Raw genomic sequence first — 482315 nt, 5'->3', positions numbered from 1 at the left:
TGTTTGGCCCTGTGTTTGTTTTCAGAGTTTTGGCAATATATTCCTCAAGTTCCTCTTTAGCTTGCCTTTCTGTCAACTTCCATTTGTTGTCCCAGACTTTCTGCTCCTTTTTCAGTGTGCCCAAAAACATTACTATGTCTCAAAATCCCCAGGATTGAAGTACACATCCAGTCTTTATTATGCGGCACTTTTCAGTTCTTATGTAGATCACTCTTGCTTAGCTTGTTAGTGAAGGAGCTAAGGTCTTGCAAAGCCTGTCTGCTCTCAAGGTCTTAGATCAGAATCACTGTACAAATGCACAGGCTTGTCACCATTTGCAAGCAGAGAGCACTCCTGTTTTCTGAATTCTCCTGTCTGCCGGGTGTCATGAATATGTACATGTTAGGCCTAGGTTAGCATGTGAAGCCTGAACCAAACTAAGTCAGTAACGGAGAAGTGGCTAGCAGTTCCTAACTGCAAGAATGTGAGTAAACAAACAAAAAGATTGTTGTCTCTCCTTTGCTGGCCAGAAAGGACAGACAACAAGAATTACAACCCATTAACATCTCAGTAGACTGAGGGGCACCTGATCAAGCAGAATGGAATGCAGCTAGGGATCTCCAGTTCGGAGGGGTTAGAACTAGGAGGACTAGCAACCAGACCCACTCCAAGAAGGTTCTGTCCTCAAAAGTTTCTGATTGGACAGTCTAAATAAGTATGAAGTCACCTCAGCACTATTAGCATAAGAAGTATAATAATGAGTGCCCCAAGGGGTGTGCGGGGCCTTCTAGGACAGAGTTTTTGGGTGCAACATCCTGCACGCTTGTGAACTCCATTGTCCACCATGGGCATCTGGCCTCACAGGTAGCCTGGAGCTAAAAGATCTACAAGAGAAGCTGAACCAGGTGAGAGATAGGGATTAATAGAGATAGCCAGTTAGCTTTATTATTTTATTGCTGATATGTTTCCTAGATGTTTATGCCTCTAGCATTTGCTGCCTTATGTAACCTTATGTACTTAATAAACTAAAATCTCTTTTACCAAGTTGTTTCATTGTCTGTTGGGGACAAAGGTTCAGAATCCTGCCTAGCCGTTCAGCAAGCTACCAAGTGCTCATTGAGGTCTAGTAACTTGAGGACTGAAGCTTTAATTGGAGAAAGCGCTCAGTGCCTGCAAGGGATAGAGTTAAACCTAGAGGGTCTCAGTGTCCCTGGACTGAGGCACTGGCACATACAGGGTGGTAGCAGTACTAATCAGAGAAGCCCTGAGGGCTTTAGGGTTCGAGAACTAAGAACTCTGAGTACCCCAAACCCCCCTAAGTTTGCGACACTGGGCCTATTTTAATTAGCTTCCAGAAATGCTGTCTTGCAAAGTCGAGAAAGTTCAGCTCATGGAAAGCTTACCTTAATTGCCAAAATGCCACCTGGAAAGCAGTACTGAAAGGTTGAGCAAAGGCAGTCCTGGGCAAAGGCAGAAATCAGAGCTCAAGCTTCAAGATGAGAAAGAAGCACAAGTTCTAGAGTGGTAATGGGGTGTGGCCACTTGGCTTTCATGGACTCAACAGAAGACAGCTTCATATGTTCATGCTCACACAGGCAAATTGTCCCTGGATGTTGCCCTCATCAAGGGAAAACCTGCATTGTAAGTTTTTGCCTCTTCTCCCATGGAAATCAGCCCCTGCCTTGTGGATGTGAAAGCCCTGATGGCCTCCAGCCTCCTCTCTGCCTTCCTTCCTCCCTCAGCATCTCAAAAGCACATGCTGCTTGGCGCCTCCCGGCCCTCCCCCCACATCTCCCTCTTCCCTGCCTCTGGGCCAGTGCTACAGTGCCCTTACATGCTCTCACAAAAGGGAATGAAAAGGTTTCTCAGTGCCTGGATGTGAGGGGACCGCAAATGACAGAGAGATTGTGTGAAAGCAACAGCAGCCCCTGGTAATTGAAAGTATGCCTCTCCGTCCATGCATCCCCCTCTGCCGCCACCTGTTTTTCCAGGAACCAGCCGAAATGTGGCAGAGATAACCTTCTCAGGAGACAAGCTGGCTGCTGTTTGGGGTGATTAAAAGGTGTTTGGGGGGGGGGGGCTGACTGACTGAAGGCTGCAGTGTCAGGCTTGCCCCACAGTATTGCAGCTAATGTTGCCTTTTTTTCCAGAATCCACCAGAAGGGAAGTTCTCCAACTCATCTTGGCCACAGTGGGGGTCTTTGGGGGGAAAATGGCTTCCTGGTTGAGTGTGAACAAGTCTATACATGCATCCAGCCCCCCCACCCCAAAATGTTACAAAGTCCATGCCACAATAACTGAAATTCAGCACAACCGATACACATTATGCTAGTGGTTCTCAAACTGTGGGTCAGGACCCACCAAGTGGGGCCGTGACTGATTTTTGGCGGGTTGCAAAACTGACAAGCTGATCGCTGATGAAGAAAACGTATAGAGCCCTATGGAAACCGAAATGCAGGACTTGTGCCATTACTTGCAAGTAGGCAGCCATGCCTCAGTCCATTTTGAAGGGCAGGCCAAGCGGAACACAACCCCACCAGGAAGTCCCCAATCTGATGAACGTGGAGCTCAACAAACTCTCCAAGAAGGAAGTCGTCCTCCCATCCCCCTCCCATTTCAAGCTAACAAGAAAGATGTATTGAGCCCCATGGAAAACTTGGTAGGGGAGGAAGCGGGGTGGGAGGAGGGAGGGACCAATGGAGCTCGGCTCCACCAGATCCTGAGGCCCACATTGGACAGCGCAGTCCTACAAAGGACTCTAATTCTGCAGCAGCTCCAGGAGCTGCTGTAGAACTGAGTAGCCCAATTACGGGGCTGCTTCCCTTACCCAGGAGAAGGGAATGAAAGTCCCCTTCTCCTGAGGGGCCGCCACGGGCTGCCTGGTTGTGGGTTGGATGCCACGGCAGCCATTTTGGCCCCGCGGCAGCACTGCAGGTCGGGCAGCTCAGGATTGGGCTGTCAGAAGGCAAGGAATGCTATGGGGGAAGGAGCAGAGCAAGAGGGGTGAGAAAGGGAGATGCTAATGAGATGCTGGGAGGGCCCAGTTATCATGTGGGCTGCCCTTTCAACACTTCACAGAGCACCTCTCAGCTACTGGGTGAGCGGCACTGCTGAAAGGGCAGCCGGCCGATAATTGGGCTCTCCCATTTCTTGAGAATATGCACAAGATTTGCACATTTTCTCTTGTGTCATCTGCAGCTAATGAGTTTCTATGTGAGAACAAAATGCTTATCCCTGGCCATCACCTGCTTAATGATATCACTTCCTCCTTAGCGATGTCGCTTCTGGCTCTCAGCAGGCAGCATGAATGCTATTTGACCCGCTACTGTACATGTAGTGTATTTGGCACCCCAGTCTTGGAGCCTGTGGAGGGCATCATTGCAGTTCCTCAAAGACTAAAGGTCAGCCCTGTCACAGCCTGAGAGGCGCAAGTTTGCACTTAAGAGAGGCTGGCAGCCCAGAGCTGTCCATCAGATTAACTGTGGCCCAGGGAATGTCAGCCAGATTTGGGGAGTAGAAGGCCCGCAGGATCAGCACTAAAAGATTTTAGCAAGCTTCCTGCATTCTCCTGCATCCGGGAGAGGCTCATCATCTCTCTGAAATATCTCAAAGCTGAATTGAAAGTGTTAATTCCTACAGGGCTCAAAAAGTGATTCAATTTCCTCCATGACAAAGAGCCCCCTGGGGTGAGACTGCCTCCAGCAGCCTTAATTAAGTTGCCACTTAAGCTGACAATGGATTCTTTCTTTCTTTGCTGCATTGTGCTCTCTTCTTAGTAGATAAGTAAGCAGGTAAGGGTAGGTGGGGGTCATAAGACCTGGCTGGTTGGATCAGACTAAAGTCTACCTAGTTCTGTTTCCAAAAGCAAGCAACCGGATGCTCATGGGAAATGTACAAGCGAGATATGAAGGCAATCGCCTCCCTTGTAGGTTGTTCCCAGAATCTGGTATCCCAAGGTAGACTGCCTCTTAACAGGGAGGTTCCATTTAATGGAGTAATTTTGCCCTCCTGGCTAACAATTGTTGATAGGCCCATAGCCCATGAATTTGTTTCTTTGCGAAAGCCTTCAAAACTAGAGACTGCTACCAAAATGTGGCTGTGAGGCCTGTATGTCCTTGAATGCAGTGGGGGTCTTTGACACCATAAAACTATCCAGGGGGAGTTTTTATTTCCAAATCTTCAATGTTAAATCATGTAGCCATACTTACCTTCCTTTGGAAGCTATACTGAATTATAGCATGCCACTTATACAAACTGAGTGGCCTAACCTGGTAGGAATAAACTGTTGGAGTTTGGAGCAACTGCTGACCAGAGGTGGCAGGATACTGTCCTGAAAGGGTTAAGCCATGGCCCAGTGACCCTACTCTTTACCTGTCCCCTTTGTGGCCTATGTGGGGGTGTGGCCCAGACCCTATAAACTTCCCTTCTGCTCCCCTCTCTTCCACACTGACCACTGACCTGTTGAGATGGCACACAGCAGGGCTCTGCTGGTGCTGCCATCTTGAAGCACATGGCATGCAGGGTGAGGCAGCTTTAGGGCCTTGCTATCTCAAGTTAGTGAAACCTCTGATCATAATCAGATGCTGCAAACATGCTTCTATGGAACTGTGAGTAAATGACTTTCTTTTGCAACTTCAACCAGCCATTGTCGTTTGTCTTTCACTGATTAGCTGTCAGTGGGAGCTTCCCTGGGTTGGTACCCAGTAAGAGGGGGGGTCTGCTGCTGAAGCTACTCTGCTTCCCCCCAAAGAGGAAACCACTTTTTAAGATTCCTCCAACATAAACTTCCTTCTTGAAAATATAGTGACATAATATAATATATATGGTGACATAACCTCTGCTAACTGAGTAAGAGGTACTTTTTCAAGTGGGTGCTCCTCTGTTTTTTAGCAGGGGGAGAGTAACCGGTCCTCCTCACCCCAGCAGTGTCTTTTCTAGTGGCTACCTGCTGGTGTTCTTTTGCATCTTTTTAGATTGTGAGCCCTATTGGGACAGGGAGCCATTAGTTATTTGATTTTTCTCTGTAAACCGCTTTGTGAACTTTTTGTTGAAAAGTGGTATATAAATACTGTTAATCATCATCATCATCATCATCATCTTTCCCTTCTTTGGACCTAAAGATTCAGTGCAGCCATACGATACGCATGCTATTATAATCTCTCTCTCTCGCTTGCATCTGTCTCTGTCTACCCAACAGTGAAATCAGAAAGTTTTGAGAGTAGCAGCCCAATTCTATGATTTTGTGATGACCTAAGGCATCACAAAATGTGATGCCACATAGCGCATGACCGGGCTACTGCCAAGTGGCACCAGCCAAAAAACCCGTGGCCTGCTGGAGCCCCTGGCATCGGTAAGTAAGCAGCAGGGGTGGGCTGTGGGCAAGGAGAAGGAAGGAGTGGAAGGACTGGTGACATAACTTGATGGGGAGGGCAGAAGAACTGGGGCAGGGAGGAGGCAGGAAGGGGTGGATTTAAGGACAGTGGCACACACCAGATCTTAAGCCCTCCATTTTAAACCTCCCCACCCCTTTTCTCGGACATATGCCACCAAAATAGGAGGCATATTATCAGTTCAAGCGACCACTGTAACTTCTGAGCCATGTGAGCAGTATGGATTTTGTACAATCTCACACCGCAGATTAGGTTTTACACATCCACATTTCTGCAGAGAGAAAAAACAAAGTCCTGTTTGCGGAGACTGTGTTTGCCATGGGTGCAAAACATGCCCTCCACACTCCCAAGAGCAAGCAGGCAGCTTATCATGAAGCGCACTGGCAATTCACCGAAGACTAGTAGGCATCAGATGGATGCATATGAACAACCTCCAAACCTGAAGAGGGAGGGAGGGAGGAAGGACCGCACAGCAGCTAGCTGTAATCTTTAGTCAGACACTGTCTCTAATTACTTGCACATTTTCCGATCTTGCTTTCTTTTTAATTTTATCTTATCTTCATCTGGTGTTCACCACCTACAGCATTTGTGCAAATGACTTTCCTTTCCTCCAAGCCAGGCTCCCTCCCCCCCCCCGCCCCATCCTCCGCCACCACTCTCCCAAGCTGCTTTTAAAAATCATTGCCACTTTCCCCTTCATGGTGCTGAACTTTTCCATTGGTTAAAAAAGATGCGATTAAGGCGCTTCTCGCCACTTAATAAATTACCGGGAGATTAGCTGTTCAGGGGCAGCCAAATAAATTATGATATTTAACATTTTGTAATAGCAACAATTAGTTGCTAAATAATGTCTTTTTTTAAAGCAAAAAGCAAAAGTAAATTAATACTTCTAATTAGCTGTCAAGCATCAGAGAAAAAGGAGGGTGAGGGGAGATGGCATATTTTATGTGCAAATAAGCTTATTGAGTTTATGCTTGTACCACCAGTCCAAGAACCCCTTAAAAACTGCCCCCGTGACGTTGCTTTCTGAGTGAAGATAAACATCACAGTCTGAACAGGGGTCGGCCACAGCAATCAAGTCATATCATTTTCATATTTTTTTTATATACATACAGCGGGCCCTCGTGATCCGTGGGCTCAGCATCTGTAAACTTGAATATCCACGGATGCCGAGACCATAGCTGGAGGACCTCTTGGATGCGACCAGAAGTGGATTCCAGTCACATTCAGGAGGTGATCTGAGGCATGGAAAGGTAGCACGCGGCCTCTCCACACCTCTGCAGGCCTCCCAGACGTGACTGGAAGACTCTTTTGGTTTGCTGGCTCCCTAACCCCATCCTGCTGATTTTATTTTTCCATGGAATTCGGTATCCATGGGGGGGGGGGGGTCATGGAAAGATCCCCTGTTGATACTAAGGGCCAACTCTATGCTTGGGATCATTAGGAAAGGTATTGAGAACAAAACGGCTAGTATTATAATGCCGTTGTACAAATCGATGGTAAGGCCACACCTGGAGTATTGCGTCGGTTCTGGTCGACACATCTCAAAAAAGACATAGTGGAAATGGAAAAGGTGCAAAAGAGAGCGACTAAGATTATTACGGGGCTGGGGCACTTTCCTTACGAGGAAAGGCTACGGCGTTTGGGCCTCTTCAGCCTAGAAAAGAGGCGCCTGAGGGGGGACATGATTGAGACATACAAAATTATGCAGGGGATGGACAGAGTGGATAGGGAGATGCTCTTTACACTCTCACATGACACGAGAACCAGGGGACATCCACTAAAATTGAGTGTTGGGAGAGTTAGGGCAGACAAAAGAAAATATTTCTTTACTCAGCGTGTGGTTGGTCTGTGGAACTCCTTGCCACAGGATGTGGTGATGGCCTCTGGCCTGGACGCCTTTAAAAGGGGATTGGACACGTTTCTGGAGGAAAAATCCATTACGGGGTACAAGCCATGATGTGTATGCGCAACCTCCTGATTTTAGAAATGGGCTATGTCAGAAGGCCAGATGCAAGGGAGGGCACCAGGTTGAGGTCTCTTGTTATCTGGTGTGCTCCCTGGGGCATTTGGTGGGCCGCTGTGAGATACAGGAAGCTGGACTAGATGGGCCTATGGCCTGATCCAGTGGGGCTGTTCTTATGTTCTTACTCTGTGTGTGCACTATGTTTATTCTTTACTTTCCCCTCCAAAAAAAATCACAAATGTTTTAAAGTCACAGAGTTGCTCCAGGCTTTATAGGGGAGGAAGGTATGTTGATGATGTCATAGGCACTTGCCAATAGGAACCTACCACAGTTAGCTTTTCAAGGCTGGCTCCAGATGGCAAAGAGGTCAGGCATTTCCTAGGGCCCACAGACTGAGGAAGAGCCCCCCCCCCCTTACACCAACTGCACCACTATTTTCCTTGAAGGCTGAGGCGACGCTATCCACTTTTTTCCAAAATCAGGGGGTCTGTCGAGGGTGCCTTGCCTGGATTGTCCTCCGAGTTCTGGAGACAGCAGTGTGGCTTTTCCCCCCAACAAGCTGGAAAAACTCACAGAGCCATTGTTGTTTTATTTAGAGCTTGCTCCGGGACATGAGAATGTATGATCATTTTCATGGCGATGAAGTGGCTGTCAAACCATCACAGCCACAGATTAAAAAAAAAAACATTATGTCTGTCTCTATGTGTAAGCAGGCAGCTCTCACCATTGCTCCTTGCTCACAATTACCTTGGCTGCGAACTAAATGTGTGTGTGTTTGTCATGCACACACACATAGGAGAGAGTGAGAGCAAATGACTGCCTTTCAAGAAATATATAGACCCAGCTGCTGGAAAAAGCACATCCTGGCACAGCCTTTGCCAGGTTCAGTTCATAAATTAGCCAGTTGGCAGCCCAGAGACATCCCTCTTTCCCTTCCTTCTAACACTTTTAATTACAGCTCCAACAGCGTCAGGGTTTGGTGGTTTGGGGTTTTTTTTCTCCCCCTTAAAAAAAAAAACACCTCCCAATAAATTTCGCTTTTAGAGGTCTCACCGACAAGCGCATTGCTCATAAACGCTCCATCACCTGAGAATTAGGGCCGCTTGCTCGGAGGGCATGAGCGTGTGTGTGTTGCATTTTCAGCAGGCTTCTCCAGGCAGAGCTGGGAAGAGTGTTGCAAAAGACAGGAGGTCATTTGCATGCACACTTTGGAGGGCTGCAGCCCAATGCATGCAGGTCCCGGAATCAAGTCCTGGCATTTCCAGGCAGGACAGGCCGAAGACCTTGCAGTACCTGAAACAGTGCACCAGTTCTCACTACCCGTGTGTTGAGTCAGCTGCTGCCTCTGTTGCTCCTCTTTCTGTTTCCTGAAATCCAAAAGGAAGAGGGACATTCTGTCACTCTGGCCCACCACTCTCCTCTTCTCCACATTTCTTCCTGTTGGCCAATGTGCCGCCGGGTAAAGGGGCTAGCATTTGATACATCTTGGGATAGCTCTGGGATATCCTGAACCAGCTCTAACTTTGCCTATTCTTCTTTGCGCTGGGCAAAACTAAGGAGATCTGTGCATGAAATGACGCTTCCACACTTGCGTCCCTTAGAACCCTCTTCCAAGCCCTGTTCCCACTCCAATCTCTTTCCGTCCCATCTCCATTCCTCTGCCAGCTCCTCATCTTCCTCAGCCCCATTCATGTGAAGGATCGTAACCCGCATGTCTTTGTATGGGTGAACATGGGAGCTGCGGGATCCCACAGTACCAGAGGTAGGTAACAACGGCATGCTCTGTGTCCCTCACTGCAATGTCAGGACGCAGCTTCTCACAGGCCAGGTCTGCAATGATGCATGGAGCATCACCACTGAAACAGGCCACAGGGCAGGCTTGATCACTGGCCACAGCCATCCCCAGAGGCCCTTGAAGAATGCTGTGGCGCCCTGCCTGGCCTGCAAGAATTGGCGCCTGAACCTTGAGGATAGAGCCGGCTTTGGTGGAGGGGGCAGGCTGGGGGAAGAGGCAGTTTTATTTGCTACAGAGTGCCGCTTGCTTTTATGGGAGCAGCTCAGGAGAGAGGCATAAATATCCAGCAGCCAGGGCTGAGATCAGATGGGGCTGATCCCCGGTGAGTAATGAAAGGCCTTAAATCCAGCAGCCGTTTAAGGCACCAAAGAGTTATGGCGCGGTAACGGCAGTGCAGCTGAGTCCCACTGGCTCCTTGCAGAAGATGCATGGAAAAGACAGAGGGGGAGGGGACAGCCAAGGAGGAGGAGAGCAGCCACTCTGAGCACCTGGCAGACAGGAGGGTCCTGCCCCTAGGAAGCAGGTGTGGGCTTCCTAGGGGGTCTCTAGTTGACTAACATTGAATGAGGCTGGAATAGAGAAGTGCTTGCTCTGATTGCGGGCAGTGAGTTTCTTAAAAGAGATGCCTGGGTTTAAATCCAACCTGGAAACCTCAGGCTCTCTCTATAGTCCCATGTGAACTCAGGTAGGCTGTGCAGAGAGAAATGTACTCTGCATGTGGGCAGAGGCACTGACAGCTCTGTTTCCAATTCTCACATCGCAGCATTGAAAGGATAGGTTTGCTTATGCAGTTGACAGCCGGCCAGAGATCTGTGTGGCTTGGAAGATGGATTATGAGCTAGAAAGGGAGTCCAACAAAGGGAGGCAGATAAGAGGAAAGATTAAATTGGGACAGGGCAGAGGAGACGTAGGTGTAAATCCCCATTTGGACCTGAAACTCAGAGGGTGATTCTGGACCAGACACTTTCTCTCCAGTGGGATTTGTGAGGATGCTCCCCTAGTTGGTTTCCACAGCTCCCTGGGGAGCCAGGGATCACAGTTTGGGAACTGCCGCTGCTCTAGTGTATCTCCAACATCTTTTGGGAGGGTGAGGGAGAAACATAGCCAATCTCTATCCTAACTGGAAGGATACCATCCAAAAGATGCCCCCCAACCTTATTTTTTAACTGAGGTCTCCAAGCCCCTTTTGCACCCAAACAGAAAGAAAATTAAATATTGATCCAAGCTGATCTGGCAATCCACACGATGTCATCCCACCCCACCCCCATAAAAGCTTTGCAGGCAATCCAAAAGGCAGAATTAGAGGTGGGGAAGGACAAAACCAGGAGGCAAAAGGAGGCACCAGCTCAAATCAATCCTGCAAAGGGGTCACTGAAGGCCAGTGAAGGAATATTTCTCATGGGCCTTAATCAAAGGTGGAGGGTCTCTGTGTCTGATCATCTGTTTGACATGTGTGCCCTTCCAAAGAGGCAGAAGGTAGCTGAGCCTTCAAGGGCTTCGTTATATTCAATATTTGTAACACAGGAGCAGCCTGGCAATTATGGGCACCTAGCCAGACAGTGTTTAGGCCAATAGCTCTACATCAGGGGTTCCTCACATTTTGTGTCATTACACAAAATTAAAATCACATTAAATTTCAAGTATAGACAAAAAATAATGGATTTGCTTCAAAGAATTTGACATAAAAACACTCACAAGAAAAACTCACGCAAAGGCAAAACAAATCAATATTGTGGCCAATAAAAATATATATATTATTGGCTTTTGTTGGCCCATCAGTAATCAGGGCCAAATTATGACCTAATTCAAACATTTTTAAAAATGTCCTCATCTAGGCAAAATAAAGTGTATCAAGGGAAATATTTCTAGGAGGACATCATGGACTCCCTGGCCCCCCTTTACATGTCCCCCTGGGTGCAGGCCCCATGGGTTAAGAACCCCACATTAACCTCCCAGGCTAATGTGTGCATGAGAGGACCAAGAGCCCAGATCCTCTGTGGCACCCTGTCGAGTCTATACTTGGCCAACAACCTAGGTTTCCTGCCTCAGGAGAGCCCTGTCCTGATGGCCCAATCTTACATAACTCTCCTTGCAGCGACGCTATAGTGCCAACCTGACATCCAATGAATTCCCTGGGGGAGTTTCAGCCTCAGGAAGCTTCCTTAGGGAAAGGGAACATTTGTTCCCTTCCACCAGGGTAAGCCCCTGCTGGCCCAATGGGTCAACTTGGACCTGCACCAGGAAGGGGGTTATGGTTCGGTGGATATTGCTGCTGCCAAACCCACCCCCTTCCTGAGCCTGATCTGCCCTCCTCCCCACATCTGCCTCCTCACTTCTCCCACCCAGCGGCCCCATTCCACCCCTCTCCTCCTTCCTCCCACCACCTGCGCCATCTTACCTTGTCTGGCGGGTGTCCTGTGTTTGCTACCACGTGGACCCATCCACTTGCCACTTGCAGTATTGGCTAGGCTGTGTTCTCCAGTGTGCTGCATTTGCCACTGGGTGGTACGTTCCAATGGTGTAACTAACAGATAAGATTGCACCGTAAAGCAGATGCCTCCAGCCACTTGCCTTCCTGGATTGAAAAAGGAAGAAGGAGGAGTGGAGGAGAGGTGAGCAGTGGACTAGAGCAGGGGTCAAACTTTTCAGCACGAGGGCCACATCATATAACTGACACGGTGTTGGGGGCTGGAAAATGAATGAATGATGTGCTGAGAATTTGATTGAATACAATAAGTGGGTCAGGTAGAAGGTGGAGAGGAGCAGAGGGCAAAACTGACTTGCATAGGAAGAAGGGGGAGTGGATTTTGAAAAAGGATTGGGGACAGCAGAGGGCAAAATCAACTTACACAGGAAGAGGGGGGAATGAAAAAAAATATTGAAAAAGGCATGGGTATATATCCCATTCAGCCACTAGAGGTGCAGAATGGAATGGAATTGAATTATTCCATTACACTGGATTACATTAAACACCTATAGTGGCTGAATGTGGTATATACCAATGCTGGGAGACCTGGAATATATCAGGTATATACCTTATTCAACCACTAGAGGTGCTGAATGTAATGCAATATAATGGCATAACTTCATTCCATTATGCTGCATTACATTCAGCACCTCTAGTGGCTGAATGCAATATATACCCATACTGGGAAACCCAGACGTGCCTCTTTTAAGCCATTTTTAGCCCCAAGGGGCTGGGGAACACATGGGCAGGATAAAAACCCCTGGGGAGCTGAATGCGGCCCCTGAACTGGGGTTTAGAGACCCCTGTGCTAGAGTGTCAGAGATGCAGAGAATCATCTGGTGAAGAGGGCAGCATTTGACATGCTGCCTCAGGCAGCAGGAGGTCCTGCTGTCCAGCATACGCACCCTGGCGAAGCCAAGGTTTGCTGCCATGTAACATGTGAATCAGTCCATTTGCAAGGTTGTGTTTGTATCTGGAAAGGCAAGTCAGCCCGTCAATCAAATCTGTTCCAAAGGAAACCGTTGGCAGCTCAAAGCACAGGAGTGGGGAGAGGGTGGCCACCATCCACTGATGCTTGCTGTGGATCAAACACAGTTTGTCAAATGTTTAAATGTATTATTCATTCTACCAGTGAGATGCAATCTCGGCGTCGTTTTTCTTTTAATTTTAAGAAATTTTTAAAAAAAGAAGAAGAAGCAAAGAGACGACAAGAGACACGAAAGCAAGCAGCATCTCCGGGAGGATTAGTGTGCTGGCAAAATTAAATTGGATATATTTATTTTTTGCATGGATGAGGGAGGGAAAAAGTCATATATAAACATGTAGCATGAGTTTCAGATCTTGACGGCTTCAAATCATGCCAGCCACCGTACAATGCTTGGGGGGGGGGTGCGGAAACAGCAGCAAAATGCTTTATGGACACAATAAATTGCCAGGGAAGGGAGGGGAGTTTGTTTCGCTTGAAACAAACGGTGTGGCTTCCCAATCTACAGACAAATGTGCTTCTGGAGATAAAAATGTGAGCGTTATAAACGACCCCTCATCAGGCCGGTAACGAGCACAGACAAGACAAAGCACCGGGGAGGGGAAGCAAATTTATTGGGAACCATTTTCCGTAATATTTTGACCACCCACTTGCTCTAATCATATGCAAGTCTCTTTATCGGCAAAGGATTCGTCACCTTCGAACGCTGCAAGTTCAACATGGCTCCCTTTCCGCCTCTTTTCTTCCCATTTAAGGGGTTTGAGTGCTGCATAATTCAGGTGACAGAAAGAGGCCAGGCTCGGGCATTCCCCTCCTTTGAAGAGAGACTCACAGAAGCTGGCACAAATTGGGAGATGTTTGGGGGGGGGGGAAAATCTGTTTGCCCAAATCTTATCTGCAAGCACAAAAATATATATTGCTAGGATACCAGCCCTCGGGGGGGATGTGATGGGATACATGAATTTATAATGGCAGCCTATCAACCCATTAATATTTTATGCAGGTCTGGTTGCGTCATCCAAAGTAAAAGATTGAGAGAAGAACTGTGGAAAGTCCCGAGAAGGGCAGGAGGGGGCCCTCTTTTGAGAAGAGGAGTCAGGGCAACAAGAGAGGCACAATCCTTCACACAGGATGGCGGCTGTGAGAGAGCTCAGTGCATGCGCTGACAGGTTCATTCCCAGTATCACCAGTTAAAAGACCAGGGAGTATGGCTGAGCAAAGTGCATGACTGACTGAAAAGGGACTGTAAGATGGGCAGCCCAGTCCTAACCTGCTCTGGTGCAGCCAGGCTGCATGACCTGTGCTGTATCTAGGTTAGGAGGCAGCTGGAGATCTCCTTGGGGTGAGGGGATATTTTCCCCCTTACCCTGTATAACACCCCAGCCTGGCCCATGGGGCTTCTCAGATAACTGCCCTCTATATAGCTGGGGGAAGTCCAGGCAGCCTCATGTAAGGCAGCCTGGTATAGGAGGGAAGATAGGGTACAACAGAGGAGGCGTCTGCCAGTCCTGTCCCCTCTTGGTCCCGATCTGCCCCGTCCGCAATGGATCTACTCCATTCTGCACCCACTATTGAGCGGGCGCAGAGTCACCAAGTTCCATGTCAAGTCAGGAAGTTCAACGCGGGGCTCAGGATCTGGGGAAGCAGAGCTTCTCCTGTCCCGCCCCCTCCCTCCTTGCTCCCTCCCCCCGGAAAGCCTGCCCTCCCCCTCCCCCCACCCTGGAATGCCTCCTCCCCACCTCCCACCATGTCCCCACTCACATTTCCGCTGCCAGCAGGTCTGGATGACCGCTGCGTGGCATCCTGTCAGCACTGGCCCAGCGCGCACTCGCACTGTACTATCTCTGGCATTGGGCCGGTGCTAAGCCCCGCAAACGTGCCTTGCGGCACATCTGCGACAGTGTGCGCCGGCAATAAGCTGGCGTCCAGAGCTCAGGATTGGGCTCTAAGACAGTTGTGCTTGTTCCTCATAACTACAACTGAGTTCCAGCAATAAAGATCATGCAAGACTCACCATGAGAACTTTCAAATAAGTGAAGTATGGGAAGAGAAAAGCATTTTGGGCATGTGCAGAGTAAAGGGGGCCCCATAGCCACGGATCCTGTAACCACAGATTCACTTATCTGCGAATTGGGTCAGCGGAGCCCCCCTGCGCTTGCCTTCAGAGAGGCTTCTGAGGCCAGCAGAGGTCACACACATCTGTCCACGCCCTCTGCCAGGCTCAGAATGACTCTTAGAGTCAAATGCCTGGTCTATGGTCTATGGCCTCTGCCTGGCTCAGATCAACTCTTAAGAGTCAAAAACACATGACTTCCAGTTTTTTTGAAAAACCAGAAGTGATGTTTTTAATGCCTTATAAGGCATTGGAAGGCCTAATTCGTGCCTTCCGATGCCTTATAAGGCATTAAAAAGTCACTTCTGGTTTTTCTAAAAAAACCGGAAGTCATGTGCTTTTGACTCTTAAGAGTTGATCTGAGCCAGGCAGAGGCCATAGACCAGACATGCATGTCCTCTGCTGGGCTCAGCAGAGACCAGAGGCAAGACCCTCCAGAGGCAAGGGGAATGGAGCTTCTTTTGCCTCTGGAGGGTGGGGGGGCATTCGTCCATATTTGCAGTTTCACTTAACCATGGAGGGTTCCAAAACGGAACCCCCGCGGATACAGGGGCACGCCTGTCCTAGGTTCTCCACTTAATTCCTGTCCTGTCTTTCAATTAAGTAGGATTCCCAAGGCAGTGCATACAGATACAATTAAACTATTCAGTCCATTAAACCCATCCAATTAGCAGATGCAATTAAAACTACTAATTGGTTGGTAAAAGAACACATTTCTATTGGACAATAATATCAGAGACAAGGCCACCATCTTATAGACCTTGAGAAACAGAACTGGTTATTTCAGCCTCCTAAAAGTCAGGAGAGAGCAGAGGAGCTCGGCAGGCTTCCTTAGGTGGTGAGTTCCACAGCGAAGGGGCCATGACCGAAAAGGACCTGTGCTTTAGTAGCCATCTTGCTATCTCGGAAAGCTGGACAGCACAAAGCAGGGCTCATTCAATGACCATCCTAAGCGAAGTCCAAATGGGAGCACTGCCTACCACATACGCAGTCAGCCACTTGCCAAGGTTTTGGTTGAGGACCCTGCTCCAAGATCTCTCTATAAGAGAAGTGGTGTCCCCCAAGCCTGTGGGATGACCTTGATCAGCAGGTGCAACAGTGTATATCCCACCTTTAAGATGAGAGCATATGGCCTATGTATCTTGCAAGGGGCTTTGGATGGTCTACAACTGTTACTATCCATGTTTTTCTATCTTCAGAGAACTCTTCCAAATCAGCTGGTCGGCAGGACAGGGTAGTGCTGCAGCTCAGTAGAAGACCTGACCCGGACTGAGGAACTAGGCTTGAAGCAACAGTTACACAGAGAGGGTCCTGGTGGGGTCCTGTTGTGGTCACCTGGTCTATTTGGGTTGATGAACACCGCCGCCATCTCTGGCCAGCACAAGGGTGGCTCTGCAGCACAGGACAGACCAAGCTAATTTCCTTCACTCTGTGAGCTGCTTTGGTCATTCAGGGAGAAAGGTAGCTGAGCCTAACACACACGGATATGCATTCTAGAAGCTTCTTTGTACCAGGAGTTGCTACTCACAGAGAGTGCTGGCCTGGATGGATGGACCTAGACCAGGGCTGACTTAGCCATTAGCCACAGTAGATACAGTGCCTGTTGGAAGGGAGACAGGGAAGCAGCAGTGAAAGCCCATCTTCCTATGGTAAAGATCTGTCCTATCACCCAGGCTAGTTGCTAGCAATAAAACATCCACAGAAGAACTTTCGTAGCTATATTGCAACACTGGAAAGCGGACATCACAAAGCAGGGCTCATAAGAAAGGTTTCATAAGAAATCCTTTGCTTACAGTTCATAGCTGGCATACATGAATCATCTGATTATGATCAGAGGCCCTAATACTTTAGGAACAGAGAATCCTAGAGCTGTTCTCTTGATATGCAAGTGTGGTGAGGATGGGCCTTTGGGCATGGAGCTGTGGAGAGAAAAAGGAGAGAATGAGAAAGAGGAGAAGAGGGAAATTGCTAAGGACCACATCTCCTGCAAGAACCACTGAGGGACAGGTAGATGGTCTCAGGTGATTGGATAGTACACTGCCCTCTAGAGTCCTGCAGGTGGCATTGCAGCCAAATTCTAACAGCAACTAGGGCCCACCATACCTTTAGAGGCCCATGAAAATGGCTGAGGCTGCAATTCTTACCAGGAAGTAGGTTCCATTAAACTCAGTAGCACTGAGTAGGCATGCATAGGATTGCACTATTAATTTCTTTCAAAATCAGAAGGAAAAAATGAACTTTCAACCTAAATCAAAAGTAATTTTTAATACTGATATTATTATGGTGGGGGGCTCCACAAAAGTCATAATGCGACCCTGCTAGAGGGCGTACCTGGAACATCCCCAAGCACTCCCCTGCAGCTGCGCTTTGCAGGGGACGATCACTACTGTGGTGCAAGCAAGGAACGTTTTCAGCCACACCTGACCTTTCCCTTTGGCAACCTTCCTTGGAATCTTCTAATGCCCAAGAACAACATTTGAAAAGACGCAATTAATCTACGCGGTAGCATTTTGTTTTGCTTTTCATTGTGGTGAGTTGGTTTCTATCATGCTTTTAATCTCCGATTGTCCGCTTGCCTGAAGGTGGCACAAAATATTTTAATTTTAAAGCACCCTGCCACCAGGGGTTTTTCATAAACTCCCTGGCCTCCTGGAAGTCACTTTCATTGTTGAGTTCAGTGACCACAGAAGGACTTAAAGAAGCACCTCCCTCCCTCTCCCTCTCCCTGTGTGTGTGTGTGTGTGTGTGTGTGTGTGTGTGTGTGCATGCATGTGCTGAAAAATCTGAGGCCAAAGCAGACTGGAACTCATGTAACCCCCCCTTCACCTTCAAAATCCTGAACACAGGCAAAAGAAGCAGGAGATTTCTCTTTTCCTGAGGGGTTTTCTGCTATGCAGCTGGGTGGTGAGCATCTGTACTATGGCCACATTTTTGGAATGGTGCCAACCTTGGTGATTAACAGAGCCCCCAGGGCAAAAGCTCCAAGGTGCAGAGACAGCCATCTCTAAGATGCCAGTGGCTTTCATGCTGAACATCTTCACCCACCAAAGGCAAACTGCTAATTACCACCATGTTGGGAGGGGTAGGATATTGAAGACTGATGGAGTGTCTCTAGCCCACCACACCCATCTCCTCCACACTTCCTCTTTCTTTTTGAATCCAGGAAGTGGGAGGGGGAGAATCAACAGGGATGGGCAGGTCGGTAGTAGGCACCCACACCAATCCGTTCCCTGATGCAACCATCTCAGTTGGCCTCACAGATGGACCAGCCCTGTCAAAAACCTCATTTTCATGCAACCCAATCCCCTTGGTCCTTTCGCCAGCTGCAGGTACATTAAAGTAGGTGTAGCAGCTGCATTTCTCACATGTCTTCTCCCCCTGCCTTCCATTGTGCCATTTCCCATTAGTGAGGGCCGGCCTATCCATTAGGCCAATTAAGCCACTTGCCTCAGGGAGCAAATTGGTGGAGGGGGCACCCGTCTCAGGCTACCTACTTGCCTTCTCCTTCCACTCTCTGAGTTGGAAAAGGAATAGGGGAAGAGAGATGAGGAAATGTGGTGGGTAGTTAGACTACTGGAGAATGGGAGGAGCAAAGGCGGGCACATCTTCTGGTAAAGGGGGCAGCATTTGGCATGCTATCTCAGGCATCAGGAGGGTCTTGGGCTGACCCTGCCATTCCCTATGTTTAGACTGCACTTTCTTCAGGGTAGGAATTACCATTCTGGCCTACCTGTCAAGTATCAAGCACATATATAGTTTTTCCCCAGCATGTTAATCTGTGGAACTCCTTGCCACAGGATGTGGTGATGACATCTCACCTAAATGCCTTTAAAAGAGGATTGGGCAGATTTATGGACAGAAAGTTCATCACAGGTTACAAGCCATGCAAAGTAGGCTATCTCCAAATCCCAGATGCAAGGGAGTGGCACCAAATGCAGGTCTCCTGTCATGTGTGCTCGAGAGGCATCTGGTGGGCCACTGTGAGATACAGGAAGCTGGACTAGATGGGCCTTTGGCCTGATCCAGTGGGTCTCTTCTTACATTCTTACATGGATGGTGCCACATAGCTAATAGCAATCACATTGGTCTTCGTCAGCAGGTCAGCCTTTAAGAGCTTGCAGGGTGGCGATGTGAATAAAATACCTGGTGCACTTGTGGGAATACAAGACCCAGAGCCAAGGTGATGCTGTCTATCCTTTCCTCCATTGTGGTGGGCATCTGTGTCTTCCCCACACCTTGTTCCAAGGGATTGCCGCAAGGCCTGATTTTTCCCATCTCTGCCATGGGGACGCTGTCCAAGTCCCACACCTGTGGGACAGCCACTTCTTTCCGCTGTAATCGGGCAGCATGGCAGTGCTAAAAATACCAAGCGTCGCCGCTTGTGAAGCTGGAAGGCGCAAGATGAAAAAAGTAGCAAACTGGAGCCGACAGAATGCCATTAGGAAGGAAAGCAAGCGCCTTTCCTGAATGGCCTCTGGATTTGCAATTGTAATGGTGAAATGCTCCGAGCCACAAAGGGAAAAGACAGAGAAAGGAAGGGGAGAGACTGAACAAGAGAAGCAGAAAGCTCTCTCGGTTGGAAAGAAGAAAGGAAAAGCCGGTCTTCAGAAGGCCACAGCCTCCCTTAAACCCCTGCCAGGGACCGCACTCACAGCAGCAGTTCAGCCGGCCATGGTTAGGTTCCAAGGGGATATTCTGGCTGATTTGAAAAGACTAAACAAGGACTGAATAATGGAGCCACGATCTCAAAGAGATCCTTCTGTGGCCTTTTGGGTTTCACAGGACCTAAGAACTGCTGGTGACAAATGCCACAGGGTCAATGTCAAGGTGAAAGACCAAGGGGAGAAAGCCTTTAAATCCGGAAGAAAAGGCATTTCCAGCCTGCCCCACCCACTCTCCCTCTTCCTTCTGGTGCTCATGCCAAGTGAAATGGGGGCTATTTATGAAATACTTTTAAAATGTGGCACAGTAATGGGGGTAAGGGAATAGAGAAGCTGGTCTTGGCCTCCAGCCCTTTCTCTTGCAAGCCAGAGAATTTCAAAGTTGCATCAAGCACCCTACTTGGTTATTAACAGTATTTATATACTGCTTTTCAACCACCACCACCACAAAAGCTCACAAAGCGCTTTGCAGGCAAAATCCAATAATTAAATGGCTCCCTGTCTCAAAAGAGCTCACAATCTAAAAAGATGCAGAAGGACAACAGCAAACAGCCGCTAGAAAAGAAATGACGCTGGGGTGAAAATGGTCCATTACTCAGTCACCCTGCTGAATATAAGACCACATGAAAATATACCTGTCGCCCGGTTAGTGCTTTCGGAGACATAGTGGCTCATATTCATGTTGCAGGCTATCTTTGTAACGTGGTGCTGGCTGGAGGGGACAATGTGGGCAGTGGCAGGCCTAGGGGGGCAGGGGGACAAAAGCCCTAGGTGCCACATCTGTGGGTCCTACGGGGGCAGCACCTCCACCTGTGCGCTGCTGCCTCTGCTCGCCCTCTGAAGCTGTTCCAGGGGCAGACGAAGCCCTGCGCGGCCTTCTTTAAGGCACTCCAAAAGCTGTCTGAGACTCCCGGAGCACCTTTAACAGTACATCCGGTTTTCTGTTGGAAAAACAGAAGTACTTTTATCGGCACTCCAGAAGCCTCAGACAGCTTTGGGAGCACCAAGGGGAAGGTCGAGCAAGGCTCTGTGTGGCCAGGTAAATGGCCTGGAGACAAATAGGTTTGTTAAGAGCAAATGGAGTGAGGTATAAAAAGAGGAATCTTTTATGTATGCAGTGGACAGAATCAAAGAGTCTCCCTATTTGAGTGTTCTCTTGCCAGCAGTTACCAGTGCAATGCCTCCATGAAACTCCCAAGTAAGGCATTTGGATGATGTCATTTTCTGTTGCCTCTGGTACGAAGGGGTAGACTGCCTCTGTATAAAGAGGCTCTATTTTTAGCCTTCTTAAACAAGATATCTACAGCAGAACCACTGACAGACCAGACTTCCTCCATGAATTGATTCATGAATCCCTTTTTAAAAGCCATGTGATGCCAAAATGGCTACTGCTGCATCCAGCAGCCCCTAGGGCCAAAGGAGGTCTCCTAGGAGGAAGGGAACTTTTGTTTCCTTCCCCCAGGGAAAGCCCCAATGAGGCTTCTCTAGTCTGTGGTAGCTATTTTGCCAACTTTTGCCATACTTCCTTTTCTGTTCCATTTGCTTCTTTTTTGAATCCAGGGAGCAGGGATGGCAGCGGCGTCCACTTTACAGAGGTCTTTGCTACTATCATGGGCCGGTTGTATCTAGCGCTCCCAGGCCATCTCCCATCTAGGTACTGACCAGACCTAGCCAAGCAACTGGATGATGTGCCTTCAGACCATGCTTTGTGAAGAAGACATCAATGCTGTTCACACTTGCCTGGGAGGAAGCACCAATGAATGCAATGGGCCTTACTTCTGAGTAGACATGCCCAGGCTTGCGCTGCAAGTCCCACTTCCCACACACAATCATTGTCTGACGTCCATCTGCACTCATCCTCGGCTGCAAAACTACCAGAGGAAGGTGCCCCATCAGGAATTCTGCACAGGTCTCCGATCTTCCATTGCTATACTGTCTTTTTCCGGGCACTCCCCCGCTGGCATTTAAAAACGGTACGTGCTGAGCAAAGCGAATTGGAAACTTGCTCAAAGATGAATCTTCTTCTCCACGCACCTTGGTGTGTTAAGTTATGAGAGACATCTCAGTGATAATAAAGAAGGAACTTGCGGCTTCCCCCCTTTCCTCATGCACGGCAAACAGGCCCTCCCTCATGGTTCAATTAGGCTTCCAAGCCAACCTCCCTCATTCGGGAGCTATTAAGACACTGATGTGTAAACACTGAGACAATTGTTCTTTTCTCCTCCCACCACCCAACAATTAAACTGCAGCACTAAAGGGGGAAAAAAAAGTCAGAGAGAACAAACAATTAAAATACAAGTTGCACAATTTACTGCCCACCTTGGGAGGGCTGGAAGCAAAGATCCTGCTGTGGGAGCTGAAACGCACAAGGAGAAATGGTTTCTGAAAGTGGCATTTCTGAACCACTGCCAAACATCCCTGCTACATCACAAGGAGACTCATTTGCAGTGCTGGTTTGACTGTGATGTAAGATGAGGTGGATTTGGGGTGCCAGTAACCAATTTGGCCCAGGCGTGGCATAGTCCTGGCCCAAGTTGGGTGACAAAGAATCCACAATTCTCAGTGTCTGGTGTGCTGGTTTTGCCCAGGCTGGACTACTGCAATACTCTCTACATGGGGCTGCCCTTAGAGATTGTTTGGAAGCTTTCGGTAAGTGCAACATGCAGCCACTGGAATGTTGATGGGCAGGGCGGCCCAAGACCTCCGGGCACCTGATATACGGTATGCCAAATGCTGCCCCCTCCCTTACCAGCCTCTGCTCCTCTCACTTCCTGGACAGAAAAAGGAAAAAGAGGATGGAGCAGAAGAGTAAATATGAAGGAGAGTGGTATAGGCCACCACTCCCTCCCAATGTCCTCCTCCGCTCTTTTCCCCATTCCTTTTCCAATCCAGGGTGTGGGAGGAGGGGCAGCGGAGGTGAGTGGATGGATGGAAATGGCTGTCATGCCAATCTGCCTGAAGCATCTTCATCAGTCGACCTAATGGATGGGCCAGCCCTGCTGGTGGGTACAGGATGATCAGAGCATATGACACTATTTTGCTCCAAACTCTTTGGTTCCCAGTTTGCTTCTGGGCTCAATCTACAGAGCCGGTTTTGGCCCAACTTGATCTGGGATCAGCTTATACAAAGACTACTTAATGAATCTGCCCATGGTTTGCAATCAGCTATGGGGGTCCATCCATTGGCTTGCCATGAAGAGAGATTCAGTGAGTGGGTACCAATGTCAGAGACTTCAGGGTGGTGACACCACAGCTGTGGACCTCCTTCCCCATCTCTCCATCTTCAGACAGATGGTGATGATCTTCCTGTCCCAGAAAGCTTTTAATTCCACCGCTTGAAATTCTTATCTCCTGTTGCGTCCTCAGATCTCTGCTATCCATCTTTAATTTGCTGATTCATTTTTTTTACTTGTTCAATCATTTTATCCTTGTACATGGGGCTGTAGGCCACTTTGATATTTTTTAATTTAAACGCAGAGCACAAATAAATGAATTGAAGCCAGGAAGCCCTTATGTTGATGAGGGGGTTTTTGTTGTTTTTTTTTACAGTGCTGCAGCTAAGGAGTGCTGGGGCTCCAGTGGCATAGCTAGAGGGGCTGCAAAGCACTAAGTTTTGTAGGGAGCCTCACCTCTTTGTGCAAGGAGCCCCTCCCCTTCCCCTTCAGAGCCATTCAGGGTGGTGGGAGTAAAATGGTGGCATTAGCACAGTGGTTGAAAATTGCTGGGTCAGAGTGTCCAGTTAGGACCAAGGGGATGCAGGTTAAAATCCCCACCAGTTATAAAGTTCACTAGGTGACCCTGGCCTGCCTCTCTCCTTCATCCTGGCCTACCTCACAAGGTTGTCATGAAGATAAAATGCTGTGTATCTGTATGCTTCCCTGAGCACTTTGGAGGAAGGGTGGTGAATACATAAGTTCTCATCAGAGAACGTTCCAAAGGACTCTCTCTGGTACTTATTAGTACAGGGGAAATGTCATTTGGGCTTTGGATCTTAGACTCCAGAACAACTTAAGCCAGTGCTGCCCACTCTCCAAGTCCTCCCATCTGCCCCTTTGGGTCTCCCAGCAGATCTCTGAATTAACATTCACTACAAGACAGCCATGTCAGTTTGTAACGTGATGAGGGATTTTGGCAAAGCCATTTCCAACCACCATCTAATCCAGTCGCAAAACCCAGCAGCCACCTTTTAATACCTGCGAGGAAGGGCTGCCTCCCACGGCCTGCCACAGAGGACCGGAGGGTCCATGCACGGCTAAGTCAAAGGGTTTTGCAATTGCAATGAGTCAGATAGGCTTTTAAGAGGATTGTGAAATCCAGCAGCATAAGAAAGCATCCCAGAATTAGAAGCGGTAAGGCCTCACGCAGGTAAAACAGCAAGTCCTGGAAAGGCAAACTGGCACCATTCTGCCTCGTCTGGGCCAGCCTCAGCTCCATCTCCCAGCCCGTGGCCAAGCTCTGGAAAAGACCACTTATTCTTCCTGTTCAGGGTGTCCCTTCCAGGCTGCTGAGCTGGACACAGGGTGTGCGGGGCTGGGGACCGCGTTCATCAGGAATTGTTTCCTGTGCCACCATGCTGGAAGGAAAGCCTGAATTGGCTTTGGAAATGGAAAAGGTGCAAAAGAGAGCGACTAAGATGATTACGGGGCTGGGGCACCTTCCTTACGAGGAAAGGCTACGGCCTCTTCAGCCTAGAAAAGAGGCGCCTGAGGGGGGACATGATTGAGACATACAAAATTATGCAGGGGATGGACAGAGTGGATAGGGAGATGCTCTTTACACTCTCACCTAACACCAGAACCAGGGGACATCCACTAAAATTGAGTGTTGGGAGAGTTAGAACAGACAAGAGAAAATATTTCTTTACTCAGCGTGTGGTTGGTCTGTGGAACTCCTTGCCACAGGATGTGGTGACGGCATCTGGCCGGGACGCCTTTAAAAGGGGATTGGACACGTTTCTGAAGGAAAAATCCATTACAGGGTACAAGCCATGATGTGTATGCACAACCTCCTGATTTTAGAAATGGGCTATGTCAGAAGGCCAGATGCAAGGGAGGGCACCAGGATGAGGTCTCTTGTTATCAGGTGTGCTCCCTGGGGCATTTGGTGGGCCGCTGTGAGATACAGGAAGTTGGATTAGATGGGCCTATGGCCTGATCCAGTGGGGCTGTTCTTATGTTCTTATGAATTCAATGAACTCAGGGGCTAAATAGCAATTGAAAGAGACCAAGGGCACCAGGTGGGGTGGGGTGGGGAGGTGGAGGCAACAGGGGACGGGGGGAAGGGTACAAGTAACATGAGGGAGCCTGACAGGTAAGGCCAAAACTAGGCTGTTGTCCAGGTCTGTCCCAAAGGTTTCTTTAGCCAGGCAGAGAAGGAATAGTTAGAACTGAAATGCATTTCTCCCTGCCCAAATCAACTCCAATATTTAGCACAATCTGATGGTGAATATTCCCTTGACTGCAAATATTTGCCAAATATCCAGCATTCAGCACCTGTATTCCACATCTGAACAGGGCCAGATGTGGAGCACCTGGTCCCTGTGGTGATATACCAGATATTGAACCCAGAGCCATTCCCAATGTTGCCCCCCCCCATCCAGCAGCTTCTGCCTCCACCATTCTACCTTCTCCTCTTCCCACTCCCTGGATTTGCAAAGAAACCTTGGAACAGAGCAAAAGAGAGGAGGAGAGTAGTCAGATTCTTCTTCCTTCTCAAATTCAGGGGGTGGGAGAAGGAGGAGGAGTGGAGACAGGTGGACACCCCCCCCCCCACACACACACACCAATCCTCTACTTGGGGTGATCAAATGGAACCAACCAGCTCTGCACCTGAATATTGGCCAATAGCAAACAACATATAACTGTATCCAGCAGCTGGCAAGCAACAGCAGATAGTATTTGGCAATATTTAACAGCTGACATGTACTACGTGTCAACACTGCACACTGATTGATTGATTCTGAAGACTTTATATGGTGAATTTTGATCAGCAGTGCTCAAACTTGCAAATTGCAAACAAGGTAGAATAAAGTTTCCTCCGCAGAAGAGCACAAGAGACAGACACACAGAGACGTACATACCAAGAACATAAAATTACATTATAATCTACTCGGCAGGGAAATGTCACTAGTATTAACCAGTTGCGTAGCTACAGAGGTGGTGGTGTGATAAGTACCGCAGACACCGCAATGCGCCGTGTAAGCTTGCCAATTTCAAGTTGTAAGTTGAACCAATTTCAGCGAATCGGGTAAATCAACTTCAGGCCAGCCCTGGTTCCCATAGAGAACCTCACAATCATCTAATACAGGTGAAGGGTGCTGACCTCCATGACCCCTGCCTGCCTTTCCCTTGGAGAGACCCCCCCAGGTCTCTCTGCCGGTCTGCAGAGTGGAAGACTTCCAACTGCCGTGGTCCTTCCAACTGGTGCAGAAGGACAAGAACTCGGCAAATTAACATTTTCAAACCACGCAGCCAGGCGCCTGGCAGAATCGTCTCGCCTCCGAGGTCTCTCATTTATCTGATTATCTGCTTTCCTGCTAATGCACCTTCTCCTCTCATTTCTTGCCTGCAACACTTTGTGCAAAATCTTATTAGTTGCCTTTCCAGGGACACCAGTGGAGGGGGGGAGAGTTGGCGGGGTTCTTCATTCTCTCTCTTGGTTTTTCATTAAGTTTTCTAATAAAGGCAATCACAGTTATTACGTGGCCAGCAGTGTGAAGGAATGGGCTTGCCAGCCGTGTCGACATGCCAGCAGCAAGGGTGAGCCGACCCAAGCTAAGCACAGGAGTCGAGGCCTAGCCTGGAACCCCAGGGGACCGAGAAGCACATCTCCATCCCTTGTGGGACCTTGGGCAGTCATGGAGAGGGTCTGCCATTCTCAGGCTGGCATCCCAAGTCTTCCCAGAGGCCAAAATGGCAAGAAGAAGTAGCGAATAGGGTATCGGGCATATCCAGCTTCCTGATAACCTCAGCTTTCATTTTGGTTTGAAAAAATGCAAGTTTCTAGTTCTTATGGAGGTGAAGATCTACTTGAAAGTGCGTACCAAAGCCTCAGAAGGCAGAGGTGTGGCTGAATAGTTTCCTGTTATCAAGTGGAGCCAAGATGGAGTAGTGGTTGTGGAGCTGCACTTAGACCTGGAAGATCCAGGTTCAAATGCCTGCTCCACCATGAAGCTCCCTGGGTGACCTTGGACCAGTCACTCCCTCTCAGGGCGCAATCCAAACCTGTGCTGGAGCAGGAAATCCAGGAGGCTTGCGCTGCATCCAGCGCAGGTTCGTTGGCTGCAGCAGCTCAGCCAGGGGCAAGGGGAAGCTCTTCCCCTTACCCCTGGGTAAGGGCTGCGTGCCCCAGTGGGTATCCTCGGACATGCGCCCCCTCTGGAGGTGGTGCAAGTCCGAGGAGAGCAGAGCAGCTCGAAGCCGCTCTGTTCTCCCCGGGGACGGGGGTTGGGATCCGGCATAACCACCAGGTCCCAGCCCCGCCCCCAGCTCCCCGCACGCCCACCCCTGGGGCTGCCCATCGCCCACCCTCACCCCCCCAGAAACACCCCCTCCCGCCTCCTCCCCACCCCCACGTCTACTGCTTGTGCGTTGGCGCATCTGGATGCACTGATGCAGCTTCCTCCCATGGAGGCGCAAACGTGCTTTACGGCATGTTTGCGGCCCTCCAGGTGCTCCTATGCCAGCATAACCTCCGGTTAGGATTGTGCCCTTAGCCTCTCCTACCTTACAGGGTTGGTGTGAGGACAGAAAGAAAGAGCTATGTACACCAGCCTGAGCTCCTTGGAGGAAGGGTGGTATAAAAATGTTTTTAAAAGAGGCATCTTCAGTGACCAGCAGAGCTCTTTGGCCTCTCTCCAGGACTGGCAGAAACAGAATTATGTAAGACTGCAAATGATGCAAATGAAGACAAATTTTGCAGATATGCTCAATTTGCAGAAGGTAAAAACAGGTCAATGAATCCAACTAGATTGTGCAAAAACAAGAAGTTATTTTATTTGATCTTTTTTTTTTTTAGTTTCCGTTTGGTTCATATTTCTTTCATTTAGTTCATTTTTGATTTACAGTCCACTCCTATGCACGTCTACCCCGAACGAAGTCCCATTAAATTCAATGGAACTCATTTCCAGGGGAGTGAGTATCGGGTCTCAGCCCTCGTTTCCTTCTCTTTCAAGTCTGTTCTATCTTAATTTGCTATGCTTTTTATTTTCAGCCGTGTAATCTGATTTTGACCAGAATCTCTGACCCAGAGTTCCAGCATGCAGCTGCCTCTTTCCAATGGCCATTTTGTCCTGCGACGCTGCATTTCACTGGCATTTGATAAAACAAAATAGTTACCGGGAAGAGGTTGCTGAGCTCTGGAAGTTTGGACCAGAGCCGGTGTTTAACAGGAAGATGATGCTGTTGCTGTTTTGGTTACAAAAGGTATAATGAAAACCAAATGGCCACAGAAGGTGGTTTTGAAAACGAACCCTCTCCCATTCATTCACTCCATTCATTTTGGTTGTTTTTTATTTTATTTTAGAATGAATGGAAATGAAAACAAATTAGACCTAACCCCATCCATTTCTGATCATTCTCCAAGCAAATGTGCTTTCCTAGAAATCAGTATTTCAAGGCACAGAATTTCAATTGCCTGGAGGGTCTTCTTTTTTTAGCACAAAGAACACACCATCTTGCCACACAGGCAGCAGCTGAAACCCTGGGATCTAAACCTCACTGTCAGGATAGTTTATAGTTAGCGGCTGCCGCTCCTCTTTCTCACTAGTCAAGCTCTTCATTAAGGATCAGGATTCTTATCAAGTCAGTGGGATTGTCTGTGGGCACAGGATCAATCCTTGCTAAATGATGTCCAGTGAAACAGGCAGAATCTGCAGTGTGGCAAGTGTTAAGAAAAGGTTTGATGTTGTACCCGATTTATTCCCGTCTACCTGGAGAGGGACTCTTTTTACAGCAAAGAAAAGAGGAGGAAGCTGGGGGAGGTGTGTGGGGTTATTTGGGGCCACCTGGTAAAGATCTGAGGCAGGCGAAGTGCCACGCCAATCGAACAGCAAAACCATGCCCCCTTCAGAAGCATGGAAGATCTCTAACAAGGCATACCTGTATCTCAAACACAGTAATTAAGATGCTGACCACCACCACCCTCCCACCCCTAGGGTCATCCAATGAAATTGATTGGTAGGACAGACAAAAGGAAATCTTTCATCACAGCACCTATGGAATTGGCTACCACAAGACATGGCAATGGCCACTATGCTAGACAGCTTTAAAAGAAGATTAAAGTATAGACCAGCAATTTCCAGTGTTTTTCTGCTTGTGGCACACTGATCTCTATGGTCTTCTCTATGGTCTTTTCCTCTTATAGTGTCACTTCTGGCTTCCAGGAGACTCTTCTGGGTTCTGCAGCTCTGTTTCTAGGACAACTGCATGTAGTAATGAATAGTCTGCCCTTCTTTCTCTGCTGATTAGAGCAACCAGAGCCAGCGGAGGAAGAGGGACAGACAATTTGTGACTCCAGACAGTTGCCCTAGAAACAGAATCATGGAACCCAGAAGAGATTTTCCAGCAATTTTCAATGGCACACCTGTGGACCTGCAGCACACCAATGTGCTATGGCGCACTAGTTGAAAATTGCTGGTATAGATGCCCCCTGACTTACAATAAGTTTTGATTTAAGTAATTTGGGGTTTTTGTAAAGTCTAGGCTGTGCAAGAGGAACCACCGGTGCTCCCTGCTGTGTACAGCTCACCACTCTCTTCACCCCGTGACATTAGATCGTCCCCAGCGCACCCCATGTTTCCTCTTTCATTTAAAGAGCCCACACAGACGAAAGGGCAGGATTGGTGTGCTCCATTTCTCAGACCACATGGATCTTGCCCCTCCCTCTGCATGGGCTCTGCATGAAAGATGTAACATCGAGTGTTGGGAGAGTTAGAACAGACAAAAGAAAATATTTCTTTACTCAGCGTGTGGTTGGTCTGTGGAACTCCTTGCCACAGGATGTGGTGATGGCATCTGGCCTAGATGCCTTTAAAAGGGGATTGGACAAGTTTCTGGAGGAAAAATCCATTACGGGCTACAAGCCATGATGTGCATGTACAACCTCCTGATTTTAGAAATGGGCTATGTCAGAAGGCCAGATGCAAGGGAGGGCACCAGGATGAGGTCTCTTGTTATCTGGTGTGCTCCCTGGGGCATTTGGTGTGCCACTGTGAGATACAGGAAGCTGGGCTAGATGGGCCTATGGCCTAATCCAGTGGGGCTGTTTTATGTTCTATGTTCTTATGAGTGCACTGGGGACAATCTCGATTTATAGGGCAAAGAGATTGGCGAGCTGTACAAAAGCGGAGAGCATCAATGACTCCTTTTGCACAGCCCAGTTGTGACTTGCAGAAGGTTGTCTGGAACGGAACCCTTATGTAAGTTTCAGAGTGCCTTTAATGAAGCCTATCTGTTGCTTTTTGTGCATGGTGGCCCAATGCCACCTCCATGTTCAGAGGGAGACGGGTATGCCTTCTGCTTGTGGATTTACCCAAGGTACCTAATGGGCCACTGAAGGAAACAGGATGCTGGACTTTGGCCTGATCCAACAGGTGTTTTCTTATGTTAATCCTCAACTCCTGCAAGAAGCAAAGGACACAACCCATGAATGTTTACTGTGGGCACAGAGAAAGTACCTGCAAAGGAGAGTGTCCACTGCATGCTTTGCTTTGGCCTTACCTCCCTCCTGTCAGCCTCTTCTGGGGATGGGACATCCTGCCACATTTGGGTATCAGGTCTGATACAGAATGACCTGTCCAAATCTGCTTGAGTCACTGCCCTGGACTCCCATCCTTTCCATCAGGAGGCCCAACCTAAACAAAGGGCCTTGTAGCACCTTCTAGACTAATCTGTTTAATTCAGCAGATGCTCTCCTAGACTGCTGCCCATTCCATCAAAAGGCCAAAGCTTTCCCCTCAGCTGGCAAGAATATGCCTGGGTTTAGAGAAAAGGAAAGAAAAAAAGACATTATACACAGCGTGCCCAAATGGCCATGAAATGCAAAAGGTGCAGCCTGTGACAATTTTCTGTCGATAAGATATGTGCAAACCTCAGCTGCTGACTCACAATTCCCCGTTCTTTAGCAAGAGGACGTCGAAAGGAAGCTACAGGGTGAGACTGCGGAATGAGAACTTATTGAGAAGTTTGATTGCAATTGTTCAGGCTCGAATCGTGTGGCTGTCACATCGCAGGCGTCATTAACACAAGCGGAGGTCGGAGAATATTCTTACTAGCAGCAAATACTGTGGGTATGCACTGTCACTGGGTTTACACTGTGATAAATGTGTTAGACTTTAAGCTGCCACAAAACTCTTGGTTGTTTTTGATGCAGCAGACTAACACAGCTGTGAACCACTGCAGCCCCATGCCCGGGGCAAAGCTCTGCAATGGCACCCCCTGCGGGCTATTGCCAACCCCCCCTTGCAGAAATCCTCCCTCCCACTCACCAGAGGCTCACGGAGCCTCGCGCAACCTCCACCCACACCGGAGAAACCTCCATGAGGTTCCACGGCGCTGTACACTGTGCTTCCGGCAAACTGGAAGCACAGTTTCCGCCCCCAGAGAAGCTTCTGTGGGGTCCTAGCAACTGGTGCCTGGGGCTTTTGCCCCATCTCACTCTATGGCAAGCACGCAACTGGACTAACAGTCCAATCCTGAGCTGCCCGGCGCATGGGGCTGCCATAACTCCAATATGTATGGCTGCCACAGTATCCTGTGTGCACCAGACAGCCACCGCCAGTTCCTCAGAGTAGGGGGCATTTGTCCCTTCCCCCGAGTAAGGGAAGTAGCCCTGCAATGGGGCTACTCGATTCTGTGGCAGCTCTTTAGCCAGCGCAGCATCAACATGCTTTGTGTCAGGCCACAAGGATCATGGGGATCTGGATGGGGTGGAGCTGAGTTCTGCCGGTCCCACTGCCCTCCAACCTCACTTCCTCTTTTGCCACACCTCTCCCCCCTCCCCTCCAGCATGCCTCCTCCCCACCTCCCCCTCCCCCTCTCTTACAATCTGTTGCCCAGTGCTTCACATAGAGCTGTCCCAGCTCAGCCTCACCCTGAGCTAGCTTTGGTGTTGGGCCCGCAGTAAGACTCACAAAAGTGCCTTCTGGCACATTTGCAACAGTGTGCGCTGGTGGTGAGCTGGCATGAGCAGCTCTGAATCTGGCCCTAATAGGGTTAAGAACATAACAGTGCCATTGCTAGGGAGGTGCAGGAGGTGTGGGCCAAACCAGGTGACATGCACGGGGGAGGGGTGTGTGACACTACTAAAATCACAGTTTTTAGAAATAATACCATTGTGTTAAATATCATGATGTAATTTCACACAGAATGCAATGAAACAAACCGCATTGAAATATCTCTATTCTATCAAAGGTTATAGCCATAAATCCCATGAGGGTGGGGCGATGATGTGTTGCCACGCCCACCACCCAGGATGTTGCCACGGTCAGTGCATGGGAGGAGGTCCATCTTGGGGGTGATGCGCTGGTCTCCCTCACTGGGTGATGCAAACCCTAGTGACACCACTAGAACATAAGAAGAGCCCTGCTGGATCAGGCCAAAGGCCCATCTAGTCCACAGTGGCCCACCACATGCATCAGAGAGCACACAACAGGATACCTGCCTGTCACTCCCTTGTATCTGGCATTCTGAGGTAGCCTAAAACCAGAACGTTGCATATACCCATCGTGGCTTTTAGCCTGTGAATCACTTTTCCTCCATAAATCTGTCCAACTCCACTTTTAAAGGCATCGAGGCCAGATACCATATCATGTGGCAAGGAGTTCCACGGATTGATTACAGGCTGGGTAAAGTTAATCACACTGTGGGTAAAAGTTACCACTCTGGAAGAGCGGTCACATCAGAAGAAGAACATCAGAAGCAGCACCAAAGTTCATGCAGAAATGCAGAGAAGACTCCTTGAAGGACACTTGGTCCTTGATCTTCCACACAGGGCTGGCCAAACTGAAGAGGATGCTGTAGTCTACTACTCTCCTCCGCACTTCCATTCTGGTTCCTTTTCACACACTGCCCATCCACCTCTGCTGCTGCTGCTCCTCCCATTCCCTGGACTAGAAAAAGAAGAAAGGATGAGAACGGAAGAGGAAGTGGAGGAGAAAACACTGTAGCCTACTGCTTTCCTCTCCTCCCTCTTCCACTCTGGTCCCCTCTTCCTTTTCAAGCCCAGGGAGTGGCAGACATTGCAACAGAGGCAGCTGGGCAGTGGTCGTCTCCAGCCAGCCCATCATTGGATAAGTCCACTTGGGATGTGTCCTTCAGGATGGCCAGCCCTGCAATGCACTCAAAGTAAACCTTTGGGGTGTGAGGGAGAAGCCTGTCTCAGCTTGGGAAGCACAGCTGCAGTGGGATGTGACATTCACAGCTTGCTCACACATGTGGTTCCATGTGGGCGAAGGGAACGCTCGATGCTGAAAAGTCATCAAACTTGCACGAACAACACACTCCCACACCACAAGCCAATTAGCACCCAAAGACACGTTCATGGAGCTGAGCTGAGAGCGGCTCTGGGAAAGCACCCCCAAATAGCCTGAAAGCCCACATTCATTTCCTCCCCCGGCCAATGCCGACCCTGCCAGCCTTGTCGTTCGCTTCCCTTGCAGGCATTTTTCTAATATCACGGCTGTGTCCTTTTCATAAATCATCCTCTTCCCGTTCAGCTGCCCCAAAGTGGGGCTTGAGGGGTTGGTTTTAAGTCCTTCTCTCTTTTGTTTTTTTCCCTTCCTTCCCATAGATATTTTTCCTTAACACTTGATCTTATCAGCCCCTTATAAATCAAGAGGATGGGGGAAAAACTTTATCAGTTCTTGCGGGCTGAAGTATCTCCACAGCCAGCAGTGGGTAGTCCGGCCGTTTAATTTTCTGCCTTGACTTTTATAAATGTGGCAAAGAGTATCGGGGGATCTAAATAAATCAAATTGTTTCAGAGAGGCTGGGCAGCCGGTTCCACTCTGTTCGGTGCAATTCTTTCCCTTTGTTCCTTCCAGGCCTCTTTATGCAGAGCTGAGAGATCTGAGCAAGGCTTGAGTGGGAGAGATGTGCTCCTAGGTAACCCCCCCCCAACACACACACACACACACACACACGTGTGCAGGCCTTATTTTGTTATTTTAAAAAAAAAAAATCTGCTTTTTGAATCAATTACTGCATATACTGCTGTTCTTCCTCTGCAATTTCAAGTAATAAAACCGAAAACTAAATAAAATATAAAAAGGGGGGGGGGGGAGAGAATAATTTACCTAGAGTTATCCCAGACTGCTGATTATTTCTGCAGGACCCAACAGCATGAGTTCCTGAGCTTCCCCATGGCTTATACTGAAAGATCTTCAAACCTTCTCTCTTATGTAGTACCCAGACTGAGTGACCGAGTGAGCAGGTTTAGAAGCTCCTTCTAACTGTAGGTGTCAATGACAGGGCCTAATCCTATACAGCTTTCCAACCCTGATGCCAACAGGGCACTCGCTGCATCCTGTGGCAGGGGTGTCGTACACTTGGTCTCACTCCCAGGGTTTTGGGGTGCTCAGAGTTGTTGGTTCTGAACCCTAGAGCCCTCAAAGATCCCTGTTCAGTAGTACTGCCACCACCCTGTAAGAGCCAGTGTCTCAGTCCAGGGAAACCAAGACCCTTTAGGCTTAACTATATCCCTTGTAGGCACTGAGCACTTTTTTTTACTTAAAGTCTCAGTCCTCAAGTTACTAGTCCACAAAGAGGATTTTTGGTAGCTTGCTGAACGGCTAGGCAGGATTCTGAACCTTTGTCCCCAACAGACAATGAACCAACATGGTAAAAAGATTTTTTACTTTATTAAGTACATAGGGTTACAAAAGGCAGCAAATGCTAGAGGCATAAAAACTTCTAGGAAACATATAGAAGTTTCCTTCTGGCTATCTCTATTATTTCCTAACGCTCACCTGGGTCAGCTTCTTTTGTAGATCCTCAGTTACCTATGAGGCCACATGGTCCTGGCCTGGGGCAGGATGTGCACCCACGCCAAAAGACAAAGACCAAAGACAAAGACAAAGACAAAAGGCCAAAGACACCCCTTTGGGCTTTGTTCTTATACTTCTCAAGCCAAGAGGATGGTGTGACTCTCTACTCATTTCAAACTACCCAATCAGAACTCTTGGGGACAGAATCTTCTCGAAGTGGGGCTGGATGCTAGTTCTCTTAGTTCTCTCCCTCCCCACTGGGGATTCCTGGGCACCTCTCTGGCTACTGAGGTGCTACATTTATCACCTTCCATGAGTTGTAAATACCTTTCAGCTAGGATTCAAGCCATTCTATGTTACTGGGTTACTTTGGTTCAGGCTTTGCAATGCTACTAGGCCTGAACTGCACATATTCATGACAAGGGGGCAGTCATGGAAGCCTTCTCAAGGTAAGGGAACAAACATTCCCTTACCTCGGGGCTGCATCAGTGCCGGAAAGTTGGATCAGATTGGGTCCCAAATGCACCTGGAAAGCAGAGCTCCCTACATTTGTACACTATTTTAATCTTTTGTTCCCTTACCTTGAGGTATGCCTCTGCTTCTCCAATGGGTCTCCTCAGATCTACACCAGCTTATTCACTGGCATAAGTCCATGGAGAGCAAGGGAGAGGGAATGGGGATAGGATCTGGGTGCAAATCATGCTGTTAGGGGGTCCACTCCCTTCTTCCCCCATTCTGCCTCCCAACCTCATCCTTTCCCACCCAGAAATGCCCGGTTCCTCCTACTGCCCACACCTTGGTGCTGGTTTCCTTGAGTTCCCATGTATAACCAGTAGCAGCAGTGGGCCATCAAAACCGCCACAGTTTGTGGCATCAGTTCTAAAATGGCCTCTGCACACAGTATGCTTACAGTATGGCCATTTACAACAGCGGCACTGTGCTCTGCTGTCGTAAACCCTGTGTATAGATCGGGCTGCTAGTTAGAAACATCAGATTGGTTACAGAAGCAAAGAAGACATGTTTCAGAGGTGAATAATGGGTGGGGAGACATGACCCTAAAGAAGGACGGTCACAATCAAGTGAGGCTTGTAGCAGGGACATCCTGCTCTACAGAGGGCTGGGAAGCCTCTCATGGCTGCAGTGGAGCCAGAAAGGTTTGATCCTAATGATATCAATATGCCCAGCTCACAATATGGAAATATCCCAAGATGCCCAGTTCACCCATAAGGCTCTCCTCTGACCAAAAGCTATCCCTCTCAGGGAACAAGCTAGCTGTAGGTATGGGTTCACAAGGGTGAACAGAAAAGTCATAAATAAAGGGCAATCAACAAATGAGGATGAAAGGGTTAGGGTAAAAAGGGATGAGTTAGAGTACCAGATACCCTGTAATGGATATCTCTGTAAACAAATTGCCCATGCCTATCGAATTGCCTCCTCAAGATGTTGATCTGATAACAATGCCAAATGTTGTTTGTGTGCCTGTTGGTCTGTTATTCTTCCCATGGATGCTATCCTTTCTTTGTGTCCTCTTGTCCCCCTCCCCTATCTAAAAGACCCTATAAAACTTGCATCATTGTGATCCTTCGGGGTCCTCCACGTGTGTGGGGGGGTCCCATTTGCAAACGAGTAAATGTTAGAAGTCCTTTGAATTCTCCTGTCATCTGTTGATTGCCTCTCCAAAAATCCAAAGAACCGTGTGTGTGTTCATTCGGGATCACTAACTAGGTTCTGCTTCAGGATCTCCTGTTGGCTCCCCTTGATCCAGTCTAACTTGAAATGCTTCTAGGTCAGGCTAGGAATTTGTGCCTGATCAATAGTCCAATTTAGACCTTGCCTAGCTGGTTTGTGATTCTCTCACATCTGCCTCCAAGCCCTCCATGGCATCCCACTTCCGACAGATGGCTCTGTTTTGAGACAGACACTGTGAATGAATGATTCTGCAGAGAGCCTTGAACCTCAAGCCAACAGCTTCTGGAGCTCCCTGGCAACACCATCCACTACCTTGACCCTGCAGTTTCTCTAGCCTGGCACAGCCTTGATTTTCCGCAGATTACGGCTGCCAGAAAGGAAAGCTATCTAATCCACAAACCATGAAATATTCCCTTCTGTACTCACTGCCCATCTCGGGAGCTCCATTCCTGGAGGATTTGATTTTGGCTGCTATTGAATCTCAACATCTCTCGCTTAATGATGCAACGGGAGGTGGGGGAGAATGCAGCAACCCACCACTCGTTGGATGAGCCCCACAAGCGCAGGGAAAGCAGCTCTGCTTTTTCATCTGCCCCCCTGCCTTGCTTTGATCCCATCTGCTCTGGCACTCAGGTCTCTTTGATGAAATTTTTAAAAAGTCACGGGAGATGCTGAAATGACAAAACTCCGCTGGCACGACTCCGGCTCCCCACTTGAGACAGGCAGACGGCAACAGAGACGAGGCTTCTTTTTCTGGCACAAGAATACAACAACAACAACAACCTTCAGCCAAACGGTTAAGAGCGCAAAGTGTGATGGGGAAGCCACAGGCCTCTGCGCACTCCTGGCACCCATCATTGCTGACATGGCCGGGTTCGTTTCTTAACGATAAAAAGAAAAATGCTGAGCGTATTAGTTTGGGGAAATCAACCTTCCCGCAGCGCAGTGACATCTGTCAGCAAGACTAATTGGGCCACTGTCCGCGGCGCTGAGCGCACAGCCCCTCCACTTTCTGCCTTCATAATCTGCCTGGGGAGGGGCGGGGAGGGCGGGGGGAGGGGTGGCAATGGCAGCAAGACAGATGAGATCGTCTGGCTTTTGCAAACTCAATTTGGCGGGGGAGCGATCAAATTCTGAGGCAGGCCGGGGAACCTATCCATGCTTCTTGCACGCCTGTGCGCACACACTAATGCACGTGTGGGCACACAGCCACCGGCAAATCCAAGCACCTGGAACCACTGGCAGGCTCTGCTGCCCTGCAGTGCTTGGTCTCTCAAAAGAACGGTGTCGTGGTTCATACTGGTCTGGTAAAACTGCTGTCTAATTCCAGCTGTCCAGTGACTGGTTTCCAGGGACTGTCCATCCAGGAGGCCAGAGTCCTCCAGAGCCAACCTGGCCCGTCTCCACTCACCTGCCTACCAGCTCACCTGCCTCTGCCACTCCTCCTCCTCCCACTCTCTGGTTTTGAAAGGGATGAGAGCATGTGTGGTGAGGGAAGGAGTGGGTGAGAGGGTCTCTGATGCTGTAACCCACCACTCTCCTCTCCACTTCCTCTTCGGTTGTGTTCCCCTCTTCCTTTTTGAATCCTGGGAGGCATAGCGATGGCACTGTGCCACTAGGGAAGGAGGCAGCAACTGGCATGCTACTCCCCCCCCCCAAAAAAAAACTGGGAAGTCTTGGTCCACTGCTGTTGGTTGTGGTTGGGCACAGGGAGGGCACCAGGATGCAGGTCTCTTGTTATCTTTTGTTCTCTTGTTATCTGGTGTGCTTCCTGGGGCATTTGGTGGGCTGCTGTGAGATACAGGAAGCTGGTCTAGATGGGCCTATGGGCTGATCCAGCGGGGCTGTTCTTCTTCTTCTTCTTCTTCTTCTTCTTCTTCTTATTATTATTATTATTATTATTATTATTATTATTATTATTATAAACTGAGCGCTTTCCATCCTCGGCATCACCTGGCAGGACAAAGTTCCAAACAACACAGTCCTGGAACGTGCTGGAATCCCTAGCATGTATTCACTGCTGAAACAGAGACACCTGTGTTGGCTTGGTCATGTCGTGAGAATGGATGATGGCCGGATCCCAAAGGATCTCCTCTATGGAGAACTCCTGCAAGGAAAGCGCCCTACAGGTAGACCACAGCTGCGATACAAGGACATCTGCAAGAGGGATCTGAAGGCCTTAGGGATGGACCTCAACAAGTGGGAAACCCTGGCCTCTGAGCGGCCCGCTTGGAGGCAGGCTGTGCAGCATGGCCTTTCCCAGTTTGAAGAGACACTTTGCCAACAGTCTGAGGCTAAGAGGCAAAGAAGGAAGGCCCATAGCCAGGGAAACAGACCAGGGACAGACTGCACTTGCTCCCAGTGTGGAAGGGATTGTCACTCCCGAACTGGCCTTTTCAGCCACACTAGACGCTGTGCCAGAACCACCTTTCAGAGCGCGATACCAGAGTCTTTCGAGACTGAAGGTTGCCAATACCTGATTATTATTATTATTATTATTATTATTATTATTATTATTATTATTATTATTATTATTAACAGTATTTATATACCGCTTTTCAACTAAAAGTTCACAAAGCGGTTTACAGAGAAAAATCAAACAACTAGTGGCTCCCTGTCCGAAAAGGGCTCACAATCTAAAAAAATGCAAAAGAACACCAGCAGACAGCCACTAGAAAAGACACTGCTGGGGTGAGGTGGGCTAGTTACTCTCCCCCTGCTATAAAGAGGAGCACCCACTTGAAAGTGTGCCTCTATGTTCTTATGGTTGGAGGGTTGGGAGGAGGGAAAGGCCAGTGTAGCCAACTTTCCCTCTTTCTGAAATTAGAGCAACCGACTGCAAAGGAGAAATCTTGAATCTGCATTTCGAAGCAGGTGTGCTGTTCAACAGGGAGCAACAAATCTACCCTACCCCCCCGCCCCCGGAATGCCACTTCTGCAAGTCACCTTCCCCATTGATACGGAACCTATTCATCACTATTCTACATTTCTGTAACATTATGATTAGAATTTATTGTTCCCGTCCTATGGGGGGGCACGGAAACAATGCTCATGGAGGTGACACAGACAGCTATACAAAGAGACCCACTAAGCAGTATTTCTTTTGTGCTCAGGTGCTGAGCCTGCCTCGTCCCCATCCCCCCTCCCCTCCCTGACAGATGCTCTGTGCCTCCAGCAGCTGCCCGCTTGGCTGAAATTCCACAAGTACGGTTTTTCCCAGGCTTGGACAACGGGAAGAGCTGCACCTGTTGAATTTCTGCCTGACAGCTGCTAATGCCAAAGAGCTTTTGGCAGGAAACAAAAATAGGTGTCCGCCCTCAGGCTTTGCTTCATATTCGGTTGTGTTTCCAAGTTGCTAATCCCGCCCCTGCACCCCTGCAAATCTCTCCTCAAAAGCCACTTCTCCAGCAAGGCCTTTTGCTGAACCTTTAATGCCTCATCGCTGCCTGGAACTGAGCTGGAGGGTACATAATGGCATTGGCTTACATTCTTCTCTGTTTGAATGTATGGCGCTGCTTCATACTGAGTCAGACCCTTGGTTGTCTAGCTCCGTCTGCACTGACTGGCAGCCGCCTACCAGGATTCAGACTCAGGTCTTTCTTAGCCCTACCTGGACGTGCTGGGGACTGAATGTGGGACCTCCTACACGCTCTACCATTCTGCACCAAAGGAATCTGGATTTGCAATGGGAGTAGCTGAATTGCCACTCTCTCAAATGTACGAGAATTAAGCAAAATTATCAGGGTTTTTTTTTCTGTTTTGCATCATTTATTCTGCCTTGGCTAGTGATGGATGGGGGCGAGAAGCTTCAAAGGATGCTAAAGCCCTGCTCTCAACTACTAGGAGTTCAAATCCTTTTGGATTTGGAGATAGCAGCAGATTCACTTCGGCCCTCGTACTTTTGATTATCTTTTCATTGCCACGAGGGCTAGAAGCTTGCTTTTTAAAGCAAGAAGAAGAAGAAAAGGCTGAGATCGCGTTCTGTTCCTGCCACCATGGTTGTGTTGCTTGGATGGAGCCAGGAGGCTGTACGGCAAGACAATGAGCAGGTCTATGGCAAGGTTTTCAATGCAGCAGGGGTGCTGTCCAGTCAAGGAGTCACCAGAAGCAGATTGAGATGTTGCACCTCAACAGCCAGACAGCGGTAGAGCAGCTTTTGAGCTGCCTCCACAGTGTCTTGGAGGAAGGGCCATGGTTCAGAACTTCAGTTATACATGCAGAAGGCCACAGGTTCAATTCCTGACATCTCCAGCTAGAACTGGACAAGACCCCTGTCTGAATCCCTGGAGAGCTGCTGACAACACTACTCAAAGGATCAAGGATCTGACTCACTATAAGGCAGCTTTCTGTGTACCTGCACCCCACCACATCCTGGAGTCTCAGCTCTGCTCTGCTCTGCTCTGCTCTGAAGCAGGCATGCATCTCTCCTCAGAGGATTCAGAGGTGCGAGAACTAGTGCCACCAGATGTGCAGCACCACACTACCTGGTCTTCCACTTAAGAGTAACTGCTGTCTCTGCGCATGAACCCCAGGTGTGATTGTGGAGGGTCTCTGCAGTTGCGAGTGTATCGGGGTATGCTGGGGCCCTGGAATGTTGTAGTTGGCAACCTTCAGTCTCGAAAGACCATGATATCGCGCTCTGAATGGTGGTTCTGGAAGAGCGTCTAGTGTGGCTGAAAAGGCCAATTCGGGAGTGACAATCCCTTCCACACTGGGAGCAAGTGCAGTCTGTCCCTGGTCTGTCTCCTGGCTATGGGCCTTCCTTCTTTGCCTCTTTGCCTCAGTCTGTTGGCCAAGTGTCTCTTCAAACTGGGAAAGGCCATGCCGCACAGCCTGCCTCCAAGCGGGCCGCTCAGAGGCCAGGGTTTCCCACTTGTTGAGGTCCATCCCTAAGGCCTTCAGATCCCTCTTGCAGATGTCCTTGTATCGCAGCTGTGGTCTACCTGTAGGGCACTTTCCCTGCACAAGTTCTCCATAGAGGAGATCCTTTGGGATCCGGCCATCATCCATTCTCACAACATGACCGAGCCAACGCAATCCCCCCTCTGCAATCTTCCATTATCCTCATCCCTACTCTCCCTCTGCAATCCCCCCATTACCTGGAATGTATGTACCCTGGAATGTACGCTGGTATGACAGGGCATATTGGGTCCCTGGAATCAGCAGAATCCCCCAGGTGAGACATCTACTCCAGTGTTACTAATAGGTATCTGTCAGGGCAGAGGTTGCAAGCGGCAAAAACACAGTTGTTGGTGAGAGCAGGAGGCAGCTGGGCACAGAACAGGCTAAAGATTGCTGAAAGGAGGCTCAGGCAGTGTGGTGTCACCCCTCCTGAGGGTGACACCCGGTGTGGCCCATAACCCCTGCACCCTGTTGTGATACTACTATGCCAGGGCTTACTGATGTCCACTGGTCCCACATGTGCCACAACCAGCTGTGGGATCCTCACTTGCCTGCACGGGAGGAGGTCTTCTCCACTTCTGATCCTGATATAGTGGGATGTGGCAGATTCTTACAGCACAATCCTAAGCATGTCTGCTCAGAAGTCCCATTATGTTCCATGTGGCTTACCCCCCCCCCCAAGAAAGTATGCATTGGATCGGAATCTTACTCTCAGGTAAGGACGGATAGGACTGTAGCCTTAAAAAGATGAATTCCAAGGCCAAGATCACATTCGGTGCCTTTTTGGCACTTCTACAGAATTTGCAACTCAGAGATAACCCCAGATGCGCTACGATACAGAACCCTCCTGTCAGAGACAGGGGCTCTTTGCACAGCAAAGTATAGCAACCCCTCCCAGCCCACCCCCTTTCGAATCAGTTCAAAGCAACTCGAGTTTGGAAAAAACAACAGTCTCTTCTCCTCAGAGGCAGATTCTGCCTGGATCCCTGCTTGGAGACTTGTCTCGTACCCTCCAGACGCGCGTTCCTCCTCTCCGTCTCTGTCTCTCTCCTCTCTCCGCTGCAGCAATTTGTGTTCAAATCCAGTCGCACTCTTTAAACAAGCTCTCTGGAGAAACCTCCTGGCGGGTAATACTCTGTGGGGTTTGGAGAATTATACTTATTTATTTATTAGCTCCCTACATTCAGGGAGACTCAGTGCCCCCCACCCATCTTTTCCCTCCCTCATCTCCATCATTTGTCACTCAGAAAAACACAATATTACCCAAACACGGTCTCTCTCTCTCTCTCTCTCTCTCTCACACACACACACACACACACACACACACACACACACACACACATCTCTCTGCCTCAGGACACAGACAGCAAATTGCTGACTACATAACCGCAGCCATGTGTGAATTCTCTCTCCTCCTCTTGCATTATTATTATTATTATTCGTCATATCAAGAATCAGGGCTAGAGGATATAGTGGAGAAAGAAGGAATTAGAGATACCAACCGAGCCATTGTGATGGGCAAACACCCGCCAGGAGGCAAACAGGAAGGGGGAGAGGAGGATTAGCTCTGCGGAGGGATTTCAGAGGGGGTGTGTGTGTGTCCCCCCATCTTCCTCCACGGAACTGCAGGCCTGCGAGTCTATTTTCCCTGGCCCCATTTATGTTTCCAATAAAATGAGATGAGAAGCGTCTTGTTCTCAGAGCGGAAAGACTGTCAAAGTTAATGCAAGGACACAGCCTACTGTGCACTGCTGGAGGCTGGTGCTTGTTGGGGGAGGCGGGTTGCCCGGTTGTATCCCCCCTCCCCTGCCCACTAACCTCATGTTGCAACAAGCAGAACTAACAACACACTATAAAGGAAGAAACCCACCACCATTTATCTGGCTGGCCTGTTGCAATCCAAGACAGGAGAAGCAGTTCTTGCACTCCTCGCTTTCCTGAGCAGTGAGATAAACTGGTCCATGGTTCTCTTTGAGAAGCAGGGCTAGGCCAGCCCAGCCATGATGCCGATTGCCTACCCAGTTTCCTTGGGAGGCAGACTGGGGGAATATTGGAACATGGGTGCAACACCACCTGCAGGACTCTGGGGGGCATGTCTTGTCCAGAGACCCCTTGGCTGCCCTCTGTGGTTCATGTGTGTGTTCATGGTGTGACTTCCTTTCTCTCACATGTTCCTCCCTCTCTTCCTGACCACCTGTTGTTGGCATCCTTCAGTCTCGAAAGACTATGGTGTCACGCTCTGAATGGTGGTTCTGGAACAGTGTCCTCTCCAGAGCGCGAAGCCTGGGTAAAGTAGGTATGGAGGATAGGCTGTTACCCATGCAGCAAATCCCCCCTCTCCACGTCGCTGAAATGGTCCAATGGAAAGGCAGAGGCCAATACGGTTCCAGCGGCGTCGCAGGACCACCAAAGGAGCAGCATCCAATCACCTGAGCTATCTCCCTGAATGGCGGTCAGCCATCGCTGACAAGTGCCCCCTAACTTCCACACAGCTATAGGGCTCTCTGTTCCCTAGTAGATGCTTCTAATAGCCCAGAAAATGTATATGACTGTATACTGTAGGTAAAATATTCTTTAAAAAACAAAACACCTAAACTGCCTCTGCTCAGGTTTTCAATATTATTGGTATGTGATGAAGCCCTGCTCTGGATTGGATTCCAATCCTGACAAGTAGGAATAGATGGGTTGGAGGGGCCAGCACTGGAACCCTGACACTGGCCCTACCAGCCTAGAAACTGCCATTGGTCCATCTAGCTCAGGATTTTCTGGTGACAGCTCTCCTGGGTTACAGGTGGGAGTCTTTCACCTTCCCTACATAGAGATGCTACAAGGGAATGAACCTGAGTCCTGCAGCCTGAGGTGCTCTTCCAATGATCTACAGCCCAGAACCTGCACCCCCCCCCCCCAAGACCACACTTCCTGAGCCTGAATCGGGGACATTTTTCCTATGAAGTTTGAAAGCATGGTATATGTTTTCTTACTGAAATGGAGCCATTCTCCAACCACAAAAGCATTCTTGAAGCCATGTCCACCTCCACAATCACATGCCTTTTTTTCTGTTGGATCTTGGCAGGGGACCTCATAGAAAGCTGCTGCGTATAACACAGACTATAACACAGACTAGCAGCACTTCTTTGGGATTTCAGAGAAGAATTTTTCACCGCCCTACCAGAAGATGCCAGAAAATGAAAATTGGACCATCTGCATTCCAAATAGGGAGACCTACAGCCCTTCCTGAGGACTTAATAGCCCAATACTGCCTAACTCCCTGCACAGCAATGTGACTGGCACTGACTGCTGAATCTTGTGGAGGAATTTCGGCCTTGAGAGTCCTCCTTGGGGTATGGGAACATTTGCCCCTTTATCCTGGTATAAGCTCCTGCCGGCCTGGTGGGTCACCTTGAACCTGCCCACCTGCCTCTGCCACTCTTCCCCCTCCTCCCTGTTCTGCAACACTCTAGCCTGCCACTCTACTCTCCTTCACATGTCCTGCTCTGGTCCCTACTTCCTTTTAAGCCATTTCTGCCCAACGTTGCATATATGCAACAGGGACCAAATGTGTACACCTGTGGGCTGGGCAGAAATGGGTTAAGTCCAGGAAGCCTGGTGTTGGAGGAGAAGGGGTGGCTGGTGGCTGGGTGGTAGTACCACAGTGGCTGTTATACCACCAGCTAAAGGAAGGTGGCATTTGGAAGTCTTCAATTGGCCTGGCAAGTAGTACAACTTGAAGGTCAACTATTCTACATGCCTTTACATTCGACAATGATATCTGAATCCTGTCCATTGATAAAGAACCTGGCTGGGTGGAATGTAATTTTGAGGCCATCCAGGAAGTGTCCATTCTCATTAAGGCATTTCTGAGCGTGAAAAAGAGCGTTCCATCCTTCTCAGTCAAATGCTTTTTCTGCATCAATGAACAGCGTAATTGCTTTCTTCTTTGTGATTACTTATTATTCTGGCTAGTGCTGTCCTTGTGTTCTCAGACCACATCCTTTTTGCAATGAACCTGTTTGCTTTGGATAAATATGATGTCCTAGAACCTTATTTGATCTGTCAGCAAGGCAGATGTTTCATTGATGCAATACTGAAAAAGGTTCTTTATGAACCAGTTTGAGTGGATTCCTCTCTTCCTTGTGAGTCACAGTAATTCTTGCATCAGTGCTTTTATTTTGTAAATCAGGGGTGGCCAACCTTTCACCTTTACGGCTCCTGGACCTTTGTCATCTCACAGATGACAAGCTGTACCTGCTGAAATTCCCACCTCTACACAATTGTTACAGGTCCAGGGGCCCTAAAATTAAAAGGTTGGCTACTCCTGCATTAAACATTATGTGTTGCTTGGCGCTGGGTATGTTTGAATGCTTATTTTATGTTTTTGCTCCTAGCTTTGTTTGGTTTTGCTGCTATTAGAATTGTTTTAATTTTATGTGCTTGCATTTTATTGCTTTGTATGTTACATAAGCTGCCTTTAGCTCTCTCTTTTTTTCTTTTTTCTTTTTGCAAGAAAAGGCAGGTTTCAGTCAGTCAGTCAGTTGGCAACCTTCAGTCTCAAAAGACTATGGTATCGCGCTCTGAGAGGTGGTTCTGGAACAGCGTCTAGTGTGGCTGAAAAGGCCGATTTGGGAGTGACAATCCCTTCCACAGCAAGTGTAGTCTGTCCCTGGTCTGTCTCCCTGGCTATGGGCCTTCCTTCTTTGCCTCTTTGCCTCAGACTCTTGGCCAAGTATATCTTCAAAGTGGGAAAGGCCATGCTGCACAGCCTGCCTCCAAGCGGGTCGCTCAGAGGCCAAGGTTTCCCACTTGTTGAGGTCCACTCCTAAGGCCTTCAGATCCCTCTTGCAGATGTCCTTGTATCGCAGCTGTGGTCTACCTGTAGGGCGCTTTCCTTGCACGAGTTCTCCATAGAGGAGATCCTTTGGGATCCGGCCATCATCCATTCTCACGACATGACCGAGCCAACGCAGGCGTCTCTGTTTCAGTAGTGCGTACATGCTAGGGATTCCAGCACGTTCCAGGACTGTGTTGTTTGGAACTTTGTCCTGCCAGGTGATGTCGAGAATGCGTCAGAGGCAGCGCATGTGGAAAGCGTTCAGTTTCCTCTCCTGTTGTGAGTGAAGAGTCCAGGTTTAAAAATCTTAAATAAACAAATGAAAATGGCACCAATATGAAAAAGGAAAAGGCTCATTTTTTCTGAGCCTGTTCTGAAAGTGAGACCTATTGTGCTTGCAGTGACATAATCAGAAGAGTGTCAAGTCCTAAATATATACCCCAGGATGCCCTATGAGCATCTAACCCCATAAACGCCATCAGTGACCCCTTCCCTTCCTCCATATTAGCTGGCAGCAGTGATATTGAGGTCTCTCTAGGAGACCTACAATCCTCCCTGGTATATGGAATGCTGACCAAGCACTGCCGAAGTGCCAAAGGCCCTCGGAAATATATCTCTCTATGGTTCCTAAGTACTTAGCCCCAATGGTCCTTGTACCTGGGACAACCATACTGAGGGCCAAATCCTATCCAATTTTCCAAATAAGTCTCCTAGAACCAATGCAACTTGCCAATGTAAAACTGCGAGACTCTAGTTCACGATTCTATGTGAAAGACATTATAGAAATATTGGAATAAATAATACATAAATGTCCAGGACCTTCTCAGTGGTGGCACCATAATTGTTGAATTCCTTTTCCAGGGGATTTGCTACACACAGCAAACTTTCCAGATTTCAAGGAAACTTTGAAGACCCTAATTTCTTCTGCTAAGCTTTTAAAGAATTGACCTCGTCTTTTGGTTTTAGAAGAGGTAGATTTGGGGCTGAATGAAAAATATCTTTTTGTTTATTATTTATATTGGATGATATCCTGTGGATTTGATTGCAGTTTACTCTTGCCGTATACAATTTCTTCTTGCTGTGCCTTATGGGAGCATGTTTCCAAAAAGCGAGTGGGAAATCTATACAATAAATAAATGAAACCATCATAATACCCCCCAAAAGTATCAAAACTGCAGGCAGTTTCACTGCTCAGCTTTCTGCAGTCATTTAAAACATAGTAAACTCTTCCAGAGGTATATTGATAGGCGCAGGCTTTTCCAAGAGTACACTCTTTCACATTAGCGCACAATCACCACATAAATCCCCCTGCAGCTCATCCCTTTGTAAGAGTAGCTGTGGCTTGAACATGTGTAGATTTCACTGTGTGTAACAAACCAGAAGAGAGTGACCAAAATGCTTACTGGGCTGGGGCACCTCCCTTATGAGGAAAGGCTGCAGAGTTTGGGGTGCTTTAATCTAGAAAGAAGGTGTCTGGGAGGAGACATGATTGAGACATACAAATTTATGCAGGGGGTGGATAGAGGGATATTCTTTTTCCTCTCACACAACACCAGAACTAGGGAACATCCACTAAAATTGAGTGTTGGGAGAGTTAGACAAAAGAAAATATATCTTTACCCAGTGTGTAATTAGTCTGCGGAACTCCTTGCCACATGATGCAAAAATGGTGGTGATAGCATCCGGCCTGGATGCCTTTAAAAGGGGATTGGACAGACTTCTGGAAGAGAAGTCCATCATTACAAGCTATGATGAGGATGTGCTACCTCCTGTTTCTAGAAGTAGGCTACCACAGAACGTGAGATGCAAAGGACTGGCACCAGGATGCAGGTCTCTTGTTGTCTTGTATGCTCCCTGAGGCATCTGGTGGGCCACTGTGAGATACAGGAAGCTGGACTAGAGGGGCCTTTGGCCTGATCCAGAGGGGCTCTTCTTATATTCTTATGTTTTACTGTTACACTTGGTAACACCTCTCTTGGTTGCCCATCTTAATAGACCAAATTTGGCTCAGGGGGCTCCTGTTGCTGACACACCCAAACACACCCTGCAAAATTAAATCCTTGGCAGGATTTGTCAGTGAGCGTAGACAGTCAGGCTGACGTGTGGGGAAGTGGAAGCACAGGGTTGAAGGTCACACTATCTCTGGGTGCCATCCAGCACGGACTCCCATCCAGGCCCTAACCAGATGAGCTTTAGCAAGGCAGTTGTACGATGTGTCCCCAGAACTCAGACCCTGACCTGGAAGTTCACAGTCAGGACCGGCCCATCCATGAGACCAACTGAAGTGGTCACTTCAAGCAGCAGACTGGTTGAGAGCGCCCATCTCTAACTTGCCTCCACTGTTTCTCCTTCCACTTCCTGGACTGGAAAAGGATGAGGGGGGCAGAGAGGAAGAGGAAATGTAGAGAGGAGGAGAGCTAGAGCAGCGATTTTCAACCTTTTTCTTCTCAGGGCACTCTGAAAAGGCACTAAAACTGTCAGGGCACATCATCAGTTTTTTTGAAAATTGACAAGGCTCACATCTCCCCCAGTGGCCCTACCAATAAATGATCCTCCCCCAAACCCCGTGGCACACCTGCAGACCATTTGCGGCACACCAAACGTGCCACGGCACACTGGTTGAAAATGGCAGAGCTAGAGGAGAGGGGAGTGGGAGAAGCAGTGGCTGTCACATCACTGGGGAAGGGGGCAACTTTTGGCATGCCACCTCGGGCATCAGGAAGTCTTGGGCTGGTCTTGCCTGCAGTGTATGTATCCTTGGAACAAGAGCCTGGGTTGAGTCCACAAGGTAAAGCTGGCAGCCTTAGTCGGTTCGCTGAATTCTGGATCCTCTCTGGACCTCAAGGCCTGGAGAAGGCAGCTGGAGCTGGCAGTTGCGGGTTGCATCCCAAGGAGCTGCCCAGCTGACATGATGAATTGGACGCACGTGGCTCCCCTCTGTCTTGTGGCTGGTCCACCCTCCCTCCCCAGCTCCATCTGTTCGTACCTCCGGTCCAGCTCTGGGAACACTCTTTTTGTCGAGTTTGTCCTGGCCAAGCTGCCAAGCAGAGAGAACAAGGTGCCAAGTCAATGCTGCAAAGGAGCTGCCACCAATGTAAAGTAGGCCAAGCGAAAGCTTTTATTGGCTCTGCTTAAAAAGCAGAGGCAGGCATGCAAAATAGCCAGGCGCCCAGTTGTTTCCTTACCCTGTGCAGAGGCAATGAAACCAGGCTCTGTCGTTCATGAGACACCTGCTGGAAATTCCAGGAGCTTTTCTAAGAAGAGCCACCAACCTCACCGCATCATGTGGCAAGAAGTTCCACAGACTAATTACACGCTGGGTAAAGAAATATTGCCTTTTGTCTGTTCTAACTCCCCCGACACTCAATTGGAGTGGCTGTCCCCTTGTTCTGGTGTTGAGTGAGAGGGAAAAGAACGTCCCTCTATCCACTCTGTCCATCCGATGCATAAGTATGTACGTCTCAAGTGTGCTGAGGGTTTTACAGAACTGTCTGGGCAGCAGGCTGCCTTTGGGGGTGAGGGTGGGGTGGGGCAGCAGTGTCGACTTGCCAGACGTCACCTCAAAGTGGCCCTGCAGGAAAAGTAGTTGCTGACCAATGCTTTGCAGAAACATCAAGCGCAGTGGGGGCATTCGGGTGCAGGTCTGCCAAGAAATCTTTTCTGTGGCTGCTGTGTTGCAAGCATGGTTTAACCCTTCCCAAGGAAGCTTGTCTGGAACTCTGAATCTGCAGGGCCTGGTGCTAAAACTAGGAGCGGGAGGTAGCCATGGGGGTTTTGTGCCAGGGGATGTCAGAAAATAGGAGCCACACCCGCTGCAAGAGGCTCATACTGACACCCGATCCAACTCCTTTTCAGATGTTGACAAAAGCGGAGCCTGGCACCGAGCAGCAAAAAAATAGACCCTTGAACTTTGCCTCTGCCTCTTCCATTGGACTTGGCTCCGAGGGAAGAGAGGCACTGGAAGGGTGCTGTAACAGCCATGGCTGCCCAAGAGGAGACCGGCCACAGCCACTGCTACGATGCCATTGTGGTGGGTGCAGGAATCCAAGGCTCTTTTGCTGCCTACTGGTTGGCCAAGCGACAACAGAATACCCTCCTCCTAGAGCAGGTAAGTGCTGCCTAAAAGGCAAGGCAAATTCATACCTCCCCCCAGCCCCCCCCCCCACATACACTATGTAGGCCTTTCTGCTTCTGCTCTTGCATCAGTTGCAGAGCCTCGTTTTACAAGGATGAATGACTCTTTTTATTACCCCCTTGCCATCCTGTCGTGCTCATCATCCAGGGAGTTAAGCACTGATCAAAAGCCAATTCCTGCTGCCCCCCCCCCTTTTCCATGCCTGTTTAAGGGGCATGGGGCTCCAATAGGCTGCCTTGCACTCCCTATAAACCCGAAGCTACTTTCCAAAATCTACTCCTGAAACCCAGGCAGCAGCAGCAGCAGGAAATAGTGGTGAATTTAATAGTGCAGGAGCTTGTCATGACGCCACCCCCCCCCCCATAGCCACAGCCCCTTAAGATGATAACGGCAATAACAAATCAACTTTAAATATCTTCATCAGTGTGTTTGATTCTCCCTCCTCTTATTTCTGCTCTGAAACTTCATTCAAAGATCTCCAGCCTATATCATGCCAAGCACTAGGACTGGGGTGCAAGTGTTTTAAAACAGATGTGTAGCAATTGAAAAATGGGATTTAAAAGTGCCCCAACTAAATAGAAAAGGTATATTAGGGTGCCGACATATGCATGCTTACTCAGAAGTAAGTCCCACTGAGTTTAATAAGATTTACTCCTGGTTAATTTGCACAGGATTGCAGTTGTTACATGAGCTTTATACTGTACTATCTCTGAAGCAACCCTTGGGAAAGAAGATGGCCTTGATAGACATTAACATATGCCCCTAGGCAAATTTCTCACCTGCCAAACCAGAAGCTTCTTTTTAGCTCAGATCCTTTTGAAAAAAGATTCAAAGCCAGCACCTGAGTGCTCCTGCTGAAGATGCCACCGGTCCTGTTATAGGAGAAGTCCTGGACCTCTTCTTTCCCCTCCTTCTGCACAACAACCCTGCAAGGTGGGTATCAAAATGTGTGATGTCAAGAGCCATCAGCCCTAACTCTTCCTTCTCCCCCTGCTGTACAGTTCCCTCTGCCCCACACCCGAGGAAGCTCCCATGGACAGAGCCGCATTATCCGCAGTGCCTACCCCCAGGACTATTACACAGACATGATGGGCGAGGCGTACCGTCTCTGGGCAGAACTGGAGGCCAAGACTGGCACCAAACTATACAGGTGAGAGACCTCTGGGGAGGAGATGTGGAAGAAGCTGCGGGCCTTTGGTGGAGGGCAGCTGTAGGCCTTTTGCTTGGCAGCTGCAGGCTGAAGGTGAGGGTTCATTACATAAAGGGGGGTGGGGGGCATTATTATGATTCACATCCCATCCTTCCTCCAAGCAACTCAGAGGATGCCCAGGCTACTTCCTTTTATCATCACTACAACCCTGTGAGGCGAAGGCTAAGAGACACTGGTTGGTGCAGCTTCATGTCCAAGGGGAAATCTGAACTCAGTTCTCCCTGGTTCAGCTTTTTCACCACTACATGAACACGCTGGCTCATGCATGTCTGGAGACCATCCCCAACATCCCAGAGGCACATAGGCCAGCTGTTGTTCCAACCAGTGAGAGACTGGCATTCTGTACATGGCCAGAGACCAACTTCTTTCATATTAGCAGCCCACAGCTTTCATTTGCAAATCAATCAGCTTCAGTGGTGTGGCTTGGAAGATCCTACTGGTTTATTTTGGGGAGCAATTTCAACTCCTGTGTGTTTATATTGACATAACAAGGAATCCACCTTTATTCTGTTAAGTCTACTGCTGAGATTTTTCAGTACCCAAGGCAAGTTCATCCATGAAGTCAACTGAGGCATTGGATTGGTGGGGGGGGAACCAGCTCAATTTCCCCATTCCTTTGTTCCTTCTCTTCCCACTCTCTGTATTTGAAAAGGAAGAAAAGAATGGAGTGGAAGAGGAAACTGGGGTCTTCTTTGGCCAGGGGCAGATCTAGTGTTTGTGTTGGGGGGGGGGGCATGAGCACTACCTTAACTCCAGAGCCCAGGTCAACCAGGTGGGTAGACCTTGCCTTCTGGTTGAACTTTGGCCTTCGTGGCTGAGGTTTGCTAGGCGGATAGACCGGGGCGCCCCTCCCAGACCTGGAGCCCAGATCTACCTGCCAGGTAGACCTGGACTCTCATTCCACCTCTTCCAGGCAGGTAGACCTGGGCTCCCAGTTGTGCTTGGGCTGCTCCCCATCCCAGCGTGTGCCCTTTCCTACTAGTGCAACCGTTTGGGGGGCCATGCACCCATGGCCCCCTTTGGATCCACCCTGGCTCAGTTCCCCCCCCCCCGCCATTTTAAATCCAGAGAGTGGGAGGAGGAGCTGCAGGGGTGGTAGTACACCAGTGGGTAAGAGGGGTGGCATACAGTGTGCTATCTCAAGCTCTGTGAATCTTGGTTCAGCCCTGATAATCAGTGACATGTAGTGAGGTCAGTGGCTGGGGATGAGCTTCCTGTGGTGCCACAAATCATTCTGGAGCATTACCCAGAAGCCACAAGGCATTCTGGGGCACTACCCAGTCACCATCAGAAGGGAGACTGAGCTTGTGGCTACTACACCTCTTGTCTTTCCCCGTATGGTAACAGGCACAGTGACTATTACTATGCAGGGAGAGACGAGAGGTGTCGCAGTGATGAGTTCAACCTCTCTGATTGCACAACCCCTCAGAAACGCAGTGGAGTGCATACCTGAGGCTATTTTCATTGGAGGATCAAAAATGAGGATCTGCCTCCCCGGATCTCCAGCATGTCCCTGCTGAGAATACCAGTCCATACTGGTCAAGTGGCAGAATCTAGCCTAGTTGGCAGCTTGACCCTTTGCTCCTCTAACCCACAATTTCAGCATTGCTCTCAGAAGAGACAAAGAGTCCCTGTGTGAGCTCCGGGAGTGGGCAGCCCAACCGCCTCCTCTCCACCAAACTCCCACAGCCCCTGCACCCAGTCTGTCCCTGCCTGCCTTGCGGTCTCCAGACCAGGGTCCCAGGTGGGGGTCCCACCGCTGATTTTCGAGGCAGAAGGTCAGGCTGGCCCCCACCCTCACACATGCCAGCACGTTCCCTGTCCCACAGCGAGGCGAGACAGATTGTCCCTCTAATTTATTTGACTCTATAAAGGAAGAGCCATTAAGGAAATGCACATCTAAATGATTTTTCATCTCGCCAGGGTCAGATGTAATAGACCCATCCATCTTATTAGCGACAAGCCCCGAGAAGGCCTGTCGCTGCTGCATTTTCAGGCACCGGCCCTGGTCTTATTGACGGCGGGCAGCAGGCAGTCCTCTGCCCGTCGCTCCAGTCCCAGAACAGGGGGCCAATTAAGAGAATTTAGCTTTCTGTGGGTCAAACTAGATGTGACAGCAGGGTGGAATCATTTGTGGAACCAGGGGCCTGTCCTGACCATGTACAATACGAAGCAGTGGGGAAAGTTGTTCGGGGGAGGCAGCCTATCCCTTCACGCCTTCTCCCCTTCTGCACTTCTCTCTTGAGAGGTGGGCTGTTGAGAAAAGCCCCTGGGGGGATTTAAAGGAAGGTGAGCCATGCAGCAGAGAAGTTTTACTACCCCCCAGTTGCCGCTCTTTTTGCTCTTGAATTTGTGGGGCCACCTCATTGTAGGTGTGACTGGGGTCCAGATTTAAATACTGGGCCTGAAACTTGCCTTCAGGTCAAACACCCTGATCTAGAATCTTTTCTCCCTAATCCTGGCTGGGTTGGGAGAAACTCAGATAGTTGGTGCTGAAGGAGGTGCTCTGAGCACATACAGAGTGCATTTCACATCGTTTTATCTATTTTAGATGTTTATATGCCAACTTTCTCTCCCATTGAAGAGACTACCAAAGTGGCTCACAATATAGAATGAAACCATTGAAACAAAAAATTTTCAACAGCTGTAATTGGGGGGGGGGGGGGTTTTCCAATTCCAAACCCAGGCAAAACAGGTTCAGATTAAGCCTTCCAATGTGAGCTGAGTCGCTTTATTACTGAGTTTAAAGGGCTTCTCTGAATTTTTGCCCCCTGCCACACTTGCTCTGCTTTCCTCACCACGCCTCCCCAACTACCCTCCCTAACTCCAGCCTCAAAAGTTAAGCTCCCCTAAGGCTTCTCTTGCACAAACCCAACCCTCTTCGACAGACAGACCCCGACGCTGTTTCTGGGGCGCCAGGAGGACCCCGAGTTCCAAAGCTACCGGCAGACCATGGAGCGCTACAACATCCCAGGCGAAACTTTTACCCCACAAGCCCTGGCCCAAAGGTTCCCAGGGATACGCCCGTGCGGTGGCGAGATGGCAGTGTCTGACCTGAGCGCGGGGATCTTGTATGCCAACAAGGCGCTGCAAGCAGTCCAGGTAACAAGTGGAAGGGGCTTTCACCTTTCACACTACCATTCCCCCCTCCCTTTCCTCCACACTCTCTTGTTCATTACTCTTGCTTTTCATTTCTTTTCCTCCCATTCCTCTCTTCCGTCACTGCCAACATTAAACAGAAACCTGGTTCTGTAGCCATCCAGAGGTCACACTCTAGACCTTCGCTCTCCTCGCCTCTCCTCCACACTTCCTCTTCTACTGGATCCCCACCTTTCTTTTCAAATCCATGAAACAGGAGAAAGAGGAGGAGTGGTGGAAGGGGACCACAGTTGGCCTCATGGAATGCTGGCCCCAAACATGAACAACAAACAACAGAAAGAAGGGAAGTCCCATCAGTGCCCATAGCAGCCGTTTGTTGTAGCGATTCATTTGGGAGAGGCTCTTTGATTTGACATCTCTGAACCACCCCAGGAACTGCTGGCCCTGGAGCCAGTTGAGTAAGTTAATGGGCCTTTAAGAGAACTGGTGCTGAAATGCTCAGGGATACACCTGGTGCAATAACAGCAGCAAAAACCCAGATAGAATCTTCAGGTGGTGATACTCCCCAGTTCCACATTTTCCTCTTTCCTCCCTCACCAGCAATATGCAGCGGCTGTGTTAGCCATTGCTTTACCCAACGTGTGATTAATCTATGGAACTCCTTGCTACAGGATGTGGTGATGGAGTCTGGCCTGGATACCATGAAAAGGAACAAACTGGACTGATTTCTGGAGGAAAAGTCCATCACAGGTTACAAGCCGTGATGGGTATACGCAACCTCCTGGTTTTAGAAGCAGGCTACCTTAGAATGCCAGGTGCAAGGGAGGAGCAACTGATTGCAGGTACCTTGCTGTCTTGTGTGCTCATTGAGGCATCTGGCAGGCCATTGTAAGATACAGTACAGGAAGCTGGACGAGATGGCAGGGATGGGTGAGTCAACCATAGCCTGAGTCTCTGCCCCATGTGACTGGAGTCAAAAGTGAGTCTTAATGGGGGGACTTTCTGAGTCGCCCAGAGCATTTTGGTGACTCAGAAAGATTCGAGTCACAAGTCTATCCCTTTAAAAAGCCAGCCACAGCTCCACAGACAAAAATGGAGCTGCCACTGGGATGTGTGTGTGTGTGTGTGTGTGTGTGTGTGTGTGTGTGTGTGTGTCGGAGTTCTCTTCAACCACTCCCTTGTGGTCCCCATCCAATCTGTAAACAAGGCAGGAGGGGACAGGATGAACTGTGTGAGAGCTGGGACAGAAGCAGCAAGAGGGTCATATGCAGCAGCTGGGAGGCTTACCAGTGTGATCCGATCTTTTGCAGCTCTACTCAGAAATAGTCCCATTTGAGCCAGTCATTCACTGAGGCTTCCTTCTCCCAAGTCACAATGGAGCCCACAGGAGCCATGTGTTTGGAAAGCACGATCAGTACAAACTACCCCCCCCCCAGCTTCCCTTACTCCCCTTCCCTGGATCTCAGCCAATTCTAAGCAAGAACTCCCTTGGGCTCCCCCTTCACCTCTATCTCATCCAAAGAAAGAAATCAGACCACCCATCCTTTGTCCGATGACGGTCAGTTTCTTCAGAGATGGAAAAAAGAGCCCACCCCTGTCTCCCCCCCCCCATTTCCTGCTTGATGCAAAAGCAAAACATTAATATTTCTCTGCTTCCTGGCCGGAACTTGCCTGCTACTCACCTGGTCAGAATTGTGGCACCATGAGCTCTTTCCCATGCCGAAAAAAGTAAGCAAGCACATCTAGACACGAACAGAAGCATGGGGACCGAGTGCAGAGTCAGTGGCCTCAGACTTGAGTCAATGCTGAGCCATCGGCACAAGTGACTTGAGTCTGCACGAGTCAGCAAAAATGTGCTTTTGTGACTCAGACTCGAGTCACTAACTGGTGTTTCGATCCCTGCTAGAGGGGCCTTGGCCCGATCCAGTGGGGCTCTCCTTATGATGTATTCCTGTGTTATTCAGCCTAACCTGTTGCCCTCATTAAACCTTGGACAAAGCTGAAACCCAATTTTTATTTTATTGATCTGATTTATTTGATTTGAATCCTGCCTTGAATCCCGCTTTTCTCCCAGAAGGGCACCCAAGACGGCTTTCAAAAACATTAAAACACATATAACAAACTATGAAATACATAATTATTACTATCACTGCACAGTTCTTTACACCAGTTGTGCTCGTTCTCAAATTGTGTGTTGGGTGCACACAACATGGTGCAAGAAAATTAATACTGGGATGGGGGGACTGATGAGATGTTCCAAACTAAATGGGATGAATTCTTAGGTTTATTTGCACTTTGAATGACAGGATCATCAGAGTATGGGTGTTAAAGGCAAAATGTGGCTGCTGCATAAAATAATGCTGCATCAGCTGCCATCCAAAGCACGATTGCAAGAGAGACATTACTTAAATCAGTAATGATGCCCGTGAACCCAAAATATCCACTCACAGCAGGGGCTACTTGCTACCTCTCTGCATGAGTCAGTGTTTTACTTACTTATTTAAAAGAGTCAGAGCTTGCCTTTCCTGAGCTCAAGGCGGCAAACAAATTCCCATTCAATACAACACAATCATAACACATCACAAAATACATAATAAAACACAACAAGTAATCAATAACATTCCCAAGCATCAGCGCGTGCCCTATAAATCACCACCACAGCAGCGCAGAGCAGAATGTGCGTTAATATAAACTATATAAAAGCAAGCCTTCGAAAGGCGACAGCCAAAGCAGCATTAAAATTTTAAGCCACTGGCAGTAGGAATAAAAATAACTCACCACACCACCCACCCTAAAATGCTAACTGAAATAAAAAATTTAGTACCCCCCCCCCAAACACCTCTGAGGGGACTTTACTTAGCCCATTAGGGCAGGAGTTCCATAGCAGCGGTGCCACCACAGAAAAGGCCCTGCTTCTCGTCTCTGCCATCCCCCCACTTATAATGATGGCACCTGAAGGAGGGCCCCCTCAGATGACCATAGGACGGTGGCTCCCAAACTTTTAGACTGGCAGCTCCCTTGACCCGCTGGGCCATTGGCCATGGCTCCCCATTAGGGCTACGATCCTGTACGTTGTATAAGGTGGCACGAGGATTTCACAGCTCCCCTGGCTGCTTTTCATGGCTCCCTGAGGAGCCATGACTCACAGTCTGGGAACCATTGGCATAGGAGATGTGCTTGAATGTATAGAACCTGAGGTGCCCTGCTCGCAGGCCATAAAGGACTTTAAATTTGACACCGGAACCTTGAATTGGGCCTGGAAACCAATCAACAGCTACTGCCATCCCCAGAGCAGCGGCCCAACAGAGTCACTCCACCAAGCCCCAGCAACTACATGACCCATTGCGTTCTGTGCTAGTTGTAATTTCTGAATCATCTTCAAGGGCAGCCCCACATAGAGTGCATTTCCAGTCAAGATGTCACCTAGACATGAAACACCATTGCCAGGTCTGACTGACTGAGCACTGCGCTGGTCTTGCCTCCTTCCATTCCACTTTGGCTGCGCTGGGGGGTGCGTAATTCTGCCCCTCTGCATTGGCAGCAATTGGATTAATCACTCCAGGTGCAAAGACCTGGTGGAATCACTTGTCCTTAGGGAAGGCTGCCTGTTCCTTCTCTGCAAGAGTTTTTGCACCATGCTGGCCACCTTCCTTCTCAGATCAGTGACTCATACAGAGGCACACAGGATGCGGGCTTCTCTGCAGCTCTTTCCCAACCCTCCCTGGAAGTCGAGAATGGGACCTGCATGCATAGCATCTACTCTGCAGCGTCCAGGTCCCGAAAGATAGGAAGTTGCTACATATGGAGTCAGTCACCATCTGGCCACCTAGCTCAGTGTCGTCTCTACACTGATGGCAGCAGCCCTCCAAGGTCTCAGAGTGGAACTTATTCCAGCTGGCCTGGAGATGGCTGGAATCTTTAACATACAAACCAAGTGCTCTTCCATGAAGGAGAATGGATTTGATGCACCTTCCCCTGGGCTGCTGCCTTGATCCAGTGGCAGGAGATAGCCCCAGAGTTGTTTTTTGCATTACAAATTAAAACATGAGGGGATCCACTCACAGATACCTTGCATCTCATCTCCTCAACCTTTCTGGGTGTTAAAAAAAATGCAAACGGTGTCTCCAGTGTTACAAAAGTGTCTCTCTGATCTCAGAAGTTTGAGACAGGAGGATCAGCCACCTTGAAAACAAGCCTTATTCTGTTGCAAGAAGCAAAACCTTCCATGGTTTAACCTTCTTGTAAGAGCAGTCAATATCTGGGCTGCCCAGCTTGCCACACGCCTGTCCAGGCCGCTGCTGGAGACCTGGCGCTCTCTCCCTCTCCCGCGTCACCCCCGCAGCACTGCCAAAGCCAAGGCTAACATGCTTCTCACACTGGTGCAAAAAGGTTTCTAAGAGGAGATCTGCTTTGCGTTACAAAATAGCCTGGTTGTGCTCGGAGCAGTCAGAGAACACAGCTCTCCTCCAAAGACAAGGGGAGTGGGAAATCAATGCAGGAAAATATATTTAAAGGAATAGCCCGCGCTGCCTACAAGGGATGTCTCCATTTCCAGGGCAGCTGAGCCTCACTGGTTGCTTGTAAGGAAGAGTGGAGATAACGGCAAACTTTCCTTCCTTTGCACAAGCAAAGAGGACCGGATTGTACATGCTAGCTAAAGAGTCCAAAAGTCATGTTTTGGAAATAATGTTAGCTGGACCCACCAAAGCAATGCAAAGCCTTATGCTGCAAGCTTTCAAGTTCCACAGAACTCTTCCTCAAGTTGGATGTTAAGCTAAGCAAAAAATGGGAGGGGGTAGAGAGGAAAGCTGGGAGTCTGAATTTCTACACGTGTGTGGACCAGACTAGTATTAGGGTGGCTGGGCAGGTATGTTTTCAAGTGAGTAAATAGCAGTCGGGTTGGGGTCCCTGTGAATTGGGACCATAAAAGGGTAGGGGACTTCAATCCTGCCTGCCCCCGACTACTGATCTGGATCAAGCTCTCCTTCTACCTACATCTGCCATTTACTGGGAGCAAAAAATTATCATTATCACTGTGTGCAAGGGAGAAAGAGAAATTCCGATTCAGATCAGGACCAAAGGTTAAAGACCTACTGCACTGTCTTGATCCGCAGGACTCTGCAATCCTGCTGCTTTTTACTCAATTAAAAGCCAATTTGCGAGCCATTTCAGGAGCCCTGCAGATCAGGACCACCGTGTGTTGGGGTTTTAACCCTATCCCAGCCACCATCCCAGACTGCGGGAACCCCAATTCAACTGCTGAATTGACCAAAGCAAAACCTGAGTCCATCACTTTAAACATTGCATGTATTTACATGTATTGCATGTAAACCAGGTACCAGGCTGGTTTCAGACCTGCTGGGTCAATGAAATTGCCTTTTCTGTTTTTAGAAAATGTAAAATTTAACAGTTACTGTCTTCTGTCTCCAGGACTAACAGAAGCACACTGGCTCCTTACAAGTTAGATAGCAGAAGCTAAAATAATTTAGTACTCTTTAGAGTTCTGGCAGAATGTGGTGGTAGTGTCTACTGGTCAGAGGACTTGGCCTCATGTTAATAGCTCTGCTTCTCAACATTGTTCTAGACCAGGGGTGCTCACACTTTTTTGGCTCGAGAGCTACTTTGAAACCCAGCAAGGCCCGGAGATCTACCAGGGGGGAAGGAAGCATCTGACAGACACCCCCTTTAATGTATGGAGCCCCTGCTGGAGTCTAGTCAGTTTTGTTGCTGCATGCCTGAAGAGCAGCTAAAGTGTCAGTTTCAGTGTCAGTTTAGTGTCAGCTAAATATGTCAGTTTCGTCACTAGTCGAAACTGACATATTAACAGTTTGGAGAGACAGGGCTCCGTGATCTACTCATTTTGCCTCGCGATCTACCGGTAGATCGCGATCCACCTATTGAGCACCCCTGTTCTAGACCTTCATCAACTGAATCTGGTGGCAGAATCCACCTTTGTGTAGCAAGTTTCAGTGTCTGTCTCCATAGCAGAGTTGGCACAGGAAAGCTCACAGTGAGCCCTGCCATGAGACAAGACATATTGGCACAAGGAAGAACCTGGTTACACTGGCTTCAGTTTTAAACAATCAAATGCTCTCAGGGGATCAAAAGGTGATTTCTGATTTCAGAGCTGATCCTTGAGAGCCAGTCTGGAAGCAGACCACCTTCCATAAGATCCGTGAGAGACTTGGTCAGTCTATTGACAAGCAGATGGGAAGGGTGATCACTGATCTGATGATAAAGGTCTGGTGACATGTGTTAACCTGTCCTGGCTTCCCCCCAAAGAATGCTGGGAATTGTAGTTTGTATAAGGTTAATAACTAATGGAGAAGAGCAGCATCCTTTGGGACTTGGCAGATAAGGCCATGACAGAGTCTGGTCCTATTTCCCTTTTCTCACTAGGACCAGTTCCGACACAGTGGGGGGACTGTGCGTGATGGCGAGAAGGTGCTCAGCATCCTTCCTGGGGACCTGGTCACTGTAACCACCAGCCAAGGGAAGTACCAAGCTAAACGCCTAGTGATTGCGGCCGGACCATGGACCAGCCACCTCCTGGTGCCTCTGGGGCTGCAGCTGCCCCTCCAGGTAAGCTTCACAGCTTTGGTCAAGCTGAACTATCAGAGGTTCATTGTCAACGGTGAAACAAAAATTGTGATGCATCAAACAGCTGTGGATTGTTCAGAGACAGGTCTGTACATATGCAACAGAACCAGGGAAGGACAAGACCCTCTCTCCCAAATCTGCTAGTTTTCTGTGTGCCATAAGTAATATTAAATCATCATCATCATCTCAAATACACCTAGACGTCAGACAGATGTCCATGTGGATGAGGATTTACCAGCTGATAAATGTTGTGTTTTTTGTGTGTATACGATCATTATCAGCTGTTGTCATTTTGATGTGAATAATAATAATAATAATAATAATAATAATAATAATAATAATAATAATAATAATAATAATGGAGAACATTCCTGTGACAAATCCTGTTCCCCCTATTTTTGTCTACTTTTCTTCATTATTGGACATTACTGCCAAAGGGCTTTGGGGTAGTCTAGCCCAGGGGAGTCCAAACTTTTTGGCAGAAGGGCCACATCATCTCTCTGACACTGTGTCGGGGGACAGAGGGAAAAAAGAATTAATTTACATGTCAAATTTGAATAAATTTGCATAAATTTACATAAATGAATATATTAGAGATGGAACTTATATGAATGAATGAAGGTCTTGCAATAGTTCAAGGCCTTTAAAAGGCCTTGCACAAAGCAAGTCTGGCCTTTCCATCACTGCCACTGCTGCATCACAGACGTGAAATAGTAAGCAGCGGAGCTTAACTAGTTGCCCTATGCCAGGGGTGCCCAAACCCTGGCCCTGGGGCCACTTGCGGCCCTCAAGGATTCCCAATACAGCCCTCATGGAGCCCCCAGTCTCCAATGAGCCCACACTGGCCTGACACAACTGCTCTCAGCCTGAGGGCAACTGTTTGACCTCTTGCGTGAGATGTGGGCTCCCTCCACTGCCTGCTGTTTCACATCTGTGATGCAGCAGCAGCAGCAAAGGAAAGGCTGGCCTTGCTTGTGCTTTGTGTAAGGCCTTTTATAGGCCTTGAGCTATTGTAAGACCTTCATTTGTTCAAATAAGTTCATCTTTAATATATTCATTTATGTAAATTTGTTCAAATTTTAAATGTAATTATTTTCTTCCCTGGCCCCCGACACAGTGTCAGAGAGATGATGTGGCCCTCCTGCCAAAAACTTTGGACACCCCTGCCCTACACTGAGAGCAGTTGGCTTGGGCCACACATGGGCTCCAGAAAGTCTCTGGAGGGCCAGAGGCTCATTGGAGACTGGGGGCTCCCCGTGGGCCAGATTGGGAGGCCCCAAGGGCCACAAGTGGCCCCTGAGCCAGGGTTTGGGCATCCCTGATCTAGCCTCCCAAAGAGACAACCTGGCGTCTTAGACACAGCAGCCCTTAATCTGGATGCTCACCTGAGCTTAACATCCCCAATAACATCCCCAAAAGCTGCATGTGCAAGACGTAGATTGTCTGGGGATCATGTCTGAGAAACCAACTGAAGACAAGTCCACCTGTCAAGGTAAAGGGCTGGGATGGAGTGACCAGGTGGCTTTCCTTCCTCCAGTCAGATGACCCTATGCCCTCATAGGGTTGAGCATAAGGGTTCTTGGATGCATTCCAGCTCAGGTCCCTCAGAGAATGTCTCTGTGTGTGGCCAAGTTCTCAAATACCTCCTAGGGATCAGGGAGCTGTGATGGACTCTTCAAGCTGACCTTGGGCAGAGTGCCAAGTGAGGAAGAACAGTGAGATTTTAAGGAATTAGGAAATCAGTTTGGTTTTATGTTTGCCTGCTGGTAGTTTTTGTTAAGATGTGCACTTGGGGCCTGCCAAAGCCCAAGTCATTTTCCAAGCCAGCTTGCTTCATTCTTCCTCCTTTGCAATTTACTGCTTTGTGAACATTTTTGGCTCAGAAATGATATGTAAATAGTTTATTATAATATCAGCCTACCTCCCTTTCTTAGGGGTTTTAATAAACGGGTTATAATTTTACTGTTTGCCTGCCTACATCTACATCCACTGATCGGTATATAGAGCCAGGATGGTTTAGTGGTTCAGGAGTTGGACTTAGATCTGGGAGAGCCAGGTTCAAATCCCTGCTCAACCGTGAAGCTTCCTGGGGTAACCTTGGGCCAGTCACTCTCAGCCTGACCTACCTCACAAGGTTGTTGTGGGGACAAAAAGAGGGGCGGAACTATGTACACCACTCTGAGCTCCTTGGAGGAAGGGTGGTAAAAAAATGTGAAATATTAAATAAATGAGTTTAATACATTTAACACAGCTACTCTCCTTGGTCAGCTTTCAGCTTCCTTCTCAATTCATAAGTAACTTTTTGACATTTCGCATGGGTTTAAGGATGTTGCACGATTGCCAACTCTTTGAAAAATTGGGGGGGGCTGGGGCATGTGGTATTTGGGGCAGAGCTCAGCTGCAAAGGGGCAGAGCTTTTGGAGATGAGATCAGACCCCAGCAATAGCTCCGCAGTTGGCTGGAGATTAACTTTTGCCACCTTTCACTTAAGAAGAAAGTAAAAAGTTGGAGAAACAGACTCACTCTTCAAAAACTAGCCATCCTATCTGGCAGTAATCTTTACAGCAAAACAATCTCCATTGGACCTCAACCTTTGCCAGGAGCCAGCATAATGTACTGGTTAAAAGACTGGAGTAACTGTGGGAAGACTTGGGTTCAAATACTCAGCTATACAGTTTACTATGGGTGGGGACAGGGATGGGACACACTAGTCACTCTCAGCTTAACCTACTTCACAGGGTTGTTATGAGGATAAAATTGAGATGGGAAGAAGTTGCCTTCAGTGTCTTGGAGGAAGGGTGGAAGTATTGAATACACTGTAGTAACACTAGTGCACAAGGACAAGTACATGGTGTTCTCCCTGGGCAGCACCCATGTTTCCACCCACAGTGATGTCACAGAGTGAGCATCCCATTCTCCCTTGCTTCCACAGCCCCTGCGCATCAGTGTCTGCTACTGGAAGGTGAAAGACCATGACCAGAACCGTGTTGCAGCCCTGGAGAGGCTACCATGCTTTCTGGCCATCAAGCTCAGTGGGGAAGGGCATGACATCTATGGGTTGCCAGTTGATGAGTACCCCGGGCTTGTCAAGGTAAGAGAGAGGCACAAGCGGAGATTAAGTGATGGGGAAGAGGCTGAGCTGCACCAGAACACTGAATGTGTGGCTGGCCTTGATGTGCATCTGTGTCAGTAGAGTAACTGAGAGAGGGTCACAAGACAGCACTCTTCGGGGGGGCTGGGGTCCTGCCCCCCTCACTCATCCCTGTGCTCCCTTGGAACGTGACCGGAGCTGTGCTGGGTTGTGTCAGAAGGAATTCTGAAGCCTTCCGGTTTTTCGGAAAACCAAAAGTGATGTTTCATTAGTGGGTGGGGAGGGTGGAAGAGGAGGCTGCTTGTGCACCCATCCCTCAGTGTTGCTGGACTGTTGCAGAAGAGGCATTTCTTGTCTGGGACCCCATTTGCCCATTTGTCTGGGATCTATTTAGCTGGAAATAAAAAAAAGTTCCCATCAGCAGCTATGTGACTGTGCTTTTTCTTGTCACGCTACTGTTAACTGCACATGAACAGGGTCGGTCATACATGCGGAGCCTCTATGAAAGGTCTGCTGTGGACCAGCAGATGGGAAAGACTAGTAGCCGCACACCTTCCCCTGCTCAGGGTTTCTAGGCTCAGCCAGGATCTCTTCTGCCCTTCCCCAGATCTGCTATCACAACGGCATCCCTGTGGACCCTGACAAACCTGACCAGCTGAGCCAGACCTCTGCTGACATTCAGATCCTGGAGGAATTTGTGAGCAAGTATCTTCCAGGGCTGGACCCCAAGCCAGCTGTGCAGGAGCGCTGCATATATACGGTAAAGAAGCAAACAGCATTCAGTGGGGAGGGTCATGTGGCTAACATAACTAACAAGCTAATTAATTTTCCTCCATAATTGGTGACAGAAGGCAATAATCCTGCATTTCCCCCAGGTGGCTTCTGGAAGCCCTGTGATCAGCCAACAACGATGTGTGTGAAGGTGGCCAGGGGTGTTGCAGGTCTGGTTCATCCATAAGGCCACCTAAGGTAATTAGGTGCCTTAGGTGACACTGGTGTAAGGGCATCCACCGCATACCTATCTCTGTGGCTTCTCCTCCCACTCCCTAGATTTGAAAAAGAAGAAAGTGCCAAAGGGGAAGGGTGGAAGAGAGGGAAGTGGTGGGTCTAGGATGCTGTAGCCCACCACTTTCTTCTCTGCACTTCCTCTTCTGCTCCATTTCCTTTTTCATTTTCAAATACAGGGTGAGGAAGGAGGACAGATGAGAGGACCAGCATTTGACCCACTGCCTCAAGCACTGGGAAGTCTTGGGCCAGAGAAAGCCAAATGCTCTCTTTTCTGCAAAGGCACTTGTATTTTTAAAAGCTGAATACAACCAGTAAATGGAGCAGGGAGATGGTGAAGGCTTCACCTGCTGAACATCTGCCTTTTGTGCAGTTGCTTAAAGCAGCCATGACTAACATGCAGAGGGGGATGCTTTTCTCCCTCTCTCATCTTCCTGGAACTCGGGGTCACCCTCTGAAATTGATTGGCAGGAGGCTCGGCCCTGATGAGGGAAGTACCTCTTCTCACAATGCATAATTAGCTTTGGGGCCTCACCGCCAGGAGATGGAGTGTTTACCACTAATGGCTTAGATGGCTTTTGTAAAAGGAAGAGGCAAAAATCAGGGAGAAGAGGGCTATCAACAGCTCTTAGCCACACTAGCAAATGGAACCTCCATATTCAAGAGGCTGCATAATTCCGGAAACCAGATGCTGGGGACAAACACCGTGGGAGGAGGGGGTCACTTTCCACCGTTCTCTGCTTGTGAGCTTTCTAGAAGCATCTTCTTGGCTGCTGGTAGAAGTAGAATGCTGGTAGAGATGGTCCCATCCATTTGGCCAGATGAAGAGGTCATCTAAGGAAGCAGACTGGTGAGGGTTGCCCATCGCTGTTCTCTTACCTGACTCCACTGCTCACCTTCTGCTCCCTAGACTGGGAAAGGAAGAAGGGGACCGAGAGAAAGAAGAAATGTGGGGCAGAAGAGAGTGCTGAGCTAGGACATTGGAGAGTGGGCCAGTCCTGAGAGACAGAGAGAGTTTGATTTAGTATCTAGAGGATGCAAATCATACTGGGGAGCAGCTTATGGGTAATACGATTAATTGATTGGAAGCACCATTAGGTGTATAGTGAAATCTGGAGGAACAAAATGAAGAGGCATTTGAAGCTTCCTGCACCTTATGGCAGCTGCCTAGAGCAGTGATTCTCAAACTGTGGGTCAGGAGGACCCACTAGGTGGGTTGCGAGCTGATTTCAGGTGGGTCCGCATTCATTTCAATATTTTATTTTTAATATTTTAGACTTGATGCTACTATGATATGTTACTGCATTTGGGGAAATGTTACAGACCTGTACTTTTAACTAGTTACTATGTACATTCTTTTAACAATGATAGTCAATGGGACTTACTCCTGGGTAGGACTGCAGCCTAGGGTTGTTAAATTTTTCTGCTTAATGATGTCACTTCCAGTCATGACATCACTTTCGGTGGGTCCTGACAGATTCTCATTCTAAAAAGTGGGTCCCAGTGCTAAATATGAGAGAACAACTGGCATAGAGACTTAGGTGCTGCCTGTTTGAGTCAGATTCTTGTTCCCTCTAGTACAGCGTTGTCAACACTGACTGGTAGTATCACTCTGGCATTTCAGACAAGTGTCTTTCCCAGCCCTACCTGGAGATGCCAGGGATCAAGAGAAGCTTCTTGCCCTCCCTCTAGCAAGCTGCCCTTACCAAAATTTCACAGAAGGGACCCCCCTCCCCCACTGCTGTCCTCCTTCCTGTGATCTGGTCTGCCTACCTGGAGCAGGTCTGCGTCTTATAGCAACATATTAAACCCAGACATCCCAGTCTCCTGCTCTGCTGCCTGCCTGCATTGCAATTTCTAAAGATAGCAACTTAATGTGAATGGTGCTTTTTTCCCCCCTTCATTATCTCAGAATACTCCAGATGAGGACTTTGTCTTAGATCAGCACCCACATTTCAGAAACATGATCATTGGAGCAGGATTCTCAGGTAAATGTGGTTGATTAAGGGGGGAGGGAGAGGAGAAGCCCTATTAGGTAAACTGGGAGATGGGAAGGAGCAGGTGTAGGGAGAGGAACCAGGACAATATTAAGACTGAAAGTCTATACACACTTTCCTGAGAGTAAGCCCCATTATATCTGAGTAGACACGCACAGGCTTGTGCTGTAATTATTAGTTTTTGTGTAAAATGGGCCCTGGGTATCCATTCTAGAGCCACTCCATGGATACCAAATTCCATGGGTAATGAAATCTGTGGGAGGTCCACCCATGTGTCACAATTACTTACATAGGGGTATGCCCAGCCCTCTGGAGGTAGCACACAGCCTCCTTAGAGGCCTCCTGGAGATGACTGGACATGAATTTGTGGTGCCTTCCGCTCATATGCAGGAGGCCTTCCGAGACCCAGTCATAGGCTCAGCGTTTGCTGATATTCAGATTTGCAGAGGTCGCGCTTGCAGATAAGGAGAGTCCACTATAGTTCTCTAGAACAGGATGACACATTATCTCCTTGTGATCCATGCAACAGCCCTGCAAGATAGCTTATTATGCCTTACATTGCAAATAGAAGCTGAGACTAAGTTGCTGAAGGTGACCTAGAGAGTTTGTAGCAGAGGTGAAATGCAAACCAGGAACTTCCCAGCTTACAGCATAGTCTCTGATCCACCCCCTGCACTACATCAAACATTCTGCCCTGGCCCAGTTCCTTTATCTTCCTTGCAGGTCAGCTTCTGTGTCTCTTGTAGGAGGAAAGATGTAGTGAGGTTTTATATTTAGTTTCCTGTCTGTCTTTCCCACAGGCCACGGGTTCAAGTTTGCACCTGTCATTGGCAAGATCCTGTGTGAGCTAAGCTTGGGGGAGAAGCCAATATATAATCTGGCACCGTTTCAGATAAGCCGCTTCTCAACGCTGCCTAAAGCTGTTCTGTAAAGTCCGCCATCCATGGGTTTGAGCACCAAAAGAGAAACTAAGTGCTCTGTAAAGAACACCAACTGGACTGGCTCCGTTTCGCTATCTAGTACCCTGCTATGCACCTGTCCCATGTAGCTCCATTCACAGAGGCCAAAATCTTTCCACTAGGTTACTGATTCAAATAAATTTGAAAGGTAGTGACAATCTTATGGAGATTCCTATCTCCAGATCCCAAAATTCCTCTTGTTGAGCTGTCTGTGGAATTTTATGTGCATCCCTTTTCCTCCTCACATGGCAGCTTTCCCACAATGCACACTGATGCGTACACCCATGGCAAATGCCTCCACTTCATTAAAAGGAGATCAGTTGTACACTTGCCAAAAACTGATAAAACTCCAAGTTTAGGTGTTTCCATACGTGACATTTAAAGCTTCTCAGAGGGTCGCCTGCCTTATTTGAAGAGAGGGAGAAAAAAATTACAGGGTGTTCAGGGCCACCCACTCAAACCCATAAGCTGCTGGTTAAGTAGGTCTCCCCACAACACGTAATTCAGACTAGTGGAACTCTCTGGCATGTTACAGTGAAAGTCAGCTGGCTTTAAAGGGGGTTACACACATTCATAGAGGGGAGATCTGTCTTAAGGTCATGAAAACGAAGTGAAGCTTTCACAATGAGGCAGCAGAACATCACCCATCAATTGGGGAGGAGCAAACAAGGAAGAACTATAGCCTACATCAACGTTTTTCAACATTTGTCCCCCACCGTACCACTTTGCATGGTTCACCTATTGGAAGTACCACTGGAAGTAACTGACAGACACAACAAACACTAGTAAGGGGCTCAGGGAGGCCATGAATGGGGGCCTTGTAAGCATGCAAAAAATGCACACTGGAGCCATATCTCCTACTGATGCTTGCCGCATTGCATTGCTGGTCTTGCTGCCAGGCAGTAGGTGTCTGGGGGTCCCACACATACCACCAGACACCACCTTGAGTACACTAGTGGTATGAGTACCACCAGTTGAGAAATGCTGGCCTACATGGTACATTGGGGGACTTTCCTAGTGGCCGCAGGCTGGCCACTGGGGGAAGAAGAGACTTGTGTTCCTATTTGCAGATATTCATGTGGAACAGACACTCCTGGTTCAGAGACCTCTGCAGCTCAGTTGCAGGGGAGCAACAGATGGGTGTGCTGGGGCTGTGCAACCCAGAATGCTACCTGATGCTGCCTCAGATTTGCCATCTCTGCACAATCCTTTTTTTTTTTTTTTTTTTAAAGCAGCTGCTTATCATGTTCCTCATGTGGTTTCTTTGATTGCAGGACTTCTATGTTTGATTTAAGGGACCACTCAAATGAAGGAGCTCCTTCCTTCACAGTCCCTGTAAATCAAACCGGAAGTTCTGAACGTCTGCATTTGAAGAAACCACACCAGGAGCAAGGCAGGGAGGCAGAAACTGTGGGTCTTCTTTATGCACAGATCCAGAACCTGTGGATTTGGAAACCACAGAGGACTGGATGTGACCAAGTTTCTTCCAGTTGCATCTGGGAGGTTTTCCGAGACCCAGAGAGACCACACGCAGCCTCAGCAGGCCTCAGAACACCTCTGGACATGACCAGAAGGTGCTTGGATCCCACCCACAGATTCTAGTATCCACAGAGGATCTGGGAACAGGTCCCCTGTGGTTTCTGAGGTCCAACCTGTTACTCCTTTCTGCCTGCACTTAGTGGGCAGAAAGTGATTGCGGCCACACTGGGGTGGAGGAAGGCAGTGGCGGGGTGGAGGGAACCCCAAATCCACTGCCTTCTCACCCCCCCACCCCACAATCTGCTGCTGATGGAATCCACATCTCTTCACCTAATGTAATGGGTAGGCTACCTGTAGGGGTGTGACCAACACCTCCCAGAGGCTTCTGATTGGTCAGTGTGGGAACAGGATACTGGACTCGGTGGGTCTTTGGCTTGGGCTCTTCTTGTGTTCTAAAAGGAAAGGGCAATTTTAAAATTCTGGCAGTTCGTTCCTAGTTGAGGACATGCAAATGCATTTAGTGTTGTCTGACCACACCTGAGATTTGCACGTGGTCATTTACTCACAGTTAAATCCAATCCTGCTGCACAGACATTTGAAGAAGGGGGGGGAAGAGAATCACCCACATTGTTCCCCTTTCATAAGTGTAAAATGGTGGGGAGATGGCATGCAGCCTGGGGGAAGAGGTCACCAAATCATCTGGAAGAGAACCCAGGAGGTCTTCCCCTGACCTCAAAGTCTCCACCCATGACTGCAGCTTTCAGCAAAGCCGTAAAAGTCTCTGAACATTCAGATTCATTAAAAAATAAATAAAACGAAGCTGCACCGAGCAAGCCGTCTAACCCCCCCTTTCCCTCCCACACTTCACAGAGTCAAGCAAAATGTTTTAAAGTTAAATGTGCCATTTTATTATCATTAGATAGCTTAGCTTAATAGAGGCGCATTATCGTCATGCCGACTTGATGGCTCTAGGCCAGAGTGGGAATGCGCCTCCCTGAGCATTTTCACCAGAGGACCTGGGAGGGGCAAAGAGGAATCTGCAAAGTGTCTCTGAGAAATTCTAGCTGGATGTGCAAAGCAAGTGGAAAACACATAAATTTATGTGTGCCACATACAGGATGTTGCTGGTACGCTCACTCACTCACCCAAGCACATCTGGCTAAATCTCAGGTTTTAGTCCTGGGTGTCTGGTCACTTCCAGACGCCTTTCACCCAGGCTGCCTCCTTCCACTCAGATGTGCTTTTCCACTTGAAGTGACAGGTATCCTTAAACCTGTCCTAGTTAGATGCAGGGACGTGCCGGTGAGGCACAGAATGTCATGGTGGCTGGTGACCTGGAAGTGACATCACTTTAGGGTTCCCCTCTGGCTGTGACCTGTCTAGTCACAACTGGAGGTGTTCTGAGGGCTGCAGAAGTCCACTTGGCCTCTCCCACTCCATTTTCTCTCTTCCTTTCCAAATCCGTAGAGCAGAAGTAGCAGCAGTAGCAATGACAGGTGTGCCCCTGGTTAGGGGGCAGAATGGTACTGGGCATTCTTGGCACAGCCCTGGTGCTCAACTAAATGGACTTTTTCAGGACCCCAAAGATCAGAGCCTATGAAGAGATTTTTGGAGCAGAGGTGGGCTTTTGCCTCTCTCTGTCTTTACCTGCCTCCGAATTTCATCTAAACAAAAATGCCCATCCCTCCCTTTAAGCAAAACAAATAGGAAGGGAAACGCAGCTCAAAGCAGACCTTCAGGGTTTTTTTTTTTTTCCGGTGGGGGGAGACTTTAAATAATTCATAAATCTTAATAAATATGCAGATGAGGAGGAAAGAATTGGAGCCCTCGAGCTGTTCTCATTCATAATTGAACGGTACGGTAATGTGAAGGAGCTTGTCCATTTGCATAAAATCATACCCCGCACCTTGGCAGCACTATGTGAAAAGGTATAGTGCTGTCCCGTCCCCTGCAACCTCTGCCCCTTCCACAGGAGACAAGACAGGTTGGTTAGAGTGGGGGGGGGGGACAGTGGTGCTATATACTGCATGGTCTTAAAAAAACCCAGCTTGGATCTATTTTACTTCTGCCATCTTGGGCAGGGCTAATACAAGCCTTTGGCCCTCAGACTGATAATCCAAATTGCACCCTCTAACAGCAACTGAGCTGTTGCTGAGCACCTGCAGTTGCTTCATGCTACTTCATGGTAGGGCATGCCCTGATGTTAGTTGTGATTTTTTCACCCTTGGAGGGGGGGGGGAGTTTTACTCAGGCAGGATGGGAAGAGCAGCACCTTTTAAAGGGAAGCTCGGTTGGGAACCCATTAACCAGATAGAAAGGACATTTTTTGTTCTGGTCTGAAAACAGTGCATTTTTTAAAATTAGCACTAACCACCAAGGTCTCCAGATCAGCAGCTATTTTTGCCCGGAGCAGATGGAAGAAATTGGTCAATTTGGGGAACTGCTCTAAATGAATGGGGTGATGGCATTATTAAAGCCATTTTATAGCTAGCTTTAAGCCTCTGCAATCATTATCATGTATGTGTGTTTTTTAATTTAGATATAACACACAGGTTTTTAAAAAAGAGGCATATGAGCAGAGATTATACACTCTTACCAGAGCGATGATTGGCTAAGCCTCCCTTGCCGAGTACATTCAATAGTACTTGAATGTACTATTCGAACTTGAGTTTAAAGGTTCATCTGCTGTGTAACATGAACATAAATAAGAGGAAGCCCACTGGATCAGGCCAAGGGCCCATCTAGTCCAGCTACCTGTATCCCACAGTGGCCCACCAGATGCCTCAGGGAGCACACATGACAAACAAGAGACCTGCATCCTGGTGCCCTCCCTTGCATCTGGCATTCTGAGGTAGCCTACTTCTAAAGCCAGGAGATTGCACATGCCCATCACAGCTTGTAACCTGTGATGGACATTTCCTCCAGAAATCTGTCCAATCCCCTTTTAAAGGCATCCAGGCCAGACGCCATCACCACATCCTGTGGCAAGGAGTTCCACAGATGAATCACACAGTAGGGTAAAGAAGTATTTTTCTTTTGTCTGTTCTAACTCTCCCAAAACTCAATTTGGGTGGCTATCACCTGGTGCTGGTGTTGTGCAAGAGGGAAAAGAACATCCCTCTATCCATTCCTCGCATAATTTTATGTTTCAATCATGTCCCCCCTCAGGCGCCTTTTTCTAGACTGAAAAAGGACCTGATGGATTTAATTTTGAGTGAATCTGCATTAGGCTCACAGGCGGAACATTCCTGTGGCTTCTCTATTGCTTCAATGAATAGGGAGCTGGACCCTCCCCCTTCCCCCAGCAAAGTAGCTTCCTGGCATTTCCAATTATTGCAAAATAGATACCGATGGGAAAGCCCTGCTTGCCAATCAAAACCTCTAACCTAGAAACTTTTTCACAGCTCTAAAAGCTGGGTCAGTTGTTCAATACTCACAGAGAGGCACTCTGCACATGGTCAAGGGCATGGCATCATTGCTATAATTTATATGTCCTCAAACAGCTTCCTGCTTTCAAATGTTCTCTCTCTTTCTGTCTGTTGCACTTGGACTCTCCTTCCTGGAAACCCCTTGTCAAGAAGAGGCCTTGGGACGAAACGGTTTGGTGGCAACCATGTTATTTATGCCTCGCCGTCGTTCTTGAGAGGATTACGTTGCGCAGCTAAGCAGGTGGGGGAAGCCCACAGCGCCCATGTACACAGCCTGCGCCATCTGTTCCAAACAAGCCAAGATTTGTGGCCTAGATTGGTTTCCCTGCACTCTCCACAAAATGTACTCTCCCCAAATTCAAACCAGCCCATCTTTCTCTGGGCCCAAGCTGGGCATCCCAATAAGGCTAAAAGCAGGGGCTCTAACTGGAGGAGAGAGCAAAATTCTGGGCCTCAGGGTCGAGAGGAGGATTCACCTCAATCCATAATGTTCTGAATCCAAGTGCAAAGGGTACATCCACACCTGCACTATTGATATCCTGTAGCCAAAATGCTTTTGCACATCCCTAAGAGGTTGGCTAAGGGTGCTAGTGAAGATGACAAGATTTTCAGCAAGTTTCCAAAACTTCCGCTTAGAAAGTCAGGATGAATTTTTTAAAGCCATCTCTTTTGAGATTAATCTCAAAGGGCCACCTTTGAGATTAATTAATATCACATGACAACAATGGTAATGTCATCCACACATTCTGTTTTGTATATTGTATTGGCAACCTTCAGTCTCGAAAGACTATGGTATTGCGCTCTGAAAGGTGGTTCTGGCACAGCGTCTAGTGTGGCTGAAAAGGCCAATCCGGGAGTGACAATCCCTTCCACACCGGGAGCAAGTGCAGTCTGTCCCTGGTCTGTCTCCCTGGCTATGGGCCTTCCTTCTTTGCCTCTTAGCCTCAGACTGTTGGCAAAGTGTCTCTTCAAACTGGGAAAGGCCATGCTGCACAGCCTGCCTCCAAGCGGGCCGCTCAGAGGCCAGGGTTTCCCACTTGTTGAGGTCCATCCCTAAGGCCTTCAGATCCCTCTTGCAGATGTCCTTGTATCGCAGCTGTGGTCTACCTGTAGGGCGCTTTCCTTGCACGAGTTCTCCATAGAGAAGGGGAGAGCACCAGGATGAGGTCTCTTGTTATCTGGTGTGCTCCCTGGGGCATTTGGTGGGCCGCTGTGAGATACAGGAAGCTGGACTAGATGGGCCTATGGCCTGATCCAGTGGGGCTGTTCTTATGTTCTTATGTTCTTATAGAGGAGATCCTTTGGGATCCGGCCATCATCCATTCTCACGACATGACCGAGCCAACGCAGGCGTCTCTGTTTCAGCAGTGCATACATGCTAGGGATTCCAGCACGTTCCAGGACTGTGTTGTTTGGAACTTTGTCCTGCCAGGTGATGCCGAGGATGCGTCGGAGGCAGCGCATGTGGAAAGCGCTCAGTTTCCTCTCCTGTTGTGAGCGAAGAGTCCATGACTCGCTGCAGTACAGAAGTGTACTCAGGACGCAAGCTCTGTAGACCTGGATCTTGGTATGTTCCGTCAGCTTCTTGTTGGACCAGACTCTCTTTGTGAGTCTGGAAAACGTGGTAGCTGCTTTACCGATGCGCTTGTTTAGCTCGAGCTAAACAAGCGCATCTGTTTTGTAAGGCAAAGTGATTTGTGCTCTTGGCACGCACATGTAGCACATGGGCCCATTTCACTGCTCGGAACAACAGTCACTGGGGGGAGAACTAGCAAGTGGGCAATAACAGAAGTGCTCCCAACAGTCCTAAAACAGCTGAGAAGATCCCTCATTACACCCCTTAAATGGTATCAATGCCATTCTATACATGCTCAGAGGCACTATATAACTGGATCTGGAGAAGGGCATGAAGGTTAAGCCAGGCTCTTGCTCATATTTTTTTTTACCTCTACCTCTCTGAGCACCGAACAACTTTTGGGTATACATGGACAGGGAGCCTTCCTGGTTACTGACCGTTCTTCACACCAGCTGCTGCCACAACACCAAGGAAGCCTCTAACTCTGCCTTTAAATTCTCTTGTTCTGTAGGCAGGCTTGTCTGGGTCAGGCCAGAGACAGTAAAAGGCCACTGCTGTATGCTTGGTTGGCTCCTATTCGTTCCTCCATGGAAGATTACAGCCCAGGCGGATTGTGGTCAGTGGGTACAAGAGGTCATGATCCCCAAGGGCAGCAGCGGCTTGTGGTCACAGGATTCTGAGACATAATTCCTTAGTTCAACAGGCAACAAACAGCTGCCTTTGAAAAACCAAACAATAAGGATGTATCCTGGGTCATTCAGTCAACATTGCCCGCGATCCGAAAAGGAAAGGGAAGCTGCTGAAGGGGGAAAGCTGCCACACTGGGTTAGTGCAATTTGTTCACCACACGAGCCTACCGTGCGAATGGTGCCAGTCTCAGTGGTGTTGTCTGCAAACCACACAACCATTTTTGCCCTCTCAGCTGCTACCACTGGACCACAGCGAAGTGGGATGCTTGTCGGTTTGGCACCCAAACACTAGAGAGAGAAAATAGCTGAAGGTAAAACCACATTGCTGAAGGTAATAGAACGACAAGAGGTCTAACTGTCAAACCAGGGCACCCTCATCTCAATCGCTGGCTCCACTTGGCAAGCAGTGGTACTGGTTTCTCTCCTCCCCACTGCCCCCCACTAGCATCTTGCTTGAACCAACTCAGTGACAGGCCTTAAGACCTTGCCCAAGGTGAGTCACAACAGCAGTGCCACAAGCATCTTTTCTAGAGAGAAAAAGAGATGAAGGCAGCAGTAAGACATGTCTGTGCATCGGCACCTTTTCCACACCGGTGTGCACGCGCACCTTGTACCCCTTTACATAGCACAGGATTCCAGGGTTGCATTCTAGCACCACGCTTAGTTGGTTTTGGTATGAGCCAGACCCACAGGGCATCACCATCTGCCTCCTGCTACAGAAGGTAGCAGATCAGATGCAATCTTTTCACCAAGAAGCGAACCTTCCAGAGAGGCCAGAGTTCCCCGGAACACAGTTTGAAAAAGACAGGGTTGTGGTGGAAGCAGGCTAAGATTTAAAAAGTTGAAACAATGCACAAGATCAAAACAAACCTAAAGTGAACCCAATATTATAGAGCAGGAAGGAATCAGAAAAAAAAGCTTAATATCTTTAAGACAAACTACAACTTTAAGCACCTACTTGGCAGAAAACTGCTTGGTCTCCCATTGTTTCATAATGGAATATGTCAAGTGGAGCATGCAGGAGTAGACTGATTGTATTCTGAGCACAGAGGAGCAAAGGGGAGCTTCAGCTCCTTGAGGATTAGTCCCCCCCAACCCCACCCCACCATTATTTGTCTAGGAAATAAAGCTCCCTGTGGCACCAAATGGAAGCACCACATTCAGTTATCAAGGCGTACAGAGATCAGGGGTGGCAGAAGAATTAAGAGGTCAAAGAGGAATTGTAATGGGGGATACTGAAAAACAAAGGTGGCCAGAGATTTCCTACAGCAGCTGCATAGAAGCTGACAGCATGCAGCAGTAAAAAATGATGAACTTGAATCATTAATGGCTGGAATATATCCCTCTCGCCTATAAAGGAGACTGTCCAGTACATCTCTGCATGATTCACTGCATGGTCCTGCCTGCTTCCTGTCACTTTCTACTGCAGGTGGGTAATTCTGCCACATCTCTGTACTGAGTGTGAATGAATAATCAAATTGCTCCAGAAACAAACAGCAGGAATAACCTGACCTCATAGGAAGTGGCCTGTTGTGTCTCTCCATGGACTGTTACTCTGGACTTGGCCAGAACAGCAACGTCCGTAGAAACATATGTTATCACCTCTGAGCGCAGGCAATTCTTACTCTCCCAGAAAGTAAACCAAGAAGAAAAGGTGCTTCCAATTCTAGTTCAGAAAAGGACGTTTGCCCTCAACCCTCAGAAGTTTGGGAAATGCCGTTCTACAGAAACATCCCTCCTCCTTCCTTTGCCAAGAAATCCCACACCATCTACTCCAAGAGAAGACACTGACCAGAGGTTCACCAGCCGTAAATGACATTTATTTTCTTATTTAAAATTGGCAGATGGGGGAAGGGGCGAAAAAGTCAAAACGCACAACTGAAGTAGTGCAAAAGGGGGAAAATATATACTGAATGTATATAAACCAAACCCAGACAAAAGGAGAGCCAAGCAGTGTGGGAAGCCCTCTCTCCACCTCCCCCTGGCTCCCTTCCCCAAAAGCTTGCTCAGTCCAGTCTTGTATAACTTAGTGAGGTGTTTAGGGATGGGGACTGGCTCCTGGCCAGGGAAATGAGAGAGCTGGGCTGTGTGTTTTTGGACAAGAGAGAGGGAGATTCGTGGGGATATCAGCCAGAGAAACAGCAGCAAGCAAACACTTGCAAAATTGAGGACAAGTGAATGACGGCCACTTCAGTGACCTGACAACTTGTGAACAAAAGGAAGGTTGGAGCTTGGTCCAGCTTTGGACACCATGTGAAATGCAAACAAGTGGGGGCATGTGCATAGGCATGACCAAAGGCAAAGGACTGTGTTTTGTTCAAGATTCTTTCCACAAAAAATATTCAAGGGGCTGGGGAAGCCTCAGGCATAAACAGACCACCCACCCCCAATCCCAGAAATCAAGTGCAAGAAAATGTGGGCAGAGAAACTGTGTGGCAAAACGTGCAAGCATGGGGTGCTCAGACACGGGCTCCCCTGCTCAGACACTCTGCATACTGAGAGCACAAGGGCTCAAGGGGCAAACCAGCTTTTTGTGAGGGGGGGGAAGGGGAGGGTGGAGGGAGAGCAAATGTGTCTGCATGTACATGCTGTTTTTGGCTCAACTTTAAAATCGATGTTTCAAACAAAAAGAGGGGCTTTTCTCCTTGGACACCACAAAAAGAGTCAGAATGGATTTAACTTATGATGCAAAATGGGCAGGCACAGCGAAGAGAAAGAAACCCCACGCAACACCAAAGAGGAGGCCAGCTTCCCCTCTGCTGCGAACAGAACAGTCCCGCAGGTGCAAACAGGGCCACTCCAGGCGACTTTGGCAGGCGCACGAGATCCACCTGGAACGCAGGTCAGCCTGACTGCAGGGCACTGCAGCTGAGCAGCGGTCAGGCCTTCCTCCCCCCATCACTTCTCTCGGCTCTAACCAGGAGGGACAAGTAGCCTTGACGATTCTTCATGTTTCTCTGCCACAAGAGAGGATGGCCATCTCACTGCACCGCTACAACAGGAGGCGAAGACCCCCCCCAGGCAGCATGCTGGCCATGGACTGAATCCGGGGGGGGGGGCCCAGCGCCTGATAAGTCCATCTGTGGAGCAACAGGAGAATCGGCATCAAGAAACAGTGCAGCGCCTGCTCCGCCTGCTCCTGCCTGGGGCTATGCTGTGGTTTCTGCTGGCTTGCTCTCCGAGTCGCTGTCGCTCAGGTAGCTCCGGGAGGAGTACTTGGACCTGTGAGCACTGTCAAAGATGTCTCGCTCCTCATCTGATTTGTTGCAAGTAAATGATTTCCGGTAGCCTGGGGGGCTGTGGAAGGGAAACAAGGAGAGTTATAGCACGGCTTGGCAGAGGCAGTGTCCATTTTCACAAGAGTCATTTTGACCAGTTGTTTGTGTTTCCCAAGATGATCTTTCACATGCCAAATCCACACTGGTGAACACACAAACACACACACCCCAACCCCTTTAGACTGTGAGCTCCTTTGGGACAAGGAGCCAGGCTATGATTCCTTTGCTATTAAGCTGCTGCGAGAACATTTTGTTTAAAAGCGGAATACAAATATTCTAAAGCAAAACAGAACAGTCTCTTTTCAGTTTCACCCCTGTGCACAAATGCATATGCAAAAGTGGTAGGGAGTGATCTGTTTGTGACTCTTGGGAAAATGTCCCTTGTTCCTCATACTGAGACCTCCCTGGAAAAAGGTCTTCTCCAGATCTGCAGTTAAGTGGCTGATTCAAAATCCAGCTCGCATGAAGCATAGTGAGGGCAACTCAGAATGTACCAACCTAACGAATGCTTACTGGAGGTCAGCTCTGAGCTCTCCGTTTTAGGTAAGAGTAAAATGGGGTGGTTCCAGAAACCATTAACCCTCAGGACTGTCTCAAGATTGGCTCCCCCACTGCTGGCTTCTCTGGACAACAGTTCAGAATGTGAATATTTGTAACGATGAAAAATACACTGCCTGACCACTGAGCCATCTCAGCAAGACCATTCCAATGTGGCTGTCTAAGACAGGATCCGGCTGTAGGGATTTTTAAGATGACCCACTCTGGTTAAAAATGGTAAATTCAGGGCTAGAGGCTTGAGGTTCTAGATTCCTAGCACCCTCTAATCTGGCATCTGTCTCCAATATGCTTAAAAAATTTTCTTGGCATAGAACGATTAACACAGATTATTATGCATACACAGGACATTTGCCTATTTTGCATAATGCATTATGTTCCTACTAGGTATTAGAGGTGGGGCACTGAAGTTCCACCTCCTGAAAATCATCTCTAGGCTTGAAGTCTCCCCTGGCATCACCCGTATAAAGCCTATCTTCTGAAACCTTAGGAACTAGAAACTTGGCTTTCATTTTGCTGTTTTTTGTTTGTTTCTAAAAGAAAGCCAAGATCCTCAAGCTTCTGAATTCTCTGCTGATCTTCGATTTCTGGCCTTGAATGGTGTGAACATGGAAATACATGCAGCCTTACTACAAGGGCTCTGCTAGATCTCACTATAACAAAAAGCACTCTTAGGAATAAAGGAACAAACAGTAGTCTCAATTTTCATGTCACTTATCAAAGCAGAGAGTGGCAGGGTTCTCTTCCCAGCTCTAGGTGGGGGCCCAGGTCTCCTGGGGCCCCCCACCTAAGCTTGCTTTGAAAACCATTAAGCCAGCAGCTCTTGCTTTCAGGAGAGCTCATTATTCATTCTTATTATTTTTTTCAGACACTTCCAGGGCATTCCACGGTGATTTACTCTCCTCCGTAGTTAGCAGAGCTAAGCAAATAATCTGTAGCAAATCAGGCATTTGTTGAAAATTTCACCCCTATCTGTAGCAAGCCACGCTCAGGGGGAAAAGGGGGGGAAAAAGAGACAAAATAACCTCACAAGCTTGCTCATTACATCGAGCCATTTGCAAATTCCCTCCTGGCATGAAGAATTTGATGGAGGGAGGATTCACTACTGGAGTCTTGCAATTGCCCCCTCCTTAGTTAAGTTCCACCCGCAATGCATTTCTGCTGGCTCCTGTTAAGAGAGTTACGGAGCAAATTTAAACTCTGATAAACACACAACTGGGAAACTAACTCTCAAAACCTGTTGACAAGGCTCAAACTGGGGAGACAAATCATTTTGGCCTCCAAGCAGATCCAGTCACTTCCTTCCAAGCCCCAGGAGTCTGGAGCAGATCTCCTAATCCACAATGGATCTAGGGCAAATCAGGAGAGGGAGACCTCCTTCCGTGTGTGCATTTGGCAGTGAGGTTGTATCTAAAGCAGAAGCACACTTAGACTGAAAATGGAGAACTTTTTCCCACAAGAGCAGGGCCAGGCAAACCCCGGCCTGAGGGCCAGATGCCCTCCCATGACCAGCGCTTCTTGTTCCAGAGCGCCATGTCTCTCCATGTCATATAACCACCAAGGTGGTCATATGTCTCTAAGTATGGACATTGATGCTCAACAAAGTGCAGCTCTACTAGGTGGTTGTGCAACTATTCCAGAGTCTGACCTAGAGGAAAGATCTGCTTTGCAAGAGCCCACAACATTACCAACCATAGGCACCTTCCTAAACAGAAGACAAAACCGGATGGTCACTGAACTATTTCTGTAAACTACTTCTGTTGGCATTCTCTGGACTTCCTTTAATACTGATTCAATTTTAGCCAACTGTGACAACTATAACCAGACTGCGCTTGTGCCAGATTATGTATCTATGACATATGTATTTCTCAGAAACCCCACACAATGGCAAATTTCTCCAGCCTGCACCAACACTTTGTACCTAATTAGAGTAGACATGGCACTAAAGAGAAACCACAATGCAGCAGTGAGCCCTGATAGATATTCATACAGCCTAGGATCTTAACAAAGTGAACAATTGCCCAAGTAATGATTTTCTACTGTGGATTTCTTATGCTTTGTTTTTTAAATTCTATTTTCCTTTCTACTTCCTGTTGACTGCAGCAGACTTGAATTTTGTTGAATTCATCTATACCTGGTCAGCAAAACCCTTCACCCTGTTAGAAAAGATATTAACTCATTGCCTGCTGCCTCTCCAGAACTGCAGCCTTGCCCATTTAAAAGAGCTTTTACTCACTTGAAAAGTAAAACGTATATGAATTGATGAGGTGCATAATAGTTAATGTAGCTAACAAAGCTACAGGAGTTACACTGTGCTAGAGTTTAGTTTCTCATTCCCAATAATTTGTTAAAATGGGATAACCCATAATTCCCCCCCACATGCTTTATCTTGTGCCCTGAGTACAGTAGTATAATGTTTGATGTTTTTAAATCACGTTCATGTTTTTACTGTGTGTATTTTATATTGTCCATTGTCTCTATCTCTTGGAAATTGTTTTATGCCAATAAAGGTCTCAATCAATCAGTCTCTCCATGTCCATGATCGGGACAATGCAATGCTCTGGTCAGTCACATCTATGGTGCAATGCCCCAGTGGGCATTATGCCCTGATTTCCAAGCAGATTTTGAGAGTGCCCTGCCCAGAGTGCCATGTCGTCCCAATTGGGGGACATGGAGAGACGCAGCACTCTAGAACTCAAAATCCAAGTCGTGCCAGGGAACACATTCCTGGTGTGCAGCGGTCAGCACTTTCAGCACTGCTTCCCAAGAGCATTGAAGGACATATGATAGAGGCATCGTGGTCTATGGTGCACATGCTTGTCCCACTGTTAGCTGGGGTCAAACATGTTTTGCAGCACTGTTGGAGCACTTCAAAAGCTTGCAAGACCAGAGGGGGCAGCAGGATAAAAGACATGAGCATGGCTAGTATGAAAAGGGATGCTTCTTTCAGCTCTCTAAAAACTACCTGCTTCCAGCCTCACAAGATCAGAAAGGAAAGCTGCTCATCTCATATTGGTGCTGTTCAGCTTCCTGCCAGCTCTGCAAACCAGGAAGAATCAGCCACGGTATAAGGACTTAGGAATTCCCACACACACCCTTGGAATGCGGGGCTGAACACTAGAAAGGTATGGATAGCTCGCAGCCTGTGTCTTTCATAACGAGACGCACCAACATTTCTGTAGCCAGTGTTAAGTCACTGTTCCTAAGTGTTTTAGACCCTCTATTGCATTACCCTCTGTCCAGAGACCCAGGACTCAAAGGAGAATCCTTGTGGTCTGAGACTGCAGCCTAACCTAGCAAAGCTACTATGGGTACTTCAAGCCAGAAGAAAATAAAAGGAGTACAACATGGGCCTCTGGTGGACAGCAAGAACTCTCTGGATTGGCTGAGCCTGAGCATAAATATTGGAAACCTGTTCATCTACCCTTGGGTTGCCAACTGAACAGGCCAGGATCATACCCTTGCTCTGGCTTCAGCAGGGTCACACTACATATTATGCCTGTGACATAAATGGGTGAGCTTGGCACTTACTTTTCTTTTGCTGGTTACAAAGCACATGTGGACAGGCGAAACACTGCAAAACCACTGCAAGGGTTCGGCGCTTAGACCAGCAGCCTCCGTACTGGAGACGGCTGAGTGCTGGAAAATCCTTTCCTCACATGAATGGAACTTAACATTCTGCTGGGGATCTGTGCCTCTGATCATTCCCAATCTTCGCACTGGCCAGCTGTGTCTGCCCAGAAATCTGGGTGCAAAGCCTGCTGGGATGATGGAACCCGGAAGTGGTTGGCTGGTGTGAAGACTGGGGGTGATCAGAGGCACAGAGAAGAAGCTTTCCAGAGGAACAATAAGCTCTGTTCACCCAGGGAAAGGATCACAGTGGGTGCCAGATCACAGCCCGCAGGCCAGGGTTTGGTGCCCACTGCCTTAGATCATGCCACCATTTTCATCGCAATCATGGCCCCTCCAGAGGCACTATTTACATTCTTTTAAAAGCAACTGAACCTTGAAAAACAAATGTGGCAGGGCAATCATGATAGAAACTGTCACAAGGGCCAAGAGCTAAACTCCCCCCCCCCCCAATCCTTCTGCCACAGTCTCATGGTGTGTTTCATGTGCTCCACCCTCCATACTATTTAAGAACAATAGGGGCCAAATGCACACTTTATCATAATGTGTAGTCTGGTCCTTAGGGACACGGAGTCAAAGAATACATAAGCCAGGCTGGTCCGAAAAATGCTATGGCAGTCTTCATCTTTCATTTCCTGGGAACAGAATCTAGATTAAATAAAAGGTTTTCCCCCCACAATACATACTGTTTCAATCATATTCATGAAACTGAGGCACACACACAGGGCAAAATAGTATGCAGCTTTCAAGAGCAGCCATAGAGAGGCTGTGGAAGGAGGAACAAAAAGAAAATACACATGCCAGGGTGACCCCTCCTGTAGCTCCTTCTAGCCTTGCAGTTCCACACCCCATTGTACAGTGGCTTAGAAGAGAGAGACTCTTCTAAGAAAGAGAGACTCTTTCTCTCCTTTCCAGCCCCCCATTTAATCCTGCCCCTCCCATCTCCATTTCTGTTATGGCATCTGGAGCGTTAAGTGCATTAAGAAATCCAAAGCGCAACATTCCCCCAGCTGCAGGAGGCCTGCTATAGCAGTTAAACAATTTCTTTTTGGAATGTTCAACAACAACAAGGAAAAAAAAAACCTCTCTCCTTACTGGATAATTCTCCCATTCAAAGCTGCCGGAAACAATTTAATGCACAAATAAATTTTTGTTCAGGAGGAGGAAAAAAGATGCAGATTCTTGTCTACACTGCAGTAGCTTCTCCATTTCCAGCACTTGCTGCAGAGGCAAACACACACACACACACACACACACACACACACACACCCTTGCCTCTCCCCTGTCACATCTTTCGACATGGGCAAACAAAGGCTCCCAACTGCGGGCGTGAATGGCTGCCAAACACAGCAGCACCTCACGGGAGGGGCCTGGCTCCAGCAAGTGCCGCTTCACAAGACGGAGGCGGCTTTGTCTAGCTGCCTTTCTCTCTATCTCCGGCCCGGCAGACGTGCGCTGATGTTCGTGTGCCACATGCAAGATCAGCAGTGGAAAGGAAAAGACGAAGAGAAGGTGAACTTGGTGAACGTGACACGGAACACCGCCCGCCGAGATGGGAAGAGCAGGCGAGTCTGGTTCAGGCCTGCTCCACCAGCAGCACACCAAACAACCCTGTGCAGTGGCCTGCCAGCAGCTTCAATGAATTTTTTTGTTTTTTTGCTGCCTGCCAGGGACTGCCTACAAATTTAGGCCCAGGCAGATTAAAGTACATGGCCGGTGGTCTGTGTTTGGCTTGGTGGGTCCAAATGGCACAGGCCTACCCTAGTTTTGTGGCTGGTAAGTTCTGGCCACCTGACCTGAAAACAGTCCAGCCAAACTAGATGGAATTCTTTCCCCACCATCATGAAAAGCTGCTTAGAAGCCAGTCTAACTGTGATCTTGCCCCTGCTCTCCTGGAAGCACAGTGGTTGGTTGTATGCTGGCAGAGAAAGCAGAGTGCGGTCCCTCCCACAGACACCGGACATACATCGTTATCACAAATGGGAGGAGGGAAAGATCCCCAGCAAGATAGGAGCTTTATCCTCCACCCCTCCTCAAAATGAGTTCCAAAGCCCTGGCTAATAGTACAAAGCCTCACTCATGTACAAAACAGGCAGGGAACCAAGCACACAAAGTGACAGACAGAACATTTTAAGGGAGAACCACCACAGCAGAGTTCGCTGACGTACCTCATAAACTTGAGACTTTCTGCCATTCAGGATTCCTGTGGTATTCAAAGCTGAATGGCACTTGCCACGATAATCTAGGTCACCCATCACCACCTCCCTGCACACTTGTGATGTTTGTACCTTCCAGACAGGCTCCTACACTGTGACCATTGAGCTAATACTCAATGGGACAAAACTGTACAGACCAGGCACAAACCCTGGGTTCCTGACAAGGGCCGAGCCAGCAAACTCATGATATAACCATGATCAAACAGAAAGGGCCTCACCTTCATTCACCTTCCCTCTCTTGCCCACCTCCCTCTCCAGACTATCCCATTCCGTCCTGTCCAGAAGTGAGATTGTACCAAGGGGTTTCTGCTCCCCCTACTGGCCTGGCTACTGGTTATGTCAATTTCCTCCAAGCTGAAGAACTGCTATCCGCTTGCACTCCTTTGGGATAAAGCAGCAGCAGACAGTGAGTTCGAAGTGACACCTGAACAGTGCAAAATGAGCAGAAAAGGCCGCACCCCCACAGCACAGGAACCACCACATTTGCAGAACAGACATGATCTTGTAGGTTACTTTTGAGTTAATGGTTGCACACACCCAGCCATGATTAGCACACACAGGGATATGTTGGGAACACCCAACCCAAATCTTCCAAAATGGGCATGCAAACAGAGCAGCAGATGCAAAACAAAAAAAGGTGTGTGTTTACTGAAAGGGAGTTTGTGGTTTGACTGAGGCAGGTGAGGTGGGTGGGGGGAGAAGAGGGAGTGAATCAGAAACCAAAGCCACATTCTCTGACCTGCAGGAAGCTCATTTAGCCACCTCTTTAAGCTTCTGAGACTTGACCCACACACCATCATGGATCTCTCTTCAATCATAAGACCTAGAAACTTAACTTTCCCCAGGAGTGTAATACTCTAGCTTTACTGTACTCCAGCAGAACTGCAGCAACCCTTGTAACCCTTGTAAGCAGTCTGCCTGCTTACAAACACCACCCAAGATGCATCTTCAAACCGGAGCTCCTACTGGGCAGTTTCCTCCCATTTGCCAGGGCAAAGAAAAGGCTGTTTGAGAGGGCACCATCAACAAGTAGAGCTGCTTCCATGAAAGCCAAGCAAGCCACAAGAGGATGGTTCACATAGGGAGAAGTTTGATATATACATAGCAAAGAGCCAAGCTCTCTGCCTCATGGCAGCTAATCTGTATGACATTGCTGAGTGATGGAGGGGGAGAGAAACGTGGAAGTGCACAGAGACCCATTAATTACACAGGAAATAAATACAGCCAATTGCCTGAAAGGCTGCAGAGAGGATTAAGGCTTCTCCAAATCCTGCTCCCTTTGGAAGCTATACCTGAGCGGAGGAAGATGGTAGTGGGCAAAAGAGGCCAGCAAGACCTCTAAGCCAAGAACATAAGAACAGCCCAGCTGGATCAGGCCAAAGGCCCATCTAGTCCAGCTTCCTGTATCTCACAGTGGCCCACCAAATGCCCCAGGGAGCACACCAGATAACAAGAGACCTGCATCCTGGTGCCCTCCCTTGCATCTGACATAGCCCATTTCTAAAATCAGGAGGTTGAGCATACACATCATGTCTTGTAGCCCGTAATGGATTTTTCCTCCAGAAATTTGTCTAATCCCCTTTTAAAGGCATCTAGGCCAGATGCCATCACCACATCCTGTGGCAAGGAGTTCCACAGACCAACCACATGCTGAGTAAAGAAATATTTTCTTTTGTCTGTCCTAACTCTCCCAACACTCAATTTTAGTGGATGTCCTAAAATTGAATGTTGGGAGAGTTAGGACAGACAAAAGAAAAGCCAAGATGCCTTTCTCTACAGCAGCAGTACCAGAACCTACTTCCTTGCCTCTTGGACCACCAAGGAGGAAGCCCCAAGATACACAGAGTATAAATTGCAAGGAAACTGTAATGCAGACGACTCAAGAGGGCAAAACTTCTCCACCCAGAACAAGAGGCCCGAAGTCAAGTCTTACCCTGCACCAAGGCTAGGTGCAGTCAGTCTTGGCTGAGCACCAGCTGAAGATCCTGCAAACAATATGGGTACATTTGCCACTGGCCAACCATAAGGAGAATGGAAGACACAGTTAGTTATCAGAGACATGCACACATGCTGCAGTTAAGTGCAGAAAAACCTTGGACGATCCAAGCAGCCCGTTCATTGCCACTATGCAGGGAAGCATCTGGACATCCTCTCAATTCGTTCAATTGAACTGTCACCAACCCAGGACAAGGACTAAACCGATCGGGAACCTCCTCCCTCCTCCCCCCACTCCCCACTGGTTAGAGGTTAGTCAGGCACACTGTGCTTGCAACTGGCACTCCATGCCGTCTTGCCTTAGTCACTCTCTGGCCGATACAGGTACTTCATCATCAGGCTGTCGACTTGCTTCTTGCGCTGCTTTTCCTCTTTCTTGTGCTGCTTGCTTGACTTCCCAGACTCGTGCCCCTCCCGGCCAGCACTGACACTTTCCCCTTCGGAGGACAAGCCTCCCCGCTTGGGGCCCTTCTTGATGCTGGAGTTGCTGCGATAGGAGACGGTGGAGCCGGATGAAGAGCTGGAGGATGACTCCGAAGAGGAACCAGTGTGAGACCGCTGTTGCTTCTTCTTCTTGGACTTCTTCTTGGACTTCTTACTGTGCTTCCTAGAACTCCTCCTTTCCCGCTCAGAGGAATCACTCGAGGAGCTACTGCTCCTCTTCCTACCCCTGCCTTTCGAACTTGGAGGCCTAGAGAAGTCCAAGGCTGACGCTGACCTGCGCAGGCTGCTGGTTGGGTACTCGGACGCCTCCAATAGGGCAGCACTCCTGGTGCTCCTCACGCTCTTTCGGTCAGCATCGTCGTCGGAATCGGGATCCAGGCTGGAGCGCTTGAATTTGACTGGCTTGTAGCTCAACACCTCACTGATGGCTGCCTCCAGGTCCGGATCGAGGTAGCTGCGGTGACCAACGGGCCGGATGCTGGGGTCATCTGCCTGCAGCTCACCCGAGGCTGAGCTTCGAGGCCGGGGGGGCACAGAGAGGCTGCGGGAGAGTGAGTGCTGGCTATACAGGGATCGGGAATCACTCAGGGCCACACTGGCAGCATCATCCAGCAGAGAGCGGCCCAAGGACAGTGAGGAGCCTGGGTGACTATAGGAAGGGCTGAGGTCATCCAGGCGGGAGGTGCTTCGCCGCAAACTTCCTGGGCTGGAGAGTGCAAAGCTGAGGGATGACCTGGCATCATCTTGTCGTGCATCCAGGCCACACCAGGAGGCGCCGCTGCGGCTGATTGGGGCCGACAAAACTGAAGTCTTATCAAACTCTGCTGCAGAAGTGGACCAGCGCTTCTCCAAGGCCTTGTGGACTTGGCTGCCTGCCTCAGAGAAGGACTGAGAGATGACCGAGCCTCTCTCGTCCAGGTTGTCCACCCCGGTGTGCTTCTTCCATGAAGCAACTGAGCTGCCCTCATCCAAGCCACTGGCCACAGAGTTGCGCTTGGCCTTGCGGAAGGAGCGGTCGGGAGATGCTGGGCGCTCACTGAGGGTGGAGAAGAGGGTCTCCTCGTCTCCCTTACCACCAATTGAGTCCTTGAGGCTGCTCCGCTTCCTGTAGCTCAGAGAACTCATGACAGACACAGGCCTCTCATCTGCCTCCTTTGCCTCTTTGGCAACAGAGTTCAAGGCTGACCTGACAGGGCAGAAGACAGCAAGGGAGACATACACATGGGGAGAAACAGAGCAAGAAAGAAGGTGAATTCTAGCTAGGTGTGGGTGAGAGAGAGAAAGCATGGACAGGTATGGGAGGCCCAACACTGTATGAAGGATTGGGAAGAAAAAGAGAGCAACTTCACAGGAAGTGCATGCAAATTCAGGCATTGTTCTACACCACCATTCCTCACTAAACAAACAAACAAAAACCCACCACATCATTGATTTCAATTTATTCTGTTGTCAACTACCTGGAAAAAGCTGGCAGCACTCAAGGATTTATTCCCAGCATCGGCAAAAGGGGGCATTATCTTCTATAACAAAATATTTTGCATCCATGCAGACGAATACATTAAACCAATTAAGAGTGTGCCTCAGATCTTCCTCCACTTGACATTCACGTGCAGAAAAGGCGGCGGTGGGGGGGGAGGACAGCGAGGAGGGGTGCGCCCAAACCCCCAAAGAAGGAAATGGTTTTGATACAAAACCAAATCCCTCCCCACTGTGCAGGGTGGGGGGAGAAGACTGAGCCTGCGCTCAGCACGGCTCCCACAGTCCTTGCTGCATATGCTCAGCTGGGGGCAGGTGGGGAGGGGGAGGGGCTCTTTTCAACATGCATCAAGGCTGGCCCCTTGCCTCCTAACAGCACAAAAGGCACTTGCAGCACTCAGCAGGCAGGCTCTGCTCGGCTCAGCCCGCGCCATCAGCATCAGGCTGCCACGCACCGTGCTGCTGGTTGCCATGGCAACAGGTGTCCTATAAATAGCCTGTCTGGTTCCTGGTCACTTCCAAAGGCTGGGGAGGGGCAGGGAAGGGAGAGGGCGGCTGGCGGCTGCTTTTCCGGTGTGGCCGTCAGGCCTGTTGGAAGCCTGGGTGAGGCCAGCCTCATCCCTTGCAACGTGTGCCCCCATGCAAGACAAGGGACAGCATGCGAGAGATGTATTCTGCTGGGAAGCTTGGGGCCATGTCAAGGGAAGGGGAAACTATTCAACAAGCCAGCCAGCCCCACTTCCAGGCCAGCACCTGCAGCTTTACCTCTGGCTTCTCCCTCTTCCAAGAGCCCGCACTGCCTGCCTGCCATCCTCCCCAGAGTGCCATCATGGTGGAGGGGCTCAGCAGCCCTGGGAGGCCAAAATCTGCTACTCTCAAAGAAGTGCAAGCACAGACGTGCTCTCAAAGCAAAAGGAGGCATCACTCCAGCGGGACATCCAGTTTGTCAGATGGCCACTATGCCAAGAAAGGAGTGGAGAGGAAGATTCCTTCCACGTGGGGGTCCAACAGCACTGCATTAGTCAGGAGAGGGTGGCTGGGCTGCAGAATTTTCCACAAGAGGAATGGCTAACATCTTGGGAGCTTTGTACTTATAGAAACAAGACAACTAATGGTGTAATTCCAACCAACTTTCCAGCACTGACATAGCTGTGCCAATGTGGGGTGCACTGCATCCTGCAGTGGGGAGGCAATCAAGGAGGCCTCCTCAAGGTAAGGGCATGTTTGTCACCTTACCTTGGGGCTGCATTGTGGCTAGGCCAGTGCTGGAAAGCTGGTCAGGATTGCGCCCTAAGTTGGTGGGGAACATAACAGAAGCTTATAAAATATGCACGATACAGAAGGAGACTTTTTGTGTCTCTCCCCCCCCCCATAACTAGAACGGGGGGGGGGGGTTATCTAATGAAACTGAATGGCAGGAGATTTCAGGTAAACAAAAGGAAGTACTTCCTTTATACACTTGATTCTATGGAATTTGCTTGTCACTAGGGCTTACCAGTCACAGTGGTTCTGTGCTATCTCCAGATATGCCTCTGATTACCAGCTGCAGGGGAGCAATGGAGCTTAGTAGTTTCCCAGATACATCTGGTTGGGCACTGTGGTTCAGGATTTGGTTGTATCAGGATTTCACCTGATTCAGCATGGCTCTTACCTTCTTCTGAGGGATGGCTAAAATGAGGCCTTGGAGCTCACAGCAGTTGTATGTGCCTCACACAACACCCTCTGGAGCAAATGGGCAATTGCTCAGGGGTAGCATACCTGGCAGGCCTTTGAAGAAGGGCTAGCCACCTTCTCAAAGCAAGCAGCCATCCAAAACACACACACACACACACACACACACACACACACACCCCTATCAGATAGATACAAGAGGTATTGAAATAGGGAGCACTACAATTTTGATTCAATCAAGCGTTAGGAAGTTTTCCCAACATGGCCAGAAGAGAGAGGAACTGGTGGCACTTTGATAGACAAAAACCAAACTGTAGTCAATTGTGATGTGTGGGGTAGGGATAAGGAAGAGGATGCTAGGACAGCTGCCAAGAGGCCCTTGAGCAACTAGAATAAATCCCTTGTGCCCCAAAAGTGGCAACACACACACATTTTTTTAGCAATATACAACATTCTAAGTGCTTTGTGTGTTTTCTCTTGGGACCAAACTTGATGGGGCGGCAGCAGCCAGCTTTGGTTGTTCAAAATTCATGTATAAATCAGAGTTTCAACAGTCATGCTGAAAAGAGCTTGACAGTTAAGGAAGCTAAAGCACACTACAGCCCATCCCCATATCCTAGTTTAAATACTGGAAACGAGGTAGGCTATAGAGAAGAACTCTGGAGTGAAGGATAAACCAGTGATTTTGTTCCCTTCACCCATGTGCTCCTTTTGATGCAAGTTAGACAGTGAACACAACAGAACACTCACTTTCAGTTTAGCCCTACTTCTTACAACTTGTTTTCATCATCACCCATGCAACCCATGCTGCAGGTGAGGGGCTGAGGCCAAGTAGCTTGCCGGGAAGGCCATCTACTGAGTTCACAGCAAAGGGAAGTTTCAAACAGGGAACTTTAATCACGAATGCTACAGGAAGTCTCTTAATGCCTATCTCTTGCTGTCAAACGAATGATTTTCAAAATTGTACATATTCTTGCAGATGATTAGACACCCACACATACACCCATCCACACCATTCCATCAGCCAAGGTTCAGGGCGGTTCAGGATTCCACCGTGCACCATCAGTCTTGACAGTGAGTGCTTCATGGAGAACGCACTGTGACAAACATTCTCATGCAAAAGCATCCAAAAATATCCCTTTCCTGATGTATCCCACATATTTAAATAAAACATTATTTACGCCTCTTCTCCAACCTTCCTTGCTTGTACTCTGTTCTCCAGGTAAGAATGAGAAATGGGGAGAAAATCAAGAATAAAGGGACCCAGCTCAGGAGAGGAAACTCAAAGCCCATCAAGCCGACCTGCTGCTCTTCAAGCTGCCATCCTCAGAGACCGCCTTGGAGGAGCCTTTGTTCTTGGAAAGCCATGACTTCACACCATCCACTCGGTCTTCAAGCTCTGAATCAGCATCCGAGTCGCCTTCACTGAAACAGGGGGTGGAAAAGGGAATGCAAGAATCAGTACCAGCGTTCCCTGTAAGTTTTTGCAGGAGCAGCACAAAACCCACAAGGAGCTTCGTGGGGGCAGCTCCAGAGTTCGTGGAAATGACATCCAGTACCACAAAGTGGTACTGGAGCAAAGTGGCATCAACTTGACATGCACAGGTGCTTAGAATGTCCAGCCAGGAAAGGGTTAATCAGCACTCAGAAAGGCAGGGAGTGACTTAACCTACCCCACAATAGCCAGGTGATAAAGAGGGGGGGGAGGAGAGATGGCCTCTTCTAACAGAGACCGGACTCTAATCTGTAGGTCTTGGTGGCCTTTGATAAGGGCAAGACAATATTGTTTTTAAGAGGCTGAAAGTGGCTTGACAGAGGCTTTGCTTCCCACAGCATGTGCACAATGGTCCTCTGCCTCACTGTGGCCTCTGATCAAACAGTAACAAAAGCCCACACCACCTTGTTTACTAGGGGGGAAGCCATTTGAGCATATGTATCACAAGAAGCATTCTCTCTCTCTCTCTCTCACACACACACACACACACACACACCCCAACCACTTTCAGCTCACGGAAAGATTCTCAGACTTCAGCCCTAGTTCTCCAAGATGCTTGCATGGAACTCACTGCTGAAAGCCCGACAGCAAGCCAGTTCCTAAGACAGAGGCTTATGAAAAAACTGAGCCAGAAATCCTTCCTATCTTAGCCAGTGTCAGGGGAGCATGGTTCAACAAGTTGCGAGGAGGGAGGGGAGGGGAACACGTCTCTCTGCCACTCTTCCCAGGAATGCATTTTACATGAACCATCTAGCACATACCTGCCCTTAAGAGCTGGAGAAGCCTGCAAAGTCCACCAAACCCTTCACCCTCCAGGGGTCAGAAGTCAATGTACTGCATCTTAAGTAATGGTTTAGCCACCCTCTACATTTGTATAGTGCTTTTGAATGCATGAAGCACCTCACACATCTCAATGTAAGCCTTACAGCAACCTTACCTTACAGTATAAGGTGTTGTTAGCTCCAAATTGTAGATGGAGAAGACAGGTTCAAAGGGAGCGGCCTACCAAAGGCTACCTCGTGAGAATTCATAGCAGAAGGCAAGATTCAAACTGCATGTCCCATTAATTGGTCAGTCTTTTAACCATGATGCTACTGGTGTCAGATACATTGACATTGTTCCTGGTCCTCATAATATGTTCCTGTTCTTCTGAATTTGCTTACATCTGTATCCTGAGAGTGTAGTGGTCCTGACAGACAGCAACACACCCTCAACCATCTCAAGTTACTTGATGCTTCAAAGGAAGCATTCTGCTCTTCCCCACTATCAAATCCTTCCTTGCAACCCACTTTCACAAAGGTCTCAGGCACTCTGCTGGTCTTGATCCCCACTCACAATGAAGTGAAAGGATCTCTCTCTACATTAAACATACCAGTCTTAGGCCAACATAACTATCATGGTTTTCCCCTCCCCACCCCCCAAGAATCTGGGAATTTTAGTTTGGCAAACACTTAGAAACAGGAATTTCTTTCCTGATAATTCCTGTTCTGGGGAGAAGAAGGGGGACATTCCTGACACTTTCCCCCCCTGTACAATAGCATAGGGGGAAAAAACCTGCCAGGTCTAAGCTGGCATGTAGGCTACAGTCCCGTCCCCCCCAATGCAGCAGTGCAGGAAAGAGTTCAAACATGCCACAGCTATGGCTATAGAAAGCCTATCAAAAAAAAACCTCCCTCCTTTGCCTGTGTGAGCTCTAACTGGGAGGAAGGAGAAAAAGGTGAAGAGAGAAAGGAAGAGGAGGAAAAGAAAAAAAATGTAAAGAAAAATGCTGAACTATAGGAGAACTATGCTTTGCACAGGCCCTACCTTCTAGTGGTGGGAAGGGCATCTCCCTAAGGGTCAGGAATGGCCCCCTTCCTCTACCAGAGACTGTGGAGTAGTTAGCAGGGAGTGGTACACCCCAGATGCCACCCTAGGGGGGTGACATCAGTGGTGACCAAAATCACTAAAATCATGGTTGTTCATGGTTGGTGACCAAAATCACTAAAATCATGGACTAATGCCTTCATATTATATACCATTCAATGTGTTATTTACAGCAGAATGCAATGAAGCAAACTGGAGTGAAATATCTCCATTCTATCAAAAGTTATGGCCAAAAAAAAAAAATACGCTATCATGTAACAAAAAGTACAATTTCCTTAACTCAAAATAGACCAATGAGACTGATTGTTTAAAGAGCCAATGAGATGTTACAATGACACAGTCTGGAACTAATAAGGTGTTAGCAAGATGACACCCGGGGGGTGTTGCCAATGCTTTTGTTGGGGAGGGCATGAGCACTACCTTAGCTCCAGAGCCCAGGTCAATCAGGCAGGTAGACCTGGGCTCCTGGTTGAACTTTGGCCTCCGTGGCCAAGGTTTGCTAGGTAGGTAGATCTGGGCTTCTGTCCAGACTGGCCTCTAGAGCTATCTCTTCCAGTCAGATAGACCTGGGCTCTCATCCAGATTTGGAGCCCAGATCTACTTGCTGTGTAGATCTGGGCTTCCATTCTGACTGCCCTCTGGAGCCCTCCTCTAGGCAGGTAAACGTGGGCTCCTGTCTGGACCTGAAGCAACTCCCATTCAAACTGGCACCCGATTTTGCTCCCCAATCGGGAGCCAAAAAAAATGGCACCTGGGTTCAGTCCCAAGGCCAGCAAAAATTGTAGGACAAGCCACCTACTCCTGGGCACAACCGCTAACCCCGATGCCAGTGGTGGTATTCGACATGGTACTTCCCACTGCTAGTATCAGGAACAGTGGTACTTACAAAAACCAGCTGAAAAGCTCTGGTGTATATATACATATAGAGGCAGACAGAGCTAAGAGAACAGGTGGAGAAACACTGAGGACATTGCAAAGGAAATTAAGAAAAGCTCTTTGATGGGGTTAAAAAAGAATAGATAAAAACAAAGGATATTAAGAAGCCAGGCCCATGAACCCTTAAATCTCCCCCCCCCAAGCCAGGATTGGCTATGCCCTCTGGAATTAGGCTACTCTTCGCCCTGCCAATTTGATGGGCTCAGCTCATAAAGAAAACCCTCCCCTAAATCCAGGCACCCATCTTTTCTCCCCCAATGTCTGGCCAAGAGAGAAACTTCTCCCCAGAGTTATGACCCTGAATGGATAATAAAAGTCCGAGAGAAGAGACAGCAGGTGGCTGCAAGAGGAAAGGGGATATTTCAAAGTGGCAAAGGAGTGCCTGGACTCTTGCAAGGGGAAGGAGCGGAGATTAGTTTTTTACAGCCCTCCTCTGCTGGGAGGAGGCCTTAATTTAAGGCAATGGCAAGGAAGAGCGATGCTACTGTCCCCGGGTAAACTGGAGTTTAGCGGGTTGCACGACAACGACTTGGTTGAGCTGGGATTTACAGCCCTGAGTGAGCGAGGGAGCCTCCCTGCACAACCGGTAGCGTGCTCTGATTTATATGTATGCATAAATGCAGTCCCAACCGGCTTAAAGCCTCTAATTTATACGCAACGCTCATAACTGTATGGATTGCCTTCAGCGCAAAGGTGCTATATGCATGGGGTCTATTCCTAATACGCTTAAAACCATTCTTGTATCAATCTCTCCCCTAATACAGGGCTGTTTACTGCTTTCATTAGGATTATGGCAATAACGGCTGTATCTATAAGTATAATCAGAATGTTATTTCTCTTCCCACTTCACTGGGCTCAATAACTCTCTGCCCGGCTTCCCACGGCGCTAAGCGGAAGAGCTGTGGTGGACCCCAAGGAAGCTTTGCAGAAGCTGCCTGCATCCCCCTTAACAGATATCTAATGTGATCTTAAATGAACACTCTTCTCCACTTCACCGCAGGCTTCTCCTCTGTCTAGAGGAGCAGATGATGGACAAATGTCTCCTTTGAATCTGAATATCCCTCGTTAAATTCAAAGCAACAAACTCCTCTTGATCAACCAAATGTCTCCCTCTCTGGGAATAGATACCAGGAGGCAGTTTGTTATTTTTTGCCTTGAAAAAAAGCCAAGGAGCCCTGTAAACAAAGACTGGGGGCAGCTGAGATTTTAAATTGTCGGAATTAAACCTCATGTCAAAGGCAATTTATGTCCAGGCTAGCGTGCCATTCGTTAACTGGGATCCAAATCACTGGAGAAGGAACAAACGCAGACTGAACTGTGGGGGACATTAATTGTGTGTGACAACAAGGCTCCAGCGGCCCTCTATCACTGCTATACACGATTACATTTATCATTAGCTAGTATAGATCCTGCCACAGCCCAGCCAGGTCCATCTGCAGCTCAGGAAAAGAAGGTTTTGCCACCAAAATAATCACAGGGGGCATCCCTAGATCCTTGGCTCAGAGAGCAGCCATGGGCTGCAAAACAAGGGATTTTTTGCTACTCAAGGTGGACTCAGGGTACTTCTAAGTCAGGGTACACTGACTTGGTGGCCATTTCAAGGTTTTTTCCCACCCTGTGTCAAGTAGTGTTGGTCTTTGAAGCCATCATTTCAACAGATGGCTGAATAAATGACCTGCTTACTTCCAGTTTAGTTCAGGATTTCTTGAGAAATTGTGCTCCCATCAGCCCCATGTTGTAATTTTGTTCTGGTTGCATCTACAGCCGTTCTCCCGTAGAAGCCATGTGTGGCCTCAACAGGTCTCAGAAAACCTCTCAGTTGTGACTGGAACGATGTTCCGGTTGCATCCAAGAGTTCCTCAGTGGGTCCTCCAGCCACAGGATTGGAGCCCATGGTGGATCAAATCTGTGGGTTCCAAATCAGCAGATAAAGAGAACCTCCTGTAATACTCGACAGGGAGTCACAGCTAAAACTGGCTTCCTGTTGAATGTACATCTACGATTTACATATTTGCAGACACTTGTCTGATGCATTCACACACCTAAAAACATATCATGCTTTCCATGAAACAATGCCAACTGTGCTCAGTTCAGGAGCTGCTCCACCTTGACCTAGGTGAAGGCTTCAGATATACCATTACATAAACATGGCAAAAATGAATGCGGGCCACAAATCTCCCTCCAAAGGTTCGGGCCTGCTTATCATACTGAGGGTCAAAATCTTTGTGGGATTCATTATTTCACTCATCAATACTCCATTTTTCCCCCTTCCAACATCAGGCACCAAACAAAGCTCAACACTGATTTCTTGTGCACACGTATCTCCCCTCTTATGCCACAATTAGTTCCATATCCCAAGGGTTGTGCTGGGACACAGCAACAGAGGGTTAAAAGTAGATTAGAATGCAAGTTCAAATGCACGTGCATGAGGGGCATGCAATTACAGTCAAGGAATGGGGGCACTATGGCCCCACCTCCCCTCCATGACATGCTTGAGGTTAGGGCTAACAAGAGGTTACTGGAAACCAGGGACAGCAACTCATCCTCACAGCTTATTCCTGCGCTTCTGGTACTTTGTCACCATGTCCTGCAAACTGGGAAAATAGGGACAAGGGAAGGGGGAAAACAAGCAAAATAAACACATAGAAAAGCCAAAAAAAAAAAATCCACTGTGGTGGACAGGAAGGGCAACACAAATTAGAGGTGGAGTAGAAAGAAAGGGTAAATGTCCAGGAAACTCTCTACAACAACTTTGGGTACATTCTCCTGATGGGAATGGCTTGGCAGCAAGGACTGAGGGTGAAAGGGGGAGACGCTGGCACAAGGGGAACTAAAAAGTGGCGATGGCCACTAGCTGAGAGGGCTCTAAAAAGGAATTAAACTATGGATGATGCTTTCTCAATGGCTGGGTTGAGAGGCAGTCTACCTGAGGACAAACAACATGGGATGTCCACCATCTTCATTACCCTGCTTGTGAGATTCCTGTAGGTATCTGGTTGGCCACCATTTGGAAACAGGATCCTGGACTAGGTGGAACTTTTGGTCTGAGCCCAGCAAAGCAACTGTTACGTTCTTAAGCAAGGAGAGGGAAGGGCAATGATGTCTCACGAGATATCTTATTCAGCAGGGCATAACCGTCCCCTTGTTTCCCAGGGTTTGGAGGCAATCCCACCCCTCCACCTGAGCTTCCACCCACCTGTTGATGAGGTCCTCGTTGTCATCGCTCTCCATTTCATCCTCAATGGCAGCCTGCAGGTCCCCGATCCGCTTAAAGGCCAGCTTGAGGTCAGACTGCAAGCTCTGGTTAGCAGCTTCTAAGCTCTCTAGGTCCATCTCCTAGAGGAGGAGGAAGACAAGTCCAATTGCTACCCTTGTTAAGCTATTCCCATGCATGTCATCCGCTCCACCTTGGTGCTGGCAGCCCAGCCCTCCAGTTTAAGCAGCAGCATGTGTCTGTAACCAATATTTCAAAGCAGCAGCTTTCAAACTATGTTCTAGTGATCTGTGAATGTAGGAAAGAGGGGAAGATCCCTGAAAGTTTATCAGGGATTCCTCACTGAAGAAAACAATGACAGACAAGTGTTCCCTAAAATACAGTATTGCCTGCCAGTACTTAACACACCCTGCAGTGTGCAGCTCTCCCTTTGCACAGAGCAAATAGCAAAGGTCCCACATGATGGCCCAGAACCTTCTAAGGGTCACAAGAGTTCCAGGGCTGATATCTCCTTTAGTGGGAGAAAGGCAGGATAGAAATGTGGTAAATAAATAAACTTTTAATACTAAAATGGTTTCCTTGAAGGCAGAATGCTTCAAAAAACTGCTTTTAAAGGATTCACAATCTCTCTCTCTCTCTCTCTCTCTCTCTCTCTCTCTCTCTCTATTTAGTATCACCATTTGGCAAGCAAACTATCTAAACATCCACCCCGAAAAACACAAGACCCAGGACAGATCCATACTGAATGGAGGCCTTTTGCCCAGTTTATCATCTTCTTACTTCCCTCTTGTGGCTTTCCTCACTGCATAGCCTACATATGGTTCTTTCTTCCAGGTTAAATATTTCATATACTGTTGACACACAGAATATACTTACTATATTCCCCCTCAACTACTAAACCACTTTTGGCATTAAAGGAGAAAAACCAGGTTGGGCTGAGTGATATTTTTCTTTGGAAACCTGTGCTAGCCGTCGTTCCATTTTTATCTAGAAGCTTGCATGTTTGACAGACAGAAGGGTGAAGTGATAGCTCTGGAAGCATACCTGCATCTGTCCAAAACAGGTTGTTTTTCCTTCCAGGATTGAGTGCAGGAAAAACCACTACTTTGCGCTTGCAGTAAAAGCCTAATATACAAGGTGCTGACAGACGTGTGGGCTGTGACATCACAAACACAACCCCTGGGACAGTTTATGTAAATAACTTGGTGGGTTTATAAAAAAATAAGGTGATGAATGAACTCTGTGATGTGCACCTTGTACCTTTGCTTGATGTTTTAAAAAAGCCTGAAGTGGGGCTTCAGCCTGGGTGGGGGGGACGATTTGGAGGAAAGAAACATAACTGACAACTGACTCTGGGCCCAATCCTATCCAACTTTCCAGCACTGGTGCAGCTGCAATACAGCCAGGAGATAAGGGAACAAATGTACCCTAACCTTGTCTGCCTCCCCACCAAAGGATGTAGTGCACACCCCACCGGCAAGGCTGCACTGGTCCTGGAAAACTGGATAGGATTGGACCCTGAATCAATGACTTAACTAGCTGGTCATTGGAGGTAGGTGGACAGAAAGAAGTAGAAGCCAAGCTCACCTTGCAGAAGGAGAAAACTCCCGATTTCTAGTACCTTTACAGAGAGCCTATGTTTCCTAATCTAAAAGGCATTGCTTGGCATCTGTAGGTATTTTGGCAAGCTCAACAACATTTTTTGGGGTAGGGGGTGGAAGAATTCACATATAGCCAGAGTGGCCATCAAATTTTGCCAAAAGACAACATTTATGACAAACCTGCTGAGCTGCAAAGGATAAAATTCCTTCATAGGAATTTTTAAAAGTTCTTAAATAGCAAGAGTGACATTTTTCCAGTTCAACCCTCTCTTGTTTAAAGCAGTACCAACTGCAGACAAAGATCTGTACAAAGACGTCAAAGAATCTTGTCTTGGTCTGCCTCCAGAACAGGGGAGGAATCCAAGCAGGAGCAAGACAAATGGGTAGGAAAGGATGAGATGGTGACGAGTGACATTTAAAAGGCCACGGCAGATCAAGAAAAGGTTTAATGGTAGGCCAAGAAAAGGAACTCAGAGAGGAGGCAGCTTGATGGGCAGAGAAGAGGAGGCACCTGTCATCAGGAGCTGCCCAAGAAGCACCTCTGTTCTAGCAGGCAGGTGAATTTTGGACTGAAGGTTCAAATTCCTGCCCACTTCTCTCCTTACCAGTTCATGCTTCTTGCGGCTGGCCTCAGCCTCCTTCTTGGCCAGCTCGGCCATCTCCTCCTTGGTATCTCGTAGCTGGCGCTGAAGGCGCTTGTTCTGCTCCTTTTCCCGGTTCTCAGCCGCTGTGCGCTGATCTCGCTCTTCCGTCAGCTTCTCCATGTTCTCCTTCAGTCGGGTGGCCAGGCTCTGTGAAAGGGGAAAGTGAACAGGGAGGTGAGACAGAGCAATGATGTTGAGTGGAGAATCACCAACAACTGGTTCCACATGCAGGGGTTCTCGTCCTACGGCTGTCCCCAACACAGTGTGCCTTCTGCCTCAGTGTTTGGAAGCGTGGGTGAAGTTCCAGAAAGATACAGAGGAAAGCCACCCTTTGTCAGTCAAACTGTATTACAAAACTTACTTTTGGGCAAGACAAGACTTGCAAACCTTGCCAAAGGCAGTTCTCTCCCCTATAGGATCGTGCACTGAAAAGAGCAAACAAAAGATGGCAGAACTCCACTGTACACCCCAGAGCCGACCTACCCATGAGGCAGTCATGCCTGCCTCCTGCTCCCTGGATTTGAAAAGAAAAAGAGGAACAAGAGAAGTCATGTGGAGGGGAGAAGTGGGCTAGAGCAGGGGTCTCCAAACCCATGGCCCATCTGGGGTCTGGAAAAAGTCCTCCCCCGGTAAACAGCACTTACTGTTCTGTCACATCACTGCTTATCTTTCAAGCTGATCTGTACACGGGAATGCTCTGGGTGGTTGTGTCTGTCCAGGCATTCTGCTGCGATGCTGGACAATAAACACGACTGCCCAGAATGTTCCTGTGCACAGATCAGCTTGACAGAAAAGCAGCAGAACAGTAAGCACTGCTCAAGGGGGGAAGGGCTTTTTTGGGACACAGTGGTCTTCAGTTTGAAGCTAGCTCATTTGGGGCTCTCCTCCACACTTCCTTCTCTGCTCTCTTCCTTCAGGAAGTACAAGGAATAATAGCAGCAACACAAGTGGTGGTCGGCATACTGCCAGAGGAGGAGCAGTAGCATTTGGCACACCGCGTAAGGCACCAGACCCATGGTCCAGCCCAGATACACACCAACTGCCTACCAGTGGGCAAGGGTAGCTAAACTACATGGGAAAGATGGAGCCATCTTTAAGGGACAACAAGGATTGCAGAGAAATCTGGAGTATACTCCAGTATACTCCAACTGCAGACAGTTTCAGATCTCACCAGAAATGAGGTACATCCCCAGAGCCTCCTACATCCCACTGCAAAGGATTCTGGGGTGCACCCTTCACTCCAAGGGTATGGCCTGCAAGTTGGCCAGACCCCCAATGCCAAAGCAGCATCAAGATTTCGGCACCGATCCATCATCAGCCGGCCTCTGAGCAAGTCTTTACTTGGGCAACTGCCCAGCCGCATCGTCCTTGACAGAGGGCTAAGGGCCCAATCCTATCCAATTTTCCAGTGCCAGTGCAGCCGTGCCAATGGGGCGTGTGCTGCATCCTGTGGTGCTGGGGCAGTCACAGAGGCCCCTTCAAGGTATGGAAACATTTGTTTCCTTACCTCAAGCCTGCATTGCAGCTGCACCAGTGCTGGAAAGTGGGATAGGATTGGGCTCCCAGGCACCCCCTCCCCCAATCCCTGGCTGCAGCAGGTGAAGAGGAGAAGGCAGCAGCACGAGGGTTGGTGCATCAATATTCATCTGCTGCACATAATGGCAGCAGACAGCAGCAATTACCAAGGCCGGGGCTCAGGAACGAGCATTGCCCAATCGCTCCCCGCCAAGCACTAATGGAACAAACGAACCCGGCACTATGAATTTACATGAGGTGGGGGGACCTGGTGTGAGGGGGGAGGGAAGCAGAGAGGGCGGCTGCAGAGTTGCGCTTTCGAGAGAGAGAGAGAGAGAGAGGGGAACTTTTCTCCCTAGGCGTGGGCAGAATAATCAGGGGGGCTTTGGTGAATTGGAAAAATAGATTTAACTTTGTGTGAAGTAATTACAGCATGTAATATAGGGAGAAAAATAGATTCCATCCTTTCACAGCAGCTGAGAGCCGTCCCCTGCATATTTATGGTGCTGGTGGGGTGGGGGTGGAGAGGGAGGAAGGGGGGAGCGAATAATGGTACGGAAATATTAAGAGGGAGCTCTAAAGCTTCTGGGTTCCCTTGGTGGAAAAGGAACTGCAACAGTAGAATATAAAGTAGGGCATTGAACAGGTGCAGTGGAGAAAGGCTGGTCTCTCCAAAGCGGCAATTGTGAGGGGGCTAAAAACATATGGGGCAGAACCAGGTGGTTTCCTGGCTGGGTTGGGTCAATGAAGGGGGGCTGGCAGGGAGCGAGTTATTTTCAATTCACACATCAACACATACCCCTTCCTGACCTTGGTCTTGCTGCCTGCCGCAGCTCACAGATTCTTTGATTTTTCACTAGCACCTCCTTCCCATCAAAGGGAACACAGCCCCTCTTGATCTTTGGGCCAATGCCAGGTTTTCCCACCATCATTCTGACATGCAGCTATCATATAGTAGCTACACCAATTGTCAAAATTGTGAACTGGCTCTCTCGCCCTCAGAAGTTAGGACACAAACATCCTGTGACACCACAGCAGCTAAGCCAATAAGGGAGGGACAGGTCCACAAAACTGTTTTTAGTTTACCAAAGTCTGGAGAGGAAAAGACACAGTAGCAGTTTCTACAGATTTCAAAGAACACCACAAACACATATTACGGTGACTGTGAAAGGTACACATGTATATACTCAAGAGCAAACAACATGGGAAAAAGCAGGCTCCCATTTTCAAGATGGCAAACTTGGTTCCCAATCCAAAATGTAGCCTTAGACACTGTCTTTTGATGGCTAACAGGGGTCTGCAAAGAGTAGCAGCTGGGAGGGGGGGAGAAGGAAAGTGGAGCTAGGCAAAGGGAACCAAAGGCTCATCTTTTGACTACTGGAGCTTCTGCCAACTCACTCCTTCCCCCCAGAAATCCTTTGCTGCTGTTTAAATTTTTCCTCTGCAGACATGAAGCATTTTTCCATCTTTCAAAGAAAAGCTCAGAGCGTTAACACACTGTAATGTATCTCAGTTTTAATGTACCTTATTTGTAAGCCACCTTGAGCGCCTCCCTAGTGAGAGGGGAAAGCGAGTGATTTTTTGTTTTTTTAAATACACGCACAATATACATGCCAGACATAACTTACTGACTGAGCCACACAGCCAAAGCAGGAGGGAATCAGCCAGACATCACTGCCAATCTCTAGGAGCCCAGCATCACATCTTCAGGAGCCTGGCCTGCACAGCCCTAAGGACTTAGCTTCTCGGGGGCAGTCTTACATTTTGGGAAAGCTAGGCAACCAGGAACTGGGGTTTTCCAGCCCAGAAGTGGGAAGCCCAGGAGATGCTTGCCTCCAAAGACTTCCCAGCAAAGGCAAGACTTCCTGGCTCAAGATCCCTTACCTCAAGGCGTTTCACTTGCGTCCTCTCAAACTCCAGCCGTGTCTCCAGCTCACGGATCTTGGCTTCTTGCCTGCTGACCAAAGATTTGTCCACCATGGACTGCTCAAGGAACTCCAGCTGACTTTGCAGGCCTTGCAGCTAGTAGCAGAACATAGAGAAGCAGAATAAATGGTTTTTAATATGGTTTTAATTGTGAGCTGCCTTGAGTGCCCTTCATTGGATAGAAAGGCAGAACATAAATTCTATGAATGAATGAATGAATGAATGAATGGGCTGCCATTAGGGGGAAGTGGTAAAAGGGGTTTGGAGAACCCAAGCCCCATAAGGGCTGAAGAGCAACCAAGTTGGGTTGACTCCATCTCTCATGATGGGAATACCTTCTCCTGTATCTCCTGCTTCTCCTTATTGGCATCTTCCAGCTGCGACTGGAGGTCGTTGATCTGCGCCAGGTCCCGGGAGGCCTGGAAGAGCACATGATTCATAGTCTGTTAGATCCAGAACACCATACTGGACTAACCAAATCAGATGCCTTGAGGGATAGACACTTATTAAGAATATTTATATACTGCTTTTCAACAAGATGTACTCCACAGAGCAATTTATTTAGTAAAATAAATCAATAAATGGCTCCCTGTCCCCAAATGGATCACAATCTGTGATGCAGAAGAGACACCAGCAACAGCCACTAGAAAAGATGCCATGCTGGGATGAAAAGGGACCGTTGCTCCACGCCACCCCCACCCCCCGCTAAATGAAAGAAGAGCCTTTCTGCCCAGTTAGCAAGAGAAACACTTCCCTTCTGTTCCCTAACGTCCCATTACAGTTCCCCATGAGATCCTGCCATGGGGGCTCCCAGCAGACCTAGCCCCAAGGGTTGCACATTCCCCACTGAGGTTCGAGCTGATGACAGATTGCATTCTGCAGCCATGCTTCCCTCTCAGTTGCAAGGTGGGAGTGCCCAAAGCCTTGAAGGCTCTCTTCTTTGGGGGGCGGGGGCTGAATTCTCTTCCCCACTCCTGGGAAAGAAATAAAGTAATACTTTCAGCCATGCCTGCCGGGCAAGGCTAATCTAAGCTTTGCTCTTCAACTTCCTTCCCCACCTAAACTGCCAATCAATCTCTCTCAGGCAGCGGTCACACACCTAAGCAAAGAGCCCTGAACTTGACTCTTGCTTGAGAATCCTAATTAACATTGAACAGGGGAACCAGGGGACAGTTCCCCAGGGCTAAAGAATCTCCAGCCTTGCCTAGAGATTCTCCTTCCCCATTACTGTTTTTTCTTAAAAGCTTCATTCATACAAACAGGCAAATGTATGGGAACTGTACGGGAACTGTAACACTGTTCCCAGACTGTATCACTTAAAGCTTGGTATAGTCCAAGAACAGGTTTTCTACTTCAGGTACTTTGTTTGTGAACAAAGTCTTGGTTATTCTATAAGGTACAGGTACCTGGCACTCACTCTGTTACCATGATGGTGCACTCACCATATTTTCTTCTCCTTCTCACCTAACACTAGAACTAGGGGACAGCCACTAAAAATAAGTGTCAGGAGAGGACAAAAGGAAAGGTTTCTTTAACCCAGCATATGATGAATCTGTAGAACTCCTTGCCACAGGATGTGCTGATGGTGTCTGACCTAGTTGCCTTTAAAAGGGTAGATTTCTGGAGGAAAAATTCATCACAGATTCCAAGCTATGATAGGTACAGAAGCAAGCTACCTCAGAATGCCAGATGCAAGAAAGTGGCAACAGGATGCTGATATCTTGTTGTCTTGTGTGCTCCCTGTTGTCCTGTGGGCCACTTGTGAGATGCAGGAAGCTGGACTAGATGGGCCACTGGCCTGATCCAGCAGGGCTCTTCTTATGTTCTTACCAGAGGCATTCTTAGTGCTCCCCAAGATGAAAGATTATAATGCAAGGAAAGGGATTCAGGGTGGAATTAGCAGGGCAGATGCTTGCCATAGGAGGCAGCAAGTGAGACAGTCACCTGGGCCACCGCCGCCTTGTGCTTCTTCATGAGTTCATTCATGTCCTCTTGATCCTCCTCCAAGCGGCTCTGCACCTCATTCTTCTCCCGCTGCAAACGGCTCAGCTGTTCCTCCAGCTGTGAAGGTCGACAAGATGGAGAAGACCAAAACATGAAGACAGGGTCATGTCTAAGGGCTCAAGGTAAAAGAATCTCGTGTGGCAAGGCAAGGGAACCGCTGTGTCTGAGATCCATGAAGAACCTACCATGATGCAACCAGTGCACAAATACGCGGACCCCTGATCTGGCTCAGTGTGCATCCCTTTACATTTCTATGCTCTCTAGACCAGTGGTTCTCAAACTGTGGGTCAGGACCCACTTGGGGGATCACGATCCGATTTCTGGTGGGTTGCGAGAAGCTGGCGGCAGCCATCTTGGAAGATGGCAAAAGACCTAGGCAGCGCCATTTTGGAAGTGGGCAAAGCCTGGGCATCGCCATTTTAAGCTTCCCGGCATTGAGACATAACTAAGAGCGGCTTGCACATGTGCAAAGAAAGCAGCATGCCGCTTTTCCCCAGAAAACGTGCTGCTGCCTTCCAGCTGGACCTCCTTCTGTACTTGGAGGCTTCCCTCAGGGGGGCCAATTGCAGCCAGCCAGGCTTCTCCCCACCAACCTTTGTCAGCTTGGCTGCCTTGACGGGATGGGCTGCCTTGGGGTTGCAAGATAGAGCAGGCCCCCCCCCTTGCAGCTGGACTGGGCTGGAGAGTGTAGGCGGAGAACTGAAGACAGGGTTTGGGTGAGTAGAGGCAGATCCGCGTGATCTCCCCTCTTGTGAGCCTGCCTTGAAAGCAGCATCACCGCTGCCAGCACCCCATTGCCATTCTTGTCCTCTGCATCACAACCTCTTTCCCTCTCTGAAATCTCCTGGAAGCTGCTATCCTTTCCTGCCCTGGCTAGCACGTCTTCTCTTTATATCTTTGCAGGGGTAAAGGGGGATCCCCTGGTTGCCAAGAGAGCAGCCGGGGGGGGGGGAGGGCAAGCCTGGCATATGAGGGGGAACACCCAGGGAGATGCTGCTCCCCCAGCCGCTTCTCTGATGTGTACCCTTCCCCTCTTCTTACTTCTCTCTTAGGCGCCAATTCTGTCTACTCTTACCTGGGAGTAAGCCCCATTGCCAATAATGGGAGTTAATTCTGAGTAGACATGCTTAGGATTGGGAGAGATGAGGGGAAGCGTCCCTGTTTATCTTCCCTCTGAGGGGGATACTACTGTTTTTATTTATTTAATATATTTCCTTTATTTACAAAAGCTCAAGCTACTTCTTGTATTGAGGTGCATGACTGGGTACACTTGTTTCTGCCTAGTGCTGAGCACAATATCAACAGCCACAACAATGTTTGTTAGTTTCAAGCGCAATACAAGAAGTAGCTTGAGATTTTGTAAATAAAGACAGAAATAAAAACAGTAGTAAATAAATACACAAATATTTTGTTCCAGATGTTTTATTTTTTGCTTGATAGCAATGGTAGCAGGGAGAATTGGAAGAAGCTTCTGAGCTGGAATACTGTCTCTTGACATTTACAGTTTGAGTTTCTAGGCAAGAACTTCCTGCTTGATGACATCACTGCTGGCTCTGACACCAGTGATGTCACTTCCTGTTTGATGATGTCATTTCTGGCTATGACATCACTTCCAGGTTGCTGACATCACTTCTGGTGGGCCCCAGACAGATTGTCATTCGCAGAAGTGGGTCCCGAGCTAAAAAGGGTGAGAACCACTGCTCTAGACCACAGCCCTATACAGCAAAGCAAGAGATACCCCTGGCACCAGATAAGAGGCAAAGTAAAACCTGGTTGTTTTGAGTCCTTCAACAGATTTCAGGTCCTAAACCCAGAAGTGTTTCCAAGCAATTCCTTGGCTGGGCTTGGCTGGCAAGTGACGGCAAGCACACCCTCCTGCATGCCACCTCTCTACCCTCAGGCAGGTGGGAGGCAGAAACATGGCTCTCGCTACAACTTGCCTCTCACTTTGCAGACTGGATTGAGGAGAATTCAGACGAAGAAAGAGATAACAGTTTTAGAGCAGCCACTTTATAAAAGCCTGAAAATAACCATTTTCCTCTGTAGGGCTGAGTTCCAGAAACTGGCCCTACAAAGTATGCAGCAGCAGCTAGCTGATTGGCTAGTGCCCATGCTGTCTCCAGGATCACGCTCCCCACCCAACCCCCCAGAGCAGTTTTTCAGTCTCCCACACAAATATACTCACTCTTCTGGCTTTTTCTGTTTGTTAACAAGATGACGAATGTGCAAACAAAACAAAACAAAACACTGTGCATACATTTTCTTCTTAATGATCCTATGTCAGGACCCATTCAACCCTAGACCCCAGTTCTGATTACATCTCCCCAAAGTGAAGGAGGAAACCTGTACTGCAGTACCCAGACAAACAACAACCCCTAAGGGGAGGTCTCCAGTCGATAACTAGCCCAAGAATGAGATAGAAGGACCAACACTTTCTGTCTGGACTCCCTTCCCACACCATCTCCCAGGGCAGCTCCCTACTCGGGAAGATGAAGCAAGCACAAGCATCTGCTTGGGGATCAGAACCCAGTTGAGATCTACAAAGTGACAGAGCAGCCAGCTTATAAAAACCTTTAGTCGATCTGCTAATGGGTGGTGCAACCATTCTGTGGAGAAGTTCCCTTGCTAACCACTCTGCCAGACAGCTCCCCTGCTTGTCCAGACCTTCTGCTAGATAACCCTGGCTCTGACCTTGCTGGACAGTTTCATGACTGGTCCAAGTCTCTTGCTACATGTCTCAAAAAGGGACAGACACTCCAAGATGCAAATCCTAAACACCTCCACAGCAAAGGCAGCAGCATCCAAAATGTCCTCAAATGGTAAATATGGCAGAATGGGGAGGAAAGGTCACCTGGCTTGCCTAGACTGTCCACTTTACACGACACATATGATATCGGCCACTCTTTTGTGGGGGATGCAATCTTGGGAAAGCAAGAAAGGATGAGGTGCTTACCGCTCCCTTGGCTTTGGAAAGATCATCCATCTGCAGGTGCAGGTCCTCAATCTCCACTTCCATGGACTTGCGAGCTTTGACTGCAGCTGCACATGTAAACTCTGACTCCTCCAGCTGCAGTGAGAAGCCCCCAGACCCACAGCAATGAGGACAAATGTCATTAACTGTGATATCGCAGGCCACTTCCCTCCCAAATCTCGTGTCACATATCCTTTTAGCAAAACAGTCTCAAAATCCTTGTGGCCATCACAACACAACCACTATGAGCTTAGAATGTGCCGGCCTGGGCATTCTCTCACGGGGGAGGCTGGTTTGAGGAAGGTCTCCATAGTGCTATACCACAACAGGACCTCCTAAAGCAACCAGGAAGTTTCTTGCCACCAAATTATTCCTCAGATTGACACAGGCAACACTATGCAGCACAAACAGTTTAATTCCCCCCAGAGACACTCCCACCATAGAAGCCTTGCAGACAAAAGCACCTGATTTTTAAGCTGTGCAATCTCCCGCTTGCTGGGTGCATTGTTTTTCAGGTGGTCGAGCATGACTTGAGCATCAGCCAAGAGGGCCTTTGTGCGCTTCAGATCTTTCCGCAGCCGCTTCTCTGTCTCAAAGTCCCTCTGGTTGACCTGATTTGGGGGGGGGGAGTAAGAAAAGGTGAGAGGTTACAGGAAATCTGAAACAAGCCACTATCTGCACACTCCTCCCTCCCTCCCTCCTGTGCAGCAACATAATCAACCTGCCCCTCATAACCAGACACCCACCAATGAGGAGATCTTTCTGCCCCACACCACTGCACTTCTGTACCTGGTCACTGACCGCAGCCAGTTTTCCTTCCAAGTCCCTCTTCTCCCGCAGCACCTTCTGCTTCTCCTCGTACTCTTCCTCCAACTGCATCTCCATCTGTTTCAGCTGTGGTGCAAAAAGGGAGCAGAAGGTTCTGATCAGAACTACCCTTGGGACGGGAGGATGCTACTTCCCCGGACGTGGACGTTCCACAGTTGAAATGAAATGTTGGTACAAATTCCAAGTCTGCAAACATTTTAGAAACCCTAATTCCAGACTTTTATTTATTAAGTTGGGCCAGTTTGCTTTTGAAAGTGAAGAGTATCCTCAAGTTATAACCATTCTGCACAGGACAGGTAGTGTGGGGTCATCTCTGACTTCTTGAGGGTCTTTCGGCAACTTGGCTTGGAAGGGTCTACATTATTTGGGTAGAAGTGATGGAGATTAAGGCATATGAATGGTGACACCACAGAGAACTCCAGAGCAGATGTGCGCTTGGCGCAGGACCTGGCCAGGATGGAGTAGCACAAGCTGCCTCTGACAAGAGAGCTAAGAAGGCAGCGCTGATTCTCAGGGTGGACAGCCAGTGAGCAGCCTCTGGCAGCGGCCATGGGAAAAATGGGACCCTTGGAGAGGAGGCTGTTCAATCTCCCTACATTCCCAAGCAAATAAACTCATGACTAAAAGCTGCCTGCAGCAGACTGTAATCACTGCATAAGGAGCTGGCCCAGGAAATGTTCATTTAGATAATTGCAGGTTCGTGCCAGGCAGGGCTGTGTCACTTGGCTAATGGGGCTGGTGTGGGCAAAGCGGAAGCCACGCTGGGAAAGAGTAGCTGATTAACGCTGGATAGGGCTGGGAGGGTCAAGCTGGAACCAGGGACAGAAGCCCTAGGAGCACCAGCCAGCTAATAGCTTCTAGACAAATAAACCTGGTCTAGGTAAGCCTCGCCTTCCCTGCTATCATCAATGCTTAATCTCTGAATGGAGGACTGAGTCAAGTCTGTTAGGAACTCAGCCCTCTCCACCCAGATGGGGCGGCATGGGCATTTTTCAGGGATGAAACACACTCTGCGTGTGCTCCAAGGCACTCTCTTCCCTATAAGCACTTCAAAAGTTCCAGGGCAAACTGTGGCACTGGAAACAAATGCTGGGAACTCCAACTCAGCTCCACCTATCAAGCAGACTCCTGCTGCTCCAACCGGGTGCTTTAGCCACATCCTTCCCTGCAGCTCTCCAAAGCCTTCCCATTGACTGCAAGAATTACCAACCTTCCCACTTATTAATCAACCCCACCATCTTATTTTAAAATGCTCACACTACCCTTTCTGGCAAAGGGAGCAAAAGTGCTGCCTGTGGGAAGCAGACAAGAAAGGCAGCAGCAAAAATATTTCAAAAGAAAGGACTGAACAAACAAAGAGGTGTTGCACCATGACTGCCAATTGACGGGAGGATGTTTAGTTGGTTAATCACATGTATTTCAGCTGACTAATTAATTAAAATTAAATACATTTTGCCTTTAGAGTCACTGAGGGAAGTGTGAGGTGTCGCAGGAATCATACAAACAAAAGCAGGCTAGGCGACAAAGGCTGGCCATTCTCCTCCTCCACTCCAGAGGGACAGTGACAACACACCAGAACCGAATCAGCGGCTCTGCCCCCAAAGAAACAGGCCACAGTCCTGCCAGTTAAAATGGGTCCCAGGCCACTAACAGCACAATGCTATACAGCTGTGGTTCCTAAACTATGAGCTATGGCTCCTTGGGGAGCCACAGTAACCAGTCAGAGGAGCTGTAGAATCCTCGCGAAAAACCTGCTACCCTTTTATGCTGCCCTATATGCTGCCCTATGCAAGTATAGGATTGTAGCCCTAATAGGGAGCAGCAGCCACCAATGGCCCAGTACAGCTGTTTTCAACCACAGTGCCATGGCACACTGGTGTGCCGTGGATGGTCTGCAGGTGTGCCGCAGGAGTTTGGGGGGATAATCATTTGTTAGTAGGGCCACTGGGGAATACAAGCCCCTGCTGTCATTGCGAAGTGCCTTGTCAATTGTCCAAAAACTGATGGTGTGCCTTAACTATTTTAGTGCCTTGTCTGTGTGGCCTTGAGATGAAAAAGGTTGGAAATTGCTGGTCCAGTAGGTCAAGGGAGCCACTAGTCGAAAACATTTGGGAACCACTGCTATACAGGTTTACTCAGAAGGAAGTTCCATAGTAGTCAGTGGGTCTTACTCTCACATAAGTGCATATAGGAATGCAGCCTCAGGAATGCAGCCTTCATTTACACTATGCTGCCTCAGGTGTACTACAGCTGTAATCTGCGGAGAAGGCCTTTCCTCCAGGCTAAGGAGGGAGGCCCTGCTCCAGCAGAGGCAAGTAGCAGGTCCCATCACCTGAGTGGCTCTGGAACTCCTTCCCCAAGAGAGGCTCATTCTGAGTTGGCTTCAGGGCACCTGCAAAGCTCAGAGTTGTTTTTAAACCTCGTTTAGCTAAGCTGCCTGTTTCACATAGTACAGACTTGTTAACTGACTGTGACATTTCATGCTTATTATTTATTTATTTCCATGAGAGCAGGAAAGGAGCACCTTGTCTCAGGAACTGTGAAAGTCCCCAGTTGAAATTTCACCTCTGCCCTTAGCTCATCAGGGAAGTCTCTAGCAAACAGAGGCAGCCTCAACCTCAGCCCTCCCACTTCTGCAACAGTGGATAATTATAAGGGCCAACATTTACATGGCAGAGGCAGGGGTTGCTGAGATCACATGCTTTGAACACAGTGCTATATAAAATACAAAGCATTATTACAATGGGTTTTAATCTTTTTATGACTACTGTGGTGGCAGAGGAAGGGCAGGGTAACACACATTCATGAATAAAGCAGCAAGCAGAAACAGGAAAGAACATCCGTTTCCCTCTACACTTCCTGCTGGTGGCAGCCCTGCAGTTTGTTTCCTGTCCTGCTAATTGGAGACAGAGGTTGTCACCTGCAGCTCCCCCAATGCCTCAGCTCTGCAAGTTTCACAGAAAAACACTGAAAAAAAGAGGTCCTTCTGTGAAGTCCTAGACACACAAATGGGGTTTCCTGACAGCAACTGCTGAGGCCAATTAGGAGGACATGCAAGCTTTCAGCTACCTCCTCTCCATACCTTGCAAACCACAGCTAGCTGGCTCAGAATTCCCCAGCTCTCAATGGGCTCATGGAACCACAACCCCTACCCTCTTGTCCAGAAGCACCCTTGCACCACAGGGCCCTCCTTACTTTCTTCTGGCAAGACTGCCTGATTTCTTCCACCTCTTCATCACGACTTTCGACCTCCTTGGCATGTGTCTGCCGCAGCCTCTCCATCTCCATCTCCAATCGGAGTTTAGCCTGCCCGGGGGAGAGGGGGAGAGATAAATCGGTGAGACAGAAAATGCAACCTGAATCTTTGCCTTCCCTCATATACCAGCAAGGTGCTGCTGTAGCAGGCAGAGCAAAGGGACTGATGGAAAGTGACAAAGGTGGCCCTGCCAGCTCCTACCTTACTTTCCCCAACCCACCTCAAACCACTTCCCTGAATAAGATTCATTTTTGGCAAAGAGTGCCATGAACAGGCTGGGTCCAAGAAGAAACCAGAAAGGCATATTTTCCATTCGCAGTTTCTTCCAGGACTGATCTGCCCCAAACCAGGGTCCCTTGGAGGAGGGCACCCAGCTTTGTCCCTTTATGGACCTCACATTGTCCAAGAAAAGCAAACACTCCCCTGCCACACACAGGATTAATACCCTAACTAGACAAGTACACAACGACTTTGAATCAAGAGAAATACGAAAGCTTCACTGCCACCTCAGGTGCAGGAGACTATCCTTGTTTTTGTATCTCCAAAATCCCAAACGGCTGCAAAGCTGGTTAGGGCCTTATCTAACCTTCCTGTCTCAGTTCTGTGCCATCCTCAGGCCACCTGCCATCAGCAGCTGAAGGCTCTCTTACTATACCTCTCCAGATGTCTGGCTCTTCATGCTTTCAGCTTCCACCTTCCAACCTGCCTTCCCCTGCACATGCGGACAGCTTACTAGGGCGCCTGGGCTGAATGCTCTTGCCTCAATTTTCAGGCCTTGACCTAATGCTGCTGCTCAGGTGGCGGGTTTTAGCTTACTGACTTAAGCTGTCTGATCGTTTCTTCCCCTCCCCCCAACCACAACAATCTGGGCCCTGGTACATAAATCTCCTTCCCCTTCCTTTGTGCCACACTCCTCTTTCTCACAACCTTGTGTCTTACTGAGTATAAAAACCAGAGGTGAGCAACTGGAGGCCCTGGGATCAAATCCAGTGCCCAAAGAGGTGCTGCCTTCTATTCCACTGTTAACTTAGAAGCAAAGATGGAAGTGGAACAACGATATCTGTGGCAACAGAAGTTACTTGCAGGCCACGTAGAGGGAATGACGGAAGTGCAGGTGCCCCAAGGCTCACTCCCATCCCACCTCATTTTGGCATTCCAGAAAGACCAGCTGCTGATCAGAGTTGTCAGCCTCTGCTCCGAGCTTTCGTCTCTGAATTTTTATGCAGCATAAAGCAATTTTGTAATCTTTATAAATAGTAATATCTCAAGGAAACAGAAGCAGGAGTCTCTTTTCCCCACTCAATGGAGTTTGTCCCTGCAACAAAGCTGGAATCTGCTGAGAGAGGTCTGTCCTGTTCACCCTCATCCATCTCTGACACTATGAGTACTAGAGGCCCCACCTGCTTTACTACACTGAATGCTCCTCTACCTGCTGGCAAAAGCACAAGACCCCGATGTCCAACCCATCAACCATCTCTACCTAAGAGGCCAGCAGGTTGCTGCTCCTGTATCGATTGGGTTTGTTTTGCCAGCTGCAGCCAACTTCCACCCCACTCGTTCGTGCTGAGCTGGGCAATATTCAGAACAACCAGCCACTGAGATGTAAGCATGGCTGGCAACAAAGACCCAGCGTGGGGCCATTTTGGGGCTCAGTGCTGGTAACACGACCTCCGGATCAATGGGCTTTGAAAGGCAATTACTCACTCGCCTCGCTGCTGCCGCCTCTGCAGCCTGCATGGCTGGGCCTATCAGCTGGCACTTCTTAAGTCTCTGCCGCTGTCTCGACCTCTCCTTGGGCCAGCTGCCTGGGCTGTAGCCTGCTGAACTAGAGCTGCCTTCTCCATGAGCCTCACAGAGAAGCAGGAGCAGCCGTGCAGGCACAACAAGCGGATGGGATGGCACACGCCCCCGTGAAACTGGCACGCCCAGAAAACCGGCACAGCCAGTGCCTACAGACGGGGAGCTGAGCCCCGCCCTGGCCTTACCTGCTCCAGCATCTGGATGGTGCCTGCCTGCTCATCCAGCTCCTCCTCCTGGTCTTTCACCTTGGCTTCCAGGTCCCGGAGCTGCTTCCTGACTTTGGCCAGGGAAGCCTCATCTTTGGACTCCTGGGAGGAGAGGTCCTGCAGCTCAGCCTCCAGAGACTCCACCTTCTGGGTGAAGTTGGCTATGTTGGAGTCTTTCTCCTGAGAAGGGGAGGAAGAAGGTTTGCAAAGTATGCCTGAAGCCACACTGGCCCATGAAAGCCAGTTTGCTGCTCCCCAACATAAGGAAGGTTCCCTGCAAGGAGTCAGAGGAAAAGGAGTGGGTGCTTTCCTCCAGAATCCATGCAGCAGAGGAAGTATTTGCTGGGCTCGGGACTCCAGATGCCACATGGTCCCAGGTGGGTCCTTGGCCGAGATCAGTTTTGGATGCTTTGGAGCCACTCACCTCCAGCTGCTGCTTGAGGCCAAACACCTCAGCAATGAGCATGTCTTTCTCACGCCCCAGTTTCTCTCGCTGAAGCTTCTCTCGCTGGGCCTCCTCATGCGCTTGTGAGAGCTCACCATCAAACCTGCATGTGACAAAAAGAAATGCATACACACATCAATTTGATCCACTACAAAAACTAAAATACAGCCTGCCTCCACCACTAGGGCCCAAAGGTCTAATCCTAATTATAATGTCATCAACTGTTGCAGACTGAATGGAGCTAATAATGTTGCCAATTTCTCACAAGGGTGGGGGAAAAGACAGAAAGGCACACTCAAGGGTTCTTTTGGGCAGGAGGTCTGGTCTAGAGGGTTGAGCCTCCATTTGCCTGAAGATAACACCCGAAAGTCGCCAGTTCGAGGCCACCGGAACCGTGCGACCTTGAAGCAGCTGACAAGCTGAGCCGAGTTATTCCATCTGCTCTGAGCGTGGGAGGATGGAGGCCAGAATGTGCAACCAGATCAAGAAAGAAACATCTGGATGTTGTGGTTTCTTGATAGATATAAACCTTCTTTCAAATTGTAAAAATCCCTATGGGGATTTAATTTGCCTGCCTATGTAAACCGCCTTGAATAAAGTCTAAGGAGAAATCTGAGGACCAAGAAAGGTGGTATAGAAATACCTGTATTATTATTATTATTATTATTCTTTTGCCCCACCCCCAGCCTATCCTGAATCATACTCAGAGATCTCCTAAGCTTGGAAATGATTAATAATGGTTTCACTCCACCACAAGCCTCTCTGCATCACCTCTGTCCCCATCTCCCTTACACTTCATTGGTGGCGCCAGTGGGGAAGAGTTCCTGTTGAGCTTCTGTTAAGCCCTACAGACAACAGAGCTCCCCCACGCCATGGGCACTCCTGTGCATAGTCTCAGCCTCGAGGGTCTAACAGACATTCAGGCCAGGACCTGCAACTGCAGAGAGTGGTGGAACCATGAAAGGGCCTTAGGCTGGAATGGAGCCAAACCTAAATCAATTACTTTGGACCCAGTTTTTCTTGACCTCCTTCTCACCCCTGCCTTGGACTCCTAAGGTTTTAACTTAGCACAGCCCACCTGCATTCAGCTTTTTTTCTGGATAGCCATAAGGGCTAGAAACTTTCCTTCTTCTCCAAAGGAACATTTCCTGTCAAGCTGAATTCTGCAGTTGCTATCAAACCAATTGCGTGGTGTGACTGAGGAAGCATGAAATGTACATGAATCTCAACGTTAGGCTGTTCCATCTATATTTTAATCAAGCTACGTCTAGGAAGGAGGGAAAACCTGAGATGCAGCCTTCATAGCCTACGCAACAACCCGGTTGAATCAGAACGAGCTCGTTCCACCTGCTTTCCCCAGTTCGCCTCTTGAATTTCCGCTGCCACCCGCTAGCTTGGTCCCCTGCCAAGAGCCATCCCCTCGCCACCCCCTCTGCTGTAAACCTAGTCTCAGCTGGGGGCCTCTCTTAACTCCACTGTTTACAAGCCTTTAATTTCCACCAGAAGAGCACAAAGCAGGGAGTAAATTGCAGAGAATCCTCCTGGTGCCTTTTCTGAATTGCTAATCGAGAGATCCTGCCTATCAGTGTCACGTGGGGGGGGAGAGAGAAGAGGGGCATGAAGGACGCAAGGTGCGTGTGTGGGAGCTGAATCTACTGTTACTAGTATGTGGTCTCCAAGTACGCTCAGGATAATTGGTGAAAATGAACGCCTGAGAGGCAGAAAAGAGCAGCTTCATTCAGAGACTGGCACATTGAAAGCTCAGCCAACAATGGGGACCCTATCCATTAGTGTGTCCCCCCTTCACAAACTTTGGCAGTGTGGTGTGGGGCACATTCAGATTCTGCCTTTCCTACAGCCTTAACAGGGAGTGTAAGGAACAACCTGTGAAGAAGCAAATTCTGTTTCCTTGCTGGAAGATGGCCATGCACAACACACGCTTTAACCCAGCAGCATTCCCCCACCACTATTACTTCATACACACACACACACACACACACACACACACAGAGAGAGAGAGAGAGAGAGAGAGAGAGAGAGAGCTCCCTGAGTTAAGGATGACTGTGGCGGCACTTCCATGGAGGTGCACTGGGTGGACAAGAATCAGCTATTTCGGCCTATATACGTTTTGACTTTTATACAGAGCCCCAGAACCTAACCTGCATATACATTCGGAACTTAGCGTTACTACAGGATTCAGTACCACGAGATGTGCCAAGGACCACAAGCCCAAATGGCTTTAAAAAGAAAGGGTCAGTCAATTCAATCAGAGAAGTCTGTCAACAGCTATTAAACTATGATGGCGGCACAGAACATAAATGCACTCACTGCAGCTGGCAGGGCATAGCGAAGAGAGTCCCATGCTTGAACTGGAGAGACCTGGATTCAAACCCTGCTTGGCCATGAAGCTAACCATATGACCCTGAAAAGTGACTGGCCTGCCTCTCAGCCTACTGATCGCACAGGGTTGATGAGAGGATAAAAGGGGATCACTCCCATAAGCCTGGAGCTCCTTGGAGGAAAGATGGGACAGAAGTTAGCAAATAAAGGCAGCACCACCAACAGCTGCTAGAGAAACAGGGGAGGGAATGGTGTCTTCAGGTCCTACTTGTGTTCCCAAAAGCATCTGGCTTGCCATGGATGAAAAACAGAATGCTGGACAATGAAAGACCCTTGGCCGGATCCAACAAGGCTCTTCATATCTCTGTGTCAGTCACGAAGAGCAGTGCAGAACTAGCCAAACATCTGCTGTTTGGGGACTGGATGAGCTTCAGCAGCATAGGCAAACCCCATAATTAGAGCCATCTGGACGTGGCCTGGGGGTCCTGCCCTACAGCTTTGCTGGAAGCCTCAAGTATCTCGGCAGGGCAGGAGAAGCCACACACACAGGAGTGACCTGGATGAAGGCGTCCTGTGCTCTCCAATTTTCATCCTGGTTTGGCGGCAGACAGCAGTGTTGTTTGCCCGCTTATTTAGTGACCCGTGTTAAACGTCCAGTCAACTAATCCCCATTCTTCTTTGCGCTGGGTAATAAACAGCGGCATTAACACAGGCTCTGCTCTTCGGAAATTGAAATTAATTAGGTTGATTCTCTCACTTGCTGGGTCTCTTTTTCTCTTTTCTTTTCTTTTTTTTTGGCTGTGTGATCATTACCATAATGAGACGAAAGCGTCTCCACTGCTTAATAACATTTTCAAAAAGCAAGGAGTCTCTTGTAAAGGAAGAGGAGGTGGCAAGGCAAGCAAAAGGCAGAGGGACAGAGGGTACAGCCCCAGGCTGGCTTTGATGCTAACGGCTCTCTGGACAATTTCTCAATTCTTAATTGCTCTTCATTAGGTGGTAGTACCTGAATTTGTGGCAGCCCTGGCAGAAATTTTGCTTTCAGTGCCAATTTCTCCCCCACAAAGACGAGCAGCAAATGAGATGCAACTGGCGGGGAGAGGGGAAGAGAAAGGTGGGGAAAGAAGGCAACCAACTCTGAGGTGCTGGCGTGCACATGTACACTTGCACATCCTCTCTACCTTTCATGGGCTCCTGGGTGTATACGCTATGGCTGAAACCCAAGGGGCCAGGGACACTGAAACTCACAATCTGTTGCTTAGGGACACTGTTGCAAAAGCGGTACGTTTTTTGCAAAATAAATCCTAAAAAAGAACAGAACTGGTCATTACAGCATGCAGAGGGGTATTCAAGTATTAGTGATTTTCCAAGAAATCTAAACCACACAAGGCACAAGCCTGATGCAGTGAAATGATTGCTAGGACTGGATAGTCTGCCACCTTCTCAGGGGCCTCTGATCCCCTGCAATGCCTCAGACTGGCGTATTACATAGAGTTTTCCTTCTTCGGTTGATTCAGCGATTTTTTCACTCAGGAGGCCAGCCAATAGCTCGATCCGGTCCTCGACATCCTCATCCCAAAGCCCAAAATAGATCCAACACCCCACACAAAAGAGCATCAGCCAAACTTTTGAGAGATTCAATAAGAGACTGGACATGACACAGATGATGGCTGGTCACCACAGCCACGTAATTGCCTGCCCTCTCTTTCAGCTCATGTACAGGGAAGTCTGGGGGACTTCTCATGCCTTTGCTCCCTTGTGCAAAAGATGGGGAGGGGGAGAATGAACCCAGGGTCACCAATTTCTGCAGGCAGTTCCAAACAGGTTCAAAAATACTTCCTAATAACCCAAAGGGACTGGCTGGATGGTCCTGAAGCTATCCTGTTGCAAAGTGTTCAGACTTAGACTACCTCAAAGGTATGGTGTGATAATAATAGGGCATAAAGGCAATGCTTGTACAAAATGGGTAGGGAAAACTTGACCCGATAGACTTTAGACAAAGATCAACAAAATAACCAGGACCAGTAACATGGCACGGAGGTCAAGAGATCTTGTTTGGAGGGAGCAGGGCTGGGCTGAGGGTTCCAAATGCTCTTGTTCATATCTATCTGCCTCATCCAATGTGGAAGGAAGTCAGGCTCATTTTGATAGCTTTTACATTCACACACACACGAACAAATGAAGCCACCAAATCAGAGAACTGATTTGCCAAGCCCAGGTCTGTCTTTACAGCCAAGCAGAGGTTCTCAGGGATCTTCCCCAGCCTTGCTACAGGAAGTCACCTTTCTTTTTTCTAAAGAGGCCATGACAGGGATTGAACTCAGGCCTTCATGTACTCAATGGAGTCAAAGTCCACCCCCTCACCTGCGCTGCTTCTTCTCCAGCTCATGATTCCGGCCCTGCTGTCCTTCCAGGTGCAGTCTGGTGTCTTGCAGCTCAGCTGTCAGGCGCTGGCACTTCTTCTTCACTGTCTGCAGAGCCCGCTGACTCTCCTCGCTGTCAGCTTGCAAGTCAGCCAGCTGCAACGAGAGACAGGCAGGCATTGGACTGGAAGCAGCCAAGATGCCCATCTTGGTCATAGCCCTGCCCCCAAAGCTAGATCCACCTCCAAAAAATAACATATGCACATAAAGCCCTGTCAAGGTGTGCCACCAGCAGAAAGCACTTCAAGAGAGCCTTACAGAGCAAACAGGTCCCAGAGGGGCTCAAAAGAGAGCAAGCCAAACCACACACTGAAGGGGAAGGCAAGACAACATCACTGACTATCAGCCTGGCCTCTTCCTCCCCACACACCTCACCCCCAACCATCATCCATCTCTTCCCAGGAAATAATCCTGCTTCCAAGAGCCCCATCTAAATATCTCTCCCCTCCTTTCTGACACTCTGTTTTAGGTTTGTACTTATGCCTAATCTGGCCAATACTGAGCCAAAGTAAAATGGCAGGAATTCCCTCCCCCCCCCGCCCCCCAAAGCAGGTAAGGAAGTAAAAATTGAAGCAGTTAAAAAGAAATGAAGAGAGCGAAAGCTTTACATAAAAGCCAAAAGATTAAAATATTCAGAACCTGCCACAAGGCCTCATAAATGTAAAAAGAGCATGCAAATCCAGCCAATCACCCAGAAATACTACTCAAAGAAAGGAACCGGGCTGTGGCAAAGACAGGCCAGAATGCTAATGTGGAAAAGAAGGACATGCAGGGAATGTTAGAGTCCTGGCAGAAGGATGTGGTCTGGCAGCAGAAGGCTGGAGTACAGGGCAGCTTCCAGGAAGCGACTGCCCGGAACTTGCTAACGCTCCAGGCAGGGGGGGAAGAGGAGCACATGAATAAGCTTGAGCACACAGGTATATAAAAGAGAGAGAGAAAACTCACGCGTCTTTCCAGTTGCCTCTTGCCCTGCTGCTCCACCTCCAGCTTGTCCTCAAACTCCTGCTGCAAGCGCTTTTTGGTGAAATCAACCTCGCGGACAGCACGCTCATACTTCAGGCGCCACTCACCCCCTGGGGGGAGACAGAGACAGAGTTGGCAGAGCACCTGTGCTGCTCCAAGTGACCCAGGAACAAAGAAATCTTACTGTGCGCCAAAGCCACCAAGCTGGATGCAAAACCTGTGGAGCAGGGGCGGCAGCTTGGTTTGGTTCAGAAATGCTCACCAGTCTCCGACACTGGCTGGCGCAAATCATGAGGACTAGAATCTTAACTTTCTTTTAGATAAAAAAGAACCACAGTGTTCTCAGATATCTAACAGCTGCTGCAGGTCACACAAAGACTGCCAGTGGGGAGACACATTCCTCAGTTTACATATAGACTTACTACGATGGTGCCTTGTTCCAAGTCTGGCTCATCCAGCCCAGTACGCCCTATTCCCAACAGGCAATGGCTTGCTCAGGTCTCCCAGGCAAAGGGGACTTCTACAGCAAGCTTCCCAATATCCTTTTTCAATAAAAAAAAAACCTGGAATTGACCCTCATGTCCTCTAACACCGAGCCAATAGAAGTTCTCTTCCTCCTTTACCCACCTCAGCCTTTTGCTTCCTTTTTTCTCTGCAGAGATTTTGAAAATCACTAAACGTTGTAAATTGGAATCAATTAAGCCAGTTAACGCTCCATTAATGCTCAGCTGATATTGTCTGAAGCTTTATCCTAAAAGTAGGATCCACAATTCCTTAGTGAGGAATCTGGATTTTTAATCACCGAACACAAGTTTTTCACGACATAAAAAGCTGCCTTGCATTATTAATTCATTTAAATAGCACCTAAACTCTCTTTTACTACTGTGTTATCAGGGTAATGGTTCATCTCTTTGGAAATCATTTCACCCCAATCTATGGTGCCCCCAATGCACCTGATTTTACAAAGAAACGAAGGCAATATACCTTTGTCCTGTGGAGCTTACAGTCTATATTTAGAGAGTGGGGTGGAGGAGGAAGAACAAGGATAAAAAGGAGTGAATGTAATCCAGTGCTATCCACTCTGGCAGCAGCATTCCAGAATCTTAGGCATTGGTCTGTCCCAGACAAAATGTGCAGGAATCAATGTGGCACTGGGCATTTTCTACAAATAAGTGCATGATAGCTGGAGAGGGCAGAAGCTGATCAGGTGTGGGCCCTCGACAACTTAACCTCCAGACTACAAGCCCTTGCCCATCTGCAGTCTCAGGCCATTTACCTAGTGGATGGGACTGGGGAGGGCACTTCAGTGGTGGGTTCTGGGGAAGGGGCAAAAGTGAAAGCTGGGGGGGGGGGGCCTGAGATGTAAGACAATGGAAGGCACAATGATTCAGTCACTGGCACATGTTGTGCCTGGAGTGAGGCTCTCACTGTGCCTTCAAACAAAAGCTGCAGAAGAGGGGAGGCCTCCGAGTGCATAGGTCCCCATGTGGTGGGAGAGCTTGACTGACATGTCTCAACAGGCACTGTATGCCCGAATTGGAGGCCACGACAAAATTTCTGAGACTAGTTTATAGTGTTCTTGGAGGGATCACTCAAGAGGATTTGCTTAAGAACATTGGCCTGAGGTTTCTGTAAACCTCCATTAAGCATGTCTCTGGACATCCTGTCCTATACAGGTTGTACAGACCTAAAGAAGGTGCTCTATGAAATATTTTTGACCAGCAAGTGATGCTGGGAATTCTGCAGATCCAAGAAGTATGCTAAGGGATGATTGGCAGCAGAGGAGAAGAGACTTGGCATGGCTTATGCCATGAAGAAAGCCCTGGATTGCAGTGATCGTTTTGTTGCAAATCCCACAGAAGTTAAAACTCACAGATGTACTTTCCCACAGAATAAGTGCACATTGGGTTTAGGCCTAGAGACTGAACCTGAAATTTCATGCATTCATATTCTAACTAGTGAGCAATGCACCTCTCAACCAAAAGACACTGACGTTCCACACCACAGACGCCCCAGTTCTTTCTGCCATAATATATGGCGCAAGGTTTCACTTGTACATTTTGCATAATTTGTTCTGCTTCCAAGTAATCTAGAACTTATTTTTTGCAGGAACTGGAGCAATGGAAGTAGGGTCTTAAGAGTGGGGTATGGGAGTCCTTGGTGGGGGGGACCCACCTGAGTCGTCATCATCCATCTCGCCATTGAGCTCAGCAGCACGGATGAGTCGGGCCTCCATCACCTCCATCTCCATGGACTCCATTTGCTTCTTGAGTGCATCATACTTGGCCTGGTGAAAGACACTATCTGCTTCAGCAAACAGGAGATGACCTGGGAGAGTGATTGCCCTCACTCCACCATGCCATTCAAGAGGAAGACCTAGTTGAGCTACTACAAAGCATGAGAAGTGCAGGCAATGCCCAGATAGTACTCAAAACAGGGCACCAGTTTGGAGACAAGAGGTGGACAGGTTCAACACAGAAACACACACATTTTTATGACATTGGTGGAGGGGAGGAGATTTTTATTATTATTTCTGCAGTTGTACTGACTCCCTACCCTCTGCACACTCAAACAGTAACTCTTTCAGGACATCTCGTTCAAAGAGGCCACACTAAAGAGAGCAAAATCCAAATGCTTTGCTACTTGTTGCTAAAAGGCAGCAAGTGACAACCCATAATGCACCTTTTTAAAAGGGCCAAAGTTGTCAAAAGGGCCCATAGGGACTTTTAGAGGCCCATAGCAGCTCCGTGGGAGAAAGCTGGCAGAAAACTGGCATGGAAGTAAAGGGTGAAACACCCTCCACCTCTGTGCCATGTTCTTGATCCAGATGGCGCCCCTGTGTGGCTACCAGTTTAGTGTAAAAATATGTCTGCAATTAAATGATGAGACCTTTGGTTCCCATTAAATGTCTACTTTGGCTCCAAGACTGCCGTTTACAGGAAGAGGGAAGACAAGCACCCACCAGATTTGGTAAATTAAAACCGCAACATTGGCGGAGTGTGAGAAACTAATTGGCATTCTTGAGTTTCATCTGTGAACACAACTGACTGGGGCCCAATCATCAATGCTCAGAGAAGCCCAGGACTTAGATACTGGAATGGAAGGACACCAGATGGCTAGTGATGGAAGACTGGGATTGAGGACCACTGACTCAGAGTCAGCACCACAACTTCCAGCCAGCCAACTCACCTGCAATTCCTTCATATCTTTCTCAGCTCGCAATCGCTCTGTGGTCTCTGCGTCCAGGAGCTGGGAAGCAGATTCTCCCGTATTCCTCTCGTCAGTCAGCTCCGAGGTCAGTTCTGTGATCTGGAAGAAGACAAGCAGCAGCAGGAGTTAGACAGGAAAGTTAACCACAAACAGGGAGCACAGGACATGGAAAGAGTCCCACCTTGTTCTGTTCTTCAGGGCAATGTCATCTTGGCCTCCTTGACCCAAGAGGGGAAGCTCCACCTCCAGGAGGCTCATGAAGCCCCACAACGCAACAGCCCAGACACAGGAACTGCGCTTCTCCTGGCCTCCTGGAGGGAAGGGTTGAGCCCAGCCCCACTGCCCCCCTCAGCCATGTGCTACCAGTTTCCTCCCCCCATTTGGCCAAGAGCAGGAGGTGACATTAGTGGCTCTCCTCCCACAGGCAAGGGCTCATCTCCTACCCTCCAGCTGGCTGGTGAGATGGAAAGTGCCCACCATGCTTCAGTGCCAACAGGTGTGGTTAAGGCTCACAAGCAACCATGGTTGGCAACCTTCAGTCTCGAAAGACTATGGTATAAGCCTACAGCACCCGGTATTCCCAGGCAGTCTCCCATCCAAGTACTAACCAGGCCTGACCCTGCTTAGCTTCCAAGATCAGACGAGATCGGGCATGTGCAGGGTAACAGTTTTAATCAGTAGGATCCAGCCAAGGATGGATAAATACTTTACTGCAGTATTTACTAAGTATTTTGCCACAAAGTTGACTCCAGGGCTGGGTAAATAACAAATGACACCTAAAACTGTAGGCAGTGAGTCTCATTCTCAAAGCTCTCCACCACGAACTCTAACATCATACTGCTTTCTTTCTCCTCCAGTCTACAGACAAGCCTATGTATGCAGGGTTTTCTCTGTTGTGGCACCCATCCTGTGGAACTCCCACCAGGAGGGTCACGGTAAAGCCCCTACCTGATCTTTTTTTTTTCCACTTCATGAAAACCTTCCTGTCCTACCAGATTGAGTGTACCCTGTTAGCTGGTTGACTGGTTGCTGTTTCTATTTAACTTGTGTGGTGTGAAACTCGTTCTCTTTTTAAATTTGATTTTTGTGAGCCACCTTGAATCCCTCATTATGGAGGAGGAAGGTAGCACACAAATATGTTAATAAATATTGCCACCTCTGCACACACACCCCCCCCCCCCCCCCCGCAACCAGCTTAATGTTTGCTGGGCTGCTTCCCTCTCTGTCAAGAATCCTTTCGTGAGCAACAGTTTGACTTGTTCAGGGGGGCACCCTCCCCAATTTCCTCAATGGAGGCAACCTCCCCAATCTCACCCCAACTATCTAACCCCCCCAATCTCATCCCCGCTGCTCATCTGCCCATCCTTGACATTTTCCCACCACTGCCACCCCCAACCTGACTCCCATCCAAGCCCTCTAACTGAGAACTGCAGTACGTCCACGCTCTTGCCTGGAGACGCACAGACTCCTGTGTCTAGCAAGAAACATTTTAGTGATAGTTTTGGGAGATTCCAGGGCCGCACCTTGCTCTCCAGGCGGTCGCTGCTCAACCGCAGTTCATTTCTCTCCTTCTCCACCTTCTCAAGACGACTTTTCAGCTGCTGGATCTCCTCCTGTTGAGGATGAAATACAAAGGTCAGGCCAAGGGGCAATTGAGAAGCCTCCACTATACTGCCTTGGGAGTGAGAACTCTCACTTGACTCATGAGAGAGAATTCTAGCCTGCCTGGATCCTTTCTTAAAGGGCTGCTGAAAGACTATGAGGGCCCGAGGCTGGAAAGGAAACCCTCAAGAGAAACTTGGATTGGGTCTTACTGTTACCTAAATCTCTGAGCAACCAACACAGAACTCTCAAGCTGGCAGAGAAGAATGTTAGTAAAAGCAGCTGTGTCAACTAGCTCCTTTGACCATCTGCCAAGGCTGAAACATGCCAGTTTGAGTTCAGTGTGCCTGAATTATGCAAGAGAAGAGTCTTGATCTCATCACTGCATCAGAGAAGACCTAATTCAGAGAGCAATTTGATAGCACATGGATGCCGTTCCGGACCTGTAAGCTGTCTGGGAGGGAAATCAAAACAGAACCAGGTGAAAGCCACCTCAAGTTCCTCTGGTGAAAATGTTGTAAAAGCACAACATATTAAAACATAGCAAAACAGAAGACAAGTCCCTGCGTAAGGATCTTACAATCTGGCAATAAGGGAGACAACAGCGGTTTCTCGAGCTCTGCCTACCTTTCATAGCATGTAGTATACTGCTGTGTGGTCCATTTTACCAGGGTTTTCAACACTGTGCTGCCCCTTGCACAGGGCAAGCCAATTTTTCTTCAGGGCAACTTGCTGTGTTAGGTAGAGGCAAGTATTGTATACGTACAGATTCTACATTCTAAACTCCTTGAGGCAGGGACTCATTTTAGAGGAGGAGATATAACTCAGTGACAGGACACATGATTTGTATGCAGAAGGTCCTGGGTTCCATTCCTGACATTTCCACTTAAAGCAGTGATTCCCAGCCTTGAGGAGACCCATAGACCACTGAGGCAAAATTGGAATCATCGTGGACCACATCCACCCCACACACAAAAAAAATAAATTAAATTTGTAATTAAAGAAGATGTATTATCTCTCGTACTTACGTTTATATGTAAATTATTGTGTATTAAGTTTTTTTAAAAAGAAAACAAAAAATTAAAACTTAAAGGGGTCGATATTAATGAACCTGGAACAGCCAGCCAGAAGCTGCGGGAGTACACGCCTCCTGCCTTTCTTGGCAAGCTGGCAAGGGAGCAGGCCTTGTGCTCTTGCAGCCGTCAGCTGGCTTTTTTGTAGCACACTGAGGCCTTATTTGCCTCTGGGCTGCCTGAGATTGTGTGAGAAAGCTGTCCCAGAAGTGATTTGGCATGCAAGCACAGCCAGCCCATGGGGTGACACCATGCCATGGGAGTGATGGCTACCCAGGGTACCATACCCCCTTGGGACATCTTTGATCAGAAGCACATATTAAAATTACCATATTTTTTATATGGCAGACCACCTGTGGTCCATAGACCACTGGTTGAGAACCACTGAATTAAAGGGATCAAGTCGTGGGTGATGAGAAGGGACTCTGTCTGAAACCTGAAGAGCTGCTGACAATCAGAGTACTGAGCTAAAGAGACAAAATGATCTGATGTGGCAAATGCAATTTCACACATTCCTCACTCACTCATACTAACAAGCAATTATTCCTCTCTTCCTCCAGAAGAGGGATCATACGCACATCTTTGCCCCGGATCTGGTCCTCTGTGAGCTGAACTTCGATAAGCGGCCTGACAGTGGTGAAGAGCTTCCACCAGGGCCAGTCCTTCACACCCTTGTTCTTCTTGATGTTCTTCTGCACACACCGGATAGCCAGGTCCTGGATCTGTGCAATTCGGAGAAGGGGACAGGGTGGGGACAGAAGACAGCATCCAGTCAAGACAACTCTCCTGGTAGAAGCCAAACTCAAAAGCACTCTTCAGTGAGACTACAGCTACCTGGCAGTCTTCGAAGTCAATGGAGAGGGACAAGTGAGGTTCTCTTTCACAATCTTCAGGGGCTCAGAATGGTGGAGTGTGCATACATGGAAGCAGTACTCTCTCTCCCTTATTAGTTATAATTTTGTCTTTTTTTATTCACAGCCTGCAAAGTACCTTCACCTGAATACACCCATAAAGCCTAATCTTCTCGAAAACACAGGGCCCACTTGGATGTCTGGTTTATGCACTCAGTAATAAGCAGAGAAGCTGACACAGCTCTTTAATCTTACACATAATGGCCTCTGCCTGCCCTGCTGCAGAAAAAGCTCCTCCACCCCTAAAACCCAAGTGCGGTAAGAACAAAAGACACGCAAGAGGTGGGGGCACCCTGTCAGTGGACCGAGCTGAGGCTCACGGCTCTCTGCAGACGTAGTCCTTAGGGTTATATGCCAACCACTCTGGTATATGTGGGGGAAATCAGGGCTGATTCAGCATCTTCCAGATCCACATAGAAGTGGAGGGCACTTCAGCTCCAAGGTGAGTCAGGCAAAGCAAGGGGACCACAACAATCTGGCCTCCTGCAGTAAGCAGGGGACACCCAGGTAGAAACGAGACCTGCATTTTCCCAGGTACCTTCTTGGGAGGACAAGAGTTGCCAGCCAGAGAGGCTCTCGGTCCCCCTCCGCATTCCCAGAAACAATTTACTACCACAGCCCCAGCAGCATTTCCAGCTCTGGAAAAAGGCTGAATATGAAACAAGCCCATGCTGAGAGATGCTCATGACCTGCAGTCAAGAGTAGACAGAGAAAGGGCACTCCTATAGAAAGGCTCACAGATGTTAGATGTCCACTGAAGTTTGCAAATAAAGAAAAACTCCTCAAAGGGATAGAAAGTCTTGGGAAGAAGAAAAGATTAGTTTTAAGACTAGATTTGGAAATAGAAAGACAGTTGGGAGTGCAAATATGAGCAACAAGGATGTTCCCCATTCTTCAAATTATTGCAACTGATTAAAGCTGGTTTCAAGAATACTCCCCCCCCCCCGCACAATACATGCATCTGTATCAGCCACACGAGAAAGAGAGAGACACACATTCATACATCTGCTTTGAGCCATCCAGTGATGGACCTGCTTCCCCACAGTGACCCACTTCCACTGTAGTCCTCATGGCTGGAACTTGCCAAAGTTGCCTTCAATTTCTCCCAGGGAGAAGGGGATCCTCACTTCAGCTTAACTGCTGCAAGAAGATTATTCCGCCCCCCCCCCCCAATACAAGCACACACATGCTCTCACCCATTCGCTTCATACCTGCTGGAAAATTAAAGAGTTATCTCCCAAGGCTAAGGGAATCTCAGCTGCGCTCCTAGTGGAGTCAGTGATTCTGGGCCTCTGCCCAACGTTTGTGGGAGGCAGAGCTGCCCATTTTAGGCTAAATAAGAGAGCCAGAAGCACGAGATGTAAACGCAGAAGGGGTGGGGAAAGAGACTGCCTGTGTGTGGGGGTGACTCACTCCAGTTCCCCCTCCCCTGATTTCTCAGGCTTTCCCCCACAGCATACCTTTCTCTTCTTGAACTGCTGGCGAGCAAGGAAGCCCCGGCAGGCAGCCTGGAAAAGGGTGATATTCCTGCTCGTCTGTTTGTCACGCTGCTCCTCCAGTTTGGCCAATGTTCCTGCCCGGAAAAACACCTTTGTGGGGGGGGGGGAGAGAAGGTAGAAAAGAACATGACACAGAAGAGGAGTCAGTTCCCAACTCAAGTGCAGTCTCCAGGTGGAGTGAGAAGTCAAGTCAAGTCATATGAACAGGGGCTGTAAGGGCTGAGATGACTCAGTTGTAAAGCACATGCTTTGCAAGCAGAAAGTCCCAAGTAAGACCGGGAAAGACCCCTCTCAGAAATCCTGGAGACCTACTGTGTTAGTGAGCTAGATGGACCAAGGGTTTGACTCAGCAGAAAGCTCGTATGTTCAGCATTTATGGTGCTCCAGAGATTCATCGGGAAGTGAGCAAAATATGTAACCATCTGCTGTAGATCATCCTTTCTGCAAAGGTTGCTGGAAGCTCCAGGTGCATTACACCTAAGGAGCGGCTGTTTTTTCCAGTAGTAACAGCACCTCCATCTTGGTATTTGAAAATGCATAAAAATCGACAGCAGTACTACTATCCTGGAAGCACCACAGTACAAAAGAGAAGCAATTGACTTAGCTGATGGGGTAAACTTCTGCTGTTTGAGCGGACAGAGGCAAACAAGTGGGCAACACAAAAGAGACAAGGTTCAGTTCTTGGGTGCTTCCCATCACCACCAGGATCCTCTGATCAAAAGACAAGCAAGTGGGGTACTTGGGGAAGCGTGAGGAAAAGAGACAAAATCTCATAACTGCAGAACACAGAATCCACGAGGCCCAGCACTAGTGGCCATTGTGACAAGAAACATCCAAACAATAAACTTTGGGTTCTAATGCCTTGTGTTAAATGGAATCTGCAGAAGGTCCAAGGACAGGAACCAAGCAACAAATCGCAATTAATACAAGTGAATCACACCACCACTCCCTTTCTAGGACAGCACTCCCCTGATCCTGTGTGTGCCTCCATGCTGATTTCATTCTGGAGCACCGCTTGGGATGCAAGGGTGGGAGGAAGGGGGAATGTGCACACAGGCCAGGCACAGCATGTGTGCATTATGCAGGGGATGGACAGAGTGGATAGGGAGATGCTCTTTACACTCTCACATAATACCAGAACCAGGGGACATCCACTAAAATTGAGTGTTGGGCGGGTTAGGACAGACAAAAGAAAATATTTCTTTACTCAGCGCGTGGTCGGTCTGTGGAACTCCTTGCCACAGGATGTGGTGCTGGCGTCTAGCCTAGACGCCTTTAAAAGGGGATTGGACGAGTTTCTGGAGGAAAAATCCATTATGGGGTACAAGCCATGATGTGTATGCGCAACCTCCTGATTTTAGGAATGGGTTAAGTCAGAATGCCAGATGTAGGGGAGAGCACCAGGATGAGGTCTCTTGTTATCTGGTGTGCTCCCTGGGGCATTTGGTAGGCCGCTGTGAGATACAGGAAGCTGGACTAGATGGGCCTATGGCCTGATCCAGTGGGGCTGTTCTTATGTTCTTATGTTAAGCCTGTCCTCTGCTCACTTTGAATCCATGGGCTCCCAGAGCATGCAGAATTGTTGTGACAAACCTCCCAGTCCTCCTCCCTCACCATTCTCAGCTAGGCTGTCCATTCACATTAGCCCATGGTGACATAGCTCTGGCTGAGAAAGAAGCACCCAAAGTCCTCTCTGCTGTCCCCAAAGCAGCTGAGGAAGACAGCTAACCAGCTGATTCCCCTTAGGTCCCCAGGCAACACAGCTCCCAGTCACAGGATCTTCTACAATGTGACATGGACAGTTTCCATCCAATGAAGTGCCTAGCCTAATCTTCCTCCCCTACCCAGTCCAGTCTCCTATTTGCATAAGTTTACATGGCTTTCACAATTCATCTCCTGCCGTCACAGAATGTGCACGCACGCATGCGTACATGCACACAGCCCTCGGTGCACACTACACAAATGCCCCAAGTAGAACCAGCAGGCATTTATTCCAAATGTTTGACTTAAACCTGTGTCCAAGCACTGCCTTCCCCACCCCAGTCTACTCCAGGCCAGCACTACTTCCTCCTCTCCTAACTGGAGAGACCACAACCCACAAAATACACTTCTTGGGGTGGGGAGGAGAAGTAACACCCAAAGACAGAGACTGTTCTTACCCGGCTCAGGCCCATGTGGTAGCTGGTCTTCTCCAGTTCCAGTGATTCCAGCAGCTCCTCCACTGCCTAAAGAGAAAGGGGGGACATCAGACGTTTTCTGACAACCACAATAGCAGAGAGCATGCTGGGAAGTGTGGCCCATTACTGTAGTCCCCCAAGGGTCTCCTCCTTACTCCAACAGCACAGAGCTGCAAAAGAAGGGGGGACTTCCATTCCCACAGAAATGCTACGTTTTGGCTTCAAACACATCAGGAACAGTTGGTACAAAACGCCTCTGTGTTTCTGCCCACAGGGAATTCTGTCCACAGGGAATTCTGGTTTCCCCCTTTCTGTCCACCTCCTTCCTGCCTGGTAAGTGGCAAGCTGATGCTTCTGGCTATACCCCACAGAGTACATACCCGCTTCTCATCCATGACAATGTAATTGCGCCCATGTTTCTTGGTTAGGTGAGGGGCTAGGACATCAAAGCGCCGCCGGAACTCCGCAAAGACCATGTGATCAGGGTAACCTGTAGAGTCACAGAGAGAGAGGAACATTCAAGAGAACATGCCCGGTAGTAGAAGAGCAAAGGAGAGGTAGTTGGATGGATTTAAGTATGGGAAGGAAAGGACTGTGCCTCCAAACTGACCGACTTCAGGGAGTAGGTAGGAAGACATAGTCCTGTATGCAAACATGCAATGACAGTTCTTTTTCCGGGACCCTCAGAAGTGCAACTGGGGGACAACCAGCAAGCAAGCCATTCCATTCCGCCATATATCCAAGCAGGAGGCCCAGGCATCTGCAGGCAGCAACCTCAGGCAGTTCTCAGGGCCACAGGACTGCAGTAGAGCCCACCTTGACATCTGCTCACACCTGCCATCAATCCCCCCCCCAGATTGGAGATTTGGACTTGGCTGCTGGCACCTGGCGATCCTCCCCCCACACACACACACACACTGTCTTCAGCATAGTGGCATTCTGGGATATTGTGAGGAAAAAAATAGCAGCTGCCACCACCACACCACAATACTCTCGAATAAAGCTATGCTGCAGGGAGAATGGTAGTGACTGAGAATAACACCACTGCCATGAAATCAGCACTCCCACCCAACAGTTAACACTTTGCCAAGGGCTCCCTCAAACCTGGAGTCCAACCTGCAAGGTAGGCACCTTCTGCCCACCAAGCCTACTGCACAGGAATCTGGAAAAGCTCCTGGCCCCCAAGAGTGATGGAGCCCTTCAGGAAAGAAGAGGAGCCTTAATAATGCTCATAGGCTGCCTGAGACCACATGTGCATGCGGGTTCCTTTATTCTATCACAGATAAATGCTTAAAGAGGCAAGGAGGTGGGGAAAGGACTTGATAACACAATGGCCAGTGTGAGCGAGAAAATTAGATGTTGCAGTTACTGGCTGAAATGGATGGACTGGAAGTTTAAAAAGACCTAAGGACCGCCTTTCCTGATCTCAAGGCCCAATTAGGTCAGCAGTACTGGTCAAGAAAAAATCCTTGTCAAAAAACCCTGAAGAGCCACAAACCACCAGTCACTGTAGATAATACTGAGCTAGACAGCCTAGTGGGGGCTGACTCAGTATGACAGACAGCTTGGAATATTTTTTCCAAATCTAGCTTAGTGTTCTGCTTCTAACAGTGGCAGGTCAGATGCACCTGGGAAGGTGACTATCTTAGCTTAATGTTGGTTCTCAGAATCTAATACTCGGAGATAGACTGCCATTGTACTCGGAGACTCCATCATGACTAAGAGCTGCTACCCTTGATAAAGAAAAACAACTGCTTCTTCAGCACAATGCATAACTGAACCCACATAATTCACTGCCAATCCTCCCAAGGATTCCCCAACAGTGACTTCAGTATAGCACAGTGGCCCAGAGTGCCATTGGCAACTAGCTCTGAAAACCGGTAAGCACCTCTCCGCATTCAGAAACAAGCAACGAATGACTGACAATCCCAGCCACTGGAAACAGAAAACGCAAAGGGTTGAATTGGGTGATCACGACTTTCTTGCAAGCTTCCCTGGGGCTTCGCTCTGGCAGACTCTCAGAAGACAGATGGATGATTGCTTCACCCCATGCTGGCAATCCTTGAGTTCCAAATATGGCCACAAGGAGGGAGAAGGGAAGCAACGAGGCCTCCCTGGCATGAAAAACTTGGCGCACCGCTATCAGCCACAGTCATTTGAGACACACAGCAAAATACAAGGCTCCCCCAAGCCTTGGCTGCAGAGGAAGTTTAGCAGGTCAATGCCATCTTTGGTTGTGGATTTTCCATCAGATAAGGTGAAGCAGAGCCAAGCAGGGGCCAAGCTTGGGAGGGAAGGAGGCTTACCCACAAGGTACACAGATGCTTAATCTTAAACACTGCAGGGAAGAAGGCTACACACATACAAGTCTGGAGGAGGTAAACCATCCATAGGCACAGGGCTTGCTCTGATGGAAAAAAAACCACTGCGGGCCATGCATCAGTCAACTTCTCACTTTATAATTGAGCTAAGAATGAAGCTTCTCTATGGAGAATGCTTTGGTCAAAAGGTTCAGCTCACCCTATTTCGCAGCAGCACCTTTTTGGTTCTCCTCCTGCCAGCTGATGGCTGCCCCCCCCACCCCCAGGCTCTTACTCACTCTCTCTGAACTACACCAAATATGCTACCATTTCAAGAGGAATGAGAACGCTGGCAGAGACATCAGTCACCAACTGCTGAGAGGAAAACTGCTAATACTGGTTAATGCCCCACTACCATCTCCTGCAAATCAACAGGAACCCATCTATCCCCAATACTTTAAGCTCTCTAAAAGCTACCTATAAAAGCTTATTTTATTCATTTACTGAAAGGACACCCCACTATAAAATCATAGCACTCTAAGTCCTGCTCTGCGCTTTGGACTGATGGTGCAAGATGGTAGTTCTGGAGAACTTGGTAGTTCTGGCCTCTTGGTTCGTCCCAGCTTGACATCTTCTATCCATGCAATTCCTGGCTCACGTCCCCACCCCACCCTCACCTGTGCAACAATCCTACTTACTATCAACACTTCTCACTATCACATCAGTCCCTCACCAAAAATAGGAAGAGACAGGCATATGCACAAGCATTCACAAACAGCTCTGCTAACTTTTGCAGCCAGCATAAAGTATGCCAAGAAAATGGCTGAAGAGTCATCCTTTTGAAGAGTGGACATCGGTTTGAAAGAGGACTCACTTCTCAGAATGTGCATGTGTGTTTCTTTAGTTCTGCTGTCATCTCTAGTCAAAATAGCTTTAGCAGGTCTTTGAAACAATACTCAACCTTGTTTACTAGAGATTATATCATGTGCGAACCACTTTCTCCCCCTTTTTTTCCAAACTGCCTTCAACTCTTTGGAAAAAAGACCTCCTCTAACCTAGTCTGCCACAGCCACTATTGCAGAAAGGAGACAGGACTGAAAAGGAGCAGGGGAACTACATCCTGCCTTCTAAAGAGCCTGTTATTGGCAAAATGGCCCAGAGAAGAAGACACAAACCAGAGACTTAACAGCTTTCAGAAGGTGTCCTCACATTGATGAAAATGGTTCCCCCCTCCAACACCATCCATGAGGAAGGACCATGGTATAGAGCACTGCGTACCAGGTTCAATCCCTGGCACCTTTAGGTCGGGCAAAAAAAAATTCCTGCTTGAAATCTGGGAGAGCTGCTGCCAGTCTAGGTTGCCAATACTGCCCTGGATGACCCAACTATCCAACTCAGTACAAGGCAGCCTCTTATGATTCCTGTGACCCTCTGCCATCCTCCACTTTGGTAGAGGCACGTGGCAGTTCTTGCGTTCCTGTACGTTCAAGCCGCCGGAGCGAGAATAGATTCTGCTATTGACTGTATACGAATCCCAATTAAATCTGTGGGCAAAGATAGCACTGTTGATTCTTCAGGTCTTAATTAATCATCAGCATCATCGACCGGGCCGCTGAGCCCCCGCTCCTCCCCTGCTGGGCCATTGATCCTGGGTTCCATGCACAGCATTGATCTTGCTTCAGAGTACTAACAACCTGGCTTTGAAATAATAAACACCAATTCTGCTGTGCATCATCAGAAAGGACAACTACAAGGAGCGCACTTCGATGGAGGTCTTCCCCGAGGAGCAGGGACAGACAGGAACGCCAGCTCAAGCTGTTAATAGCGCTCGCATGAAGTCGGGAGATGAGTGTAATAAAAAACAAGGCCAGGTTTGGAGGTGCCTGTATTGGGGTTGAGTGAAATTACTCACTTTGTCTCCAATTTGACAAGCACCAGAAAACAGCTTCCCATAATGGCAACTCCTTGCAAACACTGAGACTGCTCTCAGTTACCCTGACCTGCCCTCGGTGATGTAACCGTGCAACCTATTTTCACTGATTGCACTGTACTGTGACATCATCTCATTTGCTGCGTGATCCCAGACTGGACGGAATCACCCTTGAGAGTAATGCAAGGAGGCAGCGACAGCAACGGACAAAGTGGAGGGAAATTGTGTTGAAAAAGCAGCAACTGCTGCCACCAAGGCAAATGATGGCATTGAAAGGAAAAAAGTAGTGGGCCCTCCTTATCCATGGGCTCAGCAGCCGCAGATTTGAATACACAACACGGCTGCGGTTGGACGGCCTCGAAGGACATCCCGGACACGACCAGAAGTGCCTTCCAGTCATGTTTGGGTGGTCTTCTGAGGCACGAGAGGCTACTTGAGTCTCCCAGATGCTTCTGAAAGGCACTTCCAGTTTCCTGGTGTCCCCCCCCCCCCCAAAGATTTCATTATCTGTGGAATTTGATATCCACAGGAGTTCCTGGAACAGATTCTCCAAGGATACCAAGAGCCCACTGTATTTATATATTTCTTTCTTGGGAAAACTTCCTTCTCTCCAAAATTACTAATTTCAAACTGAACACTGGAGGGGGAGGAATGTTAATTGCCCTAAAGACCCAGCAGGATGTGACCTCAGTTAACTAATCCAATAGTAGGGACTTCATGATAAGGAGAAGGCAAAGCAACACCTCCCCCTTACCCACCCTCAATAAGGGTTCGAATGTACATCCACCTTAGGAAAGAAGCCACCCACCTTGGCGGTACATCCGAAGGGCATCAAGGAGGCGGGAGCCCCGAATCTGAGCCCTCAGTAGGGGCACGTCCAGCTGCATGAGGCCAGCCTCACAGTGCTCCCCGTGCAGGTCCAGCTCGCTGGTGCTCACCCGTCGTGCACACGGCCCCCTGGAGTCCCCACTCCAGCCATCCGCCTTAGGCAGGAAGCAGTGCACAAAGTGGAGCTTTGACTTCTTCAGGGTGTCTATTAGTGCATCCTGGATGACAGGAAAAGAGATTTCAGTCAATGACAGCTGAAATTGGGGGAGGAGGAGGAGGAGTAAGATCTTCAATTTAGAAGGGTCTTGCCTTGAGCAATCCTCTGCCCCGTAAGTGGAAGCAGGAAATTGTTTGGGGGGGGCGGCACAGGGAGGCTGATTATGCAATAACAAACCAACAGTCCCTGTGCCAAACCAGCTTGTCAGTCAACCACTGGCCCACTGCTCACCAATGTCCCTGACCCGTAAAAGCTTCACAAGGAGAGAGGGAAAACTGTCAGCCACACACCAAGGGCACATGTACAGTTCCATTGCACAAGCATTTCCCTCCCCAGAAAGGGACATTCCAGCCTCAACCAGCTCTGAAGATACCAAAATAACAGAGGAAAAGAACTGGTCCCTTGGTTCTGTACTTTGACCTAGACGGGTCCTCATCTACCCAGCTGCCAAACACTGTCCCAGGGCAATACTCCTGGTACAACTAGTCTGCCCCAAATGAGCAGCTGGCCTCCAGTCCTGGCAGGAAAGCATCGCCAGCAACTCCAGCCTTGCCCAAAGACATAAGATTAAGTCTTCCTCTTGTCCCGGATAAGGGTCACTCTAAAAGTGAGTTTTCAAAGTCAAATCAGCTCTGGGCAAGCAAAACCCCTATGAACATGTACGGAGTGCCTTTCCCCCCTGCACTTCTGCCAGGCAACTCACCACTTGCAGCTTGATCTGGATGCACAGCGACTTTTTCTTCATGGCTGCCACTCCTGTGGTGAAGGTCTTTCGCATGCTCGTGGCCCTGCGCAGGGCTAGCTGGGAACCTCCCTCCAGGCCTGCAATGGACCCAGACAACACCATGGTGGTCCCGGCCCGACCTGCAAAGAGGCTGCTGATTATCTTCCTGAGGGAGAAAAGACAGACAGAATCACAACCTTTCTTGCAGTTTGCCTTCCTCTGAACATTACCCAGGAAAGAGCAGAGCAGTGCGACGGCTGACTGAACTCTCTTGAAGGTTACTGCTGGGGTGAAGGAGATGACGACACAGAGGCACCTTCCCTGTCTGAGTTGGTATTGCACTGCTCTGGGGCAACAGCCTGTAGCCCCACAGGCAGGAGAAGAAGCACAAGGTAACTAGAGGTCCCCGCTCCAGATCCATTCAGGAAATTAAAATAAGGCCTATCTCTGATGAAGGAACAGCAGCCTGTGACCAGCCCTAGTAGAAACTATTAAGATACCATTGCAGGATAAACACCACCTGATAAATTGAACCAAGCACCTCTCCCAATACTGTGGCAAAAGAGCAGCATCCACAGAGCATCCCGTCCCAAACAGGAGAGGCGTTGTGAAAAACAAAGGAATTCACTTTTCCCCAATGGCGGCTCCTCCACACCCCAGCGGTCACGTGCCTCGAACTTACTTCTGAGATTCCTGCAGGAGGACCGAGGTGTTCTGGGATGCAGGATTCTGCCTGACGTAGCTCAGCCAGCCGGTGGTGTCATACTCCACCCAGCTGGTGCCGTAACTGTGGCCCAGGAAGAAATGCCGTGGCTTATTGCTCCGAAGTAAGGGGTTGTGACCTACAGAGAAGAAGTGTTCAAGCACCAACTCCCTGTGCCTCACTCAGTTACCCTCAACACACCCAACAGAGGCTGCTACAGTGGGTTCAGGTCTCAAGGAGGTCACTAGCTATGCACTAAATGTATAGGTAAATCCTATAACCTTGACTTTTCTGGACTACAAGTATGAGCTCACCAAGACTCATTAAAAGACCAGACCTAAACAACTTTATTCAAGGCAGAAAGACGTGAGCTTCTCTCCAAGTCTTTATTTAACCTGAATAAAGCGAATGATGGGCACAAGGAGCATGTGAGCTCTTGCCATGGCTCCTACTTACAACATTCTAAGGCCAAGCAAAACACATTCACACTTCCCAGCAGGGCTGGGGAGTCGGAAGCAATTTTAGGTAGAGGATTTGTGTACCAACTCTATAGCCCCAGCTTCCCAGCACCCTAGGTTTGCACTTAAGTGTTCAACCGATATTTCATTTAACATTCAAGGTCCCCTTTAGACAGACTACGGCAACATAAAAACATGGTAGGCAAGGATTTTTCTAATTTGAAGTAAACTCTGCTTCCTCCACCCCTATATTTCGCATTCCAGGTATGTACACAGAAACGGAGCTGGTGGGGCAGCGCTGAAAGTATGGCACGCTCCCTAACGTACCATCACTGCCCTGAATGGCTCCGACGCCAAGGGGGAGGGGCGCTTGGCGCTTACACGGCACACTGAAGAGCATGCCATACTTACAGTGCTGCCCCCTCTAGCCCCGCTTCTGTACGTACAGTTTCCAAATCAACAACTGTGCCCCCTGCCCCCGGCAACAATGCTTCCAGGTAGGCCATCAGCTTTTGAGATTTTACTCCAAATCACCTGTGTGGTTACCTTCTTGTTGGTCTTTTTGGCATTTTTTAAAAAATCTTTTCCCCTACAGCTTGAAAATTGCTTCCAAAAGCGAAGTGACTTAGTGATCTACTCACTAACCAGCCAATCAGTGCAGTACAAATCCAATCAGTGCAGTACAAATCCAATCACTGCTCAGACTAGAAAATGGGCTCCCCAAGTTTGATTCCAGGGAAAAAACAGCATACAGGGAGTGCATTCCCACAGCAGGCCAACAGCTGAAATTGTGCACATTTGTGCATGAACATCACTTCATTTGAAGTACAGAGGATAAGGGAAAAACAAAGTGGCTTCTGATGCACATTCTTTCCCCCCAGTGACTCTGGTAAAACGGTTTTGTAGCAGTACTTCAAAAACCTGCACAGTTTGTTTGTCCAGCCAACAGGAGGGCAAAATAGCTTTGAAGTGTGTCCATATGGTTACCAACGCCTTTATCAGACCACTTCAAACTATTCTGGAAGCAAAGGTCCTTCTGCAGCCTAACCTGAGACAAGCCTGGGTGCCCATGCTTATATGTATTCTGCTTCTCAAAACCTGAGAAACTGAGAGTCAAGGCACACAGATCCATGTCCTTAAAACATCCACACTTAGAGCTTGGGGCCAAGACAGGATTGCCTTCCTCCATGTGACACTACCTGTCTATTAGGATGTAGGAGGGAAGCTCTCTTGCGTGTTCTACGACCTTTTGAAGTTTGGCTGGTAACAACAAGGGCCTTCTCAGTGGAGGCCCCCACAATAAGAACTCCCTGCCCTCTAATGCACATTTGACTCCTCCCTTCACAGTGTTTCACTGGAGGTTGAAGACCTGGCTCTTTTCACAGCACTTCCTGAGTTTTTATGAGTTTTTTATGCTCTCCGATATCCTTGAGTTTAACTGCTGCTTTTCTTCTTATCACATTGTAGGTCTTGAGTCTTTACAGGGCAGAAGAGACAGAAATTTAACATAACAGATTGTACAAAGGGCTGCCCTTAAAGTCTACTTGGAAACCTGAACCAATTCAGAACACAGAGGCCTGATTACTGACTATGCCTCATCAGTACTAGAACAGTTTCCAAACAGTTTTGGGGCACAATTTCAAAGTACTGGTTTAGATCTATAAAGTCCTAGGTATGGCTTGAAAGCAGGGTACCTCAAGGACGACCTGCTCCCTTATGAACTTGACAAGAGGCAGCACACTAAGTGTCCCAATCTTGAGAGCTTCAGGCTAAGGCAGCCAGAAAGAGGGCCTTCTCAGTGTTGGTATCCAGGCAGCAGATAACTCTTGCTCCACATCCTGGTGCCCTTTTATTCACTTTTAGGTGCCAGATGAAGAGAATGTTATTCTCCCGAAATTTTTAGCAGGCAATGTTTTCACACTGCTCTTGCAGCTTGTTACAGCTGCCAACTGCTTTGTTGTTGGTCCTATTCTACTGCTTTTATTTGTAAAATTTTGTACACTTTCAATTGATTGCTTTTTCTTTTGCTGGCATTTCTGCTGTGGTTGTTTGTGAAAGACAGACCTTGAATAAAGTAACCTGTAAAGTAACCTGTAAAATAACATTCAATGCCACCTTCCTTGGATAGAACCAAGTTCCAAGTCTTGAGCAAATCCCAGCTCTCCCATCCCTTTACCTTTTTTGTCCCCATCTTGCGGGCCAAAGTAGGTGAACAGTCGTTCCAGCAGGGTGTCTTCGTTACCTCCAGGCTGAAGGGACTCCTCTTCTAGCAGCCACAACAGGCCACGGGCCTCGTCAGTACGGGCAAGAGAGCGGACCTGGAAAAAGGGTCCAAGACATCACTCAAGTCCAAAACTCCACTCGCTAGGTAGCTGGGATCACCGAAGAGGTTAGGTGAGGGGTGGGTGGGGTACACACCTTGGCCAAGAAGGTTGGAAGTGCCGAGGGACTGAAAGGAGTGCTGTTAAGTCCCTCCCCAACCCTCCCACACATGCACATGCCAAAGCCGGCCTCAGGAAAGCCCCAACATCGAAGCAATGAAGCGGTGCAAGCACGAGGAAAGCCTTGCTCGGCTCTAGTGCAAAAAACAATACTTTGCCAAGGAAGAATCAATACTTAATACCAGAGACAGGAGAAACACACATTGTCTAGTAAAATGTTCCAGCACGAGACGTTTACTCGGTAGAAATTCAATCTGGAGGCTTAAGCAGCAAAATTACTCCCTGCGACCCAGCAGGGAGCAATTGGAGCAGCTGTTCTCCACACACACACACCTGCCTCAGCGTGGTTTGATATTGCTTGATGGTGCCTTCACTGACTCAGGTTGCAGTTAGGCAGTGGGGGGACAGGGCTGGGATTCTCCAGTTGTTTTTTTAAAAGGTCATTCTCCTGGACCTTCCTCAAAGGAGCCTCATTTTAATGGGTCAAGCAAACCTTCCAGCACTGTCCGTTCTTGAACACGAAAATCTGCCTTATACCACGTCAGGCTATTGGTTGATCTAACTTAGCAGCATCTACCCAGACTTAGTGGTTTTCCCAGCCCTGTTTGCAGCTGCTGCCAAAGACTGACATGGGACCTTCTGATTGCGAACTATGGATTCTAGCACTAAGCTATAGGCAGTCCCAGCCCAAATGCTAGGGATTCTTCTGGATTCAAGACTGGTGTCTTGTTCAGTACCTGCATGATGCCTTCTAGGTCAGGCACCAATCCTCCTCTCCACGGTGCAGCAGTGGGACACAAGAGCTACAAACTACAAACACCAAAACCCTCCTGATCCTGGGAATCAGAAGACAACAAGGAGTCAATCCCAAGCTTCAACCTCTTTGTATAGCTTCTTCATCTGAAGCACACCCCTAGCCTGAGCAACCCACTGCAAGGGGAAGCCACCAAACAATTCCTCTGAATGTTCAGATAGTTCTCTGCCTGCCACCTTCTACACCATTCTCCCAGTTTGTTGCCTGGCTTGCTCTGCTGGACCCATCAACTACAGGAACTGCTGTATTGGTCTGGTCTTCTCACCAACCTGGCCTTGCTCTCCAGCTATTGAAGCAGGACACTTGGCCCTGCTGTATTGCCTAATTTGGGGGCACAGGTGGCTTCCCAAGTAAAGCAGGAAAGGAACACAGCAGTATTATTTACCTAGGTTTTCTTAAACAGACTGAAAAGCAATGCATTAAAATTAAAAATACACATGCACTGGGGTCCTCAAGTGACGAATGTCTACGCCCAAACTTTCACACAGACACAGAACATAAGAGCCCTACTGGATCAGGTCCAGGGCCCATCCTGTATCTCACAGCGGCCCATCATATGCCTCAAGGAGCACCTTGCAGCCACTCCCCTGCATCTAGCATTCTATTTACCCTCACATCCCCCCAATTAAGACACCTGACTGCGGCTTGAGCCTGACTCGGGCCACTTTATTAAACACAACTGACCAATTTTAAAAACATTTTATGCAGGCACAAAAGTGCTGGACCAGCAAGAGCCAGCTGGTTCAATTTACATAAGTTCTGACTTCTGGACAAACCTCAGGAACAAAACTGGCATACATCTTGAGGACTAAGTGTATTTGATTTATTTCCTTTTCTAAATGGAAAAGATTTTTTGAGCAAGAGTCAGCGATAAGTAATGTAAGGTTGTGCTTCTGCGATGACACACTGCAAGTGCGGGATTCTGAGTTGGTGTAGAACTCAGCATTCTAAATCCCGTAGCTTGCACTTTTTAAAAAGGAAAAACACACACATTTCTAGCCTTTACAGTACTGTGTTAAGACCGTAAGCAAAGGCAGCGCCTGGTGAAATTCCAGGCGCTGGTAAAGTCACAAGTGAAACTTCTGGTAATTAGGAATCAGTGCCCCAAGGCTCCACAAAGTTGATCATCCACCCCTATGGCAGGGGTACCATGTGCATTTTAACGAAGAGAGATTACTGTGCCATCCTGTCCACAAATATGTGGGGGGGGGGAGCCACTATCTAGCATTTCTCACACTCTCAAATCTCTCTCACAGAGGCAAACACAGTGACAGCAGTGGCCTCAAATCTTACAACAGAGGGAAAAGCTACAGCAGCATTCCCAGCACAGCAGAAAGAGATCCCTATTAAATGCTCTGCTAGGGTCACTTTGAACTAATATCACCTACTCCAGAATGGCTCATTTTGATCCACGGCAGCAGGTGCTGTGACTGCTTTTGATTATTGCAGAATTCATTATTTGCAACTGGGAAGTTATGTTTTATCAACTGTGTGTTAAGGGTGATTTTTTTTTTTAATTGTGAGCTGCCCTAAGGGCCTACCCACAGGCCCAAGTGGTGTGCAGTAATTTGAAAAAAATAAGAATAGAGGGATGGGAAGGAGGAGCTCCATGGTCCTCACTTCCTGGGGAGAGTTACAATGGGAATGTTTTAGAGGCGGTTGCTTCTTGCCACTGAGTACAAAAAGCTCCTTCCCTTGCAAGTAATCACTGCCAGAAGAATAAGCAAAGGAGGGGGTGGGGGGGTTTCTGCCTCCTAATGCGGCACAAACTGCCGAAATTCATCAGCACCGGAGCTGTAGCATGCTAACAGGGCCCTCCATTAGAATGACAAGCAGCAGCAGGGACTTTCAAGCCTCGCCGCCTCCCCACTTCTTTATTGGTCCAAACCCTAATGGAAAAGGAAAATTATGGGCTCCGAGGGCGACAGCCACAAAACAGTGTCTTCCTGCCTGGCGCTTCCTGCCCCACCCACCCACCCACCCAGGAAAGCTTTGCTTTGGGGTCACTGGAGCTACCGGCCGACACTCCAGCAGAATCTCTCCCACAGCACCCCTCAATATATCCAGCCCCACAGCATTTTGCTAGGAAACATGACTCTTTGCATGCGCTTTGAGGTATACAACAAAACCAATGCGTGCTGGGTGTATGTATGCAAGAGTTAGTCTGCTCGACAGTAACACATTTTGAAAAAAGTGCACACATTCTTTGCCGTAACTGGCTTTTAACATTTTAGATACTTGGAAAGAGCAGGCAAGCAAAGGCACAATTAACAGCAAAAGTTAAATGGTGACATGGGGGGGCGCGAAGGTTTGAAAATGTCATAAATCAGCAGCAGTGGGGCTCCTAAACTTTTCCTAAGCTAATACTGGCAGAAGGATAACCAAGAGGTGTAAGTACCAGTGGACAAAGAAAAAGCAAGACCCAAATGTGCTATCTGGGAGGGGGAGAGCTAAAGTCATCAGCCCTGCACCAACAGGCAGCCTCTGTTCCTTGGCTTCTCCAATATCCACAGTTCCACCCCCCACCATCCCACAAGATCTGACACCCAGTAGAGATGGTAGCCAATCATACCCACAGAAAGAGACCTTCCGGGCTGAAAGATGCCTACGCTCTCTTCTTGCTGTTCTCCCTCTCCTCCTTGCCATGTAGGAAAAGCTGCATTGTATCTCACAACATGAAAATAACACTGGGAACAAACAATCATTTTCAGGAGAGTTTAAAAGGGGCCCAAGGCAGCTTACACTTCCCTTGACAGGCACACGCATTTCCTTTGTCCTGCTGTCAAGTTAGGTCAATCAGGCTATACAGCTTTTTGAAAGACTATGAAAACCCTTTAAAAACCTATTTATTTTGTGTCATTTTTAAAGACACAAAAATCAGCAGGGGATGGACATTATACAGGCTTATAAAATCATACATGGGATGGAGGCATTTTTCTCCCCTTCTCATAACACTAGTATTCAAGATCACCCAATAAAGTCTGACTGATGGTAAAGTCACAACGGACAAAAGCAATTCTTCTTTCTGAAACCAGCATTCATTTATAGAACTTGCTGCCACAAGACGGGGCAATAGCCACTGACTCAGAGAGTTTTGAAAGGGATTAGACAAACTCCTAGAGTAGCAGAGGTCTATCAAAAGCTATTGGCTAGGACAGGTAAATGAATCAGCAGTTTCACAGGCAGCCCCCACCTCTACAACCCAGCACTGAATATTCAAATAGCAGAGACCTTAAGTCCCTACTTGTGAGCCTTCCAGAGTCATTGGTTTGGCCACAGTCAACAATTACATGCAAGACAAGACAGGCTCACAGTCTAATCCAGCAGGGCTCTGATAATGTACTCTTGGCCAAAAGCATACACAGTCCGGCCCAACAGTCCATCTCTTATACCAGCCCATCTCTTATATCACTTCAACTCTAGGAAAGAAAAAATGTAAACCTCCTAAAAGAGAGGTCTGGCATGGAAAGGAAGACCAAAGACATCCAGCATGGCTCCTGTAACCACACAGTCTACTACCAGTTCATTCATGCAACCACCTGATGTGGGTTTCATCAGTGGCAGACCACAAGGGGCCTGAAAAGACAGCAGATTAAGATGCCTTTCATCCCAAGTCTGCTGCCACCACCGTCTCCCTCCAACATGCCGCCAATGCACGTGGCAATGATATGCTTTCCAGAAGCAGAATATTCCCCTTCTTACCATGCTCCTCATGTCCTACTGTGAAACCTGAACATAGAATCAGAGTTGGAAGGAACCCACAAGGCCATCTAGTCCAATCTAGTCCTGCCTGTAGTAGGAAATCCTCCTACATGTGGGATTTCTGGTTTCGTTTACAGGGACATCATGAATGCATGTCAAGGTTTCACAGCAGAGCTCAAACAGCACGGTCGGAATTTGGGAACGTTGGGAGATTTTGTTGTGCAGAGGCAGCGGACTCTGAGGGGGCATCAGGCAGCGGTCTGAGCCATGCTGCCCCTGACACAGCCCCAAGGCTTACAGGGACCAAGACCAAGCCAGATGTGATGGCAGCAGTGTGCTTAAATTGGAGGCAGCTCCAATCATATAAGGAGGAGGATGACAGAAGAGTTCGATTTTAACAGTAGAAGGAATGTGCTGGTAGGGAGTAATGAACCCTCCCATCCTTGTTGCTTCCCTCCACCGCAGGCCCTCTCCCCATAAATGCTTTTTGCCCAGCCTAGCTCCCTTCCTGGATTGAATTCTAGCTGACAAGAAAAGCACTCACAGTGAGCAGCTGCAAGAAAAGTAGTAGACCAAAGGAGAGATCTTTCTACACTCCTCATCTATGCACCATTTTTGCTATCAATATCAGCCCTATTCTCCTTGTTTCTCTACCGCCCACGACAGTTTTGTGTCACCATGTTCAGTCTGGTCCTCAGATGTGGCTCTTCTAATTTGGCTCAGAGTCCCAGCATCGCAGAGATAACTCAGGCAGATTTTGCCTCGGCATAAACTCAGAGCTGCGCTCTCCTTTCCCTTCTCACACACACACAAGTGTGTGTAAACGTACCTACGCTCCCTCACTAATCAGGAAGATCGGCACAGATCAGAGCAAAGCCCTAACTAACCCTGACAGTCGTCTCCCTACCAGGAGCCAGCGCACTCTTCTCGTTAGCACGGGCTAATTGGAAAGATAAACGGACTGCCAAGGTGCCGCTTCCAGCAAGGAGGTTGATTCCCTCAGCTTTAGCTGAGGTGCTTGCTATCCACACTCATTCCCGTCCTCTCTCCAGCCTCCCACCAAACCACAACATGCTTCAGGTGCAGGATCATCCCCACCCCACCACTTGGCACAGGCGAGTAAATCTGGGTTAATATACACATTGGAACAGCAACAGCCTATACTGGAATAATCTAATTGACTTTACTGCATGCATCTCACAAGCATCCTGTTGGAAAACATCCCCGATTTTGCCCCAATCAAAAACGGACCAAACACCATCTGGTTCAATTCAGTAAGTTAGTCCATCTGTCTTCACCTCTACCACCAGCACCCCAATCAACCCCCACAGCACAACGCGTGCTACAAGCCAAAAGAAAATGCACTACAGAAAGGTGCTTGCAGATTAGCAGCTCAGGATCACTCAAGTAGGTGAGACAAAAGATTAGACCAATTTGAGGAAGACTATCAACCATAGCCGTAGTGGCTAAAGGAACCTTCCACAGTGGCAGTATGTTTCCCAAAGACCAGGTGCAAAGGACACGATTATAGAATTCCCAGAGCATCTGACTGGTTGCTGCTGGAAACAGACCACAGGATTAGAGAGGTCCAATTTAGTCTGATCTGCAAGGTCACACATTGGAGCGGACAACATTCAAAGTTCCCAAACTAAGCAACAATAGGCATCCAGTATTACTGGCCAATCTGGCACAAGTTCCTTCCCAAACCGTGATCAGTCTTGCAATGCTGCCAGTTTCCATCACACAGTTCTTGCTCTGGGCTTCCCCCACACTGTGGTCTAGTCTTGCCTGATAAGAGCCCAGAAGCAGAGAGGTACACTTGCAACCAAACAGGGCCAAGTTCCATTTGCTCCCCAGGGAGTGAGTGCAAAGAGAACTGCCTCACTCTCTGTTCCCAGTACGACCACAAAAACCCATCCCCCACACGTCAAGCAGCGGCACAGCTGGAGAACAAGCAGAGCAATAGAGGCAAGGGAAGGGAACAAGGGAGGGACGCAACAGAACAGAGAGCATTGGTCATCCCCATGAAAAGCCCTTGCATGCAGCTTACCAGTGCCTGGTGTGATGCTTGGTCTACTGTGGCTACAGAGCCAGATGTATTGGGCTCTAAGGCATCTAAGGAAAGGTCTATGTTTTCCTAGAGAGGACGGACAGAGGAGGAGTGATTAGTGGCCCGTGTCACTACAGATCACAGTTAACGGTACCCAGAAAAAGAGAGAGACAAACTATAGTCAGTGCATTAGTCAGAAGAGAATCTACAGGGCAAGGTCTCACACACAGCAGGGGTTTCCCTGGACAGCCCTCTGGCAGTGTCCCGCCTCCTGCCCATTCCTGAATAAAAGAAGATTCCTGCTATAAAGAGCAGAGAGGGGGATGCCCTTGCCAGTCCATTCATCAGGCGGGGAGTCTGTTTAAAACTTTTCTCAATTTCAATATGGCTTTTGACAATATTCCTCCTTCTCCATCTCCAATACGGGTTGTATCATGCAAGCCTGCAGACTAGCCCAGCAAACACAGCATTCTGCAAAAATGTGAATGCATTTTATCTTTAAAAGCAAGTTTCTAGTCCTAAATGATGACCAAGAAAAGCTTGGAAACATCACTTGTGATCTCCACTACTGATTGCCTTCTATTTAAACTATTTAAAAAAATCAGTCACAGAAACAGAATGAAACCTGGTTTTGTTTCAGGAGGAAAAGGCATATTCCACTTGCAGAACTTTTGTTTCTAAGTCTCAGAATTCAAAAAAGTGGTGAGATTTTGGAAGATGACAGAAACACACATGGCTCAGAACATAGTAATGTTCTGAGCCATGGCACGTGGCTTTGAATGGCCAACTCTCTCAAACGTGGACACTGAACATTTCCACAAGTGACATTAAGAACTATACCTGTAACATTTGTGAGCTATTGTAACATGGTTTATTGTACTCCCAAGGCTCTTTTTAAAGTTCTATTACGGATCCATGGACTACAATGGCTATTTAATGCTCGATGATACACTTCTTTGCAACACCTATGCATGGATACATTCTCGTTCTGCCACTTGCTGTTATTGCCTTGGTGGATGTGGGATATGAGATGGGAAGACCTTTGTGTAGACACTGCTGTTGTCAGGGTTTCCCAAACTTCTAACAGCCATAGCTGTGGCAATTTTTTTCCTGAATTAAAACTGCGATGGCACTTATTCTTACACCCAAAAGAGCTCACTTTTCAAGTCTGTAAGAATAAGAGCTCCCTACAACAGAACCTACCTCTGCATGAGTCCCTGATCCGGTAATGCCTCTCAATTAGAAGCCAGCAGGCCCAATAACGCCTGCAGAAATTCAGCGGGCAACCTCCCCTTGGATAAGCACTTTGGATTCACAGGAGCTTCAATAATGTATCCAGAATATTTATGCAGTGCTTAATGTCATACTAACCATTTTATATAGAATCCCATTCAGGAGGGACTGCGTTACACACACCTCACCAAGGAAACTCAGAAAACAGGTCAAGTGATTTGATCTTCTTTTAGTCATTTGTAAGAACACCACAATAAGGCGTTAACCACCTTAAACTCATGCCAACTGGGGAATGAGAACAATAATTTTTAAAACCCTCAGAAAAAAAACCCTGCTCCTAGGAGATAGCAGATTAGAAAGCTACTGATTAGGGTTAATAGGGGCATCTAAATGAGGCTCTCTTCTCCTCGCCCTTGGGTTTCAATCAGCTGCCCACAAGGTCTCAGTTAGAAGGTAGCGCAGAAAAGGATTAGACATGTGAGAGACAAGGTCCCTGCATATGGTTTGGGAACACTCTTGTCCACACCACCGCAGTCAAGATCTGGCCCAGGCACTGCTGCTTCAACACTGGGAATCAAGTTTTGGCCATGAGCCCTTTTCACCAGCAGCACCATTGCTGGACACCCCAAACCCAACAACAATACCTCCTTGTATCGCTCCAGCTCCTGCACAAATGTGCGTTCATGGAAAAGTGTCTGCAAACGCTCCTGGGCATAATTGTGGCACAGTTCTTCAAAAGAGGCCCCACGGCTCTGGCCAGCCATCTCGGGGTTCTGGAAACCTGGGGTGTCCACAATCATCATGGAACACAAGGAGCGCTGGCTGGATTTGAGAGCCCTGAGCAAAAAGAAAGAGAGGGTTAGAGCGGGTGAGGGACTCTTGGGCCCACAAGTGCTCAGTGTGGGAAGCACATTCCTCTCCCCCAATGGCTCCCCCATGCTGAGCTGCACACATAGCTCAATCAGTCTGGCAAACAAGAGTCCTGCAGGTTCTGCACAGAGACCTATTGTTGCTGCTATCGGGATCTCTGCTGATCAACCACAAAGTATTCAGCAATCTACCAGCAGACACCAATCTACCTTCTGCCTGCTCCTGACTGTACAGATTGGGGGAAGATACAGGTTCACATGCCACAACTCATGCACAGAAAGAACAAAGAAAGCACCCAAACTAAGTGTGTGCCTCTACATGGCAATGTAGCCCTGGTCCCTCCACATGGAGTCTCATCCAAGCTCTACTACCCAAGCCCCCTCCCAGCCAGCCACCTATTCTGCAGCCATCCAGCACCAGCCAAGTGACCCAAAGGGCAAGAGGCCCACTGCGCACTGCTCTGCAAAAGGAACGCTGCACAGCGGTAATGGGAAAGTTCTGACAGGTGTAAAAGCTTTTTCCATCATTAGTTCAGCTAATGCACTCGGGGTCTGGAAAGGTTTGATGCATTGATGGAGCTTGTTAATATTCGCTGGCTGGCAGGAAAGACAGAAGAAGGTTTTGCACTGAGGTACACAAAGCACCGGCTTGTCTGTACCTGTTGAGGAGCGAGATGAGCAGCATGAACAGCTCTGAGTACAAGCCCGAAGCGAGGGCCTCCAGACACTCCAAAGCAGATGCCTTTGGACCTGTGGGACCAGGACACAGAGAGCCAAAGTGAGGCTACAGGATTCCCCCCTAGCAATCCTCTGCACTACTGAAAAGCTCTTTGGAAAAGTGACAAGGTAGCCACCAGAGAGCTAGACTGGGGAGACCAAAAGGACAACCTGTCCAATTAAAGCGCCTCCCTTCCACTAGCTGTGCGTACCTGGGCCATCAGTCAATGCAGATTCATCTGGTCCTTGGCGAAAAGAGGTGGACCTCTGCAGGGTCCCTTTGGGTTGATGCTTGAAGATAGAGGAAGAGAGCTCTTCCAGGGTGCAGCCCAGAAGGTAGGCAGCTTTCTGGGCCCACTCATGGCGAGCAAATTGCTTTCTCCCAGCTGAAAGAGAAGAGAGTTGGTGCCAATTCAGGAAGACAAAAGGTCAGCCCAGTGAGGACCCACAGCTCTTTCCATTAAGGGACACAGTACATTCATTCCCCCCCCCAATCAATAGTGACCCCCAAAATGTGTAAGCCAGAGCTGGGGGAAAGAGAAGAGTCTCCTAGAGAGACAGAGCAAGTGTCTCATTCTCAGTGCACAAGCACGGAGGAGAAAGGAAAATTTCATTAAGGGAGGGATCGCACTTTATCAGGGCTCAGCATGCCAGGACCCACTGCCTGGCCTTGTCATCATTCTCATTGTACAGAATTAAAGAGCAAGAAAGAAAGAGGGAGGTGGAGGGGGGAAATGCGAGGAGGGAAAGAGACATAATGAAAATGTATTTATGAGTCTGATGAGAAGAGATTGGAGGTCAACCGCTTAATGCCTCTGCCAGGCTAATCATGGCAGTGAGCCACTGAGGGAGAAAGAATGGAGCTCCAACCCTCCCTGCCTTGCCAGAAGGGGGCATGTGGGGAAAAAGAAATGCAACAGGACAAAGTCACAAAGTAGGGGGTGATCAGGGGCCAACAGCCATTCTTCATTAAAACATGGGAGCTCTTTCATTTCATTTGACAGGTGACGACAGCAGGGCCAACCTGTCCATGAGACTGACTGTGGTGGTCATCTCCAATGTTGGATTGGCAGGGGGTGCCGATTGGCAGGGGGGGCCAGGCCAAGAACAAGATGGTTTCTCTCTTGCCCCCTCAAATTCCTTTGAAATACAGAGCAAGTAAGGAAGCAGCAAGCTGCCACTTCACTGGATTCCTGGTGTAAGGGTGGCACAATTCATGAGTATATTTTCTGTGCCAAAGAAACATTACCTTGTGGCAGTTTCACCACTTTAGCACACCATCCACCCTGAAAGACCTAGCAGGAAGTGCCCCCTGGCGGGGTTCCTGTTTAACTGGGCAACTGTATGGCTTGAAGCACAGCTCTGCAGAGCCTGGTTTTCCCAGAAGTCTGGCAATGACATTAAACATCATCACCATGCATCTGGAAGCTGCCATGCCACTAGTGAAGAGGTCAGCACAGTGGAACACACCCGTTGCAGGAAACATAGGCCCTCCCCCGGGGGGGGGGGGGGGGACTCGTTCGCAGGTTCTGATTTTTACAAGAAGTCTCGGGTTTTCAAAAGTCAAGTTAACAGACAAAATAATCACTTGTCTACCAAATAGTCACAAGCTATGCTTGGGCATTTCTCGCTTGTACATGGTGTCCTGAAAGACCAGATGGTGTCTACAAATTAATACTATGAGGTTTCGCTACACACAACTAGAGATCTTAGCAGTCTGCAATGCCATGCAATACAGGAGGTAGCAGGAAAAAAATTCAAGGACAGTGTAAAGGCCATACACCAGAGCTTCAGAGCAAATTACACTAAAGGCCCAATCCTATTCTCAAGATATACCAGTGTATCTCCACTGGAGAAAGAACAGCCCCTCTAGTACAGAAGCCTGCCCACTGAAGGACGTGCCACAGACACCAGCACACCACCAGAAAAACGTGATGCTGGCATAGCTCAAACATCACTCAGACACCAGCACAATGCTACCAGTGGAGAGGTCAAAACACAACACTGCCAATGGAGAGGTTTGCTGTGGAAGGGAAGCAGGAAGAATCAGGAGGATTCTATGTAGAACATAACCTAAACCTTCTTCAGACAACAGATATGCCCCTGGTGCCAGAAAGATGCTAAACCAACCATAGAGTTGATGCAGATAGGAGTGACCCCATAAGGAACAATGAGGAAGGGGAGAACAGCAGAAAATTGCACCTTCTGCCCTGCCCACTTTCCTAATAAAGTAACAAGACACAGACTACATCTGGCAGCCAATCACACCACACCCATCCCAGTATTAAAGCCCCTGCCAAGGAAGACCACAGCAATAAGCACCATGCAGCTATATTTATCTGGTCAAACACCCATCTCACCTGGCTCCCACACTATATCTGTGTAGTGAGTGACCAGCACCCTGCTTGGTCTGAAGGCTGTTGAGGTTCCCCTTGTGACTCATCCCAGTCCCTACCCTGGCAAAAAGGGCTCCTTCCAGCTAATAGAAACCCCCACGAAGGGGCTTTTGTTTGTTTCACATGGCTGCCCTCTTCCAGGGAGGCATCTTTCTAACTGTATTCTGCTCTGCTCAAAAAGATATTTCTTGGATGTATGTGTTTATATACGTGACATGAGGGGACTTGAACCCTCATCTCACCTGTCAATCACACTAGTATCCAAACAGAATAGGGTGGTAAATTTCAGGATTTTCATCCAGCTGGGAGATCCCTCCAGTTCCCAATTTCAGGCTACTATATACAGGAAGCGAACGGGGGGCAGGGGTTTATTGGGGTTTCCCAATAAGTCAGCATGGCTTGCAGGCAGCAAGGAGAACCAAGGAGAATCAGACTACTCAAACTAGGAAAAAACGCCCCCTTTCCAATTTTATCCAGGGTATCACATGACTGCCCAACAAGAAGAGACTTACACAGAATGCACTTGGGCATGGACTCTTGTGCAGGGTGACCAGATACAATGGAGGACAGAGTGCCTACATCTTTAACCATTGCACAGAAGAGGGAATTTGGGTAGGTGCAGCTTTTTAAACCCTCCCATGTTGAGCTGCGCCTGTCAAAATTCCCTCTTCTATACAATGGTTAAAGGTATAGGTACTGTGTCCTCCATTGTATCTGGTCACCCTGCTCTTGTGAGAGCTCTAGGGGAGCAAGTAATTTCAGTGCTACGAAGACCAAGCATGCTTCTCCACAGAGATCTTTAGCAACTGGTGCTTTTGTTACAAAGATGCATGCAGTCCACAAGATCTGGGGCACTGCAGCCTATAGAGCTGCCAGTTCCCTTCCCTGAGCCCACACTCATCAAGTCACAGAGGGAAGAACACCACTGCAAAACACCATGACAATTCCTCAAAAGTACTAGCAAGAGGCATGAGCTGAAAATTGTGACTCCAACTCCCTGTCCCACCAAAAAAGGCTAGAGGGCTGACAGACAGTCTGCACCAGACTGCAACAAACATGGGTGCAGGGGAGGGCAGAGAAAAAGTAGATAAAAGAAAAGGCAAAGGGGATAGAGAAGGAGAAAGAGAAAGAGATAGAGAGAGCATTACCTTCATCGTCGTCTGCATTACAAAGGGAACAGCATGCACCATGCAAACAAAAACAGGGAGTTAGAACACAGCTGTGACACAAAAGCTTCCTGCAGACACATCAGATGGGACAAGGCCTGGCGAACCACATTGACAGACCTACACATTCAACATTGGGGGTGAGGGCAGCAGGAGGAGAGCTACTTGCCAAGGAGTCCAAGATTTTTGAGTGGGGAGATGCACATTTCACATTTTTTCCCCAAGGCAGGAGCACCAATTCAGATTCAATTACAAGGGAGGGACGCAGCAAAGATTCACAGCAAAGGTCAAAGGCCAACTCAAAATTAAACAGCAAAAAAGCAACGTATTTAAAGATAATGTGCCTTGTTTCCTTTTCTGTATCGCATGAACCAGAGATTGAGATACTCCTGAGGAATAAATCCTACATATACCCACCCAATCGCTACCCTACCAGAGAGGACATTTCTTCTAACCCAGAGAAACTGACACCTCTGAGCACATGCCTTGCTTTTCACACACGCTATGTCTTAATCAAACAAACTCCTTCCCCCTAAGGGCAGGCATTAGCAGCAAACAGTGTCCTGCAAACCACCCCCCCCCAACCAGTCATTAGCACTCAGCTGCACAGCATCCCTCCAAGATAGGACTGCAGCACAAAACCTGGGCTGGACTGCCCTCTTCTGGTCATGTTTGAGTAAAAATGAAGAATGCACAGATGTACTGGTGCTAGAGCATGGGAGGCAAATTTGGGAGCATTTGTGCCTTTTCTGGGGAGAATGCAAATTGAACTTTCCAAGTGTTCTGGGGAGGGAAGAGCCTTTTTAAGACAGAAAGCCCTCCCACTTCCAGATCACACTGGGGTACAATGCAATGCCAATACATATCAATTGCCAAGGGATCTTACAAGTCTCAGAAATGTATTTTGAGGCTATTTTACTTCCAGGTAGAAAAAAACGGTGAATCGATTGGTGAAGCAGCTTTTCTGGAAATTGGACAAGTCCAGGGTTTGCACAGGTTTCCATCTCTTAAGATTTAAGAACTACCCCTTAACTTGTTCAGGGACCTCCAAAATCAATTTGTTTCTTGGGGCTACGTATCAATGATGCCCAAGATTTGAGCTGCAGATAATTAACAGCCCAATCCTGCACTCCCGGAGCCCAGGGCTGCAGAGGCGCCAAAAATGGCTGCCACTGCATCCTGCACGCTTTCGTCCCCCTCCCTTGGGCAAGCCGAGTAACCCCTCAATGGGGCTACACATTTCTATGTTAACCCAAGAGCAAAGCTCCACTAATCCCACTTCCCTCCCGCCCAGCTCCCTCCCTCCAGCACGCCTCCTCCCCCCACCTCTCCGCTGCCTGGCGGTCCACGCAACTGCTGAGCAGCGGAGCTCCAGTGCTCACCCAGTGTGGCCAGCGCTGGGCTAGCACCAGCGTTAGGGCCCACAAACGTGCCTTATGGCATGTTTGCGACAGTGCAGGCCGGCGGTGAGCCGGCGCACATTGTATAGGCCCTAAAGCTTCATATTTCACTGTCAAGGGTTGTGGTTTCCCCCCCTTTACTCTGTGCTCAAAGTGGTCTGTTTAATGATGCTCAGAAAAGAGAACAAAAGCGTGTGAATTTGTGCTCAGCTTTTCTGAACCCTAAAATTCTTCTTCCAACTAGAGCTAAAACCATCAACACAGCAAGTTTTCAGTAAAATTCAGCTCTAGGCAGCACCGACGAGCTGTTGCTCATGTAGTCATGAAGAACATCTCCTTTCTTGGCATGATTTTAAACTTTGTTTAAAAAGGAAAAACTTTTAAAAATTAATAAGGAGGCAACAAATAAGTAGATGAATGTTTGCATAATTATTTCTTTAAAAGTGTTAAGGTGGGCGGCCTATCTAAAGTTTGGAGAAGGGACAAGAATGACAGCTGAACCAGGACACGATTTGTTGGCATGTAGATCTGTCAGTCAGATTTTACTAACAGGAGGCAGTTGGGCTTCTGCTGCACCTAACGGACCTGGCTGCCAGTATTGGCAGTATTGGCAACCTTCAGTCTCGAAAGACTCTGGTATCGCGCTCTGAAAGGTGGTTCTGGCACAGCGTCTAGTGTGGCTGAAAAGGCCAATCCGGGAGTGACAATCCCTTCCACACCGGGAGCAAGTGCAGTCTGTCCCTGGTCTGTCTCCCTGGCTATGGGCCTTGCTTCTTTGCCTCTTTGCCTCAGACTGTTGGCCAAGTGTCTCTTCAAACTGGGAAAGGCCATGCTGCACAGCCTGCCTCCAAGCAGGCCGCTCAGAGGCCAGGGTTTCCAGTTCTTTAAAAACTTACATCTCTTTTTCCCCTAACAAATCAAGGTCTGCCAATACTGAAATCCACTAAGAGATTTGGGGGAGATTTGGAAGGGTACTAGAGGCCATGCAGGCACAGGCTCAGCCAGGATGCCGTAGTGGTTCTGGTGTTGTACTCAGACCTGGAAGATCGAGGTTCAAATCCCCACTCAGCTATGAAACTTCCTGGGTAACCTTGGGACAGTCACTATCTCTCAGCCTCACCTACCTCCCAAGGCTGTGGTAAGGACTAAAGAAGGGAAGGAACCATATGCACCATCCTTGAGCTCCTTGGATGAAGAATGGTATAAAAATAAATAAGTAAATAGACCTTCCCAAAGCAAGCCCAGAACAGGACTAGAAGACAGAGTGGGGACTCAGGCTGAGGCCTCAGAGGGGTGAATGCAGAGCTAAGGTCCTCTCCCTACACCATCTCTAGCTATCAGTCCAGCCAAATAAATGTGGTCCTGTAAAGTCAAGGCCCAACCCCACACAGGCAAGCTGCTCCTGGCTCATCAGGGCAGCCAAGCAGATCGCCAGATCAGTTCGGGTCATTACCTTTGGTAGCTCCAGCAGCCCCCAAGTGATAAATGGCCCCCAAGACAAGCCAGAACACTTTCTGCTCATCACTGGAAATGCCCATCACTTTCATGGCTGCCTGGAGCTTGCTGAACTGCTGGGCCGCCTTCTGCTTCTCCTCCGGCTGCAGCCAAAAGGAAATAAAATTAAGAATATGATCAATTGGCCTGCATTAACACACAGAATGCCTTTTTATCACCGCTCAATAAACACCATCTGTGACGGACCAAGCGTGTTCTTCCTTCCTTGGTTTGCTTGGTATGAGGTTAAGATCCATGGGCCACAAGGCTCTGCTTATCTTGCCACTCAGCATGGAGACCATAAGCAGGCACCAGGCACCAGTTTTCGTTAAAAACTGAAATTAAATTCAAAGGACTGAGGTAGACCACCTTTCCTAGCATGATGTTTCTCTTCAGCTTTGCTCCAACAAAACCTGCAAGCTGTTGAGTTTATGGAAAGATCTGTCCCAAAGAACGTAATTATGGCCATGGATATACATATGACTTGAAAGCAAAATCAGACACGCATGAGGAGGACTGATTACAAATGGATATTAGTTATGATGGCTAAATGGAACCTGGATCAGAGGTTGCATTGCCTCTGAATACCAGAGGCTGGAAGACAAATGACAAGGGAGAGTTGTTTCTTCCAGACCTAACTTGTGGACTTTGCAGAGGCATCAAACTGTCCAGTGTAGGAAACAGGATGCTCTAACTTCTGTGTTGCAAGTCATCCTTGGGCAAGACAGACCACAGGCCTTGCACCAGTCAACAAGACAAGATCTCAACTCTACCCTCCTCAATCGGGCTGGTTACCTTTGACAGAGACGCGATCCCAAAGACATTGTTTTCTGCCAAGTGGTTGAAATGAAGCTCTGTCCTGAGAGGCAAGAAAAGAGGAAGTCAGAAATCACCAGAGGCAATGGCTGAGAGCAGAAAAGCCCCATCTGCCCTCCCCTCCATCTTCCCCCACACCATCAAGATCCCAGAGCTTAAACCAGACCATCCATTAGCCCAGCGAGAGAGATACAGGACATCTAAACTACTGAGAAGAAAAGTGCTTGGATTGGAATGCTCTGCCCCCTAACCACAAAGTTGGGCAGACTCTGGTTATTACTCAGTGAGGACCGAGTAAGCACAGGCATACAAGAGCGACTCAGATTGAAATTAAGCCTGGAACTTAAGTGCACGAGATGAACTTGTCTTGCTTCAACAGGGAAATCATGGACAGGACAGTTTCAGCAATGTGGGTGCTAAATCAAGACAAAATTCTCACATTTCTCCCCCACCATCCAACATCAAGCCCTGAATACAGACAAATGAACACATACACAAACACAGGTTCTTGTGCTAGCAGGAGTCGCGTCCTTACCGTAGGGCATTGTCTGGGCAGGCAAGTAGGTAGTAGAACACATTGAAAGTTGCCTCGTTAGCAGGACGTTTGACAACCCTGAGCTTCTCCAGCAGCATCGTCTGAGGAAGGCAATGAAGGGAAAGGAGCACTTGGCACAAGACCTCCATCAAGACCCCAAGAACCTGCTGCAGCAGCCAAGCTCCCCTTTTCTGTCATGCTACATTTTTCCAAGACCAGCTCTGTAGAACTGGGGTCCAGCAAGATGGAGCCCTTTCTTGACTGCAGTAAGGGCATCTCTGACTAGCCTTCTCACTCTGGCCAGTTGGATTGGCCAGATTGGAACATTACGATCACTTCCCCTCTCCAAGGCAGCGGCCAGCCCCCAGGCTTCAGGAAGGAATCAGCAGTCAAGACATTTGCCACTGCTTTCCCCACCCCCACCTCCAGGAAAATTAATAGAGAAGATGGAAGCACAAGGACTGCCTGCCCTCACCTGCACAGAGGCGGATGCCACCTGGCCAGCCTGGTCGAAGTCCAGTGAGATGATTTGTGAGAAGCGTGTAGCATTGCCATTCAGGCTTGTACCACTGTTGCCAAAGGCCTCCAGGATGGTGTACAGCGCTTGCCACTTTTCCACTGCCAGGGTACAAGCAAGGAAAAGCATGGAAGGACAGGCCAGTGGTGTACATGTGCATGTGAATCAACAGACAAGCACACACACACAAAATCCCTAGGGTCTACAAGGGCACTTAGCATCCATTACCCTGTAGACATCACAACACACACACACACACACACAAAGAGTTATGGCTACAGTTGTGACAGTGCAACATGAACATAATTCCAAGTGTGTACATGTGCAGAACAGCTGGATAGTTAAGTGCCACTGTGAACATTGTGCCACTGAACTGGGCTGAAGATGGGGATAGAAATACATTTGGCAGCCATCAGCCAAGAAGAAAGAAAAGATCCTGGCTGCTGAAGGCTGCAGAGACAGGCTAGGAAGGATGCCGCATAACTGTATATTAGTCGACCAACTCAAGGAGAACTGGGACCAGCATTTCTCCAACAAAGGGCAGGTAGAGAGTGCTTGAGCAGTTTCAAGATGCACTTAAGGGGCAGTACTCAAGCCCTTGGCATGGCCATTCAGGATTCTTTCACCTCTTCTATTATGCCAGCGAGATTCATATAACCATTTGCCCACGCTTTGATTTGCAATGCCCTCCTCTTTATAAACTCCACTCCCTTGGCTACTTTACGCAGAACATCCCCTTTAGAAAGCATAAGAGTGGTATTGTTGTGGCTAAATGTCACCCCCAAGTCTGGCCAGGAGAGATAGCAACCACCTAGCAGCCCTGCTATCAGCTCTTTCCCCTTCAGCCATGGTGGAATACCTAAAACAGAAAACAGGATCTCTTTGAATTTCTGTCAGCCTTAGAGTGAAGAGACTAATACACTTGACCCAAGCGTCACAGTGAGAGGAACCTCACCATTCTGGCCATTTCAGGTTTACTGTATACTTGCTCCCTTCCTTTTCTTAGAAGGCAGGCAGCTCACTTCCTGCTGGGCTGCAAAGCCCCCCTGCATACCATTTGGGCCAGAAGACAAAGTCCAGCAAAATGGGGCCACTTTTGGCCCAGGCTTTTCCTACAGCTCTTTCTGCCCTACAAACCCTCTGAAAGAACCAGAGCCACAGCTGGCTACACACCAACCTGAGAAGACCTTCCCGGAGCTGCCAGCAACAGTGGCCAAATACTGGACAAGGTGCTGGCAGTTGGTGGTCTTGCCACTGCCGCTACTGCCCAGCAGGACAATGGACTGGTCCTGGCGACTCATCAACATATTCCGGTAAGCAGCCTGGGCCACAGCATAGATGTGGGGTGATGTGTCTTCCTTGCGGCACCCCTTGAACATATGCATCACCTAGAGGAAGAAGAAGCAGCTTTAATACAGCATCGCTAAAGGGGCTATCCAAGGGGGGAATGAAGCAGTGGACTGGCTAATACAAACATAGTGAACATGGCTTCCAGAATGAGGCAACTCCGCAAGGAGGAGAGAGAGAGATGTTACTAGAACAGCAGGGGGCAGACAGGCAAGGTCTCAGCATCTCCTGGGAAAGAGTGGGGCAGGGAAGGGAGCCTTCCTATTCAGTTAGAAAGCAGTCCCATTCTCTTTTGCGTTATTCAACTTTGGGTACTTCAGACATTTAGCGATGTGCCCCAGCTGTGCTGCTATCCTGCTGTTTTATTAATCTACCCGTTGTGGAGATTTTTTTTAACCTGTCAACAAAAACAGTGGTTTATATATTTGAATATAAACAAACAGGTGGCAAAGCTGATGCATGAGGGATGAGTCCCTTAGACAGAAGCCCCCTAGGTCAAACACGAAGAACATGAACACAGCAAAGGGCTGTTGGGGCAGACTCATTACACTGAGGCTGAAACTTCCTCCACTCATGGGGGGGGGGGGCGAGAAAGGACAGGAACATCAGGACAGCCAAAATCAGGGTCACAATCAACAGGGACACCTGAAATTGTCCTCAGTGGTTGCCACACTCACCTTCTCAGAGTACATGGATGGGGAGCTGAGAGGATTGATGACAACCATGTTGGGCCCAGCATATGTGTGGATAAGGTTCCCACCGTAACGCTGGCGCAGAGTATGCAAAACACTGGACTCATTGAGGTAGACGAGGCTGGCCAGGTCCTCCACCCGGTCGCATGATGGAGGATTGGCCTGACACCGAGAGAGAGGAAGAAATGTGGTTAACCCTGGAAAAGTCAGAAGCAACAAACTACAAATTTGTCTTCACTCCAGGCAAGATGCAGCAGGCCCAGCCTCACCTACCTTCTCCACATCATCTTCATCAACCTCCAGCACAGCTCCATCATAGTCCAGTTTCACCTTGACCTTCCCTTCAGGCAGAAGACCAGCAGCATCAGTCTTCAGTTGGCTAGCTGTGGAGCAGTGATGCAGGGTACAAATGTCAGTTGTACAACACACAGACAAACCTCTACCCCAGCACACAGTGTAGTCTCAAAGCTGAGTCATCTATGACCAGAACAAGCAGAAATGATTTGAACCAGGTTTCCCAATTCCAATCTGCTTTCCAAGCTATAGTGGTCTTCACAACATCCAGGTTCAGAGAGGCAAATGTACATTGAAGGCTAAACGTCCCTTTTACAATTCATGACAAGAAAGGAACAGTGACTTGGAGTGCTGAACCCAACAAGGACTCCAGAAACAGAGAAAAGACTATCGCCATCTCCCTACACACACATACACCCCTACCTAAGGAGAAGCCATCCTTGTGGATCAGCCACACTTTGTCCGTCTCGTACCAGGCCTCTTCGGCTGCAATTTGTTCCTCCGTCTTTGCCTACAATGTGGGGGGAGGGGGAGAGAGAGAGAGAGGAGGGATACATTACTGCACAGCCCCCCACATCACCAGCATCAGGCATTGGGGTTTTGTCAATTTTCATGTTCCTCCACAAACTTCTCAGTGCAATCACCTAAGAACCATCTACCCAGGAAACAGCTGCTCATCTCCTGGACCTGCTCCCACTCCTGCCTGATGCAGGCTCCAAAACCCCCAGCAGTAGCTCCCTCATATGCCATAATCAGCACAACCTCATCCAAAGGCCTATCCTGATCAGGCTGGGTCTCAGATCAGTGCTGAGGAAAAGGTGTTCAGCCCCCTTATCAGAATAATCACAACACCTCCAGTAATGGAGAGGAGAGCATGCTGCATGCAATTCTGCCCCCCGCCCCACACTGCACCACAACATGGCACAGGACTGGAAGTACAATGGTCAGGGCATGCAAACCCTTGGTATATACTCACCAGGATGACAAGAACAAGGCAAACCAGGAATTCTTTATAAACTGTAAAGTAGAGGGACTCCCTGCATGCATCCCCCCTCCCAACACACACACACGCACGCGCGCGCGCACACACACTTCAGCCCTTGTAACTGGCAGAGATGAAGCAGCAATGCCTGAAAGGTCAACTCCAAAGAGAGGGTGAGAAGGGTATGGAGAGGGGACTGCTATCACCCTGCCAGCCTGGTACAGCTGGAGAGCATCCTGGGATCAGGCTTCAAATTCCAAGTTCAATCTCAAAGCTTTGGCAATCCCTTTTTTTCCAGGCATGGCTCCTTTACCAAGCTGTTGCAGGGGAAAACAAAAAATGATAAGGTGTGGCCACCCAGAGGCCTTGGGAGAGGGGAAAATAGCACAGTGAAATCTACTATTGCTCCTTTTGATGCCAAACCCCACCACTGAGCACCATCTCAGAAGAACATCCCTTTCCCCTCATGAAAGAATTCTAACACGACCAAGACTGCATTCACACATATCAACACACAAGTGCCATTCCCTTCCCCCCCATGAGAGCTGCAAGCCAGAGACAACCGCAAGCAAATGAAGTTGTGGATGGAGCAGCCAAACCTGTGGCTGAGAGGTAGCAGAGGCCGACCCAAACGCAGCTGCAGGGGCATCATCCACCTGACCCTGTGGAAGCCAATAAGGGAAGCAATGTGGGCCAAGTTAATCTCTCTGGACACTGGCCTCCAGTCCATGGAGGAAACAGCATTACCACCACACAGGCACCCAACCCAGAGGACCTCCTGGTTCTGGCACCTGGGAACTCAACATTATTAGCCCCATCATGAAGGAAGGAAAAGAAAGGCACAAAGAGGCTACTGGACAAAAAGAAAACTCAGAGCACGGCAAAGGGTTCCACATTGTATGCAACATCCTGTTGAACCAGCTGGCCTGGTCCCAAGTCTGCCCTCCCACCCTTATAACTGCTCCTTACACACAGAGATGCAGTCTGACAAATAGAAGGTGCCCATCTATGCAATATCTGAACCAGTCAGATATTACTGGTTATAGAAATGAGCAGCTGCGCATGTATCCTGAAACACACAACATAGCTCTATCAATGGTTGTTAAATTACTATAGCTTAAATGAAGCTATAATGTTCAGAGGCAGTATATCCATGAGTACCAGATGTTGGGGACCAACAACACAGGATGCCTTCTGCCTTCATGCTCTGCTTGCAAGCATTTGGGAAGCAGCCAGCACGCCACAGCTGTAAGTGGAACACTGGATCAAAAAAGTCTCCAGTCTGATCCAGCAGGGCAATCTTTGCACTCTTATATTCATTAAAATCTTTTGTCTTGCCACTCTCACAACTAGGGGGGCTGAAGGGCAAGGACAAGGTTCAAAGTGATGCTTACATCAAGGATGCACATTAAATGCCCTCCAGCCAAGGGGACAACTGTTATGCTAGACTAGCTAAAGACTTATTGTTTTATAAGTGTGGGATGCAAAGAGTTAGGGACTTCCAGAACCTTCACCAGCCCTGCTCCTCTATTTCTCCTCTGCTGCATCTTCCCATCTATCATTGTGGTCCTGACCTTGGACAGAGCACGGCACAAGGCAAAGCCAGCATTTCCAAATCTGGCCCTGCCCCCTACCTCCATTGTGCAATCAAACGCAGCATCATGCAGGTGTTCTGGGAGGCAGTTGCAAGCATAAGGGGAAGCAAGCACTGCTAGTTTTACAATCACTGGACATCCCTTTCCTCACACTTTCTTCAGTTCAGTTTCAATGGACCATGAAAATATTTACATACAGATTAGGATGAGTCATCTCCCATCTAACCCAACAAAGTTGTCTACTTCGATGCCATTCTGCTGCCAGTCAGCAGGTGGCAGCAAAGGAGTATCCCAGCCACATTCATTCCCTTACCTATCTCCTTCATTGAGTGCCCCTAAGACACTCAGACCTGAGTTCAGACAAGGTTTGTCTGAGACATCAAATATTCCAGATTATCACCAGCTCCTTAACTCTGTTCTGTTTCTGAATATGTGACTTGATTAAGGGATGAACTGGAAGCTGGAGCGAGTTGAAATTGGGGTGGGGGACACATATCCCAGCACAGAAAAATCAATGAAGGTCTTGATGCCTTTTTTAAAATTCCAGAATAAAGAATTGTGCAATTAGTAGCATCTTTTGATGTTGTCTGGGTGTAAATGCCCTGGGTGCACACCCACACTGACCTGTGAAATACCCAAAGTAGACGGCAAAAGAATGGGAGATGAAACCTGTCCTTATTGGCAGTACCTACCTTATTGGTACCTACCTCAACTGGTACATGGGGCAGACTGCTCCAACTACCTCACCTTGGCTGCCTGAAGCCATGGGTAGACCCTTGAGATCTCCTGGGGAGGCCACGTCTACCCAGAATTCAAAGCAGTGGGTAGATCTGGCCTCCATCTCAGAAACCCCCAAGGGAGGCCAGATCCACCCAGGATTTAAAGTGACATGCATGCTGCCACCCTCTTAAGGCATGCACCAGGAGGACGGACGAACCACCCATCCTTGGTACACTACTGGTTATTGGAAAGGGATGGTTTCCTCAGGACAACAGCACTGAGATAATAAACCATCTAAGGTAAAGCAAGCATGAAGCTGCCTCTGGAAGTTTTGATCTGGCAATGACTACCATGAACAAAGTGACAAAACAAAACATGCACAAATAAGCATGTGGGAGAGTTTTATGGATGGCAAGTCAAAGAATTCTGAATGCTCCCCTGGGCCCTCAAAACCTTCCTGCTACGGAAGAGCCAGCTCTCAAGGAGAAAACTAAGACACAAGCCTCTTCCTGCCATGTTGGTTTTCCATAAGTGAGAGGAAGTGGGAGAGCTTTCAAAGATGCAGCTCTGAAGACATACAGTCCAGGGAAGGCTGTGTGCAGTACAGGAGGACTGTACCATGCATCTATTCTGAAAGTATGACATGGCTCTTGGGGACAGGATACTGGATGGCTTAGAATAGTCACTCCCCAACCCACACATATTTGGGGGGAGACCATGCCTGGAACACTCTGCCAGAATACCCTGCATTGGGCCACTTCTTCCTTCCTTCAGATCTCTCTTCTGTAAAACTTTAGGCTGAACTCTGGAAACTAAGCCTACATAACTAAATTTGCAGACACTGTTCCTCTGACAGCCTCATCTCTATACTGTAGTACAGCACTGCTACTTTCCTAGGAGGGGCCTGGATTGATCCGAAGGGGTCCAAATAGTTCTGCTTTTGGGTGTCAAGAGGAGATGATCCACAGATCCCCTCCAAAGCAACCACTCTTGAAATGGCTCAGAAGCATAACAGACATTCCCATTTCCTTCCATCCTCCCCCCCCCCCCCAAGCATGAGCAGGCTCTAGTTTAGCAAGATGGAAAAGGAGGCCCGGGACAGCCAGATCACAAGAGGTGAAGAAAGCCTTACACTCCAGCAAGAGGCGCGAGCACAGACATCAACCCAGAGGCAGACAGGAGATGGAGGGAGGTCCGGCACGCTGGGGTACAGTACCTGGCTTTGTGCAGCCGTGGAGGTCACAGGCTCCGACTAACGCAGCAAGGTGGAAGAGAGAAGAGAGAGGTGATCAGTGAGGCTGAGAAAGAGACAGCAAAGAGATGGTCTCTCTCGAGCAGGAAAAGAAAGGCAGGCAGAAAAACCATCACAACAGCATATGATCTTCCGGAGTTTCCCAAAGCATGTCTGTACTATTCAGTCGTTGCTTCCTAGCTGCAGGCACTCCCATTCCAGGTTCCCTTCTAAGACAACAAATCCATATAATCCACACATAGGTCATGCATAGAGAAGCAAAGGCCCAAGAAATGAAAAAATTAAGGCAGGGAACCTATTTTTCCAACCAGCCCCATTAAAAAATTTCAATAGAAATAGAGGGGAAGAGGAATTGAAAAATACATATGAAATATTTTTGCTTCCAATGAAAGACTTTGTTTTAAACACAGTGTTTTAAGGTAATTTTGTTGCAGCTTATTTACATGGCTGCAAACTCGTTAAAAGATCATAACATTACACGATGATAGCATTCCACTACATTTCTAAACAAGTCAATACTCTTAGGAGCAGGTATTGGAAAAAATATTTGCGAATGTCAGCAGAATACAGAACATCTTCAGTTAGGCTTATTGCTGCTGCCAGACTATGGCGAGGACTTAGTGAAACACAACCTTCAACTCCTCTTGCCTCTCATCCATCTCTCATTCAATCATTTTTCCATCAAGAGAAATAAACTGATACAAGTTTGAAGGCACACACACACACCAAGGAATAAACAAATGTGAACAATTTGAGCAAGTTGTTTCAGTTCATGCAAATCTTTCACTTTCTATAGACCATGAACTCAAAGAGAGAGACTGGAACGTGAAGACACTGATTGCCAATTGCAATTAGAGAGATAAATTGGATATAGTATATACTGTTTCCTGGCACGGAGCAAAAACTAAGTAAGCAAACATGGACTCGGGATAGCTGCAGTTTTGTCTACAGTTACTCAGTAAGTCCCTGTGCTTTTTTACCCAAAAGTAAGTCTCACTTAGTTCAATGGCACATACTAGGATTGCAACTCTATCCCATGCTGGGCCTCTACCCAAGGTCAAGGGCAATCTCCTGCTCCCATCCCACTCTACAGTTGGAAGCTAAGAGAAGGGTGGGCAAGGACAGTGTCTGCAGCTGCATGGACACAGATGGGAAGAGAGCAGGAGATTATTATTGTACCTAGCCAGAGAAGCACTCAGGGCACAGAGGGGGAAAAGAATGGAGGACTCAACCCAGCAGCAAAAGGAGAAGACGGGCTCCAAGAAAATGCAGAAAAAATTTAATTTATTAAAAAAAAATATGTTTCTGTAGCCTACATTTTAATACATTCCATTTTTTCCTGCACCATAATGGAACCTGCCTACTCTTTTTGTTGAAGTGTTCCTGATGCTGAGCAGTGGAGGTGATACACAGTCAGCCCCAAGTCCGTCCGTCCCCAAGAGCTGGAGAGAAAGACTGGCACTTCATTTGCTGCTGAACAGGAGAGGCATTCAGGGCACTTTGTTCATTCAGCAACAAAATGGCCAACCCCGGCCTTCCTTTCCAGCTCAGAGCAGGAGGAGTGGGCAGGAATCTTCTCTATAGTCTCACTGTGCCCTCCAAAGGTCAGGCTGCACAGACAAGGCCTCCCCCTCCCCGGCTCCAAGCTGGAGAGAGAGCAAAACACTTGCAGTTCTCTTTTCTTGCAGAAGAGAAACTGCCTTCATCTGAGGATCAAGCTACAAGTTAAGTGGAGTTCCCTTAGCCTGCCCTCCACTTTTGCTTACAAAAATTAGAACAGTCTAGGGCAGGCTGCTTCCTGAGCAGAAAAGGGCATTTGAAAAAAACAGAACACTTAACCCTTTTTCCTACTGGTGTTTTTTAGTCTTTTTCAGGGGGAGAATATGGGAATTTCACATCTTTGCTCTCTGGAAATGAAAAAGCAGCTCAGGAGGGTCAATTTGGAGTTTTAAAAAAGGACACGCACTAAGCAGTCTCTTTTCACACAATCTTCTTCTGGCTTAGACACAGCCTGCCCCAAGCTGCTTTCAGTTAAGATACATAGAGAAGAGAATCAGGGAACTCTGTGGGAACATGTCATTTGGCCCAACAGCTGCAGAAAACAGTGCTGCAATACTTTACAGGCCAATAGCACAACTGGTCAGACAGTCTAAGAACATGAGGTGATTCCAAGCAATGCTTCCAAAGTGTTAGGCAGAAAGCACTGTTCCTGCATTGATGACAGACTTTAACATAGATCATGGCTAAAAGCGGTGGGCCAGGAAATCCCTGGATTACGTTTCACCTCTGCCATGCACTTGCTTGGTGCAAGTGACTTGCTTTGGCAAGTCACTCTTGTCTCAGTCCTTACACCCTGCACAGATACAGAGACAATACTGGGCTACCTGAAAAATTACCAAGTCCATTTCCGCGAAGCACTCTGAACACTTAAACACCACTAAATGTGAAGTACTATTAGCATTAACTTTGGTGGTATAAATCAACTACCGCCAATTCAGGAGCACGCCAGCTTTCAAGTTAGACAGAGCATCTCAAGAGACACTGGAAAGCTTGATTTCCTGAGACAGAAGGTGCTCAACATTTTGGGGAGGGGGGGCGCAAAAAAGCCACTCTCTGGGCAACTAGAAGCATCTGCACATGCTACAAACCTTTTCTGCATATAGCCAAGTAGCAGATATAACAGGAAGAACAAAAAGGAAGTTGACTCCTACTTTTCTTCACCACACAGCACTGCACTGTATCTGTTGTAGCTCATCCAAACCAAGAGCAGCCACTTGTGGCACCACACCCTCCAGGTAATTCTTATCAGATTGCAGCACCTTCCCAAAGCCTCGGTGCCACCACTAACCATGATCCCCTCAGTGCAGCCAGGCCAGGGCTTCACATACAAAAGCAGACATGCGAAGCACCTGCAGCTCAAGACACACCTGCTGGATGGGTCCCTCTCCAATTGCTGGGGAAGGCAACTGCTTCTGTCCTCGCTTTGCTGGCTGGAGCTTCTCCTTCGATGGGAGCCAGGAGGGCAGAGACAAGGATACCAGGTCATTGGGTCGAAGAGGCCCAAAAATGCATGCCCACACACAGATCTCCAATGCACATGCCACAGTGCATGTGCCACGCAGAATGGAGTGCACATTAGGGTGAAGACAGACATAATATTTGTAGAGCAGTGGAGCTGCTCTGGAAGCACCTTCACTGCCATCTGAAAAATATGGTTTCTGCAACTTGGAAGCAGACTCTAGCTCCACACAGCACCAACTGGCTGGCCCCATGCGTCAAGTCCTTGAATCTGCCATCGTTGTCATCCCCCACCATCTCCAAAGCAGTTTTAAACTTTTAAGTTTACTTTTTCCTTTCAATTAACAAGGTGAGGGTTGAATGGCTAAACATTGGGACATCCAGACAGTGCTTTTAAAAACGAAGGGAAAAAAACTGGATAGCTCACCTGAAACTGACAGCTAAGACAGTGTCCAATTCTCTGGTATACATGCCTGTCACTTCAGCTAAGTGCTGCAAGCTCTCATTATATTATGTCTCCCTTCACCTCTAGTTAATGAAGCATTTCGTACGACCCTTCTGTTAGGACTCTCAGGCAATTCAATTACAGGGCATGGCAAGACAGAACCAAAACGATCAGGAGCAAGAATGAAAACACAACTAGGGCTCTCACATTAAAATAGGGCTTCTCAGTCCAAGGGGTTTATCCTCTCCTGACTCAATGGAACTAGGGATGCTGTGCAAGCAGAGAAGCCCCCACAACTGACCACGCCAAAAGGCGAACACCCAGTCCAGATTCTGTGCATGTTAAAGCTGATTTAATTTACTCGTAGGGAGGAGCAAGACATTACTGAAAAATCAACACCACCCAGAACACTCTGCAAGTCCTGCTTCCTAGCATCTGAGATGACACCTGCAATTGCCCACTCATGTTGAGCTTTAAAGAGAGAAGACTTTTGGCTGTCATTAAAGGAAGCCTAGGATGCTTAATTTTGCTCCCAGTTCCAAATTCCATAACTCATGGGTGCGGTTAAAGAAGCACTTAACACATTCAGTTTGGTTTTGGCTACAGCCCTCAATCAGAGACAAGCCAGGCTGACACGCAGACCACTTGGAAGGAACTTTTCATTCTTGAAACAAGCCGGTTGCCCAAGGCTTGGCAGAGGGCACACACACCCAATGGAGAAAAGCAGTGCCTCAATACGGTAGGGTCAGAAGCACACACCATGCATGGGGAACCAAAACTCATTAACCTAAATTGTGCCCCCAGAAGCAGTGAATCAGCAAAAAATCAAAATGTTGACCCGCACTCCCACCCTTTCATCCAGAGGTGAACACCGCAAACATGCTTGCTTATGGGGATGCTCGCCTCGCCTGTAGGCCCATGCACTCATAGCACTGAACACACGTGCGCCAGTACCTTGTCCGCAGCATTCACTTTCAGTGCTGCTGTCTTCACTAGCGACACAGTCAGTCCCTTTGGCTCCTGAGCACCTTCTGCCTCTTTGGCTTTCCCCTCCGCAGGAGGTGGAGTCTTCACCTTCGAGGATTTCACCTCCTCCTTCTGCTCAGGCAGTTTGGCACGGGGTCGGTGCTCTTTGGTCTTGGCTCTCGACATCAGGCTTTTCAGCCCCACTGAGAGATCATCCTTGGGGACTGCCTCCTTGGGCTCAGCCTTCAAGGATGATGAGGGTCTAGGGGGTGGAGACAACACCCTTGGGGGTGGGGACAGCACTCTCAGGGGAGACTTCTCTGCCTTTTTGCCTGGCTCTGGGGACTTGATGTCTCTCACTGGTTCCTTGGAACTCCCAGGATCTTCCCCCGGCAACACTTTCCGCACAACTTTGCGCACCACCCTCACCACCTTTCTCCGTGAGAGGCCTTGGGTGTCATCAGTGGGTGGCTCAGGCTGAGCCGAGGAGCTGGCTCCTTGGGAAGCCTCCAGACCGTTCATGGTGTGGCCAGGAGCACAGGAATGCTGCATTTCCCCATTGAGCAGTGGTTCAGGGCTCTTCACTCTCCCAGGAGGCTCTGGGCTCCGGAGATTCCGTGGTTCTTCCTGCCCTGAGCTTGGAGCATCGGACTACAGTTACAGATACATTAACACATTACAAGAGGGCAAACCCAACAGCGGAAAGACATGATTTGGGGAGGTGGTCCCCAGGCAGGCACAGGCCTCTATTGATATCACTCTGCGCTAGGACTAGGCCAGGCCTTCCATCCTGCCCCTGGACAAGAATTCACACAACAAAGCAGAAACAACCTGTTTCAGGTTTTCCAGCACAAAACCGGTACTAGCTGTGCTTCTCCCAACACCAGGAATAGCCCCACCTCCAGTGGGATTAGTTTGGCTCAAAAATACACAAATAGGCCAGGACAAGTTTGCATTAGGTTGGTGCCTTTTCTGATGGGATGGGAAGGGAGAAAGATCTAATCACAGTCACAAACCAGTCACCAACTGGCTTGGCGGGAGAAGGCATGGGTGACTTATGTCAAATGCTCCCTGTCCCACCTCTGTCTCCAACTCACTGCTCTCCTACAATTTCAAGGGCAAAAGGAAACAAAAAAAGCTCAATGTCAAAAAGAAAATTTTGATGACCATCACCCCCACTGTAGTGGGTACCTGAACCTATAAAAGTCAAGTCTTCCCATTGACTCCCAAGGAGAGCCAAGATTTGGTACAGGCTGTCATAGATGAGACCCTGAAAGTATTCCCACATTAACCTCAATGGATCTAGAATTACAAACATTTGGAGGGCTACAAGTTAAAAGAGTGCGTGAGTGTCATGTATGTACAGTGTGTCTCCACCAGCATCACACATTTCTCCCTGATAAGCTGTAACTGATCAAGGCTGCAACAGTTGAACTACCTCCTCTCCTCAAAAGTATCTCAGGTTGAATAAATCCTTCCACACTGCTGATAGACAGGGCAGCCACACTAGCCTTTGAATCTAACAATTTCTCCAGAAATTGTAAAACAAGGGGGGTTTACTCTGTGCAGGAATAAGAATAAGAAAAAGAAACAAACTCCAATTGGCAGACAGAAAATAGTCATGAGACTATTTCAGAATAGTCAAACTGGTCTGTAATAGACAAGCTGCATGCCCTGAAAGAAGAGAGTGCAGCAAGGCAGAAGCTGCAATGATGGGGCAGAAGAAGGAATGTGCCTGTACTTGAAGAGGGGAGAGACCACATTAGGCTGGTGTGAGATCAGGAAGACCCACGGGTGGGTCCTGTTTGCACTTCAGTAACAAATGTCAATTCATTCCTTCTCATCCTCATCATCACAGAACTAGGCCAGACAGTTATGAGCATGTTCCCATGGAGACTGCTTCCCCCTGCACCATGCAGCCAAGCGATCAAAAATCCAGCTAATGCTAAGGAGTACACCCTTAAAAACAGCAAGTACCATCCACCTGGCTGAGGCTGCGGGGGGGGGGGGGGCGCAAGAGAAGTGGGGACACCTGTGGAATTATCTTCCAGGGCAATTGCTTAACAAAAGATTGCCCAGGCAACCCAAGAAATTGCCTGCAATATGAGGCATATACAGCCAAATTACAGGGACAATTAAAACCCAGACTTCCTCTTTAACCCCAACACTTCACAAGTAGAACACTTTTTTTCACCAAGCACTTCCCTGCTTCTCTTCTACCTCCTCACTTCCCACTGGTGCACTTCTACCTATGCATACAAACCCAAACATGCTCTTCAAAAATTTCTACAGGAAAAAGTCTTTTCTAAAATACTAAAACAACCCACTCCAGGGTTCAAACACAACAGGAGAAGATAATCTACTTGATTCCTTTTAACCCTTCAGTGCTATAACCCTAACTTACTATCACCATCCTAGACTGTTATTCTAAGGAAACTGTGAGCTTCCCAAGGTACAAAGACAACCCAAGTCATAAACAAAAGGGAAACCACTGGGCTCAGCACACAGCGGGTCCCGTACAGCACTGGTCCACCCATGAGGCCACGTGAGACGGTCGCCTCAGGTGGTATATTAGCAGGTAACGCCCATGGCTTGTCTTGATTCCTCTCCCCACTACCTGTAATTGAAAAGGAAGGAGATAATTGAGAAAGTGTGGAGGAGAGTGTCTCCAATGCTCTAGAGCAGGGGTGTCAAACTTATTTCATATAGAGGGCCAAAATTAGCATTCATTGTGCTTGCTGAGGGCTGGAAGTGACATCATTAAGCAGGAAGTGACAGCGTAAAGCACCATTAAGGCCAGAAATAAGCACTTCGTTCTCATGTAAAAACTCATTAGCTGCAAAAGACAGAAGAGAAAATGTGCAAATCTTGTTCACATTTTCAAGATATGAGAGAGCCCAATAATAAGGGTGGCCCAATTGTAACAAGAGCCAGATAAATTGCTTTCAGGGTCACATTTGGCTTGCGGGCCTTATGTATGACACCCCTGCTCTAGGAAACCACACTGATCTCCTCTACCACTTCCTCTTCTGCTTCATTTGCCTCTTCCTTTTCAAGAAAGAGGTCCACTGGTTAAGCAAGATGGCATTTGGTGTCCCACCTCAGGCACTATGAGACGTTGGGACAGCTCTGGTCCCACACCCCACACAAACTTGTCCTGGCCTTAAGGTTAGCCCCAGCAAAAACTGTACTCCGCAACACTTACAGCCCTGTCCTCTTTTTCGTTTTTTTTCACAGCTAAAGGTTTGTCTTCATCCTTAACCTGAGGAAGTCAAATAGAAAAGAGGCAATATTTCATTCACACGAAGTCAGGAAGTTTCAAAGCACAGATAGTTTTTTGCTAGCATATTCTAAGTAGGGCTGAGCATCCCTGCCAAGAGTGTGGCAGTTCTCACAAGTGCTGAGGGGTCCAAAGATTCTTGATAGGCCCCACACTGCTGACAGAGGGCCCATGCTGTGGCAGGAGTTGGAAATGTACATGCCTGCAGGAAATCCAGGGAAGAAAATTTTGTTCAACAAAAATCAAAGCAAGGTCATTTTTTAAAATAGTTACTTAACAAGGAAGGAGTAACAAGGGCCAGAAAGCATCATGAAAAAAGGGGGAAAGGGGAGCAGCTGTGGAGAAATCAAACAACTTTAAGCTCACTGGATTTCATATCTGCCATTTTTGGGGTAAAGCTCCATAAAAACAGTCTCCTAAATATTTCAAAGTGAAGAAATGGTTAATTACGATGACTGTGCCCTTTTGGGGCCATATTCAATCCTTTTGTTAAGATGGTGACTCTTAGACGGACTATACTCATCATACCCTAATGCAGTGTTTCTCAAACTGTGGGTCGGGACCTACTAGGTGGGTTGCAAGCCAATTTCAGGTGGGTCCCCATTCATCAATACTTTATTTTTAATATATTAGACTTGATGCTACCATGGGATGTGACTACATTTGGAGAAATGCTACAGACCTGCACTTTTAACAAGCTACTATGTATAGTCTTTTACGAATGATAGTAAAAGAGACTTACTTCTGGGTAAGTGTGGCTAGGATTACAGCCTAGGACGGTTAAAAAATTGTCCTGCTTGAAAGTAGATTTTTTTTAAAGAAACATTTCGGTTATTGGAAGTATCTTATTTCAAAAGTTTGGTTCAAGATTAAGTTAAATTCAGTACAATCGTGTTAAGAGTGTATAAATTTTCTCAAATCATGTGACAATCTGCAGTGATAGAGTTTTATCTATTCTGCTTAAAGAAAGCTAGCATATAGTTAAATAAGAAAGAGGCTTTACTGAGATACAATGAAATCAGTGCCACTGCAGAAAGATCACCTTTCCAAAAGGAATGGAAATGGCCCTTTGGCTCCTACCCTGATCACCATTATCCTGAGGTTCTCAAACTGGGGCTTCATGAAACCCCTGCTTAAGAGCCTCAGTCCCTGGCCCCTTAAAGTGCAGGGAGGGGGAAGGCAGCAGCGTGATCACCAGGACTGTGTCACTAACAGGGGCGAAGGGGGGTGTTTTTACTTACAGAGGGCTGCTGCAAGCTCCAGGAGTCGAGGGGAGCTCCACGCAGCCCTCCACAGGGCTCCCGCTTAGAATACTGAGAAAAAGTTATCACGAACCACTTAAGATTTGCAATCACTTTTTCTCAGTACTCTAAGACTCGGGAAGCCCTGCAGAGGGCCGTGCAGGGCTCCTCACAACTCCTGAATCTTGCAGCAGCCCTCTGTAAGTAAAAACACCCCCCTTCACACCTGTTAGTGGCACAGTTTCACTGTGAAACACTATTTTGTCCAATAATTGTCCAGAACATGCTTACGGAAAGTTCTGGACATTTACAGATAGGTCCAATCGTATCTCAGTTTACTTTGATGCAAGTCCAACATTGCTCAGTGGGACTTACTTCCAAATAAATGTCCAAATAGGTGCAGCTAAGGTTAGCCTTCAAGAATGTATACAAATTATTTAGTGCTGAAATTGACTGGACCATACTGCCAGAAATTTTTCGTCTAATAAATTTCTCTTTTAAGGGAATTCATTTTTTTGTTTAATAGACGACATAAGCTCACATGCAAACTTGCATATACTCTTTCACACGCTTAAAAACAATTTTTTTAAAATCCCAAACCAGTTGGTGCATTGAAGGGAAGGAGGAACAAAGTGTGCTATGATCATCTATGGCCAAGGAAGAATTCAGTATCATTTCAAAGCACACACATTTTGAAAATTAGCTGGGCCAGTAAAAAAAAGCACTAGTTCACTTACTCCATGTTTCTGGGTTTAATACTTGATGAAATGGCTAAACACTGCAGGGTCACCATGCCATTTAGGGCGCAATCCTAATCAACTTTCTAGCACTGACATAGCTGTGCCAATATGGCATGCACTGCATCCTGCATTGGGAAGGCAGTCAAGAAGTCCTCCTCAAGGTAAGGGCATGTTTGTTACTTTACCTTGGGGCTGCATTTTGACTAGGTCAGTGCTGAAAAGTTGGTTAGGATTGTGCCCTTACTCTTGCAACTACACAAATAGCTATCTGGCCTGCTTTCCTCCCACTCTCACTTCCCAATATACTGAGAGAGTTTCTGCAACCATCAAGCCCAACAGCTAAGTGTTCTCAGCAGAAGGGCTTGACTAACCATGACAGAAACAGAAGCTGAGACCTTGGAACTGAGACCTTGGGAGAAAACTGGAGGCAAAACAGCAGTGGAATGCAGGAAGGTAGGCTGGTAGACTGGGGGCAGTTTATAGCACAAGGCCAGGTAGTCCATATACTACCAAACCTCGATCATAAAATAGACACAGTAAAGACATCACATTAATCAGTGACTCAGAAGTGCATTAGTATCATTGTGTGTGGAGAGGTGTCAGCAAAATCTGCTTCAAAAATCACTCAAGCCATGCATTGGTGTATGACTCAGGGAGGTTCAGGTCCAAAACGCACACACCCCAAAGTTCCTGCAAGCTTGGGTTTTGAGCTCTTCTTCTCTGGTGGGAATGAAGTACCTGACTGCTTCTAAAAGCAGCATCCGGGTTCCCCAAAAGACCCAACTATTGCTTTTCCTAAGGGTGCTGAAAGTTCCTAAATGTCAAACACCAGCTCCTTAAAGTAACTCCTCAAAAAGGAGTAATGCAAATGTAGGAAAACAAGACAAGGAATGCTTAAAACCCTCATACTGAAAGCTCCCACAGAGAACAGTCCAACCCAGGCTTCCAGGAACAGCACTCAAGACCACCGAGGAGCTCTGATAAATGGTGGGGTTAGTACATGTTATAGATCAGGCATTCCAGAAAGGTGCTATGCAAAGTGCTTGGAGAGGGTGGCTACCAGTTTGCTCAGTTCCAATGCTTGGGGGCCCTCTGAGGAAGTGGGGGGATGGAGTTCCCACAGCAACCTCTGCTCTGTGCACAAGCCAGAAGGCACCCAAACTGACCACTAGCACTCCTGCCCATGGCCGCGACACCCCAGATCTCCAGCATGGTCTGCGGCATGCCAGAGCCACCACCTTCCATTGCGGAGACCAGGCAAAACCCAGTCCCTGCTCCCCAATAACATGCTTGTATGCCTCGTATGCAAAGTTGCAAAAGACAGAAAACTAGACAACCACCACAGCAAAGAGACTTCCCTTTTGCTCCCAGAATGCAAACCGCGATGAAAAGGCCATGGCCAGAGCTGTGTGGAGCTGGATGCCTGCAACCCTGACTGGGAGGAAAAAAGGGGAGAAAAGGTGAGACAGTAGCAAACATTAAGAGTCTGAAGGGCCAGGCCCCTGGGCCCCAGGCTCACAGCCACTTGTGCGACTGAGCAAGGGACTGACAGCAAGGGAAGGAAGGGGCCAAAGAATTCACAAGTAGCCACCAAATTCAACTTCAGTCCAGATTTGCCCTCAGACTCCAAAAACAGTTTTCAAGAAATGCTACTTCCCTTTACATTTGCTGGGAGTTATTTCATGCCTCTACAGTCACAGACTTTTTGGGGTTTTTTGAAAGCAGAAAGTGCAAAGTCAGGATTCTGGGGATCCCTAAGAGAGCTACTTTCCCTCAAATACAGGGAGCCCCCATCTCTCAGTGTGAAGAATGCTCACTCTAGTTATGACAACATCACTTGACTCTTCTTGCTTCCCAGCTGCATCAAACTTTAATTAAGGCTCATTCACCCATTTAACACATGGCACAGTATCCTCTATGGTTATATTTGTTCCTGATACAGATGCTTAACTGTACTGGCTAACAGTAAACAACTGTGAAACGCACTGAGCAATCTTTCTCTTCCTGCTTGCTTTAATTCTGCCTTGAAGGATTTTCATTCCAGAAGAAACAACCATCTTTAGTTAACCGAATCTTGTTTCCAAAAGTTTGAAACTACTAGACAAATGTCTCAAAAACCTGATTGCCACAAGCAGGTTCCTCACACACTAGCTGCAGCCTTTGCAAAACACCACGGCAGTGTAATGAAGGGTCAGGCAGCACCTCAACCTCAGTTAGCAATTCTGTTGGAATCATATCATTGCTGGTGCTGAAGGGCAGACTTAAAATGGGGTGACCTACAGACCCCTCACGCTACCTGTCCCTGGATCACCTGCCCATAATTACAGCCAGAGCAGCATAGCCTGCAAATACTTGTAAACTTCAGGAGAAGAAAGGCAACCACAAGGGAAATTACCACATCAACCATCACACTAATGAGAACATGTCTCAGAAATTGCTCAAAAATTGCCCAAAATAAATCCAGCTGCTGAGGATCCTCTTGCCGATGGAAGCGGAAAGAAATTGCCAGCCAGACCTAAAGCCTCCCCAAAGACCCAAGAGTGAAAGCACCTATCACGGCAATTGCCCCAAAGGTTTCATAGAGACATCAGAATGTAAAGGAGGGCAAGATAAGCACAAACAAGGGGGCGGGGTTCCATGTTTTTTTTTCCTAGTTACAAAAAATCATGGTCATTACTGAAACTGACAGGTGGCCAGTTAATTACAGACAATAGGGAAACAGATCTCACATTGCCACACAGCTGGAACCAATTGCCCCAGGATCCCAGGGAGCTGAACTGAACCTGAACTCAAAAGCCAGTTCAGAGAAATTTTTTCAGTGAACTGGAACTGAACCCAAACCTAAAATCTCTTTACTGCCCTCAAGCAGAACTGGAACTGAACCCCTAAAAGCTCAAAACATGATAAATGGTTCAAAACCAGTTCAATAATTTTTTTAAAAAATGGAGCACTTGAGAGACTCTTTAGAGCAGCAATTTTTAACCTTTTTCATCTCATGGCACACTGACGAGACACTAAAATTGTCAAGGCACACCATCAGGTTTTGACCACTGACAAGGCACACCATGCTACTGGTAGGGAGTTCAAATCCCCCAATTGCCCTACTAAAAAATGAGCTTCCTGAAAGTTATGCAGCACACCTGCAGACCACCCGTGGCACAGCAGTGTGCCACAGCACAGTGGTTGAAAATTGCTTAGAGCAGGGGTGTCCAAAGTTTTTGGCAGGAGGGCCACATCGTCTCTCTGACACTGTGTCGGGGGCCGGGGGAAAAAAGAATTAATTTACATTTAAAATTTGAATAAATTTACATATGTTTACATAAATGAATATATTAAAAATGAACTTATATGAATGAATGAATGTCTTGCAATAGCTCAAGGCCTATAAAAGGCCTTGCACAAAGCAAGGCTTGCCTTTCCTTTGCTGCCGCTACTGCATCACAGACGTGAAACAACAAGCAGTGGAGGGAGCCCTCGTTCCACAGCTCATACAAGAGGTCAAACAGTCGCCCTCACGCTGTGTCGGGCCAGTGTGGGCTCCAACAAATCTCTGGAGAGCCAGAGGCTCATTAGAGACTGGGGGCTCCCTGAGGGCCGCATTTAGAGGCCTCGAGGGCCGCAAGTGGCCCCAGGGCCGGGGTTTGGGCACCCCTGGCTTAGAGGAACTGATGAGGGCTCCTCTTTGATCTAGTTATTTGTTTGAAGCATTTTACCATCCAAGCAGAAGGCGTCAGGGCAGTTGTCAATTTCAACAAACACGATACAAGGTTTTTAAAAACCCATAAAGCATCCAGAAAGAAATACAAAAACAGTATTCCCAATTTTTAAAAGATACAGTAGTTGTATCGTGAATACAGAATCCAAAACAGCATCCTTAACAGAATTTAGCAAGCTAAAAGAAACTAAGCCCAAGCACAAGCCTAAACAGATGGTGTACCTCCAATAGCATGGAAGATATAGTCCCCAAAAGTTGAGCACTGTGCGAACCAGTACTATAGGACAGGGATGCCCAAACCCCAGCCCTGGGGCCACTTGCGGCCCTCAAGGCCTCCCAATGTGGCCCTCTGGGAGCCCCCAGTCTCCAATGAGCCTCTGACCCTCCAGAGATTTGTTGGAGCCTGCACTGGCCCTACACAACTGATCTCAGCGTGAGGGTGACTGTTTGACCTCTTTATTTTACTCAAAAGTAATCCCAATGTGTTCAGTAAGAGGTTGTAATCCTATCTTACTCAATGGAAACAAACACCTCTAGCTATAACAAATCAGAGCTATATGAAACTGCATAATCTTAGATATGTTTTAATTGTTTTTAAGTGTTTTGTATTTTTAATGTTTATCTGTTGCCTTGCATTTTAACTTGATTGTTAGCCGCCTTGGGTGCCCTTTGGGAAGAAAGGCGGAATACAAATCAATCAATCAATAAATATGACTGTACTGATCCCAGGCAATGATTCAGGACAGCCTCCAAAGCCTCAGATGGGATGGCGATGCAGATGGCAGGAAATTTCCCTCTTCACTCTCTTTTCTTCAATAAAATTGTCTTAGAAAAATGCCAATTAACTGAGATTTAATTGATTAATCAAGTAAAACTCATTGCTTTATATATAATAAGTTTTATTGTCTTTTTAACTGAACTCTGTAAGCCACCATGGGCATTTGCCTTGGCAAGGGACAGGTGGGATATAAATTTTTTAATAAACTTAAATACACTCATCCGATTGACAATTATTTAATTGACTGAAAGTCTGAAATTCATTTATGATTGCAGAATGCAACCAAAACTTACTCATACAGATATATACAGGCATGCACACATACTTAACCAACAACTGCTTCCATGTTCCGAGACAATGGCTCTGCCTTCCTTGCAAGACTCATTCCACCCCAAAGCACCTGGCTGATTGCTGCTGAGCAGGAGAATACTAGGCTAGCTGAAACAGAGCTCTGATTCTACACGACTCCTCGCGCAACACATCCGGCAAGACACTGACTAAACTGTCCCACACAGGCAGCACAAAGTAAAAGGGAAAACTCTTCAGTTTCCTGCCTTTGACAGATTAAATAGCTAACCCAGCACGACAGAAACCAGGAGGCAAAGCAGTCCATTCCCAAGTCTTCAGTGAGAATGACTTTAACAGTCCCTCCCTGGTTCCATTTGGAAAGGGTGAGGCTTGGCTTCTCTCCAGCAGTGGGGTGCTGTGCACAATGCCAACCTAATGCCAAAATCCCCCATGCTAAAGCACATTTCATGGACTCCCCCCCCCCCATCTATTGTCAGTGAGTCCTGAGGCTGCCTGATCAGCTAATGGGCTTTGGCACAGTGAATGGGGAGACATCCCAGTTAACAAAGACTCCCCTCAATTCTGCCACCAGCTGTAGGGCACAGATCAGCAGGCACAAAGGCAGCCATTTCCTCTCCACTAGAGAGGCGGCAAGCACTGGGGAAAGCTGGTGGGGCACCTGGGCTTTTGGCATGCTACCCCTGGTCCCCGAGTCCCCAAGACAGGTAGGGAAGAGGGAATTCTTTTGGCACACCACATACCTTCCTTTGCACCTCACTCTAGACAGAGATGTGCTCCCTGGGGCATTTGGTGGGCCGCTGTGAGATACAGGAAGCTGGACTAGATGGGCCTATTGCCTGATCCAGTGGGGCTGTTCTTATATTCTTATGTAGAATACTTTACTCAGCAGTTATTCTGAGGCACTGACTCCATGTCAGGTGACTGCTGCTACTGCCTGGCGAAGCCTCCTCTGCATGAACAGCTTAAACAGGGAGAGGGTCAGGTCAGCAACCCAGCCACTGCTTACTCACCCTGCTCACTTTGGGCATTCAGCCTCTGAGCCACAGCTTCTCCCAATGCCAGAGGACAAGAGACACTAGCCCTCCACAAGGGGTGAGGAACATATTGCCTTTTTTGGCTCTGTGAGTCATAGCCATGCCTTGGCTATTTATCTGCTATCCATGGAGAGGGACAATGCACTGAATTCCCACATACTAAGGACCAAACATCTGCTCATCCAACCTTACTCCAGCTTCCGAGATTTCATCAGGCTCCGCTCTATATTTTCAAGTTTCTCTAATGATGATATTGCTAGAAACTTGCTTTAAAAAAAAAACAAACAGATATTTTCAAGCCATAGTATATCACTCCCCAGTACTCACACTGTACAGAAATGGAAGGTTAGAATGCACACAAACAATTGCACTTGAGGAACTGTTCTGAGTCAAGAAGCTTGCTGATCTTTCTGCAAGGATGGTGGTTGGGGACTCCTTGGCCTCAAAACCTGAACTCAGCCACAAGTGCCTTGTCAACTCCACACATGCTCTCATCAGCCAGCCTAGAGGAGCAGACCTAGATCCTTCACAGCCCACCAAATCTTCTGAAGAAGCACCCAAGCACTCACACCAAGCCTTTGCAAGAGAGTAGCCCCAGCAAATCAATTCAGAGGGTTGACTTGAAGTTATAAAGCAAGTTGGGGTTAGCATTTCCCAGGCTGGTTAGCTTCCTCCCCACCAGTCAGCCACACAGCACACAGGGCAGTGAAACTGGCCACATGGAAAAACCAGGGTCTGCCACACTCCATTTTTGCCATACTCTTTTCCTGCCAGGAGTAAAGTATTCCTGCTATTCCCGTTTTTCCTTAAACCAGGGGGAGACGGAATCAGAGAAGGGGAGGGGGGAAATCGAACCTTTTGCTAAATCAATGACTGGGAAACTGCAGCAGAACAGTCTCCAACCCCCTTGAGCAGAAGCAACTATAAATAGAGCAGAGTACCAATAGTGGCCTGCTCCTGGCTGTCCCGTAAGCCACAAGAGTCAAAGCAAACCCCCCCCCCAAACTAGTCACTCCTTCACTGTTCCTCCGAGCCACCACCACCCCTCCACTGTGAGCCAGGGCATGTTACCTGAAGAGTTTTCTACCTTACCAAGGGCTGGGGGAGGCTAAAGCCCCACAGACACTCAGAGGAGGCAGCAGAGCAGGCACCCCAGCAGGGCTTCCGTTGGAAAAGGAGCGAACGAAATGCGATAGGTAAGCCAAGTGTCACTCCGCTGCGCAACGGCCGGAGGCAGAGGGACAGCTGAGCTGATACAGTCAACCTAAAAATAGCCGAGAATGCGAAGCAGACATTGCTGTTCCCCAGCTGCCCCCTGGCCTGAGTCTCAAACAAGCAGGTCTTTTACAACCCACATGTGAAGAAAACCAGGGTTGGAGTGGGGGGGCAGCGAGGTAGCTGGAAGGAAAGAGAAGAAGTCTCATCATCACAGACCAGGGAGAGGAAGTGATGTGGGTGTCTGGCAGCCAAGCCGTTACTGCAGGAAACCATTCTCTGAGTCTGTTGCTCAGCTTGCCAATTCCTCACCCACAATATCAAGTCTTTGGCCATATATATGGCTATGTCACACAAGCAGCGAGGAAACGGCACCCGCAGTACTCCTTGCGCACACAGGCTTCCAGAAAAAGAATCACTATGCTAAACACAGAAGGGTGCATTACTTTCATACAGCAGCAGCTCACTGCCAGATTAAATCTGGCAGTGAATTCTGTACTGTTCAACCACTTCACAAAAATAAGTATTCTCTCATTGTAGAAACACGTGTTAAGTTTCCTGCACTGCTTCACAGTTATGGTCTGGGTTATACTGTGTGGGGCTCTTAGTAGTGAGCATTTGCTCGCACTCTGCTGAGTCACTGGAAGAAAGCAGTTTGTTTGCATCTTCCAGCCTGGTGGGGGTAGCAACATTTGAAGAGTAAAGCATCACACCACTTGCCTCTGAGCAACAATTTTCAAGCCCTCCTCGAGCTGCAAATTCATTAAGCGTTGGGGAAGCATCTACCAGAGACGTTATATAATCCCAGAATATTCAGCCATCAAGCGGGGGGATAGACAAGGTGATCCATGGACTCCCTTCCAACTAAAACCTATAAAACTATAGATGCTGCTAAAAAAAAAGACACACAGCAAACGTGCAGCCATTTCCATGGTTACCAACACTCAGTACCAGGAAAAGGGGACGAACTGAAGAGCTTCCTTCCACTTGACTGGGTGGGGAAGGGGGACATTTCAAAAGACATGGCACATGCCAAGGGGCTGACCTCAGCAGGGCCACATGCATTCCCAGGAAGCACCACTAGCCAATACTTCCACAATACAAACCACTTATACTGGAGGGAAAGCGCACATGGGGGCTGAAAGCTAAGAGCTCCTACTTCTTCCCATGGGGGCGCCTGCTGTGCTATTTATTCCTACAACAGGGTGAAGTTCACTCAAATAGGTGTGCAAACAGAGCTCAATCGCTCCACCATGCTTAAAGTCATACCCAGCATTTCCTTTGGTGCGACTTAGTGGGCAAGTTCTTGCAGGCAGACAGGGAACTGGGTTAAGACAACAGGGCCTTGCCTGAGGCCACCACTGGCTGCATGAGGCAGTTTGAACCATTCTCGTAACTGATGCTTTAAAAGAATGAGACACATTCATAGAAGAATAGGCTTAACAGCTATTAACCATGATAGCTCAGTGGATCCTTCATGTATGGAGGCAGTATATCTTTCTGGGTACTGGGAACAGACAGGAAGGTGGTTGCCTTCCCGTACCATTTTAGAGTTTCCCCAAGGAGGCATCTGATTGGCCACTCTTGGAAACAAACAGTGGGACTAGATGTATCTTGATCTGACCCACAAAGGTGATTCTTAATGCTATTATTGCTCAATTTATTTGGTCTCTTCCCCAAGACTAAAGACCAGACAAGCTACCCCACATTACAGTTGCTCTGTCCACCCAACTTTACAAAATGTTTGTATAAAGTCACATTTCCCTTGGTCAGGAGTGTCTCTGTTCTGACAGCCCTGCATACTGGCTGAATGAGTTATAAATAGGCACAGGATCGAGGAAGGGTGAGGGGCTGGGGGAACAAGTCCTTCAGGGGCTTGGCTTGCATAGCTGAACTGGTGCCTCTTCCTAGATGATGAGCCTTCCCTTCCCCCTCTCAGCTTAGTTTATAAATCCAGGAAGGAGGTGCTGCTCTGTACCCCTAATCTTAGACACTATCTGCTCCTTTCCTAAAAACAGGGTGCTTTCAGTATGTCTCAGCCCCTCCATTCCCAGATTCAGAATATTAAGCATAGAATGAGGCACTTACAAAACCAGTGCTTTGAGGGATAACTTCCATAAGCAAGCCACACCACACAATGAGGAAAAGGCATATTCAGCTCAGCCCACCCTTGACTAGGTGGGTTGCTGGTTACCAGGTTGGGGGGAGGAGCAAAGTCTGTAAACAAGTCTGTAAACAAAGTCTGCAAACCAGAACCAACAGGGCATTTGCACTCCTTTCCAAACTTCTTTAGAACTTAGTTCTCCTGCTTCTCAATAAAGGCCGATTTCAGTGACTACATAAGAATCCCAAAACTAACTACCCTTCCTCAGTATATTTGCTGCTCCTTTCTTGCAGCCAACCCCAGAAAGTCACATTTTGTTCCATTTACCCTTAACTGCCCACCTTCTTGCCTTTTTTCTTCAACACCCCCTTCTCTCCACCTTCAAGGATTCTGGAGGTAAGAACTACAGCTAAGATCAAATATTGCCAGCTTTTGCATTTTCAGGGCCCCTCTATTCTTGAAATGGGAGGGGAGAGATTCAGGCACATAAGTCAAACTCTCCAAGGTGGTTGGTCTCTATAATAATGCCTCAAAACTATCTATTGGACAGGACAAACAAAACTAAGTATGGTGTCTTCACTTCACACAACTGGTAACAAAAGGTGCTCACATAAATGATTCTGGGGATGAGAAATTTAACCAACCTTGATTTAACAAGTGGTAAGGCTGCTAGAGAACAAAAATTGTTCTATGGGCCAATGTATTCCAAGGGTTATCCATTTATCATCCCCATAACTATGTTTAAGATGTGAAATAAAAAAATTCTCCACTTAAGATACCACTTGAGAGTGTTGCTATCATTGTGAAGCCTGGAAAGAATGAAAACATTTCACGTTTAAGAGTAACTGCCCCAAGCAGTATAATATTTGGAATATATACGGGGCAAACAAAAAATGTTTTAAAAGGAAGGAAGAGGGATTCACTTATGTGAGAGAAAGGAAACAGGCACGACATTGGTAGAGGTGAGAGAAAACAGCTATATTTTTTACGAATTTCAGTATTTCCCAAAGTTAGATGAGCGAAAGTGGTGTTGTGTTTTTATTCAAAATTTACATTATGATTATAAATTATCATTGCTTTAAAAGTGTACTAGGCAGGTGATATAGCTGGTATAGTGTCAGCAGGGCAGTCACAGTCATTAACCATGTACCCCACCCATTAAATAATAAATAAAAACCAAAGAAAACAGTTTTATTTTTTTCCACAGAATTTTTTGGGAAGGGTTATTTTACAAAAATGAGAAGTGCAGAAGTGGTGTTATGTGTTTATTTCGTTATCACCATTTTCTCCCATCTCTAATCACTGTAATTGCGACTATACCTGCTTACCACCTCTGCACTAGCTAACTCTGAGAATCCAGTCGTATCCTATCTGCATTGCCCCATCCTATGTAGTCCCACTGTAGACACCCAGCATTCTTGGGAATGTTGGGAGAGTGGAGCCAACTATTGATTTAATAGCCTAATACAGATCCTATTTCCTATAAGTCTTCACACACACAAAAAAAGTGCTATATGCTGGTGCCATCTACTGGACAGAAATGGGACTGGAGAAGTCTAAGAGAACTAGAATTGATGGAGAACAGACAATAGAGGTGCAACAGTCCATGCACTGAAGTTAGATTTCATGAATGCTATTTGTTTTGTCTTGTTTTCATTTTTATAACTCCTTTCCTCCAAGGAGCTCAGGATGGTATACATGGTCCCTTCCTTCCTATTGTCCTCACAACCACCCTGTGAGGAAGGCAAGGCTAAGATATAGTGACTGGCTCAAAATCACTAGGAAGCTTCAAGGCCACAAACGTGGCTTCCAACAGGATCACAGGAGATAAGGGATTACAAGATCATCTAGTCCAACCCCTTGCTGCACAGTAAAATGAGCCCTGCACTGATCCACCTATGCAATTTAGACCACAGAGTAATAGCTGTAGCTGACTGAAACAAATGAATCCAGTTATGTGCTACCAAAAAGAGAAATATACACATTCCTGTTTTTACTGGTTATTGTCTGGAGAATGAAGACAAGGACTTAGCCATCAGTCCAGACAATTTCATTAAACCAGTACAGTGTAGTGGAAAACATGTTTACTTGGATAGGGAAACCAGGGTTCAAATTCCACTGAGCCATGATTGCTCCTTGGTGGGCTTGGACAAGTCTCTCTGCAAGAATTGCAGTGAATACAACGTGAAATGACTCCAGGTGAGCTGGCCTAAGTTCCTAAAGAGGAGTAGGTGAAAACATGATTAAACAAACATATGAAGCTGCCTTCTACTAAATTGGTCCATCTAGCTCAGTACTGACAGGTAGCAGCTCTCTAGATATCTTTTCCAGTCCACCCTGAAGATGCTGCTGGGAACTGAACCTGAGACCTTCTCCATATAAAGCCTGTATTCTACCACTAAGCTACCACTTCTCCCCAAGAAGGGATCCCTTTGATCCCCACTTTCCTAGCCCCCAGTAGACCTCAAGAGGATCCCAGAGAGACAGAACAAATGGAGAGACAATGAGGCTGAGGTTAAACAATGAGCTACAGAAATGCTCAACCCAGAAAAGAACTACTCATTGAAGTCCCCACTGCCCCCAAGATACCCTCATCCCTTTCCAAGCTTCCAGCCCTCATCCAGTTCCTTGTGACCTTCTTTATCTCCAGTTACTCAGCTTTGCCTTCCTTAGCACAACCAGTTCCAAAGCCCATACTGTTCCTTGGAAAAAACTGGGTTGAGGGGAAAGGGAGGGTTAGGCTCAACTACACACTTGGCTCCAAAATGTCTCCTGAAGGCCAGTAGCCCAGGGACTCATCATCATCAAAACTTTCCTGTTTGTCTCACATTCTGGCCTAAATAGGTTGCTCAGCAGAGGAAACTGCACAGCAGGATCCATTCAGTTGACAGCTGGCTGCTTCCTGCCCCTGCTCCAAACAAGCCCTCTGTGAAGCCCCTGAGGAAAGCCTGGAGTCAGAAAGAGAGAGAGCACACAAGTGAGCAAGCACTCCCGGTTCTCTTTTGGCCAGACATGGCACCCCAAAGAACCAGTATCATATACAAAGAGTTCCAGCAGAGGTGGACGCAAACCTGCACTCCTTCGCTCGCTAAGGGCAGAATGCACTCAGCAGGGCAACCAACACCACAGAGCTCTTCCTCCTGTTCTCCATCACCAAGTCATTCCACTTAAGAAACTGACCAGCAGGCTCTAGCCCAGCCCTTTTCAACCTATGTGCCACAGCACATCGGTGTGCCACTAATGGTTCACAAGTATGTCACAGGAGTTTGGGGGAAGGTCATTAGTAAGGCCATTGGGGAGATGTGAGCCCCCACCCCACCAGCAGTGTGGTGTGCTTTATCAGTGGTCAAAAAACTGATGGTGTGCCTTCACCATTTTAGATGAAAAAGGTTGAAAGTGGCTGCTCTAGCCGGACATCGGCTTCCTACAATACCTTTCCAAAGATTTCCTTCTGACCAGAATCCACAAGGGATAAACAAAAGATAACCTCCTACAGCACTGCAGGGGAAGGCAAAAGCAGCTACCAAAGCCAGCTGTCCGCAACAAGAGGACCAGGGTACGTTTTAAGGTCTGCCCGAGTTCATGCTTGACTTTCACCTTGTATGAAATAGACACCAAAAGTTAGCAAGGCACCCAAAGGAAATCCCCACCCCCCAATTAGCCTAGCAGAGAAGGGGAGTTCAAAACAAATAACTCCCTTCTGCTTCCTCTAATCTTCTTGGGGGATCCACACACTGTTACACTGTTGAGGGGGAAATTAATTTAGGGAAAGAGCACCCACTGGAGGGTAGAACTTCCAAAAGCACACAGCCACCAAGAGAATACATATCTAAGAAAGGAAGTTTGAAAACTGACATGCACAGCTGAGAAATTCAGAAGATGGTACAACCTTGCCCTGCTAACTAAGCAAAGAGGCACCATTTAAAGTGGTGCTCCTCTTCAATCTTGCAGGGGTGAGGAACTGCCCCTCTCCATCCCAGCATGGTGCCTTTTCCAGTGGCCATTGCTAGTGTATTTTTTAAGATTGTGAGCCCTGTGGGGACAGGAAACCATTGACTTATTTTACTATGTAAAGCGCTTTGTGGACTATTGTTAAAGAGTGGTATATAAATATTCTTAATAATAATAAAACCAGAAAGTGTACAGAGCAAATTGGAAAGAGAACAAGACCAAAAGGGAACATAAAATCCCAGCTGCCTCCTCCTGACCCGATGAGTTTCTGACAAAACCAAGCACCCCCTCCGTGGGCTCCTTGCCACAAGCCCAGAAGCTCTCATGCTGGAATGCCATTAGATGCAAGGGATTGTGTCTGCCTGTACCAAGGAAAATACCAATCAAGGAAGGAGAACTGCAGGCAGCCCCAGGAAAACCCAAGGCTTTTGCCTGCAGAATACCATCTGCCCAGCACAGAAATTCAAAGTATCCAGGATCAGGAAGAAAGCACAACCTCAGCACTCATGAAGAAGGTCTCATGCAATGAAATCAGCCAATTCAATGAGAGCTCGCCAGGGATCCAAAGAGCTGTTTTAATGTTCTCATCCTCAATCTTCATCCAGAGGGAATCCCTACAACCTCCTTTAGCTAGGCCACATTAGAATTCTGATCACCTCCACAGAATAATTCGTTTAACCCTGACTCCCAACATTTTACACTCAGAGTATGCCCAGAAAATATAAATACTGTAATAATCAGCGCTTCAAAAGAAACAAGGACCTTGGAATTGCTCTCTAGGGTCCGTTTGTTAGGAAATTGCCTCAAGCAGTAATTCTCAACCAGTGGTACAGGTACCACCAGTGGTAATTGAGGTGGTGTCTGGTGGTACTCAAGGGACCCCTGGACACCTGCTGCCACACTCGAAAAAGCCCTCCAGTCCACCCTGAGCCTCTTACTGGTGTCTGTCACATCGCATCTGGCCTCCCAACCCAGACGTAACTGGCAGTGATCTCATTGCCAGTTACTTCCGGTGGTACTTCAGATAGGTGGACCGTGTGAAGTGGTACAGCAGAAGGCAAAGACTTGGAATGAGATACAGTGTTTCTCAAACTGTGGGTCGGGACCCACTAGGTGGGTGGCGAGCCAATTTCAGGTGGGTCCCCATATTTTATTTTTAATATATTAGATTTGATGCTCCAATGGTATGTGACTGCATTTGGGGAAATGTTACAGAGCTATAATTTTAACAAGCTGCTATGTATATTCTTTTAACAATGACAGTAAATGGGACTTACTCCTAGGTAAGTGTGGGTAGGATTGCAGCCTAGGATTGTTAAACATTTTCCTGCTTGATGTCACTGCCAGTTATGACATCACTTCCGGTGAGTCCTGACAGATTCTCATTCTAAAAAGTGGGTCCCAGTGCTAAATGTGTGGGAACCACTGAGATACAAGTTCAACAGGACTATGTACATCTCCCAGCATACTCCAAGCTGCGCCACATGCTGGGATCAACACTTCTGACTGCAATGTTTACAATAGGAGCAGCCCTCCAACAGCTGGTGAAGAGACACTATGGATCAGGAGCTCAAACACACCCTTTGATTTCAAATGGATGGAGAGGCAAGATCAAGGAAAGCAGGATCAGTTCCACCCCTTCCCTGTCCCCTTGCAGTCTATAGCCATGCACAGCAGAGGGGCACACAGCTCTTTCATCAGGGAGTATATCTGGCAGATGGCTGACCACATTTGCTACACAAACAAAAAACCCAATCCCAGACAATTAATTCCTTACAAGGTGCTCTGTAAGGACAGCATCTGCTAGGGATACTAAACTGGCCCTCTCAAAAAAAGGCTGCAAACATGTGGAACATTCACCCCCTGCCCCCTTGGCACAATCACACTGGCCCACTCCTACAGCAACTTGAGAACTACTTCACTCCTATAATATTTGTGCTTTCAGCTAAACGGGGCTCAAACACCTGCTTGTCTTTAACTCTGGTGCTTCAAGATGAAAACTAGTAAAAAACCCCACACATTCCCATATCAGTTGTGCTTCTAGAACAGAATTTACACCCTGTCTAAGCACATAAGAAGAGACAAGAGCAGAGGTCCACCTAGTCTAGCATCCCATTTCCAACAGTAACCAGGAAGATGCTTCCAAAAAGGCAGGAGATGAATAGTTGTTAAGCTCCCCCCCTCCCCCGCAACTGGCATTCAGCAGCACACTGTATCTGAACATGGAGGGTTCCTTTAGCTACCACAGCTAATTTTCAAAGCCATCTAAGACAACTTGGCCTTAGACACCTTGTGGCAGTGAATTCCATAAGCTATTTACACACTATGTAATTAAGTGCTTCCTTTGGTCTGCTCTGAATTCACTGCGCCTTCCATTTCACCATGCTTGTTCTAAATCTACAAGAGGGGAAAACACATGTATAACCACTGTATACCATACACACATATAACTATATACCATGCAAAATTTTATAAACTTCTACCATGTATCCCCCTTACAGTGTAGCCCTCTGCATATCTACTCAGATGTAAGTCCAACTGAGTTTAATGTGATTTACCCCCTGCCCCATACACGTGTATAGGACTGTAGCCTTAATAGTCTTTTTCCAACTTAAAAGTCCCAAATGCTTTAGTCTTCTCCAGTTTCATTTTTCTATTGCCCAAATGGCCTGTAAGACCTCTAGCAAGCACCCTAAGGGAAGCAGAAGTTGGCTTCCACTGGATCTTTCAGGGGAGATTAATGCCAACTACTACTGAACAAGTGAGTAGTCAGCAATACATTCCAGCAGAAAACCAACAACAAAGAGCTAATGTAAGCACACGTTGACAGTAAATTGTACCACTACTCCCATCTTGCCTCTCATAAGCAAGGACTGAGACTGAGTTGGGTGAATGAGATGCCCCAATGCCACTGCAGGACAAATGCAGGCAACGAAGCAGAAACCTCGGAGCTGTTAAAAGAGCAGATATGGATTGGGGGAGTACATGAACATAAGCTGTACAGACCACCTCGCTTCCATACAATCAGTGCTCTGCTCTGACTGGTAGTGTTTTCTCCAAAATGTCAGGCAAAGAAGGGTCTTCATCAGTCCTGCAAGCCAAGATCTCTTGGGGCCTTCTGCATGCATGAGAAATATGCACTCTGCTCCTGAGCTATGGGCCTCCAATATCAAACATCACAAGATAATAGCAGGAGACCAGGCCAGCAAGAATCCAGAGCCAGGAAAGTAGTTCTGGGCTCTGGCTGGAACTCCAGAGCTATATGCCAAGTAGAATTTGGAGGAATGATTCCTTTGACCCATACATCTCCCTCCTGAAAGCCATAGAGATTTAAGGATGGATGAAGCAAAGATAAGAGTCCCCAAGAGCAGCATGCCTACAGGGGGGTCTGGTCATTTTGAGGCGGCTGGAGAAAGCAGCGTCTGGTAAGCAGTCACATTCCCCCTTGGCTGCCCTGCTGAGCCTCAGGAATCTGGTTCCTTCCACACAGCCCCCCTGCAAACATCTGGCTTGTTGGCAGCTCAAGGGTTTGTGCTCTGCCAGCAGATTCCACTCATTCCTCATCAGAGTCTGCAGAGAGATTTTCAGTCTGAGCCCAGAGGCAGTTTCCTGTTTTTGCAAATCTCCCACCACCAACCTCAACCCCATACCACAAACCCATTCCCAAACACCAACTACGGCCCAGGCCAGTTTCAACAGCCTAAGTTATGGGAGTTTCACTCAAAGGTGTGTACCTTGCACAATTCTGCAGGCAACAGAGAAGCCACAATATGCATCCTGAGAAACTCGGTTTTCTATCTAAAATATGTTTCTAGCCCTTATGGTTCAAATATATGCCATCTCTGGTGAAATCTAAGAAACAAGAAACATCAATAACCTCACTGCTATCCTATTTCGTAGGGCCAAACTACACATTAAGAGGGAGATCCATAACTGAACTCCCAAATACAACTATACCTCCTATAATGCCATATATATGTTCCTGAAAAACAGAGTGCTGTGTGAAACACCACTATAGAGAAGTGGTTCCCAAATTGGTGGGTCACGACTCAACAGCCTGCGACGCACTGGCCTATGCCCCTTTAAGGGACGTGGAGGAAGGGAAGCAGTGATATGATCCCCAGGATAGTGCCACTGCCAGGAACAGAAGGGGGTTTCCTTACCTCCTACAAGCAGTGCCAGCATTCATGGTGCTGCAGGGAGCTCCATGGATGCAATTTAACGTTATAATGTAGATATGTTCACTCACCAGTGCACTGGGTTGGAGCCTGCTACAAAACTGACCAGGAGTGCCATTATCATTCCTCCTACATGGCAGCATTAGAAGATGATGGGAAGAGCTGCTTCCAGGAGGATCACTCAGGTTACAACTTTCTTTGGTACTACAGGGTAGACTGGCTTGCCCACTTTTTCTTCTCCCAAAGCATTTCCGGGCAGCAAAAACTGGTCCCGGGCTAGCCAGAATATACTGCTGTCATTGGCATAGCACTAATTAGAATACATTTTTAATTGTAATTTTTGAAGACACCACACCACAAGGATAGCTGTACTTTTCTGCACTGAACCTTTGACCATTTGTACAGATTTTAACCTTTTTCTTTTTTATAATACTAATAAAAATACGTATACTCAGGACAGAGTGCTATAAAGAAACTGTGTTATAGCTGTTACAGGAGACAATATCGTATTTTGCTTCTGGCAACAGCTAGTCCCACAAGACCCCAGTTTGGGGGGAAGAGGGTCCTCCATGTTGCACTTGTGCAATTTCTCTTCCATGATCAATAGAAGCTCCATGAGAGGGGTTCAGGATTTGCAACGGGGAAAAAACTCTGGGAAATGGGTCACAGAATTGTGACTTTCGTGGTGCAAAATTTCAAAATTTTCATTTTTAGCCCAGAAGATACACAAGTTGGGATCTGCCAGCAATTGTCACCTCCTTACATTCTAAGAATGCAAGGGAATTACCGTAACTACTGCTTCCAGCTACTTCAATATGGACTGCTCAAAGACTGGGAGGGCAGCTCATTCTGACGACAGGAAATTGCTCCCATCCATGCAGTGCTGAGACAAGACCTGGGAAGAGGACACGCTGGCAAGCAGGAACAGCAGTGGCGGAATGCTTCAATATTAGTTTAATATTCTGCAGAGTTTAATTCTATATTTTTGACCTCTTTTGAGCCCAAATTCCCCTTCAGCCACCTGTAGTAGTGAGGAATAAAACACACACACACACACACACACACACACACACACACACACACACACTGCCCATTAGCATGGCAGCATCATGCAGCAAGTGAGAGACCTTCCAGAAACTTCCAGTGGTTTTGGTCAAAACCAGAAGCCCACAGATGTTTGTGGTACAAAGGTTAAGTATCTGATGTGTACCACAAGGATAAACAAATCTCCCACAATTCCAACTTATAATTTCGTATCTGTTGAAACTCATCAGTGCTAAGCCCAAATTAAAAAAGTTTGAATGAGATGACCCCAGTACCAGACCTACAACACTGGGATACTGCCTTCCTTTTTCTCCAGTGCTTGTTCATATTTCTCCATGAGAAGATCAGTCATGGTAGACAGTAACATACAGCTATAAAACAGCATTGGGAACCAGTGATGTGGAGCAGGTGCCAGGCCTGTTAGGCTTCCTGGTGCCCTGCTTGCACCAGCTTGCACTTTCTGGTGCCCTTCCTGGTGTACATGACACACTGTTAGTTCAAGCAGGGCACCAGGAAGCCTAACAGGCCTGGCACCTGCTCCACATCACTGGTTCCCAATCCTTGGTCCGCGAGACCCTGAGAAGTGGTCTGTGATGTCTAAGGAAAAAAACTGCCTTTGATCACTTCCATTATCTCCCCACGGATCACCAGCAGCTGTTCTGAAGTGTTGATTGCAGCTGGTCCATTCTCCACCCTTTCTGGTAGTCCGTGGGGGCGCACTCGCTCAGGAGATAGTTCCCCACAGGCCATCAAAGAGGGTAGAGAACAGATCGCCCACAGCCAGCATCAAAAGCAGCAATCCACAAATCTTCTCTATAAATAACAGATCTCTAATAAATCTTCTCTAATTATCACAAATTTAATTGTAATTTTTGTGTGCAGGGGGGAGGGGGATTGCATGTGATCCACAACGATTCCAATTTTTGCCTCCGTGAACTGCGGGCTCCTCAAGACTGGAAAACACTACCCCACACGAACAGACAGTACACCCTAAAACATGCCCCAGAATTTTCTACAATGCGTTCCTTGGCAAGCAACAAGGAAAAAGTTATCTGACAGTAGAAAATCTGAAAGCACCTGGTCTACCCAAGCAACTGCTATCACATTCAGAGCCCTGATCAGTGACTGCAAAGACACTGCTACGATTGACAATAAGCAAGGAAAGCAGCGTAATGCCTGGTTTCATTTTCCCTGTTATCGTACACTGATCCAGGAAGAAGCAGGGAAGGGCCTTTCTACACTTCCAATTGTTTTGTCCCATATTAGTTTCTGTCCCATATTAAGCAATAAGAGGAGGTGAGAAGAAGCAGAAAGGCAAGCAGATAGTTCTTTAGAGAAAAGGGGCCCTATGCAAAGCATGCCATGTGGGGTGGGGGGCTCGAAATAACTCTCCCCATCACTGACCAACTGGGGCCAAGAACAAATGCCTTCATTTCACAGGAGTCTCCTCCTCTCACCAAAGTTTTAAACCAGAAATCTGAAGTTTTCGGTCTCCACATACAGAGGCATGCTTTTCCAGTGCAAGAAAAAGGGCATAGTTCCAAAGCAATGCCCCCAAATATGTATATCATTTCCTGTCTTAGAAAGAAGAGAGGACAATTTGGATTTAAATTAGGACCAGAAACATTCCAAATAACTTAGCTGGGCCAGGGTGGCGGGAAAGAAACACAAGGCCCTCTCACCCACCCACAAGTCTGCACCTGGGATACTGAAATGCAAGTGAATCTACAACACCTTTTGGCAGGTAAGACAGCAACACCTGTCCCTTCTCCATCAATCCTCAGATAATCTAAGTCGACACAGAAGCTTTAGCTAGGCCAATGTATTACCTGTCAGAAACATGCACCTTCAACTCTGTCCTGATTTCCCAAGACAGCTCATGACGTGGGGGCTGTGTTTGCTTCCGGGCTCACCCAGAGACCGAAAAGGCCCCTCCCTTGCAGACAAGCTGATTGCACAACCATGGAAGTAGGAAACTGGTTTGTTTGCTTGAAGGTAGCACATTCCTCAGTTAAAGACCTCATCAGCACAAAAAGTTCTCCCATGACTAAAAGTTGGAACCTTCCTGTCTGGAAGCAAAGTAGTCAGCCTGGAATCATTTTGAAGGGCATCCCAGATTCTGAGTGACTAGGACAGCCATAGATACACAGTACACATCTACATATTCTACTGCCTCTTCCAGGTCAGACTTCCACACCTGAACATCCTGCTAGCCACCAAAGCCAAGACTATTTCTCCATTCTTGCCTGCCTATTTTCTCCATTACCTGCCTGTCTTCCGTTGCCCTCATTTGAATTTTCCAATTACAGTACCCAACCCTTGAACTACTACAGTTTGCCTCCCTGGGCTTCAGTCTCAGCTACCTGAGCTACCAGCTACCTGCCTGAAACAAAATCCCACACACAGCACCTTTTGGGTCAATCACTGCCTCCTGCTCACTCAGTTGTCCCCAAGAATTGAGTGAGGGGCACATAATGATCCCCTGCAAACATTCTGCAGAGCATTCTCCTTGATGGAAGTGTTCTCCTCAGAGGCTTCCATGTGCATCTAGCCCAAGGCTGTGCATTTGCCAAGAAAAAAAAGGAGAGGAAGGTACATTCCAAATTATGCACTTGAAATAGATTCTGCAATCAAGCACATTTGCTCGTTTGGATTTTGGCATAATGAATTCTGCTTTCCTGAGCTTTCAAACACCGAGAATATTTTTGGCAACAGTGGGAAGGAAGGGGTGTCAGAAGGCAAAAAGTATCACTATGAAAACAGAAGCTGAAGGATTGTCGCCTTGGTGAGACACTCAAACTTAGCAAGCTGGGCTAAATATTTGAGAGCCGTTCTGACATGAAAATTTCCATCTGCATTATGGAGATGCAATTTCATGCTAGTGCTGGTAGATTAGGGTTCACATAAGAATAAAATTTGTTTCCTTATTGACTGGAAAGGCTGTTGTTGTCAGAGGAAAAGCACAGAGATGCATGTGAGTCTTCCAACATACAAAAGAAGAGGGATACAAACTCTCACATCTCAGCATTCCCAGTTACCAAAATGGCAATTTATCCAGAGGAATTTATGAAAGCCTTCAGCAAGGATACAATAAGGAGTTTACACTGCAACAAGGACTTTGCCTGCTCTTTGCCATATCTTCCTTGCAAAATGACCCCACCTTCCCTCAGCAGCCAAGTATCGAGGCAGCTCATTGGCAACAATTCTCCCTCACAGTTCTCAATAGACTCTCTGACGTCTTCCAGAGCAGTCATCTGCCCCTCAAGGGTAGAAAGACGTGCCCCCTGCAGTGCAAACTCTTTGGTGAGCCGTTCCAGGTTTCGGCACAGCAAGGCGGCACAGACGGGCGTTCAAGCACACCACTGCCATGTTCCCACTAGCATCACAGATGGCCCTTCCACATTCAGAAGGAATTTCAAGCGCAGTACCGGTTTCTCCCACAGCAAAAGAGGCAACGGTTTTGTCCAAAGAGCCTGCCATGGCTTGTTTACACTCCAAAAGGCAAGCAGCATAGCAGACCAGCTCCAATTCACCTAGGACCAAGACAGCTGCCGTTCTGTCATATTCCAGTCACGGTTAACTTTGCATTTACTTGAAGATTCCCTTCTCCTGTAGAAGCTGTGAACTCAGAAGAGAGGAGAATAAGAACTTCCAGCCTAAGCTGCTGAGAAAGAGGAAGGACAGGGAGGTGAAAAAAGCCAACAAGATCCTTCTATGAAGCTACAGACAAACAGCTCTGCTACCTAAACCCTCTTAATGTGCTAAATCCTCCCTGAACAAGGAGGGAAAACTGAAAGGGGCACAAAGATGCAAATACAAGTCAGAACCCATTAACTCAAGCAGAGAATCAGTGGCAACCTGCTGGCAGGTAGACCTTGCAGGGGAAGGGACGGGGCAATCACTTTGGCTGACTTGCAGCTGCTTGATCCCTTTATTGGATAGCAGGCTGAAGCAGGGAGCCCATGAAATCCTAAAGACAAAAGCAAAGTAAAAAGGGGGGCCTCTTGCTATAATATTTAACATACATTACATGCCTAGAAAACTAGACACAGTATATGAATGCACCTGGACTGTTCATCAAAAAGGTCAGGGGAAATCAGCCTGGATGCATACAGTAAGATGAATATCAATATACAATCTGTATTCAATACATTAAAACATGACATCCAAATCAATATGAATATATGCAAAAGCACCAAAATGTAGAGTAGGTCCCCAACTGCAAAGAGAGATATCTGCACTCAAGAGTAGTTTGGTGCATGAACAGAAATCTGGGAGGGGGGAAGTCTAATAGGTAAATTAGAACTCAAGTGTGAACAAACGGGGGGGGGAGCAGACAACACATTTCAAAAGGGTGAGAGGGCGATCCTTGGCAGCAAGACTTCAATAGGGCAACAACTAGCAGAAAGGCAAATAAAGGAGGTATTGAGTGGCTAGCAGCAGCCACTCAAAACTCTCATGGTTCTCAACAAAACCCCACTGGTGTTTGGAAGGGTTATTTCACCATCATGTATCAGGTTTCCTTTCCTGCCCCATACACATTTCTGGGGTATTAAGAGGTACCATTGCTAGAGAAAGGCGGTTGGGTTGAGTTAAACTGGAGTTCATCAATCAGGCCCCCTAAATGGCTTACTGAGAGAAAGAAAATAGACATTCTTTCAAGTGCCCATTCAGAATATTTCAGTGCTTGTGGCTTTGGCAGAATTAACTGATGAGTTCCTTTAGCACCAGCCAATAACCCTCTGGTTGAAGCTGGCGCTGTAATCTGCCCTCCAAGGCAGGAGACTCATCACCAGTCATTAGGCACATGGAGAGAAGAGCTGGACAGGAGCCAGGAAGTCATTGCACAGATCAAACTCACTGATTAGCAATCAGTCACCCAGACAGTGAGTAAGCCACCAAGAATGGATAACATTCCTGGGCATTTATCAGCAGGGCTCACTTTTGCCAAGGTACCAACTGAAATCATCTCAAAAACTCAATACAAATAAAAATGCAGCTAGACCTCTTCCACCCATACAGGTGCCCAGAAGAATCAAAATCTGATTGGAGAACAGAATTCCACACATGTTATTCCCCCAGCCAATCAGATCTCAAGCAGTAGTGAGATTCGAAGAACAGAGAGTGATGCTAGTGTGCTCCAGGCTGAGCCTGATCTATACAGTAGATAGATACAGCAGTAGTAGATACAGCAGAAACAGTAGCGTGGACCAGGGAGGGAGCATAGATGCCATTTTGAACAAGTAAAATACTCTTTGGGGGTGAGTTGATATGACTGACCCACCCAAGGTGGCTGCCTCAGAGGGCAACTTGGGAGAGGGCTACCTGCCTCTGCCCACCCCCTCACTCCTACCATTGCTTTCCAGTCACTGTATATGAACAAGAAAAGGAAGTGTGGAGAAGAGGGTAATGTCTCCAACGCTAAAGCCCACCACTCCCCTCCACACTTCCTCTTGCACTCTGTTACCGTTGTCAAATACAGGGAGTAAGAGGAGAAGGAACAGCAGGTCTGGTGACTTACACACCAGTGGATAAAGAGGGGGCATCATCTGACTCCCTGCCTTAAGCTCTGGGAAGTACTGAGCCTGTCATGCAACATGGGTCAAATACACTTGGGTTGGATTTTCTGTTTTTCATGTTGCCATTTTTGAATGCTCTCTCTTTGCTACACCCTGAAGTGGTATAGTCCCACACTAGCTCTCATTCTGCTGCCCATGCAAACCAAACCTAAGCCAAGCAGCATTTGGCCTCACAAGTTTATTCCCATCTTGGCTTTACCTTCCACCTGAGAAATCAAAGCCAGCCCACATTCATCTAAGTGGCAGTGTTGTCAGTGTGTTAGACACACAGTGTTAGACTAGAATACCAGCACCTCTCGTTTACCAAATTATGCACTTGCCTTGCTGAATCTAAGCAAGCCCATGCCTGGAAAGACAACCACCTGGGAACCCCATGTACATATCTCTGAGCACATCGTGGAAGAAGGGCAGGACACTGGCTGCTCTACCCAGCAGACAGGGACAATGAGGGCGAGAGAAAAAGTGGTATGCAAGTACTCCCAAAAGCAATCTGGGATCCAGTTCATCACAGCATGGACAGGAACAGGATCTCCAACACACTCAGTCCAGCAAAGCACTAACTGTGAGCCACTTGACCATTTATGCTGGAGGGCCTTATCCATGCTGTCAGTGAGGTCAATAAAACAGCAAAATGGGAAAACTACTAACAGCTTGTGCAGGGCCTGTGGCCAGGACAAAGGGATGCCTGTTGCCTGCGGTTATGCCATGCTTCAGTCAGCTGGAAGGTAATGGGGGAGGAAGGGCTGGCAGGCTCGTCCTTGGGAGACTGCCTTGCACACTGGCGTGGGGTGCTCCTGCTCCTCCTCCATCACACCACACAACAAGAGCTTGTGTCCTCTGCAAAACAGTTTTGTTGGGGGAAGGGGAGGCAAAAGGACTGCTGTGTTCATGAGGACAGGACATTGTTTCATAGCAGCTGACCTCATCAGCTCTGCGAGGCAGGTGCTGTTCATCATCAGCTGCCTGATTCTAGAAAAAAAAAAAAGAGCCGGGACCAAAACAACCACTACCACAATTACCCCATTAGAAAATGAAAAGCACAAGATCTGCACAAAATTAACTGAATGCTGCAGACCAACATACGGGAATGGAGACTCATGGTTCAGGCCCATTAGGATTCTCCCAGTGTTTGCATCTTCCAAGTGACCCAGCATTTCAGTCCATAATAAACTACCCCACAAACTAGCAAGATTTGTTTGTTGCTGTTTTTCACTGTCCAGCTCATTCTGGAGATGCTCAAAGCAGCTTTCAGACAAGGTAATAAAAACAATCACACACAAAAACAATCATCAAAAGCACAAAATTGCAAGCAATGCAGCAATTAAACAATTCGCAGAGAAGGGGAAAATAGAGGGGATGGCTAATCCAACACAAACTAGGTCTTAGGCCTGCTGAAACAAAAGCATTTTATAAAATTACATCTGAATACTGTCAGGCTAGCAAACAAACGGGTCTTCCAGAGCAGAGATTTTCACAGCCTGGACACCACAATGGAGAAAGTTCTGACCCAGGTCACTGCCCATCAAGCTCTGGGTAATGGCAGGACACACTGGAAGGGAGTCTCCTGATCATCTCAATGAATCAGCAGGTTCCTGCAGCAGGAGATGGTTCTTCTGAACATCAGGGTCTTTCAGCCTTGTTAAACTTTGAAGGCGATGACTACAGTTCTGCACTGGACTTGACTTGGAACACACTCCACAATACTGGCACTGAATAAGAACTCTTGCAGTTGCATTCTGCCCTCGTTGCAGCTTCCAAATACTTTTTTAAAAGGTGGGTCCATGTAAAATACATTATACTATTTTAGGACCTAAAAAAAAACTTTCACTTTACCAGCTGCTCAAGCCTCTGTAGCTATAATGGTGATTGGGCAGCAGTGCTCCCCATCCCCACAAGTAGCAGGTTGTTTAACCCTTGATGCACATAGCCTACCTAATCTGCCTTCTCAGTTTCATGACCCACTGGTGGGAACTGGACCCACAGCTTGGGAACAGCTGAGTGAGGGCATACATATCTGTCACCAGGCCCTCCCACCCTAAAAACAGGCACATTTGGTGCACCAGCCTAAGCTGTGCAAATGTAGTCCTGGCCACAGCTACTATTTGACTACTCAGAAGAAGCAAAGGATAAAGTCAGGAGCACTCCCAAGCTGCATACCTGATCTTTCAAGGGGAGTACCCCATTTCATAAAAGGTAACATTCCATAAAAGGCAACATCTCCAACCCTGAATCAACAGTCTTGCTAACAAACAGCACCTCTGTCTTGCCAAGATTAAACAGTGTGGCATATGTTCTAGGGCAAGAAGCTCACCAGGTTGGTGCCACAACTGAGAAGTCTCCAATGCACACCCATACAAGATTTCACATTCATAAACATAGAATGACTAATCCTAACCAGTTCTACTCAGAAGTAAATCCTATTTTGTTCAATGGGGCTTACTCTCAGGAAAGTGTGGTTAGGACTGCAGCCTGAGTCTTGCATGCTGATCTGATGGAGCAGATATGGGAGACCCTTAAGGCAGTGCTTCCCAAACTCCTACAAGGGAGTTGGGAGCACTGTAAGTTGCTGTAGGGGAAGGGGGAAGGTAGCAATGAGATTATCAGGATCATGCTGCTGCCAGGGATAAAAGGGGAGTTTTCACTTACCTGCAGCCAATGCTGCAGTCCTAGGAGGTCCAGGGGGTCTGGGGAGCACTCTGCAGGGCTCCCCAAGTCTCTGCACATCTAAAAAAAAAGAGAAAAAAGGAACTTCCAGTTTCATCACAAAAACCAAAAGTGCCCATTTTCTTCTTTTTCAGACTTACAGAAGCTTGGGGAGCCCTGTGGAAAGTTCCCGAGACCCCTCAGGACTGCAACACTTGCTGCAGGTAAGTGGAAAACCCTCTTCCCTTCCCCAGCAGTAGCCTGATCCTGGGGATTATGTTACTATCTTAGCCCCTCTTTGCTCCTAAAAGGGGTAGGAACAAGTGCTTCCCTGGATGGTGGGTTGTGACCCACCAGTTTGGGAACCACTGAAAGTATGCAGGGCTAATGCTGTTTAGAGCTGTCTTTCTTCAAACTGTGGGTCAGGGCCGTCAAGCCAATTTCAGGTGGGTCTCCGTTCATTTGAGTGTGCATTTTATTTTTAATATACACGCGTGTCCCGGTATTCACGGAAGTTCTGTTCCAGAGGGGGCCCCCCCAAGGATAGCTGAACCAACAGACACTGGGGATGACTCCCCACCACCCTCCAGAGTCTTCAAGAGCAGTCCCAATAATATAGAACATAGAAGTAGTCCAACCAGATGATTATCAAAACACACGCGCACAGTTATCTCAGCAGTTAAAGCAGGCAAAAAGTTGACTGCAGAGCTCCATATGACTTAAGCAAGCAAGTCACAAATTTCAAGGGGGAAGGCATTCTGATATGGCTAGAAGTCTACCTCCTACTCCACAGCCCCATGTGCTGCTCACCAACCCTGTCTTATTTGTGGCAGTCAACAGCCCTCTATTGACAGCCATCGGTCCTGTTTCCTTGTAATGTTCAACATTTGCTTGTGTATTGCAAGGAAAGGCAACTTTGCAACTGGAGCAGGAGCAGCCCCCACAAGCCACAGAGAAAGGTAGAAGGCCAATGCCTGGGGACAAGCAGAAGGTTAGTGAGGACTAAACCTGGAAGCCTGCTTTTGCTTCCGGTGTTTGTTCACTGATCAGTTCAATATACAGCCTTCCTTTCCCCAGTTTTGATAGATCAAAGTGAGCTGAAAAAGTCACAAGACAGACTATATAGGCTATAAACACACTAGGAAATAAAACATATAAAAATGTTTCTCTTCCAACTATTCCATAAGGTTATTAAACATTTGGAGGCCACATAACTAGCAACCGTCAAGCTCCAAACTAATCTGATTCCGCAGCAGTTAGATTATAATGTCTGAGCACCTTCTGCAAGCATATACTAGCAGACACTAGCAAACCCCACTGGGAGATATTGGTTCTTTTCTTCCTGGGCTGGCAGACAGAAACTTCATGCATGAGATAGCCAAGAATGCCCTCTTTGTGATGGAAACTATGAAGCATAGAGTGACTGACAGCTTGTAAGAAGGGTCTAGTGCAGGGGTGGCCAATCAGCAGCACACCATGTGCCACTTTTACGTAGGGAACCTTGAACATGCCACTCCACCTTAATGGCACTTTCAGCAATTACTACAATAGCTAAATAGAGCCTCCAAGTTCAAGGGTAGTATATCTCTCCAAGTGCCAGAAGGTACAGAGCAAGAATCGCAGGAGTGCCTGTTTGGACACCTGGATGACTGCTGATGAGGTCAGAAAGGTGGTCTGCATGGACCTTTAGTCCAGCCAACAAGTCTCATTTTGAGGTCCAGATAAGGTGCATGTATTCTGCACAGCATAGTCCCCCTCTGCTTTCCCATCTTCTCAACCTCAAAGATTATCATAGTCAGGATCTCTTTGACACCAAAGATGGTATCTCCACCTGGCTGGGCCACCTGGGCTTTACTGATCTCATCAGCCATCTTTGTACTACCCCGCTCAGTCCCACAGCCTTCTATAGCCCACCTCTCTCCTCTTCAATACTCCACCAATCTGGTCTTCTCAGGTGAGTGACCCACCAGTTAGCAGAAAGCAGCTCACTAGCATTCGCCCTATTGGCTCTCTCCTGTCCATCATTCTTTCCTGCCTTTCTCCCTGTTTTGCAAATCAAGCAGAGTAGGGGTGGTTACCCCAAGGGCACCCAATGCAGCATTATAAACCTGGGGGTGTGCTGTGTAAGGAATGGCAAAGAAATCAAGCAAACCAAAAATTGCTATGGTGCTTTCTTTGTTATTATTTAAATGTTTTCAAAAATATATGGTGACTTTGCACATGCCACTTAGAAAGTGCCTGTGGGCTGGCTACCCCTGGTCTTGAGAGTGAGGGAAGATGAAGGAAAGCAAAACCTGGAAGAACATGCTGAGGGCCAACAGGTCTCACATCTCAGGAGATAGACCCAGAACCCTTGGGAGCTCAAGCCAATGCCTAATCATTTCCAAAAAAACACAGTCACACACAAGTACTTAGAATCACAGAATGTTAAGAGCTGAAAGGGACTTTGAGGTCATCTAGTCCAATTCCTTGCTCAGTGCAGCAACTATTACAGCCTCCCTAAAAGTGGCCATCCAGACTTTGCCTGAAAAATTAAGGACAGCCACAACAAGTGATTCCTGCTGCACAGCCACACAACTCAAAACAGAGCTCCACACAGCTAGGAGCTCGTGACAACGTTTGACATCGTCACTGAGAAACAGAGATGCTGCCATGCTATCATGGCAGGACTCTATAAAGCGCAAAGCTTTTTTTCTAATGGAACGCGGGGGACGGAGTTCCGGCACCTTTTTGCAGGGGCCCCTCCCCTTCGGAGGCATTCCGGGGGGGGGAGCAAAACAGAGGCAGAGTAGACAGGCACAGGATTGGACTCTAAGGCTGCCATCCTATCCACAGTAAGCCCCATTCACTAAAGTGGACTTTTGAGTAGACATGCATAGGATTGGGCTCTTAGGCTGCAATCCTAGGCACTTTCCTGGGAGTAAGCTCCATTGACTAGAACGAGACTTACTTCAGAGTAGACATACCTATGATTGGGCTCTTAATCCTGGCAGAGATATATATCTGCACCCGTTTTCACATGCTAAGGGCAGGTGAAAAGGGATTCTACGTGTGTACAACATGCTGTCCAGCCTTGCCAGAGATCTTCCTCGTCCTTCCCCCACAAGCATGCCCTCCGCCAGCCAGTGTTTGCAGCTCCTCTCCAGCAATGCAAAGCGGCTGCTCAGGGCAGCAGAGAACATACAATTGCATGCCAAGCGCCTTCCCCAAGATACAGAGTATTCTGATACCTGAATTAAACCATATTAATCACTTGTTTGCAAAAGTAGCTGTTTCTATGTGCACCTAAGGACCCCTCTCGTGTAAGAATTTCTTTTTTGTTCTTACTCCCACAGTTACTTAGAGTAATTTTACTACATGGAACTCATGTAAGCCATTTTTCGGAATCCATTCACTGTTTCCTCTCCTCGAAGTAGTGCCACACTACATACTACACGCTACAAGTGCACCTGTACAGTATTTTTCCCCACGTGTAGAAAAAATAGCTAGAGGGAAGGGGATGTGGAGATTCACAACCCAATCCTATGCATTTCTACTCAGAAGTAAGTTCATCTTTAGGGGGGAAGCACATAAAAAATATTTTATTTCTCCAATAAAAAATGGTTTATAAATAAATAAATAAATAAATAAATAAATAAATAAATAAATAAATAAATAAATAAATAAATAAATAAATAAATAAATAAATAGATTAACAAGTTGTGAGTTCCTGCACCTTTTTTCCCACAAAAAAAGCACTGATAAAGTGGTATAAAAAATAAGGGGGAACACTGCCCACAACTGCACAAGGCAGACTGTCCCAGTGCCAGACAGCTCTTACAGTTAGCAAATCCTTCCTCATGTCTAACCTAAACCTATTTCTCTGTAGTTTCCAACAGCTTGCTATTTTGGTAACAAGTCCTTGCCATGATAGATGAGTTCCCTTGTTTATGGACACTGCTCATGTGCAATATAGAAAACCTGTGAATACAGCTGGGGCTCCAGCAGCCACGAGAGGTAGAGAAAAAGGTGAGGGGGTTTGCTAGTAATGCGTGGGACAGAGAAAGATGCTAGGAAGGCCGGTTTGATGTAAAGGAAAGTCTGATGTAGCCTGTGGATCATCTACTGAAAAAAAAACTCTTAACCACCCTTGTAAATACATCCACAAAAGTCATGAGCCCACAACTTGTTTCAGTTTGCCTGTCTATATATGCTTATATCTGCCATATGCAGTCAGGGGCGAGGGGAACAGACAGCAAATTTTGTAAATCTTCTTGGCTGAAAGGCTATTTTTACTCATCTATCTACAAGCATCGACTTAACTCAGTGTTTCTCAAACTGTGGGTTGGCTCATGACCCACCTAGTGGGGTCCAATTTCAGGTGGATCCCCATTCATTTCAATGTTTTATTTTTAATATACAAGACTTGATGCTACCATGGTATGTGACTGCATTTGGGGAAATGTTACAGATCTGTACTTTTAACAAGCTACTATGTATATACTTTTAACAATGACAGTCAATGGCACTTACTCCTGGCTAAGTGTGGGTAGGATTGCAGCCTAGGAGTGTTAAAATTTTTCCTGCTTGATGTTACTTCCAGTCATGACATCACTTCCGATCGGTCCTGACAGATTCTCATTCTAAAAAGTGGGTCCCAGTGCTAAATGTATGAGAATCAGAATGCAATCCTAACTCCTTATGTCAGTGCTTTCCAGCACTGGCATAGCGGTGCCAATGGGACATGTGCTGCATCCTGAGGTTGGGTGTCACTCACGGAGGCCTCCTCAAAGTAAGGGAATCTTTGTTCGGTTACCTCAGAGCTGCATTGCCCTTATGCTGGAAAGCACTGACATAAGGGGTTAGGATTGCGCCCTCACTGACTTAACTGATACAGCTGAAAAATCTCATAAGAAAGATTGCATACCAAACAGTAGCACACATGTACATTTCTGTTAATGGGAGCTTAGTGGAGAAGAACAGCCAGCAGAAATACTCTCAACTTGAGGAAATGCTTGGCAAAGCTGCTATGAGTGCAGGCCAAGTGCCTCTCTGAAAAACTAGTTGTTGCATATTGTACTTCCCATTTATACCCTGATATTTCTTTTTGCATCTAGGAGATCAGAGGCTGCCTCAGAGCAAGCCTGTTAGCCCAACTGCCACCTTGGTCTATGCCGCCGTTCTGTGAAGGGAAGGAACTATATATTAAAGCTTAGCACCTCAAAACATTCCACTACATCCCTGCTAGCTTCGGATTTAGCTTTAGATCAGGAAACTGAGAAAAACAGCAGCAGCTGAAACAAGCCTGAAAACCCAGAACAGGTAGAGGAATTCCCGTGCAGATGGCCTCTTAAAGCACTCCTGGAAGTCAGATGGTTAGGAAAAAGGAATCATGGGGTACCAAGACTTTCACTCTCTTTGCTTCTAAGCTGACTTAGATTCAGCCCATTTTCACTTGTCTCATACCCTGCAGTGCTTTCTCTCAGAACCTGTGCCACAAGTCTTACTAGCAACTTATCTGGCATCCAATATTTTAACAGCCCCAGCTGCACACTTAACTCAAGAGCTATAAACACCATGTGCTTCCCTACCGATTGAAAACAGGCTGCAGCGATTCCTAAGCCAGGAAGGAATGCATCACTAGGCTTCTCCATGCCAGAAACAGATTTCCCTCCCCCAGGCAGAGGCTTGGCACACATCAGGGGATTCAAGGAAATTCAAAATGACCAATGAACCACACACTCAAGTCAGATCAAACGTGGTGAAGGGACCAGTAGAATATGGGTCACCAACCTTCTATGCCTCTCTCTACAAGTAGTCTTGCAGCCCAATCCTAACCAGCTTTCCAGTGGTGATGCAACCATGCCAAATGGGGCACACACTGCGTTTGGAACACTGGAAATGTTTTTGTATAATCTACTACTAAATCCATGACATCAACATTTTATTGCTGCTACTACAGATAGATCACACCCAGAAAAATAAATTACATTGCTATCCATTTTCTCAAAGCTTATTACCTGTGCAACCCAAATACACCTGGATGGTTTTGGATGCTGGTATTTCACGAAGGGGGAACTTCTCAAATCACCATCCAAACTCACAGTGGAGAAAGAAACCTTCTTCTTTGCCTTCCTTGTATGTCTGATCAATAAATCAGTTATCTATTTGCATATTTAGCTCCTCTCCTTTCTTCCCTGTACAACAGCCCAGCTGAGCTGGTCTATTAAGGGTATCCTCTCTTGGGACTAAGTTCACATACACCCTTTGCTCTTACACCAAGAGCCGGGGAGGATTATTTCCCAAAATGCAGCTTTAAAAAAAAAGCTTTCATAATCTTTTAGGCACATACATCGCCAGGAAAAAAGGGTTATCTTCTCTCCCTGCAAAATCCACTGCAATACGGTGGTGTAGCTATATGGCTCTGTTTTGCTCTCCCCGCCGGGAATGGCTCGGAAGGGAGGGGTCGCTTGCCCCCCTGACTGGGTGTTCCGCCCCCCCTCCAGCTACGCCACTGCTGCAATATATATATAAACTGTTTTTCAACTCAGTTCAAGCGATATTACACACCATTCTACTCCCATTGCCACCCAAAATGAAAATTCTGGTTTTCTGCAGGCCCAAAATGCTTACAAGTACTCTCTGCCCATTTCCCACGCACACCTGTAGCTATATTGCCTACCAATCACAGTACTCTATCCACAGTCAGGCACAAGAACTCAAAAACAGACCTTGCTGAACCAGGGTGGTCAACCAACACCAGATGCCAACCACAAACCCCTTCAACCCAGCCCAGCAGCCAGGCCCATAGACAGTTTTAGACCTTCTGCGTAGCTGCTGACAGGAGCCACCTCCCACAGCCCTTCTTTCTCACACCTCTCCAATTGTGCCCACAGATACTTACATCAAAGGCTGCTCGGCGAAGACCCTCCCCACTCCTCAGCCAGCAGTGGCTCAGCTCACTCAACTCCAAAATGGGCTGCACCTTCAAACGCACAGTGTCCCCTGACTGCCGGATCATCTCCACAATCTCATCACGGGACTTATTCTCCACGTTGCGTCCATTGATCTCCACCAGCCGGTCACCTGGCACCAAGCCGAGGGCCAAATCTTTTGTGCCCGCACCTGGCTCTGCAAAATGCACTACCCGCCTGTACACCTGCCCGTCAGCTGCCCTGTCCAGCATGGTGGTGCGACGCAGCGAAAAGCCAAAGTCGCCTGTGTTCCGCCGTTGTAGCTCCAGCTGCCTGGGTACAGGGGACTGAGGGGGCACCACCAGGGGGAGTTTCAGCTCAGCAGGGAACCTCTTGCTGACGACCTCTGGCAGCCTGGTCCGTGAGGCAGATGCCAAAGGAGCACGCAGAGGTCCCAGCTGCCCACCATGCTTGGCAAGCTGCATCTCCAGCGTCTGTGCCTCCACCTGTGGGGAAGGTGCAGCTGAATGCTCGGACGGTGTGGATGTTTCCGAGGTGCTTTCATCACGACTCTTTTGGGAGAAGGAGAACCTCTTGACGATCATTTGGGAGTTCTGCTTGGCCAGTGAGCCAAACTTGGCAGCCCTCTGCAACACAGACCCCTTGAAATTAGTGTCGTCCACCTTCAGGTCATCGCTGGAGCTAGCTGTGCTGAGGTGTCCCGAATCTAGGATCACACTGCCCCGATTGCTGTCTGAGTCAATATCAGTCAAGTGTAGGTCAGAACCGCTAGCCACCTTGATAGGAATGGGATTAGAGATCTCCAGTCTGCTTTTGGAGTCCCTCTTGGAGGCCCGGTTAAGATTAAAAAAGCCCCGTCGCATACTCATCTCCTCCAGGCTCTTCAGCTCAGCTGCTGACATCCGCTCCTTTTTCTCCTTCTTCTCTTTTTTGTCCCTTCTGGACCCATCTCTGTCCTTCTTTATCAAGTTAAACATGGTGGAAGATGGTTGTGGGAGAGGTTCAAGTTCAGAAGCAGCCAGGCACTAGTGGCCAGAGAGGCTCCAACGTCTTGATCTCACCAGTGTATCTGTGGTGAAACAGACAGCCTTGTAAATACATTTGCAGAATTAGTGGCCCATCAAGCACAAAAACTTATTTTCCTGCCATCCACCCAGCCCTTCACAACAGCAGCAATAATCTGTGGCACACTGACAGCCTGGAAGAACAATCCATGTTCCCATTAGCTTTGCAGACCTTCCCCGTTAAGCTGTCTGCAAGTGATGCTTTCTCCCCACAGCCAACCAGGCAAGTAGCCATTTGCAAGTCTGTAAAACAAGATTTAAACATAACTAAATGCTTGCCTGCTGTTGAAATGAGTGTCAGCTGCCTTGGGCATCTCCATGCTAGAGAGGAAAGGCAGGATATACATTTTCATATAACTAAATAAATGTTGCAGGTCCTGCTCCCGAGAATTAAGTATCACATTCATGGCAATACTTCCACACCGGCCGGCCTAACTGGTTCAGAAATAAAATGCTGCTTAGCAATATGCTGCTTTTCTGCACATCAACTATCAACCTTCTTCCGTTAGGACTGAGGTACAACCTAGTCCTGAAAGGACCAGAAAGCTTCTTGAAGTACACCAAACTGGGAACACAACACCACAGAGAGAAACCAAAACGGGGCAGCTCCACAACATGAAATTCAAACATTTTATATCCCACCTTTCTCCCCACAACACAAGTCCAGAGCAGTTAAAAAAATAAAAATAATAATAATAATGAACAATCAGTCAAAATGCATATAGGACAATCTAATAAGAACAGCAGCAGAGCCAAGATGAAAGAGAAGCTAAAACATTAACCCCTAAACAGAAAACGCCAAGCAAATGAGAAAGATGTTTCGCTCCTGCAAAAAGGTCAACAGGGAGAAGCCGATTCAGCTCCATAACTGCAGAACCACCACAGAGAAGGCCCTCCCTCTTGTTGCCACCGACCTTGCTTCAAACAATGGCAGCAAAAGCTGGATGGCCCCAAGAAAACCATAGAGAATGGGTTGTCCCATGAGACCAGGCAGTCTCTTGGATACCTTGGTCGTAAACCATAAACTGTTTTAAGGCCAAAACCAACACCCCGAAGTGTCCCTGGAAACAAACCCGCAGCTGGTCCAGCCGCCTGTCAGAAACAGACTGCCATGATACAATAACCACATGGGCCACCACATTCTGCAGTAATCACAGTTTTGAAGATGGTCTTCAAGGTTAGCGCCATGCAGTCCAATCTCAATGTCGCCAAAGAAATGGACTACAGTGGTGAGGTCTGAATGACTTGGATGCAGCTGTAGTTAGCACATCAGTCAAAACTGGGCAAATGCCATTCGCTCTAGCCATTGCCATCACTTGGTTTTCTAGGATGACAGCCAAAATGCAAACCTGCTCGAGGGAGTGCAACTCCATTCAAAACAGACTGAAGACCTTAACAACTGTCATTACTGTGTATAAATGCTTTTATGCGAATGCCCAAAGTCTCCGAGCAAAGGTGGGAGAACTGGAATGTCTGGTGACAAGGGAAAATATTGACATAGTGGGCATAACGGAAACCTGGTGGAATGCGGAGAATCAGTGGGATACCGCAATCCCGGGCTATAAACTCTACAGGAGGGACAGGCAGGGGCGTGTTGGAGGTGGGGTGGCCCTTTATGTTAAGGAAGGGATAGAATCCAGCAAAGTAGAGATTGAAGGTGGGTCCGACTCCACCGTAGAATCTCTGTGGGTTAAATTACCAGGCTTGAGCAGCGATGCAATACTGGGGGTGTGCTATCGTCCTCCAGACCAGAAATCTGATGGGGACCTTGAAATGAGGAAACAGATCAGGGAGGTGACAAGGAAGGACAGGGTTGTAATCATGGGGGACTTCAATTATCCTCATATTGACTGGGTCAATTTGTGTTCTGGTCACGATAAGGAAACCGGATTTCTTGACGTGCTAAATGACTGTGGCTTAGATCAGCTAGTCACGGAGCCCACCAGAGGACAGGTGACTCTGGATTTAATTTTGTGCGGTACGCAGGACCTGGTTAGAGATGTAAACGTTACTGAGCCATTGGGGAACAGTGATCATGCTGCGATCCGTTTTGACGTGCACGTTGGGGGAAGAATACCAGGCAAATCTCTAACAAAAACCCTTGACTTCCGACGGGCGGACTTCCCTCAAATGAGGAGGCTGGTTAGAAGGAGGTTGAAAGGGAGGGTAAAAAGAGTCCAGTCTCTCCAGAGTGCATGGAGGCTGCTTAAAACAACAGTAATAGAGGCCCAGCAGAGGTGTATACCGCAAAGAAAGAAGGGTTCCACTAAATCCAGGAGAGTGCCCGCATGGCTAACCAGCCAAGTTAGAGAGGCTGTGAAGGGCAAGGAAGCTTCCTTCCGTAAATGGAAGTCTTGCCCTAATGAAGAGAATAAAAAGGAACATAAACTGTGGCAAAAGAAATGTAAGAAGGTGATAGGGGAGGCCAAGCGAGACTATGAGGAACGCATGGCCAGCAACATTAAGGGGAATAATAAAAGCTTCTTCAAATATGTTAGAAGCAGGAAACCCGCCAGAGAAGCGGTTGGCCCTCTGGATGGTGAGGGAGGGAAAGGGGAGATAAAAGGAGACTTAGAGATGGCAGAGAAATTAAATGAGTTCTTTGCATCTGTCTTCACGGCAGAAGACCTCGGGCAGATACCGCTGCCCAAACGGCCCCTCCTAACCGAGGAGTTAAGTCAGATAGAGGTTAAAAGAGAAGATGTTTCAGACCTCATTGATAAATTAAAGATCAATAAGTCACCGGGCCCTGATGGCATACACCCAAGGGTTATTAAGGAATTGAAGAATGAAGTTGCAGATCTCTTGACTAAGGTATGCAACTTGTCCCTCAAAACGGCCACGGTACCAGAAGATTGGAGGATGGCAAATGTCACGCCTATTTTTAAAAAGGGAAAGAGGGGGGACCCGGGAAACTATAGGCCGGTCAGCCTAACATCTATACCGGGTAAGATGGTGGAATGCCTCATCAAAGATAGGATCTCAAAACACATAGACGAACAGGCCTTGCTGAGGGAGAGTCAGCATGGCTTCTGTAAGGGTAAGTCTTGCCTCACAAACCTTATAGAATTCTTTGAAAAGGTCAACAGGCATGTGGATGCGGGAGAACCCGTGGACATTATATATCTGGACTTTCAGAAGGCGTTTGACACGGTCCCTCACCAAAGGCTACTGAAAAAACTCCACAGTCAGGGAATTAGAGGACAGGTCCTCTCGTGGATTGAGAACTGGTTGGAGGCCAGGAAGCAGAGAGTGGGTGTCAATGGGCAATTTTCACAATGGAGAGAGGTGAAAAGCGGTGTGCCCCAAGGATCTGTCCTGGGACCGGTGCTTTTCAACCTCTTCATAAATGACCTGGAGACAGGGTTGAGCAGTGAAGTGGCTAAGTTTGCAGATGACACCAAACTTTTCCGAGTGGTAAAGACCAGAAGTGATTGTGAGGAGCTCCAGAAGGATCTCTCCAGACTGGCAGAATGGGCAGCAAAATGGCAGATGCGCTTCAATGTCAGTAAGTGTAAAGTCATGCACATTGGGGCAAAAAATCAAAACTTTAGATATAGGCTGATGGGTTCTGAGCTGTCTGTGACAGATCAGGAGAGAGATCTTGGGGTGGTGGTGGACAGGTCGATGAAAGTGTCGACCCAATGTGCGGCGGCAGTGAAGAAGGCCAATTCTATGCTTGGGATCATTAGGAAGGGTATTGAGAACAAAACGGTTAGTATTATAATGCCGTTGTACAAATCGATGGTAAGGCCACACCTGGAGTATTGTGTCCAGTTCTGGTCGCCGCATCTCAAAAAAGACATAGTGGAAATGGAAAAGGTGCAAAAGAGAGCAACTAAGATGATTACGGGGCTGGGGCACCTTCCTTATGAGGAAAGGCTACGGCGTTTGGGCCTCTTCAGCCTAGAAAAGAGACGCTTGAGGGGGGACATGATTGAGACATACAAAATTATGCAGGGGATGGACAGAGTGGATAGGGAGATGCTCTTTACACTCTCACATAATACCAGAACCAGGGGACATCCACTAAAATTGAGTGTTGGGCGGGTTAGGACAGACAAAAGAAAATATTTCTTTACTCAGCGTGTGGTCGGTCTGTGGAACTCCTTGCCACAGGATGTGGTGCTGGCGTCTAGCCTAGACGCCTTTAAAAGGGGATTGGACGAGTTTCTGGAGGAAAAATCCATTATGGGGTACAAGCCATGATGTGTATGCGCAACCTCCTGATTTTAGGAATGGGTTAAGTCAGAATGCCAGATGTAGGGGAGAGCACCAGGATGAGGTCTCTTGTTATCTGGTGTGCTCCCTGGGGCATTTGGTGGGCCGCTGTGAGATACAGGAAGCTGGACTAGATGGGCCTATGGCCTGATCCAGTGGGGCTGTTCTTATGTTCTTATGTTCTTATTACCCACAGCGGACACTCAGACAATCCTGGTCACTGACTGGTCTCTGATCAGTTTGTTCCTGATAGAAGACAACAATTATAGGGCTTGGGTGGCCCTGGTAGAGTTGCTGAAGGAATTGGGCTGGATCCTGGAGACTACTATGGCTGGGCTTGCTAAGTCTATGAGGGTTTACAGTCTAGTTCTCCTTGGGCTGCTTGGTTGCAGTGTACTCAGTGAAGGTGCTTGTTTTGGGGAGGGGGAGAATGGTTGAGGCTGACTGATAGATGCATTTTGGAGAGTATTCAGAGGTTGAGGGAGGATGGGGTGCTGCAACTGATTCTGTGGTGGGCAGAGGAAAGTATGGTAGTGGGCTTAGGGCAGGGCATTACAGAGGAAGGGGGAGAAAGTGTGTGTTCTCACCTCTCCCTGCTCCCAATCTTGATGGTCCTGGTTTCCTAGTAATAACCTTAAACTGCTGCTGCTTAATAACAGGTCACTTAACAATAAGACTTATGTCAGCAAGGACTTAATCCTAGAGGAACAAGTTGACCTACCTTGCATAACTGAGGCCTGGTCCGGTGAAGAGGGAGGAGTAAATCTCTCCCAACTCTCCATCACATTTGAGTGCAGCAGTAAGCACAGCCCAGAGGGCAGGGAAGTGGTGCTGCAGTAACCCATCATGACTCCATCCCTCTGGTTCCCTGGCCAACCATCATGCAATTCTGGTGGTGGGTAACCAAGATAGGATACAAGTTATTTTGGTGTACCATATAACTTTGCAGCCCTACAGTCTCCCTATCTGAGCTGGTGGGGAAAGTGTTAACCTTCCCCAAATTATTATTTGGGGGGATTTCATCATTCACGCTGAGGCACTCTCCCAGGGCTGGTCCATCCATGAGGACAACTGAAGCAGTTGCCTCAGGCAGCAGGCTGGTGAGAGGCACTCATCCACTTATTTGCTTCCGGTCCTTCACCTCCTCCTTAAACTCTCTGGATTGGAAAGGAAGGGGGGCAGAGTGGAAGAGGAAAACTGGAGGGAAGAAGAGTGGGAGGAGCAGAGGCTAGCAAATCATCAGGTAAGGGGAGCAACATCTGGCATGCTGCCTCATGCTTTAGGCCAGCCCTGGAACACGTAACCACCACAGGGGTGGGAAGTCCTATATAGTCTGCCACCAAAGGTTGAGGTATCTGAATAGATTCATGACTGCTGTGGGGGAGTTTCCTGTTGCTGGTAGTCTCATCAAAACCTGATGGACCTTGAGAATGGGGAGAGATTACACAGGCCAACACACATTTTGCTTCCTTAAACGTTACACCAATTCCTGGGTGTATTTGGGGTGCTGATTCCAAAAATGGCATCCGTTTTGCCCTATCGCATCTAGTTTTGGAGACACGGCATAGCCTCTTTTGTGAATGGTTCAAGCAGCTTCCTCATGAGGAAGTCTACACCATGGCTTCCTTGTGAGGAAGCTGCTTGAATCATTCACTAATGAGGCTATACTATATCCCCAAAACTAGATGTGATAGGACAAAACATGCCATTTTTGGAATCGGCACCCCAAATTCATATCAAACCACCATAAAGTTTGGGAAAAACTTTTCTGACCCTCAGTTTTGTAGGCCTGTGTTACCTGAGGGGTCAGAGTGCTTAGAAATTATCATGTCAACTACCTGAGTACACAATGAGCTCCTTGGCATTCCAAAGCATTTAGGGCAATGAAGTTAGATTTAGGGAAGATCGTTAGACCCTAAATGTGGAGAGATTGTGGTTTCATAGGACTACTCAGTGGCTTTCAGTCATCAGCCACAGCATCCTTCTGGGTCACCTTATGAAACCTTTGGCAGGTACTGGTTTACAGTGCCACCATTCTTAGGTTCCAGATGGTAGTGCTGGGAGACTGCTGTTCACCCTTTAGCCTAGGGGGTCCCATAAGGCTCCATCTTTTCTTCCATGGTTTTTAACGTCTATGTGAATCCCCTGGGAGAGGTCATCCAGATGCTGGGCTGAGATACCACCAATATAATAAGGAAACCCAGCTCTACCTCCCATTTTCTTTGGAGTCTAGGGAAGCAGTAATTGAACTCAGTAATGGACCGAATGCAGGCAAAACAAGTTGAGGCTTCTTCCAGACAAAGTATTGCTGGTCAGCAGAATGGCTGAACTGGATTTGGGTACACAGTCTGTTTTAGATGGCATAGCATTTCCCTTGAGGGATGGGATCCACAGTTTGGAGATGCCCCTGTGTCCTGCTTTGCTCTTGGATGGTCAGGTGGTGGCAGTCCTGCCTTTGCACAACTTCAGTGAACATGCAAACTAGACTCTTTATCTGACAGAATCCTTTCCAGTTGCAGCCCGCGGGCTCAGGAACCTATCTGACTAACCCTCCGTACTTTTAGTTTTCCAGAACCTGAAGAAAATATTTCTGTTTCTCCAGAAGTTCCAGCTGTTCTGCTTGTGTGGCTGAGTTTATTTCTTCTCCCTAGCTGTTTGAGTTTTCATACGTTCTGATTGTTAATGGTTTTTATCATTTGATTTTAATTTTTGTGGTTTTATTATTCCTATGTTGCAAGTCATATTGGGGGGGCCTCTGGGGAGAGGGCAGAAATTGTTAAATAAATGGGTGCTGTTCAAGTCAAAAGTCCACAGAACTTTGGACTGTGCCTGAGGCAGCTTCTTGGATCCCAATCTATGTGGTTGTACCTTACCCCATTATTCCAAGAAACTCAGGATCCAACCAGACATCATTACTTTAAGCACTTCAGCAAGGACTAGCATGCTTGTTGCAGTAAACAGCAGCTGAATTGGGTTCTGTAGAGCAGGAGCGCAGCATGGCACAGAGGGGGTTTCTCTCTGTCCCCAGTCAGTCTGAATCAGCCCACCACCTGTGGTTGCTATTTGTCCTGAGAAAAAACGCCTCCATTAGTGTAGACAGGAGCGTTTTCACCAGGACAAATATTAGCAGCAGTGATGGGATAGGATGGGGAGAGATCAGGCAATTTACTGAATTGAAAGAACACTAGCTCCAACCATGTGATTGAACTAACAAGTAGCCTGATCTTCAGTGTGGCATTTTAGCCTCACAACCACCCTGCTTGGTCAAAGGCTAGCTAGAGAGCTTCAAACCAAGCTGCGATTTGGTTCCCCACTAACCCCAGTCCAGCCCCAACCCTGTTTCAGCCACACTGGATGCAGATGAACAGACTTTCTGAAGAGAAAACCCCTATCCACTGTTTAGAGATGTCACTTAGTAGTTGTTTCAGCTGAGCACCAATCCTGGACGCTTACAACAGAGAGGACTTTTCAGTTGTCAAGGGTCACACTGTCCTCATTAAGTAGCTCTTAACACTGAGAGAAGGCCCCTTGTGAGTTGGGGGCCCTGCTCCAACCAAACCATTATAGGAGTCATGTAGTCTCTCAATGGCTCACAAAGGCCCTTGTTGAAGGAACAGAAGCCCCATCTGTCCTGGGTCTGCTAGAGCAAGTGGGCTCTCTCCCAGCGAGCTTGCGGGTTTCTTCCCCCAGTTGCACCCTCATGGAAAGCGGGGGGGGGGGAGAAGAGAAGTGACAGATATGTTCCCTGCAGGGCCATGTTGATAACAAGTCTGCTTATTACAACAAAAAGAATTCAGAAGGGGAAGTGGGAGGAGGCACATCCCAAGATACAGTATGACAACCTCAAGTTGCCCTTTCAATGGCTTGCATTTCTGCAAAGGCAGAGCAGAGGCCTCCAGCTGGAAGATATGGAAGGCAGAACTGCATCCCATGATCCTGCCAGAATTCCACCTCCCAGACGGGCAGAGGCCAGGGAACCTTGAGGGCCAGAGAAATCGTTACAGAAGTATTTAAACCTCTCCTGAGAATCTCCTCTTTCATCTAAAACCATTTACTTGTGAATTAATTACCAGCTTAAAACACTTAAAGCACACTATTTGATCCACACAAGAGGGTGGCATTTCCCCCTCCGTGCTACACCTTAAAGCTAATCTGCACTACAAGTACAAATCACTCCTAAACCTGCTTATCTATCAGGAGTTCACGCACCGCGTGCCCAAGAATCCTGGGAATTGTAGTTAAAACATGAGAAATTGTTCATATGACGGACAACCAAACGCCTGTTTAATCCAGAATTCTGTTTCTAAGAGCAGTCAGACTACAGGAAACAGGGCAGGCAGGTAACACTACTTCAGCTTGTTTGTCCTTGCATCTGGTCCTTGAAGGTATACTGTCTCTGAACATGGAGGTTCCATCTAACTATTGGGGCTAATAATCATTGATAGATCCATGAATTTAAATTCTATATGAAAGCTGGTGGCTTAGAGAAAATGTTCAGTCCTTCACCAAATGACAGCTCCCAGGGTTCCTTAAAGGGAGTATGACAAAGAACGTCTATCAATAAGCCACAACAGGTAACAGAACCTCCCATATTCAGAAGTAGCATACTATCAGTGGGTAGGTGCAGAGTACAAACAGCAGGGAGGGGCTGTCACCCTAATGTCCTGCTTGTGTACTTTGCAGAAGCGCAGGGCTGGTCACTGCTGGAAACGAAAGACCTTTAAAGGACCTTTGATCCAATCCACCAGGGCTCTCCTGATGTTTACTGGAGGTTTACTTACTAGTTCTTCCTCTCCCTCATTTGGCAACATGACAGTTCAAGGCCTCCTTCCTGGACACTGGGTCCACATAACAAGCAAACACAGTGACCCAGCCGCACATAGTTTGGCACGCAAAGTGACCGTCTCCTGCGCCAAGGCTGGGCTGGGCTGGAATGGCCAAAGGAAGATAAAGTAGCCCCTCTCAAATGGTGCATAATCAGGAAAGATTTACAGAGCCTTCAAAAGCCATCTAGGTCTCCTCTTACTCATAGCAAAGCCAAAACCTCTCCCAAGGTAGACACCACCATCTAAACCAAAACTGGATTTGCCACCGTGCAGGCAGAAAAGCCTTAGCTAAGGAAGTTAAAGAGCAAAGTCAATCCACAAGAGGCCACCTTCACCCAGACAACAACGCCAACTCTCTTGAGCAAGCAAGCCAGTCTAGAGGATTTGCAGTATTTGCACACCAGGGCTCCACCCTCTTCAGGGAGGCTCCAACCCTAACCGAATGCTGCTGCACCTGGCCTTAGTTTGCAGTGCCTGCTCTATACTAGCAGGACAAGGGTCGGTCCTTGCGTTCCACACAAGCAGCGAGGAGAGAGGTGGCCTGGCAGAAACAGGCAACCAGACCAAAAGCTCACATTCTGCACACCACACCACAGCTAGAACACACTCTCCCCAAGATGCAATTTGGGCCACACCCTCACTCACTGATGAATCAACACGCCAGGTATGTTATGACACAGAAGACACACAACTCAGCCTGACCTCTGGCAAAAAGAACTAGCTTGTGCTAAAGCCATTGCCATCCGAAGTTCAGGGCTAAAGGGAGCAGAAGAAACAGGCACTTGAATGTGATGATGCACAACTGCCCTGCAACAAAAGAATCCGCCCCACCAAAGACACACCCGCATGTCTCACAACCGGACAAGAGGGTCAACCGGTTGATTTCACTGCTGTCTTCACAGAATCTGCTGGGTATGCATGTTTTAGAGCAGTGCTTCCCAAACTCCTACAAGGGTGTAGGGAGCACTGTAAGTTGTTGCAGGGGATCGGTGGGGGGGAGGCAGAAGCAGCACAAGCCCCAGGATTGCACTGCTGCTGGAGATGGGAGGAGGTATTTTTCCTTACCTGCAGCCAGCACTGTAGTCCTGGGGGGTCCAGGGGGCCCTCCTCAGGGATCCCCACGCCTGCAAAATTCTAAAAATAGAAAAATATGGGCACTTCCAGCTTTCACAACAAAAACTGGAAGTGCCCAGTTTTATTTTTAGGTGTTTGGAGATGCGGGAAGCCCTGAGGAGGTCTCCCCCAGACCCTCCTGGACATCTATGACTGCAGCGCTGGCTGCAGGTAAATAAAAAAACCCTCCTAACCCCAGCAACAGTGTGATCCTGGGGATCATGTTACTGCCTTCCCCCCTCCCCAACCCTGAAAGGAGCAGGGACAACTGCTTGCCTGGCTGGTGGGTCACGACCCACCAGTTTGGGAACCACTATTTTAGAGTAATCCTAACTTGAGGTCTTAAGGGGGCGTTTGCTGGCCAACTTACATTTTCGACAATGGAGAGATTTTGTTCTGGACTGGCACAGGCTGTCCTACAGATTCCTCGCTATGCAGCCCAAGTGAGGACTCAAAGACGGCTTTCAGTTTACTGAAAATGCTCTTGATTCTGATCGTGTTCAGACAGTTCAAGTGAGGAAAGAACAAGGCGACACGGTCTTTAACAAATGCTACACGAATAGGTGTCCACTCTTACTTTCACATAGCTTTCCTGACCACCAAAGTCTATTCACTTTGTAGGAAGCAGTACTAAGCAACTTTGAAATAGCCTCACATGCCATTGCTTCATGTGGTCTGCCTGCCTTAGGTTATGAGGACCAGACCTGTTCATAAAAGACACATACAAACAATCCAGTAAATAAGATACACCTTCCTACATGACCACTACAAGGGTGGCCCTTCCAAAGCACAAATGGGCCTTTCCTCACACAACAACAGAAGTCATTTTTAAAAAACTTCACACATTTTATTTGTTTAATTTATGAATTTATACCCTGATTTTCCAGTTTAAAACTGCACATTTTTAGGGGTACATAATAAAACATCTAAAAAGATAGATAGAAGACCCAGATTTGTCCTGAAAAATGTGCAAACACAGATTTATCAGCACTAATATTGCTTAATATAAATGGAAAGGCTTTGAAATCTAAGTGCATGTAGTGGGGAACCCAAGCCAGCCACTGCCCCCTGCCACACATGCACATCTATGCGCCATTGTGAACATCTTTCAAGAATCATGTTTGCCTCCTGTGATAAGTTTATGCTTTTAGCACATGCACGCTGAAGACAATACACCAAGAAGCCCTTAGGATGCCTGGGATAGAGAGACAGTTTTCTTTGGTAAAACTACAGAGTCAGTGGTAAAAGATTAGCCTCACAGTCAGTCCTTACAGGAATATCATTATTACAGGAGATTGTTACAGATATGGAGGATGCAAAGCAAAGTCTTTTACTGCACTGCTTTTAAAAAAAAGCAAACTGAAGTTAAAGCACCTGCACAATGCCAACATGTGGATAAAAAATTACATTTCCAGAACCCAATCCCCCCCCATCCAGATATTACCCCAATTACATCTGCTTTATGGGAAATGACTCACATCCCCAAAACACTGCATCCCTTCTGCAACTGTTTTGCCCACAAAGGCACCAGGTGCCAGGCAAATACTGTTTTCTTCAAGGAGGTACCAAAGTTGCATCTTTCAAACAGCCCAGCTGAGAGACCAGGGGAGGCTGAAATGTCCAGTCAGGCTCAGATCAGCTTCCAACTTTCTTAAACTATTCCTCCAGCCATACACAGAACCCCACAGCAAAAATTACCACCACAGGCCATGTGCACAATAGAGAAAGTTGCTCCTTACCACTGCTTCTGCTGCATGCCCAGAAATGGGTCACCTGTTGGATTTCTGCTTGCCATATATAGGAGCTCTGTGCAGAAACCTGTCTCCACAAACCTGAAAAGTCACATGCATTGAATTGCGAGCACCCTGTCCTATGCACACATACAAAGTGTCTCCAGTGTCTTGCAAATGTGACTGAAAGTACACACACCAAGGTCAAGACAGAAAATTCACATACACAGTATGCTTCCTCAAAGAAGATGCTCCTAACAAAAACATGGGGGGGGGGGGAAGATACAAACTGGCTCACTTATGACACAATTTTTTTTATTAAAAAAAATTCAGCATCTGCCTTCCACTCACACACACACAGAATGAGTGTGGCATAGCAATCAGTGTCAGCATAAGCCTGGGGTTCAAATTTGTCATGAAGTCCACCTTAAAACCTACCTACCTACCATGAAGCCCACCTTAAAGTCAGTACCTATCTCTAAACCTCACAAATTTGCAGTGGAAATAAGATAGAAAGGAATAACTATGTAGCCTGAGCTGCTTAAAGAAGGATGGGATAAAAATCAAATTAATATGCATACCTGTTCCAGTTTAAAAGGAGGAGATGAAAGAGAATTCATGCATTTGCAATTGTGAGATTGAGCAACACTCAAAACTTGGCTGGCTCTGAGGCCCTCCCCACATACATTCTGAAACACACACCCCTTCGGTATACCAAGGACCTGTTTTCATGCACCAACACTCCTAGGCCAGTTCAAAGGGAAGGAATGTTTGGGCAGAAACAAGGTGATGGTGTACACACACGCAACTGGTTATGGATAAGACACAAGGCTGATTTGTATACATATACACACACACACACCCCTACCTGCCTGCCTTCATTCACACAAGCATATCTTTAAAACCAGCCTCTGTACACAATAAAGTGAGGCCAATGCAAAGCAAGAGCAGGGAGGGAGCCTGGTGTGTCCAAAAGGCCCCTATTTTTCCCCACCAGGTTCTGAAGGGGGGAAGCCTCCTTACTCCAGGAAGCTGCTGCTGACACATACCAGACTACTTTCCTGCATGGGTGGGCAAGGCACAATGTTTGCCCACTGACACACACACACACACCCTTGCCTACATACATGCACTTACCACCCAAATACACACACACCTTTACCTAAATTCATGCACCCACCCACCCACACTTCTGCCTACATACATGCGCTCACCACCCAAACACACATACCTTTGCCTACGTACATGAATTCACCACCCAAAAACACACACACCTTTGCATGCACTCACCACATACATGCACTCACCCCCGCCCACATGCATGCACTCACCACCCAAACACACACACACCTTTGCCTACGTACAAGCATTATCAACCCAACACACCACAGACACCTCTGCCCACATACATGCGCTCACCACCCAGAAACACACACACCTTTGCATGCGCTCACCACATGCATGTGTGTGAAGTCACTACATACATGCACTCATTACCACCAGCACCCCCACACACCCCCTTGCCCGCAGGCAGGCACTCACCACCCAAGCACGCCCTTCAGCCCAGGACCTGGCCCCACCGACCCACCAAGGCCACTGCCCAGCCAGGACTGAGGTGCCCGAGCGACACGCGTCACCCCGAGGCGCAGACGCGTGTCTGCGAGGGAGAGCGGCACAAAGCCCCCTCTCTGCCCCCCTCTCTCTTCGCCGCCCGCCTCACTCACCCACCCGCGCGGCGGCTGCGCAGGGAGGCCCGGCCCGGCTGCTCCTGCTCGGCTGCGCCTGGCGGTGCCTCCTCTGGCCGCTCCCGGGCCGGCATCGAGCGGGCGGGGGAGGGGAGGAGGGGCGGGGAGGCCTGGAGGCCGGGCCTGGGCGGGGAGGGGCGGGAGGGGAGTGGTCGAGCTGTCAGGCCGCGCGGGGAGCCTCCAAGGGGCTCTTCCGGCTCCAGGCCCCGCCACTGGCCACACGCTCAGGGGTGGAGGGCCAGGACTGGAGCTGCCGGCAGAGCGGAGAGGCTGCGGCCAGGCATTCTATAGGGTCTATACTATGGGCAGCGTATGTACGGGTCTGTGTGAGACAGAACTCCTTGGCACACAAGGAAGTCACTTATTTGTGACTTAAATCAGCTTAAATAAAGCCAGAAAGGTGGTATGCAATTTACTATGGTATTTACTACTACTAGTAGTATTTACTACTAGTAGTACCATTTGCTAATAGTAGTGTTTGCTACTAGTAGTAGTATTTGCTAATAGTAGCGTTTACTAGTAGTAGTAGTAGTAGTAACTGGCCCTCCTCACCCCAGCACTGTCTTTTCTAGTAGCTTTCTGCTGGTGTTCTTTTGCATCCTTTTAGATTGTGAGCCCTTTTGGGACAGGAGCCACTCATCAGTTGTTTGTTTGATTTTCTCTGTAAACCGCTTTATGAATTTTCCATTGAAAAACAGTATATAAATACTGTTGTTGTTATTATTAATAATAATAATAATAATATTAATACCTACTATACTACTACTGTTACTATTCTACAATTTCATTGCAAAAAAAGACCAAAAACAAAACCCTATGGGCTTAAAAGCCTGTCTACTGGCCTAATCCTATCCAATTTTCCAGCACTAGTGCAGCCACAATACAGCCCCGAGGTAAAGGAACAAATGTTCCCATACCTTAAGGGGGCTCTATGACTGCTGCCCCACCACAAGATGCAGTGCATGCCCTATTGGCACAGCTGTACCTGCACTGGAAAATTGGAGAGGATTGGGCCCTATGTAAACAACCTTGAATTAAAGTCAGAGAAGACATACACATTTATGCAGGGGAAAGAAAATTTACCCATTGCAGTAAATTGAGCTTACAGCCAGGTGGGTCATGAAACAATTTCAGGTGGGTCCCCATTCATTTCAATGTCTATGTTATTTTTAATATATTAGACCTGATGGTATGTGGTATGTGACATTTGGGGAAATGTTACAGATCAGTGCTTCTGCCAGGCTACTATGTGTATGCTTCTAACAATGATAGTCAATAGGGCTTACTCCTAGGTAAGTGTGGGTAGGATTGCAGCCTGTGGGATGTTTGGGGAACTTTTTTTTTTAAATAGATCAGCAACTGCTTGGGAGGGTTATTCTTTATTTTAACAATTTTTTAAACTTATACAGTACTTATAGTAAACTTTTAATTTATGTACTCAGTTACTTACTTGATTTGATTTTGTCCTATGGGGGGATGTTAAAAATTTTCCTGCTTGATTATGTCACTTTCGGCCATGATATTGCTTCCAGGTTAATGACATCACTTCCAGTGGGTCCTGACTGATTGTCATTCTAAAAAGTGGGTCCTGTTGCTAAAAAGTTTGAGAACCACTGGTCTAACCAATTCATTATAAGCAGAAGCCTTCTTGGACCACAGTCCACTTCAGCAGATGCCTGCAGTGAAATCCTTGAAATATTAATACACACACAGGCATAAGGAGGGAAAAAAAGTTTTTAGAAGAACACTCAGTTGCAACAAGAACGGCAACAGCTCTGGCCTTGTTGTAACAGTCTTCAAGGCGTACAAGATAAGCGCTGTGTGTGGATTCAGTTCTGGTGATAACTTCCAGAGGGGTCACCATGTGAGAGTGGTGCAGCAAAAACGAGGAAGAATCTTGTAGCACCTCAGAGGTGCTAGCTAATCAATTTCTTTCAGCATCAGCTTCTCCATCCCTCTGGAAGTTACACTTTGATTCAACTCCATAGAACTTACTTCTTACTAAACATACCCAGGATTGGGCTGTGTAAGAAATAAAGCTGCAATCCAATGCTGGTTTGGAAACTGAACTCAGTCGAACTGCACTGTAAGACCTAAATCAAATAATTATTTGCATTCAGGTAACTTCAATTGTGAAAGAAACAGTATACTTGGAGGAGAGGGTTCTTTCTTTCTTTCTTTCTTTCTTTCTTTCTTTCTTTCTTTCTTTCTTTCATCACAACAGGCATCCCCCCTCTGCAAAGGAAGAACACCTAGGCACCAAATGTCTGCCACCTGTGGATTTCTAGCCTTAAAAATACTTGTTTTTAAAAGTCTATTTCTCAATTAGTCAGCACCCATCTTTAATCATCAAAAAAAAATGTTTTAAATATCCAAGCCTACTTTACAAATAGCAGGCAAAGCAGCTTACAATTAGAAGAAAAACATTTAAAATACCCAAAACACATACTATGTATTTAAAAAATCTCATACAGACCCTGCCACAAAATAGCAGTAAGAATCATAAATCCCATCTCACCAGAAAAAAAGCGTAACAACATAATTCATACACCACGGTATTCCAAGTCAAAGATCAAGAACAGAGAGCCAAGCAAATCAAAGGGGTTTTGGTTAACTGACCAAAGCAATATTAATTTGGTTAACTGACTAAAAATGACACCCCTGTTGTGACGGTTATCCTTCTTCTTCTTAGGCCTGAATCCAACATCTGGAGCTTCCTTCTTGATTAACAGCTTTTTAGGAATTTCCTGGTTGTACTGTGACAAGTCTTTATTGTCATATGACAACAGGATATCCCCAGATGGGAGGAGCGCTGGAAGTGACAAGAACATGCACAAAGATATCCAACTTCACTTGCTGTTCTCCAGGATATCCTCCTCCCACTGTCATATCTTCCCAACCTCACATTCTTGTAAACGTAGCACCCACCCATTCACTCAGGCATCATAACACGTCCACCCAGCATCATACACGAACGAGATATTGGGCAATTTAATTCACACTGAACAAAATAAAAGTTTGCTCTATAACAGGATCTTCATAATAGGGCCTTCTGCTCCCCTTTTCACCTACAAGCACTTTCAGTCCCTCTGTGTGAGGTGTGCAAGCTGTCAACTATCTCACCAGTGGTCTAGGGCTCAAACAGCAGCACAGCTAGTCTCTCTTTGGTTTCTAGCAGCTTCTTGCTTCCAGCCATTGGCCTGTGGGGTCCAACACAACTCAGTCTTGTCATCTCCCCACCATGAGGAAGGTCATCTGGGTGTATGGGCTTGGGTGCCATCCGGACAACACCCAGCTGTCTATGGTAATTCCAAAGAATTCTAAGGAGATGGTTATAGCCAAGAATCATTGTCTGGAGTCTCTAATGGGCTGGGTGGCCAAAGTTGAAACTAAATCCAGACAGCCTGTTGGTTACCAGCCTGTGATCCAGGTTATGGATTATCAGTCTGTTCTAGAGGGGTTAGCACTCCGGCTTTTCAGCCTGGGGGTACTTCTAGACCTAACTATGCAGCTGGTTGCTCAGGCGTCACCCATGGCCCAGAGCACTTTTGCCCAGCTTGCATCCTTTCTTGGGGCCAATCAAACCTGACCATGGTTGCCCAAGCACTGGTTACATATTGTCTGGATTGCTGTAACAAGAGACTGCCCTTGAAGATCATCCAGAAACTTCAGCTCATGCAGTAAACTGTGGACTGATCAGTAGATTAGTAGATCAGCTTATGGCATGTAGAGTATGCTGTGCCTGGTATCTCTCCTGTCCACCATTATATTTCCAGATATAATTAGGGGACTAACCTTAACAGCCCTAAATGATTTGGGACAAGACTATCTAAAGGACTACCTCCCCCTCCTCCCAACATGCCATTGCCCATACCTTGAGATTACCTGAAATGACTCTTCTGACTGACAGAAGCACATTGCAGGAAAATACATGAAAGAGCCTTCTCTTGGTGACACCCATGTTATGGAAGTCCCTCAGACAGATACTAAGGCTGACACCATCTTTGTTTGGCTTTTCTATTTCACAGGCTGCAATTTTTGTCCACACTGCTTCTGTTACTGGTTTTTGTTCTCTCTTCAAAATATATCTGCAAATACATTACTTTTTGAAATATTAATAGGAAGCGCCGTCTAACACAGTAACTTCATAAATTAATAATTGTCGACCTGGAAATCTCACCATTTTTAAGCACATGAGAAGAAAATAACATTGAGCCATTTTCTTCCTTAGATTGTCTAAGGGCGCAATCCTAACCAACTTTCCAGCAGTGAGGTAAGGGCAATGCAACTCCAAGGTAAGGGAACAAATATTGCCTTACCTTGAGGATGCCTCCGTGACTGCCCCGCAACTGCAGGATGCAATGTGTGCCCCACTGGCACAGCTATGCCAGTGCTGGAAAGTCGGTTAGGATTGTGCCCTAATTCAAATAAGATAATGGAGAAACACAACTTAAATGTCTAAGATAGGGGCTTTAGGGCCCAATCCAGTGGTTCCCAAACTGTGAGCCATGGCTCCCTGGGGAGCCATAGAAACCAGCCAGGGAAGCTGTGGAATCCTCGCGGAAAATATGCCGCCCTATACAATGTATAGGATTGTAGCCCTAATGGGGAGCACCGGCCAATGGCCCAGTCGGTCAAGGGAGTCACCAGCTGAAAAAGTTTAAGAACCACTGGCCCAATCCTATCCAACTTTTCAGCACCAGTGCAGCTGCAATGCAGCCCTGAGGTAAGGGAACAAATGTTCCCATACCTTGAGGAGGCCTCTATGACTGCCTCCCCACTACAGGATGCAGTGCATGCCCCATTGGCACATCTGCACTGGTACTGGAAAATTGGGTAGGATTTGGCCCTTAATCACACTTAGCTGAATGTAAGTTTCATAAAATGTAATGGAACAATTCTGACAAACACAGGACTGCACTGTGAATAACATCTGTGCCCTCTAGTGGATAAAACATACACTTTTGTTTTGGGCAACATACTGGTTTGTTATACACATACACAGGTGTTCACCAACTTACAGACATTCCAACTTATGGACAACCACATCTGTGCTTGTGCATAGAAGTGATTTGTCCAGCCTCCTGCTTTTGCACAGACAAGAGAGCACTGAGCTGGCAAGAACCAAGGGCCACACTGGCACTTTTGTGCAGGTGCAGTCTGTTCAGCTTTGATTGTATTTCACACTGGTACGATCTGCCCAGCTTTGCGCTTTCATGTAGGTGTGAAAGCACTGAGCTGACAACAGCGATCTGGATGGCCATGTTGGCACTTTCATCTGTCTTTACCATTCCAGATTGTATGGGTTTGTCTTCCAACACATCCAGCGACTGAACCATTCCGGTTCTCTGCTCCAGAGTCCAAATGTTCCAGCTGAATCATCGTTCATGCAGAGGTGTGTCGCAGTTCCTTGGGGTTTTGTGTGTCATTTAGTTGTATTGAATTATGGATCCTGACAATTGGTGTACAACACACATGTGCCTCCCTTGCTTTTGTGTTGTACCCCAATAATTAGGGGGCAACTTAATCCTAGTTACAGAAAAATCATAGGCAGCCACGTTGGTCCCCGAGAAACAATCCAAAGTCATGGTATTATTTTGCAGGCTAACCAAGATGACCCAAATTCTTGAGCTGCACAAGTTCTCCAGAACTCTTTATCAGGCTGGATGTGAAGCCAACAAAATGGGGGGTTTTGTGTACAACCCATACAAAGTTGGGTTTAGTGTAAGGGCCCCAAAGTCTGTAGTTTTTTCATTGCCTATAAAGGACAGAATAAAGCATATTCATGTAGATCAGCATTTCTCAACCAGTGGTACTCATATCACTGGTGGTACTTGAGGTGATATCTAGTAGTACTTGCAGGGCCGCCAGACCCCCCACGGCATGGCAGTGAGGTCAGCAACACAGTGTGACAAGCAGTGATAGGAGGCTCAGTTCGGTGGGCAGACCTTCAGCATGCACTTTTCAGAACCTCACAAAAGCTCTCCCATCCGCTTTAAGCCTCATAGGACACAATCCTAACCAGGTCTACTCAGAAGTAAGTCCTATTTGGTTCAATGGCACTTACTCTCAGGAAAGTGTGGTTAGGATTGCAGCCTTACTCCTGTTTGTCATGTTGCACCTGGCCTCCCAAACTGGAAGTAACTGAAAGTGACGCAAGCACCAGCTACTTCCTGTGGTACTTCCATTCAGTGGACCATGTGAAGTGGCGGGTGGGGGTACAAACATTGAGAAATGCTGATGTAGATGTACCTCCCAAGGTACTAGACACCTCTGGTTTCTTGGACATTCCCTCATATTAGAAGAACCGACCATCCAGCAGTTACTCTGTCCTTGGCTCCAGCACTTCTTGAAACACACAGCCAGCTTCCTGGTGAGGCAGAGAGCAGAGACAAAAGAGAACTGTGGCAGCCTTTAGAGTAGCAAAGCTGGAGATGACCTCTAAGCATAGTCCCCAGCTGCCCAACGGGGTGGTATTCCCCAGTGGTTGGAGACCACTTCACCACCACCCACCCAAAAAAGAGTAAACTCCCTCCCCTTCAGGTGGCAGAAGGTCATTTCTCTCCAGCTTCAGAATCCCCCTGCTGGAGTGCAAAAGCATCGTGGGTAGCCCCGGTGGTCCAGTTGGAAGCCACCCTAGCAGGCTGTAAGCCTTGAACGAGATGCAGCCCGGTCTGCTCGCGCGATCCTGCATCCCCTTAAGCGCTCGCGCCTCTCCGTTCCTTCGGGTCCCTTTAAGAGGCTTCCAACCCCGCGCCTCCTGTGGCGTGCCCAGGTCAGCATCCCATCCCATCAGACCTTGCAGCCTCGTCTTCCCGTTGGCGGTGAGGCTTAGGAGTCCAGATCCGCCCCCCGCACGCTTATTCGGTCGGGGACTTAACCCTCAAGTGCCCGGAGAGATGCACAAGTTGCAAAAAGTGTGTACAGTGTCGTTGCCTTTTCTGTTTTCACAAACTCCACACTGGCTTCACTGTCTGTTTGGAGATCATTGTGCTCTGCACAGTGGTGGAGTAGAAGATGCACAATCTTTGCACCATCGGGCAACTCCGTGTTGTCCATTTGGGGGGGGGGGTCCCTCTTTTGTCCCTTTTCTGGAAACCTTTTTTTAAAAGTACACAATTGAAATAATCTGATTTAGAGCCCAAGCCTATGCATGTCTACTCAGAAGTAAGTCCCATTAGAGTCAATGGGGCTTACTCCCAGGAAAGTGTGGATAGGATTGGGCTGTGAAAGAGATTAAAGGCACAAGCCTAACCAGGTCTACTCAGAAGTAAGCCCTATTTTGTTCAATGGGGCTTACTCTCAGAAAAGTGTGGTTAGGATTGCAGCCTTACTTAACTTACTTACACAGCAGTGGTTCTCAAGCATTTTAGCAGCAGGGCCCACTTTTTAGACCAACAGTTGGTCAGGACCCCACTGGAAGTGATGTCATTAACCTGGGAGTGATGTCATGGCGAGAAATGACATCATCAATTTAGGTTTCAAAACCAAAGCCCTGATCAGCCACATATTCCATTACACAGCACACTCCTGCTGTTATTTTGCATAGCTCAGAATTCAAACGTTCCAGCTTGGAAGTCAAAGCAAAATACAGACTTGGATCCTTCTCCAACCACACAGCCGCCACCCCCTTTTCCAGCGTCCCATTTTCCCACCTATTCAGGACAAAGCACCATGCCTCTCTTCCACCAGGAGCCTGCCCTGTCCAGCACCTCTATACTCTGTATTTCAGCTCTGTATTTTCAGTGGCAACTGATCTGGTGCTATGCAACCCACCTGAATTTGGCTCACGATCCACCTAGTGGGTCCCAACCCACAGTTTGACAACACTGATTTACAATATTTTTACCCTGCCTTTCGCCCTGTGAGATAATGTACAAGACAATTTCCAAAGTACTGTATTGTCTATTAGCCACACTCAGCTAGGGAAGGGGTAAAAGGTGGAACAGAAAGGCAGAGCAGCCATTAATAAATGATACGAACACCCAGAATAGTGGGCTGAAATGATAGAGAAGTAGATTTAGGCTAGACATGAAGCAGAATTTCCCAACAGTACGAAATGTCCTACAATGGAACAGTCTTCTTTGTGCAGTTGTGAGCTCTCCCTGACTGGAGATTTTCACACAGAGGCTTACTGGCCACCTGTAAGGGATGTTGTAGTTGCAGGTGCTGAGCACAGAGTTGGACTAGATTATCTCTAAGGTCCTTCCTAGTATTCTTCTACTGTGTGTTAGAGACATTTGAGAGCAACATTTTAGACCTGAAACCATTCCAATACAGTGTCATGCTTTTATTAACCCCTTCCTTCCCAAAGCTCATCAGGATCAAGCTGGAACAGACATTTGCAACGCAGCAGCACATGTTAGTGACACATGTGAACCATATTTTGGAAATCACATCCATGCAGAATTAAAATTGTATTAATTCCTTTCTCAGTCAAAACCAATTTTTAAGAAACAACAACCCTGAATGCCTGATCTTCAGGCACCAGCAAGACTCACATACAAGAACGCATTAAGTGAGAGTCATCTTCAACTTCACCAACTTCTGAAATACGTAGTGCAACCAAAATATGGGGCCCATTGGAATAATTGATGCAGGCAGTCACAACACACACAGAAAGTCCTGGCTCCGGAACAAATTCCTATTGGGCCAGTGGCATAGCTAGAGAGGGTGCAAAGCACTAAGTTTTGCAGGGAACCTCACCGCTGCATGAAAGCAGCCCTTCTCCTTTGGAGCCATACCAGATGGTGGCAACAAAATGGATCTGAAGGAAGGGGCTGTTTGCGCCACAGTGAGGTTCCCTGCAAAATGTAGTGATTTGACCTCCTCTAGCTACACCACTAGTGCTATGTCCCTCCGTATATTGTATATGACATCACTTCCGGTGTATATTTGTATATTGCACAAAGAAGGGCTGCCTCACAGTCTATGACCTTCTAAACTCATGTGGCTTTTGTTGTGTGCAATACAATACAGTGTCTTCCTTGATATTGATACAGCTGAGAAACTTAGTATGCACACTGAGGTCATACATAGCTGTTGCTTTCAACTTTGAATATGGATCCAATTCACTTATCCATTTTGGAACAGCTCATAAAAAAAAACAACATATCCCATTAAGGACTAGAGATCACACCTAATATCTACGTTCAAGATACAATCCTAAGTAAATTGAAAACCACCCTGACCTCTTCTTGAGAGGAGGATGTAAAATACTTCAACTGCACCCACTCAAACAATGTGACATATACACAAAAGGATTACAGTACAATGATTCCCAGGACTGGGCAGTTGCAGGAGAATGACCAAGACAGCATGAATCCTCATATTGATATTTGCAGATGCTTGTGTCCTTTTGAATTAGTTATCTATTTCTCAGGTGCCATCAGGACAGAGGAAATTGACTCTTTGTGCCCTTACTGTAGTCAAATGCTGAAGCATTGGAATGATAAGTGCCCCCCCACCTATTCTTCAATAGACCAAGGACCTTTCTAACTCTATCAACATTTGAATGCATGGCTTATAGAAGAAAACTATGTATGGGCATATTTTTGAACACTTGGATACCCTTTTAGAGACTTGTGCATAGATTGTCTTTTCTAATGTCTTTTGTATATATATTTATGTATATATATATTTTCCCTTTTTTCATTTTATATTGGTTTTGTTGTGGTGGTGGTTCTGATGTTTTTCCGATTTTTTTTAAATTCACAAATAAATGAGAGAGGAAAAAGGAATTATATTTTGACAAAGACAGTGTGGACCTGAAATTCTGAAAGAAACAAAGATTGAAATAGGATTTAATCAGAGAGGGTCTGCAACGGGAGTCAAGAGAAGATACTGGCAGGTAGTAGCTGCAAACATGTTTAGAATTCACATGTAGTTGATGTTGCTTACAGGAGCAGATCCAATGCAAGTATTATGAAGATATCCACATCCAGTAGTTTCTTCTTCTTCTTCTTCTTCTTCTTCTTCTTCTTCTTCTACTACTACTACTACTACTACTACTACTACAAAAGAAACCCCAGGCAGCAGCATAGCTAAAGATCATGTAGCCCGGTTCCAAGCTTAGAATGATGCCCCAGAAGTGATGTCACAACTGGAAGTGATGTCACACCTGGATTTTAAAAAAAATGAAAATCAGGGGAAATCCATCTCCACCCCCCAACAGCTCCCCACCCACTTCCTGTGCCACTCCAGTTAGTCAGTAGCATAGCTAAGGCATCTATCTGCTACCTGGGGTCAAAGAAGATTTTGTAGCTCCCCCCCCCCCCATGACAAAATCAAATTTAATTGATTAACAGTGCAATCCTATCTTGTGCTGGAACGGGCAGGCCAGGAGGCTTGCACTGTATCCAGCGAGAGACAGGACGCCAAAGTGGCTCAGTCAGAGGTAAGCCACCCAGCCCCACTGGGTCTCCTCAGATTTGCACCACCTCCTAAGGTGACACAAGTCCAAGGAGAGCAGAGTGGCAGCACTCTGCGCTGCTCGGGAACTGGGGTTGGGATCAGGGATCCCGCATAACAGCGGGATCCCAGCCCTGACTCCTGCTCCCCACCCGCTCCTGAGACCACCCACTACCTGCCCACCCCTCACCTTGGAACGCCTCCCTCCCGCCTCCTCCCCGCCCACACCAGAGCCTTGAATCAGCCAAGCTCAGCCAATGCAAGGCTTGCTCTGCAAGCTGCCACAGAGGCTGGATGCAGCTTCTGTGCTCCAGCGCACCTCCATGCACTGGCACAGCTTGCTCCCGAGAAGGCGCAAAAGTGCTTTATGGGATGTTTGCGACCCTTCTAGGGTTAAGATTGTGGTTAGGGTTAGGACTCAAGGTTAGGACTGTGCCCTTAGTAAATAAATAAAAGTGTGCTCCTTATTGGTTAGAGACACTGCTGGGGTGAAAAGGCACGGTTATTCTCCCCCTCCTAAATATAAGATGCACACCTCTTGAAAAGTGCCTCTTTACCCAGTTAGCAGGGGTAACTGTATTATGATACATGAAAATGAGAACTGACTCTTATTAACTCCTTATTGGTTCCCTGCTGTTTCATAATAATATCTCATTGGCTCTCAGAACAATCAGTCTCATAGGTCAATTTTTAGTTAAGAAATTCCACTTTTTGTTCCATAAGCTAGTTGTGTTTTCATTTTCTGGTTAATTGCTCATACCTTTCCAAAGAATACAGATAGTCCAATGCAGTTTTTCATTGTATTTTGCATTAAATTACCTTGCCAACGATATATAACATGATGGTATTATTTGTACATACCAAGGTTTTCACAATTTTGGCCATGAGTGTCAAGCTCAGCTTGTTGCTCCCGTAAAGCTTGTTGTCCAGTGCAGTTGCTACACTCCACACACCTCTAGCAATGCCACTGACCCCAGGTAACATTGTGCCCCAACACTTCTCACAGCTAGGGAAATCTGGGCACAATTTCAATTTTTCAATTTTTATCCATTAAGCTGAATTTTCCAGCATCCATCTATCTATCTATCTATCTATCTATCTATCTATCTATCTATCTATCTATCTATCTATCTATCTATCTATCTATCTATCTATCAAGGGTCTCTGGCCTGTGAATTTGTCTTGCAGGCTCCCTACAGGAGGGGTTAACCTCCTGGCCACTGGATGAAGATGTCATCAGCTAGCCATCCTTTGTGATGTGAGAAAGAACTCGGGTTTGGAAACTTCTTCAACCATTGCAGACTGGTTGAAAGTATGATCCCTAATTAAGGTGATCTTAGTATGCTTGATAAAAGTTCAGTTTCTAAATAAAGTACTGAGAGGGGCACAATGAAGAATGGAAGAGAGAGGCAACTTTTTACCAGGTTCAGGGCCTGGTTCAGCCCAGCATAGCCTCATTTTCAAGCTGGTGACTATTAGATTTGGAGGGGGGGGGCAGGGAACAATTTTTCTATGTAGCTTGCTAGTTGAGCTGCTTTGTTTACTCTTAGCAGAATGAGGGCAATGAATAATTACAGGTGCAATGCTGTCCACACTTACCTGGGATTAAGTCCCATTGACTATGCTGGGACTTACTTCTGAGTAGACACACCTAGGATTGGGCTCTTAGGCTGCCATCCTATCCACACTTACCTGGGAGTAAGTCCCATTGACTATGGTGGGATTTGATTCTGACAGACATGTCTAGGATTGGCATGATGAAGACAGGCCATTGGTCAATTTCCTGGTCAATTTCCCCGACCTGCGCCCAGACCCGCATTCTCAGAAAACCATTGGAAGGTGGAGAGGGAAGGAGAGGGCACTCCAGCAGGGCCCTTGCTCAGAGCACCTGCACCAGGGATCTCCCCCCCCCCCCGTCTGCCGCGCTTCCTCGACCTTGCATTCCGCAGTCTGCAAGAAATGGTTACATTTCCTACAATAGCCCCTCGCGGGTCTCCATGCGCTTCATAACGATCCCCTTCCTTCCCCGCACCGCCTCCCCGCCATGCCCTCCTGGCCAGGCTTCACCCACCACTCCGATGACTCCCACTTGGGCACGGGACCGCAGGCGGCCCCTTCAGACGACCCCGGGGACCCGTGTTACGCGGCCACAGAGGAGATCTTCCGTGTCTTGAGCACCATCTTCACCTTAATCCACGCAGGTCAGTGCTGGTGGGAGAACAAACGGGTGTGTGTGTGTGTGTGTTTTAATACATTATTTAACTGAATCGAGAGCAGATCTGACCCAAAGATGGGGAGGCATTCAAATGCGCCCCAAGTCTGTCCCGTGACATTCTTCCGCGTCACGGAACAAGTGCAGGGTCCAGTAGGGTAGCTAGCGGGGGTGCAAAGCACTAAGTTTTGCAGGGAGCCACGCTGGGGGGGGGCACGGAGGGACAGAGCACCAGTGGTGTAGCTAGAGGGGGCGCAAAGCACTAAGTTTTGCAGGGAGACTCACTGGTGGGGCAGGAGGGACACAGCACCAGTAGCGTAGCTAGAGGGGGTGCAAAGCACTAAATTTTGCAGGGAGCCTCACTGGGGCGGTAGGGAGGGACAGAGCACCAGTGGCATAGCTAGAGGGGGTGCAAAGCACTAAGCTCTGCAGGGAGACTCACTGGGGGGGCAGGGAGGGACAGAGCACCAGTGGCGTAGCTAGAGGGGGTGCAAAGCACTAAGCTCTGCAGGGAGACTCACTGGGGGGGCAGGGAGGGACAGAGCACCAGTGGCGTAGCTAGAGGGGGTGCAAAGCACTAAATTTTGCAGGGAGCCTCACTGGGGGGGGGCAGGGAGGGACATAGCAGTCCACCCACACCCCCTCCACTCTCATTCTGCTACACTCATAACTCCAGCCTGCTCTATCAAAGCATTTGCTCTGCTGGAGGGTCGTGGGGTGTGTCTCTAATGGCCCGCCTCTGCTTTCATTCCTCAGTGATCCTCCTGTGGAACGCGGCGCGGAGGATCGCCTGAGCGCACTGGTGATGGAGCCTCGCTCGTCCCTTGTTGGCAAAGCTGCAACAATTCACCCCACCAATGCGACAGCAGCGCCCCCTGCCGTGCGTTAAGGCGACGCGCAAGAGCCTTCCTGTCCACCTTTCCATTGCATAAAGCGATTCCAAGGGGTTCTCTTTTCTGTGCTGCTTTAATTGAACTGTGACCACTTTGCAGGTTACACTCCTGGGTGCACTTACTGTGGAGTCAGCTCCATGCAACACAGTGGGACTTTCACTGTAAACATGCCTAGGACGGTGCTGCTCATCTTCCTACGCAAGGGCCAGTCCAACCCCAAGACCTCTCATGCCATCTGAAGTCATGCACCAAATGCCACTTCCGGCTCCCCCCTCCCCACACAGCACCTTGCCACATCAAATGTGGCAACATGCCAGCCACTACCTTTGCCACTCCTCCTCCTCCTTTTAAACATAATTTAAGAACATAAGCAGAGTCCCGCTGGATCAGTAAGTGTAAAGTCATGCACACTGGGGCAAAAAATCAAAACTTTAAATATAGGCTGATGGGTTCTGAGCTGTCTGTGACAGATCAGGAGAGAGATCTTGGGGTTGTGGTGGACGGGTCGATGAAAGTGTCGACCCAATGTGCGGCGGCAGTGAAGAAGGCCAATTCTATGCTTGGGATCATTAGGAAGGGTATTGAGAACAAAACGGCTAGTATTATAATGCCGTTGTACAAATCTATGGTAAGGCCACACCTGGAGTATTGTGTCCAGTTCTGGTCGCCGCATCTCAAAAAAGACATAGTGGAAATGGAAAAGGTGCAAAAGAGAGCGACTAAGATGATTATGGGGCTGGGGCACCTTCCTTATGAGGAAAGGCTACGGCGTTTGGGCCTCTTCAGCCTAGAAAAGAGACACCTGAGGGGGGACATGATTGAGACATACAAAATTATGCAGGGGATGGGCAGAGTGGATAGGGAGATGCTCTTTACACTCTCACATAATACCAGGACCAGGGGACATCCACTAAAATTGAGTGCTGGGCGGGTTAGGACAGACAAAAGAAAATATTTCTTTACTCAGCATGGGGTCGGTCTGTGGAACTCCTTGCCGCAGGATGTGGTGCTGGCAGCTACCCTAGACGCCTTTAAAAGGGAATTGGACAAGTTTCTGGAGGAAAAATCCATTACGGGGTACAAGCCATGATGTGTATGCACAACCTCCTGATTTTAGAAATGGGTTGTGTCAGAATGCCAGATGCAAGGGAGGGCACCAGGATGAGATCTCTTGTTATCTGGTGTGCTCCCTGGGGCATTTGGTGGGCCGCTGTGAGATACAGGAAGCTGGACTAGATGGGCCTATGGCCTGATCCAGTGGGGCTGTTCTTATGTTCTTATCAGGCCAAGGGCCCATCTAGTCCAGCTTCCTGTATCTCACAGTGGCCCACCAAATGCTTCAGGGAGCTCACAAGACAACAGACAAAACCTGCATCCTGGTGCCCTCCCCTGCATCTGGCAATCAGAGGCAGCCTACCTCTAAAACCAGGAGCTTGCACATACCTACTATGACTTGTAACTTGGGGAGGGGGGGGGCTAGAGGGGGTGATGCTTTTCCCACTTCCTGGAGTGAAATAGGAAGAGTGGAACAAAGAGAAAGAGCAAGAGGAGAGGAGAGGAGAGGAGAGGAGAGTGGTTGGCCCTTTAACCCATTACTTGCCTCTCCATGTTTTCTCTTCCTTTTTGAATCCAGGGAGAAGCAGGAGAGGTGGGCAGTGGGCCCAGTTTCTCTGAAAAGGTTGCACATGGGGGTGGCCCATGCTGATTTGAGATGTAACAAATTCCACCACACAGTCAGCCCTGCTACTGCATGCATCCCACATGACAAACCCACATCTCCAGAAGCGTGTGTGTGAACAATGTTATCGGTCCTGATGCTTGGTTCTTTTGCAGGGACAATTCCCAAAATAAGCTTTACATCACTGATTTTCAACCCTTTTCAACTCACAGCACACTGAAAAGGCGCTAAAATTGTCAAGGCACACCCTCAGTTTTTTGACAATTGACAAGGCACACTACACTGCTGGTGAGGGGCTTAAATCCCCCAACGGCCCTACTAAGAAATGACCCCCAAATTCCCACGGCACACCTGCAGACCATTCATGGCACACCAATGTTCCACGGCTCAGTGGTTGAAAACAGCTGCTATGGGTTATTGTAAATGGCACACGCAAACAGCCAGAGATTGTCTTTCACTTTGCGTTGGATTATTACGTCTGGATTGACTTCATTTTTAACACAAATCATTCTCTAGTCCTCTCCCCACACTGGCATTATTTTCTTCCCAAACAGGGAAATTGGAGTTTTGCACCCTACAATCAGACCACCCTAAATCAGATTACCTGGGTTGTATTCAAGGAGAAACAGGGACCGGAGCTCCCAGACTTCTGCTGCAGGAATGGTGACATCATCAGCTTCATTCAGATGCTGTCTTCAAAACATTTTTGCAAAGGACCTGAGGATCAGGCTCAGCAAAAGGCCAACTGAGAACTTTGCCTTGGGGCACATGTTAATATCTAGGCCAGGGGTGTCAAACGTATTTCATACAGTGGGTGAAATAGCATGCATGTTACCCGCTGAGGGTTGGGAGTGCCTTCACTAAGCAGGAACTGACTTGGACTGCTCCTTTCCCCATAATGTTCTTTGCCTCCTGAGGCATCCTTCCACCTCTCCATCCCAGTAACAGCTCTGCTGAAAGGGTGGCACTGGGAGAGCCCAATTTATCACATGGGCTGGATAAAGAGCTTCTCCAATCTCACATATTGTGCTTGCTTGTGACTTAGCCTCCACACACATGTGTCTTCCCTTGATCTTTTAGCCCCAGTCCACTTCCTTTGCAGTTTGGGGGCAAGACTGAAGCAGAGGTCAACACAACATCAATGTTTAATAGGACACATGGCTTTGAATGCCATTTTTATTATCCATGTTATCTCTGTTTCATCATAGTTTGTTCACTAGCTCAAGAACTGTATTAGTCACACAATCCTGTCCATTCTTGTTGAGATTCAGAGTTGGGGAGTGGAAGCTGAGACATAATCAGGGCATCTGAGATAAATTTTATCAGTGGGTACAAAGTTCCTTTGGGAGGAGGGTACAAAGATGCTTTGGGGCACCTTCCCTTTTCCATTGGATCATAATTTCTACAAATTACAATATATAAAACTATGTAGGCTTACATGAACTGTGAATGTTAGCCTTCACACAATATAGGCAAACATTTTATGAGACCCCAGGAAATTTCCAGAACCCCTTCTTTGGCTCTTGGGCCCCCTATTTTGGACTTGGAGCCCTGGTACAATTTATTCCCTGAACCCGTCTCTCATGGGCCCTGAGCAGAGTGACTGATGAGAACCATCACAGCACACAAGTACACATGCAAAAGCACACCACAGCATGCTTGTTCTAGCCCAGGGCTCTCCAAATTACAGCCCGTGGGCCACATCCAGCCTGCCTCAAGCTTTTATCTGGCCCACAGCATGGTGGTGGGGAAGCCTCAGCCTTCCAGATTGCAGCAACGCACTGGGTGATCACAGTGCCTTATGCCAAGGAGATGTTTCCACAGGTCTCCCCAGAAGGCTCTGTGCCTGTGGGGTTTTTCTTAAATGATCTCCAAATTTATAACATTTGCTTATTTGCTTAAAGATCCAACTAAAACTCATTCATTCATTCATTCATGAAAACGTGGTTTTTTTGTTCCCCAAAATATGTAAAATATACAATGTGGCCCCTTGTACTGGAAAGTCTGGAGACCCCTGCTCTAGCCCATAACCCATCTCTCTTCCATGCACCTTCTCCTCTTTCTATCTGGCTCCAGGGAGATGGAAGGGGTGTGGTGGAGGAGGCCAGGACCCCCAATCAGTTGCCATGTGGGATGGGTAAGCTGGCCCTGCCTCTGCCCCCAGTTTTGGGTCCCTCTCGGCATCCTCCACCAATCCATCGCTTCCAACCATCATCACTAACAGTGCCATCCTCCCTATGTTGGCAACCTTCAGTCTCGAAAGACTCTGGTATCGCGCTCTGAAAGGTGGTTCTGGAACAGCGTCTAGTGTGGCTGAAAAGGCCAATTCGGGAGTGACAATCCCTTCCACACTGGGAGCAAGTGCAGTCTGTCCCTGGTCAGCCTCCCTAACCAAAACGAAAACATACAGGAAGAACAGCAGGCCACCGCTGTGCAACCGGTCCCCCCATGGAGTCTTGAGCTATTGAGGACCTCCAAACTGCAGGGGACAGCAAGAAGGAAGAGGGCTGGGGTTGAACAACCAGGCAAAAGTACGAAAACATGGAGGCTAAGTTGTAAGTGATTTGCAGAAGTCTTCCTGCGTGCCCATCACCAAGGGAAGGCATTATCCATCTTCTGTGAAGCCTCCATGTCCTTCAGACTCCTGTTTCCAGGACAACAGCTCCTTTGTGGATTGCTCTGACCCACTACCTCTTTGCTCTTCCCTGCTGAAACCATTTCTCAGCAGCCCTTGTAGGAGTTGCAGGCAGGTGGTTGGTTGTAGTAGGAACGTATGGGTTTTGTTTACTTTTGTTCCATTTTTTGCAGGCTTGATCCCTCTTCTCAAGCCACTTACAATAATCCCTAAAACAGCAATCCCTACTGCAAAAGGTTGGAACAGAATTCATGGCAGCAATAATTCAGCAAACCTCAACATGTATGTGTTGATTTAAAAGATTTATACCCATCATTCCCTTTCCCTCCAATAACACCCACAATCCGAATTAGCGGAATCCAGAGAGCCAGAAATCCAGCATTAAAAGCCTTTTTAAAAAATCACACTGAAAAGCGCATAAAGCGGGAGCTGGTCTGGCCTCTGTAGGGATCAAGATCATCCCAAAAAGGATGCTACTTCTTGTGGATACATTTCAATGAGACAACAGAGAGAGGAAGCACCTCAAGCCTCTGATGGGCCACTGTAGTTGGCTGGCAAGCAACATTTGGCCTAGTGGCAGGCCTAGTTAGGCAGGCCTGGAGTTAGGCTAGGGACAGCTGTATGCTAGAGACAGGGAATGGCAAGCTGGGCTAACCCTTTCAGGAGGCAGCAGATTGGTGGAGGCACCCATCTCTTCTTTTCAGAGCTCCTCTTCCTCCTTCTTGAATTGGAAAAGGAAGAGGGGAACAGAGAGGAAGAGGAAATGTGGAAGGGAGGACGAGAGCACTGAAGTGGAACACTGGAGAGTGGTAGGAGCAGAGGCTGGCACATCATCGGATAAGGGGACAGCATTTGGCATGCCACCTCAGGCATCAGAAAGTCCTGGGCCAGCCCTGGGGGGTGCAGGAGGGTGTTTTTTGGAGCTAGCAAGGACCAGATATACCACTGACAAGCTGCAACCTGTGAGCAGCTTGATTTGTTTTGTATCTTTCCCGCAAGAAGAGATGGGAGAGAAATTGGCCCAGCTGGAGCCTGTGAGATCAAAGGTGGAAGAAGGGGCAAGAAATTCACCTTGCAGTAGGAGGTTCCATAGCTTAGTGGTGGAGCACCTGCCCTTCTTGGAGAAGGTATGCATTTGAATCTCCAGCAGCATTTCCAGGGAGGTCTGGGGAAGTTTTGAAACCCTAGAGAGCCGCCATCAGTCAGGATAGCGTTACAGATCAACACGATCATAATTTCTTTTCAATCTATGCCTATGCCAGGCCCTTATAAATGCAAGGATAAATGCTGCTGCCAGGCAACATAAGCACCTGCTTTATGTGCCAACAACAGATATGGATGAGATCATTTCACCCAGAACTCATACACACAAAATGGATACCAGGGCACAGGCTTTCTGAGCCACAGGCCGCATTCCTGAAGAACCCTGGTCAAACCTCTGATTATGCTGTGCCTTCTAGTCACATCTGCAAGAGGGATCTGAAGGCCTTAGGAGTGGACCTCAACAGGTGGGAAACCCTGGCCTCTGAGCAGCCCGCTTGGAGGCAGGCTGTGCAGCATGGCCTTTCCCAGTTTGAAGAGACACTTGGCCAACAGTCTGAGGCTAAGAGGCAAAGAAGGAAGGCCCATAGCCAGGGAGCAGACCAGGGACAGACTGCACTTGCTTCCAGTGTGGAAGAGATTGTCATTCCCGAATTGGCCTTTTCAGCCACACTAGACGCTGTTCCAGAAACACCTTTCAGAGCACGATACCATAGTCTTTTGAGACTGAAGGATGGCATCAGTTCAGTTCAACAGTTCTAGTCACACCCTGGAAGGAAGAAGATAGTTCAATGTATGTGACCTCCTGTCTGTATTGTCCCCAGTGAATGTAACCTCCTTTGTTACTCTGTAACGTGACGTGCACGTGGGACACACACACACACACACACACACACACACACACCACTACAGGCCCAAATTTTTAAAATTTTGATATTTTTGAATAATACCATCATGTTACATATCAATCAATGTGGAATCTCATGAGGAACACAATGAAACAAAGTATGTTGAAATATCTCTATTCTATCAAACGTTATAGCCAAAAAACCAGCTGGGTGGGGCAATATGCATCACCATGCCCACCGCAGGGCATTGCCCCACCCTCTGCAGGGGATGGGAGGAGGGCGGTCATAGGGGTGATGTGCTGGCCTCCCACACCAGGTGATGCAAACCCTATTATGCAACTGCCTGTTCTTGCTATGAAGCAACCCTAGTCCCCCTGGTATGTGAACATTTGCATTTTAGCTGCTCCCAGTATCCTGCCTTGGGCAATATCCTGTCCTTCCACATTCTGATTAGAAGGATTTTTCCTTAATTGTAGGCTAGGAATATGCACATCAGCCCTCCTCCCAAAGCCGTTTTAGACACACACATCTGCACACCAAAATGGGGCACACAGCTCATTCTTCCTTCCTGATAGCATAGTTAATGAGCTTATCTCCAGAACTACATGTTGCAGCAGCTCTAAAACTCCTTCTATATTTTTGAACAGCAAACTGTTACTCTCCATGTGTACAACAATCCTGTGTGTGTTGCACCAGGACTGAGGGCCCAATCCTGTTAAACTTTCCCGTGCCAAGGCAGCTGTGCCAACAGGGCACGCACTGCATCCCAAGTGCATGTCAGTCATGAAGGCCTCCTCAAGGTAAGGCAACATTTGTTTCCTTATCTTGGGACTGTATTGCAGCTGCATCAGCACTGGAAAGTTGGGCAGGATTGGATCCTGAGTCTTCAGGCTACTCCGAACTCCTGGATCCCTGCAAACCAGCTCCATATTCCCCTTCAGGAAAGCAAGTAACTCTATCTTGTGCTTGGAACTTATTACTTTCCCTTTTTGCCACCATTACCTTTCCTTTTTCTTTCTCCCTGGAGCAGTGGTGTAGCTAGAGGGGGTGCAAAGCACTAAGTCTTGCAGGTAATCTTACTGCAGCATGCAAGGGCCTCTCCCCTCCTTTTTGGAGTCATTCCAGGAGGGAGGAGCAAAATGGAGATGTACGTCTGGCTCCAAGAGGGGAGGGACCCCTTGCACACTGCGGTGAGACTCCCTGCAAGACTTAGTGCTTTGCACCCCCTCTAGCTATGCCATTGCCCTAGAGAAGCTAGTGGCTAGCAGCTGGGGACGAATAGCAGGGACTCCTAAAAATCCTTAAAGTGGCCCCTTTTTCCTGATTTCTTTGGACTGCACCAAATACAGTCTGCTTTACAAGCAACCACCACATTAATTTTAGGACGGTAAAACACACCGTTATCACATGATATTTCTATCTTTATTCTTTTATAATAAAATTCTGTGCTGGGGGGGCAGTCATGGAGGCCTCCTCAAGGTAAGGGAATGTTTGTTCCCTTATCTCGGGGTTGCATTTTGACTGCATCAGCACTCGAAAGTTGGATCAGACAGGGCCCTGCTGTGCCTCTTTCTTAAGGAAGGGGGATTTTCTGAGATATGTTAGTTTGTTATCCAATCTTAAGATAACAATGGTGCAGTTCACAAAGCCAGCTTCATCGGTAACGGTAGACAATCCTGAGCGATGGAGGGGCACATGGTCTGACTCAGCAGATGGCAGCATCCAATGAACTGATGGCAAGGAAGGAGAGAGTTGAACCATAGTGGTGAGTGGTGCCCAACCTGAGCATGAGGTTGGGAGTCAGGTCCGGGTGAAGCTGCCACAAGAGCAGAAGCACTGCTGCCCAAGCAGTTACACTGACAAGCGCACACACCCCAGACAGAAGCTCATCTCAGTGGGAGCTGGAAACTGGGACTCCAGAGTCCCTGTTAAGCCTCCAGCTGGGTCTGGGCTGGGGTGGCGGGAACAGTCGGAGTGCTTTGTCTCATTTCCTATTGCTCATTTGTGCAAAACAAAAGAGGCACTCAGGCGCCGGGCAGAATGCTGAGCCTGCAGCCCGGGTGCCACTGCCACCAACCCCACTGTTGTCACATTGCCTTGGAGCAGAAGCGACAGCCTGGGCACCAGGCCCATCTGCCCGGTTTTCAGAGGAGGCTTTGCTCACCCCATTGGTGAACAGAACACACACTGTTAAATCATGCTGTGTTTGTGCAGGCATAAGGTCGGGGTGAGTGAGAGATGGCTACTATGCTCGGCCGTTACTTCCTGCCGCCACCTTGCCCAAAGAAGTCTGAGATGCATCTTGGGAGTTTCGTCATTCATTGTTCGTCATCCCTGAAGTGTAGGAAATTCCAAAACCAAATATCCAGGGTTGGTTTTCATGTAAAGACAGTACATGAGGCTCAAGGTGGTTTTGAAATACGCAGAACAAGTGGGAACAAGCCATAGGCCAGGGGTGCCAAACAGAAGGCCCACAGGCCGGATGTGGCCTACAGAAGCTCCTAATCTGGCCCACGTGATAGTTGAGCTCTACTAGCACCACCGTTACCTGCTGAGCTGTGTTGTGGTGTCACTGCTGAAAGGGCAGCCCACATGAAAATTGGACTCTCCCAATTATCTTGAAAATACGATCAAGATTTGTGAATTTACTTTTCTGTCATTTGCAGCTAAGGAGTTCCCAAGTGAGGAAAAGTGCATGTTTCTGGCCATCACCTGCTTAATGACATCACTTCCTGCTTAATGACATCACTTCCAGCCCTCCGCAGGCATCCTGAATGCTATTCAACCCAAAGTATGAAACAAATTTGACACCCTTGCCATAGGCTTTGTCCTATCACCCAAAGGTAACACCAGTCCCACTAGGGCAACAGTGTGCCCCGTCTCCTGAGGGTCAGCTCCAAAACTTGGTTCCTTCCCAATTCAAAGGAAAAAAAAATACTCTTTTCTTCAGTCTCTTTTTTTCCTGCCTCCTCAGAATGAAGTCCAAGACTATTTCAGCTCTCACCCACAGAGGGATGACATTCCTAATTGACCACGACTTCCCATTTCATTAATCTCCCTTAGAGAATCCAGTGCACGAAGGGGAGAATGGCGCAGAAGAGAAATGTGGGAGAGAGGAGAATTCTCCTGTGCCATTCTCCTCTTTGTTTTCAAATCCAGGGAGCAGGAGGAAGAGCGATGTGCATGGCAGTTGGTGCACCACTAGATAACAGGGAAGGATTTTGTGTGCTACAAACACAATCCTATGCATGTCTGCACAGATGTAAGCCCCACTGTGTTCAACGGGACGTAAACCAGACAAAGTGTTCTAGGATTGCAGCCTGCCTCACATATGCTAAGTTCCTTGTGTATGTGCTGGTTCTGTTCCCGAGGTCTGTACGCAAGTATACAGGTCAAAACAGCTGGCTGGCTCTTACCGAACCAATGCTATCAAGCCTGTGCAAAAGGACCACAAAAGATGTACTGCATCTGCACATAGCTCAGTCGTCTGTTAACTCAGGGGGCCAATATGCTGGGAGTTCTTGGCCAGCCCTGGGAATAGGGGGGAAGTGTCTCCCAAGCACGTGATCCCCCACAGACAACCAGAGAGGGCGGAAAATGGACCACCCACAGTTGCAGCTGATACTTCAGTGCCAGCTGCAGGCAGTTCGTTCTTCACCATCTTTGCTGGTCGGAGGGGGAGCACTCACTTGATGAGACACTGCAAGTGATCAAAAGCAATCTTTTTCCCTGAGACCCCGTGGACCACTTCTCAGGGTCTCACGGACCACCTGCGGTCCACTGACCCTAGATTGGGAACCAGTATCTTAACGGAAGGAAAGCTAAAGTGTCCATGTGGGACTGAATTACTCCTGCCTGGCTATTTCCTGTTCTCCCTCACCTTTTTGTTGGCTTATAGATGAAAACCTCCTTGGGTTTGTCTTTGTGCTTACATCCCTTTGTAAAGTGCTGTGTACGCCAAAGGTATTGCATAAATAGCGGCCATCATTATTGTCCCAGTACCGGTGTCGTTTTCGAGCAACCGGAGGGGTGTGTTTCACAGAGATGAGACGGGGAAGGTGCTGTGTTAGAAATTATTCATTCTGGGGGAGCCAGCTCTGCATTCCTGAATGCAATCACTCCACCGTGTGTGAAGGGGGGGGCAATTGTTGGCCCCAACCTCCGCCAAGAATGCGACTTGGCCTGCAGAACCGAGGGAATGAAATCTCCCGGGATCAAGGGAGGCACAATGGCAGAGAATACATCATGCTGACCACAGCTCAACTGTCGCCCAGGGCCTGTCGGGATGTGGGCACTATATAAACAAAGAGCCCATCGCAGAGGCAGGCAGCCCATGGAGGAACTGTCAGCTTTCAGCGAGCGAGGTAAGTGAGTCGCTCCAGGGACCTGGGCTTCCCCATTATGCCAAGTGGAGCCTCTAATCTGGAACTCCGACCCATCTCTGACCCCCTCCCCCCCCCCGTATCAAACCATCCTTACAGAAGTAACAGCTGTGTGTGTACGTATGTGTGCATGTATGGACAAGAGCTGGTGTTTACTGAGCGTTCAAGTACTTTGCGCACTTTTAACCACCCTGTAAGGTAAGTCAGTATTATTGTCCCCATAATATAGATGAGAGATTGGGGCTTGTTGTCTAACACCATTTCACGGCTGAGGCAAAATTTGAACCAAGGTGGTGGATTGTTCAGTTCAGTTCAGTGAGACCTTGATTGGCATAAAGTGGTGGACTGGTTGGAGGTGTCTGCCTCTGACTGCCAATGACCTCCACCCCTCCACCTCCCAGTCCCCAGATTCAGAAAGAAATAAGGGAGCAGAGGAGAAGAGGAATTGAGGAGGAGAGGAGGGACAGGATGTCAGGCCTAGACCAGAGTTTCTCAACCAGTGGTACTCATACCACAGGTGGTGCGTGAGGTGGTGTCCTGTGGTAACTGCAGGACCCCCCACTGCCTGGCAGCAAGACCACCAATGAAACATGACAAGCAGCAGTTGGAGGCTTGGCTTGGAAGGCAGAGTTCCAATGTGCGCTAGTTGCATGCTCAAACATGCCATCCTGTCCACCCTGAGCTCTTACCCGTGTTTGTTGCATTGTGCCTGACCTCCCAATCTAGAAGTAACTGGTGATGACATCATCGCCAGTTACTTCTGGTGGTACTTCCAATAGGTGGATCATAAGAAGTGGTACAACAGGGGACAAGTGTAGAGAAATGCTGCTCTAGACCACCCCTCCATACTTCCTCTTCTGCTCCATTCTCATCGTCCTTTTTAAATCCAGGGTGTCACAGAGGTGGGATTTCCACCACCCTGTTGTTATATGCTCTCAGAGCAGTAAAAAAGTGTGCGGGAAGAAGGATGCTGTGCTTTGAAATTGTGGATGCTGAAATTGGGAAAGCAAGATGTCTTTCTCTGCAAAATCCAGGGTGTACGAAAATGTAAATGCTTTCCTGTAAGTCCCGTTTGGAAGGAGCCCAGTTTGTGAAATCATTTGAAGCAGATGAAGGCATCTGGAGGTCTGCCCAGTCAGAGGAATAAAACTGCCACTTAAAGATGCCAGTGCAGAGTTACTGCCTGGAGCAAAAAGAGAGTAATTCATCAGGTGGTCAGTTGTGATGAGCAAAGAGGCAGCAAGGACAGGGAGCAGGTACTGTCAATTTGGAGAGATGCCAGGCACGGGACAGGCTACCTGTTATAGTAACAGATGGGCAGACCATAACTCAGCAGAAATTAAGGTTACTTGATTGGGCTGGACTCACTGGGCTTTTAGCTGTATAAGTGGAGAACTTGAGCCTATGGAGATGTGCTTTGTGTTTGAAGTACTGTGGGATGCTCTGCCTGATTGAACATCCACCCTGCACAGTGGGACTTTGGGAATGTAAACATGTAGTAAGTAGCTACAGGTGTCCCCCAGTAACCGTGGATTCAGGTATCCGCGGATCTGGGGGACCCTGCGCCCATTAACATTGTTTTGATGCTTACCATGGCTAAATGTTTCCTTGACAGGATACTATAAACATGCAAGCTTATAGCGTGACATGCAGACAGCCTGCAGGCAGCCTGAATGTGTGAAGAAACTAGATGGAACATTAACAGGAAGCAGTTAACTTCCTACTTCCTGTTAACATTCAATTTAGGCGGAAGATTGGGGGCAGTGGAGTAGCTGGAGGGGGGCAGAGCACCCAGTTTGGCGGGGGCAAGCAGCCCCTCCCTTTGGAGCCATTCCCGGTGGGGGGAGCAAAATGGAACCGAATGGCTCTGAAGGGAGAGGCCACTTGCCCCCCACCAAACTGGGTGTTCCGCCCCCTCCAGCTACGCCACCACTTGGGGGTGACATGATTACAACGTTAAGTCACCCTCGAACTTCTGGAATGCCGCACTCCATAAGGTAAGTGCCACATTGAGTGTGATGCACCCTTCGGGATGCCTCTCCTTCCAGCTCTCAGCTCTGTCCCTTCACCCCTATGCTACGTGCACGCTTATCAGGTGAGGTCCCTACTTGTGCATGCCATTTGCTTTGTTTTTGTACCTGAGAGGGAAATCCTCCAGTTCCCTGCTCTCCCCTGTAAAGGTTGCAGCTCTGCAGAGCTGAACCAGCATTTTGAAATTGGAAGGATTTTCAAATGCCATACTTGGAACTTAAATGTCACAACTTGACCTCAACACGGAGTTGACGGCAGTGAATATAAAAGGTCCTAAAATGTTGTACACCACTTGCCAGTTGTTGATGGCTGTTGCTGCATCATTTGCACATCCAGGTAGTATGAGAAGAGTATTCACCATCCATCTCCGCACAGGAGAATTCCCTGGAAGAAATTGGTTTCCATTCTGCAATCTTGTCTGTCCATCAGCTCCAGTGGGGCTGTGCCATTTTGCTACATGAAATTACCTTGTAGGAAAGATACTCAGAGCACCTTCACCACTGAAGCACCACAGCCTTATTCACTTGCGTGCATCTTAAAGAGATTAATGAGAAGTGATCCTTGTAGACAGTTTACACCAGGTGTTGGCAACATACAACCCTTGGGCTGGGTCCAGCCTGCCACCTGACGTTATCGAGTTTGTGCAGAGATTGGCGTGGGAGGTGAAGCCTCCTGCCCAATTTGCCTTGGACCAGATAGGGCATTTACAGAGCTGCCTGCCCATGCTTGGGGAGTCCCCATGCCATGTCCTGTCCAGCATGTAGCAAATTAGCTTTGCCTCTCAAGCCAAACTCCACGTAGCTGCTTCCAGGAGCTCAACAACCCAGAAGTTAGGCGATATCATGATGGTGTCATCACTATATGACTCGCCCCTTTGCCCAAAAGGGTTGCCAATCCTTGGTTTACACCAGGGGTGCCCAAACCCCGGCCCGGGGGCCACTTGCGGCCCTCGAGGCCTCTCAATGCGGCCCTCAGGGAGCACCCAGTCTCCAATGAGCCTCTGGTCCTCCTGAGATTTGTTGGAGCCCACACTGGCCCGATGCTACTGCTCTCAGCATGACGGCCAACTGTTCGACCTTTCGCATGAGCTGTGGTATGAGGGCTCCCTCTATTGCTTGCTGTTTCACATCTGTGATGCAGCAGTGGCAGCAAAGGAAAGGCAAGCCTTGCTTTGTGCAAGGCCTTTTATAGGCCTTGAGCTATTGCAAGACCTTCATTCATTCATATAAGTTCATCTTTAATAAATTCATTTATGTAAACTTATGTAAATTTATTCAAATTTTAAATGTAAATTAATTCTTTTTTTCCCTCTGACACAGTGTCAGAGAGACGATGTGGCCCTCCTTCCAAAAACTTTGGACACCCCTGGTTTACACTGTAGACTGCTGAGAACACTCTTATCAGATGCTGCCCTCTACTGGAGGCAGTGGGTTTGCGACAGGGGAGGTGTGTGAATTCCAAGGGACTTTGACTCTAGGTCCCATGAGTGTGGTCAGGATTTTAGCCAAGTCTGAAATAGTTTTTCCCTTTTTCTTAGAAGCCACCCCAGCAGCCAAGATGGCTCAGACAAACCCTCAGCCGGCACAGCTTGGCCCATGGAAGGTACGTCTCAAATACCAGGGTTTGCTTTTAGGAATTGTTTTTGTTGTTGTTGTTTTTTAAAAAAAGAGCACTAAAAAGAAAATAAACCTTTCAGCATAAATGTGGCTTGACCTGGAGAGGGGAAAAGCTGTCCAGTCACAAGCTTGACCCTGCCAGGAGGCATGGAGATGCCAGGGCTTCAAGCAGAAGAAGAAGGTCCATAAAGTACAGCAAAGCCAGTTATTCCATGTATTAAGCATGTCCTTTTCCCACACACACATGTATGTGCATGTGTGCACATCATCATCACAAGGCAGGGCTCCAACCTGATAGTGTGCTCCCTTTCAGATCAGTGTCTATGACCAGGAGAACTTCCAAGGGAAGCGGATGGAATTTGCCACCTCTTGTCCCAACATTATGGAGTGCAACTTCGACAATGTCCGCTCACTCAAGGTGGAAAGTGGCGCGTGAGTATGGTTCCAAGACTCCCAAGAATAGCCGTGACTTTGTAGTTAGTGAAGTTGTGATGCCATTAAAGGTGACTTATCAATTCACCTCAATAGTGGAGTTGCAGCTGTGGCACAATCAACAGGCATGTGACCCAAGTGCTAGAAGATGCTCTCCCTCATACCTAAAAGTTGCACGTATCTACCTGTTTTCATGAAGAGGTTCCAAAATTGGTCAGCCAATGTTCATCCAGAAGGTTCTGTTCCAAGGCCCGTGGTCAGCCAGCAATATGTACATGGCTGAATTTGGCAGCAGGCCAGGACAGCTGGTGGGCAGGTATGGGGTGCAGGGGTGCAGGACATCCCTCACCAGCTGGCCACCTCCCCTCAGCCCGCCACCTGAAGCAAGGGGTTCAGCCACCCTCTTGGCTGGGCCGTCTCTGCCATCTGCCGAGGAGGGCAGGTCAAGAACCTGCCTCATAATGTGGTCAGGCCAGGAGCAACTCACAAGGCTATATTTAGCCCAGTAATGCCTGCAAGATTACGGTTTCCTTCCTTGGGTCACTTGTAAGCAGCTCACAAGTGCTGCAGGGCAGCCCGGTCGATTCAGTGCACAGGCAGGGCAGGGGGTGCCACGTGGCCATTGCGCTCCTGCCTTCCAAGGGACCCCACCTGCAGCCACCTCTCCTTCCTCCTCTTTGCAGCTGGCTTGGCTATGAACACACCAGCTTCTGTGGGCAACAGTTTGCCCTGGAGCGAGGCGAATATCCCCGGTGGGAGGCCTGGAGTGGCAGCAACGCCTACCACGTCGAGAGGCTGATGTCCTTCCGCCCCGTCTGTGCAGCTGTGAGTATCACTTTTGGGACTTGCAGGAGAGCCTCAAGGTGCTTGGTAGCCAAAATCCCATTCAAGCCTTCATTTGGGCCAGTGCTTACCAGGCACGCGGCAAGCTTCTGAGTCAGACAGAGCTCTTCCTTGGGCTGGAGGTTTCTAATAAGGGATGCTACAGAGAAAAACAAAAATCTTTTTTAAGTTTCTTTAAAAAGGGGTCTCCTTTCCAGGTGCTGGGAATGATGCAGTGGTGTGTGTTTGGGAGAAGCCAAGGGCCTATCTGTCTTTGGCTACAATCCTATCCCCCCCTTACCTGGGAGTAAGCCCCATTGACTATAATGGGGCTTACTTCTGAATAGACATGCCTAAGATTGGGCTCTTTATTACTTTTTTTTGCTTGGGGTGTGAAAATGCCAAAGGTTGGCCTTCTCTGCACCCCACTCCAGCATCACTGCTCAGGAAAATGGGCATTGCTCAAAAAGAGGAAGACTATTTAAAAGGGAGCGCAATAGTTGAAGGGTTGGAAGCTTTGTTGTCTTCCATTCCATTCCTCTCTTTCATTTCCAAGTTAGGAGGCGGAAGATGGAGACAGGCAGTAAGCCAATCCACCCCTTGCCAGTCCACCAAAGGCAACACCTCTGACAGCTTCAGGGTCAGGCTGGCTCTGTCCAAAACTGGGAGGAAATGAGAGAGAAAGGAAAGCTTTGGTTGTATCCCGTGCAACTAAAAACCACACATGGCTCTGGCACTGGCTACAGCCACAGAGGTCCTGAGAGGGCTAATTATTGGAAAGGAAGGGGTACAAGGATTCACCCCAGCCTGGACATTGTGCTCTCTGCCTTGCCTTTGCCAGCTACTGCCACGGAATGGAACTGCTCACAGCAGACGAACAGGCACTTTGTATCCACTCCAAGTCATCTACATTCTCTGTTCACATGCCCCATTGTTGAATGCGGAGGCCAGTGTTAAGAGAGCAGTTAGAGTGCTGGACTCACTGCAGAGTCCAAATGCCCACGCAACTTGGCCACAGAGCGGCTTCAGGCCAGTTGTTATCTCACAGGATCATAGATGGTAAAGTTATAAGGGACCTTCAAGGCCATCTCTCAGTCTAACCTACCTCGCAGGGTTGTTGTGAGAATCAAGTGGGAGGAGAACTATAGCTGCCACTCTGAGCATCTTGAGATACTGGCAAGGTAAAAATGTCACGTACTAGCAGAGTCCTGCTCCAGACCACAACTGCTGGGCTAAACAAGACTGTTGGTCTGATCCGGGGTTTGTCCTTCTGCACCCACAGAACCACAAGGAGTCTAGCATTACCCTTTTTGAAAAGGAGAACTTCATGGGGCACCAATGGGAAATCCACGATGACTACCCTTCCCTGCAGGCCATGGGCTGGGGCAACAACGAAGTGGGTTCCATGAAGATTCACTGTGGCGCGTAAGTAAGAGGGAGGGGCAGGTTGGTGGCAGGAGGCTGGAAGAAAGGACATGGGAGGCCAGGCAGTGTTCTGTGCACCAAGACCAAGGTGCACAAAGAAAGAAGGGTTCCACTAAATAAAGAAAGAAGGGTTCCACTAAATCCAGGAGGGTGCCCGCATGGCTAACCAGCCAAGTTAGAGAGGCTGTGAAGGGCAAGGAAGCTTCCTTCCGTAAATGGAAGTCTTGCCCTAATGAGGAGAATAAAAAGGAACATAAACTGTGGCAAAAGAAATGTAAGAAGGTGATATGGGAGGCCAAGCGAGACTATGAGGAACGCATGGCCAGCAACATTAAGGGGAATAATAAAAGCTTCTTCAAATATGTTAGAAGCAGGAAACCCGCCAGAGAAGCGGTTGGCCCTCTGGATGGTGAGGGAGGGAAAGGGGAGATAAAAGGAGACTTAGAGATGGCAGAGAAATTAAATGAGTTCTTTGCATCTGTCTTCACGGCAGAAGACCTCGGGCAGATACCGCTGCCCAAACGGCCCCTCCTAACCGAGGAGTTAAGTCAGATAGAGGTTAAAAGAGAAGATGTTTCAGACCTCATTGATAAATTAAAGATCAATAAGTCACCGGGCCCTGATGGCATCCACCCAAGGGTTATTAAGGAATTGAAGAATGAAGTTGCAGATCTCTTGACTAAGGTATGCAACTTGTCCCTCAAAACGGCCACGGTGCCAGAAGATTGGAGGATAGCAAATGTCACGCCTATTTTTAAAAAGGGAAAGAGGGGGGACCCGGGAAACTATAGGCCGGTCAGCCTAACATCCATACCGGGTAAGATGGTGGAATGCCTCATCAAAGATAGGATCTCAAAACACATAGACGAACAGGCCTTGCTGAGGGAGAGTCAGCATGGCTTCTGTAAGGGTAAGTCTTGCCTCACGAACCTTATAGAATTCTTTGAAAAGGTCAACAGGCATGTGGATGCGGGAGAACCCGTGGACATTATATATCTGGACTTTCAGAAGGCATTTGACACGGTCCCTCACCAAAGGCTACTGAAAAAACTCCACAATCAGGGAATTAGAGGACAGGTCCTCTCGTGGATTGAGAACTGGTTGGAGGCCAGAAAGCAGAGAGTGGGTGTCAATGGGCAATTTTCACAATGGAGAGAGGTGAAAAGCGGTGTGCCCCAAGGATCTGTCCTGGGACCGGTGCTTTTCAACCTCTTCATAAATGACCTGGAGACAGGGTTGAGCAGTGAAGTGGCTAAGTTTGCAGACGACACCAAACTTTTCCGAGTGGTAAAGACCAGAAGTGATTGTGAGGAGCTCCAGAAGGATCTCTCCAGACTGGCAGAATGGGCAGCAAAATGGCAGATGCACTTCAATGTCAGTAAGTGTAAAGTCATGCACATTGGGGCAAAAAATCAAAACTTTAGATATAGGCTGATGGGTTCTGAGCTGTCTGTGACAGATCAGGAGAGAGATCTTGGGGTGGTGGTGGACAGGTCGATGAAAGTGTCGACCCAATGTGCGGCGGCAGTGAAGAAGGCCAATTCTATGCTTGGGATCATTAGGAAGGGTATTGAGAACAAAACGGCTAGTATTATAATGCCGTTGTACAAATCTATGGTAAGGCCACACCTGGAGTATTGTGTCCAGTTCTGGTCGCCGCATCTCAAAAAAGACATAGTGGAAATGGAAAAGGTGCAAAAGACAGCGACTAAGATGATTACGGGGCTGGGGCACCTTCCTTATGAGGAAAGGCTACGGCGTTTGGGCCTCTTCAGCCTAGAAAAGAGACGCTTGAGGGGGGACATGATTGAGACATACAAAATTATGCAGGGGATGGACAGAGTGGATAGGGAGATGCTCTTTACACTCTCACATAATACCAGAACCAGGGGACATCCACTAAAATTGAGTGTTGGGCGGGTTAGGACAGACAAAAGAAAATATTTCTTTACTCAGCGTGTGGTCGGTCTGTGGAACTCCTTGCCACAGGATGTGGTGCTGGCGTCTAGCCTAGACACCTTTAAAAGGGGATTGGACAAGTTTCTGGAGGAAAAATCCATTATGGGGTACAAGCCATGGTGTATATGCACAACCTCCTGATTTTAGGAATGGGTTAAGTCAGAATGCCAGATGTAGGGGAGGGCACCAGGATGAGGTCTCTTGTTATCTGGTGTGCTCCCTGGGGCATTTGGTGGGCCGCTGTGAGATACAGGAAGCTGGACTAGATGGGCCTATGGCCTGATCCAGTGGGGCTGTTCTTATTTTCTTATGTGCACACTCGATCCAGCCTTGAGCAAACAGCCCGTCTCTTCCTGCAGCACATAGGTCAGCAGCTGGCAATCCTTGATCCCAAATCCATGGGGGCAGGGGTTATTCATTTGTTAATTAAAAGTGTAATTTGTTAATTCATTTAAATTCATGTTAAATTAAAAGTGTAATTTGTGAAATAGCTAGGTCTCCATTGAACATCAGGCAGAGAGTAGAGTAGGAGAGCACTGCCTCCCCCCCAGCAATTTCCACCCAAGAGTATATATGTCAAGGGGCTTGTTAGCAATACGTGGCAGGGGTAGGGTTGGGGTAGAGATTGAGTAGTGGGTCCCTGGCCATCCACCTCTTCTTTAAAGTGGTTCTCTGGTAAGCTAATGGATAAGCCAGGCTCATAAAGATACTCAAGGCAGATGCTATATATCGGGGTGGCCAAACTTGCTTAATGAAAAAGCTCCGTATGATAAACTTCAGCTGATTAAGAGCTGTGATATTCAAGACGCATTTAAATTCTTGAATATATTTACTCACCCTGAACATTAAACATATGTTTTAACCCAGGGGACTCTTGGTTTATACCCAGCAAATAATTATAAAGCTTGAAATGTGTTTATTTACCTTTTATATTATGAGGCAAAAAGGAGCTCAGCCAATAGAGTAAATCTAGGCAACGGCCTTTGATCTCTTTTGGTCCTCCTACAGCTGTTTCCTTTAAATTAGAACTCCCTTTTAACCCTAGAAGGGGGGAACTCCACAGTGCCCTCTTGCTGCTACTTCCAGAAATGTCCCAATTGTCCCTTTAGTTACCAGTTGAGGTTCGCTGCCCAGCAACATACCTAGAAGGGGTGCAAAGTGCCAAGTTTTGTGTTTGCCTCCGTTTTGCGCCCACCACCCGGAATGGCTCTGAAAGGGAGGGGTCCGCTTGCACACTGCGGTGCGCTTCCTGCAAAACTTAGTGCTTTGCACCCCCTTTAGCTACACCACTGTCACTGCCACAAAAGCAGATTGCCAGGGATAAGAAGGGACTTATTTGTTTCCAGACAAGATGTGGGTGATGCTTTAGACCCCGCTCCCAATACTTCTTGACTTGGTTTGGTGGCTCAGTATTTCTTCCCTCTACTCTCCCCCGCCCCCACAGGTGGGTTTGCTACCAGTATCCTGGCTACCGTGGCTACCAGTACATCTTGGAGGCTGACCACCATGGCGGAGACTACAAGCACTGGCGGGAGTGGGGCTCGCACGCCCAGACTGCCCAGATCCAGTCCATCCGACGTGTCCAGCAGTAAGCCTCTGCGCCGGCTCCATCGCTTGCTTCAAGGGCTCATTCATTCATTCACAGAGTGCCAAAGTTGAAGGACCTCCCCTGGCCCTGCCCCTCTTGGGGCCCAGGCCAGGGTGATCTTCCTCCCCGCCGGGTCCTCCTGGTTGCTGTAACGATGAATAAACGCTTTGGACAAAAAAAAACCATATGGTCTGGACTAGCCGCACCCAGTGTGTTTGCATAGAGCTGGCTGCAGTAAAGCCACAGGAAGTGTAGTGGGACCATTTCAGCATCATAGCTTCTCAGCTCAATCCTATCAAGAGGCTGAATGGGCAGGCTAATCCAGTTAGGAACGGCACAGATATTTGAGCTCGGAGATAGCTCTCCAGTCACAGAGAAACAAAAGGCTAGGGCAGGAGGCATGAGCTTGAGTTAACACCACTAGGGAGGAACACATCGATGGAGCTAATCAGTGGAACTCCTTGCCACAGGATGTGGTGATGGCATCTGGCCTGGATACCTTTGAAAGGGGACTGGACAAGCCCATCATATGTTACAAGTCATGATGGCTATGTGCAACCTGCTGGTTTTTAGAAGTAGGTTACCTCAGAATGCCAGGTGCAAGGGAGGACACCAGGATGCAGTCTCTTGGGTGCTCCCTGAGGCATCTGGTGGGCCTCTGTGAGATACTGGAAGCTGGACTAGATGGGTCTCTGATCCAATCCAGGGCAATGTCACTGATGAGAATGGCCCACAGGGCTACTGTTGCCCTAGCAGGGCTGTCCAAAGTTTTTGGCAGGAGGGCCACATCATCTCTCTGACACTGTGTCAGGGGCCAGGGGAAAAATAATTAGTTTACATCTAAAAATTTGAATAAATTTACATAACTTTACATAAATGAATATATTAAAGATGAATTTTTATGAATGAATAAGGTCTTGCAATAGCTCAAGGCCTATAAAAGGCCTTGCACAAAGCAAGGCTGGCTTTTCCTTTGCTGCCACTACTGTATCACAGACAACAGCAAGCAGTGGAGGAAGACCTCATCCCACAGCTCACGCGAGGGGTCAAACAATCGCCCTCATGCTGAGAGCAGTTGCGTAAGGCCAGTGCAGGCTCCAACAAATCTCCAGAGAGGCAGAGGCCCATTGGAGACTGGGGGCTCCCTGAGGGCCACATTGAGAGGCCTTGAGGGCCGCAAGTGGTCCCTGGGCCAGGGTTTGGGCACCCCTGCCCAAGGGCCTCAGCTGGCAAGCATTATCTGATCAAAATGCAAATATTTCCTCCCTCCCTCCACTTGCTCCTTTCAGGGCACAAGCTCCTGCTTGCAAGAATCCCACCTGAAGCATCTGCTTCAAAAACAAAATGGGGGGGGGGCTCCTGAGCTTTGTCACCACTGGGGAGATAAATCAAGTTGGCACAATTATATACACTCATATACAGCAAAGCTGTATACAAAAAAAGAACGAGAGGTTGCTCCAAACTTGAGATCTTAACAGTGGGGTCAAGAATAGTGGGTTCCTTAGCAAGCTACCTTTGGGAATAGTGGGGTCCTTACCTTCCAGCCAGTGAGACCCAGATGCATCTAACTCCATACTGCTGCCACAAACAGACTACATCTCTGCAGGCTTTCAGACAGATCTTGTTCAGCAGCAGAGCACCTACTTGTATGACATCCCCCATTCAACCCCAGCAACATCTCCAGGGAGGGCTGAGAAAAGACCCCACCCAGAGAACTGCTGCCAGTCATCATATGCACTACTAGCTATAGCAAGGATCCCATTCAACCCAGCAGCTTCCTCTGTGCACAAAGCATATATGTACACAGAGAAGACACCACCTCCTTCAGGTGGAGCCTTAACTAGGTTGCAGAAGTCCCAAAATTATCCATTTGCTGCATCCGTCAGAAGGAAAGAGGATTAAAAAAACACACACACACACACACCACATACCACAATGGAAACTTAAAATTTTTATTCAACCATTTACATCATGTAGCATCTGTCTTAATTTACTTGTTCTACACACATCTCCCTCCACGTTTAGGGTTTGTTTTCTTTATCTTCTTTAAAATATAAAATAGGCTTTGCAGGGAGCTGGTGGGCAACTTAAAACTTAAGAACTGTTCCAATATAGAAGGAATCAGAAACGAGAACAGTCAGTAACATGAGATTTCTGCTTCCACAACTAATAAATCAATGAGGGCATAAACAAGCTCTGTGATGCTGCTGGGACAGAGGGTGGGAGAAAAGACTCTTGATGCTTCTGTTTAGAGTCTCTTTCCCCATCACCTCCTTTCCAAAAAAGTATCCAACTTCTCAATCAGAGAAACACGTCCCTTTGCAGCCCATGTCTACCTACTGAGAACTGGTGGGGAAAGAAGCGAGATCATTCACATGCATGAGCTTGAATTTCTAGCTGGGCTAATCAAGGAGTGCGATTATGCTCTGGCTTTGGTAGCCACACATCAGCTACTGAGCAAAAGGGCTGCAGGGATTTGTTTTTTCTTCTTGGGACACAAGGATTCTCTTGCCTGTATACTGGGCTGACACTTGCCCCAGAGTCATTTACAAAGACAAAAAAAAGGATACCTGGCTTAAGTAGCCCCTTGCAGGTCAAGTGGCCATTTCTGGGGCAGCTAGGAGCAAAACCAAGCCCACTGTGGGAACCAGAAGCATTGCAGACCCACCTCCACAGCAGAGTCTTACTGTGCACCAATAACACCAGGTGGATAATTGAAGAGTGCCGTGATTCAACTACAAGCACTGCTGCATCACAGTTCAATGGGAGTTGGCTGAGACACAGCACTGAAGAAAGAACCAAGGCGTCAAGGGTTAATTGGGTCTGCAGACCTGAAAGCAAGGCAGACAGGTGTCCAACCCAAGTCCAAGGGAAGCAGCATTAGACTGAATACTGAAAGAGTGACTGGGGCATCCTCCTCAAATAATCTTCCTCAGCACCTCTAAGTTTCCAAAGCAAAAGCAGCCATATCCAGCACAGGTAAGATGGTGGTGGAAACAAAAGATCTTTGCACTGAAAGGACACTGAGGAAGCTCTTAACCATGAACGGGGGGGGGGGGGAACAGGACATAATACAAGGGATTTTAGTTATGCTGGCCAAGAAGGCTTTACCTGCCCTTGCACAGGCTTTCAAGTGTAAACTTGGGGAGTAATACAAGAGGCCAACTGACTGCATGCACAGAACTTTAGACAGTTAGACATCAAGGTACTTTCCCTTAGCAACTGTCCAACCACCACCATCACCTACAGGGCTTCGGAACACACTGGGAACACAAACACAGAGATTATGTGCTCCTAGAACTTCACTACCAAACTAGAATTTGGGGCCTACAGTTAGCCCATTTTTCAGATTTCAAACCCCCCCCCCAACAAAAAAAGTTAAGAAAGTATGCATGCTTGAAAATTTAGCTTGCATTATTCCTAAAATTTAGACTGCACCCTGGCACCTAAATAAGGTGCCCAGGGCAGCTCACACCAAATATTCCCAGGTGACCTTGAAATCCGAGTCAAAACCCAGATTTTGAGCTGGAGTTTGAACAGGTGGCTCGGCTGGAAGAAAGGTTGTCAAGTGTAGTGTCCGAACTACTTTAGGATGTCACCCCTGCCATATGAAAGACTTCACAGAGCAGGCATGATTTAAGTCATGCCCTCCCCAGTAGCTGGGAAACAGCACCAGTAACAAGAACCAATATTTTTAATTAAAACAAAATCAAATGCCCTCCTTCGAAGCAAACAGAGGCTGCAATCTTAAATATGCTTACTAGGGAGTAAACACCATTAAAGTAGTGGGGCTTTACTTCAAGCAAATGTGCATAAGAGTAGGTTACGCATAACTTCTGGCAATGAAACAAAGACTTTTCAGAAACGTGCATAGTTTTATTTCATCTGCTTCAGTACTAGACCTCCCATTCACTCCCCAGGGAGCATCAGCAAAACCCAAGTGTGCAAGAGACATTTCTTTTTGTGAAAATAATTAAATGCACACAAAGCTGAGCCACACACATACACACAGTGGCAGGTAAACAAAGAGGCTAGAACACACACCCCTCTAGGAATCCTCATTTGAACAGGAGTGAAGTCACAATTGCGCAGTTTGAGACTATGTTAAAATTTGAACCCAGAGGTCAGATTGCAAACATCAGCATTCACTGCAAGGTGCCCCCCATCTCCAACTTTTTATTCCAAAACTAAAAGCCTGGGGAGGGATACCTGATCAACAGAACAAACAGTCCACACCCAAGCACAGTCCAGAAGCTATGCTGGACATTGAGCTTAGGTGAAATACCCTATCGTAAGTTAGTTGTGTGGTTTTGCACCCTGAAAATGAAGACACACACAAGGGGGTGAATTTGTTTTCTTAAAAAGGGAAGGACAGCCCACCTTATTTCTTGTTTAAAAATAAAATGATGAACAAATATAGGTACAGATTTAGCACACACAAAAAAAAGAGGGCAGGTTTTGCACCTGGGCAGATAAAGAAAGCCACAGTTTGTTCATGCCCTTAGTTGCTTTCAAAGTTAATTCTTGAGAAGCCAACCCCCCCCCCCGCCCCCAAGAAGTTACCCACTCATACAAGGAGGTTGAGGCCATCCCTACAGAGCTCAAGGATAGCAGAGTAAACTGGTATACAGTGATATGATTGAACACACATACACCTCACAACCTACAAGAAAGGCACATCATATGTAGCAAAGCAGAACAGCAGTCAGCAGAGAGAGAATGGTTCTTGAGGACACAAGGGTGGTAAGACAAGGATCAGGGCCAACCCATTCAAGCAACCAACAGAGAGCTACTTTGAACAGTGAATTGGTGGGCTTTTCCCCACTTGTACCTGCTCACCTGCGCCTTACCAGTTGTCACCCTCCTGTATCAAAAAAGGAAGAGGAGCAGTAAAGGAGAGGACAATGGTGGGCTAGCATGGTGACCACCTTTTCAAATTCTGGCAGAGCAACACCAGGAGCAGAAGCTGCTGATGTGCTGCTAGGTAGAGGACATGACTGCCTCAGGCACTGAGAGGACGCAGGCCAACCCTGGCAAAGAATGTCAGAAAGAATCTTTGGAGTGCCAAGTATGTTCAACACACATGCCCCAAATGAGGCATTTCTCTCCACTTAAAAAGACCACCATCCTAACGAATCTGTGGAAGTTTATGACGACCCTTGCCGGCTTTCGAGGGGACTTTAGAACTGCCTGGAGTTCTGAGACGGCCCCGCAGCTCCATCCAATCTAGACAAAAGCCAACAGACATCACTGCCAAGGTGAGGAAATCTCAAGCTATTGCACCAAACCAGCATTCTTGAATCCCCTTCTCTGAGCCATTTGATTCAAGTACAATAAATGCTCAACCAACATTCCCTGCAAGATGGAGGGAAATGAACAAACTTTGGTGACTCAGAAATACCTACCAAGATATGGGAGAGAATGATGGGCTATCTCAACAGGCTAAACAGGTTGGGAATTGGCTTTAAAAATCACTGGACAATTTTGGAGAAATCCACCACGTGGCAAAAATTGGCAAAGCGAGTTGGGTAAGGTATTGCATCTGCACTCCTGGACAGCCAAGTAGTTTGGTCTGGGTCCTTTGCTCTGGACTAAAAATTTCCTCCCCAGCCCCTAAATTGAGAGAATGGCCACAAATTACAACCAAGAGTCTTCCGTGATGTGTGAAGACTGCTCTGTACAGGAAGAACCTTCTCCATCTTCCCACAGAGCATTAGAAACAGCCTGTCAGTATAAACGCCAAGACAGACACAGCAGAGGAAACTTGAGAAGCATAGTACCCCAGTTGGCACAAGGGACCCCAGCATTCTTGGCAGACCGCCAAGCCACGATTCCCCTGAGGACAGTTAAGGCCATAAAACCAATTCCAAATGAGTTTACGTTTGTCACCTGCAGCTCAACCTCATTGGCGAGGGGGGATCACTGAGTGTTTTCTCAGAAAACACCACCAACTTCAAAGCTTTCATCACAACACAGAACTCCTTTGGGTTGCAAAATCTTTCTTGGACAATGGGAGAGGAAGAAATGGGCACAGCACCATTTGAAATTAACACCTGCCTTATTCATATTTTTTACAGATCAATGCATGCTCATTCACTCACACTCACACACGTCTACCTCCTTCAAGCATTAGCTGACCAGAACATTCACTGCAACAAACTTTCAGACTAGACTCCACTTCATCAGATGCACACAAGGGCTCCAGTCCATAGGCGCATCTAACATTGCAAAAGTGCAAGTATACATCGTGCCAGAAGACTCCTTGCTGTTTTTTGCTGCAAAAGACTAACACAGCTACTCCTTTAGTAGCTGGAATTTAAGTCCTTCCCTTCTGTCACCAAGAAAGGAGTGGAGGGCACAAACAGAAGATGGGACTTCGTGCTCTGTTGAACCCACAGCTGAGCCAATGACACAACTTTCATACATCTTTGTATGAATCATTGACACGTCTTTCAGATTGCTTTTGATCACATTCCAAAGCTGACAATTAAAACTGACCAAAAGTGGTAACATAAGAATTAAAGAGGCAGTGGCATAGCAAAACCAACATGTTCAGGGTTGCATTTCAAAACCTTTTTTCCTTCTGTCAAGATTAAAGCAGATTGTCAAGATTGAAGGAGTCTCTCTCAAAACTCCTGCTAAGCACATGTGGGTGGGTGTGTGCATGCAAATCCTGCAAGCTTATCCAGTGTCAAAATTTAATGCCACACAAATATTAAAAAATACAGTGGCCAGCTTCAATTGGGTCTCCTTCTGCCCTGCTTGATCCAATTTTCATAAAGGTAATATTCTTATTAGCACGGCTATTGAAGAATGTCAGAGATCCATTACAACACACTTTCGAGTGTGTTCCAGCCTATAATTAACACACTGTGCTGGGCAACCATTGACTAATGACCATTTTCCCCACCAACAAACAGTTGACACAAGCATCATAAACACGCATGCACACACACTCTTTTAGAGAAGCCACTTCTGTTCTCTTCTCCAAGAGCAAATCATCTGCAACCCAGGAGAACTCTGGGTAGGAATGCAGCAGTGATTCTGCTTTGGGCTGTCTGAGAGCAAAGATGGTTTAAAGAAACAACTTACATACAGCGGCCAGTGAGAAAATTAGCACTCTTCTGCTGGCATCCTTTTCAGAACAGGCTCCAGGTTTTTGTTGGTTCCCCGGTCCAGCAGGGAGGTCATGCCTAGGTGGCAACTGTGACTACAAGGGCAGCAGGATCTACCTTCATGGCATGGTTAAGCCAGTCCCCTGATCATCAGTCACCACCTGTTTGGGCAAGTGTGGCAACCTTGTCAAGTACTGATGCCAAGAATGCCTCCTTTTCAGTTCCCCACAATACACGTTCAGACAAGTTTCTGTGGTTCAATAACACTTGAAAAATGCTCTTTGACAAAGTGCAAGGTGCAGGACAGGACTGTGGGGGGGAATACAACACATTTGCTGCTTTTTCAGTTGGAGCAAGGGTACTCTGATGCTTGGTTACAGAGGAAGAAAGATTCACAGAAATGGCAGGAAGGGGACATATCAAGCATGCCACAATTCTGCCTTAAAAGTGTAATGGCCAAGCGTATTCCATTAAGGTCCCAGATGTGAGATGCAATTCCTTTGCCAAGCCACAGGACTTCAGTGGGCAACTAAGAAGCTTGTTTCATGGCAACACTTTTAATACATTTTTTAAAAATTCAAACTTTCTGCAGGAAAATAGTGAAGGGCATCTCAATAGAGAAACCAGGAACAACCACCTACACAGTAAACTTGTTTCCAGGTTGCCTGACAGCACATTTGGGGGTGGGGTGTGCTTAAATGCTGATCCATGAAATTCCCAGCACACAGAAAGCTAGAACTCCAGGAAGAATAAGCTGGATCATTTTTCTCCAACACCTAGGTTTGTTTTTTTTAATGTGACAGAATTTTTGAAATATAGGCAAGAGCCTTAATGCATGGGCTATCTCCCACACCTAAAGTGATACAATCACAAAACAGGTTTACCACTTCATCTAAGCTTCTGTTATCCCTTCAATGAGCAAATGGCCTCTGGTCTTGTTTGTGACAGATCACAAACTGTTGCCCTTTGACTTTAAAAACTGACACCAGAAAGAGAAGATACAGAGAAATGGTAGGAAGGGGACACATCTAGCATGCCACAATTCTCCTTTAAAAAGTGTAATGGCCAAGGGCATTCCATCAATTCTCAAATCCTTGCTGTTAAGAAGTGAATCACAGTTCCATGTGTAGGTTTCAGACACGTGGAAGAACAGGCATTAAAAATCTTCATCCCATCATTAAAAATGGTGCAACTCAATGAGAGTTCACTGCCCAGAACTTGAATGCTATGACTTTAGCCTTCAGCTCTGCTCATTCCCACCTCCTGCAAAAGGATTAGAGAATTACTCAAATACCCGGTATTTGGTTTACGCTACAGTACTAATACTTAGAGTGAAAAATTAATTATACCTCTACTTGTCAGCATTATTTCCATGTGCTAAGTCATTCACATCTTAACTGCCTTCTCCCATCTCCAAGTTTACATAACCATAAAATTAGGAAAAACCCTACATTCTTCTGATTTGTGTTTCATAAGTGCTTAATAAAGAATTGTGTGAGGACTTAAGAAGAGAGACTCCCTACAAGAAAAGCTATAAAAATAACAGGAATGGGGAGGGGGGTTTCAGTCATGGACCCCCCCCCCCCAAAGCTGGCCCTTGGCTAGTGAACCAGGATGGGGATCTTGGTACCAAAATGTTACCCCCTTTTGGCATCAGGCAATCTTCAAAACACACTGGCTAGAAGATCCCAAGCCATTCTCCCCTCCTGACAATAGCAAGTGAACAAGAATCATGTGTCACCAGCAGAGTTAGGGGAAGAAAGAGGACATGGAAGGTTTTGGCTTTCTTTGAGAGACTATCTGGCACCAGGAAAGGGAATCCTGACTATGCTAAAATTATTTCTTCATTTGGTCAGAACAAGAGGTAGACCACATCTCACAAGATGGGACTACACCCAGCTCTAAATCCCAAAAGGGCATGATGGAAGGACCAAAAATAACCATGCGCACTAAAAAATGCAGCACCTTAAGGCGGCAACAAGACAAGGCCAACGTGGGCATTGAGAGGTGCTTCAACAGTCTGGAAGCCAGCACAAGGCTCGGTTAGAACAACCCTGGCCTCCTCTGTTCAAGGTCTACCCTCCCCTTTTCTCAGTACTCCAACTGTTCCGAGCTTCAACAAGTGGCAAAAAGTGACAGAACTGGTTGTCTGCTTTTTCCCCCCCCCCCCCAAGTCAGACCTCCAGCAGAGATGAGACAGAGAACCTGCACATCTACAAAACCACCAGCTTGCTAAAGCTGGGCAAGTGCACCAGAAAGGTGGGCATGGGGGTGTTAGTAATAGGATGAAGGAAGCAACCAAGGCTCATTCGGTGGCAGAGAGAAGAATCACTGCTAAAGGAAAAAAACTAGGAATCTTTAAAAGGGCTCCAAGTGAAGATTTCCATCAGGAGCAACTTTAATAGAAGCATCAAAGATGGTTTTTAAAAGCCATGTTAAGGACACACACACACACACACACACACACACAAATGTACAGATCTGCAGTGGGAGGGGGAAATGAGAAAGGAATTGAGTCAGTTCTCTCCTAACAGTTCAGGAGGACTCCTAAAGAGGCACACTCAACCAGGATGACACCACTTCCTACTCCTTCTCACTGACACAGGCCCAGCCCTCTCCATAGATCATCAGGAAGCACAGAACTAAGCTCTGCAGTACTCACAACCCCTTCTCTGGTCTGAAGAGGGCACCCCAGTTTGTTTGCAGCTTTTTCACATAAAAGAATCACCTCCCCACACACAGACTAACTGCTGCTCCATGGCCTGCTCCTGTAGCCCCAAATTTGAACTTCTCCCCTCCCCGTATAATTCCCCACCACCACCAATTTCAGGTCTAACCAATCCTCCTTCAGTTTTGTTCCTGCAAATAGATTTATTTTGAAAAAGCAGCAGAGCACAGAACAAAACTTTACAGAGTGCCAAATGATCTAGAACAGTCTCTTGGGGACAGACCAGAGAAAGCGTTATTGCCACAGTGGAAGGGCAGGCAAGATGGAGGATGGATTGGGGGCAGGGCTATTGGTATTTGTTTTTTCTTTTTAAAAATTAATTTCTGGTAGAACAAAAGATAACGTGTGCCTGTGTGAGTGCACACATTACATATAAAGTTAGCAAAAACACAGATTCCTTAAGGTCCAGCTTTGCAACAGGGAACAAGAACAAAAACCAGCCAGTCAAGTGTTTAAAAGAGACAGAGGGGGAAAAAACACAAGTACCTACAGGTTGAATTGATTTTTTTTTATGCTTGCTCCCAAGGATGTGATGTCATGTTATGGGAACAGGGGTTATTTGTTTGGCTATTTTTACCCCCCACCCCAAAAGCCTTAATAAAACCAAAAGATGATGATCCAGGGCTTTGGACGGTGGCTGTCAAGATGACACATTCTTCTCAAAAGAATAACTGAATGCTTTGTTGATCGTGTGGATTCCAGAACTGCAGCGATAGTTCTCCATAGAAGGGAAAAGATGCACATGATGCTTTAAGACAGATTTCCCCTGCCAGCACCTTCTCTTCTGCCAGGAAAGGGAAAACCCTGCAATGCTCCGCATCTTCCCAGCCTTCTTCTGCAGAATTCCAGTAAAACCGAAGAGAGTGGGGGGGGAAGCAGCATGGCTGGAAGGAAGATGGGGAACAAGAGGGTGGTGGATGTCCCAGTTTCCTCACAATTAGTGTGTTAGCAATGCTTGCAGAGTCCTGGGCAAAGCTGAAACGCCCTCTCCCATAGATGTTCAGAATCACTGAGGCAAGCAGAGTCCGTAGCCATTAATAACTCCCGTCAAGACTTGGAACGGAAAATGAAGGGAGGGGGGAGAAGGGAGAGAAGTGGCAGCAGAAGTGGGGTGAGGAGAGAGTGAAAGTTCAGAACCAGAAGTTTAAATAATTCCAATAATGTGAGTCTCTGCCAATTCCTTGTGGAGTCTCGTCATGCCCACAGGCCCTTTTAAATTTTTAAAATAACTATATATATATAGATTTTTATATATATATATATATATTTGTATATATTATCCTGCAATTCTAGTTCAGATTCTTCTGCTGTGCCAGAAGGAGCGTCAGAGCCGCTGCTGCCCACCTCCTGGGGGCAGCAGGTGGATGCTGGGCCTTCCTGCTCCCTTCATTGGTCAGGATGATCCATGGCTTCATCATAAGTGATTATCCTTTTGGGATCTGAAAGGGAAAAATCTGGTTTGAAGCACAAGTAGAACAGTGTACCAGAGTTATTAGGTGGCTGCAGGGCTAGCTGAAGACTAGGCAGCAGATCAAATGCTTCCCCCCCCCCCCACCATTCAGGGGCATGCCAGCTTGCACCTCTCCTCTTGCTTCTAGCTTCAATAAAAGAGAAATACACAAAATAGAAAGGCTTCCATTTCCCATTTTTCCCCAGATCCAGGATGTGGGAGAAAGAGGAGCAGCAGACGCAGGACGCAGGCAGATAAAGGTACATTATGCACATATACCCTGCCAATCTGCCTCAGCTGGGTGGCTGCAACCCCCACATTTAAGTCTCCCTGCCCCACAAATATTTTCTCCTGAATGTCTTTCCTTGCACAAAGAACTGCATCTGCAGGGGCTGTGGGCAAATGGCAGGATCTCCAACCCACTCATCAAAGGAAACCAAAGTTCGCTGCCCGAACAACCCCTCCTGACCAAGGAATTAAGTCAGATAGAGGTTAAAAGAGAAGATGTTTCAGACCTCATTGATAAATTAAAAATCAATAAGTCACCGGGCCCTGATGGCATTCACCCATGAGTTATTAAGGAATTGAAGAATGAAGTTGCAGATCTCTTGACTAAGATATGCAACTTGTCCCTCAAAACAGCCACAGTGCCAGAGGATTGGAGGATAGCAAATGTCACGTCGATCTTTAAAAAGGGAAAGAGGGGGGACCCAGGAAACTATAGGCCGGTCAGCCTAACATCTATACTGGGTAAGGTGGTGGAATGCCTCATCAAAGATAGAATCTCAAAACACATAGACGAACAAGCCTTGCTGAGAGAGAATCAGCATGGCTTCTGTAAGGGTAAGTCTTGCCTCACAAACCTTTGAAAAGGTCAACAGGCATGTGGATGCGGGAGAACCCGTGGACATTATATATCTGGACTTTCAGAAGGCGTTCGACACGGTCCCTCACCAAAGGCTACTGGAAAAACTCCACAGTCAGGGAATTAGAGGACAGGTCCTCTCGTAGATTGAGAGCTGGTTGAAGACCAGGAAACAGAAAGTGGGTGTCAATCAGGAATTTTCACAATGGAAAGAGGTGAAAAGCGGTGTGCCCCAAGGATCTGTCCTGGGACCAGTGCTTTTCAACCTCTTCATAAATGACCTGGAGACAGGGGTGAGGTGGCTAAGTTTGCAGACGACACCAAACTTTTCCGAGTGGTGAAGACCAGAAGTGATTGTGAGAAGCTCCAGAAGGATCTCTCCAAACTGGCAGAATGGGCAGCAAAATGGCAGATGCGTTTCAATGTCAGTAAGTGTAAATTTATGCACATTGGCGCAAAAAATCAAAACTTCACATATAGGCTGATGGGTTCTGAGCTATCTGTGGCAGATCAGGAGAGAGATCTTGGGGTGGTGGTGGACAGCTCAATGAAAGTGTCGACCCAGTGTGCGGCGGCAGTGAAGGCCAATGCTTGGGATCATTAGAAAAGGTATTGAGAAAAAAACAGCTAATATTATAATGCCATTGTACAAATCTATGGTAAGGCCACACCTGGAGTATTGCGTCAGTTCTGGTCGCCACATCTCAGAAAGGACATAGTAGAAATGGAAAAGGTGCAAAAGAGTGACTAAGATTATTACTGGGCTGGGGTGCCTTCCTTATGAGGAAAGGCTATGGCGTTTGGGCCTCTTCAGCCTAGAAAAGAGACGCGTGAGGGGGGACATGACTGAGACATACAAAATTATGCATGGGAAGGATAAAGTGGATAGAGAGATGCTCTTTACACTCTCACTTAACACCAGAACCAGGGGACATCCACTAAAATTGAGTATTGGGAGAGTTAGGACAGACAAAAGAAAATATTTCTTTACTCAGCATGTGGTTGGTCTGTGGAACTCCTTGCCGCAGGATGTGGTGACGGCATCTGGCCTGGATGCCTTTAAGAGGGGATTGGACAAATTTCTGGAGGAAAAATCCATTATGGGTTACAAGACAAGATGTGTATGTGCAACCTCCTGATTTTAGAAATGGGCTATGTCAGAATGCCAATGCAAGGGAGGGCACCAGGATGCAAGTCTCGTGTTATCAGGTGTGCTCCCCGGGGCATTTGGTGGGCCGCTGTGAGATACAGGAAGCTGGACTAGATGGGCCTATGGCCTGATTCAGTGGGGCTGTTATTATGTTCTTAATGCTGCTTACACCTGCAGTTTTCAAACTCTCAGGGAGTTTGAAAGCCGCAGTAAGTTCTAGTGGGGGCAGGGGGAAGGCAGTGGCACCATCCCCAGAATCGCACTGCTCAGGGGGGCTGCAGGGACTTGGGTACACTTATCAGAGCCTCTTTCAACCTCCTGGGGGGGCAGGGAGCTCTGTGTGGCTGCCTGCAGGGCTTCCCGATGCAATCGCACTCCGCTTCTGGTTTAGCGGAAGCGGAGTGCGATCACTCCGCTTTCACTTGTGAAGCTTCAGGGAGCCCTGCGGACAGCTGCGCAGGGCTCACCACACCCCCAGGAGGCTCTGGTAAGTGTACCCAAGCCTCTGCAGCCCCCCTGAGCGGCGCAATCCTAGCAATCGCACTGCTGCCTCCTCCCTGCCTGCTGGCTTTCCCCGCCCCTTAAAGGGAAACAGGCCAGGGCCCACAGGCTGGGGCATCTCAAAAGCCCTGATTTACACTGATCCATGCATTTGCAACCTCTAGGACTGACTGCTATTATGATTCCTATGCAGGGCTGCTTCTAAAGGTGGTTCAGGGGCTGCAGACAGAGCAAAATATCCCCTACTCTTCTTGTCTTGTGATAGTATGGATGTTCGTTTAGGTACTTTGGATGCTATGGAAATTTTAACATTTTTTTCTTTGGGAATTGAAACGAGTCATGGAAGGGCAACATCAAAGTTTTTAAAAATAAGCCAAAACTTACTGCCCCCAGCCCTACACAGCAGCAGCAAACAGGAATCAGCCACAGGTTCCTCACTGGCTACCACTGCCCCCCCCCCCAACCATAATTACAACAACCCATATGGAACAAATACTTAGTTCAAATTCTACCAGCAAAACATTTCAAGCAACTTTCATCATTACAGCTGAAACTTGGAGCTGGGTACTGGGCAACAACTTGGGTAACACTGCACTACAGTTTCAAGCCAGTTCTACATCCCTGTTACACTGACAATTCCAAAGACAGTCTATAATTCTGTGAAAGGGTCAAGGACTTCTGAGCAAAGAATTTATACACAATGAGTTGGGCTGGAACACACCCTGCTCAGCCATTAGTTTAAAGGGTGATTCTCAGCTTGATCCACTTGTGACAAAGATACACAGGGTAAAAAATTTTAGATCACCTTCATGTGTACAGTAAGCACTAACTTATTCATTGTGCAGGGCAGGGGTATCAAAACTTTTTGGCAGGAGGGACACATCTCTCTGACACTGTGTTGGGGCGGGGGGAGAGGGGGGAAGACTTAATTTACATTTCAAATTTGAATAAATTTACATAAATGAATATATATTAAGAGATGAATGAATGAAGGTCTTGCAATAGCTCAAGGCCTATAAAAGGCCTTACACAAAGCAAGGCTGGCCTTTCTTTTGCTGCTGTTGCACCACATAGGTGAAACAGCATGCAGTGGAGTGAGACCTGATTTGACAGGTCGAAAGTTGGCTCTCATGCTGAGAGCAGTTGCATCAGGCCAGCATGGGCTCCAGGAAGTCCCTGGAAGGCGAAAGGCTCATTGGAGTCTAGGGGCTCCCTGAGGGCCAGATTGGGAGCCCTCAAGGGCGCAAGTGGCCCCAGGGCCAGGGTTTGGGCATCCCAGTGTAGGGCATGAGGCAGAGAGATGGCAAAGAACACAAAGGACAAGATCCTTACCTTGTTTTTGCAAATTACAAATAGATTCCATTTCTGTAGGAGAAAAGGGAGAGAAAAAAGTAAGTAAACATTTTAAGTACTCACAGAACACTAGGTCAAACCTGAGCGGTTTCCAAAACGCAGGATTTGGTTTTTTAGCTAACCTTCAAAGCAAAGCAATGAAGTCAGTTTCCTAGAAGACTTAGATTCAAGGGATCAGGTGACGAGGGAACCCTCAAGCCAAGAGTTCACTTCAATATATTTCAGCGCCTATCCAGACAGCACAGTAACTAAATGTACAAGGCCCTGACTGCAAGTTTACACTCTAAAAAGTTACACAAGAACAACAATAGGGGAGGAGGTTACTGAGGCCGCCTCTGAAGGTGTCACAAGTCAGTGCAAGACACACTTTTACAATTATCTCTGTAATGGGGGGGGAGCCTTTTTAAAATCAAAGCAGAGATGCTGGATCCTGAATACCTAGTTCCATGTTACCCAACCCTCTCTGCTTCTCCCTGTGCTGACACACTGGCAGTTTCTACTGAGATAAAGGGTCAGGCAGGAAGATTTCTCATTTTCAGAAACCGATGCCTCTAGTGCTCATTGTAGGATGCAACTGAAAGAAGTTATCCTCCTTCATACAAGAAGCTGCAAAAGATGTTCCAGCCACCCTCATTTTTGCCATCCTGGAGCTGCTAGATTAATGAGGGAAAGCAACTAATGACCCACAGTCAGAACTCACAGATTCCAATGCAGTTTCCTTGCCAATTGCATTCTGAGGCAGTGGACAGCAAGGGAGGCAGGCTAGCAAATTCAGGGAAAATTAACCTGAGTGAGGAGGGTGGGCAAAGCCCCCAATAGGTACAAGCCCAGCCCTCGGAACTTAGGGTTGACAAAAAGTGCCAACATATCTATTCCTTCTGACCTAGCTGACCACTGAAGCGCAGCTAGGCCTGGGCTGGGCTGCTCAGTCCATTTCCCAGACTGTTCTTTTGCTACTGAACATCAGTATAGCAATCAAGCCAAAACAGACACATCCAGTCAAGTAAACCCCACCACAATCCCCTTGACCTGAACATTTAAAATTTTGTATGAAGGATTTTAAAATCGCTTTCAATTTTCACTTCTCAACAGGCAACTCACATGCCACATCAAGCCCACCATGCCTGGCCACTAAACAGGCTGCAAACCTATCCACATTTTCCTGAGAGTAAGCCCCACTGAACACAGCAGGACTTACTTCTGAGTAGGCATGCATAGGACTGTGCCCTTAGTCTCTGCTGGGTAGAAGAATTTCAAACGGTCAGCTGACACTGCTTTCCTCCTCCCCCACGGCCACAGGGACACTTACCACAGTCACAGCAGACCGAATTCACCTTTGTGTCACCCTGCAATGGCAGTGAAAGAAGAACTCTTGTCTGCCCAGCTCCTGGGCAGATGCAGGGACAAATGGCACATGCATATAAAGCATATGCACCCAAGTGCACTCCGAAAGCTGGCACCAATGCTTCTACTATCCATCTTTCCGTGTTATGCACAGCCCCTGAGGAGTGCTGGGACAGGCAGTCAACACTACTAGGCTAGATGAACCAATAGTCTGACTTAGTACAAGGCAACTTCCTTGCAGCAGTGGTGGTTCTCTAAAGGAGCTGCATGCTCAGTGCAGAAAGTGTCCCCAAGTTCTTTACAATGTACAGAGGCTCCTTGGCAAACAATCTTATACAGAAAGAGCTTCACGGAGATAAGAAATTTGACAAACTCTGCACTAGACGGATTCCTTACTTAGGGCGCACTCCCTTACTTTAGCTGAGGTCAGGGTGGGGGAGGGTGGCATCAGCCACATTAAGCTCATGCAGAAAGCCAATGCCCCAGTCCCAGATGCCACATATCCTTAATGTTCTGCATATACCAGGTGCCACAAAAAGCCCTATGAGCAGGATTGGGGCACCACATGGCACACAGACCCCAGTTGGAGGGTACATAGAGGTTGGAGGTGGCAGTGCACAAAATTTGGTGGAGTATCCCCTTTGCTGAAGTTGCTTAGTAGGTCATTCTCAAGAGTTGCTCAGGGTGTGCCAGAAAACCGCCTAAGAGGCAGCACAGCACTTCAAATTTTGGATATAAAGCCAAAAACACCCTCTCCAGATTTTCAACACAAAGTTTAGTTTGGGTTTCCATTTTCTGAATGGAAACCCAAAACAGCACAGTGTCTGGATCCGCAGTGAAGGCTTCCAAGCCTTTTGGCAATATAGCAGAAGGACATACACAGGTAAGTGAGGCAAACATGAAGTCAACACCCCTTCAGAGAAGATTCTGAAGGAAAGAATCCAGGCTCTCAGCTAAAGCTTCGCCGATTAGAGAGGAAACTCAAGGGAGGTGGAAACTCAAACACAATTTATGATGGCCGCAGTTTACTAATTGTTCAGTGGCCACAGCTAAACACAAACTACAATATCCAAAGGGTTCTTCTGCATGACTGCAACAAGGAACAAATCACAGAGGCAACCCCCGACTTACTTTTAGGGTCTGAGAATGGGTGGAGTATCCCTTCTCAGTGTATTTTCCAATTTCAGCTCTTTCATTGACATATGTGGGCCAAGGAAAGAACTGCAATCAGAAAACTGCTGAAGAAGGCAACACAAACCTTTATGCACATAAGCAGCCTTATACCACTTCCACCCATTTCTCCATCAAGACCAGCATCGTCTATAATATGTATGGAAACTCTAAGATTTTCCCCAGCTCCACTGCCCTGCTACCAAGCTATAGGCCTTGCCTTTCTTCACAGGTGCAGTGTACTTCAGCTTGCTAAGAGACAGCAAATCAGCAAGCCCCATGCCTCCCTTTGAAGCAGGAAAGGGAAACGGGGAGCTTTCTCAGCCCCTGCTTGGTCTCCACAACCAGAGTACTTCCGACAAGCAGCAAACAGGCAAGAGAGGAAAGTACTGGGGATTCCATGACTCTGCCCACAAGGGGCAAGTGACCACAACTGACGTGATGATCAAGGCAAGCCAATAACTGAAGACCCCTGGAGGTGGACATTGGTGGCAGGAACATTCTCAGGCCTTCAGCCTGAAACCCTGCGAGATAACTTTGATAGTAATCAAAAGCACACACAGGCACCTAGCAGACAAGCAAAAATGTTACCTTGAGTGTGATATAGAACTGCAGCCCTCAGGTCAAAATCACCCCAGCTTTCTTTCCTTTCTAGGCCTTTCTGGTACCTCTGTTCTTTGGCGGAGGCTAACAAACTGTTCGTAGGAGAGGCCAAGCGACTCTCTAGGTTATAGTCCTTGGAGAGGAACACAAATGCCCCTGGACTACCAAGCTCAGCCTGGCGCAAGCCACTTGACTGATGGGACTCCAACAAGAAGCCGCCCCCTTCACCAGTAGTCCCCAGCTTTAAGATACCACTAAGGAGCTGCGGACTAGTCCGTTTGTCCAGCTCATAAGCCTTGGGGAACACAGGCTGGTCAGGACCCAAGGGAGCAGTTTCAGCACCCTGTGAAACCAAAGCAGTAGGGCATTCTCCTTGAAATGTCACTTCTGCAGTCTTAGTGTCCACTGGCTTCCTAGAAGCAGTCTCAGGGCCTGCGCTGGGCTCATTTATAAATGATAAACCCCACTGGTTTTGGAAGATGTCACCAAGGCTCTGTTGATTTGTCTGAAATGGCGGCTCTGCCTGCACAGCGCTGAGAACGGCTTGCATATTTGAAGGGTAGATAAAAAGACTCGACTTTTTCTGTTCCATGGCCACTGAAGTTGGACTAATGTCCTGGGGTACCAACTCAGAAGAAACCGACAGAACCACACTGGCAGCAGGCGTGAGCATTGACTGGGTCCCTGAAGAACACATGCCACGGTCGGCCCCCGCCAAAACAGGCCCATTGGAAAAGTTAGCAGAAGTTACAGATTTCATAGCAGACATGGGAACCTGGGAGAGACGGCTGGAAGTCTGGACCTGCACTTCAGCAGCAGATGATGAACACAAAGAAGAGGATGAGGAGGAAGAGGAAGAAGATGCGGAGGAGGAAAGAGACGGAGAAGGGCTTTGCGCAGCTTTGTTGAGGTTCTCTTTCACTTTGCTTGCATAACTTATCTTAGGAACTATTTTCGCACTGCTATTGTCCACAGGAAACACAGGAGGCGGCTTAAATAAGGTCCAGGAGTCTTCTTTTGAGGCAGTTGCTGACATGTGCTTCCCCTTGGGCCGTTCCTCAAATTTTTTGCTGGCAACCCCAATCTTGGCATCAGAGTTCTTTCGCTGCACATCTCCCACACCGGGCTTCCCACGGCCTGGCCCCACCGTCCCAGCCTCACATTTCCAAGTGGGCTTCATACCGTCAATACGGCTCCCCTTTGGTTCACTGCAATCCGCCTTGAAACTTTCCAGCTCCTGCTTTAGGGCCGAAGCAGCAAGAACGGACTCTTGCTGCATGATTTTCTCCTGCACCAAGTTCAGGTTCTCACAGCCCTTTGCACTGTTGCGCCTGCCCTTCCGCTTCTTGGGAGTGGTGTAGCCGCTCTCTGACCCACTCCCGTCGTTGTCTGCCCCTTTACTTATGTAACCATTCGTGACATAGCTGGAGCTGCTTGTGACAACACCGTTTGGAATAGAGAGCACCTCAGACTTTTCAGAGGACTGGCTCTCTCTCATTTTATTCTCATAACATCTCTCGTTCTTTTTGTCCATAACACTTTTTGGAATGAAGGTCTTGGGTTTGAGTCCAGCTTTCCCAAATGTGCCACCCTTAATAGTCTGTTTTAAGGTAAGATTAGTGTCTCCAGGTTGCTGGCTGCCATTATGAACCCTGGAAATAGGGCTGGCTGTTTCAGCTGCATTCAGGTTCTTCAGAGAGGTTTCTCTTTCCCCGACATTCCCGTTGAGCTCACCATAGCCTAGAAAATGGAACAAGAAGGTCAGTGTCTCACAGTATACATTATACTGGTCATCTCAAAATAGGCTCACACTTAAACACTTCTAAATTCTACACATGGAAATGCCAACATTGTTTTGTGGTGTGTTTGCTGAATAAGCAAAACATTCCTTCTGAGCTCAAACTACTGTTATTTCACATGTGTTAACAATCCTTACAACCACCCAGGAAGATAGGCCTGTATTTATTGTTCCCATATTACACAAGGCTCCCAAGGACTCAGGGGCCTGAACCAGGAACTTCAGAGTCTGAGCCCAGAACAGGCAAGGCTATCTGAACTCAGGCCTCAGAGCTTTCTCTGGAAAGAGGAAAATGCAATGATAGTTACTGCAACTGAAGAACAGTACAAAGCCTCCGATTAGCCAAGTCTGGCACAAATACCCAGAGCCTGGTCTTCTGCCTTTGCCTAGACAACACAACAAGACCCTTCTACTTTCAGACTTCTGTCCTAGCTGTCACTTTGGCTCCAGTAAAGGATTGCGATTCAAGTGCTACAACTATATCAACTGCTAGCCTGGCCTTAAGACAACCTTGCTTAAATGCCCTTAGCTAGTTCATGGCTGACCAAGGCTCTGATGCACTGTGTTTTAGAACCAGCAGCCGCAATACAGAAGACTCGGAACACCACCACTGACCTACCTTGCAGGATTGTAATAAGGATTATTAAGGTGTTCATGTCAAATTGTTTCACGCAATTAAAGACGACTAAGCAGGCTTTTCCCAGTAAGTAACTAGGGCTGGTAACCATGGAACAATATGCTCCAAGTCAGATGCCATCTGCAAGTTCCCAGCAGCCAACCATTACTACAATCATTTCTCCAATTGCAGTGGTCTATGAATGTCAGCCACAGAGCTTTCTATATGATATGCAAGAGATCTGCCCATATGAAAGGAATGTTACATCTTTTCCTCCTCACGTATAGCAGTTTGTATGGGTGAAGCCAACAGGGTTATACTCAAAATCAATCATGCGTGATCAAAGCCTCAATACACATACAAGATAGCCTACTCCTAAAAACAGCTAAATACTGCCTTATGAACTTTCTTCCCTCCACCTCAAGCTGGCAAGTGTCACAGCCTCATGCTGCCCTTGGCATTCACCAGACACCACCAATCTTGATCTTTCTAAAAGTCCTAGAAGCAAGCTGAAGGGGAGGCAGATTGGCTGGGCTGTTCAAATGTTGAAAAGCACTGTGTATTCACATCCTAACTGAAGGATTCACATCCTAACTTCCAGTTGCCTTCACCCCCATGGCCTACCAGCCAGAACTTCAAAACAACTGTTTCTCAGCAGTAGCTCATTTCAACTGGAGATCTAAACAAGGTTAACCAATTTCAATCCAAACTGAGCTACAAACACTCCCAGCCTGAACAGCTATTGCCTTTTCATCAATTCTTGCAGTCTAGGACTTTCAATCAACTCTAAGACCTTGGCTTTTCCCCCTACCACCCCCAAATGAGCACAGACCTATATCTTACTGAGGTACAAAACCCATGCCTTAATTCCAACATTTTAATCTGCACCTGGGGACTCATACAGGTTTCCCTCAAAAGAAAAGTATGCCTACAAACATCCAGTAAGGGCATTTGGGGTGGGGAAAGTGCTATAGTGAAATATCCAATCATATGAACTCCCCCCAAATCAGGCCTAAGAGGACAGGCAGAACCCTTTACTACACCAGAAGAAGCTCCAAAGTCTGAGTTTAAATTTGATTAAAGTACTGCATCAGTCATTTCAGCAGGCAAATAATCTGAAGGCACTTCTGACTCGGCTGTAAGAACTCCATTCAAGATACATAGCATCTTTTCCCTAGTGCAGATTTTGTTTTTGTAAAACATCTTTGGCCAGGATTGCATTTTAAAAAGGCCAAAGAAAGGACCCCTTTACAAGGTTTTAAACATCCACCAAAAATGCACCTGAACCTGGGAGTCACTAGACCAGATCCAGAGTAGCTGACCAACTGAGCCACCCTGAGCACATTTTAGGAGGAATGGTGGAAGATAAATCCTTTAAATAAACAAGCCCATAAGACTGAAGAGTGAGCATCACCCCGAGGATGCCCTGGATCAAGCCAAATGGAGACAGACATGCAGAAAAGCGGACCTCGCCATTGCACAGGAACAATGCTAGGAAGAAGACTGAAGAGGAGTTTCCAACTTTTTCTTTTGCTCAGTTGTAGAATGCCCAAAATACAGTCTTGTTTCCTTCATGGGTACTCCTTATGAGGAAGCAGAGGGGCTTGTTGGACTGGTAAGGAAAAACAGCTCAAACCTTTGGGGTTCGTGTGTAAAATAACCTTATTAAGATGCAAGCAAAAGCTTGCTAGCAGTATAACAGTCAACTTTCAACACCAGAAAGACATTACAAGCAAGAAATGCCTAGTTCAAAAACAGTCTCGTGCTATAGAGTTAGCAGGCCCTGTCATTTATTGGACTACAAAATGAACACCAGTTCAGAAGCAAGACTTTCAAAATGCAGAGATCCAAGAATACAACCTCATTCCAAAATCCACTACACAAGACTGAGTTTCAAGCATGAGGGGCATCCAATATCTGGACTGACACCAAAGTGAGGTTTTTCTATTTAATGACTACACTTTGTACCTGGTATGCCAGGCAAGATTTACAGTGCAATCCTATGCACATTTACTCAGAAGTAAATCCCACTGAGTCCAATAAGGCTTACTCCAATGTACATGTGCAGCCATTAAGGAATACATCCACGCACTTGATCAAGTCCTACTATTTTAATGGGGCTATACCAGATCTAAATAGGCAAGATTTTCCCCCTGTACTCTACTTCCAAAGAACTCTGAGTAGCATACATGGCTTTCCTCCATCTTACCCCCCTTTACCCTCACAACCATCCTGTGAGGTAGGTTAGCTGGAGTCACATCAACTAGCCCAAGGTCACCCAATGAGCTTCAAAACTGAGTGGAGATTTTAACATGGGTCTCCTCAATATAAATAAAACACAAGGGATGGAATGATTGGTCATATCAGGAGCTATTTCCCAACACTGATACAATATTCTATAAGAGAGGCACCTCAATGAGGGGGGCATCCACATATCTTTGGTTCACACTCTTCTCTGTTCAGAAGAATTAGGGCATCTCATTCAGAGGATCACTGAAGCAGAAAGCTTGAAAAATACTTCAAATGGGAGACCTCAAGGGTACTGAATGAGACATCAGCACTATGTCCAACAAGCAAATTTCCCTTGACATCCATGCCAGCCAGAACCAGGCATTAAGGAGCCTATTTTTGAACAAAGAGAAGTACTGAACGTACAAACAAGCAAGCAAGATATGCATATGAAGCATAGTAACAACAGAAAAAAGAGAGTACACACTAAGGATGGAGATGGGATACTCCCTTTCAACTTAAAAACAGACTGTGAACAGTAACAGTACACCAATAACAGGACATTACTTAACACAGGTTTTCACAGGCTCTAGTCTACCTTGGTGATGGTGTTAGCCCAACTTTTCAAACAGGATATAACCTAGAACACACCCAAACTCTCTGGCAGCTGCACACTGCAAGGGACCACAAGCAGTGGTGGCCAAGGTGGTCTGCCACTGCTGTCTTCGTAGAACATAACTCAAAAGCCACAGGGCTACTTCATTACATCTCTGCTGTTTAAGCAAAGCATGGGCTGGGTCAGGGGTGCCCAAACCCTGGCCCGGGGGCCACTTGCGGCCCTCAGGGACTCCCAATCTGGCCAGCAGGGAGCCCCCGGTCTCCAATGAGCCTCTGGCCCTCCAGAGACTTGCTGGAGCCCACACTGGCCCAACACAACTGCTCTCAATGTGAGGACAACTGTTCTACCTCTCATGTGAGCTGTGGGACATGCTCCAGTAGCAGCGAAGGAAAGGCCAACCTTGCTTTGTGCAAGGCCTTTTATAGGCCTTGAGCTATTGCAAGACCTTCATTCATTCATTCATATAAGCTCTATCTCTAATATATTCATTTATGTAAATTTATTCAAATTTGAAATGTAAATTAATTTTTTTTCTAGCCCCCAACTCAGTGTCTGAGAGATGATATGGCCCTCCTGCCAAAAAGTTTGGACACTCCTGGGGTGGGTGGCTGAAGTCTAAACGGGGGGGGGGGGGCCTGAGGGGGCAATCTTCAAAGCAGCAGAAAATGACAGGACTGATTCGGGGATGGCATGGCAAGTCAAAATACATGTCAAACAATACAGGACAGGTCCCATGTTGCTTACAGTGTAGTAAAAAATAGGTGTTATAGAAGTCTTCAGTTCTAATGAGGGTTATTTCTAATATTGATGCACCAATTTCACAAATTCCAATGATTTCATGGCTTGTGCTCCTCACTGTGCCTTATGTATTCTAAGAAGTTACAACATCCGTAAAATGATCACTAGTCTTATTAGATCATCATGCTGGTGAGGCAATATCCAGAGTTTGATGGAATTTTTCAACAGACAAGTAGCTCCATGAACCATGGCACGATCTACTTTGGGGACCATATAAAAGCCACCATATGCTAAATCCCCTAGTATAATACTTGGAAGCCCCTAAATCCCACAGAATCACACAGAAACAAGGGTTTCTGACACACAGACAACCATAATGGATCAAAGATTTCCTCTCAAACCTGAAAAGTTACTGAGGCTGCAATCCTATACAGACATATCTAAGAGTAAGTCCCATTAAGCTCAATGGGGCTTACTCCAGAGCAGACATCCATAGGATGGCATTATAGAGACGCAGATGCTGCTAGGTTTTATCAGCCTAAAAGTATTTTTGCCGTTTTGCAAAAGGACAGCCTTATGCAAAAAGGCTATTTTTCCAAAAGGACAGCCATCCAAGAAAGAAAACTTATAATTTACGGTCCAAAATGTTCCCTCCATACTTCACAGGTTTGGCATTTTGCTCTTTCGGAAGAAATATTATTCGATTTATGAAAAATGTTCTGCCAAGGTAGTGTATATGGGCAAGCAACACCCAGAGTTTTGCACTAATTATGGGACAGATGTCTGGCCCACTCAAGATCCAATGGCCAATGTCTTCCTAATGATGTTTAGTGGATAATGCTCTATATAAACGCTTTAAAAATCTCAAAGTGGGCATAATTCAGAATTCTCAAATATTCTTCATAGATTATACAAGAATGACTGCTTCAGACATCCCAGAATATCTGGGGTTAGTTTATGAAGTTGTCCAATAACCAGACCATTGATTCATCAAGTTCAATACTGTCCACTGTCTAAAAGACAATAGGTCTCTAAGGACCCAGAGATCTCTTCAGCCAGGGTTGAACCTAAATGCAAAGTATGTGCTCCATGACCTGCTTCTTTCCCATCCACCCCATTTTAAAACAGCACCTGACCATACAAATAAGGGTATCTTGTTCCCACATGGAGTCCTCTTCCAAGGAAAGCTCGATTGGTGTACCATCTGTTGACACACAGTCCTGTACAAGATGCACAAGCTTATTTCGACCTACCACAACTGGTCTCGATCACCAGCTGGCTACTACTTTCAAGAGAATCACAGCAATATGCACTAGCTATATCAAAATACATTCTATTGCCCTAAACAACAGCCATGATTAGAAGGAAACTGTGGGCCTTACAGGCAGAAGGCTTCTAGGAAAAGAAGATGGGGAAGGTACAATCCAGTACCCACCTTACAGCTACACCCCTTCCCACCTTGCCCCGCCACACAGACCACTGGGGGAGGAGGAAGCATGCTTGCCTCTAGGGAGGTTACTCAGCACCTTCCTGCTTGCCTCACCTGTCCTGACTATTGCCACACACATTCAGTGGTGAACATCACCACTGTTTATCTATCCCTAGGGCCTTACCATATTGGCCCTCTTCTGCTTCCAATGCCTGCCCCCCCCCCCAAACACACAGGCCTCCTCCTGGAGTTTTTTCTGTTTAGTCTCTAACAGACTAGTCACAAGGGGTTTACACACCCCACAAAGGGTTTGCAAGGGGTTAATACACCCCCACACTCTACAAGGGGTTCACAAGGGTTTTATGCACCCCACACTCCACAAGGGGTTTATACACCCCCACACCCCACAAGGGGTTTGCAAGGGGTTTATACACCCCTACACTCTACAAGGGGTTTATACACCCCCAGACCCCACAAGGGGTTTACACCCCCCCACACCCAAGGGGTTTACACACCCCCAGACCCCACAAGGGGTTCACACACTTCACATGGGGTTTACACACAACCCATAAGTCATACAGTCCCACAGCCTAGTACCAGATTTGAGAATCTTCCACAATGCCCAGGTGCTGCACCCCCCACAGTCGCCTTCCCACTCCCACCGCCCTCCATAGATGTGCTTCCCTTCCATGGGGGTATCCAACCCCTCCCCACACCTTAGTCCATATGAACCCTGCTTCCCCAGACAACACCCAACGGGGGGCTTCCCCTCAAGCAGCTCCCCTTTTCCTCCCCCCAGAAAGACCCCCCTTCTGGCTCCCACTCCCCAGAAGGAGCCCCTCCTCAAGGACCTGCCCCCACCCTGGACCCCTCCCTTCTCTCCCCACGGAAAGAAGCGCGTGTGCCGGCGAACAGCCCCTGCTCGCCTCGGCCACACCCTAGAGGGGAGCCCGAGCCCCCCGCTCCCGCGCCCCGGGGCTTCTCCGCCTCCAGGCCGGCCCTCGCCCTCCGCCGCTCCGCTCGCCGTCGCCCCCCGGCAGGCCCGAGGCCTTCGGGCGCGGCGGGAGGACGGGAGCGGGCCCAGGCCGGGGCGGTGGCTGGTGGCGGGGCCGCCTCGGCCAGCGCCGGGCCCGGCCGCTTCGCCTCCCGCTCAACATGGCGGCGGGAAGAGGAAGAAGCGGCCGCGGAGAAGGTTCCAGCGGGGCCCGGGAAGGACGCGGGTCCTCCGGCAGGCGGGCGGGCCCCGAGCGGCAGGGCTAGGCCGGGCCGGGCCAGGCCCGCCCGAGAGCGCAGAGGGGGGAGGAAGGTCACCACTGCCGAGTTGGCAGCAGGGCCTGCGCGCCGCCTCCCCCAGCCCTTCTCCCGCCGCCGCCCGGGCCGGCTCACCCCCGCCGTCCCCAGCCGCCTCCAACACCCTACAGCCAGTCCCGAGCCGGTGTGCTCAGAAGCAAGTCCCATTATGTTCAATGGGGCCTGCTCCCAGGAAAGGGTACCTAGGGCGGGATCCTTCCCCAGACTGGATCCCACCCCCACCCCACAAGGCGTCTTGAGGTCTTCTGCAGGGCCTCTTGGAGGCTCTGACCTGGATTCCAGATCCCCTCCTCCCTCTCGCAGGATCACCATCTTCTCTCCCCCCAACTTCAGGATCTCCAGGTTCTGTCCTCGATACCAGAGCCCCCTCCTCTCTCGCAGGATCCCCCCTTGGTTCTGACCTGGATCCCAAATCTCCCCCACTTTCAGGTTCTCTCCTCATCAGACCGCCCTATCCTCTCTCGCAGGATCCCCCCTCTTGATTCTGACCTGGATCCCTTCTTCCCCATCTCCATTTCAGGATCCCCTCCATACCAGCTCCCCCACCCTGCCCCACACACCCCAGCTCCTCTTCTCTCTCGCAGGATCCCCCTCTTGGTTCTCTCCCTCCTCATCTCCATTTCAGGATCCTCCAGGTTCTGTCTTGGATACCAGATCCCCCCGACACACACCCCAGCAAGGGGGGGAGAACCCATTAAGGTTCCCCTGCTGGGCTTGGAGCTGACCTGGATCCACCTCCAGCCTCCTCGCGCACAGCATGGGAGGCTCCTCGTGCTCCCCTCCCCACCGGATCTCCCCTTAAGCAAGCCATTTTGCGGGGAGCTCTTCCTCTCCCTCTGCGGGCGGGCAGACCGATCCCGGCCTCTCTGGGTCGATCCACCAGCAGCTCCCTTCCCCCAGCCAAGCAAGCGCCGGGACTGGGTCCAAAGGCCTGCGGGCCATGTCGGATCCCTCCCTCTTTCAAGCGGAAGGGGGGCTCCAAGGCCCATCCACAAGGGCGCAGCGGCCTCGCCCCATCCCCCGCCCGGGTCGCCCCTGGATCCCCAGATCCCCGGGTGGATCCCTCGCCCAGCCGCAGCCCCCCCAGCCGCGGACCTGCTTTCTTCCTGGGCGCCTCTTGCTGGAGGCCGCCGCCTCCTCCCGCCGCGGCTGCTCCGTGCCTGGGCTCATGTTTCAGGGCTTGCAGGGGCGGCTTCTGCTGGGCCCTGCCCGGGCTGCCCTCGGCCAAGTACTGGTGGTGGTGCTGGTGGTGGTTGTGGTTGTAGTAGTAGTAGTGGTGGTGGTGATGGTGGTGGTGGTGATGGTGGGGGGGCGGCGGGGGCTGCTGCTGCTGCTGCTGCTGCTGCTGCTGGGGGGGCGGCGGGGGCTGCTGCTGCTGAGGCTGGCCGGGCTGCTCCTCCATTGAAAAGCCACTGGGCCTCCTGGCGGCGGCGGCGGCGGCTCCTCTCCCACCACCGCTCCTCCGCTCCGATCCCCGCTTGCTTGTTGCACCGGCCGGCGCGGGGAGGGAAGGGGCTGCTTCCCGGACACGCGCACCAGCAGCGCCGCCTCGCCTCTTGCAATGCTGGGGGAGGGAGCACGCGTCAGGCTTCGGTCCCGGGCGGGGGGGAGGCTGCGAGCCGAGCAGGCAGCCAATCTCCAGCAGCCAAGAGGCTTCCGGGCCCGTCGCCCCGCCCTAGAGGGCTCCCCCCGTTCCCTGCCTACTTCCCAAGTGCGGAGCCGCGTCCTCCTCCTGCAAACACCCTCATCTTCCTCCCTTCCTCCTCCTCCTCTCCGCGCTGCAACCCTCCCGCCAGGGCCGGGCGATCCAACGTCAGCACTTCCCGGCGATTCCTGCTGGTGCACCAGATCTCCTTGCAAAACGGCGCTTGCTTGCATGCACAGGAGCGCGCGCGCGATCTCCTCCTCTTCCTCTCCTCCTCCCCTCCCTCACCCCCCCCCCCGCCAAAGGGAGACGTGGAAAGCACAGAGCGGACGGGGCAACCCCGCCATTCATCCCCCACCCCCTTTCTGGAGACTTCAGGGTTTTGCTGGGCTCGGTGGCGTAGCTGGAGAGGGGGCGGAGCAACTCCTCCCTTCGGAGCCATTCCCGGCGGGGGGAGCAAAACGGCTCCGTTTTGCTCCCCCCGCCGGGAATGGCTCCGAAGGGAGGGGCTGCTCCGCCCCCTCTCCAGCTACGCCACCGGCTGTCCCCTGTATAGGATTTCCTTTCCTGCCTCGATCCCCCCACCCAACACCCGATCCTAGCGCAGAAGCCTTTTGTCTCGCCAGCTCATTGGGACAATCACCAGATCATCTCATTTGACTGCGATTTCCCTTTAGCAGAGGGACCCACCGTGTATTTCTCCGCCGGGAGAGGAGGAGGCCCACGACCCCAGAACATCCCCCCTGCGCCCCGATCCAGCCTGTGCACATTTGCTGGGAGGTCTCGATCCCAAGGAAGCGGAGCCCCACAGACCGCACCTCTTCTCTGCCTGTTTACTCGGAAGTGAGAGCCCAAGCCTAGCCAGGTCTACTCAGTCAGTAGTAAACCCCATTCTAGTCAATAAGACTTACTCCCAGGTGAGCGTGGATAGGATGGCAGCCTCAGGTTACACTCCTATTCACACTTTCCTGGGAATAAGCCCCATTGACTATCGTGAAACTTCTGAGTAGGCAGGCGTATGATTGAACTCTCAGGCTACAATCCTATCCACACTTTCCTGGGAGCAAGCCCCATTGACTATCATGGAACTTACTTCTGAGTAGACCTGGATAGGATTGGGCTCTGAGGCTGCAATCCTATCCACACTATTGGGCTCCTATCAATTCTTTTGGGCTCTCAGTTCGTTTTCCACCCTGGGATTTGCTCCCAGGACTCCAGAGCGTGGGAAATGCAGTCCAGCCCTTGTTATGGGATTAAATGGGAAAGAAAGTTTAATATTGGTAATCTTTTTATTTATAGAGCGAGCTTCTCAACCTCTGCAGCCAGCCTATGTGGATCTGCTTGATTTTACATTTCATTCCGTGATAATAATCTTTTAGAGCCCAAGCCTAGGCGTGTCTACTCAGAAGTTAGAAACATTAGAGTCAATAGGGCTTACTCCCAGGTAAGTGTGTATAGGATGGCAGCCCGCATCACTTGTTAAAAGGGGGCAGCAAGCAAGCTGAAAATAAGGGTCTCTTCCCAGGGAGGAAGACAACGGGGGGCATTTGGGGAGGGGGGCTTCAAAGCAGAAACAAAGTTTCCAAGAGGCAGCTGAACCCCTCGTGGGGAAAGACGGGCGAGGCAGAGAGCGGCTCCTCCCTTCTGGAAGGCAGGATGGATCCTGCGCTTCTTCCCCAAGGAAGCCGCCGTCCGCTCGCCTTTCCTTGCTCTGGGGATCGGGGCCGCTTCTGCGCCTCTCGCAGTAATCCGGTACCGTGCGGAGGTTCTCACTCCCCCGCTGCCTTCGCCTCCTCCGGGGAAGGGGTGTCGTGTCATGCCCTAAATCCAGGCGATGACTTCATTCATTGCAGGACCGGGAGAAGCGACACTTCGCGGAAACGTGTCTGGGCTCCGCCTCCGAAGGCCCCACGCGGGAAGCTTCCCGCTAGCGCTGGAGGACGAGATCCTCGAGCCCGCCCGAAGATTCTCCGCCTACCGCAGGAGGGAGAAACCAAAATGATCTGGAAGCTGCACCTCCTTCCCAGGGCTGGCCTAAGGCTGTAATCTATCCACATTTACCTGGGAGTAAGTCCTATAGACTATAATTGGACTTACTTCTGAGTAGACATGCATAGGCTTGGGCTCTAAGACTTCTTGGCCCCAAGGCAGCATCCTAAGCCCCCCTTATTTGCTTGTTGCTAGCCCCTACTTCTCCCCATTCCTTGGACTGTGAAAGGAAGGAAGGGGCTAAAGGAGACGACTGGCACAGGGCTGGGCTAGCCAAGATCTCCCAGTGCCTGAAGCATGCACTGAACGCTGGTCCCTGATATGGTGCTGTGCCATCCACCTTCACCAGCCCTCTTCTGCTCTCTTCAAAAAAAAGAAACATTCTATCCCATCATTGTCTTCTCTGCACTTCCTTTTTGGCTCCACTTCCTCCTTTTCAGATCCAGAAGGAGGAAGGGTGATGGGGTGGAAGTGGGTGCCTCTCACCAATTGGAGCAACTGCCTCAGTTGACTTCATGGATGGGCTAGCCCAGTGGATGGAGGTGGGCACCCTGCCAATCTGCTGCCTGGGGCTCAGTTAGCAGGGATATTAGATCTTGGGATCACCTAATGAATTTAATGGGCAAAAATTCAAGCTAGACAACAGTAGGTACATACTTTCACATAAGATGTAATCAGCTTGTGGAACTCACTGCCGAAAGAGGTATGATGAGCACTGGCATAAATGACTTTAAACAGAGATGAGACAATTTCATAGAGGAGAGCGCTATCAAAGGCTATTAGTTGAACCTCTAGATTCAGAAGTGTCTCTGAATATCAGCTGCTGGGAGCAATGGTGCAAGAGGGCTATTTGCTTCCATGCCCTCTTGTGGACTTCCTGGCTGCCCCAGTTTGTTGGCCTTTGTGAGAAACAGAATGCTGGGCTAGAATGAATTTTGCTCTGATCCAACAGGGCTCTTAGGATCTTACACACATTCCAAACACTGCTTTTGAAAGCAGAATCTCAATCTAGACCAGGGGTGCTCAATAGGTGGATCGTGATCTACCAGTAGATAGCAAGGCAAAATGAGTAGATCGCGGAGTGCCGACCCCCCCTTTCAGGTGCCTCTGGGAGGAAACGCTGGGAGTAAGGCCCATTGTACTCAATGGGACTTACTCCCAGGTAAGTGTGGCTAGGATTGCAGCCTCACAGCCTAATCCTAGGCATGTCTACTCAGGAGTAAGTCCTGTTATACTCAGTGGGGCTCAAGGTACACCAACATACATTGTACACATAAATGTTATATGTCATGATGGCGCGAACATTGTAAAAAAAACTCTGGTAGATCTCTGGGCCTTGCTGGGTTTCAAAGTAGCTCTCGAGCCAAAAAAGTGTGAGCACCTCTGATCTAGACAAAGGTAGCTACTTTGGAATGCTGACACTCAGATCAAGAGAGATTGGGAATGGCTCACTCAAATGGGGAGTCCTTGCCTGTTATTAGGCATGCTAAGGATTTTGTGAAGCCTGCTCACCACCTATGCTAACTGGTTCTCATTCAGGCTATCACCTGATTTAATTAAAAAAGTCAATTAGTCCTACAAGTTCTAAATAGTTATCAATCTTCCAGACATTTGCATCTGACAGAAACAACAGCATTGAAAGAAAACAATTCCTTTGTCAGTGGTGCTCAGCTCCTACATAGCAAGCAGCATCTCAGAGGAGATATTCCCTTTCAGTGAGAGATCAGGCAGAATTCTTCTAAGCTGCTCCTCTCCTCTGTTGTTTTTAAAAAATACATTAAAATTTTAACCTGCTACCAATTAATTGGGGTGCCTTTTTAGTTGATCAGACTGTAGCTACAGGCCACATCCAGCCTACCAATACATCAGTGGCATTCTTGGGGGCGTTTTCAGAATCCCTGCAGACACTGAAAACCATAGATAATTAACAGCCCAATCCTATCCACACTTTCCTGGGAGTAAGCCCCATTGACTCTGATAGGACTTACTTCTGAGCAGACATGCATAGGATTGGGTTGATAATCTGCTGCTGGGCCACAGTGGGCCTCCAAAAGCTGCCAGAGGTGCCCTCCAGTCACAGCTGGAGGGTGTTCTGAGATGCAGGAAGGGCCACATGGCCTCCCCACATCTCAAAAAACCTGTGGGAGTAGCCTCAGATGCACTTCTGGTTTTGGCTGCCCACTATGCCCAGTAACATTATATGTGCCTCCCCACTCCTCCTCCCCTCTCCTCTGCTTGCCACTGCACACCTTCCTCCTCCTGCTGGATGAAGAAACTTCTGGGTTGAGTTGCTCCTGCTGAGAGCTCAGCTGAGACACACACAGTAAACTGCCCAGCAGCTGCAAATATTTTTCTCTCACTGTAAACCAAGTTATGAACAAAACGTTTACAGTGTAACATTTTCTATTATTGAACCATTCCAGCTCACCAAAAGAGCAAGGCTGTTTAAAGTGGCCCAGGCAATTGAAAATTTGGGGACCCTGACCTCATCAATTCATTGATTCCCTGTTGCAGACCCTCCTTTGTATGAAATTCAATACAATTTGGATTTAATTCTGAATTAATTTGTGCTCTGCATAATACTTGACATACCCACTATTATCTCTTACATTGCTTGACCTTTTGCTTTCAATTGGTTGTTGTTGGCAACCTTCAGTCTTGAAAGACTATGGTATCACGCTCTGAATGGTGGTTCTAGTGTGGCTGAAAAGGCCAATTCGGGAGTGACAATCCCTTCCACACTGGGAGCAAGTGCAGTCTGTCCCTGGTCTGTCTCCCTGGCTATGGGCCTTCCTTCTTTGCCTCAGTCTGTTGGCCAAGTGTCTCTTCAAACTGGGAAAGGCCATGCTGCACAGCCTGCCTCCAAACGGGCCGCTCAGAGGCCAGGGTTTCCCACTTGTTGAGGTCCACTCCTAAGGCCTTCAGATCCCTCTTGCAGATGTCCTTGTATCACAGCTGTGGTCTACCTGTAGGGTGCTTTCCTTGCACGAGTTCTCCATAGAGGAGATCCTTTGGGATCCAGCCATCATCCATTCTCACGACATGACTGAGCCAACGCAGCCGTCTCTGTTTCAGCAGTGCATACATGCTAGGGATTCCAGCACGTTCCAGGACTGTGTTGTTTGGAACTTTGTCCTGCCAGGTGATGCCAAGAATGCGTCGGAGGCAGCGCATGTGGAAAGCGCTTAGTTTCCTCTCCTGTTGTGATTGAAGAGTCCATGATTCAATTGGTAAAAATATAAGAACATAAGAGCCCTGCTGGATCACGCCCAGGGCCCCACTAGTCCACTTCCTGTATCTCACTGTGGCCCACCAATGCCCAGGGAGCACCCAAGACAGCAAGTGACCTGCATCCCGCCGCACGTGGCATTACATAAGATGTAGTCAGCTTGTGGAACTCACTGCCACAAGAGATGTGATGAGCACTGGCATAAATGACTTCTGCTCCCAGCACTTGGCCTTACATAAGATGTGGTCTGCTTGTGGAACTCACTGCCACAAGAGGTGTGATGAGCACTGGCATAAATGACTTCTGCTCCCAGCACCTAGCCTTACATAAGATGTAGTCAACTTGTGGAACTCACTGCCACAAGAGATACGATCAGCACTGGCATAGATGCCTTCTGCTCCCCGCACCTGCCTTCTGACACAGCCCACTTCTGAAGTCAGGAGGCTGCACATCCCCGCCGCGGCTTGCAACCCACGGTGGACTTTCCTCCAGACTGGCCGTGAGCTCATTTGCATGTTCGGACAAGGCGGCCAATGGGCGCGTCGGAGGAGGGAGCCCCGCCCGGAGGGGGTTAAGGAGCAGCCCGGCACTGGCTCCAACGTGGGGGGCGCGTGGCGCTGGCGGAGTGTACCCCTCCAGTGGTTGCGCGGAAGAGCTTCGGGTTCGAGACTCCCCTGCGGACCGGCCAGTTGCGTCGCTGGAGGCTCCCGTTGTCCCCGCGCGGGCCTGCCTCCCGCGACGGCCCCCTCTCCTGGCCGCGTCCGCCTCGTCCCCAAAGCCTCGGCAGCCCTGGCACCCGCGGGGCGCGCCCCCCTTTTCTCCGCAAGGAGGAGTTAACCCTTGCATGGCCACAGCCCCCACTTCTGCCCCCCAGGAGGTGCTGACCCTCGCACGGCCACAGCCCCCCCCACTGCTGCCCCCTGGAGAGCTTAACCCTCGCACGGCCACAGGCTCCCCCCACTGCTGCCCCCAGGAGGTGTTAACCCTTGCATGGCCACAGCCCCCCCCCCCACTTCTGCCCCCTGGAGAGCTTAACCCTCGCACGGCCACAGCCCCCCCACTTCTGCCCCCCCGGAGAGTTTAACGCTCGCACGGCAACAGCTCCCCCCACTGCTGCCCCCCGGAGAGCTTAACTTTTGCACGGCCACAGTCCCCCACTGCTGCCCCCCCAGGAGGGGTTAATACAGAATAAAGAAAGTCTACATATTCAGCAAGTAATATACCCACTGATGCGCTGATGCGCCGCCAGAATGGCTACCACTGTATCAAGCAGCGCCAGCAGGAGTCTTCTTTCCCTTTCCCCCACAAGGCCACAGTGCGGGGCCTGTGGCCGTGCGAGGGTTAAGCTCTCCGGGGGGGGCAGCAGTGGGGGGCTGTGGCCGTGCGAGGGTTAAGCTCTGGGGGGGGCAGAAGTAGGGGGCATAGGCCATGCAACGGTTAACCCCTCCTGGTGGGTCAGCAGTGGGGGGGCTGTGGCCGTGCGAGGGTCAGCACCTCCTGGGGTAGAAGTGGGGGGCTGTGGCCATGCAAGGGTTAACTCCTCCTTGCGGAGAAAAGGGGGGCGCGCCCCGCCGGTGCCAGGGCTGCCGAGGCTTTGGGGATGAGGCGGACGCGGCCAGGAGAGGGGGCCGTCGCAGGAGTCTCCAGCGACGCAACTGGCCGGTCCGCAGGGGAGTCTCGAACCCGAAGCTCTTCCCCGCAGCCACTGGAGGAGTACACTCCGCCAGCGCCACGCGCCCCCCACGCTGGAGCCAGTGCCGGGCTGCTCTTTAACCCCCTCCGGGCGGGGCTCGCTCCTCCGACGCGCCCATTGGCCGCCTTGTCCGAACATGCAAATGAGCTCGCGGCCAGTCTGGAGGAAAGTCCATCGTGGGTTGCAAGCCCCGGCGGGGATGTGCAGCCTCCTGACTTCAGAAGTGGGCTGTGTCAGAAGGCAGGTGCGGGGAGCAGAAGTCATCTATGCCAGTGCTCATCACACCTCTTGTGGCAGTGAGTTCCACAAGCAGACCACATCTTATGTAAGGCCAGGTGCTGGGAGCAGAAGTCATTTATGCCAGTGCTCATCACACCTCTTGTGGCAGTGAGTTCCACAAGCCGACCGCATCTTATGTAAGGCCAGGTGCGAGGAGCAGAAGTCATCTATGCCAGTGCTCATCGCACCTCTTATGGCAGTGAGTTCCACAAGCTGACTACATCTTATGTAAGGCCAGGTGCAGGGAGGGCACCCGGATGCAGGTCTCTTGCTGTCTTGGGTGCTCCCTGGGCATTGGTGGGCCACAGTGAGATACAGGAAGTGGACTAGTGGGGCCCTGGGCGTGATCCAGCAGGGCTCTTATGTTCTTATTTTTTTACCAATTGAAAGCAAAAGGTCAAGCAATGTAAAAGATAATAGTGGGTTTGTCAGGTATTATGCAGAGCAGAAATTAATTCAGTCCCCTTGAGGGACTTTTCCCTTAATTCAAGTCCCTTTGAGGGACTTTTCTCTTCCACTCAAGGAAAGTTCTAAGCCTTGCAATGGGGCTTCTCAAGGCTGTGCCAGCTACTTTTCCAGTGCAGACTTGAGAACCTCAATGTTGGGCTTTGCAGCCGGACAGGGAGGAGAGCAGGAGCATTGGAATTGGAAGTAAGCATAGAGGTCATCTAGTCCAACCCCCAGTTAAGTGCAGGCAACTGCTGCAACCTCTGCTTGATAACCTCTAAGGGGAGGTTATTAATGCACATGGCAGACTGTTCCAGCACTGGACAGGTCTTGGTGGGAAATCCTTCTTCATGTCTAGCCTGACTCTACTTCCCTGTGGTTCCAACCCTTTGGTTCTAGTCTTGATCTGAGGATCCACAGAGTAAGTCCTGTCCTCTGAATCCACTCCAGCTTAGTGATGTCCTTCTTTAAAAATGGGGTCCAAGACTGGATCTGGTGAGATATGACTAGCACAGAACAGAGTGGAACTATTCCTTCTTGCCTATCTGGACTGTGCTTCTGTTAATTCAGCCCAGCATTGCAAGTTCTCTTAGGGCACAATCCTAAGCAGTCTACTCAGAAGTAAGTCCTATTTTGTTCAGTGGGGCTTACCCTCAGGAAAGTGTGGTTAGGATTTCAGCCTTAGTGGTTTACATAGCAAATGAAGAGTTACAAACACATTTGAATGATGTTACAATCAAGGCTGCCTTGCAAATAGCAACCCCTTCCTGGAAGCACCTGCCCTCACCTGGCCCTCACTGACAGGGATCCCACCAAAGGTGCAATGTGCCTGCATGTGTAGAGCACCCAAAATCAGTGCTCACATCCCCTCCAGGTTTTCTCAGGGCCAACCCAGGACCTCCCAACCTTGTTGTTTCCTATGATTCTCTAGCTCAGGGGTCTCCAAACCCCAGGGGCCAGATGCAGCCCGCAACAAGCCTTTATCCGGCCCTTGGCCAGCCTCTTGTCCCCTGAAAGCCCCTGGCCCACTCAACTGTACATGACCAGAGCTGTGCTCTGGTTGTGCCTGGAGGGTGTTCTGAGGGCCAGAGAGGTTGAATTAATGACCCAATTTATTCATTTATTCACTCATCTAAGTTCCATCTCTAATTTATCTATTTAAATTTTATATTTAAATTTTTTTCCCCCAGCCCTCAACACCACACCAGATATTTGATGCGGCCCTCTGGCCAAAAAGTTTGGAGACCCCTGCTCTAGCTGGACTCTGCTGTTTTTATTGCTGTGTAGTATTCTTAACTATGTTTTCACTGTGATTTTCATGTGGGTTTTATCACCTTTTATACATAGACTCAAATGCTTGTGGTTGGAAAGGTGTGTCAAAAGTGTTACAAATAAATAGTTCTCCATAATCCTTGTAACAACCCTGTAAACTGATACTATTGTGCCCATGTTGTAGGACACCCCCCCCCCAAAGTCCTGGTTCCAGTACCCACACAGATAGGGGCTTGCTGATGGCCACCTAATAAAGAAACAACTCAAAGATTTGGAGGATCCACAGTGGATTCACCCGAACCTTATTTCTTTATTAGGTGGCCTTAGGTAAGCCACCAACACACATCCGTGTGTGTACTGCTCTCAATCCCCCATCTGCAATATGGGCACAATATTATGAGCCTAATTTACAGGCTTGTTGCAAGGCTCACTGAGATCTATTCATCTGAGGTGCTGTGTTGCTCAGCTTGCCATCAAGCTGTGGCAGCAGGCTGTAGTTACTAGTAGCAAGAAATGCACTTACTCAGAGGCACCATCATCTTGATCATCATTTTGCATGACCCATGGCTAGGCTCTGGCATTGAAAATGGGCTGCTTACATTTTCTGCTGTGGTTGCTCAGAGCCCAGGTTGCCAATGGAAATCACTGAAGAACAATCACATGGAGATGACAGATGATGAAAGCCACTATGCTAGCTTCCTTGGGCCTGCTCCTTTCCAGGCTTTCCCCCTTCCTTGTTCTCTTGAATCCCTCTCTCTTCTTCCTTCTTTCCCTCCCTAGGAACATAGCAGATTTTGCTACCTGCCCTACCCCTCTGTGATATTAGCTAAGCCAATTGCTACCAGAGGATCCACTACCGCCAAATCCCTTTGCATAGTTCATTGTTCCTCAAGCTTCTGTGGAGACAATCCCCCCCCCCCCAAAAAAAAAAACCTGATGGCTAAATAATTCATTCTTCTGCCAGAAAAATGTATGGAAGCATAAGAAACCAGGAAGGAAACCAGGCCAGAGCAGTGATTCATGCAGAGATGAGGCTGGCAACTTCCTCTGAGAATAAATCAGTCTTCTTCATCTGCAGAGGTGTTGTGATTGGCTGACCCAACATCTGATGCAGCAGAATTACCAACCCCAAGCAGAGGCTAAGAAGACAAATGGAAGTGCAGAGAGTAATTGAATTACCCAGTCTAATGTGGATGGAAAGAGAATGTATCATGAGATATGGGTACATTAAATGATTAAAGGCTACTATGAGCTCACATATCTGTAAAAGAGGCTGCCTGTTGCATCTCTACCTGAGTCATTGCTCTGCCCTTACTTTCTTCCAATCAGCCTTTCCTGTGGGTGAGAATTTATTAATCTCCATCTGGCGAGATCATTCTTGATATGGAACTGCATAGATCATTTAATCATTTAATCATTCTTGATATGGAACTGCATGAGAATTGCCTGTCCTCAGAGAATGCATGTTCAAGGTGCAGCATGTTTCTCCAGTCAGGAGGCATGTACAGAATGGTGGCTCATAAGGAACAAAGGAGGGACTCTCCTCTGAGCTCAGGTAATTCTTATTCTTTTCCATTTTAAACAAAGCTTTTTTGGATGCAAGACTGAAGAATGCCTCCAGTTTTAAATCGGGGGAGGGGGGGAAAGAATGTGTACCTCCACTTAAGATAAGCTTGGATAGATGGATAGCTCAATGTTCAGTCCTGTCCAGCTAGTTTGGATCTATTCCCATCTCCTTTGTTTACTTGGCTTTCCAGCAAACCGTGCCAGGTAGCGCAGACTCTGTTCTCAGCTGATGTTGCTATTACTTTAAGAAGGAGCTTGACCTGTAAGCTATTTTTAGCCACCTTTTGCAAAGTTGTCAAGGTATTTTGGGCCCATCTCTGTACTGTAAGCTGTGGGATGCTGACAACTTCTATCTCTGCTCAGCGGGGATGAAATAGACTCCGATTGTGTGTTGTGTAGCATGCCCTGTGCTTAAGGCTGCAGTCTTTCAACAACTGTGGCGGAGCTAGTCCCACTTACTTTTGGGAAGGCATGCTTAGAATTGTGCTGCACATCAATTAGTTACTCAATGACAAATCTTTGGATTGATTAAAATGGTACCCCTAATTAATTGGAAGACAACAGATTGTTTTAGACATTAAGAGTCAGGTCTGGCCCATGACATCCCTGGGTGTGGAATACTGCCCTCCCCCTTATCTGGTGATGTGCCAGCCTCCATGCATCCACTTCCATCCCAACCCCCTCTTTTTCCCAATCTAGGGAGTGGGAGGAGGAGAAGGAGCAGCAGAAGTGAGTGGGCTGATCGAAGTGAGCACCAACTGAGGCAATGGACCCCACTGTACTGTGGCTCTCAAAAATTGGATTTTACACATTAATACATTTCAGGTTAAGCACACAGGTGGAAAATGAAAGGATGATACTATTGAATGAAACACACACATACACCTGTAAAGAAAGTGAACTAAGTGTGAAAAGTCCAGACACTATGGCAGTGGCATAGCTAAAGGGGGTGCAAAGCACTAAGGGTGCAATCCTAACCAACTCTGCAGCACTGACATAGCGGTGCCAATGTGGCAAGCACTGCATCTTGCAGTGGGGAGGAAGTCAAAGAGCCCTCCTCAAGATAAGGGCATGTTTCTTATTTTACCTTGGGGTTGCATAATGGCTAGGTCAGTGCTGGAAAATTGGTTAGGATTTCGTCCTAAGGTTTGCAGGCACCTGAAGGTGTTGTGCAAGCAGCCCCTTCCCCTCCCCTTCGGAGTCATTCTGGGCCTTTTACAAAATGATTACAGTATTTTAATATGCAGATTTATGCAAATACAGAATCTATTAAAACTCATATAACTGATCAACTAAGATTGAGTGACAACCCTATTGGAACCTAAAAGAGTCAAGCTCATTGTAGTCTGGATATATGATCTTTCAGGAAGAGAATGCATGTCTTATTATGAGCTCTTCAGACCTATATAAAGTGAGTTGTAGTTGCTGTTTAGTCTTGGAGATTAACTAATGTCATTTTCCAGATCAACATATGGAGGTTCACCAGGTTCAACTGGGTGTGTCATTATCTATACAGCAGGATCAATATACATGCAACTTTACAAAGACTCATAAGCAAAATAAAGTAGGTCCCTGTCCCAAGAAGCTTACATTCATCAGAGAGAGAGGTGAAACCAGGGCCAAGGTCAAGGGCCATACAGTCAGGCACACAGTGGCAAAAGGCACCCCACCAATTGAACCCTCTTCTATCACTTCTCCTCCTCACCATTCGTACCTACTCACAGCCCAATCCTATGCGTGTCTACTCAGAAGTAAGTCCCATTATAGTCAATGGGGCTTACTCCAGGAAAGTGTGGATAGGATTGGGCTGTCAGTCATTTGGTCACCTTAAAGGGAGACAGTGGTTGTGTGAGCAGTGATGATGGCAAAGAGAAAAAACAGCAGCTACTGCTGCCTGTGGCTTAGCCTGTCCTCTGGGTTGTCCCCTGGGGGCTGGGGATAAGAATAGGCCCTCAGTTTGGCTGTACTTGTCGTAAGAGGCGACTAAACAGCCACCGGGTAGATGGGACTCATCAGCCTGGGAAGGCAGCTCATCTGAGAGAGGGAAAACTCTGACCTCAAACCTCCACTGGCTTGTGACTACATCCAGTTATGGAAAAGGCTTCAGGAGTCAACCTCAAGGCAAAATCCGGAGCCGGAGTCCCTGAGGCAGTTCATGGCTGAACCATTTCAGCGACGTGGAGAGGGGGGATTTGCTGCATGGGTAACAACCTATCCTCCATACCTACTTTACCCAGGCTTTGCGCACTGGAGAGGACACTCTGTTCCAGAACCACCATTCAGAGCGTGACACCATAGTCTTCCGAGACTGAAGGATGCCAACAAGAAGGGTGGCCAGGAGATTGGCGCCAGCCAAAATCCAGTCCTCACAGCTACAGAGGGGGAGAAGGGGGGGCTGCTTCTCATTGCTGGTACCACTTGCTTGTTGAGCTACCCCACTCGAGAGACTCATGGCAAGGGCTGGGAGGAAAAGGAGCAGCTATCACCTGCTTGCTCAGTAGCCAACCACTGCTTTCTCAGGGCTGGCCCATACCCAAGGTTGACTCAGAAACCAACTTCCTCCTCTTCTTTGGATCTGAAAAGCAGGAGGAAGTGGTGGGCTAGAGTGTCTTCTCTCCTCCATACATTTTCTTCCACTCCTCTCCCCTCTTCCTTTTTCAATCCAGAGAGTGGGAGGAGGAGCAAAGGAGGCAGCAGCAGGATGATTCTGAGTAGGGTCAGCTGATCTCATTCAGTCAAGGAAGTCAGTACTGGCCTGTGCATGAGGTTGCCTGAAGCAGAACCTCAAGTGGTGGGCCATCATGATCCTCCTCTGCTCTTCCTACACCCAGGATTTGAAAAGGAAGAGAGTAGCAGAGAAAATGTAATTAATATATGTCCCTACAGGCTCACTTCCATTTATGTTTGGTATGGGAACATTAATGTAAAATGCACCATTATTTTTCTTTCAGACACCTAACATATGGATCAAAGTTTGTTCCTACAGAAGTGTACATTATTATTATTATTATTATTATTATTATTATTATTAACAGTATTTATATACCGCTTTTCAACTAAAAGTTCACAAAGCGGTTTACAGAGAAAAATCAAATAACTAAATGGCTCCCTGTCCCAAAAGGGCTCACAATCTAAAAAGATGCAAATGAATACAGCAGACAGCCACTAGAACAGATACTGCTGGGGGGAGGTGGGCCAGTTACTCTCCCCCTGCTAAAAAAAGGAGCACCCACTTGAAAAAGTGCCTCTTACCCAATTAGCAGGGGTATTTACCTATACTTTATACTTTACCTATACACTGTACCCCCCCCCCCCCGAGTATTGTTCTGGTGCTGCCACTGACTTGACCATGTCACACACACCCCACACTTGTCTTTTTGCAGGCATAGGAGAGCAGGAGCAACCAGAGGGTTTTTCAAGCCCCTGGTGGGCTATGGTGAATTGCCATGTCATACATGTCTGCAACAGGAAAGTCTCCCCCAACCTGGCTATGAACTGAGTTCTATTGTCCTCTTTTACCAGTTTCTGTATCCCCTTTGCTTTGGAATGGAGCCGGCCCATCCATTAGGCTGACTAAGGCAGTTGCCTCAGGGGGCACCAACTTCTTTCTGCCCACTTGCCTCCAATGTTCCTTCTCCTTCTCCCAGCAAGGAACCCTAGCCCATCACTCTCCTCCACATTTCCTCTTCCACTTTCCTCTTCCGCTCCATCCCCCTCTTCCTTTTCTAATTCAGAGCGTAGGAGAAGCAGAAGCTGGTGCATCACAAGCTAAAGTGGGGCAGTAGGTGGTATGCTGACTCAGGAAGCCTTGGCCTGCCCCTGCCTTGGCAGTTTACTTTGGAACAAGAGCTTTGAAGTCATCTGTGTAGACCTCAGGCAGAAGAAAGGACATGCAGTTCTCCCTTGTGACCTGCAGAGAGCACAATTGCACAATCAGAAACCACTTTTTCAGCTGCTATTTCCTGACTCACAACAGGTGAGGTAACATTTGCCTGTTATCATCAGTGCCTGGGGGGGACGGGACGGACACCAAAGAGCTTTCCCATAATAATTCCATAGAACCCCCAAATAGCCATAGCTTTTTACAGCACTCTTCCAGTAGGGCTGTCAACTGTTCAGAAAACTTAGCTGGACCTGCACTTGTATCTGTAAAAACAGTAGCCTGAGATGTGAGAATAAGCAAGTTATTTTCTTTTCACTTGCTATTTGCTGCAGATCAAACTTTATTTAATGCCATGTCTGCCCAACATTGCATATATGCAAAGGGACCAAATGTGTACAATTGTGGGCAGGGCAAAGATGGGTTAAAGAACCACTCAGGAGTTGGCAACCTTTAATCCCAGTGATCACAGGACCAGGACTCTCTGGAGATAAGGCTGATGCCTTCATGGGTATGGAAAGGGGTTGGTGATGTTCTTTGCAAGGGTACTAAACCTTCAGGTAGAGGCATCCATTCTATTCTATTTTATAAGCCAGTGGTTCCCAAACTTTTTCAACTGTCAGCTCCGTTGACCTACTGGGCCATTGGACACAGCTCCCCATTAGGCCATTGTATAGGGGTGGGTAGGCGTTTAGTGAGGATTCTGCTGCTCCCCTGACTGGTTTTCGCAACTCACTGGGGAGCCACAGATCACAGTTGGGGAACTACTGCTATAAGTGCATACTTTTTAATGACACAGATAAAAGAGAGTGGAGTGGAGGAGGAAATCTGCTCTGGTGCATTGGGAAAGATGGGCTGGAAAGAGAGTGGAGTCTTGGAATGCTGGGTTAGGCCAGAAACTTGGTCAGAGGAAGAGAAGAGAAACCAAAGCTGGAGACAGAAGAGAAGGATACAGTGAATGGCAAACTCAAGAGTCTCGTATTTGCCCCCAGTGTGCAAAGTGATGGGCAAGGCATTTGCAATATAGAAACAGTAGGATAGAGGGGCTACTTAACCATTCAACCATCCACTGATTTTTCTTTGCTACAGCTCCCCCTGATCTCCCCCCTATTTGCACAGAAAATGCATCTCGAAACCTCCACCACTCCACGTATCTGCTAGAAATGCCTGCATCTAACCGGCTGCTACTTTGTGTGTGTCAAGAATCTTGTCCTTGTCCCCATATGTGTAATTCCAGTCACACATACTATTTTTTTTCCCCAGAGATTTGAAAGTGGTATGATAGAGGCATGGTTGCATTTGGAATACGCACCCATCTCACTATTCTTTCTGGACAAACAGAGTTTTCATGGTTTAGTAGTGCCTCTCAGACCTACAAAACCTGTTTGTCCAGAGACAACAGCAGGACAAAAGGTGTGTGTGTGTGTGTGTGTGTGTGTGTGTGTGTGTGTGTGTGTGTGTAAATACAAAGGAAAATGATGCATCTATTATACCACCTTTGACTATTGAAAATCGGCATCTGTCTTCAGCCCCTGAATCTGCAAGATATGTTCCCATGACTACAAGGGAGACTCAGACTGAAGACAGATGGTAATGTTTTTTCAGAGAGTTGAAGGTGGTTGAAGGAAGAGCTTCTGCTCTGGCTGTAAGCAGCCCAGGGCCAGCCCATCTATGAGAGCGTCTGAGGCAGTTGCTTCAGGTGACAGACTGGGAGGGGATACTGGCATCTTGTTGCCCTCCTGCTCACTTCTGCCTCTCTTCCTCCCCCCTACTCCATGGATTTGAAGAGAATGGAGCAGAAGAGGAAGTGCAGAGGAGAAGATAGCAGATCTGCACTTCCTCTTTCTTTCCATTCCTCTCTTCCTTTTCAGATCTAGAAAAGGGGAGGGGGAAGCAGGAGAAGGAGTGATGGACCTGGCATTTGGTATGCTGCCTCAGGCACGGGGAGATCTTAGGTCACCTTGAAAATCATGCTACTTTCATCTGTTGTCCAAAAGGTTTTGCAGATTTTTCTATTGTTTCAAGGAATCAGTGGTGGCAAAGGGTCAAAAGAAATATGTGTGACCATGAAAAGAGATGCTCCTCTCAAATCACTCTTTTTAAAAAATATTGGCTGCCTCCAGCCTCCCAATAGCCCCACTCCTGGATGAGAAATTCCCTCAAGGTGCACTCAGCTTCCTTCCCAGGTTGCTGCATTGCTTCACTAGAATCCTAGATAGTTGCTTTGGCTGTGGTTTCTAGGCTATTTCTCTATTTTTTTTGTGTGGTCTGTATGCCAATCCATCTCAGCATCTCTTCTCCCGAGCTTCCTGTTCTCTTGGAAACAAGGCAGCCAGGCAGCAGGCTTGTTATTGGTAGTCAGCCCAGAGCCAATGGGAAGTGGACGTCTTTGAAGGAGGCTAGAGATTGGGATGCTGGTGATGTGGAGTCTGTCACTGCTTGGGACTGGAGCTGCATGTTTGGCAGAACATGTAGAGGCTGGCACACATACAAGGGGGAAAAAAAGAAATATAATCTTCAGGAAAACAGGCATGGACACTCGCTTCCAGATCGTAAAGGAACATATGAGGCTGCTCTTCTCTGGATTCAAATCATTGGTTGATCTAGCTTTCTGAATTCTCAGGCAGTCCTTCCCAGACTGAGTGCCTGAAATGATACTCGGGCATTGAATCCACAACCCTCTGTATCCACAGGGTGTACTTGACCATAGAGCTGTAGTTCCTCCTCTGATATTTATGATGCCAAGAACCAGTTCTGAGGTTCCCAGTAGGTGATTGTGTGAATTGTTAAAGCAAGGTTCTGTCTCATGGACTGGGGTGTACAATATGAACCACACTGATTTGCTTTCTGCCTGCTAAAAATGAGTGGAAAGTGGGTCATCCACCTCCTTACCATGTTCCTTGTGCAGTTTCCTCGAACATGGAACTGCAGGACTTCCGATTTTATTAACAGGGACTTCAAATGAAGGAGCTTCTCCATTGATGCAGTTCTTTTAAGAAGACTAGAAGTCTACTAGAAGTACAAAAGTTCTGCACTTCTAGGTTTGCAAAAATTGCATGAGAAGCATGGCAAGGGGCTATTGTTTTTTGGTAGCACAGAGGTGACAGTGGTGGACCAGAGATAGCATCAGGCTATGTTCCAGGCCACATTGCCCCAGCTAAAGGACTAAGGACCCCTGCCCAGACTACCAAGAACATTTTGGCCAAGCAAAGACCTCTGTGGCCCCCACCATTGGCCAAGGAAGGAGCAGCAAAGAGGAGTTTGCTCTCCGCCTCCCTGTCAGAAAGAATCCTGCCCTGCTCCAATTGCCAATTGCTGGGGAATGTGGACCTGAAGGGAAGCACCCACCCTCTGGCCTCTGCCATAGGTGGTAAGATTAAGGGGTGCTAAGTTGTGCATGTGTGTGTGCGTGTGTGCATGCATGTATGCTGTGTGTGTGTGAGAGAGAGGGAGAGAGAGAGAAATTTATTACAGCCTTTTAAAAAAGTATTGCAAATTGCCTTGAGGATAGTTTGATCAAAAGGTAGGGTAAAAATTTTCTAAATAAATAAATGGGAGAAAGTACAAGAGTGCATTTGGGGGTACTGCTGGTATACAAGGAAAACTTTCCCTCTGCCTCTGGTGATGCCAACCATTGAGGAAGACCCACTGCCCAGGTAGGTCTGCTTGGTTTCTCCTTCTCCTAGCGAGAGACAGAATGTTGGGAGCTGGCATTTCTATGTATGTAGATTGCAAATGTCACTGCCATGGACATTCCCAGAAAGATGGGATTTAATGTTTCAGTATAAATTTATTGGTTTATGTAACCAATAAATAACCAAGTCTTTTCCTTCAGCAGAAAGCCACTTCTACAAAATGTCAAGAGTGTGGCTCAGATCATTAACAGGGAAGACCCAGAAACCTCTAAATATGGGGTGGATGGAGGTGATCAAAAGGAAAGGGCTTCCAGACTCCTTTTTGGCTGCTGCTGAGGGTGTTGGCATCGGCCCACAGCCAACCCGACGTCCCTCAAAATGGTGACTGCTGCAGCCTCCATAAGGTCACAGCAGCTGAGACAGTGGCAGAGAGTGACTCATTCTGCTGCAGCTAAGGCTGTTAGCAACAGAAAGGCAGCTTGAGATGCAGCAGGCTTAAGTCACTCTTTCTGAGGAATTCTGGAGGATCTCCCCAAATTACATGCATTGAAAGCTGGCCTGGATGGGGACACCAAAAACAAGGCCAACCTGTCCATGAGACCAACTGAGGCAGTTGCCTCAGCCAGTGGATTGGTGTGGAGAGGTGCCACTTCTGCCCATGTCTATTGCTCCTTAGGTTGAAAAAGGAGAAGAGAAATGGAGTGGAAGATGTGCAGAGGAGAGGAGACTGGTGGCAACAGAGACTGGCCAAGAGGCCATGCCCATCAAAGGGCTCACCCCACTCCTGAGCTCTCTGTACTGGTGGCAGTGGTAGTACCCAGTGTGTCATCCTGGGATGGGCCTGAGCTGCCATGTGGGCCCCAGTGGCTTTGTCCCAGGGCCCACAGCAACCTGGCAGTAGTCCTGAATGGCAGGTTGCAGCATCTCTGATCGCTCTCCTCTGCTCCACACTTCCTCTCCAGTCCTCTTTTCCTTTTTGAAACTGGAGAGTGGGAGGAGGCGTGGAGCAGTGGTGCAACATAGACTGAGGCAGAGGCCCTCCTGAAAGTGCCACCTGAAGTGTCCGCCTCAGTCCATCCCATGTAGCCAACCCTGAAGATAGCCTCTGAAAACATTTTTCCTGCTCTGTGCTCTTGGTTACTGGGGAAAAAAAAAAAGATACACAGAGATTGTTAGAATTTGCAAAACCTTTTGGATAAAAGGTTTTTCCTTTTTTCCCTTTTATATTGTGCCCATTAGATTGCAAGCCATGGGCTGGGGCTGTGTAGTTCCTTAACTTTTGTATAGCACCAAATCCTAGACAATTCGAGTGCTTTATAAATAAAGAACAAAGAATACTTTCAATTGGTCCCTTATCACAGAAACACAAGAGTGAGATAGCTTACACATACATTTCTGTTACAGTCGGATTTTTTTTGGCAATAAGGTAGATGAAAGATTATGAAATGCATTTATTCCATTTCCACCAATTGGCCTCTCCTGCGAATGTTTTTTTTTTTCTTTTATAACTTTGTAACCTGTAATTAGAGATGTGGCTTAACTGTGACAGAGGACATCAGCTTTCATAGACCAGGCTGTGACCACCATGTACTATGTGCACCACCTTAACAATCATGGTTGCATTCTCATTGCTAGAAGGGTGAGGCATGTCAGACGTTTGTTATGTGGGCAGGGAAAGTGGCTCTTCTGGAGATCAGGGCGATTACCAAAGCCTGAAGCTGTACAAGAAGGAAAAATCTTCTCAAAAACAGAGTAGAAGTCTCTGTTAGAAGAAGTCCACTACCAAATGTTGGAAGAAGTCCACTACCAAATGGACAGTGTGGATAACTTTAGTGTGGAAGAAAATGCCCAAAATTCTGCTTCAGGAACAGAGGTGGGGGTGGAGTGGATGGTAGTTATAGGAATCTGAACAAAGAATACAAAGACATTCCTGGATGAAAAATGTTGTCTGGAACATCTCCTGGATGTGCAGCCATGAGTTTCCTGGGCTTGATTAAGGTGTGTCCTTCCAGGAGGACCCCCAGTTGGAGAGGTTCCTGAAGGGACAAAAGGTATGGCAGGTGGCATCCATACTTAGGTCCTTGGTGGGGGAGGCTTCCTGGAGAAGGAGGCTGAAAAGATGATCCATGCAGTTAAGCTTAATTAATTATTCCAGAAGACTTGTGCTTGCAAGTGAGACTATGCCAAAGTGGAGAGCCCAAATTTGCAAGACCTCAGAGCAGCACCTCCCAAACCTACCTGGCCAGCCATGCTCTTTCCCAGTGCTGGAACCTGGAAGTAAATGCTGATGATGCAAAACACATCACGAGAACATTACCAGCCACTTATTTCCAGGTTACAAGGCCAAATGGAGTTGAAACATAGCGGAAAGGAGACCTGGGTGGGCAGGAGGGCTTTTTAAAGCACATGACTCTCATGCGCAACAGCTCTGCCCCCTGCACTAAGCCTCCTACTGCTACTTTCAGGCTTGTGCTGCAGTCTTGCTACCAGGCAGCGGGCCTCCCACAATGCCCCCAGGGGGTGCCTTGTAACACCTTGTGGTGTTTGACTAACAGATTGGGAACCCCTGCCTTAGAGGGGGGGGGGCAACAGCATGGTCTTTATTAGAGGGAACCTTGCCTCACCTCTCCCTGGTGACTCCAGGTGAGACTCTCAGAAATGTCAGCTAAGGAACCAGAATGAAGATAAGAGACTGTGCATGTTTTGGAAAGAGCGGTCAATGGCAACATTAGGAGTGTTATATTGTATTTTTAATGTACTTCTTTGGAAATAAATTAATACATTAAATTTGCTTGTGAGTAACCATAGTTAGGATTGGGCTGTAAATTTTTATTTTATTTGTAGATTTTCATGACTAGCCTGCAATCATTAAAAAGGTCGACACATTTGAATTTAGATAGGTTTCATATATTTCATCTTTATTTTAGGATTGGCTCGTTAATCTTTACTTTGCTTGGCTGGATGCTTATGAGGTGAAATCCCAAACAGAACTCTTGTCTGACTTCCAAGTCAGTGTTTGCAAGGTGGTCACACAAAGCCTCCGTGATGTCAGTAGCACCGACATGCATGTTTGTGCATTTAAGGGCAAGACCTGAATCTTCACCAAGACAAAAAGAGCTCTCAATGTTTGTCTCCTTAAAACACTGCCAGTGTAGAACATATCCAGCCCCACTGGATCAGGCCATAAGCCCATCTAGTCCAGCTTCTTATATCTCACAGTGGCCCACCAAATGCCCCAGGGAGCACACCAGATAACAAGAGACCTGCATCCTGGTGCCCTCCCTTGCATTGGCATTCTGACATAGCTCATTTCTAAAATCAGGAGGTTGCACATACACTTCATGGCTTGTAATGGATTTTTCCTCCAGAAACTTGTCCAATCCACCTTTAAAGGCATCCAGGTCAGATGCCGTCACCACATCCTGGGGCAAGGAGTTCCACAGACCGACCATGCACCGAGTAAAGCAATATTTTCTTTTGTCTGTGCAAAGAGCTATATTAGCAAAGCCTGGAGAATCAGCCAGCCAGACGCGAGGGATTTTCAGAGTACAAAAAAAAACAAAAAACAGTTTCTTGGAATCCCAGTCTGTTTGCAAACTGGACAATTGCTTCTCAGTGCATCATGAACCTTCTCAAGACAGAAAAGAGACAAGTTCTCAAGTACTGTACTGTGCAGCTGCCTGCCTCAAGTTTTGGCAGAGGTCTCTCATTTTGTTCTATGGAACAAGGGTGTAAAAACACTACTCCTAGCCACCAACTGGAGTAATGGAAATACACTGGTTCCCCGAGTGATGGACATCTGACTTGTGGGCCTGCGGGTGGACTGGGTCCAGGAGGGGGTGGAGCACTCAGGCCAGATCCTAACCCCTTCCTAGGTGGTCTGGCCTAGGGGGATGCTCAGAAGTGGTCCTCCTCTTTAGGTGGTGCAGATCCAAGCAGCCCCACTTGGGCCACTGCCATGTGACTCCCCTTGCCCCAGGTTGCACTGCTGCCAGCTCCAACCCTGCACAGGGTGCAGTGCAGGCCAGCTGGCCCAGTTTCTGTTAGTTTCTCCTTCTGCTTTATTGCCATGAGGGTGTCATGGACAGAGGCTCAGATCAGGCTTGGAGGGGTCTTGGGTCACATCCCCATTCAACCACGTGTGGAGAGGATGGCAGCCTCAGAGCCCAATCCTCTGCCTGTCTACTCAGGAGTAAGTCCCATCAGAGTCAATGGGGCTTCCTCCCAGGTGAGTGTGGAGAGGCTTAGATTCTCACTTCCTCCAACAACCCCTCAAGCCCCACTTGGTGTGGTCCACCCTTCCTATGCCAGTTGGTACATTCCCCTCAGCACACTCCCTCCCTCGCCCCTCCCCCATGGTTCGCTCATCCCTCCTTGACACACGCCCCGTTTCCCATGCGATCCCCTCCCCTTTCTTCTCAAGGCGCATGCGCGCAGCGACGGTTGCCGCCTCCCTTACCCCTCCCCTCAGTAACCGCGCGCGCGCCCCCGTCAACCCCATCCGCCCGTCCATTCTCGCGCCTGCCTCGAGCGCGGCCAAATCTCGCGAGAGGCCCGGTGGGCTGCTGTGAGGCAGAGGAAGAAGGGCGAGTGAAGGCGGGCGGGCGGCGTCGAGGCAGGAGGCGGCGGCGTCGGCGGCGGAGGAGTTGCCGGCCCGGAGCGGCGGCGAGGAGGAGGAAGGAGCGAGCGGCCGAGGGAGGGGCGTCGTCATCGCCGAGGGGACGGGAGAGGGAGGGAGCGAACCGAGGAGGAGGAGGGCGGCGGCGGCTGACCCCGCCCGGAAAGCAGCTCGATCGGCCTCCAACCGGCCCGCTCCCTCCCTCGGCTCCTCCCGGACTGGATCACACCAGGCAGGCGGGCAGACGGGCGCAGGCCGGGCCCTGGCCCTGGCCGCGTTGGGAGGGGGCTGGCCTGGCTCTGTCCCCACTGCCGCCACCACGACAGCAGCAGCAGCCGCCCCGGGGAGCAGAAGGGTGAGTCGCTCCGCCCTGGGGGGCTTGGACAGGGCAAGTGGGGGGGTTGGATAGGGGTACTGGGGGGCCTGGACAGGGCAAGTGAGTAGGGGTACTGGGGGGCCTGGACAGGGCAAGTAGGGTGCCTGAGTACAGTACTGGGGGGGCCTAGGCAAGGCAAGCGGGGAGGGGCTTGGGGGGCCTGGGTATGGGTACTGGGGGGCAGCCTGGACAGGGCAAGTGGGGGGTGCAGTCGCACTTGGGGGGTCATCCTTGGGGTTTTGGGAAGGTGTCAGGGTTTGGGGTGGGGGGCTTGGAAGACAGACGCCTCCCCCTCCCCTTTCTCCACCTCCCCTTCGAAGTGGTATGTGACAGTTTTGTCGTGGGAGGGGAGGAGATTAGGCTGTGATGGGCACAGGTGATATCTTTATTGGGGTGCTTCTGTCACCCCCTTGTCCTTTCCTAAAAGGGGGTGTGGCATCTTTATTTGGGGGATCCAAGAAATAAGAAGGTGGCCTTTCATCTTCTGGTGTAGAGGGGGATGCACACAGGCATGCTGTTGGGGGGGCCAAGTGAAGGTTATGACACCCTCCCCAGCCAGGGTGTTTTGGGATGGAGGGACTGTGACCTAATGGAGGGGGGCACATGGTTTCCTTTATGAGGGTAGGATTTCATAAGAAACATCCTCTTCTCTCAGAGGGAGGGAGGAGGAGGAGACAGGCAAAAGGGAGGCCAGATCACTAGATTTTCCTATCTTTCTAGGGTTCTCTGGATTGGTATTCTGGGATAGTAATTAGAGGTGTGTTCATTGGGGGGGGGGGTTGATAGCGGGTATAGGGTTGTCTTCCTTCCTCCTGAAAGGCAGAGTTTAATAGGTGGGGATGTGCCTGAAAGTGAGCTTCTCTGTTGAGTTAGGATAAACAAACAAACCCAGGATATGAGGTATGTGAGTTTACCAGGTTTACATAAAAAGAGTGATGGTTGGGACTTTCTCATCTTCATTGAGAGTGTAGAAAGAAGACTTGTGTTAGGTGTGAATGAGTAAACATTTGTGCATTTAAAAAAAAGATTTTCATGGATGAGGGACTGATGTCTGGCTATTGGGGTTCTGTGCTAGGATCTGCACTGGGTAAGTCAATATGGGGCAGAGACCTGGCTTCATATTCTAGGGCCTGAGTGGAAAGTGTAATGATGGATTAATCTGGCCTATTGCAATAGGACTTTCCTCCTGTGGGCAAGGGAGAGTCTAATGATTTCCTTCCACTTGCTGTGTCTTGTCCTGAGTGGCTGCAGAAGATGCACTGGCTTTTCTTGCCCGAGATGATGGTTTGGACAGGATTGGGAGAAAGTTTTTTCTCCTGAGGGAGTTGAAAGCCCATTCCCCTCCCTCCACATGCACTGTCAGCTGGTAGTCAGCAGTAGCCAGATGTGTTTGGGTTGCTGACAGCAGCCTGCTCTTATTGTTGGGCACAAAAGTATCCCTTCAGAGGGAGTGGGGAACAGAAATATTTCCCCACACTCCCCTCCCCCTTGCTTTCTGCAGTGCAGCAGAAGTCCAAGCTTCTTCCTCATCCGCAACCCTGTGTGTGAGAAAGATAGAGAGAGAGAGAGAGAGTTGTACTCTGGAAGGGGAGAGGGAAACTGCCAGAGGCATAATGGCACTTCTCTTGGAAAGGTTACTCATTTTCTTCTTTTTAATCAAAAATATGGACAGCCTGACACTTATTTTCAAGGATCTTTGATGGGGGGATGGCAGTGAGAGCATGGAGGGTTTCCTCCTCTTCATTGATTTGGCCTCATATTCTGAGGAAGGCTGTTGAGAAAACTGTTGCTTTTTCTTTTTTCTTGTTGGATATTTATGACCTGATTGGGAGATATATGTACTGTTTATGAAGTTACACTTGCTTCCTCTATGTTTTACCTAAAGTGCAGTAGTGTGTTGGAAGCCTGCTTCTTTTAGTTTGATGATTTTTTGTGTGTGTCAGAAAACCACTCTTCCATTGTACCCATATTGCTAATTGATGTGACCTAAATTGTTAAAAGACCTTGTGTTGATTCCCTTCAGTGGTGGCTTTCCCTGACAGCAAAATTCCATTTTAATGCATCAGATCAAAGTGTCCTTTGGGATCTAAGTCATCTTTTTGTGTTTATTCCTTTATGATGTTCTTTTATTCAAGTATCTTATTCACTGCTGTTTGGAAGTCTGACTGTAAATATTCCTAGTGGATATCAACACAGTTAGGTGTATTGATATGTCAGTAAGGGGTGTACTGGAAGGAAATGAGTGAAATTAAAGTAATCTTGGCTGTACTTTCCTGGGAATAAACCCCACTGAATACAGTGAGATTTACTTCTGAGTAGGAATGTAAAGCATTGTGCTATTAATCATTTGTGAATACTTGAATATGTTGATATCATAACTAAACCTCAGTTCTTCAAGGAATTGTTTCTGTGTCTTCAATGTCTTTGATTGTGTGAGTTTTTAGGGTTTGTTAGGTTACATAGCTATTCCTAAATTGAGCAAATAAGTCCTTTCACTCTTTACTTAATTCTGAAATGCTGCCTGTTAAGAGTATGTGTCACTCCTTTTATTAATGATGTTTGTAACCTTTATGCTCCCCTGGCTATGGTATGTGTTTACATAAAGGGTTGTTGCCTTCAACAGTTTTGGATGAAAAGTTTGCAAAAATCTAGCACTAGTAAGTAGCAGTTATTCTTGTATGCTGCTGTTTAGGTTTGTAAAAAGCTATTTGCTTTGTCATGTATAGCTGGTAAGAATTTCTTCCAGATGAGCCGGTAGAGAAGCTGTACAAAATTGGGTTATTCTTTGCTTTAGATAGTAAGATTTTTTCATGGACTAGTAACAATTTGCAAAGATGTTGTAGTGCATTGGGAAGCATGTCATTGAAACTAACAGTGTGGTAGAAAATTGGGTCCAGTGTCGTTCAGGGATGTGGGTTTCTTTGCATATCCTGCAGGTCATGTGTAACTTTTTCTGTAGTGTTATAAACTCCTTCTTTAATCTTTTAATCTACTGCTTTTTCACATTAAATTGGTGCTTATAACATCAGGTCTCATTCTGTTGTGTCTCTTCTTATACTGAGACTTTTTAATAAGTTCCCTAGTAGTGCCTGTCTAAGGGCAACAGCTGATAATGGGTTTGACCCTGCAGGTCACATTCTTAGCAACATTGTACTAGTTTGTGGGGATGTTTTTTGTGTTACTTTTCATATATTTATTTAAAATAGTTTGATGGATTAATAAAATTATCATACAATTTTGCATATGTATTCAGAAGTAAACCCACTGAGTTCTATGGGGCTTCTTCCTGTTAAGCATGTTGTGGGTTGCAGCCTCAATTCCATTATCTAAAGTTCAGGTGTCAGGTTCTCCTTGTGCTGTAATTGCAAGGAAACACCTTAATATCTAGATTGGTTTTTAAAGCAGGAATTTTGAGGTTGTACCTTTCTTGATGTACATTACAGGCGTAATGGATAGTCATTAAGTTATGCACACCTGTACATCCCACTCTTCCTTCAAGGATTCAAGGGAGTGTACACTAAAGGTTACCTCTTTTTAATCTCTTACTGAAGTAGGTTAAATTAACAGTGTCAACTTTTTCTTGTCTAAGAATGTGATACAAAAATTGTTAGTATTTTGGAAATAGTAGGTGTCTTAAAAGATATTCATTTTTGGTAAGTGGTTTTGGCAATTATGCCAAACCATGGTTTAGTGTTGCATGTCTAAGTTATGAGATTGTGCACCCTATTCTCCGTTAGCCTTATGATTCCCTTCTTCCTTTCCTATTTTGAAGCAAATTGTAGCTCTGATTTCATTTAATGCAAAAAACACTATAGTTTGCCTCAAATTGGGGCAAGGCGTTTGCAGGCTTAAGGGTCCAGCCAGACTCATTCATGCAATGCCAAACTACTGTACTTCACAATTTTTGGATGCTCCTTTTCCTGGACTTTAAGTGTTAAATACTAAGGGGGTTTGTTTTTCTTCAAATAAATTACTAACAGTGCAGATGCATATTATTCTGTTATAGATCAATATTTTATGTGTACTTATGACATTTACTTGGGTGTGTGAAATGATACTACTGTATATCTAAAACATGTGACAAGCATTCTCAAGAAACCTAACCTACCCTTATGGCACATTATATTAGCAAAAAACCCTGTTTGATATACAGGAAACAATCTATTTTTTTAAAGGATTATTGTGAAGAAGGAAATGGGGGGGAAAAACACCCTAAACTCTGAAGTTGTGGGATCTGCAATTTTTTAGCGTGTGGTTTTCCACAGACACTGATTTTATAACTCTCACAGCTGTGGAGATTTTTTTGTTCTCTTAAGGTACGGTGTGCAGAGTGAGGCTTTTGTTTCATTTGTCTTCAGTGCTGTTAGAGAGCTTTGCATGAAGAAGTGGCACAATACATTTTAAAAGGCCAATATTCCAGTGAAGATGTTTACAGATGACATTGAACTTGATTGTTTACTTGTCACTAATATTTCTAAAAAATAATGCAAATTTTCTGTATTGATTAGACTGTACCTTGCAGCTTCACTACTGCACATAAACTAGTGCTGTATAAACCCCCTGCCCGCAATCAGTGCATAACTTTGCCTTTAGTTTTCCCTGGTATGAAGGATGGCCTTGATTGTCCACCTTTTCCGAACAAAATGAGTCTTATTCTTTCAGTGTCTGCCTGGCTCCCTCTCTGCTACATCTTGAGCCCTTCAAAGTGGGCAAACCTTTGTGCTATCTTGGTCTCACTGCTCATCTACCACTTTCTCCAGTGAGATGTTATCCAGCTATTATCCTTCACATTTTAGGCCTGTTGACATCCTTTTTGCCTCTTTACTCCTTCCGTTTTAGAGATTGCTCTATGCATCTGCTGAAATGAGCACTGGTCCACAAATGTTTATGGCACATGTGTTTTGTTAGTTCTTAGGGCATCTCAGATTCTTTGCAGTTTATCCTAATTTTTCTTGTAGATGATTGGTGGTTAGCTCTGACCAGATCTGTTTTTAAAGGAGGACGTGCCATCATTGCAGGGGAAGATACAAAGCAGTCTAAAAGTTTAGATTTGGTACTTTAGAGTTTGGTACTTAAAAGTTTTAGATTTGGTGTTAAAGTTAAAAAAAAATTCGGTGCATCTTTTACTATTTATGTTGTACATTACTTTACAGTGAAATCCTAGGCATATCTATTCAGAAGTAAGTCCTTTTGTGTTCAGTAGGATTTACTTCCAGGAAAGTGTGTATAGGATTGCACCCTTATACATGCCTAGAAAAGAAAAAGCAGTTTGTAAGAACTGAAGTATAAATATTGGAAATAAAACCTATAAGGTTATGCTACTATTGCAGGGAGATCTTCCCACATGAGGAAGAGATGACATTTTTGCTGATGTCCAGAAATCAGTTCTTTATTTTTCTTTTCAAAAGTCTGAGGCTACAGTCGTATGCAGAGTTATCTGGGAGTAAGCCCACTGAAATAAGTGGGACTTTTGAGTAGTCATGATTAGATTGTGCTGTTACCTTCGCAATAAAGACCTGTTGTAGTACCTTGCCCAGCACCCAAAGAGATACATTATGCTGCCTGTCATTTTAAAATGCTTGCTTTATATACTAGGTCAGCTGTTTTCCTACTGTTCTTTGGTGTTGTCTCATGGACCTTGAATAGAGATTCTGTCACAGCTCAGGCAGGTACTTTGCCTCAGGAGACATACCTGGGCACTTTGACTGCATGAAGCCTATCCTGTTTCCAACTTTGGGAGTTCTGCATGACTATTGGATAGCCAGACAGGGCCATCTCATTGATTCTCTCCCCACTGAAAATAGATCTGGTTGTCTCTCAAATGCCTGCTTTTCTTACAAATAAAATTTTGTCTTCTTTAAAAAAACAAATATTAATGATGTTTCTGTGAGCCACATGCTCTTCTAGATTCTTTCATATAGCTCTGAGCCTCTCCTTGTACTACTGGTGACCTTTCCCAACCCTTCTGGTGATCTTCATTCTAGATTTCTCTGACCACCTTGCGTGTTTGTCTCTTCTCTGCTATTACTACCGCTTCTTCAACATGCAGCTTTCTTGAACTCAGTCATTGCCAGGAGCCACTGCCATTGATGTTAGAAATTTGTCTTTTTTTTAAGCATTGACCTTGGACCTTAATCTGGAAGTGCCAGAAGGGAGAGGTTTCCAACCCACCAGATCTCAGTCTTTCCAATTTTTCAGATTTCAGCAGTGTGACTGACAGCTTCTTAAAAGGCCCAAAAATGAAAGTATAGAATTTTTTTTTTTTGCAATATAGGCCTTCTGAGTACAGCAGGAGGGAGACTTGTAATTTACATTGTAAGAGACGTGCTCCCTACAATTCTTCTTCCTGATCCTTGCAGCATTTCTAAATATATAGTAGAAAAGTCCATACTTGGCGGGAGGCATAGCTCAGAGAACACCAAGCAGCAGCCCATGCGCTTCCATGAGCTCTGCCATGGGAAGAAGCCTCCTTTGGCTAACTGTGAATTCTTTGTGTGAATGTTTTCAAAGCTGGCATCTCCTTTTACTATTTCCCCCTGTTTATATCATATTTAAAAACTGGAGTTTTCTCTAATGCTACGTGGGGTCCATTTCAGTTCAAATTCCACAAGTTTGTGGCAGTGGTAGCACTTATTGTGCCGTGGGAGAGGGGAGAAGCAGACAACTCCAAGGGGATCCCACTGTAGAACTTGGCCCCAGGCCTCGGCAGTGCTGTCAAGTAACATGACTAGTTGCAGCTTCTTATATTGGGCTGCAGTCATGTGTGATGGTTGTTTTAATTGACTGGAGTTGGAAGTATTTCTTCCACCAGTTGCTTATGTCCAGGTTCTTAGTTCATAGGACAATTGCTTTCGAAGAAATCTTTTCCTGTATTCTGCATCAGAGTTACAGTGTTAAAATAACTGAGTGTACTTCAGCTACTGATACTTAGCAGGCTGTTTTCTTATGAGTAGTGGTAGGCTCCTCAGTCTGGCCTGAGTTTTGAAGCAGCCCAGATGCACACTGAACTTTGGTGCATAGTATGAAGTCTGCCTGTTTATTCATGGCTTTTTTGATAAGATGGCATGAGTTGAGTTGGCATTTGTTTCAGGTCAGTTATTTCCTGATCTTGGGCAGAGACATATCTGATCATTTCATACATATTTTAGCCTTTCATCATAGCACTGAAAAGTACAGGGGCCACACCTTTTCTTGTCTTTCTGTTTTTAAATGCATTAGACTGCTGTTGATATCTGGTGTTATCTAGCTTTTTAAATAACGCATCAGAGCAGTGGTTGATAAAATTGTGATTTAGGAAATCTTGGGGTTCTTAAAAGAGCAAATTCTCAAAGTTACCCACCACTGCCCATCTTCCCCAGCAATAGGCACTTCCTAGGGCAGCAATTTTCAGTCTTTTAAAACTCATGGCACCCTGAAAAGGGGCTAACATTTTGAGAAAAAAGTGTCAATTTTTTTGACAAGGCACACTACACCTCTATTGGGGGGGCTCACATCCCAAACTACTACAGGTTGTGCATCCTTTATCTGGAATTCTGAAATACATTCTGAAATATGGAACTTTTTTGAGTGCCAACAAGACTTTTTTGCCTAAACCAGTGGTTCTCAAACTGGGGCATTGTGACGCTCCAGACAGAGAGCGCTGACCTCTTCCTCTTTAAGGGGGGAGGCAGTGATGCCAGGATCGTGTCGCTTTGGAGGGGTGCAGGGGCTTGACTGGACTTACCACAGCCTGTTGCAGCCTCCTGGGGGTGCGGGGAGCCCTGCGCCAGCCTCTGCAGGGCTTCCCAACATGCGGAGAATGCACAAATAACAACCGTGACCCATTTCCAGTTTGTGATCGCGAAAACAAAAGTGGGTGGTGATTGTTGTTTTGACTTTCTCCACATGTTGGGCAGCCCTGTAGAGGCTGGTGTGGGGCTCCCTGCACCCCTGGGAGGCTTCAGCAGACTGTGGTAAGTCCAGTCAAGCCCCTGCACCCTTCCAAAGCGATGCGATCCTGGTGATTGTGTTGCTGCCTCCCCTCTCCCCTGCAAGGACTTACAGCGGGGCTCCAACTCCCTACAAGTCTGAGAATCGCTGGCCTAAAGAAATAAAATCACAAACTGTTTCATGCACAAAATTATTAAAAATACTGTATAAAATTCAGGCTATGTGTCTACAGGATATATGAAGCATAAATGAATGTTGTGTTTAGACTTGGCCCCATCCCCAAGATCTCTCATTATGTTTATGCAAGTATTCCAAAATACGAAAAAATTAAATATCCTAAATACTTCTGGTGTCAAACATTTCGAATAAGGGATGACCAACCTGTAATGAACTAACCATCCTCCAACTCTCACTACACACCTGCAGACCATTCACAGCACTGCAGTGAGCCATGGCATTGGCATACTTGTTAAAAATAGCTGCCTAGGGTGTGGGTGTGGTGGATTATTTCCTGTCCTGTTGGGCCTTGTCATCACATTGCATGAATTGTATTCCCACAGAGAGATGCCCTGTGGAAATTGTGCTCCCAGAATCTTCTGCAACTTACAGAGGCTTCATGGCAGAAGACATGGGTGGATGGATTTAAATTGAGGTAACTTAAATCACAATTTAAATAAAGAAAAAAAGGAGAAAAGCAGATTTACATGAAGGTTCCCATTGATACTGCTGGATATTAAGATAACCTGATTAAAAAATATTTTCATATTGGGTCTTTCTTATAAGCAACACCCTTGATAGTTTTTGAGGTTAAGTATGGGAAGGGAATGTAGGAACCTGCACCCTAGACATTTTGCCTTGTCTTCTTTCTTGTCTTCTTCCTTTCCTCTCCACTCTGCCTTGAGCAGTCTTCCCCCAACAAAAAAAGTAGCAAGCAACATTGATTTCTGGGCCATTCTCTAAGGGGAATGACCCAGAAATCAGCGGCAGCATGATCATCCCAATTGTGTTGCTGCCCCCTCTCTGCAAATACTTACAGTATTCTCAAAGTCCAGATAGGACCTTGGGAACCACTACACTCAGGTGAACACTCTAGATTTCATTTTTTAGTAGTCTCCTAGTTATAAGAACGTAGGCGCATAGGAGGAGAACAGCTGGATCAAGCCAAAGATTCGTTTAGTCCAGCCATTTGTATGTTACAGTGGCCCACCAGATGCCTCAGAGAGCACACAAGACAACAAGATACCTGCATCCTGTTGCCATCACTCCCTTGCATCTGGCATTCAGAGATAGCCTACTTCTAAAATCAGGAGGTGTGTATATCTATCATGGCCTGTAACCTGTGTTGAACTTTTCCTCCAGAAATTTGTCCAATCCCCTTTTTAAAGGCATCTAGGTCTTCAGGTGTCATCACCACGTCTGTGGCGAGAAGTTCCATACTGAGTAAAAAAGTGTTCTTTTGTCTGTTCTATCTATTCATTTTAGTGAATATCCTCTGGTGCCAGTGTCGTGTGAGAAGGGAAAAAAATCTCTATATCCATCCCATGCATAGTTTTATACATCTCAATCATATCCCCCCTCAGGTGCCTTTTTCTAGACCGGGGTGGGCAAACTTTCAACTTTAGGGCTCCTGGACCTTTAACAGTTGTGTAGGAGAGATAATTTAGCAGGTGCAGTTTGTCATCTGTGAGATGACAAGCTGCACCTGCTGAAATTCCCTCTTCTATACAATTGTTAAAGGTCCAGGATCCCTAAAGTTGAAAGTTTTCCCACCCCAGGATCAGGTAAAAGAACAACTTGGAGTGTTTGCCAACCCCTATTCTACTCTGAAGAACCCAAAAAGCTTTAGCCTTTCCTCATAAGGGAGGTGCCCCAGCCCAGTAATCATTTTGGTCATTAACTTCTGCACCTTTTCTAGTTGCACGGTGTTCTTTTGAGATGTGGCAACCAAAACTGGATGCAATACCCCAGATGTGGTCTTACCATTGATTTGTACAATGGCATTACAATATTGGCCATGTTATTCTCAATCCCCTTAATTGGAATTGGCATTCTTCACCACCACCACATACTGGGTTGACACTTTCATTGAGCTGTCCATCAGCACCCCAGGGTCTCTCCCTTGATCTGTCAGACAGCTCAGAACCCATTTGCCTATATGTGAATTTTTGATTTTTTTGCACTGATGTATATTACCTACACTTACATTGAAATGGGTCTGCTGTTTTGCTGCCCATTCTCCCAGTTTGGAGAGATCCTTCTGGAGCTCTTCACAATCCCTTCTGGTCTTCACCTCCTGGAACAGTGTCATCAGCGAAGTTGGCCACCTCGCTTCTTATCCGCAAACTCCAGGTCATTCATGAACAAGTTTAAAAGCTATACTTTACAAATTATACTTAAACTATATAGATCAGTGGTTCCAAAACTGGTGGGTTGCAACCCACCAGCCAGGGAAGCACTTAGGTTTGGCCCCTTAAAGGCTGGGGGGCAGGGGGATTGCGGCAACGTGATCCCCAGGATCACACTGCTGCTGGGGAAAGGGGGGGGTTTCCTGGCTTACCTGAAGCCGGTGACGGGATCCAGGGGGTGCACAGAGTCCCGTGGACACCTCTGCAGGGCTTCCTAAGCTTTGAAAGAAAAGATATGAAGGTCAGACTAGGGGGCTCACTAAAAGCATCTACTCATTGAAAAGAGTAAAAATGATGTATTTACTAGGGAGAACATGAAAATAAATTTGCAAGTATCTGCAATTTGCTGCAGATTTTGGAGTCTGACACCCAAGTTGATAATAAGGACTCTTATTTGTACATTGTTATTAATAAATGTATTATGGGCGGATAATTAGAGTATAGTTTTATTGATGTGTATTTTTAGCCAAATGTTGACTCTTAAAACTGTTGGCACAATCAAAATCTTAGTGACAACTGAAAATTCAATACGAAGTGCTCTTGAGAGAAAGAATTATCATCTGAGTCTAGGCATGATGAAGGAGTGCCTGGTTGCTGCCTCCCTACACTCTGATGGCATCTGGAAAGGCAGTTTGAAGGAGGGATAACTAATTCTGATGTGTGTGTGCCAGATTAAGATGGCTGAATGTGTTTACTTGTAAGTAAATGACTTTGGAAAATAAACTTGCAAAAAATAAACTTTGGAAATAGAGACTTAGTTCCAAGGGCCCATTCAGGTAAGAGGGATTAGTAGCTTGCTTGCTGCTGAGGAAATACTAGAACTATGAGGGTAGTAGCAGTTGCATGCACATTCCAAACCACCAGGTTGGTGGACAGTTTTCAGTATTTTTGTGTGTGCGTACACCACACACATTGGCTTTGTAAATCAATTCGTAAATGTCATTAGTTCACAAGTTTTACTAGCTCACTTGCCTGGTCATTTGGAGGTGATGCTAACTTGCCATGGATGACATGGGATTTTCAAGCAACCACTTACAATATTTATTTATTTATTTATAGACACTTGTGTAGTGTTTTAGACATCCAAAGTGACTGTCTAAGAAAAGGCGTTAAAATTTAGTCATATGAAATAAAAAATGATAATAAAAATAACTGAACAGTGAAAGTTGAAATTAAACCAAGAGAATGACAGAAACATAGCAAAACCAGCTAGCCTTCTACCCTGTCCTCAGTAACCTCCAAAATTTTTTAAAGAACACTGGAAGATTGGGGGATATTGTGGGGGAAAGAGTTCCAGAGCCTGGGCACAGTGACCACAAACAACCTATCCTGTATACGTACTTGCCTAATCTCTGGAGATGTGCAGCAATACTGAAAATGCAAGAGTGGGCAGGTTTGTCTGGGAGAAGGCAATCCTTTATCCCAGGCTGTTGAGATATTCAACTGTGTTCCTGACAAAGGCAAAGTGTTTACATGAATTTAAGTCTTTTTCTGACAAAACAAAAATAAGTGACTGACACGTGCAAATAAATTTAAGAAAATTAAAGCATGTGTCTCTGCCAGGGACAGATACTGCTATAAGTTAAGATGCTTTGAGCTAGTTTGGTGAACTTTCTAAAACTGAACTCCGAATCAGAAAGTTCTTTGTCTGAATCTAACCTTTCCATGAACTCACTAGGTAGTCTTAGGCAAGTCACTACCTCTCAGCCCCCGGCTCACATGGTTGTTGTAAAAACTGCTACAAGATAGTAAATGTGAAAGGTTTTGCGTACATTGGAAAAGCACTGTGCAAGTGTTGGGTGGTATATTTCTAAGTGAAGTACATTTTTAAGATCTGAACCTGGTCTCAGTCCTGGCTTCAAAACTGTTTTTTAGAAAACTAACCCAACCATAACATGAAGGAGGATGTTTCTATGTATGGTTACTACTCTATCATGGCTTTTCGGAGCTAAAATTCCCCCATCACTAAGCCCAAATCTAGAAGACGCATTGAACTATGCATAGAAGAACTGTGTTATGAAAGAGCTAGGGGTTACCAGTGACCACCCGCTGATCCAGGGCAGTGATGCCAAGTAGTCCAAAGTCCCTTCCCATCCACCTCTCTTCTACTTGGTTAGAACACACAGCTTAATGGGGGAAAGCCTAATCTACTGCCACCAGCCCAGGGTACCAGGTTGCCAGAGGGGTTCCCTGAACTAAACCCCTCTCCTAGAATATGTTATCTCAGTGGGTCTCTGTTGAACTCAGAGTGAGTTCAAGCACCTACAGAGCTAAGAGGCACCTACAGAGCTAAGAGGCTAACAATTCCACAGTTATCCCAGAACAAGGCAGGTTAATTTATGCAAAAATCATTAAAAGATTGATAAAGGGGAAATAACAATCCAATTGATTTATGCCTAATATTTGTATTGGCAACCTTCAGTCTCGAAAGACTATGGTATCGCGCTCTGAAAGGTGGTTCTGGCACAGCGTCTAGTGTGGCTGAAAAGGCCAATCCGGGAGTGACAATCCCTTCCACACCGGGAGCAAGTGCAGTCTGTCCCTGGTCTGTCTCCCTGGCTATGGGCCTTCCTTCTTTGCCTCTTAGCCTCAGACTGTTGGCAAAGTGTCTCTTCAAACTGGGAAAGGCCATGCTGCACAGCCTGCCTCCAAGCGGGCCGCTCAGAGGCCAGGGTTTCCCACTTGTTGAGGTCCATCCCTAAGGCCTTCAGATCCCTCTTGCAGATGTCCTTGTATCGCAGCTGTGGTCTACCTGTAGGGCGCTTTCCTTGCACGAGTTCTCCATAGAGGAGATCCTTTGGGATCCGGCCATCATCCATTCTCACGACATGACCAAGCCAACGCAGGCGTCTCTGTTTCAGCAGTGAATACATGCTAGGGATTCCAGCACGTTCCAGGACTGTGTTGTTTGGAACTTTGTCCTGCCAGGTGATGCCGAGGATGCGTCGGAGGCAGCGCATGTGGAAAGCGCTCAGTTTCCTCTCCTGTTGTGGGCGAAGAGTCCATGACTCGCTGCAGTACAGAAGTGTACTCAGGACGCAAGCTCTGTAGACCTGGATCTTGGTGTGTTCCGTCAGCTTCTTGTTGGACCAGACTCTCTTTGTGAGTCTGGAAAACGTGGTAGCTGCTTTACCGATGCGCCTGTTTAGCTCGGCATCGAGAGAATGAGTGTCGGAGATCGTTGAGCCAAGGTACACAAAGTCATGGACAACCTCCAGTTCATGCTCAGAGATTGTAATGCAGGGAGGTGAGTCCACATCCTGAACCATGACCTGTGTTTTCTTCAGGCTGATTGTCAGTCCAAAATCTTGGCAGGCCTTGCTAAAACGATCCATGAGCTGCTGGAGATCTTTGGCAGAGTGGGTAGTGACAGCTGCATCGTCGGCAAAGAGGAAGTCACGCAGACATTTCAGCTGGACTTTGGATTTTGCTCTCAGTCTGGAGAGGTTGAAGAGCTTTCCGTCTGATCTGGTCCGGAGATAGATGCCTTCTGTTGCAGTTCCAAAGGCCTGCTTCAGCAGGACAGCGAAGAAAATCCCAAACAAGGTTGGTGCAAGAACACAGCCCTGCTTCACTCCGCTTCGGATGTCAAAAGGGTCTGATGTGGAGCCATCGAAGACAACAGTGCCCTTCATGTCCTTGTGGAAGGATCTGATGATGCTGAGGAGCCTGGGTGGACATCCAATCTTGGGGAGAATCTTGAAGAGGCCGTCTCTGCTGACCAGGTCGAAAGCCTTTGTGAGATCTATGAAGGCTATAAAGAGTGGCTGTCGTTGTTCCCTGCATTTCTCCTGCAGTTGTCTAAGGGAGAATACCATATCAGTGGTGGACCTGTTGGCTCGGAATCCACACTGCGATTCTGGATAGACGCTCTCTGCAAGTACCTGGAGCCTCTTTAGTACAACTCGGGCAAACAGCTTTCCTACAACGCTAAGGAGAGAGATGCCGCGGTAGTTGTTGCAGTCACCCCTGTCACCTTTGTTCTTGTACAGCGTGATGATGTTTGCATCCCTCATGTCTTGAGGTACTCCACCTTCTCTCCAGCAGAGACAGAGGATTTCATGCAGCTCAGTGACGATGATCTCTTTGCAGCATTTTAGGACTTCAGCAGGGATGCTGTCTTTTCCAGGTGCCTTGCCAAAGGCAAGGGAGTCCAGGGCCACGTGAAGTTCTTCTAGGGTTGGTTCACTGTCAAGCTCTTCCAGCACAGGCAGGCACTCAATGTTGTTCAGTGCTTCTTCGGTGACTACATTTTCTCTGGAATATAGCTCAGAGTAGTGCTGCACCCAGCGTTCCATCTGCTGCGCCCGATCCTGGATGACCTCGCCTGTGGCAGACTTCAGAGGGGCAATTTTCTTCTGTGTTGGACCTAGGGCCTGCTTGATACCATCATACATCCCCTTGATGTTGCCCGTGTCAGCTGCTATCTGTATCTCGGAACAGAGCTGGAGCCAGTAGTCGTTAGCACATCTCCTGGCAGTCTGTTGGACTTTGCTGCGAGCAGTTCGGAGGACCTGCAGGTTGCGCTCACTGGGACAGACCTTGTATGCTGCTTGAGCTCTCCTCTTTTCCTCAATGACTGGTGTCAACTCCTCAGAGTGGGCTTCAAACCAGTCTGCCGCCTTGTTGGTCTTCTTGCCGAATATGGACAAGGCGGTGTTGTAAACGGTATTCTTGAAATGTTCCCATCTGCTGGATGCGTTTGCGTCGGCCGGGCCTGGAAGAGATTCCTCAAGCGCTTGTGCAAATTCCTCCACTTTTCTCTGATCCCGGGTCTTGCTGGTATCAATGCGAGGTCTTCCTTCCTTTTTCGTGTGATACAGTCGCTTTGTTTGCAGTTTCACTCTGCTGCACACCAGGGAGTGGTCAGTGTCGCAGGCAGCACCATGATAACTGCGTGTGATCTTGATGCTGGGAAGGCTGGAGCGTCTGGTGAGGATCAGGTCGAGCTGGTGCCAGTGCTTTGATCTTGGATGTCTCCAAGAGACTCTATGTTGGGGCTTTGTGTTGAAGAATGTGTTGCTGACACAGAGACCGTGATGACAGCAAAACTCTAGCAGGCGTTGGCCATTTTCATTCATCCTCCCAGTGCCAAACTGACCTAAGCAAGTGGGCCATGAACTGTTATCAGCACCAACTCTAGCATTGAAATCGCCGAGGATGAACAATGGCTCTTTTACAGGGATTTTCTTGACAGTGGTGGCCAGGTCATCATAGAATTTGTCTTTGGCTTCTGCTGGAGACGACAGAGTCGGTGCATAAGCACTGATGAGAGTGATAGGTCCTGCTGATGACTGGAGCTGCAGGGACAAAATTCTTTCACTTCCCACAGTAGGTGGGATGATGGATTTCAGCAGGGTATTTCTGACCGCAAAGCCAACGCCATGTTCCCTGGTTTCGTTTGGTGGTTTTCCCTGCCAGAAAAATGAGAAATTTCTCTCCTTGACAGATCCGGAATCTGGCAGCCTAGTCTCTTGAAGGGCGACGATGTCCATCTGCAGTCTGCTCAGCTCCATGTCGAGCTAATTATGCCTAATAATGGTTTTTGAAATTGAACAATCTAATTGAACAGAGGCAAACAATCAAGGCTTGCTTTCTTAGATGAAATAAATAATAAATTGGGAAGATGTGCTGGAGGAACAGGGTCCTTTTAAACATTATCTTGAAGTGATGCTCTATTATAAGGGGTTTCTAGGTTGTTGTCAAAAGAAATGTTAACAATTCAGTAGATCGGGGGTGTCCAAACTTTTTGGCAGGAGGGCCACATCATCTCTCTGACACTGTGTTGAGGGCTGGGGAAAAAAAGAATTAATTTACGTTTCAAATTTGAATAAATTTACATAAACGAATATATTAGAGATGGAACTTATATGAATGAATGAAGGTATTGCAATAGCTCAAGGCCTATAAAAGGCCTTGCCCAAAGCAAGGCCAACCTTTCCTGGTTGTGAAAAAGATGTGAAACAGCAAGTAGTGGAGGAGCCCTCGTCCCACAGCTCACACGAGAGGTCAAACAGTTGGCTGTCACTCTGAGAGCAGCTGCATCAGGCCAGCATGGGCTCCAGCAAGTCTCCAGAGGGCCAGAGGCTCATTGGAGACTGGGGGCTCCCTGAGGGCCAGATTGGGAGTCCTCGAGGGCCACAAGTGGCGCCAGGGCCGGGGTTTGGGCACCCCTGCAGTAGATAGACAAAATTTGTAATCTGTCCACTATTTACTTGCATTACTCTGTCAGGTGCAAAGAGGTTACCTTGCAGATGCCCAATCTCGTCTGATCTCGGAAGCTAAGCAGGGTCAGGCCTGGTTAGTACTTGGATGGGAGACCGTCTGGGAATACCGGGTGCTGTAGGCTTATACCATAGTCTTTCGAGACTGAAGGTTGCCAACCAACCAGCAAAGAGTTAATGTGAAATGCAAATGTGCTTGTGGCACTGAGTAATCAACTTGCATAATCATTGTTCTGTTCTAATGAGCACAGTCAAATGCTATCTTATTTTAGGAAAACCTGCTTGGATAGTGTATAATGTTTAATGTGTACACTCAGTAATTTGTCATTTGTGTTCTTTAGATCCTTCTTCAAAAGTGCACTACACACAGCTTTTATCTGAAAAACATCCTCTTACCCTGCCTGTATGATATGATTCAAGCTTGCTGGAAGTTAGTAATAAGTGGGGAAGGGGATGCAAAATATAGTTTACTTGCTGTTTCCATTCCTTTCTACTGCATGGCTCTCTGTTGAAAAGAGAAACAAGGTGCAACATAAAGGCCAGGGCAATTGGGAGGAGGTAGGTCAAAACCTCCTTCCTCTTGCAGGTTTCATTGGGTTTTATTTTCTAAACTGATCAAAAGTTTATTTGCATTGCCATTTTTATTCTCTAAAGGCTAGTTCTTGCATGCATGTTCATCACTCACTAACTGCAGCATCAAATTGTGATTTGCATATGTCATTGAGCCACAGGACCTGTTCCTACATACTGGTGTAGTATGGAACCAAGGGAGATCTACTTCCTACTCATCAGATACTACCTTAATTAAGCACAGTGGTGTCATTTCTTGCATTAAGTTACGTCTTTTAAGTAATGTGCATGCTTAGTGTGAAGCAGCCATTCATCTTGTTGTTGGCCTCTTTTGTAGTACTCCTGTGTGTAAGGCTGGGTGTACTTGTATTTAAAAAACAATTGGAGTCAAGAAAAACTGAGTTATGTGATGTGTATAAATTACGCAAACTGAGCAACCACTGAAAACCTTATTCAGTCATCTCTGTGGCTTCTGAGATTACAGCAAGCATTATACATGTGCTTTCAAGCCTATTGTATTAGTAAAGGATAGAAATTTGCAGGTGTGTGTGCTTTAAATTAAAAAAAAATTATTCTCAGAAAGGTAAATTCTGTATCCACACCTTTTTTCCATTCTCACATTAAAATCACAGCCTTGACTATCCTTTCTTCAAGACTGATCAAATTGTACAGTGTTTATGGTGCAGATAGGTTGCTGGCCTGCATTTAGTCATTGACATGTTTTGTACTTTGCTGCATCCTTTTAACTGTAAAAGACTGCAGGAAATTAATCCTTTTTTTGTGCAACCCGGGGGCTATTGTTGGGGTGCCTTCCTATGTACTTACTACCATAGAATGTCATCTGTCATCTCCCTGCATTGATACCCTTTTTTGAACCCCTAACAATATGTGTTATAATATAATTATTCAAGGCAGTTAAGTTATGTAGGCCAATTTTGCCGTTTCAATGTTCTCATGCTTGTCAGACCGTGAAAGTACATAACAAGTAGCACTTTGGCTGCTTTCTTTTGCATGCCTTACTATTAGTAGGCTACTTCTGCACTTCAGAATGTTTATATGTGTGGTGGAGTTAGCACCAGCCAAGGGAGAAGAAATGAAATCAGCTGTTGGATTTAGAAAGAACAAAAGTGCAGAAAACTGAAGCTGTTAAAGTAATTCAAGACTTGTTATTCTTATAGTAACCTGTCTTAATGAAGTTACGGGTAATCAGCTGCCCATCTTTAGGTGCTGATGTTGTAGCAGAACTTTCACTACCCCTTTTCAGCATTCAGAAGATGTTCTTCCACAAACTCCTGTCCTCATAACTTATTCCTCATAGGCCTTGTGGCAACTTGAGCTTTCCTTCATGACTTTACAGCACTATAGCTACGGTGCAAAGCCAAAATCTGAGTCAGGCCATTGGTCCATCTAGCTCAGGGGTGACCAACCTTTCAACTTCAGGGCTCTTGGACCGTTAAGAATTGTGTAGAGCAGGGGTGCCCAAACCCCAACCCTGGGGCCACTTGTGGCCCTCAGGGGCTCCCAATCCGGCCTTCGGGGAGCCCCCAGTCTCCAATTTACCTCTGGCCTTTCTGAGACTTGCTGGAGCCCTCGCTGGCCCGATGCAACTGCTCTCAGCATGAGAATGACTATTCGCCCTCTCACCTGAGCTGCGGGATGAGGGCTTCCTCTACTACTTGCTGTTTCACGTCTGTGATGCAGTGACAGTGAAGGAAAGGCTGGTCTTGCTTTGTGCCTTTTATAGGCCTTGAGCTACTGCAGGACCTTCATTCTTTCATATAAGTTCCATCTCTAATATATTCATTTATGTACATTTATTCAAATTTTAAATGTAAATTAATTGATTTTTTTATCTCAGCCCTAGCACAGTGTCAGAGAGATGTGACCCTCCTGCCAAAATGTTTGGACACCCCTGGTGTAGAGGAAGAAATTTTAGCAGGTGCAGCTTGTCATCTCCCAGATGCTGAAATTCCCTCCTCTGCACAATTCTTAAAGATCTAAGAGCCCTAAAGTTGAAAGATTGGTATCATGGCAAGGCAAAGAAAGCTAATTCTGCATCCAGAATTATGTGAAGTATCAGTGAGCATAATTCCTTTTAATTTCCTCAGCTTTTTCTGCAGGAGTTACACTTTCTGTAATCTGAAATGCTCTTGTCACAGAATGTAGACTGAAAATTTTTTACAAAAAGTATGTGTCCATTTTTAAGCATTATCGCACATCCTGGATGGTATATACAGCATACATAACATTTATACATCTTTATAACTTGCCTTTCTCCCAGGTTCCTCCTTTCCCACCCAAATAGTCCATGAAAATGACTTCACAATCTCCTTTAATTTTCCTTATATGGCATACTCTATACCAGCGGTTCTCACACGTTTAGCACCGGGACCCACTTTTTAGAGTGAGAATCTGTCAGGACCCTCCGAAAGTGATGTCATGACCGGAGGTGACATCATCAAGCAGGAAAGCTTTTAACAATCCTAGGCTGCAATCCTACCCACACTTACCCAGGAGTAAGTCCCATTTACTATCCTTGTTAATAGACTGTATATAGTACGGTAGCTTGTTAAACGTACAGGTTTGTAACATTTCCCCAAATGCAGTCACATACCATGGTAGCATCAAATCTAATATATTAATAATATATTAAAAATAAAATATTGAAATGAATGAGGATTGACCTGAAATTGACTCACGACCCACCTAATGGGTCTCGACCCACAGTTTGAGAAACACTGCTCTTTACAGTACTTTAAGGTCAAATTGAAGCTGTTTTTCCTTTATATTCCTTTTGACTGACTGAAGTTCTGTTTCCTGAAGGGCATTTGCTATGAATCATATTTTGAATGTTGCCATTTGAAGAATCTCCCTAACTTATGCTGCCAGATTGAGGAGTTTGTCATATATGACTTCTGTTGGGCAACTTAAATAGGCATGAAATGTTTCCAGTGCAGGATGGATTCCTTGCTCCTCATTTCTGCTATCTCATTGGTTCTTTTTTATTACTGCTGTGGTGACAACATCCCTGCTGAAGTCCTAAAGTGCTGCAAAGAGATGGATTCCTTGCTCCTCATTTCTGCTATCTCATTGGTTCTTTTTTTATTACTGATGTGGTGACAGCATCCCTGCTGAAGTCCTAAAGTGCTGCAAAGAGATCCTCCTCACTGAGCTGCATGAATGTCTCTGCTGGAGAGAAGGTGGAGTACCTCAAGACATGAGGGATGCAAACATCATCACGCTGTACAAGAACAAAGGCGACAGGGGTGACTGCAACAACTACCGTGGCATCTCTCTCCTTATCGTTGCACTAAAGAGGCTCCAGGTACTTGCAGAGAGCATTTATCCAGAATCACAGTGCAGATTCCGAGCCAACAGGTCCACCACTGATATGGTATTCTCCCTTAGACAACTGCAGGAGAAATGCAGGGAACAACGACAGCCACTCTTTATAGCCTTCATAGATCTCACGAAGGCCTTCAACGTGGTCAGCAGGGATGGCCTCTTCAAGATTCTCCCCAAGATTGGATGTCCACCCAGGCTCCTCAGCATCATCAGATCCTTCCACAAGGACATGAAGGGCACTGTTGTCTTCGATGGCTCCACATCAGACCCCTTTGACATCCGAAGTGGCGTGAAGCAGGGCTGTGTTCTTGCACCAACCTTGTTTGGGATTTTCTTCGCTGTCCTGCTGAAGCAGGCCTTTGGAACTGCAACAGAAGGCATCTATCTCCGGACCAGATCAGACGGAAAGCTCTTCAACCTCTCCAGACTGAGAGCAAAGTCCAAAGTCCAGCTGAAATGTCTGCGTGACTTCCTCTTTGCCGATGATGCAGCTGTCACTACCCACTCTGCCAAAGATCTCCAGCAGCTCATGGATCGTTTTAGCAAGGCCTACCAAGATTTTGGACTGACGATCAGCCAGAAGAAAACACAGGTCATGGTTCAGGATGTGGAATCACCTCCCTGCATTACAATCTCTGCACATGAACTGGAGGTTGTCCATGACTTTGTGTACCTTGGCTCAACGATCTCCGACACTCTTTCTCTCGATACCAAGCTAAACAAATGCATCGGTAAAGCAGCTACTACGTTTTCCAGACTCACAAAGAGAGTCTGGTCCAACAAGAAGCTGACGGAACATACCAAGATCCAGGTCTACAGAGCTTGCGTCCTGAGTACACTTCTGTACTGCAGCGAGTCATGGACTCTTCGCTCACAACAGGAGAGGAAACTGAACGCTTTCCACATGCGCTGCCTCCGGCGCATTCTCGGCATCACCTGGCAGGACAAAGTTCCAAACATTACTGTCCTGGAACGTGCTGGAATACCTAGCATGTATGCACTGCTGAAACAGAGACGCCTGCATTGGCTCGGTCATGTCGTGAGAATGGATGATGGCCGGATCCCAAAGGATCTCCTCTATGGAGAACTCGTGCAAGGAAAGCGCCCTACAGGTAGACCACAGCTGCGATACAAGGACATCTGCAAGAGGGATCTGAAGGCCTTAGGAGTGGACCTCAACAAGTGGGAAACCCTGGCCTCTGAGCGGCCCGCTTGGAGGCAGGCTGTGCAGCATGGCCTTTCCCAGTTTGAAGAGACACTTTGCCAACAGTCTGAGGCAAAGAGGCAAAGAAGGAAGGCCCATAGCCAGGGAGACAGACCAGGGTCAGACTGCACTTGCTCCTGGTGTGGAAGGGATTGTCACTCCCGGATTGGCCTTTTCAGCCACACTAGACGCTGTGCCAGAACCACCTTTCAGAGCGCAATACCATAGTCTTTCGAGACTGAAGGTTGCCATTATATATAATATAATAGTGTGGTGCTAACATTCAGACAGCTTTTGCAGTATGTTTTCCAAAGATGTTTGTTTTAATTATGCGGTATTTCTTGACTGCTCAAATAGCGTTTCACTTGAGTCCCACATTATTTAGTTCTAAGATTAATAGCTTGTTTTCTAGTATATCTTAATTTTAGCTGTTCCAAGAGGTGCTTATGAAAAAAGCGGGCTTCCTGAATTTGCATCCTGTTGTGGTTTTTGATCACATTCACTGTAGCTTTCTGGATGTAATCTGTTTATTAGATTAGATGCTCTGTGGTCACCTAAGCTTGACAGACCATTAGAATTGGGTTAGCTGTTCCATTACCTTGTACTGACAGCATTCTGTAGACTTAAACTCTTAGATTCCAGGATGTGGGCACTACTCTCAAGGCCAACTTAGCAGCAGCAAATCTTAACTGGAGCCTGTTGGTAATCGAAACTGGAGGTTGCCCAACAGGTCAGGTATTGAAGTATGGTTGAATATATTATCATGCCTGCCCAGGAGCATGTAGGAATAGGTGTACACATGTATTCAAACAAGTTTATTAAAGAATTTTTAACCATTGGTTGTGGTGTGCTTAGGGGGAATTTGTATTTTAGAAGTGAAAAGGCGAGAAACCAGAGGGTTGAAATCACAATAGACTATATTTAGGGAATGTTTGCAGTAATAGAAGGAGTCAAAATAAATGACACTAGTGCACTAGCAGTCACACTTAGAATAAGTTGCATGTGTGTGTGTTTCAAACTCCCCGTCCCCCCAAAAGTAAACTATTCTAAGGAGAATTTGGAACTGAGAGTGGAGAAAGAGAGCGGGGGGCAGAGAGGAGCGATATGTGCTTGATTTCTATGTAGGAGGGAAGTGGGAGAGATCTTGCTGAGTGTAAAGGTGCTGGTGTGTTGTGGTTATTGAATGGTTATACCCAGGAGGACAAGTGAGATTTTAGGAACGGCCAACTCTCAGATGGACAGTTGATCAGAAAGAGAGAATCAGGTGCAAGGCACAAAGCTGCAGCTGGCAGCTAGCCAGTGCTTTGAAGGAAAGGAGAAGGAATGGAAGGCAGAGGAGGGAGAAGGGAGGGTGGGTGAAGAAGCAGTGGGGTGCTGTACATCTTAGTGGTGCACTCCAACTGAAGGTTGCAAGATGAAATTCTAAATTGTGGCTGTTTGCAGGCCCATCCCTTAGGGAGAGCAGCTACCTGGGGCCCTCTGCCACAAGCAAGTGTTGCAGTGCGAACTGCTTCAGAAGCAGAGACAGAAGCACAGGTCTGGTCTGCACCTGCTTCTATAGCAAAGTGCTGGAGGCTGGGCAGAGTTGGAGAGGAGGACAATCCTATGCATTTCTACTCAGGAGTTCCTTTTATTTCAATGGATTTACTCTAAGGTAAGTGTGTCTAAGAGCCTTTAGGCAAGGAAGGTAGCAGACGGAGGTTTGCCCTATGTTAAAAAAATAATGATATTGCAATCTGTCTCTCTTATGCCCTTTACATATCAGTACACATCAAGGACTCCCACAGACTGAAGTCCTGTAGCATGAAGCTGCCTCTGATCTTTCATTTACCATATGAGAGAGAAATCTCTCATTAAGAGGCTAAGCACAAAGTTGTGCATGGGGGGAGGGGAGATGCAAAGTATTTCAATTTCTAAGCTGTCAAAGAATTTGTGAAAAGGTATTTTGTATACATCATAAGATATGGGTGCCTCAGGAAACTTCCCATATTACTATCTTTCTCCCCCTATTTTTTCTTCCTGTGCTTCCTAGTTGGTGTGTTCCCACTTTTTTCTTCCTTAACCCATTTCTGCCTGATCCACAGGTGTACACATTTGGTCCCTGTTGCATATAAGCAACATGGGGCAGAAATGGCTTAACTACATTCTCTTCCTGCAGTGCTTGCTATCTACCTCTTCATAAATGCAGTACATATAAGATATATATTTTTTAAAAGAGAAGGAGGGATCACTCTTTTGGGAGTGAGTTGAGTTTAGAGTGCTTTAACTGGTATTTTATATTCCAATTTTTACTTATTTTGTCTTTATTTTGTCAAATTAGGGGTTGTTAGGGTATATTTAAAATTTTAATAATTATATATATATATGGCTGTAAGAAGGGACCTCACACTGGCCATGGCACTCTGATCAGACCTTTTATAGGGCATAATTCTTTCTTTTCTTTTTCTTGAGGCTCATTCTAGCCTCCTATTTTTAAAGTTGGGTTCAGGTTCAGTCTCTTGTTTGTTTCCAGTTCCTGACGATTTGACTTGCTGGTCTTTCAGGAGGTAATGGGTTAAGACTGGAGCAACGTTTTCCTTAACAAAAAGGCTTGGGCATTGTCCTTGTCTGTGGCAAAAGCAGGGCAAATTCAATCAAGGGTTTGGTAGGGGAGATAACCAATTTGAGGTCTTTGATCCCCTACACCACATCTAAAAATAGAAATTAATTTTATGCAAAATAATGAATACCAATACAATATCAGACAAATTGAAAAGTTTCAGCATTGCAAATAACTTTGTCCCTAGTTATCCCTAGGAAATATGGTGAGATCATATGTAGATGCAGCCATACAGCACTCTTGATTGTAGACTGTGGTAGGAGGGATCAAAGTATACATAATGCAATCCAAAAGTCAGATTATGATTTCATTCAATTGGTTATGCAGGTCAAATAAAGCACTATTGTTTTAAACAGGATTTTTAAAAATAACACATTGAATTTCTTGAAATAGAAATTCATGCTTTATTATTTTTTTCTAATCAAATGGTTCAGTTTATGGCTGCTAGGAAAACTCAAGCTATTTTCTGTAAAAATTTTCAATTCACATCACTAAATCCCACATCACTACTCTGCCACCCAGATGCTTAAGTTGCTCCTTTAAAAAATAGAGAGCCCCTTTGGAGACTTTGGAGTTCCTTTGGGAAAAAAAATATAGTTCCTTTGGTCATTTGTGCATATATCTCCTTTTGATTGGGAAGGTGAAAAGGGGGGGAAGATATGGAGGAAGTTACCTAATCTTCCCTCTTCTCTTGGTCTTGACTGCACATTTTGTTGGCAGTTGGTGGGTAGCTGTTTAGTTGGCTCTATTGCATTGGAACAGCTGATGACCCCAGACTTTTTGGGTAGTGGTTTAAGTGCAGAACTCATGTCATCTTAAACTGCCCATTAAAATTCTCTCAAACCAAGATGATAAAAAACTGCTGTGGCAACTTAGAGATTAGCTGGGTTATTGAGGGACAAGATACCCTGAATTCTCATCAATGGAAAGATTAAATGAATCCTGGTTCTTGAAGTGCCAAATGTATTGTGAATGCAGTACACAACCAGATGGGAGTCTGTTTAGATTTGTAGCAATACCCCTAACTACTGCTGAGGTGAGCCCTAACTACTGCTGAGATATTTGGGAGGCACATGAAGCTTGAGCATTTTGTGAGGAGGCTGAGAAATTGTTTAAAAGCTTTGGGGGCAGCTCATCCAGGTTGGCAGTGGCAGTTACACTTTATATATCCTTTACAACTCAATCTTTGATTGCAGCAACAGTGGTGGAGCTTTTCTTGGCAGCTGGCTCCCACTGTCTGCTCTGATTTTGCTCCCAGGGTACTCTGGGAATGGCAGTACATCATGATGTAGCATCATCCCACAGGAACTTTTGGAGGGAAAAAATAGTGGCATCTGGATCCAGACCCTCAATGGAGGGGGAAAATATGATGTACTATGGGAGCTGGCCACTTAAGAGAGCTCCACTGCTACCACCATCAGAAGCCAAGAAAAAAAGACAGCTGTGTCAATCCAGTGGTAAACTGTTGCTGGAACTTTCAAAGAATTACAGTGTCAGAAAACTGAGTGTCAGAAAAGCTTTTTCAAAATTTATGATAGTTTTATATGAATTTGGGGTCCTGATTCAAAAAACATCAGTTTTGCTCTGTCATATCTAGTTTCAGAGATAACATCATAGTCTCATTAGTGAAGGGTTTTTTTCTTTAGAAAACCATGGCTTAGGCTTGTGATAGGGCAAAACTGTTGCTGTTTTAGAATCAGCACCCAGGAATATAGTAGGTCTGACTTTTAAGACAGCAAAATGTATTTTTGTGTCTGTCTGTCTGGATCATCTCTAGGGCTAAATGTAATCCTCATTTGAGTCTCCAGGCACAGTCAAGAGTTTTAGAATTCCTGCTGAAATTTCTTCTTCAGAATGGCTTTACTTAAGACTGCAGTTGTAAATGTGCATTTTTAGCACAGATTGATAGGACTTGCTTTTGACCAGACAGATTGGGGTTGAGCTGCAAATTGAATGACCCCAATAGCACAATCCTAGACATGATTACTCAGAAGTAAGTCATGTTGTATTCAGTGATTCCAGGAAAGTGTGCATAAGATTGCAGTGCATGTCTACTGTATTAAAAAAATAAAAAGTTATCTACACTTGATTACAGTACATTGGACATGATGCTGCTACTTCTGGGCCTCAGTCCTTGAACCTCCTGTTTTTTTCCAAGTTAGAAATGCAGTTCCATAGCTGTTCATCTCCTCTTATGATGGTATGTGAGTGAAGCACCAAGCTAAAGAGTTATTTTTGTTAAAGTGTTCTCATGTGGGTGTTGCAAGTTATCAACCCTTATCTTTTCTAGCTGGCTAATGATGACACATCAGTTCATCTGCAGGCTTCAGAAGGTGCCTGTCTAGATGCAGAAATCATTGCAGTGGATTTGTAACCTTTCTCTTTGCTTAAAGAGCTGTGCTGTAGGAGTTTCCTTTCTTTGTTCTGTAGAACAGGCCCTGAATACCCAGAGGAACCTGCAACTGTCTGTCTTCCTGATTCAGGTCCCCAATCACCAGAATTGGAGACCCTGCAAGAAGCCCTTCACTTCACCCCTGTGCCAATTAACCTGACATTTGCTATATTTTAAGGTTTCTAAGTTTTTGTAGGCTCAAGTGGCATGACCTTGAGGTTGTAGTAAGGTTCTGGAGTCATAAAGCTGCTTCCTTAACTGTTCATCAGAATGCTACTTTCTAATTGTTGAGAGATTTTGAGGGGGGGGGGAAATGTGCTTTGGGGGGGATACTTTAGGGTTCAAGGTGAAAGAAGAGATGCTATTTTATGGTCATGCTTTTTCTTGCTGGGCAGTAGTTCAGTCATTGTAGCTTCCTTTCTTTCAAGGTCAGTTACATTAATTTGCCATCTTGCAGCATCCTAGCACTTTAGCCAGCCATACTAGAATGTAATAGTCCAACTGGAACTGGAGTTCAAAGTTGTATGATGAATCCCTGTTTTGTCTCTACGTCAGCAATCTCTTTATCAGCAGTTTCCAATCTTTTGCACTCTGTGACGCACCTTATGGGTGGTCCTAGTGGTTCTGGGAGAGGCCCCAGAGGCATCTTCTGGGTCATGCTGCACCAAGACCGACTCTGCAGGCCTCAGAATGGCCTGCAGAGTGGATTGCAGGCCTGACATGACCCGGAAGATGCCTTATGGGCCTCCTGACACCTCTGGAATGGCTCCAATTTGGTGCCAAATGGAGGTGAGGGTGTGTGGGAGGGCCCTGGTCATGGTCCATAGTTTGGGAAACCCTGCTCTACATCATTGTTGGGATTACAAACTGTCATTGTGGAGTGCAGGTAACTGGAATGTAGCTGTGAAGTTCTGCTGTGGGAAGTGTCCACCACCATCCACTAGTACAAGAAGTAAATGGAGTCCCGGTTTCTTAAAAGAGAGCGTGGAAAGCCAACTACTACTAAGGAATTAAACAGAACTTCCTAAGTTGTCCAACTTGGAGAAAGAGTGCGAGAGAGATACCAGTTATTGAGCTGACTTTCCACTTGTGCAAAACCCCAATATCCAGGTCAGCACTGGAGATATCAGAAATGTTTGCCCCCATACCTTCAAGCTTTTTAGCCCTCTTGATTCCGCAAGTTTTTTAAAAACAAAAATTGGCATTCTGACAAGGTGGTGATTTTCATGGATGTGGACCACATGTCCACTTCCACTCCTGGTATCATAGTAGTAGTTGGCAACCTTCAGTCTCGAAAGACTGTGGTATCGCGCTGTGAATGGTGGTTCTGGAACAGCGTCTAGTGTGGCTGAAAAGGCCGATTCAGGAGTGACAATCCCTTCCACACCGGGAGCAAGTGCAGTCTGTCCCTGATCTGTCTCCCTGGCTATGGGCCTTCCTTCTTGGCCTCTTTGCCTCAGTCTGTTGGCCAAGTATCTCTTCAAACTGGAAGAGTTTGGAGTCCTCCGTTACCCTGGTATCATATAGGCACGGATAGAGTGGTTTAAAGAATAGATTGTGACCCAGGAAGCCTCAGTTCAAATCTTAGAACATACTGAGTGGTCATAAGTAGGTCACAGTCTCTGAGCCTTCTTTGTCCAGGCTGTACTGGGGAAGGGGGAATAATAGTGCTTTGCCTACCTTACAAGGTTAAGTGTAATAAAAATACTGAGAATGTATGTCAATGTTTTGAATGCCTAGTGCTGTGTCTGTATAACCACAGTGTTTATATTTTTTCCTAAACAAATTCAAATTAGAGGGTTAGTATAACTTTTGCAAACTGGTATTGTGTGCTGAATTTTGTTTGGACTTTACAACAGAATGTTCAGTTTGTATCCTGAACTGAATATATCAGAATTTAGCTACTTAAAAAGTTTTTTTTTTGCTGTTTGTGTGTTATTGTTGTGAGGTTGGGAGAAGCTGCGTGTGGCAAGTCAGACAGGCTTTTGAGGCACAATTGTTCTGAACTTTGCTGTCTTTTGGAAATGCTACCTAAAACATGTAGTTCTGTATTGGGGGGGGAGAGCACAAGCAGTGAAACTTGAGGTCCAATCCAGTGTGCTGGAAATAACTTGTCTTCAGAGAGGTGTGAAATACTTTCTGCTTTGTAGTTCTGCAGTGGGAACAATTCTATAACTTCTGAATGAATTCTTAATGAGTTGGCATTGTGTGGAATCTTTCTGTAATGCGTTACCATTATCACATAAAAAGAATTGCAGTTTTTTTGTTGTGCAGTTAACGAGTAATTGTGCATGAGTCCCATGGAAATGAGCTGGAGCTGCACACAGGTGTACACATTTGATCCTTGTTGCGCATATGCAACATTAGGCAGAAATGGCTTAATTTGCTGATCCAAAGCTTCAGTTTGTCACTTGAAATGAACAGCCCAGCTGTTCATTTCAGTGCTGAAGCCCAGCATGGCAAATTTACATTTCAAGTATATATTCCATTTAAATTTGCTTTCAGTTATAACTGTTTTTAGAAATTATAAAAGAAAAAAGTTGTTCAAATTCTCAAGTTACCTCCTTGTTTATAAAATATGATAGTTGTCACTGTTACCTGAAAGTCATTCAGGAAGAATTAATACTGTGTTGAGCAGATAATTTTAATTTCTGTTCAAGCACTCCGTGGAATTGTAAGTCACTACAAGCAACATAAGCAAAAGTCCCTTGCCTCAATGTTCCTTTAAGGCAGTGGGATGGGAACCATTGAAGGATGAAACTCATTCCCTCTCTTATATTAGATTCTGAAAGGGGAAAAATTTAAACTACAGCAGTGGCTGCTCTACCTATGGCTTAGATGTTGCAAAATTCCAACACTGCCCTTGATTTTGGGCAAGCATTTTGATGAAAGTGGTGGTGACTTGTTTAACCTAATGTCGTCAGTTTCGTCTTTGGTGAGATTGGTTTTTCAAAACAGTAGGCACTGCGGTTAGCTGGAAAGCTTTTGGAGAAGAAATTGGAGGCTGTGGAAACAGAAAAATGTCTCCAAGCAGAATTTAAACAAAGTTAGAACCTCAGCAGTGGGGAAAATTTTCAAATTATCCCAGTATCTCCTTGTGAAATCTGTTTGCCTTTCCTTTCTTGTCTCCAAATTTTGAACCTCTTGTGTGGCATTACTATGTTTTCATCAGGATAAATTGATTTAAATGATTAAGGAAGAAAAGTCTCATTTAGATTCTTCTGAAATAAAACACTGTGCAAAATGGCTACTTTACTATTTTTGTTTCATTCTGACAATCATGCCTTGCATCTCTTTGATGCATATTTACTTTGTACATAGTGGAGGAGTTCTTTAAAATAACTCCCAGATAGGATCTCACAGTCTGCAGCCATGGAAGGTTTTTCTAGACAGATGGTAGTTGGAATCAATGCTAGAAAGTGGTGCTTCTTTCCAGTATTGATTTTGGTCTCACGTTTGGCTTACAAGTGTTTGGTCACACTTGCGCACGTGCCAGTTGAAGAGATCAGGTAGTTACTGGGCATAACACAGTTAACATCAACTGATTCATCTGGATACTACTTGCAATGACCTTCTGGTCCCTGGTCCTGATATCAAGCCATAACACATGAACTATTATGCTATATTCTGAGTAGCAAAAATGTTTTTACAAACATACTAAGGGCGCAATCCTAACCAACTTTCCAGCACTGACATAGCTGTGCCAATGAAGCATGCACTGCATCCTGCAGTGGGAAGGCAGTCAAGGGGGCCTCCTCAAGGTAAGAGCATGTTTGTTACCTTACCTTGGGACTGCATTGCAGCTAAGTCAGTGCTAGAAAGTTGGTTAGGATTGCACTCTAAAGCTTTTGTGGCTTTCTGAGTTCAAAACATAATTTGAAATGTTTCTTGAGTCTTTAAACCATGGATTAAAGCATATTGTAGAATCTAGTCCCAGCGTTTCACTTTTAACTGTGGAAGTCATCTTCAGAGGTCAAATTATTTGCATCCTCATAAGTGTTAGCTTGCCACCAGCTCCTGCTTGAATTATTAAAGGCATACTAACACTCATCATTGCTATGTCGATTTCTCTTCAAAGTATTTTTATTCTAGTGCAGTGTTGATTAAACTGTGGGTCGGAACCCACTTGGTGGGTTGCGAGCCAATTTCAGGTGGATCCCCATTCATTTCAGTATTTTATTTTGAATATATTAGACTTGATGGTATGTTATACCATGGTATACCATACCATGCCATGGTATGTGACTGCATTTGGGGAAATGGGGAAATGTTACAGACCCATACTTTTAGCATGCTACCGTACAATGTATATTCTAACAGTGACAGTAAATGGGACTTACTCCTGGGTAAGTGTGGGTAGGATTGCAGCCTAGGATTGTTAAAAGTTTTCCTGCTTTATGATGTCACTTCTGGTCATGACATCAATTCCGAGTGCTGGAAGCCAGGCATTACTTATTCCTCAGACCCATCTATAGATCTACCAAAATAAGAACATATAAGAACATAAGAACAGCCCCACTGGATCAGGCCATAGGCCCATCTAGTCCAGCTTCCTGTATCTCACAGCGGCCCACCAAATGCCCCAGGGAGCACACCAGATAACAAGAGACCTCGTCCTGGTGCTCTCCCCTACATCTGGCATTCTGACTTAACCCATTCCTAAAATCAGGAGGTTGCGCATACACATCATGGCTTGTACCCCATAATGGATTTTTCCTCCAGAAACTCGTCCAATCCCCTTTTAAAGGCGTCTAGGCTAGACGCCAGCACCACATCCTGTGGCAAGGAGTTCCACAGACTGACCACGCGCTGAGTAAAGAAATATTTTCTTTTGTCTGTCCTAACCCGCCCAACACTCAATTTTAGTGGATGTCCCCTGGTTATGGTATTATGTGAGAGTGTAAAGAGCATCTCCTTATCTACTCTGTCCATCCCCTGCATAATTTTGTATGTCTCAATCATGTCCCCCCTCAAGCGTCTCTTTTCTAGGCTGAAGAGGCCCAAACGCCGTAGCCTTTCCTCATAAGGAAGGTGCCCCAGCCCCGTAATCAGCTTAGTCGCTCTCTTTTGCACCTTTTCCATTTCCACTATGTCTTTTTTGAGATGCGGCGACCAGAACTGGACACAATACTCCAGGTGTGGCCTTACCATCGATTTGTACAACGGCATTATAATATTAGCCGTTTTGTTCTCAATACCCTTCCTAATGATCCCAAGCATAGAATTGGCCTTCTTCACTGCCGCCGCACATTGGGTCGACACTTTCATCGACCTGTCCACCACCACCCCAAGATCTCTCTCCTGATCTGTCACAGACAGCTCAGAACCCATCAGCCTATATCTAAAGTTTTGATTTTTTGCCCCAATGTGCATGACTTTACACTTACTGACATTGAAGCGCATCTGCCATTTTGCTGCCCATTCTGCCAGTCTGGAGAGATCCTTCTGGAGCTCCTCACAATCACTTCTGGTCTTCACCACTCGGAAAAGTTTGGTGTCGTCTGCAAACTTAGCCACTTCACTGCTCAGCCCTGTCTCCAGGTCATTTATGAAGAGGTTGAAAAGCACCGGTCCCAGGACAGATCCTTGGGGCACACCGCTTTTCACCTCTCTCCATTGTGAAAATTGCCCATTGACACCCACTCTCTGCTTCCTGGCCTCCAACCAGTTCTCAATCCACGAGAGGACCTGTCCTCTAATTCCCTGACTGTGGAGTTTTTTCAGTAGCCTTTGGTGAGGGACCGTGTCAAATGCCTTCTGAAAGTCCAGATATATAATGTCCACGGGTTCTCCCGCATCCACATGCCTGTTGACCTTTTCAAAGAATTCTATAAGGTTTGTGAGGCAAGACTTACCCTTACAGAAGCCATGCTGACTCTCCCTCAGCAAGGCCTGTTCATCTATGTGTTTTGAGATCCTATCTTTGATGAGGCATTCCACCATCTTACCCGGTATGGATGTTAGGCTGACCGGCCTATAGTTTCCCGGGTCCCCCCTCTTTCCCTTTTTAAAAATAGGCGTGACATTTGCTATCCTCCAATCTTCTGGTACCGTGGCCGTTTTGAGGGACAAGTTGCATACCTTAGTCAAGAGATCTGCAACTTCATTCTTCAATTCCTTAATAACCCTTGGGTGTATGCCATCAGGGCCCGGTGACTTATTGATCTTTAATTTATCAATGAGGTCTGAAACATCTTCTCTTTTAACCTCTATCTGACTTAACTCCTCGGTCAGGAGGGGCCGTTCGGGCAGCGGTATCTGCCCGAGGTCTTCTGCCGTGAAGACAGATGCAAAGAACTCATTTAATTTCTCTGCCATCTCTAAGTCTCCTTTTATCTCCCCTTTCCCTCCCTCACCATCCAGAGGGCCAACCGCTTCTCTGGCGGGTTTCCTGCTTCTAACATATTTGAAGAAGCTTTTATTATTCCCCTTAATGTTGCTGGCCATGCGTTCCTCATAGTCTCGCTTGGCCTCCCCTATCACCTTCTTACATTTCTTTTGCCACAGTTTATGTTCCTTTTTATTCTCTTCATCAGGGCAAGACTTCCCTGATGTTCTCAGGGAGATGTTCTCAGGTGTTGCAGTCTGTGAAAGATAAAGGACCACCACTTTCCACGGCTGGTATTATTTGTGAGTGTGGAAAAGTCTGCGTAGGGACCACAAATTGGAGCATGATTACAAGAGTAAAGGAACATGAACGCTACTGCTGCTTAGAACAAAGTGAAAAATCAGCATTGGCAGAGCACGCGGTGAGAACTGGTCACCAAATAAATTTTAATCAGACTCGGGTTCTTTCCACAGTGCAACAATACCACTCTAGAATCTACAGAGAATTGAGTATTGAAATTCAAAAACATAAAAACAATATCAACAAAAATACTCTCAGTATAAGTAATACCTGGCTTCCAGCATTTAAATACACTAGAATAAAAATTTTTGAAGAGAAACCTACATAGCAATGTTAAATAGGCGAAGAGTATTAGTGCACCTTTAATAATTCAAGCAGGAACTGACAGGTAAGCTGGTGGCCAGCTAACAGTTGAGAGGACGCAAATTTTTTGTAACCGCTGATGATGCTTTCCACACCTGAATGCAAAAAGTTGAGACTAGATCCTACAATGTGCTTTAATTTGTGGCTTAAACACTAGTGAAACATTAAAAAAAATTTTCCCACAGTTTCCTTCTTACTAAGGAAAGCAGTTTTCACATGAACATAATAAATTCAGTTTTAAAAGATTGTTTGCACTTCAGGTTTAATTTTAAGAGAAACTGGTTGCTAAAAATTAAAAGAAATTTATTTAAAATTTAAAAATCCAATTTGTATTTTATCCATCCAGTTTTTAGTGCTTAGAAAATTTTAGAGCCAGATAATTTCTATGTTTAGAGCCAGAAAATTTCTAAGTCATTCAGTGGATACATACCTACAAGCAACATGCATAAGGACCTTGCAACTGTGTGCAAACAGTCTGTATTGTGGTTACATTTTAGCATATTTTAGTGCCAATTTGTTATATTTTCTCCAGATTGTTTCAGACATTACTCTGTAGGATGGTTTATATGTTCCACAGGCCAACAGAAGGCAGATTCTATAACAAATCCAGTGGAGAATGCCATACCCTTTAGCCTCCCAGAAGTTATCTTCCACCTTAGCAGGAAGTGGTAGCCTGTTGCTTTTGCAAAAGGGGGGAGGGAGACAGGACTGGTAATATTTATCCAAGGAGGTCAAAGTGTTGCACGCTATTCTTCCCATTTTATAATAGCCCTGTGAGGTGGGTTAGGCCAGGGGTCGGCAACCTTAAACATTCAAAGAGCCATTTGGATCCGTTTTCTGGAGAAAAGAAAACCTCAGGAGCCACAAAACCCTTTTGACATCTAAAATGAAGATAACACTGCATATATAGTTTTTTTACCTTTATGATCTGCTGCAAGCTCCCCTTCCTGTGCTAACCAGACAATATACTTATTGTCAAGATAGATATATCTTGACTGAGGGCCCAATCCTGTCTAACTTTCCAGCACTGATGCAGCCCAGATGTAAGGAGACAAATGTTCCCATACCTTGAGGAGGCCTCTGTGAGTGACTCCCCACTATAAGATGCAGTGCATGCCCCATTAGAATGGCTGCACCGACACTGGAAAACTGGATAGGATTGGGCCCTGAGACGGCACTCTGAGGCACACACAGGGTGACCAGATGTCATAACAATAAAAGAGGACAAGTCACCCCAAAATGTAGGATATTGAAGAAAAATATAGGACCACAAAATAAAAGCTAAAAACACTCATCTATATTGATCAATATATAGATTATATATTTATTATATATTGTATTATTGATCTCATGTGCCTAATTTAAAATTACTTATTGACTTTAAAACTATTACATATAATTTATTAATTACAAGAGGGGATGCGTTGCCTGCTCACAGGGAAAAGCAGGACATTTAAGTTTTTTCCAGGACATGGGGCTAAAAAATAGGACACGTCCTGGAAAAAGAGGACCTCTGGTCACCCTGGGCACACACTGGGACGGTGCATGCTAAGACGGCACCCTTGAATTTAGCACTCTTCATTTTCCCCAGGTCAACCCCCATCTTTCTTGCTCCTGAAAGAGCACCCCTTTCTAAGGCTCCCACAGCCCCATCTCTGCCCTCCTGCTCCCCATGGCACCCCAGAAAAGCAAGGTAAAGATGGAGTTACACAGGCAGCCCTTCCACAGCCTCCCTCTTCCCCACCCACCCTCTCCCACTGCTCTGCCTCACCTATTGCCTTACAAGACAAAAGTGAGGTCATCCCCATTGCCTCACTGTGCCAAGCCCCACCCCACAGCTGTGTGCACAGGAGATGCCCACAAGGGGACTGCAGGCGCCTTCTGCCCTCTCCTGGGAGCTGCCCCTGCCTCCCCCCACCCAGGCAGCCCTGCCTGGGCTCCCCCTCCTGCCTCTGCGCCCCCCACCGACCCCCCACTGGAAGCCCACCCGCCTGGTTCCCCCACCCCTTGCCAGCCACACTCAGGGTGGCAGGAAGCCAGGAGGGGAGCCTGGCTCCTGTCAGCCACACTCACCATATACAGACGTAGAGGGCGCACACGGGAGCAGGCAAAGCCCCAGCACACCATCTTCCCAGGCAGGAGCGGCCAAGCACCCCCTTTCCTTCCCCCGCAGCACAAAACAATCTCCCGCTCCCCCCAAGGGGAAAGCAGCAGCAGCCCATCCTGCACAAAACAATCTCCCGCTCCCCCCAAGGGGAAAGCAGCAGCAGCCCGTCCTGCCCCTTTAAATCCCAGCCTGCAAGGAGCCAGAACAGATGGCTGAAAGAGCCACATGCGGCTCTAAAAACACAGGTTGCCGATCCCAGGGTTAGGCTAAAAGAGAATAACTGGCCCAAGGTAATCTGTTCATTAATGTTGGGCCTATGTAAGATAATAAAAAAGTACAAACATCATGACAATTCAGATATTTCAGAACTACAGATTACAAGCCACTTATATAAACAAATCCAGTGGAGAATGCCTCCACTGCATCTGTGCACTGCATTTGTGCATTTCCGTTGACTTCACTGGATTTGGATTTTAGGAATTGGTGGTCAGTGCTTCCCCCCAATTAGTTCATTTAATTGAAGATTCACTGTATCTTCACTTAACCCCTTATGATGCAAAGTTTGCAATTTTAAAGCATTTGGGGTTTCTTTTCTTATGCTGTATTATTCCCCAAGTGGAAACTCTAGCTGTTATAGAAAACATCTGAACAGGAACTATAGGAACCCTTCAGCATATCTGCTTGAGTTAGCGGTGACTATTTTGAAGAAACACTATTTTGTCATTTAATAAGAATTTGTATTGTTTAAAGGTTTTCTCTGTGAATCATCCTGGTTAATTTAATTTATATATTAGTGAATTTGAAAAGTTTTATTTAGTCATCTGTCAGTTCATTCATTTACAATATTGTTAAACGATGGTAATATTTATACATTGAAAATATTTTGCCTTCTCCCCCAGATGGCTTAGTGCAGTGGTTTCCAAACTGTAGGTCATGATCTACCATTAAGCGTATAAACTGGGCCATTTCCCCTAAGGGAAGTGGCCCAGTAATAGGGTCCCTGAGGGCGCTGCAGCAATTGCAGTGTTGCAGGGTCCCAGCAATATTTAAGTGTACCTGGGGGCCTGCTGAAGTGTCCACGAGGGTCCTGGAGGCTCACAGCCTGCTCCCCACAGCTGCCTCCAATTGCCAAACACAGCTGGTTTGCACAATCAAAGCTCTGTGCAGCCACACAGAGTGGGCTGTGAGCCTGCAGGACCCTCATGGACACTTCAGCAGCCCCCCAGACACACTTAAATATTGCTGGGACCCCACAGGGCTGTGACTGCTGCAGCACCATTGGGGCTTCCCCCCTTGCTCCTGCCCCTCCTCTGCAGGGACTTACGATGTTCCCTACTCCCCAGTGGAAGTTTTGGAACCTCTGGCTTAGTGCTTATTTTTTTACTACACATTAGTATATTGTTTCTATTTTGGAGAATCCAGGGATATTGTCTGTGCTTGTTTTCCATATTTCAATTGACTCTAGAGACAACAATGATTTGAATTGGATCTTTGTAGCTGAATTTTTTTGCATGTCATATGTTAAAAAAGAGAGGTTGGAAACCTGATTGCATCTAAATATATAAGAAATAATTTCAGGGAAACAGGCGTACTTAGGTACTGTTTAGATTTGTCATGGAACTGTATTGTAATAGAAATGCATGAGTAACTCTTGTAGGGTTTACTGTTGGTTCATGGTGGAGCCCTTTTTCAGTGATTTGATGACATGGCAAAAATGTGTGTTTTGTATTTGTTCTGGAAATTTCCTTTGTGAAGATAACTGCAGTATGTCTGGAATTAAATAGTTACACTGAACTGACTTTGCCGCTTTCCTTCATGCCCCACCCCTTATTTGGTTTATTCCAGTGAGACCTGGTAATAAGCTGGTGACTGACTAGTGGTGGGCAGGAAGACCCATCCAGATAAGCCTAGGAGCACTTGTGGAAACTGAGCCTGTGCTTACTTGATCTTATGATAGGCATTATACAGCCTTCCTGCAGCTGTCTCTTCTCCCATATATTACATGGGAGCCCAATCCTGACAATCAGTGCAGCACGCTCAGACAACTGTGGCAGTGGTTGATTCATGAATAGGGCTGCAGAAGCCCAGATAATTTCTCTTCTTTCTTTTATAGTTATTCAGTCTGTTCTTGACCCCACACAGAGGTTAAAGCTTGACCAAGTGAGAGGACAAGCCCTTAGTCAGAAGGGGAAGACCAGTGGGGAATTGAACGGGGCGGTTTTGAATACCGGGCAAATCTCTCACAAAAACCCTTGACTTCCGACAGACGGACTTCCCTCAAATGAGGAGGCTGGTTAGAAGGAGGTTGAAAGGCAAGGTAAAAAGAGTCCAATCTCTCCAGAGTGCATGGAGGCTGCTTAAAACAACAGTAATAGAGGCCCAGCAGAGGTGTATACCACAAAGAAAGAAGGGTTCCACTAAATCCAGGAGGGTGCCCACATGGCTAACTAGCCAAGTTAGAGAGGCCGTAAAGGGCAAGGAAGCTTCCTTCCGTAAATGGAAGTCTTACCCTAATGAGGAGAATAAAAAGGAACATAAACTGTGGCAAAAGAAATGTAAGAAGGTGATACAGGATGCCAAGAGAGACTATGAGGAATGCATGGCCAGCAACCTTAAGGGGAATAATAAAAGCTTTTTCAAATATGTTAGAAGCAGGAAACCCGCCAGAGAAGCGGTTGGCCCTCTGGACGGTGAGGGAGGGAAAGGGGAGATAAAAGGAGACTTAGAGATGGCAGAGAAATTAAATGAGTTCTTTGCATCTGTCTTCAGAAGACCTCGGGCAGATATCGCTGCATGAATGGCCCCTCCTGACCGAGGAATTAAGTCAGATAGAGGTTAAAAGAGAAGATATTTCAGACCTCATTGATAATTTAAAGATCAATAAGTCACTGGGCCCTGATGGCATCCACCCAAGAGTTATTAAGGAATTGAAGAATGAAGTTGCTGATCTCTTGACTAAGATATGCAACTTGTCCCTCAAAACGGCCATGGTGCCAGAAGTTTGGAGGATAGCAAATGTCACGCCTATCTTTAAAAAGGGAAAGAGGGGGGACCCGGGAGACTATAGGCCGGTCAACCTAACATCTATACCGGGTAAGCTGGTGGAATGCCTCATCAAAGATAGGATCTCAGACGAACAGGCCTTGCTGAGGGAGAATCAGCATGGCTTCTGTAAGGGTAAGTCTTGCCTCACAAACCTTATAGAATTCTTTGAAAAGGTGAACAGGCATGTGGATGCGGGAGAACCCGTAGACATTATATATCTGGACTTTCAGAAGATGTTCGACACGGTCCCTCACCGAAGGCTACTAAAAAAACTCCTCAGTCAGGGAATTAGAGGACAGGTCCTCTCATGGATTGGGAACTGGTTGAAGGCCAGGAAACAAAGAGTGGGTGTCAGTGGGCAATTTTCACAATGGAGAGAGGTGAAAAGCAGTGTGCCCCAAGGATCTGTCCTGGGACCAGTGCTTTTCAACCTCTTCATAAATGACCTGGAGACAGGGATGAGCAGTGAAGTGGCAAAGTTTGCAGACTACACCAAACTTTTCCGAGTGGTGAAGACCAGAAGTGATTGTGAGAAGCTCCAGAAGGATCTCTCCAAACTGGCAGAACGGGCAGCAAAATAGCAGATGCGCTTCAATGTCAGTAAGTGTAAAGTCATGCACATTGGGACAAAAAATCAAAACTTCACATATAGGCTGATGGGCTCTGAGCTGTCTGTGACAGATGAGGAGAGAGATCTTGGGGTGGTGGTGGACAGGTCGATGAAAGTGTTGACTCAATGTGCGGCAGCAGTAAAGAAGGCCAATTCTATGCTTGGGATCATTAAAAAAGTATTGAGAACAAAACAGCTAATATTATAATGCCGTTGTACAAGTCAATGGTAAGGTCACACCTGGAGTATTGTGTCCAGTTCTGGTTGCCACATCTCAAAAAAGACATAATGGAAATGGAAAAGGTGCAAAAGAGAGCGACTAAGATGATTACTGGGCTGGTTACATACCTTCCTTATGAGGAAAGGCTATGGCGTTTGGGCCTCTTCAGCCTAGAAAAGAGACGCTTGAGGGGGGACATGATTGAGACATACAAAATTATGCAGGGGATGGACAAAGTGGATAGAGAGATTCTCTTTACACTCTCACAGAACACCAGAACCAAGGGACATCCGCTAAAATTGAGTGTTGGGAGAGTTAGAACAGACAAAATTATTTCTTTACTCAGCGTGTGGTTGATCTGTGGAACTCCTTGCCACAGGATGTGGTGATGGAGTCTGGCTTGGACGCCTTTAAAAGGGGATTGGACAAGTTTCTGGAGGAAAAATCCATTATGGGTTACAAGCCATGATGTGCATGTACAACCTCCTGATTTTAGAAATGGGCTATGTCAGAAGGCCAGATGCAAGGGAGGGCACCAGGTTGAGGTCTCTTGTTATCTGGTGTGCTCCCTGGGGCATTTGGTGGGCTGCTGTGAGATACAGGAAGCTGGACTAGATGGGCCTATGGCCTGATCCAGTGGGGCTGTTCTTATGTTCTTAAGAGGGTTGCCAGTCTGAGGGGGTGGGGATAACCCCATGAAGATGGAATTCAGGAAGTCATTAACAAGAACATCTGTCCCTGCTCTTGACCCTTGCTTCTTGCTGCCTGAGGGTCAAACCCCTGCTTTTACACCTCAGCTCCATATTTGGAGGTAGAAACAATGGCAGGAGGTGGCAGAGGGCAACTTGGCTCTATCCAGGTGCTGTACTTGGCAACACTGTGGCTGAACAATCCAGTGGGTTTTATAGCACACCTAGGAGGGTAACTTCATCTGCTCCTGTAGCTTGAAGTCAGGATTTCCTCTCCACTTCAGTTTCTGCCCAATGCTCCAATCAATGGGTGATATTGTCCTTTTGATCAGACCTGGACTTAAGCCCTAGATGATTTTTGTTTCATTAGGCTTATAATTCTGCCGCTAAACAATGTAAGAAAGTATGGCAAGGTAGATGGTAGGAAAGCAGTTAAGATTTTCAGTTCCCATTGGGTCTGTCATATGGTAAATATGAGCAGAGTAATTCTGGACAGTCTGTGTTGGTGGATAAGGCATGCACTAGGGAAGCCTATAAGCTGCAGGACTTCTCTCCGACTGCAGTTTTGACCTTCTATAAGGTCTGCCTTCCTGGGGAGAGATGTACAAGCTGCCACTTCATTTCTTTGGCAGGCATTACAGGATAGAAACCCTGGCCTCATCTGAGGCTGATTTGGGCACAACCTGTTTAAACTAGTTTGTTTTGTTCCATTTGGAAATCTATCATGGAACTTCAATTGATTCAGTTATTTTTTTCTGTGCAATTTATCTTGGACTGCGTGGTCTGCTCTGGTGCATCTATCTGATCTTAGGGACTGACACTTGAGACAGTCTGGAGAATGAGAAACATGCCTATGATTTGTCAACCTTAGCTTCTTCCAGGTGCTTCTCCAAACCCACCCATTTGCAATAATGGCAAGTAGGAGGGGAAAAAGTTATAAAGACAACAGAGTTGAGGGATTTGGACTAATTGGGACTTAGCCCATAGGTGTGTTGGAGTAATTGGGAGTGTAAGCAATGTGCATCTCATGACATTTTCTGGACTTTAAAGTGATGTGTTTTTTTGGTATTTCTTGTTCTGGAGAGAGGGGTCAGTCATATGGAGATAGTTTATCTGCAGTTATTTCCTTCTTCAAAATGTTTCTGTTGGTTTCTTCAGGGTGTGTTAATTGGGAATTAATGGCTGCTGCTTTGGAAGAATATGTCTAGTAGGCTGCAGGAAAGGAATGTGATGTTTCTAGAGGCAGTTTCCAAACAAACTTTGATGTAGTCTGCCTCCTGCTGGCCTATGGAAAAGTATGATTGAAAGTGGCACCTGAGAGAATCTGAGAGGGATGTTGAGCATCCAGGTGGCTGTTCTGGAGCTTTAGACCAAACGCGACTACTTGTGCAGAGTACATTTTTATAACATGTAAATATTATGTGCATGGGTTCCTTGTGATGTGTTAGAGGGTGATATGACTGTATTTTGCAGTTGGTTTGGAATTCTTGGCTATATAATAGTCTGTAACCAAAGCATGTCTGTGTTGTGAGAATGCAGTATCTCAAATTCCAGAGTAATTTCTAGGCTCTCATGAAAACCTGTGGATCTTCTCTTGGGGCAGGGCCTTGCCTGAGTGAAAGATTTTAGTAACTGATGGGAAACAGCTGTTTCAAACTTGTTCTACTCCCTTTTTCTTTCTTTGCAGCTTTATTGTAGTATACATTTGTGAGGTTGTGTATCTGTTTATAGCAGGGGTGTCAAACTCATTTCATACAGAGGGCTGAATAGCATTCATGATGTCTGCTGAGGTGATGTCATTACACAGGAAGTGAAGTCATTAAACAGGTCAAAACTAGAAATAAACACTCTGTTCTCATGTAGGAACTCATAGGCTACTAATGACAGGAGAGAAAATACAGAAATCTTGATTGTATTTCAAGATATGGAAGAGCCCAATTATACTGGCCATCCTTTCAGCATTGTCACCTCAGCATTGCTCTGGAGCTGAGATTCCAAGGGCCAGATAAAAAACTTCTGGGGGCTGCATCCAACCCCTGGGCCTTATGTTTGACACCCCTGGTGTATAGGTTTATTTTTTTGGAATCTTCATCCCTTTGATTATGGAATTCATTAGACAGAGTTGATAAAGAGTTTTTTCCAACAAGAAGCAATTGTTGGGCTCTTGTGGTAACTCCAGAGACACTTAAGCATTTTTCTTTTCTCTCATCTATAACCAATGAAGAGCAGTTTCTCATGGGCTCATTTCTGCTTGTGTTTAGGATAAAAACATTGATGTGAAATACGCTATATGAGGGATGAAGTTTGTTCCATCCCCAGAAATGCATGTGGTCCCTTCTGTGCCCTCCCCAATTATTTTTTCTGGTGCTGCTGCTGGTGGAATGGCAGCAGTTGCTTTCTGAACAATAATGTCTTTTGTAAGAATCTGATGCTTCTTAAAGATGGAACATGACCTCATTACTGTTTAGAGCAGAGAAGAATTTCTCCAATAATACAGAATGTGCTGTCTCTTATTGGCTCCCCTCCCCAATCAACACTCTTGCTGCTGTCTTTCCGCCTGATGATTTTTGTCTATTGTTTCAGCAATGGGCTGTAAATGCAAAAACACTTGTTCTGTAATGTTAAGCTCCTTTTAGAAATGAGGATTAAGCTGTAGCATTGTTGATTTTTCCTCTCATGCTAGGAATGTTGCAGATAGCATGCTTCCAGAAGACAGGCTGAATTGCTTCTAATTCTTGTGACTTCCCATGTATCAAAAAAGATAATAAAGTATCTTTTTTTTCTAACACTGGCTATGGGGGGGGGGGTCACAGAAGTAAATCAGGCTGAGAATGGGGCCATGAGCATCTCTAGACTATATGCACAACTGAATTGTTGGAAAGAAGCTTGGAACTACCCCAAGCATTTACACTGAACGCTGACAGTATTCATCAGAAGATCTAACTTGGAGGGTCTGACTGAAAGAGAGGCCTTGGTGGTGCAAAGCCACCTGAATGCAGCTGCCAAGGCTCCAGTTCAAGTCCCCTAAAATCTGTCTTTAGATCAGAAGAATTTAAATTTTAATTTAGAGAGCTAGCACCTTTATTGCAGAAACCCTTGAAACCCAACATATTTTATAATGGGAATACTTTTTTTTCTCTCCTTATACTCTTAACTATGGGATAATTCTCGGAAAAACGGGGTATGGTATTTTCTTGATTTTCGTCAAGAATCTGAGTACGTACATGAAAGGATGGGTGGAGTTGGAGATCTCTGTGTTCTGTCAGATCTGACTGCAAAGCCTAAATTTCTGGCTCTATTGCTATAGAAACAGAACATGCTGGATTCTCTGACGTGGTACCAGTGATACAATTATAGTATTAATAAACTGAGTATAGGTGTAATTGAATATTTAGGCTAGATAGACTGAGATATACCTATTCTTAGTCAGTGTTGGTTTCTGCAATCATATACATGTTTGCCCTGTTATTCAGTTTATTGGTATTTGGGGAGACAATGTGCACTTGAAGGTAAAGATAAGCTGCTGTGTTACACAGAACTTTGATCCTTCTAGCTGAAGTACTATCTCACTAGCTGGCAGGAGCTCTCAAAGATTTCTAACTAAGGTTCTTTTCTAGCCTGCTACCAAAGCCTGCTATGTCTTTTTTCCTCTTTTTTATTTCATGAAAAACAAAAAGAAAAATCAAAAAGTAAAGACATTGTAATTGTATGGCAAGTGTGAAGATCTTGATCTGCGTTTCTTTGTTCTACTACAACATACAAATTAGCTATCGGATCTTAAACAGTCTACTCCTTATTGAAAAGCACATTTTCAACATCAAAGAAAAATGAGGAAAAAAGTAAGATTTAAATCCCTTATTTCCTCATCACATCCAAAGGTTATTTGGCCCATTTTCCCCTCAATGCGCAGGAAGTCCATAAATGGTTTCCAGTTGTCTATAAACGTTTTTACTTTTTCTTTAAGAAGAATTGTAAATTTATCCATTTCTGCCAGATCCAATACCTTTAGCCACCATTCTTCCAGTGCAGGTATCTCTGGAACTTTCCAGTATTTGGCATACAATATTCTTGCAGCAGTTGTCATATATAAAAACATAGTTTCATAGTCTTTCGGAATCAAATCACCCTATCTCCCCAACAAAAAAGCTTCTGGTTTCATTTATAAATTTACCTTAAGTATCAGCTGCATTTGCTGGTGTATCAAAGTCCAATATTTTTTCACTTTTGTACAGGTCCACCACATATGATAAAATGTTCCTTCTCGTCGTTTACACTTCTGTTAGTACATTTTCATACATTTTTGCAAATTTACCTATACATCATTTTATAAAAGTTCTCTTTAAGATTTATATTCAATGTAAATTTTAATCTTTTAATCCTCTCTCATTGCTCCACTGATATTGCTTGACCAACATTTCTCGCCCTTTGTATCATATTCTCCTTAACCTGTTCCTCTTCTGTCTCATATTTTAACAGTAACTTGTACATTTTGGTAATAGCTTGTTCTACCAGACATAGTTGACTCTCCAATAGAAACATACAATCTTCAAAACCATACATTTTCTTATCCATTTTGAATCTCTCCAAAAGCTGTATATACTGAAACCATTGACAACTGAATCCTTCCTCTAAAACAGGGATGTCCAAAGTTTTTGGCTGGAGGGCCACATCATCTCTCTGACACTGTGTTGGGGGCTGGGGAAAAAAAAGAATTGATTTACATTTAAAATTTGAATAAATTTACATAAATGAATATATTAAAGATGAACTTATATGAATGAATGAAGGTCTTGCAATAGCTCAAGGCCTATAAAAGGCCTTGCACAAAGCAAGGCTGACCTTTCCTTTTCTGTCTCTGCTGCATCACAGACATGAAACAGCAAGCAGTGGAGGGAGCCCTTATCCCACAGCTCACTCGAGAGGTCAAACAGTCGCCCTCACGCTGAGAGCAGTTGCATTGGGCCAGTGCGGGCTCCAGCAAATCTCCGGATGGCCAGAGGCTCATTGGAGACTGGGGGCTTCCTGAGGGCCGCATTGAGAAGCCTCGAGGGCTGCATGTGGCCCCAGGACCGGGATTTGGGCACCCCTGCTCTAAAAGCTCCTCTCTTGTCTAACCAGAGGTAGTCCTTGTAGGTGGTGCCAGGGGGTGAACTTGGGGATGTTTTGCATATGTAGTGTGTGATCTACCTCACTGAAGGGCTAAACTGCATATTGATGCTGAACAATGTTTTCTTCTCGGATCTAAAATCAGCTTTGAGGCTTGATTTTCTTCAGGCCTGCAGTGGAAACAGTTCTACCCCTTTAGCAGTTTAACCCCTGCTAACTGGTTAAGAGGCACTTTTTCAAGTGGGTGCTCCTCTTTTATTTAGCAAGGGGAGAGTAACTGGTCCACCTCACCCCAGCAGTGTCTTTTCTAGTGGCTGTCTGCTGGTGTTGCATCTTTTTAGATTGTGAGCCCTTTTGGGACAGGGAGCCATTAGATATTTGATTTTCTCTGTAAACCGCTTTGTGAACTTTTTGTTGAAAAGTGGTATATAAATGTTGTTGTTGTTGTTGTTGTTATACTCCCTTGCCATGCACCATCATCATGATCTTGATTGCATATTTAAAGTGTTGTGTAATTTGGCTCAAAAAACGTGTCTAAAAGTGGAAGCAACCTGTGTTGCTGTGCATCATGGTTGCCTCAGAGCCTATTCTAAGTAGACTCAAAGTCTTCTAGGGCAGCCTCTCAATGACTGCCTGATTTGGAATCCTGATTGCAACTACAATCTAGCAAAATCCCAGGTTTCCTGTCCTTGACAGGGGCTTGCTGTGCACCACCAAAACCCTTGTTATGTGGAGTTATTGCATTTGCTAACACAGCCTTGGTATGACTGGAATGACTAACATGGGGTTTGGAGTTAACTTCTATTTTGCTTTCACTCTCTGTTAACAGCTTCCCTTTTCTTTCTCTTGCTCCCTTTCAGACATCCATGCTGAAGAGGCTCAATTCACACAGATGAGCCCAGGATCGAGGTGTCACTTTCTACCCAGATAGTCAGTTGACTAACTGCCCAGCAGGATGCCATCTACTAGCCGAGCGGGCAGCCTGAAGGACCCAGAAATTGCAGAGCTCTTCTTCAAAGAAGATCCAGAGAAGCTCTTCACAGATCTCCGAGAGATTGGCCATGGAAGCTTTGGAGCTGTTTATTTTGTAAGTGGTTGGTTTGTGGAGCACAAATAACAGCTGACTATTTGGGGGCATATGAAGAAGAATAAACAAATAGCTAACATTTGAACATCTCAAGTTGCCATTTTCCTCTGATTACAGCATTAACAAATACTTTGACCTTAGCAACAGTTTCCCCGTTCATACTTACATACATACTTGCTTATTATCACTTGCCCAGATGTAAATAGAATCTTAGGCTCTTTGTGCTTTCTTCAGATGTCCCTACCCTGAGATACCACAAAGTAGTGGTCATACTTCAAAGTGTGACATTCTCCTCTGGGAGTCATATGCTCTTACTTTTGTAACCCCTTCCAATGTGTATCTTGACTAGGTCAGACCCAGTGGTCTGCAATCTGTGTTGATTTTTCTGTCATGACCTTCCACTTGTCTTGTCCTTTTGGACCCTTTCCATTGACTATAAATGATCTATTGACCTCTTGTCCTGCATCTAAATTTAAATACTGAGTTTTGTAGTTCATGTAGTCAGCAGTTGAATTACCTTATATACTTGCCTATAGTATATAGGCGACTTATAGTATAATTCGACTTATACCCGGGTCAATGCAAAGGGTTGGGCAGAGTTCTCTAGAAGCTTCTGGGAAGCTTCTGGAAGCTCAGGCTGGTGAAGTGGGGGGGGGGTCTGGAAATGGGCTGAGAAGCAGGAAGCAGGTGGAGAAAAGAGAATTTTTACCAGTAATTACGGTATTCAGAGGCAGCCATTTTAGCCTCTTCTCCAGACAGGAAGAGAAGTGAAGGCACTTCTGGGAATTGTAGTTGTATGGGCTGTTGCTATGGAAGTGCAGCACATACTCCCACAAAGCCTCTCCACAATTCCCAGAAACCCCTTTGTCTCCCTTCCAGTTTGGAGAAGAAGGGAAATGCCTCCTTTTCTTTTGCTGCTGCCTCAGAACATTCCTGGCAAGTCATCTGCAAAGAATTTCACCCCCCACCCCAAGTTTAGGGGTCTGGTTTTTACAACCCCAGGATGTGATCCTCATTTCCATCTGAAAAAAGGTACCCGGCTGCAATGCACCATTACTTAAGAATAACACCCATGGAAAGCAGTGGCTCTGCTTCTGAGTAAAGAGGGTTGCAACTGTGCACAGCTGCGTTTGCTCATGCTCAGTCCTTGTTGCTTGTCTCCCTGCTGTGAACTGAATTGCACACTCCCAATTACATGTTTTATGTTGCATGTTCTATGTAGAGCCTGTGGCTTAACACACCAGGCACCTTAAAGAAAGATTTGCTTATTGGTTCTACTGGTATGTTGTTTACAGGCACTTAACTCTGACAGTGTTTTCACAAATGTTGTGAAGACCAGAATTTTAAAAGTTAATGAACAAAAATGCATCTTATGATCTTTTATTGTATTTTTAATAAATTAGAAACTGTACAGTTTTTAGGTAACAATTGCTGGAAGGTTATTTTTCAGGATCTGACTTCAGGTAAAATCAGACAAAATTATAGTGAGGACCCCCCCCCCCAAGTCTAACCCCCGACTTATCCGAAGGTCATAGAAAATTCCATGATTTGGGGCTCAAAACCTGCCCTTGACTTATCTGTGAGATTGACTTACAGGCGAGTGTCTGCAGTATATTTGCTTTCATGTTCCGACCTCCAGTTCATTTATATGGGTCTTGTGTAAGTGAAGTTTCCTTTAGCCTAGTGACTTAGATATCTTTTCAGTTCTTATGCTTACATATTACTGCTGTGTTTGGAGGACTTGCTTTGTTTAAAACCTAGAAGGCCACTGAAGATAATTCAGGCCAATCTTATCTTTAATTAAGAAGGCAGAGTTTTCAGTGCACTACACTCCAAAAAAGATAGTAAGAAGGACAAAGTGCCCATGACAGATCGGCCTGGGAAAGGAAGGAACACCCACACTGAACTCTAGCCATGGGAGTAGATGATGGGTGCACTTCCTTGTGACCCGTATGAAATAGGCCTCTCAGTGACTGAACAGGGATCATGGGATTGTTGCTTTGCTTCTGGTTGACCTTGAATTGGGGGTTTGTGGTTGAGGGTTTTAGTGCTCCGCTCCAGTATCTTAATACTCCAGTATTTTAACAATGAGGAGTTCTTCCCTGGAACAATAGCAGACCTAATAAAAGCACACCATTGTGTGAAAGTGGAGATGCCTGCAAAGCAGCACACTGATATCCATTGTCAGTGTGGTATTATATTACAGTTGAGATTTGTGCCTCATACCTGCTTGGGTAGTGTTGTGCCAGGTTCTGAGGAGAGTAGTGCATGCATCAAGCTGTGAAAACCTGGAATTCTATTCTTTAGACTCTAGATTGAGATGGCAAAGAAGACTGGACCTTATTATCGCTTGAGTTTGTAGCATCTTACCCAATTTGTTACTTTTCCAGGCTTGAAAAAAGTTGAGGATCCATTTAATCGTTAGTTTCCTCTGAAGGTGGGAGAACTAGAGATTAACAGCATGCATCAGTGAGGGGTGTATATATAAGTAACCAGATGGCGAGTTACCTAATAGATAGAGAATAGGAAGAAAGAACATGCCTCCAAAGCCAGAATCTCCCCAACAATGGAGACTCTGAAATGATTACCCAGTGAATAGAAGAGAGCACTGTTTCCCCAAATGAAACTCTGAGACTCTGAAAGACAAAGTACACTCCCTACCTCCTCCTTGAGGAGAACCCTTGAGAGGAGCAAAACTCCTGTTAAGGACACCAAAGGCCTACATCAGCCTTTGAAGGATTAAATTTGTTCTCTTCTGAGTGTTTTCTAGAAGTAGGAGAGCTCTTGGGGTCGGAGCAAAATGGATGGAGTTAAAGATTAGACAAGGAAGGAAAAGAAACTGGCATCTGCCTAAGCCAGATGTCACAGGCACTGTCTAGACTCACTTTTGGCAAACTTTCCACCCAAGCCCTTGAGCAAAGAAGTTTTTATTCATTCATTCATTTGTATTCCTGTCCTTCCTCAAGGAGTGATGTTTTATTACCTTGCATGGCTGTGAGACTTCCAGCAAAAGAAGTTGCATTTTTAAATGCTTGACCTGACAGATCAGGTTGAAGAGTTTTGTGCTTTGTGGCAATGACCCATTTCAGCAACCTGAATTGCTCCCACTGACTGAGTCACATTCTCCCTCGATAGAAAAGTTGTTTTTCCTCCCTCCCCAGCCCTGCTGATATACGTGGTATTTCCTAGCCATTATATCATGTTAGCACTACATATGAGGCTTCATGGAGCCTGCCAGTAATGCAGCTTTTTGGCTTACCGAGCCCGGCCTGCAGTAAGAACATTTTACGTTTTCCTCTCTCTTGATTACTGGCCAAGCCCTGCAGTGCATGTCCTTGGAACAAACCTGGTTCAGTTCCACCATTGCCAATGACTGAAGCATCACATTTTGTGTATAAGTGACCCCACCACACTTGTAGAGACTTGGGGCCATGTTGTGATGGGGGAATCATGACGTTTAATCATTGTTGCATGCAGGAGAAGATTCCCACATGACCACTTGTCAGAGTTGCTCTTGTCAAATTGGGGGAGGAGCGGAGATAAAGGTAGTAGTCTCTAGCCCCCTCAAGACTAAAAAGCAAGTTTGACCTATAGCAAACTGTTTCTCAAACTGTGGGTTGGGACCCACTAGGTGGGTCACAAGCCAATTTCAGGTGGGTCCCAGTTCATTTCAGTATTTTATTTTGAATATATTAGACTTGATGCTACCATGGTATGTGTCTGCATTTGGGGAAATTTTGCAGACCTGTACTTTTAACAAGCTGCTATGTATAGTCTTTCAGCAATGATAGTCAATGGGGCTTACTCAGGGTAAAGTGGATAGAATTGCAGCCTAGGATTCTTAAAAATTTTCCTGCTTGATGATGTCACTTCTGGTCATGACATCACTTCCGGTGGGTCCTGACAGATTCTCATTCTAAAAAGTGGGTCCCACTGCTAAATGTGTGAGAGTTACTGACCTATAGTCTTCTTCAGGTGCCCAGAAGATTTCATGTGTCCTGCTCTGACATTGTTAAAAGGCTTCCTGGTTTAGTGTGATTGGTCTCGCATCACTTCCCCTGTTTGATAGTTGAGTAGCAGCTTTTCCTGCCTGACATCCTTGGGCTTAAATCTTAACATACTTGAACTTCAGTTGATAGGATCCTGTGATCCTGTAATAGCAGAACACTGATGAGTCTGTGTTAATGTTGCAGGCACGTGATGTGCGCACTAATGAAGTGGTGGCCATCAAGAAAATGTCTTACAGTGGAAAGCAATCCAATGAGGTATGTGAAAACTTTTGTATTCTATAGGCTGAAGACCATAGTCAGTAGTGTGCTGGATCACTAGATTTAAATTAATCCTAACTTTGACAAGAGAAAATCTCTTGCCCAGTTTATTGCATCCATTGGGGGTAGGGTCTAGCAGATTTTTAATGCAGAATTTTTTGATAACAGGTTCCTCTGGCTGAACCACAGGCAGAGTTTATTAACTTACTGATTCCTGTTAAACGTGTACATTGATATGGATAAACTGAAGTGACATTGACTTCTTTGAGAAAATGGCATTTGCTATAAACAAGGTACTATGGAAAATTAAGTAGAAGGGACAGAAGAAAAGGGGCATCAGGGATCCTGCTAGGTAAGGGCTGTGGTGTTTGGACTAGGATCCTATGGGAAGAAAAGGAACTGTGAATGGTGGAAATGGTTGTCATTCCTTTGAACATCAAAAGCTAAACCTTCTGTAGAGCCTTTAGTAGACCTTGTTTTTCCCCTCTTGGGCTTATGTCTGCAACTGTGAAGACTTTGTTTTGTAAAAGCTAAAATGGAGGCTTGGATTCTCAGGCGTCTTCTGCCTCTCATGCAGGGAAACCAAATTTTGCAGTTTGGGTACATGATAGCATCCATGCAGAACATTTCGTTATTGTGCCTTTACTAGTGAAAGGGGTGCTGTGAGAGACCCTAGGGGAGCGAGTGTCTATATTTTTGTTGCTCCTCCCTATTGTGTTTACAGGTCTGACAAACTGCTGTGCAAGAAAGGGTTATTTTGTGCAACAAGCATATAACAAACACAAAATGGGCCAGTTTCTGTGGAGTTTAGTCTTAATGCAAGTTGGCTTCCTTTTTTAGTCTTAAACATTCCATTCTAAATTATGTTTTTAAAAAAAAATCACCACCACTGCACTGCCTAGCTAAAGAAATGTTTCTAGGAATGATAGACATGAACGCATCACAGACACAGGCTTAAGACAGAGAACTTGTCTGCTGAATTTAATAAAGGCAGATCAAGCAGGAGCTCATCCCTTTTCCTAACCTTTCACTCTGAACAAATTTGTCCTGAGGAACTTTACAAAGATACAGTGAAGCAGCATTGCAAGCGTGGGAAAATTGCAGGCCTGGCAGATTAAGGTCGGCTTTGAGCGCCAGTAGCGAGAGCAAGCCTTGGAGGCTAGGAATGTCATGCATTCTCATGGTAACCCAAGATCTCTCTAAGTTCTAGAACGCTGGCCAAGGCTATTAGTTTCATACTTGTTAAAGATGCTTGAAGGTTTTAATTTGCAGTGTTTCAAAAATATCAGCACAGTTTGGATTTTGTAGAACTCTTTCATCGTTCAGGACTTTCCATACAAAAGATCACTCCTGATTCCTGTCCGGTAGTGTTGGGCTCCTGCCTGGGGTGCATCCTGGGGAGGGGCACAACATGTTACACACAGAGCAGGTATTGTCAGGTTTTTTTTTTACTATTTAAGCTTGTTTTTTCAAGATAAATAGGAAAAGTCGCACATAGATGTGGCCTCAGTATCCGCAGGGGATCTGTTCTTTGACCCCTGTGGATGCTGATAAGGAAATTCGTGATTTTCAGCCCCTTAAGCCCTCTGAAGGTGATCAGAGCTGTTTTCCTGTCCCTTCCAGAGGGCTTTCTGATGCCCACAGAGGCAGCAGGCAGATGTGTTCTGTGTCTGCAGGCCTCGGAATGGCCCGTAGTCTTTAAAAAAAAAAAGTGACTTCTAGTTTCCCAAAGGAAACCGGAAGTGATGTACTGTATTTATGCCTTTTCGGGCATTCTGAGGCCTGGGAAGCCCATCACTTTTTGGGGGTCTACAGGCCATTCTGGGGCCCACAGAGGCCACGGGTACACGCGCGCAGCCTCTGTGGGCTTCAGAAAGCCATCTGGAGGCAACTGGAGCAGAGCGCTGGTTGCCTTTGGAGTGGTCAGGTGGAGCCAAGTTTGGCCCAATGCTGGTCCGGGGGACCCACGTTGAGTTAGATCTGTGGATGTAAAATTTGCAAGTAAACAGGCCTTACCTGTATCTGCTTATTCAGGAGGCTTAGTGAGGGCAGCAGGAATGCAGAGTGACCCGGTGGTATCTTCTCTTCCTCCTGTGCCTATAGCTTAACACAGTGGGATCAATTCCACCATTAAGTGTTCCTCAGAAACTTGGTGAGGGCAGCAAGATGGAAAAAGAGAAATGGGAAGACATGCAACATAGGACATTAGCAGCCAGTAAGGTTTTTACACAACAGCTTTGAGCAGGAACAGTCAACCCAAGCAATTAGAACTTGGAGGTAAGTAGCATCCATGAATGCACAAAACCATTCTGAACTCACCTGGGGATCAAAGAGTAGAGTAGGTATAGAACCTGGGCACCTGCCTTAAGTATAAAAAAAGGACAAATTCTGACTATTCTACTAGTATTTTGAGAAACTGAAGGATGTTGGTGAAGAAAAGGCTTTTCAAGGTAGTAAGAATGAAACATCATTTGTACTTTTTCCACACCACCTTCCAAATGAACAAAGGGTCATTTGTTAATAGGGCCAATGGGGATGTGAGCCCCCCCCACCAACAGCATAATGTGCTTTGTCAGTTGTCAAAAAGCTGATGGTGTGCCTTGACAATTTTAGTACCTTGTTAGTGTGCCGTCAGATGGAAAAGGCTGAAAATCACTGCTTTAAACACTCAATTTTTATTCTGTGAGATCAGCCTTATGCATCTTGTTTAACCGTGTGGTAATGAAAGTATAATTTGTACCTGCTCCTTGTCCTGTTGTTTTTAATTACTATTGAGCTATAAATATTCTGTTCACATGAATGAAGCACGTGGTGCCTTCTTCAGAAATAGGGCTGGATTTTCTCCAGTGGGTGGCTGTGTATCTGTTTGGAAATGTGCAGTTTAAAAAACTCTTTCATATTGCTTCTCCATTACTAAAAGAGAAGGTTGCAGTTATGATTAATCATTCCATTAGCACCACCAGTGTGTGAAATGCAACCTTCCTTTTATTCATCCTTAAACACCCTGGCAGGTAGGTGGCTGGACCAGAGGTTTCAGTTCCTTCTGTAAGAACCATAATACTTCATTTAGGTGGGAGTTCTCAATAGATCCATCAGTTTCCACATTCTTTATTACTTTAAGGGCTACTTGCAACAGGAAGTTCTAGTGCAGGGGTGTCAAACATAAGGCTGAAGGGTTGGAAGCTCTTTGTCTTGCCCATGTGATAATTGAGCTCTCCCCAAGGCTCTAGGAGGGAGAGAGAGAAGGAGGCCTCAGAAGGCAAGGAATGCCATGGGGAACGGGTGCAGACCAAGAGGGGTGAGAGAGGGCAATACTGTTGAGGAGCTAGAAGAGCCCAATTATCACATGGTCTGCCCTTTCAGCAGTTCTGCTTCTACTGAGGTGTTACTTCGCAGAGCGCCTCTGATTTTTGAAATGACACCTCAGCAGAAGCTGCATAGCTGGAAGGGTGGCCCGTGTGATGGTTGAACTCTCCCAGCATGATAATTAGACTGTCCCACATCTTGAAAATATGAACAAGATTTACATATTTTCTCTTTTATCACTTGCAGCTAATGAGTTCCTGTGTGAGTACAACGTGCTTATTTCTGGCCACCATCTTCTTAATGATGCTGCTTCCTGCTTAATGATGTCACTTCCGGCCCTTGGCAAGTGCCATGAATGTAATTTGGCCCACTTTATGAGACAAGTTTAACATCCCTGTTCTAGTGGTTCATATGCTTAAAAAAGAAAGTTCTCGTGTGTGTGTGTATGAAAAAAAAGTTGATAAAAGCCTAAGTGAAAGAGAGAACATGATCTTGAAGAACCATCTCAGTAGAAAGAGGCCATCACATTTCCCATACTGGAAAGACAGCATATGGTAGCAAAAGGGGAGAATTATCTTTGCTTTGGCATGTTACTTAATTTTGTCATACCTGTCCATTGGTGTCAAAACTATTTGGTCTTTGCTATGCTTTGTCTTGATAAGGTCACTTACTCCCTTTCCTCACTTCTCCAGAGCACATTCTTTCTTTGTAAAACATGTAGTGTTTTCTTTTCTCTTTCACAGAAATGGCAGGATATCATTAAAGAAGTCAAGTTCCTACAAAGAATTAAGCATCCAAACAGTATAGAATACAAAGGCTGCTATTTGCGGGAGCATACAGCATGGGTAAGAATATATTGTGTATGGTTTTGGGTAGTATAAAGTAAATGCATCTCTAATATGAAAATTAGAATTAATGCATTTCAGCACCAGCATTTCCCCAGTTGTCTTCTCAAGGTTGTCATATGAACTCCCGTGGATATCCATAATCTTGTTCATTCCTTTACAACACACTTGCAGCAGATAGTTTTGGAGTTTTGAAATAAATCTCCTTCATTTTGTATTCTTGGTTCATCAAAATGTTAAAGACATTGTATGTTTCATTTCATTTCATCAAAATGTATGTTAAAGACTTCCAAATATATTTTTTTCTGGGTACTTTATCATTTCACAGTTTCATTAGCCCCATTATCTGCTGCCACCCTTGGTTCGTGCTCAAAATCCACGTTAGGTCTTGAAAGTTACTCTCATCTGTTGGAGATAAAATGCATCATCAAAACATTGGTCTTCTCTTAAAGAAGGGATGAAACTGCATAATTTTGTTTTCTTTTATATATTGTCTTATTTAACATAGGCCAGTTCTTGACCATGGTTTAAAAATATTCTTAAGAAATATGAAGTAAAAAACAGTTGTGGAATTGGAAGAACCTTGTGCTTTTTCCTTTAGCAGCATAGGAAGCTGCCTTTATACAGAATCAGATCCTTGGTCTATCTAGCTCAGTATTGCCGGAGACTTTCGAAGGTTTCAGACAACTATTTTTCTCTGTCCTACCTCAAGATTTGAACCTCAGACTTTCCACATACAAAGCAGATGCTTGAAAGTAAACACAACTGAAAAAGATGGGTCTTGATTCTCTGTAAAATATAGACCTAGAGAAGGCCCTCTAGGCCAGCCCTCTGCTCCATGCAAGAAATTCAGAGCTCGAGCATTCATAGCAGTGGCCATCTAGCCTATGCTTGAAGACCTACAGTGAGGTGATAATCACTTCAACTGCATTAAGAAGTGTCTCCTAATTGTCAACCAAAATATATTCTGCTATAGCTTAAGTTTCTTACAGTAGAACTAGTCCTGCCCTCTTGGACTGCAGAGAACAAATATTTTCCTTTTTATGCAATTACCCTTCAGGTATTTGAAGTGAAGACCTAAATGTAAGTGGATGTGACCTGCAACTTTTCTGGGTGACTGACTAAATCCCACTTGACATGAATAAATATACCAAACTTTCAGCCAGGTTCTTGCCCTCTTAAGCCAAAGAACTTTAAGTGAGTTGGTTCTGTTCCAGTTGGCTTAAATTCTAGTACTAATTCCCTGCCTGTGTGATAACAAGATTTATTAATTGATAACAGGATTTATTAATTCCTTTGGAATGTTAAAATCTAAATGTACTTATATGGAAATGTTGGTTTTCATGAAAAGGGACTATTTATGCAAAATTCAAATTGCAGGCCAGTGGCTGTAGACTCCCGTTTCTAGGAGCAAAACCCCCTGATGTTGTGAGCATCAGTGGATGTGGAATGTTTGAGTAATTCTGTCTTCGGTCCTAGTTCTGCTATGCTGCAGTTGGGCCTTGCTTTATGAGGGAAAGGAGCCACCATCCCAGATTAGGACCTGTGCTTTGCATGCAGAAACACCCAGCTTTAATTCCTAACACCTCCAATTGAAAAGGATCTTGGGTGGCAGCTGTGGTGACACATATAAATTCTTTCAATGCTATTTATTTCCCTAGAAAATTTTCATTGTCTAAGAATGTGTCATTTCATACAATTGGTAATGCAATGAATGGATATAATACCAGTCAAATCAAACAGTTTCAAAGTTGTTAACTTTTTCCCAGATTATAGTACTTTTCTTGCATTCCATCCACATATTCAGTCAATATGGGGAGAGCTCACCGTGCTGCCTGTGTCTGCAACAGAAGATGAAAATGGGTTTTCCTGCGTACACATCGAACCTGTTCTTGCTTTCTGCTGAACTCATGGAGATTGGGGGCAGAGTCAGTGGGCATGACCGCACTCCCTCTATATCTGTTGTGTGAATATGTGGGCAGAATGTGAGACTTGCCACCAGGAAATAGGTATACAGGTGCAACCTTGTTATACACGGATTTTTTATACACTAATCTGACTCAACATAAGTGGCCCCTGCAAATGAGAAGGAATGTGCTGATCCCTGGAGAAGGGGGAAAATGCATCCCTTTAAAATCACAGTTAAAAAAGAACAACTGTTTTTCATATTGTTGTAGAGAGACAGTCATGCAAGCGATCATTCCATTCTTCAAATGAGCCAGACAAAGGCAGGGGGTTCTTTGCGTTCCTAATTGCTGACTGCCTCTCTACAACAGTAAAAAGAAAAAGCTGTTTTTAAACCACAATTGTAAAGGGATGCACTTTTTAAACTGCTTTTATTAACACATTTTATGGTATCAGTAGAATCATACCCCTGCGGATGTCGAGGCATGACCTTATTTCATCAGAAGCAATGGAGGGGCAAGCAGCTTGGAAGTGGATCTTTAAATCTATTTTCCACTGTTTTTTATCCACATATTTTTTTTAATCCACTAGGGGTTCTGGAACGGAACCCCTAGTGGATAATGAGGGACAACCTGTACAACTTGACTTTCACCTCTTTTGGCATGCTGGAGTTAATAGTCAGTGCCTTTTTTGTTTTTTTTCTTAAAATTTAAACAAAATAAAGGTAATGTATGCTGTAGAATTGTCATATCAGAAAATACTTACAAGTGGTTCAACAAAAATAATTTATAACTAAGCTTTCTTGAACTGACCTGACTATAATATTTAAACCACATTAAGTGCATTTTGTTGAGATTTCTTTAGTATGTTAGTTCAAATAATTTGGCTATTGGAAAAACTCATGAGAAATTCATATGCTGTGTAAATGTGGCATATGGTTTTTAGGGTTTTTTAACTAAACATGAGTCAACTCGCAAGATTAAATTTAAATCAGTTTAGAGCTTCAAGAAAATATTTCAGTTCACAGTTTGCGAAAGAGAAACAAAACTCACATTGCTGGGATAGCAGGGCTGGGAAAGACATCTGATAGGTATAAGGCAGCCTCATATGACTGACAGAGGACAAAGCACTAACAGACCATGTGAGAGCCAGATCTCAAAACTTCAGAGTAAATATACTTTTGGTTTGCTATTTCAGAAGTTTGACAACGGAGTTGTTAGGTGAATGAATCCTACTCCTTGACCTGCTTTCTTGTGGTCATTGCCTATTCTGTCAATCTCTTGATGGTGGCACTCCAGTCCAAGCTAGCATACTTCCTTGTGATACTGTGTGTGCTCATAGGCATGGATAGCTCCAGAAGTAAATATAGCAGCAGAGGCAGACTGCATTTTGTGAGTCCACTAGGTAGAGAATGAATGGGAGAGGATAAGAGAAATGTGCAGAGATGGCATCTGTGGCTCATCAGGATGGGCACTGATGAAGGACCCATGCCCATCAGGGGGTTGACCCCTGAACCCACCACCCCATACCTGTAGCAGTGGTTATGTGAGTCAAGTTGAGAAACTTGTGCTGCCATGTAGTTCGACACAAATGGCAGCATCCTAGACTCCCCCAGTATAATTGTAGGTCTCTAAAGAAAGTGCCTATTATCCTCTGAGAAGGGTGGGAGAAGAACAAACTGCTGCATAAGTCTTTTGGTCTAGAGCAGGGGTCTCCAAACTTTTTGGCCAAAGGGCCGCATCAAATGTCTGGTGTGGTGTTGAGGGCCGGAAAAAAAATTCAAACACAAAGTTTACCATAGATACTCACCTATAAGTTGATAAATTTGCACCCAGAAATGGTGGGAGAATCGCGCCACGCCACCCCCTCGTCTTATCTGTGCAGTCATGCAGACAGACTGAGGGGGCAAGGGCACCATCTGCACCCTGCCTGGGTCAGGGAGGGACTCTGCAGGAGGAGGGGCAGCGGCGCCTCCTGGGGTTTTCTGTGGGGTTGTGGGATTCCTGGCAGCCTCTCTTCCGCCCAGCCAATCCCCCCACTTCGCAAGGAGCCGGAGAAGCCCTGTAGGAGGCAGGGTGGTGGGGGGACAGCCTGCTGCCCCGGTGCTGCCTGTGCCCACTCAGAGCCGCTGCATGCACTCTCTTAAGTCCTGCCTCCCATGAAGGCAGGGAGCGGAATGGGCGTGTCCTGGCTGCTGCTACCACTGCTGTTGTCACCAGACCAATGTAGGGTAGGGAGTGTGCAGGGAGCGTCCTGTGTTGCCTGCTCCCCGCCAGATGCTCCCTGGTGCGGGGGCAGCATGCCTTCCTCCGTGCCTGCCACAGACGCAGCCGTGCGCTACGGAGTGGGCAGCACAGGTCGCTCCCCGCCCGCTCCCTGCCCTCCATCAGTCTGGTGGCGGCGGCAGTGGCAGCCAGGACGCCCCTGCTCTGCTCCCTGCCTCTGCGGGAGGCAGGACTTAATGGCTCTGACTGGGCGTGGGGGAGCGCCAGACCAGCAGGCTGTCCCCCCACCTCCCTTCCTCCCCCAGGGCTTCAGCGGCTGCTTGCACAATGCGGGGACCGGACAGGTGAGAGGTGAGGCTGCCAGGAATCCTACAACCCCACACAAGACCCCAAGAGGCGCTGCTGCCCCTCCTCCTGAAGAGGGTCTACATCTGAGTAAATCAGGTGCTGCTTTCTAGTTTCTTTCACTCCCCTTCCCGCCCCCCCCTCCAATCTGACTCCGCACTTGATGAAATGAAACCCCATGTGCATCTAAATCTCCCCACTGTGCAGTGTCTTCCCTGGGCAAGCGGTGTTCTTCCCAGTTTCTTTCACTCCCATGTGTTTTTATCAAAGAAGAATATCTGTAATAATGTGGCCCTTCTGCCAAAAAGTTTGCAGATACCTGATCTATGAGATAGATCATAGTTTTTAATAAATTAGAGACTTATTAAAAATAGTTTTTGCTATGCTAAGTATATATACTATGTATATATTTACTTACTAGGTTTTTAATAAATTAGAGACTATAGTTCTCAGGTAACAATTACTGATCTGGCCTCAGGTAAAATCAGACATAACTATAGTCGGACACCTCCCTAAGTTTAGCCCCCGACTTATCCTAGGGTCATAGAAAATTACATGATTTTTTGACTCAAAACCTGCCCTCAACTTATCTGTGAGGTCGACTTATGGTCGGGTGTCTGCAGTAAATGAATTAGAGGTAGAACTTAGATTAGTGAATTAATGAATGAATGGGCTCATTCATTCAACCTTTCTGGCCCTCAGAACACCCTCCAGACACAATCAGAGCACAGTTCTGGTCATGTTCAGTTGAGTGGACCAGAGGCTTTCAGGGGACAAGAGGTTTGCCATGGGCCAGATAGAGGCTTGGTGACACATCTTGCCCCTGGGCCAGGGTTTGGAGACCCCTGGTCTAGAGACTTGCATGATGGCTCCTCCTTTTCTTACCCTCTCCACTGAACAATGGACTTTCTCCCCAAAGCCCTTATGAGAACATAGAACGGATGCAGTAGTGGCTAATCTTTCTTCTCTCCTCCAGCGGTGGGAGGGAGGAAGCGCTGGTAGTAATTTCTTTTATTTTAAAATATTTTTACCTTGACTTCCCCTCTACCAACATCACCATCCCATTCAGTTATGGGGAGAATAGGAGGAGCCACTACCCTTTCGTTGTCAAGCAGCAGGAAGTTGGGGGGAGTGCATAGGCACAAAATGCTGTGGAGGGTTCAAGGGGGTTCAGGAGCTGTGGCATCCTGTTATGAGCACTCTGTTCTGGTAAACCTGAAACTTTGTGAGCTGCTGGTTGAGGAATGGATTTCTTCTTCTGAGGAATACAGTAGTGTGAGTTTTAGGTATTTGTGCCATCCTAGTCACTTGCAGTTTTCACTGACAACTTGGTTTTCACCTCTACCCCTTGCAGCTTGTTATGGAATACTGTCTAGGATCAGCATCGGATTTATTAGAAGGTATGTTGTCTCTGTTACTTTGATTGGCAAGAGTTTGCATTTTTGTGTACGTGCATGAAAGAGATAGGGAGATGCTTGACAAATATTCCAGAGCGTGACAGATTTGTTTCTGCCTTATTTTTATATCATGAGTGCATTCCCGAGGTAGGGACCTTTCACTATTACTGTAAAAATCTTTTGCCATAGTTTGTGCTGTGTGTAGTTCAGCATGAAAAGGATAAATCCACAAAATGGTTTCATGGTGCAAGATTTCCCATCAGTCTGGCTGATAAATATTTGTGATTGGATGCCTGCAGTTGGAAGCATGAGCTACTGCCTGATGAACTCTCATTTGTGGACCTGAAAGTAGCTTGGGAGCCCTCTCTATGGGCAGGGCAGGGGAAGGAGTGGTTTAAACTTTTGAACCACTTTGTAATTATATGGTAGCACTTGACCATTTCCCAAGGCTTGAGATGTGATGGGTTTATTGGATTGAAAGTTGAGCTTCACTGATACTTTGGTAAGGCAAGCATTAAATCACTTGGTAACAGTCTCTGAGTAGTTCTGACAGGTCAGATTTGCAAACCATCTGATTACCAGATTTTTAGCACCCTCTGTGCACAGTCTGAGCCTTGCCCATGTGTTAAACACCTTGTAAACACTATGCATGTGTGCATTCTTTGCCTCTGTTAATTGAATCTCCTTTTCTTTCAAGTCCATAAAAAGCCATTGCAAGAGATGGAAATAGCTGCAATTACTCATGGTGCTCTCCAAGGATTAGCATATTTGCATTCCCACAACATGATCCATAGGTAAGTGCTTTCATGCATCGTCTCCAATTGTGGGAGTTTGAATTACCCAGTTATATAATAACTTGCATGTAAGACTTCATGGCTTTCTTGAATCAGCTAGCTTTTTACTTTTTTGTGAATGGCCTGTGTATTTCTGTTTCTTAAAGTGCAGAGGAGCCTGTAGTGATGAACTGAGTTAATAGGGCAAACCCTCGTCCCCCATATACTGATCACTCAGCATTTTATAGATCTAATGCATGCTTATAGCCTCCAGGGATCTTGGGGCATTTTTAACTTTGATAATTTATTTTAGAAAGCTGTTAGGCATGAGGATTAATAAAATTACTCAGTTTTTGGAAACCTTTCAGAAGCAAATTCAGGCAGATTTGAGTTGCAATTATGACTTTGAAGGGCTTAAGTTGATGGATTATTATTACATTAAAATGGAACAAATCAATTCATTAGTTAGGAAATAAACTACATAGTCGGTTTTACCACCACCCTAATCCTATGGTGACTGTGAAGGGATACCACTCTATCAGCACAAACTAGTTAATACAGTAGTTCCCAAACTGTGGGTTGGGACCCACTGGCGGGTTGAGACCTGATTTTTGGTAGGTTGCCAAAGGGTGATGGAGACAGATACTGTAGTTGCTAATTTGCGAAGAGCTGAGCTGCAGTTTGCAAGCATGTGTAAATACACGAAGATTAATGTTTGAGGGTCTTTTTTCTGGTTATCACTTATAAAATATTTTTTCATTCTAGATCCCCCCCCCCTTTTAAAGTCTGGTAAACTTAGGTGAGTCTCGAAAGAGTGTAATAGTAATTCATAGACTTGGAAGGGGTCTCCAAGGTTATCTAACCGAACCCTGTGGCTGTAGCCGGAGAGTGGAGCACTGTACCTTTTCACTCGCACTGCTATGGCTCATGACATTGCATAGATTTAATTATTCTTGCACCTTTTCTATTGGGACCTGGTTTCTGCTTGATTCAAGGTCTGGAATGCTAACATTGTTGTATTTCCCAGAGATATCAAGGCAGGAAACATCCTTCTGACAGAACCAGGCCAAGTGAAACTAGCTGACTTTGGATCGGCTTCTATAGCATCTCCTGCCAATTCATTTGTGGGGACACCATATTGGTAAGGAAATGCTTCAACACTAGTTATCATTCAAAGTAACTGGACTTGTCAGTATCCAAAACAGTGGGCAGAGGCATGCTGAGCAGTGACAGTAAAATAGAGAGCCAGGGTGGTGTAGTGGTTTGGGAGGTGAACTTAGACCTGGAAGATCCAGGTTTGAATCTCCCCTCGGCCATGAAGCTTCCTGGGTGACCTTGGGCCAGTCACTTTCTCTCAGCCTCACCTACCTCACAGGGTTGTTGTGAGGACAAAAGGAAGGGAGCAGCTGTGTACACCGCCCTGAGCTCTTTGGAGAAAGGGCAGTATTAAAATGTGAAAAATAAATAAAATATATGGTGAGAGTGAGCAGGTTTCGGAGCATCATACTCTTGTTTTCTAGGATGGCCCCAGAAGTCATTTTAGCCATGGATGAAGGGCAGTATGATGGGAAAGTTGACGTTTGGTCCCTCGGGATAACATGCATTGAATTAGGTAAGCCACATCTGTATGTCTGACTTCTCTTGTCAGAATTTGAACCCCCCCCCCCCCCACAGAGCTACTGCTTGGCTTCTCTTCCTTTAGATATTCAGACTGAATACAGTTTTACCACACTGAAGAGTCTTTTGACTGGTAATAGTGTGCTAAATTGAATTAATCTGCATATCTGATACATGTGTTCCAATGTTTTAGATTTTTTCTAGTGAAAGTCCTTTGTAGCTGACAGTTTAAGGCTGTTCAAGTGGTTTTCCATGCTTTAGGATCCAGGCAACTTTACATTTTGGTGAAAAACAGGCTTATTTTGAGCTGCAAAAGAGCAAAGATGGCATCACCTCGTAGATTAGGCCGTGTTGAACAGGTAGATGTACCATAGATACTCGCCCATAAGGCGAGAAATTTCTACCAATAAATCAAGTGTAGATCGTCTCCTCATCTTACCTTTGAGTTACTCAGGGGTCAAGGCTTTTCAGGCCCGTTGTATTAGCCAGGAGAAGTCTGGAGGAGCTTTAAAAGTGCCTGCAGATGGTCTGTGAAGCATCTGAGGAATGTTTTGAATGATTGCAGACAACTTACAAACATGCAGCTTTGTCAGTGGCGTCACTAGGATTCGCGTCACCTGGTGCAGGAGGCCTGTGTGTCACCCCAGGTGAGCGTGGTGATGTACCACTGCCCCGCCCCACTGGTTTTTTGGCTGTACCTTTTCTTAGAACACAGATACTTCAATGTGGTTTGTTTCACTGCATTCTGCATGAAACTACGCATTGCTATATAACATGATGGTATTATTCCTCCAAATTCTGATTTTAGTGATTTTGAAAACTTGTAGAGTCACACACACCCCTGTGTCAACTTACTAACACCTTATTGCAGCAGTTCTCAAACTTTTAGCACTGGGACCTACTTTTTAGAATGACACTCTGTCCAGGACCCATTGGAAGTGATGTCATGGCCAGAAGTGACATCATCAAGCAAATTTAAAATATTTAATAGACAGCAACTGTTACCTTGCACATGTCCAATCTCATCTGATCTTGGAAGCTAAGCAGGGTCAGGCCTGGTTAGTACTTGGATGGGAGACCGCCAGGGAATACCGGGTGCTGTAGGCTTATACCATAGTCTTTTGAGACTGAAGGTTGCCAACCAAATTAAAATAAAAGAAATAAATAAATAAGGGGAAGCCAGTCCTGTTCCATCAAGTGAATCTACTCTGAAGTAAGTCCTATTGTAGTCAATGGGCTTACTCACAGGAAAGTGTGGGTAGGACTGCAGCCTGTGAGCTCAAGCCTATGCATGTCTACTCAAAAGTCCCATAGTGGTCAATGGAGCTTACTCTGCAGTCTACCTGCAATAACAACCCCCCAAAAAGAATCGGTGAGATTTCCAGCACTCCCCAGTGCCCAGTTTAAAATTCTTCTATTTCAGGCATATCCATATAAAGACCCACCTTTGCAAGTGCAAAATAGAAAACTTCCCTTTACCAGCTCAAGCCTTTTTGTCTTTTTTAGTGGGGGGAGGCTGCCTTCTGGAGCATTTGTTGCACTCCATCTCCATCCAATTGGGACCATTCTGGTGTCCTCACATTCCGCTTTGCCTGGCCTGACCACCAGCCAAGGCATGTCTGCCTACTCGCGAATAAACGCGACATGAGGCTGCTTTACTTTCCATAGTGCTCCATAGACTCGCAACTGGGAGGGGGGACCTCCTTCTCCGTGTTTTTGGGGTCTGCATTCATTGGCTGAGGACCATTCTGACGTCCTTGGAGCCTCTCAGTCTGCCTTGACTAAGGCAAGTCCGCCTACTCGCGAGTAAACGTGGCCACGTGGCTTCGTTTTGGGCTCAGACTCGCAGCTGGGAGGGGGGAGCTTCTCCGGTGTTTTGGGGGGCTGCATTCATTGGGTTGGGACCATTCTGGTGTCATTGGATTCCTCTCAGCCTGCTCTTTCTGACACACTAAGGCAGGCACACCTACTCACGAGTAGACACGCGATACGGCTCACTTTCCATAGGGCTCCATGCATTTTTTCCTTCTGGTTTTCTGGCCTTAACTTTTGAACAAAAGGAGCGATTTCAATTCTGTTTTTTTGCATTGCACCCCACCGGCCATTCCGCATCCAACGGTGTATGGCATGACACGGTAGCTCCTAAAGCCGCAGAGTTAGCACATCTTCCCCCCAGGAACACGTCACCCCCCGGCGCGTCACCGGCCTGCAGCCCCCTGAACTCTCCTAGTGATGCCAGTGAGCTTTGTTTTACAGTTGTCAGAGCTCCTTGTCGAGTACAGCATGAGCTGCTTGTTAACTCCTAACCCAGAAGTGCCTCTTAGAATGACAGTAAACAATATAAAAAGTTTTCTGGCAGCGAAGGAAGCAGGATGCTGTGTGCTGCATTTATATTGGTGCTGCATTTGTTTTGGAAGATTTTTAAAAGTGCAAATGCTTTTCTGCAGTTTCAAACCTGGATTGTTTTTAAGCAATTCAGTGCAGTGTTTAATACTGTTACTTTAAGGGGGGAATGGCACACAGTGCTCCATAAGCACCTTGTTAATGTCTTCAAAAACAGTGGTGTGGCTCAGATTCATTCCCCCCATTCAATCAGGGCAGACAGGCTCCAGGGGAAGCTGCAGCTCCTCCTCACAAGCACCAGTCCCCAAGTTTTACCCCTGACTTAGCCAAGAGTCATGGAACATTCCATGATTGTTGGCTAAAAACCTGCCCATGGCTTATCTATGAGATTATAGGAAAATATCTACGGTACTTATATTTCTCATCAGTGCTGGATGGGTGGCTGTTGGTGACTTGGTTCTGTGGGGTTCTGTAAAGAAGCAGACATGAGCTGATGGAGGAACTGCTAGTTGCTTCACTCTCCATTAAGCACACACTTTCTCTTTCTGTGCAGCGGAAAGGAAGCCTCCTTTGTTTAATATGAATGCAATGAGTGCCTTATATCACATAGCGCAGAATGAATCCCCTACACTCCAGTCCAATGAATGGTGAGTTACCAACCAAGTGAGAAAATGTTGCAACATGTTTTGATTTTTGTTACATGGGGTTCTTAGTGGGGTGTGTGTGTGCGCGCGCGCACAACAGGGCTGTCCAAACTTTCTGGCAGGAGGGCCACATCATCTCTCTGACATTATGTCAAGGGCCAGTAAAAAAATAATTAATTTACATTTAAAATTTGAATAAATTTACACAAGTTTCCATACATGAATATATTAGAGATGGAACTTATATGATGAATGAAAGTCTTGCAATAGCTGAAGGCCTATAAAAGACCTTGCGCAAAGCAAGGTCAGCCTTTCCTTTGCTGCCACTGCTACTTCACAGATGTGAAACAGCAAGCAATGGAGGGAGCCCTTGGCCCATAGCCCACGTGAGAGGTCAAACAGTCAACCCTTGCTTTGAGAGTAGTTGCATCAGGCCAACACAGGATGCAGCAAGTCTCCAGAGGACTCATTGGAGACTGGGGGCTCCCTGTGGGCCGAATTGGGGACAAATGGCCCCTGGGCTGGGGTTTGGGCACCCCTAGTATAGAACAATATATATGGAATGAATTTGAAGAGAGAACTCTGGTGATTTTCTGTATGTGCATGCATGAGAGAGAGAGAGAGGGAAGCCTTGTGGCTGTCTCTTCTTCTGTGTGCCTGATGCTTGTGGTGGCTACTGGTACGATGGTCCCAGCCGCTATGTTTTCCTCGTCATTCTTCTTGAGTGATATGTAACTCTGGCCAAAAAGCTCAGTCACAGCTGCTGATTGCAATGCAAGAATTGCCTTGCATTCTTAAACCAAACCTGGGAAATGGGTCTGACAAAGCAAAATCATGATCAATTTTTACCTTGATTTTAATGTTAAAACTGGCTTTTTTCCAATCCTTGTAGGTCTGATTATTTTCGAAACTTTGTAGATTCCTGCCTCCAGAAAATCCCCCAAGACAGGCCTACATCAGAGGAACTCTTGAAGGTTAGCTTGACTCTTCTAATTATTCATTTCTGCTTTTCTTCTCCCCTCCCCCACATGTTAGTTTCTTTGTGAATCCCAGCTTTTGAAACTCCTGCTTGCCAGTTTTTGCCAAGACCAGATAGTGCTTTGGTGCTTTGTACAAGGCCTGATGGTCAGTTGTGTTTATGAGTAACTGGTCACTTTCCCCCTCCCAGCAGCAGGTTTGCTGAGCTTTTTATTCATATACTCTCATCTCACAACTGCCACTGAGTAATAGACCTCCATTACGTTTTCATGCCTGACAGCAAGTTCTGTTAGTATGAGATGAAAGACATGATTTGGAATGAAAAAACTTGGGCAGACATCACAAACAGGTTGGCATAGGTTTGCTGTTTTCAAAAATGGTCATTGGTAATCCTCCTCCAGCACCTGTCTCATGAACCTACGTGAGGTTCCTGCAGCCATCAAATTATTGATTTTGGGGTGTAACAAACCCAGTGGTAACATTCACAGAGCTATGTCAGTGAATCTTTGGCACTTACGCAGCAAGGTACTGAAATACTGGGAAATAAGTATATTTCCATCTGATCACTCAGCACCTTCGCAAGTGGCTGCTCATTTTCTGGCACTCTGTATGAAATGACAAATATGGGCTGTCATTTGTGATATTATGTGACACTGCATTTTACTTTCCAAGCTGTAATCCCATAAGAGTAAGTTTTTAAGGGAACATGGAAATTGGAACAATCTGAGGAAAATAAAGGAAGAGAACCTGAAGAGCCACTTTCAGTAGCAGTAGCTTTCTGCCTTTGTACAGCTTATTTCCAGAGCAGCTCCATAGCTAAGGAGTGACAGATAGGGAGACCTACAGCTGCATTTCAGCCCAGGAAACATCTGTGATGGTACCAAAGATTTCTGACGACAATGCTTTTGAAAGGTGAAGTGCATGAACAAATTGCTGACCTAGATGATGAATCTTGCATTTTTGGTGCCAATCTACTCTTCTACAAGACTCATTTGGAAGATTGCAGAAGGATATTAATATAGGACATTGGTCATCCTAAAGAAAGACTTTAAAGAAATAAGACCCAGCCTTAAGAAGCTGCTTGATAATGGTGCTGGGGTTTCACTGTCAGCTGTTTGTGATGTAATGCATGATCTCATGGGGGGGAAATACAGTGAAACAGAAAGGTCAAAGCTTTAACTTCTTGCATCTTTTATGGGTCCAGTTCAGTTTTATGCTCCACAACAGAAAAATAAATCTCTGATGCTAGTATCTTCAGCACTTGGAGCTGGCATAGTAGTGGGCCTTATATTTTCTATTGAAAGAGTGGGAAGTGCAGCTGAGACTATTTGATCTCTCAGAAATTTGGTTGGAAGACAAATATTGTGCTGCACTGGAATTGGAAGCTTCTTTGGAAGAATGCTCTCATATAGGATGTGTGACTGACTTTCTTTGTAGTTAATAATGGCCGATTCTGTGATGTGGACACTGAGGCATTCTGAAAGTGGATGTGACAGCAGTGAGCTAACAAATCAAAAGATAAGCAGGAGTCTTCGCATGGGCTGCTTCCCCCCTCCTGGATTATGTACTGCAGCATGCCCAGAAACAAGAAGAAAACCTTTGCATGACCTGACAGCATGAGAGCATTGTTATGTCATTAAATACATCATGAAGTCCATATCGAACAGAATACATAGAACAGTTAGTGCACATAGCTGCTTCCTCCATTACTGAGTCAAGTTTCCAAGGATGAAGTTACTGCACTGGACCAGATAGGCTGTTCATTGCTTTCTGGAGTACTGGGTTCTCATAACACTATTCCAACGTATTTCCAAGTGTGAGCTATGTTTGTTGTATTAAATGCTACCTGCATTGGGCACTGCTTTTCAAAGCAGACCCCACAGGTTGATGATGGAATCGCTTTTCCAAAGGATCAGGCCACTTATGTCTGTAACATCTTTCAGTGGCGTTCAAGGCAAACACAATAAGGTGTGGAGTTAACTAGAGTTTATGTCTAATAATGCCGGTTTCAGCTGATGCAGTTAGCATTGTATCTCTATGGAACGGATGCTGTGCACTCATTTCACATACAAGTCCTGTATGACAATAATACATATTAGATATCTACCATATACGTATTTCTTGTCCCATCACGCAGCCAGCTAAAGTGTGTACTGTTATGCATAACTTCCTCAGTATTTTGTTTTCAGGCTTGACTCTGAAAATAGGCAGTTTTTCATACAGCCCAGTATTGCAGCACTGCATAGGCAGTGACCTCCAAGAAACTGGAGTTACTGATGCCTCTGTGAAAATGAGTCTTTGGCATCAATATAATGGAGTCAGTAATGAATGGTACGCATTATGTGAGGCCCCTCTGTGGAATACTAATCCTTGCTGAAGCAATACAATGCATGAAATGGGACACGTTTTGGATGGAGAGGAACAGTAGTAAATATTTGGATGTTCTTGATCCAATAATAAGGCATATGAAGATGCTGTTTAAGAAAAGAAATTCTGCACAATTCTAGGCACAGTTTGATATGATAGTGGGATTTAAATTTAAAACAAAAACCCATCCTGAATTCTGAAACTGGCTGCTTTGATACTGTAGTACACTATGAGGTGAGTTGAAATACCAACCAAGACTCTCATTCGAGTATAGTCAAGTTTTGTGAATCCATAGTACAAAGAGGAAATCCTTATGCTGCTTGTAGTGTAACAAAACAATGCAGCTTCATCACTGATTGCAACAGCTCCATTCAGATGCAGCTTTGAGACTCTTGCATTTCGTGGAAAATGGCCCTGCAGGCTATAATGAATTCCAACACAGACTGATCGACATAAGAAATCTTACTGACCCAGTCAAGAAGCAAAGTTACCCACTTTGACTTTATACTTCATTGGTCAATCAGTAAGACTGCTAAGAAAGCTTCAAGCAGGACTGCCGTGAGAAACATTAAAAATGCTCAGAAAATGACTGGCATTGCAACAGCAAGAGGAGAATCACTTGCAAACATTCTCAAGATTGATCTGTCGCCAACCAGCAGTTGACTTGCAACAAAGCCAGCTGAACAGGTTTTGTTTTGAGAACTAGAGAGGACATTAGAGAGTTGACATTTTTCATTCATAAGCACATCTCTACTTACAGCATGCATTGCTGATTTTATGTCTATGATGAGGTAGATAAGAGGCAAACAATCCATCAACTACTCACATGCGCGATACGCAGCTGATTCTCTTCATACAGTGGGCCCTCCTTATTTACAGGCTCAGCATGTGCGAATGCCATGTCCATGCCTCAGGGCCTCCCAGGCGTGACTGGAAGCCACTTCTGGTCATATCACATGTGCAAACTGGAAATGACTTCTGATCATGTCTGGGAGGACTTCTGAGGAGGCTGGCGTGACCTCTGGGTAATTTATTGTGGCACCGGCTCCATGGCTATCTGTGGATTTCAGCATTTGCACGGGCTCGTGGAACCAATCCCCCATGGATACCAAGGGCCCACTGTATTTGATGGCTATGTTTAAATCTCCATCAAAGAATGTGGAAGGCAGAGAATGTCTATGTCAAATCTCCTAGATGTAATAACCATTGAATGTGACATTCTTGTCCTGCATTTCAGTGGTACCTGTAAGAATGTCCCTCCCAGATGCCCTGACCCCCGACTTACCCTGGAGCAGGCACCCCATGCCCAGGGTGAGGAGGCTTCCCTGCCCTTGAAGGGGGCAAAGTAGGTTGGCTCACCCCAGCCAGCCAGAGGGGGCTGGCAGGGCAAACAAGGAACATTGCAGGAAACAAGCCAGGAACAGGAAAGGCCTTTTCTGCCCCACCTGGAGGAAGGGGAGGGGCCAAAGGGGACGGGCTTGCTCCATAAAACAGGGAGGCCAGGGATGAGAGGCGGTCAGTGTGAAGCAGGGAGCTGTGAGGTAAACAGCTCCTAGGCCAGGTTTGGTAGCTCTGCTAGGGAGGGAGGACAAGGGTGCTGGAACCTCCTCCCCCCTTTAGCTTATCTGAGGCCTCCCTGGGGGTGGAACAAGCCTGCTCCAGGCCCCTCTAGGGCAGGGACCCTACAAAAAATAAGGAATTATGCAGGCAACTACAAAAAAGTTTTTGCAGAGATTGACATAAGAATAATCACCATTGGTTGTGATAAGGATGAGGTGGCTGAAGCATTGGATATTCCTATGAGTATTTAGAAGACTGAAAGACCTACAGAAGTCTCTAGGGAGAAGCAGTTATTCGTATATTCCTCATGCTACATATAGTAGCATTTTCAGACATACACTTTACAATGACAGAGGTCTAGTAGTATTGATGTTTTAGTATTTTACTCAGATTATGCTGACAGGTGACCCAACAAATATATCCTCCATATCTGTTAGGAGGAGATTGGTTCCTTTTAAATGCTCCATAGTGCTGCAGGCTCATGTTTTCAGAGACTGTGATGTTGACCAGTAAAACTAGTATGAAAATTGGAGTAATGAATGCTAACCCAGAAGCATTCCTTCAGTGCAAAGATGCCAGTTCTTCAAATTTAGGCTGGAGAAAGAAAGATGTATTTTGCTGGTGCTGCAATCAAAGACACAAGACTTCTGATTGCTTTGGTATGCAAACATTTCTCACTGACTTGCCTGCAGCATAACACTACAAGGTCACTTACATCATTGCTTATATTTGTATAACTACAGCATATGCACACACAAATTAACCCCTTCAGCTAGTTGACACACACATTTTCTGCTTAGTACGAACTGGATGGCATGCTGTTGCCCTCAGAAATGTTCTGCATCTTCCAGCTGAACTGATAGTAACTTGTGTCTCCATGAAACAGTGGATAATAAAGTGTACCTGTCAGAATGGCAGGCATTTTCCTGGCACTCTGCAAATTTGTAGATGGGATACATTGCAATTTATTTCCTCAACGTGTACTTCCGTATTTAGTATTATCCTGGTTAGGGGCGGTCATTGCATTTTGTACACTGATAACCCTGTTACTTGAGATCTATTTTACTCAAGATGCCAAGATTGAATCTGGGGAGGGCCCTGCATTTGTTAACAAATTTTGATTTTTTTTCAGGGGTTTTTTAACTTTTAAAAGTATTTTAATATCTGCCTCTGTCACTTCACATTGTTTCTTGATAGAGCTCTGGGGATGTTGTTTGCTTTATTGTACCGCGAACTCTGTAATCTGATAAATTGTGTGGATGGAGGACCCTTATGTAGGTCACTAGAGGTGTGATAATGATGGATTACTAGTGTCCATTTTGGAAAATGATATCCAAACCAATTTGCTGGTTATGCCTGCCTGAGTTTCTCTTACTCCAAGTCCATGTCATGTGCCTCATACAGGTAGAAATTGCTATCAGGCATGAGATTGTTACAGAGATCATTACAGGTTCAGGATAAGTTATATCAGTCAATAGTCCTCATGTGCTTGGCCCTTGGCTGATGTAAGTCAACCTGTCGCTATTTAGTTAACAGAATATTATCTTTTTATTCTGGTGTGTGTTTGAATGTGTGCATGAACTTACCAATACATGCATCCCAGTGGATTTTTTTATTTCATTTTCTCAGTATAATTTTTTTGGGGGGGAAGATAACTGATTTTATTCCCAACTTCTTTCTCTGGCATAGATTGCTTTACACGTTGTTTGCTGCCTTTAAAATGCCTTGCTGTTTCTCTTTCTCATCTTCCTTGTGTCCCTATAGATTTAATTTCCTTTGCTCTACTGACAGAAAGCAGCAACAACTAGTAAATGGTAAAAATGCTACTCTGTTAATGGTTCTCCATACACCTGTCACGGTAAAGATACTTTCTCTATTAAACAAAACAAAACATGATGCTCCATCATTCTAGCCCAGACCATTCAGCTGTCCAGTCCAGTGCTCTCCCTGGAAGTGGCTCTCCAGGTGGCAGAGAGGGGTCTTTCCCAGCGGGTTAGGACAGACAAAAGAAAATATTTCTTTACTCAGTGTGTGGTTGGTCTGTGGAACTCCTTGCCACAGGATGTAGTGCTGGCGTCTAGCCTAGACGCCTTTAAAAGGGGATTGGACAAGTTTCTGGAGGAAAAATCCATTATGGGGTACAAGCCATGATGTGTATGCGCAACCTCCTGATTTTAGAAATGGGTTATGTCAGAATGCCAGATGCAAGGTAGGGCACCAGGATGAGGTCTCTTGTTATCTGGTGTGCTCCCTGGGGCATTTGGTGGGCCACTGTGAGATACAGGAAGCTGGGCTAGATGGGCCTATGGCCTGATCCAGTGGGGCTGTTCTTATGTTCTTATGTTCTTGCTACCTGAGATCCATTCTACTTAAGATGCTGGGCACTGAGCCTGGAGACCCTGCATGCAAAGCATTTACAACTGAGCTCTAGTCCCTCCCAACATGCCCATGTGTGTGCAAGTGTTGTGCAATCTAGCCATGTTGTTCTATAGCCCCAGCTTTGGATGAATTCCTCTCCAAATGTGATTTGCCTTCTATTGTGATGTTTAAAAAATTACTCAGTTAAAACATTACTCAGTTAGCTTCAGAAGAATTGGAAGGTCTTGTTTGAGTGAATCCAGAACTACAGATACTGATGAGCTTTGGTCATCACCACCCGTCCAGGGTGACTGACTTCAGGTGCATTTTTAAATGTGCAGTGATGGCAATTTTTTCCTCCGTAGCTCAATTTACTTGCCTGTTCATTCTTAATGTGGAATGCACTTTTTTCTCCTGAATATCAACTACAACACCATTTAATCTGTTCTCCTCTTTTATGGTTGTCAGCCTTCCAGGTAGGTGGTTGCATCATGGCAGGTTTGTCGTCCTCCCCCTTAAACTTGTGAGGATCATCAGTTTTAATGGATTCAGGCATAAAGCAGGGTGTGTTTGTGCCTCCAACCATCCTGGACATTAGATTTACTGATAAAACAGGCCTTGTCTAAATTAAGAATAAAAATAGTTGATCTCAAATTCCAAGGCTCTGTCTGGTCTCTTCAAGCTGAGCAGCTTCTGTCACTTTCCACGTGCAGTTTTCTGCAGGCTTTTGCTAGTTACTTTATGGGCTTACACCTGATGAGGGCTTTGCCAGAAGATCATACTGTTGATTGACATCCATACCGTACCATGCTCCAAAGAGAGAAGGGTACTATCTTTGTGCCCGTAGCTATTATGAGCTGGGTGAAGGACAGCGTGTACAACCTCAGATTTGGGAGCACCAACCACTTGCTTATGTGTTCTGCTGCAGCATGTATTTGTCCTCCGGGAGCGCCCCGAAACAGTGTTAATAGACCTGATCCAGAGAACAAAGGATGCAGTCAGAGAACTGGACAATCTGCAGTATCGTAAAATGAAGAAACTCCTCTTCCAGGAAGCGCACAATGGACCTGCAGCTGAAGCCCAGGAGGAGGAGGAGGTAAAAGCAGAGGGGGTAGACAAGGGCAGGGTGTACCCTGTACCCTTAAAGTCATGGGTGAACTGCAGCAACTATCAGACATGCCATTCTTCCCAACATCGTATAAGCATATTGCTTCAGATGCCAGTGGTTGAAGTGGCAACCGTGAAAATTGTTTGGAAGAATCGCATCCTGGTGAAGAGTGTCTTGTGACAAAACGTACTCTTTTTTTTTTTTTGTACCCTTTGCTGGATTTTTTGCCTGCTGAGTTCTCCCCTAGGGCAAGGGAGTCTGTCAAAAAGAGTTCACAGGTGGAAATTCTTCTTTCACAACAGTATTCAGTATTGTAGAGTCCATACTACTCTCTGTGACACAATTGCTGACAGTCGAAATGTCTCTGTTTACGACAGCCCTGTAGTAGAGCTCAAGAACTCAGTGATCTATACTAGGCCAGCCAGTAAGCTTGGGACTAAGGCAGTAATTTTATACGTACTTACTTGAGCATAAGTCCCAGTGACCTCAATGAAACTTAGGTCTGAGTAGACATGTATAGAATTATGCTGTAAAATTTGCACCCAAGTGTGAGCCTGATGTTCTTACCCACTGATATCTTTCTGGTGAGCTGTAGGGGCCAGTTTGTAGGGGCCAGTAAATAATTTGCCAAACCAAAGAAACAGTTCCCTTTCCTGAAAGATTTGCATGGAAGCTTTCTTAATCACTCATAGATCTAAATCAGGGGTGCCCAAACCCGGCCCGGGGGCCACTTGCGGCCCTTGAGGCCTCTCAATGCGGCCCTCAGGGAGCCCCCAGTCTCCAGTGAGCCTCTGGCCCTCGGGAGATCTGTTGAAGCCCACACTGGGCCAACACAACTTCTCTCAGCGTGAGGGTGACTGTTTGACCTCTCGTGTGAGCTGTGGGATGAGAGCTCCCTCCACTGCTTGCTCTTTCACATCTGTGATGCAGCAGCGGCAGCAAAGGAAAGGCCAGCCTTGCTTTGTGCAAGGCCTTTTATAGGCATTGAGCTATTGCAAGACTTTCATTCATTCATATAAGTTCATCTTTAATATATTCATTTATGTAAACTTATGTAAATTTATTCAAATTTTAAATGTAAATTAATTCTCTGACACAGTGTCAGAGAGCTGATGTGGCCCTCCTGCCAAAAACTTTGGACACCCCTGACCTAAATGATCACTGAGCTGAAAAAAGCCCTAAAAACAGTAGCCCTGCAGGAAAACTCCCTTGTTTTTAACCACTGCCATGGAATGTGCTGCTAATCTTCAAATCATTCCATCTTCCTTTAGGAGCAAGACCATGGCGTGGGCCGGACGGGAACGGTGAACAGTGTCGGCAGCAATCAATCCATTCCTAGCATGTCCATTAGTGCCAGTAGCCAAAGCAGTAGTGTTAATAGTCTTCCAGATGCCTCGGATGACAAGAGCGAGCTGGATATAATGGAGGGGGACCACACAGTGATGTCCAACAGCTCAGTCATTCACTTGAAGCCGGTAATTTACACAGGTGCCTGGGAAGTTTAGTGGGAATTTGTGACTTTTGGCTCTTGGGCTTCACAAGAGAGATTTGCAACATCAGTTGTTTGAAGCAGGAAGCAGTGCGAACATGATTGTAGGCAGCATTAAAGGCAGCATTAAAGATAAGTGTATGTGCTATCTTAACTCAGGCATCACAAAATGTACAAACTATGTGTGGGTGTGGATGCAGGATGTAGAAGCTGGGTGAGAAAGTGGGGAGGGATTCATTGGGGAATCTTAACAATAAACCTTCTGTTTGGAATTAAAGAAGGGATTTGGGTCTGGTAAAAGCATTTTACGGGACTGAGCAGGCGTGACACAAGTGTGTACAGCTCATGCTGAAGGAAGAGTGCCATGAACTTGGGACAGAAAATGTCAGATACACGTCTATGGAGTAAGGTAGAAGAATGAGGTCAATAAGTCTTCTCCCTGTTTGTTGGAGGTTGCAACCAATGGAAAGCTGAAGCAGAGCAAAGAAAACCAGGAAAGTTCTCTTGCACAGTCCCATTGAAATGAATGGAATGTGCAAGAGCCCCAAAGTGTGTTCTTGGGCAACTCCCTTTCTTTTTAGTGGGATTCAAACAGGTGAACTTTCCCACCATGTTGTACCCTGGTAGGTCAGAGCTCTCTGCTTTTCTGAATGGTACCTCAAGTGTATCATTCCCTGCAGCCACCAAGGCAGATTGTAGTTGCTTCAGACAGTGGGAGTATTGGCAGCAGTCTTATTCTTGAATTGTACAGCACAGGCTTTCTGAATTCCTTTTTCACTGCAAATGGCAAGAGCAGGTGTAGGTTACTCTGAATTGCTTGCCAAATGATGTTCTAGATGCCCTTTCTGGACTTTTTTAGTTTTAACTTACAATATGACTGTTGTGGCTCTTGATGCAGTTCAAGTTCGTAAGGGTGAACTACATCTGATTATGTTTCTGAAGTTTGTTGGATGATTGCAGCACAGAGAGAGAGTGCAAGTGGTATGTGATACATAGGTTGTGTGGCAGGAGCCCACCAAACACTTCAGATTTGCTTTTTTCTCTCCTGCTGTTCACAGTTGCTCCTTTTGTAACTGAGTCTGTTAATGAAATGCCTAGCATTGTAACCAGTGGAGCCTTTTTTTAGTCTTATACATTCAGCTGGTTGACAACAGTTGACTTTTCAAAATCCATGTGAATGTGGAACACTTGTAACCAGAATCATCATGTGGTAACAGAGGTTTCTTTTAAAATGGCATCATATTTCCATTGCTGTCAAGGAGGAAGAAAACTACGGAGAAGATTCAGACCCTAGGTCGAGAGCTTCAGAGCCACAATCTCCACCCCAAGTGTCTCGCCACAGGTCCCATTACCGCAATCGAGAGCACTTTGCTACCATACGCACAGCATCGCTGGTAGGTTGACTTCCTCTCCCACCTTCCTTTTCTGGAGTGATTTTGGCACTTAGCTGCTATCTTCAGTGAGAGAGACTCTTAAGTTTCACACTGTGTGCTGACATAAGGCTTTTTTCAAACTGAAATGAAGAGATTTGTGCAAAGTACTGCCATTTCTCCTAAAATCAAAGTTCTTCCTATAAATCTGTGCCTAGCACCAACCTATGTTGGCTTATGTTTCAGCTACTTGGACCTCTTTGAAGCCTTTATTTATTTAGAATTAATGTTTTATTCTTGCTCTTCCTGAGAGGGTTCAGACATGGCTTGCGTGGGGTTCTTTGCAGTCTCTGATTTAACTATGGCGCATGCCCATTCTTGCTTTGCTACAAGCATGCCACAGCTCTGGTTTTATGTATCTACCAAATGTATATCCCACTTTTTCAGGTAAGACAACCAAGGGAGCTTACTAGTATAAAGTAATATAATACAGCTTAAAACAAATAATAAATCCAATTTGAACTAAGTTAAAGATCTCTTCTCAAGCATGAACCCTTCTTCAACCTGCATTTAAAATCAGGCAAGGAGGGAGCCAGTCTGACTTCCCTCGTTACTTTTAAAATTGTGAGTGCTAGTCTTTCCAGATTATCTTAATGAACAGGTATATTCATACAGAAGTATGTGGTCTTCAGAATAACTAGGTGGCATGCCATTCATAGATTATTCACTGCGTTCAGCATGTTTTTTTATCTTGGGCCGTCAGACATTAATATCAGGAAACGTTAACAGCCACACTTAGAATGCAGATTTTTAATGGGGTGTGTGTGTGTATATATTTGTACTTGGAAGCCACTGAAATTATTGAAAAAATCTAGGTGGGAGAATTATATGGACCATTTAGGAATGCACAGGAATCGGCTGCCTTGATCTTAAAAATAAAGTTCAATTTGTTGATAGCGAGAGCCTGCCTTCATCTTCTATGAAAAGTAAATTTTCCTCTCCTGATATCTGAGATTACAATATATGTGTCTTTCCCTCTCCCATGAATGCTGTTCTCCTGTTCATGGTTGCTTGCTGTGAGAACAGAAACTTGTACCACAGTTAGCAAGCAACTACTAAAATTATGGGGATGCCCCTAAAATTCCCAACAACAGTTCATTTTGTTGCATAGGTATGTGAATAGTGGTACCAGATCAGAGTACATGAGCGTCTGTGAGTTACCCTGTCTCCCTTCAGGTGACAAGGCAAATGCAAGAACATGAGCAAGACTCCGAGCTCCGAGAGCAGATGTCTGGCTACAAGCGCATGCGGCGGCAGCACCAGAAGCAGCTTATGGCCCTGGAGAACAAGCTGAAGGCTGAGATGGATGAGCATCGTCTTCGGCTGGACAAGGACCTCGAAACTCAACGCAACAACTTTGCAGCGGAAATGGAGAAGCTCATTAAAAAGCACCAGGCAGCTATGGAGAAGGAGGTAGGGATCCTCTTAATATTCATTCTGTCAAGGTTGTTGTACTGCAAATGGTTAGTCTCCCTTTTGAAGAAGACCAGATGGTGCTTGAGCCTCTGATGTGACTCTCTTGAAGATCTGCACAGCTTCTCTGTATCCTTAAGGGGTGTTTGAACTTGGATAGAAGGAAGGAACACATTGTGCTGTACTGGTTTCTTTATTGTGCATGTGTTTGATACAGATGTTTTGATATGTAGTTATTGTGTAGCCTTGAACTTGCTCTTTCTTGGCCTTGGGGTAGGCAAAAGTAATGGCCAATGAAGAGAAGAAGTTCCAGCAGCACATTCAAGCCCAACAAAAGAAGGAACTAAACAGCTTCCTGGAATCTCAGAAAAGAGAGTACAAACTGCGCAAGGAACAACTCAAAGAGGTAATCCCACCTCCTAGAGAGCAAGTGCCCTGAGGAGTAAGCATGCTTGGTGTTTCACTAGTATATGATCTCACTGACAGTCTAGTGAAGTTGTGTGTGTGTGTGTGTGTGTGTGTGTGTGTGTGTGTGTGTGTCATCATAAGGCATCTTCCCTGCAGAAATTGGTGGTAAATGATTCCCATGAAAGGGTCTTGCTTAGCAGGATCTTTGAAACAAGTACAGCGGACTCTCCTTGTCGGCAGTCTTGGCATTCGTGGATTGGAGCATCCACGGATGCTGACCCCATGCCTCAGAGGGTCTCCCAGACACAATTGGAAGCCACTTCCCAGTTTGTGTTGGTGACTTCCAGTTGCATCTGGAAGGCCTTGTGAGGCTGTGGGAGGCCAGTGTGACCTCCAGAGGGCCCAGTGTGATGTACCAGTAAGTTACTGTGACCCTGACCTCTTGCTGATTTCAGTATCTGATCCCCCATGGATACTGAGGGCCCACTGTATTGCATTTGGATAGTTTCACATTAGTAAGCAAATACGTTTTAACATTTATGGATTTGACCCTTGCAACATCCATCTTAGTTGGGGTGGTGGTATTCCTGTTATATTGTGTCCAGACTAGCAAAAAGTGCTGTCCAGAATCTTGCACATTACAGACCTTGTATATGGAATGGAAAGCACCTCCTTCTCAGCATGGACTTATCTGTTCCTGTAGAAGTATTTCTCCTTGGTATTCAACACTCCTGCACCTCAATGTGTTCCAATTGGTAGGATGCATCTAGCTTCTGTGTACTTGTGTTGTGTTCACTTGCAATGCTAAAAGGTTCAGATCAGTTGCAAAACTAAAAGGTTCAGAAAAGCGTGTCTGTTTGAGATCCAAGCCACCTGGCTTGTCTAGCACTGAGGAAATTGCTGTGATGAGAATTTCAAGTAACTCTGTTACTTTCAGGAGCTGAATGAGAACCAGAGCACTCCCAAGAAGGAGAAGCAAGAGTGGTTGTCCAAGCAGAAAGAGAACATTCAGCACTTCCAGGCAGAAGAGGAGGCAAACCTGCTCCGGCGCCAGAGGCAGTATTTGGAACTAGAGTGCCGCCGCTTTAAGAGAAGAATGCTGCTTGGGCGCCACAACTTGGAGCAGGATCTTGTCCGGGAGGTGTGTATGGAGATGGGGGGGAGGGCAGTAGTGTGGTGGTGGGGCTGCTGACGGCGCTTGACTAAAAACCAAGTATTTGCCACTGTACGTCAGAGCTAGACTTGTGGTAGTTGCATATGTTTTCAGTTCTTGGTTGGGTTCTCCACATTCATTCCATTCCTGTCATTTCTTTTATCAAATGAAAGTTGAGTGTAGAAGCAGGGAATAGTTGGCTCTTTGTCCTCAGACCACTGACTAGAAAGGCCTGTGCTAACTCTTCTGACTAAGCACTCCTCTAGGATACAGGTACAGGCTTTCACAGCTCTATTATATTTATAGGGTACTTCCTTCTTAATTCTGTTGGCAATGGCCTGTTTTACTTTGATTAACTCAGAGTGCAAACTGTTAAGGACAGTTTATCTGGATTATTGTAGTATAAGTAGACCTGAGGTTATGGGTATAGTGCGGGTCTTGGCTTTAGTGTATTTCACTATACATTTAACTTCCACAGGCAGACAAGGATGACTTGCCCGTACCAGATGGTCAGTACTCTTAGACGTGCTACAGAAAGTAGCATAAGGATGTATTTTGAAAGCCAGTATTAAAACAAAAATGCTCACTCCTCTTGTAGTCTGTGGGATTTATTCAGTAATCTGAGCAGAAAGTAATGTTTCCTGGTTTTGCCCTTTCATACCTGTTGCCTGAGTGGCATGCCAGAGGACTTATCTGGGTGTGAGGTGTATATGGAATCCCCTACAGCAAAATAGTACTAAAAAAACAACCAAAATCAACAAGGTTTAGAGCAACTAAGGCTAAAGCATTTAAAGAACCTCTTTATCTGGCTCTTCAAGCACCTCCACCAGCTGCTCTCAGCTGCTGAGCCGTGTTGAGGTGTCACTGCTGAAAGGGCAGTCTGCACAATGATTGGGCTCTTTCATATTTTGAAAATATTATCAAGATTTGAATATTTTCTCTTCTGTCATTTGTAGTTGAGTTTGTTAGTGAGAAAAAAGTGCTTCTTTGTGGTCATGACCTGCTTAGTGACATCACTTTCAGCCCTCAGCAGGCATCATGAATACTATTTGGTCCTCTAAATGCAATGAGTTTGACATACCTGTCTTGAAACTTTTCCAATAAAACAACAAATCAGAGTGCTAAAGGGGAAGAGCACATGAGAATAAAGGGGAAGAGCACATAAATATGTGGAGAGTAGATAGAGAAATGTTTCTCCTTTTAGTATTGGTGGTTATCCAGTGAGCTTGTTTAACAGTAGATTTTGGGATAGATGAAAAATATTTCTTAAAACAATAATTAACTCACTATCACAAAATCCTGTTTGATGGCTTTAGAAAAGGGGTAGGCAGTGACTTGACCACTATTAGCCAGGATAGATAAGTAAAACTGCCATGTTCAGTGGCATTCTCTTAAATACCAGGTGTGGCAAGCAAATGGTGGGAAGGTGTCCATTACCTTTGTTGCCCCATTTGCATGCTTTCAAAGGCATCTGGTTGGGTGCTGTTGGAAGCAGAATGTTGGACTAGGTGGACCTTTTGGTCTGATGCAGCAAGGCAAGTTCCTTCCAGAAGCCGGTTTTCTGTTCCACACATAATGTGAAGGGCTAATAGTCAGTTGCTTGTGATCCAGGAGCTAAACAAGAGGCAGACCCAGAAGGACCTGGAACATGCAATGTTGCTGCGTCAGCATGAGTCGATGCAAGAGCTGGAGTTCCGACACCTCAACACCATCCAGAAGATGCGCTGTGAGCTGATTAGGCTGCAACACCAGACAGAGCTCACCAACCAGCTGGAGTACAACAAGCGGCGTGAACGCGAGCTAAGGCGTAAGCACGTCATGGAGGTCCGGCAGCAGCCCAAGAGTCTCAAGGTATGTTTTAGATCCCAGTTAGAGGTTGCTCCATGTTATTTTTGTTCTTTCATAGGAAAACCATAATTTATTATAGCGGGTTGCTGTAAATTTGGAGAAATCAAGTTTGGGCTGTGCTTTGAATGTCCTGAGCCACCTCAGAAGTCCACTATCTCATGTTAGGTACAAGATACATGCATCTAACAATCATCATTACAGTATTTATATAATATAAATGAGTGGAACACAGATCATGAAGAATATGAATGAATCTGTAATTAAAAACAGATGCAGAGTGCATAAAGGATAATCCAGAAGGAATAAAAACTCTGATGTTAACAAAAGTGGCATGGACTGTATTTAATGTATCAGTAAGAACTGTTCTTCTAAAACAGCAAATTTCAATCTTTCTCATCTCATGGCACACTGACAAGGCACTAAAATTGTCAAGGCACACCATCAGGTTTTTGCTAATTGACAAGGCACACCCTGATGCCAGTGGGCGACTCACAACCCCATTGGCTCTCCTAATTAATGATCTTCCCCAAATTCCTGTGGCACACCTGTGGACCATTTGTGGCACACCAGTGTGCCATGGCACACTGGTTGAAAATGGCTGATCTAAAATCTTAACGCGCAGGATTTGTGTGTGTATGTGAGTATATATGTATAGAGAGAGGGAAATATGACAAAAATAGATGTACTGAGGCCTGATCAAGCCTTTGTGTGAAGTGAAGCCCTAAAACAGCCATTTTCAACTACTGTGCCATGGCCCACTGGTGTGCCACGGATGGTCCGTAGGTGTGCCTCAGGAGTTTGGGGAGGGTCATTTATTATTTTGGCCATTGGGGGATTTGAGCCCCCAACCAGCAGCGTGCTGTGCCTTGTCAATTGTCAAAATCCTAATGTGTGCCTTGGCAATTCAAGCACCTTGTCAGTGTGTTATGAGATGAAAAGGTTGAAAATCACTGAATGTATTTTTTGCCACTGTTAAAGCCAGGGTCAAGGGGTTGAAGGGTCAGAGTTGCAGATGAGGTAAGAATCAGCACATCTGACACTTGCCTTCTTCTGACCCTGACTCAGTATGCCGTTTGATACAGTCACTCCATTGCTGTACATTATGACATCTCAAAGATTGAAGGTTTTAGCATTGTCACTCCTTCCATTGGCCACAGAGCCTTCCTGGTGGTACAGTGCTTGGAGATCCTGCATTCCAGGATTTGACCCAGATAATGCCCCAAAGTCTTTCCTCTCTCACTGCATCATTGAAAGTTAACCCTGCCCTTGTTGGCAAAGCAAGGTTCCTGGGTGAATTTGCATGCAAATAGCCTTTCTGGGATGCCATCCAGGCCTGGGCCAAGTGTTATGTCTTGTGATATGTCTAAGCAGAGAGTGATTGGTCACCACATTCACAGCAGTCCTAAACCTGGACCTTTGTAGATCTTGTTATAAATGCTATAAATCAAGGCAGTAGCTAGTTAACAGTAGCCAGCTGTTAACAGATGAATAATGGAAACTGTTCTTTACCTTAACTCTTCCCTTGTTGTGGCCAGTGTATCAGTTTTCAGTTATGCCAGCTGGTCAGCCACACTAGCAATTCCAAGAATTGCTTGTGTCACTCAGCTTGGATGCTTTTGTTGTGCTGCTCCAGGCTTTGGCTGCCCTCCTTCCTCCTACTAAGGCAGAGTTTCCCTTCAGAGAAAGATCTTTGTGTTTTTGTAGTTATTTTGACTGTCTTAATTATCATGCAAATGAACTCTTGCTGCTGAGAATAAAGGCAGCATAATCTAGTTGGGAGCTTGCCCCTCTGTTAAAGGTCTCAGGGCTGCAAAGCTGCCAGTAGACCCTGGCACCCAAATGAAAACTGACAGTAGCCAGACCAAGTGCAGCAAGGTGATCCTGCTACTGAAAGAGGCCAAATCCAAATAGTTTTAATTGACAAACGAAGGACAACAAAGCTGACTCTTCAGATGGTGTCAGAGTGGAATGTGAAGCTTGATCTCTATGGTTCTGTGTAGGTAATTTAGCTTTCTGCTTCTTGATAAAGAAAATGAAAGGGTGTGTTGGTCTTCCCCTTTGTAAGCGCCTGTGTTCATTCAGTGTCATTGAAATGCATTGAGAGAATGTATTGGTCTGTTGTCCTTCCCTTTAGCTTATGAGAGGCCAAAGGAAAATAGATCCTACATTTTGAGCTGCAGGCATCCTCTGTGGCCAGTGGGGTTACTGTGATGCTGCCAATAGGGGGCCTCTTAAGGGAGTTGATGCTTGTTCCACCTAGCTCCCTGGTGACCTGAGCTGGCTGACTGGCCAGCCAGACTGCCAGTCAGATTTCTGCAACCAGGAGATCTTAGTGTTGGCAGCTTGAGATCCTCTGGTGCTGTTCCCAGGCTGCCTTCAGGATGGGAATGCCTGCTGGGATTAATGTCATTCTCATGTCACTTAGATTCCTTCTTTCCTGGCTCAAGCAAAATCCAAAGGTGAAGTGCCCCTCTAAGCCTGGCACTACACTGGCTGAGGGAGACAGATCTGCTGGGAAATCTCAAGTATAAATACATGGTGGCCAGCCAGTAAGCCCCAAGGCATACCATTTTTTGAGGCAAGGTTGAAAAATGCCTGTTTTTCAGTTGCATTGCCCTCTCAGAGACAGGAAGCTGAGAGTATATACTCTTGCTTTCTTCCTCTGTTGTCTGAACAAGAGGTGGGAAATTTGGCAAGTAGCACTGTTCTGCCCTGAAGCCATGCCTCAGGCCAAGTGGAAATCTTATTTGGTCACTTCTCTAGCTTCTGAGGCAAGAGTTACACATTCCATGGAGACAGTCCTTATGCCACCATCACCCATCAGAGGTAACTATGGCACTGTAGTTATGAGTCATGCAGCACAGCCTCCTTGTCATATCAGTTATGCTGGTTATGGCCACACAGGTTTGAGGAACTCTGACCCTTGACTGTTGACACCTTAAAGACTAACATATTTTTAGCATAAACTGTTATGGCTAGAGCTCTCTTCATCAGATGCATGAAGTTGCCAAGTATATATATGGACAGAGAGAAAGGGAAAAAACTAACCAGTTGTGCCAAAAGATCATGAAATATCTGGATGATAAAGTCTACTTCAGCAGTTTTATGCAGGAGTCTCCTTTTGAACTTTCTTTATTGAAGAATATTGACTTTCAGATCACCCAGAGTGTTTGGGAGGTTGAAGTAATTTCCTCACTGATGTAGATAGTGGAAGGGCATTGTTGGCAAGCTGTTTGTTAATATAATACCATCCTTATACATATCACTTTAGAGTGAAAAACCATCCTCAAAATTTGTTTTTTTTTTGTTGTTGCCTGCCCTCCCATCTAGTCTAAAGAGCTTCAAATAAAGAAGCAATTCCAGGACACCTGCAAGATCCAGACCCGGCAGTATAAAGCACTGAGGAATCACCTGCTGGAGACAACACCAAAGAGTGAGCACAAGGCAGTCCTAAAGCGGCTCAAGGAAGAGCAGACCCGGAAGCTGGCCATTCTTGCTGAACAGTATGACCACAGCATTAATGAAATGCTCTCCACACAAGCTGTGAGTTCCCCTGCAAAACCTTTATTTTCTGATGGTGCGTGACTGGTTGTCTCCCATCTAGGGGTCAGTCACATAATCAGTTATCAAATGTGTCTCAGGGCTGCTGAATCTGCAAAGCCTGAAGTTCCTTCCCTTTGGCAGGGTGGAAGTGCAGGGCTGATTCTCAGTAGCCAACTTTTCAGATTGCTCTTTAGAAAGTGGTTGTGGTAGTCGTTGCTGAGCCTTCCCACTACTGTACTAGGGCCTGCCATTGCGGGTTCCCTGCAAATTGTGGTGGTTACTGTCTCTCCCTCATCTCACACCTTTCCCAGGAGGTGTCACAAACTTCCTTCCACAGCATCCCCACTGAATTTATTTATTTATAAAAATGTATATCCCTCCCCTTTCTTGAGAGACCTGCCTGTCTTTTTACAGCTGCGATTGGATGAGGCACAAGAAGCAGAGTGCCAGGTCTTAAAGATGCAGCTGCAGCAGGAACTGGAGCTGCTAAACGCATATCAGAGTAAAATCAAGATGCAGGCAGAGGCCCAGCACGACCGGGAATTGCGTGAATTGGAGCAGCGGGTGTCTTTGCGCAGAGCTCTCCTGGAACAGAAGGTATGAACAGAGAAAAAGTGGCAGAACCAGCAGCACAGGTTCTGCACTCAGGCAGTCTGGGCTCTCCATTGAAAAAAACTGTTCTGCAAATTTACTCATTTTTGCAAAACCCTTATGCAAGTTGCAGGTTTCCTCTTTGTTTTCACAATGAATTCTGTACAATTTATTATTGTAAGTTGCGGTTTTGCTAGTCATTGAAAGAGATGAGGAATTTTGGGCAATTCTGTGGTGCAGCTAAGAGGCACCTGGCATTTTGACCGGTTTGCTTCCCAGCCACACTTATCAACATTATCCTTTGGTTCATGTCTAGTATTTGATCACAAGATGTGCTGAGTAAAGAACCCACCATCCCCTAATTCATGGCAGGACAATACTGGGTTTACCATGCCAGTACTTTGTATGTCTGGGTGGGCAGGGGGACATGAGAACAATCCTGATGCTCCAGTGCCAGGGCTGTGGGCAGGGTGCAGACTCTGAATCACATTGGAGTTGGTACTAGAGAATCTACTGCCCTTCTCATTAGGACATCCTCTGTCATGAGAACAGGTGAGGTAATTGTCACATTGAAGAAGGGGTCCTTTGCACACTATCATTAGAACCAACACAACCAAGAGTTTTGCAGAACCTTAAAGAATAGCTAATTTTATTTTAGTACATTGTTCGATGAACTGCAGCCTGCTGGATGAAGTGAAATTCTCATTAGTCAGGCATATGACCGCATTGAAATAGAGAGAAAAAATTGAAAAAGTAGGGTCAACACTAATAAAGCAGTCTCCCTCACTATGTTCTGTTAATTAAGTAAAGTATTGTATAATCATTAGAATGGACACACAGTTGAATCAGCCTGTAGTCTTTATTGAAGAGCATCAGTTCTGCTGTGCTGACAGTATGATGGGTTGCCAATCTGGTTGTCCTAGCTGGGCCCCTGTGTCTTTGAAAATTGCATGATGGACAGCAGAGGAACAGGTGCAACTTCTCCCATTACTCTGTTGCCATGCAGTGTTCCTCTGACATCCATCATGCTACTTTCATAGTGATGGGAGTCCTAATAGAACAAAACACAGGAACCTGCAGTAGCATAGCTAGCTTCCCAACAATTATTGCTGCTGTCGACCTCTATAGATTGCATAACATTAGGAATGAGTTACCTCCTTCTCTCTGTGCATGTTGAATGGCTGCCTAGTTGCAATTTTTTGACACTGTGGAACAGTGTCTTGCAGGGCAGTAGAATTCTGCCCAAACTGACCATTCTTTCCAGCTCTGCGCTTCTCGTCTTCCCCCACAAACCTGTTATGGTTAAACAGTGTTGCAGTTAAAACTAAGTTATAACAGTATCATACAAATTCATTGGTGTTGATTCAGTGTGAAGAATTGAGCTACAATCCTATCCTCTTCCAAACTGGCTTAACTCAAGGATAGAGTTACATTATTCAAGCCAAATTTATTTATGCTGTTTTGGTCTCTTCTCCACCCCACCCTATCCCTGGGCTATTAACAGCTTTGGATGATTTATGTAAATGGGAAGGATGTGAGAGGAAAGGGTTGAACCCCACCTCCTACAGCACCATATCCAGATTTTTAAAGCAGTCATGTGGGCAACTAAGCAGAGACCTTAATCGTGGATCTCTGATGTCACGTCTGGTTTGGCCCTTAGTTTGTATGTGAATGTCACTTGTTGTTTTCTTACATTGCATCTGCTGGGTCTCCACTGCCACCTGGTGGCCTCCCAGAGTGTCACCATGGACAAGCATGTGGCCCTTGCCCATCTCCAGTCATCTGTTGGAAGTGGGATACCTGGAAGTATAGATGTTGCACTGGGTGGGCAAATCCAGAATAAATCTTCAGAATATATAGCAGTTGCCTTTTCACACAAAGGCGCACAAAGTGACATGCAGGTTCCACAAATAAGGGATCACCAAATCTAAAGAAATTGCCCCTCGCTGCGAGACCTGATCAAGAGGTGGCTTAGGGTTTTTCAAGGAGGCACACTCATGCTACTGGTGGGACTATCTATCGACTTGACTTTTGACCTCTGTGATGGTATTGGGGAGCATTAGTCCTTTTGTTGACCTGCTTTAGGATGTAACAATGGTGTTTCCTTTTAAAGGGGTGTATGTTTAACATCATGTGTGGGCACTGAACAGGAGCTCTCCATTACCATCTTCTGAAATCTACCTTGCAGAAGAGAACAAAGCCTATTAAAAGCTCTGTCCTGGCAAGGCATTCTGGAAGGATCCCATGGTCAGTGGTATCACAAACTACTGAGCAGTCCAGCAGAGCTAGGGGCACCACTCCTGTTAATTCAGTTTCTGGCATACAGCATCCGTCAGGGCAGCCAAAGCAATTTTGGTCCCAAAACCAGATCGGAAGCCAGACTGAGATTGGTCAAGACACTTGGTTGCATCCAGGAACCTCTTTAGCTGGGTCACCACTACACTTTTCAGCAGCTTGCCCCAAAAAAGGATTTGTTGAGACCAGTAGATAATTGTCCAATACAATTGAACAATTATCTCAGGAAGGCTTTTTAAAGCAGAGGCTGCACTATTTCCATCTGAAGGTAGGATGGTACAGGACCTTCTGACAAAGACATGTTTATGTGCCTAAACATAAGGCAGCTTTTATTAGCTAGGATTGGTATGGCTGATAAAACCTTACCAATGGTTGAATACATGGATCATCTTGCATTCATGAGCACCCTGTAACATCCTCAGGCTGCATATGTTGAAAAGGATCCAAAACAACTAAACAAGTTAGTGCAATGGGGAACAGGTAGAGGGGAATCCAGGTTGTGACAGATGAGTTAACTTTATCTTCAGAGTACTTGCCAACAAATTACAGTAGGTCCCCAAAGTATCCTCCATACTCTGCCAACCCAGGTGTAATAGGCAGTTTAGGGTGCAATCCCAACCTTGTGTTAGGCCATAAAGCACATTTGCACCTCCTTGTGTGTTGGTTGAGCCAGCGCAGGGATACACTTCATCCAGCCTCCACACTGTCTTGGGGAGGGAAGGTTGTGTTGGTAGCTCAGCCGAGGCAAGAGTCTGGGGAGGGTGGGTAGACTGTTCCAGGGGGTGGCCAGACGGGGAGCAGGAGGCAGGGCTGAGACCCAGCAGTTATGCCAGATCCCAACCCTGTTTCCCAAGCAGCTCCAAGCCACTCCGTTCTCCTCGGACTTGTGCCACCTCCTGAGGTGGTGCAGGTCGGAGGAGACCCATTGGGGCTGTGGTGGCTTACCCGGGGGTAAGGGGAAGAGTTTCCCCTTGCCCCCAACAGGGCCACCTCTGGCCCCAGTCTTGCACCGGTTTACTGCAAAGGCCTCCTGGCCTGCCTGTTCCAATACAAGATCAATTGCTCTGTTAGTTGCTTGGAAGAGCTCTGCAGTCACAAAGGTGATGGAGAAGTAAGCCCCCATGGAGTAGTTCCTCAAATGGGATCTAACGGTAGAAGTTGTCTTCCACTATTGCTTAAGACACTTGTTAGCAACTCCTCTGAAAAGTCAGAAACAGCCTGGGATTTGCAAATGGGGAGAGAAGGTTCAGGAGCTGCTCAGTTAGCAGTGACCGCTAGTTCTGAGTGGTGGAATGTTTTACCCAGCAAGACTTGGAGTCAAAAAGGGAACAAGCAAGTGAGGGCAGGCAACCTATTGGGGCCTAATATGACTCACAGTGGAACAAATGACTTCTTAAATAGTTAATCCAGTCACTTCTCCTGAGAGGTAGGTAGGTGGCAATGCCCCAAGTCTGTATGTCTGTTTTTTGGTGGAGTGAGCAGCAGCTGTCATGCACATGACTCCATTTGTCTGAATTGTACCATTCCAGGGCACAATTGTACCATTCCAGGTTGGTAACCATGCTTAAGGGCAATTCTGAAGTGGGAATGTTTTGTGGTTTAAGCCTAATTCTTGTTGGACAATTACTACTTGTTGTCCAGCTTGTCTCTTTGCCTTGCAAAGAACTTGACATCACCTTTTGGAAGGAGGAGCATTTATACCCTAATCCAGTGTTTCTCAACTAGTGGTACAGATACTACCAGTAGTACTTGAGGTGGAGTCTGGTAGTACTTGCAGGAGCCCTTGACGCCTACTGCCTGGTAGCGAGACCAGGAACATGACACAACAGCGGTAGGAGGCTCCAAAGCATGCTTCTCCATGCTCGATAAAGCCCTCCCATCCACCCTGAGCCTCTTACTGGTGTTTGTCACGTGTCATCTAGCCTCCCAACTCAGAAGTAACTGGCAGTGATGTCATCGCCAGCTTCATCTGGTGGTACTTTGAATAGGTGGACCATGTGAAGTGGCATGGTGAAGGACAAATGTTGAGAAACTCTGCCCTAATCTGTTGAAAGATTGCATTGAGAACCAATGTGAATGATTGGTGGATAGGTGTATGTTAAGCCCAATTCATTCTGACCAAGTCCAGTAGGTCATCATATTTATTACGAACGGCATTCTACCATGCTAGTGAGCAGCAGCACCTTGGGACTCATGCTGCTTTAATTTGGTTAAACCAGTGCTATCTCCTTGACCTGTCCTAAATACCCCTTCAGGGTACTCACAAGGAAACATTTGCCTGCACTGGATGCAACCAAAGGAAGTTTCTTTCTAGTCCAGTATTGTATTGGCCTCTGAACTCTTGGAAGCAAGCCATGCATTCAGTAGCCGTGTTGTTCTTTTTGCATCTCCCCAAAGCATCTGGCTGATGATAGTGAGTTTGTGGCCTAGTCCTCACGGAAGTGGACTGAAAAGGTTGTGGCAGAGAGGGACTGCAGGATATAACAGAATCTGGATAACTGAAGTTGTTCAGGACTGGCAATATTTCCTTAGAAAACAGAGATTTGCACTGGCCAGGTATATTGTTCCTGACAGGCTATCTGAAGTGAGGTCACTATTCTCCCTATGCCATTTTCTTTGGGCTATTTGTTAATCCCGAGCATTTACACCCAAAGAGAGAGGGTCCAGAACTTTCTTAACACCTACCTTTATTAGTTCACAAGAATTGTCTCTCAGGAGGTGGGGCTTCCGGATGAAGATTCTGCTGCCTTGAGAATGAATATATTTCAGACATCCGCAGAGAATTCTTAATGCCACATGAGATAGCATCGCCTGAGTTTCTAATATCTGAGGTGCGCATTTGTTTCTGCATTAACAGAGCAACACTTTGATACCTGAAAGCATTTGCATTTTAGTACATGTAGAAGTTAAGAAGACCCCACCTGTGTACCTGCATGAGCGATGGGTGAGTCTTCTGACAGAAGGGGGCAAGCCCAGAGCTGTAATGGATGGAGAGAGACAGCAGCCAGCCTTTGTTGAAGGCAGGCACTTGTGTTGTGTGTCCAGAGGGATTGAAGGAGGCAAAGCTACTCTAATAGACCAGCCAGAGGTACAGCTAGTGGGCAGCTGCTTGGTGTTCACTGAAGCCTTGAATTCTTTCATGATTTTATTATTGCTGCATATTAGCATGCCCTGGAGCACAGTTTGAGGATTAAGTTCTAAAATTTTCTTTCTTTCCTTCTCTCCTGCCCAGATAGAGGAAGAGATGTTGGCGTTGCAGAATGAGCGCACCGAGCGAATTCGAAGCCTGCTGGAGCGCCAGGCCCGGGAAATCGAGGCTTTTGATTCAGAAAGCATGAGGCTAGGCTTTAGTAACATGGTTCTTTCAAATCTCTCCCCCGAGGCGTTCAGCCACAGCTACCCGGGAGCTTCTAGCTGGTCCCACAATCCTTCTGGGGGAACAGGGCCTCACTGGGGTCATCCCATGGGTGGCCCACCACAAGCTTGGGGCCATCCAATGCAAGGCGGCCCCCAGCCATGGGGTCACCCCTCGGGGCCCATGCAGGGTGTACCCCGGGGTAGTTCAATAGGGGTCCGCAATAGCCCCCAGGCTCTGAGGCGGACGGCTTCTGGGGGACGGACAGAGCAGGGTATGAGCAGGAGCACGAGTGTCACTTCACAAATATCTAATGGGTCACACATGTCTTATACATAATAACTTCCAACCTGTACCCAAGGGTGGCAATTCCACTGGAGCAATCTGCCAACAAACTGCAGACAGACAACTCTCCCCAGGAGCCGAAGCTGGGCAGTGCAGTCTCTGAGTGCTTCTTGGCAAGCACGTTCATTTGGGAGTGTTGCATTTGAAGTTTACTAATTGGGATGTCATAGTATTTGGTTGTGGAGATCTTTTACCTTTTTGTTTTAAAGAAGCAATTTAGAGTTTGCTAAGAGAAAGAGGATAGCTTTTTCAGTGAGGTGGGTGAAGTCTTCCTTTTTGCAGCTGCTTTGAACAGTGCAGAAAGGAAGAGCAGGCATCTCCTTGCCTGACCAAATTCCCCTGACATGCTGATGGTGAGTTTACCTAGCTGAAGGTGAGCACATGCACTCTTTGGTTCCCCCTCTGTGCTTAGTGCCACTCCCTCCTGAGTGCTTCATGGGGTTGTCCTCTTGCCAAGAAGGGACCAAATGGAAGCAGGTCACAAAAACGGGGTGTGAGGACCTTACCAGCTGGGGGAAAGGGGAAGTACAGACTCTTCATGCCCCAGTTGCTCGCTTTCTTTTTATTGCACTAGGAGGCAAAGTCAGTTGTGTTCTCCACACAATAGCTGGGGTAGCTTTGCACTGGTAAAGCGCACCTGCCAAGCACCCTGCTCATAGCTCAACCCAGCAGACTGTTGTGTGTGGTGGTGGCAGGAGGGGGAGAGGTGGGGCCAGGATGGAGTGCTCTTTTTACTGGCTTAATACTGTGACATCTCATTTTAGTTAAGCTTCAGAATGATTTGCAAGATGCCCCGAATCGCCCTGGTCGCTCTGTTCCGTTCTTTGAAAACTTTAAGACTCTCAGCCAATCAACCCAAAGTTCCAGAGGTATTGTGAAAGAGGCCATAAGTTTGCACGCATGCCATTGATAGGCAAGGAGCTTTTCCTTCTGACACTACATTTGCCAGTTTTGTTACCCTTCTCGGGCTTGCCACAGTTTCTCGTTTACATGTAAAGCTGTAGCCAACTGTTTGAGTGTTTTAGTTGCCACAGGGGAGCCGAGAGCCATTGCTGTCTCAGCTGCTGACTGACTTGTTGCTGCCTCCTTAGACATTTGCTGCACACAACCAGTCCTCTGTACGAAGTCTCGGTCGCTGTGAATTCTTCACAACGCCATAGTCATTGTGATTGCTGGGTTGATCTCTTGGCCACTTCGCTGGAGGCTTTTTTCTGCATGCATGCAGATTCCGGGGGAACCTAAGAGCAAGGTTTTCTTAGAGGTAGAGCCCTTTTGCACACAGTCTTTCAAATATCTTGTGCCAAGGCAGCAAAAGGTCTTTTGTTTGGCTTCAGAAGGGGCTAAATTGAGAGCAGTTTGGCCCACGTGAAGTTTGAAAAAAAAAGAGAGCAAAATTCCTCGCACTACAGGCTGCTCCACTGGGCGTTCTTTGTAAATTGATTTCCTTGCACACTTGAGAAAACACTAGCTACTAACTCTAGGATTTGCCTTTTAACACATCTATAGGGCTCAGAAATGCGAGGAGTTTTTTTCCGAATGTGTTTATGTCCCTGTGACATATTTGTATAGAAATACTCTTAATGTGCGTCACACTGCTGCTCAGTTCTTTTTTAATCAGCGTGACTTTTTAAATTAAAAACCACTCCAGATCCTTAATGTTCAGCGTTTCTCTCTCTCTCTCTCTCTCTCTCTCTCTCTCTCTCTCTCTCTCTCTCTCTCTGTGTGTGTGTGTGTCTGACCTCCAGATTGATCATATCACTGGGAATAAAAATGAAACCATAATCTGGGGAGGGGGGAAATCCTTCTATTGCTGAACTGTGCAGTTATTTCCATTGTGATCTGGAGGCGGGGGGGGGGGGATGACATCAAAACAAATATTTGTTGGCTTTATATTCCAGACCATGTGTGTATTCTCTGAAAATGTCAGAGTACTGAAATCCTTTCTAGCTGCCTGGTGTCAATCCTTCAGTGAAACTAAACCAATTTTTTTTAAGGGGAGAGAGTGGTGAGGAGAAATGTACACTGAATTTTAATGCTAAAGCCCCTCACTCTGCTCCTCCTAATTTAATCCCCTATGGTATGTTTCCCTTTCTAGGGCAGTTCCATCAGGAATATGATGGTAATATAGATGTGTTTTTTGGGGGGTGAGGAGTTGTTTATGGGACTCTGCACACAGCAGAACAATGAAAAGATCTACCTGAAAACCTGTTGCTTTTTTCATTCTTCTGCTTGCAAATATGATGAAATTTGATCTTATTCAGAGTTTTTCTTTTAAATTTTATTCATGTGATGTAAAAGCACAGGCTAAATTGCTGCTACTCTCCCCGCCTCCCCCCTAAACCTCATGTCAATTTCAATATTAGTGCTTTTTTATTGGAAAGAATTATGGTGTAACCAGTTTCTTTTCCCCTATGTATATCACTACATGCCAGGACCTGGGCTATTCAGTGAATTAATATTTTAATTAAAATAGTTTGCAAAAACTGATTCAGGACATGTAGTCTGAACGCCGTGCGTGTGAGTGTGCAATGTGCTGTGAAGAACCAAGTGAGCTGAGCCAGCTGAATGTTTTTTACTGGCCTAGATTCTCTTTGATAATTGAGACATGTATATTAGCAAAGTGCATGTTAATGATGTCAACATGTGGATCCCATCTCTGCTTGATTGGAAATGTAAAAGAAGCTGTTTGGCTTTTTATTGGTGCATGTGCTTTCTGAGTCAGTTTGCAAACTTGAGAGATTTTTCAGAATTTCTTTACCATGCTGCCATCTACTTGCACCCCCATTCTCATCTCTGGGAGTGCATTTTTTGTCATGCTGTCTTTTAGTTTCCATGCATAAATTAATCTCTTAAGATTACATTATTTTCCTTAGTCACAGACAAAATCGAAACTACCTAGTGCAGAAAGTGTGTGCTCTCTCTCCCCCCCCCCCCCAAATTATTTGGCAACAGGATTTACTTTCCATATCCCTGTCTCAGTCTCATCTTAGTGCCCTTTAGATCCTTAGAAGTGGGCTCTTCCTTCCCAGACAAGCACAACTTTTGAATCTAGTTTGGGCTCCTGCTAGGAAACTGCAGAGAACTTTAGAAGATCTGTACATCTTAAATTTGATAAATGGCAATGTCATCTTCATGGGCATGATACTGCTCCTGCTAAGATGGAACCCAGAAAGGGAGAATGCAGGTAGGCAGCTGCCAATGGGCAACTGGATCAGACATTTTGGGTGGAATCAAACTGCTTTTGGCAGCCAAAAGTGCCGTTTGTGTCTGGAAATTTTACCCTTTTCTGCCTTGGACTCTGTTTCAAAATCTGTTTTCAGTGTGGAAGGAGAAAGATACATGGCAGAAATTGTTTCCCTGCCCTTTTCTGTTTAAAGGATGGTAGTTCTGGAACACTTTTGTATTAGTTCTGTTGCAGCATCAATCAGGAATTCTTTTTAAGAGTGTAGATTCATTTTAACCCTGTGCAGAGATCACCATGCAAGCTCCTGCCTTCTTGCAACTGAAGAGAGAGAGGTGGGAATTTGCAAACTGGTCTTGAAATTACTCCACCAGGGGATATTTCTGCAGGTGAATTTTCTTGCACTAGACCAGTAGCCACCAGCCCATAGGCCCACCTTATAGGTGCAGAGTTACTTAGTGCCTTCCGCTTGGATTACAGAGTCCAAGGATAGCACAGCCTCCATGGATCGCAACCTACCTTAAAACGCACATGTCCCTTGGGATTACATTTGTAGAAGACACATTCATGTTACACAGATGGCTCTCATTTGTGTGTATATTTATATACTCTTGTGTGCCTACCATGTAAAATATACTTCTGAACTCTCTCTGGCCAGTGTCATCAAGACATACAAGGTCGAGCCATGTACTTTGCCTCTGAGGGAGGTGCTAGCAACCCATTGTGTACCTGGGGTGGGGGGAGGTCAGCCTGAGTCAATATGAGGTTGACTTGAGGGCAGTGAAAAAGGCCCTGCCCTTGTCAGTAGCTGGAGGGGTGCGAGGTCAGTTCCTTATTGCTTCACTTTGCTCTGGAATCTGGAGTTTGCATAGTGTGTCAGGGAGACAAAGAACCAGTGCATTGAGAACAGAACACCGATTTAATTCCAAAGCTTGCAGGTGGTGACGATCCTCCAGTCCGTCTCTGGTTTCTCAGTTTGTATTGCCAATGGCAAGTATATGTATAACTCGGAAATGCCATGCTGAGGGCAACATGAGGTTTTCGGCAACCCCCTTTCTGCTGTTTTGTTGGGAGCTGTTCAACAGGCGAGGAGGTTCAGGGCCTTTCAGCTTGTATGCTATTAGGAATAGCTTGCCTTTATGGGAGGATTGCATTTATTGGAGGGGCCTGATACTGACAGAATGAAACCCAGAACTACCCAATTAACTTAAACCTGCTGGATTTACTGAACACTTTGAATCTCATAGGCACATGGTGGGAAAAGCCCCTGTGGAAAACCTTAAGCTCTGAAACAGACCCAAAGCACCAGCACTTCAGGGCCAAGAAAGGTTTCTTTTGTAGTTAGCTCACCCTCTTGTACAGGGGAAGCCCCAGTTCATGAAAGGAGTGCAGGATCTCCTGCCTGGAAAGGTACCCTTGAAGCAACAGTGGATGAGGGATTTGGTGAGAGATTGTCCCAGCATACAGAGGTGAAGCTGACTGGTTTGTTGTTCAACTTTCCCCTTTTTGTATGCTCTGGTAACCATACAGCAGATAGGTAAGAAGGGGACTGGCTTTGGATTGGACATGTCCTGGCCTTCAGCCCCCAACCCCAACAAAGGGCTCAGGGTTTTTTTTAATTGTGCTACCTCTACCTGTCTGCATAATGTCACCATGACCTCTTTCAAAGAGCTCAAACCATAGGAGATTATTTTGACATTGCTTAGGAAGAGCACATTAAAGCTAACAGAGGAACCCTCCAAGGCAGTGTTACCAATAGGTACCTGTTGTGCTATTTTGTGTGTGTGTGTGTGTGTGTATTATGTACTCACACACAGTATATGTTTTTTTGCAGGTAGCTTTTCAAATTAATTGATTTGGAATAAATTGCTTTTAATTTACTTAAGCCTACCTGCCTCTGAGCACAGAAACTAGTTTACTTCTCCCTCCCATCCCATCCCCCCCAAAAACTTTCTGGTGCTGATAATCATGAACCCAGTTGTGTAATTCATGTGTTACATGAATCCAACATCTGGTGCTTTTGGAACCAGACTTTCCTTCATCTCTTGTGAGAGCCCTTTTCCAAATGCTTGGGTAAACATGCTCTGGAGGTTGAAAGGGCTGCATCAGCAGGAGAGGGCATCAAGCAAACAAGGCTTGTGTGAACAAGCAGGGTATTTAATTCACAGCACTGAGTGCCTGATTGCAATTGTCCATCTCCCTCACTCCACCCGCCATTCCATTTTTAGCAAATGAGGGGAAAGACATGTGAACCATTCCTAATTCCTTTTTCTTGGCTACCCAAAACCTAATGTTGTAACTGGTTTGCCAACTAAATGCCCCTAGCCTCATGAGGACTGGTGCCCTGCCAGGAGGAAGCAGTGTGAACAAAAAAGGCTGTTCTTTACCACCACCCACACACATACTGCCCTCTCCCTTTCAAAATTACGGGTAACTTGGAATGTGTACTGTGCTGAATTTCACAGACGGCTTGTTCAGAGAATGTGGGGTGAAAATGCTGTAATTTATCTGTACATAGTATAGCGAACAAATTGACCAGGGTGCGTGTATGCATTTTTCTTTTGAAGTCTGAAGACTTTTCCCCCTTCTGTTTTGTACTAAAGTTTAAACAAAGTCTTTGTATGTGTCAGGTGGCAAGCGCAGAACCAAACTTGAGCTAGTGTTCTGTGGGCTTGAGGGGGCTAAGTGTCCAATAGGAGAGATTTTTGTTCTTGTATTTGCAGGGGGAGGTTGTTTTGCAAGCATCTCCCCCGTCTTAGCACAACCACATTCAATTGGGACCAGGAAACTTGTTCTTCTATTTTTATTTTTTTATTTTGGGGGGGGACGACCCAAATGCTGTAGTGAAGAGAAAGAAATGAATTTATCCCAGTTCCATGCTTCTGTGGTCACTCCCACAGGATCAGGAGACGAGAGCTTGTGAACTGAATTTTGCAAAGCATGTTTTTGGCTTGTGTGGCAAGGAGGTGAGCACTTTGCTGGTGAAAATCTCAGCTTCAGTTGTTTCAACCATTTTGTCTTGTTTGTGTGAATGGAAATAAGGGGAATGGGAGTAGCTAGGAGTTAACTGTGGTGTTTGCTGCTGAGCGTGTGAGCAGCCATATGAGTCTCCTGTAAATGTAGTTTTGAGACTTGTGGCATTTGCCTGTCCATTTATCTGAAGTCAGGTAAAGAAGTCTCCCCTCCCTTCCGCACCACCCTGTCAGTTATCCATGCAGAAGTGTTTAAGTGGACTTGGCCAGTTGGCCCTCTCACTAAATGCTTTTGCTCACTTTTTTCCAAGGGGTTGCAAGCAGCTGAATAATAGTTCCAGCAGTCATTATTTAGCAAGGTTGTTTCAAGAAATGAGCACCTGATCTACACCCCACCTACACCTCTTTGTGTCATACTGGGGACAATGTGTGTTCTGTGTGTGCAATCAAAACCGTGTGATCTGGGCTGAAAGGACAGGGGAGCCATAAGCAATGAGAGAGAGCATTGAGGGAGATGGGTACATATGCACCCCTAGATGTGCCTTCTAGCACATTTGATCATCCTCTTATTTCTTCCTGGTTTTAGCTTTTTCCCTTTAACTTCTCCAGTTGAGATCCTACAATGCATCCCTATCCAGTTACCACCAGCGAGGGAGTGAACTTTGATGTAAATAGTTCTTAAACTATTGCACACCACACACATGAAGCTACATTGGCTGAAATTGTTGTAAGTGTTCAAGGTGTCTCTCTCTCTAACACTTCTTGTGTTGCTGAAAGTCCTTTCTGTGTTCTTCCTGGGGAGAAGGCCTCAAACCCATTTTCTGGTAGTTGTAGGCCAAGGCTATCAGCACCAGGTTGTTATGGCTTTGTGTCCAGTGGGGTCTCTTAACCACCCAGTTCCTCTTGGCTTTAATGATCAAAGCAGGTGACTTCCTGCATGTCTTTTGCAGTTAAGGCCTGAGAGGCAAGTGCGTGAGATGTGAATAGTGTACATTTGATATTAAAAAAAAAAAAGCTTGCTTGTATTGTGAATATTATTTTAAAAACAAAAGATGAGACTTGATTTCTAACAATCTATTAACACAACTTCAATGTCAGTTTATCTCATTTGGGGTAAAAGAGCATCTTGAATGTATAATCTTTTTTGTAAGCCAGGTTGGCCTATTCTGCCAGCCAGCTGGATGTTCTATTTATTAATTAATTCTCCCCCCCCCCTTTTTGGCTTCATGATTTTTCTAGTGTGGGTCTGACTTTATCTTTACCCCATTTTGCACAAGGGTTGCGTACATTAAAATTACAACATGGCTTTTAAAAAAAAAATCTTTTCTCTCCCATCTTTCTAATCTGTGTTTTGATTTTGTTCCCTGTTTCTAGTTTTATCTTGCAAACACCGGGTCATTTTTTGAACAGTCCACTATAAAAACACTGAAACTGTCAGTTGATTGAAAGGAACAAATTGAAGGGCGGCCTTTGCTGGTTGGAGCTGAACTGTTAAAAAGGAGATGCACACCTGTAGCTGCCCAGAGCTCAACCTGTTGAATGAAAGCAAGTTGTTTCACTCTTCTCTACATAGTGCATATGCCTTTTGTTGCCAATTGTGGTAAATTGGAAGTGACCCTTGATTTTGGACACAAGACTTGCCAAAAAGGGCATGAGTGAGATGAGTTTGAGAATTGAAAGCAAGAGGAGCAGAGGGATTCAGCATATCTTCTACCCCACCCCCACAGAGTGTGTGCATGTGCGTGACCGATAGGTGCTGCTTTTATAGCCTCTTGCACAGAAGGAATGTCCATGGACATTCTTACCCAACTAAGGGGTTGCCTGCCCTAGTGCTGTGCATCCTGGCCCTCTGCCCAGATGTTTGCAAAATATTTTTTTACTAAAAGCATTAGGAAAGGTCCCTCTCTGAAGCCAACAGAGCAGTCTGTAGTTCAAGCTTAGAAGGAGCAGGTTCAAATCCTACCTGACAGGCAAGAAGAAGAGCCATTCAAAGCCCCATCCACCTGGCTGTGAGCATGTTGTCTGGCAGGATTATTTCCCCAAATCTTTCTAGGTGGAGGGGGGGGAGCAGTTGTTCAATTCTAAAAGATCAACTTGGAGGCATATAAGGTTGGCTGCAAGGCAGCATTGTGGGTTTCACTTATCTTTGGGTGGGTTTCAGGGAGTTTCTTTTTTTAAGCTTTCTTCTGGGCAAGTTGGCCTCAGAGGCCTAAAGAAGGAACAGGTGTCTCCACTGCCATGGTGGCAGTTCCCAAGACACCAGAAGACCTGCTCCCCCCCCCCCCCCGGCTACAGGTGTGCATTTTCCTTTAGAGGCAAAGTGTGCCAGGAATGCTTCTGGTAGAGCTTCTATTGTACAATATTCTTGTCAGTATTCCGGTATTCTTCTGGTTCAGACATACATAATAGCTCTCTTATATAACCTGTATTAATTGTATAGATTGTGCATTTAAAGCTGTTACCAAGTTGTTGGAAAATAAGAGAAAAGAGGTCATATGTAATATTTTGTTTGTAAGTATCCTTTGTATCATAGCAAAGGAAATGTTTAAAAAAATGAGCTGTAATAAAGTAATTTTAGTAGACAGCATGTCTGCTTGGATTTGTCACAAGGTGGAAAAGACCAGGATTAGGCTTTGCTTCAATACTCCGTTCCCTCTGAAGTCCAGAGATGCTGCAACTGCCTGTTCTGTTGAAGCACAGCACTGAAAGATTAGCTGGAAATGTAGCAGAGGGAGAGGCATGGACCTGCAACCATTATAGTTGGATTAGGGAGGCTACCCCATATAGTTCTTTCATGAGGCCATTCTATCCCATAACAATTTAAATAACATGTTGACTCTGCCACCAAAAAATGTGTGACTCAACCCCACAACATTTGCTATGGTCCTGGGGTTCAGCTTCATACATGCTGGGAACCCTATCCACATAGTTTTATATTTTACAGAAGATTCTGGGGTATATTCTTTTCTGTACCTCATTGGTGCCCTAGGGAACATACTCAACTCCTAAAGCCACATAATGCAGAGAAAGATCAAGAGTGGTGGGCAAGTAACCTCTCAAGTTTACCGTGTTTTTCAAACATCTTGCTCTAAGGAAAGCATTACTAATCTATATATTGAAGCCATCCCAATTAGCTTCCAAGGAACCCTATCATTTCCCAGATCACAGTTTGAAAACCGCTGTGCTCAGAAGTTTGGAATGGGTCCAGAGCACATGCTGTGTTTTAATTATTGCATTTGTAGCTTCCCCTTAACAAGCTTTCAGTAGCATACATGGGATTATTCAGTTTCATCCTCACAACGTAACAGGAAAGCTATGTAAGTAATGTTCTAATAATTTGAAGTACCATGCTTAATAATTGGGAAGCTGGATTTAGCAAAGGCCAATTTGCACGCTTTGTTTTTTGGTGTACACCTTAAATATATTAGAAAAGTTTAAAGTGTGAATAGGTGAGGACAAGTATATTTGCAGACATGTCTGACATGTTAATTAGGGACCCAGAATATGTTCATTAGGGACCCAAACCTTCTGATGATGGATTTGTGATGGGTAATGTGCAAAAATGCCCTTCATCTCAGCATCTCATATAGTTCACTGGATTGGAAGTGAATTTCCAATGCAATCTTTGCATATTTCTTCAGAAGTAAATCTCACTGGTATTCCCAGGTAAATGTGCATCAGATTGCATCTTTAGAGCCTTTCCCAAATTAAGAGTATATGAAACTGCTTTTGATGGAGCCAGGCTTTCGGCCATCTGTCCTGACTTGCGATAGCTCCTTAGGGTCTCAGGCTTAAGCCTTTTTCCGCTTCATACGTCTAATTCTTTACCTGAAGATACTGGGATTGGACCTAGAACCTGACACTGTGAGTTGCTGTCTTCTGTACTATGGCCCCTCCCCTGTGAGAAAATTCCATTTTTTCATTATATGCAACTGTTTCGGTTCTCATACCTTCTCCCCTCCCCCCACATACACACATAATTCAGACCACAGTATGCTACAGACAGAGTGGTGTTTTCAAAAGTAAAGAGCTCCAGCTGACCCAAACGAGTTCAGGGTGGCATACATGGATGCCCCCATCCTAACATTTTATTTTTGCAGCACCCTGTATGGTAGCTTAGACAGAGAGTGAGAGCCTGAAGTCACCAGGTGAGAATTTGAACCCAGGTCTCTCCACTCCTAACATCCCACCAGCCAATCTGGTGGCTAGTGGTGGTTTGGGGTGGTGGTTTATCTTCCCCCTAACATCAAGAATTCGTTCCCAACCCTAGTTCCTGTTGCTTCTGGCATTTCTGCAGATGGCTACCGAGTGTATGATCTTTGCCAGCTGAAGCTCTGGTGGAGCTGGACAGAGAGTGGAGAGGCCTCTCTGTGTGGAAGATTGCCCCACCGAAGACGCTGGTGCACGATTGAGCTTCGGAATGGCCTCTCCGTCATCCTCTCCTCCATGTGGAAAAACTCCACCAATGTCTGCAAGTACTCCAGGATTACCATGTTCCCCCAGGAGCTGAAGGAAGGGGAGGAACCCTTCCTGAGGAAGCCACAGTGCCCCCCACATGGCGTCAGCAGCAAGAAGAAATAAGGGTTACTCTGGAAGAGTTCCCAAGGGAGGGTGTCTTCAGGTGGCCCTCTGATGGGGTCATCAACACTGCACACACACAGCACTGGGACAGCCACTTCATCCACATCCCTCAGTGGGTCATTGCAGTCCCAGTAGGCCTCCCAGGTCATGACATGGCTCTTCCTGCGGCAGAAGAGGGCTTCTTCAAAGTCCTGCAGGGAGCAGCTTCCAAGCACTCCATCCAGCTCCGTGACCTCCCTTAGGGCCTTAGCGTGCCTAGAAACAGAGGCACACATTTGTTTATTGACAGAACAGTTTGCCCTACATTGGAAGCCCTACGACTCATAAGGTGGCAAACAACATAGGACAACAAAACCATCCCTAAAGTAGGAAGATAATGTTAAAATCAGCAGAAAACCATCAATAAAATTGAGGGAAGATCTACTGCAGTGTTTCTCAAACTGTGGGTTGGGACCCACCAGGTGATTCATGAGCCAATTTCTGGTGGGTCTCCATTTCAATGTGTATTTTAATATATTAGACTTGATGCTACCATGGTATGTGACTTCCCCAAATGCAGTCACATCCCATGGTAGCATCAAGTTACAGATCTGTACTTTTAACAGACTATATGTTAAATATGTGTATGCTTTTAACAATGATAATCAATGGGACTCCCAGGTAAGTGCAGATAGGATTGCAGCCTTTGGGATGTTTGGGGAATTTTTTTTTAAAACAGATCAGCAACTGCTTGAGGGAGGGTTAGGAGGGTTTGTTATTTTAAATAAATTTTTAAACTTAACTGTTTGTTTGATCTTGTTGTATGGGGTGTTAAAAATTTTCCTGCTTGATGATGTCACTTCCGGCTATGACATCACTTCAAGGTTAATGACATTACTTCCAGTGGGCCCCAACAGATTGTCCTTCTAAAAAGTGGGTCTGGGTGCTAAAATGTTTGAGAACCACTGATCTCCTGTAAAAATGAGCAGTGTCGAAATGTTAATTCAGTGATTTTTAAACCTTTTTAGTCTCACGGCACACTGACAAGGTACTAAAATTGTCAAGGCACACCATCAGTTTTTTTTTACTATTGACAAGGCACACCATGCTGTTGGCGAGGGGCTCACATCCCCCAATGTCCCTACTTATAAATGATCTTCCCCCAAACTCTTGTGGCACACCTGCAGACCATTCATGGCACACCAGTCTGCCACAGCACAGTGGTTGAAAATGGCTGCACTAATTCATTGTGGCTAAGATGGTGGCTGTTAGCTCTTGTGTCCTCATCTGAATTCTGTTCTATCTTAATTACTGGTATTTCCCCCACTACTTTTGACTTAGCCAGGGACAACACCTCATCCAGGAGAATCCCCAAGCTGGAGCTTTCAGGGGCCATGCAATCCCATCTAGATCAGGTTCCATACCAGTAAGCCAGGCTTCCCAACCCAGAACAGCCCCCATTGTGCCTGGATTAAGTTTCAGCTTCTTTATCTTGGACCAGACCAAATCCCGCCTTGCTGGATCAGATCCAAAGGTTAAAGTTGGTACTGTATCTTGTGTTTGAACTGGCACGAGTTCTGTTTTGTTAACTGTCAGTGTGTGGTGGAGGGGGGTGGGCTATAATGCCAGTGCCTCTCCTCCACATTTCCTCTTCTGCTCCATTCCCCTCTTCGTTTTTAAATCCAGGTAGTAGGAAGAGGACAGAAGGCATAGTCAGTGATGAGTCAGGATAGTGGTACTGGCATTTTGGTGCACGACATCAGGTTTGGGGCCAGACCTGGTCTGCAGAACGGGCAAGAACATCAGGTTCAGAAGCTATAGCCAACCAGGTGTTGCCTCCAGCTTTCTTCTTAATAGGGACTGGAAAGAGGCTGGAAACCAGGGAAGGTTTGGGAAGGGCTGGGCTCAGAGTTACTTATTTCTGGAGGGCTCTGCGTAAAAGCCCTGCAGTGGGCCTGCTGGAGCATCTGGATTTCCAGAAACCTCCACTTAGTGACTACTTCCACTCTCCCCCCAGCTAAGGGGAGCCTTTCCAAGAGCTCCAGCAACAATGGAGTCAGGGAGACATTCCTGTTTATGGATGGTGTTAAGGACAAAGGGAACTGCAAGACTCTTGGCTGACTCGCACCACTGTGGGCACCAGGCCCGAGAGGTTCAAGGGTAAGCCTGGCATGGTTGGCCCTGTGATGGAACACAGGCCCTCAGTTAGTGCTTGAGCTGGCCAGCCCCACATGCTGCCCCTGCTCACATCCACCACAGTCAATTGGACGCCTCTGGGAAAATGCGGTGTGCAGAGCTTGCTCCCCTGTCGTTCCACTTGCGGGGCTAGTGGTGGACAAAAATCTCTCACCCATCTCTAATTTCCCACAGAGAGCCATAGCAACTCTGTGGGAATCTGCACCTGGTCATGAATGGATCGCTTAGGTTCCCATGGCAATAGCACTGCGTGGTACCTTGGCAGCTATCTGAAACCAGAGCCATGGCAGGGTGGGGAGAACTCTCAGGGCATACAAAACCCATTTTTAATTGTGTCTGTGTGGTTAGGCTCCGACACCAGTCCAGGCCCTTGAAGACTTGAATGCAAAGCTGTTTTGAGGGTAGAAAGTTCTCAAACTTGGGACTCCACCCAAAAGCAATGAGTCCATGTCAGTCCCTGAACTTTCATGGGTGCAGAATTGGTGGGCCTGGGGGTTCAGTTTTGCCCTGAGCCCTCCCTTTTGTGGAGACCCCACAGCTTTCCCCACAGATCCTCTCCCTCCCTGGTGGAATCTCTTCTCCTTTCTAATATCCTTGACCCATGCAAGAGGCAGTGAGCACCAGCTTGTGCTATTGGGGGGGGGGGGGGATAAGGGAGAGTCACTTTTACATCCCTAAAGGTATTAATACCACCCTTTATTCACTTTCATTTATCCTTGGCTTCCTCTCCTTCCCCCACGAGCCTGATTCCTGCTTAGTTCTCCTTAAACATTTGATTAATAATTTTACTTCCAGTGGTATTTTCCACTCTCAGCCCAGCTTGGAGCAAGCAGTTCTCACACCAGTCTAGGGATCAATATTAAGCAGCTTATTCAACATGTGTGGTTTTTCTATGAGCTTGCAGATGGAGCTAGGCTGATTCATCTGTAGTAGTAGTAACTTTGTTGTCATTGTGCTACAGCACAACGCAATTTATGGACCTTTGAGATACAAGCATAAATATATACAACAATTCCAACAATCACACTCTACCCACTCACCCACACGTTCTATACAACATGCATCATAATATAAAAACAGTATAACAGACCATAATGCCCAGGAGCATGGTAACAACTATATCGCCATATTCAACGTAACTATGGCTGTGGGATAAAAACTGTTCGGGAGTCATGTGGTGCTGCTCTAATAGTTCTGTATCGTCTACCCGAAGGCAACAGTTCAAAGAACTTATGAGCCGGATGGAAAGGGTCTCTCAGAATATTATGCGACTTCTGCAGACAGCGAGATGTATAGATGTCCTCAAAGCTGTGCAAAGGTTGTGATTGGCGGGGGGGGGGGAGAAAGGGGGCTTGTTGACACAAACCAAAAAGGAGAATCAGCAAATAGTGCCATCTGTGAAACTTGGTGTCCTGGGGGTGGGCCACAGCCCAGGCTCTATAGCTTCATTTTCTTTTTCATGAGAAGTGCATTTCTAGCCCATTCGGATTGCAAACTTCCACCTGGAGGTGTGGGCAGCACCTCCTAAACCTCACAAGCCAGAGTCAGTGCTCAGTAAGATTTTCCGTGTGTGCCCTACGTACAGTAGCTCCTCCCTGCCTTCAAGATTAAATGATGCAAAATAAGGACTTAGAACAATGTGCATAATTCATACCTGGTAAAGAATTTGAGCTATCTTGTGGCATTCCCCATGTGTGTCAAAGAGCACATGTGTGAGAATGCTACAAAGTGCTAAGAGGTTCTAGAAGCTGGGTTGGCTCCATAGGTGAGGCCTGATGAGGCATGTGCCACAGGGGCCGAAGCATACCCAGGGTCTCTATACCTGTGTCCAATCCCTCAGCTAGGGAGGCCTGATGCTACCACTGCCTTCCACTACTATCTGCCAAGAGGGGGCTTTAGGAAGCATGCTTTTTAGTAGTGGCGGCAGCAGACAGCTCTCCTCCCCCCCCCCATTTTACAAATCTTGGCATGTTGCTATTGCTTCCCACTACCACCTAAGAAACCCCATAGGAAGCTATGCTTACCAGGAGGCACTGAGGAGTAGTGGCAACAGCAGATGCTAGTCCTTCTTTGCATTGCCACCTGTACCCAGAGCAGCAGTGGTGAAGCATGGCTGTTACCTGTCCCCTGCCTGCTTTCCAGGCACTGAGGTGAGGTAGCTGGTGCGTGCACATGTTTTTCAAAGCAGAGGAGGAGGACATCACCACTGTGGGGCCCTTGAACATCTGTCCAGTTGGCCCCAAAAGCTGGAGCCAACACTGGCTAGAGGAAGAGGTGCAAACTGGGTAGGGGGGCAGTTTGCCTAAGGAATCTGGAGCTCAGTGGTGGCAGAGTGCCTGTTTCGTATTCAGACGGTCCCAACCTGGTATCTTTGGGTAGGACAAGGAAAAGACCCTTCACTGTCTGAAAGTCGGGGGGGGGGGGAAGAGCTGCTGCCAGTCAGGGTTAAACAATACCGACTCAAAAGGACCCGTGTCAGATCCAGTAGGAAGCAGCACCCTCTGTTTCTACGGCAGTTGCTCAGAGTGGGTTTCAGCTAGTCTTCCTCCCCCTCTTCAACCTGGGCAATACCCACCTGCTGATGCTTCTCTTCAGGGACAGGAGCTGGCTCCATTCATACCACCAAGGGGCACCCGCTTCAAACCATTCCTGGCACTTGAGCAAAGGCGAGATGCAGGCGGCCCCTCCGAGGTAGCTGGACGAGCCACACTCACCCAGGTAGGACAGCAGCAAGCCTGACCCTGAGCCTTCACTGATGGCGAAGAGTGTGGCAGTTGGGTGTCGGAATCGGATGTATGCCACTGCCTCCTTCAGGTCTGACGGGTCACCGAAGGGCTGCAGCCTTGGACTGGTGAGCGGGCAGCTGTTGTGCCCGCGCCGGTTGAAGATGACTGGGTAGTACCCTTGTCCGAGGGCCAGCTGGCAGAGCTGCTGGATGTTCCTGGTGATCTGGCCAGCAGCGCTGGGAACCACCAGAAGCACCAAGGAATCCCCTGTATTGGTGGCTTTTCTGTTGCTCTTCCAAGGTCCCACTACCCAGTCCAGGGCAATAATGCCATTGTCGGCCAGCTGGAGATGGTCTCTGGCAAATTCCAGGGGCTGAGCTGGGGGCCATAAGAGCTGCGCAATGGTCTGTAAGTTTGGCCAGCTTTTCCAGGCCCACCCACTGGCCTCTAGGTCAGCAGACCTACGGAAGCTCTTGAGTAAGGCCTGGGCGAGAGCAGAAGGCTTGCAGATCAGCAGGCACTCCCTGACCAGGGACCCTTTCTTCTCTGAAAAGTTGACCCCGCCACTGCGTTCCTCCACCTTGGTGGGCCCACGCTGTCCTCCGTCCACAGCAAAGCTGCCAAAAAACACCCCATGACCCTGAAGCCACCAGGCTAGGAGGCCAAGGAGAATGAAGCCCACAATCACACACAGGACCATCTCGTGTTGGAGCAGCGGCAGCTGCTGGGAACCTCATCGGAACTTGTTGAGAGCTGAGTGTCTTCCCCTCCTGTGTATCTTCCACCGCCATTTCACCCGCAATGATTGGTAGCCTGGTAACTTAGCAAATAATTTATTTGCCTGAGGTTGCTGTGTGTGTGTGTGGACGGGTGGTGGGAAAGCAGAGAAGGGAAGGGCCTGCGAGTGTCTCACGCTTCTGCTCCCAGCAAGGCTCATTTTTTTCTGCTTGAGGCCCAGCTGGGGTTCTCCTCTGTAGTTAAATGTACACACAAACTCTCTGGCTTCTCTTTTGAATGCATGGATGGCCAGACCTGGTTGGGTTTCACATGTGCTTGTGAAATTGGGGTGAAGCAATCACCACCCTTCTTTGGGTGTTGCTTGGTCCTGTTCCCCTCAGGGGCGGTGAGTGGGAGGTAGGTGCAAACAGCAGAGCTGTAGCAGGAGCTGGTGGACCTCTTGAACGTGTCTTAGTTTCCACCCCACAACCTCCTACCTAGAGTGTGACTCCTGACTCTCTGCATGAGTTGCTGGCCTGGCCTTTGCCTCTTTTCAAGCAGAAGACATACCTAGAATAATTACCTGCATGCAAAAACAGAACTAGGCTTTTCAGAGTGCAGGTAAACATTAGGCACAACCTCAGTCTGACCCTATCTCTACTGGAGGTGGAATGTGGGTCTTGTACACAACCAGCCACATGGGCCTCTGCTCCAGATCAACAGGAGCTTTGGTTTCTCAGAGTAAACTTTTATGGCTTTTAAGAGTAGGATGTCTTCAGGTTTAGTTCAGAAATACAGTGTGTGTTCTCAGCAGGGCCTTAAAGATGGTGGCCCCTCTCCCTATTGAGCTTACTACCAAGTTACCACCTGTTCTCTTCCTCCCCAGTGCCACTGTAGCAAACTTGCTGCACCCTGCCATCACCGAGGAAAGCAACAACGGAGTGGGGCCAACCAAGAAGGGGTGGGACTGGGGAGAAGGTGTCAGCTGTGGACCCGGGTCCCTTGCTTCATTGCCAGGTATGCTGGCATGTAGGTGGCTCCCACGCAAGGCTTCCAAAGCGCACGTGTGTGTTGGATTGCAAAGAGCTCAAGGTACAGCATCAAGGGTTCTTCCCCCTAACAACAGTCCTGTGAGGTAGGCAACGTTGAGAGAGCGGGACTAGGGCACTCTCACCTAGTGAGCATTCAATCTGGACTGCCCCGGTCCTTGGACTACCCTCCACCCCCTCCCAAGGAAGATCAGGCCCTTTGCCCCCCCCAAGAGTGTCCGTCTGCGGGGAGGGAACAGGCACTCTGCCTGTGCTCAGAGGCACCGCTGCAGGGCCAGCGCTCCATGCGCTCTGCGCGTCCTCAGAAAGCGGTGGGGCGAATTCCAGGCTGGGCTGTGGGGAGGAGGGGCGGGGCTGCTGGAGCAGACCCTCCCCCGCCTCTCTGGGGGGGCGCCCCCCTCCGCAGCTGCTCCGCCCCCCAGGACTCCGGCTCGGCTGGCGTGCCTGGTTCCGGCGGCCGCCAGGCGGGGCGCACGGGAGGCGGCGCCGGGGCTCGCCCCGCCAAGCAGCCGGAGCAGGGCCGGATGGGGGAAGCGCCGCGACCTCCGGGGGCCCCGATCCTGCTCCTCTTGCTCAGCTTGGCTCGCAGCGGCGCGGCTTGCGACGGGGAGAAGGTAAGAAGGGGGCTGGAGAGGGGCAGGGAGCCGAGGAGGGGCTGGTTGGCTCGCCTTAGGTGCTCCAAAGGAGGGGGGCCCAGGACGCCTGGGTTCCAGGCGCAGCTCCATCAGGACACTTATGGGTGCACTCTAGGGTTACTGGGAGGGGCATACTCGAGTCACCATGTCCCAGTCTTTGACGCTGACCTGGAAGACTGTTCCCTGGTTGGCAGAAAAAAAAATGCACTTTGCACACACTCAGAGACTTGTCAGAACTGGTCCTGACTCCGGGAATACCTACAGTCTTCCACTAAACCTAATTTCCTGGAGTGGGGCATGTGGCAATTGAGCAGGAGGGCACTGAGTGGAGCTGGCAGGACCTTAGTGGGCTTCGCTTCACCAGCTCGGTTCTACTGGACCAGAAAAACCAGTGCTGAGAAGCACCCCCAGTCTGGACCCTGTGAGCGACTCTATGCTGTCCCCTTAAGGAACCAGAAGGTGAAAACAACAGGGCTCTGGAAGAGGAGCACTCTTGAAATGCTGGTCCTTGAAAGTATGCTGGGGATTTCATCTCTATAGTTTGGTGGCAGTAGATGGGACTGGGGTGGTTTTGGCAGGATCCCCTGGCACTCTGTAGGCAAGCAGTAGAGAAAGGGAAAGTCACAGGGAGACCCCTCTAAGGGGGTCTAGGATTTCTTAAAGTAATTCCGGCCTCCTTCCTTTGTGGCGTAGTTTTGCATCCGCTCTTGATCAGCAACTAACTAGACACCAAGTGGCTTGTGGCCACACAAACAGGCACCCCAAGAAGTCCCAGCAAGCAATGCTCACCAGGAATACACAATTTGTGAGGTGCACTCCAGGCCCTGTGGTGCCTCAGACTGTGCCTGGGGGAGGGGGGGTGTCACATGCAACCACTCTTGCTATCCCTCTCTCCCTTTCTCTCTCATGCTTCTCTTGGCTGGGTTATTTATTTTATGTTATTATTTTTCACGTTTTTGTACCGCCCTTCCTCCAAGGAGCTACATTGTTCCTCCCCTCATTTTGTCCTCACAACAACCCTGTGAGGTAGGTGAAACTGAGAGATAATGACTGGTCCAAGGTCACCCCGAGAGCTTCATGGCTGAGTGGGGATTTGAACCAGAATCTTCCAGGTCTAAGTCCTTCCACAACCACTACACCATCCTGGCTCTCGGATTATGGGCACCTTTTCTTCACTCCTCCCTTCATCAACCCTCCCCCACCCCCCCACATACACTTGTTGCAACACATTGGACAGAGATATTGTTAGAAAAGAAAAAATAGTACAGTTCATCTAACAGTATCATTATTATTAACAGTATTTATATACTGCTTATATTAAAAGCAGTTTACTGATAAAATCAAATAACTAATTTATTACAGTACAGCTTAGCACTTCTCAGTTCCTGTTAAATTGCGTATATGCCTAAATCTCTCCCATTGGGACCAATGGGCTTAAACGTGCTGAATATTGACAGGCTGGTACCCCAGACGGTGGGAAAAAATCTTAAGTCAGTCCAGGAGCTATGGCAAGCTTTGTAGTGACTCCCCATGTTTGTGGGAAAATTAGTCTTTACTCTGTGGCTGTCTTTTGGGTCCCTGCTAAGGACTCTTCGGGGGTACAGGGAGGAGATAAAACAATAAATACTGTGTATTCTTTTTAATTGTTGTAAGCTGCTTTGAATTTTTTTAAAGTGATTTCATAATACTTAGCATGCGTATATAGTTTTCGGTTGCTCAGGGTGCTTCGTATGTGTTATAAAGGTGTAAGGATTAAAAAAAGTAAGTGAGGAGCATTATCCCCATTTTGCAGATGGGGAATAGAGTCCGAGAGGGAACTGCAGAGGAAAACTCCAGGCATCTGTACTCCTAAGGCCTTTGGGGGAGAGTGCCTTGTTCATCTGTTTATCTTCTTCCTTGCAGTTCAACTTTCAGCAGGATCTTCCACCTGAGGAGCAGTACCGCTGCCTTGGAGCGCCATGGCTGATCCCCAGCCAGGTAGCAGGAGGGGCTATGCTACCCTTACAGAGGTCACCCCCAGCCCTGTGCTCCAAAAAAAGAAGCAGGCATGATGTTGAAATGTTACTGAAACTGGGCACTTTCCAGATCTTTTTGCAGATAAATGCTGTACTTGGGGGAGAGCCTGCATGCTGCTTCAGAGCACATCAGGATGGAGCAGTGGGGGGTGGGGAGGGGCAACAGGCAGGGGTAGCTAGCATGCTCAGGTGCCCCCTGGACCCAGTTCATATGATGCCTGGACAGGATCTTGTTCCTCTAGATTTTTTGATTCTAGCAGGCCCGATCACAGGCTTTTCGCATTTCCCCTGCAAGTCACAGGCCCCTCCCTCCTTGCTGTGAGCCAATGAAAAATTGCCCAAGTGGCAGTCCCTGGACTCTCTTTCAGTCCCAGCTAGCACAAGGAACACTTGTGGAGAGTGCTGTAGGAACTGGTGGGAGGGGCAGGGGCACTTGTTGGGCCATAGCTAGCCTTGGGTCACCCCCATGTGCTTCAGCTAGTGAGGATGGGGATCTTTCCTTGGCTTTGGTGGTGGAAGAGGCTTTTGTCCTTGCTCCCTTGGGCTGGCAGGGAGCTGATCTGGGCCTGTTTTGCAGAACTTTGTTCCTGAAAGGTGTCTAGGAACTGTGCAAGCCCAGCAGTCTCACTCTCTTTCCTGGAGGCTCTTAACCCTCAAACCCCACAGGCCTCATACTGCAGCCAATTCTGGCTCCCTTGCTACCTGGTTCAGGGTACACACAAGACAGGCACTGTCCAAAACCTGCTTGTCTTCTATACTTGTAATATGTACCAACAACAACAGGATTTGCAGGTATGTGCAGTGATGTCATGTGCAAAGCATGCGCAAGTCAGTGATGGTTACGTAGGCTGCAAAGTTCAGTTGGCAGATTAATCAACTGAAGTTCTGGCTGATTAAACAGTGAGGGAAGGAGGGGGGTCAGTTTTACTTTGTGAGGCTAAGAGTATATGTTTATTTTAATGGCTGTTTTTATCTTAGTGCACAACTGTAGTGCTTGAAAATATTAAAATGGTTGCATTATTATTAAGAACATAAGAACAGCCCCACTGGATCAGGCCATAGGCCCATCTAGTCCAGCTTCCTGTATCTCACAGCGGCCCACCAAATGCCACAGGGAGCACACCAGATAACAAGAGACCTCATCCTGGTGCTCTCCCCTATTAAATTGCAAGTTCTCCTACACTCAGTATCTTAAGAAAAGGCATCTGTATGGAGAGCCCCAGTGCCTCCAGATCTGTCCCTTTTACCGTCAACTGTGGATACCAAAGCTTTCTGAGATTTGATGGTGGAATGGGGATTTTGTGCAAAATGTATGAAGAGCTGTTTAAATTTAAGTAGACCCAGTTTTTACCATCCTTCCCACACTGTGTTTAATTGGTGAAGAGCCCAAAGGAGTCCAAACTCTCAACTACTCTTTGTTTGGATCCTCCACAGGTGTCTCCGAGCATCGCCAAGACATACCAAGCAGAGGTGAGATGCTGAAGCACATGGTCTTCAGAACATTCTCTATCCCCCCTCCCTGCCCCCCTCCATCCTTAGCCTAAAGTTTGGTGGTGGGGAACTGGGGGGCAGACGACTGTCTGCAGCGATGGGGAGGGATTTAAATACAATGCAAAATGGCCATCATCTGACTACAATGCTAAATGTTTACTTGGAAGTAAGTTGCACTATGCTCAGTGGGCTTTATTCCCAGGTTGTTGACTATTCCCAGGTAAATGTGGATAAGCTTGCAGTCTCTGTTAAATCGTTTTAATGACATTGTATTTCAACAAAAAATAGTCATCCCAGTGCTTTCCATCCATAGGCTACAATAGTGTTTCTGAAATGGTTTAGTACTGAGACCCACTTTTTAAAATGACACTCTGTCGGGACCCACCTAGCTTTACAAGGCTAAAAAAGTTTTAACCTTACCCACTGCTCAAGCCTCTGTTTTTTTCCCCTTTCATTTTGGTGGGGGGACGACATCTGGAGCATTTGATGAGCTCCACCTTAATTAGATCGGGAACATTCTGGTGACCCTATATTCCCCTTTGCCTGGCCTTCAAAAGGAGCCAAGGCACACTTGTCTACTCATAAATATACGCACAAGTGTGGCTCAGTTTCACTTTCCATAGGGCTCAATACATTTGGCAGCTGGGGGGGAAGGACTTCCTTCTTTAGTGTTTTTGGGACCTGCATTCATCAGATTGGGACCATTCTGGTGGCATTGTGTTCCTCTCAGCCTGTACTTCAAAGTAGACTGGGGCATGTTCACCTACTCCTGAGTAAATGCACACATGCAGCTCAGTTTCACTTTTCATAGGGCTCAATATATTTTCCTTGCTAGCTTGTCAGTTTCATGACCCACCAACAATCAGGTCCAGATCCACAGTTGGGGAAACACTGGGCTAGAATAATGGAAGACAGGAACAGCTGACTTCTTGAGCAACTGGGTAGAAAACTGCCTGCATGGATTTTCCTAGTGACTCTAAGGGGGAGAGAGAGACCTACTTTGAAACACACTTGATCAATGTAAACTAGAAATGCAGGGAAGAGACCTGGAATAACTTCGAAGAGGCTAACTTCACCTACTCACAAATCTGGAAGCGATACAATGAAAGTGTGTGGGGTAGGGTGAGTTTCTGCATTGCTAACCATTTTCTCTTTCTCCCACCAGGAGAGCAAGATCCTTTGTATGGGCACTAAAATAGTCTATAATCAAAGCATTCCTAACAGGTATGTGGATGGCCGATGGCCAAACATTATGGGATAGAAGACACCTGTGCAGGTGAAGTGTATTCTGTGGTTCACTAGGTTCACAACAGGGGAGCTTTTGAGATGCACAGAACACTTTCTCACTGCCAATGTGTTCTGAGACACCTGAAAACTTGCACACGCCTCTGTCGTTGAGTCTGGTCCCGTGCAATATATTTTTTGGGTCATGTTTGCCTCATCTGTGCTTCGGGGGCCAGCCCAACAGCTACTCACAACTGCACGTTTTGGGAGGGAAAGAGGAAGAAAAGAGGGGTGTGTGTGCTGAGTATTCCTGTTCTGTTTTTTCACAGTGGGCCACACCGCCTGTTCAGGGCAGTGTATGGAGAGTATGAATACTGTCCTCCCCAGCGCTGGCTCCACAATCTGAAGGTGAGATGTGGGTTATAAGGGCTGGGTGGGGGGGAGTGGAAAAAGACTTGGATTGCAATCTTTTTAAAGTGCATGTGACTGGCAGTTGCTCTAGCTGTATCCAAAGTCCAGTTCACTTTATTAGGACTAGTCAAGATTTACAGTGGGGCATGTGAGCTTCTGAGTTGCACAGAACTCTTTGTCAGGTTAGATGTTATAAAGAGAGGTGAAGGTACTGCTAAGAGAGCACCATCTGTAGGCAATATCAGGCTTGACTTCTGCCTGAAAAAAGGTCTCAAATTACCCATCAGGGCAATGTTGAGAAAAAGAAAGGAGACTTGCTTGGAAAAGATAAGATGCCACCATTAGTCAGATCACTCTCTGGAGCTAATGGGAACACCCACATCCTTTCTAAGGCAGGTAGACCACAGCTGTGATACAAGGACATCTGCAAGAGGGATCTGAAGGCCTTAGGAGTGGACCTCAACAGGTGGGAAACCCTGGCCTCTGAGCGGCCCGCTTAGAGGCAGGCTGTGCAGCATGACCTCTCCCAGTTTGAAGAGACACTTGGCCAACAGACTGAGGCAAAGAAGGAAGGCCTATAGCCATGGAGACACACCAGGGACAGACTACATTTGCTCCCAGTGCGGACGGGATTGTCACTCCCGAATTGGCCTTTTCAGCCACACTAGACGCTGTTCCAGAACCACAATTCAGAGCACGATATGATAGTCTTTTGAGACTGAAGGTTGCCAACTAACTAACGCTCATTTGTAGTATTACCTGAAGCTAAGTTCATATATAAAACACTATGCTGGATATATAACAAATAGAGGCCCACTAGGGCAATGTTACCTAGTGGTAGGAGGCTGTATATTCTTTTCCTTGTAGGCAAAAATCTCTGACCCAAGCCTCAGCTTTGTAGAATTTATCTTGTTACTATTATAACACCAGCTCTCCCCCTTCTCCCTGTTTCCCAGTTTCACTTGACTCCGGAACATTTGAAGCAAAATCTGCTTCTTTACAAGCAGTGTGTGCATTTCTTCTTCACACTTGTTATGTGAAAATTCCCCCTTTTGTCTTTTAGCTTTGATATTCTCTCTCTATACCTGGTTATGCTATTGCAGACTATAATATTATGAAAGCTAAAATGTTCTCCCAGCATACAGGCTACTTTTCCAGGACTTTGGTCAAGCCACAAGCTCATTGTTAGTTTACACATCCTCCCCCCACCCTGTTATCACACATTATGGGAGGAATTCGTGTGTCTTAATCCAATCACCCTTTAAGCATCTCCTGCATTACTGTATGTAAACTTGAACTGCCTTCCATGATTTTAGTGTTGAAATTCCGTTTCTGATTCATTGTATTGTACCTACATCCTGTATTTTTCCGCACAGTCTTTGTTAAGTTCCCCTTCCTAGGAAGCCAGCCAGCAATCCCCTGATTGACATTTGCTGCTAACTGACACCTACACCCAGATCCCCATTCAGACTTCAGGGATGCATGTACATACGAAACCAATACTCCAATCACCCAGCATTGTGATAAGCAACCAGCAATCAAGCTACCTTCCAGCTCAGCACTAGGCACCATCTCCCAACACCTTATAAGAGAGGTCTTCCCCCCCCCCCAAGGCCCAACACACTCATGTGTCAGAGTGTCCTCTTCACAGGACTCTCCCCCCCCCAACTGCTCTACAGGACAGGTATCTTGCGCCTTGAACTCTTTCACTTCTGTTCCCCCCTTCTCTCCCCGTCTGTAGGTAACAGCTGGGGTAGAAGGACAGGGACCCTTAAAATCCTTCCCTGTAACCCTCTTGCTTTTTCTGATTTCTTCGGATCCACCAAATGTACTTCACACACAACCAGCATGAAAGATAGGGACACTGTATCCAATTATTAGGACCAAGAAACATACCTTTATAATTCCTCCATGTCCATTATTTTTGCCTTTGTTCTTTGTAACAAAACCGTAATCTTTTATTGAAAGTTCTTTCTCCCAGTCTCCCCTTTAAGCAAAAGGGAATTTCTCTACATGACACCATCTTCTTATCCAGCCTAAGGTCCTGATGTTCCAATAAGGGCAGTGCAATAATTCCCCTAAACAAAACAGCCCTTTTGGTAACACACAGTCCCCCCAGCCCCATAGGATGCATAAGCAAGTCACATAGGGAAGTGATATACCTTTACTGTTTGTCCCCAGCAGCTGGTACCTTGAGGAAGAACTTCCATGTTCAAAGGCAGTCTACTTTAGTATGTAACCTGCACAATTAAGGTTTTCTTGGTGTGAAGTTTTCCTGCGAGTTCCCACCCCTCCAAAGGTTCAATGTTCACTTTGGGGTGGAAAAAAACAACACAATCCAGTATTATCCCTAAAGCAACAGGCCTCACTGACTGTTCTCTAGAGACCATGTATTAGTTTAGTATAAGAGCTAAGAAATTGAACTAGAATTCTACCCTTCAGATCTTAGCTCTCCCAGGTACCTTTAAGCAAACCGCGGTCTCCACATCAACACACTGGGTGCAATACAGGACTGAATACTGGGCCCACCTTACAGGGTTGTGACCATAACCAAGAATGGACATGCAGCACTTCATCTAGCATACCAAATAAATGCATCACTGAATGAGAGTTAAATCAATATATACTTGGCTTCCCATATACTTGCTTATCACACATCCCGGGCACTTGCATTTCATCATGGTTTTTCCTTCCACAGCACGGGGGCATTGCCTTCCTCTACCATCCCTGTGTGCACCCTCTCCTTCGTGACCAGCTGGTTCTGCTTGCAAGATCCTGCCTCCCTGATCACATCCTGACCCCGCACACTGGCCTCACACAGAAATGGGTGAGTGTATGGAACAGGACATGGTCCCCCCCCCCCCCCGCTGTTCATGCTCCACCTGGAGAAAGGGAGTGGTATTTACTCCTGCCTCCTTTCTCATTTCCTAGCCCCTGGCACTGGTAGCATGGGGTGCCACCCTGCAGATGGCCAGAGTGGAGCTGGACCAGGCTGTGGCTTGGTTGCGAAGGCATGCTGCCCGAGGGAGACCAGACCGGCCCCAGAAAGGCAAGAGCTACCGCCATTTGCTGAAACACCAAACAGCACCGGCCCTGCTCAGAGATGTGTGCCCAGAGCATCGGGTGCAGGTGATGTAGCAGTGGGTGGGGCATGAAAGGGAAGAGCAGCTGAGTCAGCAAAGGGAGAAACTTTTGCAGTGCAGTTATGCGGGCACAACAGAGTCTTAGCACATGCGCAGGGCTGTGCTTTCCTGATGCCGTGAAAGAGTCAGCATTGGGCACCAGCTGGATTCTGCAGCTCAGTTAAATTCTCATAGCTGCTTGATTTGCACAGCTCTCCCCACTAGCTCCAGGGAGGGGCCCGAGCTTTGGCTGACCTTTGCAATTCTTGGTCAGTGCTCTCCCTACCCCAGGCCCAGGAAGAGCCCCTCTTGTATCATTGCTCAATTTTGACTTGGAAGGGCTGGCTTCACAGGCCTTTGCATGCAGCTGTAATGCTCTCTGGGTGCTCCTGGGGCTGTTTTCCATCCTCAAACCGACCGCACAGGCCGGAACCAGTGTTCTTCAACCTTGGGGTTGGGACCCCAGTGTGGTCATGAAGCCTTAGTTGTGGGGTCACAGCAACTTATGGGAATGAAAAAAGGCTGAAGAATACCGGACTAGAGCACCATAGGTAAAGGGGAGGCATCTAGTGTACCCCTCTCAGGTACCAGGAGATGGTGTTCCAGTCCTGCTCAACTTCTTAGCTATTGTACTAAAATAGCTTTCACTAGTGCCAGGCTTCATGGGAACTTTTTCTCTCTCAATAATATTTAGTTACAGGGAACTGTGCTGGGAGGGCATTATGGGGGTGGGTGGGTCGGATCAACAATGGAGCCCCCAGTCTCATATTGGGGTCATGGTCCAAAATGGTTGAAGACTACTGCCTTAAACCATTACTGATCAGTTGAAAAGGGTGTGAGTTTTTCCCCAAAACTAAGGAGTTCCAAATACAACCCAAGCTTTGCTGCCCTCCACCGCCATCTTCTGACAACTCCTTCCTCCTTGCAGGTTTTGCAAAAACTTTTCCAGGGCTGGAAGAGCAACAAAATTCCCAGCAAGCTGCAAGCACCAGGCAGGCACCAGCGAGCCCTTGGTGGCCCAGTGCGGCTTCCTCCTGCACGTGCAGCCGAGCCCAGCAACAATTTAATGGAAGCTAGAATAGAGACCCTGCGTCCCATCACTCACAGTGCTCAAGCCAAAGGGAAAGACATTCCTCAGCCAGCAGGAGGCCCGCACCAGAACACGACAGCCCTTGCTGGACAAGGGAGCAGACCCTTGCCTTCAGCCCTGCCCACCAAAGTATGCTGGTGCCTGGATGGAGAACTGGACACAGCCCAACAGCAGCAGCAGAGGAAGAAAGCAAAGGGGCAGCAGGCGGGGGTGCGTGTACCCACCCCACGCACTGAAGAAGCTGCCTGGGCTGCAAGCGCACTGACCTTCTTACTGGTGGTGCTGACAGTTGCAGTCCTGTATACACGTCTCCACCGGAATTGCCGCCGTGGCCTGAGTCTCTATTGGACAACAAGCAGCGAGGATGGGCAAGAGACTGTCGCTGGTACGTAAAAGCACAAGGTGGGGAGCATGAAAAGTAGTACATGCACCTGTGCATGACTTATGGAATTCACTGCTACAAGATGTAGTGATTGCTAGTAGATACAGACCATTTTTTAAAATTAGATAAATGCATCCTGATGGACAGGATTGATGAATTGCAACCTGCATGTTCAGGGGCACATTGCCTTTGACCACCAGTTGCTGGGTGACAAACAGGCAGCAGATTGGTGGAGGGCGCCTTGCTCCTTCTCCTCCCACTCCATTGATTGGAAAAGAGGGAGGAAGAAGAAATATAGAGGGGAGGAGAACACTAAGCTATAAATTTTGGAGAGGGAGAGAAGTAGAGGTTGGCACAGCACCAGGTAAAGAGAGGCAGCATTTGAAGTTGACCTCAGGTATCAGGTCTTGGGCCAGCCCTGGGGAAGACAGTTGCATCTGTGCCCTTCTTTTCGGAAGCTGGGATGGCCCTGTTAGAAACAGAAAGCATGTCAAGTTGGCCCCGGGACCTGATCCTGCCGGGCTGTTTTCAAGTTTAAAACCAAGCTGATATTGTCATCAACGAACCTTGAGTTGCCGAGCTCTGCAGTAGCTCAGCCGTGTGCCTTAAGAGGGAACCCAGAAGACCACTACCATCTTGGGAGATGGGAGAATAGCAGAAAGCTAAACTGCCCCCCATTTAACACTAGTCTATGACGCAAAACCATTTTCGTAGTCTATTTGCAGCTCTTGCTCACATGGGCTTCCGTTTTACAGCTGTCATCAAACGCCGTCTCCTGTCAACCCAGAGTAGGCGCAAGAAACGATCGCGGAAGCAGCTAAAGGCGCTTTTACCCACAACATCCAGTGACAGCTCTGAGTAAGAGCAGGGATGCCTGCCTGGGAAGCTTTTGACACCAGATCGGTGGATGATTTGATCTCTGCCAGTGGACTGAGCAAGAAGAGGCAGCCTTGAATGCAAAAGGATCTTAGTCTGGGAGGAGCTGGCTCCTTGCCTTTTTATTTTTTTCCTACTCAAATAAAATATATTTTCCTACGAGCAAGACAAAAGGTCATGGAAAAATCCAGCAGCAGCTGCTACGCAACTAGCAATACTGGGGGTGGGGGTAGAAAAAGCACAACCAGGGTGAGACCAGAAATAATGACAATGTCCAGAAAAGGCTGAATGCTGTGGTGTGTATAAATTCTGCAAGTCAAGCACATCTGTTATGGTTCATAATTCTGGTTTTGCTGTACATTTGGGTAGGAGGCAAGGAACTACGGCAAGGCAGTCCCCCCTCCTTCTCTAGCCACAAGGAATGCATCTCAGCCTCTGGCCAGCGTGATGCACCAGCCACCAACCCCCAATGCCTGCTCTCTAGAGTGGAAGTGGGGCAAGGAGAGAAGAGTGGGAGATACTTTGAATCCAGGAGTCCAGGGAGGTGCTTTCCATCATGCAAGGCAACAGGCTTAGTCTCTGTGGTTTCACTAGCATTGCGCTGCTCCCCCCCCAATATAGGCTGCATTCATTTTTTGGCTAGAAAATAGCCAAAAACAAAGTCACTAGCATGCCTCTAGCACAATTCTATTTACAAATGACAAAATGGCATCCAATCATTGAACTCAAATGCATGGAGGCTGCCATTTTTTAACCATTTTGCCTGGAGGCCACCATGCTTTCTAGCCTCAGGCTCGGAAGAAAAATAGCTAGCATGGCAAGCATGCTAGAAAGAGACAAAAGCAACTTTAACACTTCTAGCACTGGAAGCTGAAGAACAAACGCAGCCACTGTCAAGCTACAGTGTCTTAAATGCATCGAAATGAAAAAAAGAGAACGGGACTGTGCAACCAACCACTTGGCTTTTGCATTCCTGCACAATTCACACACAGCCCTGGTCTCCACACAGGAGGGGGAAGCAGCTGAAGGGGCATGGGGTGATACGGAGGGCTAGAAGAATAAAACAAGGAGGCCCCTATACATTCCCAGAATGCTGCAGGCTGTGTGATCCTCTTTGGGTTAGGAGGGCACCAATACGTTAGCATTTAAGCAGCTCACCTGGTTGCTGAGAAAGGGCTTAGCTGCATCCAAGCTGTGGGTCTTTGGTCCCTGATCAGCTGAAAAAACAGCAACGGGGCAAGCACCGTCTCTGATGCTCACATCTTTATTTGATACAAATTTACAGGACGAGAAAGATTCCAGCACAGTGCCCAGATGCCGCCGCCATCAACCCTTCCATAGACTTGGCACACAACCCCCCACCCCCACCCCATTTAGCAGTGCTTCCCCCTTCCATCTCCCTTGCTGGCCTTCAGCTTCACAGGTCTGGGGGATGGTGAAACAGCTGCTCTTAGCAGCCAAGGGGTTCCAATGCTGAAAGCAGACCCCTACCCCATAGCAAAGTGGGGGAAGGATGGGGTGTTTTTTGTGGGTGGGGGAAAAAGAGAAAGAAGTGGCACACCCAAGGGAGAGTGCTATGTCGAAGTCCGCAGCACCTAGATGTTGCTATTCCAGTGTTAACACTATTGGGGAGGGGGGATTGTGAGATAAATACATTTGGTGTTATATATATATATCTCTATACATATATATATGCGCACAGGTGGGGACAGGTGAGGGTACACATACATACAGTTCCACACACTATATATGGGGGGGGGCTGGGAGGAAGAGAAGCAGGAAAGGGGCCTAGGCTTAACTCCCCCAGGGGGCTCACCTAAGAGGAAGGAGATGGGAGTATTTACAGAACCACAATGTCTCTTCACTGCACAGGTACCCGACACCACAGTGTGCACCCCAGCGGGCCTGGCACTGCCCCACTTATTTACAGTCATGAGGTGCAGCAAGTCACTAGCCCCTCGGTCAGAGCCAGGTAGGCAAAGGACACTTCCAGGAGGCTGCAGAATCTCACTGAGGGAAGGAGGGGGAAAGGGGGGTTTCCATTCACTGCTTCTTCTCCCTGGTGGTGATGGTGACCAGTTGCTTGGCTGCCTTGGCAATGTCGTAGGCACACTGGATGACCTGCTGGGTCAGGAGCTGGTAGTCTACGGGGGCTCCAGGCTCAGGGGGCACGGTCTTGCGGCACTCACTCTGCAGGCGGTAGGCACTGGCGTTGAGCAGCCGCAGAGAGCTGCGTACTGTCTCCAAGGCTGGCTTCTGCAGGGAGAAAGGAGAAACCACGCAAAAAGGAAAAGAAAGCCCAGGCAAGAGACCATTAGATAAGGATGTGAGACCCTAGGACAGAGGGCCACATCATCTCCCTGACACTGTGTCGGGGGCCGGGGAAAAAAAGAATTTATATTTAAAATTTGAATAAATTTACATAAGTTTACATAAATGAATATATTAAAGATGAAATTCTATGAATGAATGAAGGTCTTGCAATAGCTCAAGGCCTTTAAAAGGTCTTGCACAAAGCAAGGCTGGCCTTTCCTTTGCTGCCGCTACTGCATCACAGACGTGAAGCAACAAGCCCTCATCCCACAGCTCATGTGAGAGGTCAAACAGTCACACTCACACTGAGAGCAGTTGTGTCGGGCCAGTGTGGGCTCCAACAAATCTCCGGAGGGCCAGAGTCTCATTGGAGACTGTGGGCCCCCTGAGGGCCGCATTGAGAGGCCTCAAGGGCCGCAAGTGGCTCCAGGGCCGGGGTTTGGGCACCCTTGCCCTAGAACACCATTTCCCAAACCTCTGATTAATGAGTTAAATCATGAAAGGCCCCCCCAGCAGAGGAAGGAGCCTGCTGCTTTAGGAGCAATTTGTGGCACAGGTGCTCCCACTACACTGCCCCACTGGGAACAATTAAGATGGTTACATTTGATTTGCTTGTTGCATTGAGATCCCACTTCCTTTCCATCATGGAACTCAAGGCAATGTATGTGGGATTCCCAGATGGTCTCCCATCCAGGCGAAGAGCAGACCTAGAACTGCTTAGCTTCAGCAAAGTGCCTTTTTCCCCTTCAGGAGGGTTCATAGCTTAGTGGTAGAGCTTTGCATGCAGAACATTCCAGGTTCAAGCCCCAGCAACGACTAGGGTGGAGTTGGGAGAAACTGTCTGAAGAGCTGCTGCCAGATCCTGGGAGGAGAATAACTGGGAGTAGGCTTGGAGCGGCCTCCTGCTTTTACCTCCAGCCGCCCCACTAGTGCCAGAAGAGGTGAGTTGCAACTGCTCTTAATTCTTTTCTTGCTCACTCCCCCAATTTGCCACCTCTCCCAGTCTGCCACTTGAAGCCATTGGTCCAGCCAGCCACATGAGGGCTGGCCCAGCTTACAGTCAAACACTTCATAGAGAAAAACATCATATCCCACTTCCTTACCTTGGGGAAAAGTGAGGCCATTTCTGTGACAGCAGCGTGAATCTTCTCTGAACAGGGGACGAAGCTGCTGGGGTAAGAGCGACAGAGTGAGACCTGGAGACTGCACAGGACAGGACAAAACCCCTTTTCCACTACTCACATTTCATTTCAATGCAAGAGGAGCATGACCCCCCCCCCCCAAATCAGCATTTCCCAAACTTCCAATAGGTGCGGCACACTTTTTCTGAATTAAGTTTGGATGCACTCACAGCCAGAAAAGGTTTGCTTTTAGAGAGAATCAGATGCGCCCATTTTTGCAAGAGTCACACCTCCTGCTTAGAAGGGAGCAGTGATTCATGCAGAGATGCAACAGGCAACTTCTCTGACAGCAGGGGTTTCAGCCATGTCCCACCCTTGGCGGCATTTAATTTCTCATGCACACAGAGTGCAGAAGCACACTTTGTGTCAATGGCAGCTGGCTAGAGGAAGCCAGGGCCAAAACAGCAAAATACATTGCAATAGTTTATGACACACAGACAATTCTCTTGCACCATGGGGTTTAGGAATTACTGCCCCCTTTTCAGCAACTAACCACAGAGGGCAGCAGCCTCCTCTGCTCTCCTTTCTTGCACCTTTCCAGACACCAACTCCTCCTGTGCTACCAATTCTGCATAGTAGAGATGCCCCCTTTTCCTCTGCCCTCCTCTTCCTACAAGGCACCTGGAACCAGGATGGGGCACTAGGAGGGATCCATCCTGACCTGTCGTGCTTGAACTCCTGGGCGGCTCGGAGGAGTTCCTGGATATTCTTGGTGACTTGCTCCGTCTTGAGGATGACGTCTTCGGTGCTGGGTAGCCCAGGATCCAGATCGCCTTCCAGTGGTTCAGGTTCCGGGTGAAAATCTTCATCCTTGCTTAGGTCCAAGAGACGCTTCCCATCCATGCTAGGAGAGAGGAGAAGGGAGACAGAGATGGTTGGGACCTGAGAGGCACACAAGGCTGAGCCCTGGCCCCTGGAACCTGAGGCCATCCCAAGAGCCAAGTGTAGGGGGAAGCCTGGGCGTCACTCCAACCACCCGGCATGGAAATGCAGCCCTCCGAGCCTTTCAGCGTTTTGCTGAAATAAGGAAGCAAGTTCCCGGTCCAGAGTGGGCAGACTTTTTAGCTCCAAGTGTCACATTAAGAAATGGAAATTGTATGGAGGGCCACAATGCATTGTAAGTTGTCTTTTTTTTTATTTTTTTATTTTTTATTTTTTTTTACAAAATCCTTTGGTCCTTTTCCTCCTCAAAAGGAAGCATTCAAGGCAGCTCATTTTTAAAAATCCACAAAAATTAATAACTAGTTAAAAGAAAAGCCAAATACAACGACTGCCCACTTTATCTGCAGAGACATTGGAGGATGTCTGGGGAGGAAAATACAAGTCTCTGTGTCTTTTTTAATTCATATATCCACACACATGAAGGCAACACTTCATGCACTGGAGAAACTTCTGCTGGAGTTCATAAAGGAGGGCGAGGGTTGGACTGGCAGAGATCCGTCTCTGTCTGGAATCCTGGAGAGCCACAGACCGTCCATGCAGGCAATCCTGAGCTAGACCAAGGACCTGACTCAGGGTAAGGCAGCTTCCTCAGGTCCCCAGCAGCCCAAAATCCTGGAGACGCCAGGAATTGAAGCTAAGGCTTCCTACACAGGGAGCAAACACTTCCCTGCTACATTACAGCCTCCTAATCATTTTGAGAGATTGAGCACTTCCCCACCCCAAGCAGCGGGTTCCACACCTCCTGTTCCAACCCCAGCCCAGACCTACTGCAGCAGAGATATCCCTGCTCCAGGCAGCCCCTTACCTGAGTGGCAGATCCCCTCCCTGCGTATTGTCATAGTCACTGTCTGTGCCACTGCCATGTCGGTCCAGTTTCCCAGGCTAGAAGTAGGAATACAGAATCACAGTAAAGGGGGGGGGGAGGAAATCTGACAAGGGTGCAGACATACCCTCACCCCCGGGGGATGGCTTTAAAAGCCAAGGAACAGCCCTAGGTTACACCAAGTATCACTGCAACATCCTATCTGATTCAATGCATTTCTGGAGTTAAGGCAACATTTTTCAAACCTCTGGTAACTAAGGCACTCATCCCCCCCCCCCACTAGAGAACTTAGAACTAGAGGCACAGTTCACTCTCATGGAGAAGTGAACTTTGTCAGCCTGCAAGAGCAACAATTACCTATTCTCAGGTGCACACACCCCTCCCTCCCCACCTGCTATTTCCATAAGAATTCCCAATTTGGAAGAGGTAAACCCATGCCAGGGACTTTCCTATGGATGACACAGACGACCTCTAATTCTGCCATGTCTCTGTACTGGCAGTGACTGAATGAGCCAAATCCCAGCAGAGGCAGAACATTCTGCCCCCTAAGTTAAGGAAGCAAACAGAGCTGCAACAGACAGTCTCCCTCTGTGGATGAGCTCACTGAAGCTTTTAAGCATTCTTGGGAAACATTCCCAAGCCCCAGAACACAGTCTGGAAATTACTGGCTTAAGGAGAAGAGCTTTCAGGTCTGCTAGGACAACTTTCAGGCAATCTGGAGCATCAACACCTCTTCTGCACTGAGCAGGGTTAGAAGACGTCCAAGATTCCTTGCAACTCTTCTCATTCTAAGATTCCTTTTCCAGAAATTAAGGCGGGCAAATCATTTCGGCTAATGAGGCTTCTTCCCTGGGCAGTGGGCTCAACAGATGCCTTGTTTCTCTCACCCTCAAACACTTGGCTGAGCACCACATACAAGGGACTCAAGGTGCTAAATGGGACCCTTCCTCTCCATACCCCCCATCCCAAGATCAGAAGCACATCAATTCACCATGTGGCGTCCGCTGTCCGTTGGGCACGACAGGAGTGGAGAAGATGGAGGAAAAGGCATAGAAGAGACAGAGCCCCCCTTCCGGATCTGAAAGGTCAGGGTAGTGGGAAGTCAGGGATTAGACTGACACATGTGTACGTACACACACACACACACACACACACACAGAGGAGCCCAGAGGAAGGGTTGTGATGGGGCAGGCCACCCAAAGACCACTTGGCAGAAGCCAGGGAAAAAACAGGGAGGGGGAGGAGAGAAGGTTGTTGCCGCCCCACCCCCCCCTCCGCACCCTATGCAGACTCCCCCTGTGAGGGTCACTGAAACTCACCCGATACACACTGGTTGGATTGTGCATTGAATACATGGCCTCATCATCCACCTCCTGGATGGCACAGGAATGACATGTGTGAGAGCAGGAGTAACTGGCACACTGCACCACCCTCCTCACCAAAGTAGCACCCGGACTGCTGCAAACCCTCACCTTGTGGATGCCTCCCCCCTCCAACCACCACATTCCACCAGACAGAATTGGTTCAATTTGGCCTTGGCAAGCTGGGATTAGCTCCAAGTTTAGGTGGAGCTCTATGCCATGTCCAGTTCTTCCCTCTGCTACTTTTGGTGGCTTACTACTTATCAAAGTGAATAAATACAAGCATGAAAAGACACTTCCAGAAGAGTCATGATATAAGTGGATATAAGTGCACACCAGCACTCACCCCAGGGTGGAATGGCTGCAGGCGGCCGACCAGGTCATCCATCAGCTGTTGCCCGAAGGGCTTGAGGGCACTGGTGCCCGGCTCATACATGGAGAAGGCGTGGCGGTCACGCCTGTGGGCTCCAGCGGCTGTGGGAGCTACGTGGCTGTGGTCAGGGCGTTCACTAGGCGGAGGTGCCACTGGGTGGGCAGGTCCAGTCTGCTGGCGGATCTGCATGTTCTCCGACTGCAGCTTATGAATCTGAAATTCAAAATGTAAGAAGTTGCGAACTGTGCCAAGATCAAACCAAGGACTCAACTTGAGTCCAGCAGCCCATTCCAGTGATGGCCAGCTGGGAAACCATGAATGGAGAAGAGCAGGGCTGGCCCACTTAAGAGGGTGGGCGAAACAGGTAGTGGATCGGCAGTAGGTGGCATGTCCTGCAAATCCTGTCTTCCCTCCATCCTGCTCACCCTCTGACCAGGCCTGGCTTCACAGTCACCATTTCTGCAGTCGCTTCCTCCTCAACCCACTTACTATTTTAACCAGGGCAGAAGAACAGGAATTAAGTGGGGGGGGGGGAGACCAGAGGGAACGTGAGAGATGCTCAAGGTCCCGGCCAGTCTCCTCCCCACTCTGCAGTTCAGGCAGTAGCAGTGCTAACAGAGGGCATGCTGGGAATGTATGCGAGGGCATGCTGGGGGGTGGGGTAGGGAGTGGGAAAAACTCACTGCCTCAGGCATGGGGGGTGGCAACTTTGGGTGGCTGCAAGAAAAAGGTAAGCCATCCAATTATTTGCATTCCGCATCCTCCTAATTAATTAATTGTGGGAAGAGGATTTCCCCAGGCACTGTACAGTTCCTGACAAACTGTGTCCTCAACATTTCATTCATTCATGTACATCTCAGATCCTCAAAATACGTTCAAGGCTATCCTCGACCTCACACACCACAGACCAGCATTTCCCAAACTTCTGATACAGCTAAGGCACCACTCATTAAAATTAGAGGCCCACTCATTTAGAGGGTCTAAAAAGTTACTCAAGACCTAGGCAAACCCAACACGCAGACTCACATATTACGTAGAGGGGCCAGCAAATCTACTACATCGGAAACAACTGAATGCTCTGATGACACCTCATGTGTGGCAGAGAGGAAGTCATCTGCTGAGAGTGGGTGCTTTGGTCTCTAAGGTGCCTTTAATTCATACATTTCAGTTCAGATCAGTTCATACACAGTAGACACTCTCTTGGGGCAGGCAGTTTGGGAAATGCCAGGATGAAACCAACGCGTGAGTTAAAAAACATGTACACACATAACATTAAACAACTACAATCACCACCACAAGACACAGATAATATAAATAAAATAAGCTAAAAATATATATAATAAAATATACCAAATTTCAGTCTCTGTGAGCAAGAAATAGTTGTTAAATCTCACCCACCAAAAAAACAACACCTGGAATTCCAAATGAAACTAGCTCCAGGATATGCCCTTATTAGTTCATAAACTACCTCCTCTTGGCACAATTTACCATTAAACAATAAAACCTTTACAGAGTACAAGAAGCAGTCATAGGAACATAGAGCATGACCCTCCCACTCATTACTCACAAGACCCCCCCCCCTTAGACCACCCCAAGGGAAAAAAAAATGATCAGGAAGCCAAACAGCACCTGAACCCAAAAACTGGTTCAAATATAATTTTTTTCCTAATGAACGGGAACGGACCCTGAAACACTACACTCTCAGTTGCCTTAGACCTGAACTGGAACTCCCCCAATCACAAATCTTGGTTACTGGTTCAAAAAATCTGGAGACGCTTCTGAGAGCTTTTTGGAGGACTCCTTCAGCTGTACCAGGAAAAACTCTCTTTCCGTACTGGGAACTCTCTTTAGCAGTGCGCCACTTGAAAAACAGCAGCAAGCGAGTCTGGTAGGAAGGGCCTGAGACGGGAAGCTCTCCTGGGAGTCAAGCAGAGGCTTGCCCACCCGCTGGTTCTTGTCTAGTGACAAGGCCTCTGTCTGGAGGATTCTTGCTCCCTGCATTCCCTTGGCACTACGCAACCTTCCTGCTGCCAACTTATCAGTCATCCTAAACTCAGCATTTGCCTGTTTTTTAGAAACTTTTGTTGTATATAAACTTCTTGAAACTTCAAGCACAATATACTTTCCCCCCACAAGTTAAGCAGTTATTGTAATGCAACACGCTAATGAATGCAACTATTCTGCATGAAGAACAGGCGTCCCCCACAGGTTCCTGCTCCTACCACGAATACTGGAAGCCACAGATAGTAGCTAATCCTACAGGAAGCGGTTTGCAAATACCCCCCCACATTGCACAAATGGCCGATTGTTGATTGCAGCCCTCCTGTCCTTGTCTCCATGATGAGTACAATTGCTAGCAGGTAGCAGGAAGCATTAGCTTAGCATTGTGTTATTTCCAGTCCTCCAACCCGCTTCCTGTGAGCTCTTCCGGCTTCCTCTTAGCATTTGTAAGGCAGCACAGAGACAGGAGGGCAGCAATCAAAGGCATTTGTGCAACTACAGGGGGAATTTGTGAACTACAGGTAAGTGAAACTGTGGACACAGGACCTGCAGATTGGTTGGGGGGGACACCCGTATCTCTAAACCAGTTCAGACTGTCTGAACTGGTCACCAAACCACTTTTTAGAATTAGTGCCTGAACCTGAAAGTGATGAGCCCGAACCAAAACTGAACCCACGTTTTTAACAGTTCATTTCTCTTCTTGCCTGGAAGGAGATATCTCCTTGCCTGGTAAGCTGGACCCGGGTCAGGAAGGACTTCAAAGACAACCTTCCCGCTATCCCAGCAAAGACACCATGACGGGAAAAACGAGGTGCCCCCCACACCCCCACCATCATGCCCCCCAAAGCCACTTGCCTCCCTCTGCAGCCGCCTCAACTCATCACTAAGGCTGTTGTTGACCTTCATGAGCTGCTGCACTTTGGCTTCGGACGCAGTCAGGGCCTTCTTCACGTCCAGGTACTCTCGTAGCGTGATGGGCCCATCCGAGAGGTCTGATGAGTCCATGCTCTTGGGGAGGGAGGAGGAAGCCTGTGAGATGGGGGCACCGCCATGTGGAGACATGAGGCAACAAAGACCCTTACAAGTGGAGGAAGCCAGTGCCGGAGGGGGGGGGGTCACAGATGGCCCATAAAAAATGCTTGGGGACTAAACTGCCAAGAACGGGGTTGAGAAACAGTGCAGGCTTGGTGGCACAAGCAGAAGGTTAGTTTGGGGAACTTCATGCTGCAGACAGACAGACTCATGTGGACTTAGAAGCTGACAACTCCCGCAGGCCAAAAGACAGGGTGAGGTTGCATTCCACACATCCTCTAACCCCTTTAAAATCATAACCACCACCACCACAATGGCCACCTTCTCCTCCACCACCCCACCCCCTGCTTTCAGGGAGAGCTTACTCGAGCACGGTTATTGCGTGCAGCGTTGGCGCTACGCAGTGGCTCCTGGTCTGTGTCCTCGTCGGAGGCGACACTATCGTAGTCGTGTTGGTCGTCCACGTCACTTGGGCCGTGCAGAGAGGAGTCGAGGGCCTCTGCAGAGGGAACCGGGATGTTACAGGGCAGGAAATGGCCTCAACACCACCCTGAAAAAGCCACCGCCACAGTCCCACACCTCCACCTCCCTCACTCCTCACCTGTTGGACTGGCAAGGCCTTTGCCCTGTTGCCGACGCTTGGCCTCGCTTAAGATATCAATGATGAGGGTGGCAAACTCCCGGGCATTGAAGCGGGCGAGTTTCTGCCGCCCCTATCAGAGAGAAACGCAACAACATGGGGGATTTGTAAAGGCTCAGAATGGTCTTCAGTCAGCTCCAGGATTCGTCTGAAAACTCAAGCCGTGGGCCCTCCAATGAATTAAAGACAAGGCAACTTCTGAGAATGTGCTGAGAGTCACTCCCTCAGGTTAAGGTGGAAGTGTTGGGTGGGAGGTCAGGGTTAGTCTCTTACCTGATTGCGAGTTGCTGAGTACTCAGGGTTTACAGGCAGGAACGGAACAGCGCTGCGTTCTGTCACCAAGGTGCTGTGGTTCTGAGTTGTGAGCCAGACTTTTTAAAATGTGGACAGGGAGAGGAAGAGAAAAGACGGGGGGAATATATTGGATTACAAGCTGTTTTCTGCACCTGATCCTCAATGTTTGTTTGCAAACTCTCGGGTACCAACATTCCAACCCTTCAACCTAAGAGGAGAAACAGAGGTCCGAACCCAAGACCAGAAACGCAGAGGCCACAACAAAGATTTTTGCGTGCAGCGCAAAAAAAATGTCCACTTTTCAAGTGGACATCAAAGATTTCTTGATGTCCACTTGAAAAGGCATAATCCTGCTCCATAAATGCCACATTAGGCACGAAACCCCTGAATGGTTACAGGAAAACGTCTTCTCCATCAAATCCTGGTAAAGAAGAAACAAGTGCAGTGTCGTAGCTGGGGGGGTGCAGAGGGGCGGGCAAGTGGCCCCTCCCTTTGGAGCCATTCCGGGCGGGGGGAGCAAAACGGAGCCATACGGCTCCGTTTTGCTCCCTCCGCCGGGAATGGCTCTGAAGGGAGGGGCCGCTTGCCCGCCCCTCTGCAACCCCCCTGCCATACTGGCTCCACCCCCCTCCAGCTACGCCACCGAAGTGGAGAATACTTGAAACCAAAAAAGGATTTCTGCTCTCGAGCAGGTCTGCCCGTTCTTCTTCCCCGAAAACATTTGACTTAATCCTTGAGCCTCCCCCCAATTTAAAGTCAACGTAAGTATGAGTTTTTACTCATATCCTTCCCGTCCTTGTCCTCTTTTTGTGACCTGCACCACTATCAGAATTTCAGCTGCAACCTCCTTGGGGCAGGGATCTTTTGCGCTTGTGCTACTCTGCAAAGTGCCCCATGTTGTACATCACACCCACACCAGCAGAAGAGTTTTGCACTGTTGGTCTAGTTTCTGACTTTCTCCACACCACACCCCCAAACCTATTTCAGTAGTTTTCAAACTACTACTTTGCAAACAATTCTGTATTTTGGACGCACAGATCACTGCCAGGGGTAGAGGGGAAAATAGGGTACTCCGACCTGAGTTCTGGTCCCCAAGCCCCATCCTCTTCCTACAGCCTTCAGAAAGTCACTCGTGTCCTCAACATTAGTTCCCTGTACTATGAGGTGCCTTGCAGAGAGAGTTGTTTTAATAGAACATATCGAGAGACTAATTTGATGAGGAAGACAAATGCTGCTAGTTCAAACCATGATTAGGAGGAAGTTCTCCAGCAAACCAGAAGACAACAGTAGTTTGATTAAACTGGAACACAACAGATATCTCTATTTTTCCCATCAACAGACAAGTCCCTGATGCGCCCCTTACCCAGTCCTTTCTGCACACACACTCAAAAGCATTGTACAGATTAACCATTCCCTTGTGAGTGAGTGACAACAAGATGAGGATCCCTCCTCAAGAAGGCAAGCAGGAAGCCAGGCTCTCCAGGCTAACCCAGAGAGGAAAGGAAGCAAGCTTGCAGATGTGGCCATACAGACATGCCCTAACAGGGATGGGTCTACTGGCAGGCCTCTCACCAGCCCCCAAAAGCCACTCAAAGCACTGGGTGCTGTTTCTGGCTGTCCGACCCTGCACTTGGCAACAGCCAGCTGACTCGGCGTCCAGCCACCCCCACTCCAATCCTCTCCCCCCCTCCCAGTTTCTTACCAAGCCCTTGCACAGTCAGACAATGCAACTTCCAGAAAAAAAGTGCAGTTTGCAGCAGCAAATTCCCTCACAAGGAAATTGATTCCTGCTGGGCTGTGGAACTGGCAAGAGGCCGTGGATGCGGACAGCCAGGAATGAAGGGAAGGGATGGGGAGTGAGGCCCGCTCCAGGGTGGCCGAGAGAGAGAGGGAGGGACGTGGCGGAGTTCCCACAAAACCACAGCTGAGCTCACTCTCCTCCCTACTGCTTGCTTTCTCGGGGCAAAAGGGGTGGATGTGCTTCAGTGCAGACATTGGCATCCTGGCACACAGCAGGGTGTTCACCCCACAGTCTCCTGAACCCCTCCTCGCTATGGCACCTCCCCATCCTTACCACCACTAACCTGGCAGGCAGCAGTGGGGCTGGCCAGGCATGACTCAGCCTCATTTGGCTTTGCTGGACTCCTGCCAAGCAGATGAGCGGACCAGCCCCGGGCAGCAGCACAGCAGTGTCTAATTTTGCTGGAGCTGCCAAGACAGACTTGCAGCGAGAAGAAGCAAACTGTTGGCACCTTTTGCAACGTTTCACACCACAAGAAGTTAGGGCTGAGCACATTCCATCCAACCTTGCTGTCCACCCTGTATTTAATAAGGCTTTCAGGGCAGTGTACTTGGGGAGTCTCTCCATTCTTGCCTCCCAACCTCCCACAAGGTCAGGCATCCCAAGATGGAAAAAGGGGACTCAACACTCATGGCTGAGCAGGAATCTGAATCCTTGTCTCTCTCCTGCACATTGCCTGCTAAACGGCACTAGCTCTTCATTTTCCTGTTTGCAGACCCAGGAAAAAGTTTGGGGTGCTGATGGATCTTAGTCCTGCTACAGATCATTTGCAAAACTCAACCCACTCCCAGAAAACCCATAGCCCCAGGATCCGAGGCCAGGGCAAAGCCCCCCCCCATAATACCTGTACACAGGCACAGACAGTGCCCCCCTTTCACCAAAAAGGAGAGCAGGTGGAGTGGGAACACTCCTTCCTCCAAGCTGACAGGGCACTGAGCTAAAAGTGCCCACAGGCTGCTCCTCTTTCCTTTCCCAAATGGTCTCTGGACACTTGTCCCCCAGCAGTACCAAGGCAGGATCGCCTAGGCAATGGCAGGTAAATGAAGTGGGCCGCTCTGTGGCTCTCTTCTCTCTCACCACCTCACAAATGGGCTTCCTCAGCAGTTGCCCATCACTGCAGTGGCCTCTGAGGCAGTCTAGCTGTCAGAAAAGGCAGCGACGGCACCAGTCGGGACACCATCTGAGCAAGTCAGGTTGAGCAAGCCAGGACACCATCACTGCCTACAACTGCTATACTGGGGTGCTTCAAGAGTTGATCAAGTGGGCCTTGGAAGCCTACAGGACCTCAGTAAGTGCCCAACCTAGCAGACCCCCTAATGCCACCACTGCATTAGCCACTCTGTTCATGCCTGCAGAGAAGTTAGGTGGGGTCGGAGAAGATTTTTACAAGGGACTTTTGGTGTCTGGGCCTCTTCCATCCTCCTAGATGAAGCAGCTAGGTTGCCACAGCAACCAGGACATGCTTCAGCATGTTTGGGAGCTGCATGTGTTGTTCCCACTTGGTTCCTGTAGGGCAAGTCTGCCCCTAAGACACTGTTGAAGGACACGTAGTAACCTTACTTAGGACCTCATTTAATGCCTGAGACCCTGAGACATTATTTTGTCATGGTTTTATACCACCCCTCCTCCAAGGAGCTCAGGGTGGTAAACATGCTTCCTTCCCTCCTTTTATCATTACAACAATCCTGTGAGATAGGTGAGGCTGAGAGCAACTGGTCCAAGGTCACCCAGGAAGCTTCATGACTGAGCAGGGATTTGAACGTGGATCTTCTAGGTCTAAGTCCAACACCACAACCACTACACCAGGTTATCTCTAGCAACCCCACCCTCTCCACAGCCTTGCATCTGAGGCAACCATGGGGAGATGAGCAAGGATTCAACAATACCTCTGCATCTGACCTAACAACTAAGTATCCTGGTCATAGGGTGATAAAAGCAAACTGTGGGGGAATTACAGGAAGAAGCCAGCCTCCAAGTCCTCTTCCCATCCCTGAACTGGAGTCAGTAACTTCTAACTAGGGGCTGGGATAGAGTAAAGGATCATGGGAGCAATTTTGCACAGCTGTCTCTCAAAGGAGACATACTCCAAGTCTTGTTTACAATCAGAGCTGGAGAGGTGCTGGGAGTCCTGTAAGGAAAGGCTGAAGGCTCAAATGGGCATAGAGAAGGGATGACTGAGGGAAGGAATAGAGCATGCATCACATACCTGAAGGGCTGTCACACAGCAAGGTGGGCAAAGACTTTTTCCTCTGCTGCCCCAAAGGGCAGGACTAGCTCTAATGGGTTGACATTACAGGATGGATAGTGTTGGTGGAACATGAGAAGGAACTTAATGGTAAGAGCAGTTTGACAATGGAACCAATTAAGGGGGGAGTGTACTACTTTTAGCACAAAAAGTCCACCTCTGGACCACCTCCGTTTGGCAATCTCCAGCCTGCTCCGGGGCCCTGTCATTTTGTGCTCTTGCTAGTGAGTGGTGAAAACGTGATCACTGGTGAGAATGTGAGGCAGCTGGACCTGGAGCAGACCAAAGATTGCTGAATGAGACTTGAGCATTGTGGTGTTACCCCTACTGAAGGTGACACCCAGTGCAGTCCACACTCACTCCACCTTCCTAGTGATGCCACTGCTGTGGAGGTTGCCCACAGGGGAGAATGAAGGAGGGCAAGAAGGGTTTGCTTGGCTGGTGCATGCAGGGCAGTGTTACGGGGCTTTGTCCCTCTAGCAGGACTGCCCATCAGATTACAAAGCGAGTCAAGGCAGGCGTCAGGGGTGTGTGTGTCGAAGCTGTTAAATGTACCAAATAATGATTTAAGATGCTGCAGACTGTTATGAGTAAGGTTTCCATTCAAAGACTGCACATTCATCATCAATTTCCGGGCACGTACACTAGCCTTTGAAGAAAAGATGCGGGATATCCACATTGCATGAGCTTATAAATCAAATAATGAATTTCAGTCCTGACTCGCCCCCTTCACAGAAGAGAATCTGAAAGAACTAGCACTTTAAAGGACAGATATCCCAGATTAAACGTTGCTTAGATCTGCTATTAATTCCAGTTGCAAATAAAGTCTCTGTTATCCTGGGATTCTTGCTGCTCAGGAATCTCTTCCTTTGGTATATGATTAATCCCCTCCTAACATTTGTGCTTTACAGTCAATCTGTTTTCAGTGATACCTTCTCTTCATTTTTAGCTTAAAGGAACTGGCTGCACGACGGAGGCCAAGATTATCAACAATTCTAATTATTCTGCTTAGCGGTATCTAAAGTCCGCCAGTAGATCCACAAGCAGGGCTAGGAAACAGGATATAGCCTCTTCAGAGGATGCACTGTCTACTTTAGGAGCAATTGGACTAACACAGAATAATTAAAACCTTTTAAGCATAATATATTAAATTTGATTGAGGCAGTTAAATAAAATTTGAACTTCCTGTCCCAAAAATCTCTCAGGTCAGGGCCAGCTGAGGCACTCGGTTGATGAACTGATGGGAGTGGAGGTAGTACCCACCTCGGTCTACCTCTTCCCCATGCTTCCTGGATTTCAGAAGAAAAAGGGGAACAGAGTGGTGGGCCAAAACTTCAGAGGTACTCTAGCTCGCCACTCCCTCCTCCTCCACTCTATTCTCCCCTTCAAACCCAAGCCAGTGGAGCAGTGGAGGTACCAGTTGGCACGCTGCTGGGTAAGGAGGGAGCAGGATTTGGGGTGCCACCTCTGGAGCTGGGAGGTCTTAGGCCAGCCCTGTTCTAGGTGTATGCAGGAAAACCCCCACTTCAAGAAATGAAAATTAACTATTTTCAACAGGTATTCAACTACAATTAACAAGCTTAAACTGGAATAAAGCACCAGGCCCAGGTGAGGATGCTGCTGCACAATTTTATGAAGTGTAGAGAGACCAACTAGTATTGGATATTGGAAATATTGCTGGAAAAAAAACTGCTACAGGACCACTTCCATCCCGACGCTCTTGGAGAGAGACAAAATTGAGCTTAAACAAAAGTAGAATAAAGATACAGTTCCCACCTGGTCCTTATAGCCTATTAACAGACTATTAGAACCTGACCTCTATCATCACTGACTGAGGCCCAAATCCTATCCAATTTTCCAGGGCCGGTGCAGCTGTACCAATGGGGTATGCGCTGCATCCTGCAGTGGAGGGCAGTCATAAAGGTCTCCTCAAGGTATGGGAACATTTGTTTCCTTACCTCAGCACTGCATTGCGGCTGCACCGGAGCTAGAAAGCTGGATAGGATTGGGCCCTGAGTCAACACTATCATAAGTAAGTATATTCGGAAACCAATAAGCAGCAGTATAGTGCTTTGAACACTCAAACAGCTTCACTTGTATTATCTTGATATAGTCCTTACAACAAACTATACGGTTGGTACAATTCCCATTTTGAGGCACTGGAGAGCCGAGGCTGTGAGTCAAAGGCTTGCCTAAGGCCACCTGGTGAGTGGTTCATGACAGAGGCAAGTTTCAAACTGGAGACATCCTCATCAGCAACTGAGAGCGCAACCTTAACCAACTTTCCACCTCTGGCATAGCTGTGACGGTGGGGCATGTGCTGCATCCTGCAGTGAGGGGGCAGTCGTGGAGGCCTCCTCAAGGTAAGGCAACGTTTGTTCCCTTACTTAGAGTTGCACTGACCTCATCTCAGTCCTAGAAAGTTGGTTAGGATTGTGCCTTCAGTGTCTTAGAGCTGAATCCTATCCTTCCCCCCTCCCTGCTGGTGTAGCCATGCCAAAAATCAGGCATGCTATATCCGGGGGTGGGGGCAGATCCAGAGGGTTCAGCAAGGAAAGGGGATGCAAACCTCCCAACCCACAATGAGTCTTCTCAGACCTGTGCTAGCAGTTTTGCTAGTCCAAGTCTGAGGAGAGAAAGAGGACAGGGAAGTGCCAAAAATGGGGGAGAGGTTCTGGTGTGCACCTTTGCCGCCAGATCCACCCCTTCTCACCTCATCGTGACCCCTCCCCGTCACAATTTTGGCTTCCTCACGCCTCTCCCACTGTCTTACCTGTCCCAGCAAGTGGCAGGAGATCCAATGGCATGGGTGGGAAGGCTTTGGTCTTCCTACTAGTGTCCAAGTGCCAGGGCACGTCTGGTAGGTGCTTTACAACTGCTTTTCAACAGTTAGTGGAAGTGGAACATGTGTTCCTCTGCTGGCCAGAACCCATAAACTTGGGCTGTTAACCACTTTGCTACCCCAGTCAGAAGAAAGACCAGGGTGGGATGTCAAACTTGTTTTATACAGAGGGCCGGTTAGCATTCATGCTGCCTGCTGAGAGCCAGAAGTGACATAATTAAGCAGAAAGTGACATCCTTAAAACAGAAGTGGCCAGAAAAAGCCAGATGATGGCCAGAAATAAGTACTTTGTTCTCACACAGAAACTCATTAGCTGCAAATGACAGAATAGAACATGTGCAAACCTTGTTCATATTTTCAAGATATGAGAGAGCCCAATTATTGATCTGGGAGAACCCAATTATAACTGAGGCAGGATAAATTGCTTCTGGGGGCAACATTTGGCTCGCAGGCCGAATGTCTGACACCCCTGAGTAAAAATTTCTTGAAGGGTGACAAAATTAGAGACAACATCTCCAAAAGGTTATGAAAGTTCTTGACATAGCAAAGTAATATCCACATCTGATAGCATTGTAAAACTCTTCAGTTCCCAGGTTTCCCAAGTAATATCAGGAGACACATGAATTTTGCACCAGAAAGAAAATAGAGACCAACAGGCTATTAATATGTTGGCAGTTGATAAAACGTTATGGGCAAGGAAATGGAGGAGTACTAAACTTCCCTCAGGGGACGAAAGGAGTAGGAATATCTGATGGGCTGGGATGATGAATAAAACTGCATTAATTACCAGTTGTGATTACAAATTGGGAGGGGGGGAAGTTTGCAGTTTTTGGTTGTTTCTTTCAAAATGGAGAAGACCTACAAGAAAATATGCATACGGAACTGGCCATCAATTCCTGTTGACTTCTATTACACCAGGAGTTTGTTAATAGGATTTTTGTGTCATTGCTTATTGTCGGTATGGGATGTTGCATATGGAATTGATTCTCAGCAAGACAGTGACTTGGGCATTGAAAGAAGCTGGAAAGATAATCTAACCCAGCATCCCAACCAAATAGGATTGCCATGTACAGCACACAGAGGCTCTGTGGAAGAGGCTGCTCCAAGCGAGGTGAGCCCAGGCATACTGAATCCCTCCCCTCCCCTCAACTCAGTAGTAAACCCATCCCATACTTGAAGCACAAAAACCACACTTGGGAATTCAAATCAACCACCTAGACTGAATATTTAACAAGGACTTTAAAACAACTTACAGATTCTTAGTAAGTTCTCATGAGACTGAACACACGTTTGAAAGAGCAGATGGAAACACTTGCTAATCCCTCAGAAGCCAGAAGAAAGGCTAAGCAGGATTCTGGCCCATAGCAGGGCAAGAGAAAAGGGAACACATGTCAAAAGGTCCTGGCACGGGTAACAGAGAGAGGGAAAGGTAACAAGGAATCAACGCAGCTACATGCTCTTGGACCTCATACTCAGGTGCAGACTGGCACCAGCTGTCTGGGGCAGTGATCCTTTGAGGGAAGCCAATGATCCAGAATATTGTATCTGAACTCTCTCGCACATCCAAAGATCTTGAATGACACAATGCTCATGCCAGCAGGATGTCCCATTTAGAACTCACAAGCAGACTGATCAAAAACCATGATGGATTCTGTCCAGTATCCCAGCATGATAGAGATAAAGCACATAACTGAATCTGCATTATCAGATTTGAAAATGGAGACAGGGGTCTGGTAGTTACTCTGGATCCACCAATGAAGTTTGGAGATTTTACATAGATGCCAAAAGAACCAACCCGCTGGATCAGACCAAAGGCCCGTCTAGTCCAGATTCCTGTATCTCACAATGGCCCACCAGATACCTCAGGCAGCACCCAAGACAACAAGAGACCTGCATCCCGGTGCCCTCCCTTGCATCTGGCATTCTCAGGAAGCCTACTTCTAAAATCAGGGGTTGCACTTATCCATCACGGTTTGTAACCTATGATGGACTTTTCCTCCAGAAATTTGCCCAACCCCTTTTTAAAGGCGTCCAAGTCAGATGCCATCACCACATCCTGTGGCAAAAAGTTCCACAGACTAATTACACACTGGGTAAAGATATTTTTTTGTCCATTCCAACTCTCCCAACACTCAATTTGAGTGGATGTCCCCTGGTTCTGGTGTTGTGTGAGAGAGAAAAGACCATCCCCCTATCCACTTTACCCCTTTGCTGCATAATTCTGTATGCTTCAATCATATCCCCCTCAGGCACCTAGACGGAAGAGTCCCAAACGCTGTAGCCTTTCCTCGTAAGGGAGATTCCCCAGCCAGTAAGCATTTTGTTCGCTCTCTTCTGCACCTTTTCCATTCACCACAAGCGAGTGGGTGGGCACTGCCACCAAGGGGACAACTAGCAGAACTGCAAGTGAAACTGAAGATTGTGGTCTGGTAGAAAAGTCCAACCCCACCCATAACCTTAGTAAAGGGGCCCAACACAGCATGTACCCAAAGCCACCCTCCAGGCCTTCCCTTCTTCACCTGCATCATTCTCCCGGCGGTCCACCTCATCATATACGTCCATGGCGAGCTCTTCAAAGAGACGGTTGCTAAGCTATTGGGGGAAATGGGAAAAGAGAAAGAAAGAATTCTACTCAGTAACAGGTTTCCACACAATTTGGGGAGTAGGGGGCACTGGGAAAGGAATAGCTATTGGGTGCTCCTGAGGGAAGTGTGACTTAATGAATAGACGCCTTGGGTGCCCTTTAGGGAGAAATGGAATGAATGACTTAATAAATTAAATGTTTATTTCTTTGTCACATTTTTATACTGTCCTTCTCCCAAAGAGCTCAGGGTGGTGTACATGGTTCCTTCTCTCTTGCTGTCCTCACAACAACCCTTTGAGGTAGGTTAGGTTGGGTGGTGGTGACCCGCCCAAGGGCACCCAGGAAGTCCGACTTACCGCTTGTAATTTCTTCTTCGCTGCCTTTGCCAGCTCAGAGAGGTCCAGGCTGGGAAAGCAGGAAGAAAGAACCATCATTCCATAGGAAGCGATATGGGGAAAGAGAGCAACATCCATTCTTCTACCTCCCTACTTTCCCCAACCTCAGGATCTAGAACACGAGACTCCATTCAGATCTGCAGAATACCCCAGTGCAGGAGTGGCAATAAACAAATTTGGAAGGCAAATGGAGGTGGGGGAGGTGGCAAATGGAGGTGGGGGAGACATACACACCAAGTGAAATGGAAAGTACACAGGTTGGAAAATATGTTTTAGAAATCCTAGACCTGTGCATTTCCTAGGATGCAAATGTTTAAGTCCTCTGCACAAAAAAACCCGGACAATTTCCAGCCAGGAAGAAGGGAAACGGTCAGGTCAAATGAGAATGGTAGTGGCCACAGCAGGTTCACTAATTCATTTTCTCCCCCGCCCCCCGATACACTACAATTCCTCCCCTCCCTTTCAATACACACAAAAATACAGGTTTTATTCCGTGAGCACCAACAAGGTGTCACAAAGGGTGTGCGCTTGGAGGGGGAGGCAACGGCGGTCACATGCAGACAAGAGCTGAACCGTCGGTACCTTTGAGACATGCATTTTGGGCGCACTCTGAACTCCAGGCAGGCAGCAGGGGAAGAAGAGGACAGATCAGGATATTAAATACACACACACAAAAACCCAGAGCATCAGCAGCAAAGGGCAGACCACATCCCTATACTCAAACCTGCTTCCTTGGTATTTGCATCTGCCGATTGTATGCAGAACAAACACCTGGGCTCTTCACCCCTCCCTGCTGAATCCCCAAGGGATATTTATTTATTTGATTTGTAATCTGGACTGGTCTCTGCTAAGATGTGGCTTGCAAGGAGCTCAGGTGGCTGCCATCTTCTAGGAAAAGGTGCTGGAGCTCAATCTTTCTAACAGCCATATCTCTTGCACAGAAGCCCTGCTTCCTAACCTAGGTGAGGTGTTCTAGTTCCAATTGCTCCATGCCTGGTGAGTGACCAAGTTTTAAAAGATCTGTAGACGACCAAAGCCTCAACACAAATGACTTTTTGGAGATACAGGACAAGAAGGACCCGATAAAGCATCTGCTTTGTATACACAAAGCTCAGTCCCTGTTAGCATCGCCAGGTAGGTGAGATCCCTGGCTAAAAACCCTTCAGAACTGTTACCAGTTGGTATACAGATCGCTGATCATATAAGGCAGCTGCACATTCAAAATTAGGAGTAAAGGCCACCTGTGAGCTCCTCTTCTAAACCCTATTCCAGGGCCACAGAGGCACCTCCAACCCCTCAGAAGTGTGCTCTTCGTTCAGTCCCATCAATCAAAAGTCCCTCTTTGCAATACTGGCTGGCAGGGTTCCCCGCACCTCAGCTTTTAACCACCACTTCCCTTCAGAGAATCCAAGCATGCGTAGTACTGACAATGCCCATAAGAGGGCAGCATCAAATTTCCTCTAATAGAAGAGAGCCTATCTGAAGGGCAGTAGAGGGGGTTCCTCACCTGTCTGCCATCTGCGGAATGATGTAATGCCCATTCTTGTGGTCTGCATGAAAAAGGCAAGAATGGTTAAAAAACCCACCACACCCAGCTTTCACCCCAAAACCAACACACGTTCATTTCCACATCAACCATTGCTCCATAAAGCGGCTGATCGACATCTAGGGTCAGAAAGAATTACTGGAGTGGGGAGGGAATAGAAGGTGAGCAGCCAGTGTTATCATACAGGATGCAGCCACCACCATGATCCTGCTTGGAGTTCCAAGGAAGAAGGTTTGTGAATAGGAGGCACACAGTATTGTGTCCCAATCTGATTGCCACACCTTTGGGGGAGGGATGGTTTTCCTCTCTCAACTGGAAAAAGCACAGAAAGAACAGGTTAAGCATCTTCCTTGCCACCTTGGAGATCTTCATTCATTTTTTTTTAAAAAAGCATTTATAGCTTGACTTTCCAGCCAAAGGGAGCTTACAAGAAAATTAAAAATAAGAGAAAAAGTCATGAACTCAAAAACCCCACTAGCCTTTAGGAAGCTTGGGGGAGGGGGGGGAGGGGAGAAAAGCAAACAAGAAGGGTCTTTTCAGTTGCAGCTCCCATGCTGTAGAACTCTATGCTCCTGGACTTTCAACAGGTCCCTCCCCCCATCTTTGATGTAGACCAGAGCAGAAATCATGACCCCGAATGTTCCAAACTTGGTACCAAGAGTCCCTCACAGAGAACCCCTTTCTCTTACCTGGCTTGCGCCCACAGAGGTAGAAGGCCAGCCTGTCCGTCAATTCATACTGGCACTCCACCAGTCGCTCAGCCAGCTCATGTTGGGAGGCCTGCCTGTAGAGAGGGAGGTCAGACGTCAGGCAGGTGTACACACACCCATCCTGGTTAAAATCTGTAGTTCCCAATAGTGGTGTACTGGAGGGTAAAGGGGCAAATGCCCCAGGCACCATGCCTGCAGGGTTGTTCCAGCCTTGTTCCCCCACCACCCACTTTTAGAGAATGCCAGCAGCTCAGCCAGCTTCTTTCTTTTGAAAAAAGGATCATTCTCCTGATGAAGAAGGGTGTGGACCAGAATCAAGCCGAGAGCGACTGCGAGTTGCAGCCACTCTGGGCGTGATTCTGTGCCGCTCTGGGCCATCCCCCTCCTTCCTTTATAGGAGGAGAGGAAAGACGCGGCTCAGAGTGGCATCGTGCTGGGAGTTGCAACTTGTAGCTACTCCGGGCACAATTCTGGGCCACGTCTTTCATTTCCTCCTAGAGAGGAAGGAGGGGCCAACCCAGAGCAATGTGAAATTGCACCTGGAGTGGCTTCAATTCCCAGCACAGTTAAAGAAGCGATTGCAGTGATGTGATGATATCACCGCAATTACGTCTGGGTCAGGGTCGGTGAAAAAGAAAAAAAAAAATTAAGTATTTTTTCAGTATAAAATGATAAATTACATTACTTCAGTATAAAATGATAAATTACATCCAGTGACTGCTGAAGCCCTAAACGGATTGCTTCATAATCTTGATTTTAAGCTCTCGTTCATTTCAAAATTCTGTTATCGGGGTGGTCAAACGTAAAGCCCAGGGAATTCCTGTAGGGCTAGATCAGAGATTTTCAACATTTTTCTTCTCACAGAACACTGATCGCTATGGTTTAAGCCTCTTGTGATGTCACTTCTGGCTTGGGCAGCTCTGTTTCTAGGGGCTGCAGAGGCACAGACAATTTGTGCCTAGTCAGCTGCCCTAGAGCTGCCCAAGCAGGACAAGTTTTTCAGCAATTTTCAACACTGTGCTCCAAACCCTTGCAATACACCTGCAAACCTTTCACGGTACACTAGTTGCAAAATCATTGGGCTATACTATTCCCCCTCCCATACACACAGCAAAAAGTACCCCGACAGTGGACAATGCCAACCCTCACCTGGCATAGTCTATGGGGGTCCGGCCGTTCACGTCAGGGGCACCAGGGTCAGCTCCATATACCACAAGCAACTCTGCTTGGAGGATCTGTCCTGCCTTGGCCGCTACATGCAAAGGTGTCGTCCCCTTCTCCTACAAAAGCGAGAATTTTGTTCCAGCACATGCTTGCAGGTACTCTTACTACTCCACCTAGTCAATGGTTAAGTCCCAGGGACTGGTCGCAGGGTCTCACCGGATGAAAGAAGTTGGCCTGGGCCCCCAATGACAGCAGGCGCAGGCAGGTCTCCAGGTTCCCCGTCCGAACACTTGAATGCAATTGCTGTGGGATGAAAGAGACAGATGAAGATCAGGCCACAGAGAGCACAGGGCAACCAACCATAGCTCCCCACGCCTGCTGATGCAATTCCCAATAGCTGCAACCAAGCAGGAGGCGGTCCATCCAGCAGCCAGGCCAGTAGTAGCTCAGGACAGCAATGTTAAGGCAAGAGAGGCAGAACCCTATTCAAGTCCTGGGGAGACGGGCATCCACCCTACACCCCAAGCCTCTGTTAAGGGGCTTCCATCAATGCATAGCTGTGTGTATTCAGGAAACTCAAAGGGCTGCAATTTTACACCTGTGCAACACAACACACGTTTTACTTGAGTTAATCAATCAATTTAGTCTTTAGTTGGTTAGCTGGTGGAACAATTTTAACTGGCAAAATGAGTGAAGGACATACTATAGGTGTAGCCTATTTATCTACAGATTTATCATCTGCACATTTGAATGGGGTGGGGGAACCAAAAGTCACACACACCTTTGCCCTGCACTGGCATCTCCCTCCATTTCCAGGCAGCCCAAAACACTGCAAAAAGGCTCTGCCTCGCCTAGGCAGGAAAATAGCCCTGGAGCCCTGGAAGAGGTTCCGCTTGCAAAGAAACAGTAACACTCCTGGAGCCCCCGAGCCAGCAAAGAGGCTGAAGGGGGGGGGCCGAAAATCTCTGTAGCCAGAACACGTGCAGCAAGGTGGAGCACTCGCTCTCTCACTCACTCACACAGGGGCAGGTGTGGTAGCAACAGAGGGGATTGCTTTAAAAAATCCAGGGAGTGTTTACCAAATTCCCCCCCCCCCATTGAGATGGTGCAGGCAATCACCGACACAAGCAAGCCTTCCCACCAAGCAAAGCATGAGATATAGCCTACAACCCTCTCCACACTTTCCTGGGAGTAAACCCCATTGACTGGAATGGGGCTTACTTCTGAGTAGAAATGCATAGGGCTGGACTCTTAAAAGATCAGCATCCCATGTGAAAGAAGCTGGGCAGCTGGCAACAGGGAGGGCTGAGTGCGGAGCGGAAGGGAGGGGATTGATAACTGCCTTAGTTTCCTTCCATCCGAAAGTGTCAGGCTGCAGTGTATTTGCGTAACTCTATGGCATTTAGCACAATGCGTTTTTTGTTAATTGCGCGGAGTCATAGAACGGAACTAACGCTGATAAATAGGCTCCACCTGTAATTTATTAGTATTGGAAAGTTATTTTGCTTCTGGTGAGTCACCACAATTGCGAAAGGACATGGGAACTGTTACAAGGTGATCCATCAGTCTAACAGTGAGTGGTAAGACGCAACTGTTTGTTCTTTCTTCACAACCTTAAAAAAGCACCTGGACTGAGATCTCACTACGGTGCAAATTTAAACTGAATCAGCTAAAGAGCAGATGCCCAATCAACAGGTATTCTCCAAAATGGTGTAGCAACACAAACTCATGAGGGCCAATGCTTGCTCTTTTAAAGAAAAGGAAAGAATCTAAGACATGGCACACAGGCAAAGAGACGGACATGAAAGTAGTCTGTAAAATTATCAACAACACAAAAAGGAGAGAGAGAAATTCCTTTCTTGCCCACCCATATCATGAGAATTCAGGGTCACCCAAAGAAATTGAAGGGCCGCTGAATCAGAGGACTTGTCTCGTAACACACAATTAACTTTTTGGAATTCACTGCTCACACTGGGGCGACGCCAGCTGGCTTTAAAGGGAGGCCACCCAGTCATAGGATTTATATCTCACTTTTCCGCAGAATGTCACATCAGACACATTAATACAAAAATAGCAGTGCAATATTTCTCAGCAGAAGAAATAAAAACACAGGAAGCATATTAATGCATATTAATCAATCAGTACTGATTACAAATCATTCTATTACGAGGCCTCATGAAATAAGGTTAGACACATTCAAGACGGAGGAGGAGGTGAGGTCTACCCTGGCTAATGAACCTGAGATAACTAGATGAAATTCCACCTTCTAAAGTATCATGCCTCTGTATGCCAATCAGGGCACCTGAGATGGCATTGCAAATGACACCTTCCCCTTACTTGGACGCACATTCGCTGCTACTGCTCTTGGGATTCAAAAAACAAAGAGCAGAGCAGAACACAGAGTTAAAGGAGACTACTGGGCTAGAGAAGACTCTGACACTCTATCCCTCCACTCTTCTTTCTCCTCCACACTTCCTCTTTCTTTTAAATCCAGGGAGCAGAAGGAAAAGGAGCAGTAGTGGAGGTGGGCACCATCTGTCAATTTGCTGTATAGGTGGCTCCAGCATCAACCACTGGGGAGTGGTGGGGAGTGACTGCTGCCTTCCTACTCTGCTGATGGGTCATCTAGAAGCATCTAGCTGACTTCTGCTGGAAGAAGGTCAGCCTAGGTGGATATTTGCTCTCCTCACAGTTCCAGGCATATTAGTGAAAGACCCTCCACTCCATGACTTGCATGTGACTATGCAATTAACTAGCATCTCCGGGCAGGGTTGGAAAAATCCTAGTTATGCAGCCACTTGGTGCCTACGAATATGCAAGAGGTATTCGGCCTTGGCTGGCACATAAACATGCAACACCATAATTAAGAAATTAATACTGGCAGCTACAAGTGGTGAAATAATTTTTTTCCAGCCTGAGGACATGTCAGTAAGGGGAAGATGAGGTTTCTCTTACTCTGCATACAAACATATAAAGGCATAATGCCAGTGGTGGCCCCCAGGATCCTGCTCACCACTCTTGTTTTTGCACAAGCACACACACAATTACCTTGCTGAGGTCCTTGGCAGTCACACCATCATCGTCCCGGCATGGAAGCTTATGTACGAAGGCCAGCATCTGGTATTTGGCACGGATGAATTCAGACTTGGTGGGGCTACAACACCACAAGGCAGAATTAATGTGGGGAAGGGTGGCAGGGCTTTATTTATAAGCTTTTCAAAAAAATTCCTCATAAAGTCTCTCTCTCTCTCTCTCTCTCTCTCTCTCTCTCTCTAGAACAAGGGTTTCCAAACCCCAGACCGGGGGCCAGATGTGGCCTATGACAAGCCTCTATCTGGCCTCTGCTGCCCTGCAAGCCCCTGGTCCACTCAACCAAATGTGACTAGAGATGTGCTCCAGTTGCATCTGGAGGGTTCTCTGAGGGCCAGGGAGGCCATGCACCTCCCCTAAGAATGCCATCTAAAAGCCTAAAAACATCAGTTCCTAGTTTTCCTGAAAATTTTTTATTTTTATTTTTCCGGCCCTCAACACCATACCACACATTTGATGCAGCCCTCTGGTCTAGAACAGGGGTGTCCAAACTTTTAGGCAGGTGGGCCACATCATCTCTCTCATACTGTGTCGAGGGCCAGGAAAAAAAAGAATTAATTTACATTTCAAATTCCAATAAACTTACAGAAATGAATGTATTAGAGATGGAACTTATATGAATGAATGAAGATGTTGCAATAGCTCATGGCCCATAAAAGGGCTTGCACAAAGTAAGGCCGGCCTTTCCTTTGCTGCCACTGCTGCATCACAGATGTGAAACAGCAAGCAGTGGAGGGAGCCCTCGTCCCACAGCTCACGCGAGAGGTTCAACAGTTGGCCATCACGCTGAGAGCAGTTGCATCAGGCCAGTGCAGGCTCCAGCAATTCTCCAGAGGACCAGAAGCTCGGGGGCTTCCTGAGGCCGGATTGGGAGTCCTCGAGGGCCACAAGTTTGGCCAGGGTTTGGGCACCCCTCGTCTAGAATAGAGACCCCTGCTCTAGAATATGGAAATAAATATTTCCAATTTGGGAGTGGGAGTGCCTTAAGCCAAGGATGGGCAAGCATTTTGGCCCAAGGTTCTCTTCAAGGTGCAGAAATTGTGCAGAGCACCGCAACGCATACTTGTTGTAATTACCATCACAACTTTGATGCCATCTCTTTTAAAAAATTGCATTTTTTTCTTTTTTGACCTACAACATTTACAACTCTCTTTCTAGCACTCATTTTTGAACAGGAGGAAATCTGGAAAAGAAAATTTTCCTTTTTTGCACTTTCTCACTTACTACCAGGTCTTTTAGACATGCCCTGATCCCAGACACACTTACCCAGGCTCACTCCCAGCATGGCTGGTTGGCGTGCGTACGCCTGCAAACTTTCCCATGTGCACACATGCTGCTCTCAGGTGCTACATTTGGGCATGCAGCATCAGAGCTGGTGCATGCACACTAGAGAAGCTGAACTGTGAATCAGATCACATACAAAATAAATGGAAAGCAAATTCCCAAAAGTCTCAAAGTCCCAAAGCAGTCAAATCTCAAAAGAAAAATAAGGGGGAAAGCAACTAAAAGATAGGGAGCTATGCTGGGATGTATATGGAGAATCACCCTTCGCAATATAAGCAAACCACCACTTTAAAAGTTCTCTGCCTTACTGCTAATTGGGCAAAAAAGACTTTGCTAGACACATTAGTCTGGTTGGTGCTCTTCATACATGAATGAATATACAAGAATAAAACATCTTCTAAGTAGTCTTACAGCCACTAAAAACACAAAGCACTGCTTCGTATGGAAGCCTTACCAGAACTCCACTAGCTCTCTAGGAAAACAGCAGGTGCATCACTCATTCAAAGAGATATTTTGTAGTTTTCCCAGTTGCTTGCTGCGCAGCCTATTGACTTTGAAGTATTTTAACTGCCAGAGTTTACTTCTGGGCATTCATCTTGCAATTCCCAACTGCATCATGATTGGAAACAATCTGAGAATCAGAAGCTATGCTTGATAATCAAGACAAAAGTTCAGGAGGTGAGGGTTGGGAATAGACTGAAAATAAATTTTTACTCCAGGATTATAAGAGTTCCATGAATCGAACAACTGGAGGTTCTCCACAGATAAGGCACCTGCTCAGTACAGCCAACATCTTATTAACTGACCCAGTTAAAATCCCTTTCAATTATAACCCCATGTGCAAATGTTTGCAAAGCTTTAAAGGATCATACAAAATTCACTTTGCCCTGAATTTGGATTAAAGGGGCTCACAAGGTCACCTTATAAGAAGTGAACACGGCTTGGCCTTGTACTCATCTCCCAGACCGTTTTCTGCCATGACTCCCTATAGGGTAATGGAGACATTTATGATTGACAGAATGGCCACACCTTTGTTCCAGGATGCGCACGTTTGAGAGATGCTTCAGGGTGTAAAGTTTTCAGACATGCTAGGAGGGACTCTTTAAATACTGTACAAGTTTCTAGTGGAAAAAGCACACCTGCCCATTCTCTCTCCTTGTTCTCTGAACACAATTACGACTTGACATCAGGTGTGTTCTCCAGGGATTATCCTTATCAATTACTTATAGTTAGAAGTGGGAGGAAACTGAGATAACAAAATAAAAACATATGAGCCACTTTCTGCACTTCTCAATTTGGCAAAAAAGAAAAAAAAATACTGAAATCTACAAAAAAAATAAAACCATTTAATTTGTTTCTTATTTATTTTGTTAATGGGGGTGCATGGGAAATGACTGTTGGTTACATCTGCTGACACTATACCACCTATATCACCTACCTAATACACTTTTAAGGCCATTTTAATGGATAATTATACTGTAAATTTTGAATAGAAACACATCACACTACTTTCTGCACTTCTTTGGAAAACACGAAAATTCATGAAAAAATAGAACTGTTTTCCCTCAACTCTACTTATAGGATTTTAAAACCTTCGCAATAAGGACGAGTATTCCCCATTCCATTTACTATAATTGGAGGTCTTCCCCCTAAATATCTGAAGTTCCTCAGTGGCACTACAGTTTTGCCCTCCTTTTTAAAATGACAATGAAATACTGCTGGGGTGTCAAACTCGTTTCATACAGAGGGCTGAAGTTAGCATTCAGGGCTCCAGCTGAGGGCTGAAAGTGATGTCATTAAGCAAGATGACATCATCTTGCTTAATGTTTGACATTAGGGCCTTATGTTTGACACCCCTGAGATAGAGGGTTCATTTCCAATTCAACCCTGCTTGCTGCTAGGGTTGGGCCCTGCTTCTCCTAGTTCTAGAACAGGGGTGTCAAACATAAGGCCCGGGGGCCGGATGTGGCCCACGGAAGCTTTTTATGCGGCCCTCAGGCTCTCAGCTGCTGAGCAGTGCTGAGGTGTTACAGCTGAAAGGGCAGCCCACATGAAAATTGGGCTCTCCCATACCTTGAAATATGATCAACATTTGTGTGTTTTCTCTTCTGTCATTTGCAGCTAATGAGTTCCTAAGTGAGAAAAAAGTGATTATTTTTGGTTATGACCTGTTTAATGACATCACTTCGAGCCCTCAGCGGGCATCATGAATGCTATGTGGCCCTCCGTATGAAATGAGTTTGACACCCTGTTCTAGAAAGTTTGATTTTCCACCACTGCTACCCTCCCTTGCAAAGATGTTGAAGTCCTTTCCCCCGCCGCCTTGGTAGGCAGCCACCAACACTTCCCCAGTACTCACTGGACTTTGTCCTGGGGGTTCGCCTTGCGCCTCCCGCTCTGGACCTGAGCTGGATCGAGCAATGAGTGTTCCCAGATAGAATTGGCACCATTGCTGGCAAGAGTGTGTACCATCTGGGGAGGGGGGGTGAGAAAGAGATGTTGACCATCAGAACCAAGGGAAAGCAAGAACCATTAGCAGAGGCAACACACACTGATGACTGTTTCTTGCTCACAACAGTCACTTCTCTAGCTTTCAAAGGCATTCACTCTTTCCAAAGACACTGCCTTGCTGCCCCTTATCTGAGGTTCCCTCCATGAACACCTCTGTGTTGATTTCTTCCCCATCCCCACAATTCCCCTGGCTTTTAACCCCCTCAACTTGAACTGAGATGAAGCCCAAGCATTCACGTTCACCTGTTGATATTATGGCTTCTTTTATTCCCCTCCTGCTGTCTCCCTCCAGTTATGAAATACAGGATGTAAGCTCCTCAGGGCAGGGACACTGTACAGCACCATAAATGCAGTGGCACCATGTAAACATTGAGACAACTGCACAAGCTACAACGTACTGACTGGAGGGGACTGCCTGCCTTTTGGAAGCAAAAAAGTTTCTTTGTTTTGGAGGAGCTCACCGTCAAAACCAGGAACACAACACACTTCAACATTAGCTTGCCCAGAAGAGGTTTCCCCACCCTCTCTGGATGGCTTTCTGCCATTCTTCTTCCCCTCTGCTCTCCCCCCATCAGAAAGAACAGCCACCCACCTGCAATAAAGTGGCAGACCACGGACTGTGCCGGAGGTGCTTGACGATGGATATGTGCCGCCCCAGGCTGCGGTGGACGCTGCAACACTCATCGCACACCAGGACACCACGGTTGATGGATGCCCAGCCGGGGTCTGTAGAGAAAGAGTCGTCTTGGAATCAAGGAGCTGTATGCAGGCAGTCCCCACCTCTTTAGCAGAGAAATGCAGGCTCACCCACGACTATTAAAAAAGTTTTCAGCAAGGAGTCAAACCTGAATCTAAACCCAAAAGCTATTTCAGAGAGGAAGTTTTTCCCTCAATGAGCCAAAACTACCCACCCACCCCCAAAATCTCTTGGTTGCCTTGATCCAGAACTGCAGAACAAAAGTGGCGGCATGTGGCTCAAAAAGAGACTCAACAATTGGGCGTTTTGCTTTCAGTTGCATGATTAATTATTTATTTTCCAGGTCTTTAAAAAAAATCCAGTTTGTGTTTTAGTTGTCAAACCATTTTAAACACATTTTCTCACTTGTATTCATTTTCCAAGGCTGCACTGCAAAACACAAGGGTCTGAGATGCTACACACAATGTATGCAACCAATGCACCGCTTCAGGATGCCGACATACCTTAATGAGAAATAAAGCCGCATTTTTTATGGCTTGAGTCCTGGATCTTCTGGTGACTGGCCCTTCCCTCTCAACATGCTTGCAAACATTCTGTGGCATCACCAGAGCCCAACCAATGCTCTGGAAAGTTGGCAGATACAGTGCAACTTCTCAAATGAGATGTGCAAGGTTTCCACCTTGGGCCTGCTATTCGGTTTCCAGACACAGTGAGGCTGAAGGGGCTTGCTAGTCCAGGAGGCACTCTGGACATGCTCAGAGGCCACTACACTATTTCACACGTTCTCGGAACAAGCCCTGGAACTGGGAACAGGTTCTAGTGACTTAGATCTATCTTAAGTCAAGCCTGTTTAGCCGCAAGCCGAAGGCAAAAGGTTCCTATGTGCCCAGTTCCATACATTTAAGGTACTTCAGCAACAAGATCCTGCCTCTCTGACTCCACCTTGTTCCAGGGCATTTCCTTCCCAGCAAAACGGAACACAAAGCAAGCATATCTGGTTTGCCAGCAGCTTCTACCCCATCAGTGAGAGGTCTGATTCTCCCTGCTTGGTTGCTAAGGATACCTTGAGGTCTCCCTAGCAACAACAAGGGGGTTCTGCTAGTAGCTAGGGAAACCCTCCCTGAGCAATGCAGTGTCAGGAGTGGGGAGAGAGGGTACATGTCAGTTAGAGCATATTAAAGCATTCGGAAGTGAGGATTTCTCCCTCTTACAGCACCCCACAAAATGCAGAGGCTGAGACACCTTAAACATTCTATGACTGGCCCTTCCCTGCCAACCATTCACAAACATTCTGTGACATCACCACAGCTTAGCCAATGCTTGCCAAAACTTGCGGGCACAAGGATACATCCAAATTGTCTGTCCAGTTCCAATGTTAGCAGCCAAAAAGACTGAACTGGGCTCAGTGGTGAGAAGTGGCAGGGCTCAAGGTCCACCTCTTTGTCTTGACCCTAAAGAAGAACTACAACGCAGCTTTCCCATGAAATGGCAATGGACATCCAGGCCAGTGGAGCAGGCCAAGAGGTTCCTGCTCAAACAAGCTGGATTTTCCCCCTATTTTTTACTTCCTGCATGGTAAGGTATATCACGATAACTCATTGCCTAAGCATTTTAAAGCCTTTCCAGGTTTGGGCTTATCCACCTACCCCAAAAACCGAGAAGCCCAAGCGACGGAAGGAACGGGTTCAAAGGCAACATGGAGCCATGGTTCAGAAAGAGTGCCACTGCCTCGATTTGAAAAGGATGGAGTGGAAAGGGAAGTGTGGAGAAGTGGAGACCAGTGGGCTAGAGTGCCACCTCCAACACTCTCCTCTAAGCTTCCTTTTCAAATCCGGACAGCATAGGAACATAAGAAGAGTGCCGGATTAGGCCACAGGCCCATCTGGTCCAGCTTCCTCCATCTCACAGCGGCCCACCATATGACTCAGAGAACACACAAGAGAACAAGAGACCTGCGTCCTGGTGCCACTCCCTTGCATCTGGCATTCAGAGATAGCCTAAAATCAGGAGGTTGCACATACCCTTCGTGGCTGTAATCTGTAACGGACATTCCTCCATACGTCTGTCCAATCCCCTTTTAAAGGCGTCTAGGCCAGATGCCATCACCACATCCTGTGGCAAGAAGTTCCACAGAGCACAGGAGTTGAAGGAGCAGTAGAAGTGAGCGAATTCTCTCTGCCAACCTGCCACCTACAGTGACCACCTCCACAGGCCTCACAGGTGGACCAGCACTGGCAAACCTCTTCCCCCTTTCTTAGTACACTAATGTTCTTATGCACAGGGCATGTTTTCTGCGTAGAGGAGTATTCAGTCATGCAAGCCTCTGAGTGCAGTGGCACAGCAAGATCCAGGTTGACCAACTCTGCAAGAACCAGGACAGACCACTCCTGAAGTATTGCCTGAGAGAGTGCAATATCCCTGGGACAACTGCAAATGCAAAGCCTGGTCAAGAGGGGAAGGGGCAATCACGGAATACCAAAGGAAGAGTGTGGCTGAACAAGCATGAGCCATCTACAAACATTCTGAAGTGACAACAGGGCCTTCCAGGTGAGCTCTAGTATCCACAGCAGGTACCGCATCCTATAGCTCAAGCGACCGCTCCTTTTGGCCCAAACAAAGACGGTCCCCCAGAACCTGTACATAGGTATTAGGAATGATTTTGGTACCAATCTGTATGTCATAGAGGTAACTTGCTAACTGTTGATTCAGAGTCTGAACTTCAGACTGCACAATTGAATTGCTGGCTGTTTCTAGCCTTGGTTTCTTTTAGAGTCCTTTTAATTAAAAATAATTTTTCTCGCACGCACAGAGTGGCATTCTAGGAAGATAAAAGGGTTGTGGGAAAGATCTCACACATTGCATATGTCTGGGGGGGGGGGTGCCAGGGAAGAAGAACACAGGGCTGCAGCACTTCCCAATGCTAAACGCACCCCCCCACCACCACCAAAACTGATGGAAAGAAAGACTTGCCGTTTTCACACCGTCCTTTGCTGGTGCAAAAGCCTCCCACGCACAGATCTATTCCCAGCTCGGCACCCACACCCTACGTCTCTGGGGAGGCACCAAAAACGCACAAGCCAACCCCTTCCCCCCTTCAGGGTGTCACAACATCCAGACTGCCCCCCCCAATTTCTGCTCCACCTTCCAAAGTTAACAGCTCCCCTACCAACCCAGAACTATGCTTCTTCAAGGATCCTTTACGCTATTTGCTCCCAAGCCTTCATCACTGCCCTCCACTTTGGAGCATCAGAAGTCACAATAAGTGACAAGAGGCCCTCTGAGCAAGTGAAGAAGGCCATGTGATGTTCAGAAATCACCAAGTAGCTCCCATGCACCAAGGATGGTGGCAGTGAAAAGTTTCTGAGTTGTAAAGTGGGGCTATTAGGCAAGTTTAAAGCCAGGTACCTCTTTAATGCTTCAGCACTGCCCCCCTCCCCAGCAGCTTTTTTCAGAATGGTTCCACGGGCACAGATCTGTTTCGGGAATCCATCCATGGGTGACTTGCTGAAGCTGTTGGGAAAAGGCCCTATGACATACACTTTTCCCCCTCAAAAGGGAGACCCAGCCAAGCTTCCTCCTGCCTTCTACAGCAGCACTGGGGACCTTTTGTTCTCCAGTCACGAAACAAAGGAACATTTGAGAGCAGACACCAACCAAGCTGTGCAATGAGCAGAGGGGTGGGTGGGAGAACCAGTGCTTGGATGGAGCACATGCCAACCTTTGGCTCATGCCAAACTTTGGGTGGCACACTGGCTCACAATGCCCCACAGAGAGAGCTTTCTTGATCCACAAAGGAGGCATGATCTGGATGGCCCATTGCTCCCCACACCAAACCAAGGTACAGAGAATACTATTTAACCCAGCCTCAAAATCGGTAAGACGGACCTTGGCAAGACTGCCTGCTCAGTTTTGACCCACCACCTATCCCACTTGCCCTACACTGGCACCTTCTAGCACACACTTGTGCTGTCATTGCAGGGAACCCAGCCCCACAGCTGCTATAGGCAGAATTGGCTCTGTGTGTCCTACACACCCTTCCAATCCATCTCTGATATAAATGAGCTGCCCAGATTCCTGCAGAATGAGTCACTTGCCAACCCAAGCTCTCTCCCCACCCCTCACCACCAACACACACACTTTCCCCTCCCTCTCGAGCACACCCCCAGCAATTGGCAGACTCCTGGAGGAGGCCAGGGCCGCTGTGCAAAAAGGAAGACACACTCCTAATGCAGAATAGAACACGCAGCACATGCTAACTACACAAATAAAGATTACATACCTTGGTATGGCAGTTAGCCAGGATGGCGCCATGGTTCGGAATTTGGATTTAGACCTGGAAGGTCCGAGTTCAAATCCCCACTCCGTCATGAAGCTTCCTGGGTGACCTTGGGCCAGTCACTCACTCTCAGTCTCACCGACCTAACAGGGCTGTTGCAAGTACAAAAGAAGGGGAAGAACTAGGCACACCACCCTGAGCTCCTTGGAGGAAGGGCAGTTTAAAAATGTTTAAAGTATAGATGCACTCCTAATGCAGAATAGAGCACACAACACGTGCTAACTACCAGGGATGTACTCAAGTCCCTAACCCCAAATCTCAAGTCAAGTTTCAGATCCCTACCCTTGGGTCTCAAGTCCTTGCTCAAATTCTCAAATTGAGTGATTGGCGACAATCAAAGCCCACAGCCAGCCTGGCAACACCAACCAGCTGGGCAGAAAGAGAAGGCACTTCTGGATGCCTGCTCCTTGCCATTCAGCTGATCAGCAGCAATTTTAAAAAGCAAGCAAGAAACACACACATAGCACAACTCAGACCCGAAGTAGCTTTGAGTCCCAAGTCAAGTCCTGGATTCTTGGTCCCAAGTTGAATCTGAGTCTTTGACAGACGTGATTTCAGTGTGACTTAGGACCAAGTCATGGGACTCAGTCTACATCCTGCTAACTACACAAAGATTACACACACTGCTACATTCATGCTGTTATGTAGTGCGCTGCTTCTGGACAGAGCAAAAAGTAACCCCTAAGGTCACACCAAGAGTGGCTGTGGACAGGCTAGATACTGATCCTGGAGGAGGCACTTGTTACCTCAGGAGATAGGAACCATTTCTTCCCAAACAATTTTAGGTTTCTCTGGGCCAGTAAACAAACTGAAAGTCTTCCACACAACGGCAGAAGTGGATCTACAACTACGTGGAGGAAAGCTAACCAAAGCCACCACATTTGAAACCGGGACAGATCCAGTGTTTGGGGGGGGGGGGATGAACTCAGCCTCAACTCCAGAGCACAGGTCAAACCGGTGGAAAGACCTGGGCTCCCGGTTGAACTGGCCTCCATGGCGGAGTAGACCTGGGCTCCCACCTGGACTTGCAGCCCAGATCTACCTGCTGGGTAGACCTGGGCTCCCATTCCGCCTCCTGGTCGTGCTTGAGCTGCTCTTCATCCCAGTGGGCACCTCTCCCTGCTGGCATGACAGTTTGGGGGACATGCACCCATGGCACCTCCCCCAGATCCCCACCTGTTTGACACCTGCTGGGAAAAGTCCAGCCACAATGAAGGCTGCTGCTCCCTAGGCACACAGACCAGCTCACCATCACGTGGAAGAATTTGGCCAGCAGGAAAGACATGACCATGCAAATGGATCCCCTCTCCAGTTCAGTGCTTACATCTGATGTATAAACGGAAAGGGCAAAGTGATCTTGTACCAAGTCAGCCCACTTATCCACCTAGGGCGAAAACTCTGACTGGAAGCAGCTCTGGGGTGGGGGGACTCCTCAGGGAGGTCTCCCAGCCCTGCTACACAAGAACCCTACTCGAAGAAGTGGAGACCCTGGGATCTTGTGCATGCAATGTGTGGGACGCACTCCAAATAAGCACCAGTTCCCTCCCCATATTACCCCTTCATCCCATAGCCTGCAGGAGGGGAGAGTTGCACAGCAGGACAAGAAACTGTTTTCCACAGCTAGAGAACAGAGTGCAGCTGAAAGGTCAGCAGGAAGCAAAGGCCAGGAAGAAATGCAAGAGGAGGGGGGAGAGAACACACCCCCAGCCTTACTCATACCCCAATCCTATCTAAACCTTCTGCAGTGATGAAGAAGCACTGGAACGGCTACTGCTGTATCCTGCAGGGAATTTTTGGCTGCTGGAGGTCTCCTCGGGGTAAGGGAATAATTGTCCCCTTTCCCCAGAGTGATCCCAGCAGCTGCTGTGGGTCAACTTGGGCTTGCGCCAGCCCAATCCCTGCCACAAGTCTGTGTTGATCCATGAAGGTGGATTAGAGCTGTGATTTAAGCATGCACAGCTGTCGCTGATCCCACACCTGATCTGCCCTCCTCCCTGCCCCACTCCAGCCACACCTCCCCTGTTTTGCCATCACTATCCTCTAACCCCCTTACCTGTTCCAGCAGGTCTCTGCTAGCAGATGGGACTTACCAGTGGGCCTGCAGCACGTGCCAGCAGAGGCTGCTTTGTGACTGCCGTAAAGCAGCCTCTGCCAGCACAACACTTGTTATGCCAGAGGGAGAGGGGGATAGGATTGGGCCCTCACTCACCTAGCCTTGGCACCAACCCTGATTACACCCACAGCTCTCTGGCCTTTAAGACCTACTGAGTTACCCTCAGCTCCACAGCCTGCCACTGTTCCAACCAAGATCCTGATCCTGCCAGGTTCAGCCATGTAAGGTGCAACATACAGAGCAACTTAGGACAAACTGGGTGCATTGATTCCCCATATTTTTTCCCCCTATGGCCTGTATCAAGTTTAACCTACAATGCAAGGGTGATGAGCTATGTATACCATCCTGACCTCCTTGGAGTACAGGCAGCAGATGGAAATAGTAATATGCAGAACTCTAGCAAACTCCCCCTTTTCCTCCCATTTGGACTTGTCTGTGTATTTGGCATGGATCCATTCACAAACAACCCCCCTCCCAACTGTGTACAGTTAAGGGCTCCAACAAAATTCCTTGTCTTGTGAATAAGACTCCTTTGGCAGAAGACACTCAGGTCAGTTTCCTCTATTGCTTCCCATCTTTGTGCTAACTCCACACCAAACCACATTGCCCATGACTAAATGCAAACGTTTCAGAAGGACAATCCCACACCCCCAGCAACCAAAGCGGCAGGAGAAATGCTGCCCCTTCCCTATGCAGCAGAACATCAGACATCGCTACTTCTTCTCCAGCGCCCTAGATTTGAAGATGAAAATGGAGCAGAAGAGGAAGTGTGAAGGAGAGGAGAGTTGGTCTCTGGTCACACTTCCTCTTTCATTCCACTGATGTTTTTTTTTTTTTTTTCCCAGATTCATGGAGTGGGGAGGTAGCAAGTAACTGCCTTATAAATGGGCAACCTCTGGCATTTCTGAACTCTCAAAAAAAGGCAGGATTAGAACACACAACGTCCCAACCTGGACATTGCACTCTTGCCCCAGATGTCACGTACCTGGACTTTGCATTATCTGAATATTGTTCCAGATCATTCTGAGAAACAAGTATTTAGGAACTTGCTCACCACTATATGCTAAGATTTGCCAGTGCTAGGCACACAATCCAGGAAGGAAAATGGAACAGCAAAATGCCTGGCGGTAGCCAGAATTCACACACTTGAGGAAGAAACAGGCAAAGTATTTGGTCAGACCACTGTTAGTAATTGAGGCTGCAATCCTGCCCTCGCTTACCCAGGAGTTAGCTCCACTCACTATAATGGCACTTACTTCTGAATAGACAGGGACAGGACTGAAGTCAACTGCTCCTACCTTAAAAACAAGGGAAACTCAATTTCGCCATCCTCTCTGCAAACTCTTGATTCTTTTATAATTAAAGTTGCACAACCATTTCAGAAGAAAAATCCACAATCCAAAGCCAGGAATGCTTGTTTGGGACCAGAAATCTAAAAACAGTGAGCCTTTGAGTTCAACCAGGTGGTCACAAAAGGACTGATGAAAAGTTCTGTAGAATTCTTGAGTTCTACAGAACTTTTCTATTTTAGATTTAGAAGAAGTTGTGGATTATTTTATGGGTTCTGGAATTTTAGTACCCCTAGGAATTTAAATGGCCAAGTCAGGGGACTCCTCCATTCTAGACAAGCCAATTTTTGATATTGATTTCAGAATTCAACAGCCTAACCACCTCAGCTTTCATGATCTAGAAAAGCAAGCTGCTAGCCCTCATTGTCTGAAAGTAATGCCTAACAAATTGCAGATGCCAAAGGTAGGGACTGGGCAAGATTTCCAGTGATAGTGAGAGGGTATATTCCAATAAATCACCTCATTTCTTGCCCTCTCTATCTGAAGTTTAGTACAGTTAGATTTAGTACATTTAGAAATTGTGCGTGCTCTTGTCTATTTTATATGCACTTTAAAAATGAAAGGTCTCCATCAGAATTAACAGGCTTTGAAGGATAACATCTGCACAATCACAACTAGCAGTGGGACTGGAAATCACTGGGTCAGCACCCGTTTTGCATGCAGAAAGTCCCATGTCAATCCCTTGCCAGTAACTTCAGGTGGAGAAGACCTCTATTTGGAACCTTCAAAGTTGCTGACAATCAGAGCAGACGATACCGAGCTAGATGGACCAAGGGTCTGACTCAGGATGAGGCAGATTCCCATGTTCGGAAAACAAACCAACATTTAAAAGTCTTCCAACTCTCATCAATACTCTAGGACTTCAGTCACTGTAATAAGTGCATTTGCTTCTTGAGTGTTATTTTCCCCTACATGATACACGGAACGTGCCTCTGTTAAGAGGAAGTCCTCAGGTTTTCCTTGGCCTCTTTCCCATTTTGACTGATGAGATGAGATTTTCCATCATCACAAAGATCCGAATGTTTGCTAGTTAAAACCGGGGCTATATCACATGAGCACAAGGGAACGAATGATGATGGCACAAAACTCAAGATTCCTTTTCTTTACAAAAAAAAATTTAATCAAGATTCTAGCCTCATGGTTACAAAAAAAAAATCACACCTGAAAGGATGTGCACAGTTACTGCTGGAAAAAAACAACCAGAGGGGTAGATGAACACCGTTTCTAGTAGGTGAGTAGTGGGATTTAAGTGTCATATAAAGCAGGGCCTTCCAAACCCAAACCCGGGAGCCAGATCCAGGATTTGGAGTAACCCTTCTGCCTCATGACCGGCGCTTACTGTTCCGCCGGGTCACAGCATGACTTCGGAGATTGGGGGACAGGGGCGCTCTGGGCAGTTGCGTCTGCCCGGACATCTTGTTGCACAGCCTGCTGGGACACCAGGCAGTAGATGCAACTGCCCAGAGTGTCTCTGTCCCCTGATCTCTGTTGAAGTCATGCGGCAACCCAGCAGAACGGCAAGCTCCGGTCTGAACGGAGACCACTTTTTTGTAACAAAGTCCCCTCCAGTACCCCCTCTGCCGCCACGAGCAGAATCAGAATAAGTTGTGCTGTATACTAACTTGCTCTGTATACAAGTTAGTATTCTATCTTGCTCTTGCAAAAGTGCAGAAATAATGCGGATTTGTTCAACTCCTAGAATTCGTGCATGCTGCAGAACTCAGTTCTTGAACAGAATTTTATTTTATTTTAAGTACACAGAGAGCAGGCAAGGAAGAGAAGCCAAGTGACCAAAACTGTATTTGGAGCTTCCTTCCCTTGGCAAGGATTTGCTGGTCGCTGCAAGCTGGCAAGCTGGCCAACTTCCTAGCAGAGGAGCTGCGTCTCTACAGAACCCCACATCAGGGACAGGAAAGGGGTTGGGCACAGCAGGATTTCAGCTTCCTTTTTGGCCTCTGGGTCCTGCAAGGGCAAGATTCCATCTCTCTTAAGGTCTCCCATTGCCACGCCTAGTTCCTGGCGAAGATGTGCAGGCCTCGGGCAGCTCCAGGACGTGACTGAACAATGCCGGGCAGAAGCGACAGCCTTGGCTGCAGGATACCTCTCGACTCTGCACCCGCCCAGATGGGCTCCCCAGAAGCAGCAGCATCCCACCCCATGCTCACCCAAGAGGAGAATACTTTGCCACCGGATGCTGCAGTCACCGCCCAAGCAACAGGGAATCCCAAGCAGATTCTCCAGCATCGTGCCCAAGCCAGCAACACAGTCTGAGCCCCGCAGCTGGGTGGGGTAAAGGAGACACAGTACCAAGCAGGAACTGGGGGGCAAATACAAAGCAGAAAGAGCATCCCTCCCAAGGGGGGCAACTCCTGGGTTTCTATCTCCATCACCACCTACTGTAATAATTTAAACTGAGATAGAGGGGAAAGTTCTAGGAATGGCATGATTGGTTTGGTACTCCCAAATTGGGCTTGAGCAAAGGGGGCAACAAATCTGGTCCATGATGAACAAGGTGCAGACCATCACCAGCAGAACCAGTACAGGAAGCCCAGCTCATGGGCCTGGAGGGGCCCTCCCCCCATTTCCTTCCTGCCTTGGCCTGGACACCTTTCCTGGTTTTTGGGTGTGACTGGCAAGATTCAAATTGTAGCAGATGGAAAGAATGGGGCTGTCATCCCCCCCTCACCTAAAGGCAGTCACATGCCATGGGTGGTCAAGGGGGGAAAAATTGAGACTTGACAACATCCCCTTATTAGTTTTGCCAGCTGCTGTTCAGATCCAGAACTCACAAGATGTCAAGACTGGCCCTGCTCAAATAGACCAAAGCTTGTCCACCTAATTTAGCAATCTGTTCCCAATGGCAACCAGCCAAATGCGTCCAAGAAACTCGGTCTCATGAAGGAGGGGCCCGCTTCTTGCGTTTGTCCTTAGCAGGTGATGTTTAGAAGTATACTGCCCCTGAATATGGACTTTCCATTTTGCTACCCTAACTAATAGTCCTCTACAGAAGAAGAGGTGTTTGAAAATGGTGCTATTCGTTTTACTCAGAAGTAAGCCCACTGTGTCCAGTGGCTGTAATTCTATATATAAGCCTAACCTCTATGAATCCAATTCTTTTAAAAGCTACCTAAGCTAGGGACCATCATCTTGTGGCAGTGAATTCCAGAGGTTAATGAGACTGCATGGCCCCATTATTTTGGACTGGGGGGGGTGAGGCAGAGAATCCTGTTACAGAGCATCTCTGGTTGTTTCATTTGAAAGGTCTACACTTCTGTCAGGTTCACAGAGGCTTCAGTTCAATTTTGGACCGGCAGGGGCTGATCAAGCCTCCTGGGACAGACAGGACACTTCAAAACACAACAACATCCCTAACAAATCAGGCCAGAGGCCTCTCCAGCACAGCAAACCTGTCCAGTCTCCAGCAGCTATCCAATTTGCCTGGGACATTCATAAGCCGAGCAGGTAGAACGCAGCACTGCCCCCCTTTCCATCCCTCAGTTTGGGATAGATTATCTTTGCATATGGAGATTTGCATTAGCCCAGTGTTTCTCTAACTGTGGGTCAGGAGCCACTAGGTGGGCTGCAAGCCAATCTCAGGTGGGTCCCCATTCATTTCAATGTGTATTTTATTTTCAATATATTAGACAATGCTACCATGGTATGTGACTGCATCTGAAGAAATGTTTCATATCTGTCCTTTTAACAGATTGCTATGTATATGCTTTTAACAATGATAGTCAATGGGGCTTACTCCCAGGAAAGCATGGATAGGACTGCAGACTTTGTGATAGTTGAATAATTTTTTTAACAGATCAGAAGCTATTTGGGAGGGTTAGTAGGGTTCTTTTCAAATAAAATTTTTAAACTTATAGTTATTGTAAACTTCTAATTAACTTGATTTGATCTGGTCATATCGCAGTGTTAAAAATTCTCCTGCTTGATGATGTCACTTCCAGCCATGACATCACTTCGAGATTAGGGACATCACTTCCAGTGAATTTCAACAGACTGTCATTCTAAAAAGTGGGTCCCAGTGCTAAAACATTTGAGGACCACAGCCAGTATGATTATTGATCCTAACAGACCTACCGAGATTGACAAAGCCACGGATTAGTAGTCTGATAGCTTTACCTTCTGGAACAAGTAGGCGTTATATATTATGCTGGGACTGCAATGCCCTCTCTTGCCCACATGAGCTGCTGGCACGCACCCTCCCTTCACACAGACTGCTACCAGGGAAGGAAGCAGGATGTGGTCATCCCAAGATCCTTTGTTAAGGAAGACAATTGTTGTTGTCTACTTAAAGGTAGCAGAGGGTGGGCCAGAAATTCCCCACGCGCATGGTTGCGCAGATTCTGAAGACTGTGACCAGGGGGCCTTCCTGCTGCACTGTGCAGCCCTGGTGCTCAGGACACGTACATCCTTCTTGATGCTGGCTCCCTTTGCCATGGGGATTCTCAGCAGATGCACACACACATGCTCTTCCATCCCAGGGAGCCAAGAGGCACAGCCCCGAGCACTCGTCTTCCCAGCCCTCCTTTCCTAAGTCTTGAAGGATGAGCGTGGGCATGTCCAGCACAGATGGTGATGAAGAGTTGCCTTGGCAGATGTCTGCCATTTCAGCCTACAGGAGCCGCTGGCATAGAACAGCTTGTAATGGGGACACGTGTTGGGAAGGCCCTGGCATGCCAACACCATTCCAGCCCTGGCTACCATGTATGGTGTGTGTGTGGGGGGGGGGGAGACATACACTGCCATCCTACAGGGCTACCCCGTCCTGGAAATCCTTAATGCCCTGGTACCTGCTATAGAAAGGAGTGCAAAATGCCATGTCCCCCACCCCCAGATCCAATACAAGAGGGGCAAGTCATTTATAGTGACCAGTAGGAGCCACTGCCCTGTTAGGCACCAACAAAAAACCAAACTCAGCCAAACTAATTCCCTAACCAACAGGGATTGCTGGGAGTGGGATTTTCTTTACTCAGCGTGTGGTTGGTCTGTGGAACTCCTTGCCACAGGATGTGGTGATGGCGTCTGGCCTGGACGCCTTTAAAAGGGAATTGGACAAGTTTCTGGAGGAAAAATCCATTACAGGGTACAAGCCATGATGTGTATGTGCAACCTCCTGATTTTAGAAGTGGGTTATGTCAGAATGCCAGATGCAAGGGAGGGCACCAGGATGAGGTCTCTTGTTATCTGGTGTGCTCCCTGGGGCATTTGGTGGGCCGCTGTGAGATACAGGAAGCTGGACTAGATGGGCCTATGGCCTGATCCAGTGGGGCTGTTCTTATGTTCTTATGAGTGCTCTGTCTAGCAGGGCATCATGGTTTGGATTCAGGTTTCTTCAGCCCCAGATCCTATTCTTAAAGTCAAAATGGAATATGTAAACTAACAATGAAAAGAAAAGGTATCTCTGAGTATATGCACAGCGTTTTTGCTCAGCAATGAATAACCACCAGTCTCACACCTTGGGTTTGGGAAAAGGACTCCCACCCAGTACTTGCCCATCCATGAAGCAAACTAAAGCAGTTACTGGCGAAGGGGGCCTGTCTCCACCACTCTTCCTCCTCCCACTCCTTGGATTTGAAAAAAGGAAGATGGAAACACTGCAAAAAGAAGAAGGGTCTCCAACTTTATCTAGCCCGTCACCTTCCCTCCTTCCTTCCTTCCTCTTCTACTCTGATCCCCTCTTCCTTTTCAAGTCCAGGGAGCAGGAGAGGTGAGGGGAACAGCTGACCTTCCAGTGGGGGGGGGGGCATTTGGCATAGTAAGGCCTCAAAAGTTGGGCCAGATCTACCCCCAGGCAAACCTGGGCCCTGGTACCACTTCTAAGATCTTAACCATCAGGGAATTAGAGGACAGGTCCTCTCATGGATTGAGAACTAGTTGGTGGCCAGGAAGCAGAGAGTGGGTGTCAATGGGCAATTTTCACAATGGAGAGAGGTGAAAAGCGGTTTGACCCAAGGATCTGTCCTGGGACCAGTGCTTTTCAACCTCTTCATAAATGATCTGGAGACAGGGTTGAGCAGTGAGGTTGCAAAGTTTGCAGACGACACCAAACTTTTCCGAGTGGTGAAGACCAGAAGTGATTGTGAGGAGCTCCAGAAAGATCTCTCCAGACTGGCAGAATGGACAGCAAAATGGCAGATGCGCTTCAATGTCAGTAAGTGTAAAGTCATGCACATTGGGGCAAAAAATCAAAACTTTAGATATAGGCTGATGGGTTCTGAGCTGTCTGTGACAGATCAGGAGAGAGATCTTGGGGTGGTGGTGGGCAGGTCGATGAACGTGTCGACCCAATGTGCGGCAGCAGTGAAGAAGGCCAATTCTATGCTTGGGATCATTAGGAAGGGTATTGAGAACAAAACGGCTAATATTATAATGCCGTTGTACAAATCTATGGTAAGGCCACACCTGGAGTATTGTGTCCAGTTCTGGTCGCCACATCTCAAAAAAGACATAGTGGAAATGGAAAAGGTGCAAAAGAGAGCGACTAAGATGATTACGGGGCTGGGGCACTTTCCTTATGAGTTGAAGTGCTGGGGCACTTTCAACCTAGAAAAGAGACGCCTGAGGGGGGACATGATTGAGACATACAAAATTATGCAGGGGATGGACAGAGTGGATAGGGAGATGCTCTTTACACTCTCACATAATCCCAGAACCAGGGGACATCCACTAAAATTGAGTGTTGGGCGGGTTAGGACAGACAAAAGAAAATATTTCTTTACTCAGCGTATGGTCGGTCTGTGGAACTCCTTGCCACAAGATGTGGTGCTGGCGCCTAGCCTAGACGCCTTTAAAAGGGGATTGGACAAGTTTCTGGAGGAAAAATCCATTACGGGGTACAAGCCATGATGTGTATGCGCAACCTCCTGATTTTAGAAATGGGTTATGTCAGAATGCCAGATGCAAGGGAGGGAACCAGGATGAGGTCTCTTGTTATCTGGTGTGCTCCCTGGGGCATTTGGTGGGCCGCTGTGAGATACAGGAAGCTGGACTAGATGGGCCTATGGCTTGATCCAGTGGGGCTGTTCTTATGTTCTTAAAAACCCCAACAGATGTCTCTGAAAATAGAGCTGCTCCATTCTGTGTTGAGAAAACAAGATTCATTTCCACACCATCTGCAGGTAAGTTGCAGAAGCACAGAGGTCTCCTTCACGGCGCCAGAATTTAGCCTCAGTTTCTCAAGTTCTTCAGAAGTCTTTCCTAGGCACAAGGTTCTGAAGCAGCCCAACCTTCTGTGATGGAGTCCAACTTTGGGCTTTTACAACATTATCAGTATTCTTGAGAACATATGAAAAATTATGGCCATGCTCATTTTGTTTTCTTCCTTGCTCCGTTAAGCCAAGAAAGTAAATTTTTATGCTGCTTTCGGGTAATTTATTTCTATTCTGCATGATTTTCAATGGTTTTTTATGGTTTATAAAATAAGAAACATTTATTTTTCACACATTTATACCACCTTTCCTTCAAGGAGTTCAGGGTGGAATACATGGTTCCGTCCCTCCTTTTGTCCATAACAACCCTGAGAGGCAGGTGCGGTTTAGTGACTGGCCCAAGGTCACCCAAGAAATTTCATGTCTGAGTGGGGATTTGAACCTGGATCTTCCAGGTCTAAATTCAATTCCCAAACCACCACACCATCCTGAATCTTCTCAGTCTTCATGGTAAAACAAACAGCAACTGGGCAGATCCACCTGTGGGGATCTAACACTACATTATCACATACTCACTTCCAAGTCATTCTGAACAGAGAACAGCTATCAGAGTAGTAGGCAATAACCAAAGCTTTATCCCTCTCTCCAGTCATGGTACTCCACCTCTTGCTCAGTTTAAACCAAACACAATCTAAAACCTTGATTGGCCAAGCAAGTCCCGAGCTACTATATAAAACACATGTGCAAACATACTTACAGTGCAATCCTATGTATGTTTACTCAGAAGTAAGTCCCATTATATTCAATGAGTCTCACTCTCAGGAAAGCATGCATAGAATTTCAGCCACAATCTGTACAATTTCTTATAAATGCAGAATTATTGGGGAGGCAGAGGGTATAGAATATACACAGACCCCCACAACCGCCTTCACACCTAGACATGCAAAAGAATTTTAATAAAGCATTATTGTTAAGTTTTTCATAGTACCAGCAAAGTACGTACTGCTTTAACAGAATCACAGGAGCAAAAAAGGAAGGTCTCCAACTCCAATGAGCTGGCATATAAATCAAAGATGGGAAGGAGGAACAGAAGCAACAAGAAGAAACGGAAGGCAAGGCAAAAGAGTAAGCAGTTGGTCGCAGGCCTAGGTCTAGCCAAAGAATAAATCCTAAAGTCAGTTCAGACAGCAACCCAAGAATATTGCACAGTTCACTGGAGACCCTGGAGAAGACCCAGGCAGCGCATGTGTTCTGCATCTCCCCAAGAGTGGTAGTCTACACTTTCTCTTTGAAACAAGGGGTGCATAGTGGGTATTTGTGGAGCTCTGTAGACAAAGCACATGGCTTGCACAAGCCCCCTGCACAGACACCCAGGGAGGGGGAAGAGAAGAGAGCAAGACCCTGTTCTTTCCCTCTGCAGGAAATGGGCCTCCTTGCTCTTCATCCCTTATTCTCCATTGTTCACTTCCTCTACTATTTGCTCCACGATAAGGTCTCCCAGTCCCATGCAGGGAATTCTCAAAGGGCTCTAGTCCCTCTGCTCCACGTGGTGCAATGGGCAAAGTTCTCCCTGCATAAACTAAGAGTTACCAAGGGCATCTTAAAGGATTCTGGGAAAAGCACATAACACAATACACCCCAGTTCCATCTTGCTTGCAGACAATGTATTCCAGCTCAGCCAAAAAGCACAAAACACCAAAGTAATCACCACTGTGGTGCAAATAGTTAAGGGAGTCAACAAGCAGAATGCAATCCATGTTGCATGCCCCACAATCCCTTGCCACAGTGCAGAAGATGTGGACACATATTCAGCGTCACACACATAGAGTTCCACTCCAATAGTGTTCTGAGACATTGCAAGTGACCCTGGAAGATGTGCTGCTTGGACAAGGCAGATTTGATCCGATCCGGCAGAGTACTACATTATCTACCCCAGCACTCCGATTCCAATGATGAGCAGTCAGTTGCCTATGGGAAGCTCACAGATAAGAAAATGATAGTTTTCCTGTGTCTGCCCCCCCAGCACCTGACAGAGGAAGGCTGCTTCTATACATGGGGGTCCAATTTAGCTATCATTGCCAATAGCTACAGGTAGCTCTCTCCTTTACAAGTGTCTAATTCCAGAAGCACAGAAATGGATGTGACGCAGACCGTCCCACTACAATGGCTGGTTCGCATCTGAGGGTTCATCACTTGATGACAGCCAACACCAAGTCCTAACCTGCATGTGTGAACAGACTTCCAGACAGGACGGAACTTTCATATCCCTCCAACAGCCAATGTTTTACATGCACTTTGGTCATCCAGTGTGGAGATATCAAGTGAGTTACATGCATTGCATGGCTTAAGCAAGTGAGACAGGCTGTATATCCTACAGTGGGGTCCCCAAACTATGGCACATAGAGAAGTCTGATCCAGCTACACAATCTGACCAGCCCACTGAGCTCAGGTGCATTGTAACTACATGTTCCCTGTATTCATTCCTTCTCTCTCCTGACCCCTGCCAGCCACCATACACCACCTCTTTGTAGATAAAGAGACCGCATGGCCAAGTTGCTCTCTCTTGCCCAGAGCTCAGCCAAAGACATAGCAAGCCCCCCACCCCTCAAATGGACACATTTTCCTTCTACTTAACATTCCTAAGAGTTATGCAAAAAATATACATGTTTTCTATCACTGACCCACTCTGGTTCACCAAAAGAGCAAGACTGAGTGACGTGGACTTGGCAGTTGAACATTTGGGAACCCAGATCTAGACTTTAGTCCACTAGACTAAGAACATTTCTTCTGGATCCCAGTTATAGCAATCAGCCAGAGCATGGGCAAAGACCCATCCATAGGTCTCAACTTGGACAGAAAGAGGGCACATGTTGCCATTGAATCAGGGCCAATTCTTTCCTTGCCCAATCCCAGGCAGGACAGACACAGACAAGGGGCTGGTCTGACATCTCCAACCAATGTCCACGTGCAGCAGGTGAGCCAGGCCTAGTTTGCCCTATGCCAGGTGGGTATTCACTGCATGCCAGAAAGACATACACCTGCTAAAAGCTTCTCTCCTCTCCCCTCCCCAAAAAGGTCTCTGGACACCTCCCAGGCAAACAGAAGTGGGGGAGGAAGAGAGAGAAAGACTGAATTTCAGACATCACAGCTGGAAAGAAGTGCCACTTGCCTCCCACTCCTGTGTGACACACTTTTAACTAGTTAGGAACCACAGACAGCAGCCAACCAGCTGGAGCCAACAGTGCCCTCCCACTCCCAGACAAAATGAGGAGGGGAACAAAAACCTCATGCTACACTCATAAGTCAGGCCTGATTTGGTATTAAGGCACAATCACACATGTGTAAACGCTTATGGAGCAACACAACAACACAAAGAGGCAGGGGCCCTGCCCCTGGGGTGCTTACATCCCCCCTCCCTGGAAATCTCAGGCCAGGCAGCCTGAGTTGAGCGGGAGGTCAATAGCAAGGCTGGGGGAGGGGTGTCCCCAGGAAGTACTACCTTTGGGGGCATCGAGGGAGACCAAGGAGACCTGGGCCAGAGGAAAGCCAGGCTGGGGGTGAGTCCTGGGTGCCTTTTCCAACCATGTACAATCAGGTGTGCAGGTCAAGGTGACAGGGCTCTACCCCCCCAAGAGCCCAGACACCTGGGTCCTGACCTTAGCCCCACAGGTGAGGTGGGGGGGAGTTGGAAACCAGGATGCCTGGCTTCTATTCCTAGGATGGGGCTAGGAGGAGGAGGAGGAGGAGGAGGGGGCGGTGGGGGCGTGTCCTCTGGGGCGCTGCAGGGGTCGGACCCCCTCCCACCACCAGAGCCCAGGGACAGGCTGGGCAGGATGCAGCAGCCCTCCGGGTTCCAGCCCTGGCAAGGGGAGGAGGAGGGTGCCTGGCTTGGATGGAGGAGGAAGAAGGGAGCGCAGGACGCCTGGGTTCTCCCCCCGGCCAAGGGGTGGAGGGAGCCCGGCGCCTGTGCCTGCTTGCCCGGCGCCAGCTCGCCCGAGGGTCCCCCAGCGCATCCCTGGGCGCGCCGCAGCAGCAGCAGGCCCGGCAGCCGCGCTCGCCCTACCTGACCGGCTGCGGTGTCGGAGGCGACGGCTGCTGCAGGCAGGCAGGCCAGGCCCGCCCGACCCCGCCTTCCTCGCCCGCTCGCCCGCCCGCCCGCCGCTCACCTGGGACGCTGCAGTCGGCGCACACCTCCGCCCGGGGCGCCTTCCGGGCCATCCTCAGCGGGGACGCGGCCAGCGCGGGCCGTGCGCTCTGCGCCCCGGCCGGCCTGGGCGCCGATCCCGCCGCCGCTTCTCGGGCTGGGCTGGGCTGGGCTGAGCGGAGCCAGGCGAGCCCAGCCAAGCCGAGCCGCGCGTCCTCCCTTCCTCCTGCAGGAAGCCAGGCAGGCAAGGCAAGCCCAGCCTCCCCGGAGGCGGAGCGAGCCAGCCCCGCTGCCCTGCCAGGCGCACCGAGCAAGGGAGCGCCGCAGCCGCCGCCGCCGCTCGCGGCCACCGCCCGGTGCGCCGACGGGGTGGAGCCAGCAGGAGGATGGACGGCAGGACGCCTGGGTCCGCTCTCCCCGGGAGGGGGCACAGTCCTATCCACACTTACCAGAGAGTATACCCCATTGAGTATAGTGGGACTTACTTCTGAGTAGACATGGGCTCAGACTGCAGTCCTATCCACGCTTACCTGGGAGTAAGCCCCATTGAGTATAGTGGGACTTACTTCTGAGTAGACATGCATAGGATTGGGCTCTCAGACTGCAGTCCTATGCACACTTACCTGGGAGTAAGCCCCATTGACTATAATGGGACTTAACTGCTAAGTAGACATGCATAGGATTGGGCTCTGAGCAGTGGTGTAACTCATGATCGTGTAGCCCGGCTCCAAATGATGCCCCAAAGTGATGTCACAACCAGAAGTGACATCATGTCCTGGATTTTTTTTTAAAGTACAAATTGGGGGGTAACCGACCTCTTCCCCCCAGCTGCTCACCACCCACTTGATCTGCCACCTCCCCCCAGCCAGTGGCATAGCTAAGGCATCCATCTGCTACCTAGGATCAAAGAAGATTTTGTAGCCCCCCTCCACGACAAAATCAAATTTAATTAAGTAAATAAAAAGTATGCCCCTTATTGGTTAGAGACACTGTACTGGGGTGAAGAGGGGTCTCTCTGCTAAATATAAGAAGTACACCACTTGAAAAAGGGCCTCTTCACCCTTAGCAGGAGCAGCTGTATTATGCTGCATGGAAATGAGAGCTGACTCATAATAAGACCTTATTGGTTCCATGTTGTATGGAATAGCATCCCATTGGCTCTCAGAACATAGGTCAGTTTTGAGTTAAAGAAATCCACTTTTTGTTGCTTGAGGCAGTTGTGTTTTCATTTTCTGGTTAATTGCTCATACCTTTTGACAGCATACAGATATTTTAATGTTGTTTGTTTCATTGCATTCTGCATTAAATTACCTTTCCAATGATATATAACATGATGGTGATGGTATTATTCGTATGTACTAAGTTTTCACAGTTTTGGCCACTAGTGTCAAGCTCAACTTGTTGCCCCCTAAAGCTTGTTGCCCTGTGCAACTGCTACCCCCTG

The 482315-nt window shown here is 47.2% G+C and overlaps 8 protein-coding genes and 2 pseudogenes across 17 annotated transcripts; 5 read left to right on the top strand and 5 right to left on the bottom strand.

Moving 5' to 3' along the window:
* Nucleotides 1-49710: 49710 nt before the first annotated feature.
* Nucleotides 49711-67826, top strand: PIPOX (pipecolic acid and sarcosine oxidase). The gene is made up of 8 exons (XM_066636346.1): nucleotides 49711-49866; nucleotides 50895-51043; nucleotides 53992-54205; nucleotides 60602-60784; nucleotides 63735-63893; nucleotides 64501-64653; nucleotides 66811-66886; nucleotides 67696-67826. Exons 1-8 carry the CDS (start codon nucleotides 49738-49740, stop codon nucleotides 67824-67826), a joined length of 1194 nt encoding a protein of 397 aa, XP_066492443.1. The 5' UTR covers nucleotides 49711-49737.
* An 8998-nt stretch (nucleotides 67827-76824) lies between these two features.
* MYO18A (myosin XVIIIA) lies at nucleotides 76825-223284 on the bottom strand. 7 transcript variants are annotated; one of them, XM_066636517.1, is made up of 46 exons: nucleotides 182007-182166; nucleotides 176439-176513; nucleotides 173023-173081; nucleotides 169806-170468; nucleotides 168316-168390; nucleotides 165353-165388; nucleotides 161263-161350; nucleotides 160819-160928; nucleotides 160531-160707; nucleotides 159684-159894; nucleotides 158465-158607; nucleotides 157990-158090; nucleotides 157434-157497; nucleotides 156598-156742; nucleotides 150395-150568; nucleotides 150125-150215; nucleotides 149241-149433; nucleotides 147364-147450; nucleotides 140533-140674; nucleotides 137878-138037; nucleotides 137175-137361; nucleotides 136235-136472; nucleotides 131577-131686; nucleotides 131179-131244; nucleotides 128981-129109; nucleotides 127188-127331; nucleotides 125458-125547; nucleotides 123914-124033; nucleotides 122900-123011; nucleotides 120707-120834; nucleotides 119703-119857; nucleotides 114978-115101; nucleotides 114533-114733; nucleotides 112487-112597; nucleotides 109253-109357; nucleotides 108928-109074; nucleotides 108446-108559; nucleotides 105433-105549; nucleotides 103824-103907; nucleotides 103447-103584; nucleotides 100009-100194; nucleotides 97785-97924; nucleotides 97138-97182; nucleotides 91594-91716; nucleotides 87000-88330; nucleotides 78234-78323 (listed from the first exon to the last, which is right to left on the bottom strand). In XM_066636517.1, exons 2-45 carry the CDS (start codon nucleotides 176473-176475, stop codon nucleotides 87001-87003), a joined length of 7200 nt encoding a protein of 2399 aa, XP_066492614.1. In that variant the 5' UTR covers nucleotides 176476-176513; nucleotides 182007-182166; the 3' UTR covers nucleotides 78234-78323; nucleotide 87000. The 7 variants fall into 7 exon arrangements, with proteins under 7 accessions (XP_066492618.1, XP_066492614.1, XP_066492615.1 ...); XM_066636518.1 differs by lacking the exon at nucleotides 168316-168390; XM_066636520.1 differs by lacking the exon at nucleotides 176439-176513 and having other exon boundaries at nucleotides 173023-173079.
* LOC136659721 (5S ribosomal RNA) lies at nucleotides 124494-124617 on the bottom strand (annotated as a pseudogene).
* A 24007-nt stretch (nucleotides 223285-247291) lies between the features above and the next one.
* CRYBA1 (crystallin beta A1) lies at nucleotides 247292-257217 on the top strand. Its single transcript, XM_066635776.1, has 6 exons — nucleotides 247292-247322; nucleotides 250909-250973; nucleotides 251301-251419; nucleotides 252103-252244; nucleotides 253524-253666; nucleotides 257070-257217. Exons 1-6 carry the CDS (start codon nucleotides 247292-247294, stop codon nucleotides 257215-257217), a joined length of 648 nt encoding a protein of 215 aa, XP_066491873.1.
* A 1924-nt stretch (nucleotides 257218-259141) lies between these two features.
* Nucleotides 259142-285718, bottom strand: NUFIP2 (nuclear FMR1 interacting protein 2). Its single transcript, XM_066635008.1, has 4 exons — nucleotides 285328-285718; nucleotides 275481-277232; nucleotides 272355-272387; nucleotides 259142-268495 (listed from the first exon to the last, which is right to left on the bottom strand). Exons 1-4 carry the CDS (start codon nucleotides 285632-285634, stop codon nucleotides 268443-268445), a joined length of 2145 nt encoding a protein of 714 aa, XP_066491105.1. The 5' UTR covers nucleotides 285635-285718; the 3' UTR covers nucleotides 259142-268442.
* A 22899-nt stretch (nucleotides 285719-308617) lies between these two features.
* TAOK1 (TAO kinase 1) lies at nucleotides 308618-406266 on the top strand. The gene is made up of 20 exons (XM_066636667.1): nucleotides 308618-308840; nucleotides 355158-355384; nucleotides 359578-359649; nucleotides 363702-363803; nucleotides 369633-369678; nucleotides 370373-370469; nucleotides 371476-371589; nucleotides 371969-372060; nucleotides 374962-375055; nucleotides 375945-376026; nucleotides 383244-383411; nucleotides 384695-384898; nucleotides 386172-386306; nucleotides 387519-387755; nucleotides 388033-388161; nucleotides 389101-389304; nucleotides 390928-391167; nucleotides 394495-394707; nucleotides 395122-395304; nucleotides 400826-406266. Exons 2-20 carry the CDS (start codon nucleotides 355253-355255, stop codon nucleotides 401285-401287), a joined length of 3006 nt encoding a protein of 1001 aa, XP_066492764.1. The 5' UTR covers nucleotides 308618-308840; nucleotides 355158-355252; the 3' UTR covers nucleotides 401288-406266.
* LOC136659678 (5S ribosomal RNA) lies at nucleotides 373056-373172 on the top strand (annotated as a pseudogene).
* A 5481-nt stretch (nucleotides 406267-411747) lies between the features above and the next one.
* ABHD15 (abhydrolase domain containing 15) lies at nucleotides 411748-417628 on the bottom strand. The gene is made up of 2 exons (XM_066636447.1): nucleotides 416778-417628; nucleotides 411748-412282 (listed from the first exon to the last, which is right to left on the bottom strand). Exons 1-2 carry the CDS (start codon nucleotides 417626-417628, stop codon nucleotides 411748-411750), a joined length of 1386 nt encoding a protein of 461 aa, XP_066492544.1.
* Nucleotides 417629-418469: 841 nt separating this feature from the next.
* On the top strand, nucleotides 418470-430260 carry TP53I13 (tumor protein p53 inducible protein 13). Its single transcript, XM_066636446.1, has 10 exons — nucleotides 418470-418606; nucleotides 419101-419308; nucleotides 421232-421306; nucleotides 422779-422814; nucleotides 424001-424059; nucleotides 424389-424467; nucleotides 427169-427297; nucleotides 427402-427599; nucleotides 428521-429067; nucleotides 429820-430260. Exons 1-10 carry the CDS (start codon nucleotides 418470-418472, stop codon nucleotides 429924-429926), a joined length of 1575 nt encoding a protein of 524 aa, XP_066492543.1. The 3' UTR covers nucleotides 429927-430260.
* Nucleotides 430261-431260: 1000 nt separating this feature from the next.
* Nucleotides 431261-481056, bottom strand: GIT1 (GIT ArfGAP 1). 4 transcript variants are annotated; one of them, XM_066635175.1, is made up of 22 exons: nucleotides 480894-481056; nucleotides 461665-461798; nucleotides 460921-461033; nucleotides 457236-457341; nucleotides 454404-454490; nucleotides 454173-454303; nucleotides 453003-453097; nucleotides 452275-452317; nucleotides 451350-451376; nucleotides 450729-450777; nucleotides 450308-450380; nucleotides 440880-440977; nucleotides 440568-440679; nucleotides 440332-440465; nucleotides 439790-439942; nucleotides 436907-437146; nucleotides 436519-436572; nucleotides 436191-436277; nucleotides 435182-435258; nucleotides 434096-434278; nucleotides 433357-433423; nucleotides 431261-432196 (listed from the first exon to the last, which is right to left on the bottom strand). In XM_066635175.1, the coding sequence occupies exons 1-22, from the start codon at nucleotides 480943-480945 to the stop codon at nucleotides 431984-431986; spliced, it is 2328 nt and encodes a 775-aa protein (XP_066491272.1). In that variant the 5' UTR covers nucleotides 480946-481056; the 3' UTR covers nucleotides 431261-431983. The 4 variants fall into 4 exon arrangements, with proteins under 4 accessions (XP_066491272.1, XP_066491273.1, XP_066491270.1 ...); XM_066635176.1 differs by having other exon boundaries at nucleotides 431262-432196; nucleotides 433357-433420; XM_066635173.1 differs by lacking the exon at nucleotides 451350-451376 and having other exon boundaries at nucleotides 431262-432196; nucleotides 480894-481028.
* Between the last annotated feature and the right edge of the window lie 1259 nt (nucleotides 481057-482315).

Source organism: Tiliqua scincoides, chromosome 8 (assembly GCF_035046505.1).
Source record: "Tiliqua scincoides isolate rTilSci1 chromosome 8, rTilSci1.hap2, whole genome shotgun sequence".
NCBI classification, from domain to species: Eukaryota; Metazoa; Chordata; class Lepidosauria; order Squamata; family Scincidae; genus Tiliqua; species Tiliqua scincoides.
This window is presented reverse-complemented; position numbering and strand designations above follow the sequence as displayed.

What these genes read in the sequence shown, in the direction of transcription:
- MYO18A (XM_066636516.1), bottom strand. Translation starts at nt 209,519, where the DNA reads ATGTTTAACTTGATAAAGAAGGACAGAGATGGGTCCAGAAGGGACAAA. An exon ending in ATGAAGATGATGTGGAGAAG is followed by an intron (nt 160,708 to 160,818) that starts GTAGGTGAGGCT and finishes TCTCGGTGTCAG; the next exon opens with GCCAATCCTCCATCATGCGA. An exon ending in CCTTCGGATGTACCGCCAAG is followed by an intron (nt 131,687 to 136,234) that starts GTGGGTGGCTTC and finishes GTGACTCTACAG; the next exon opens with GTTACCCTGATCACATGGTC.
- PIPOX (XM_066636346.1), top strand. Translation starts at nt 49,738, where the DNA reads ATGGCTGCCCAAGAGGAGACCGGCCACAGCCACTGCTACGATGCCATT. An exon ending in ATACCCTCCTCCTAGAGCAG is followed by an intron (nt 49,867 to 50,894) that starts GTAAGTGCTGCC and finishes CCTGCTGTACAG; the next exon opens with TTCCCTCTGCCCCACACCCG. An exon ending in AGTACCCCGGGCTTGTCAAG is followed by an intron (nt 63,894 to 64,500) that starts GTAAGAGAGAGG and finishes GCCCTTCCCCAG; the next exon opens with ATCTGCTATCACAACGGCAT.
- GIT1 (XM_066635175.1), bottom strand. Translation starts at nt 480,945, where the DNA reads ATGGCCCGGAAGGCGCCCCGGGCGGAGGTGTGCGCCGACTGCAGCGTC. An exon ending in AACCCCCAGGACAAAGTCCA is followed by an intron (nt 457,342 to 460,920) that starts GTGAGTACTGGG and finishes GTGGTGTTGTAG; the next exon opens with CCCCACCAAGTCTGAATTCA. An exon ending in TGAGGCGGCTGCAGAGGGAG is followed by an intron (nt 437,147 to 439,789) that starts GCAAGTGGCTTT and finishes TTTGAATTTCAG; the next exon opens with ATTCATAAGCTGCAGTCGGA.
- NUFIP2 (XM_066635008.1), bottom strand. Translation starts at nt 285,634, where the DNA reads ATGGAGGAGCAGCCCGGCCAGCCTCAGCAGCAGCAGCCCCCGCCGCCC. An exon ending in AGTTCTATATCACACTCAAG is followed by an intron (nt 272,388 to 275,480) that starts GTAACATTTTTG and finishes TTTCTCCTACAG; the next exon opens with AAATGGAATCTATTTGTAAT. An exon ending in TTGTAATTTGCAAAAACAAG is followed by an intron (nt 268,496 to 272,354) that starts GTAAGGATCTTG and finishes TTTCCCTTTCAG; the next exon opens with ATCCCAAAAGGATAATCACT.
- TAOK1 (XM_066636667.1), top strand. Translation starts at nt 355,253, where the DNA reads ATGCCATCTACTAGCCGAGCGGGCAGCCTGAAGGACCCAGAAATTGCA. An exon ending in GTGGAAAGCAATCCAATGAG is followed by an intron (nt 359,650 to 363,701) that starts GTATGTGAAAAC and finishes TCTCTTTCACAG; the next exon opens with AAATGGCAGGATATCATTAA. An exon ending in CAGTCATTCACTTGAAGCCG is followed by an intron (nt 384,899 to 386,171) that starts GTAATTTACACA and finishes ATTGCTGTCAAG; the next exon opens with GAGGAAGAAAACTACGGAGA.
- TP53I13 (XM_066636446.1), top strand. Translation starts at nt 418,470, where the DNA reads ATGGTGGCCCCTCTCCCTATTGAGCTTACTACCAAGTTACCACCTGTT. An exon ending in CCAAGACATACCAAGCAGAG is followed by an intron (nt 422,815 to 424,000) that starts GTGAGATGCTGA and finishes TTCTCCCACCAG; the next exon opens with GAGAGCAAGATCCTTTGTAT. An exon ending in CTGGCCTCACACAGAAATGG is followed by an intron (nt 427,298 to 427,401) that starts GTGAGTGTATGG and finishes CTCATTTCCTAG; the next exon opens with CCCCTGGCACTGGTAGCATG.
- CRYBA1 (XM_066635776.1), top strand. Translation starts at nt 247,292, where the DNA reads ATGGAGGAACTGTCAGCTTTCAGCGAGCGAG. An exon ending in GTCAGCTTTCAGCGAGCGAG is followed by an intron (nt 247,323 to 250,908) that starts GTAAGTGAGTCG and finishes CCTTTTTCTTAG; the next exon opens with AAGCCACCCCAGCAGCCAAG. An exon ending in CTCAAGGTGGAAAGTGGCGC is followed by an intron (nt 251,420 to 252,102) that starts GTGAGTATGGTT and finishes TCCTCTTTGCAG; the next exon opens with CTGGCTTGGCTATGAACACA.
- ABHD15 (XM_066636447.1), bottom strand. Translation starts at nt 417,628, where the DNA reads ATGGTCCTGTGTGTGATTGTGGGCTTCATTCTCCTTGGCCTCCTAGCC. An exon ending in CTGAAGAGAAGCATCAGCAG is followed by an intron (nt 412,283 to 416,777) that starts GTGGGTATTGCC and finishes CTCTGTTTCTAG; the next exon opens with GCACGCTAAGGCCCTAAGGG.